Raw genomic sequence first — 576,716 nt, 5'->3', positions numbered from 1 at the left:
TAAATTATTCTGGGCATCAGTAAAGTCAGTGGTTCAGATAATGCTTCCGAAACATGGCTACCTTTGTTTGAATGAGAATGATGACATAATAAGCACCTTTTTACATGTGAAATATCATATCCTTACTGCTTCTTCTTTTGTAACCTAATTGAAATACTGCTTTGCTAAAGGATGGGGCTGAGAAGACATAACAGTGACAATCAAATCACCTACAACAAAAACATCCTGAGCTATCTGATTGGATGATTTATCTTGGTTCAGGAGAGCAGTGCTGGCTTTTTTCACCTGAAATAAGATCTGATTTTATCAAGCCTGTTGATATATCATCTAAGTAGCAGAACTTTTTTATTAGAGAGTAAGCTATCAGGTACAAACCTGAAGTTGAGCCTCTGGTATAAAACCCCCAAACAGCACCTAAATAAAAATACATTCTAAATGGTCCTGTCTTTCTGTGGTCCTTAACAATTCCAAGGTGTTTCTCGAAAAGAGTAGGGGTGTTACCCCGTCATCCTGGCCGAACTTCCCATTGGCCTTTCAATTGTAATTAAGGAAACAATAAATGTTATTTATAAGTTTTTGACAGCTTGGACTGTAGAATTGCTATCTAGTGTGATAAATTATAGAGCAATAACTCTAACATTTATTATACAGTATGCAAAGCCATAGAAAATATAAGAACTAAACTAAAGGATCATGTAAAAGGAAACAAGATGCTGGGAGATGGTCAAGATGTACACTATCTACAGCAAAAACTTAGGTTTTGATTACCTTGTTAGAGTTATTTGAACAAACAACAGCAATGGACACACCCAGAGCATAAAATATGTGTACTGTATTTACATTTTCAGAGGGCTTTCCCTTATAGAAGATTAATTCACAAATACAAGCAATAGATAGTAGGGTAAATGTGTGTGAATTGAATAAAGATAAGGATGCTTTTATGAAGCGTCATTCAGGACCCTATGCAGACAACACAATCGGGAAGGGAGCGAGAAAACACGGGGGAAAAACACTAGGATAGGGGCTGGAAGAATAACAGGGGACGTGTCCAAGGTGCGCTGGTGCTTGGGGGGGTGTATCTAGGGCAAACAAGTCCAAGGGAGTCCGTTAGAATATCCTGGGAAAGCCAATGTCCAAAACCGGGTGATCCATCCTGACACAGACGAACGAAGTTAAAAGCCGGAGTGGGATCCTGCGAAGGGTCGGGGGAAATAAAAGGGGGTTACGGGGACAGGCACTCCCAGTCCCAGACCCAGATGGTCAGGACGCCGTTGTGAAGCCTATGCCGTTGAGTCGCTCCTGGACTCATGGGTAGGCAGGCTTCCAGGCGTCCATCTTCCAAAGTTGAGCCCAGTTGGCAGGAACGTCTGGCTTTTATAGGACGGGGGCAGGAACCAGAGGCAGGTGCAGGAGATAAAGAATAAACAAGGAAAGGCTGGAGCGTCCTTAAGAGGAAGGTTTTACGATCGTGACAGATGCCTTCAAGTTGGGGTGATGTTAATAGTGGGATACAACATGGATCTGTACTAGGAAAATCACTCTGCTTTAATTCACTGTTCTGTATTCTGGTGTAGTTAATAAGCTAATAAGCTAATCAAGTTTGCAGAGAATATTAAAATAACAGGATAAAGCAAATACTGCAGAGAAGCTGAAGGCATGAACCCTTAGGACAGACCACAGAAAGACATCAGACACAGCAGACTGGAGTTGATTGGCTTTATTTCATTGCTGGGAGACCACCCTCTCAATGTTTGTGGTGTGAAGAATTTTATCAGCCAAACAAAGTATTACAGATCTTTATAAGGGAACCCTTGCAAGGCTATGTGTGAAGTTATTTAGTTAAGATTGGCAGAGCTTTTATACTTATACATTATTCAGCATAGTAACATACAAACAGCTGGAGAGTTGTCATGGGTAATGAAAAAAATTAAGCGAGGTTCATGTGACTTGAGATGGGACTTGTCAGTGAAACTTAGAATAAACTGTCCATACACAACAGGTTCTCCATTAAAGTCATTTAAAGTACTGTTGTTGATGTACTCCATTCCAAGTACTGTTGCTTAGCAACCATGGTAGAGGTCTGCTTTTTCAACTCTTGTTCTCCCCTCACAGACCTTCAAAGCAAATTGACTTCATAAAGACATCAAGAATGGTCTAAATGAAACATCTGCCATGTGTTTGTCCAAGTGCAGAGTATAACATACTAGTAGTAACATCATATACTCTAAATACACATTAAGATACACTGATCTTGATGAGGCTATTAATGAAAAAGAATTAGGTGCTTATGTTTACATTTACATCTTCGAGATGATGTTAGATTATATAGTTGAAAATATAGCATTTAAATCAAGGAATGTTATTTTAAAATTGTACAATGCAGTAATGGTGTAAAACATTATAAAAAAGATATTACTTCTCTGTAATTTTAAAAAAAAAGAACCTTTTTAGTCTGATAAGCAAAGGGGACCAGATCTGACCTGTGGACCTTTTCAGAATCATCAGTAAAAAAAATAAAGAACACACATGGAAACTACAGTAAATCCTTGTTATAACTGTCTAATAAAGGGATGTGCGTGCAATAAGTAGATGTCTCTTTATTCAAGTATACGGGAGATGTGTAGTCTATGGCTTGAAAATCGTATGTTTAAGTGTTGATATAAATTGTAGCACATTTGTACTGCACAGTTAGCTTAAAATGCTTATTTATTTTTAATACATATGTATTTATATAAATACATCTCCTCCCTGGGCTACTTGCCTCCTCTCACCAAACCAGTATTCCATCTCTTCACAGTGATCTGTTTCACGACCAGGCTTTTTAACCATCTCCTATTCCTTTACAGCTTTTGTCATTATAATATCATTCGTATGAAATCTACAACATTTTTTTGACACCTGAAGAAGGCTCCACAGCCGAAATGTTGTGTTTCTTTTCTTCTCTTTTCAGCATGAAATAAACCTTTACTTGTTCCTTTGCAGCCTATGCATGCTGATGCAGCTACCTACTTGAACTACTTCAGCAGATTAATAAATATGTGTCCCGTAGAAAAATGAAGCCAATTAAAATCTCAACTGGCACAAAGACCAGAAGACAGTGTTCTCTCCCAGGATCAGGGTTGGGAATTACTTATTTATGGAATTGTTTGATACATTTTTTTGGAACTTTTTGGATCATTACATTACCAGCAAACAAGTCAGCAAGATGAGCTTAATGCCATCCTTTCACTCTGTGCTATAACAGAATGTTAAACGGATCCAGGACTTCAGTCACATACAGACAGCCATAAGATTAAGAACAACAGTGCAATGTATCTGTAGTGCAAGGAAAAAAAACAGACAGCACAAGCCAAAACAATAGTCTAGCTCTTCTTTGAGCTTCTAACTGACTTCTTCATTCCCTAAATGACATACAGTACGTGGCAGCTATGCTCCTTGCAGATTTCAAAAGTAATCCTTTAAAACCTTATTGTCTCTCTGAGCCTCTCCAAAAGCAGTCTTAATTGTCTTTATTACAATATGTTTCACAAACACTCATGTCACAGAGTGGAAAGGATGGGTGTGAAAGGCGAGAAGTGTCAGGGGCTGTAGGGATGTTAATTACGTGACTGGACCACTAACATCTTAGTGTTGATGTAGTTTCATGACCTATCCTCTGCATTTCCTGCCCTGATCAAAGGTCCACTTAACACAGACAATAGGCAATTACCTATTACCAAGTAGGGGTAATGCTTGAGCTTACAAACAGGTTTGACTAAACATGTGTCAGCTATTGTTCTGATAAGATTTTGTTTCTTGAACAAGCTTTGGGCAGTTGGCTCAGCACATATAAAGCATCTCAAGGGTTACTAGTTGGCAAAGATGTGTACAAAGCAGGAATAAGTCTGGTTTTTAGGTGTTACCTTATCATGACACTCACAAGTTCCCCATTTACACAAAACTCACAAGCTCTGCCTATATTTTGAGCAGAGCTGACAGGGGGTCTGACTTCTGATCCAGACAGCAGATCCTGTATCACTCCAATTGTATGACACAGAAAGCCTCCACTTTCTGTTTTTTATATTTGTCAATTGTCAAATTGTCTTCCAGCACCTGGACGGGTGACTGAGAGCAGCAGCTCATTCCCCCAGTGGTTTCTGGGGAATGTGGTCCAGACAACCATCTTTTCTGAATCGTACCTGTGCTTTTACAACATGTAGACTTCTTTACATTCTTATGTTCCACAGTTTTAGTTATTAAAAGAAATTAATATAGACAATTTTGCACCTATCTCTTTCCATTTCTTCTAATGCAAATTACCAATAGGTAGACAGATGCATAGGAACACAGACAAATGTGCCGTTTATGACACCCCAGTGCAGAGACTATTCACCCACAAGATGACATACCCACAAGATTATTTCGCGGTAAATAATATAAGAACATATGAGCCTGTCCTCCATGTCAGCTACCTTGAAATGGCAAATAAATACCATATTTTATATAATGCCCTTCATCAAAGTGAACAAACAATATGACTGAAATGAGAAGGGCTCTTTTGGGGGTTAAACTAGCAATACATTGTGATAAACAGCCTGAAGATTGAGGCAGGATATTGATTTTACCTGAGAAGCATTAAATTAGATTTGAATTTGAACAATAGCATTAAAGCAAAATTCAATAAATTAGGCAAAATGGACAAAAAGTCAACAAAATCAAATGTGTATATTTTGTTTAAAAATAGAGGTTTCATTTTTTGGTTTTGTACTATTTCTAATATTTTCCCCAGTTTCATCTGAATGATTATGTTAGATTTGCTCATAATTATTTGGTGAAGTTCTAATTCTAAATACTAAGATTTCTTTGGAAATTAGACTTCGCAAATTATGACTGAAATATATGAATACAGAATTATTTTGCTTGTAAAGGTGAATTTTTCAGTGTGTATGTTAAAACTCAAGTGTCATAAAAACAATTTTTGTTTAGAGAAGCAGAGTACTTTCCTTCATATTTTTAATTATTATGCTTGTAAAATCTCCTGAGACTATCCAGACAACTGCTTTTATTTATGAAGTACCCTTCAAAAGATTAAAAATTCAATTAGAGGGATCTGCAAATAAAATTACATCTTTACAAATATATTCCACATAGATAAATGGTCATGGAAAAAGTAGCAAATGGTATCTGAGACATAATTCTTTCTTATTTGCAAAACAGAAAACAGCAATAATAATGCACAGTACAGGGTATTCTAAGTGTTGTGCAATGCTTATTAATAGACATTTGTTGCCCTTTCCCTACCCTAGTTTCAGGAGGTTCGTCTGAGAGTCTCTCATCTGTTTGCAAAGGAGGGTTAAGATGTAATTAGCCTCAGAAACAATCACCCCTGTTAAATGTCTAACTTGGCATACTCTTTTTTGGCAATACAATGAGTTCCCCCCACTACTTTTTATCTAATAAAAATCATATTGTCATATTACCACAAAATCATCTTTCTTTTCTGTCATGGAAAGTTACAGATATTTTCATGAATTCTAAGTACTGTACAAACGTAACTTGTTTAGAATGTTTACAATGATAATTAGAACTGAAACTAAAAACATCATATAGGAGCTGGTCATTTTCATAATGTTCAGTCGGTTGTATATATTCACAAACGTTTAAAATACGTAGTTGCTTCAAAGTCTGAAGCTTCTTTTTTACTTAGTTCTGTGCTATAAAAAGCCAGAGCTAACTGCTACAATAACTGTGTAGATATACTGTAACAAACTTTGAAACACATAGCATCTCGAGATAGAATGTCTTCCAGCCGTTTGGTGTTCATCTTTATGATGATGGGCTTTTAGCTGAAGTCATTAATGACTTGGCGTCTCATACCAAGTTCTATCACATTGTCGAACAGGACATACACAACCATGTTAACTGCATTATTTCAGCTCTCAGATTACCCGTTTTAATAAGTGAATAATGCCCAGTGCACTCCTCGTTGGGGCTGAGGTTGAAATCTTTTTCTCTTGACACCCCTTCTGATGTAAGCAAGGCCCAAACCTTCCTGCTGTGATGGTTGTGGCTATGTCCATTGGCGCCTATCTGTCTAGGGAGTGCCAGATGGACATCTGGACTACATTCCTAGGTGTCAGGAGTAAGTGACTCATATCTCACCTTGATCAACCAATCAGGGACTGGTAGGGCCGAGTAACCCACGTGGGTCTCTGATGCCCATGAAACTTTCAGCCAATGAACGAGCTGAAGTTCCTCAAGGTAAAAACAGGCAACACAGATCTCCCATAGAGACTAATTCAAGGAGAATTCTAAGGAGAATTCCAGGGGTGTGAGACAATTCCAGGGCAGGACGGCCCAGGAGCAGAAAGGCTCCCAAGGGCAGGACATTCTCGCAGCGCGCCTCCTGACCATTCTGAGACTCAGCCCGGACAACCACGGAACAGCCAGTGTGTCCGAGTGCCAGAAGTTTGCTTTGTTCTAAGAGTCAAGAGCGGAGGTCGCCATGAGTAACCAAAGGATCCACCCGAGGTTAGCATCAGCAGCAAGCCTCGTGAACAGGTCGGAACTGTGGACAGCTGAATCACTATTCAGAACTAGCGCTTCATCAGGAACGAACCGGTCCTCTTCCTGACCTGCTGGGACCCACAGTCATCTTTTCTCCTGTGCACAAACTCTTGCTAGTTTCAGCCAAAACTAACTAGCCGGTCTTCAGAGAGCATCAGCAGCGCACCGTCGCAAGCCGCACAGCACAGCCTGGCACTGAGCCAGAGAGCGCAGATTGGACAGCAACAAGCCTGCAACTGCTTCTTTGTGCCCGCAGGAGATCTGAATCCCCAGAGATTGGATGAGTATTCAACTTCACTGCATTACAGCTCGAGAATTCAATTGTTATCCCAACCAGTTGATATCAATTTAATTCCTAAGAGTTATGTACTTGTTTTGAGTATCTAATGTAGAAGTTGTAACCAAGTTCAATTACAAAACGGTCTAAATGAATGATATACCGAACGTATGTCCTCTTGATATATGTAACTCTTCGTAACTGACTGAATATATACCTTTTGTATTCTGATAACCCTCATGATAAGATCTGTTAGGTTTACATGCATATTCTATGTATTAATAAATGTATCCTCGTGTATTAGTACCTGTGTGTGTGCGTTGTTTGAATTATATCGCATGGTTGGATTCTAAGGCCATTAAAAGAATCAATTTTGTGATTTACTGCTACAATTAATAATTGTCCCAGTAAATGCCCAACCCCCCACAGAACTGGTGCCTCGTGAGAGCACACTACACATTTTTGAGGATAAATTACTGTGTAACATTACCAGTGTAACATAAAAAACGTTGGGATTCATTTTTTCAACAGCTTTATATACAGTATCTTTCTTCTTGGAGGCCTTCACCCAACTATTGAATTTATCATTCCACCCACGCCACTTTACCAAAAGCTGTTTGTTTTTACCATGCCCTCTGGATGCTAAAATATTTTGTATGTGGTAGACGCGCTCAGTATTGGGGTTTATCTTCTCTAGCTCTTCTGCGTAAAAGGAACCCTTAATGTCATCACCTGCATAGTCTTGCAATTTGTAATAGGGTCTCTGAGCCATGATCCGCTCTTTGACAATGAAAATTTCATCTGTGAAGGTCTTCTCGTACCCCTTCTCAAACATTCCCTTTATTTTGGACATCCTTACATGGTCACCCACATTAAATGAAAACCTTGACGGTTTTCTCGCGAAGTGATCACCATAGACTGTTCTCCACACCTTAAGAGAGCTGCCTGATGTAGCAGAAGCCTGAGATCACTTAATAGTCATGTGGTAACTACGGTTATAAGAGTAAATAAGGACATCAATATATCGGGATGTGTTTTTGTGGATAATTTTTTTAATAGTTCTGTTAAACCTCTCTATGACACTAGTCTTCACATCACCGGCCATAAAAATTTTTTCAATATTCTCGTGTTTGAGGAAATTTTGGAAGGTCCTGTTAAGAAATTATTTTCCCTTGTCCAATTGTAGCTTTTTAGGAGTACGAACCTCTTTGAGTATATTTCAGAAAGCCCTGGTCACTGCTTCTCCAGACTTGGTTTTCAGCGGTACAACCCAGGTGTATTTAGACAACATGTCTATACTGTACATGTTAAGATGTAACTGAAACCGCCGTTGAACTCAGAGTACTCTCTCATGTCTACTGAATCAGCCTGCCATTGCCTGTCCATATCCAACACCAACGTCCTGTTTTTCTTAAATCTCACGCGAGTCGCCTTGTGCACTGTGTAAGTGAACTGTTCAGACAGCCAGTCTGATACAGCACAACGCCTTGCACGGCGACCCCGGGAGTGCACAGGCCTAAACAGGCTCTCCAGGCAGCCGTAACTCCCTGGCTCCTTAGGAGTATAATATAGCACGCTCAAATCCTCTGCGGACATGATCGCTTACTCCTGATATTAATATACACTTTCAAATATATATTTATAAGCACGGTGCAATGGTGGGGGGAAATTTGCACCCTGCGACATCATGCCACTGGGTTGGACAGGGGGCGTGACATCCCAAAAAATAACAATCTCCCGTTGGATAAAAAGGGGGTGTGGTACCTGTCAAAAAGCTTGTTGAAACATGTATACTTACACTATTACCCAGATTACAATGTATAGCTTGTCAATGAATGGTCTTGCTACTGAAAACAACATTAAATAGCATAACATGACAAGTTATATTTGGGTTATAATTATTAAATGATCCAGACTCTTAAGTTCTGATTTTAACAAAAGGAGGTTCAAAGACAGAGACGACATTGACAGATATTAATGGTTCTTTGATGATGTGTGTAACAAAAGCCAAAGAGCATTTCAATATTAAAACAAAGCAAGACAGTGGGAATAACATCAAAGGAATATATGTTGTGTTTTATTTGAATGATTATTTCAGATATGCGCTGAGGAGAGACTTCCTAAAACTCTGCACAGTGAGATGTATTGCAGAAACTTGAAACTATAGCTGTGCTAAGACATGGAATAACAAGATACAATTTGACTTCTGATGTTATCAATTTTACATTAAAAAATGAGTTCTTATGGATTTAAGATATGATGACTTTAATTAATTACTTTAAATTAATGTAATAATTTCTAAAATAATTTTAGGATATTTTTTCTCTTCTTCTATTAGATTCATAAAACACACTGAGCTAGCACATTACTATAGTGATTGTGGTATGGTTTGAAGGCTATGAAATAGACAGATAGTGATGTTGATGTAGCGGACGGCTTCCTCTGCGTTGTGTCAAATGAACACCCAGGGACACCAGGTAGAGGTCTGCGATTTTATTTCCTTATAGAACATAAAACACATGGGCGTTACACACGCTAAATGTCTCTCTCTCTCTCTCTCCCAATTGGCATCCACAATGCGACTGAGACTCTCCTTATAATCATATTACATAAAATAACAGAATAATAATATAATATCTAGAATGATATATAATATATAACAATATAAAGAATGATATATAATATATAAAAATAATAGATTACATTGACAATAAATTATATGGTAAAGCTGGCTGTTATGCCAAGGACAATATGGGATAAAGGATTTTTTTTTATTTTCTAAAACAGCACAATGGTGGAATTCTAAAGTATAGTGGCATCCTCAGTACTAGCTGACTAGTGGCATTGGACAAGAGGGCATACAATTATTTGAGAAAACGAATCTGAAATAATAGATGTAGATGTCACATACCTTAATAATACACTTGCATGTGAAATAAGATAATAGAACCTACTGATAACAACACATGTCTAAATAGTCTGAAATGCCCAGATTAAGGAAATGCAGGTAGGAACACTGCAGGTGGTAACCAGGTCCACCTGATGGTAATCAGAAAATGACTTCAGTCTTGCGTAGCCTTGAATATTAAATTCTAAAAAATACAATAGAATTCTACTACCCTTTAGCCTAAAATGAAATTCAGTGCCATGTATTCAAATTATTTGAAATTTATACAGGCAATATCAGAGCAGTGTTAAGACAATGTATCCAACAGTTGAAGTAAACTTTAATCATAGCTAAAAATCTTCAGCAATACCTGGATTTCTTTTGTTCACATTGCTTATTTCACAAGCAATAATGACATCCAAGAATCGGATGCTTTGCAAATATTTATTGTTTATTAACAGGTAGCCTTCTGGCCAGAATATGAGTAGGCTTGATCCCCATTCAGAGAAAGGAGTTAACCAAAGGTTAGCTGCTAAGGTGGATAGGGTGGAGGAGGAATGAATACAAAAATTGCCAGAAAAGGTACAGGTATGTGCAAAGAGTTAGATATATACTGAAAGTCAGCAATGATTGTGATTTAAAACAGCTGGCTGAGACTAGCTTGTCTGTCATTATCCTTCCCAAACTTCAGTAAAGAACCATTACTTTACCAATTCTTAATTAGCTCAGTCCATCACTATTTCCCCTACTACTTACCCTAAAATAATTTCTAGGGGGAGATTAAAAGGTATTCTACTTCTGAAAGTGAATTAATGTTATAGGAAACACCTTCCTTCTGAATTTCAATTTTAAAAGACTGCACATAAGTATTTTCTCTGTGTAATAAATAATAACCTTTGTAGAGTCACTGCTCAAGAAATTATCAAAAGGTTAGAGTCTGGGACCATAGGCAAGCACATATCCTGCACTGAACCCATAGACAGGGTGACAGAAATTAGTTTAGTGTGCTCGTTAAATCAACGAATCACACATTTTAGTGGCTGGTGAGAAACAACCTGAAGTACATCCCTTTAGGGAAAGTAAAGCTAATATGTTCAGTCAGGGATTATTACGGTCCATCTTGGGGACTTATATTAAAGGATATTAACCTTGGAATTCTAGGTCATTCTTAGCCTTGTATGCTGGTTGATCGTAGTTGCTGTTAATATTTGCAAAGCCTGAACCGTCAACATAATAGAGGTTTATAGTGGTGAATATATTTGAAAGTAGACATGAAATATCTATATGTGTATCATTCATAAAACATTTACGGTATACAGTATAATGGGTTATATCTATAATAAATTAACCATCATCCAAATTTTGTAACAGTTCATTTTCTAATGAGAAACCAACATAATGAAGTTTAAAGACACAAAAGAATTTGTCAAAGAAACTGTAGCCTCTGTAAATTAATTCATTTTGTAACATGAGTTATTTTCTTCCTTTATGAAACATTTAATTACAGTAAATTTAACACAACTGAAGTCCTTCAGAAATGTAGTCCACTGTGTTTCAGTGTGCAGGGGAAACCAGGTGAAGTGCACTGTTTGCATTTAAGTTAAATTGTTTGCTAAATGATATGACACAGCCAAAATTATTTAATTAAAATCTTGTGTGCTGATTTGTCTGTGACCTATTAGGCAGAGCCTAATAGGTAGGCCTCTAAGGTAAATGTTTGCAACGTATTTTTCCCAAAGCTGTATTCATTCTGTATTTGAAACCTTTTACCTTCTTGTAGTAAGAAAGCACATATTCAAAGCCACATCCATAACAAGGCTTACTTAAAAATATCTACTGTGAATACATTTGTATTGGAAACACCTCTTTTATGTTATGGAACATGTTCTAGAACCTGTAAGACTTTGCAAAGGGATTTGTCGTCATATTTGTTTTCCATGTATGTATAATATTTTGCTTTTTCTTTAAAGTCTAATTTATTGATTTGACTTTGTTTGAAAATCAAGGTGTCAAAAATCCTGACAGTGAAATAGCTGTGTCCTAAGAAGTGTTAGAACAGCTATAGAACAAATTAAAAATAGTTTTTTCTTAATATTCTCTTCAAACAGTATATTTCATTTTTTCCAATCCGAATGATGAGATCTGACCAATGATGGCAGCTGGGTACTAGCACAGATGAAATAATCAAGAAATAAAGCTGGCTGCAAAGGCAGAGATATAAGGGATGAAGAGACACGTTTCTTGCATATACCATCTTGTTTTATTAAAATTAGATTCAAGATATGCTTGCATTCACTTTACGTGTCTTCTGGTTTGGCAGTAGGCACAGTATGATGCATCAGTGCCTGTCTATCTCCACAGCCTCTAGGATGTTATCATATTATCATGAACCACAGCGCAGTAATGGCCAAACAATCATATGACTGAGTTCAGCCACTTGTCCCTTAATACAAACTTGTGTACCACAGCCTGTTCTGTTCTGCACCAGTTATTCCACACTTATTTTGAGTCAAACAACACAGTCCTCTGCTAAGTCTCTGCAAGATTGCTCTGAGGTTTGGTCAATTGTGTAATTTTAGACTAATTCGATATTCTTAATTGGTCATGTTTCTCTTTCCCATTAAAGTGATCTTCCTTCTTGATGATATTGCTTGATAATCGTACATGGGAATGGTATGGTACCTTTATTATATCACCTGTCTGTGTGCAGCAATAGAACCCCCAGTCTTGTTAATGTTTTATTGTAGGTATTACATATTTGATTATCTGTCTTCAGTCTGGAGATGGAAATCCCCTGTAGGCTGTATGTTTTCATCGACTTCTCAGCTATTCGTCTGCATGTTCCCTTGAGACAACATTCTCTTCCGTTTACCAACCAGTGTCCAAAAGAAGGGAATGTCACATGGCTCATCCAGCATCAAGCCTTTCTCTCAGAACACTCTCTGAAGAACAAAGGACCAGTTACATTCTACTTCCATTCCACACTTAGTTGCGTGAGCATGAAAAAAATGAAATACTTTTAGGGTTATAGATAAAATAGAGTTGAACTGTTCAGATTTCAGTAGCAAGTGGAATTTCAATAATAAGCAAGATTTCAAAAGAACGGATAGATTGCTGAAAGTGACAGCATTGCCTTGGTAAACTTTATTTTATCAGCTATTGAAATACTGAATTTGTCACTGTGTGAATGTTAATCTATACCTGTCTTATACAGTACATCCACCTTATATTGTAAAACATGGAGATGAGTAGAACATTACAGGCAGCGCAGCTGACAACATACAAATTTAAGCAGAAACATTTCAGGTTTTAGAATTATAATACATTAGATGTTTTCGTTTAATTCAAATTATCTTTATCTTTTGGTATGTAACAAAGGGACTGTTTTATGATTATACAAAGAGAAAACAGAAAAGACTTCTATAAATGAATTGATAGCTTATTTTATGATAATTTGCTATGTTACAGTATTTCATTTGTTTTGCGGTTTCACATAGGCAGTCCACACACAAAGTTGTAGCAAAAATAGTTTTGCTTTACTAATGATATATCAATGAAAAATGTGTTGCCACATTCACAATATGTGAATAATAAATACTAAAAATTAGTTTTCCAGATCAAGCATCTTGTAATTACATCTTGAGATCACCAACAGACATTTTAGATTAAATCAAAAGCAGGCATTTATGTCAGGTTTTTGTTATTTTTATAGCAATGGATACAGTCTTTTTCACACATTTTTCCATGTCCATAAGAAAAGCTGAACAAAATAAGTTACAATATTTTCAGTTTTATTGTGTAATTTTATACATTTTTTTCATTATTTTGCTAACATTCTGAAGGTATTTGTACAGCTGAAGAATTACAGGAGTACAAACAGCTTTAATGGAGGCCAATGTCAGTGTAATCCAGACAGATGTAATATCAAGGTATTTAAACATTAAACATTGGACATTAAAAGCTAAAATATATATGTGGCGAATCACTGTGAAACAACAAAATGCAACACATTTCCAAAAAGGTTACAGCAAAAATGTAGAGCGATATTATTCAAATATAGTACACCTGCATGCTTTCTTAGTGTGACATACTTTTTTTCTCAATTTACATCACAAAGTGCAAAACATAACTGTAAATCACTGGCAGAAATGAAATAATTTCATTTTAAAACATGTCTAACAATGTCATATTTCAATATAATGCCATTAACATCTGCAATAAAATGGTGATACAACAAATTCACAAGGTTTATAATACATATATATAGTACTGTATGGAACAGCGAAAAATGTATTTAGTGTAAAAGAAACATACTGTACAGTGAAACAGCATGCTTCACTAATAACAAACAGCTTAATAACAAAGACCCATCACCTAGCTTTTTTGTAAATAAGTATGGAGTAATGTTACAAACTACTGTAGGTACTTTTAGTTATCTTCTATTTTTGCAAATTTTAGTAGACTACTTTAATATACTAGATCTGCAAAACACTGTACTTTAGAAAAACATTTAGAATGATTTTATCTGAAATTTGAAAAATACAACCTAAAGAAGTTTTCTGAAACTGAATTGTAGTACTGTAGTGTGTATATTTCATACCTCTAACAGATTCTGTTTCTAATTTGTAATTATTTTTCCAATGAAAACAATTAACTAATTATATTGTCAGTAATTTCATACCCACTCTTAAAAATGAATTAAAAACAGCAATATTACAGCCATGTTTGAAACCAATAGGACTAGCCAGTTACTTATTTTTTATACCTATTGTCTGGAATTGCCAGATGCTAAGTGAATTGGGTTTAATGCTATAATGTTCAAACTTACAAAAAACGTGCACTTGTCAGAGGCATCTGCGATTTTTCACACAGTGAGCCCCACAGAGCCTGCAGCATAGGCTGTGGGCCTCACTGGGTGAAAGATTTCCTGATGACACAGTAAGGCACACCGCACCAGAAATGTCTACAGCTGTGTGGAATTGTCTGTAGGGCCTTTGTCTCCGATGTTGATGCTGGCAGTTATCACAGAATCTTCCCGGATTGAGCTGCTGCCTTGGTGCTTTTTGCAACATGGTATGTGGCCACAGAAATACATGTAAATCCAAGGATTCGCACAGCTGTTAAGATTTCCCAGGAGCATGATGATTGTAAACACAGAACCTGGAATAATAAAAATGTGTTTCCTAAATTCACATTCAATTTCCATGAAAAAGCAAATACACACTTACAAGTTATATAGAAATTCTTTATCATGGTGAGCAATGAATAATTATTTCTTCAAAATCGATGACAACATGGTAAAAACATGAATTTATATCCAATCTCTGTATACTCTGTTTTCTAAAAACATACATGTATAAAAAGAATTTGTTTTTTATTTTCAGTATATACAGTATGTGTAGCCTAGTTCAATCATTTGGAACTGGTAGTACAGGACATACTGTACAGGTAATTACATGAGAACAAGCATAAATGTGTCTTTGCTTTACTGAAACTGACAGAGGTGGGAGTCAGCGCACAATATGTGGTTTGTCATCAACTTAAAGAAAAGCCCTGTACCATGTACCTTTTGCATCCTCTTTCAGAAATGCATACTTTTCTCATTGTGTTAACAATATAAATTCATGGAGATGATGTAATGTTAGGAATTTATTTTTTCTAAACTATTTAATAATGTTAAAATGAGGCTTATTGTGAATAGGTGAACAGGTTCAGAATTTCTAGAACATAGATTTGGACAAAGAGTTTCTACCAAATATTACAGCATAAAACGCATTATTTCAAACTTTTTTCTTAATACAGTCTATCAACTTAAGAAATACATTGACACAGACTAAATTTTAAAAAAAGTGAAATAGTTTTTGAGGATAGATATCTCTTAAAATTCCAATACAGGATTTTAACTTTTAAAAAGCTGTGTTGCTTCCTTTCTGGTTTTCTGAGTCATTAAAGAAAGTTCAGAAGAAGATTTCACCCTATCCTTACTGACTTCCGTTCACCTACAGTACGTATAAGTACCAAAAGTATTTCTGAAAGAAATCAAATTCACATGCTTCTCCTGGGTGCTGGTACCCCTCAGTCAGACCTCACACCACACATGGTTTACTAAATTACTAGCCCTTTGTTTTCCCAGCTCCACAAGCATCCCTGTAAGTACCTGTAAGTGTTAGTCTGCACCATCATTCTGCTTTCTGTCCACTGCTCTGGCAGCTGACCCCCACAATCTGACCTTTGTCTCTCTTGATACATTAAAAATACCAGTTTGTCCATGGTTCCACCAGCCATCAATCTGTGGATACCCTTCCAGACAGCAGCTCCACTATGCCTTTTGTCTTCCAGTTGACCAGCTATGACACCCAGCTCAAGGCAGTTCCTCCAGCCTGTCCCATCATTTCATCCATGGACCCTTCATCAGGTACTTCTATCACTTTCAATGAGCCCTCTGCCTTCTTTACCTGGTTCACTCTTATTCTCTCTTATTCCTTCACCCATCCACTCCTTCTGGCCCCTCATTAATGCCTGGAATCCTACCCACAATGATTCTAGTTCCAAAACTGTTTTCCTGTTGCACTTTCACCTCTTCTCTTTCTTCTATCCTGTTCACCTGTCCTCCACCATGGTCAACAATCCACCTGCTCACTGCCTTGGCAGCAAACATCTTCCCTTCAACAGCTCTTTTACCTGGCTTTGTCTCTACACACCCAGTCCAGCCTCACATTCACCATTCTTACTCTAAGGGCATCGAGCCATTCCCCATTAACCCCACACAATGCTTTCAATCTTCTTGTACACTTCCCCTGAGCCGACAACACATCAGCTGTGTCACGTTAGGTCTATAGGCTACAGTATTTATATGTACGGTAGGCTGGTAGTATAAGTGAGTGAGATTGGGGTTTGACCTTCTCCCAGACTTTCATTTAAAGCTTAATTAAATGGAAATTCCTTACCTGTCCTCATATAATTCGTTTTCTCCTCATAAGACTTCAAAAGGCAGAGACACCTCTGTCATCCAAACACCTTCCCCTTACCATCACATATTATCAAATTGCATATTTACACTTTGAAAGAGATGCCACACTCCTTTAGTGACCTAACCCTGCAAGGACTATTTCTTTCTGAGGTTCCAGTACCACAATCTGAGATGCACTAACAAATACGTCTTCAGTGCCAAACACTTTTCTGGCTAATCACTTTGGATTGGAGTAGTATTCTCCTATTGGATCCACACCATTGGATCCAACCACTAGCCAAGATAAGTTCAGTTTAAATTCAGCAAGTTAAGAATTTTACACTCGCATAATGTGATCCCATTTGCTTCATAAGGGGGTTCTGATAGACTTATGGAGATGTTGTCATTCCTTTAGAAACTTGGGGTCAGCCTAATTCAAATTACATGTTTACTTAATCTTAATTCAGATTTTGCCAAACTACTGAAAGGGAGTTTTAAATTAAAGTTCAGAAGGAGATCAAACTGCAATCTAGCCCACCGAAATATAAATATCTTGATTCCAGTACTCATGCCTGTCATCATTATTATTTTGTATTTTTGAGATAGCTACCAAAAAGCACTTGTGTAAAATGCAAAAATGTGAATTTTTGCTCTTTTCAAACTTATGATATCTAGCAAATAAATAATATTCTGCATTTTATTTTTTGTCAGGTGACATCCCTTTAACCTTTTACATGGGGAAGTGGCCGTGGGAATGAAAGACATCATTATACTAGGTACCCAAACATCGGCTGCAGAACAGCCGGTTATGTTCCTTGGTTATCTCCTCGGAGCTACCAATTCTATGCCCCAGTTATAAACATTAAATCCTCTGCTGAACACAGAATAAATAAAGTAAGCTGTTTCTCACTTATCACTACAGAGGAGTCCCTATTATGTCATGGAATGACAAAAATGGAAGAAGGGCAATGACTTGGGGGGCTATATTTACTTGAATTCGGCACAAAATTGCCACTGTTTTGTTGGGTATGGTGTTTTTTTTCTTTTGTGTCTGATTCACTCTATTTTAAAGGTCTTCCTGTTGCCCTTTCATAAACAATACAGCGGACAGCAATCTTCATCTAAGTGATTGACCTGCTCTTTGACTAGACATCAGTCAATTGCCATGCAGTCAGATGTGGCATGTAGGGTGTGTGAAGGTGCTGAAGCAGTGGGGACTGGACCTGAAACAGAGAGGCAGAAACAAAATAAAGAACAGAAGAAGGAAAGACTATAACACCTGGCAATCTGCATACAACATGTGGTCCACAAATAGCCATTGTGGTGTCTGCTTCTCCCCTGTGATCACCTGGACATTCATAATCCTCATACCGGCCATGGTGTTCTGGCCAATATAAGATTCCTGAACAGTAGAGGTACAGGGGCTTGAGCGCTCTCTCTTTCTCTGCCCTGTTTTGTTGCGTTAAGCCAGGGCAGTGGAAGTAAAATGGATATATTTTATATTATATAGGTTTTATTGGGACTGAAGAGAAAGCTACTGGTTTAAGTATGACCAGGAGTTCAGGAAAGTAGTGCTCTTCGGAAGTTATTTTTTGTATTACTGTACATACAGTATGACAGAGAGAGCTGGGACACTGCAGCAAACAAAGAGCACTCCTTTAGATATTTGTTCTTTTTCCTCTGGTTACTTGGGACATGTTGTAAATATTTTTTCCATGTATCCGATGATACTTGCCTTATTGCAACTACGCGTATTTAAGTAAAGCTAATATGCAAACTACTTTCCTGTGTTTTCTGTGGTTGCACTGGTGGCTCTGGGGGATCTGCCAGAAGAAGAGTCCTAGTACCTTTGTAGTCAGCTGCTATAGGTGTGCTTTGTCACTGTTGTAACTGCAATACACATTTCAATTCTGCAGTTTATCAATTGATAGACATACAGTATACACCCATCCTTAGGTTTAAAAGGTAATTCACTCCTCTAAAATTGTTAAAAAATGCAAAACTTTGCATTGGGAACATTAATTTCCTGTAACTTGACATTTTTACATGTAAACATTTTACATGTAAAAGCTTATGACCTGTTCAGGAAACCAGGTTGGTAAATGAAAAAGCAAGTATTAAATGCTTCATTGTAGCTATAAATGACACGACACACAGACTCAAACATGCACACACTCACAGCTGGGCCAGTTTTCCCAGAAGTCAATTAATCTACCTTTCTATCATAGTCTTTGTACTATGGGAGGAAACCAATGCACCAGGAGAAAACCAATGTGAACACACGGAGACCATACAAACTCCATGCAGACAGCATCACATCTTTGGGCCCCAGAGCAAGGAGGTAGCAATGCTTGATTTCAGTGCTCTCTAACATACATTAAATTATTTTGCTATTTGTAAGACTCAGGTTTTGAGGTAAATAATATTCAAATTTACTATTATCATATTTGATCATTTTCATACAGTATGTTTAATTATAATTAACATAATTGCATTTGTAATTTTTGAGGAAAAAGTCTGATGAGTGCGCTACGGCAGAGTGTACCTCCTTATTTCCAGGAACTTGAACTATGAATTTTCCGAAGTAAACCTGCACAAGCATATCAAATCTTCCACGCTATGGCAAATGAGTGTAACACCCATGATAAAATTTAAAACATGTATTGCCACTAGATTAAAATAGGTTGTACTGACATTACGTAAAAATAAGTGTCTGTACATTTTTTCTCATTTTAAAGCGGGTAATTCGCGATTTAAGCGTTATTTTTGTTTCCAAAACGTATTAATTTATTAAATTAAATACCTGAAAATAAGGAGAGTAAGACACGTAATTATAAATCCAACAATAAAGAAATCGTGAAACCCAGCTCGAGTGCAAAATTATACTACAAACTGTGTGGCACTGGCTGATTCTCCAAGATACAGAAGCGCACAGTTCATCTCTCCAAAGAAATGACTCACACCACTGACTCATTTAGTGCAGAGAAGTGTAAATTACATAGCTAAATTCTAGCTCGATTAAATTAAAAAGCCAGGAAATTGTTTGTGTGCTTTATTTGTATATTTAGTGCAGCCTTGTTAATGCGATAGTTGAATGTTTTAAGGGCTATGCTAACATTTAGCTGTGCAGGAAAGAAAACCATTTGTTCTACACTAAACGCGTTTGGAAATCAGGAACACGATTTAAACACCATGCCCCGAGGAGAGATGGGTTTTTATTAACGATTAATGTCTCAGCACGAAAACGATAAATCATGTAGCTCTTGCAGACAAAACATCGATTTTCACAGCTGTCAGAAATTCTTACCCTACCTGTGTTCGTCAGCGGTGCGCAAAGTGTAAAGAGCTCAAGGCATCTGTTCAGACTGTACCTACATCTGAAAAACCTTTATCTGAAAATACGAGATTTGTCGTTTTTATTTGGTGCAGAAGTATCAAGTTGACGTAACAAAAAACGTTATTTATCATTTTTAACTGTTTTTCCCTGTATTCATAATAAATGCTTTCCAGCAGACGATCTGTGTAAACTACCTGTCATATTACTGTATACTGCTGAAGGTAAGACTGAGGAGTTTCGCCAGCTCGCGGACTGAAAAAAGTAGAAGTTAATTCTTGAAAGACAATGAGAGAATAACAAGCATTTCGTCCTACTTTCATGAATGTAATTAACTACTACTTGTTCATTTAAAAAATAAGATTCCCGAGTGTGCTAAAAATATGTAACTCACCTTCTGTTATTGCGCTTGGAAACCAAACAGACCACAGTTGCACAATGAAGAAAGGAGCCCAACAGAGAATATAAACCACTACAGTTATAACCGTCATCTTTACTGTTTTGATCATTGCTTTGGAGAAACAGTTGAAATTGCTAGCTCTGGAAGGAATCACCTGCATCTGGTTATGTCTGAGTATATCCCCGTGCGTTTTGGCGTGTATGTTCATTTGAAGTATTCGGCATATCTGAACTTGACAAATAATGAGTATAATCGTGGGAATAAAGAATATAACAGTGAATACCCATGTAACGTAAGCCTCTAAACCCCAGGGAGTTATGAATTGAGCCCAGCATTCATTGACTCCAGGAGAGATTTCCGTTTTAGAGAATATGAACACTTGTGGCAGGCTAAAAATAAAAGCTATACACCAGCTAGAACAAATAGCGGCATTCCAGAAAGCCCTTTTCTTCTGGAAAGTCACCATTGGGTAACAGACTGCTTGAAACCTGTCAACAGTCATTGCAACAGTCATGTATGTCGAAGCAAACATCCCGACGAGTTGCAAGTATTTGATGACTCTGCACAGAAAATCGGGTCCCAGAAAGATGTCCGTTATGTCCCAGATAAGCTGAGGAAGAACCTGAAAGCCTGCCACTACCAAATCAGCAATACTGAGGTGCATCATGAAAACGTACATCCTAGACATCCTTTTTCTTCTCCTCCAGAGCACCATAACAAGAACCGAATTGCCGATTGAGGCGGTAAAGAAAATAATTCCAAGAACCGCAATTTCAATCCAGGCTAATTGTTGATCTCGCTCTGGTCTGCTAGATATTCCAGAGTTATTAGCTGTCGTTGTAAATCCATGCTGGAAAATGTTATCGCTTAAAATGTCGCTGTTATGAAGAGAATTAGAAGATGACACATTTTTCATTTTTCCGTTTTTTAATACCACTTTGATTAAAATAATCAAGCGTGAATTGAATACAAATTAAACACCTGTAGCGACAAGGTGCTATGTTTAGAGTTTAAGATATGAGTAATTCGGTGTTGGAATTTCAAAAGTATTCTTCGTAGTATTTTGGATACTACTTATGCTGTATAAAGGCTAAGAATTGCTATGTCACGCATATTTTGAACTTGTCTGACACTCCGTGTTTGGAAGCGCCTTATTGTAGTCTCCGTCTTGGCGATCATCTGGACTCCGAGCCACTGCTTCAGCCTCAGCCAGTGGAATGAGTCACTTAATTAGATTGGGTAGTTCAAGTGCTACAGAGCTAAGGCAACTAGACAAGAGTACATTTTATTATGCGTTTTGATAGTAAAGGTAGACTTTTCAACATTGAACGCTTTTTGTATTGGTATTTCATCCTGCATCAAATCATTTAACAAGTGCATTACCTGCACTTAGTTTTTAACCTTGAAACAGTTGCGTTCGCGTGCATAGTACAGTTACTGTAGAAGTGTCAAACTGAATCATATTAACTCCATTGAACCATGAATTGTAATCAGAGGACTTTAAAACGTGTGCGTACTGTATCTAACTTGTGAAGTTAAACCGCATCCGAGAAAGACAAAAGGATTACTCATATACTGTATGTAGACTTTGTACGAGGGTTAAATAAATACACAATCTTATGTATAAAAGTGTACAGTGTTAGCAGACATCGTACTTCATGTCATTTTCTATAAAATGATCAAAGTCGAAGCACACACAGACACTGTGTACCTTTTTAAGAAAAATGCCCCCACAAAGTAGCAACCCCTGACAAACATTTCCCAAAACGGAAATAACTTTTTTTAACAAAAACAATTGGCATATTTCAGAAGTCCAAAACTATTTGTCTTGGGTCTCAGTTTCACCCCACATGGAGTTTCATTTCCCTAGACTATAGAACTGAAAAATAACACTAAAATGGACACAATCACTAAATCACAAACACTAAAATCGACACAAAGATAGGGAAGGACTATATTTATTATTTATTAGCAGTCCATTCACAAGTGCATTGAAGAATCGCAAGTGAAAAAAGTCATGTGAAAATTTGGAACAAAGCAGCAGGTTAGTGACTGTTTTAAATGGGGAGCCTTTAAGTAAAGAAATGTTGTAGGGAAGATTTGTTTACACGGCTTCAGGGAAAGACACAATATTGTAACAAAATATTACAATAATTTATTTCTAATTTTCTGGAAGGAAATCTGCAAGAAATAAAGAATAGATTTTGAATAATAAAATACAGACAACCAAATCAAATTTTTAAAATGGGCTCAAATTGTGTTCTAACCTTATTTAAATAATTCTGGAAATCTTAGGTGATGCTCACTAAGACATTCAGTATATAGAATTCAGACATTTACAAACACAACATTTTTTTACAGCTGTACAAATACATTACATGAATTTCGGTTTGTTAAATGTAAAGTCAATTTCAATATTGGATAACAGATCATGATGCTCCAATACATAGCTTTACTACAATGTATTTTAATTTACTAATTGTAATGGATATTTATGTGCAATATTAAGAACAAAAGGATTTGTCTTTTTAAAGCAATTTTAGATAGTAATGATGTGGAATCCTCAATTTGGTTACAAATAAGTTGCTAGTCGAAAGCACACTGACTATCATTGTTGCCTGAGAGTGCTGGAGCCCTGGGGTCAAATTCAGATGTGGGGTGCTACTGTATCTGTATGGAATTTATATGTTCTCCCCATGTTCCTATGGGTTTTTTGCCAGGTGCTCTGGTTTCCTCCTCAAGTCCACTGGTAAGTATATTGGCTTCTGGGAAAATTGGACTCGGTACGTTTGTGTCTATGCGTCTCGTCCAGGGTGTATCCTGTCTTGTGCCTGTTGCTTGCCAGGAAAGGTCCAGCTCTCCCATAACCTTAAATTGGATGAAGCAGTTAGAAAATGAATGGATAAGTTGCTAGTTTCTGAAATGATGATATTAATAACTTTTGTCTTTGTAAAGTGCTTTTGGACACAAATGAAGAAAATATTGTAATTGAATGTTACAGTTTATAGTCATCCTATGACAGCCTTTCTACCCAGTCTGTTATTTTTCTGTACTACGTTAGTGCTGTACTATAGCACTATCTGAAAGAGGTCTTCAAAAACAAGTAAACAAGTATATGTAAGCATCCTTCAAAATCCTCAGGGGCAAAAAAAGGCAACCCAACGGACTACTTCAGAATAAACATTGAAACATAAACTTTAAGACACAAGTGGAAAGTGAAAGCATTCCTTTACCCAAGATGTAGTACTCAGCCATATTGTTCAAGCCAATACCTAAATGGGCTAGATAAGCCAAACACTCTCCTGATTTTTAACAGCTCTTATAATCTATTTTTTCCTTCTTCAGCTCTACTAGACTCACATCAGCTGATCTGGTGAGAGTTGGATCACTGCTTTCCTGGGTTGTAGGAAAAAAAAATGTAAATAAGCTACATCTCTTTTGCTTTGCCTTATTTGTTTAACTTTCACAGTCTTATTTTAGTTGTATTAGGTTTTCTCTTCAGTTTCTCTGATGTCTGGCACTCCGCGAAATTAAGGGTCTCAAATTGAGGTCCTGAATTTGAGATATCTTGAGACTCTGGGACCCAGTGAACCCCCTCTGAGAACCTTCATTTGACAACTCAATAGACTCTGAGGACATCAACTCAAGAGGGGTCACACTTGCAAGGACTATAGGAGCAAAAGCCATTAATCTCCCTAGGATTCACCAACTTTTTGAACTTGTTGAGGAAACCCAAGAAGTTCTAGAGAACGCTTACCTTCTCCCTGAGTGCACAGCTCCTCTGCCAAACTCTGGTAGCCAAAACCTCACCTGGTCCTCGCTCCTATGCCCGTTCTTTAGCACCTCCTGCACACTATCCCATCTCACAGCCTGTTCCCAAGGTAAAGGCATGGCTAATTTATTTGCACACTAGCCACCAAATGCTACTGGCCAAGCATCCCTTCTCCTCCCATCATACTATATGTTGCGCTGGAGTGATTTCTGGGCCATGTACATTGTCACAGGGGACAGTAAAGGGGCAGTATATTTCTGTCTCTGTGCTAACAAAGGGATTCAAAGACTCCTACTTCTTAAAGCCATCGAAAGACGTTTTCATCCTTACACCAGGTTCACACTTTACCCCAGCTCTCAATGACCGATTAATTTATTTTCTAAAATCTTTCCCAACTACACATTACTGCCTTCCACACTGTGTACTGTGTCTCCCATGTCTTTCTTACCCTCCTATGTCCATTCTGACATTGTCTTTCTTTTCTTATCCTTACCCTTATGTTCCTGCTGTGCTATTTTCCCCACACACGTTCGCATTCCACAGCAAAAACGTTGTGTTCATGTTTTTTTTTTAATTTTTCACTATGGAGTTAACCTCAATGCCCCTAAATGTACTTTGGTTTGAAAAGTGCTGTATAAATGCAAGAATACATTATTAGAAATTCCATACAAATCCCCATACTGATGGAATCATTTTTGTTGAGTGGGGGGTTTATTATGTCAAAGGGTTTATTTATTAGAATAAAGAAAAATGTTGAGGTTTTTGAAATTGGACTCCAGCACCCTTTAATAAATGACTAAAAACTGATTGGTTTGGTGATTATCAGCATACTATGGCCACCTGAAGCTCACTCAACCTCTGTAGTATTCATTCAATTGTATACTGCTACTTGGGAAATTTCATTTAAAGATGGCTAATGACACTGCCCTACGACCCAGTTAGTGATATATGTAATATAGGGCTCAAATTAAGGAATTTGATGAAAAGTTCTAATTTTGTAATCCTCCTAACATGGCTATGTAATTTAAATGCATTTTTAAATTAAATGCATAAATGCATTAAGCTTCTGATAGTGTCCCATGGAGCTTTTCACTAACTAAGAGGATTGAGGTTATTTAAAATCTGTCTCTCAGAAATATGAAGTGTTCAGTCAAGATTTCTTTTTCTATCTGTTACAGGATGGGAAAGGAGGGTGCCTTTATTTCATTTTTGTATTCTGTCTCCCTGGGATCTACTTGTGAGACTGACTGAATTGCTTAGATCTGGTTTGGAACTAAAAAATGGATAAGTTAAAAATAAAACCCTTAAAATCTTTGTTGGAAAAGTATTCACCACTTTAGCACAACACTCCCTAATAAGACCTGCTTAATTTCAAACAGAATTTGCACGATATGTTGATTGAAATTCACATGTGTGCAATTAAAGTGGTTAACCATTCAGATTGAACACACCTGTCTTTGTAAGGTTAAAATCTCCTGTCTGTGTGAGTCCCCACAGTAAGGTATTTTATACAAAGAAATATAAAGACAAAGGGTGTTCTTCAACAACTAAGGAACAGATTTATGGACAGACAGAAGTCAAGTAAAGGATATAAAAAGATTTCAACGGCACTGAGTGTCACATGGAGCATAGTTAAATTAATAAGTAATAGGTTTATTCCATGCTGAAAAAAAGAAGAAAGAGAACACAACGTTTCGGCCGTGGAGCCTTCTTCAGGTGTCAAAGAAGGCTCACCTGAAGAAGGCTCCACGGCCGAAACGTTGTGTTCTCTTTCTTCTTTTTTTCAGCATGGAATAAACCTATTACTTGTTCCTTTGCAGCCTACGCATGCTGACGCAGCTACCCACCTGAACTACTACCACAATAGTTAAATTAATTATTACTAAGTGGAGGACACATAAAACTACTTAGTCTTCATTGACCAAGTCGTCCTCCACATCTCAGCAGCCAGGCAAGAAGGACATTGGTCGGAGAGGCAGTTAAGAGGCCAAAATCAACCCTCAAAGACCTACTATGTCTTGTAATTCAGATGGGAGAAACTGAGTTAGTCAACAATAAGTCAGATACTCAACAAATCTGGGCTGCATGATAGACTGGCAAGGAGGAAGCCATGTTTGAAAAAACCTCAAATTAACTCCTGTCTTGAATGTGCAAAAAGGCATGGAGGAACATCTAAAATGATGTGGGAAAAAATTGTGGCCTGATGAGACAAACAATACGTTATTTGGCCTTAATCACAAGCATCATGTCTGTCAAAATAAGAGCGTGATTCATCACTCCTAAAACACCATTCCCACATTGAAGCATGGCATTTGTTGCATAATTTTGGGGTTGCTTTTCATTGGCAGGAACTGGCAGGCTTCTCAAAAGAGAAGGCAGAATGAGTGGGACACAATATAGGGAGATCCTGAAGCAAAACCTGGAACAGTCTGCAAAAAACCTGAAACTGGGACAGAGACTGACATTTCAACAGGTCAATGAACACAAAGAATAATCAAACCTTTAGTGGCTGAAAAAGAATGTGGAATTACTTGAGTGTCCCAGTCAAAATCCAAACTAAAATCCCAAAGAACCTGCAACCTGCAACAGTTGGAGCAATTTTGCAAGGAAGAGGTGATGAAAATTAAACCTGCAAGATGTGAAAAGCTGGTTGCAACATACCATAAAAGACATGAGGCTGTAATTTTTGCAAAATGGGGAACAACTAAATATTAAATACTTAAGGTCTTAGGGGAGTGAATGCTTCTCTAAGCTGTATTTTTTAGTGTTTTTCTTTTTTATAAAAAATGTTTTACCATTAAAAAGTTATTATGTGGTAAATGTCCAAGTAAGGTTAATATTTTCTACACCCACTGTACAGTATGTAGTTAGGAGCCTCAGTAATTCCTTTGAAAAATCCTATTTCACAACACAAGACGCCTTTGTTGTTAAAAAAAAAGCTATGGGGCATGTTTAGAGAGGCAAAAAATATGTAATCTGACTGTAATTAAAACAAGTGTAAAATGTTTTTTTGCTTCGTTTGACACTAGGGATTTTTTGAAAAAGTATAAGTAAAAAAAATCTTATCTTCATATCTCAATAAGATGAACAGTTACAATACATTTCATGTCACATTCTTCTTATTATTCTTTTGTATAATGACACAATAGTTTAACAGTAGAACTAATAATAGATTATAAAATACTTTCTAAATTTTAGAAATTCATAATAATATAAAATTTAAAAAGTACAAGTTCTTGCTTTCTGTGTTACTACTGTGATCAACACACATTAGTCAGTGCCAGCATATACAGTACTATTCAATTCAATTTATTTTTATATAGCGCCTTTCACAACAAGGTTGCCCCAAGGAGCTTAACAATGCAAGCGACCATACAGTTTGTCAATATAGAACAGAAGACCAGAAGACAACAGAGGAGAGGAACCAAAAACACCTTAGTAAGGAGAAACAATCCCAATAGGGGTCCAAGGTCAACTGGCTGCCCAACCCCTTTGGGCATGCTAACACTATATAATTTAAAAAAAGGAAATAAATGAGGGTATTAATCCATTCATCCATCCATCATGTCTTCTGTATCTGCAGATCTCTGTAGACCAGCAAAATCCTCCTAAACGATAACTATATCCATGATGTCCCTCTTGGATGCAGTGATGCGCCATCCAGACATGTGGGGAGGAGAATAGGATAGTTTGGTCAGAACAGATGTATCTACCTGGTGGGCCAACATAGAGACACACAATGGCATGTACAGCAGCACCAACAGCCATGGTTGCAGCAGGCTATAATGTAAGGTGTGAGTAGGCTAGGCTGAAGTAATAGGTCTTCAGTCTGGATTGAATACTGAGATTGACTCGGAATATGGGATGGGATACTGTTCCATAAGCTACGGGCCCTGTAAGTAAAGGCTTTTCCGCCAATTGTTTTTTTATTAATACTATGTAAGTTTTTCAAATGTTAATGCTTGTCCATAATCTGTACATATGAACTTGTCCATAAAGGTTGCGAAGATGCTATGAATCTTGGCTAGCTAATATTTTAATTAAGCTGGAGGTTACTCAGTAACAGACACTTCTGTAGGTTATCACAAATGCCTCCACGCTGTCACTCTTGGTCACATCAATCATCCCAGGAAAAGCTGTCAGCCCAGGCCAGCCATAGCATCTGTTGGGTAAGACCACTGTCAATCACTTTCTGGCCAATCACTTTCCAACTGATGGTGCTGCACTGAGCAATAAGGGGCAGAAAAGAAAATTACATCACCCCCTAAACCAAAGAAAAATGAGTTACTTTTTATATATACCATACTTCAAATAAAAATTAAATATTGTCATTACATTGTTATAGAATTTTGTGACTAGAAGGAAGGTTTGGTTAGCCTTTAAGTTGTGTAGTTTCTCCAGATGCTGCAAGAAATAAGAAATCTTTCTTATACAGGCACACAAAATGTCTCATCTGTCTTTTACAGTTGTAAACACAGAACAGTAAAATCGCACCCCACTGTACTAGTCTAAACATTGCTTTTTATTATATTGCTACATTATATTGTAGCTTTCAAATGTGTTGTTTGTATGCAAATCTCAAAAATACCTGTTCATTACAAAACCATTCTCTTAATTTGAGATGTGAGCCTAACCATAGACTCAGAATCTGAGCCACCGGACTGCTATTTGTTATAGCATTAACTGCAAACATTGAACAACATTGAGAGAACCAGGCAGCAGACACAACCAACAGCAACTCTATATCTACAACAGCATTGAACACCATACATATCCTGTACACAGAGAAAAAGAACAGGCATCAGGGATGCTATCTAACCCTACAAACTCCACAGACCAACATGAATTGAGCACATTAGGGATGATATACAATACTTGTTTATGCCCTTCAGAACACTGGACAAACATCTGGGCAGACTTTGATATGCTGTTATTCATAAAAAGTCAGCTGTACTTTTGCTTTGGCTTAATATATTTTACCAGAACTCTGTTCCCAATAAAAAAATAAAATGCAGATATTTGTATGTACCTGTTTTTTAGACATTAAAAATGTACCACTTGGAGATATCTCTGGAAAACTTCTCAGACTATTAGGCACATTTTCAGAATTTTTAATGATAAAAATGGGCACATTATCATAATATTTTTTCATTGTACTACAAGGGTGATTATTTCCAATAATAATCTCTGTAGCAGTATGCCTGGCAGGTAAGTACATTTGGTTTGCCTTAGCTGACTCCCATGAAAAAACAAAGCCTTTCAGCCTGTCTTGTTATTGTGGTTTATCTGTTCTTTACTTCCTCAGGGACCACTCATTACTGAGATTTGAAGCTGCAGAGAAACTGTAATCATTTAGTGAGTTTAATGTTTGACATTGGCATTCATCCTGCGTATCAGTGGATTTACACAGAAAGGTTAGACTTTAATTTCTAAACATATTCTGTGGCTTGTTGCAATCACCCCTGGAAATATATCTTTTTTTTTACAAAAATATATTTTTAAGGAATTCTCATTAAAAAAAAACAATACACAAAACCATATCCATTTTGCATTGTAAAATCTTGTTAGGAAAATGTAACATATTCAGACTCTTTCCCTAAGAACAATTTCTGAGAATGAATTAAACTAGGTGTGATTGAAAGGTATTGCATTCTTCAATCAGTCTCTCATGATAGAGGATCCTTGGGTAAAATCACATGCAGGATGCTGCTTTTACTGCATATCCTTTAATAAGGTACTTTGTTCATATTCTTTCAGTAAATGCTCTGCTAAATACAGTAAATGAACCTCTCTAGATTGTCATTGTGTATGAGAATTTGTTCTCAATTGACTTATAAGGTAAAATCATGGATTAAAAAGCATGGTTTTTAGACACCCATAAACCTTGAAAGTTATTATTGAGAAAGAGTTGGAGCTCAGCAGTGCTGCCACACCAGTCACAAAGCAAGGATAGCTCCTACAACAGATGCTGTTGCAATTTTGATGCTATGGTTCCTGGAATACGTGCAACCCCATACATACCACTATATTTTAAATGAACAAATGCTCTGGAAAAATATACATGTATCATAGTATTGATTTATTTTTTTGTACTGTGAAAAAAAAATTACATGTAAATTCCTTGTAAAATTACAATTTACATTTTCAAGTTTTATTTTGCTCCTGATTTTACTTTGGTTTAGAATTTCAGAATTCTGTTTTTACTATGATCAAAGTCGATATGTATACTTGTATATGTTTGCTTTTTTAATTATTGTATTCATTTTATTCAAGTAGGTAGCTGCGTTAGCATGTGTAGGCTGCAAAGGAACAAGTAAACACAACATTTTGGCTGTGGGGCCTTCTTCAGGTGTCACAACTGAAACATAAAATAAAACATTTGGAGTAAACTTGTATCCTGATTAAGTAAATCATTTTCTAAAACAGACTGCTTGCTGTGGTGTTAAGTGGGGCCACCCTTAGTGGATGAACATCTCTAGTGATTTGAAAAGGAGGTTAGTTTTTTCTCGATATCATAAATATAAATATTTTGTAGGTGAAAATGTGACTCTGGCTTCAGTGGGTCACAGGATGTCTGAAACGAGTAATTCAGATACACTTATTTAATCCACATAGATAAAAGATTAAAGCTTGTCTTTTGCTTTAAAAGCACACGTTTGCTTCTTTCATCACTACTTTTTTATTGAAAGTTTCACATGAACCATGTGGATACTAGCCTTTCCATGGTCTTTATTTGTGAAGACTGCCAACCTTTAAACAGTACAGAAGCATATTGTATATATTACTATATACTCAACCAATAAAGGGCTTAAGTATTCAAAGTAGTGGATTTCATTGTTATATAAAATTGGCTTTAACAAGGCTGACAGTCTGGGACATAAAAAAGTGTCATTAAATTAAAAAAAAATGCAAGTACATGTTAAGTACATCTGACATTTATAACAGATTAGTATGCATTTACAAGCTTACTAATGCAAGACATGCTGTGGAATGTGCATATAATAACAGGTTGGTAGCTTGGTAGCTATATTGACATTTTTATTCCTTGTCAAGTTGTATAGTTTGTGTAAAAATGAAAAGAGTAAAAAATAAATAACAAGAATGGCTGTTGCTATAGAGAAAGGCACTTTTAAATAATTTTAATATAATTCCAACTTATATCATACAATTAATATTTAATAATACACCCTACACTCCTTTTTCTTTGAAAACAGAAAACTTAAAAGGTGAAGAACATTTCATAACCTTTCATTTTGATTAATATTCTTTATAGCTTGAATAGTTTTTGGGTCCTCTTGAAATACAATACCTATTACTAACAGCACATTGAAAGAGACCAGATGTTTTCAGCAGTGGATCCTAGATTTATCTGAGGTCCCAGATCATTTTGCCATAATAAGAATAAGAATAGTGTACATTAATTCATGACACTTTTCAACACACTGTTGTATAATACAATACATATACAGTAATACACAGCAGAAGTAGAGAAAGTAGGGAAAAGCTCAGGTAAGATTTAATTGAAAATTATTTCTAAATATGTGTATGTGTGATGCCTGATAGGGATGTGCATATGACGATATGATCAAGCATCTAATCAAGAGTTTATTCTTGAATTTGCCAATGCCATTGGGATAATCTCTTTTTTACCGCAACCTTTTCCAGGAATTCGTGTTTTTTCTGATTGCAGTTAGGATTTAACAGACAAAATCTGCTAAAATAGCCCAGAAATACTGGGCACCCCCCGCCGAAAGGGAAATACACTAATAATAAAACAGGGTACCGTAAATAACTACAGAAGTTTAAAATTCTGCAATATGAATTGTGCCCTGTAGGGGTAGGTCAATTATTTGCGATGAGTGTTTGTGTTTCGTATTCTTTAGGTAATTGTACACAGTATATTTTGGATTCATGAAATAAAGAGCAAATGAACAATCTTCATTAGCTTTGTTTATTTAAATTGTTCTAAAATAAGTCAATAGATACATAAAGCATATATATAGTATATACTGTATTCTGTATGTGTTCTGCGGAGACCTGCGGAGTTGAACCCCGACCCTCACCGGCCGCTGACCAGCGCCCTATCTACTCATATAATAGTGTAACGCAACGGGGGCTCCGGCGGGCGCCCTTGCCGCATCAGGTCGGCCCCACACTGTCCGGGGCTCGAACCCGGGACTTCCGCGTCTCTCTGCAGCGACCCAGCCCCGTGAGCTAAAGAGAGATCTCCTCTACAGCCCAGTAGCTGTAGTCCTGCTATCACAGGGAAGGGCGGTGACGTCACCTGCTCTGGTACGCCGGCTCTTACACAGTGTCTGTCGGCCGTAAGCGTTACAATAGTATGATTTGGGGCTGAAAACCCGTTTTCATTTGTGATTCATACAGGACACCCCTTCCCCCCTATTAGACCGTTAAACCGGGGATTACTAAATGGGGTTATCAACGAAAGATTTAAATCTGTGATTTTTATAAAATACTCTTTATTTCTTTCTATCACATTCTGCCATCTAGTGTTCATAAGATCACTCATCACTTGTTACTCCAGCAGTAAGTAGTGTGTGACTCAATGTATTTGAGGACATTTACAATATAGTAAATACATGTACAGTATATAGCACATTTAGTCATATAAGAAAAAATATCAAATGCCAAGCAAACACACAACTAATACAATTTAGATTTTAATGCATGGACAGATAGCTGGGCAGATCTATACAAATAGTAAAATAGCACGAAAGGATCCAATACACAAATAGCACTTTTTGTGCAACATCTTTCATTTATAATGACTTTAGATAATCAAGCATAACAAAAACTAAATAAAATGGTAGTTAAGGAATACATTTTTATTCAACAAAGAATACATTTGGTCACAAACTGAAGTTTCTGAGTCCTTTAATTTTTAATTTTGCGTGAAGATGCAGAAGGTCAACTCCAGCTTACCACGTCATAAAAATCTTGAAAATCACGTATACAAAGGAAAAATGACAACAGTGTCATCAGCTTCGACTCATGTGAGTTTAATTGTGTAATTGTAATCATAGTGTGATTATAACAGTACATATTCTTAGCCTATATTTAATGCTTGTTTGAAATATTTAAAGTGTATATAGGCCATATATACTGTTTACAGTGCGTATAGTGTATATACTGAATAAAGCCCATATATTTGAAACCATTGTTATTCTCATAATAGTTTTAACTGCCTTTATGGTCAGGAAAAACGATAAGTGCTAACGTTCCCCCAAGCTCTCTCTATCATGCTTTTATTGCTGAATTTGACATGGTTTTCGATGCCCCTTAGTAACCCTTCCAAGCACTGGTAATGACGTAAGAGATATTATGGGTGTGATTCTAGAAATGCTCTCAGTATTGGCAACCTCGGTGGTGGTCTGTCAATTTCAACCAATCATGTCGTCAGTTATTTCGAAGCCCAAGAGCAGCAGCCTATCATAGATCGGTTTAGATCTCTCGTGATTACCTATTCGATGTTATTTTTTCACGGCTGGGAAAGGAAAGTGTTGCTGTTGTTTTTTTCAGATCTTGAGATGTAAACGGAAATTAATTGAATGCTGAAACGACGAGAAAAGAGAAACATGGGGTTTTGTGTTACAATTTAAGGCATGATACGAGCGACCGGACTCTCTTATACCGGTACGTATTTTTATAGCATTACTAGCTAGCTGTAGGGCTGAACTTTCGTATTAATAACAGAAACCTCTTTATCTATTTTTTTTCGGTAATGCGAAACACTTAATGTACTAGAAAATATTGTACGTATGTTATGTATGTTGTATGTTAGGCTACTGAGAGAGGGTTAAAATGAGTTTGGCATTTGCTATTTAATAAAGAAGCTGAACTGTTCTGTCCTGCTATGATTTACTTTTTCAGATACGGATTTCAGTTTGGAAATTTCTAGAAAACTTCCAGAAGTGTTAAAAGAATTAGTTATGTTAAGTCTGAACTGTCATCATTTTAAATCGTTTGTCATTATTTGCCGTCTTTAATATTGTTCTAAAGAAACAGAAATAGCGTTTTGAATGTAAAAAGCTGAATATTTAGGGTACTATGGTTATCTTCTGTTTAGTTGTAAAAGGGTTTCTGTTTGTTCACGAGAAGAGAAGTGAACGAGTATATTTCTTTTTAACTTATTTACCTGCGAAATTGGAATAAATGTGTCAAACAACTTTGAGGCACTTGTCAAGTGTAGGCCTAACTGGAGACCAAAGTTCAGATTGCTCAAGATGTAGAGTGTACCACGACGTTCCCTATTTCCAGAATGATGACCAGGGATCCTGCTGTAGCAAATGCAGCCCATTAGATGGGACATTAAAAGGAGGTCCGGATTGCTTGGTTTTTAACTTCCCATGGCACCGTTCATATGATCAAAGGTGTTAAACCTGGTGTCCTGGCTAAATTTCCCTTTAATTTTGTCTAATGTTCCCTAAATTCCCCCCTTAATTCAACAGGTAAAGCAGTTCCTGCTTCTTTATTTGATCTCCGCTGGGTCTGCCATTAAAAAAAATGCGTACATGATAATTGCATAATGGCTGCAGGAAATTAAGAAGTTGGGTGCTGCCCTTAAGTGGATGATGTGAGACTTCAAAGCACTGTTTAAAGACATTTATTATTGTTATTTTTCTCTTTTTTTTTTGCAGGTGATGCTTTAAAGTAATGTCTTCAGCACAATGATGATGGTTTCTGTGATGCACTGGAAGTGACATTTAAAATACAGTTTCAGGAAAATAAAGGAATGACTGTTAGTCTGCTGTTGGATACCTATGTATTTGTCCTTTGTAGGACAGGCAACCTGTGGTTGAACCAAGGTCAAAGGCAGGTTTCTTCCCAGTCACCCAGTGTCCATTTTAGGATACAGAGTGCTCAACCAGCCACAAAGCTCCAGTTTAAAAGACCCCTCAGCTGTAAAGCTTGGTATTTAAACTTGAAGCAAAGCCACTGCACTAATTATAGGGGGCTGAAGGTATGGGTTAGTGGAGTTAGTTATCTGCGAAAGAAACTTGGTCTTCACACCAACATTTCCTTTTTAAGTACGTCAGTATCACGTGGAACAACAAGCTTCAATCATCGCATGTCGCGAATCAAGAGCACTTTGGACTCTGTTTCAAAAGCTGTCAGTGGAACACATAGTGAGCTTCTTTCCAGAATAGCACGATTCAAACCAAATGCCGTCCAGGCTGGTAAAGAAGTTAAGTCCAATGTGCAAGCTAATAATGAAGGTTCAGGAAGAGAATCATCAAGCACTGAAATTGATAAACTGACTGTACTTGAAGAAAAAAAGCAACCCTTAGAGCAATCCTTCCAAAACAGTGGAAAATCCACATCTTCCTTGACCAAGGCAGCCCAGAACACATCTGGAAATAACTCTAAACAGAGCGTTATAGAACTTTTCCATCCTAGCTACCTCACCACTAATTTTGGTGAGACGTATAATTTTCTGGCAAGTCATATTAATGAGTATTTTGGGGAAGAAACAGGAATGGATAAAAAAGAGTCAGATAGTAATGGCAACTCTAAATGTTCTGGCAAAGGCAGTCCTCCTCACAGTTCTGCAGATCAGAGTTCTGCATTAGGTGCTCCTGCAGACAGCCAATCTTCTGACTCTTTACCTTCTAGTTCTGATCCTGCCTCCCCTAAAAAGCGCATTGCCCACTACTTGTCAAACCCTGGCCACAGTGTGCAGGCATTTGTTGGCAGCTACCTTGTCCCTTTGGTTCCCAAGTTTCGATATGAATCCAAGGGAATTCCAGAAGAAAAAGAAAAGACTCCTACTGTGGTAGAAGCAGGTGTTATGAAAGGAGAAGCTGCTAATGGTAAAGATCAGAAGAATGTTGATGACAAAGCCAAACGACTTTTGCTCCAGAGAGAGAAGGTACAAATACTGTTTTTTTAAGTTTGTATTTGCAAAATGTAAAATTACTTGTGTGTCAGTGTGCATATGGACCACAATGTCAAAAAATCCTGTTTTAATATTTACACAAAAAATACATTTCTAGTCCTCAGTGTGTTTGTTAAAATAATAAAACACACACCTATCAATCAGGCAGTAATGTGTTTTTTATTTGAATACCACTGCCATTTGACACTAGTATACTTTTTCTCAATGTGTTGTTATAAGTATCTGTTAGAGTCTTAAGGTCTTCAACGTGATAATGTGGGTAAAGTAGCAGAGGAAGTTCCTTTCTGCTCCAAAGAAAGCACATGGTTTGAGAGAAACGTATTAGTAGCATGTTAACTGGCAAGCTTGTTAACTGGCTACTGTTTTATTTGAGGTCTGTTCTTGAAAAAGAAATATGGGTAAGGTCAGATAAATATTTGTTTCCTCTTCAATCATTTACAAGCCAAGCTCTTTGAATAGATTTTTTCTAGATGTTAAATAAGAATATATTTAAGTTAGTAATATATTTAGCTTAGTAAAGCTCAGTCACATTTCCTTAATGCTGTTTCTCAAGTTCTGATTTTATTAATGAATGAATGTAAGGTATTTTTCACTACATTAGTGACAGGTTTGAAATCTTTATTAGATATCTTTCTAATGGATTACTCAACATTTCCGGTAAGTTTTGTTAGAGTAGTAGGGCAAGTTAACGATTCTTGTGAATCTGATATTTCCATTAAGTGACATAACTTCAGAGGGTTAAAACGTGCCTTAATGGCCTATGCTGGAAACCCATGACTATGCCGCAGTGGTTAGTATTGCTGTCTTGCTGTGCTGGGGCCCTGGGTTCAATTTCAGATCAGGGTTGCTATCTGTGGTGATTTTGCAAGTTCTCCCTGTGATCATGTGGGTTTCTTCCAGGTCCTCCAGTTTCCTCCCACAGTCCAAAGACATACTGATTTAATTGTCTTCTGGGAAAATTAAAATTGGCCCTGGTGAGCATGCCCTGGGATGGACTGGCGTCCTGTACAGGGTATATCATGCCTTGCACCTATTGCTTGCCGGAATAGGCTCTGGCTCCGGCTCCCCGCCATGCTGTATTGGATAAAGCGATTAGAAAACAGATGGATAACATTCTGTTTTGACTGCATCAGTGACATATCAGCAAACACTCTATTGCTTTCAACATCTTTTAAATAAAAAAATATTGAGGTCTCCACATTTAGGAAATGTTTATAATGGAAGACTCATCATTGATACTGTCTGATGTACTATCCACACATCACTGATTTATTCCTACCTTAAAAGTTACACTAGAGTACTTAATAAACAGTCCTGCATAGTGATTTTCTGAGACAAAAATAAAAATGATTTCAATTAACCAACGCCTTATGATTAAATCTGACACAATTTTTGATATCTTGACACATGATAATATGGTATTCATACCTGTGGTAATGGATAGAATAATTACACATGGGGGATGAAATGAGTAACCATTGCTATTCATTTACTGTTTCTTTCTTAAATTTCTTAATTCAAAGCTATATGTGCAGTAATTGTGGTCTGCAGACATTTCAGTTCTTGTATATTCTTCATCCCTAACTGTTTGTGGAGAGGTCTTGAAATAAGGTCACTTCTTGATAAAATTAACATTTTCATCTGCAAGAAATGTGGTACTGAAGATGTATTTAAACATTTAATAGTTTTTTTTTATTATTTGAGTATTGACACTGAGTTGTTGTGGATTTGGAAACATTTGTGTTGGTTTACTAATTTTAGTGTGGTGTAGAGAAATAAATAAAGCTGAACTTTTATTGATGACAGTGTTTTTTGGATCTTGTTTCATATACTGTAACTTACGTGTAATGGATTCAGTTAACTAGATGTTTCCATTTATATCATGTTGCATTATATTAAAGGAATATAATGTGTAGAAACAGAAATGTGTTTAAGTACAAAAATGGTGTTAAGGGGTATTTCTACTGTGTATTTCTACCTTTTCGGGCGATAAGTATTTCGTTTTATTTTTTAGAAAATGTCAGTTTATTGTTAGATATTTATAGATTTAATTATATAATAATCATTATAAAATCATTAATGTTCCCAATTGTTACATTAAAAAAAAGATTTATGCTCAATAAGACACAAACAAGTGTTGTACTAACATAGTGTATATTTTTTTTTTGTTTCACAGGCCTGTAATCCTATGCTTTATAGTTTTTTTTGAACTACTATACAGGTAAAAGTGGTTCTAAAGCATTAAAAAGCCATATACAAGTCTGCATATACAGGTACATTTAGGTTTAATGCAGTTTGAATTTAATATGTGGACTTTACATAAACTACAGTAGAAAGCCTTTGTCAGTAGTAATACAATTGTATTTTTAAAGTTTTCTTATGGAAGTATGTATGTTAAGTATGAAAACTTTTTGCATTCCTTTTCTTATGGTTCAATTTTTGCATATTTCTAGATAATTGCAAGAGTCAGCGTAGATAATAGAACAAGAGCTCTTGTCCAAGCCCTGCAGAGAGCTTCTGATATCAAGATCTACATCCACAGGGTTGAGGAGCTGAGCTACCACCTCCTTGAGTTCCCCGAAACAAGAGGAGTAGCAGTGAAGGTGAGTACGAGTAAAGTCTGTGACAGTATGCATTTTAAGTTACATTCTATATCATCTATGTTTTCTTTTTATAATGTTTAATTTCTTACCTTTAATTTATCTCCTTAAATGTCACCTTGCACAGTTCCTTGATTTTCCCTTTCTGCTTCAACAAGAGTAAAATCTAAATCTGTTCAGACCACCTATATACAGTATGTCATACTCCTGTAGAAATAAAAGTAACACTAGGATTATCATTATCATTAGGATGAACGTAACTGGATTGTCATGTACCTGTTGGCCATGATGTTACTGAACATCACTTATGCAGAATCTGGTATTTCAGCTTTGACCCTACTTTACCCATTCCATGAAAATTTATCCTTTGTCCAGCTCTCTCTGTATTATCTATCAGGCTAAAATCTGTTCCTGCAATCTTGGCAATCTTGATTTTTGTTAAAATGTATGTTAAATTACCTCTCCAAGAATTATAGTATTCACCACAACATACTGATATCAGCACATATACATTTATAGTTCTATGGATGAGGTGTTCTCTGATTGCTTGCATGTCAATCACAGTGTGCTCTACATATCTGTACTATTTTGCACTATTGATCGTATTACATTATTTCTAGTACTATACATTGCTATGCTTTTTTCCTGTACTTCTACAGAACATTGAGGTATTTACAAATTCTTAAAACAATTGAGTTACTGTATATTTCAGGATTGTATTATAGCACAGCATAACCACACTAATCAGGACCCACATGGTTAAAAAAGGTATTTTAGGGCTGCAAATATGTCAAAGCCCTGTGGGACGCATGCCCACCTCCTGCAAACCACTATACCTCCTGCGTGTTGGTATATTGTAACAATAAGTACAAGACGTAAAATAGAAACACTAAAAATAAAAAATAATGAAAGTCATATGAAAATTTATCAGAAAGACACTGCAAAAAAAGATGGTACAGTACCAGGGCATGGAAGGAATATGGCATTGTAAATATTGATTACCTAATTAAATGGAAGATCCATTTCTATTACTGTCTTTGAAGAATAAATGTAAACTCTTCTGATCATCCATAATTTACATCCATAGTGTAGAGCATGTGTTCTATACAAAACCTTGATGAATCAGAAGAGAGTGATTGGCTTCACTGCTGCTGAGTCCATATTAGGTGTTGGTCCAGTATACAAAGGAACAAATACATAATTTGTCTGAAAAGTGGGATATATTGGTTCTTGTTTCTGTTTTTCTTTCTTGATTTCCACCAGTCTTGACATTCAACAGGATAAATTAGCTCATCACTTCATTAACTGCCCAATGAGCTGTTTCACTTATAAGGTGATTTATGAAATAATCACGGTTATGGCAAAAACATTTAATTAGTATCTGAAATTGTTAGTATCCAATAATTTTATTTTAAAAAACATGTATGTATGGAGTAAAAGATAATATATTAGAGTAGGTTTCTTCAAATATAAGATTTGTATCATTGTTCTACAAAAAGAAAATCACCACCACCAGGGAATTACCTGGCCCCCCAACTCCAGATGAGTGAAAAATATTTTGAGGACCCTGGTAAATTGTAACAGTTAAATTAATTAAATCTTATTACTTGTCCTGAATTCTATGCAGCTTTACAGGACTAGTTTTCCATTATGTATACCCTTCTCATTAGAACAGTTTTATAACACAGTGAAGTTTAAACTGTGGGGATATTGCGTTGTTCCCAAGTAGGTTTACCTTTTAATTTAAAATGTGCTTACCTGGAAAATGCTTGTTCACACGTAACTGTTGAATTTCATCATGTTTTAACCACAGGGTACAGTAGACAGTTTTGTTTTTAATTGAAAAGAGGAGGATTCAATTTCTTTCAATTTCTTCAATTTCTGCTTGTTCTGCAGGAGAAGGTCATCCCTTGCTTGTTGCGCCTCAGACAGGCAAGTGATGAGACCCTGCAGGCTGCAGTGAGGGAGGCACTGGCTCTAGTGGGGTACACAGACCCTGTCAAAGGCAGAGGAATCCGAGTCCTTTCCATTGATGGTGGAGGAACAAGGTAAAACTGCTGCACATGCCAAAAGATTTCTGGAAAAGAATTCAGCCATGTAGAGATTTCATACAGTACATTACATATAACAATTTAAAAAAATCAAATGTATTGTTAAAAAGTGTTGGGATATTTTGTCTTTGTACAAATCTTTGATATCTGTTTCTCAATCTCCTTCTCCTTCTTCATTCATAAAATACTTGTAATCATAATAATATACTAGTAAGATACATAAAGGAAACCAATAAAAATATTTTATTATGGTCGGTTTTCTTGTCACAGTTGTACCTGTTAAAGTTTCACTAGCAAATCAGATTATTTGTTGTATCACTGATAGAAAATACAAAATGAAATCTTGAATAATGTTATGCCAGTAATGTAATTGACTTATGGTCTTTGTGGAAAGGGTTATGCACGTAAAACCATGCATCAGTGTAAGGTCAATTTCAGAATAAGTGAAATTGGAAGTTCCATTAGGTGACAAGGTATTATTTTTCTAATTGCAAAACAATTAGTGGAAGAAAATAATGGAGATCAAACCTTCAAGTGTAATGGCTTAAGTAAATATCAGAAAATAGGAAAAGTGGTGATCAGGGCATTAAAGTACTCTGAAGGCACTTGTTTTGGATATACAAATTATGGAATTTATGCCCAGCTGGACTAAATAAACTATATTTTACATGTTTTTAATGAAATTATTTAAAAGAATGATTCTCTCCATATAGTATGTACAGTAATTTCGTTTTAAACCTCCCCTTGAAGGATCAGTTTTTCAGCTCCAATGATGTTCATTTCAAGAGGAAATATGGTGGTTAAAGCTGGATATTTATCAACTAAAAGATGTTTAGGGTATTCAAATCAAGGTTATAATTTGATTTATTCTAACTGACTGTACTTGTTTCAGTTTATTAGAAAGGTGTGTTTTAAAACATTTTAATTTCACTTTCTAAATTTGTATTGTAAATAAAATAGTTTTAAAAAATTAAATTTATAATTAGCAAATCTGATAGAAAAAGAGATTGAGTATGGATGAAAAATAAGTTACCAAGATCACCTTCATGTGGTGGTGTCCTTTATCTTTAAAAACAGTGAAGGCAAATTATAAGTAGCCTAATACTGATGAAGACTGTAAAGTGTTTTTTTTTTTCTTATTGCAGGGGACTAGTGGCTCTTCAGACACTGCACAAACTTGAAGACCTCACTGGAAAACCAGTATATCAACTGTTTGATTATATCTGTGGTGTCAGTACAGGTAATGTACTTCAGAGCCAAGACTAGTGTTGTACTTGCAAGTTAAATTGTTTTTTTTAATTGAGGCAGGAAATATATATAGCTTTTAATTAATTATGAAAAGGTGGTTGCTGCTGTTTTTTTTCTTTACAGCCTTTCAGCGGAAGAAATATGTAACAGGGGTTTGGATATTGACTGAAGTGTTAACATAATCTGTAAAAGAACATGTGCTTTTTTGTTCTGCAAAAGAAAATGTTTTTAATCTGCTGTTTATATGGCTTTGTATCACAAAACTGAGAGATTTTAATGGGCATGTGTTTATTTGTGTTCATATTCTATATTTTCTTTTGCTCATTATTCATTTACAAAGCAGCTTTTTCAAGCTTTTTTTCAGCTTTTTTAAATTCAGCTGTGTGGATTTGGCAGCCTCTCTGCCAAACAAGGAAAGACTTATTTTAATCTCATTTACATATCACTCTGAGCTAGAAAACATTATTTGCATGAAAAAACACAAAATCTGAAGTGCAAACAGAGCAAAGAGTACAGAACAAGGAGGCACCTGCACCTGAATTCCTTTCTTAAAGGTCTGTAAATTTGTCACCTAAGGTCAAACTAAGTTTCTTACCTTCTTATGGGAATTTGCAAGCCTTTTTTTACAACTTTATTACAGTATTGCCTGAGCTCAGTTTGTTCTTCCTCTGTCATAAAAACCCACATTTTAAACTGAATAAAAGGATGCTAAATGTCCCCTGCAGTTAGACTTCTCAAATTAGCATTTAAACTAATTTTCAATGTTATTCTATTTTGAGTTTGACTTTTTAGGCCATAGCAGTTAATCAGGATGTGTTCAGTTTTTATCTAGATGATTATTTTCAATTCTGCTAGCAAAAAACAGCTCCTGTTTGTGCTGTAAAACAGCCTTTATTGAGTTTCCATAGTATTTGTGTGGTTATATGTTTTTGTATATTTAAATATAAGGGTGTGTGAGGACAGTCACATCTGCATTAAAGCAGTGTGCCCACAGAGAGGCGCTGGTGAACATCATATATTCTTACAGTTCCAGAGCACACTATCATTGATACAGCACCAACAGCTTTACAGATTTTGAAAGCAGAAGCTGGCCCTAATAAAAGAAAACATGGCAGATTATGTTATGCTTTGCTAAGCATGTTTTATCTTGTTCTTTTTTTACTCCATATTGTCTATATTCCTCTGCAATTTTATATTCATACTTGTTCAGTTTTTCCTCACCAGCTTTGTTCTAAGCTAAAGGAAGCCAGTGGACAGGAAAGGCCTAATCCATTTAGTAGGTAAAAATCATAGTGGAAACATTGAGAGCACATCTGGAGCTTTGTTACATGTTAAGACAATATATATATAACATAGTTGCCACATGCCTGATTTCAATCTATTGAATCTCTTCTCCTTGGCTCAGGAGTCCAGATGACATTATGTGATGTCACAAGCATGTTCCCAAGAAATTTAATCCAAAGAGCACAAGGCACATCAAAAGGATCCTTCTGTCTTTCTCACTCTATATCGGGATCTGGTGATCTGTCAAGAAGTCTTTTATCTTTGGTCATTTAATCTTGTATGACTAGGGCATGTCTGTTACACAGTAGAGTTGTTTTCACATCGATTAACTTTACCAGGATCAGAATCTGAATTGGTGAAGACAGTAACTCAAAGTTATTAATAATGTCGCAGAGGAGGACATATAGTAAGAAGTCATTCTCAAGACAGACTATCGGAAATGGAAAATAGTCAAAATGGCTGTAAAGACTAAAGTCTCAGAATTTAATTCTCTGAGTTGTCTGTGTTAAGTAGCCCATACTGTAGCTTCCTTTTCATAGCTCTGACCTTTCGAACTCTGCACAGAAAACAATAATAACCACCATTTATGCTGTCCCTGATTATAGAAAATTATTTTTTCTATTATTTTCCCTTTTGCAGATGGGTCGTAAGACAGTTAGGTAACAATAAAAACGTTCAAAATCCAGAACCATTTTATGAACAGCTCGTGCTCTTGAGAGGAACAGGTACCACTTAGAAAGATGAAAAAAATAAATATCCGCGATAAGTAACAGTTATCACTCTTATCTTCTTATTACTTACTAGGGGCCATTTTAGCCTTCATGCTGGGAGTTTTCCAGATCCCCCTGGATGAGTGTGAGGAGCTTTACAGGAGGCTGGGCTCTGATGTTTTCAAGCAGAATGTCATACTGGGAACAGTAAAGATGGGATGGAGCCATGCCTTTTATGACAGTGAAATGTGGGAAGCAATACTTAAGTAAGTTTTTACTTTCATATTTTGTTTTCCTTTGTTTTTTTCAGAATTTGTGTATTTTAAAAAATAACCATGACATGGAAGTCTGTGTTACACACAATAAATATGTACATTTGTAAATATTAAAATCCTCTCATTCTACGTTAAGCTTTCTTTGCCAGTAGTTCATTGTTATTGTTTGTTCCTTGTCATGTATAATTTAATGACTTACAAGAATCCTATGAATTTGTTTTGTAAAGTACTTGCAGGTATTTAGTAATAGTTTACAAAAAAAATTCCAAATAAAGACATTGTGAAGATCATTAAAACATATATTTTAACTTTAAATGTTCTACATCTTGGAGCTTTTTGACAATCCTTTCATTTTTTATTATTGAACAAACCTATTATATCTTATGGATGGATGGTAATAAAACCAAAGTGTGTTTTATATGGGTAGTCCATAATTTAGCAAAATAAATTTAGAATTTAGTTTTAAAGACTTCCAGATATGGTCGGGAATGTCACCAATATCAAATTCTTTTTAATTTAGCTTTTCCTCTATGGTGACCCTGTGTTTTTATTGTGTATTACCTCTTTCATTTTTCCACATGGATAAACATGTTTTTTTTCTACTGCTGTACTTCTTTTTCACCACTAATAGTTAAATAACATAACTCTTTTTTGATTACAACAGAGAAAAAATGGGATCTGATCTAATGATAGAAACATCAAGGAATTCTAAATGTCCAAAGGTGAGTTTTTTAATATATTTTTTATAAATTCCAATATACAGACGACTCGCAATTTACATGGGGGTTAGGGATTTGGAGTAATGCGTAAAGCCAAATTCACGTATAGTCAAATTTACCCTATAAACCTTATAAAAACCCAACTGATCTCTTATGGTAATACAACATATTAAATGTAAGTATAAAAACAGTAAATAAAAGTAAATATGACAACTGTATAGGCTCACAAACTACCTCTCCTAGGCGTGCTTGACAAATTTTTCAGCATTATTTCAAGATTCTTTATTTTATGGAGCTGACAGTGTAAAGTTGCTACCACCTTATTTGTGAGAGTGTAAGTTGCAAGTCTACTGTATATAAATTTTATCTAATTAAATTACATGGCATGCAAATTGAGTGTTGGCTTGGGGGTATTTTAAAATTAGAATTTTGAACCCTTTACAATTTTAAAATAATAGTTTTCAACAAGTATCATGTTTCTCAGCTATTCTTAAAGGATATGATTCCCCAGGAACTCCTTACAGATTTTGTTCTGAAAGGAAAAGAGATAAGTTATTTGACTGTGAATTAAAACTCATTAAGTCCAAGTTATTGTGAACCTGTTAAACATTTTATTGTAATGTCTGTGGATATAAACGTTATAATGTGAATGCCACTTCATCAGTACCTGGCTGGTTTTGTTAAGCACACCAACAATACTAAATTTTCTGGACTGGTTTCAGCATTAAACCACTCTGGTCTGTAAAGATATGTATTACATTTTACAGTTTTTGGAAGTTATTTTAGCTTATAGTTGATTTAGCTAATGTCCACTATTTTAGTTAAAATATTTTCAGGCAGAAGTTAATTACAGGTGGGGTATTGTTAGAAAGGTTTTAGGTGGTGTTAATTATGTAATAATTGTTAGGTCGTATTACATATATAACCAATGAAATGTTACTAAACTATCAAAAGTGACACTATAGCTGCTGCTACATACAGTAGTTCTCCAAGTAGGCCTTTTACTTTTTAAAGAAGCGTTCTGTTACATTCAGGAAACTGGCTTTCGTAATTTAAATTGTGTATTTTTATTAAAATATTTTAAAGACTACAAGAAAAAAAGACCCTTGATGTTTTGCAGTATGCTACAATGTATGTGAATTCAGGTCTTTATCATTTGGCAAAACTTATTAACAACTGCTGTAGGAAATGCATTACTTATTTACCTGACAATACAATAACATAGAGAGAAACTTTTCTAATGAAACTGACATCATTACTAAATTTATTTTTAGTTGCTTGACATTGTTTGCCATTTCTGTCCCCATAATTCTCTGAAAATATGTCCAGACTGTTTTTACCTGTTGATTTGACTGGTGAACCCCTATGACTTGCATATTTGACAAAAGGCTGTTTGTAAGATATGCCAAGAAAATAATAAAATAGTGATGAAGGGATGGAGAACTTGAGTAGAATGCAATTTTATCACTTAATAATGGCATAAATCTATTGTTTTTATACTTTATTCCCAGAATAATTGTCTCTTTGTAAGTCGGCGTTTTGGATGTTAATGGGATTGTTTTAACATCATTTTCTCAACACATTTTGTCAATACTTCAGTGTGTATTTTTGCCCTAATCATTTGTAACATTTGTCTTATTTCCCCATCTGCAGCACTCAAGTGTGTGCTGATACAAATAAAATGTTTTGGCTTGTGAATAGCAGAGAGATAAGCTTTCTTAGAGGAATATATTGCTCTGACGGTCTTTTGCACTGACACTTGTTTATAGCAAGATGTCATTGCTAGGGCTTAAAATTGCTCATTAGAACTATCATGAAAAACTTCAGAAATGCAAACATATTTTCATTTCATTTTGAAATGTATAAATTTAGGTATTAAACCTGCTATAATTTCAGGAGTGAGGTGAGAAGGTTGCCTGCATAAAACTAACTTCAGGGAGACCCTTAGACACAAACAACAGTATAGCTAACAAGCTAATTACTGTGAATTGAAGTACAGAGCCTGCTGTACTTTGCTAAAAATTATGTAGCAGGTGACTGTAAATATACTGTACCATTGTTAAACTCCATACTAAGAAAGAGTATTTAGGTTATGCTTTTTTGAAGTATTGTAGCTTGCATTAATATAAGAAAAATCAAGACTTAGATATATAATACATTTTTATTTTACTTTATGGTTTTATTAAGAATGTTGTTCTCATTGTGATTAGTCTATGTAATCAAACATACTTGGGAGAAAAAAAAATGGCCAACTTCACTGTCCACAATTTTAAACAACTTTAACATCAATAAAATCAGAACCATCAATTAATTGGGAAATTATGGAGTGGAAAAAAATCTGGCAGATGCTATTTAATGTAGATAAGTGCAGATTGTTGTGTTCAAAAACATAAAAGGAGTTTTAACAACAACATACAGTGCAGTCTGTAAGTATTTGGACAGTGACACAATTTTTGTTGTTTTAGCTCTGTACTCCAGCACATTGGATTTGAAATAAAACAATGACTATGAGGTTAAAGTGCAGAATGCCAGCTTTAATTCAAGTGTATTTACATCTATATTGGGTGAACCATGTAGGAATCATAGCCTTTTTTATACTTAGTCCCCCTGTTTCTTGGAACCAAAAGTAATTGGACAAGTGGCTGCTCAGTTGTTTCTTGGCCAACTGTGTGTCATTGCATCGTTAGTTCATGCACAAGAGCGCTAACAAAAACACAAAATTGTGTAACTGTCCAAATACTTATGGACTGCTCTGTAAGTATAAATTGACATTGGGAAATTGAACTTTAAGAGGCTGCTTATACAGTATAAGTGACTTGAGTATTCCTGTAAATGCATTGTTTTCATCTTCCCGACAATGTGGGGAAACGATAAATAAGATAACAAAATGTTATAATCTCAAATGAAAAGCATCAAATGTTAGTCATAGGATGTACAATACACTAACAAGACCTCAGTTATAATATTGTGTACAGTTTTGTTTATCCAGACACAAGAAAGACATTGCTGTTCTTGAATTTTTCAAAGAAGATCCTCAGAATACATTTCTGTGCCCAATGGGATGTCCTGCATTGGCAGCCTAAAAATTTTAAATTTGTTAGAATTGAGTCAATCCTTTGGACATCTTCAGTATTCAGTGAACATGAGCCAAAAGCTACAAGTGAAAATTACGGGGAAGTGCCTTTAAATTGTGTAGGATAAGGCTCTGTGTAAGGAAGGGTGTTCCATTTAGAGCTCATCTAACAATGGACGGGAGAGTAGTCCCGTTCCATCTGGTTGAATGGAATGTCCCATGTTGTTTGGGATAATGAATAAGTTCCAGGTCAATTCTTGGTGCCTAGTCCACAAGTACCTCACTATCACTGTCTGATGCTAAGTATCCCCAGTCTGGATGATGACTGTAAAGTTTCCCATATAGATGGCTGGGTGGTAAAAGGAATGCAGCACTTGCCGCTCCCAGCTAATACTGAGAGGTTTATAAATGTTGACTATGTGGAAACTACCAGTCATCATGATGTCAGAATATATGGTTTTTCCCAAATAGTGTGCTTGAACAATGTCTGTTCTATATTGATGGCCATGTTTTGCATGTGGGTGATAGCATAAGAGGTCATAGCCTTTTAATGGAGTATCGGCCTACCTCTTCTGTTGCAGTGTGGGTTTCCTGCAGACAGATGATACCGTTGGTGTGTTGGGCAGCTTTGACTTCAGTGAGGCTATGCTTGGATGCTGACAAACACTCTACATTTAGTTGCAATATTTGGAGATCTCGTCCAACAGTGACGTTCTTTTTGTTTATTGTCTTGGCTTTCGAACTTGCTCCAGATTCCTTTTCTTTTAGCTTCTCTTGGAATTTAGTCTGCTAAGTGGATTATTAGCTTCCCTGGACATGCCTGGATACTGAGGTGGGGAACAACACAAACACTGATCTAGTGCTCCCCTCCAGGAAGTACTGGACCCTCATATGCCCACTCAGAGCTGCTAAAAACCCATGCATTCAAAACCACCCTTCTGTCATTCCAAAGCAAATCTTCAGCCATCTGCTTGCTTTTGCCAAGGCACCCCTGGAAAGAAACACCAGAATAATAGTCAGGGGTGAATCTTTTGGGTCATAGAACTACAGAAGATTCTGCTGGACCTGAAGGCAACAGGATATGACGCCATCAAGCCAAAGATTATAAAACAACTTGGGCCATGTGCCCTTGCCTGGATGACTCTGTTCTACTCACTGATTATGAACTCACAACACCATCCCAAAGATTAGGTGGAGAGCAAAGGTCATCGCTATAACTAAACCTGGAAAATACCCCAAATTTCCATCCAATTACCACCCAATTTCCCTCCTGTCAGTCTTCTACAAAATCCTTAAGTGTCTCATTCTCCAAAACATTACACCAATGTGGACCAAGCTTGTTTCTGCAAGGAGCAAAGCACAACAGAACAGAACTGGCCATCACCACCTTTCAGAAAAACCTGAACACAGGTGCTGCGTTCCTCAATCTCATGGCAGCCTATGACACAGTCTGGCACTCTGGGCCTCTTTTGAAGCTGTCACAGGCCCTAACCCCCCAGCAACAAGACTAATCCAAACAATTCTAAGCAACAGATAATTCAGAATTCACATTGGACCAGAAACAAGTACATGGAAACAAATTAAACAACTCCCCCAGGGATCAGTAATGTTCCCACTCTGTTTAAACTGTACATACATGACCTCCATAAAACTGCATCTCAAAAGTTTATATATACTTTTGACATCTGTCTGGCAACAATCTCAATTTTGACAAATTGGAACAGGGCCTAAGTGAGTATATATCAAATTTCAAACAATACTGCAACACATGGTGACTCAAACCAAGCTCCGCAAAAACAGTATCCTGTCTATTCTACCTGCACAATGCAAAAGCTACAAAAAAGCTCAACATTCATATGAACAATCAGAAATATCACCATCCTACTCCAGCATACCTTGACGTGACTCTAGACAGGACAGTTATGTTCTGGTAGTATTTAAAGACAACAGCAGCCAAAGTCAAAACAAGCAACAATCTGATCTCCAAGCTTGCTGGTACAACAAGGGGAGCTGCCAATATCAACCTCCGGACCTCAAACCTTTGTACCATCTATCTCGGCAGCACAATATTATCCCTCTGTCTTGTCAAGATACAGAGTAGTCACCCAGCTGTCCATCATCACTGACCCCCCTCACCTCCCTGCCGATACTATCAATCCTTCATGCATCCAGTGACTCACAGTAACCCACAAAATGCTCAAAAAGATATCATCATAATAATAATTGCTTACATTTATATAGCACTTTTCTGGACACTCCACTCAAAGCGCTTTACAGGTAATGGGGACTCCCCTCTACCACCACCAATGTGCAGCATCCACCTGGATGATGCGACGGCAGCCATAGTGCGCCATTATGCTCACCACACACCAGCTATTAGTGGAGAGGAGAGCAGAGTAATGAAGCCAATTCATAGATGGGGGTTATTAGGAGGCCATGCTTGGTAAGGGCCAATGGGAAATTTGGCCAGGATGCTGGGGTTACACCCCTTCTCTTTTCGAGAAACACCCTGGGATTTTTAATGACCACAGAGAGTCAGGACCTCGGTTTTACATCTCTTCCAAAGGATGGCGCCTGTTTACAGTATAGTGTCCCTGTCACTATACTGGGGCATTAGGACCCGCATGGACTGCAGGGTGAGCCCCCCTTGCAGGCCCTACTAACACCTCTTCCAGCAGCAACCTTAGTTTTTCCCAGGAGGTCTCCCATTCAGGTACTGACCAGGATAACACATGATTAATAGGTCATGATTTCTAAATTTTAACCAGCTTTAAAATCGTCTACGTAACTTTGTTATGCCCTACAATAAAAAATGGAAGATTGTTGTTAATGCCATTTGTGTACTAATGTGTTGCAAGATCTTATTTTGATCTGTTTCTCTGCTCCCAAATTTTATTATACTGTACATTTTGGTGACTAAATTAATTACCATACTGCATTTATATATATCTACCCATTGGGTAGTTAATCGGCATTTAATAATCAAGAAAAATATAAGACTCAAGATATATGATATATATGATGACACAACATTCATGCCTAGGCGATTGAATGACACTATGTGTTTTTGTGTTGTTAACAGGTCAAGTATTTATTCATAAATTATTTATTATTATTTTCCTGAAAACATTTTCGTGTCCATTGATACTGCAATTTCAGTTGTGAGGAGTTTAAAAAATATATAAGTATGAGTGCATCACTGTCTATTCTGACTGAGAAGACTGTTTTGTGAGATTTGGAGGATTTCGGAGATGTTTTGCAACACACAGTTATAATACAAAAGCCTCATACCTTATGACCTGCAATTTGGTGTAATTTGTTTTTTGTTTGAGAGTAGACTTTCCCTGTGAGAACAAGAATAACAAGGTAGATGATATCTGACAAAACAATTCTCACCTGCTGTTGTATAGACATTTTTCTGTACAACCCTTGGATTGTTTTATTGATTTGTGCTTGTCCTACGGATACGTGCAACGGATTTTACAAATGTTTCTCCACATTTGATCAATTACAGTACTGTATGTAACATGACTGCTAATAAAATTGTAAATATTAAAGTTTGTTTTTTTAGATTATGAACATTAATTGTAAAAATGTTTAATCATAATGATATATACAGTATCATTCTAAAAGCACTTCACATATACATTGTCCCACTTCATTCATCACTGAAGGCAGTATCCAGCTGGATGACATGTGGCAGACTTTATGCATCAGCAGCCTCACTATGCAGCAGCTCTAGTGGAGAATTGAGAAATAACTTTGAATTGCGGAAGAACTTTTTCTAGGTCAGATTGCACAAGCCCAGAGTGGAATTTTGCCAGCACACAACCATGCTTCACAGTTTGCCCAGGCATACAAAGATGAGCGGACCAAAGTAAATGTTTACCAAAATGAAGGAAAGGTTAAAGTGTCAGAAAAAGAAAACAACTGCAGATGCTCCAAAGAACACCTTATCTACGAAGCATAGTAAAGATAATCTCATCACTTAGACATGCATTGCTGCCTCTGGGATGCTCTCTTTTTGTCTAAATTGATGCTGTGACTAATGATAAGCAGCAGAATGAATTCTGAGGTTTAGAGAAAAATTGTTTCTGCTTGTGTAGAAAACAAATGCTTCTGTACTTATTGAGAGCACTTCAGCATGCAGCATGGCAGTAACCGAACTCATACAGTATAGCCATTGTGACTAAGGAGTTCATCAGGAGAAAAAAGCAAGATGTCGTAGATCAAACAAGACATTCTCCAGACTGAAATACAGTTGAGCATGCATTTTACATGCTGAGGTACACTGAATACCCCAAGAATAGACAAGGACTCAAAGTGGCTGGCACAAAGGCTTGGCAAAGCATCTGAAACAACTGCCCGAGAAGGTTGGTTAGCTAAGTGGGTTGCAGACTTCGTGCAGTTATTGCCTTAAAGGGATATGCATCCAAATACAAACTTTTACACTCTGAAATGTACAACAGTCACTTGAAATCACTGGGTTCAACACACTTTGTTGTTGTTCTAATATGATCAAAGTTGTGCATGGAAATATCCCCAAATAAAATGTGTTCTGCTGTGCATATTGTAATGAATACAAATAACACCACTGTAAAGCACAAATAAAAGTTTAAATTTGCTGTCATAATGCTTTTGGATGGCTTTGTACAAGGATCTTCCCCCACCCCTGATCATACTTAATTTCTGTTTCTTCCACAAGGTGGCGGCAGTGAGCACAATAGTAAACAGAGGCACTCCTTTGAAGGCCTATGTTTTCAGGAACTACAACTTGCTCCCTGGGGTGAAATCTCACTATCTTGGAGGTTGTCAGCACAAGCTCTGGCAGGCAATCAGAGCATCTTCTGCAGCACCTGGCTATTTTCAGGAGTTTGTACTGGGAAATGACCTCCATCAGGTAAAATCCGTTAATGTATATGACTAGAGCTTTTAGGAGTTTAGCCATTTTAGATTATTGAGCACTTTTTTTAATCTAGCACAGTCTACTTCTAAAATGGTTTTGCTAATCGATACCAGTTATCCAAACTATTGATTATACTTAAAACAGGAGTGGGCAGTCTTGGTACTCGTGGATTGGTGTGTTTGTATGTTTTTAGGTTTCTTTAAACACCAGCAGTTGGAGAGCTAGGAGAAGGTGTTAGATTGGTTCAATTTTCCCACAAATGATCTGATTTTTCAAGACCTAAATTAGAATAAAAATCATTCAACAAATCCCAATCATACTATAGGGTGTTGCTTCCAGTTTTACATCAGGTGTAAGGTTTCATTTTCTTCTGTCCTAGAAGAGTGTAAACTTCTTTTACAGTTCTTTCATTTGTGATCTGGAGCTCATTTTATTTGTCTCCATCTTTTCTACCAGGTAACCAGGCTTCTTCTACTGCTTCTATGGGTGGTTATTCTAAATTTGCCTGTCTTTTGTTAAGTACTCAGCATATTGTTTAAAGGATCTTAGTAATGTGTTCTTATGAATGATTTATTGCAATCATTATCCACAAATTAGCCATAAACTATATTACATTGCAAAAACAGACATGCAATTTGTTGTTTTTTCAATGGTGTGTCATAACAAGGAAAATAACAATTTTAATATAGTTCTCCTGCTTCATTTCTTCTTTTTACGTATTGAAAAAGCCCTGGAATGCTTGCAGCAAACATGTACATTGTAGCTTTTCAACAGGAAGGCCTTTTTGGTCTCAGGTTATATCTCTTTGAATATGAATAATGATTGTTACAAATTCTTATTCTCTGTAGCAGTCATCACTTTGGAAAAACAGCTCAGTCTTTAGTATTTGGTTAGATGTCTTGCAAAGTGAAATGTTTTAAGGATTTGTGTTGTTCTAACCCTTGAATGCAGAGTAAGGTCACGACTGTGAAGATAATTTGAAATTGCAGTTTAATTAAAAAGTTAGTGAAGCCTTTCGATGAGCAGAAGATGTAGCCTGACTTAGAAGTATAGGTGTTACCAGGATGTATGTCATTGACAGGAGGATAAATGAGCTGAACAGAATGAGAAACACTTGAGTAAATCCATTTTGTGATTCATGAACTGATGTATGTTCATCAGTCTGGCTGTGAAATCAATATAATTCATTTGGACATTTCCACAAAGGGGTCCTTAAGGTCAGGTATAAAAACTCTTTGGCACAACAGTGATACTTAAGACATTTTCCTGAAATAAGAATCATTATTACATGTAGCAAAAACCTTTATTTTTTTGTTCTCTGTACCATTTGAATTTTTTTGTTTGTATTTCTCAATATTGGAGATGAAAAGAAATCTGATCATTGTTAGGGTCAAAAGAATGACTGCAAAAGGAGCCAATAATATGATAATGCTCTAATTTAAAATCTGTGTACTGTAGTTAGCAGGGTTAGGAAGGAGACTAGCTGAATTGAAAGAGAATATAAGATGGTAACCTGCAGAGCAGGGAATTCACGAGATTGCTTATTGAAGTTCACCTTTCATCAAGTGAATCATTAATCAATCCTGACTGCGTTTCATCAGTTCAGTTTTCACTTTATAAATTACATTGTATTGCTTGCTAATACTTAAAAATTTAAGAATTTGTATCTAGATCCATACATTTACCAAACATTTTCTTAAATAAGGTTTGAGAAACAAAAAATACTTATTTTTTAAAATATAACATATTTATCATAAATATTAAGTCTTCTTCTTCGCACTTTCCCACTTATGTGGGTCTGCTTGTTTACACCGATTTTTCCCGTATGTCGTTGAGTTGTCGTGTGCATTTTGACGCAACAAGGAATTTTTCTTCAGCCGGCTTGTTGCACAGCCTGTCGCTGAAGTCCCTCCTCCTTTCGCAAACGGGCTTGGGACCATCTATGGCGGAGTTATCATAAATATTAAGTAACCCATGCAAACCCAGCTTTGTGCTATTGAACTTTATAAATAAAGAATGAATGCTTTAATTTGTGTATTTGATATATTCAGGCATCAAACGTGATGCTGAGTAGTAAAATGAATGTTTAAGTCATGTGTAGAAGTTTGTTGATGCTAAATTTCAATCCATTAAATTGTCTTTTTTACTAAAACAACATGGACAGTGATATTCTGGCTCTTAGTGGATTATGAGCTAATTCACTGCAGCTCTGCTCTGTGTTCAGAAGCTGTTCACTGACTTCAGTTCTTTTCAGTTAGATGTGTACAGTAAGGACAGAGAGAACACAGCCTCAACCTTTTTTTAATACCAAGCTTGTATTCCCGGAACTCCTTTTCTTCTGCCCACACATTACTGCTGCCAGAACTGAACTTGTTTCAGATTCAATGTGCTCATGCTGGCATGTCAAATAGCACCAAGAACTTTATTCATTGCAGTTTTTTTTCCAGTTTAAGCATTATTTTGTTCAAAAGGTTTTGTATGCTTGGTGCCCACTAGTGCCCTTTGCCTTTTTTAAATTCAACTTTTGAAGAGTGTTATCTTCCTGAGTTATACATGCAAGTACATTATGCTAAAGATCGTCTAGAAAAGATGTATTAACACAGCTTGTGATTGTCAAACTTATCTAAGTAATTTCTCTCTGTGTTTTTAATATACAAAATGACCAAATGAATAGGAAATCTCACCCTTTTCCTTTGACTCCCTCTTCATGATAGGGTTATCATTCACGTTACAAAGCATGCATTGTTTGAATAGGGAAAGAAATAGAAAACACTGCTTTGAAATGTTGAAAATTAACAGAATTTTTAAAAATCAAATATAAGCCATTGGAATTGAATGAAAATCTGAACAGAAAAAACTACGCCCATTTATGAGCTGTTTACAATATGTACAGTACATGCAGTACAGGTTTAAATGACCATTTTATTCTTGTCTTGAATAAATAAGATACTGTGGGGTGAAGGTAATGCGTTGTGATGGTTAAAGTCTGTTTAAGCCTATAGTGATTGGGATTTATATTTTTCTGTATTATTTAGGGATACATATGAAAAGATTTAAGTGATGCCTGATTCGTAATCTCGCTTTGGCATTTGCTTCTCTTTCATTGAATTATTCAAATGTGTGTGTAAGTTTTTTGCTAAATTTTTTTTGCTTATGTCTGAAGTATTCCACATGCGTACCAGGAAGATATCCCAGAATATTTCTTTTTATTTGTCCAGTTAAGCAGTTGGCTTTAATTGATTTTGACAGAGAATAGGAGAGGTCAAGGATAAAGAGCAGTAATGAGCAATTTATGCGGTCTGCAATCTCCCTGTTGGATACCCAGCAACAAACTGCATTAAACATGTACCACCTTTAAAGTATTTGGGAATAATAAAACAACCTAAGCTCTTGTTTATGGTTAATTATAATTTTAATTTTTTAGAAGAGTAATTCTTTAAAAGGTAAATTACATGATTCATTCTTGAAATTTGTATGTAATGTACTTCTTACGGTCATTTCTAATTCTTTATTCATGTTTCAATCTAGAAGGAAGCCTAAGATTTCATATTAATTAAATAAAAATTTGAAGAGATCAAAGGTGGTATAACTGCTTATAAAGCTAAGAAAGCAGCATTCATATGTCATGAATCCCCCCACACTATGTACACACTGAAAAGATTAGAATTTACATACTAATTAGATATAAAAAAAGAATTAAGGTTCATGCTGTTTTGAAATTAATCATACATTATGATGGGTAACTAAAATAGCAGTCTTTTTCAGGATGCAATATCTAATTTATAATGCTGTGTTTGTTCAAGGACTGAACTCAGAAGGAACATAAGAAATATTATAATAGAGTCTGGCACATCCTTCTTGTTTGGTGGATAGATTAGTATTAGTAAGAACCTCATTTCTTTTGACTTTTGCAACTTACAATGTAGGTGTTGCCTATTCTATCTAGAAACTGATAGAAACAGGTGTCATTCTTGGCTTCATTTTATATTACCTGCTCTTGTCCTTTAATCGATGTTGAGTTTAATGTTCACAGTGGCATTTGGATGTCATTCCCTTGCAGGAATCTGGCAAATCTTGCATAATTATTCTTTTCTTCCATCTGTGAAGAGTTAGGACAATGGATCTAGTTTGGTTTGGGATACCAGTAAGCTCTAAAATTAATTACTTTTCCTTAACATCTTTGAGTCCAGAGCAGTGTTCTTTTACTAAACACACTATTTTGTTTTAAGCCTTACTTGTTTATGATGTTATTATAATATATAGAGGATAATAGTATAGAACTGTTTATGCACCTCAAAACAGATTTAAAAGTATCACAGCAAAGTACATCAGGTTTTATTGTGTTTTTTTTTTATTCTCTGCTTCTTGTTAAAAATGCTGGTTGCCATATAGACACTGTGAAGAGGTTGCTGGGAAAATAAGTGCATAAGGAAACTAAGCTCTGTGATAGGTGAGGTGGCTAAATACCCTCAACATGCTAAAAATCGTAAAATAATTACAAAGAACAACTGTCTACACATTGTAATAATACATAATCTCTATCTTGAACTTGATTAAGTTCTTAACTTATACGTGTACCTCCTTTCCTCTGGAAGTTTACAAGAAATACATATTCTTTGTTGAAGATTATCTTTGGATTGTTATTGTCAGATGTGAGAATATGGGAGGTTAGAAATGTGACTATAGTCTACCCTATTTACAGTGTACTTCATGGAAAAAATATAATATTATTATTATTTTTTAACAATAAAAGTGAAACTAATGCAGAGATTTTAATGTGCAAAAAGTGAATTGTTTTTTTGCTGGAATTTGGTTCTGGTATTCTGGTATTTGATGTTTATCATTTTACACATTCTTTACATAAACATGGCTACCACTTGAGGAATACTAATGCCCTGACCATCACATTGTCTCTCCTCTCTGTTTTTGAAATAGGGCACACATTTTAGATTAGTATGTTTTGTTGACTGAGGTCACTTGCAGTGCCCAGTAATGGAAAGGACTATAGAGACTCTTGTTACTGGCAGAAGTATGAAATTAAAGAGAACTGGTTATCAACATCAAGCTAAAGATTACAATTACAGGAATACTATGTTTTTCCTCATACAATAGTAGCCAGCTGTGTCTTTTTGACAAACCAGAGAATGAACTGAGGGGCTAAAATCTTGGTTTCAGAGCACAGATTGTGTGCACTATTTCTTCACTACTGTTTGTGAGCTATATAATAGAAGTGTGTTCAAGAACAAAAGTAATCCTTGTTTAAATAAATGTGCTAATTAAATCACAGTGTGCAGTAAACATGTTTGTTCTTCACCTGTGAGCTAAACTATAAGTCTTCTTGGGTAGATCTCTATCAAATCTCTATCAACATTGTACACTGGCTTGGTACATCATTTAGTTGCCATGTTGTAAAGCCCATGTGTATTTGAGATGTTATTTCAGTTTCGTGTAAGCTCCCTTTGTGACCTGGATATTGTTGACTCATGGACATTTTCTTCCATCTCAGCCACTGAACTCTGTTACTCTTTCAAAATAACTGTTAGCCTCATGGGGCATCCCTAACAAATTCCAGGTGCTCAGTTTGAAGGAACAGCATGATCTAGGCAAAGTGTGGGTCTATTGCCTAAACTTAATAATTGACCTCTCCATACTCTAAGACATATTAAAGGTTTTGGAAATGTTTTTATGTCCTGTCTGTGTCTCAATACAACTTTATCCCTTAGCTGTTGTGAAAGCTTCTTGGTCTTCACAGTTGAATGGTCTGCTTGGCGTTCAATGAGAAGCTTAATAGAGATAGGTTTATTCTATTTATTCTGAAATTGTGTGAAGCACTAATATGTGGTACTAAATATGTAGGAAGAGGAGAATAATGGGTTCTCTTCTCCTGTTAATGTCTCAGAAACCAGGAAAAGCTCTGGTCCAGGGAGACACTTGGATCTGATAGAAATAACCTATGGTCCACTTTAAGTACTCTTAAATCAGATCTGGTGCATCCTAACAAATCAGTTTGACACACCTGAATTGCACTCTGAATAATGCAAGAAAGGCAAAAGACATTACCATACCCCCTCTGTTTTAGTAGTAATTGAATTTAATAGTAGGTGAGAGACGTTGTTAGGAAAATTAGATGTTATTCAACAAACAACAGACTAGTCCAAACCATAAACCCGGTTCTTTGAGAGACTGCATATATTATGATTTCCAGATCACAGTGGCTACAGCACAAGGAATTTCAGGAATAAATAACTCAAAAGTCAACAGATAGATCTGATGGAAGATGGTGTGTATAGAGGCATCATTATGAGTGTTATGCTGTGTGTTGTGTTGTTAAAGCCAATAGGTACTGTACTGTAGGGCAGTGAAAATTATACAGTATAAGGAGTAATTTCCACGAACACAAGACACCTTTGGCACAAGTTGATGGCTACCTTACTCTTCAGCACTACATTGACATTCTTGGCCCAATAGTTTCTTTATCCTATCCCTGAAGTGTCAGGTTTCCAACAGGACAATGAAGGACCACACAATGTTTGGATTACAGTGGCAAAATAACAATGTTGAAGTCTTGCCATTGCAGTTTTCTCTTGTGACCCAAGTCCAATGCTAACATAACTGTTCCTGCACAGCAAGTGTGTCAGATCATCTCACAGTGATCAAGAGGCTGATCAGGTATACACATTAACATGAAAGTCATTACTGTATTAATGCTCAGGGAGGTCATATCCAATACTAACTTTGTAGTTTAATTTTGATGCCATGTTGTGTTACGTACTGGAAATTCTTAATTCTTTGGTCTGTATTTTAGTTCATGGTTTTGTATTTTATTGTTAAATTTTTCAGTCCAATAGTCCTTATTCCTGCAGTGTTTCTGTGCATCTTATATTTACAATACTGAATACTTTTTTGCAACAAAACATTGATGCATAAACTACATTTAGTGTGTTCCCTTTTTAATTAGGTAAAAACAAAACAAGTTGCTAATGCCTAAATGATAGAAGCTTTAAAGTGTTATAATAATTTGAATTAGAAGCTTTTATTAACTCTAATGGTTATGATACCATTAGCATAATAGAATCCTAGCTAAATATAAAGGAATGTGTAAATGATGACTGGATCTAAATTGTTTAGGAATGACAGGGATCACAAAAGAAATGTAGTATTTTTACATTACAGGAGCTCTATACTGTATGTTAAACACGTGAATCACCTAGGCACTAATGAGAAGAATACATAATATGGATGTATGCTGTAGGCTGCTAGGATTGAACAGTAACTTCAATTTACACTTCTGCAAATATATGGATTACCTGCCTTGAAGATGATAATGTAATGAGAAATTTTAACATGAAATGCATTTTTTTTATTTTCTTAGTATCTTTAAGATAGAAATGTGACCAATATTCATTAAGTACCGTAAGGAAAAACACAATTAGCAATTTTTGTAAATAGAAAGCCTCCACAAATAGAGATTTTTTAAAGATTTAACTTTCATTTTGTAGTTTATGAGGTTATTAGAGTGGTTTCAGTTGTTAAATTGTCAATTTCAAATGTAATGAACTGAAAAATTGTAATCTAATTTTATATTTTGTAATGCTGGGTCACTGACTAGTATGACATTTCTAGAAGTAAGTTATTTATTAGATTACCATGATAATCATCCACATTCCTTATAGTATAGTGCTTGATTACTTTCCTTGCCTTAGGGCAATGCAGGCACTTTCTTTAGCACATAATTTGTGAAAGAATTAGGATTTCCTTCCTGTGTTAGAAAACGAGATGAGAACTTAAACCTCATTATGACTCAAGAACCATAGGGCCATAGGTCAGGGAAGCACATTAGTCAACATAGTTATATAATGTTGCATAAAAACCTTTGGCTTGACTGACCCTATTTAGGACAATGCTAAAGACAGAGCTGGAGGGTGGGTTGTCAGCTTAGGCTAAGCAGGAATTCCTTTTCTTAACCTGGCTGTTTTGTTTTTATTGTTATTCTGTTTTGCGCCACAATAATTTCTTATTTACCTATTCTTATAAAGCAAAATTTCCAGTGAGAATTATTTTTAACTGATTCTGCTCTCATCTTTACTTTAAAAGTTATAGTTAAATTATCCTTCTTTTAAATATATATTGCTAATGTGAAGGCCTGGATAAAATAAAGTATTGCCTTTGTGTACTTACATTATGGTAGATTATAAAACTGCCCCCCTTATGGTATATCTTCTTTGCAGACGTTGAGTGTTTTGATTGAGATTAAAAGAATAGTTTAAACTGTTTCATGCATCCAGGATTCATAGCTCAGCTAACCTCTACAGATTGTCAGCTTTTCCAGAACTTGGTCTTCCATTTCATTGTTTATTGAAAGAAAGGCAAAATGATTTACTAATGGTAGTGGCTCTTAACAGAGGCTTGAAGATTGGCTGGAAACAGACTGACGCTTCTCCAAGCCTTAGAGTGCCTCTTTCTTTTGTATTGTAATTACTTGTCCTTTCAGCTTTTATTCTGCTTTTCAAAGGGTGCTCTGTCCAAGCACTGGGTAAGGAAAAGAAACTGTCTGATGAGTGCAGTTGTTGTTACTCTTAATAGGGGCAGATGTGCTCTCAGAGCAGGATTTTGCTTTTCGCATCTGTGTGTGCATAAATTCCTTTTAAAATGATTTTTTTCATTTTATGAGAAAAATTCATTTGAGTTTTTGTATTACAGTTTTATATGTGCAGTATATTTTCTAATTCTTATTTTTATATGAATGAAGCTTGGTAATTTAAGTAAATAAAGTGTTGCTTATTGTAGTTGACTCTGTTTTGGGTTGTAATAGCCTCCTGTGGCACGATAATACTCTGATGCTGAATGCTTTGGGAGTAATTCCTATTTACTTCGCTTTTGTAGAACTTTATAAGCTCCCTTCAATAGTCAGAATTCCCTTAATAATGTTTCAGAATCATTGTTGTTCTTAATAATCAAACTCCTGGAACATTCTGTTACATTAATTAACAGTAAAATGTGAACATTTGTTCAAATCTGGAAGAATCACAACGGCTAATTTGCAAACTAGTCTTAAAAGCATGAAGGAAAGACTAGATACTAGTCAATTAGGAACATTTATCCCAGAAGCAAAATGAGGGCTTATCAGTGTTTTAGTAGCCTTGATGCTTCAAATACTGAACATTACTTGCACCAAGACATTCAATTCTGACAAAGACATTAATATTAAAATAACAGCTTAACAGCTTGGCAAATTTGCGCCACAGTTTCTGTTCTTCCGTTACTTCACAGTATTCTTTTTTCTTACAGTTGCTCTTTCTGTTTCCCACATTCTAATTATCACTTATCCTGGGCCACATAGTGGAATTTAAGTCAGTGAATATATTAATAATATAATAATAATAAAAAAACTTTTTTATATAGCGCCCTTTAAGGTGGCTTCTAAAAGCACTTTACAGAATGACAACAACAATAAATAAAAAGATAAAAAACAAGATAAAACATAATAACAATACACAGAAGAGACCGTGGATGGTGGTACTAAGTATAGTAGGAGCAGAGTGGTAAAGAATGGAACCAGGTAAGTAAAGGCTCTTCTAAAGAAAAAGGTTTTGAGTCTGGATTTGAAGGAGTTTAGAGAAGGTGGCTCTGATATCCTTGGGAAGAGAGTTCCAGAGCTTGGGGGCATAACAGGAGAAGGCCCTGTCACCCATAGAATGTAGACGGGCTTGGGGGACAGTTAGGAAACCAGAATTAAAGGAGCGAAGGTTGAGAGGTGGGGAGTAGGGCGATAATAGTTCAGACAGGTACTGAGGTGCCAAGCCATGCAGAGCTTTATAGGTGAGCATGAGGATTTTAAGGTCCACACAGAATTTGACAGGAAGCCAGTGCAAGGTGTCCAGGATAGGAGTAATGTGAACACTTGCACTAGACCTAGTCAGGATTCTGGCTGCCGAATTTTGGACATACTGCAGTTTGTTCAATGTAGATTTAGATACCCCAGCGAGTAGAACATTACAGTAGTCAATTCGGGAAAACACAAATGAGGTTTCTGAGGTGAAAAAAAGATGTTTTGACAATATGCTGCACACGTGGGTTGAATGTTAAGCCAGAATCGAATATCACCCCAGGGTTTTTCAATTTAGACTGAAGCTCAAGTACAGAACCATCTGCAGATAGGGTTACAGGATTGGCTTTACGAAGCTAATGGGCGGAGGAAATTTTGAGTCATCCAAGTTTTTATGTCAGAGATGCAATTAGATAGAATAGAGACAGTCATATCAGTGTCAGGTTTGTATGGATGTATATTTGAGTATCATCAGCGTAGAAATGATGGCTGGGGGCATGTGATCTTAAAAGCTGACCAAGTGGAAACATGTAAATGCTGAAGAGCAAGGGGTCCAGTATTGAGCCCTGAGAAACACCAAACTTAACAAGACCAATTTCAGACCTGTACCCATTAAGAGAGACAAAGTGACAGCGATCAGTGAGGTAAGACTTGAACCATTTGAGAGCAGTGTCAGAAACTCCAAACACAGTCTCAAGACGAGAAAGTAAGATGTCATGGTCAACAGTGTCAAAAGCAGCACTGAAATCAGGAAGGATGAGTATAGAAAGAGAACCAGAATCAGAAGCTATTAGAAGATGGTTAGTGACTTTGACCAGGGCAGTTTATGTGCTGTGAAGTTGATGAAAGCCAGATTGGAGGGGTTCGAAAAGGTTATTTGCCATGTGGTGGAAATGTAACTGAAATGTGACAGCACGTTCCAGAGTTTTTGCAAGAAAGGGTAAGTTGGAGATGGGGCGAAAATTGTTTAGATTGTCGAGAGCCATATTAGGCTTTTTTGGCATGGGGGTAATGGCAGCAGTTTTGAGTACCATTGGTACAACACCAGTGCTCAAGGATTCATTTATAATACTGAGGACAATGGGACAGAGAGAAGAGAAACAGGACTGAAATAAAGTGGTGGGAATGGGATCTAAAATAGATGTGCTGGGTTTCATGTGTGTAATTAGTTTATTGAGGGATGCTGAGTCAAGAAGAGAGACGTTGGAGAGAAGGGAACCAGAAAAGTTGGATAAGGAGGGAGGAGGTATTGAAATTATATGCATAGTGGAGAGAATGTGATGCCGGATGTTGTCGATCTCTGAGGTAAAGAAATCTAAGAATGTTGCAAAGTTGCGATGAGGCAGGTAATGTGGTGGGGCAGTTTGGCTTTAGCAAACTGTTGATGATGGAGAAAAGATGTCCGGGGTTATTAATAATCATTATCTGACTATTTTTGCCTAGTTCACAATCATCTTAATCTGGAGATGTGGTTTAAGAAGGAGGGGATGGGCCCACTGGTTTATATAGTGTATATGCATATCTTCACATCTCGGAGAGTAAAAATAATCTTACACAAACACACAGTATGCACCATGATTAGGGGTTAATTGACATCTTAGTTTGTAAGTCTGTCACCCACACAATATGCTGAAAGTAGCGTTAAAACTGCAAATTCAAATATGTCACAGCTTGAGCCCCTGAAAATGATGGATCAGAAAGAGGAATGATCTCATTGGCAAAACGGAAGTAACCAGTGAGAGTGAATAGCCACAGTTTAGATTCCAAAAGTAGATGGCATCAGTCATCTAAGTGATGTGCCAGGACATCACTAATTAAAAATCCTACCCTGTATTTTCTGACTTGTTTTTTGCAGCTGTAGCTAGAACTGACCTTCTTATTTATGTAGATGAGTCCTGAATATTTTATACTGCCAAACACACACACAGAATACAGACACTCTTCAGTTACTTAGATTAGACATTAAATTTAATGAGGAAGGAAGTCTGTGTATTTCTTTATTAATTTTCTTTCAGTTTTTATTAGAACCTGCAGGTGCATCTCTTACAACAGTACTTCCATTGGGATTTGTTCTTTAAATTGGGTAAAACTTTGCTTTTTATGTGTACTATGGAGTACACTTACTAACTAATAATAAACTAATAATATAAAAGTACTTATGTTAGTCAAAAACATTGGAAGAATGTATTTTTATGCTGTTATGCTACATTGTGTGGTTATACTGTATGGTGGTGATTTGTTATGCCTAGTATCTTGTCAGCGACACACTGTGAGTTAGACCTTAAACTGAAAAAACATACCATCAAAAGTAACCACTTAAAACAGCAAAAATCCCCCCAAATTATCATCAGGATTTTTTTTGTTGTTTCAAGAGCATTGACATTTGAAACAGACATAGGTAATTATCTTAATTACAATTACATTCAATAGGGTTGATCAACAGTGACTCTACTTTGAAAGTCATAGGCTAGTAGTGTGTGAAGCCACTGTTGAGAGAAATACAAGCTATACATCTGCGATGCATACTTTACACCAAATTACAGATGCTGTCTTGTTGAATTCTTTTCCATTCTTCTGCCAAAACCCGGACAAATATGTAGTTGTTCCTATGACATAAAAATGTAAGAAGGGTAATAAGCAAATGGTCCATTTGGTTTTAAGTAGCTCCTTTCTTGAAGAAAGCTGTGATATAGGGTTCAAGCACATAGCTGGCTTCTCAATTTTGACTTCTCAAATAGGCTTCCGTAGTTCCTTCTTGTGTCCTCTGGTTTTTATTTCACTGTTCTTTGCGAAGAAATCCACTGCATTAACTATATCAATGCCTTTGAGAACAGAAATGGTCCTAATACAGATCCCTGTGGTACTCCTTACATAATATTGCTTTGATCATTCACCACTTACATGTACCCTATGTCTGTTTACTATTTACAGTTCTCTTTGTACAGAACTGTAGGGGGATGCACTCATCCCCCTAAGTGCTATCCAGCTGTAACTTGATATTCATAATTTATGGGGAATTCAGTCAAAGAGCTAATGAAAATCTAAATACACCATATAATGCGCTGTGTGTTAATTACTGTTATTGATTGTTCAAAGTTCAAAGCGCTATAACAAGTTGGTTTAGACAAACCCTACCTTTTCTATATCCATGGTGACGATTTCCTAAAATGCTATTTCCATAAAGATGATTCTCTAGTTCTAATAAGTTCTAGTAATCTAAAAAGTCAAACTTATTGGGTCAGTTTTGTCAGCTTTCCTATGGATTAATACTATATTAACAATTTTCCAGTCCATGGGTACTTACCCTGTCTTGAGTGACTGTTAGGAGAGTTGTGCCAGTGGCTTCCGAGTACAACTGGTGAAATACCATCAGGCCCAGAGATTTATTTTGAGTCCATCTAGAACCTGAAGCCTATTTATGCTAATATTGTTTAATAAAGAACTTCTTTCCACTGCTGGAGGCATGTTGTTGACTTCTTCCTGAGTGAAACTCTCGTTACATCTGCCATTTTTCTTTCAACATCTAGAAGTGTACTATAGTTGTCTAGGATACATTCTGTCATTCTCAATGGTTCTTCTACAGTTGAAGTATTGAAATAAAGTTTTATTATTTGTTTTAGCCTCCATTGCAATATTCCTTTCTTTCTCTCTCTTGGCCATTCAAATATTCTTTTTAACTTGATCTTGTAATTCATTGTACACCTTTATTTAAGTGTGTCCTGTTGGTTTTAAAATTAATAAAGTATTTTGTTTTCCACTACATTTTTCCTAGGCCTTTTTTGATTTAGAGGAGACACATTATCCCCACTCAACCCTTTAATGATCAGTGGGGTTTATTTTTGGTGAGGCATCCATGAAATAACTTATCTCAGCAAAATTTTCATCTTGCAAGAAAGCAGTTGTTATATGAGCAGATGAAAATGTGCATTGTCCTGCTGGAGTTGGGTTCAGGACAAGCCAGTAGATGGGACAACAAGAAAGGTCCCATTTTATCAAAGTTGTGTTATACAGTCAGGTTGCCATCACTCACTACAGGAGAAGTTATGAAGTGACTAATTCTTCTACCCAGACCATCATAGCTTGGACCTTTCCAAGTGTGAAACACTTTCAAACAGTAGTTTATTTTTCTATATGTCTGTGTCACACTTGCTGACTTTCATCAAGGTAGTGTACACAAAACCTTTATTCATCACTTACGAGTACCTGATAACTTCATTACCTGTGCCAATCAACACTCGCTAATGATGCAATTTAGTGGTAATGCATCAAACACCCAACTGTTTTTTCATCATGTTCACCACAGTCAATCATACATAATCAAAAATGCATTTTTTTAAACAAACACTTGCCTACAGATATTATTTAAGTGCTAGTGAATTCTTGGCATCACTGTCAGTCATTGTCTTGGGTGTCTTTCATTTTCATGTTTCATTTCTACAATTTATTATTTAAGCAGTGTCCTTTTCACCACCTATTTATTTGTGGAAAACCTCAGGGAAAGATGTTGAATAATTTATTTTTAAACTGAACACTGTCATGTTATAAGATTCTTAAGACCAGCCATATCTGCCAGTTTCACAATATAATCATGACTGCATGGCAGAGATTCCATATGGAATCACATGCCAATTTTAACAGCAAAATATTTTCAATGAAAAGGATGGTGTTTGTTGAAACCCATCACAGTCTTAAGACCTAGTGCCTAGACACTTGAATTAATAGCTTTTGCCTCAAGATTAGTTTCCTAATGTAGAGTCAAGGCATTCTGTTTGATCTCAGGATGAGCATCCTGACTAATATCTATTCAGTAGGCAAGCTGTCATATTTTTTCATTTGGAAAATAATGGACATTCACCATTTCTTTCATGATTCATATGGGTGATAATAAAAGTTCAAAAATGCTGATTATGCCCCATGTGAAAGCATTTCACTGGGTTATGAATTAATGCAGCAGTATTCAGAAATAGAGTTTTATTAATAGATCATGGTATTTGCTTCCATAATCATCATGATGTGAGCAGGACGCTTTCTGTAATTTATGTCATTCTGTCTTTGCTGTGAACGTACACAACCACATTTAGATACAGCTCTCTCTGCATTAGCAGAGTTTGGTGTCAAAAAGCTTAAAATTGTCAAAGCCAGTTTAGCAATGATTTTCTAAATAGAAATGAAACATTACAGGTTTTACAAAAGAGTATGTCGCCATTATCAGGTAGAATTTGACTTATGAATTCTTATACATAGTGTCTGTGCAGTAATTGACATACAGGGAGTGGACAAAAAATGGAAACACCTGGGTAAATGAGGGACACCAAGTACAGTATATTGATGCCATTCAGGTGTGACTCGTGTTTATTAAGGAAATAATATCAGTGCATGTTTAGGGTCCTGTATAAATATGCTAGACAGATCTAATTGACTATAATTGTGGCTAGCATGTCTGCGGGAGACCTTAGTGTCCTGTGAGCAGCCAGTTACATCATGGTCTTCTCAGTTAAGAATTGCTGGGACATTCTGGCATGACACCAGAGACAGTGTTATCCACCATCATGAACCAGAAGTGAGCAGATTGACTTTCTCATTAAAGAATGGTGCCTCCAACAGAAAAGCTGATAGACTGTGCTATAGCGTAATCAGGCCATACTGGCTGCAAGTGGTTGCTTAACGTTTAAGTGAATTTACATTGTTGTGACTTTTTTTGTTTACTGCCTGTACTTTAGAACATTTTAATTTATTTTGGACACAAATTTTCCACAGGATGCTGTCCTCCTGCTCAAAGGGTGGATTTTTTTAACTCTAACAAAAATTGAATGAAAAGCAGAAACCCTGTAATAAATTCATTGGATTTCTTTTTTGGGTATGGGATTTCTGCCATGAAACAGGCAGAACTACTTACTTACCACAGTCTGCCCGTCTTACATACTGTAGATACTAGTCTGGGTGTGTTTGTATTCTCACCAATTAGATAAAACCATTTAAATACATTGATATTTTTTAAAATCAACTTTATATGACATCATTTATAGATATAAATGTAGGTACAACATTGTTTATGCTACATATGCCTGTTATTTGATTTTGTTTTGTAGAAAGGTGAGCAATTCGGTGTGTACATAAGAAAGGTTACAAACCAGATTAAACCATTCAACCCATCTAGCACATTTGGTTGCTGGTAACTGTTTCGAGCCATTTCTTGAAAGAAGCCAGGATATCATCTTTGAAACCCCACAACCCCATTTGTTAAAATTGACTCCTTTTATGAATGAGGACATACCACTGATTTGATTCCTCATGAGTTGTCATTGAGGATTTTGGATAAGTGAATTAGGTCCCTTTATGGTCACCTCTGTTCAAGACTAAAATTATCCATCCCTATTAGCTTCTCAATATAAAATATTTATTGAAGTACTTGGTCACTCTTCTTTGGGCTGTTTCCAAAATAGTATTATTTTTTGTGATTCTGTGACCAGCATAGAATAACATAACATAAAAAGTGTGTTTAATAATAAAATAAATCAGCAAAATGGTAACTGTAAGCTAAGCTGAATCAGAAAACAGTCCCAGTGCCCTTTTAAAAATGTTTTAAAGTTTTCAAACTTTAAAATCACTCAGTATGGCTGAGTCTCTGATTTGTTTGGGGAAATGTTTTAGTAAACCAGTATAAGCTGAGCAAAGGTTACAAGGAAGGATGTAAATAAATAACATTACTTTGATACTGCAGTCTATAATTTAAACTATATATCTCTTAAGGTTAAAATTGTTTGCATCTGACAGTGTACTGTATATACAGTAGTTCTGTTTTACTGTATAATGTATATGTTGTGTTTTATGTGTGTGTATTTAACTTTTCACAGGATGGAGGTTTGCTGATAAACAATCCTACAGCCTTGGCCATTCATGAGTGCAAATGTCTGTGGCCAAACACACCTGTGCAGTGTGTTATATCCCTGGGAACTGGTCGTTTTGAGAGTGCAGGCAAGAACAATGCCACCTACACCAGCCTCAAAACCAAACTGACAAATGTCATCAGCAGTGCCACTGACACAGAAGGTGGGTGATGGCATATTTTCACAGTAGTGCAACAAACATGGCAGTATTATGAGCTTTTTTATTAAAACTTGTTTTACAATGTGATTACAATTGTAAATAATGTTTTACAGTCTTAAAAGTGTGAACTAATACCAATGTTAATGGAGTTTATTAGAGTGTTTTAGTTTTTTTAGTTATCCTGTGCACCCTTTAAGTATGAATGTATCGGTAACAAACTATAACATTCAGCTATAATGTTTAATGTTTATTAGAATATCTGACACATCATTTGGTTTTAGCATTTGGCATTTTTCAAACTTTATTAACTGTATGATATTTTTTATAATTGTGTTTTTGCACAGACCTTTTTCCACAAAGTAATTTTATGTTCATTCATGTACTTTTCAATTTTCTTTCATTATTGCAGTATTCAGTACTTAACATGTAAGAAAATATTTATCTTTGTCTTGCTAACCATAGTTAATTTACACATAATTTAAATAGCTTTCGTTAGAAACCCCAAATTTGCATTGGTAGCGATGATTGTTTCAGGTGTTGCACTGAGGTGGATTAACACGTAATTGAATGTGACAAAGACCAGTATGACTATCCTACTGAATTATTCGTGCTGAGAAAGGAAGAGGGTTTCCAAATGAAGTGCTGTTCATTTTGCTTTAACATCGTCCTAAAGGTTCAACAACCTTTAACAACAGAAGCAAATATACAGCAGTGTCCTACTTTTGTAAATTGAGAGCAAATGTTCAAACTGCTATTACTTTCAAAATTCTGTGTGGTACTTCATACAGCTTAGTTACCCTCAGGTGCACCATTATTACAGCAAAAAATGTAATTTTGGGACGGTTCCTAACCATCACTATGAATAGCATTAATTATGGTAACATACAAAGTATCTGTATATAAATGTGGTAGAAGACTGGTAAACACATTAGACTAGATTTTGTATTGTGTCTTGCGGAGCATTATATAGTGCCCTTGGATTTTGGCACACTAAACAGATATTTTAAAGTAGCTGTACAAAACATAACATAGTGAGTGGAAGACAATCGTGCTTTAACCTTGGCACTTCGTTTGATGTCATGAGAAGAGGTGATCTTGTTAACCTTTCTAAAGTACAGTTGATTTATACTTGTAGAAAGCTGTTTTTTGCTTTTGTGTCTTCTATACCGGTTTGTGCTTGATTTATTGACCTATGGACACATTTGCCAGAGAAAACAAGGGTTGAGCCACACTGTAGTGGCTCTAAATTGTGGTAATGAATGTAAAATTGAATCACAAGTGAACACTGTACTGTCTGTATAGAGAAACCCATTATAGCACAGACATTTTTTCATGTTTCAAATCATTATCATTTTTATCCAGAGGTCCACACAATGCTTGATGCCCTCCTACCCCAAGATACCTATTTCCGCTTCAATCCTTTTATGAATGAGGACATACCACTGGATGAAAGTAGGAAGGAAAAACTTAACCAGTTACAAATTGACGGAATTCACTACCTGGAGAGGAATGAACAAAAGCTGAAGAAAGCTGCCAATATATTAATTCAGGAAAAGACCACGCTTCAGAGACTGCATGATTGGGTGAAGTTAAAAGCAGACATGTATGATGGTCTGCCATTTTTCGCCAAATTGTAGGAGGAACAGAAAATAAATTTATTGTGTGTTGTTTTCAGTTCTTTACAGATCCATAACCTGAGTTATTTAATTCTAACACCAGTAGAGTACATTCTAGGCCTGACACTATTGCCAGTTTTCGGCTTAAGAGTGTTATCATGGACTGTAACAAAAACTAAAATTGTCTTTAGGCTAAGAGTTTTTCATAGTTATACAGAGTTCTGAGCTGCCACTTTATTAAGACTTTAAGGGAACATGTCCAGTGTTTAGTGTTGAAAGAGCCAAATGGGGGAGGGAGGGAGATGCTCAAGCCACACAGTACTGGAGGTCTGTCCTTTAGTATAACTTGAACAGAGGAATGCTGTGCTGCATAAACTTATTAATGTTTTCCTTCAGGAATAGCATTTGACTACATTTGTATTTTAATTCACTAGTGTCTTTGACATTCTGTCCTGTCATATTATTTATTTAAGATAATGTTTATGTATAATAAAGAGACGGAGCATATTTGTGAAAATTTATTTTAAATGAAGGTCATTATTCCCTCCCTTTTTACCTCCATGAATTGTATTTGTGTAATAACAGACTAATATGGTAAAAACAAAACAAACATGCACTAAATGTAAAGAAGACTAGAAAACTACCCTTTTCTCTTCCCACTTGACAGTTGTATTATTTCTTTGGAAATGACCTATATATGTACATCATCTTTTTTGTCTAATGAAATCTGTGTTTGATGCAAGGACTTAAAACAAAGTAAATGCATGTTTATTACTATGGATTGCATCTTGCACTTCATTTTCATGTTTATAGCCAATAGCAGTAACTGTTTTTTTTTTATCTTTCATTTATCTTCTATTAATTATGCACTTACCTACCTACAACAAAAGAACTTACATTATAATGAGATTAAGCAATGAAAAGTCTCCTCATGTCAGTCTGATTTTCTGTTTCAGAAAACAATGTTAGATCACATTTCTTCAAAACGAGTATGTGAGATATTTTGGACCAATATTCTTTATGCAAAGTGTTTTTTATTGTTATTAGAGAGATGACTGAATATAATATTGTGCTGAAACCTGCTCATTTGGTGTGAGGGAATGAATTTTCAGTGATGTTCTCACATAAATGCTTCTGAAGAATTTTCTAAACTTCTAAGCTTCTGCAGATGTGCTTATCCATTTTTGTGTATTTTTTGTTTACCAACACAACACTGAAAAATTATTTGTTCAGATGTTATAGAGAGTACTTGTTGCACATCCAGTAGATTGCAAATAAAATTGTATGTTAATGTATGAAATGTCTTGTTCTTGTACTGTAAATTGCTTATTTACTGAACTTCTGCATTTAGTACTGTAATATCATAATTAAAGGTAGCCTAATTTGGCTAGTTCAGGGGTGTTTTACAGTTTTGCAGGCATAATACTTTTTAATGACAACAATAGCCCTATTTACATTTTGCTGAATACAAATTAAATGTTAAAATTTAAATAATTTATTATATATAATTATATATTGCTAAATGGCACATCTTACCATTTAGTATGATCTTTGCCCTTGGTTTCCCTTGCTGAGTTCTCCAATTTCAGGCTCGTTGCTTGACACTTTGTCCATCTCCTGAAGCAGTTTGAACTACCTGTGCATCAAGGCGGATCAGACTACAAGAAAATTCACTATTTTCACCACTGTGAAAATGCACAAGATTTCCACAAAATGATTAATAAACATCTTAGCTACTACTGTATATATCTTCCCCTGTAGCTGTGCCATGCATGGGTTTTAAGCAGCACAGCTCTTTTTGAATTCAGTCACGGTATCTGGCAAGAATTGCTAATCGAGGTACATCATTTATATCCACACATCATTCTAGACATTCTAGACATAATTTCTTCCAGACTTATTATTATTTTATTGCATGTGCTGTTAAAAATACCTTTGCATGACAATGATGGCATGCATGCTGTAGGTTTCAGAGTCCCGTCTAGTTTATTAATTTTATTTTTTTAGAGTGTTGTTTAGTTTGGACGTTTTATTTCCCAAATTATTTTAGTTCATTTTAGATGAAAATCCAAGATATATTAAAATCATTTTTTTAAATAATAGTTCTACCATTCATCTCCTATATTCTCTTCTTAACATCTCTGTACTATAAGACTGTTTCCTTCTGTTTTTAAACATGCCTGCACATATTTCCTAAAATAATCCCACCTGATTCCTCCTCCCTTCTTTCCCTTGTCCTACCTCTTTTCTTCCTGTTCTTTCTAAAACTCGACTTCTGCCTTTCTCTTGCAGACATCTCTTACTGAAATCTTACTGTTTGATCCTCTCCAGTCTAAATTTTGTTTTGCTCACTTATCTGGAACTGCTGTTCGGATTCTCTTCACTCAGCTCTCCACTGTCTAAATCCGTCTTGATCACTCTGTTGTCTTTAAAAATTGTGAATCACTCTATTCTCCTATCAGCAACCACTGATGTGGAGATTTCTAGAGCTGTTCACATCTGTTCACTTATCTCACTGAGTACACATACTGTATCAAGTCTCCTCACTCCCTGTCCCTTCTGTTTACAGTAAACCGATGTTCCCCAAGGCTCTGTTGAGGTTCCCATACTACTACTGTCTCTTTACTCTTCAGGGATTCTCTTATCTCTTCCCATGGCTTTTCATATTGCCTTAATCCTGCTGATGCTTAAATCTTCTTTGTTTTACCCCAGCCTGTTTCTGCCTGTCTTTCCAAGTTTTACCCCAGCCTGTTTCTGCCTGTCTTTCCAACAATTTCTCCAGGAGAAGTCGGATAACCTTTTCCTTCCTTCCTTCTTCTTCTTTACCCAATGTGGACCTCTCCACTCTCTCTTTTACACTTCGCTAGTGACTTATGCCCTGCATAGACATGTTTCATATGGTTAAAATGAAACCAATACCCATACCAAAAGCTCTCAGAAAGAAACCAGAGTTTGACATTGCTGTAAAAATATAGCTGAAACCATGAAAACAGTGTCCAATTTTTTTTGGCTCATAAAATCAGTTTGCAATTTGTTACCAATGTGTCACTTGAGGTAGCATACATGTTATTTCCTTTAAACTTGTGTGCTCAACCTGGAGGTCAATTGAAAGTGATAATAATGAAAAGCCTTGCAAGAAGTTAAGTGTGTTGGCCTGGGCTTTAGCCAAAAACTGAAAACTCCAACTCCATCTCTGTATTTTGGAATGGTCTACTATTCCTTTCTCAGCAATCCACATTGATTAAGCTGGACTCTTCTTTGAGTGGATGTTCTTGGTAGCACTGGATGCATGTTCAGAATGGCCTGATGATTCCTGTGCCAACTCTGCAACATCTTTGCTTAACCATGTAAGGCAAATCATAACTATCTAAGATCGGGTTACAGATCACATCAGAGGAATTTCAGTTTTTTTGTGTCATTAAATGTATTACCTCCATTCATTACCATCAAGCTACCAGTGGCCTACCTGAATGTTTTATCTTGGCTTTTAAACGTGCAATGGGAAAAAGAGATATACTGTAGGCACAGCTGTCACTTCCTGTTAACCTATCAAAATTCAAATAATGCTACATCAAAATGGACTCAAGCTAATGGGCCCAAATTTAAGATCTGGGATATATCTAAAACTATTTTCCCAGAGATATGCAGAACACAGAGTCCCAACAGTGCAGAACAGCTATGCAATTTGGACAAAATATCTTAGCATAAAATAATCAGAACCAGACGGGTGCCTGGATAAACTGTCTTTCAATCCAGTCCAGTGACATACACCTGAAATAGGATATAAGCTCATCCAGTGTAGACCTGCAGGTCAGATCATGAATGCTGAACTTAATTAAATAACTGAACAGCCTTCTGTTGTTGCATACTGCATGTACTGCCGCCATGTTCAGAATTTGCTCTATTTGACAAGCAAATAGGATTAGACCTTGAACTGAGAAAACAATAACACACATGAGACTTCTGCGACCACAGGCCCTGTTTACTGCTCTAACACCTGAAACTGTGGTGTGTGATGATGGCATTAGCCTTATAGAATTCTATATTCACCACAAAGTCTTTATCAGAACAGATCAGAACATTCCTCACAACAGGGAAAATAATCTTTTAAAGATGTTTATTAAACAATGCCTAGTATGACTGATATTGTGCACAATAAAGCTGGTATAAAAAAACAAAACTAATTGAATGCTGAGATAATTAAACACATAATAAAATAGAATACAGCTAACAGTAATTGATTAAGTACTTGCATTCAGACTATACAACAGGGAGGTGCAATTCTCAAAAAAACCTTTGCTCAGTATATCCTGATATTCCATTCTGATCAAGGCCTTTGTAAAGATAACATCATGCTAGAAACAGGCTGTACTAGCTCTTCAAGGATAATAATAATAATAATAATAATAATAATAATTGCTTATACTTATATACGCTTTTCTGGACACTCCACTCAAAGCGCTTTACAGGTAATAGGGACTCCCCTCCACCACCACCAATGTGCAGCATCCACCTGGATGATCCGACGGCAGCCATAGTGCGCCAGAACGCTCACCACACATCAGATATCAGTGGGGATTAATCAGTGTTGTCACACTGACCAACTAAGCATACTCTACATTGTTTATATTCTCCACTTTTAAAGATGTACTGTACGTCAACACTTACACATCTAAGAGAGGAGAACCAAGGTGAAGCTTGGCACATTCATATGAGTATTTCATTACAAACATACCTTACTGAACCTTGAAGTCCAGAGTGGTACACACAGCAGAGAAGAAAAAGTATTGTGTAATTTGGTCTTAACCTTTTAGTTTTTAAAAGTCTTCTACACTGGCGGCGAGAAATTGTAATATACTGTATATGCACATGACAATAATTAGGATTTTTTCTCACAAGTAATTTCCATTAACTGAAATACTAGGAGGCAGTAATATGCTGCTCTTTGATACTGTATTCAGTGCCCATCTTGGTTTTGAAAACACTAAAAGTCTTTGAATACTTGGTAGCAGTCAGGGATGTTTCTGGTTAGTCAGGATGTAAGTCTTCGAGACGCCTTGTTTAGAAGTTCGTAAGTAGTGTAAAATTAGTGAGTGTATTGTTATTGTTAAATCCAGTGTGCTTGACTTATTACTCTTTTCACAAATGTTGTGCTAAAGAACAAAGAACTCAGGTGCTTCCAGTTATGCTTACCACTCAGGTATATTCTTGGCAAAACCTTTACAAATTGGGGTTATGATTTTTTATTTTAATTATTCACTGATTTGCTTGGTCATTTTCTGATATTCTCTGTTTTTATAACCCTTATTAGAAACAATATCAATTTCATGAGTAAGTTTTCATACAGTACAGTGTTAAATCAGAATTGGGTAAAATAATTTACATTTTATATAAGAGTCAGAACAACATTTATAGTGTAAACTGTTTGCTATTTCAATAAGACTCCAATACATAGTATAGACATAGCAAAAAATATGCCATTATTAGATATCAATACATGTCTTGAATTCTTACTGAGAGCATTACCCTACCTTAAGAGTCCTGATCCTGCTTTGATGGGACAGTACAATATGTGCTCTACCACCCTCTGAAGACAAGTCTGCTTACTTGTTCATATAGATTCCCCTATATTACAAGTTAAAGATTCTTTTGTATGCCCATTGAAAAGAAATCATTACTGTCAGTTATGTTTGTTCACAACCTACCTGGGCTACCTAAAACTCAAATTTTTACCTCTTTCTGTAGATGCCAACTTTGGTAGCCATCTGTTAGATACAGTATACACTGGAGTGAGTCCATATCTATCTGTTTCAATGCAATTTGAGTTACACTAAAAGGAGGCTGAAAGGATGCCTTTTATTTGGCACATTTGAAGTGTACATTCATACAGGTGTTCTGAAACAGACATTTAGCATTCAATTAACAGTCTAAATAGCAATGTGGGATACTGTATGCTTTAATCTAATTGTAGCCCCTATGTGGCTTTTAAGACCTTTTTAACATCCATTAACATTATTATTTATGTAGCTAAACCATTAACATATTAAACAATAAACCCAAGAAAACACCAAGACAAGATCAATATAATTATCATGCTATGTGTAGCTATACAATGAATGAGCCCCAGGTTGAACATATTTGGTTAAACTTGCCTCCTAGCACAGTCTGGTGTATGCAACCATTAACAAGCGCAATCAGCAAGCTTTCTGCAATACAATATATTTTCTTCTATGTTATTTTGGTTTTCATGTAGGAATAACTCACAGAGGAAGTTTGTGATTTGATCTGAGGATAAGTAGATATTTTGTAAACAATTTTGTTACAATTAAATGAGAAATTCTGTTTTTGTTCTGGTTAGGAATCAGTATTGGATATTTTCTGCTTAACGAGAAAAAAAGTATATTCAGTGCTGAAACTATTTTCAGACACATCTTTCTGAAGACTGAAGAAGTATTATATAATATATTTAAAGGTTAAAAAGACTGACCTGCAATATTCTCTCTAAGCTGTGCGTGTGTGTGCGCGCACACAGGTTATGAAATCAGCACACATAGGAAATTGAACTGTGCACAAAAAAATTAATTCCAAAAAGAATATGACAATAATAAAACAAACACGGTTGTCAATTGAAAAATGTTAATTTGACCACATGAGACTGGCTGCGAGAGGCCCAACTTGGCTGTGTGCATTATTATTGCTACTCGATAATCGATATCTATGCTCTTGAAGTCTCGTACCTCACTGCTCATGCTCGCTCGACACTCTATGACTGGGCTTATTGAATCGCTGTCCCAGTCTTTTGGATCTCTATGCTTATATTAACTTATATTATATTAAAAATAATTTCAGGTTTACAATTTTATATACACTCAATTTAATGCACACAAGTTTTTGCCACTGGGAAAAGATTTGCACGATTTGAAATTATTGAGCACACAGGCCATTAAAAATTAGAGGGAAAATTGCTGACCAGTAGATGTGATTAGACAAAAGTGAACTGGAATAGGTCCCAAATAATTGCATTTGTGAGTTTAATGAAATTACTGTCTCTGGAAAACAAGAGGCCAAGCTCTTGAGAAAAAAAAAACTGACTTTATTTAATGCATTATTACCATATTCCTTTGCTGTAAATTATAGGACAATTAACAGCCTACAACCTGTTCATTATGTGAATTGCATTTGTTTGATCGCCTCAAAGCAGATGAAGTAAAGTTCTGTTCTCAGATTTTTCATGATAATTTCTAGAAAGTTCATCCATCCATTTTCAATCACTGTTAAGTCCAATACAGGGTCACAGTGAATTACAACCAAACATGAGAGACCACAGGGATTATAGGGGAAAAAGCATATAGGTCACACATGGGTGATAATTCAGCATCACCAATTAACCTAGACAACATCTCACTGAAATGCAGAAAGAAACAAGTACAACTGGAGAAAACTAATGCAAACAGGAGGAAAACTACCACACAGAAGATGCCACAGGCCAGAACTAAGCCCGGGGCCCTTGTTGTGAAGCAGGAACACTGCTGTGCCACCCTCTGAAAATACATTTCTGAGTAAAATATTATAAGCATGGTATTATTTTTGCACTACTTTCAAAATAGTTGCATAGCAAGCAATTATTTTGAGATTTTCATTACTTGGGAAAATTAAAAAAGAAATGGTTCAACACCAGAAAATATCATTAACAATTGATCAGATAACTAGAAGCCCAATTTAATCATGGCGTCTCTTCTCAAATATAGAAGAAATATTCATAAAATCATCATTTCCATCTCAGCACTGCTGCTTGAGGCAATCAGTACTGCTCTAATCTACTGCAGAATAGAGGTGCTCCATCACCCTCCAGTCAACATCATTTAATACTTCTATGAGAGCTTAATATGAATAACGCTTTCGGTGCAACAGCATTCAGAAATGAAAAACCTATCAATGTCACATATTTGGCTTTAGATATTCTCATTCCACCCTTTCTTGTGTTCTTTAAAAGAATCCTCATTGTGGCAATTTTAAGATTTTTTCATCTGGCAACAATTTTTGTATTAGCAATTTTTAACCTTTTATAAGCTTAAAAATGACAGTTAAGGTACCTATACTGAATATGCGTACATGGCAGAGATAACAGGATCCTAAAAAAATGCCCTTTTCTGGTTTAAACAGATAATCTTTCATTCCATCACAACATCTGATTCACATATCCATCATTATTGGTTCTAATTACCTTTCAGGGAACGTGGCTAAAAACGTGCATGCAAGTTGCTACCCAGAAGTCATCCTAAAATGCAATATACTGTACGTTTATATGACAAAAGAAAAGTAATTGCCCACTTAATATAAACAGTTTTTTACCTTTCCGTGCCAGCTTCGTTAAAAATGAGAAATTTACATTTTCTTTCAGATGAATGCTCAGACTAGAGTGAGTACTGTAGGGATCTGTGCTAGGACCACTGCTCTTCTTAATTTATATAATGGATCTAAATTATGGTACTGTATAGTTACAGTAGTATTCAGTTAAATTTGCAGGAGATATCAAATTTGGAATACAGGCAAACACTGTAGAAGTAGCAAATAATTTTTTTTTGAACAAATAAAATGTAAAAAGTGCTTAGATAAAATTCAAGACCAGACAAACAGCTACAAAAGCTACAGGGCTTTTCATGTAGCAAAAACATCAAATAGAGTTACAACAGTAGGAAACCCATCATTCATTTAAGTATGGATCCTACATCAACTTTACATATGGGCCTACTATCCATCCATTCCATCCATCCATCCATTCATCTCCACTCTGCTTTTCCTGGTGAGGATCGGTTGCAGCAGGCCGAGTAGATCAGCCCAGACTTCCCTGTCCCCAGCAACAGATTCCAGCTCCTCCTGGGGGATCCACAGGTGGTCCCAAGCCAGCAGAGAGATATAATCCAGAGGGTCTCCGCCCAGTGGGACGTGCCCGGAACAGCTCCAGCGGAAGCTGACCAGGGGCATCCGAATGAGATGCCCATAATACCTCAACCGGATCCTCTTGATTTGGAGGAGCAGCGGCTCTCCCGGATTGCCGAGCTCCTCACCCTGTCACGGAATGGGCCTACTATTAGGTGTTAATTCACAGAACGACACATAATGAGTTAAACATTTTAAGTTTTTTTTCTTGACATAGAATCAGTTTAGGGCTATAGTAAATCTGGTTTTGAGTGAATAGATATTCAGTTTAATTATAATTGACTTATTTAGTTGATTAAACTTACAACTGTGCAAAGGTCTGTAAGAAATATATTGATTTTTGAATCTTCCAATATAAGACAGAACCACAATAGAGGTAACAGACAGAAAGATCAGAGAGATCACACGAAGTAACATCCATTTGTGAGAGCCTGATAACATGAATCTCTGGTAGAAGAGACTTCTACTCCTGATAGAAACATAAAAGCTGTCTTTTCATTGCAGATGTCATGACGGTGTCCTTAAGCTAGCGGTTGCCCTGGGAAACTGTCACATTCTCACAAAGGCTCATTGTTTTCCAGGATTTGCTGCTCTGACTGGATCAACTTTCTGTGATCTGTGTTGATTAGCAATTTCCTACTTAATATTCCCGTAATATTTTCTATTTAAAGCCGAGGTGCTGCTTTGACGGCTCTTCATCATTTTTTACTTCACCCTGGATTTTCACTGGCACTACTGCTCTCACTCTCCACATTTCTCTAAAAGCAAGCCAGCACTTCACTCTGCACAGACGTTGCAGCCTCAAACTTGCCCTGTAACCTGTTTGGTCCCCTTTTTCAGGAGACTCACTATTCATTTTCACCTGAGGCTCCCTTTCTTTTCCGACCCACAAGTTGTTGTTACAGTTCCAGCTTCCCACCACTAGAGGGCTCCTAAACCACTGGCTCATACCTCATCCTCTTAGGGGGGTGTAGACCAATCAGACATCCTTAGCCAATGCTAGTACTCTAACATCACCCTGCCTCCCTTCTCCAGCCTATTTAAACCCTGCTCTCTGTTCCTACAGTGCTCAGTATTGGTTTAGACTTTGAGATTAGACTTATCTGCATAGGGTCCATTCCTTTGCAAATAGCTGCTCTGCAGCCTAACAGTTGTGCAGCAGTTTTCTGCCTCAAGCCTACTCTTCAGCTCTATCTGGTTCCCTTCGAAGGAGGCTCGCTATTCGGTTTCACCCCTGAGTTAGGCTCCCTGTTTCCAACCGGCAGACAGTGTCTGGAAGTCTATGCGATTTCAAGCCAGCACTTCTCCTTGCTCAGCAGTCTCTGCATCCTCAAGCCAGTGCTTCAGATCTGCAGACACCCTTCTCTGGAAGCTTGCCGTCAGGTTTCTCCCGTACCTGATGCTCCCTGTTTCTGACCAGCGGACTGCTTTTGGCAGTAATTTCAGCTTCAAGACAGCGCTTCAAGCTGCAAAACAGCCTCAGCTCTCAGCGTTGCACGGTGTAGCAGTTTCAGCTCCAGCATTGCCTCGCAAAGCAGCCTCAGATCCTTGCCTGCTCTCCGCATCGCCTGATGCAACAGTCTCAGATGTAAGACCACATTCCTTTTCATACTTATTCTTCTCACTGGTCACTGTGTCGACCCTCATATTTGTCAACATGCACCCCCAGCACTCCTGAGGGCTGCCCTTCTAAGCCTGTTCAGTTCCCTTTTCAGGGGTCTTGCTATTCGGTTTCTTTCCATATCCAAGCCTCCCTTTTTCTGACCAACGGGCTGTGTTTAGCAGCCTTTTTTGCAAGGGATGCAGATAGCCAGGTTTTTACTGGGATCCTCCCCATTACTGACTTGCCTGGGCTGATTAAGTCCCACCAGCCAATTATCAATTATTTCATTATCACCTTTCAATTTTCACTCTCCAGTCTCTTGTGCTTGGGTTCTCACCACCCACATGGCTGTATCTGGACAGCGGAAAATTAGATGGGTTATGTTAAGGTTTAGATACCACACAGAGAGCATTCAGTAAGGATATGCTTGGCTCCAGGTTAGGAAAAGGAATACTGGGAGAGGTTAAATATATTTAACTTTTAATTCAAGATGAATATTTTTACTGGTTTAGCATAATTAATTGTCCTTCCTCAGGATTCACTCTAGGGATTATTTGCTGCAGGAATTACAGTATTTCTAAAGGTGCCAGGAAACACCACCAGCAGACACAACAACACTATAACGTATAGATGTGTAAACCTCTTATATTGTCCTCAGACATGCTGCACTGTTGTAACTAGAGTCACTGTGCAGGTGTCCATTAGACTGGACAATGTTTGAATCAGATGGGCCAGTGCTCCAATTTGACGTTAATCCCCATCTGGTGTTGCATGTGCAGTATAGGAAGAGGATACCAGATTAATAGCAGATTAATGAATGTTGTCTTCATTAATAACATGTGAATGTTTGAACTATTACCTTATGGCTATTCTTCATAATGTATGTTTATTTTTGTGTTTACTGTGAAAAGTTTTCTACCATTAAAATAAAAAAAAATCTGTAATCTCTGTACCATGTCCTTTAGCTTTCATAAGGTTTAAACCATATAATCGAAATAAATCAAGATAACCATACCGAAACTGGTTTTGTCACAGTATAATTTCATTTACCTTTCCCCTGCAGTCTTGATTAAAGTAGCAGCATGCCTTAAAATTAAGGAAAGGCCATGACCAATGTGCCATCATTGGGGAAATACTTTAGCTTCTCCACATTTACAAACTGCAAAGGCCCTCTTTCTAAACCATCACATATTAGAGTAATAAGAATGCTAAAACAAAAGAGATGTAACAGATTGTCACTAGATAATGAAGGAATTTACAGCACCGTCACTCACCTAATGGGTCAGTGGAGCTGCTTTGTTGATGGCCTCTGGATGGGCAGCACATGGATGACTCCAGATTTTGAAATGGGAAAATATTACTTTATGTCATGTGATATCCCTAAGCCATTATATAGTCCTGTCCTCCATGATCCTCAGCACAATGCATTTCTCAAAGCAAATAGCAAAATGCATCAGAGCATGAGATGAAACAAAACCATTAAAACGTGAAGTCATGCACATCCAGATGTACAGGAACTCAAGGCTATCCATCTGTCTTGCAGCTGTTGGTCAGGAACAATTTTATTGAATTAGCATTTCATTTAAAAGGGAACCATTTTATTAACATTTTTCATGAAAGAAAAAAAAATACACGAACAAACTCCATACAGGAGAAATCACAACTAAAAACTTATTTTTATAAGTAAAAAGGAATTGAGCATACTGTCATGGTTGTCACAATAGCAACATTTGATCTAATCATACTTCACTCTTTAAGAATAATTTCTGTGAATTCATTAAAGTACAATCTAAAGGTATTTGATTCTCCCTTTAACCTTGCGGCTACAGTTAGATCCACCAACAAAAGGTGTTCCTGAAAATAACAGTAGCCCGAGAGTGCAGCTTTAGTGACACAGTCACTGTATATCCAAAACCTTTTTAAATACATACAACAAGAAATACCTTTATTACAGGACATTACCAAAACATTACACCCTTCACCTTGCAATCGATACATACTGTACTGTACATTCCTTTGGTATATGTATGGATATGTATGTGCTCTGAATATAACTAGTTATAGTAGAATGATGTTGTTTTAGGTTTTTTGTTGGGAGTGAAATAGGGATCATGGAAAATATTAAATTAATGTGACAAAGTCCATTCATCTTTATAATTGAGCTTCTGCCATTTAGTATAACCTGTAAAGAAGATAATCTTGTCAAAACTGCTATAATTCTATTCTGGTCATTGATCTTATTATCTTTACAACTCTGTTGAAAATGGGGGGAAATCTTAATATCTTAATACCTGCAATACCTGTGGGTGATCAGGAATGTGGAGTTAGTAGAAGAGAGGTGGTCAAAGCAGTCAGATCCTTATGAATAAGGATATAGTTTTATATATCCAGAGAGTCTACCAAAGTTAGAAATGTGTTTAAAATGTAGATGACTAACAACAATTCACAAGGAATGACAACGCACCAAGATCGAAGCGTAACGAACTATTGTAGAGTGAATATTTGGCTTAACCCGCTTGGCTGAGGGCCGACCTCCTGGCCGTAGGACGAGGAGGCGAGGACCCCCCTGCAAGTTAACCAAGGGCTAGCTGCAGAGGTGGAGTTGGGATGGAGGTGAGATGCAAAAAGTCGCACGCGAGGGAGAGAGATATCACATTTGGTATTTCTAGTGTTCGGTGGAGGAAGGACGAAGGGAGTGATTGCTAATCACTGACAGCTGGGAATGATTGAGCGTGGTTGTTGTCATCCCTCCCGAACTTTAGTTAAATAAACTCCATACAATGATGGTGATATTTTAAGGCCTTCTTCAGGCATCAACTGTATGCCCAGTATACTTTGAGGGACATCACTGACCATATCTGCACATACAGGTAAGTGAATAGATTGATGAATAGGATACAGATCATATTGAATAATGAAACTTCAAGGCCAAAGGCTGTTAGAACAATCCACAGTTTGTAGTGTAGTGTAGTTTGATAAGGTAGTTTTATGAAAGTACATTAATTTAGGTTGACCACAGCAAAGAGTTTGAATGCTAATGCTATCACTTTTCTATTTTTTTTTTCATTCATATGAATGATCAATTTCCTTATTTATTTTTGTTTTGGATATATGGTGTTGGTTGTGTATAACATATTATTTGCTACTTTATAGTATGACTGCAAGCTTTAAAGCAACAACATGTGAAAACTGCGCAAGGGTATGAATATTTTCGCAAGGTATTGTATGCAGATTGGTTTGTATGCAGATTTATACTGGATGTAGTGGGCGCCCTTTTTGTTCAGTTAGAAACGTATTTTTTTAAGTAGCTATGTTTCGCCCAGGAAATTGATTATAAAATTGATTAATACTAATTGTTTGAGAATGTTAGGTTATTGAACATTTTTCATTATTCATTTTCTTTTTTTTTGTAATGGTGCAATACTTGTGGCCATACCAAAATGTGAGCATATTAGAAATCACGTGAAATGTGCCTTTCAAAGTTTCTGCAAGGATACGGTACGAATTACGATTGCAGCAAGGAATATTTGAATATTATAGTACAGTTTATAGGGAAGACTGGAGTTTACGCCATTTGAAACATTGTTGTTTAGGAATAGTAACACGGTACTATTTTGACACATCTGTTGAGACGACTCATTCTCAGCAACCGCCGGTGTCGCTGCAGTGACAGTTGTACCGAGTTTGCGCAAGAAAATGCTGCTAGTCAATTTGGACAGGGAGCTGGTGGGAGAGGACCAGAGGCAGAGTGAGTGAAACAGAGCGCTACTCTCCAAGGGTCTCTCTCCGGCAGAGGAAAACAAACGACAGCATCCACCGTCTGTGTACCAGGAAGATACGAATTGTCCATCGCTTTGCATTGTGAGTCTTTTTTTTTCGGGGAATTTATAAATGCATTATGGATTATATTTTATAGTTTGTAGGAATTGTCATTGCAACTGTGATAGCTCCTGTTCGGCAACATAAAATGCGCATTTGATGCAGTAGATGTCAAGATAAAGCGGAGGATGGTGGTTTCCAGTTGAACATTTTTCCATAGCAACCAATAATGTTGCGGAAATATGCCTATACATGCCGGTATAAAATGTATAGGCCTGAAAGGAATTATCGTTTTCTAGCTGATATGAATGTAAGTGAAAAAGTGATAGAAATGATCACCCAGTACTTATAAAAATGATCAGTAGCCATGAACGATAGAGGTATGATGTTTTTGCAGTTCTAACCCGAATTGATTATTTCAGTTAAAATGCATAAAATATGGCTGAAATTTAAATATAATATATAAACTACATATTGTCCGCGTGTTTTACTAAATCTCTTTTCCAGTAGGTTCATTATTACAAACCAGACATTTCATATTTTAATGATTGCAACAAATGCCGTGAAGAATGGTTTTGAAAAGACTATCATGTTTCCATGATAAAATAAATAATACATAATAAGGCTTTGCTGATTTTATGTGTTTATTTTGCCATAGTTTCTAAATAATTCAAATGTGCTTTAAACCGGCACACTGATTTTACCTTGAGGCTGGGCTACAATGCGGTTACCAGTAGTTTCTCATGTATTAACGCAACCTTTATATTGTAACCCGCCGAGACATTTTATCCAAAGAAATTGGGTGTTTAAAATTTAGTAGGATTATGGTGTGTGGTAACAGCTGACGTTTGGAGATTAAGTGACAGTTAATTTTTTACATTCTGGACTGTAATGTTCTGGCATTTGTGTGTTTTGTTGCTAGTTCCTGTCAATGGCTGTGCAAGGCACACCTTATGGATGTTGCAAAAGATGATTATAGACACGTTTTCAACGTTTGGATTACCTGATTGCATTTTGTAACAATTTATATATATATATTATCATTATAAAGAGCCTAGTCTAGATGGTTCATCATGGTTGTCCTCTATAGAGAGAATTTCAAGAGATTGTGTTAATTTTCACCACATTGCTCGTGCTTTGTTTTCAAGTATCATGCAGTTTAAGATTAAGAAAGATTGTTTTTTTAAACAAATTAACATTTTACAGAAACAAAACAAGCACTTTTGAATGACTGTTGACCTAATCTGGAACATTTATGAAAGATTTTAGCTTTCCAATAATAATAGCCTGGTGCACTTGTTCTAACAAAGAAGCACAGTTTGTGGCAAGCAGAAAATTTATTCAGACTAGATTCTTGACTAGTTATTGGTGAATACAAATAAATGTTCTGTGGTTTGTTTTTGATCAGTTTTGTTTGGATGGGAGTGAATTTCCCACTTCAGTCATAGTTTTATTCATGGCCCTGATTTTTCTCTGCATGAAAACATTCACAGTGACATACCAGCAGATATACAGTACACATTGTATGGAATGGAATCATTATGGGTCCCTCACTTGTCAACAAGTGTTGTTAATATAAATTCAGAACTTAGTCTGTCAATGCAAAAATAATCTTCTTGCATTCACAAGGTATTTGAGGTTAAGAGTGTTTTGTCTTGAACTAAAAAAAAAAATCATTTTGATATTTCATCTTAGCATTTAAGAATTTAATAATTAATATTACTAATTTTGTACTTCCTGTGTTGCTTTAGGTCTGTAAAGATTTTTTATTTGTAGAGAAGAGACACTTTATTGCATTGTCCTGCTAAGAATATCTCTGATATGTTTCTTCTCTGCTTGAAATTGAATGGGGATGCAGGTTGAATAGAAGTGTTGAGACAGAAATGTCTAAAATCTTTTTAAAATAACAGACGAGCTTTAGGTTGACATGATAAAATTCTCATTTGTGGCATTTATGACTTTTGTCCAGACTTTCATTTCTGCTTGCAATATATGACAGTTCATCATATCAATGAACCTTTTATATGTTTTCTATTGAGAGCCTGCAGAGCCCTCCAAAGCCTCAGACCTCCTCTGGCTGCAGTTTCTCTACTTAATGTAAATGGTACAATGAAAAATATTCTTGACAGTTGTGGGAATGCGGCAAAAAATATGGAATGACCCATTTGTCTAGTCATTATATCGTTTAACCTGAAGAAAAGAAAGCTGAACATAATTATATTTCTATAGCATAGACATAATGACAAAAGACCAGTGGCATTGTTCTGGGAAATGTGAATTGCTCATGGTACCAATGACCTGAAGGAAGTCTTATGTTATAGTAGGAGGCTGTGCACTGTGCTACTTTGAAATGAATTTCACTTATTTGGCCATGTAGGCTGTAAAGCATTCAAGCCATTTTGTCAATGTGTTTTTTTTTTCACTTTCTACTGAGTTGTACTTCAGTGCAAAAGTCTACGTGCCATTTACTGTAGATATGAATGTGTGAGATTGAGATTGTGTTTACGTCCATAAAAACATTCTGAACTTCATTGTGCTCTTGTCTCCACAGACCAATTGGTAATTGCAGGAAAAGTGACTAAATTGAGCAGTTCATTTTAGAATACTGCTGGAAACACTGAGTATTAAAGTTGAAATGGAAATAGAAAATAGCAGAGAGATTTAATTAAAGAGGATTGTTACTACTGTAGTTGCATAGTAAGATTATATTCTAAATAATATCTATGCCATTTTATTTTAAATTATTGTGCGCTGTTATTAGAAAATCAACTAACAAATGTTCACAATATCAGATACAGCGTCAATGCAAGTAAATGATGTAGAATAACCGATTTTTACAAAAGTACTTAACCAGAAGCATTTTATAACAACATGACAAGGTTACAGATGAACATAGTTAGTATCTTATTGACCCAGGGACAAATAATTTATTGAAAGAAACTAGGATATCGACTTTAACAACATGGCTGGGTAAATGGTTGCATACACCCACATTGCTTTGGATAAAGAAGCTGCTTCTGTTCTCAGTTTTAAATGCACTTCCACATAGTTTCCACTGTGAAAGACAGAAAAGATTAATTTTCTTCAGATTATCAGGACATGCAACCTGGTCGCTCTTTTCTGCTTGGATTCCAGTGCAGCAATATTTTTCTATAACGTGTTGACCAAATGACACACATTATTCTAAATGAAGCCTTACTTGTGCAATATACAATGATTTGATTTTGACTTGATTTAAACTATATGCGTTTAACTACAGTATATATAGAGCTGGGCGATAATTCGATAACGATAATTATCGCGATATAATTGTCCTCGATATAATTTTAACAAATGTTCGATATATATGTTTATGCTTTGCGCATGATATGCGCATGCGCACAAAATACTGCGCGAGTGCGCATGCGTGGTGCAGACCGGGCAGCTAACAGATTTGTTTAATGTTTCTGCTGTTTGGCAAGTGTTTGTTGTGTTCTTAAAATAAAAAGTTGTTTAATTTACCAGTTAACTGTCTGGTTTCTTCAACTTTCACTCAGGAGAAAAAATCTGCCTTTAAACTTGAAAGAAATAATGATTTGACATTTATCGTGATAATTATCGATATGGACTGATATGAAAATTTTTATCGTGCTAATGTTTTTGGCCATATCGCCCAGCCCTAAGTATATAAATATCATTTTGTTTGCCTGATTATTTGCTTCCCCACAATGTCTAGAAGATGTAAGTGATGTGTCATTATAAGCCCTTAAGTTTTTTTCATAAGTAATACATTCCAGAATTGTACTGACATTTGACTTGCACACATGGTTCTTTTCTGAAGATAAATATTTGTTTTTTAGAAAATGTAGCCAGTTCCCACAGAACATCTATGAAGGCAGTCATATGCAATAATTTATTGATGGAAAAACATAATATTTCGCAATTTAAGCCAAAGAAAAACAACAACAGTATATTGAAATATAATCTACTAATTGGTTAATTATTTCTGAATATTGTGTTTATGGCAGCATGATGGTTATGATAATTCAATCTGAAAAGTAAATACTCACAATACTCTCAATAAATATGATTTATTGTTCATCATGCATCGCTTTTTCATTGTGATGTTTTTTAACTACTTCTTTGCAAATCCATAAAAGTGCCTTGTTAATCTAACATATACTGTATGGCTTTCTATTTGCTACTTACTGTGATGCCACCCTGAGAAAACAGTTTGATTTTAAACATCAACATACTAACCCTGCTGTAGCAGGTTTAAGCCCTTTGTTATAACTTTTGATTTGTGTGATCAGACCCTGAAGGAAGCATGGTGAGCTCCTGGAAATGTCACTAGAACCTTTCTATGACTTAAAGACCTTTTTATACTTTCCATATGAGAAAGTCTTAACTCCAGTTCTGGTACAGATAAAGTTTCTGAAATTGAATTCCTACTATGATGATAATCTGATTTGTTGTGATTTAGGATATTTGTATTTAAATTTTTTATTTGTACTTTTTGTTCATCCACTTAATACTACTTTAGATGATCTTCGCTGAAGTTCACTTCAAGTTATTTTTCAGAGTCATATTTACATTCTGGATGGCATTGTGTCAGGGAGATTTTAGGGGATGACTGATCTAATCAGATGGCAGATTACATTGTCATTGACCGATACAATAATTGAACATTATTATTACAGTACATGCCAGCAGAGGTTAAAATAAATAGTTACCACATTTTGGTATTTACAGCACCATGCCTTTTTTAGATAATTTCTTTCTTTATTGTGTTTCTACCTTAATCACATTATCATATGTTCTCTGTGTCAGGGAATTGCCTTGCAATATATTCCTGTAATTAAATAAGCAAGGGCAAAAGTATTATTTTCTGTGTGTTGCATAAACTTCTTGTGGTGCCCAGTATCTTTTACTATGTTGTGCTATTTCCATATACTGTATTTTTAACTCATAATTTGCTACTAAGACTTAAATATACATATTAATTTCTTATACTGTTTAACAGGACTGTCTAAAATAGTTTTTGATTTAAAGATAAATTCCATTTATAATTAATTATAAATGATATATATGGATGGGAAACAGTAAAATTAAATTTATAATTAAATTGTATTATAAGTGTGTATTTTAAATACTTCTTTAATTGTCACACTTTTAAGGTAATATTACACTTTTTTTACAACAATAAAATGTCTTTTAAAAATGTCACAAAAAATTTGTTTTAATCCTCATTTTAATCCTTGGTTTTTAACATTAGGCTAGGATGGTTTGTGCAATACTGCTATTCTAAAGTATCAGGTAGAGCTGTTTGTTATATCATGTGTTTGTAGCGGATTTATTTAGATGGCAGTCACTGAGTTCTTGCAGCATTCTTTTGCAGAATTTCAGAACTTTTCCTGTGAATTGAATTGGCTTGATCACACTGTATGAAAACTGTGGTGTGGAAGTATTTGGTCAGGCTCTAGAAACCGGTGAAAAAATTTGTTTTTGTGAGGTCATCAAGCTCATTTGGTTCTATTTCTCTGTAAGCAGAGGTTGGAGATGATGTTTAATGCAGATATGTGCAAGATATTACAAGATGACAGATGTCACTAATGTCAAAGATCAGAAGTGTGGTATTGGACTGAAATATTCTCAGTAATTCAGAACGATCTAGTTTACATAGACTAATCACTACTAGAGAGTATGTGGGAGCAATAATACAATATGTACATGTATTGTTAACTTTGCAGAATTAAAATGAAGCAACATCATGTGAAAATGATACAATACATTGACTGGAACTCACTTGGACTATTGGGTTCAGTTTTGGCCACCATATTATAAGAGAGACATTGAAGAAGATAAAAAGTAAATAAAAAGAAAATAAAACAGACTTTTTCTTGGACTATGGGGCATTTCATACCCAGACAGACTAAAGGAACTAAATTATTTTAGCCTGGAATAGAAGCAATCACAATTCATGTATTCAAAATCCTGAAGGACATTGATCAACTCAACTCAGGGGACTTATTCAAGATGACCAACTACACAAGGAGCAGAAGTGAAAATTACATTTAGAGTCTTTCATGACACAACACAGGAGTCACATATTATGCAGGAGACACTTATTTAGACAGAAGGGGGTGGGAATCTAGAACTCACTCCTGAGTAATGTGCTTGAAGCTGTTTCAATTGGATTCTTTAAGAAATGTATAGATGGATTCTTAAACAGCTAGCACCCAAATAAGCAAGGTGTGCAAGAGGGGTTTTGTTTATTAGTAGCAATAATTATGTTGCAGCAGTCACAGAGTTTTTATATTGGCATATTACTTGTCTCCTTCAATGCGCTTATTTATTATTTGCTATGGGTTATTTGTTTTACTTTCAGTTAGACTCGTAACAATACATTTACCAAGTCTGGGACTTGATAGTTTAGTGTTGTTTATGTATTTTATTTCACCACATTATATACCCAAGGACTGGCTAAGGAACAATGTAGGGACGTACCACTGATGGTAGTAACCGTATACCTGACAGAAAGGAGGGTGAAATGATGGGATGTGTGAGGGGAACTGGGCAGTAGAATAATATTTAGAATACAGAAAAAGAAACAAACCTCAACCACAGTTTTAAATTCCAGGGTATTCAGTCATCCTCCTGGACAGACAAAAAAGTGATGGTGGCATGCGCTGTGCTATTCGATTGGCACATCCTTTCATGACCACCCTACTGTGCCCTTTCATGGATCCTTCACCAGGCACCATTCTGTTGGTGCAGCGTCTTTATCACACTTTCAGTCTGCTCGTTGTGAAATGACCAGATGACTCATTAGGGGATTGTGTCATGATCTGTCTTTCCACATAGTATCGTTTTGTGCCTACAGACCTTGTTGTTCTCTTAATTCCAGAATTTTATTCACTCTTGGTAGACAGTGTATATACAGTTGCCCATTACGAGTACTCCGAAGCAGTCATTAGTGCACTCGTGTTGATGAAGCCTGACTAGTGATATTCTTGGCTAGCAGGCAAGTGCAATTACTTTTTTACAGCTGAGTGGAACTTCAGCCAGATGGGAAGTGACACTATTCTGTTTTCAAACATTAGCCATTCTTACAAATTCTTTAAAATACCCTGTTTTGTTGAAGATGGAATTATTTTTATATGCCAGGATTCAGAAACTATTTTCTGCTTTTGGGACATTAACATTTTTAAGTAAGATTTTGAAACTAAATTTGTGCTATAAACCTTTGTGCTAGGAACATGATTTCAGTAGTAGTATTCATGTCTCCAGAACCCTTCAATTTCATTCAAAGTTCATTGTATTAAAGTAGTCTAAATTGAGCTATGTTTAAAATAATTTAACTTTTTTAGTTTGCTCTTGAAAGCATACTGGTATGCCATGTTTGGTGGTGGAATTTAAATATAATGTGTTTTGGAAGAGGTTTGGCAGGACTGACAGTTGGCCAAATAAGATTGGTCAACATTGATCACTTTCATTTGCTCAAGGGACAATAGTTTCCAAGTGTTAACTGTGTCAGTTTTATTACACCAGTTGGATGGACAAAGGCAGTCGACTGCTCCTCCATTTGAAAATTCAGCTTGCTGCAAGAATTAAGTGCCAGTGCCTCCTTTGAAATGCTTAGTAAAGATAATGAAAAGTGACATTGTTTTATGTTCTCCACTTAGCTACTGATAGGTTAATCTGCCAAAATATGAATTAATAGAGACCTCATATGAAGTGTGGTTATAGGGGGCCTGATTTCTTCTGTACTTTTGTTTTGCGCACAAACACAAAAATTAAAAACAAAATTAAAAAACAAACATCTAGTGCTACTTGCTAGTCAAAATCCATGCTTGCTGTAAACAAGTTACTTTGGTATATTGTCACTTCTTGAGAACTGGCTAAGCTTTAGAATCATGTACCTCAGTAGAATGTTGAAAGGGAAAGTGTGAACAAAGGAGGCCTGTTTTCCCTGTCCCACTTGCTGGGCTGTTGTTCTATCCCTTTCTAGTGAAGTGGGGGGTACTGCTGGGTCAGAGTTGAAGAACATTGCAAAAGAACCCAGGCATTATATCACAATTTGAATTACAAGTTAGTTCTGGTGCTTTCCAAGTATGTTCTCATGCACTGCAACCCTAAAGTCTATAGAACCTCTGGGCAACAGATGTTAAAAGTACAGCACTGCGGTGGAGAGTGCTGCTGAATCACACAAGAGCTGTTGTGAACTGAGGTCCTGAAAAATCCACACTAAGCTGTCTGTTGTGTGTTGAGTTTTCTTGGAAGCATACACTATAATGATCAGACACTTTTGAACACTCAAAGCATTTGCATAGGCTTAAGGAGAGGCTCTTCCTGGCGGCGTACAAGATTTGCCACTTGTGTTGCCTAATTGCTCAGCAAAGATTCCACTGTAGCACTCGTCCAAGTTTATTTATCCAATTATGGATCAGTGTATTCTAATTAGGGGCAAAACAATACAGCAGATGGTATTTACTGTAGATTCCATTGTGAAAATAGAGAAGTGAAGTGAAAATGTCTCTTTGATGTAATGTGAAATAATAATTTCTCTTATTGCTCAGTTTATAGTCTAGGTCAGCTTTGTTTTCACTTGTACTGTGATCAAGATGAACGAGCTGAATTCTCTTAAATGGAGAGAGAGTTGTATGGTGAACTTTTTGAGAGTAAAACACAATACAAATACACTATACTGTACATTTCAAATCATGAGATAAATGTGCTTCTTTCATATGGGACACTATGTAGTAGCAACTTCACAATGTTGGATGGCATTGCTGCACAAATGTTAGGTTGATTTCCAGATTCAACAAATATTAGTCATTTCAAACTGAGCAGTAAACACCCAGTAATCTCTTGTAAGCATGAGAAAGCAGACCCAATATGGTCACGGCTAAAGATGAAAGCAATAAGTCGTAGACAGATTAAATCATATAGCTGTAGCTCAGGAAGCTCCCTGTGAAAATCAATGGTATTTTTGTCTTAATCTTGAGTGTTACTCATTTGCATTGTTTGCCTACATTTCACTGGTAAATACTTTACTCAAGGACTGAAAGCATGATTCTGATGGCAGTGAGTCCCAATAGGCTCAATATTGTATTTTGCCAGAATCAAACTTTAAAAAATATCCCTTTAGCTAAACAACACTTATTGTTGTAATCTTTGTTATTTTATTTTCAACTAGCTGTGCTTACCCCTTCAGGATTGCTTTTTAGCATCAAGGTCAAAAGTGCCTTAAAAAGTGAACAAATAACCGATAGACTGGAACCACCTTCCTCATTTTGATTACAGCTACTTCTATTCTGCATTTCTTCTATAGTCCTAAGAATTCATCAAAATTTCTGTCACAAAGAAGTGACAGAAATTCACTGTTTGTCATGTAGCCACTTATCCTATAAATGTCAGAAAAAGAGGAGCTTTTTATTATTCATTAAGAACAAAAGGAATTAATACTTTTATTCATATGTATAAGCCGAGTTACATAACAGTATTGTTGGAAAGCACAATGTTTTCATAATCCTAGTTCCCAGACAAGAAGTGCAACATCTCTGCTTTTTGATGAGCTTTTATGCCAAAACAGTTGAGAACCTCACAACATCACCCTGGTCTTTCATTCTTTATCTAGAAACCAGGCTGATGTGATTTATCGTGTACCAGTTTGTAGCTAGAACCAGGAGCCAGCTGATGAGACAGTGACTGAGGAAGAGTAATGGTTGCATTTCTTTTCTGAGAACAAGAGGTGTGAAAACAACCCAGAGTTCCCTTTGAAGGGCAAAGAGCAGTCGTCAGCAAAGGGGATATATGTACTCAAGTCACTGTGAACAGGTCTCCAATAGCTACAGTAGGTCAAGCAGAGGGCACAGTGCTGGAGAGATCCAGAGAGCCCCTAGCATTCAAGAGCCGATTGCTGGTCAAAAAGACTATATTATATTGAGGTCACAGAACCTGGAAAATGTAGAGGAGGAAGCCCGTATAGCTGCAGATATTATCTAGGGAATCTCCATCAAAAAGGGACCAAGAACTGGTCAGAATCCTCGTGGAACCGATGTTATGTGTTTACTGCACATAACCTAGCTAAAGTGCATTACTTCCAAGAACTTAAGCATACAACCTCATGCAGTCTCAACTTGCCAGTTATTAAGGTGCTTCCCAAGGTTAACATCTTTGGAATGACAACATACTGTACCATGTCATAAAGCAAGTGAGTGTTTTTCCTTCCATTTACTCTAATTAATTGGTCACATTTCAGCTAAAACATGAATGAATGAGACGGGTAATGAAATATAATTAGCACAGCACTGATTCCAGTTACACATTCCATTCAACTTTTAAGAGCTAAAAGCAAATTTAAAAATTGAGAAAAAACTGACAACCTTAAAAACAAAATTGAAATCTATTGGCCTATGATTAAGAACCCAGCTTGAGCAAAACCCATACGAGACTGCTTTTATTTTATATGTTAGTAAAGATTGGTGACATGACATTTTCCCATTGGAGGTGACTGAATTTCATCCTTGAAGGATGTTGCTTCCTGTGATACAATAATCTTTTAATCTTATATCGTGTAATCAGACTTAAAAATTTGATATTACAACTTTTGCATAAAAATAATAAATTGTATGGCTCTTAAAGAATAAAAAAATCAAAGATTTGTTAATCCTATGATACATACAGTATAACCCTTTGATTAATTTAACATGTCAGAAGAAAAAATGAGCATTTCTTTGGATCATATTCCTGCAAAATGCCAGTTGCAGCTTGAAGTAATTTGAAATATACATCATTACTGACAGAGTACGAAATAGCTGACTGAAATGATAAAATGTCCATCACTAATACTTTAATCAATTTTAAAATGTGCTAGGCTATGATTTACTTCATAAGACTTTTAAAGCTGCACTACATGCATCCATTTCATACTGCTTCATCCAGTTCAGGGTCGCAGGGGAATCAGAGCTTGTCTCAGCAAACAGTGGGCACAAGGCCTCACAGTGCACACATAGACACAAACACAGACTTGCACACACTCAAACCAAGGCCATTTTTCCCAGAAGCCTAACACGATCACAAACCCCTCCTCTTAAGGGCGCTCCAGCCCTTCCTTGTTTGTTATTCATCTCCCGCACCTGCTCCCTGTTCCAGCCCCTTTTCAGTTCCCCCTTAAAAGCCAGACGCTGACGCTATTCCAGGCTCTGCATTGGTTCCCGCACCAAGCAAGCCTGGGACCTGGGTGCACCTGGCCCCGTTAAGGTTTTAGTTTCTGTTCCTGTTCCCGTTCCCCCTGCCGGTCCCGACCCATTTCTGGTTTTAATCGTCTGTCTTGGATGGATCGCCTGGCTTTGGACTTTTGCACCGTTTTGGATTTCCCTTTTGACTCATCTCTGGATTGTTTGCCTTGGCCACACCTCCCCTGACCACCAGCACTCCATGGACACGCCCCCCTGTTTTCATTCCCGTCTCCTGCATGCCTTTTTTCCCCGTGTTTCTTCACTCTACCCCGGATTGTGTCATCTGCATAGGGTCCGGAAAGAACGCCTCCCTGACAAAACCACTTAACCTACCAGGTTAATTCATCATGATATCTGCTCTTTATTTCTTGCTCTTTTGATGTCCTCAGGAACAACTGTGGAAACTCCTTCCCCTCTCTCTATCTCTTCTGCTTTCCATTTTTTATTCAATGCCCACTCACCCTGTAGATCAGCTGTCGTACACTCTATACCTTAAGCCCCTGCCTTCTTTTTGTCTCTCCACCTTCCCGATGATTCTCATTTTGTCATCAGTTATAAAATTATAGTATAGTTCTGCATTTTATATTATTTTATGAGCGCTGTAGATATGAAACCCTCAGCCGATTAGTCTTAGAACCTTTAATTTTTACTGCCATCATTCTAGTCTCACCTTCATTTTAATTTCAGTGTCCCCTTATCAAAATAAAGGATAAGAAATTAAGCGAGTATACTGCATACATTTTTTCATTTGCACGTAGCTGGTTTAAAACTAGAAGTGAAAACATACAGTATACTCCAGCAGGCCTAATCCACCCCCACAAAAACATCTAGCCATTGAGTCTCTTAACAATAGCTTAACAATAGCTGTTCTGGCAGCTCTTTTGTGTCATTGCATTGGAGAGGTTTATATAATTTCTTTATTATTTAATTACACTCACAATTGCTAGGAGTTTGCCACTTTTTTGGTTTCTTTTTATCACAAACACTCATGTTCTAGTTATTACAAAAAAATGCATTTTTTGTTTGTACCGCAGAAGAGGTATATTTCATTTGCTTGCTGTGAGTCTAAAACAATATCGCTGACTGCTGTGTGATTATGTTGCATGCTGTGTAAAAAGAATAATCTATACCAGTGTAATCTATGTCTGTGCTTCAAAATGATTAGAGAAGATTGAGGTCAAAAACCCATTAGCATCATAAAATTAGTGCACTATCCCATTCTTCTCTATCACAACAACCAATCATGGGACAACTCTGCAGTCATGTGGAAAGAATCATTCAAATTAACCAATCATGTTTAAATGTCAAAACAATGACAGTTTTCTGAGAACATAATGCATTCTGTCAGCTATGGCAAATTCTTAAATCCCAGAAGCATGTGATCTTTCAAAAATGATTTCTGACCAGCATTTTGATAAATGTACCAAATACTGTCCTATTTTCTCTGTCTCTAATATGTATTTTGTGCCTTTTACAAATGTATATATTTTTGTTTAGAATCTGACACACATTAAAAGCATCAGATTAATTTTTTAAAACAGCATTCTGACTGAAAGCGATCTGATTGCATGCTTGTTAACCTTCTGAATTAAACAATATACTGTAAGCAACTCCTTATACAGTATATACAGGCATCACCATTTTCAACTTGAAGTGAAGTGTGGCAGCTTTTCTGGCATGATCTAAAAGTCTGACCTAACAATAAGGCCTTTCTGCTATTTAAATGAATCTTTTAGTAGCTGAATGAACTTTATTGTCTTAAAGATAAACTATTCTGCAGCTGGGCTTTGGAAATCATCTAGCCTAAACATGAAGAGGATGAACTACTGAGTCCCCTTATACAACTTAATTTATCAGTGAGGAGGCCAGCCACTGATAACCTAATTAAAACTCTTTTCTGTTTGTTGGATGTCTCAACACAGAGGAATGCATAAGACTGGCATCTTTAGCTCTACAATCTGAGAAAATGTCCTTGTCTTCTAGTCTATATATTTTTAGAATGGTGAGAGGAGGGTGTTTTAGAGCAGCTCTCAAACAACTGTTGCCCTTGACATTTTGAAATGTCAGTAGTCGTAGATTACTACTTTGTCAAAAAAAATCAAATAAAGTCAGTTATTTATTCAGTAGATAAGCAAGCAAGAAGTGCAAAGGAAATACAGAAAAACCGAGAACACAAGGATTTAAGAAACTAGATTTAAAGTTTCATTGGCAATGTACAAATGATCCTGTACATTAAGACATGTAAGACAACATAGGGTTTTACTGTAAATATTGATGCCAATTGATGCATATATTTTGCAATGTTCCATATGTCCTGTAGAACAGATTTAATACATTATTTAATGTATTTTATAATCATGGTCTCCAGCTTCGTCCTGAAGAGTTCCAGTCTTTCTAAGCTTTATGTCTTTAATCAGTGGGAAAACATCATGGGGGTTTTGACTAATTAAGTAACTAAAACACATCTGGAATAAAAACCCGAAAGCTCTGTGCATTCCAGGACCAGGGCTGAAGTGGAATGTGTCTGCTAAAATGAGAACATAATGCAGGACTGTGTGTTAAACTTTATGACTTTCCAGGTCATAAAAGTATATGCTAGAATATAGAATGTAGTAAAAGCTAATTATCATAGAATTACTTAAATGGAGTTAAATTAGTGGAAGCACAGCTTACATGGTTGAGTCATAAAAATGAGAATGCTGGATATGAAATTAGAAATAAATGCATGCTGAAATTTGAGATCAGATGAATATAGGCTTCTTTTTTCTTATTCTCAAATTATACTGAGTTATAACATTGAATTACTGTATGTGCTCTCATATGAGTTTTAAGAGCTGTTCATATTTCTACAGCGAACATTCCATTCTAGGTTACAATAGATGATTAAGTGGCATTTAGTAAGCTGTAACACAGGCCTCATTCAATCTGTGTCTGCCATTTAGATGGAATAAATTCAGCAGATGTGTAATTTTCATCATTAGGAAGTCAGAGTACCGGAGGCCTACATGATACATACTGTATATACTTATATAAATATACCATAAATGCCTTTGTATCTAATTCTTGCATGTGTGTGATTTTAAATTTCAGGTCTGTTTATTTTCCAATAAGTAAAATAAAGGATTATTACCTTTGCAGTTACTGGATTTTTTTAAAAAAATACTGTAGTTAAAAAAGTTATTGCTAACAGTCATTGTTGTTCTTAAAATATATGTTGGTCATAGTTTGTTTCCATAAATTGGCATCCCTCTGTGTGGTCACCATGGTGTTTTTCTTTTGTTAGTTGAAGTTGAAAGGGATCTTATGTGAACCCATACTAATGGATGTCTTTATAAGGCTGGCTGATCGCAGGCTTCAGTGACCTTGTATACAATGAATTATGATGAAGGCCTCCTTTTAAAAGTGGTATTTCAGATGAGTTTCTTGAAAAGGTTCTTGCATGACAAAATGCAGTTCACAAATCTGAATGGAAGTGTAGGAGCCTATATTAGAGCCTACAAAGCTGCTTTAGAAGGCAAGTTTCTTTGTTGTTCTTTTTACCTCAGTATGTTATTGTAAGTCATGCAAGCAAGGATGCATAAGTCTTGGATGTCCAGATTGTAAGCAAAATAGAGCATTGGAACAATTTTTAATGTTAGTTACCCAGGCTTAGACCTGTACTGTAGCATTATTTAAGATCACCCAAATGTTCTGTGACATTTATTTTATTTTTGTGAAGATAATGTACTGTATTTTCACGAGGAATGACAGCAGCCGAAAGCTTGGGAGAAATTAGAATCGTTTATTGTGATGTGGAGATTTGGCGTAACCCGCTTGGCTGAGGGCCAACCTCCCGGCCGTCGGACGGGGAGGATAGGACCCCCCAAAAGAACCAAGCGGGACCCCCAGTCACCAGTGCAGAAAAACAAAAACAAAAGATTATTGGGCCCAATTCAACTGAGGAGAGAAAGTGCCTGCTTGAGGATACCGGGGTTAGTTTTAATGTATGCATGGTAAGCCTCAGAGGATCGACGGCCGAGTTGCTTGATGAGATACTCGGGTATGCCTTAGCGAGCGGCGGAGGATGCGGCCCCTGATCCGGAGAATTGTTTAGGAGGGTATCATGATACGGCCCGTCTCGTTTGCGAACAGAGGGACAGTAGGCGACGCTCCGGCGGAGGTGCGAAGATGTGCGTAATGGGATAGAGGCTCGAAAGGGCTTATGTAGGAACAGAGTTTGAAATAATAGATGAGAGTGGCGGATCCGAGTTGGTTGGTTTTGCTTTTCTTGAGATAGAAGGTCAGCGTCTCGGAAGATAAGATGGAGATGTTGGATAAGCAGGATTGAGAAGAAGGATCGAAGGATGTGGAATTAGCGGTAATTTCGGAGCACCTTAGGAAGATAAAGAAGGCTAACGAGAATAAAGATTCAAGAGGGCGGTCGATCCAGGGCGAGTGGTAACCTGACCTGACAACGTAGATGCAGGATTCAAGGATGTCTGAGGTAAGTGGTGCGCGTAGGTTCGGAAGTGGTTTTTTCAAGCCACTGAAAGCCTTTAAGGAGAGTAATTTGAGGGTGGATAAGGGATGGACAGATCGTGCCGAAAAGGAGTGGATGCCGCACAGGTATACTTTGGCGGTGGATGCTCGTACCTTGAGTGAGTTTCTACGATAGCAAACGAAGGATGATACGGTGAGAATGTCGAAAGAACGGAATCTTGTTCGCGGAGAGGTGGAAGGATTGGAAGCCCTTCCAGGCAGTGCAGTAAGAATTGAGAGTTCGAGGGGCGATCCCTAAGAGGATAGTTTGCTGGGCCAGCTGGAGATAGCGATGGAAAGGATGATTCAGAGGAACGCGAGTTCCGAATAGGGAGGTACTGTGCACGGGTTCAGTCTTGCATCTGGTGCCAAGTTCCTGAATTGAAAGCGAGAGAGAGAGTCAGCTATCTCGTTAAGGTGGCCTGGAATGTGAGCAGCTACGCGGATGAATTGATGTGTGACAGAAATCCATTTAAGGCGGCAGAGGAATTTCATGATGGATTGGGATGAAGACCTTCCTTTGTTGATTATATGAACTACTGCATGGATGGCCGAATGGATGAGGACGGTTTTTGTTTCCAATTGTGGCCCCAAAGAGAAGCAGCAACGACAATTGGAAATATTTCTAACAAGGCCGATGACTGGTTGGCGAGAGGGATTGGAGAGAAATCAGGAGGCCAAGGGGCCGCAAACCATTGGCCTTTGTAATAGCCTCCGAAACCGACTGAGGGGGCTGCGTCTGTGAAAAGCTGGATATCCTCAGTGTCAGAGAGGAGGTCATCGTAGGAAAGAGATGCCATTCAAGTTGGCCAAGAGAAGCTGCCAAAGCCTGAGCTCGGATTTGCAGTTGGCTGAAGGGCTTACGTGGTGGTAAAGAGAGGGCACGGAAGAGGCGAGGTCGAGAAGGTAGACCATCCTTGAGGAATGATACGCATGGCGTAATTGAGGTGGCCGAGCGGAGAGAGAAGTTCCCTCTTTGTGCGAAATTTGGCGGAAGAATAGATAGAGATATACATCTGGATCTTGTCAATTTTGTCGCGAGGCAGGGAAGCGGAGAAATTGATGGAATTGAGGGTGATCCCGAGGAATTGGATTATGAGAGGGGCCAGTTGTTTTGTCCATGGCAAGGGGTACCCCTAGTTTCCTAAAAACGGAAAGAAGTGTGGTGGAGGCTCTTGCAGGTGGGGTGTGAGGAAAGTCTATGGTAAGGAAGTTGTTGAGAAGGTGGACGAGAAAAGGAAGCTCATAGTTATTCGAGGGGATCCAGCCGAGAGCTTCGGCTAAGGTACCGAAAATGTTTTGGGCTACTCCTACGTCCAAAGGTAAGGTGGACTGAGAAGAATGAACCGCCAATGAACTCCGAAGAGGTGCCAGAGGTCTGGGTCAGGAGGCATAACTTTAACGGCACTGGAGATGTTGGCCTTGGCGAGCCAGGCGCCCAGACGGACCGCTATACCAATGGGATTGATGTGGTATGCAGGGAATGGGGAAGAGTCAAGTGGGCCAATCGTGAAACCATTCTCGACTTTGGATGCTAGCAAGGAATCAACGGAGTGGGGATCGGCGGTGGCAGATTGCAAATTTTTGCAAAGACGAAGGAAGAAGGAAGTGTGCACGGGCCTGGTGAGAATCCGAAGGAAAGGCCATCGAGTAAGATGTGGGTGGAAGAGGGGTCGGGGTGACGGAGCAGGCCGAAAGCAAGAGCGGGGATGTCGATTGGGGCAGACGGAAAAGCCAGTAGTCATTTGGGAACGCTGAAGGTGGAGCGAGCATGGAAGGGCCGGCGGGGGCAGGCAGAGCGAGCATTAGCTTCGCCGCAGAAGCTGGAAATGTGAAGGAAGCGACGAAGGGGGGAGGTACGTGTAGAGGAATTGAAGATGTTGGAAATTTGTTGGCCTCTAATCATCACGATGGGGCGACCGCGAACATCTTTGGACCGGGAAGGTTTGAAGAACCTGGCGGGAGAATAGATGCTGTGGGGGAGAAGGGGCGGAGTCAGGGTTGGGCTTGCGGACGGTATCTGGGCAAAGATTTGATGAATGTGTCCAAGAGGAACAGAAGTCGCAGGAAAGAGCTTGGACAGCGGTGAAAGTGCGGCAGTAAAGCTCAATGTCGAGGGCTCCCCGGTAGGTGTGCTGGTTCCATTGGAGTAGGCGGGCAGCGGCCTCGGCCAAGAACTGCTTATGGTAATCGTAGAACAGGGAGCCCTCGAAGAGGACAGATAGATCGGGGATGCTGTGCATGTAATCGTCGAGTTCCTGACGACGTTGGGGAAAGGCAGAGCACGTGATGTCGTGGAAAATGCTGAAAGCCAAGCAGAAGTCGAAAATTCGAAGGACTGAAGCAGAGTGAGGGTCAGAAGATTTGAGAGTAACGGAAATCGAGCCGCGGTCGACTGTTCTAGAATCGGAGTTGCAAGTGGAGGAAGAGAGAAGGTGAGCTAGATTGACATCCGCCTCAGAATTTGCTGCCGGAGTGAAAAGGGGATGGGAGGAGGACTAAACTTTAGTGCATTAGGAGGAGCTGGGAGAGGAACGGCTGTTCGGAGAGGAAAGTCCTTAGTAAAGGGGAGATTGGAATCCAGGGCCGAAGGCATGGGATGACGGATGCCGTGTTGGACACCGGGGAAGGGAGAAGATGAGGAGGGAAGAAGAGCGGAAAGCAGATTGTGGTAGGAGGGGTTTGACGGATCTGGGGCCTGAAGCTCGGTGGCTTGGGATATGGAAGCCGAAGACTGTTGAGGAAATGAAGCAGGGGCGAAGGCTGCGTTAAGGACTGAGGAGGCTGCCGAGTCGTCTTGGACGCCAGGGGGTGGGGGAGGGTAGGGGCCGCCTGCTGGCTGAGCTGGGGGTCGTTTACTAGCTGGCCTTCGGGCCGTGGAGACAGCAGCGGGGGCCGAAAGAAAAGAAACCGGGGCCGAAGGCACCAAGCTGGCGGAGCTTGAGCCGTGTTGGACGCCGGAGGTAGACACAGAGGAGAGTGCAGAAATTAGATTAAGCGGAGAAGGGGGGGGGGGGGGGCGTGAGCCTGGGGCCTTAGACTCGGCAGCAAGGAGATTAGGGCAGGAGGCTGGGTGCAGTTGTTCAGCAGAGGGATGGATTGCTTGGGGGAAGAGACAGACACGGACATATCAGGACAAGACAAGACAAGACAGAAGATGCGACAGGCAGAGGCGCGGGCAGAGGGCGCCGGGGGAAGCTGGGGAGTTGATGTTTCCTTGTGTAGACTGCGGTTAAGTACAGGGAAAACAAGCTTTTTTTTTTTTTGGAAGCGTTTCTTTTAAAATGGACGCCGTGTTTTTGAAGTATCCTCTGGAGGCTTGCTACGGTCCGGTTGGAAGTCGCGAGGGATGATCCAGGAGAAGGGGGAACCGATGTGCGTGAAGCGCGGCGGCAGGGACATCCTCGAGAGAAGCGGGGGTTATTTGGAGATTTTGCCGTGGAGGAACGGGGAGGCTGGGTTTGTAATGAGAGAGGGACTACGACGGCAGAACGCAGTCTTCGGCGAGGAGTTGGATCTTGTGAGGACTGGCTGGGAGATGAGCGGCGCTGATGTGGCACGGCGGCTGAAGGAGGCGATGAGACGGAGGTGAGGGGAGCTGTGGGGGGTGGACTGGACGAGAAGGGTAGGAGAGTCTCCTGCGCTGCAAAAAGGTCTTCATCGGAGCGGCGGATTTGTAGATCCATGAGAAGGGAGCACGGATTCGAGCTAGGCGAAGACAAACCATGCAGAAAACGAACGAGGAAGAGGAGAGAGTGACATTTGATATTTATGGAGACCGGTTGCTTACGTCAGGATTAGTGAGAATTGCGGCAGCTGTGTCGAATGAGCGCGGCTGCCTTCATTCCTCCTGAACTTTCATTAAAAACTCCATTTAATATACAGCTGTGTTAATAAAGCAAATACAACTCATAAACAACATACTGTATAAAAGGTGGACAAATAAAACCCTGTATTAAACATTCAGACATTTCCTGAATAAATATGAATGGACATTTAGATGCAAGTACAAACATTGGATTTTAAGTTATTGAAATTCACAGTTATTCAATTTATATTTATATAAAACAGTTTTCTTTAAAGTCCCTTGAGATTTTACACAGCCATGGGGAAATTTTACAATACATCTACATGCTGATCAAAGCAGATCAAATGTGCATCACCCCTAATTTTTACTGATAGATACAAAGTGTGTTCTTTATAAAAATGTGTTGTTTAGAATATCATTCGTAGAAATTGTGATGTTTATCATTACTAGGTTTCTGAAGGATGCTTTAAATAAAAAAAAAACGAATTAGGATCTATAACCAAAACTATAAATAAACACCTTTTATACCACACCTTCTAAAGGTGTTTACCATTTTTTCCTTTAAATTTCAGTTTCTTCCAGCTACTCAATGTGGAAAGGTCACATTTAGGAAATCCAAACTGAAGACAGTGTTTTTTATTATTTATTATGAGTATAGTATTACAAGCTATTGAACCCCGATATTGCCACATTGCACAATTAGAGCATTATAATTGGTTGAAATCTTAAAGGAACTTTCATTCAAAAGGAGTAGTGTGTTCATCATACTGGAAGGAAGTGTGCCACTCCCTTTTGAGTCATCCAGACAGGTCCAAATCTTTGTCTTGGGTTCATGTTTTTTCTATGTTTGTACTTTCACAAATACATGGGATTTATATATCAAGCTGTGAGATTGAAACCAAATATTGGACTTGATATTTTAAGTAGCATTTTCCCTATTTATCATTGCCAGAAAACTCAAAACAAATACATATGTCCAGAACATGATAAATTGTGTATTATAGAGTTTTGTGGGAAAGCAAAGCTCATGCTCCAAACTATAAATATTGATAGCAGCATGTGTGTGATAGTATTTAAATGTGAATATAAAGCAGAAGAACAAATAGATGACCAAGACTGTGTTAAATGATTCTTCATGGTCTATGTGCATAAAAAAGGCAGTTAAAGATTTGGTGCCCTGGGTAATATTTGTTAATATTGTCATCTTCATATACCCATGTGCAGTCCTGAATATGTAAGATATTCTTACAATTCGTACCTTGGAAATAACCATGGTTACATGATTATCATTAAATAACCCCAACCCCCTTCTCTATTTTCTATTTACAGTGGATGCATTTTATACCATTCATTTTGTCAATGCCATCGAACAGTTATGAGCATTTTGAATACTTGTCATATTTCACTGTGCATTATAAAGGTAAACCCAGTGTTAGCAAAAATTGTGATACCGTAGCGTGCATTTAAAAGGTTAATTTCTTTAATATAAAGTATTATAAACTGTAATTTGAATGATAAGTAAATGTAACTTTGTAAGAAAATAAGTAGAACACATGAAAGGCTATGAATGAGAGGGGGGCCATCTGGCCTGGCTAACTTGTTTGGTTTCTGGTAGCCGTTTCTTAAATCTTGTTCCAGACTCCTACAACTCTTTGTTTAAAGGCATGCCTCCTGAGATATGAGTCTTTATTATACAGTACCTCTCCTTTTCTACTTTTGTCCATTTCTTAATTTGTTTCTTTAAAGCTTCAGTTCTGTAATACATACATATGACAGGCCCTTAAGAACCCACACCTGTAGGGAGCAGGTGATGAGCTACAGCTGTGGGTGTTGCTACTTAAATAGACTATCTTACTCCCATGACACAGTCTGCAGATATCTCTTTGCATCTTGGTGGACATAGAAATGTTGACTAGGTGAACTCTTGTAATATCAGTAAATTGTCATGATGCTATAATCTCTGATATTTTTTAAGATATATTAACTTGAATTTTACTAATTTAAATAACCCTAGAAAAAAAGACTAAAGTATTTAAATTAAGCAAAAACATTGACATGGATAATAAGAATCATAAGAGCATAAGAAAGTTCATAAATAAGAAGAAGCTCTTTGACCTACACTATGTAGCCCATTTGGTAGTAGTTAATTGATCCAAGGATCTCATCCAACGTTTTCTTGAAAGAAGCCAGGGTATTGGCTTCAACCACATGGCTAGTTAACTTGTTTTATACTCCAACAGTCCTTTGGGTAAAAAAGGCCTTCCTATTCTCCCTTTTAAATGCACTTCCACATAGTTTCCACTTGTGTCCTCTGGTTTGTGTTTCACTGTTCATTTTGAAGAACCCAAGTCCGTTGGGTTGCCTTTGTCAATGCCTTTGAGTCTTTTAAATCTTTCTATCAGGATCCCTTTCCTTTGGTCAGTTTTGTCAACTTCCTTATGTATGTGCAATCAGACCTTAACATGCTAAGCACTTAACCTGTGCTTGGAGTTCAGACTACTGACAGGTCCCTTTTTGTGACAGATGTTCTCAATTGCTCAACAAGCTTTCAAAATTTGACCCCTCATTTAGTTTCACCCCAGCAGGTAGAACATTTTGATTTTTAACATTTATTTACTGGGATTGTTATCAATACTATTGACTTCCTACCTTTTTAATTTCTGTCATACCCGAATGCATTTGAAATGGAAAGAAATGTTTTCTGCTGTTAATTCTTTCACTGCAACAATTTTTTGCCTTAAAGTGTCAAACAGCATGGCATGTTTTAATGTGTTTGGTCTTAAATAAAAAACTATGTTTTTGCAATAATTAGATTAAACAAAATCAATGATTCAATATAAAGTAAAAGATAAATAGCACTAAGAAATATACTTCAGTTTGTGGTTGTTTTCTCAAAATCTGGCTCCTATGTTTGATGCATTATATAATATACATGTGGGAGACCAAGCCCTTTTTAAGTGTCCTAGTTGCAGCTTGGTAATTATTCTTAATTTTAGCAAATTATAAGTTGGATGCTAAATCAGATAAAGATCATGCAGGTTTATAAAGTACATATACACCATACAGTACAGTATATACCATATCAATAAAGACAGCATAGAACAGGTGTTATACAAATTTTATTATCACCAAGAGGAAATTCAAGCTTTCATACATTAACGATTACATTATCATGCCTGCAGTCTCTGTGATATACAGAGTTTTATCACACAACACTTTTCAGTTTGTTTTCTGACTGAAATAACTGCTATCTTGGTTCAATTATGGTATCAGCTCAGGTACACTTTGACAGTAATTCAAAGGTTGATAATATAATAATAATATATAGTTATTATCTGATATATTTCCCTTGCATACAGTATATTAACAGCTTCTGAAACTAATATTAGACTATTTCTAGAAATACACCCCCATAGCCATGTTTTGAAGAATGATACAATCAAATTACCTTATGTGACAAATAATTTCCAGTGTGTAACAGTTAAAATCTCAAAAAACAAATGAATCAACCAAGAAATATGTGGTATTTTGTTTACTTATAAATAGTTACATTCAATATATTTTGATGTGTGGTTGTATTTTTCAGACTTCATTCTTTTCTTCTCAATGGTGACTAGAGTGCTTATTGAAATATGCAGGGTCTTGTCTTTGATATCCAGCGGTGAAATTTCATAGAGGTTTCTTGCCAGTTTTAATAATATATACTGTGTAGTGCCTGACAAAAGTATTCATCCCCTTCCAATAATGTTCAATTTTGTTAAATCATAAATGAAACAGATTTTTCACTGAATATTATTAATCATACTTGAACACTCAAACTGAACACTTTTATAAATGAAGGATGTTAAATGTCAGCAATCATCCAGATTTATTGGATGGAGGGGAATACTTTTGCAAGCTACAGTAGTGAATATATTTTGTTCATACTTTAAATAAAACATCAATGTAAATGAATCTCACTGATTTGCCTTTTCTGTTTGATTAATAGCACTTCTTGAGGCTAAATACATATAACATTTTTGTTAAATAATTTATTGACTTCCTCGCAGATACGTGAACATGAATGTTTCATTTTTCTCATGCAGACTGTCTAAGCCCTAGGGGACAAGTCAGAATGCTCAGTGAAAGCCCATACATTTTAAAAAAAAAATATTTGATCATTCTTTACAAAAAAAAGCTTTGTGTGAACATTTCTTAATTAGGTAAATCCCAATGCTTTTGCTTTGAGTAAGCTTTAAAGTAATGTTTTGAAAAAAAAACATTAAATGAAGAAAACAGGAATATATTTTAGCATTGTGTAAACTTTAAGCTGTGACATTTTTTACATTGAATCTAATTGTGGTTGTTGTCCTTAGAGATATTTGCCATTAATGTGTATAGTTGTTGGAATAATTGCTTAGAATATATATATTTTGATTGGAGTACACAGAGATATTACTTATGATTAATATTATTCTTGCATCAGAAATACTGTTTTCTTTGCCATGGGTCCACTCAGCCATGCCTCCTGTCCATGTCACTATCCACCAGAGGTAGAGGAGTGGAAAGCTTGGGAGAAGTGAGAGGTATCCTATCCCCACCTGCTGACTAAGTACAGCACGCTGATTGGATACAGATGCTGACTGTTGTATGCATCTGTCATTTCTGCCGTGTGCTATCTCTTACAAACACAAACATCATTTCACTATTGTATTTGGATACATGCAAATAGTTGTTCATTTGTTTTTCTTTGAATCTTTTTGAAGAAGCAGACCACTGTAAGTCTGAATTTTACTATCTTTTAAAATGACTTTCCTGATTTCTGCTCCCACATTAAGGAGATTTATCACAAGTGGCTCATGGTGTCAGTTGCACTATTGACCCTTGTGAACAGCAAGTTTAACCAACTTATTTTATAGAATAGTTACTGTACATGGTGTATGATCTATCCACTGAAATGCACTTCTTCCTGGCAAGGACTATAGCACAGTGGTGGAAAAAATAATGTTTCTGTTGTTATAAGAAATTTAGAGTCATGTTTGAAAAAAATCTTTAGATTGTATAGTATGTACTGTATACTAATAAAATACAGTCATGAGCCAGTTTACAGACAATTTACAGACAAGATCACTTCATGATTTAATATATACTGTACACACATTTTCAGTGTGTGTTTATCATGATGTCTTTATATTTTGTGTTCTATACTTGAATTTTTTCTTATTATCTAAGTGTTTTTACTGTGTGTCAACTCAATGTAATGCATAGAACCCATTTGCAGTGGATACAATGTACTGATTTAAACTTAAGTCTGACAAGTTTAGCTTCAGGAAACTGAAGCATTCATTATAATTTTATGAAAATTGTGATTTGAAGAAAACAAATGGATCTTATGTTGTTTTTTGGCATTCCTAACCAGTTTCCTGACAAGGAGCTTCCTGTGGAAAGTGGGTTTGCCAGTAATGACCGGCACACTTCCAGTAAGGCCTTGGTGAATTGAAGCATTTCAAACTGATGAAAACACCCAGTGAATGAAAGACTCACATTGATTGACTGGGCCACTGTGATCGAAATCAATTGTACTCCTAATATTCAATAACATACCCCATTTATCTACATTTGATTTGTATTGTTAGTTAACACGATGGAGTGTTTTGAAAGATAATGCAGTCGTTTTTGCAGACATCAGGGCTTTCCAGTTTTCAAAGATAGAAACTGATTGACAAGTCAGTTCTATTTTTCCTTTAAAGCATGGTACTAGGTTTAATTCTCACTCAATTGTGTCTGCTGCAGGCTTTTCAGTCTTTTTCGTTGCTTCAATTCATTTAACTCTTTGATTTCCTGGGAATTGTCATGCTAAAATGTGGAAACCCCCCAAAAAAGACAAGTAGTAGAAAAGCTTTTTGCATGAGATCTATGCAAATTCTTCAGTTTATATCAGTTCTGTACAAATGTATCTTGCACTTCATTCTTCAGTTTGTTAGCCAGTCTTTTTTTCTATGTATCTCTGCAATGTTTCTACATTCATATCACAGCATTGAGAGCTCTAAATACTGTTTACCACATCTGCTCAGAGTTTTCACCTAATCCTCCAAAATATTCAGTTATAATTTAAATAAAATAATTAAATATATTAAAATATAATTTATTGATTCCATTTAATACTTTACATGTAATTTACTGTACAATCAATGGGAATTAACTTATCTTTGCTTCATGTAAGTTATTTAAGAATGCAGCTCTACACAAAGAATATTCTAGTACACAGTTCAGGAACTAATTATTCTGCGCTGGCAGAGACTGTGGTCTTCTGCTTCTCTTTTTTCGAAGGGGTTATAGCTATCAATCTCACAATTACGGTCCTTTGACCTGTGGATGCCCAGAGACTGTACAGGAGGTCCCCAGAACAGCTTAAAAATGGTTCAACCCAACTAATGCATCAGAGCAATGCTCATTTAAAAAACACTTTTTCTGTTATTGACCAAATTGCCATGAATTGATTTTCTGTATTTTTAATTACAGAATTGAATTGTATTGTCTGAAAGAGAGTGTATGAAAGGACTAACATCAATAAAATAATTTGCCACAAAGCAACAAAAGTTACTGATATAGTGAAATATAAAGCACAACCATGTGTGTATTACACAGTATGAGTACTTTTAATCTCACTTTGTAAGAGTATCTTTTAATATAAGTTTTCCCTTCCTTCAGACAAATGTTTTTGCACAAATGTTGGCTTTCAATACCGGCTTATCAATATCAATGTCTGAATATAGGTATTCATGATTGCTAGGAAAGTACATTGATTTATTGATCCTTTAAACAGGTTAACAAGGAAGGTATGTACTGTAACACTCCAAGGTGTGATCATACTTTCTTTGCAACATTTTGTATCGTTAAATACATAAATAACCTACTGTAATATCATCCAATCAGACATTTGAAACTGTGATTGAAATTTTTTTGTAAAATATAGACTATTGTCTGTAGCTAGTTTACACTGAACGATAAAAGAGTATCCAACATTATAATATTCCAAGTCTCTCCTGAAGAACTGATGGTGATTGTTTTTCCACTTTGCTATTAGAAACTTGAACAAAAGCTTCACTGTACACAGAGGACAACTTCCTATTAGCCTTAAGTAAGATGCTCTGAAATCATTTAATTTATGCAAAGATTTGGTAACGCAGCTTTTCTATAGCTGAAGTTCTAAACAATTACGCTGAATTATGCTGGGTCTTTTGCATTTGTTCAGGAAAGTAACAAACTTCTAAGTAATTTTAAAACTAGTTTATCATCGTTTCTAATTATCTGTCCTTGCCTAAAGCTAAAATGTTTTTAGTGCATTAGATGAGCTACTCTGATAGGATTTTTAAATGTATCTTATTTGCCACTTTTAGTTCTAATAAACAAGGATTAGATATTTTGCTAAGGAGAAAAATAAGTTCATTTAATTTTTGGTTGTATTGTTTGATTTTCTTTTTCAGGTATTAGAAAACTTGAACGTACACATACTTCTGGGATTAATTTATATATTGTATTTGTATTCATGAAAAGTCTGAGAAAGGTACAATCTTCTTGTTTTATTTTCTTTGTTTTCTTTTTCAAAGATGAGTATTACCTATAGAAAATACTAATAAGTAGAAAATAAATTTTGCCAAAACATGAAATCAAAACTTCTTCTGCACAGACTTTAATTCGTGATCACACACCTCATATAGAGTACATCTGGCATACATTTTGATTCAATCTTAAAAAAAGCTTGGATGTATAATAAAAGACATTCTGAATGATTAATGGAAATATGTGGGCAGTGTTCTGTAAAGATAAGTATGTCATTCTACCCCTGCAGAGCTCAGTGTATGATTCCACTGTAACTGCTTTGGCTGTGCTCCAGGTAATTTTACTGTAGCACCAATGTGTGCTACTGTGTATGTTTTGTATATTTCTATACACTTTATTCACCAGAGGGAATGTGAGAACTTTCTGTTTTAGATATTTGTAAAGATCTGAAAGATAGCCCGTGGGTTTCAAACAGAAGTTCCCCATTGCTCATTTAGTTTCACTTGAGAACACCAGCCCAGCTTGAAGCAGTCCATAAAGAAATAGTTGCCACCCGTCCATGTCATGGCCAAAGCTCTGCTACACTAGTGAAACTGTAGTCTCCTGCTCTAAGCCATTCAGACCACTCAAACAATGCATTTTTTTTCCGTGCCATAAAGCAGATGCTGTATTATTCAAGTACAATAGCAAGCACATCTGAAACTGTTTATCATTTGAAAGGGCCCCTTCGGTATCTGAATTCCAGACTGTGTGCAAGGCTGTTAAAAGTTTTTAATGAGTCTGCTGCTGTAGTGATTGGATGACACATGCAGTTATTGTACTTTCTTAATGTGTTTGAGAGGAAATGCATTAGAAAGTGCTGAGGTGTCCTTTTTAATCAGCAAAAGTTTTTTGACCACAGAGAGATTACCATGTTGAAGAGTGAGAGCATCAGCAGTTTTATAGTTTGTAGGCCCATCGTAGTGATAACAATAGATGTGTACAGAGATAACTATGTCCATTTGTTTACCTCCTGTTATCAACTGTAGTCAGGCTTTCGATTACATTACAATGCACTGAGTAGGTTAAATGGAAATACTTCATCCTCTAGCTGCATTAATACCAGGAGTCTTGAAAGCTTGTGTTGGGGACCTGATTATACATATACTATATATACATATATAAATATTTATTAGGTGCTCTTAACAATGAATTTTAAAATAATACCTAATTTCAAAGTGTATGTAATTGTCATCTTTGTATTGTCATGGTTGTCATCAGATATTTAGAGGAGTATTTTTCTGATATCAAAAATCCCATTAAATAATTAACGTTCTTATTTTTTGTAACTGCCTGATGTTAAGTCTTTTCACGAGGTACTAACAGAAAAACAAGTCTGAGATGAGTCTTCCATATATTGATCTGAGGAGAGATGTAGACTGTCAATAGTTCCATGCTCCTGGTACCTTAGACAACTTGTATGGTTGTTAAGTAATGGTTTAACATCTATTCACAAATATTGGTTTAGAATGCAGTGAACTTTGAAAAATGTATTACTGCTTTGTTTATAATTGTCTTAAATATGAATAAATATCATTATTCATTTTTAATGTATAATGCTTGTAGCAAGATGAGATTACATTTAGCATTATACAGTACAAAGGCAGAAATGTAAACTGTTGCAGGACATAACAAAGAAGAAATCCAATATGGGACAATAATGGATGATGGAAAAATATAGTGGTAAAACTTTCTTTTTAAAAAGAAAATCTCTTTAAGGTCTTTAAGACTTTTAGACTTTATTTTTAATGGATACATTTAATATTTGATATGAGCTTTATAAGCATTGCACTAGATATTCTACCATGTTTAATAGCTACAATAGTCACATATATCTAATAAATTGAACAATTGTGTATGTTTTTATGTGTTTTTTATACATTTAATAACTAATATTTTCACAATCAATCACAAAACCAGTACTACTGGAACTTAGAGTATGTTGCTATATCACTGTTATTAGATAGATAAGACTTTATTAATCCCGTAGGGAAATTGATGTAATTTCCCTTCGGGATTAATAAAGTCTTATCTATCTATTGTCCAATATCAAATTGCAGACCATTCAAAATTCAATTATTTTTACAAAAGTATTTCTTGGTTGAAAAAAAAAATATTTAGCCGTAAAAATAGCTAGCAGTCACAACCAAGGAAACAGACTTTAGAATTGCAAGGAGGAGCTGTCGATTAAATCCCAGGGGTGTTTCATGCCAAAGGTGGTTCATCACGGAATGACATATGTCCGGCACCTTGCTATTTTTGAGGCTTATCCCTGCTGAGTTGTTGATCTTGGCTTTGGCTGGAGCTCAGCAGTCACAGAAATTGGCATCCATGCCTCCAGTATTTCAGCAGGGAAAAGAAACTCAGATCAACGTGCAGCCCTTAGCTTGGTTCAGTATTACCTGGGTGGAACTCAGTTTTCAATTAATTAATGGATTGACAACATGCACTCATAAGTTCATCATATGAAGAGATATGTCTTTGGCAGTCTGAATTGTTTCAGCAATGTATTTGTGAAAGTGTTACAGTCTTTTTCCAAAAGTGGGTATTAGATACCTTCATTACTTTATCGTCTTGATAGTAATTCTTTACATTATTCTGAACAAAATGTTTTAACAATTGTATTATATTAAAACAAGTTGTACACATCATTTTAATTAAAACAAAACAATTATGTTTGCCTAACAATTTATTATTTGCCTTTTATCAGTATTTTCAATTTCCCATTTTTAGGATTGTTTTACACTATCTTAAGTAAATATTACATAATGTTATATAAATATTGGAGTCAGTGATAGTGCCTGAGAAAATATCAGAACTCAGTAGGATACTCCTACTGTATATTGTGTTGAATCTATGGAAATCACTTCTGCAGATCTTTTTTGTGTGTTTTATCTAACAGCTAATGGGCATTTGATCAATAACATTATCTCTTTCAAAACCTTTTGAAATGGTTTATATAAAAGCCAGTAATGCTTACTGACTGATTTAAGGTAAAGACTAGGTTCCATTAGAACTGTAAACTTAATGGGACCAATTTCCACTGGGAGTCTGCTTTTACTGCTACAACTGGATTTTGGGAACTGAAAATGAACAAGATGGTGATGTATAACACTACAGTTGTGTGTAGAATGTTGTTATATTGTGAGATTATAATATTATTATATTGTTGTTACATTGTTATATCAAGGTAGAGTGACACATGTAGTGTGATTTTCTGATGGAGACTAGAACAAGGAAAGACAATGGAAAGTGCATTTGTTACTCGAGTAAAACTTAGTAGGAAAAAAATCCAAAACAACTTCAGAGCTTTTTAAAATCTGTGTAAACCACACACAAAAAACCTTTAAAAGACACATCTAAGTTTAAAGTTATACAGTATTTAACCTCACAATAAGACATGTTTTGGTCTTTTTTTCATTTTTTAATAATCTCTTTATAACTAATTTTATTTTTTTATAATTCTCTTCATAACATTAAAGCAGTTGAAAAATGGATGGACGGAATTATTAAAAGAATCATTTCAACCTAAAAAAGAAGACAAGGTCATTTAACCTCAGAGCAAAATGCAGTTGCTGAATTTCTTTGAATTATAAGCTGAAAGAAAGTCTTCAGCTTTTGGTAGAGCCAGAAAGGTGATTAATGACACTCACAAGTATGTTTTTATAATCTAAGGTGCATACGCACAATACAAATGTTCTTAAATGCAAATAGACAGAATAATAGTAAAATATTTTTTTTGTTGTTTTGTGTCAAGGACAGTCGATAGCTGATTGACTTGTATTGTTCTAGCTGAATCAATTGTGGCACAAATGTGTCTACAGCTGAAATTGAAATGTCTAATTCTACTCAGTGGGGAATGGAAATGTTCTTCTTCATTCTGGAAATTCTATTGAACTATTAAATGTGCTGCACACCTTATTTACATTGGATGCATAGGAAGCAATAGTGTATTTAATTTGAATTATTATATTAGTTTTAACATGTATATAAAAGAAGGATATGATTAACTGTCGAAGGGAGCCTCAAAATAAATCAATAAAAGAATAAGAGATAAAAGAATCCACAGCTGTACATCCTCAACACCATGGTACATTTTACAGAGGATTACATTTCTACCATGTATAATCGTTCACTGAGGTGACTCTTTTGTGATTTTTGTGTGGAAATAATGTAACCTTCTATATTAAAGCAAATCATGCATTTCCATATTATTTTTGTTTCCTAAATTTGAAAAGCAGTCATAATCTTTAATAAATTACTCAATATTGTTGAGTAATATCTTTAGATAGTGATTTGGTTTCACTGACCTTTCACTGACAGGTACAGTAGCATTCAGGATATTTGGTTATGTATTTTGTAATCCTTACATTTTGACTAAAAATGTAAAATCCACATATACAGTTAGTTTTTCCTATGCAGGTTTTATTTTAAATAAAGACATTTTCCCTATCTGATTCAGCTTTACAGGTTTACCGCCAGAGGATTCCAGTGTCAGTGCAATGCTCCTGTGGTGTGTTATTTTTTTTTGCATACGTTAAACACTCTGTGCTAGTGGCTGATATCATCACATTATCCATGTGCTATCACCTGAAGCCTCAGGGAACCCTGGGATTTCTTTTGTGATTGCTAGAGAGTGTTTTATCCAGCTCATTGACTCCCATTCCTCAAGCTACTCTTCACTGCATCTTGGCTGATAGCACACCCTCAGTTAATATTAAAAAAAGAGTGGTGCTATGCAGCATCAGGCTTTAATCTCAGCTGGTTTATGGCATCCAGGGGCCATCTCTTTCTGTAATTTTCATGAACTGAAGTGACTGTGTAAGTATTGCATGCTGGAAGGAGTTGACTGCAATGCTGAGGTCACACTTTCTGATCTGGGTGCTGGGGGCAATGTTGGGTGAAAGTGTGGCTAACCACACTCCACAATGCCTTAGATAAATATAACTCGGCACTTCTAATGACTGCTTCTGATTTTGGTCTATATTTCATGTAATTTCAAGCTTGAGTAAATTAATAAAAAGACTTTAATAGCATTTTTGCTTCAGTGCATTTCTGAAAATGTATCGGGTTCAGAAGTACAGCACAGTGTCTGTCATTTTGATGGGACAGGAACTTCCACAATATGTTTTTTAAGCTAATCATATTTAATTGTAAGGAAGGCTTCACTGGTGATTCAATTACTAAATAACTTGTTGTTCAATTTTATTTGAGGCTACATTAAAACACCTGTTGTATTCTTATTTCATAATAGTAATTGAACAGATTTGAAAATGTTATTTTTTTAAATGTTCAGCTGTGTCAGTCCTTGTAATATTGATATTTTTGGTCCTTGGAGCAAGGACTGTTTTTGCTTCAAACCATTTCTTGTTGTGTCTAATTAGTGTATTGTCTGCAATTGGATTAGTTTTTATTTATCTTTGTGTGTTTTCCATGAACCTTTAAGAATTTATTTTCGGACATTTTAATTGTATTTTTAAAACTGATCAATTCATTTACAATTAAAATTAATTTTGTAATATTCCTAAATGCTTAACCAGATATTTCACATATTACCATATATTTCAAATTTCATGAAGTCTCTTGCTAGATACAGTATTTGTGGATTTTACTTTCTTACTATGACATATACTGTATTGCATATCCAACAAGGCACCTCACACTTGGGGGAGTGAGTCATAGTATTATATACAGTACAGTAATAGATTGTTATGCACTGGGACCTGTGAATATCAAGGTGGGTTGGACACTAAGAAAATAACCCTAGACTTTTCATTTTCCATATATGTGATGATCTATATATCATAACTGCCACCAATATTAAGAGAATCTAGATAATGCTGAGTCTATAAAAGAATTAAACTGACTTCATGTTCATTCAACATAAGGCGTGTTTAATACTAATCTACAGTAGATTCAAAACATAATAAAATTAAATTGATTTTTTTAATTCACAGAAATATTATTGTTTTCTGTGCCTATTTTATTATACTACAACATTTGATACTGAAAGTCAAAATACAGTATCATATTTTTGTTGTTGAGGTCACTTCTTCTTGATAGGTTAGTCTCTTGACCCAGACATTTTAACCCACCAAAGTAAAATAGTGTAATTTTTCATTTTAATTGATTAAATACAATACAATGAAAGCAAATAACATACACCTTATTATGTTCTAACTCTCTTACATATTTTGTTTTAAAATATCCTTGTTATTAATATGGAATCAAGCAGTACCACACCTTTAACATTAACAGCTCAGTAAAGTAAATGTGCATTGAAAGAGGATTATCGTACTGGTTATTTTAGAATGGAAGAATACCACAGTTCATTTTTAATTATGGACAGGTGGTGTCTGTGGTGTGCAAACAGCATGATTAGAGTGTGAGGAAAATGAACTCATATCCTGCTGTTTTTACAGATTGTGGCTCTGCTGTTTGTTTCTAAATTAACCCTGCCTATCAAAAAACGTTTGTTGTTATTTACCAGTCTTCACAAAAAAAGTCAAGTGGCAAACTGTAAATGCTTTTTAGAAGACTGTTTACTAATCTCAGCATCCTTTTTGAGCATTTATTCTAGACATTTGATTATAACAGTATGCTAATTTTCTTTTTTGTTCTCTAGAGAATTTATAATGCTAATCTCCTTATATGAACTGAGTAGGTCTACTATTCACACACAGGTACAAGACACACTTGGAGATTGTGTATTGTCATTAATCCATCAATTTTCCAACTGCTTTATCCAGCACAGGGAGCCAGAGCAGATCCCGGTAAGCAATGGGCACAAGGCAGAATACACCCTGGATATAATTAATCACAATGTATTGTCAACTGCTTAATAAAAAAGTTGATAAGACAAACAGTACTTTGATACTTTGAGTTTTATGACACTGTCCTGAAAGAAATTACATTAAATGTGCATTGCGTCAGTTCACTATGATGCAGCTGCCAAAGTCTAAGCTTGATACTAGGTCAAAACTCCTCTTGTACCAAATCTAGCTATAGTTTATCTGGAGGAATAACCTTAATTTAGTTACAGTTTTTATTGAACACATTTTTTTTTCTAAACACTTGTTTAATCTCTGTTTTATTTATGTTTTATAGTACTTCACATCAGTAATTGCATAGCTGATTTATAGCAGAAGAGCTTTTCAGCAAACTGTCTGAGTATAAAGAATTTATACCCTAACGGAATGGAATTCGTGCAGTTAATCATATGTCTACATATTTTGTATTTTTAAAATTTGGAATGCTATTTTCAATTGATTACACAATCCACCCTGCAACTTCACTTCTGACCTGAACAAAACACCACATATACTTTCTCAGAGAAGTTCTCCCAATCTGATGACTTTCTTGTGACTGTTACATTTACAGAAGGAGCTGAGCTTTGATTTCAGGTTCAATATTCAGTCACATTCCATCAATTTGTATGGCAGAAGTCATCTCTACAGACATAATAGATCGTATCTAAATAAGGTGCACACCAGCCATCTTGGCACACGACGATCCACAGGGAAATTCTCAAAAGCTATTAAACTAGAATGTAAAGAGGGAGAATACAGGGAAAATATGAAAGGGAGATGCACAGGATTTAGAGCCGAAAAGACAACCCAAGAGAAAAACCAAACATCAGAGATTTAGGTAATCATGTACTAAAACAAATGCATGAGATAGGCATGTCTAACGTACTGTACCTGTATTTGGAATCACAAGAACACATTTAACAGAGATTGATACAACATACAAGGATACAACATTATTGGATACACAGTGTTCCTTTCTTCCATCTTTCCACTGACAGGAGAGATGGAAGAAGGGGATGTGTAGCCCTATATGTCAAAAAGACATCCTGGCACATACAGTAAAAGGATTTATCAAAAAGGTAGACAGCTGTTGTCCGAATGGTTTATTATATCAATCAAGAAAACGATATAGGCTGAAATAGTTATGTTTTTATAAGTATTTGTTTTAGATTTTGAAACACTTAGTACATTACTTTAAGTGATTAACTAAAATGAGCATAATTCAGGTAAAGGTAAAGTATATAATACATTTTTAATACAGGTAAAATATATTAGCAAACCTATGAAACATGAACCAGAGGATACGAATTTACACTATGGGGCGTGCATTTAGAATGAAGAACAGGATGTTTGACTTTTTTACAAAAAATTGTAAGAGTCTTAAACAATTGATATCACTTCTTCTTTCAAGATGAACCAGTTGAAATTGTTTAATCATTTAGCTACTAGCAACCAAAATAATCAAGATAAGCTAAATGTGGTACTCTAATCTATAACCTTTCTTAATGTTCTTTTACTGAAGAAGGCACTTGGAAGTTCCCAGAAGCAAACCAATTGGGACCAGATGCCCACAAAGCTGAAATGTGTATTTTAGGTTATGCTGCTCTATTGTAATACGCGTCATGAAATTGTCTACATTTGAGGTACTCAAATAGCTGAACTGTATGTGGTGACCTTTGACAGAAATAAGACACATTTTGAAGGATGGGTGGATGTTTTTTTTTAAATATCCAATTAAGTTTTTAGATCATTGTGTAGTATTTAGATACATTGTATTGGCAAAATTGTCAACTTGTTTTTCCATTTGTATTGCAATTTCTTAAGCACAAGTCTGTCTTTTTGTGCCTTGTGCAGAAGTGGTGGCTGCCTACAGCTGGAAGGACAATTTGATTGGCTTTGTACTGTAGTGTTTGTGAAAGAGAAGAGAGGAGGCCCAGATCTCAAAGTGAGATAACCTAGATACTGAATGTCTTCAAACATGAGAGCGTGTAGTATGACAGTGATGTGCTTCTGAGGAAGCTATGTAGGCTCAACACCTGATTGATTTGGGCACAATAAACAGTACCTAACAGCAGGAATACAGCTTTTGCTGTTTTCATCAGAAAATCACTGAGCCTTTATTTTGTATTCTCAAGGTAAAAAGATGTACTTGTTAGGAGCTGTTCAGGTTGTAAAAAACTATGAATACTGAAAAAACAGCATCGGATATGCAAAATATCTTTAATCTTCATTTACTTGCCTACTATTTTGAAAAACTTATTTAGATACTAGTAATCAATCATTGGGCTTTATTGTAGAGCCTACTTGCCTTAGGCTTTATAAACTTTACATAAAATCACAACTATATGTCTTTCAAAGATGCCCCTAGGTACAGTATATATGTGCATTAAAAAGCTTTTTGTCCAACAGTGTTTGAAGAAGAAATACCCTGCATACATCTAGTATTCTTATATTGTATGTTGTATATTGTATGGAATTTAGGGGTATCAATGAATATGTTAAATGTTAATAAAGAAACACCAAAGTGAAAATAGAAATATATTTGTAAATCATTATCAATGTGATTCATCATTAATCATATCTTCTTATAAATGACTCTTAACATTGAAATACCATATCCATTAAAGTACCATGAAACATTAGGGTAAAACAAACCACTGAATGTCATTAGTAATAAAGGTTAAGATTTTAAACAATAGAATTCAGCTCGCTATGTGTCTTAAGCTACTCACATCCTTATAGATTCATTAAAAGTGTACTAACTTCAGTTATATATCTATGTGTGACAAACGGTAGGATGCATTTTCAAATATATGAGAAAAGCTGTATGTTTGCTTATAAGGCATTAGAAGATACATAATATACAGAATATAAAAACAATTTACAGACAACCATCTGATATCCAAAATATATAGTCAAATATTTTCTTACAGTGCATACAGTATGACTCGAAGCAAGTTCAAGATCATGCAGGTGCTATATGTCTGTGTAAGGCTAATTTGTCCCTTCTCTTTATGCCACCAGAAACCACAGTTCATCAAAACAATAGTAAAAGACCATTCAATTTTTATTACAATAGCTGTCTTTGGCCATAATAATCTGAATTTAACTTTCATTTTTTCCCCTCTCAACACTTTGTCATCTCTTTTGAACATGTACAGTAGTAAGAACACTTGATTTCAGCAGCATGATATAATCCAGAATGAATACTTTTGTAAAGACTCCAAATACTGTAGTCAGTAGTCTAGATATTAGTGTTATGTTAATGGTTGTAATCAATATATTGTTAAAGACATACTCTGTTTTTTAATACACTGGTAAAGGTATTACTGTTTTCTATTTCCGAAAATGACATCAGCATAAAATATATTTAATGTAACAGCACTCCAGAAGGCAATTATTATTTTCCCAGGAAGCCTTTTACTTTAGCTGCATGCCAGAACATCAGAACCATCTGCTACTTCTTCTTGTAGTACTCCCCTAGACTTCCTTGAAATAATAAAAAATGTTTTTGATTTCCTCACTGGTGCTAAACCGATTCTTTGATAACTTTGTTCTTTTAACTAAAGTGAGGATATGAGAAAAAATACTTGCTGGGCAATAATGCCCTAACCTCTAGAAAACCGTCTACCATGTGGGTGGTAATCTTTGATTAAATGGCTTTACATTTCCTTTGTACTTTCTTATGCTTCTCAATGTCTCTTTCTCCAGAAGCCTGTCTGGTGGTATGTTAACACTCAGACTGTGTAAATGAACTGCCCCTAGTAGAAACTTACAGAGCCATGGAAACCAGTAAGACTGATTTTATATGTGGTGCTAGACAGGGGGAGGGGTGTAAAATTATAGCTGTTGGACCATTTTTAAGATTTCAGAGTAAAAAAAAAAGTATCATTACAAGTTTCAGATTGTCATCTCTTCAATTTTATAGTTTTATTAATTGTTTAAAATAAACATTTCTTTAAGAAAGCAGGTTGCATCTTCCATACATTTTAGTTGATCTCTAGTAATTATGGTAATTGATTGGATGTGACCAAAAAAAAATTGAAAAGCAAAATATGTTGTCTTATTCTGTGATCTTTCAATGAACTATTAAAATCTGTGTACTGTATATTATAGGTCATATATGCGTCAATAACATGTTTCTACTTCCTTTGATAAATTAAGTTTTTTCTTCAGTTTCTGGTGTTTTGATCTTTCTTGGTTTGGGCCTGAGTAAGATCTTACAATAGGGTTAAGAAATGCAAAAGAAACAGTGTAACAAGACTTTATATTGCTGATTTATAAAGATCCATTTACAGATACAGTAGATATTAAATTAACTGTCCAAAAACAGATTATGCAAAAACCTGAATGTAAACAGCAAGACTGTATTTAAAACAGGCCTGCTTCTAAAAATTATGATGAGTACAGGAACGGTGGGCACAGATGGGAATAATAATAATATTGACATTGTTGAAAAAAAGAAAGGATAAAATAACTACTTTCAGTCATTTGTGTACAGAAATCTCTCCTTGGATGTGATGATTCTTCTCATTGATATTTTGGATGGCTCATGATTACCATAGTTATGATTTCATGGTACTTCCAAAAAGCAAGTCCTGTGTTCCACAAATACATTTCATAGAACAGAATTTGAATCAGCAGGTTGTTAATACTGTGCCACGCCTTACATCATAGGATGTGAAAAAGTACACAAAGCCAAATGATCTCGTTTCTGGGAAATAATCATGTAGAGTATGAAAATGCTTCCAACCCTCTTCTCAGGGTTTTGAAAAATGTGTCCCTCCTATTCTTTTTCAGCCAATCAGTTCTCATTTGGTTGGTTTGGTTGGGACCCCACATAGAAGCTTTTCCTTCCTCACTTTATAAAGCCCCCTACCACTTTCTAAGAAGAAAGAAATGCAAGCGCACAGTGAGCAGGATAACTGATTTCAGTATGAACTTCATGTTTTAAAAAATTCTCATTGAAATATTGGGTCTTCATTATGTGTGTTGTGATACCCACTGAGTGCTACTCTTTATAGCAACAGAGCACAGTGTGAGACTGAAGAAAGAATGGACATCAAGAATCATTTAGTGTTTAAGGGGTCTCTGCTGATGAAGAGATTCAGTGTGCAGAAGTAATTCTGATTAGACTTGGTCAATCATGCTTTATAATCCGCATATTGAAAAAGTATACTTTTATTTGGAATCTTACATGAGAAATATGTGTACATTTACCAAATCAGAGGTCACTTGCTTAAGGCTTCCTTGAATAAAATTGCTTAATATAATGAAAGGTGAATGTTTTAGTCAAGAAATGACCATAACACATAATGGTGCTTGTAATATGTTTTTAGCTCAAAATGTAAAAGTGAACAATTGAGATAAAGAGTATGTAAGGTTTGAAGACTAACAGTCAAGAGGAAGAAACATGACATAATAGAGGAGTGAGCAAAAATTGGCACAAAAAATATTGATGAAGCATGATACTTTTGAAAGTTAGTTTTGTTCCAAACAAGTAATGCATATATGTTTACTACGATTTTTTTTCCCAAAAAAACATGAAACCTTTTTATTTACAGCTCAATAAACCGAGACTAGTAAAAGCCAAATTCTTTTTAATGCTCTGGAAACTTTTAACCTTTTTCTGGAAATAGATATGCCTATAATTACATGCAACAATGACTTTCAAAAAACACCTTTCATAATTAAACCATTAGCTATTTATTTTGAATTTTGAATTTGTTTCAGATATTGTATGCTGTCTTTTTCACTTCATCTACATTAGAAAATATTAATACACAATTTTGAAATCAAAGACAAGAAAACTAGAAATAGTTGCGAAAACAAAGTTATAGGAGGTGGTCTTCAAAAGATTTAATCGTTATCTTCCTTTGATGGACAGTGTGCTTTGAAGGAGATTATGTTACATTAGCTGTGCTTTAGTGAAGAGGAGCATTATACTGGCCAGGGAAGGAGAATAGACAAAACTTTCAAAGGGATAGCGCTTGCTATTGTTGCAGGCAACAACCATAGCTAACAGATGTCAACGGCGATTTTCAGGTTTTCCCTTTAAAGGGTGGCAATTCCCAATAAACAAACCTATACATGTGATGAGTGTGGATAGAATTGCACATAACATCTGTTTAGGGGATTTTAATATCTTTTTAACCTGGAAAATTATAAACAATGGAAAAAACTACCTTGCATGTTTCTTTAAAAAATATAGAGTATTTAGCAGGGAGAGTCTACCATAATTCTTTGGTTTACTGTGGGTAACCTCTGCAGCATTATAAATAGTATAATGTGCGGCTTAGTGTGATTCTTCTTTCTTGTTCCTCTTTTAAAGCAGAATTGAAATTGTAATCCTTCAATAACAAAACCCAGCATACAAGCAGTGCAAAAACCTGTGGTAACAAGGAGTTGCTGGCAAGATTTGTAATGTGACCAATATCTGTGTACAGTATTTTACAAAAAAAGTTTTAAGTTTCATATATAGAACTAGAATTTAGAGGAACAAAACAAACTTTTAGAAATATGTGTTGAATTTCTTTCCATATATATATAGACAAATTATAAGGTAATATACGCTTACAAGCTTACAGGATCCTGAAATTGGACAGGATAAGGCATGAATATTTTACATAGTTAACATTTATCATGTATTTCAGGAACGTTAATTTCGATTTCAAGATTTCTGGAACTTTAAAATAGACATTCGGATACAATAATTGTTTTCTGAATTTCGGTGTACCTCAGTGGATTTTCCTTGCTTGCATATGATACCAGGAAATGTTTAACCCCTATTGTGTTGTGACAAAGGGCTGTTTTAATCCCACTGTGAAGGGAGGTTCACACAAAGTTTGGTTGGCTGTTTGAAAGAGCTACCTTTTGGTACTGCAGCCTTTCAGCCTGCAGCTGAGGAGCTACAGTATCATCAGAAACCTCTCTGCTTGCCTTGAGGATTACAGGAAGAAGGAATATGTGTCACCAACCAGATTTGTATGTTGTCAAAAACAGATGTCAATGACAGCTCCATGAAGCAAGGAAATACTTTGAACGACAGTAAGTTTGTAATAGGAAGGAGAATCTGTGCTTTACATCTGAGTCTCAGCAAATTTAATAATAGTATGTGTTTGTTGTGGCTAAATCTATTGTTAGTAAAACATACATCTTCATGTCTCAGTATTAATTTAAGTATTATTTCATTAGTTTGTCTCTCTGTTGATTAGCATTGCTTTGTTGTTACTAAGGGTTGCAAGTATTATAACTATGAAAGTGTTTTGAAATCCATTTGCCTAATAACCAGAGGTTTTACTGATTGAACATTTTTTTCTGTTACTGTTCTTCGTATGTTTCTTTTTTTGAAGCTATATTGAAAATGAACGTTTATATTAAGGAAGTCAGCAAATACAGGCATTACTATGTTTCCTTCTGCTTCTGTAGCTTGTCTAGACTTGGTCATCTCTTGAAAAAAAAGATTATACAAATTTTACCTTATATGTTTATTTTTTACATATCTTTTACATAAAAATACATGTTTTAGGATAGTTCTGTGTTGCTGTTGTGTGGGGTTGTGCTCTGTATTGTATATATCAAAAATTCAACTTTAATAGTTTTTATATATATAAATGCATTTCTTGTTGAAATGCATTTAGAATTACATTAGGTGTGCTTACTTTATGTGTGTTATGTTTAAATTATATCTATCTGGAGTTCTTGTTAATGCTTTTACTTGCAGAGAACTTTGAACAGTTTGTTTCTGAAACTGTTTGACACGCAGTACCTAAATACATTATTAATACTGCACTGTGCATCCCGTTGAAGAATTTTTAGATTTAACTTTCAATAATGCATGCTCTTAGATTCCATGACTTCCTTGCTTTTTTTAAAGCAACTCCTTTCCCTTCATCTCCATAGCAACAGTACAGGGCTTAGGTCACCTCTATAAGTTGGTGCATATCAGCAGTTTGTGCACTCTGAAAGAATAGTTGTACATGTTTGATATGAAATCTAAGGATGTATGGAGTGAGAGGGGGCTGTCTTTTTACAGTATGTAAAATGTACTTTTTTTAAGGATTATAAAGTTCAGTGAAATATTCAAGTTGTATGTACAATACATAACCTTCACTTTTTGGTACAAATAATATCATACTGTAGTATTCAACAATAAAAGATTTTCATATGCATATGGGGCTGTATTAAGAAATAATTAAGTAATTGTTAATCAAATTCTGGGTACAGTCTTGGAGGGCACCTGCCTTCACAAATGCATGATGTCTCAGATGTACTCTCCAAATACAGTTAAACATCAGGACTTTAATTTGGATCATTTTGACTTGTCTTATGTCATTGCTAATACACAAATTGATGAGAGGGGCCTTTCAAGAGGTGGTTAGCAATTCTGCCTCACATCTCTAGAGTCCTGGTTTTGATTCTGACCAGGTGGAGTTTGCATGTTTTTCATGCATTAATGTGGAAATTTGTCAAGTGATCTGTTATTGTCCACCTCCCAGAGACATTCACGCTGGCTTGTTCGACTGCTCTAAACTATTCACATAGGCATCTCCCTCATGAAGAAGAGGCAGGTCTTCCCTGCTCCTTATCTCCTTGTCTTGTCTATCTCATGCATGGAGTATGGGAATAGCCAGAGCCTCCTGCCTTTTTGGGAAAAAGGGAAACAAAATTGGAAATGTCAGCTAGTATTGCTAAGACATGATTCTGAATTATTTTTCTTTTTAATTCTCACACAAGCAGAGGCTTGAAAGTCAGATAGGCTCTTGAATGTTATACAGATACTGTACACCCTTAGACAAAAACACTTTTCGCTGGAGAGGAGTATGAACCATTGTAGGTTTCTCACTTGAGATGTGCAGACCTTAACCCTGCTTGATTAGAAATATATTTAAATATATTAAATAGAAATATAAATTAATAGAAATAGAAATTAAGTATATATAATAGAAATATAAAATATACCGCTCCTGACATCTATCCAGCTTTGTTGTATCCATCACAAAACTGTCCCAGCTTTTCTCTAGTACCACCAATTACATTTTCTATGGATGTTCCACTGGGCCTCAAACTGTACTACTACCAAATAAGTCTCCTCACGAAGTTGCAAACAATTATTAAATAACCTCATTAACCTCTCTCAGCTATACAGTATGTTAAAACCTCTTTACCATATCGAGGCAAATCCCTGACTCATCAAACACACATCTCAGTTTGCTAGAAAAATTGCCATTATAAATAAGGCTGACATAAAAATAAATGTTTTAAAAATGTGGTATTGGATTTAACTAATCACCTAGTTTATTTAAGTGATTTCCTATTTTCTGATTTAGATTTCTTTATTCACAATTAAAATTCATACGCTAATTAATTCTTTTTTGTCTGTACTAGTTATATCCATTATCATTTTCATTTTGAGACAGATTTTCCTCAATGATTCATTACTTTTATTTCTTCTTTCACTATTTTTAGTTTGTGTCAAAGAGCAAAGAAATCCAGGTTGGACTGAGAATTTTAAAATGACATTTACCTTCTTTGCAGGTTTTAGAGCACATCCACGAAGCCTGCCAGAAAGGAAGACTGTAAGAGGCAAAGGGATTAACATTGCAAGGACTCTACAGGTTGGACAAGTTTGAAGTCATGATGCTTTTGAGTTCACTTGTGAATGTACAGTACCTTGTCCCTTTAGACAAACATCATACTATATATCACAGTTTTTGTTCATGTCTTGTGGAATTTGCTAAATTAAAAGCAGCAATCAGTGTGTAGTTCTCATGATCTGGATAAGCAATATGTTGTGTAAATTTTGAGATTTACCTTTTTCGTAGTGTGAGAGGAGTCAGATTAAGGTAGAAATGCAGAATTTTTGTAAAGCTTTTTCCTCAAGAAATCCATACAGTAGTATTTATTTTAAAAATCAGCATTTTCAAGTAGATGCAATTGTTGTACAGTATGTGTTGAATTGGTAAACTTTTGCTTTGCAAACAGGAATTTGTGTTAAACACCTATTGATTTGTAGGTCAATAAGCCCTAGAATCAGCAATAAATGTGCTCTTTGACATGCAGTAACTGGTAATCTTGTTCTGTGTAGAAATGTATCCATACTTTCTCTGTTCATTAAATTGTTCTTCTATGAAAGTTATATATATGGAAAAATCAATACAGAATAAGGGGTCCTTCACAAGTACTAGAGAGAATTGTAACCTTTCTAAAAATGGGCTGCAAGTGAAGTGAACAAATGTAAACTAGCTAACTAATATTTTTTAATGAACATTTCTTAAATTTGAAAACTGATCATATTTAATTATTTTCAATGGTGTTTTGTTTCTAGACAGCTGATTTAGGATTAAAATGAAAGATATGAGTGAGCATTGTGAGTATTAGCAATGATTTAGATGCTTTCTATTTCTTTCCATTCTCTACAAAACCCCCTAAAGGTCAACTCTGCCATTGGCCATTACATCAGCCAACTACGTCAGTCTGTCTGCACAAATCTGATAAAACAGAAAGACAAAGATTTCTTTCAACATGAAACATCACAGCACATCATCATTTATTCCCCCTCATGTTCTTTTGGGAAATCTGTGCAGTTGGATATTCTCTGAGTAATTTTGACATTTTAGATGTTTTTTTTTTAATATAGTAACATATTTGGTAGCTTTGTTAAATTAAATAGTACAGTCAGCATGACTTTTCCAGTGTTACGGCTGCTACTCACCGCAAGCACCTAATCAACCCTAAGCACCGCAGAACGAGGTAACTAATTATCCCCAGCTTTCTACCATCAACTTACTTCCATTTAAACCCTCACTTCACATCACACTGTGCCCGGTATTAGTCTCTCTCTCTATGGAGTTCATACCTCGCCTTTGCTAAAACTTTTCTGAATAGAAACCAGGGCTTTGAACCTGAACTCGTCCTTAGACCACGACTTCAGTCTCATGGATCAGATTGTTATCACCCAAGGAAATCACTCATCTTCCTAGTTCTTCCTCTACTCCACACAGGATCCAATTTATATTAAGGCTGGCCAGGCCTAACACATTTTTCCCGTTGTACAAGCAAGCTGCATTGAAAATCTCATTGACACAAAGAAAGAATAATCTAATGCAATGTGTGAAGTAGATGGTAAACACAGGCTGGAGGAAACAGTGGGGTTAATTTCCCTGGTATTTAAATTAAAGTGTATAGAAAAAAAAATACCGTAATACCTGTCTTAAGATATTCACGTTTCTTAACTATTATTCTGAAAGCTCTCGTTGGGGAAGCATGTGATGCAGACTGTCCTCAGTGATGAGTTAAAAGCAAGAGGCTGAGTCTTCATTTTTGAGTTGTCTCATAAAGGAGTAAGCATTGGAATATAAATGGAGAAGAACGATTGACTGATTTGGCAATTTGAAACACAGTCAGGCATGAATGTTTTGTTTGCAGAAGCTTTTGAAACTGGTTTTGAATTGTGAGATGCCAGATTTTCTGTTTGCTGTGTCTGCCTGTGTTTATGGGATTCTTAAGGCTTTTGAAACTGTTCAGTATTATCTGTTTTTTTTTTTTGTGGTGATGTGCAATAAGACTGAGAGTACTAGTCATATTCTGATATTGACTTCACTGTAGTAAAATGCTACATTAAATGCTATTGGCTGTCATTGGTTACAATACATTTAAAAGCATGCTTGTTTCACAGAGTACTGAATCGAAAGCTGAAAACATCTTTGAACTAATCTGATAAGATATTCCTAGAGATATTTTCTTGTACTTTTAGTTCTTTTAGCAGTTGGATGTGTATTATTCATCAGAATTAATTTTGCCATTTGAAATGTTTTAATAGCTTTTTCCACAATACAAAGAAAGAAAGTACATTAGCTTCTTTTGATAAAGTTCAGTAATTTTGTGTTTTGTGAATGAAACGTGGGATAAAACTTTTCTTCCTATTTAGCTTTACATCTCGTTTCATCTAATACTTTTCAAGTACATGTTAGTAAGGCTTTGTTTGACCTTGGCTTTACATTAAAAAATTGAATTGTTTTTACCAATACAATTATATTATGTTTGTCTTTAGTGCAAACAAAAAATATAGTTAGAATAAAATAAAAATTGTATTCTAACTATAGAATAGCAATTGTGAGTCATAGCAATTTGAGTTGTATGTCTTAACATACATTATCTTACACTTTTATTTTTTGTTTTTCTTTGATATCTTGAGCACTGTTTTGAAAAGACAGGTGCATAGAAAAGAATGGGAATTTAAGCACCTCTCAAGGTAATGAACCCTAACTTCTAAATATACAGTATATGTTTCTTATATGGCATTAAGAGTATTAAACCAGTCAATACTTGACTAGATACCACATTAGTGAGGTCTAATATAAGCAAAATATTTCCTTGCCTTGACAAAAGACATGTATACATGTGATTAAACAATCTCTTTAGACATGTAGAATGACTTTGCATTGCCTGTAGACATGACTTGGTCTGCATGGCAGATACAGTATCTTCCCAGACAAAACCTGTTCAGCCTAGCAGAGAGGTTGTGTTTCAGCTACTGGACTTATCACTCACCTTTAGATATAGGGAGGATGATCATTTTTGACTGCGAGGGATAGCCAGTAGATGTTATAATATGTATATTTACCATGTAGCTCAAATAAATACAAATGCTCATGTTTCCACTATTCATTTATTTTTAATGTATGTCAGTATTTATGTGAAATACTAATAGTAAATTGTATGTTATTTTCTAATGGTAGTGTATTAAAAATATATTTTCAAATCAGAATGTACAGCTTCAGTTTGGTAAAGCTACAGACAATGTTCAAGCCAAAATATCTTTTTTGCTTGCCAAAGGTGAGAAAAGGATTTGTTGCCATATCTGGATTCATGAGATTATAAAGATCAGTGAAGCCCTGAGGGACGGATCAATATTTCACGTATAATGTTGCCTATCTGCTCATTTCAGTCTACTGCCACTGGGGAAGATAATTCTCTGTGAGAAAGACAACAGTGCATTAAGTTGTTGTGATTAGTGAAAATGTTACACCTCCGCATTTTGTCCTGAATGTGTACGTTATGTGAATTTTCTTTTCATGTGGTTTAAAAATTAAACCTGATGTCAGATAAAGTACATTATGCCTAGAAATGCTGTTCTTCTTTTCCTAGTTCAACTCAATATTGAATCACTGCACAATAGTAACAAGTAATTGCTATACAACTTTAATGACTACTAAATGATAGAAACATGTGACTGTTGCATTGATGTCATACCCAAGGTCTTCTGGTGTAATGACTTCCCCACAGCTGGAGAGACACTGTTGAGTGAGGCGTCATGAACAGGATTTTTTATAGATAGGTATAGGTAAAACAACCACACAAAACAGACACAAGGTTTTTAGAGTTAATGCCTTTTTATTACAGTGTGAGGAAAATAACCAAAACGCTCATCTTTCAGCTTCTAACTAGAATTTTTCAAGAGTCCTATCTAAAAGCTCAGCTGGCAGCGACTGTAAGCTGCTTACCGAGTCCAATCACTTAAGTCTCCCTCTGAGACTCTTCCAAAACTAACATATTCAAAACTCGTTCAGTTTTGTTTTCCATTAATTGCCAAGTCAGATTCTTCATTCTCTTTTTTCCTCTAGTGTAGTTTGCATAACAGTGGATCTACTCTCTGTCTCTGACTGCAGATGTTGACTGACTCTGTATTACACCAATTTCTCAGGTGACTAAGGGTGGTAGGTGGTAGCTGTCTGGGGAATGAAGTTCTAACAAGTGCTGTCATCTCTCTTGACTGGGGGAGTGTTGCGATATTTTGCAAAATGATACTTTTAAGGGTTGTGGAACCACAGTATAAGGGGCATTGCAGTCTCAAGGCTCTTATATAGGCAGGAACTCAAAACAAACCAAGTAGTACCAAGTAGTGGACCAATACAAAAGCCTGACTTCTTCAGAGCTTAAGCTCACAAAAACCAAGCCAAAACAAAAATGCAACAACCAATCGCAAATTCAACTAATTTTGGTACACTTTGTTCTTCATCCTCTCAGGCTTCATGGCATCTGTACCTTCCAGGTTGCACTAAATTACTCAGGAATGAGGATGGAGCAGAGTTCACTTTATCCTCTAAGGCTCATAAGCTTCAACTCTGCTGTTCTGCTCCTTCATGTCACACACCAGAAAATAATGCTTTGCCTATTTTATGTGGTCAGCTGACCAATTTCCTTTTCCAGACTGGTCAGTTGACATTATGTAGGAAGTAAGCCACACAGAAGTTTGGAAAATGTAGGAACAACATCCACCATCTGACTCTCTTCCCACCGCAGAGCACACATATCCAACACCTTGTGATTAAAGCCAATGACAGACTGTTAACAGTGTGGATTTCATTGTTTCTGGCTCTGAGGACATTAACAGTGGCTCAAAAAGGATCTGGGCACTGAGCACTTGCATTAGCAACCTCTTTCCTTGAGCAGTCAGGTGACTGCAGCATCACTTCATTCTCAATTTCCTTCTCTTCAGGCTCAGGCTTGGCCAACAACAATGTTTCATTATCATGCTCATTTTTTATGTTTGCTCCCCCTTTTCATTTTTTTTTAATTTTTTGTGCTGTGATGGCTCCTCCCCACCTTTTCCTGACACACAAACCTCCATTATCTCCTCCTCTATATATAGGAACAATAGGAATTCCTCTCCTATACCTGACAGACAGTCTTCAGGGTCATCCTGTTCCTAATATTGCAGCATTCACCTGAGATCTCTTGCTAAGATCACGGTGGCTCTAGCAACTCTTTATCTTCAGTTACAAAGCTCCTCCCTCCAATCCAGTAAGGGATAACCTTTCCACCCCCCTCCATACTAATTTCTTTGCTGGAAGACTCCCTAGGCTTTCTTGGATCTCTTGACTGGAGAAAATGCTAGTATCCACATCTGGACGACTTTGGAGACTTCAGCCATCTGCCCCCTTAGATCCTTTTAGGCCCTCAAATGTAGCCTTTTTACATTCTGACTTGGAAAGCTTTTGTAAAGCACGTATAGTATATTGCCTTTTTATGGCCTCAATCCTGGATGACCCCCAGGATGTTCTGAAACATTTTCTGCCTTTATCACCAGCCAGAATGGTCATTCATTCAGTGGTCCAAGGATCATTCATTCAATCGAGAATTAAAAATTCTTCCTTCTTTCTGGTGGCTTTGTTCTGTAATTGGTGTAATGTGATTGGTGACTATGGCTGGTGTTGAGTCCACTTCTTACCTTAAGGATTGTTTACAGTAGCTTCAGCTACAACCTGACCTGCACATCCTATCCTGCCCTTCTCTCCACACACCAGAATGTCTTTTTCTTTCTGTCTTTTTATGAGTACCTGACCAATTGCTTTTCCCAGACTGGTTAGGTGAAAGCAAATTCAAAAAAGCTACTGAAGAACATATTGCTAAAAAGATGTACTATTAAGCTCCCCACATACTGCAATGCCACAGTGTACTTGAGATTTATTTATTTCACATTGAAGCCTCTAGATTTGAATTGTTGTGTTTTCTTCTTTCTACATTTCAATATGTAAACAAATTTAGATTTCTTTTACTTGTTTGCATGCTGATGCAGCTCTTTAATCTGACATTCATTCATTGTTTGGAAGTAGTTTAGTTAACAAGAAGCTAAATTCATTCATGCTACTGTAAAGTTTTCTTTAATGAATTAAGAAAAATGATTAATTGTTTTTTTAAAACGTAGATTATGTCACTTATATTAACCTTAGTCTTGTATCTGTTGCAAACCTTTTTAAGTTTGGCTTTTTCATTTTCCAAATAGAATGTCAAGATCTTATAAATGCTCTAACAAAATAAAAGAATTTACAATAAATGGTGTACATAAAACTAAGTGTTTTATGTCTATACTATTTTCCAAAAGAATCTAACAGTGATATTTGTGTTAATTAAGAATGTACATTTTTAAAAGTTTAAAAATTAAAATGTTTAAAATGTTAATGTAAATCTTTTAGCTACAGTAAGTCAAACATTATTTTTATGTAGGCTACTGTACACACATTACACATAACCCTGAAAGCAGCTGTGAATGGAATTAAAAATAACAGCATAGATCTACAACAGATTAGAGAATGATTCAGAATTTAGAAGTTTCTCAACCAGTGTATATACTTTTAAGATAGTAATCTGAATTCTATTTACTTTATGATGTTACACTGCTAAAGCTAGGCAAATTGTCTTCAAATATCAAATTACTGTACAATCCATTAAAAAAATTACAATATTCAAGTGACAGCTGTCCGGCACTTACAATGCTGTAAATTGAATGCTGACAGATTATTATCTGCTACTCTGCAGACTGATAATAAAGATTAAATGTGATTGTTTTTCTTTTCAGATAAGAAAGATTCTTATCACATTTACTGTGAGAACAGACATTATTTTATATTTATTTCCATCCGTAAGTGATGATAAGAACAGGTAGAAATATTTTTCATTGGTCTTCAAATATATTTTTATCTTGGCAGTAGCAGATCTTACTATCAGTTAATGTGTAGGATAAAAATGGACTATTCAATTACTTTTTAAGGTATACAGCGTGCAGATGAGTTTTATTAGTAAACTGTCTCAGCTTATGTAGGTGGCCAGACATTCTCCTTACATTGGGGAAAGTTTTATTGTTGGAGTAATTATGGCTTAGAAAGAAAGGCTTCTTATCTAGATGTATCTTTGAAATAGTACCAATTTTCAAACAATACATAATGTTTTAAAACTAATAAGATATATATTAAAACCAGCAGAGTTCTGTGTGTATTTTGATAGAGATTTATTGATCCGTTTTACCAGAATGTTGTCTTTATTTCTCCTTCATCCTGTCTCAGTGACCGAAAAGAGCCAAAAGTTCTAAACTTTTTTGTACATTTCAGAATTTCTTACTTCTTTATATTGACCCTAATTAAATGTATTATTTGACAGTTTGTCCTTTTCTTTTATGGATGTCAAAAAAGTGCAGCATGTTTTTTTAAACCATAATTTAGTTAAAATGGGCAGTAAAGTTCACAAATTAAATGACATTAAATTAAATTAAATTAAATGACAAGTACCTCCCTGAACTCCCAGGAAAGAGAGTGCAAAGGGCAGCAGAAACTTCACTGGCCTCCTCCAAGCCCAGCACAGAGCTCAAACACATGGAAACGTCTTCTCATTTGACGGTTCTTCTATTGTAATTGAATTTCCTCTGTCTGTAAGGACCAGTGAAGGAGAAATGATTCATTTACTAAAGTTGAATGGCAGAGGTAAGGGGCTACTGAGAACATAAAATGTGAATGCAGAATAGAAAAACAAATATTTCTGGTTTATTTTCTGATCCTGGAGTTACCTTTCCTGTAAGTTAGTAATCAGGTTGTTTTTTAAAAAAAATAAAACCGAACATATTCAATTCTAATTGTGTAGTGTGTAATAAAATACAACACAGTTATTTAAAACTAGTAATTAGTATTGGAAATCAGCAATACCAGATGTGTTTATTTAGCAAGAAAATAGATATCCTGTGAAAAGATAGAATGAAGAGGGCAAGAAACATCTTGGGACTTGTAGGGTTTTGCTTAGATTTGGAACATTTCCCAAGATTATTTTGTTTGCAATGAAATAATTTTGTATTCTATTCCTTAATAGTCATGAAATAAGAAATATTGTATAAAAATAATTAAAAAATAAAGTATTATAGCATTTTGTTTACTGGATAATTGGACAAAGCATCTTATGTCAGCATTGTTGTTTTATGGAACAAGTAATAGGTTTATTCCATGCTGAAAAAAGAAGAAAGAGAACACAACGTTTCGGCCGTGGAGCCTTCTTCAGGTGTGTAAATCAAGATTGTTGTTTTATGTTAACTCTGTATTTAAGGTATTAAAATGTATATATGTATATACAATATGTGGTCAGCATGCGTAGTCTGCAAATTCCATGCTGAAAAGAGAACAGAGGCTCCACACCTGAAGGAGGCTCCACAGCCAAAATGTTGTGTTTTCTCTCTTCTTTTTTCAGCATGGAATAAACCTATTACTTGTTCCTATACAATAGTTGTCATGTATCTGTAGTGTCTAATGATATACAGTAGAAGTATGCTAATAGGGATAGATATAAAGTTTAAAATAATACTGATAGATTCTCTTGATCTGCATTGACCTGACACGAATGGTGATATGTAACTTTATTGGATTTGTCTTATTTTTTTTAGTTTCCTTAAAATCAATTGAAAAGTTAGAAATGCAATGATGTGTTTGCCCCATCTTTACTTATTCTTTTCCTTCTTTATATGGCTGTGCTGTGATGAGTATGATTTGTACAAGTTCCTATGAAGTAAATAGAAAATAAGTGGTTGCTGTCTTTGGCAATGTTTTCACAAATTGGACATTAAGAACAGTCTTGATTTATGAGAGTTTACAAGCTGTTGCTAATGTATCCTGCTTTGATGAACTTGTGACATGATGCATTTCTTTTCATTGTTATTTGTAATTATATTCTCTTTTGGTTTTGCCTGCCAGATTTGGCCTTCCAGGGCTTTCAATGTATCTGTCACAGGCACAAAGAAATAAAAGTGACCAGGACAAGAGTGGGTATTTAGAATTGCTTTTACAGTTTTGTGATATAGGTCTGGTTCTTGAGAGAGCCTCTGGAACAATGAGGCGTTTTCAAAGCTCTGTACCCCTTAGACCCCTTTGATTTCATTTCCTGGCTTACACATATACTGTTCACTTTATACTGGAAAGAAAGCTCAAAGCTGGTGGGAGACGTGGACCTCCTCTGCTCTGACCTTTCAGAGGCGCAGGTGGAGTTAAGTCTCGGAGACAAAAGTAAAGGAGGAGAGCTCTTTTGTTGGGCTAATGAATGCCAAGAAGGTTGAGCATTTTAACAACACAGTATCTGGTGTTAAGGAATATTTTCTCACAGGTCTCTCCTTGTTACTGACAAATTGCTGTGAGACTGGTTCTGCCCATCATGTGTATTTGATTTTTTTATCTTTATTGTTTTTTACAGAATTGTGCTTGAAACGTTTTTGTAACTGCTTTTCATAGATGCCTGAGAGCATATTTTGCTTCCATTTATACTAAAGGTTACTGAATACCACACATTAATATTGATGTTAATGTTTTTCACAATAGATGCCATTAATTGGAGAGAAAATAAGGTATTTGGGGTTGTAGCTACCATATTAATGTAACTAGAAATTAATTAATTTTTGGCCAATAATATGAGTGCTTATGATGTATTTATCTTAACAACTGGCTTTTCATTTGTGAAATGTATAATAATTTTGGGTGACCTTTTTGGAGATAAATTGGTGTTGAAGCATGAATATTCTTTTCTACCTTCTGTTCTATTGCTCTTATATTGTAGTTGTGGGATAGACATAAGTTTTGTTGTAAATGCAGAATTATGTCATTTTGAGACTGGAATTATGTCATTATTAGTCAAAAGAAAGTCAAACTTTCAGAAGTCAAAAGTATTATAAATCAAAACACAGTCTTACCTGATACTTCCCATCAGCTTCATTTAACAAAACTATGAGGTAAAAGAGATTTAATCTCAGAATAATAGTTACAGTATACCTATCTGTATACCCTCACCAACACAATCTATAAAGATTTGACTAAATACATTACTTGTAAAGAATTTTAGATGCATTAGAGAAAAAAAACACTGTTCATATTTCCACAATTCTTAAGAGAAGTACTGTAGTTGCAGGTAAAAGAAAGGAAGGTTCATAATTGTCGTAATACTTGCACAGCACTACTGTAAAGTTATATTAGATGGCACAATTCTATTGTACAGAAGATGCAAAAAGGCCTTAGCACGAAAAACTGTATCAAGCACTGTTTGTAATTTACGATGAATCTCTGATTTGAAGATTTGATTTAGTCTGGGCCAAAGGTAACTACCATTAATTGTAAAGCATGTCCAGCAGTAGCTTATTTCATGAAGTTTTATGACTGTTTTAACAAGAATTAAAGTGGCATTCTCTGTCATTAAATCATCAGTATAGAGGGATATCTATATAAAATAGGATGTCAGTTTTGGATAGTTTATTCTACATCAGATTTATATCTAATGATTATCAAAATGGTTTCAGCTATTTAAATTATGTTGTAGAGTGTTGTAACACTGAACCTTCCATAATTATAGCACAATATCCTGTTTTAGGCTAAAGGCAACTACAGTACATCCTTGAGAGGGAATGTGAGTATAATATCTGCTCATGTGTATGGTATATTTTAAAACCTATCAGTTGTTTCCTTATTCAATGGTAATTTCCTAAAACTAACATATATTAAATGTATATAAGTTGAAGTGATGTGTATGATGTACTGAGATAAAAGTGAAATTATTCTCGTATTCAGTTTGTGATACAATCAGAATTCTGTGCAAGCTATAGTAAAGTGATGATTGAATGTTCTGTTGAGCTGAAAATAACAATGCTCCTTTGGCTGAATAGCAAGCTGCTGACAATCAGCAGTTTATAAAGCCCAGGAAAGCTAATGAAAGAATGGTTATTGATTTGGGACAGTGCTGGAATGACAGAACTATGAATAGTTAAGCATGTACAAATGAAAGGGCTGATGTCATTTATTTTTACAGACAAGACATGCAAACTTTGCAAATGGAATTTTCACAATAAAGTCAGGAGTTTTGCTTTGTTAAGGATTGTCACCTCAGATTATTCTAGTGTGACAATTGAAAGTATGTTGGAAACAGTTTGTCTGACATGTTTTTAACAAATAACAATATATTTTAAAGCAATAAGTACTATGTGTGCTAGTTTGTGAACAATGCAGAAGGGAACCTGTGCACAATTATTCTTCCAGGGAGAAAATGGAAGTTTAAAGATTCAGAGACTAGGATTTGCTGATTAAATTTTTGTTTTATAACTACTGTACATGTTGGCACAGATAGAATAATTCTAATTTTTGATACACCATTTTCATGTTTCTTATTAAAAAGAGCATGTTTTATTTTGGGTAAGTTGTTTATTTCATGCTAAGGATTTAATCTGTTTAATAATGCACCTGCATCTGTTTACCTAATGCATTTGCTGTTTCACTTTCTATAAAACATAATGCAGGACAGCATCTGAGACATTCATTTTTTAACCTTTCACAGGCTGTGTTAGTAACAAGAATTATACCATAATAATATAAGATTTGTGTACATTGCACCCTTTGAACTACTAAGTGTCTCAAACTGTAAATGTAGTCAGAGTACAGGTGGTCCAAGCATCACCATTTTGAGTTGACTATATCATTATCCACCTGTGATTCAGAAAAATCACTTATCAGTTTCTCAGTTACCAAAGAGAATCATACTGTAGCTCAAAACAACACTGTCTGGGATGTGAGCTTTTCATTCCTTAGATGCTAGAACAAGGATTGTAATAGTAAATTAAAGGGATTGGCAAGCAGCAGTGGTAATGAAAAATAATCTGTGGTTCCAGATTTGAGTGTAAATGTTTATGTAAGTACGCAAAACAAGCTTTTTCTAAGATGGCTGTGAAGGTTTATAGGTTTCTAAGGAGCTGCATCAGCATACAAGCAGCAAAAGGAATAAGTAGAGGTTAATTCCACTGAAAAGTATAAAGAAAGAAAAAAAAGCACAACTTCGACTGCAGAGCCTTCTTCAGGTTTGTGGGAGAATGAGGGAGAAACCAGGGGTATTGAGACAAAAGGGTGGATAAAGAGGACAAAAGAAATAGAATGTGAGAATGTGTTTGGGATGTGAGAAAGGGGGTGAAAAGAGATGGAAATCTGGGAGAAAAATTCCAGGGACAGTGTGAATGGCTGAAATCAGTAAATGAATGAAGTGGTTTAAAGCATAATTAGTAAACCACTAAGAGCTGGATGAAGCTGTGAAACTAGTTTAAGGATAATGTTGGGTTCTGGTGTCTTTCTGGTGTCCCTGAATACCTATCAAAGGACGCACAGGGAACAATGTTTATCATGTCACTATATTATCATGGTCAAAAAAGGTAAAACAGGGACCCTTTGGCTTAGAGAGACTTTTGATTCTCCCTGCTCTGGACAAACATATAGGTTGGTAGCCATATAGTTTGTGACAGATTTCACTGGTGATATAGTGCAAGTGTGCCTCTGAGACACAGCTAGAGTTTCCGGTAGGAGCTCAAATTCTAGTCTTGCCCATTTCTGCTCTCCTACACATAAATATCTCAACTCCTGTGCCTCCACGTAGCACATCTTTTCTTACGCCCCTCATTATCAGCCTCGTCCTTACAGGCAGACTGACATTCCCTCAGCCTGACAAGTTACTACAGATACACTTTCAATACATTTCGTCTCTTCATCACATTCATTAGGATTTGAACTGCAGAAAACTGATTCAGAGAATTTTGCCTAACAAAATTTGACCAGATTTAGAATGAATCAAAGAAACAACGTTGAAGTCTGGCCTTTTGTCATGATGAGGTCATCACATTGGTCAAGTACAGTTGTTAAATTTTATGTACTGTTCATTAAAAAGAAAATATTACCACTGTTGCCACAGAATCCCATGAATACATCATAATTAATTCTGAATTTTACTACCATCAAAATCCCCTGGAAGAGCTGTGGTTAAATATAAATTATTTTTTGTGTTAACCTTAATGACATAGAAGGCAGATGAAAGAAAATTATGATTAAAGCCCAGAGAAGGAATTTAGAGATGGATTATTACTTTCAATGAAACACACAGATAGTAAAAACGGGTGTTTTAAATATTTGTCTCTAAGTTGCTGATGATCACTATTAGAGGAAACCATTTTTTATTCGTGATTAAACAAAAAATTATATACATAGTGTATGAATTATTCTCAGTGCAAATACAGATAAAGAAAATTAAAAAATTAAAGAGCACTTATCTGGCATGAAGATAATGTTAATTCCCAGTTGTTAATCAATTTACTAGTAATACTTATGTTAATTTCACAATCCTTGAATATACATGAATGTATGGTGCAATTTACTAAAGACCTAGTAAGTTTTAGATTAAATACATATAAAAAACATTGGGTTTTCTTATTTCACTGTTTTGTGTTTCATAACAGTATTCTGTCAAATAATTAAATGGTGAATGAAATGTGGTGTTTGTGAGTTACTTAATGGTATTTTATATTCAAAAGGACATAAAAAGAATAATAATTTTAATTAAAATGGTTATTATATATTTAGTAAATATATCCCTGTTACATAATTAAAATAATATAATGTAAATGTTTAACTGTGCATTAGGTATTTCTGTAAAAAGTGCTCTAGAATGATAAAGTCAAGAGTGGTATATAATAAATTTATATAATACTGAAAATCCACAGTGTAGTTTTGCTGTAGTCACAATCACAACATAAAGGTGTATATATACAGTACAGTATATGTATGCAATGTTCTGAATTAAAATGAATAGTTGTTTTTATGTTATTGCAATGGATAAGGCCAGACTGAAAACATTCTCGTGCTCCATCCAACATGTTTGTTTATGCTAATGAAGTGCTACATTCTACATAACAATAGCCCAGTGGATACATACTGTGCTTCAATTCTGTCAGTGCTGAGTGGCTCAAGAACCAGACCTTTGAGTTTGAAAAAAAGTGTCCTCTATTCAGCAATTCCAGAAAACACACGTTCTCACGGGGTGTTTTCTGATACATAGGTAGTTGCTATTGGTAAAAATCTCAGTTTTTGGAACTGAATATAATTCCCATCTCAGAAATTTTAACAAATTCAAGGATGGGTCTGCAGCCACTTACACTAATAATTATTATTATGTAAGGTGCCATTTCTGAAAATATAATGCACTTTTTTTCTCATCAATAGTCTTACTCATATCACCTTATTACTTCTACATATTTTATTCCCCTCTCCTTTGTTTAAATCTTAATATATTTTTTCAGGAAGGTTTCATTATATATTAAACATTTGTTATACCATAATTAAGTTAAATTAAACAGTCTTTAACAAAACAAAAATAACATGCAAGCGAAAGTATTTATCATTTTTTTGTTATGTGCAAATGTCCTTCCAAATCTTAAAGTTCTTAAAGCTTAAAGCAAATTTACTATTACATATTTGAAAATATATTTGGTAACATGTATTGCTTATTTTGCTCAATTAAACAGTTTTGAGGCTTATATTCCAGTGATATTAATGATTTAACAAGTGAAATAAACATTTTTTTTCTTATTGAGGTAAATGAAAATACTTTGTTATTCTACAAATAAATAATATGTATGATTATGAGTTTTAGAAAATAAGCAGTGTTGTGTCTTTTCAAGATGAAAGCCCATTTCCTATAGCAACTGAACCTACAAGCCTTGAGGCCATCACATTAAAATCATTGCAGTATGATCCTGGATTATATTCTGATTAAACTGGGGAACATTGCTTTTGTAACATTTTGTTAATATATGCAATCTGTCTTTCCTATGAATACTAAAAAGGTCCTATTTAAGATGGAGGCTTCATTAGCATTTGATAGATCAGAATCAAAGCAGAAGGTGTTTTGTTTGTGTGTGACAGTGGGGGAGGGAGATTAGGGAATGTATGTGTATTTGTGTTTCAGAATTGTGTGTGTGGGGGGAGGGTGCACAGCACGAAGTTGTAGTCCTAATCATAACCCTCCATAAAGGCACACTCCAGTCACAAAGCAATATCATATATTCCTAAACAAAGTCATGGTACTTAAAAATCTGCTTTTCAGTTTGAGTAAAGAATCTGATTTCTGTTGAACTGTTAAAGTTTCCACACCAAACCTCTGTGTAGTGTAGTTGCCATTGCAATGTGATGACTTGTCGCAAATTAAAACTTAATTATATCAATGCTGCTGCTTGTAAACTGGAAAACATTTGAGCATTGCGCAATACTGATGCAAGTATATAACAAAACAACTCATTCGGATCGTTTTTGTTTCTGAGGCTAATTAATAAAAGATGAGACTTTTGATAGTATGTGAGGGAATCTTACTTTGAATATTTATTTAGATAACACTAATAACCTAGATGAACACTGGGCATTTAATTATAAGCAACTCTATTGATATGATAACTACACCATTGATTTGCATATAATCCCAATTCCAAAACCTAATGAGTACATTACATGGAATGTCTGAATTCACTAACAGAGAAAGACCCATGTGAACAATTCAACAAATAATGATCCTCAGCCAACTGCAGAAAAGAAGGTCAGAGTTAATCACTAAAATATAATGACCACTTCCTTGTTTCTCCTCTTTTAATTAGGTTGAATTTGTGTTTATCATCCATTTGGTATTTAATATTTTTTAATCCATTGTTACTTCTCAAGAAATGGCCATTTTACTTAGCAGTTTTCACCTTGTGATCACATATTTTTGTGCAAAGAAAAGAAAGAAGGAATTATAGATATTTTATGAGTAAATAATGCTGTGGCTTTCAGGGAAACCCTATATCTACACCTATTAGAGCATATTTATTTTCTGAGTCTGTTTTAGTATCATGATAGAATAGATATAAAACACCTTCTTGTTGTAGTAGACTTGTACAGTTATCATATATTAAGTGTTGCATGTCTTCTAAATACATTTGAGGCCTAAATCTTTAGTTCTCTCATTAATATATTAATGAGATACCTGTCTGGTTTAATTTAATAGTAGGTGTTATTAAAATACAGCTTGATGGAGTTCTCTATATTAATCATGGATCTGGAGAAGACCCCTATATTCTTTGGGTTTCAGTTAAAGGTTTTAACAGAAATACTATTACACTGCTTCCCATCTCAATAAAATTAAAACACTGGAATCTAATTTGGGTCTTACTGAACACACTCTGAAAAGTGACTTCTCCAAGACAAAGGCTTGCAATCTGAAAATTACTAGGAAAAATCTCAACACATTTCTCAGGTGGTGTGCAGAATTTCTTATGCACAGAACAAGGCAGAACTAGTATTTTCATTTTCATACTGCTACTACTCTTCTGCTTACCTTCTGGGATCAGCTGTGACCCCTGTTACTTGAAATGATACAGTCAGTCATAGAAAGTGTTTTCTTTAACAGGAATGTTAACACACTGTAATTTCCTTGCTTCTGAAAAAAAAGATGGACCCCTCTCTCTTTGCCAGCTATCAACCTCTGTCTTTACTGAATTCTGACGTTAATATGCCAAGGTACTGGCACAGAGGCTAGATAACTTTATGAATATCACATCATGACCAGCTGGGATTTGTCGGGACTTTGCTAGCTACAGATAATTCTTGCCACCTTCTCCATACCATCCATGCCTACAACAATGACAATTCTGCTTATACTGTTCTGTTACTGGCTGTTGAGAAGGCTTTTGATCATCTTGAATGGGATTATCTCTGCACAGTTACCATATGGGGCTAGGCATAGACTTCATGAAAATGATTAAAATATTATTCTCAAACCCTTCAGCTATGGTTATGATGAATGCTATCTGCTCTCCTTTCAAGCCCATATCTATATAATTAAAATGAATAAACATCCCCTCCCCCCTCCCAATGGCGAATGCATTAAATTACAGTCACTGGTCACTGTGTTGTGTAGAGGGGAAGATGGCCACATCTTACGTCTTTGATGCTACACTATGAGAAATCTGCAGGAGGGTTATTCTTGCCAAATTTCAAGCTATATTCTAGTCATTCATGATGCGTCCAGTCACAGTGTGACTGTTTAGATAATAGAACTACCATGTCTTAGCGCCACTTGTAGGAAAACTCAGTTTTCACTGTTCCACTGTTTTTCCACACTGGCTACACGATCTGCTTTTGTCTGGCATATCTCTGAGGCAATCCAAAGTATGTTTTGACCCTGTTGTTTTGTAGCTAATTACAGTATGGATCCTAGTAGAAAGACATATAAAAATCAGAAAAAAATGGTTCTCACACTCTCTAGTTATTCATAATGCTGGTCTCTTATCTGGTGGGTGCCTATATGTCTTTCCACTATGATCGCATAAGGGAATTCATATTTTTTTAGACATTATTGTGGATAACATCATGTATACCTTCCAGGATATCCAATTATATTCTAATATATCAAATAACATATTTTTTATGTATGTCTGCATTCTGTAATGCATGAATATAGGGCTCTCTGGGACACAGAACTTCTAGCACTGGATGCAAGGGGTAAGACTTTAAAAATAGTGTCCTTGAATTATTCTTTGTTATTGAGATCCTTGTAAATCTCTGAGAATCAGAGATCATGGTAAATAGTCCTTTCTTTTGTAAAAAGCCTCATCCCATGGGACACTATTTGGAGTTATCACTATTATGAATTTTGCAACAGAAAATCCTGGTCACCAGCTGATCCATTTTAATTGTATTCATAGGTCTTACTGAAGTCCTCAGAGATTAATTGTAATGCATGTTACTAACTCTGTGTACACTGAAGTGTACTCTGTGTTTCCCGTGATCCACATGCACATTTTGTCTGGGAATGCAGAGATGTTTTAGAGTTTTGGGAAAGTGTACAGTATGTGCAACACTGCCCATATAGTTAAAGCAGAGTATTCCTTGCAACCCTTTGGTATTACTGCCAAATGACGACTCCTCTGTTGGCTTAACAGCAGAGCTGAAGAGGGTCTGTTGGCATTACTGCTGCCAAAATAATGATCGTGCATTTCTGGCAGTTGCGTCAGTCTTTTCCCTGGCGCCAATGGGCACTTTTATTGACGTTGCATGAATGGAACTGTCTACTACTTGGGTCCTTGATACCGGGAAGGAAATTCTCTGGGAGACAAGTGTAGGAAACATAAAAGCATTTTACATCTACCATCCCCTAGTTTCTGAGGAAGACCTGAGAGTTCCCCAAGACAGGGCATCTGGGGTTTAGATGAAGGAGTTTGTTCTGGGTTAGGGGGATTATTAGCAGCATTTTGTTGTTGTTTCCAAAATAAAGTTGGTTGACAAAAAAATGCTGCACATCACTTTCTAAATAATGGATTAATCCTGGAAAATGCTGTGTTGTGTGCTCAGTTACATAGAAATATGAGCGTAACATTTCCGATAATAATGGTACAGTTGACTACTTCAGTATTTAAAGTAATGAAAATCCACAACCATAAATGTGCATCATATTTTCCTACTTTCTCTGTCATGGTCTCCCATTGCTCATATTAGGCTTTCCTATACTTCTCTGTCCTTTGTCATGCCTTTCCCCAGTATTTCACTGTGCTTTATACCACTTGACTGTGCTTTTACCATGGTGTGTGACATTGCATTTTTAAAAGGTGAATTCTGAGAACATTTATAAAAATTACAGCTATTATTTGGTCTTTAAAGAAATTACATGAACATAATCGAAGAATCCTAATGTCAGGAAGGAAATAAAATTAAAAGCTTATTTAGCTTTGACAGTGAAGCAATCTGAAAATGTATCGATAATTCCCCATTAGTCTACCCTGTAATCTACTCAAAAGGAACTTCAACTTGACAGCAAAACCAACTAAGCAGAAGAGCCCCAGGAAGCACATTTGGCTTCATCTCAGTGATTTGTGCTACCCAGACTGGAGTCAATTACCAGTCCTCCGCACTATTTTTCTTGTACTGCCTACAGGGCAAACTGGCCTTGAGTACTCTCTCACTGCTTAATGGAAGAGAAAGAGCGCAAATATATCCTTAAATTCAGAAAAAAAACTGAATTTAAGAATTCATGCTAATTGAAATTAGTAATAGCTTGCAGTGTTAAAGAGATGTTGAACAGGTAAATAGTTCTATTTCCTTATTTTATAAACAGCCTTAAGCTTTTACTAAAGATATTTCATTTGACTGTATGTTTTAAATAACTTTCAGTATTTTTATGTTGAAAATTCCAAGTTTCACATTTTTGTTTCAGGAAAAAGTTTTAAAACACTGCTGTACGACTTTTTAGCTTTGGGAGCGGAGAGTACAGGAGCAGTCTCTCTTGTTATAGTGGAGTGTGTTAATACCCAGCTAATACTGAATTCTCCTACTATGTGAGGCCTTGTCATTTGGCAAAGCAGAATTCTCTGCTATCTGGGTAGTAAGTGGAGCTCTGAAACGGGGGGTGCCTGTGAGTGGTTTTTTTCAAATCATGGAGCGGGCAGAACTACACTTTTTCACATTTGCATCTTCATCCATAGATGAATACTTTAGACTACAAAATGGTTCTTGAAAGGGGAACATTTTAAAGTAAAGCAAATTAGAGATATGCGCTATTATGGTATCTATGTACAATTACGATAACTAAAAAAATGTTTGCTGATGCATAAGTTGTTCTTAGGGCTCTAATGAGTATAGATGATTAGTTGAGAAGACAAAGGCAATATTGAGAGAGAAGGGAGGACTAAAACTTTGACTTTAACTAGAAACTTGAACTTAACGAGAAACTAAAGGAAACACTGTCTCCTCCCCACTGATAGCTGGTGTGTGGTGAGCGTTCTGGGGCACTATGGCTGCCGTCGCATCATCCAGGTGGATGCTGCACATTGGTGGTGGTGAAGGGGAGTCCCCATTACCTGTAAAGCGCTTTGAGTGGAGTGTCCAGAAAAACACTATATAAGTGTAAGCAATTATTATCAATTATTATTATTATATTTTCTCATTAAGTAAAAGTTACATAATGTTTACTAATGATTACAAATGCTTTTGTACAGTATGTTATATATCTGTATTAATGGTTCAGTTGGGTAGCTGCGTCAGCATGCGTAGTCTGCAAAGGAACAAGTAAAAGGATTATTCCATGCTGAAAAGAGAAGAGTGGAGCCTTCTTCAGGTGTGAGAAAGACACGGCAGACAGCAAAGATTAAATAGCACAGAAGAACAAAAGTCAAAACCTGCATGAGAATAGAGAAGATTACACAAAAATAAGTTGGTCATTGAGAGAAGGGGGAAGGTGTGAACCTAGTTTCAGGATGAGTTTAGTTTCTGTTGCCTTTCTGCTATGGGAGTTGAGAAACCCTTCTTTGAGAACAGAGACAGAGAGATCAGTGTGATCATGGCCGTCTGAGGTGAAATGAGAATCTATGGGCTTGGAGAAATCTTTAATCTTCACAGTCCTAACATGTTCTCTGAAGCGGTCTCCTAGTCTCCTTCCGGTTTCCCCAATGTAGATCACTGCGATTTTTTGCAGGAGATACAGTAAATGAGGTTGCTGGAGGTACAGGATGTCGCCTGGGTGACTGAATGAGTGTGTTATTAGATATGTATTTGCAGGTGATGCAGTGAGTTCTGTTGCAGGGGAAGGTGCCTGGTGGGGATGAATGGTGATTGATTGGTGAGTATTTGTATTAATGTATGGTTTACAGGGTTCTTCAAAACTGTCTTGCTATTTATTGTTGCTTTCAACTATCCAATTAAAACTTATCTGGTATAACAGAATGAATGAAACAGTATAACTTGTCAAAGAGATATACCTAAAAATGTGACAGTAATATTTATTAACATGAAGGGAGTACAGCTCTGCACATCCATTCAGCCAGTCATTCTTTTACACAATTCATTTGTTCCAAGTGACCTTGGAGTTCAATGGGATGTGCAATGCAGTGTGCTCATTACAAGTGTGCAGAAGCAATTAGTTTGCCAATGGTTAAGTAGATTGCATTGTGAAAATTGCAAAGGGATAATTGATCATGCAGTGTTAAAGCTAGGCTGCACAGCAGAAAAAAGCTAATGTTTGTTTTTCATGCAAATACAGTACATTTAAACAACACGAACTAACATAGTGAAGAAACATGCTTCACTCAGAGCAGCTACAGTACATTCTACAAATGACATTACCGTATGTCTACAGAGGATTACTTTTGTATAATCCTTGTGAACCTTTGCTACTTCCAAGAATGCATCTAATTTCCCAATAAGAGAAATGTTCCCTGACATGATTTTCGGTATATTAATTAAATGTACTTTAAAATAGACACATATTGTATAATATTACTCTTGAAAACAAAAGTTTCATAGTTTGAGTTATGCTTTATTGAAAACTAATTATAGGCATATAAAATTTCAGTAAATAAAAGAATCTCTTAACCACTTTACCATAATAAAACAAATACACTTTCTATTAGTTCTTCATTATTGTTACTTTATCAACACAAGAAAGTATCACAGGCGTAATAGACTTGGTACAATACTTACTCTAAGAAATTTGAATTCTTGAAACTAAAGTACAGAAAATTATAGCAATTCACTAAATAAGCAGCATTTCATGTTTGTGGATTATACTTATAAAATATTTTTAAAATAGTACAATAAGTTCTTCATTTTGCTAGATGGACTTTTAATTCAATTAATAACATTTAAAGTGAATAGTAAAAGTGTACTGAACAGCAAAAGACAGCCCACAATTACTTATATTATTGTTGTCATTGTTGTAGAGCTATATGTTGAAAAAGTCTAAAGTAACCTACATTTTAAGAGTAAAAGCCTTCTTTCTGGTTTTTAATGAGAACACAAATAAGAAGGAATGGGCATTAAGGGGAACAATACCAGTTCCATCTAGTATTCCATCAAAAGATATACAGAAAGTAATACTTGAAATCATGGTTGTTTAAATTGAATATGTATATTCTAGGTATATTCTAGGTGAGCGGGTTTCATTCATTTCAAGAAAAAAAAAACTTAACTAGCCTTTATGTGCTTAGAAATACTAGCCTTTAAGTATAGCCTGCTATTTTCTTGTCTCTCAAATCTTCAAAGCTGCAATTTAATTGATTTCTTTAAAAGCCTCTTACTGCTGTTACAACAGTCTTATACTGTACAATAAATTTGGACAACTCAAGTGTCCTTCAACAGAGCATCCGTTTCATCCTTTTATGCCTTTTAAGTCAAAGGAATGATTTTCCCCCACTGAAAACCAAGGGACCTCCTTTTCACAAATTTACTTCAATAAACCTTTCCTTTCTCAGAAATAAAAGAAATTCTTCCTGATGTAGTTTCAATTTATTATCCTACCAACTGGAATCTATAGGGATTCTCCAGACAATGGAAAGGAAAAGGAAGAGGTATTTAAATTAATATCTCACTCAGATGTGTACCAAGGAAATAGTTAACAATATGCCAAAGGCTGCAGAAGGACAAAAAATGTTATATATTAAATAGAATTAACACAGAAGAAGCAGAAGTGTTACAGGTACTGGATGCATTTAACATAAACAAATCTTTAGAGTCTGGTATTCTAACAGTTGTATTTAAAGAAACACAATATTTTATTCACAGTGCATTAACACATCTCTACTGACAGTTACTCAAGACAGAGGCAATACCCAGGAATATGAAAATTGCTAATTTAGTGCCTGTTCATAAATGACTGACAAGCCTGAACCAAGCAATTATAGACCAATAAGTCTTATTTCTATTACATCTAAGGTTATGGTAATAACCTCAATTACATAATAACTGAACTCAATTACAGTTTTGTCATTTTAGAAATAAGATCCTAGTGATTGCTTTTTTTCTGTGTTGATTCCAGAGGAACAATTTCTGGTTTTAAAAGTTGTGGCCAAAATTGTACACTGTCTAAATGAGGTCTTATATCTGCTGTAGACATATTTGCAAATTTCTAAAGTTCTTAAAGAATAGACAATTATTCAGACCTAAAACCAGAGAAAAAAATCATCCTTCAGCACAGTATTGACCCAAAGAGCAAGGCAAAAGTTATACTGGAGGGGCTTAAGAGCAGGAAAGTGAATGTCCTTGAAAAGGGCTCATCTAGGTTCTGACTTAATTAAACTGTGGACTGTAGACTTATAATGCTGTCCATAAGCAATCCCCAAGCAAACAGAAAGCTTGAGGAAGTCTATCAGGAACAATGGTACAAATTGCACCAGGCCAATGAGGCAAAGTTGGTAGAGTCTTACCCTGAAAGATTTGTGGCTGTAATTGCTGCCAATGATGCTTCTGCCAATTTCTAAGTTAACAGATCTGAATATTTATGCATTCAACGTATTTCATTTTCTTTCTCTTTAGTTTTTGCTGACATTTACTGTGATGTATCTTACTGTGATGTTTTTATTTTGAGCATTTTCAATAAAATACAAAGTTTAAAAAGTGTAGTTTTACAAAAATGAGATGCAATAGGAAAATACTTTTAGTTTTTTAAAAGTACTTACTGTACCGAATACTTCTGCAAATTAAGTGGTGAACTGTGTGGCTCCTGAAAAGGAAATTGTGTGTGACAAGAGCTTAGAAATCAAACCTAAAGTTAAATACATCTGATAGATTACAGACCAATTGCAAGTTAAACCCAGTTCAATAAGTAAGACTGTTCCGATGCATCTTTCAGGACCCTATGCAGAGAGTAGAATCAGGAATGGAGTGAAACAGACACGGGGTGGAGATGACGAGGAACTGAGCAGGTTGACGAACAGGGGGGCGTGACAACGGTGCACTGGTGCTCAGGGGGGCGTGGTCCAGGCGATCAAGTCCGGGGGAAGTCCAAATGTCCAAAAACCAGGAAATCCAGAAGAGACTACAACACGACAAAAGTTAAAAACCAGAGCATGATCCGGTGAAGGCTTGGGGAGATAATAAAGGGGTAACGGGACCAGGCGCTCCAAGTCCCAGACTCGACTGGGTCAGGACGCCGATAGGAGGCCTATGCCCTCAAGCCGCAGGCGACTTGGTGGTAGGCGGGCCTCCGAGCATCCGTCTTCCATTGCAGAGCCCGGAACAGAGTGAGTGTCTGGCTTTTAAGGTGGGCTGATAGGAGGCAGGTGAACAAAATCAACTTAAATGTGAAAGAGCCGGAGCGCCCTTAAGGAGGAGGGATTACAATCATGACAAAGACTACTACAGAGCATATTGTAATTCAAAATCCTGGAAAACAATTATTCATGCTCCTGTATCTGTAAACAGGAAATTAGTATATATATATATTTGTTCAGGTGGGTAGCTGCGTCAGCATGCGTAGGCTGCAAAGGAACAAGTAATAGGTTTATTCCATGCTGAAAAAAAAAGGAAGAAAGAAAACAACGTTTCGGCCGGAATAAACCTATTACTTGTTCCTATATATATATATTTGTGCAGCATCAGCATTATTCAGACCTCCAAACAAAGTAAAAAAATCTATTTTTCTGTTATCTTTACAGTATGAAGTGTTCATCATTTAACATTATTTGTTAAATATTGCACAGCCACCTCTCAGAAATTATTTTTGAAAAAATGACACCTTAGTGTGTGATACATTTCTACCTTTTCAATGAATTTAAATTTAATAACACAATCTCATTCAATACTAAGATTCCATGGACATTAGTGGTGGCATTTCAGTTTTTAAAGATTGAGACTGAACTGTTGGTTATATTTCCTGTGCTATTTTTATGATGTGTGCTTTATATATTTTTTACAATACCCAAATGAAAAGTGTCTCGATGTCACTGAAAGTGCCAGTCTGGACACCAACATACTGTATACTGTAAATCCTTCTTTGGTATCACTGTAGCTCATGTATGTAGTCACAATGCTTTTCCACAGTGCTTTCTTTTAAGTCAGTCTAGAGCAATGAGTTACATTCATTTGGTAAGGTGAGTCATATACCATGAATTATAGAAATACTGGGCGCAACCACAGTATTATTTCACAGTATCTATTTGTAGTGTTTTGTGTTTTACAACTAAATGCCTCTCTAATTGGCAGCACGGTGATGCAGTGTGGTTAGCATTGCTACCTCACAGTGTTGGGGCCCTGGGTTTAATTTGTTACCTGGGGCGCTAATCTAAAACAAAAAAAGGGAAAAATGGTCATTGTATCTATAAGTGATTTAAAAAGGCGGTCAGTGGAAATTTAAATTGGCTTGAATTTATCTGTGCTGTCAAAATGTTCAATGGTTCACAATTTGTACAATTTTTTCTGGCTAATTACTGTACTAGGTTAATGGACTAAGTAATAGAAACATAACTGTGTTTTGACCTTTACTCTTAAGGGAGAAATATTGGGCAATTTTATAAACTTCAGAAACAAGTCATAAGCTTGAACATGTAATAGGAATTTGATTTCAGTAAAGTTTCGTGTTCCGATTAGGTTTGGAGAATGGGTGTATGTGTGTATCAGTTGTTAAACTGCAGGATTGAAATTTGTGTTGTACAGCTCTAGTATAGTGATGAGGCCTGTAAACTCTACTTGAAGATCTGGGAAACCATTACTAAACAAATGTGATAATTGAAAAAAAAGCTTACCTTATATTTTTATTAAGTAGTTTTATTATTTTACAATAAAACAATCGACAAAATGTCAAAGGGATGCTTCATATCCAATGACGAGTCCCATTTGCATGAAATCAGTGATTTAAAAATAGCAAAAATAACTCCTTCAACTCTTTGTAACAGCTACTTGTACAGATTAAGCATGTCAATTTTTCAGCTACAGTATACAAAGAAATATAAATTTCCCTGTTTTGAAATGCTTATTTTTCTTTTCTTTGATAGCATCATTACAAGTTACTTAATATAATTTTCAGAACTTTCCTTTTGAGATAATACAAACAACTAGGCGTAGTTTCAGTGATAGTACCGTTCGTTGATCCAGCTGCAGAGACTCAGGTGGTCATTTTGCTACCACAGTTTTTGTGCAAAGATATGTCCCCATCAAACTAGATTTGTGACCTCTTCAAACAGGTGCACTACATTTGGATAGAGCTAGAGAACCACAGGGAGTGCTGTGTATGCGACACTGACACTGTGACATCTGCAAGGACACCTGCTGTGTGTGTGAGCTATTGAGGCTCAAGCAAGACAAGAGTAGAATCCCTGGCCGGCTGACTGACCATAGTTGCCACAGTGGCGCGTGATCTGGATGTAAGAGCTTGTTTTCGGCATGTTTCAACCCCTCCCCCCTCCTTTGAGAGCAATTAAAAGAGAATAATACAATGCATAGCATGGTAAATTAAAACAAAAACAATGCATTAAAAACAGGCTATTTTGAAAAGATAAGGCTTAATAGAAAAAGCAATTAGAGAAGCAAAATATATGTGCTGACATTTCAAAAGTCCATGTTTTGCAGTCTTTGGAAATTAAATGCCTCAATAACATTGGAAAAAAACAATATACTAACGTAAACAACTAAACAAAAATCACTTCTCTGTCCTTTTTCATTATAAAGGAAAACTAAAATCTAGTTTTAGGATGATACTCATATAAAGCTCCTAGATGTTAGTGCTGTATTAAAAAACAGTTTAAATATGTTGAGTTCTTAAAATACATTGCTTATATAACAATTATCAAATCAAACATAATTAGATAGCCTTTTCTGTTTCACTGTAATGATAATGAAAATAAAGGAAGCAATCGCTTTGTGGTTTTAATGTGAATGTTCTAGTATTTATTTACAGAGTGACAAGAAATTGCATTTTGTATCTCCCTGAATAATGACTCTGTCAGCCCCCAAGCTGTAAATTAATGACTTGTGAAGGCAGATTCAGTCATTCAAATCAGTGTAATTGGCATTGTCCTATCGATGTTAGGTAACATTCGCCTCTATTTTGCTGTTATCTTTACAGTATGAAGTGTTCTTCATTTAAAATTATTGTTAATTTTTGCACAGCCACCTCTTAGAAATTATTTTTGAAAAAATGACACCTTAGTGTGTGATACATTTGTACCTTTTCAATGAATTTAAATTTAATAACACAATCTCATTCAATACTAAGATTCCATGGACATTAGTGGTGGCATTTCAGTTTTTAAAGATTGAAACTGAACTGTTGGTTATATTTCTTGTGCTTTTTTTATGATGTGTGCTTAATATTTTTTTTACAATACCCAAACAAAAAGAGTCTCGATGTCACTGAAAGTGCCAGTCTGGACACCAACATACTGTATACTGTAAATCCTGCTTTGGTATCACTGTAGCTCATGTATGCAGTCACAATGCTTTTCCGCAGTGCTTTCTGTTAAGTCAGTCTAGAGCAATGAGTTACATTCATTTGGTAAGGTGAGTCATATACCATGAATTATAGAAATACCGGGCGCAACCACAGTATTATTTCACAGTATCTATTTGTAGTGTTTTGTGTTTTACAACGACATGCCTCTCTAATTGGCAGCACGGTGATGCAGTGTGGTTAGCATTGCTACCTCACAGTGTTGGGGCCCTGGGTTTAATTTGTTACCTGGGTCGCTAATCTAAAACAAAAAAAGGGAAAAATGATCATTTTATCTATAAGTGATTTAAAAAGGCAGTCAGTGGAGATTTAAATTGGCTTGAATTTATTTGTGCTGTCAAAATGTTCAATGGTTCACAGTTTGTACCAATTTTTTTCTGGCTAATTACTGTACTAGGTTAATGGACTAAGTAATAGAAACATAACTGTGTTTTGACCCTTACACTTAAGGGAGAAATATTGGGCAATTTTATGAACTTCAGAAACAAGTCATAAGCTTGAACATGTACAGATGCAGCCATTCAAACCCGTACCCCACGCATCTACCAGAAAAACCACCGCGGCATACCGCGGTACGTGATTGACTGACCAAAATGACCGACAGGGGCACTCATGGTGCATTGGTCGGTAGTGAAAAGATTTAATCATTTAATCTCTTTACCGTGCACATTTTAAACCAGTTTAAAAGAAATTTAAAGTAAATTTTAGCAGCTGAGCATAAAAATAATAGGAGCATAATGCGTCTGAAGGTCATAAACGATATTAATTTAGGAACATAAACATATTATATAAACTGTATATTGCTGGTATTGGTATTTTAAAGAAAAAATACACACCGGTATTCCATTTCTCCCTAAACATTTTAAGCATCAAAGTCTTACATGTGGTTATTTCTAAACGTTTTTACGTGCTCCTTCTGACCATATTACTGTACTTTTATATACTTTGTGAAAATTGATAGTTTTAACCTTTTCTGCGAATACGCTCGTTATCTGATTAAACAAAAGCATACTTTTAGAATTTGATTAATAGGGAATATAATATGGATTTGTGTATCTAAATAAATTAATAACGGTATAACTATATTCACATACTGTTGCACAAACAGTAGTATAAGACTTTCCATTGATACAGATGCAGCCATTCAAAGTGCGCGGTACACACACGTACCGGAGGTAATTGGCTACGGCGTCGCGCATTGTGACGCACGATGACGCGCGGTACCGCGGTACGTGATTGGTTGACCAACAGGGGCACTCGTGGTCCGTTGGTCTGTCGTAGAAAGATTTACAGTAAACGTCTTTACTGTGCCCGTTGTAGTATTGAATATTTATATGGAATTTTACCACTGAAGGGAAATCTTAGTACCTGAGCATAAAAAAAATAGGAGCATACTGCAACGCGTGTGAAGGCCATAAACGATATTAATTTTGGAACTTAAACATACAGTATATGGCTGGTCTTGGTACTTTAAAGAAAACATACACACCAGTATTCCATTTCTCCCTAAACATTTTAAGCATCGAAGTCTTTAACTAACGTGATACCGGAGTCAACAAGCATACTTTTAGAATTTGATTAAAAGGGAATATAATATGGAATCGCGTATCTAAAGAAATTAATAACGATATAATTATATTCATGTTGCAAAAAAAAATACTTTGCATGATTGGAAACAAATGCGTGATTGCGAAATGCTGTGGTGTTACTTTTACAAAAGACGGTCAATGAAAAAAAGAATGTGGACCAGGGCAATACTTTGAGTTTACACTTACAGCTTGTCCAAGGTCATTCATTATTAATACTATTAGTAACATCTTCGTTAAAGACTTTGATGGCGACAGCTCAAACATGAGAGGTTGAGCTTAATTAGCTTCACCTTGCGGAAATTCCGGATACTATTATTTTGCTTGCGGTATTATAGGAGAATTTACGGTAACTAGCGGTATTTACCGGTAACTCGCGGTAGACTGCGTACAGCGCACCGGAAAATAATGCGGTATCGCCCGCGCATTTTGAATGGCTGCATCTGTATGTGTATGGCTGTTTCAGTGGTTGTCACGACTTGCCTTGGTGCCGTGATAGCTTAAGTGACTGATTTATAACTCTGAGGTCGGGCGTTTTGAACCCAGCTGTTGCCATGAGTTTTCTTTTAACAAATAAACATTTCTTTGAAAAACTAAAATAGCAAATATTATTGGCATTATATTGACCTTTTTTATATTTCTACATATCACAACATGTTCGTACTGTATGTACACAACGGTACCACAGGGTGTAGGGCGCAAATCCATATGAGCCCGAAAGCCCTACATAAATGTTGTGCATTCGCCTGGTGCTGCGCGGTTTTCATCTCTCTCTCTCTCTCTGCGGGACGGCTGGCTTTGCAAAATTAAACCAGTTTCAAGGGTATTTACAAAGTAGAATAGGGCAAGTCTTCCAATGAAAGACACTCCACCTTCCCCCACGGACACATGTTTTCTTAGAAAAACAGATTCACAACGCGAAGCTGTGTCAATCTTCTGTGTAAAAAAAAACGGTTTGAACACCATGGGTGCTGTTTTTAAGACGCTGCTGAGTTAACTATAGGAACTTTCCTGCTGTCAGCAGTATTGTGTATATAGTTGACCCTTACCTGAATGAAAACAGGACATAAAGAAAGGGTTTCGGAATTCAAACAAAGCTTTATTCCCCTGCTTGCAGTCTGCATAATTGGAGGCTACGCTGTTATGCTTCCTATGGTGATATACGGGTTTTTCGCATGAAGCCGTATTGAGCAGTATTTCTCGCGTTGTGAACGTGTGTACACAGTGGTCCCCCCGGGTTCCAATTAGTGCGTAATTACACATCGATGAAAAACTGGAGGTTTAAAAAAAGCAAATTAGCTCACTGATAGTTTTATGTGGAGGCTGTGAACATTTTCACAAGTCATGGTCTTTAAAATGCATTTGGTTTGAAGGCTTTCTGTGTTTCCCTTGCGAAGATATGAACAAAAGAATATTCGAGCGTGGTCAAAAAAATGGCTTAAAAACGACATAGTGAAGGCTGTGAAAACAGTCACAATGTACTTTATACACACAGCAAGTGTTTTCGTAACTCTAGGAGGTTTCGTGAAAAAGCTACAGGCGTGCCGAAATCATTTTCAAACTTCAAGTTAACTTTACCCCAGTGTGGGCACCACATTGTTATCTCAATCACCTGCTAATTCATTTTACACCACGGGAAGACAGGAGAATGTGATTGTACTGTATCTGTATGGAATGTGTGTTGCGTTTTCAAAATTAAAGTGTTTAAAATGTATAATTAAAATTTTTTTAAAAAACTTGCAGCTTACTCAAAGATTCTAAGATGATCAGAAGGAAGTGTATTGCATGTCTAATGGTCTAACAAAAACTACAGTATGCTTAAGAGTTGTTAAACTGTTTTTTATTTTTCAGCACAACCAGCCGGCCCGAACCACACAGACACCAGCTAGCCTGCTAGAGGGCCACAATTCACACTCAACCACATCACAGATCACAGATCAGTCCCAGTGTATGAGATATTGCTGTTTGATCTTTGATCTGAGCTTTAATAGAGAGCTTATCTCTATTAACATAACTACCGATTAAATGCAACTTTTTTTTATAAATGACACTTTTCTAAAATTTATTTTAAAAATAAAAACAATTACACTCTAATCTTTCCACGTTTGATCCCATGAGGAAGTAGTATATGCTCCTGCTTTGTTTAACGATGGTATGAAAAATAAATCAAATACTGAGAAAGCTAGCTTAAAGTGAATTAAGGGACTTAGAATGCAAAGATAACAATTTACATTGCATTGTCAGATTGTGAATCAATAAAGGCATTTAATTAAACATGCATTTGCGGTTTTAATCAAAATGGGGAAAATGGAGTTAGACCATTAGACATGCAATACACTTCCTCGTGATCATCTTAGAATCGTTGAGTAAGCTGCAAGTTTTTTTTATACATAGCATTCAGAAATACAATCGAGAATAGTTTTGTGGTGTATGCATAGATGAAACTTTTCTAAAATGTATAACAAAATTAAAACGATTAAAATCTCTAATCTTTCCACGTGTAAAGTCATTAGGAAGTACAATAAGTTCCTGCTTTGTCTAACGAGGGTATCAAAAAAGAAACCTGTGCTTAATGATAATTAAGGGACTTAGAAGTCAAAGAAAATGATTTATGTTCTTTAATTTTAAACACTAAGTTATGAACACCTGTTTTTCGTGCATAAGAAGTGGTTGTTAACTATCGAAACCTTTTTTTATAGCTTTTAAAGTCGTGCAATGTCTAAGCAGGAACACATCATTATATCTCGTTTTGGATTTATTTTTTAAGAATTAAAAAAATCGTTTGCCCAGCCTAATTTTAAAGACCTCTACTTGTGAAACGTTTCGCAGCATTTACATAAAACTATATACACAATACTGCCGACAGCAGGAAAATTCCTATTCTTTACTCAGCAGCTTATTAAAAACAGCACCCATGGTGTTCAAACCGATTTTTTTTACACAGAAGACTGACACAGCTTTGCTCTGTGAATCTGTTTATCTAAGAAAACATGTGTCCGTGGGGGAAGGTGGAGTGTCTTTCATTGGAAGACTCACCCTATTCTACTTTGAAAATACCTGTGAAACCGGTTTGTTTACAAACAATGTAGACACAGAGACTAAGACTTTGTGGAGTGAAATTGGGCACAGCCAGCACTCCTGCAGAGAGAGAGATGAAAACCGCGCAGCGCCAGGCGAATGCACAACATTAATGTAGGGCTTTCAGGCTCACGTGGATTTGCGCCCTACAGCTTGCGGTACCGCTGTGTACATACAGTACGAACATGTTGTGATATGTAGAAATATAAAAAAAGGTCAATATAATGGCAATAATATGTGCTATTTTAGTTTTTCAAAGAAATATTTATTTGTGAAAGGAAAACTCATGGAGACAGCTGGGTTTGAACACCCGACCTCAGGGTTATAAATCAGTCACTTAAGCTATCACGGCACCAAGGCAAGTAATGTGACAACCACTGAAACAGCCCTACATATATCAATGGAAAGTCTTATACTACTGTTTGTGCAACAGTGCATGGATATAGTTATACCGTTATTAATTTATTTAGATACGCAAATCCATATTATATTTCGTATTAATCAAATTCTAAAAGTATGCTTTTGTTTACTCCGATAACGAGCATATTCGCAGAAAAGGTTAAATCGATCACTTTTCACAAAGTAAATAAACGTACAATAATATGGTCAGAAGGAGCACGTAAAAATGTTTCCGAAATAACCACATGTAAGACTGATGCTTAAAATGTTAAGGGAGAAATAGAATACTGGTGTGTATTTTTATTTAAACTACCAAGACCAGCCATATACAGTACAGTTTACATACAGTAATATGTTTATGTTCCTAAATTAATATCTTTTATGAACATGTGAAAGGCATGGTGAATCAGAGACTTTGTATGGTTGGAAACGAATGCGTGATCGGATCAACGAAATGCTGTGGTGTTACATTTTGTCAATGAAAAAATAAAGTCTTTTCGTTTACAAAGACAAAGGTAATACTTTGAGTTTACAGCTTGTCCAAGGTAATTCATTATTAATACTATTAGTAATATCTTCGGTAAAGACTTTGATGCATAAAATATTTCTGCATAATTAAAATATTTATGATTAAAGTAGTAGGTTGTGTACTTTTGTCCAACTGAGCAATCTTGCTTTCATAAAATATACCAACTTTTTAATGCTGTACTACACAGTTTAAATTTAAAAGTCTAAAGAGTATACAACTTAAATTCTTAATTGAATAAAGATAGTCCCTCAGCAGTGATCGGGATTCGAAACCGAGTGTTTTTTGGTGACAGCTCAAATGCTGTACACGAGAGGTTAAACTTTATTAGCTCCACCTGGCGGTTTTACAAGGTGATTCTGGATACAATTAACATAATCTAATTTGCATACGGTACAGTACGTGTGTATGTGAGCTATTGAGGCTCAAGCAAGACGAGAGTAGAATCCCTGGCCAGCTGACTGACCATAGCTGCCACAGTGGTGCGTGATCTGGATGTAAGAGCTTGTTTTCGGCATGTTTCAACCCCTCCCCCCTCCTTTGAGAGCAATTAAATGAAGAAAAATACGATGCATAGCATGGTAAATTAAAACAAAAACAATGCATTAAAAACAGGCTATTTTGAAAAGATTAGGCTTAATAGAAAAAGCAATTAGAGAAGCAAAATATATGTGCTGACATTTCAAAAGTCCATGTTTTGCAGTCTGTGGAAATTAAATGCCTCAGGTAACATTGGAAAAAAACAATATACTAACGTAAACAACTAAACAAAAATCACTTCTCTTTGTTCTTTTTCATTATAAAGGAAAACTAAAATCTAGTTTTAGGATGATACTCATATAAAGCTCCTAGATGTTAGTGCTGTGTTAAAAAAACAAAATATGTTGAGTTCTTAAAATTCATGAGGAATGACAGCGCCCCAAAAGCATAAACTATTGTGGAGTGAATATTTGGCTTAACTCACTTGGCTGAAGGCCGACCACCTGGCCGTAGGACAAGGAGGCCAGGACCCCCAAAAGAACAAAGCGGGACCCCAAATCACCAATGCAGAATTTGGAAGAGCTTGGAGAAGGAAAGAAGGCGTGATCTGTGGCACGTGGGTTGTGTAGCGACAGGGCAGTCGGAGTGCCTGTCTGCGTTCTGTATAGGTTTACTGTAGGGAAGGTTGCTTCTGTTGGCCTGGCGAGTCGCTTATTATGGATACATGTCGAGGTGCTGACAGAAGGGAATTTGAACGGACGTGGGGTCTAAGTGATGAGGAACCGTGTAGGCTATTCGTGGATTGTAAAGAAAAATTGCTGCTAATATTGGAATAGGTTAGTAGTGCCGGCGTTATCTGGATGGGTATGGGCCAGTGTTTGTGAAAAAGCAGCAGTGGAAATTGGAGACTCCTGCACTTGATTCGCACGGTGATCGGGAGGAGAAATGAAGGTAGACAGTAGCGACTTGGCCTTTTATAGCTGTTAACTTTGACGAAGGTTTCCTGGACAGATGGAGTGGCCGGCTTGAAGGAAGTGTGGAGGCTTGTAAACCTTATGGCAAGTGACACCTTGCTATCGGACAATAAATTGAGTATAAGGAGCTGGCTGCTGGGACTGGATGGCGAGCACTGATGGCCTTATTACAGATCCATGTGGGCGCTGTGGAGAGGAAAAAAAGAGGAAAAAATTCCCATTGGGAGAAAATAAACCTCTGGGGGTCCCGGCCCAATGGATGCCCCCCTCCGGGGAGCTAGGCATTTTTTGGATAGCTCCAGACTCCAGCTCTGGTACTGTTGCTCATGGAATTTACGTGAAGTGAGAGTGGTACTGGATCGGAGAAGTAGTGGTGCGGAGTGGTCCCGGTGTTGGATTGGACGTCATGGGGCAATTGATGAGTAGGCAGAGGTAGGAGGCTGGGCGGACCCAGGACCAAGAGGTGGTGGCAACAGCCGGGAAGGATGAGAGGAAGAGAAATGGGCCTGGGGTCGGATCGGATGTCTGGGATAAAACGAGCGTGAGATGGGGGAATGAGGTGAGGGACTTACCTTTGCGGACGTCGAGGGCTGGATTCGTGGTGAGGCGGGGGCGATAATTGGAGAATGTGAACTTGAGTGAGGTGTTGAGTCTTGAGAGAGCTGGTCGGAGATGAGCGCTGCTGGTAGGAAGGCAGGCTGGTCGAGGAGTATAGGGGAATCCTCTGTGCTGCCAAAGGTTCTTCATGTGAGCAGAAAATTTTCGGGTCCGAAGGCGATCGAAACGCAAGAGAAAACGCACGGCTTGTGCAATGCGAAAGACACACCCGAATATGCAAAAGTCGCAAGCAAGGGAGAGAGATATCACATTTGGTATTTATAGTGTTCGGTAGAGGAAGGACCAAAGGAGTGATTCCTAATCACTGACGGCTGGGAATGATTGAGTGTGGTTGTTGTCATCCCTCCTGAACTTTAGTTAAATAAACTCCATTACATTGCTTATATAACAATTATCAAATCAAACATAATTAGATAGCCTTTTCTGTTTCACTGTAATGATAATGAAAATAAAGGAAGCAATCGCTTTGTGGTTTTAATGTGAATGTTCTAGTATTTATTTACAGAGTGACAAGAAATTGCATTTTGCATCTCCCTGAATAATGACTCTGTCAGCCCCCAAGCTGTAAATTAATGACTTGTGAAGGCAGATTCAGTCATTCAAATCAGTGTAATTGGCATTGTCCTATTGATGTGTTAGGTAACACTTCGCCTCATTGCACTTGTGGTTCAAAAAATGTAGCTTGTCAATGCATTGTTTCTCAAAATTAGAGTATGAGATAATAATGTTTTACATTTTAAATAAATTGTGAGTACTGAAATGGTGACAAGTTAATAAAGGTCACTGGGGAGTTTTATATCTAGGACTCTATAGGGAGGGAAAAATACTTCTCTATCAGTTCCTTTGTGTATATTTGTAAAACCTGATATCTCATTAATGTTCTATTGACATAATAATACAGGGTCTCTTATAGATCCAGCTACTAGCATTTGGCATTCAATTCTGTCTTCTATACCTCCCTTCACAAGTCTCTTAACAAAAGCTCTCAACAAAATTAACATGTTTGGTAATTGTACATTTTTAAAGCAGGTTAATTGATTTGTCCTCATTGCATCTTCTAAACAAAAGGCAAACAATATGTCTCTGAAATTGTACCAGTGATCAACAATGCAAGTAACATAGGAATGAGAGAGGCTTGTCTAGATCTTATCCCCCCCAACACACACAGATGAAACACTGATCATCTGAAGATATATACCCTAATATCCCTAAAATGACCCTAAAATCAAACCAGAGCCTATCCTGAAAGTTTAGGTTGCAAAGTCAGGACTGCACCTGGATGTGATGCCAGTCCACTCTAGGTCACACACACGTTAACACTCACACATGCACAGGGATGATGTACAAACACCAATGATCCTTGTCAGGATGTCTTTGGAAGGTGAGTGAAGAAACCGGGGAATCCACAAGCCTGGCAATCCACAAGCCTAGTGACTTGAATCAGTAGTGTAGTCAGAAAATAAACTCCTTGTGAAATGGTGTGCACTTCAGTCTTCAGCAGAAGACCTTTCTAGTGGACAGTGATTGTAATACACTTTCAATCATTTAGTTTTCTAAATATAGAATAAAAAAAGGAAATTTAGTTAAATTGTTATTAAGCATTTACTCCTGAGTTAGGAAATACCAATAGTGTAAATTTCCCTGCATCTAAATTCAATAGTTTAGGTCAGGAGCTTAAAGAAATGCAGTGTGAGGAAGCAGGTCCTTATGTACATTTACATTAACATTTACAGCAGCACCATAGAGAGTGTCCTCATTAGTGGTATCACTGTGAGGTACAGCAATACTACAATGTATGACAGAGATGCACTCTGTCAGGCACAGAGGATTATAGGATGCGATTTACCATCATGAGATTCACACCATCCGCTGTCGCAATGAAGCCCAATCCATCATTCAGAATCCCAACCATCCCGGCCAGAAACTGTTCTCCCCTCTGCGCTCTGGCAAGCGGTACCACATTATTAAAGCAAGGGCCACTAGACTTAAGAACAGCTTCTATCCTCCTGCAGTACACATCCTCAACATATAGCTGCAATACCTCTGACTCAGTACACATCTGCACTATGCGCTTTTTTCATGGTCAGCCGTGATTTTTTTTCTCTCACTACTACAGATTTATTGTACCCACAACATATTTGTTGTTCCTGTTGTTATTATTTATTACGTTTATAATGAAATGTCTACATTGTGTGGTCTGTATTACTGTGCTTGTCCCGATAGATCAGCACGAATAAGAATTCCAGTGTACAATGTAAACTCCTCTACTCTACTGTCTACAGACAATAGATGACTGGAGCTTCAGCTTACTGGTTTCTTAAATCATCACTTGACCAATTGTGGTCTCCCATCTGTTCAGGTGACTGAGGCTGGTAGGTCATTCCCCACAACATTCTGGGGAATGTGGTTCAGCCAGCAATTTCCATCATAACTGAACTTACTGCCCTCTTACGCCTCTTACATCTGCATATTTAAATACTATTTGAATCATTAGTATTAGTATATCCTGTTTGCATGTTGTTCAACATTCTCCCAGACCCATACATACACAGACTAATATCCATGTGACCCAAGAAAAACATTTTTCTTCAAATTGCTGCAAATACATTTTTTTAAAATAATGGACATGTGTGAACTGCTGTGGTTTCTGATATCAAGTATTGCAGTTAGTGAAGAAATTGCATTAAATGATAGGGAGTTTTGAATAGAAAATCATCACTTTGTCGTTCATTTTGGATGTATTCCTCCTGTCCCAGGAAAACTACATTCAAATAGGATCAAATGCATTTATTTCTGTAGATAGATAGATACTTTATTGATCCCGTGAGGGAAATTGCAGTGCAACAGCAGCTTAACACACACAACACAGCCACAGTGTAACGAACTATATAATAATAGTACAATACAATACAATACAAGAGTTACTCACAGTCCGGACACACAAGAACAAACTAGAACAGAACAGTACACAGAAAATCGTATCACACATATGAATATAAATATAGATGTAACTATAGATATAAATATAAATGTATTGCACAGGTCCATGGCATATATTGCACAAAAAGTGGTTGTAAGCGGGAAAAAGAAAAAGAAAGAGAACAGATGTACCAGTAGATGTGTAGATGTGTTTAGTCCAGAAACAGGTCACTGTCGATGTTGCCTCTGCCAAGACGCAAGGTGGATGCGTTGTACAGTCTTATGGCAGACGGCAAGAATGACCTCCTGTAGCGCTCCCTGTCGCACCGTGGATGAATCAGTCTATTGCTGAACGTGCTCTTCATTCCTGCAAGCCTGTCATAGAGGGGATGGGAGAAGTTGTCCATGATGGCCTCTAGTTTGGACATCATTCTCCTCTCAGCCACTACCTCCAAGGAGTCCAGGTCAGACCCAATGACAGAGCTTGCTCTCCTGATGAGCTTGTTCAGCCTTTTGGAATCTACTGCTCTAATCCCAGAGCCCCAGCACACCACTGCGTAGAAAATGGCACTCGCTACCACCGACTGATAGAACATGTGTAGCATCTTACTACACACATTGAAGGACCTGAGCCTCCTCAAGAAGTAAAGTCGGCTCTGTCCCTTCTTATAGATGGCCTCGATGTTCTTAGACCATTCCAGTCTATCGTCGGTGTGCACTCCCAGGTACTTGTACGAGTCCACCATCTCCACGCCACTCCCATGGATGTAGACAGGAGTAGGTTTGACCTTTTTCCTCCTGAAATCTACCACCAGTTCCTTTGTCTTTGTAACATTCAGTTCCAAGTGGTTCACCCCACACCACTCCACAAAGCTGCTAACCAGTCCTCTGTACTCCTCCTCCTGCTCACCCTTGATACATCCCACAATTGCAGAGTCATCTGAGAACTTCTGCAGGTGGCATGACTTTGAGTTGTACTTAAAGTCCGAAGTATAGAGGGTGAAGAGGAATGGAGAAAGAACTGTCCCTTGAGGTGCCCCTGTGTTACTCACTACCTGTTCAGACACACAGTTCTGAAGTCTCACAGACTGTGGTCTGCCTGTCAGGTAGTCAGTGATCCACGAGGTCGTGGAGGCATTGACTTGCATCTCCTCCAGCTTCCTCCTTAGAAGTAAGGGCTGGATGGTATTGAAGGCACTGGAGAAGTCGAAAAACATGATCCTTACAGTGTTGCCAGCCCTGTCCAGGTGTGAGTAGGCCCTTTGCAGCATGTAGATGATCGCATCCTCCACACCAACACTGGGCTGGTAGGCAAATTGTAGGGTGTCCAGTGATGAGCTGACCAGGGGTCTCAGGTGGGATAAGACCAGCCTCTCCAGTGTCTTCATGATGTGAGAAGTCAGTGCAACTGGTCTGTAGTCGTTGAGGACAGAGGGGCGCCCTTTCTTTGGTACCGGGACCAGGCATGATGTCTTCCAGAGCACCAGGACTCTCTCCAAGTGCAGGCTCAGGTTGAACAGTCGCTGGAGCACTCCGCTCAGCTAATCAGCACAGGCCCTCAGAACTCTGGGACAGATGTTATCTGGTCCTGTGGCCTGTAGCTTAAACCAGTGGTGTAAAGAGACATTATCAAATACATATCTCCTTTATGTATACAATTGCTTTTCATATTCATATTCTTTAAAATATCCATTATGGAGAAATGGGAATCTGTTAGAATCTTATTGCCTAAAAAAATGTATTGTGTATCATTTATTTCATGTTTTTAGTGCTCCCGAAAATATGAAATAATTTTGTTTGGCATTTTTTACTGTTTATGGCAGACTATTTGTAAAAAATAATGTCAGGCGAAGTAGATGTGATTGTAATGCAGTCCTTTTCTTCTTTTTTCATATAATGTTTTTAAAACAAATACAAAACTATTGTGGTGTCTCCGGGGGAAAGTTTATGTAAATGAAAGTAGTACTCACACCACACTTTTCTTTCCTGAGTTTCGTGGCGTTTCTTCCTCCAACTATCTTCCAAATACAGTCCGTAATCCGTTCCCTTAATCCTGATCCGATCCGAGTTCCAAAAGTCCGTAATAAAGCCAATCCGCGATGTATCCTTATCCAGTGTCCGTAATCCAAAAACCATAAACCTTTTCTCCTTTCAGTAGTCCGTTATTCTTTAGCCCGATCTTTAACATACACCTCTTTCCTCTCTTTTCCTCCAAACTGCATTCACCTTATCGGCTTCCGCCCTGTTCACTGCCTCCGGGGCACTTATATTTCGGTTCCTGATGCGGCTCAGCTGTGTCTCATTGTTTCTCAGGGTAGACCCTTTACCGGTCAGCTGATTCTTTTTGGCAGCCATTTTGCTAAGGTCCATATCTAGTATTTTAAGTAGGTCGTTCCGAAAATACCTGTTATGAATGACCCTTCCTCTGGTCATGTTACATACCCTCCCCCTGAGATCAGCCCCGTCCTTGGGCTGTCTAAAAAAAAAAAAAAACAATACATTCGGGAGAGGGCGTCTACATTACCTTGTTTTTTCCCAGGTCTATAAACTGTCCGGAACTGAAACCTTTGAAGACTAAGGCCCCATCGGGTGATTCGATCGTTTTTGTCCATATTTTTCAACATCCATGTTAATGGTGCATGATCAGTATACAGAACAAACTGTCTTCCCAGCAAATAATATCTTAAATAGTCAAGAGCCCATTTTATTGCAAGACATTCTTTTTCTATCGTTGAATAATGTTTTTCCGCGTGGTGTAACTTACGACTAATATATAAAATAGGGTGCTCTAGTCCATCAATTTCTTGTGGCAGTATGGCTCCAACTCCAGTATCGGAAGCATCCGTTTGAACCATGAATGTCTTGTTAAAGTCCGGCGCCTGTAAGACCGGTTGAGAAGATAATGTTGCTTTTAAGTCCTGGAAGGCCCTCTCTTCCATTTCTGTCCATTTTACTTTTTCAGGACAGCTTGTTTTTGTCAAGTCATGCAGAGGGGCGGCAATGGAGGCAAATCCTGGAATGAAGCAGCGATAATAACTCGCCAGTCCCAAAAATGTTCGTATCTGCTTTTTCGTAGATGGCTGAGGCCAGTTTTTGATTAACTGTACCTTTCGATCTTGAGGCATAATCATTCCCCTCCAAATTGTATAGCCGAGATAATTGGCTTCCCGGGCCCCCAGGCAACATTTATTGGGATTGGCCGTTAATCCTGCTTCTCGTAAGGCTCCCGTTACTGCTTCCAGGTGTTGTAGGTGTTGTTCCCAGGTCGTACTATGGATCACAACATCATCTAAGTAGGCGGCCGCAAAATCACGATATGGTCTAAGTATTCGGTCCATTAATCGTTGAAAAGTAGCTGGGGCTCCGTGTAAACCAAACGGTAGGACCCGATATTGGTACAGCCCCTCAGGGGTGGCAAAAGCGGTCTTGGCTTTAGCTTCTTCAGCCAGTGGCACCTGCCAATACCCCTTCGTAAGATCCAGCGTACTGATATATCGGGCATTACCTAATCGCTCAATTAACTCATCGATACGAGGCATAGGGTATGCATCAAACAGCGAGATCTCGTTTAACCTTTTGAAATTATTACAGAATCTAATAGTCCCATCCGGCTTGGGTATCAAAACTATAGGACTAGCCCACTCGCTATGGGATTCCTCTATTATTCCCATACTTAACATTTTTTCTACCTCTTCTTTAATTAATTTCCTTTTGGCTTTCGGTATTCGATAGGGAGGCAATCTTACCCTTTTCCCTGGTTCTGTAATAATCTTATGCTGGATGAGGTGAGTTCGACCCGGTGTCCTGGAAAAAACATCTTTGTTCTGCAATAGGAATTCTTGTAATTCCTGCTTCTGTGGCGGAGCCAGGTCCCCCACGGTTACAGCACCTGTTTCTTCTTCCAAAGGGTCAGGGGAGAAGTGGGTGAGCAGTACTTCTGTTCCATGCCATTTTTTTAATAAATTGATATGGTAGATCTGGTGCGGACGCCGTTTGTCATGTCGCTTGACTTTGTAGTTGACCGGACCCACCTTTTCAACCACCTCATAAGGTCCCTGCCAGGAGGCCAGGAATTTACATTCCGGGGTCGGAACCAATACTAAAACTTTGTCCCCAGGCTGAAATTCTCGTACAATAGCTCCCCTATTGTAAATCTGCTTTTGCTGGGCCTGGGCTTTTTCCAGGTTTTCTTTCACAATGGGCACAACAATGTTGATTCTTTCTCTCATTTGTTCGACATGTTCGATGACAGTCTGGAAAGGTGAAGGCTGATGCTCCCAAGATTCTTTAACCAGATCTAATAGGCCTCGTGGTCTCCGAGCGTATAGTAACTCAAATGGAGAAAACCCGGTCGAGGCCTGCGGTACTTCTCGAATCGCGAACATTAGATAAGGGAGCAGTTGATCCCAATTTTTACCATCTTTCTGCATGGCGTTCCTCAGCATGCCTTTGAGGGTCTTATTAAAACGTTCCACCAGTCCACCCATTTGTGGGTGAAATACCGAGGTTCTGATCTGATGAATTCCCAATAGTTTACTTAAGTCTCGCATGACTTTGGACATAAAAGGAGTTCCCTGATCTGTTAAGATCTCCTTGGGGATTCCCACCCTAGAAAAAACCTGTACTAGCTCCCTAGCTATATTTTTGGCGGTGGCGGCTCTCAAGGGAATGGCTTCGGGGTACCTCGTGGCTTAGTCCACTATTACCAGTGTATACTGATGTCCTTTGGCGGTTCTGATCAGGGGTCCCACCAAATCCATCCCAATCTGTTCAAATGGAGTTTCAATAATTGGGAGAGGAATCAAAGGATTCCTATAATAAGGTTGCGGGGCAGTTTTCTGACATTCCCGGCTTTCCCGACAATATTTCTCGATGGCTTTATATATACCTGGCCAAAAGAAGCGAGCGAGCAGTCTCTCGGTTGTCTTTTTCACCCCCAGGTGTCCTCCCAGGAGGTGGCTATGGGCCAAGTTGAGGAGTTTCGACTGGTAGGCCCGTGGAATCAGAAGTTGTTCTACTTCTTCTTGATCTCTCCTCTGCACCTGATATAGGAGGTTGTTCTTCACCATGAAATATGTGTAACTCAGGGCACCCTTGGTATTACACAGCCTCCCCTCAATTTTCCTCACATGTCCCCATGCATGTCTCAAATTTCCATCTTCCAACTGGGCCGTCCCAAACCTACCTCGATGTTCTGGTGTCTCCCAGTCCAGTATATCCATACCCAGGAATTAATCTCCTAGTTCGGGGCCTTCTTCCTGCGGGTCCGCTTCTCCTGGGGTGTCTACAGCATTGTTGACAGGGTCTCCAGTACCCGGGAGGGGACTTGGCCTAGCTGACTGAACATTACTCCAAATTTGGAGGAAGTAGGGACAGTCTCTTCCCAACACCACCGGGTAAGGTAATTGGTCCACCACCCCAACCGTTGATTTATATGTTCCCCTTTCCGTAGTGATGTTAATTTCTGCAGAGGGATACCTCTTTGTGTCCCCGTGAATGCAAGTAATAGGGATCCCCTCCATGCCCCTGATTTCCGTCTCTTCCGGTAGCACTGTAGGGATCACCAGGGTCACCATACTTCCCGAGTCTAGCAAGGCCTCGACAGGTCCTTCCCCTATCTTAATTTTAGTAACGTGGGGTTCCTCACAGGTCGGAATGTTCGCCGTGAGGTAGTCACACCTTGCTTCCTCTCTGGTGTCCTCTTGCCTGGGTTCACATCGGCTAGGACAGTGGCTGGCTACATTCCCCTCTTCATGACAATTATAACATCGACAGGTTGCTCTCCCTTGCGGTGGCCTCGGTTTTGACCTTTCTTGAAGGGATTTCTTAGATTGGGGCGGGCCCCGATAATTACTGTACTTTAGTAACCGATACTTTATTTCAGTTTCTGAACTCTTGGGGCTTCTTCTCTCCTCTTTTTGAACCCCCTTTTCTTCCCCCATCACGGCCGCAGTGGCATGCTGTCTGTCCACTAAGTCAATTGCCTGGTCCAGTGTCTGGGGATCCCCATCACTCACTTTCCTTTTCAGATGAACAGGCAGACTTCTCACAAAGTGATCCAACACCACCCTTTCTACCACCTGTCCTGGGTTTAATTCTTCTGGCTGGAGCCATTTCTTTGCCAGATGAACCAGGTCAAACATCTGAGACCTCGTGGGCTTGTCCATTTTGTATCTCCAATTGTGAAACTGGACCGCTCGTATTGCCAATGTTACCCCCAGTCTTGCCAAAATCTCCCTTTTCAGAGTCTCATAATTCTCTGCATCTTCTTCTTTTAAGTCATAATAGGCCTTTTGAGCTTCTCCAATTAAATAAGGGGCTACTCTCCCGGCCCATCGCTCCTTGGGCCATGCATTCCGAGAGGCAGTTCTTTCAAAGATGGTTAAATATGCTTCCACATCATCAAGCTCTGTCATCTTTTGTAGCGCAATTTGTTCAGCCTGAACGGTGTCTCTCCCCGCTACTGGGGCCTGCCGGATTTCTTCCCTCAATCGGTGCAATTCTTCCCGTACTAATTTTTGCTCCTTTATAATTCGTTCGTTAGTTTCGCTTTGAATTTGATTCACCTCCTGCTGCGCTTGGATAGCTTCTTGCTGTCCTTTTAAAGTCTGAAATTGGGCGAGGGTGGCCTGGGACAATTGCTGTATTAATTGTTCCATTGTTTTTTTCCACACATGCAAAGTGAAACCCCCTTCCACACACACAAAAAAAAACTTACTTTCTTCGATTCTCAAACCCGAGCGGGAGCTGCCCGCATCCTCCACCAATTGTGGTGTCTCCGGGGGAAAGTTTATGTAAATGAAAGTAGTACTCACACCACACTTTTCTTTCCTGAGTTTCGTGGCATTTCTTCCTCCAACTATCTTCCAAATACAGTCTGTAATCCGTTCCCTTAATCCTGATCCGATCCGAGTTCCAAAAATCCGTAATAAAGCCAATCCACGATGTATCCTTATCCAGTGTCCGTAATCCAAAAACCATAAACCTTTTCTCCTTTCAGTAGTCCGTTATTCTTTAGCCCGATCTTTAACATACACCTCTTTCCTCTCTTTTCCTCCAAACCGCATTCACCTTATCGGCTTCCGCCCTGTTCACTGCCTCCGGGGCACTTATATTTCGGTTCCTGATGCGGCTCAGCTGTGTCTCATTGTTTCTCAGGGTAGACCCTTTACCGGTCAGCTGATTCTTTTTGGCAGCCATTTTGCTAAGGTCCATATCTAGTATTTTAAGTAGGTCATTCCGAAAATACCTGTTATGAATGACCCTTCCCCTGGTCATGTTACACTATATATTTAGAATGACAGTCACGTGTTGTTGAGATCAATCCCCCAGCCTACTGGTTGTGCTATCCAGGGAATAGTTATTATGGCTAAATGCACACTAGCACTCAGCCACATTTGCTTAGCTTCAGAACATCATATATTAGCACTCAGAAGCCAGTTTTGTCAATAACAGCTTTTTAGCTGCACTCATCAGAACTCATGTTAATGTAATCATGAGCTAGTACATTTGTGAAGGAATAGTGCTCCTGGAAGCCTACAGAATCAGTGGTGAGTTTTCTTTTATTATTTGTGAACTTGACCTTAATCATTAATACATTTTCTTATTTCTGAATGAATTGTTTATTTAAGATATCCTATTCTGCAGTATATGTTGTTAATCAGACATTCTCAAGATTATCAGGATGTGTTTTGTTGTCTCTGCAGGTTGTGTATAATGCAATATAATAGAAATATGCATGCAGTTTCTACACTAAAACCAGTAATAATATGATGTCTTGCCCTAGTAGCACGAGTTCACTCTGGAAATTTTATTAAATTCTCATCCGTTTGCCTGCAACAGAACAATTGAACAAGGGGAGTATATTGCATACCTTTGCTATCATCTTTTAAAACTAAAGCCTTTTGTTTTCTTTTGTATCACCAATTGTGTTTCGTGATGTAGGGAACTTCTTCTATGCTGACCCTTTTAAAGGAAATTGAAAATAAATTAACAGGGCATCAGGTTTCCAGTACTTTTTCGTTCATTGTAGACCAAAGAGTGATCACTCCTCTACTGTTTTTTATGCCAGCTCCTGTCTTGATCTTTCACTGCAGCAGAAAAGTACTTAACAGACTGGTCCTATATTTCCTAAAAATATCATTTATTATTATGACTCCTATGTATGTCCTTCCTGTGAATTAGTGGATTCTCTCCTTCCTCAACATGAATCATTTGGAGATCTTCACTGCATAAATCTGTGGCTCTAGCAAAGTACCTGTTCATGCCTGGAATGCTGTAGCTGAATGTGTAAAATCCATATTTCAAGTCAGAGTGCTTATGTGACTTCTGAATTACAAAAACGTTTGAGACTTTTGAATTGCAATTTAGTGCTGTCTCCTCTAAGGTTTTTTTTTATCTTGGCATATGAAGGGTGTGGGAGTTGTGAAGGTTTGGAGAGCAACTGGACATGGTGGAAATTTCTTTTCATATTTCCTGTATTATCAAAAAATATTTGATTAAACACTCACAAATACTTAATATTTTAGCTAAAATAACATATTATTGACACCTGATAGAACTATCGGATATCACTGACATACAGAGATGAATTTGAAAACATTTTACAAAGAACAAAGTAAATGTAAATTGTAAATGTACACTATAACAATTACAGGTTTAATATAATGTTAATCTATTATATACTGTATATGTAGTGGCCACGGGGTTCACACAGGGAAAAATAGGACCAGCACCAGCTTTGGAGTAACACGTGCCCTTTTTACTCCTGGAATTTTGTCCAATTCAGTTTTTAAGAACTTTATTTTCTTTTCACAAATAAATACAGATAATCACAAAATAGAAAGCTTTACATTAATATATATATATACTTATAACAGTATATATGATCACATCTCATTAAGTTTAGACAAGGTAACAGTTACATACCAACAATTTATCTTGTTCAGGTGCATTTTCTAAAGTCATTTTACATCACTTCCAAAACAGGACAAATCCCATTGTTTACCTTTACATGATAATCTATATCACAGAGTCTTGATGTCACAATAAGGCAGCAGCAACCATATTACCTCAAACCAACAAAGTTTTGATTACATGCCGGCAGCAATAGGAACCGGTACACATGTTTAGGGTGGACATAACTCTCGGGAAAAACAGGCCCAACAGCAACAATACGCTATTTACATATTTTCCTACACAACTATTTACTGTACATGCCCATGGTCAGCTAGCGGTCAGCCAGCTGACTCTCAGTCCATCCCCCGGTGGTGATTCCCACCACACTGTGATGCATTCATTATCCACGTGCGCTTCTGCTAAGGCACCCAGCGAGGGAGCTACAATATGTATCAAAACTAGATGACATGTAGCTTAGTTTAACAGTTTAATGGAAACCTTTAAATTAACAGTAAGCTCAAAATGTTTTGGAGTAACATATTCATGCTACTTTTTTACCAATAAAAATCGCTGCTGCTGCTGCTGCATTTTGTGCTTTCTGTAGACTATAGAGTCCAGTGGGAGTCCAGTGGGAGTCCAGCAAGAAATTATTTTCATCCAAAATTGCTTTACATGTATTAGGGGAACCTGCTTTGTCCACCATTAAAGAGCAACATGTACTGTATGCGCCAGCCTCCCCACTACACAGCAGATCAGGTAGTTCGTTGTAGTAGGGGGAAGATTTTGGTAGGCCAGATTGCACGAACCCAAAGTGGACATTAGCCAGAGCACTAGAAATTAGCCAGAACACTAATGTCCTGTAACAATAGCGTAATAACCAATTAATCAATATGCCTGTTTAATGTCAAACTCAAAGAACAACATTTCCTACACTGCAGTGTCATCAGTCACTGTACTGGGACATTGGAAATTCTTGTCTAGAGGAAAGAATTTTCACTTTAAAATACTGAATGGAAGTGTTTATTTTCTTCTTGATAGCTGTAAGATTTCCTGTTTGTCCCCACCTGACCCCACACTACTCACAGTGTTAACATTAGACTATTTTTTGCTTCCTTTCTCAGCTGTCTGATTTTTCTGGATGTGCCGAATCCTGAAGGTGTAGTCCTGATTCAGGAGAGAACAGGGACGTGGCTTGACCGTGGAGGTCTTGAAACAGTAGTTGAAGATGCAGAGAAAGAAGAGATGTTTAATACCTGCTGGAGCTCTGTTCATGCTGTTCTTGAGTCACATAACTGCAGCATTGGATGTACCTCTTGATCGTAAGTAAAAATATATATTTACAGTATGTATAAATGAGCTTATTTTTAGTAAGAGTCTGATATAATATAATATATATTTGGATAGTTTTTTTCAATAGGCACCTGTAATGGTCCACTTGTATAAAAATCAATACAAATACAACACAAAGTATTTCTATTGAGGCTTTGTGAATTTCACAGTCATGTCTATCAGAATTATAAGTATTTTGAAGGAAGAGCTGGATTACTGATGTTTTGTGTTACTAAATTATTTATATGAAACACCTAGAACAGGATCTGAGATGTGAAATACATGTATATGTACAGTAGTGGGATACAGCATGATATACAGTAAAGCGCAACAGGACTGTCAGATATTAAACCTCCTCAGAAGACTATACCCTCTACAAGCTGGCAAAACTTTATTAAAACACCCAGTGGGTGAAAGGTTCCTAGCAAAATGCAATTGAACATTACAATTAAACAGAATTAGCTTTCTGCTGAATAAGAGTGTTAGTTTTTTCTGTGAGTACAAAATAAAAACAATGTAATTTTTAAATTGAGATGTTTTTTTTACATAAAGAACCTGAAGCTTTTGTGTTTTTTGTTGATGTTTGTTTTTTCTTTTCTTTAATTGTAGACCCATCATAAATAATTAACTGTGATTCAGGTTTGTGATACAAAGAGAGCAGATTGCACAGATTGTAAAAAATAATGTGATACTCTGTGAAACTGTCTCTGAAAGCAATGTAGATAAAATGCAGAGACTACATAGTTTTTTTCTTAATTCTGACCTGTTTCTGAAATCCTCTCAAGATCGTTCTGCCTCTGTTACTAATTAACAAAAACAAAACTAGATACTGTTTCCCAGGTCATGCACAGCAGCTTACTCACAGTACAACAGTCTTCAAAAAATACCCATTTTAACACTTCAGTTAATGGGAAGTGTTTCAGTTTACTTGGTTAAATAAATTATGACTTTATAATGTTCCAATCTGACACACTCACTACTTGCACTTTGAAGAACTGTGAGGTTTTCTGTTTTACCTTTTCTGTGTTATCCACTGAAAGACAATACATATTGTACCTTTCATTGATGACACTGCGAGCTCACTGGTGGCTGTTGAGTCTCAGGGGTCACTGGTCAGGGGCAGGCCCGTTGGTCATCTCAAGGTAAACTAAAGTTGGCACTTAGCCAGTTGTGTGCAACACAGCCATTTGGGGAATCCTAGTCACAGGTCTCTAATGAGCTCCCTTAGACTTGAGCTAGAGATTCTCAGTTTACTCAAAAAAGTGAAGATTACATAGTGTAAGCATTCATTGGTAAGGGTCTATATATTTAAGGTGCTGACCATATTTAAGGTGCAAACTAGTAACATAATTAGTTATTATTAATTAATTAGTTAATGGATATACATTTAAATTAAATGAAATACATATGGTTCTAAATTATGGAATTGAAAAGTTGTATATACAATATGTACTTAAATTAGATACACTTAATATGAATAGTCGTTATATACATACTTTTCAAAAGCTGTTCTTTGGAAATTAAATAACTATATGTCCTTATGTATGCCTTAGATCTTTACTATATATAAATATAGTACCAGTAAGATTTCTTAATATTAATAGACGGATGTCAGAGACTGTGTCAGGTTTAACATGACATTATTTTGGGTAATTTTGTGTTTTTCTGTTTACTTTGAATTACATTATCTGAAATAGCAGTCATGCATGTGGCAGTAGCATTTAAAGATGCATTGTTCTGCTTAAGTCTGATATACAAATCATATATTAAAAACCTCTTTAATTATTAGTTGGTTCTTGTCAGAATGACCTATTCCAGTGACAAATGCAGCCTTCAGACATTGTATTATTGCACATCTGACTACCATGTTTGTTAATTCTGGCTTTCAAGGTACAGTAGTTTTGATACTATAATATTATAGGATAACATGCCAGGGCACAGCATTGTGCATATTAAAGGAAATATCAAAGTAAAGTGTGAGAATGTTATTTATTCATTGTTCTAAAAAGTGATTGTATAATAAAATGGTGATAATTACTATGTGTGCACACCACACAGATTTGGAATATATTGCATTCTGTAGAAATTGGAGAATATGTTTTAAATTCTTTGTTTGCATTTATATGGAATACGTTTCTTCCAATTACAGTGGAATTTAAACTTTACATTACATGCATTTACACTGTATTGCAAATGGAATAGTCATATTGCACTATTAGCCTCACATTTCTTACTGGCATAATTGCATGATGACTACTGTAAAGCTTGTAATGAAATTTCGGGAGGAATGACAGCAACCAAGATCTCACTCACCTCTGCTACATAGTCACCCACAAGATTACTTTGTGAATAACCTATAAATACCATAGTCATTGTCTCTCTCTCTGGCTCAAATTCATCTTTCTGCATACCTCCCCTACCCCCTCTCCACCTTGGCTACCTTTTTGCTTTGTATGGGAGTCCAAACTGTACAGTACATTAATCCTATTTCCAAAATAAGAAATATTCCCCATTCTACCTTCTTTCACTTACATGTTCATTCACAATATATATACAGTGGTGTGAAAAAGTGTTTGCCCCCTTCCTGATTTCTTATTTTTTTGCATGTTTGTCACACTGAAATGTTTCAGATCATCAAACAAATTGAAATATTAGACAAAGATAACACAAGTAAACACAAAATGCAGTTTTTAAATGAAGGTTTTTATTATTAAGGGAAAAAAAAATCCAAACCTACATGGCCCTGTGTGAAAAAGTGATTGCCCCCCCTGTTAAAACATAAATCAACTGTGGTTTATCACATCTTTGGAAAGCTGAGTTCAATTTCTCTAGCCACACCCAGGCCTGATTACTGCCACACCTGTTCTCAATCAAGAAATCACTTAAATAGGACCTGCCTGACAAAGTGAAGTAGACCAAAAAATCCTCAAAAGCTAGACATCATGCTGCGATCCAAACAAATTCAGGAACAAATGAGAAACGGAGTAATTGAGATTTATCAGTCTGGAAAAGGTTAGAAAGCCATTTCTAAAGCTTTGGGACTCCAGCGAACCACAGTGAGAGCCATTATCCACAAATGGCGAAAACATGGAACAGTGGTGAACCTTCCCAGGAGTGGCCGGCCGACCAAAATTACCCCAAGAGCGCAGCGACGACTCATCCAAGAGGTCAGAAAAAACACCACAACAACATCCAAAGAACTGCAGGCTTCACTTGCCTCAGTTAAGGTCAGTGTTCATGACTCCACCATAAGAAAGAGACTGGGCAAAAATGGCCTGCATGGCAGAGTTCCAAGACGAAAACCACTGGTGAGCAAAAAGAACATAAAGGCTCGTCTCAGTTTTGCCAGAAAACATCTTGATGATCCCCAAGACTTTTGGGAAAATACTCTGTGGACTGACGAGACAAAAGCTGAACTTTTTGGAAGGTGTGTGCCCCATTACATCTGGCGTAAAAGTAACCCAGCATTTCAGAAAAGGAACATCATACCAACAGTAAAATATGGTGGTGGTAGTGTGATGGTCTGGGGCTGTTTTGCTGCTTCAGAACCTGGAAGACTTGCTGTGGTAAATGGAACCATGAATTCTGCTGTCTACCAAAAAATCCTGAAGGAGAATGTCCGGCCATCTGTTCGTGACCTCAAGCTGAAGCGCACTTGGGTTCTGCAGCAGGACAACGATCCAAAACACACCAGCAAGTCCACCTCTGAATGGCTTAAGAAAAACAAAATGAAGACTTTGGAGTGGCCTAGTCAAAGTCCTGACCTGAATCGGATTGAGATGTTGTGGCATGACCTTAAAAAAGCGGTTAAGGCTCGAAAACCCTCCAATGTGGCTGAATTACAACAATTCTGCAAAGATGAGTGGGCCAAAATTCCTCCACAGCGCTGTAAAAAACTAATTGCCAGTTATCGCAAACGCTTGATTTCAGTTGTTGCTGCTAAGGGTGGCCCAACCAGTTATTAGGTTTAGGGGGCAATCACTTTTTCACACAGGGCCATGTAGGTTTGGATTTTTTTTTCCCTTAATAATAAAAACCTTCATTTAAAAACTGCATTTTGTGTTTACTTGTGTTATCTTTGTCTAATATTTCAATTTGTTTGATGATCTGAAACATTTCAGTGTGACAAACATGCAAAAAAATAAGAAATCAGGAAGGGGGCAAAAACTTTTTCACACCACTGTATATAAATCCTAGGGCAAAACTAATGCTAGTTAAAAACTAAAGTTTTTGTTCACAAAAATTTAGTTAAAGCTTACAAAAGAAGAGTATAAGCAGTACCTTGTTAGTTGCATGTACTCTGCTAACCATAAGTAAAATGGCTACAAAATGTGGAATAGAAATCATGTCATTAGTAAAGCTATATGTATTTAATTAACACATGATTTTAACTTAAGCGTGGGTCACATGAGTAGGTGTTCCTTTACAGAAGGTGCATTTAATGATGCTACGCTCCCTGTAAAGGATGGATATAAGGAATTCAAAGAGATTGTATATGTGACTAAGAATATAGGAACATTTATTGACTTTTGGTTTACATAGAATGTAAATGATTTATTAGTATGTCTTAAAAATATCCTGAGTGGCACTTTTCTTTAGCATCCTTCTTTCTCTTTCCTTTGCTAATGGCATCTTTCTCTGTGTTGAAGGAGAGCCTCCATGTCCAGATTCAGCATTCTTTCTGCACGGCAACTTTTATGAGAGCAATCTCAGTTCATTACACTTGCTTTTCACTTTAGCCACATTATAATTAAGGTCTTTTTGAATACCAGGTACATATCGCTACCCATATTACTGCTGCATAATTTGCATACATTATCATCAATAATATTCAGAGTGTTTAAAGTATTCAGTATGTGTAAATGTATACACCTTCAAATGTGTTTTTTGGGGGGGTTTGTGAATGTGATTGTGAATATGTGCCTCTTGTCATTTGCTTAAACAGTTTTAATCACTTTGGAACCCTATGTAAATGACATATGAGGTTTAACAATAAAATGATTTGACAAGAGGAAAAAACCTGCTTCCAGTTTCAAGAATTTAGGAGCCCATCTGATTTCTCTAGCTATATATAGCTGTATGTTTTTTGGAATAAATGTCATATTGTATTGTAATTTACAAGGCCTAACATTTTTCTATTTTACATGCTTGATATAAAATGTTTAAGTATCCCATTCTGGTAGTACCTTATGAATCTGTGAAGCTCATAAGAATCTGAAATTAAACTACATACTGCAGTAGATACTAATGAAATATCTCGATACTAATATTGTCAATAATTTGAGGATGGATATTCTATTGTATATTTTAATATTTATTTGGCTTCAATATATATTTTAACTTTAGCTATGTAAACCCCCCAAAAGTAGAATGGTTATAATAATATATAATGATTATAACAGTAGCATAAAAAACATGATGTGTGATTTGTTTAGTGTATATGTCTCAAAGATGGATCTTGTCCATGACTGCATCACAGGATCACAACATACGTTTTAATGAGAACCCTACTTTTCAGAGAGTTGTGTACAATATGCCTATACCTTATTTTTATCTATACTAATGTTTCGTTTTATTTACTCTGTGTCTGCTTATTTATATGCTGATTCTTGGGGGGAAAAGCAAAAGTTCTGGAAGGATGTAAGTCCATGATGTTAACATATTGTGGCTGTTAAAGCTTGTGCAGATTTCGTCAGTGCTTTTTGTTTTTTTTCAGTTTTATTTATTTGCTTGTGTGCAGTGCTGTTAGTTTGCATGCATCACATGTTGTTTTGTTATCATGGGAATGCTTAAATATCCAATTTTCATTCAGCATTTTTAGAGCATTTTTTCAAATCTTTTTGCTCAAGTTCTAAATTTGTTCCTCTTGTATTTCTGTCACCAAAAAAGTCCAACTGAAATTCCAAGATTAGATCAAGTTTTAATGATTTCTTTTTTCCAGGGTCATTCTAACTACCTTTATTTTCCCAAATTTTAACAGGAGCAAAAAGTCTTGAAAATTGCCTCAAAATTACACTGAATTGTACTGTATGTTTATCCAGTTTTTTAAGGAAAAAAATAATGAGAATGTGTGAATAATTGTACATGTGAATTTGCATGATGTTATTCTGCTGTGTTTTTAGTTTTACAGTTAGTATAATTATTGATTTCCTGACGTTTATAAGCTATGATAAAGATATAATTAGATAAAGATTCATGATGCTAATGAAAAACATTCTGTATACATGTTTATGCTGTGCTATCTACTCTGTATTGTCACTATACAGTAAATGCATTTGTACAATCAGCAAATATTTATGGTGACATGTTAAAAAGTATTTCACATAATCTCATTTTTCTTTCTTTGATCCAGTGCCACAGCCTCCCACCATCACTGCCCAGTCTCCAAAGGACTACATCATAGACCCTCGAGAGAACATTGTCATCCAGTGTGAAGCCAAAGGGAAACCACATCCCAGGTACTTATCATGCAACATCCAGAGCAGAGATTCTTCTAATTCCTTGTCTGGATTTTTTGGAACTTTCTACAAAAATCTTATTTCAATTTAAATATTATGTCTCTGGTAAACTAATAGCCTCTTCTCTTCTTTAACTCTTTGAGGAAGTTGTTGTTAGGATTAAGGATGAGTATTTATATGTTCATGCCTGATTTGTGGACCTGTTAATATTTTGGTATTTGCTTGAGCAGCTTCTCTTGGACAAGAAATGGAATGCATTTTGACATAGACAAGGATCCGAGAGTGACAATGATGCCCAATTCTGGAACCATTGTTGTTGACATTGTCAATGGTGGGAAAGCGGAACTCTATGAAGGAGTTTACCAGTGCACTGCAAGGAATGAACATGGAACAGCACTATCTAACAATATCATCATTCAACAGTCCAGTACGTTTTTCATTGGTCTACAAAAACCTGCAAGCCTTAACTATTTATTTTAATAATAGCCTAATACGTTTGACACAATGATTTGAATTTCATTTGGCTTGTGTATGTAATCTGCTTAACCATTTTTCTTTTTCTCTCCTTTTTTAAAAAGATTTTTTTTCAATCATCAAATTCTTCTATCTAGAAGGTAAAAATAGCACCTGGAAGGGCAGCATGGAATTTATCCTATACATTTTTCCTATATACTTACATTCCTGGTATTATCCTGAACATATGACCTAATCTTTCTCCCATGCCGTCACCTTGTTTTGTACCTTTCACAATGAATTTTCCACAGAACAGTCCCAGGATTGTGCACTTTTCCAATGTGCATGCCATGCTGAAATCCTGTAGACTCTGCAAATGGCCATGAGAGGCTTTATTTAAAATGAGGTTTATTCATTGTGACCACTTAAGTAATAATCCGTAATCACTGATTTCTTTGATTGTTTACTCTGCTAATGCAGAGAACAGTATACAGTACTTCGGCATAAAATATTTTGTGTGCCTTGTGCAATCTTTTGACAAGTATACAGAGCAGTAGTAGAGACTGACTGGATTTCATGTGCTTCTCCCAGGGTCCCCCTTGTGGGCCAAAGAAAAAATTGACCCTATTTTTGTGCAAGAGGGTGTGCCACTTGTACTGCCATGCAGACCTCCTGCTGGACTTCCACCTCCTGTTATATTCTGGATGGATAACAGTAAGTTATTAGTTATTAAAAAAGTAGATCCTTCCCCTGAGAATTAATATACAGATGCTTTCTGTATAATAATATATGATTTTGTATTGCACACAATGACATGAACATTTCTGGTAGCTTTGATTATTTATTATTTGCTATTGTATATAAAACTCATTTTATACAGTTGGGAGGCACTTTAGGTATGCTTGCTATGTTTATAATCAAAATGGGAATTTCTTAGCATTTGCATTATAATCCATTTCATGTTTGTTTTTGTATATTAATGGAAATCCATATGCATCTATAGCCTTATAGATTAAAATAATGACCATGACAGTATGAAAGTGCTGAAATGAAACTCAAGATGGATATTTCTTTCTTTTTAGATTTTCAGAGGTTACCACAAAGCAAGAGAGTCTCTCAAGCCTTAAATGGGGATCTTTATTTTTCTAATGTGCAAATGGAAGACACACGAAATGACTATATTTGTTATGCGAGATTCACTCATACTCAAACCATACAGCAGAAGCAACCCATTTCAGTGAAGGTTTTGAACAGTAAGTACATTTGCTTGAACTGCATTCTTGACCATAGACCTGTGTTCTGTAGAAAAGCTTGCTGCAAAATGTTCTGAAAAAAAAACAAACTTCCTGCCAAAATAGCACATGCTGAAATGCTGTGGCTCAAATTTCTTACAGGTTTCTTCATCTTTAGACTCTTTCAATAATCCAGAATTGACATGTATTCTGGAATTTACAGGGAAGCTTCCTGTGAGATTAATGAAGGAATCCTGAATCCTTCAGGGGTGTTTGTGTGTGGAGCATTTCTGAATTTTTTTTAATGTTTTGTGACATTAACACTTCTATCATATTCACTAGAAACTGGTTAGATTTATTTGTAACAAAGAAATTCATATTCATATTTGTTTTTTTAAGAATTTGCCTTACTTCATTATGGTGACATTCTTGTAAAAGTGTTTAAAAACACTGTTTCTTGTCAGAATTGATTTCCTTGAGTGCACTTGTGATACGCTATATTTACAGACACTTGCAATACACTGCATGTTTATGATTTTTTGTTGTATTACAGTGGATGCAATCAATGAGACAATCGCTGCTTTTTTGAATGACACTGATTTTTTTGGTGGTGAGTCTTGGCAACCCTTAGTGATATACTATACTTTACCTACAGTCTAATACTAGAGCTAGAACACTAACATACCATGAACCCTATTTCACCTTCTTCCATTATTAAGTATAAAGGAAGTGTTCATATAACCAAGTGTTAACGTAACATTTTTTTCCGTATGTTGAACCTTTAAACAAAAACTAATATTAAAGCCTTTTCTTCTTTTTTCGCATTTCATATCTCTTTTCCTTCCTTTTGTAGTTTATACAGGAATCTAGGCATTCTATATTAGCTGCAAAAGAAGAAGCAGGGGTTAATTCCACACTGTAAAATAAAAAGAAAAACAATCACAATGTACCAGCTGTGCAGCCTTCATTAAGTGTTTTTTTTTACTTTTCAGCATTTGGGATTTTTTCGTGGAGCTCCTCAAGCTTATCCTGTGTTGGTTAAGCTAATGACTTAACTAGGTTAAGCTAGTTAAAGCTAATGACCATTTAAAATATTGAATTAAAAATACAATAACCCATTATTCAAATTGATGGAAAAATATAGAAATTAATTCCTTTTTATAAAGCAACCAATACATTTTTTTTCATAAGTTATATTAATCATTTTGCTCTACTAATGCATATCTGTGTAGTGAACAACTGGCAAGATATTTCAAGATATTTACCTGCTCTGATTAATGATTAAATAAGAACATTATTATAGAAGGAGCACTGGAATGGTGGTTAGTGAAGGAAACTGTTTTTAGCTTTTCTATTTTAAGGAACTGAAAAAATCATGGAAACATGGAAAGGAAAAAGCCCAAGACTTCCTCTAAGACTTTTGATACCACTCTAGATAAGGAGTTGCAAATGTCATTTAAAATAGCAGAGCAGTAATAGTGTTAATAAGGAGGTAGAAACTGATCCATACTAATGATTAACAACAAAATAATGAACTCAAGTATGATTGTTTTACTATATAAATGAATTATAACAGTTAATTAAGTTGCCTGTTTGCTGTGCAAATTATTTATTTAGCAACCTCTAACTATAGTGTTATCAGCATTTTTTTCTCTACTCTTCATCCAGTCATTATATCACACATATCATATACTGATGCTACCCTTCATTTGTATCAGTACCCTTTCCTCTTCTTGTATTCTTGTGTTTCTGAATAAGAACAATTCTAAGAAAAAAAATCATTTACAATCTCTGCAGAACCCTCACAATAACTTTTAATGTGCTAAAGAAAATGTGGTTCCTAAATCATCAGTTTAACAGTCCGATAGAGGGGAAAAGGGTGTCCATTATTGTCAAATGTCTGTTAAATCAAAAAGGACGCTTTTTAAAACCCAAAAACACACTATTATATGAAATATATATATTATATTTTCTGGATTTTTATTTAACAATTGCAATAAACACAGTCAATGGAAAATCTTCCTGTGCTTATTTTTATACAAGCTCTTTATTTCATGTATATTAAATACACTGTATAAAATTTGCTAAAGCATATGAAACACAAACAACACCCATCACTATCCATTCTGTCAATTAATTCTGAAGCATGTTAAACCGAGGGTTTATAGATTTTAAAACTCTGATTTTTGTATCTAATATTTTGAGAAATGCATACAGTAATACCTCATTATACAAGTGTGATGGATTCCTTGAAAACTGCTCCTAAGGTGAAAATTCACATTACTTCTGTCTGTTACCCATGTCTGATTGGTTCCAGAACTAAATAAAATGCATAAACATTAGGTACTATCCTGTAATATTAAGACACTTAACACACACAAGCTTTTATTATAATAAAGTTAAAATTTAATAAAAAATAAAAAGTAAATTCCTCATCTGAGGAGATGCGATGAAAGAAGAATCTTGGCAAAGCATTATGAACACCCCACTCATAAGAGGGAAAATCTGCTTGTTAAATGAAGAAAACAGGTAGCAATGACTACATCTCATATAGACGAAAACACATATAGCAGTTGCTCATATAGTGAGGGATTACTATATTCAGTCTCCAAGAGTTGAGCCATGATGATCTGACGTCATTATAACAAACAGCTCCTTACACTTGGTAAGGTCAGCTAGACATTAAAGGCTGGGTCTTTTATTCATGAGGGGGATGTTTTTAGGTATATTCTTCCATTTTCTATTTATTGAAAGGAAAAGGGTGTTTAAAAAGTAAAGATATATCACATATATTGCTGATATTGACTTCAGAAGGTAATGTAAAGATTAGATTTACATTTCAGAGATTTTCTTGACTGGTGCTACAACAAAGCCTTTTGGCAGGCTTTTCCTGAGATTTGCCAGAAGTGATGATTGGGATTTTAGTGTACCAATTCAAATGACAGCTAAAACTTAACACATCACTCTCTTCTTTTTATAACTGTGTCTGATGCAACCTCCAATGGGTAAATGATTCTTTTTCCAATTCTTTTCATTCAACTTCAGAACTTTGGGAGTGGTTTTAGAGTCACAGCTCAAGAACTGACACTTTGAATGTTGTCATTACTCATTTCAGACAGCCCTGTAGGAGAAAGACGTCCAACATTTTTGGTTCCAACAGGATCCGTAAGCACTAAAATGGTATTGAGAGGACAGGATCTCAATCTGGAATGCATTGCTGAAGGGCTGTAAGTCGTCACACAACATAAAGAATATGTTTATATTTATGTGAAATCCTATTTACAAAGTTTCATCTTTTTTGATTTGTTAAGACTTATCAGACATTATCATTGCTGATTTTTATAGTTGTGTGGAAATATGTCATTACAGTGTGATTATCAGAAATATTTTTATGAGAATACAAGTTTTGGAAAATTGTAAATGTTGATACTGTAGGTACAGTAACTGTTAAGTGTGTTAAGTAACAGTCTCTTAACATTCTGATAGCTCCTTAGTTTCTGATGTTTTTCAAACTGTTTATAATCATGCAATAAAGCCAGTTTAAATTAGAATACATAAAAAAACATATGTATTGACGTCTCTTTGTGTCTCTTTATGGAAAAAGTTTAGTCATTTAAGTAGAGGATTCAGTCCCACAGAAGAAGTCACTGTATTGTAGGTCACATAGATCATTTTAACTGACCATTGAGTAGAGACCCTTGATATACTGTATGTTAACTTGTAGTAGCTAAGGAAATAATTGGTTACATTAAGTTAATCAGAGCTCAGCTGGAAAGAAAAGAAGGAAAAACAATGGCTTTCTGAGCAGAAAAGATACAGATTGAGTTGCAATATTTCTATGTACTTAGTCAAAATTATGTTGTTAACTTGTACACCAGAGGATGTACAGTATTAAATACCAGTTGTTTTTTTGTGCTTTAATGCAATGGTGTATCGGGTAGCGTCTGACTTTTTTAACTATCTGTTAAAGATATATTCTATAAAGACATAAAGATGTGATAAAGATTTAAAAATCCACACTGTATCAGTCTTTCTCAAAAAAGTAAAGTTTTTGGAAGATTACTGCATAAAACATGTACAACTTTCTGTAAGTCCTGATATTTGTTCTTTAAAGGCCAACCCCAGAAATGACCTGGATGAAGGAAAGTGGAGAGCTACCCAGCAAAAGGACGTCCTATGAAAATTTCCAAAAAACACTGAAAATTACTGACATCACTGAGGCTGATGCCGGTGACTATCGGTGTACTGCAAAAAATGTTTTGGGATCCGTACACCATACTATAAAGGTTACAGTTAAAGGTATGAGATAAGTTTCTAAAGAAAGGAAAACCTTCAGAATACATTTTCATAGTTGCTTTTTAAAGTATTAGAACATAAAGTAGTAGCAAGCAGGGCTGAAGGTCGACTAATAAAGTTAAAAGGTTTTCACAGTTTTGCTCAGGGAATGAAATATTTATATTACTATTGCTGATTCAAGATGAGAAGAACTGAAATGATGCTCTCGACAACATTTTCCTGTATTTTCATGTCATTAGATAGCAGAGTGATAAGATTTAACTTTTTAAAAATGAAACTTATATGTATGGCAACATTGTTTCACTTATTGTTACTTTTTATTCCACACAGCTGCTCCATATTGGATAGGTGCACCCAAGAATCTCATACTAGCTCCCAACGAAACTGGATTGCTCACCTGTCGTGCCCAGGGAAACCCAAAACCCTCCATCACATGGTTAATGAATGGCATACCTATTGAAAGTATGATTTTTTAACTTCATTTGTTTCCTGGATATACAGTATGTACTGTTCAAGCAATTGTTAAATTCACAGTTTTCTATAGAAATTGTATCTATAGTATATATGAATATGAATGTTTGTAGCCACATAAAAGTGTAGTCATACCAGTGCAAAAGGAATGTAAGGAGTACTTCTGTAATGGTATTCAAAAAGCTCTATTGTGCCTTTTTCTTTTGGATAGATTCTCCTGCAGACACTAGCAGGAAGGTAGAGGATGACACCATTATATTCTCCGATGTTCGGACTGGTTCAAGTGCAGTTTATCAATGCAATGCTTCCAATGAATATGGGTATTTGCTGGCCAATGCCTTTGTTAATGTGCTTGGTGAGTTGAATTCAACATAACATCAACATTTTTTACACAATAGTGTAAATTTCTAAGCATTTTGTTAGAGAGCATCAGAATTGAAATAACATATCAATGTTATTAGTGTCCTAGAATTAGAGCAACTTTCTTTGGAGCCAAGTCATGCGTACAGCACATTATAACCTAGCCTTTTGCCACATTAATATTGTAACATTGAGGCCTGTAGCTTTCTTGCACAATATAAATGGATCCATATTAAATCTTTCAAGCAGATAGCTGTGTCAGCATGTGCAGGCAGCAAAGGAACAAGTAAAGATTTTTTCCATGCTGAAACGCTGTGTTTCTTTTCTTCTCTTTTTAGCATGGAATACACCTTTACTTGTTCATTTGCATACTAAATCTTGTTTGTTCAAGGATAGTTTGGATTATTGTAAATTACTATCATTGGGCCTTACATACATAAATCTCCTTTTACTTTTAAGTTCATAGGCAGTTATACAGGAGAAAGAAAATAAGTTGAGGTAGTGTAAGGTAGTAGTAGTGTAAGGTAGTCAAGTAGTTTTTACTGATATTGAATTAAATTATATTGAATTAAAAATCTCATACACTTGACACTTATTATATAGTAAAGCAAATCACACATGATAGAGTTATGATCTCATTATAAGTCAGATCGTTTTATGTCTCTTTACTTCAGCTGAACCACCAAGGGTACTGACTGAACCAAACAAAGTTTACCAGGTCATCAGGAACAAACCAGCCTTACTTGAGTGTGCCTCTTTTGGGTCACCCAAACCTAAAATCAAATGGTAAGTGTTGCATTCACTTTAAGCTTCAGTATTTTATCTAGATGTAATATTGTGAAGTATAGAGACAGATTAAATATGCTTGAAATCAAAACAATTAGCTTCTGGTAGAAAGGTTGCTAAAGACTACTGAGGTAATAGTTTTTGTGTGTGTGAATAGATACAGTATACACATACTGTATATAGACAGTCAGACTTTCCAAAGCATAACATTTTTATAATGTTATTTAAATATCTTATCTTAAATATGTGCATTAGATGCATTAACACCTCTATCCATCATTTGTTCTCACTATGAAGCTTATTAATTGATATTGAACTGCAAAGTGAATCATTAGGAAATGTGTTAAATGCTCCTTTTACACCACTCTTATCCATGCAGCAAAAGCTACCTTCCTGTTATGTAGTGACAGATTGCTATTTTTCCATTTCACAGCTGGTGATAATATTAGTCTCGCACTTACAAGTCAAATGGACCATTTTACAAATACATCTACTAATTAACATGAATGTGCATCCGATTTAACAATGTTAAATTCATACAATTTGTCTAACATTTTTTCTTTAATTCTTACTTAAATACTTTATCAGTTGAATTGCAGTTCAACTTTAACATACAGTATTTATAAGTGCCACTGTATCTTTTTTCTTGCTCTATGGTTATGTTACTTAAACAATACATTTTGTTGAGATATGCATTTCTATGACTTTATATATGCAGTATATAACTTTGGTTATTTTAGCTCTTTTTATTCTAATTGCATGTCTTTTTTTAACAAGGTTCAAGGATACCCAGACAAGTGTTTTGGATGGGGATCCCTATGTTGTGCATGAAAATGGAACCTTGGAAATTCATGTTGCTCAGACTGACCATAGTGGAAAATACACTTGTTTTGCAATGAATTATCTTGCCAAAGCAGAGAATGTTGTTTATTTGGAAGTGAAGGGTGAGTATGCAAAATAGGGTCTAAAAGAGTTTTTAATATGAAAAACACATAAAGGAATCGTGAAGTACCATTCAGTGCCTTGTTGAAAATTAGTTAACTGAAGTGTAAACAAATAAGGCAGTTTGTTTTTCTACTGAATTAGCATAAGAATTGCCATAGTACCTCACATAAGTCAGGTAATATTTCAGAGCTAATAAAGGTTTGATAAAGGCTTAGACAGAGCAGCTCAAGGAAGACACAAGCAAAGCATATCCATCAGTAAGCAAACAGAAGTTACAGAAGGCTATTGTTGACTAGTCTGAAACACTGGTTGCTCCAGCATTAGTAATAAACTAGTGAAAAGTGAGTTAGTGAATTAATGATTAGTAAAAAAAACCCAGTAAACAGCAAACTAAAGATAGATAGCATATGCTAAATTAGTTAGACGTTAGATATAGATCAAGGTGTTTAAGGTTAATTAGAAACATATACATCAACCTGCACACAATTAATTGTCTTGTTGTGTATGCTATTTACTGCTGTTCTCTACAAGGAACAGTGTTACATAAGACATGTTTAACCTTGATGTCACGATTATAGTCCCCCCCTCCTTAAGGGTGCTCCAGCCCTTTCACTAAGACTTTATTCTCTGCATCTGATTTCCATATCGTGCGAGTCCGGGACCTGGAAGCGCCTGGTCCCGTTAAGGTTTTAACCTCTGTTCCCGTTCCTGTTCCCCGTCCGCCGGTTCCGACCCGGCCTTCGTGGTTTTTAATTCCTTCCTCTGATGGATCTCCTGGTTTTGGACTTACCTTTCTGTTTTGGATACTCTCTAAGGACTTCTCTTTTGGATTGTTCGCCTCGGCCACACCTCCCCCGTGCACCAGCGCACCTTGGACACGCCCCCCTGTCTTCAGTCCCGTATTCCTGCATGACGTTTCCCTAGTGTTCCCCCCACTCCGTCGGACTGTGTCGTCCGCATAGGGTCCGGAAAGAACTGTTCGTTACAGAATGCAGAGCCAACACCTGGACCCCGCGGACGGCACCCTGGCAGCCTGGATTCCATCAGTTTTTTTTTTTCTCCCCTTTTTTTTCTTAGGGCTTCGGAGCCGCCCTGAAAAGGAGGGGCGTACTGTCACGATTATAGTCCCCCCCTCCTTAAGGGTGCTCCAGCCCTTTCACTAAGACTTTATTCTCTGCATCTGATTTCCATATCGTGCGAGTCCGGGACCTGGAAGCGCCTGGTCCCGTTAAGGTTTTAACCTCTGTTCCCGTTCCTGTTCCCCGTCCGCCGGTTCCGACCCGGCCTTCGTGGTTTTTAATTCCTTCCTCTGATGGATCTCCTGGTTTTGGACTTACCTTTCTGTTTTGGATACTCTCTAAGGACTTCTCTTTTGGATTGTTCGCCTCGGCCACACCTCCCCCGTGCACCAGCGCACCTTGGACACGCCCCCCTGTCTTCAGTCCCGTATTCCTGCATGACGTTTCCCTAGTGTTCCCCCCACTCCGTCGGACTGTGTCGTCCGCATAGGGTCCGGAAAGAACTGTTCGTTACACTTGACAAATCATCCTCAGAAGAACAGTACATTATTAAATAAAAATAAACACAATGACAGCACTAAAGTCAGGAAAATGTCTTTTAATGTTGTGTAAAACTTGGCAAATTATTCAAAACTGTTTCTTACTTTCTCATGTTTTAGAACCAACAAGGATTATTAAACAACCAATATACAAAGTTGTGCAAAAAAACAGAAAAGTGATTTTTGAGTGTAAGGTTAAACATGACCCAAGCCTAACCCCTACAATGACCTGGCTAAAGGACAATGAGAACCTGCCAGATGATGAAAGGTAAGTGCGCACATCCTATGTGTGGGCACACAGTACACAGTATGTAAGCATAAAGTATACCAGCGTAAACACACAGTATATATATACTGATGGAAAAAAGAAATGCAACATTTTCTGGAATGAGAATACTATAGTTTTAGCTTATGTACTTTCACAAAAAGTTGTCAATTTGTTTTAAGCCCTCTGACCAGCTTGTGCAGTGAGACATTGCAGCTTGCCAATCACATGAAAGCTCGTTAGGTGCACTTTTACCCAACGAGGTCCAGGTGGAACTGTGCCTGATCTGGTCACCTTTAAAATGTTATGGACACAGACTGGGATCTGTGTCAGGTCTTGTAGTGGACCCTATACGATGCGGTAAGAGCTGGAGAAAACAGGAGGAGTGGTAAAAGGAAACACACAGGGGTCTAATAGTGCACAAAATAATAGTGACAGTCTGTGAGACAGTGAGCGGGGAAGACAAGGAATAGCATCCAAATCCAAACAGGTCCAAAGGCAGGTCAGGGCACGGTCCGGGAGTCCATCAGCGAGTAATCCATCCTGGGACAGGACAAGGTTAAAATCCCCGGGAGGGGGGAGCACACGGACAGACAAAATATGGAGGTCCAAGGGTGACGGGGCGAGATCCTCCAGACCCCGGGCTCAGGAAGCGGGAGGTGTCGGGGATGAGGCCTATGCCCTCAGGAGACAGACATAGGGTTTCCTGGTGCCAGGCGGGCCTCGCAACATTCTTACCCTAATGATGAGCCCCGAGGACTGGAGGAGCTAGTCTTTAAATAATAAGCCTAAGATGGTACATCTGGGGAGCTTAACAATCACAAGGACAATAACGGGAGCAGTGGAGCGCCCTCTAGGGAGGGATGTCGGGCGTGTCATAAAAGCCTTAATTCAAAGCTTAGGTCACTGCAAGAAAAAGGCCACACTTTGGTCAGTTTGCTGTGCATTCCATAATGCCTTGAATGTCACCAGAAGCAAGCAGGCATGTCATGTTCCAGCATTGCCAGACACTATGGAGTAAGCCGCTCCACTGTGTCCTGACTGCAGAGAAGGTTTCAGCAGAATTCAGGACAGATGACCATCCAAAATCCGGTTGCCCTCGAGTGACCACACCAGAGCAGGACTGACACATCAGACAGGTCCATCTGAGAAATTGTTTTAAATCTTCCACCAATACTGCTGCTTAAACTGCCTGCAGACACAATGCCTGCATCTGTGACAGAACAGTGAGGCCCCATGGTGCTGGCCTTAGAGCAAGGTGACCTGTCAGAGGCCATCTGCTCACACCTCCTAGATGTCACACCTGACTGGCTTGGGCCAGACAGAGGCTGCGATGGACTCGTCAGCAGTGGCATCAGGTCCTCTTCACGGATGAGTCACTCTTCAGCCTGTTCCACACAGACGGGCCAACAAAATAATGTTTTGGTTTTATTCATGAAAGATGTTTATTTAAAAACATTTGCAAAATCAGTTATTGTGTATCTTAAATTGTATTTTGGAATTCTGATTTTCAGACTTACCAGTTATTTAAATGAAATCAGTGGTTTTAATGAACTTCTGCACCCAATTCATCTGATTTTAGAGATAAAGCACAAGCCATGGAATCATCTCAGACTCAGGCCACTTGAACAGAAGTAAATCATAATTAAAAAAAATAAATTCAGGCATTACTTATCACATTAATTACTAATATACTCCTTTTTCTTAATATTTTAAGATTTGTAGTGGGTTCAGAGAGTCTAACCATTAATGATGTTACCGAACTAGATGAAGGTACATACACGTGTATCATGAATACCTCTCTGGATCAAGACTCTGCAAGTGCCATGCTAACAGTTGTTGGTAAGAACACTTTATTTTTCTTATTTAGCCTTCTCTCTTTACAGGTTTCTTCATACATTCTAGTACACCTAGATGATGTCGTAGAAAGAAAACAAGGTTTATATCTAAAAAAAATTATGTCCTTTTAAATACTGACACTACCTTTTATGTATTGTATATATACTATATACACTTTGTGTGGTGAATGAATGTTTTAAATTTAATTTAAGACACACTGCTATTACCTTTTTTATTTTGCATTTTCAAAAACCTGCTCAGTTTAATATTCCTAACACATTATAATGCAATACACTGTAGAAATGTATTGCTGTGTTGTGTTTTAATATTAATACATTATTATTATTAGTAGTAGTAGTAGTAGTAGCAGTAGTAGCAGTGTGGTGGCAGAGCTGATTGTGGTGGTAAAATGACATACTCTAGTGCTGATGTATATGCTAAACATTTAACCAGTAATAAATAGTACAGGGGTTAATTTGTGTGAATGTAGAATCAATCTGGGAAAAAAATGTATTGCATGATCTTGCAATATGAATTCACTTAGTATGAAGGTCATGTCTTTCTGATACCTAATTTGTGACCAATGCAACATTTTTATTTTCATTTGCCAACACAAAAGCAAACATAAGGTTACATTAGCTGTGTGACTTCAATGTGGCTAGTACAAAAACTGTTGGTTACTAACCACTAACTACAACATTAATCCTACATTACTTTCCTTCTAGCTGCTACCCCAACTCCAGCCATTGTATACGGTAAATGATCAGCAAGTGTCTGTCTTAACTTTCAGCATTTTCTGTTACCGTTTTTTTATTTATTCAAGCATGCTGCTGTTGGGCAATGTTTGTTTCATTTGCTATGCACATTAGTATCATAAGCACAATGAAATGTTGTGGAAAACGATAATTCCATTCATTACATCCCATGTACTGTAGGTCTTTGGAATATTCAGTACTTTTTTATTTTCAGTTTCATTAATTAATTGTTAATTGTCATTAATTCTTTATGAAAGGTATAGATTTGGTGTCTTTTACAATATTTTTGTTATGTCTCAAAATGTTTTGCAGATGTTACAAGCTCTTTTAAAACTAAACAGAGTATTTTGACCTGCCTTCTGTCTTAAACCATGACAAAACAAAGCAAGTCTTCTTTCCAGAGTGTAATGAAACTTTCTTAAAAGGGGAATGTCTTACTACTTTTTGAGAAATATGAATTAGTCCTCAAGGCAGTTTTGTACTTTTGCATTTTACTCTTATTTTCTATAAACATAATCCCCATAATCTTTAAAACAGTACTGATCAAGGTCTCTGTTTCTTGAAACGTTTACTATAAATTCTAAAGATCTGTGCTTTTTATAGGAGTTTTTAAGATTAAGTTTTGTATTTTAAATTGGCTTTCACTTTATCACCACACATTGACTAAACATCAACAGTCAAACAACAGTTTTTTAGAGAAAACAAAAATGTGGTGGTTACAAGAAAATCATTTGCAAAACATGCATGTTGCTGTTTCATAAAGGTTCTGGATAAATGCAAAAAGCTGACTTTTATTTCTACATAGAATTCAAACATACAGTATAGAGAAGCTTTTGGAAAATGCAAAATGTGTTGAAATTTGTTTTTTATGTAATAAATGTATTATCTAATACAGAGACTAGTAAAAATATTGTTGGAAATAATTGTTTGGAGACTGCATATAGACTCTAAACTTTCTTTTTAAGAAAACAAAATATGCAAATATTTTAAGATATATACTATATATACATTCACAGACATAAGAAATTGGCACCCCTAACCTGAATAGCTTGTTTCAGAGAATCATCCCAAATATAATACAGATTGTATAATAATCCTTCTCAGATGTAAGATAACACAAATACACTACAAAATAATTCTGTGAAAATTAATTGTAACACAATGAGAAAAGCAAAAATGTATCAAACAAGTAATGAAATCAATAACATTTGTTGTGTGTATAATGTCTAATGCCTCTCAGTGTATTTAACATAGCAGAAGTGTTGAATTGTTCTTTGACAATAAGTATTGATACCACTTTTTGGTACTTTGTGTGTATTTAGTAGTTTGACCTCAATTACATATGAGAAGTGATTGTACTGGTTATTGCTTGATCCAATACATTTATCAGTGGATATACAGTATTTAGCTTTCTTGCTTTACAAACTCTTGCTGGGCAAAGGTAGATATGTGAAGTTTGGCTGCTACAGTTACAGATCCCTCGATAGCATTTGGATAAGATGCAAGTCAAGTGACAGGGATGACTATTTCAAAGTGATTGTGTGGCTCCTCTTCAAAAGTTGTGAACTGGATTTTAACTTCCTGTAAGTTAAGTTGTAGGTTGTTTTCAGGTTGGAAGATTCATCCAATGCATCTTGACCTTGTAGTAATGATGATTGGAATTTACAATCAGAAATTGGAACATAAAAGTCTGAGAGTATATGGCTACTAGAAACAACCAGTCATATGAAATACAGACACAAATACAAATTTAACTGAACAACAAAATATCATTTTATTCATACATACAGTATATAATTATACAATAATAAAATGACTTTGATGGAGTGGCATCCTGACCAAGGTGTGCCTTGCACCCACTGCTTGCTCTGATAGGAACTGTCTCCCCCGTGACTGTGTATTGCAGAAAGCAGTAATAAAATGGATGGGTGAAGGATGGTATAATAAAGTGAGAAAAACTTCTACATAAGTCAGTATATATGTTATATATGTTATTGAATATGCCATTATTCATACAAATGGCAGATAAATAGAAGGGATAATAGAGCAACAGGGTTAAATGTGCATAGACTGTAATTTGTAATATACAGTCTCATATAACAAGTTGGCATTCATAAACTCGAAAGACAAGTAAATATTTTTTTTTTACTGTCATGAATTCATCTTTATCAGACATATTGGTTTGGAATAATAGATTCATTTCCAAATGTTACAAATTGAACATTGAATATAACTAATCGGAATAAGACAAAAGTATCTGACAATTCATATTGTCTTTATTCATGCAAATAAATTAGTTTTAGACTGTGACATTTTCTGTCAAAATAATGTTGCCTTTACTGTTCTCAGTCAATATTTTAACATATGTTAATTCAGGACTTCCCATTCCAGATCCTCATACCTCCAGTGTCTGCAGGGTTTTTTTTTCTTAATTTTTTTATTGTATTTACCCAAGAATTACCTAATAATTTAGTGAATAAAAATTTGAAGTTGTTTTTAGCTCTATAACTGTAAATAATTTAAATTAAAATTCCTTACAGCATGGTGGCATAGTTGTTAGCATTGCTGCCTTGTAGCTGTGGGACTCTGGGTTCAGTTCCTGTGGCACTGTCTGTGTGTAGTTTGTACAGTATGTTCTTCTTGTGTCCTTGTGGGTCTCCTCCAGATGCTCCAGTTTCCTCCCACAGTCCAGGGACATATTGATTGGTTAATTGGGTTCTGTAAAATTGGCTTAGATGTGAGTGTGTGTGTGTTTTTGTCTTTGTGTGCTCTGCAGTGGGGGTGTCCTGCCATGCACCCCTTGCTTTTTGGTACTTTAGGTACTTCATAGGCTCTGGCTCCTCAGTGACCCTGTATTAGATAAAGCAAATGGATGGATAATGATCATTAACTTGAAGACTGCATTGTTTTAGGACAAGGAAAAAATATCTAATCACATTATTAGTTTAATAAGGGTTCAACTAAGCAACTGAGAGTCCTTCTAGTAGGAAACATACCAGACACTAGTCACTAGGACTATAACCCTGTCCTAATCTGAGGTTTTGATTAATAAGTAAATATTGTTATGCCTATTTGTAAATCTATACCATCTCCTGATCCTGAATGTATTTTCTCTATACTCCTTTTTAAATTTAGAGTGATTTAAAAAAAAAAGATTTTACATACTAGGGCTGCCAATACGTATATCTGTGACTGTGTGTATAAGTGTTTTTAACCTGTTCTCTTTGTCTTCTTCTTAAAATAATTTATTTTGGAATTGTTCTGCATTTCTAAACATCAATTTCATTATATATTATGAAATTATGAAATTTTTCATAATATAAATTGTATATATAATGAAAATGAAATTTTAGCAGTTTGCTTGTTTAGTGATTTGAAACAAGAACGTGTCAATCCCTTTATGTTTTATACGTACTTAATAAAGTACCTTTTCAGATCGACCGGATCCTCCTACTGATCTGGAATTAACAGATAAGCATAAGCGAAGTGTGCAGCTCACTTGGATACCTGGAGATGACCACAACAGTCCCATAACGAGTAGGTCTTTATTAGTAGTCATAACATTCAGTATGAACTACTACAGTATACTGTATATCCTAGGCTCCTTTTATTTTCGCTGTGTATCTGACTTTCTTATCCAGTTAAATTAGTGAGACAGTATTAGAATAGAATCATTATCTCAAAAGAAACACAAACAACTCAAAAGTAAATGTTTGTATGTAAGTATTTTTGTTTTTGTTTATAATGGGTTTATGAGCTTCTAATTCAAACCTTTATAATGTAAATATAAAGGTTTTCTATTCAGAATATACTGTATACTGTATACAGTATGAAAATAATAACAATCCTGGGTCATTATTCAATACATTTTAATGCTTAAAGTCATTATTCGATGCAGAAACAATAGGCAGGAATACCATAATAGTCCTGCTCATAAACATTAGATACTATCCTGTCCTGTTTGCATTTTACACACAAAAGCCCTTATTGTAATAAAAGTTAAAATGTAATGAAAAATAAAAAGTAAATTCCTCATCTGAGAAGATGCAACAAGAGAAAAAATGCAGCAATACTTTACAAGAACCCAGCTCATAATAGTAAAGGGGAATTACAGCTGTATTCAGAATGCTCCTGTGTTCCCACCATTGTGCCATAAATAATATTTTCTCATAATTTTTTTTTAATTGCTTACCTAGAAAAAAACATGAAGGTATAAAAGAGAGACTAAGAACAAATGTACATGGGAGCCAGTGATAGCATACAGGAATATCAGCTTATGAATTACGTACACTTTTGTACCCTTTAGCAAGGTGTTACACTCAATTAAATGCCCTGCTAAATAACTGGGTGTCCAGGTTGCCATTGTACATAAAGGTAGTTCTTAATTGATATACATGATTAACTAATTACTGAAAGGATAAATAACTCCTGTAATTGTAAGTGCATGATGTTTCCAGAAAAAAGCAACATCTGTTTTTACTTTAATTCTGTATCAGTGAGTACATTTCCTTCTCAGAGCCATTTTCTTTTCTCTTTTTCAGAATTTGTAATTGAGTATGAAGATAACCTTCACGAGCCCAACGTGTGGAACTATCTGACAGAGGTCCCAGGCACGAAGGCCACAGCGCATCTCAAGCTTTCCCCCTATGTCCATTACTCATTCAGAGTGGTGGCAGTCAATGTGGTGGGCCATAGCAAGCACAGCATCCAATCTCAGCAGTATATAACTGACCCTGCTGGTTAGTGATCTCTATAAAGTGCTTCTTTTCTCAGACTGAACCAGAGTAAGTATAGTGAATTTCTGCTCTTCCATCTTTTTTTTAGCACCTGATGAAAACCCGTCAAATGTAGAAGCTACTGGTACTGAACCCAAGAATTTAATTATAACTTGGAAGGTAAGACATTTGGTTTTTATGCTTGATATCTCTATAATTTCTTTATGTTCTTATCTTTATGTGCTCATTTGTATTCTTTTTTTTTAGAATATTGTTCTTATTTAGCTTTGTTTTGTGCTTTGCTGGCAGTGTGTCATAAAGCTTCTGCATGTCATTAATTTACAGAGTTCTCCCTTTCTATTTAGTTGCCATTTCACACACAATATGCATTCTCTTTCTTTTTATTTTTCTGTGTGGAATTAACCTTATTTGTTCTTTTGCAGCTTACATATTTAGGCTGCTCTCCAATATAAGTTTTTAATATGAACGCTGACCAATTTTTTCTTTAGTTTTAGAATCCTTTGCTGTTACCTTGCCTTATCATACAATTTAAATTATATAATTTATTTTAAAGAAAAATAATAATGTTTAAAAATGCCTGAAGCTTAAACAGGGCACAGTCAATTTGTTCTCAATCAGATCAACTGTTTTCTGAAGTGACGTAACTTTCAGGATGTAGAACACAACATTTTAAGCTTCCCAAATCAAACCTCTCACTCTCACGATCTGCTTCTAGAGTCTAAACATGTTCCATTATATACAATAAAAGTTTTTTGGGGGTGTTGTGGTAAACATCCTGATCCCTTTGGGAAATAGCATGCCTTGATATAATTACTGAAATGATAAATCCTCTCTTGGATTCAAACATTATTTACCTTGATCGTTAAAAACTGAGCATCGTGTTGCAATAACACACAAGGAATTTATAGTGATAAGGAAATTGAATGGTTACTGGTTGTATTTTAGTATTTTTTTATCATATAGTGCTTAATATTCTTTCAGGTCTTACATTCAAAGAATCAGTTATAGAATGACCATGTCCATCCCTTCTTATGATGCCATATTTGCGAATTAGCCAGTAGTCAATTTTTTTATTATGAAATTGAGAGAATATGTTAATCCTACGAGAAAAATATGTGGGAAAGTCAGATAAATATCAGGCAATATCAATGCTGGAGTTGAATTAAGTGGGTAAAGTGGTCCATTAATATCAAGGCTCCATAATAGCTCCATAACGTTATCTGTAGAGATATATTGGGAATTATTGTTGTCCTCCCATGTTGTTTATTGCATACACAGATATAAAAAATGTGCACATGAAAAAATCACAAGAACCCTACTGTACATTACAGTAGAATAGGAGTACACCTTGGTCATAATGGTTTCATAAAAGACAATACACAAGAAACTTACGTTACACTACTGTTTCGTTTTCCTAAAGAAAGGGAATTGTTGTATTGAAGAAAAATTAACTCAGATGTTTGATTTCTGAGTTAAAAAAATACTTTACACATATGATTGTCCAGTCCCAAGAAGTCTTTCAACGCTGTAGTAGAGCTACATCTGGAGGTGAACAGGGTTTATTGGGTTTATTAGGTACAAATTACCTACAGTATACTGTACATCTTGGGATTACCTCTGCTGCTGAAATGAAAACCATGGTGTAAACTAGGCATCAAACTGCATTATAGGTATCAAAAGTAAACAATGAGGTTTTGACAAATGCAGCAGTTATATTTAATAAATGTGAAACATGACAGTTTTGTGATTATTTTAGTATGTCTCAGGATCTGAATGAAAATATTCCTAGTGCACCATTTATAATCTCATTTGCTTCCTTATTGCAGCCTTTGACAGGGTTACAGTCAAATGGACCTGGACTTCAGTATAAAGTTATGTGGAGACAGAAGGATGTGGATAAAGACTGGGACTCTGTCACTGTTGCAAATGTTTCTAGGTTTGTAGTTTCGGAGACACCAACCTTTGTCCCATATGAGGTGAAGGTACAAGCTGTAAATGACTATGGAAGTGCTCCTGAGCCATCAACTGTCATTGGATACTCAGGAGAAGATTGTGAGTACTCTTTTCTTATACCGATAAAACATAAAGTAAAAGACATTGGAACACATCAATATGTGACTCTGGCTTATCTAGCCTCAGAGTTGAAGAGCCTTGAATCTTTGTAGTATTACAAAATCAAGCAGAGTAAACATATCACACAAAATGCTGCTGCAGTTGTGTTAGCATCGCAAATGCCTAGGAATGCTTCAATCAATCAATCAGAGTTTATTTATCAAATGCACAACGATACAGCGTGCAGCAGAAATTGCTGGCAATTAAATGTCTTTTCTGTGAGCTCACCGGGGGAACATAAAATAAAAATCACAAAATTAAAAGTTACAGAATAAGGTTACATAATAATAGTGCAATATAAATTGAATTAAAAAAACTCAATATAAATAGAACTGCTACATATACAGGGTGTATGCAATACATTATGTCCAAATAGTGCAATATGCAGTGTGCCAAATGCAATGGAAAACTGTACTGTATGACCATGTAACCTGACCATTTAACAAAGACCATTAGGGGTGGTTGCTGAAGGTGACTGCAGCTTGTCTGTTTAGCAGTCTTAATGTGTGGTGGTAGAAGCTGTTCCGTAATCTGTTGGTCTTGGACTGAATGCTTCGATACCGTTTAACGGATGGTAGGAGAGAAAACAGTTTATGACTTGGATGGCTGAGGTCATTGAGAATAGAGCTGGCCTTCTTAAGACATCTAGCTGAGTAGATATCCTGGATGTTTGATAGCCCATTGCCGCTAATGAGCTGCACTGACTTCACCACTCTCTGCAGTATTTTGCGATCCAGGGCATTTCATGAAAAGAGTAGGGCTGTAACGCCTGTGTCCTGGCAAAATTTCCCATTGGCCTTTATCAATCATGGCCTCCTAATAATCCCCATCTATGAATTGGCTTCATCACTCTGTTTTCCTCCCCATTGATAGCCGATGTGTGGTGAGCATACTGGCACACTATGGCTGCCGGGTACATGCTGCACATTGGTGGTGGTGGAGGGCAGTCCCCATTACCTGTCAAGTGCTTTGAGTGGAGTGTCCATAAAAGCACTATATAAGTGTAAGGACTTAATATTATTTTTTTCTATATTTAAATTTTTTTAAATTGAATTTCCTTGAGTAGTAAGACTAAGATATTTGTATCAGATATTCAATCCATGGTAATTTCCAGAGAATTAAATCAATTTTCCTGCCTCACAAAAGAGGTGATCTGGACAAAGCAAGTAAATTTAAGAATAACAACCTGCTAAGACCATGTTACTATAACAATAAAGCAATAAGCCCCATTGTCATTTGATAGTGATTAAATAATTCGACAAAACAAATAATTTTGAAGGATCTACAGTATATGTGAGATGTTAAAGATATGTATTTTGTATTTTAGTCATTGGATTTTTCATTATAGCAATAAAATTGGCTATTTTGCAGTGCCAATGGTCTCCCCTGAGAATGTGGATGTACGAGCACTGAACAGCACACTTGCAGAAGTTCATTGGGATCCAATTCCTCCAGAAAGTGTTCGAGGTCGACTGAAAGGATATAAGGTATGCAAGTAAATAAAAAAATGTTATTCCATTCCTGAGATTGAATTTAATTTTAAGATGTAGTAAGAATGATGTAAGATGAGGAATGTTCACCATTTGTTTTTGTTCCATTCTGCTTTTTGGAATTTAAACAAATTTATTTTGTATTTCAAACTGAAATAAGTTATTCCTCACTAATCAAACAGGTAATCACATTGACATACTCTTTGTCAAGTCTGATCTTTAAGAAGTCAGAATTGTTCAGTAAGATATTAATAATTGGATTATCCAATCGATGGATTAAAAATCCAAATAAATTATTCAAAAACAATAAATTAATTGCTTATAGTTGCTTTTAGTTGACTTTTAATTATTCTAAAACATACACAGCAAAGCCTATGGGATCTTTAAATCTTTTGAATGTCTGTGATCACCTGAAACCAATTTTCATGAGTAAATTCTAATTTTTTATTATGTTGTCCTTTTCACATTTACATATTTTTTATAGATTTATTACTGGAAGGAGAGAAGTTTATCCAAACAGAATCCCCAACATGAAGAGCAACAGATTTTGACATTCACTGGAAACAAGACTCATGGGAAGTTACCTGGGCTACACCCTTTCAGCCTCTATACATTGAATGTCAGAGCCTTCAATGGAAAAGGGGAGGGACCATCTAGTCCCAATCAGCAGTTTGAAACTCCAGAAGGAGGTATGGTTATGGCTGAGAGCTTGGTAGTAAGAAAATGATTTCATTAAGTTATTCAGACCAAAATACATCAACAGTGTTCTTTGGTGTAGTGACATATACTGTAAAATTTAATGATATCTAATGCATATTTAATGCATTGTCAGGTTCTTTTAAGATTTTTTTCTTAAAAGAAACAGAGGGAATAAATAAGTGTTGGGGGAATATTACCTGAACAAGTAATCCCTTACAGTAACTTGTGCAAGATAATGCTATTTTAAAATTAAGAATCAGTTCTTTTAAAATGTAATGCATTATTTTACATAGTAACCATACACATACTACATAGATCACTGTAAGTGATGAATTATTAAAATTATTTCTTCCCCATCTTCTTGTTAATTTTAAAAAGTAATATTTAACATAAGTAAAGTGTAACTGCAAAGAATTACTTTTTTAAAAGTAACTTGCCTCAAAACCGGAAGAAATTCTTGGATCAAGTCGTTACTAGCAACCAAATAAGCTAGACAGGGCTCTGGCCTCCGGTTATTTGCATACTTTATAACTGTATGTTTTCATGTAATTTTAGAATGCAATTAAAACTAATTAAATTTAATTTAATTTTCTAATTTGCCTTTCATTATGCCTATTTCAGTACGCCATCACCTCTCATTTCTCATTCAATTGTAAACAGCTCAACATAGTAGTAACCAAAGAAACTTGAAACAGACACACCTAACTATACACCAATATGGCTATTCTGTTTCTGAATAATACTGATTGACAAGTAATTGTATAGTGAAAAATAAAGTTTACTTTATTGGACTGAAATTTGGACTGAAAATAGAAAATTAATATTTTTCTTTGGTTTTTCTGAATGAACAATTATGGGTTATGGGTTTAGCATGCAATGATTTTGAAACAATTTGTTTCAATTTAAAGCTTTACACTCATATTCCAGTACCTGAACCTAATTAGTTAAAAAAAACTGTTCGGAAGGCGGTAGATCGGAAATCAAAATGAAAAATTCCATTATTTCTTATGGGGAAAATTCCACCCCCTTCCAAAGCAAATAGAAGTTCACTCAAAAACCACTCTAAACATATAATACCATACAGACCATTATAGCAAGCTTAGTGAACAATGCAGTTCTACTCAAATAAGCCAACTATAGCTGTAAAATAATTAATGATAACATATTTACATTTTTCATTCTTTTGTAATAGATCGCTATCCAAGCGATCGGCTAGAACGATGTGCATACTGTTGTTGACTATTACGCTAAAGAATATTTTTCTCTTCCTTAAATGAGAGCACGGGCTTTCACTGTGAACATAAACAAAGCACTGCTGCCTTACTGCGTCCTTAACCACAATGTCTTGCACCCGTGCAGAAACAGCTGTTCGGTGGCGCTGAATCCAGATGTTCGCAATAGGTTCTTGGCCAAAACTGGACACTTTCGAACTTCATAGTTCGGATTAGCAAAATTTCGTTCCTATAATGAATTACAAGGTTCAGATTAGCGAAAAGTCATATACCGACCATTCTTATACTAGGGTATGAGTGTATTCGAATTAATGAAGAGTGGTTTGTCTTGTTTTAATCCTTTACATACTATTTGTTATCAATTTATCTTTTTTTCAAGTTCCTGGTACTCCTACATATTTGAAGGTTATAAATGCAGTGCTTGACTCTTTGACCTTGGAGTGGGGCCCACCTTTTGATCGCAATGGAATTTTGACAGGTTACACACTGAAGTACCAGCCAAGTGAGTTTGGTCATTGACAACATTGTTCTTGGAGCGAATTTTTCTTTTTTGCAGATGTAATGTTACACATAAACTGTGTTCTCTCTATACCAGTACTGCAGTGAAAAAATGACCCTGTTGACCAAATATCTTGCCTATGAAAATGCAGATGCATTTGAAAATGTCTAAATCAGTGAAGGGTAAATTGGCACTGAAACACAATTTAATGGCTATGTCGATTTGGAGGATGAAGCAGACAAAAGTCGTGAAAGAAACATCTGTTATACTGAGACACATGCCTTTTATCTAAGAATCCTATACAACGACTGTTATGAAATCAGAGAGGATTCACATTCCCTATGAACATATGAATAATTTTATATACCATAAAAATCTGTCCATTTTTTAGCAAACAGTATAATGACACTTGAAATATTGAAGTGGCAGAAAAATAAAATAAAATACGTTTTATTGCTCAGTTGTAGGTTCAGCTTACATTTTGCCTTAAGTAATAATGAATGAGGGTTAATTTACAGAAAGGCATTCAAACAACAAAAATATGTATTACAGCTTTGCAGTGCTGAGTTGCAGAAACTGTGTTTTGAGAATCAAATATCACCTTAACCATGTTCAAGGACATGTATGTCTTAAGGACTGGACATTTGGGGACTGTGAAGTCCAGAAGGTCATTTAAGGCATCCCATGACCACATGAGTTTCCAGTTTTCACACTTTTTAATAATCAAGTGACATTTCTTTATATCTTGTGAGGTGTAATGTTGTTCACTTACTCTATTCATTTTTGACCGTTCTTTGTATAAGCTTTTATCATTTAATATATACTGTAAGTACAGCAAATTACAATCTAAGCAGAAATAGAGAATTGCAGGAAAGAAATGTTAAATGTTGATGTGTTTATGGTGTAGCTACAAGATATCCCCTTGGTTATCTGAAATGTATGGGTTGTAATAAAATGTTGCTGATCCCATTAAACCTTTTCTTTAAAGTTAACAGCACCAATGAACTTGGGCCTCTGGAAACAATTTTCATACCTGCAAATGAAACCAACTGGACACTGAGTAACCTGAAGTATAACACTTACTACAAATTCTACTTAAATGCCCATACAGTAATAGGAGCAGGACCGACAAAAACAGAAGAGGCAGTAACAATTATGGATGAAGGTAAGTTATGTGACAAGCTTTTTTTGGAAAATAATACCTTTAAAAATATTTTTTGGTGGTTGGTATCTATGTAACACTAGCATTTTAATTCTGGTTTCATACGGTATATATCTTAGAATTTTGCTACAGTAGTTACATGTTAACATTTTCTTAAACAATGAGTGTATTCACCCAGAGTAAATGTGATTTCAAGATGCTTATTGCTATATTTCTAAATCTGTTATCTTAAAGAATGTCTTCTTATTTGAAGTGATCTTTTTGGATGTTTACAATGAAGTTAATGCAGGCATGCTTAAGTCTTACTCTCATGTAGTGTTATTACGGTTCAGAAATGTTTTTGATTTGAAAAAGTAAATTGTTCAAAGAAAACTTAACTATCTCAAGAAAATGAATGACTTAGAAAAAACATGTGAAGGATCTTTCTGTATATACAGATCTAGCCATTCAGGATACATGATCCATAATGCGCCATACTGCAAATTGCTTACTTCATTACAACGTGTGTTAACACAATAAACCTTTTTATTTTTTTCTAAAAATCTAATGTAGGACTGCACAACTTTGAAAAACCACCTGTCACACGAAATGCCTGGCTACGAATTCCAGCCAATGCCCAGCCCTGTGGGGAAAATCTTTGTCCCATAATAAAATGTAAATTATATACGATATTTGACATCTTTATTAATTTTATATATCACAGTATGTTAAATATTAAATTTATATTAAAAATGCAAAGCTGTTTCAAAAGCAGAATTACTCAGCAGGATATATAAGAATAGTTTGTTGTTTTAGGCCGTTGTGAGGGTGATATTTTTGGGGGTTAACATGAGCATTAAAATAATCTATATCTGTCTTAATGCTAATTTAAATAAAAAATCATTTGGAATCTTAATTTTATTTAAGATAATAAATTATAAAAAAATATATATTATACATATACTGTAATGACTTTAAAACCATATGGTATCATACTATATTTAAGGATGAATAAACACAAATAGTACAGTAAAAAGCAAAAGAGTTCTCCTGTGCCACTGTAGTGGTGCTGAAAAAAAGTGCTTCATCTCAGGAACCAAAGCAGCACAAAAAGCACAACTTTAACAGTGCTACTTTATACACCACTAAAGAGCACATCATACTAATTAAAAATCTGTACATTTCCTATAGCTGTTCATCATTTCTTGCATCAGTTTTGACTTGTTTTAGCCCGTTCCTCTTTACAAAACTGTTTTAACTTGGTGATGTTTGAGGACAGTGAATTGGAGTGCTGTGCAGAACTGTTCCCATGTTTGTGGCATCACCTATGTGTCACGATTGTAGTCCCTCCTCCTTAAGGGCGCTCCGGCTCTTTTCACTTTGGATATAATTCTGTGCACCTGCCCCTTGTTCCAGCCTCCTTCCCGTCCCCCTTAAAAGCCAGACACTCAGTCAGTTCCGTGCTCTGCATCTGGTTTCCATATCGTGCGAACCCGGGACCTGGTTGTGCCTGGCTCCGTTATGTTTTTATGTTTCCCCTTGCTGGTTCCGACCTGGTTCCTGTTTTTAAATCCTTTGTCTTGGATGGATCACCTGGCCATGGACTTTTGCCCGTATTTTGGATTCACCTATGGACTTATTCTTTGGATTGTTTGCCTCGGCCACACCTTCCCCGTACACCAGCGCACCTAGGACACGCCCCCATCTTCATTCCCGTCTCCTGCATGACTCTTTCCCCAGTGTATCCTCACTACTTCGGATTGTGTCCTCTGCATAGGGTCCGGAAAGAACTGTTTCGTGACACTCTGATAGATTCACTCATTTTAGTAAGGGTCTTCGAGAGGCAACGATCAGCATAGAAAATAAGAAAAACCTGTTGATAAATTTGTGCAATTATCTGTCAGTCTAGTAACAACAACTAACCTAATCCACAAAAAACGTCTAAATCAATGTATCGTTCACTTTTTCCATTGCTTTCTCTATTGGCTTGGTCAAAGCTTGAGTATGTTAGCAACGGTAACTAATCTGGGGCCCAAGGTAGGTTATTTTTGTGATTTCCTGTATATTGCACTCAAAACCGAGATCGCAAAATCATTCAGGTTCAGTTTCTCCTCAAGTGTAGCAAACATGTTAAAACTACCATAAAAAAATTAAAGAAAACTAATTAAACTGGTCATTTGAGCACCAGAGAGTAAGCCAGCAGCTGTATCACCTTTTTCAGTCACAACTTACAGCCCACTGAAGCTAAGCAAGTGTGAGCCTGTCCAGTACCTGGATGGAGGATCACAGCCCTCAGTGAATCTCACTGCAGAACAGGACTCAGAGAAAGTGTGTCATGTGATCCATCCATGTTCATTCATGTATTTTTAATCATTTGAAACTAATTCCGTATAACTATTGTGGTATATATAATTAATAATGTAGTATATACCATGTATTATTAATAATTAGAAAATAATTACATATAAATATTGTGGTATATATTATTAATATCCATCTTGTGATATTTATATAACATATCCAAAATACTATATACATATCATTTGATTTAAATATTACAGAAAGTCTTTATTTCTTAAAATTAGAACTAGCACATTGGCCAGGAAGCAATCCCAAGACCTTCTAGCTCATATGTGAAAATGCTACCACTGAACCAAAGTGTCACTCAGGTTGAATAATTATTTTAGCAATCTTTATGTTTTTCATTGCAACAATCATGATAGGAAATTTAATTAAAATAAGAACATCATAAACACATCAAAATGTTTCCAAAATAACCACAGGTGACAAGTTAAATTAGATGAAGTTGTTTATGAAGAAAGTGGAGTACCTTCCCACAACCACCTAAATACATTTGTATTCATAAATTCATATTGTTAACTACTGCCGTTCAGAAACTCATTTTAATAAGTACAGATGCAGCCATTCAAAGTGAGCGGTACAGACACGTACCGCAGGTAAGATGACACGGGGTATCGCGGTGCATGATTGGTTGACCGACAGGGGCACTCGTGGTCCGTTGGTCTGTCGTAGAAAGACTTACTGTAAACGTCTTTACTGTGCCCGTTGTAGATATTGAATTTTACCACTGAAGGGAAATCTTAGTAGCTGAGCATAAAAAGAATAGGAGCATACTGTAACGCGTGTGAAGGCCATAAACGATATTAATTTTGGAACATAAACATACAGTATATAGCTGGTCTTGGTACTTTAAAGAAAAAAATACACACCAGTATTCCATTTCTCCCTAAACATTGTAAGCTTCGAAGTCCTTAACTAACGTGATACCGGAGTCAACAAGCATACTTTTAGAATTTGATTAAAAGGGAATATAATATGGAATCGCGTATCTAAAGAATTTAATAACGGTATGATTATATCCGTGTACTGCGACAGGGCTGTGTAGGGCTGTTTCGCCTGCTTGTTCATGCGAGCTGTCTTGTAGCCTACTGGTCTAGGTGCGTGACTACCACCTGGCAGGTTGTGTGTTCGAATCCAGCTGGTGCTGGGCTTTTCTTTTAACAAACATTTCTTCGAAAAAATAGGTAAGCGATATTATGGACAATCAATTGACTTTTATATTTCAAAATATCGCAACATGATCGATATTTGCGATATTTTGAACATATCTTCCCTTCTGACAGCGGTTCCTGCTTCTACTGTGTGTGTGTGTGCAACAGAGTAAATTTTTATAGAGAAATGGAGGCTGGACAGTATGCGTTACAATATAAACATTTATATTGATTTAAATCATGTTCTGATTTAAATCCCAAACGCGTGCTTAATTATGTGTTTTTTAATCATAATCAGGCTAATGCATTTCTACATTTTCTGTATGAACCAGCTTAGAGGTTCATACAGAAAGACAGCTTGTGTTTAAATTGAGTGTAAGATAATTTATGCTTCTAAAGTCATGGTCAGCATTTATTATTGTACTGTGCTATAAACTTTTTCTGTGCCTAGTCACATTATTTTATAGCGTTTTTATTGCGTTATTAAATCCGGTGGCGCTGTGTGTTAGTTTCCTGACTCCCATTATTTAAACTGCGACACTGATCATTCATCTCTAAATAAACTTTATTTTATATAGCGTTTTAAGCGAATAGGTAATTAGATTGCTCATAAACCTAATCACTTTTTCTACATAAACACAGCGTGATTGCTCTCTGAAAATGCTTTTCCTTTATTTTTAAAGTAGGCTCAGATTTCAACTATAGATCGTATTATTATAAACTTTCTTGGAAAAATGTATTTTATGTAAACCATGTTTGCTATTAATTCATTTAGGGCTAAAATACGTTCATTGTCTTCCAATCGAGTCGAGTTGACATTGGAAGCCTGCCACACCCGGACTGTTAAACCAACGCATTAGCACGTCAAAGCCCATTGAGCCAGTATTGGCTTTAGTATTCCCCCCCTCTCCCCTCAATTCAATTCAATTCAAGGTGTTTTATTTGCATGACAGATGGGTACAAGCAGTGTTGGGTATGCATATTGTAACGCTTACGGCAGACAGGCACTGTGTAAGAGCCGGCGCACCAGAGCAGCGCACCGAGGGAGCGTCTGCATTTATAACTTAGTTTTTAAAATTAGTCAAGCAATATGAAGCATCTCCTTTTACTTAGTGCCTGAGCATAAAAAGAATAGGAGCATACTGCGTGTGAAGTCCATAAACGATATTAATTTTGGAACTTAAACATACAGTATATGGCTGGTCTCGGTACTTTAAAGAAAACATACACACCAGTATTCCATTTCTCCCTAAACATTTTAAGCATCGAAGTCTTTAACTAACGCGATACCGGAGTCAACAAGCATACTTTTAGAATTTCCCTTACTGCCGACAGGCACTGTGTAAGACCCGGCGTACCAGAGCAGCGCACCGAGGGAGCGTTTGCATTTATAACTTAGTTTTTAAAATTAGTCAAGCAATATGAACTCCCGGAGTGCTGGCTGTGACGAATTAAACCGGTCTCACAGGTATTCAAAGTAGGAAGTACAGTGTTAAGTGGTAGCTGGGCTACTCCCTCAATAGAATCGCTTTAAGGAAAAGCATTTTCAGAGAGCAATCACGCTGTGTTTATGTAGAAAAAGCGATTAGGTTTATGAGCAATCTAATTACCTATTCGCTTAAAACGCTATATAAAATAAAGTTTATTTAGAGATGAATGATAGGTGACTATTCATTGTTATTAAAAAGACTTAAATTCGATCATGTCGTGATATTTAGAAATATAAATTTGTTTGGTACGAGTGAGGTTTTATTTAATCTCTGACCAAGGGAAACGTTTCATTTTTTCAAAGAAATGTTTGTTAAAAAATAAAGTCATAGTTCCATGGGTTTCAATCACAGACCATGTGACATGGGAGTCAGGAAACTAACACACAGCGCCACCAGATTTAATAACGCAATAAAAACGCTATAAAATAATGTATCTGTCCCACTCAGAATATCCTCAGATCAGTTTGCTACCAGCAATCAAACAAAAAAAATGGAAAGAATTGTCTCCTCCTGATTGGAACCTTTCTTACTGTCTTATAATTTATCAGGCTACCTTTTAATTTCCACTGAGAGAAGGAAGTCACTTGTCATGCAGCTATTTTATTCTTCATTGCACAATATGCTCTAAGTTAGCAAATGAAACATGAACACTTATTGAAATAAATCAAGAATACGATTAACATGAATGTATAAACATCCAAACTATACTTTATCACATTTAATTATTGTTTACATCTTCCGCCTGAGAACAGTCACCCGTTGCTACCCAACGCAGAAACACAGCCACTAACTAGCAAAGAGAGGACATTAGCTAGCCAGTATGATAAAGAAATAAATGATTATTTTGTTTATTTCTTTTGCACATTTATTTGAACATTTCCATCGATTGTACAAGCACTTGGAAACTGTCCAATCCTTAGTTCATCAAGCATTTACCGGTCTGGCGCCGGTCTGTGTCTTCTAGGATATAATGCCAGCGAACTCTTGTTTTTATGTCCACTATAACTACGCTGGGCAAACGTTCTGAGGTCAAATTCTTCCAGCACGGGGGTACCTTTAAAGCGGAGACGACGGCACCAACATTTTTTGGCGCGCCTTCTCTTTAAAGCCCTGGCCAAATATGAAGACAATAAATAATTTCCTAAGATACGCGATTAAAAAATAAATAAATAAAAATTTGAATCTCCTGCGGAACACATTCCATAAGAATCAGCGGTTTTACAGTATATATCGCCTTTAAAGGTGACTTCTCAAACGCTTTACGGGATAAAAACAACCAGAACAGCAGCAACAACAATATTGTATTTCGTTGCACTTTGAAAACCAAGTAATAACTTAACTATACAGTACGTGCAAACGTTTCGTATGTTGCTGTCGTGAATGCCTGCGTACCCATAAGTATCTTATTTGCCTTGAGTCTGTCTACAGTATATCTGTCCCACTACCCCCCTCTCTCCCTCAATTCAATTCAAGGTGTTTTATTTGCATGACAGATGGGTACAAGCAGTGTTGGGTATGTATATTGTAACGCTTACTGCCGACAGGCACTGTGTAAGACCCGGCGTACCAGAGCAGCGCACCGAGGAAGCGTTTGCATTTATAACTTAGATTTTAAAATTAGTCAAGCAATATGAACTCCCGGAGTGCTGGCTGTGACGAATTAAACCGGTCTCACAGGTATTCAAAGTAGGAAGTACAGTGTTAAGTGGTAGCTGGGCTACTCCCTCAATAGAACCGCTTTAAGGAAAAGCATTTTCAGAGAGCAATCACGCTGTGTTTATGTAGAAAAAGCGATTAGGTTTATGAGCAATCTAATTACCTATTCGCTTAAAACGCTATATAAAATAAAGTTTATTTAGAGATGAATGATCAGTGTCGCAGTTTAAATAATGGGAGTCAGGAAACTAACACACAGCGCCACCGGATTTAATAACGCAATAAAAACGCTATAAAATAATGTGACTAGGCACAGAAAAAGTTTACAGCACAGTACAATAATAAATGCTGACCATGACTTTAGAAGCATAAATTACCTTACATTCAATTTAAACACAAGCTGTCTTTCTGTATGAACCTCTAAGCTGGTTCATACAGAAAATGTAGAAATGCATTAGCCTGATTATGATTAAAAAACACATAATTAAACACACGTTTGCGATTTAAATCAGAACACGATTTAAATCAATATAAATGTTTATATTGTAACGCATACTGTCCAGCCTCCATTTCTCTATAAAAATTTACTCTGTTGCACACACACACACAATAGAAGCAGGAACCGCTGTCAGAAGGGAAGATATGTTCAAAATATCGCAAATATCGATCATATTGCGATATTTTGAAATATAAAAGTCAATTGATTGTCCATAATATCGCTTACCTATTTTTTCGAAGAAATGTTTGTTAAAAGAAAAGCCCAGCACCAGCTGGATTCGAACACACAACCTGCCAGTTGGTAGTCACGCACCTAGACCAGTCGGCTACAAGACAGCTCGCATGAACAGGCAGGCGAAACAGCCCTACACAGCCCTGTCGCAGCACACGAATACCGTTATTAAATTCTTTAGATACGCAATTCCATATTATATTAGCAGAAAAGCTTAAAACTACCACTTTTTCACACGCTATTTCACATGCTAGTTAAATACTTCAATGCTTAAAATCGTTAGGGAGAAATGGAATACCGGTGTGCATTTTTCCTTTAAAGTGCCGATTCCTGGAATCTAACTGGCTGACACCCCTCTGAAGTGGTTCCATAAAATCTGGTATACGGAAAAGAAAGCGTTGATAAATACAAGTGTCTTTTAATACACTCTTTGCTGTGCTCTTGAGGATCCTTGTGATATTTTAAGCTCTAGTTGAATGATAGGTGTCGCATTTTAAATCATTTTCGTAGTTAGAAATTATGAAACGCCCTGTTAAAAGCAAGGAAGTTTTTATGCCCGTTGAAGTAAAACAAAATGCCTGACAAAGTATGGCTTGGACAGATTCCAAGTGCTTGTACAAATGTGCTAAAGACATTATACTTTGAGTATACAGCTTGTCCAAAGTCATCCATTATTAATACTATTAGTAATATCTTCAGTAAAGGCTTTGATGCATAAATATTTCTGATAAAGGTAGGTTGTGTACTTTTGTCCAACTGAGCAATCTTGCTTTCATAAAATATACCAACATTTTAATGACTGATGATTAACATGCTGTAATACACAGTTCAAAATTAAAGGCTCAAATGCTGTACATGAGAGGTTAAGCTCCCCCTGGCGGTTTTACAAGGCGACGCCGGATAGTTAACCACGTGACACCACGTTAACTGCGTCATACCGCGTGATACTGCGACACGCCCACCGGGGTATGCCGCGAAATACCTCACTCATTTTGAATGGCTGCATCTGTATATAAAAAGTATTATTGTTGGAGGAAGCTCATGTTTTCACTATCTAATGTACCGCAAGTCCCACTTATCAATCATCATTGGCCAGTGAATCACAAAAATGAATGGAGTTTTTATAACAAAAGTTCGGGAGGGATGACAACAACCACGCTCAATCGTACCCAGCTGTCAGTAATTAGCAATCACTCCCATCATCCTTCCTCCACCAAACGCTATAAATACCAACGTGATTTCCTACTCTCCCTCGCATGCAACTTTTGTATCCCACCTGCACCCCAACTCCACCTCTGCAGCAACCCCCCTTGGTTATCCTGCGTGGGGGTCCTGGCCTCCTTGTCCTATGGCCAGGAGGTTGGCCCTCGGCCAAGCGGGTTAAGCCAAAATCCACTCCATAATAATTCAGCACTCTTTGATCTTGGGCGTTGTCATTCCTAGTGAAAGTAAGTAATGAGTTATGAGGTTTTAATGCGCATTCTGAATGGCTACATCTGTATGCAGTACCATACCTTAAATACAGTATACATTTGCATGATATTTTGTTGAGGTTTACACTGAAAGCTATCAGATTTTTTATAATGAAAATACACTTGATCAGTATCCCCCATAATAACTACTGTAATTTTACATAAATCATCAATTTAAGGCAATCAAATCTCAAGTGGCTATTATTGAACTGCTTTTAACACTTTACCTTCAAGAAGAAAATCCTACATTCTGTCACCATTTTATGCTGAGCTGATTGTCATCAGATGCTATAAAATTACTAAAGTGAGGTCACACAGGTGAAGTGTTACATTTAGGTCAACAGCATAATTTTCTCGGCATTTAAGATGCCAATAGCAGTTGTGTGATTTAAGAAGTTTCCAAAACATGTTCTCTCTGCTTCAAAACTACTAGATACATGATTTTCAGTGCTTTCTGTACTTATTCTGTGTACACTATCTGTAATTGTTATGTAGTTTTTGGTGTTTTGTTTTTTGTTATATAGTTAGTTTGTGTCTTCCCTTTATAGAAAATTGTTTTATTTTGAATGCTTTAAGACGGAGGGGTTTCATCTGATTGCTGTTTCATCGTAAGGATCTTGTGTGGTGTATGTTGCCTATATTTCTCTCTCTTTCCCATTTTCTCATGACGTTAGAGCTTATGGTCCATATTCTTTTTTAATCACATTTTTGAATCACAGCACTAATTAATAGTGTGAGGAAACCAATATCATTATCTGATGTATCTGACTGATACAGTAAGAGTCAAACTACTCCTGTCAAGCTGTGAACCAAACATAAAGTACATTACTTATAGTACAGCAACAATAACAGCAAGGGAACAGGTCTGATACACACACCAAACACCCACAAATCCCCAGAGCCCCCAAGTGTGGGACGCTCATTCCTCTCTGTATCCCCTGACAAGGGATATGAGGGGACCTTTCTGCATGCGGATAGAACTCTGTTTGTACTAGCCCACTAGGTGTCTCTCTACTCACACTCTCCTTGATGCAGAGCCCCCTCACAGGGAACTATTTACACCCATAAATCTGTTTATTATTACAATCTGTTACAATCAATGCAAATGTAAGCATCTATTAATATGGGGCTCCATATCCATTACAGTATAATACAGTATATGCCAATATAACATATGGGAAAAATTAAAATCTCATCTTCTAATTTCAAATTTTTATCAACTAAATATTTTTGTGTAGAGACCTGGACTGAAAGACAAGAGGTTAGAATTCTGACAGTTAAATTCAGTTTTATGATCTGCACTCATTTATGTACATGAAATAATGTGTATTTCCTTTTTTAAACTGTTGAAAGCTAATGAAAATGCAATAATAAGTGATTATATAAGTGCAATAATTTAGTGAGCTAGATGTATTCTGGATGCAACGTTACTGTTGTTTTGCAAAGAAGATCTATCATCTTGTTGCAGAAGCACAGCCTGTAGATCAGGCTGATTTACTAGAAGAGACATTGGAAGAATCATTGCACATGGAAGAGGGAAATTTCTCATTTAAATTTTAGTCTTTTCATTTGGTTTTCAGTCTTCTTACTTACGTACAATTGACCAGACTAACACACACATATCTATACAGTATATTAAAATATAAGACGTTTTCTGGGAAAATATGTTGTGTAGTTGAACTGAATTTAGTTTTTAATTTTATGATATTGGCAGAGACCATATGCTGTTCTGCTTAATATACTGTACTGTATGTATAATGAGTTGTGTACATTCAGTGTTAAAGTGATCATTTTTTTGGTGTGTTCAGAGAATAATATGTATTTTACACTTGTAAAGAGATCTAAGGCTGCTTATTTAACCTTGTATTTTACATAAAGGCTGAACCCCCTCCATTGTTTGAGTGAAGCATCTTCTAGACTCTGGGTCCTTGATTAGTTTACATAATCAATCCGTTGTACAATAGTTCAAAAACTAATGTTTCAGTGTTTTCTAGTTTGAGTGATTTGTAGATCCTGTTTTCCTAACTGGATTCCATTTGTTTATTTTCCTTCTTTAATTGTAAAGTATTCCAAAAAGATAAGAAATTATTACACAGTTTGCCTTATCTTACATGATTGATTGCTGACACTTGCATTGTAAATATTGTCCTTCAAATTGATTGACTCCTTTAGGAAAACAGGTACCATTTTGCAGATTACTCTGAGTTGTCTTCCTGAATTTACATTGGTTCCCTCTGTTTCTATGTTTTTTTCAAAGCTCATTTTCTTCAGTCCGCAGTAGATGCGGGCAAAGGTAAAATCATAATGAAATCAAGTGATTGCATGTCATTGAATAAAATGATTTTTATTTTAAGAGAGAGCTTTGCTAATTTACCCTTAGAGAGGAAATCTGAATTTGCATGTACCTCTCTTTTAAAATTCTGTCCAATGGCTTTTGCAGTGCATTGAAGTCACAGCTATGTATACATATTAGAAAACTACGATGTATTCTGTTCAAAACATTTCACATGCATTGACACAACACAAGTGGTAGAACCAACAAGTGACATATGCTTCACATTAAGATGCTTTTGTAAAAGGTTTCTTGCTAAATCTTTCTTTCAGTGATCTATATGTTTTAACTTTGTATTCTACTTTAAGTATGCACCAGATAACGTCATTCATATCTAAAAATATGAATTTTTCTTTCAACATTTTAGATTTTCTTGCTTGCTCATTAAGTAACTTGCATGACATTGTACGTATTGCATGCCTGCTACTTTTAAGTGTCTTTTACTGTCTTTTTAACTTTGTTCAATTGCCTGACATTCTAGTGTCTTTTATGTCGTTTACCTTATACCTTTCCATATTCTTCCAGGATACACAGAATCCCCTCTTCTAACTTCCCCTCTTATACAAACTCTGCGCCCCCCATTCCACAAGGGTACATCGATTTCTTTAGTCAAGAAACTGTTAATGAGTATTACCTTCTAGAGATCTGAAATATTTCAGAAGACTTTTTCTTTCTACTGTATATCACATTTGTCACTTTTTTTAACTTAAATGTAATAGTGATACTTCTTTTATATATAATTAATTTTTAAACATGAGTATGCAATTATCTGTGTAATTGAATAAATGTGCATTACAATTTGCTGTAAGTTACTATTATTTTTGTGACCTGGATATACTGTACTAGTTCCAGTGTCTCAGTTTCATGACTGGTAATACATTTCATCAGAGTACAGATCCTGCAGTCCAGATATTTCTGGCTTGGGATAGTGCCCCAGTTTACATTGGATACATTGTATAAACATTACTCAAGTAGCATTGAATAACTGGCAAAACACTTTGAGAGCTGGGTGGGCTTGAATCAATAAGGTTTTTCCTCAGAGTGGCACAGAACAGCAGCTCCTGACTTGCCCGGTATCTTCAGGTATCTTACTGGCCAAGTACCTATGAGCTGGCATTGTTAATGAGAGTTGTATAACTCCCCAGATCAATTGTAATTCTGGTTATAAGACACTCGGGAATATGCAGTGTTGTACAACAAACACTGCTAGTTTAACTAAAACAAAAGTTTAGACTCTTACAGCTGAATATCCTTGGAGAAAATGTGTTCTTTTTGATTCCCCCTGTGCTGGTACAAGGCTTATAATATGGCTTTAGGAGATTAAGAACTGTCTTCCAGATTTACTTCAAATGAAAAGAGTGGGTGGTTCTAATTAAAACATTTGTTTCAGTAAAGATTTTGCCTGATTTTATGCTGTTCATATGCTATGATTTACATAGAAGTAATTTGCAAGTTTAATTTGTTAAGGTAAACATATTAGCAAAAATAACGGTAGATTTACCTTAAAGTTTAAATATGTAATATTTAATGTCACATTTGCTGTCTCTTTGTCAAAATGAATATTGTACTAAACAAGCATTGTCAAACATTTGACATTAAAAAATTAAATGAGTAATATACAGCTGACTTGTATTCTCAAACACTTTAAAAATTAAATCAGCTTCAATTAAATGGATAATTGCATATTAGTTTAATGTAACTAGTATCCAGAAAAACTGTTACAAGTGTTAAACAGAAGTAATGCCGAGAGATAAACTAATTTTAACCTTTGACCAAGGGAATTTGCAACTATGTGAAATCTAAAAAAAAACTAAATAGAGATAATGCCAAGAGATAAACTAATTTTAACCTTTGACCAAGGGAATTTGCATCGATGTGAAATTTTGTCTATTTTTTTTTAGATTTACATGTTGACAATAAATCATTCTTCCATCTGATTAACCTCTTTCTGACCTGTTAGTTTTACAGTGTATGTTCTCTCTTGTTACATACTCAGTGCGTCCCGTTGTTCCCGCGTTTGGAAACGTTAGCACCTCCGTGTCAGAGGATGGGGCTTTTATCAGTTGGGAGTACTGGGGACCAGATAAGAATGTTTATGTTGAATATATAGTAGAAAACAGTAAGCCATCATTTCACTAGTTGCTCTTAAGATTTGTTGTTAAACCTTACCGGTACTGGCACTAAAGAGTTAGGTGGTGGGTGACTCAGTGACCTTGCAGCTTTGTCAGCAGTTTATAGGTATACTGAATAAAAAATATATGCAGAACATTTTCTGGCATCTGAGTGGGCTACAACACTTGTCCATTTGTACACTTGTAGCCAAGGCTATCAATCACAACTGGACTGTACATATGGACATGAGGAGGGCATGATAAAGATAGCTGAGGAATCCTTGGTCTGTTGCAAAACAGCACTTTTAAAGGAATATCTGCAGTGATGCACAGAGCAGGTAGAAACAATGTCTGTCCTCCAATTTGCATTTAATCCCTTGCTGTTTTATCTCTTGATCTGAAAAGGAGCAGTATGTCTCCAAACATGTACTGTACACGTTTCTCCACCTCTGTGTGGTTAATGAGTTTTTTGGTAGGCTAACTCTGGTTTTCAAGGGACATCCATAGCCCTGTAGAATTCATGGGAGCTTTCCCATAAGCTTCTGATCAACTGGTGATTTCACTTCTCAATTAATTTCAGTTAATTTAGATCAGCTTTAGAATGAAAATCAATATCACTCAACCCTTTTGTAAGGTGATATATTATGAGTTCAGTTGTGTTGTCCATCCTAAATCTTGTTAAATAATCAATTCATTTTTGTTAGACAAATCAATTCAGTCAAATTACTGTTGTTAATCATTCATCAATTCATCAATAATCAATCTACCTTCAAAAGTAGAGCTGCAAAGTGTCCTTGAAACAGTTTTTGACTGTTTTCTAGCAAAGTTGACAAAAAGTTACTTTTGTCTCTGTTATATGACTGTTCTGCATGTTTTTATTCATTTGGATAAAAAGACAAAGCTAAGGTTCTTTCTCACCTACTGCCAAACTTATTTTGTACGTATCTTGTGTACTCTTAGTATTTTTCCTGTAGCATTTAGCAGGGGTCTCAGACTCTGTTCTTGGAGGTCCTTGTATCTCCTGTTTTTTGTTCCAGCCCCCAGTAAGCAATTAAACAATTAGTCTTATTATTTTCTTTGATATACTGTAAGCAGCCATATCACCCTGCAGCTCTCAACTAGCTACGCACTGAAGCTAAGCAGAGTTAAGCCTGGTCAGTATCTGGATGAGAGGCCTTCTGGGAAACCTTGTTTGCTGCTTGAAGCGGTGTTAGTGGGACGAGTGGGGGGCACCCACCCTGCGGTCTGTGTGGGTCCTAATGCCCCAGTATAGTGGCGGGGACACTATACTGTAGTGGGCGCCGTCTTTCGGATGAGTCGTTAATCCGAGGTCCTAACTCTCAATGGTCATTAAAGATCCCCGGGCACTTCTCGTTAAGAGTAGGGAGTTATCCCAGTGTCCAGACCAAATTTCCCCCCTTGGTCTTTACCTTGGCCGCCAAATTGTCCCCATGTACGATTGGCTTGCCCTTGCCCTGCAATGGACTGGCACCATGTCCAGAGTGTACAGTACCTTGCCTTGCGCTTGTTGCTTACCAGGTAGGCTCTGGCTTCCTGCAACACTGTATGGTATAAAGCGGTTTGGCAAATGACATGACATTTTCTTTGATATACACAGAAGTTTTTCTTAAGATCTTTCACAGAGAAGTACTCAAGTACTCATGTCCCTTTTTTGAAAATTACAATTAACTTTTAAAACACCCTGAGCCTAGTTCGAAGTTTTACAATCATGAAGTTAATTAAATAATTAGACCAAATACATAACTTAGAACTCAGGTAGAACAAAACACAAAAGACAGCAGGACCTCCAGGAACTAGGTTCGAGACCCCTCATGTATAGTATTGTAATGTATTGTATTTTTCAGTATATCCAGGACCTATTATATATTTTTGCAAACTCATGCAGTGTTTCGGTTTTTGTAGGGGAATGGTAGAGATCCTTAAAATTAATTGCACCAAATTGTGCCCCTTGGAGTTTGTTTTTATAACTATCCACATGTTCAATAATGCAAAATGCCTGTGTTTATTGGTGTGTTTTGTATGGACTATTGGATATGCCATTTTGCCATAAAAATTATTTCTCTTTTTTATTTAACTAAAATATGTTGACTAAAATGTTTGCAAGTACAAAATATTTGTACAGTAGTTGCACTACAAAACTTCAAACAAAATACAAATAATTATGGAAATAAAAACCACATGTACATCCAAATATAGCCTAAGATTACTGTTCATTAAATTAAACCAGCGATAGTTGAAAAAAAATGAAATCCAGCAAATTCAAGTAGGATATGAATTTAAGAATTTCACTTGCCAACCCTTTCCAAATCCGAAGCACTGTATATATACAGTATATATTATTTAAATTATTTAAATTTAAATTAAAATGTTAAAGACACCCTATAACATTCAATTGTTTTATATATTATACAGTATATATTATACTTTCAGTTTTAATTTTGGGTTTTTTACATATATCTGATACTCCAAAACATTGAAAAAGTAAAGCAGTGGTTAATATCTCTTTCTAGTAAATTTTTTGGTACTGTATAAACATGATTTTATATGTCTAAACATTGCACCTGCATTCCAAGTATTAATGTATTAATGTATTTTTTTATAGATTTATAGAGAAAATAAAAATTAAACCTTTAATGATATAATTAATAGTCACAATACAAATGCAGAAGTAACATAGACATTATTCCTGCTTTATTTTGTTATGAATAATTTGCTGTTTGGCCACTGCTTTTAACACAATGTGTTAACTTGTCAGATACAGCAGTATTACTACTGTCAACCCCAGATATCATTTTAATCAGTCTCTAAGAGTAAATCTTAGTAAGACTGTCATAGTATTTAGTTAATAAGAACTAGACAATGAACATGTGTCAATGTAACATCAGTGATGATGCATTAAACTTCTTGATAATTCAGAGAACTCCAAATGTAGGTTTATTTCCTTTTTTCAAATTCATTCTCTTCCTAAAATCTTTTAGGTAAAGAAGATTGGAAAAAAGAGTTTGTAAATGGCTCTCAGTCCTTTTTGATAAAAGGGTTAAAGCCAGGAATGTCATATAAAGTACGAGTTGTTGCTAAAGATCAATCCGATGAAACAATTCAGAGTACGGAAGAGCTTATTATAACTGTTCCAGGTGAGGCAGCACTTGTCGGCAAAAAACAAAATTCTGCCTCATGTTTTCTGATAAATTGAATCTCCATGAAAATCTTCCATTCAAAATGTTGAAACGTTGATGTATTTGTGTTTGCTTGAATTTTCACTATTTACTAAAACAAATACAGTGCTCATGTGCATGGGAAGCCCTGTAGAATAAAACAAATTTATATTGACTACTTAATTTGTTAAGAAATCTCAAAAACAACTTTTTGTATTGCAAATTTCAGAGTTTTAATATTAACCATACGCTGTGATCTTATCAGGGTTTAGATTTCCTGCACTCTTAAATAGTGAAATTAGTTTTCTGCTTGTTTCTCATGCTCAGTTCATTTGCTTTGTCAGTAATATTTCTGTTTCCTTTCTTGAACTGTTTTTGTCTCTGAATAATTTTCATAAAAGTTATTTATTCATGTTGGTTACAGTAGCTTTCCAATATTGAAAGTAAAATATGAAGTTCAGAAGAAAAAATGTTCATATAAAATGTCTTTGAATAAAGGGAGTCAATATACATCTACAGAAGGCTCACAGTTTGTGTAGCTTCAGTTGGATTTTTAGATTATGTTGTATTATGTATTAAATGGATTCCTTTTCTGTATTAAACAGAGGATTACTATATTTAGTACTGTCTGTACTGTATTCTTAATGACCAGCTTCAGAATGTACTGTATAAGTACCTTTTTTTGCATGGAGATGTTGATTTAATATGGGGATCAGACATACAGTATTAGTGCTGACTTGATATTTTAAATCAAACAGTGTAACAAGCTGCTTATGCAGAGATGTTTCTGATAACATCATCTTTTCAATATTTTATGTTGCCTGGCATGGACCCTTTCATGCATGTTTTTGATATTTCTTTTGTAATTATTAACCCATTGACTTTTCCATTGTGCACACAAAGCATATACTGCCAAGTATATTTTTAAGGGACTTTAAAGGGACAAGAAGGATTATTTTTACATGTCAAATCTATGTACCGTATTGCTTTCTGTATGTTTAAGGTACTGTCTGACGATTGTAATTCTGTTTATTAACACTGCCACTGTGTGTGGAAATGAGGATTTTAAATACAAAGTAATTTAGTGAATAAAGCTAATCTGGGAGAATTTTTTTTTCATTTCCCAAATGTTTCAGAAAAACTAATTTCTGAATTGAATTTTCTTTAACACATCTTCTTTGTCTCCTTTGTTTTTAATGTGTCTAGCAATGGCAAGTCGACAGGTAGATATTGCCACCCAGGGATGGTTCATTGGCTTGATGTGTGCCATTGCCCTCCTTATATTGGTCTTGCTGATAATATGCTTCATAAAGAGAAATAAAGGCGGCAAGTACCCAGGTTAGTTAAATTTCTGTATGCTTTGTCTGGAGTCTTCAACATGAAAGAGCTGTTTTTCTAGAACACACATGTCCGTTACTCTACTTTTACAGTGAAAGAAAAGGAAGATGCTCATGCAGACCCAGAAATCCAACCAATGAAAGAGGATGATGGGACATTCGGTGAATACAGGTGAGAAGTGCCTCTGTGCCCTTACAATACTCATGGAGCAATTTTGTACCAGCAGGTCTGGAGCAATGTGCATCAGATTATTTATTGTTGGAAAGTATACTGTACATCTTTAAACTACAGCTGCACATGAAAAAGCAAGCAATTGGTGGACTTTAAATTGATGACAGATTAAAGAAATAACAGAAAACATGCAGATCTTAATATAATGAACATTAAGCCTTATTTCAGCCAAAGCACAAATGTGTCATGGAATGATGTACTGCATCTAACTATATTGTATGAGTGGTGGACAACTCTTGTTTCTTCTGCACATGGCTTGTATTTGCTACATTGTGTTGTAAAGCCATCCAGTGATTTTCATTTTTTGATATTGTGAATTTTTGGAGCAAAACCATAACAAAAAAGTTATCTTGACAAAATGTATACACACTCCAATGAGAGGCCTACATATTTTGTTGTTCACTTCTAAATCATGTGTGAATCTTCATTCATCAAAACTGTTAACTTTGTATGAAATACAGTATGTACAGTATATGAGTGATTAAAATTACTTCTTTATACAGATTAATTAAAAAACACATATACACCACTGTGCAAAGTTCTAGACATTTTGCACTGTCCTATTGTTTTTTAATTATTTTTCTGTTTTATTCAAAAAACAAAGTTTTTGATTTTCTGCCGATATTAGCCTCTTTGTTTTCAGATAACTGAAAACAAAAATTCTCATTTCTATTTTGTAATATACAAAGTATCCTTTTTGGTTCATGAATGCTGGATAAAAATAAATGATTTTAATGACAAGGAACACCTGTCTGATTCAATTAGATTTTATTAGAAATTGTGATAGATTAGCTCCTTCTTATTAGCTGCATATGTATGCTTAGCTACTTTGAATTCTTTTGATCCGGTTTTTGTAGATCCTGATTAACAAATTCAATATTGATAAATAATAAACTTAGTTTCTGTTGACCCAAACTCAGCTATATTAATAGCTATCAAAGTTATTTAATTAGGTAAAAATACTTGTGAGGGCTGTTAAATTATTGATGTTCACATCACAGATATATTTTAGCTTCAGATTGTGTCTAATGTGTTTTGCACAGTTGTGTGTATAACATGGCAGTCTTAACAAAGTTACATTTTTTAAATGTTATAATTTAAGGCTTTCAGAACCAGCTCTTTTGTTTTGTAAGGCTACTTCTTCAATTGCAATCTTAAACAGTTCTTTTATGCACTTTACTTCTGTTTTGCTCTTAAGATTTTTCTCTTAAGCAATGTTCAGATTTACTTACTCTGTGGTATGTGATAGTCAAACCACTGCTTTTAATTATTTATCTTTTATATAATGTATTACATTTTAAATGTATATGTTTATATATAGTCAAGTGCTTTAAACCTTATGCTATAAAAAGAATGTTGTATATTGTGCATGGCTACTAAATTTATAATTTGCTTGATGTAAAAATGTCTTCATTGGAGTGGATTAAAATGTAATAAATATGGAAGAAGAAAGATACATTTGAAATATACAGTATATCTATGTACACAATACTAAAGTTTCTGTTTAAAGGTTTGCCTTTGCCATTCAATACATCACTTTAAAAAATAAGTAACAAATATTTTCTGTCATTTTCAAGTATGAAAAAGTCATTGTTGTGAATCAAAAGGCAAAATGTGTAATATAAAGTCTTTCTGAGTGTTAAGCGTATACAACAATTTCTAGAAATACCATCCCTTTAGCCAAACTGACACAAACTATTAGTCAATAAAGATACAAATAAAATACACTTTCTTTTGTGTTTTGACTTTACTGGAAACCTTTTATTTGACATGATTAAGCCTGTTTTAAGGTAATGGTTATTGAAGAAGTAATCAATCTTAAATGCGCACTTACCACTTAGCCACTTTTCTATAGATTAATAAAATAAAATACTGTATTAGATAAATCCAAAGAAGTGTACTGTAGGTCAAAATGATTGCAAAATGAAGAAAATGTTTAGAAAAGCTGAAAAACATAGAGTTTAGTAGAAAGTAGCATTATTCTTGATCACTTGTACTTACTGTAGGACCTTTTTATTATAGTTTTAGTTTATTCCAGTGTTTTGTTATGTTAGACTTTTCCTGTTTTGTAAGAGATGTTCAAGCACTCTGTACTATTATAATCAGAAGGGATTCAGTAGTGGCACCTACATTAATTGCCCTATTGTGAATTTTCATTGTATTTATTGTTAATAATCATACATTAGTAAAAGACAAAGACTTAAGACGTCAATGTAGAAATTACAGAGAAACAGGGGTTAACAGATGCCATTCTTTGAAGCTGCAATACAGTTTTATTGCAAAAAAACGTTATTACTTGTGATGCAATAATTGTGTTTTCATTAAGTATTTCATGGCAGATTGTGGGGTCAGGACTGACAGGAATAAGAATTCACTTTTCCTCTTAGACAACTTTCATTTGTTCCTTCTGCATTCTTTATAATGGGAAATATAGGTCACTTGAAAGGTAAGGAGGTAACTGCAAGTCTGGCATGCGCAACATGATACACATGACTATGCAGTCAGTGGTGTCTGCCTAATATTAATGGCACTTGGAAAAGCTTTTTTAAAATCGCTTAAGTGATACTTATGCATCATTCACTGCCATGAACCATCTCTGGCTATCATTATTATAGTTAACATGGACTAACTGTCAGCCAAAAACAGCTTTTTTGTTTTGGCAGTTACTTGGTCCTCTGGTTGTTTGTTATTATTTTTGGGCTGAAGTCATGCTTTGTAATTTATTTGCATCACTGCGTTGGATTTTCATTTTTCATTGTCAATAAAGGTTTTGGTGAAAAAGTGTTTGATGACAATACACAGCTAGCATCTTTCATAAAATCATTGACTTGTTAGCATTTACTGGCTTACAGGGGAAATCAAAATAAAGTGAACAAAAATGAAAATAGTTCCCTGTTTCATGATGAAATCCAACCACTCTCACTGTTGGATTAATCACTTTTGTTTTCTGTCCATTAAGTGTTGGGTTTTATTAATCAAGGTTTAACCAAATATCATCATAAAATAGGGAAATGGATTAAATTTGCATTGTTTTCTAAAAGCATGTCTGAGCCACACTCTAATTCAAGTCATTGCAGAATATATTTTAACGTATTTATGTATAATAAAGGACATGCATACTGTATCTAATGTATATTGGTGGCATGTTTTTTTTGCCTTTTTTGCTCCATTGAAAACAGAAAGAAATTGACACCTAAAATGGCTGAATATTATTTGTTTCGTAGTGACACAGAAGACCATAAACCATTAAAAGGAAGCCGGACTCCTTCCAATGGGACAGTTAAGAAAGAGGACAGTGACGACAGTTTAGTTGACTACGGAGAAGGCGGAGAAGGACAGTTCAACGAAGATGGATCTTTTATTGGACAGTATAGCGGAAAGAAGGAAAAGGATACCGCAGAAGGAAATGAGAGTTCTGAAGCTCCTTCTCCAGTTAATGCAATGAACTCCTTTGTGTAATCTGGAAGTTGGAACTTCTCAAGTGACTGTACACGTTCATTTCACAGGCTGTTCCATTACACTGTGACCTGCCACTACATGCACATAATGTATGAAACCATGACAAGAGAAATAGGCTAGGTGCTCTAAGAGAACATAAAAGCAATATGGAGAATGTACGGCAAGAATAGGCAGACTGCCTAACATGTTTGGTGATAAAGAGAACTGGGATGTGTTTTTGTTCTGTTATTCTTTGCATAAATATATTTTTTTCTAATCATAATGAATTGGCAAGTAAACTGCATAAAACCCAACATCTTTCATCTGCTTCTAATATAGTGCATGAGAATAATAACTAAAAATAATCTTCTATCACACATTATAGCACACAAAGAAAAACGTAGTGTATGCAGTTAAAGCAGTGGATTCATTTTTGACTATACAGTGCACATCTGAATTACTGGGTATGAATTTTGTTTTATTGTCAAAGTGTTATATTGGTATTATATTAAAAAAGGCATCAATGTCTTTGTGGACATTGCTTTGGAAATTGTGACTAAATGTATAGCTATTATTATATGTCTTTTTGCAAGACAGGAGCTGTTTGTATATAATTGCAGAAAAAAAATATATATAGATTGGAAATTGAGGATGTATGTTTATGCATAGGGCTCTGATCTTATAGTACTTGTAGTCACCTTAATATTTTAAAGATTCAGCATATTCTCACAAATATACCAAGACTTGGGTCAGTGTAGTAATTTTTTTCAACAGAGATTTTTCATATTGCAATTGCACTAATTAAAAAGGATGCTCAAACAACCTAAAAATATCAAAAACCATTAACATAACACACTGATTTTTGCTACTGTATTTGCAATTCCAACCAACAAGGCAGCCAGTGATGTAAAGGTGTTTTTTTTTAAATGTGTGTGTTAATGTTTCAGAGTCCTGCCTTTAGCATTGAACAAAAAGTCTGCTTACTGTATGTCCGCTCAAATGTTTAAAACAAAACAATTGTCTCTCTTCTTGCAGTCTCACAAAATGGGTGGTGAGCGTCCTTCAGTGAATAGTGCCTTTGTAGACAGTATTATTTCTAGATTCATTCACAAAAAAGCTTCATTTTGGTTAAAGGAAAATAGAAGAAAACATCTTAGCATGTGCTTCTTAACTATTATGGCTGCACATGATACTTTTTTTTACTATCAGTAACTAAAATAATTAACCATAAAAGGTACTTAGTATATCCATTCCATTATTCGATTATAGGGAAACTATTAATGTAGTTTCCCTTGCTTTGTCAATTACATACTGTAGCAGCTTTAATGTCTGAGAAGTACAGTAGCTGCTCATTATTTTCTGTTTATTCTCATTTTCAAAAACACCTCTGCAATGGAGCAATATTGGAAACACACAAAATGTTGGCATCTTACCAAATGCTTCCTCAACTTCCATTTGCACACAGGAGAACTGGGAAGTTCGGTCACAAAGATTAAAAATTCAATTAGGCCTAAAACTTGTAATCCTTGTAGAAATGCCAAGAGCCTTGTGAGTGAAAATACTGGAATTTCATAATTTGGGTGTTCATAACTTGCATCAAGTTTACATTTAATTTTATGCTTTTGTGTGTAGATATTTTGTTGAATTTGTAAATATACCCTAATTTGCTGTAGACTCATTAGGCCTAATATGTACTGTGTATGAAATACTTTGGCCAGTGAAGTGCATTGTATTGAATATTATCTACTATACAGTTTCCTTTGCTGTGAATTTGTAAATTTGTAACTCACAAAATGCAAGTCTTTCAAAGGTTTCTCACTAGCTCTAAAGCAGGTTAGAGAACACAGTATGACTTCCAAATTGTATTTTTTGTTAGTTGTAAAATGTTTCTTTCTGACCTTGATGCACCTTTTCATCATTATAGAAACCAACTCCACAAAGGCCTCCAGAAACAAAAGCACGCCAAAGTGCTAATTCCTCTTGAAATTGCAGTTCTGTTACTGTAGGTATGAAATGCCATTCTGGTTAATGTGGATGCTGAATGAGACTGTGCATGAAAGGCTGCCAAATTGGTTATTCAGTAATATCGCAAGATTATTTTGTATTTGAATCAAAATAAATGTGGTTTCAGGATTTCACTAACAATTTATTTATCTTTTATTTGTTTCTTAAATGGCTATTATTCAACATTCATTGGGAAATCTTTTATTCTGTGTAAACCAAAACAATATTTAAAAAGAACTACAACCTTACATCCTTTCTTGAGCTTAATATTTAAGGTATTTAAGCTTTTTTAATTCATTATAGAGAAATATACTGTACTCTAGAATGAGTAAATATAATTTATAGATTCTGATAAGACAAACTATAATAGAACATTCTATTAAATAAAAAAGTTAAATAATGGTAGGGGTGCAGTGTGTCTCGGTAATAATAAACACTTCAGCTTAATTAGTATGGTAAAAAGGAGCAGAAAACAATATACAGTATCACCCTGTTTAACAAATACTATACTTTCTGTTTACTAATTACTGTACATGACTAAAAATGAGGATAGAATGAATCTTGGTAGGTGTTTTCTACTAGAAACAGATTTTGGTGAATTGTAAAGTGGTTGGTGGTTTTATTAGTTTGCATTCAAGGTTGATCAGTGTTGTAATACTGATTTGGAATTATGGAGTCTGCCAGACATCATGTTGTTTCCTTGGGCCTTGCCAGGCATGTGAGACACATAGTTCAGGTGGGTAGCTCACACCTGAAGAAGGCTCCACGGCCGAAATGTTGTTTTTTCAGCATGGAATAAACCAATTACTTGTTCCCATGTGAGACACGTCTAACCGTGCATAATCCCACTGTATGCACTGTAAGGTCTTCTCAACGAGGCAGCTGGCTGCAGTTTACCATGGTAACCGGGGTAACAGACTACTCCAACAGAATGCTCTACCATTCAACATACATCACATATTTTAATGTATAATTATGAACTAAATGCTAAGTAGGATTCTAAATGGTGAAACAGAATTCACTTGGAACTTGATGTAAATTAACATCTATTTTCCTCTCAATCTTCGTAGTTTTTATTATAATATAATAGTGTAGCAGAAAACTACACTCTGTCAATAACCTAAAACATTTTGAATATCCTTATATGCAGTGTAAAGAAATCTTCTGAGGAGCCACAGCTGATAGAAGGCAAGGGAAATTACTACTTTTTCATGTAAATTACTGTGATATCAGGAATGCATTGCATTTTTAGTTTCAGAAGTGTTTTTTAAATGAATAAATTGGAGCAATATATGCATTTCTATAAGTCACTTACATTACTTTTCAGCAAAAACAATTTTTAATCAGTATCTTTTGTAACTGTATTAATTAAAACGAGACAGGCCATCTGAAAGGTAATTACAGAATGTTAGTGTCAGGAAGAGGAGAACAATGTTAATTCAATCAGATGTGTTTCAGTTAGAGCATAAGTAGAAGGAAAGTAATCATTATCTTGAGTTTTAAACATTCAGGCAGACTTCCGAATCTACATTGTTTGTGCTGTAATGAAAAAATAAATAACTTTTTGCATAATATACAGATTCAGTGAATAAGCATCTATGCACATTGTAATAGTAAACTGATATACTGCAAAATATTGGAAGACATTTTGAAATGTGTCACTGCCATTTTTGTACTAGTGTTTAACTTTTTACTTATATTTAACTCATTTTTTACAATATGCTGTGGTTTATGTGCTTCATACGGTAGTCTAACTTTTAAATATGGGGATTTTAGAAGCAGTTTTGTTGCTCCTGAAAACTGAACACTGCAAGGGCTTTATATGATACACACTGAAAACTATTCATTTTTTACCATGTAGGAAATATATACAGAAGTTATACAAGGCAATAAAACATATTTATAACCAACTGCTTAGAGCTCATACTGTATATAGATTTTTCTGTATGAAGAATCATTTTATCACTCTTCTGGTAAAATAAACGTCTAGACATATAATACAGTGATGATCTTATTATAGTGTGTTTTATTCTTTACTACCACCTAGTGAGTCTAAAAGCAGAAAATCCAATGGAAAACTATTAAATACATTGCATTATTTCCACAGTGTAATTGAGGAAATAATATCTGAAAAAAATATATAAAATGTTTTTTCTAAGACCTAATATCTATCGTAGCATTCACTTTGACTCTGAATGTTAGTGTAGACTAGCATAGAGCATAAAAGGAATAAAAGAATGAAAAGATGTACAAGTACCACTGTGCTCAAATGTGGAAGTATGAAATTTAAAAAATGTTTTCTATACATTTACAGGGTGCTGCATTAGGCTGCATGGTGTTTAACCATATATTTTTATTTACTAAAATAAAGCATTTGCATGTACCATTAATCCTAAGAGCCATTAGAACAATTTGGAGTTTTGGTAGAGTCATAGATGATATAGTAGTTAGGTTGAAGGTGACAGAAATAAGTTCAACACAATACAGAGACATCAACAATAAAGCAGCTGAAAGAAGAAGGCATACTTTGCAAAGGATGCAAAGACAGATGAAGTTTCTACTCCTTCCAGATTCCATGGGGTTTCAATGGCCTAACACCCATGATGTGTATAAAATCCATTCATAACGACTGGCAAGAGAAACGGGACCGGAGATGTGATCATCAGGAGTCCCTAGTCATGGATCCACATGCAAGAGCTGGTCAAATGATGGTAGAGTGTGTTTACTGTGACCAAGCAGTCCATTTTAGCCTCTTCTCTGCTCACCTTGCATGGAAACAGAAGGAAGAGATGCCCCAACTTTATCTGAAAAAACAAAAGGCCATCCCACTTTACCTGAGTGGATAACCGCTTCACTGAAATTGGCATCACTCAAATTGTGGACCATTATTGTCACCTGAGAATCCTTACAGTATAATATCTACATTGCTAGTCTCAGCGAGACCTGTCATGAAATCATGCAGAGGTTATCAGAGGGAAGAAGGAAGAAGCTACACATTTTTCTGGAAAGCTCAACGTTAAAGTGGCAACTGAGTACATTGTGTCAGTTTTGCTATCAATTTTACTCTTACACTGCAGTTCTGACCACCATCCTAAAAAACATAAAATTTTCCTACTCAGCGGTTTCAATGTGAGAATATGACAGGTTTCTAATGTATGGACAGGCACCACTGTTAAGGAAGGTACTGTATGGGGAAGGCCGGTTCCAGTGTTATCCTCCTATCCTACAAATCTCACTGACATCATCTTTAGAGAAAACTAGAGGTACAAAACAGCATGATAAAATCATTTTCAAAACAATAGGACATCAGTGACTATGACAATGTAAGAACAAGTGATCAAAAAGATGTCAATATCACACTGTCATGAGAGGAATAGAAGGCTGCTGGAGCAGTCATCATAGTAAGATCAATCATCTTACTAAATCTAAATCATCGTACAGGACAAATTTAAAAATTGCAAACAATCCAAATTGGTCTGATTAGAGTATAGCCCTAAAGCTCAAATCCTGCGTCCTCTTGCAGAGGAAACCCCCCTGAATCCCAAATGCAGTTTCACGACATCGAGTGACACTACAGACATTATTTTTGCCTCTTGGTAGATCCATGAAAAAAATGTCAAGAACAGTGCAGGATTTGTAAATGACCATAGCAGAACATTCACCCATTAGGCCATATACAAGATCTTATCAAAGTTTAACAGCCCTGGGAAATTCCTAGCTTGCTGCCTTCTTCATGACCAAAAGACTGACTCCATCCAAGGCGGCAGTTCTCTTACTTAACCTTTTGCCCTTCAAACTTGCATCAAGTAGTGATTGCATCAAAGGTGACCACTGGCTGAGTCCCATCGTGTGTGGACTTCTAAAAGTAAGTTATGAAAGAAAACTTATGTGGGTCCGTGGCTGGCAGACAAAAAAGGAGAGGAGAAGATCTGCCCCATATATAGTAACTCCACTGTGGCAAAGACAAGCGCATCACTAGATACTGTAGATGAATAGTGAATTCAGAGGTTATCAAAATATAGGCATTGCCAATTATAAAAATATTATCATTCTATTAATCAGTATGTTCTTCAGTTCTACATGCAAAACACATGCAGGAGTTAATGTGCTTGGCAATTCGGTATTTTGGCTGTAAGTGTCGCCAAAGCTGCTGCTCTGTGAGGAGAGTTAGATTGGCATGGCAGCCAGCCTCTGCTCCCCTAGCTGTCTTTCAGTGCCGGTTGCCATGGACACCAACTATCAGGAGACCTAGATCACCTGGAGGCAATTACCATTTCGCCTGTCCGGGTGATTGGGGGTTGGGGGTATTTAAGGACTTCTCAGACTCTGCTTTGGGCTCCATTATACAGTAGATCTTGAATTCTGAGTCTCCATTGTGTTCCCTAACTTTGTCTCCTGTGCCTTGCTTTGGATTCCTGACCTCGCTTTGTTCTCTTGACCATGATAGCTGGATCTCCCTTTTGGCTTTGTTTACATCTCCCCGTCTTAGACCCGGATTGCCCGACTCCAGCGCTATGACTTCATGCCTGCCTGACCATCTCATCTGGTTTGGCCCCTGTGCTTTTGCTTGTCTCCACCTCTGCAGCGTGCCTGCAGCTCTGCAACTGTTGTGTGGCTGCCTGGCAGTGCAGCTTGGAAACCCTGCCTGCTACACCATCATCCATGTGCGACTTTTGAACCTCTGTCCTCATGCAGCACTGCACTGCAGCCTCAGCACACCACTCACAGTTTCCCCAAGTTTCATCCTCCTCTCGTCCAGCAAGTACCTGTAGGTTATCCCATTCAATTCCTGAACTGCTGCTAGTCCCATAAGCAACAGGATCATTAATAAGATTATAGGAAAAATGTAATTGTGCTTGTGACAATGTGTTTTATAAGACAACCATCTAATTCCAAGCTTGAGACGAAATCATTAAAACACAATCTAACACTGTAGTTCATTTTTAAGATTTGTAATTCGATGTTAAGTGTAACATTTATTTCCACATTAGTGCTCTATTTTGAACTTTTATAATTGTTAGAACATTTTTACATGAGTCACTATAATCATTATAGATTTAAACATATGTTCATTTCAAACACTCCTTTTCTATGGTTTACCTTGTTGCTTCATTTAACCTACTTAATAAATTATGTGCACAGCAAATTTCCTTCTTTTTAGAATTACATTTACCCAATATTCAGTTACTTATCTGTTTAATATGACCTTATATATTTTTCTATATATTAGCATGCAAATTAATTAAAACAGCACCTGCTTCTGTATTCCGATTCAGTGTGATGTCATGAGCTCAAACCAGTGCAACATTCTGGAAAATGTGCCAATAAACTCTTTGACTACATAATATAATTATTATAATAATTAACTAATACTTCAGGGAAAATGCCACGAGTACCTGCTGTGCAGTGCCACAGGTGGAATAGCAAGAAGAGATCCAAGCACAGGGCTTCAGGTATCTCCAAAGTTATTCAGGGAGAGTCTAGGCTGGGGTGCTTCTGGCAGATTTGCTGTCAGATTAACAGCTGTCCAGGGTTTCAAGCAGATGGGGTATACAGCACCAGATTTACCTGAGTCTTCCAATCAGCCAGGCTGCTCAGGGTTATAAGACAGGTAAGTGAGGCTGCCTGGTCTCCTGGAAGAGGGAGACTAAACACAGCTGTCCGAGGTTTCAGGCTGGTGAGTTAGGCTGCCTGGGTTCCAACCAGAAGAGACTGATATTTTAAGTGGTGTTTGACAGAGGTCTGCTCTTCGTTTGGACAGACATGAAGCTGATCACCATTGGCTGTCAGGTGGTCAATGTCAGAGCTCCAAAAAAACCATGAATCAAGTCTTTCTGTGGTTGTTAATTAGAGGCTTGATTAGTACATTGTCTGCTTGATTGAAAGGCAGATGGAGAAACAGACAAGCAGCCTTCTGAAGAGTGAGCACTAGTGTCAATGCTGGACAACTGCAGGTAGCAAGCCACTCTCAGCCCAAGCATGACACAGGCTGCAGATGACTTTTAAAAATATACTGTATGCAGTTACTTGGATAAGAATTAATTGATTTGAAGGAGTGCATCTGTACTTTCTAGAAATTGTCACAGCTATAGGTGTCACGCAGAAAATTTAAATTCAGGTTCTTGTATTTTTTAATCTTTTATCTGTAATCCAGCTGATTGGTTAAAGAATTATTGCTGGACTGATGAGTGTCTACTCGTAAGAATGAAAACGCAGTATAGAAAAATACCTCAAAGCCACTGGAAGTCACCATGGAGCATCTTAACACAGAGACACCACCAGCTACAGTATAATGATATTCTCGTGAGATAACATGGGAAGCTAAATTCAGCATTTAAGGTAGAATATTAAAAAAAAATCTGGAGCTGAAAGAAACAAGTCAGGAAACTCAAATAACCCAATAGGACAAAAAATGGGGGAGCAATATAGACAAACAACTTTCCAACCCCACGTGATCCAGAAAACACAGGCCTTTGAGCAATGATGCTTTCAGCTGATGGAAGGACAAGTAGAAAGATGTCTCCAGCCTAACTTCAGTGAAGGGAAAAACAAAAAGTTTGATGACTAGAGAGTCGTGCAGCTCAGAAAGTGAAAAAGAGAAAACAGCTGGAAATATGCCATCAGAGAAACCAAGTGTCAGGTCCGCCAGTAGATAGTATATTGGACCCTGTGAGAGGTTAGAGTATAGGGTTGAAGGAAGAGCGAGAATCCAGAAACCAAAATCCAAATCATAGAGCAAGTCTGTAGTCAGATGGAGGGCTAAGATCCGTTATCCAAAAGGTCAATAAGCGCTGGAGAGAATAAGCAAAGGGGGGAGTGGGGCTCTATGAGTATTCCTCAATAGTGAGCAAGGAGTAGTGCGGTTGAAGGGCTTAAGAAGGGATGAAAGTGGTTGGATACTAGATTAATTGCGGTGAACAATGCATGTTGGAATGTGGCAGCGAGTGCGTGGTTGCATGGTGACTCTTACAGTACCCCACCTCTCCTCAAGGGCGGCTCCTGATGCCCAAATTGGATGATCTGGAGATGTGCGATGAAAGTCCTTAATGAGATTACGGTCCAAAATGTCCTTTTCGGGAACCCAAGACCTCTCTTCCCGGCCGTATTCCTGCCAGTCCACAAGGAATTGCCGCTAGCCTCTGTGCCAGTGAGCATCCAGGATCTTGTTAACTGTGAAACGAGCCATCGTCGTTGAGTTGAGGGAGAGGAGTAGGTGGCTGCCGTCTGGAGAGAGATGATCTATGGTAAGGTTTGAGGAGGGAAATGTAAAAGGTGGGGTGGATTCTGAGGGCTGGGGGAAGAGAGAGGGGATAAGTGACGGGTTATTTAGGAGATGATCCAGAATGAGCCAATAAAACGAGGTCCCAATTTGTGTGAGGGTTGTCATAGTGGGAGGTTTTAAGTGGAGAGCCAGACAAATTGTCCTCTCCTTAGCCTAGGGAAGGGTCTTCGGTGGCAGTCAGCTATGGTCTTTTGCTGTTGAGCAGTCTTCAGGACGGCAATCCTAGCGTGTTTCCACAGTTTCTGTAGCATGGAGATGTATTGCTGTACAAAAGGAACATCAGAGTTGAGATGGGTGACTGGGATCAGTGATGGTTGGTAGCCTAGGGCACAATAAAAAGGGGGACATACCCGTGGAGGAGGCTTAGAGGGAGTTGTGTGCGTACTTGGCCCAGTGAAGTAGTGAAACCCAGTCGTCTTGGGAAACGGAGATGTAAGCCCTCAGGAACGTTAAGAGACCTTGATTTTTTCTCTCCACCTAGCCATTGGTTTCTGGGTGATTCCCTGAGGTAAGTGATTCAGAAGGTCCTAGAGCCTTGCAAAGGGCTCTCCAAAACCTGGAAATACTGTAAACTGAGGGCCTCTGTTGGAAACCACATCCTTCGGAATGCCATGCAGCCTGAAGACATGAAGGACGAATAGATAAGCAATTTCCCGGGCAGAAGGTAGGGCGGAGAATGGGATGAAATGGGCAGATTTGGAAAATCGATCGATTATGACAATTATGATAGTGTTGCCTTGACTTCTGGGAAGGTCGGTGAGGAAGTCTACAGAGAGGTGGGACCAGGGATGTTCAGGGACAGGGAGAGGTTGGAGGAGGCCTGCCTTCTTCAGACGTGGAGACTTGATCCTGGCGCATACAGGACATGCCTTCACATATTGCGTGATGTTGTCCTTTAGGGATGGCCACCATAAGTCCCTGGAGATTAATTCTAGGGTACAATTAATACCAGGGTATCCGGCAACAGAGCTCGCTGTATCACCTGCAAGTATATATCTAACACCAAACTCATTCAAGGCCCCTCAGGACAATTCTGGATCACTCAGATGGCATCTTTTACCTCTAGCAACCGTATTTATTGTATCTCTTGCAGTAAATGCCCAGCCATCTACATTGGGGAAACAGGAAGGAGACTGCTTCAGAGAACATGTTAGGGCTGTGAAGATTAAAGACTTCTCCAAGCCTATTGTTTCTCATTTCACCTCTGACGGCCATGATCACACTAATCTCTCTGTGTTCTCAAAGCTGGTTGTCCTAACTCCCACATCAGAAAGACTACAGAAACTAAAATTATCCTGCAGCTAGGATCACACCCTTCCCCATCTCTCAACAACTAATTTTCTTCCAAATTCTCTCTATTCATTGTAAGTTTCATTTCACACCTCTCTTCACCTATCCTGACTTCACACTACCTGATTGGCCACTCTGTCTGTCCCCTACTCCTGCCTCCTGCTCCTCCTCTCTCCCAGCTTTTGTTGTCCTATGTAACATTACCTTTGCTTACTGCCCTGTCTTTCTCACACCTGAAGAAGGCTCCACGGCCAAAACATTGTGTTTTCTTTCCTCTCTTTTTAGCATAGAATAAACCTATTACCTGTTCCTTTGCAGCCTACACATGCTGATGCAGCTACCCACCTGAACTACTTTAATTATTACAGTTCCTCTTTTAGCATGATCATCTCTCTTAAGTGTTTTGATAAGCTAGCAGAGATGGGTATAGATCAGACTCTGATAGAAAGCAGATGGTGAAGCTGAAGGATGCCATCTCTTAACCTCTCACCTTGAGCCCAGGCATTCCTTGGGGTTGGGTTTTATCATGTCTCCTCTACTCACTGTACATAAATGATTGTATTTCACATTAAGATTCAGTCAAAATGTTCACGTTTGCTGATGGTAATATTCTTATAGGGCTTATCACAAACAACAGTAAGTCAGTATACAGGAATGAAGTAGCTGAACTAGTTGAATGGTGTAGCCTAAATAACCTGGAAATAAATATCAATAAAACAAACCTGTGGTAGACTTAAGGTGCGGCAAAGGAGCACTCTCACCACTATACAATACATCAACGGTCAGGCTGTAGAGGTGGCAGAGAATTTTAAGTTCTGCATTTTAAGTGATTGGCACTTCTATCTCCACTACTCTAAAATGGGAGGTTAACATACCCATCATGGTCAAGAAAGCTCACCAGGGGTTGGTCTTTCTAAGACATGTTGAGAGGGTCTTTGTGAACTATGTGAACTTTGTGCATGCTGTTTTTTGCTGACGCTGCAGTATTTTATAAAGTGGACATACAGAACTGGTTTGAAGTGAAATGGAAGAATGCTGGACACAAAGGCTACTATGTAATTCTGTATTGTGTTATATAGGAACACGTGCTAACACATTCTTGTGTTAAAAGAAGTTATCTTCAGAAGAGGACAATGATCATGATTTTGCAATACTGCCAATCTGATTAGCACAGGGAAGCGTAATAGATAACAGAAAAATATTTAAGAACTGTTCTTATTTAATTACTTTGAGAAAAATACACCGAGCATCTCTCGGTGTGTTTAACTCCCATGCACATGAAAAAAAACTTATTTTAACTTCTGAGACTCCTGACTGTTTTTTAAGGGGAAGCAGATAAATTCCTCCAACAGACAGTTAAATAAGTTTGGTGTGTCACGGTAAGCAATGATCCTCTTTAACAGATCTGTCATTGAGAGTGTTTTGACCTTTTCCGTCTGTCACGATCGTTACTCCTCCTCTTAAGGGCGCTCCAGCCCTTCCTCGTTCTGTCCCATTCCCCACACCTGTTTCTTATTCCAGCCCCTCTTTAGTTCCACCTTTAAAGCCAGACGCAGGCGTTTGCCCGGCGCTTCTCATTAAATCCCGTTGCAAGAGAGCCCGGGGTCCTGCCGTGTCTGGCTCCGTTATGGTTTTAGTTTCCTGTTCCTGATTCCTTGTCCCGCTGGTCCCGACCCGGTTCTGGTTTTTAACTACTTTGGATGGATCCCCTGGTCTTGGACTTTGCCTTCCGTTTTGGATTTCCCTTTTGGATTTATGCTTGGATTGTTTGCCTCGGACTCACTTCCCCCAGACACCAGCTCACCTTGGACACGCCCCCCTGTCTCCTGACCGACTCCTGCATGATATTTTTCCCTATTGTTTCTTCACCTTTCGGATCGTGTCGTCCGCATAGGGCCCGGAAAGAACTGTTCCTGACAGAATGAGAAGCCAACACTCGGGCCCCGCGGACTGCACATTGGCAACATGGACTCCATCCTATTTATTTATTTTTTGTTTTGTTTAGGGCTTCGGAGCCGCCCTGGAAAGGAGGGGGGTACTGTCACGATCGTTACTCCTCCTCTTAAGGGCGCTCCAGCCCTTCCTCGTTCTGTCCCATTCCCCACACCTGTTTCTTATTCCAGCCCCTCTTTAGTTCCACCTTTAAAGCCAGATGCAGGCATTTGCCCGGCGCTTCTCATTAAATCCCGTTGCAAGAGAGCCCGGGGTCCTGCCGCGTCTGGCTCCATTATGGTTTTAGTTTCCTGTTCCTGATTCCTTGTCCCGCCGGTCCCGACCCGGTTCTGGTTTTTAACTACTTTGGATGGATCCCCTGGTCTTGGACTTTGCCTTCCATTTTGGATTTCCCTTTTGGATTTATGCTTGGATTATTTGCCTCGGACTCACTTCCCCCGGACACCAGCTCACCTTGGACACGCCCCCCTGTCTCCTGACCGACTCCTGCATGATATTTTTCCCTATTGTTTCTTCACCTTTTCGGATCGTGTCGTCCACATTGGGCCCGGAAAGAACTCTTCCTGACACCGTCATTATGTGGTGTTGCAACACTTCTGCTCAGGACAAATAACAGCAAGAGAGGGAAGTGTATTTCACCTTTAAAACAGTAGGATGTTAGCTTGCCTCTGTGGACTTGCTTACTTCCTTAGATTAAAATGCAAAGCTTTTAAGATCCTCACCATCCCTTTCCACCCTGCCTGTTACGGGTGGAGCACATGCAGTTGCTCCAGTATTTCTAGTGGGCTGCATAGTGGAGAGGTGTGCTGAGATCTGCTGGACGGAAGCCTGTAACTGGATTAAAGCTTGCCAGTGTTGATCCAAAATGAATTTCCTCTTGCTCTGCTGGGTCCATGTTATTAGGCTCAGTATTCTGTTACAAGTCCGGCTAATAAAACCAAAACTAAGATATAAACCCTAATGTGGGAGCTGGAAAATAATCCTGCAAAAGATCTTTTCCGCAATTCAAAAAAACTAAGTCAAAAGGGGAAGCCAGTAATCCTAAATTCGAGAGAGCATGATTGCAGAGTCAAAGCCGTGACCCGAGAGCCATAGTTGTGAGGAGAAAGCCAGAAATCTAAAACCGAGAAGGGTACGTGCCAAAGCCAAGTTGTAATCCGGAAGCCATACTGTAGTTCAAAGGAGAAAGCCAGGAGTGAAACCAAGGAGTGTACTTTCCAAAGCCAAGCTGTAATCCAAAAGCCGTAGGTCCAACATAGAAAAGCAGTTCCAAGCCGAAAAGGTGTAAACAAGAAAAAGCGTAAAGCAGTAATGAAGCTCACACGGAAAAGATGGAGAGGAGATGGAGGTTTGGTGGTGAATAAGTGATCTGATAGATGGCCTAATTCAGCGTGGTCTACGCCTTCTTCTGCTAATTGAACTCCATTTCCGGGAAGCGGGGATCATATCACTGCCCATCTTCCATATACTTTCCTCCCCTCTGATAAGTAGTTGTGAGATGTGTGAGCTAAGTACTTTGATTTTGAAATCTTTGCATGGCTCATTGTTATTTTATCTGGTCTCACTTTGTATTATTTGCATATATATCTAATTACTGGTGTGCATTATGTTGGTATGCACAGATGTGTTCAGGGATGGTTTTATTGGCTCTATGTTGGATATTTGTATAGATTTGTATGGATATTTTAATTAAACTAAATTTCATGCAACTGGTTGTTATGGCAATAATATATTGAACCTGAAGATTTTTTTTTAACCAATCCTTGCAGATCATTCCTTTTAACCCAAGAAAATACTTGGTCACTTCTCTGGACCAATTCAACAGCCACAATCGTATTCAAAAAGGTACACTATTATAAATGGGGTCTTTGTGTACCTTGGACAATCTTAACAATATCCTTTAATTTAAATTCTCTGGATCTAGCTATATATCCTGAGACTATTTGCCTCTCACTGTTTTCCTGACATTCTCGGGTGGATGTGAATGTACTTACACACTGTCAAGGGAGCCGGTTCTGACTTCCGTGGAGTGCGTTAATAAAGACCCTATGTGGATGGTAGAATCCGTAAAAGACAACGGAGGAAGGTGCAACGGGGTTAGGATGGGTTGACAAGACAGGGGGCAGTGACTGTAGTGAGCAGGTGCACGGGGGAAATGCGGAAGCAACCAAGTCCAAGGAAGTCCAAAAAGGAAAGTTGGGGCGCAGTCTATAATCCAAGAGCCGGGAGATCCATCCAAGACAAACAGTTAAAAATGGGAACCGGGTTGGAACTGGCACAGGAACAGGACCTAAAAACATAATGGGACCAGGCGCTCTGAATCCCGGACCCAGGCGGTCAGGACGCCTGGAAAAGGCCTGCCTTCGGACAACCCGGAAAACAGGCAAGCCTTGTGGCATCCATCTTCCAATAATGAGACAGGAACTGCAGAGACACTAGGCTTTTAACCAAAAACCAAACGAGACCAGGAAATAATAGAAACTAATCATAACAGAAAGGGGTAGGAGCGCCCTCTAGAGGAGGGATGTGGAACGTTAACACACACACCTACATCTTTTTCATAGAAAGCATCTTCAGTCTCAGTTCATCATTTTATTTGAATCTGCCAGGTGTTTGCTCATTCCAGAACTCTATGAATTGAATTTCATTTGCACATTCTATGCTGTGTTCTATCAGTCCTACTTAAATTTTTCAAAATAAAGTTCAGGTAATATTTAAAAGACAACTGAAGAACTAAAACTGTGATGCCTCATAGCAAAAACAACTTACTTTTGCAAACAACATCCTGATTTTCATGAAAGAATTTCTGGTTTCATCAGGGTTTTCAGTGTTGCTCCAGTGTTGCTCCAGGTTGGCTATTGAATTTTGACTAGACGGTATTCATACGGTAGTTGCCATTTTCTCTATATTCAGTAAATTAACAGATCTGCAGGTTCTCAGGTCTCACGGTCTGCAGATAAATACTTTCTACAAAGAAAAACCTCAATATGAATTATTAGCAGCAGTGAGGTGATCAAGTAAGTGTTAAAACTAAAGATCCCAGATTGTTTTATGGACAAAAACTGTTAAAGCCATGGTTGTATCAGGTATTCTAGTTCCAAAAGAGGGCAAATTAATGTAAGGCAGCCCCCGGAAATGGATCTCAAAAAATGATTATTGGCTCATCACATTTCTGGTCAAAGGTGTAACACTGATAGAATTTAATCAATTAATATTTTTTAAAACAGTCCTCCAAATGTTCAGCACAAACAAAGAGATCAGCAGATTTCAGGATGTACTTGGCTCCATTGGAGATGATATTGTGATTATATATAATAAAAACTACTAATGATTCAGAACATCATGCCAACTATACAGAAATAATTACATAGAAAAGAAAATTGATATCCCAATACTTGATTCCATCATATACTGTACAGCATTCTTTAAGTCTTATAATGAAGTAGGCAAACCACTTACTAACTACAATTAGAGACCAGTTTTGACTTGAAGGGGCCACATCTTTTCCATCAATTCAACTGGCACCTGCAGTCATTGCAAAAGAGAAAGCTATTCAAAAGAAATCAGATCAAGCAAGATCATATTTGATGGCTATACTGATGGTCACACTGACTTAACATTCCCCAGATGTTAGCGCTAAATCTATGTTATATATTATAGATGTATATACAGTGAGAGGCACTTGAAATTAAACAAATGTTACTTCCATTCTTAGTGTCAGACTGTGAAAATAATCTTCAGGTTTGCTCACTTAATCAGGCTGCATTCAAGGTGTTCTTTGAGATTATGACATTTATAAGCAAACAGTAAGTATATGTCTGCATGTCTGTTAGCAAGGCCATGTAACAACAATCTACTCCAGCACCACCACCACCACCACTAATAATAATAATAATAATAATAATAATAATAATTCAGGTATATTATGTCAGGGACACTGTTAATTGTTTTTAATTGTTTTAAACTGTCCCTACAGTCTTCGTTCATGCTTTCAACACAGAGCTGCAAAAGACTGCCACGATTTTTGACTCAGCTCTTCAAACGTTTGACTGCGGACCTACTGCAGCTATCACTGGCATCTCTGCTCAGATGTGTTCATACTAATCGGTTTCAGTGGCGTCGCATTCGTCCAATAGCAGCCACATGAGCGCCGCTCCACCACCACCACCACCGCGTCTGTCATCATCTAGTATCCAATAGAAGAATCTGTCTGTCGGGCTTGTTTGTCTAGCGGTGCGGTGCTGACCCAGGTGTGTTTTGCAGAGATTTCACGGACAGACGGTCCACAAGATCAGGTAAGAAAACGGAAACATGAAAATAAAATTGAACTCAGGTTGTTATTGTCACGGCGGCAGTCAATCTCCTTATTAATATGTAATGCATAAACCTGTCAGTTGGGTTACCGCAATGCAGACCGTGCATTACAACAGCTGTCCGTACCTCCTTTCACTTGGCATTCATAGACTCGTTTGCACTGGGAAAAAATAAAATGTTTAATATGTTTAAGGTAAAATTGTACTGACGTAACATTTCTCTCAAGACACATATGCGCGCATATGTTGAGATTTTTTACATACATACACCTTGCATGCACTAACACTAGTTCTGCTTTTTTGCTTTTACCGCTGTAGAAATCTGCATTTCAGCTGGATAGGCTTCTCTTCTTTTATTTGAAAAAAGAAGCAAGTTTCCACAATTACACCTATCCAAGATTCATTGTAATCGTGTAGAAGGGGAAAACGGCGAAAACAAACAGGCTGTGTGAGTCTAGAACCTATTCCATTTCCCCTGCAAAATACTAACGAAATGCAATGAATACCTTTTTTTCGCAAAATTTGTAGCTGCATGTTAGAATAAAACCTTAAATATCTCATGGTCATGTGATTTTAAATGAGATTACTGTGATTTGTTAAGTGTCATGGTGAATGCCAGTTTCAGAGAAAAAGGTCGAGTACGAGGATGCATGCAAGTGGACTGTAAACGCTTTAAATTGCCGTCTTCTCCGTTTCTGGTGCTAAAGGATGCAGAGGACAGACTTACTGTTAAGTAGTAAAGGCTGTAGATTGTCAAAGGCGTGGCTGTCTAGGAAGCGGTGGAGGCTTTTGGTTCTCCTAGCCTCTCAACCGTGAGATATCAACGGATTCATCTGCATTTAGATTACAGCCCTGGTATAATGAAGAAAATTATACCAGTTGCTGTTAAAATAATTGCGACCTGCACACTTTTAAATGTACGAATTCATCTCGTGTTTCATATTTCTTGAGTCCTCAGATAGCATCATTTGCACTGTCACACTGCGCTTTGACTAGGATGCTAAGCAAACTCTCCTTGACATTACTGTCCCCTGCTATATTTCAAAACAATATAGCAGAAGATTTGCATCTGCTGACCACATAATAATCCTAAATAAAATACTATGATAAAGGGTCGGATGCCTGTATTGTTAAGCAAAACTATTTTATGTAATGGTCTGGTTTTTTCAATAACTAAAAGTATTGTGATATACAAATTATATGGCCTATATACAGTATTAAGCATATTTTATTTACTATTGAGCAGAGCTGCACCTCATAACATTTATTAAGTCATTCTAAGCTTTTCATTTTTGTACTGTAGCTTCAGTTTGTGAACTGAGGCTTCAGTATGGTTTAGTGTGGTTCTGTCCAATCATCATAGGTTTAGGCCAGGCTTTCCTACAAATCTTGGTTTCATAAATTATATTTCCTAGCTTTACAAATGAAATAGATGTCGGTGAATATTTGGGTTGTACAATAAACCCATGTTTTCCATCTCATTGGACTCCATCTAATTAGGGTGTGCTGTTGTGAAAGAGAGACCACATCTGAATTAAGACCTTTGTAATGCTTCTGGAGATGGAGCAGTGTTGTGGAATCTAGCACTGCTGGTAAGTGCTGTGAGACCTGTTTGAGTCTCGGGTGCCTGTGCAGAGTTTGCATGTTCTTCCTTTGTTCACTTGGATTTCCACTGGTTCTTCCTTTTGAGAATGTGCATGTTCGATTTAATGGTCTAATCCAAATGAAGTAGTATCCCCAGGACAGTATCTGCCATCAGAAGGCGTTTGATCTCCACCATCTCGTTACCCAACCATATGCTCCTCTCCCTTTCACCCTGTTTGTGTTGTGTGGAATGAGACAGAGTATACTGAAAGGGTTTTCTTGTCCTTTCTTCTGTCATCTTGTAGGAATGTTTTTGGTCTTGCAAAACTACCAAATGTGCTTTAGGAAACCAGTTGTATGGTTTGTTATTTTCCCTATGTCAGAGAGTACTAGTATTAGATTTTCTTTTAAAAAATAATAGATTATTCTATTTGCACTCTTGGGGAATCTATGGATAAGACAGCTCACGTGCACTGATCTCTGTGAGGAATCAACATAACTACAAACCATCCTGCTGGACAGGAATATTTTAGTGCAGAAATCAAACTGCAGTGGGTCACAAGTGTTTTAACAAGCTTGCACTTTCCTTTATAAGATGAATAACAGCAAGCACTCAGTTTAGGAAAAACAGTGCTAAGGTTTAAGGATGGACATGAAACAGCCAAATTGTGAGTGCAACACTGATATAAGATCATGTGTCATTTGATTTTTCCTCAGATCAATGTTTAATCTTTTAAAAAAAAAACTTTCTAAGATGGTAAATTGCAATTTTAGAAGAAACAACATGGATTTACTAGGATTATTCACTGCAAAATAACTATAATCAAGAAATTAGAACTTCACCATTAAGATTCTGAAAATTAGATACCTTAGTGGAAGGAGGAAGGCTCACATTCTCTTGTGTCCAATCTTGTAACTGACTTAAGAGCTTCTGTGGGAGGGAATCATCTAGTGCTATATTTGTGATTATTCGATAATCTAGTGATTTATGAATATAGAAGAAAATGTGACATTTGAGTGGAAAAGAACATTTTTATCATGAAGGACCTTTTTGTAAAATAATTTTGGTGCAATGCAAAGCTAAGTTGAGAATTAGATGTTTTTAGTTTTATTACTTGCCTAAAGGATAGCTAAGAGTGTTGCCAGGACCTTTATTTACTAATCTGAAGAACTGAATTATATTTACAGTACAATATTTTCTCTGTGATATTTTTGAGAAAATTTCTAGTGTCATTATTTTGAAGTATGAGGCCTATTGCAAAAGCTTGGTAATACATTAGCTTAAAGCCAAGTGTCTGTGTAATAGTTCATTATACACAGTTCATTGTCCATAGTACCCTATAGACTTGGACCTTTGATGAACTGTTAATGCCAATTATCTTTCTTGCATGGGTTTCCATACTGGAACATGGGACATCAATCTTTATTAAGAGACTTTACATAAATAATGAGAAAATCTATAATGTTATCCTTTTTGTTTTAGAAGTAGTTACTCTAAGTGGTTTCGAATTCTGGGTGTAACAAGGATGACTTTTAAAAGGACAAATCATTTTGGGAAATGTAGGCTTCAGTTTATTGACTTTTTTAAAATGGTATACTGGCTAAGTGTGTCTATAGTGTCAGATTTACCATAAAAGAGTCTGTTTTAAAATATGACATTATGCAGCTTTTTGAAGTACAAATTATACAAATACAGATTTTCCAAATATGTATTTCAATATAATGGCAATGTGGCTTTGGGGGCATTTTTGCTATTTGTAATTTTATGGTATTTAATTCCTTATGTTTATGTATTTATAATTTCCTATTACTTCCCATTCCTACCTAGTCATTACATAAAAAGTTCCTGAACCCAGTCCCCTTCTGTCTGTGAGGAGAGGATGGGGAATTAGATCAATATTACATAAGTCTCCTTGGTCAAGGCTTTAACAGTGGCCTTTCCAACAGTGTGTACTGATCACCATCTTACTATATACTTCGTAATGTTCAGCATTACAGAGGCACTGGAAAAACCTTGGTGTTTACTGTATGATCAGTATGTTAGAAGAAAACCCAAGAGAATGTCCGTAAGAAAACTACAAAAGTCACATAATTCATTGTATAAGAAGTCCTAACAAAAACAAGCAGATGCCCCAAAAATGCACTGAAAAGATCATTAAAACTTTGTTGTGTGTTATGTGTCTCTACAAGATGACTGATAGCTGAATTAATATACGTTATGTGCATGCATCATAGGATCTTGTCATGAAATCATTTGTGTACTACAGTATGTATGTGAAATTCTTCCATCTGAAATTATTTGTGCAGACCTCTTAAGAACTATTCTAGTTGAAATGTCTGAGAGCTGTTTGAGTGGAATTTGATGGAGAGGTATGCCAGAGGATCTATAATACACGTTTCAGCGTGGGCTAGGATGATTCAGTTCCTCTGCCCACTGCCTGGCAATCAGCTTCAGCATGTATTTTTTGTAGTTGTGCCAGAATTATTAATGTGGCAAATACAATTTTAAGTGAAAAAAGCAACAGAAAGCTCTCATAATACAGGTTACTGTAAATGAAAAAAAAGTTTATAACGAGTTTGTAAAAATATTTTTATTCAAATGTATCAAAATGTTTTATTTAATTTATTAAAAATAGTTTATTAATGACAGCAAATTTAATGTACAGTATATATCATGAGGGAGTGTATTATTTGCTTTTTATTCCAGTGCTAATAGGGGTTTTCTATTGTTTAGTTCTGTATTAAATCGGAGATTTTGCACCCATCAAGACTGAGGTGTATTCTAAGAATAAAATACAGCCTGCTATAAAAAATGAACAGCAGCTTAAATCCAGAATTGTTTTTACAGTAAAAGCAGGAAATTACTATAAATACAATATATTATTATTTTGCCCACTAGATCTAATGTTATCAGAAGTAAACTTTAAATTAAGTTAAAAAAAGATACATTGCAGTTAATTACTGGAAGTAGTGTCAGTGGTCCAGTAGATTGCACTCTTATCTTGCACCAGACAATGCAAGCCCAGTTGTAGATGGTGAGAGGGGGCAGTGTTCTGTGATATACTGCCTGTCAGATGAGATGATAAATAAAGGTCCTGATTACCTGTAGTCACTGGATCCCATGATGTTATTTCAAAGAATAGGGGAGCCAACTCCAAGGTCCTGGCTAACTTCTCTTTCAGGCTAGCCAACCAAAAATCCACTGCAGTTTAAATGGTGAAGTAATTTCTCATTTTCCACCAAACAATATAATGTGGAGAATTGTAAGCTCAGGAGGGCTAACAATTCTCTGGAAGCTCTCACACTTTGGTGTCTCACACATACACTCTGTGGCCTGATCTCATCAGATTTCATAAGTTAAGCAAGATTGGGCATGGTCAGTAGTATGATAGGAGGCGTTTAAGGAAAATCAGATCGCTGCTGTAATTAGTTTTGACAGACCACTAGGTGACACTACATCTGTACCAGAATTTCCAAAGCAATGTCCCAGTATGGTGAAAAGGGACACTGCTGTAGAAAGTGTCACCATTTGGATGAGTTGTTTATACAAAATGCTTCTTGTATTAGGAATTTGTCTTTTCGCATACCCCAACTTGTTTTCCATGAGACACACAGACTGAGAGAGAAGCTTGGGGTCAGAGCACAGGGTCAGCCATTTATACAGCACCTCTGGAGCAGTTGGGGTTAAAGGCCTTGATCAGGGGCCCAACAGAGTAGGATTCCTCTACCAGCCACGGGATATGAACCACAGGCCACAGGCACAGATCCTTAGCCACAGTGCCACCGCACCACAGTACAATAGGTTAAAGATCTATGGTACTGTCTGTAAGAGGCTTTAACTCCAATGTCCTGTGTAAATTCTACTTTGGACTTGAGCAGCCTGGCCTTCCTAAATTTCCCCTTTAGTTAAATTCCGTTAAGTTTAGGAAGTGATTTTTCAGTTTACTAAATAATCTGCTGTGTAATGAGTCTGTTGGTGCCTAATGGCTGCTGCAGTGGAACACTTTGCAGTTCTTTGGAATTTAAGGCACAATTCCATTGCATGAATTGTTAAATTTATCATTAATTTAGTGGTCGATGGGGTGAGTTTCTTCTTATTTGGGGATTTTGAGATATTTTTAGTTCGCTTGTCTACGTTCACTAAATTCTCATTGTTGAATTAAGCAGGATTTGCAATTACCCAAATATTTCCTGATTAAATTATTGAGATAGTAAAGTCTAAACTGTTTTTTTCACTGTGAACTCTAATAATCAGTACTCATACAAAACATGACTGATACATACAATTCTTAAATATTTTATTTTTAATAACATTAATTCAGTTCTACCCTCTTTGTTCAATTAAACATACTGTATAAGTAGTGTTGAACCACTTTATTTTGAAGTGGTAAAAGTTCGGACCATTTTGCTGATAGGTGCCTCTTGTTGCTCAGGTGTTGTTTTTAGGGTAAATGGCCACTGAAATATCTAAATCATCAAATATGACAGCCAGTTTTTTCATCACTCATGCTTTTGTGCATTTCATTAAGGTTAGGAAATGAATGGAGATTCATTCAATAGTGCTGACTCAGTTCACTACTGTTAGACTAACTTACAAAACTAATTATTGTATACAGCCGATAATGTGTATTTCCACTTTTAGAAGGTACAGATTATGTTGTTGTGCCCTTCTCAGTCATTAGGGACGAAATTGTATTCTTGTGGTCTTATTGTATTATTAACACTTGGAAAGATTCATTGTGAACTATAGATGTCACTTTATATTATTCTGTCTGCTGTTTGTTTTGGGATTAGGACTAATAATAAAATATAGAATGCATTTGCCATTGTTTTCTGACTTTATTTCATTAGTTTTGTAGTAGAAAGTGATGGACTGTATTGCATATTCTAATGCTTTTAGGGCATGCATGGCAGAAGATTTTGTGTACCATCTGCTTGAAAAAAAACTACTAAAATTATGAGCATCATCTCAGAAAGTCTTGCTTTGACAAAAGAGGGTTATGTTTTGGTTCATAAGCATTTCAGTCTCTTATTTGACATATTGTTGTGTGTATCGGCAACGTGAGTTCTCAATCTGGCCAAAATGTCAGTTTTATTTATTTTGCCAGGTGCTTGTCCTACTTCCCTTCAGCCCTATTCATTGTCACGGCAATGTCCACATATTTCACTTTTTTTGATACTAGTGGCAGTTGTTAATGACACTGCATGTTGCTTCTTGCTGTGTCAATGCGGTGAATATAACAAAAGGTAAAATCTGAAAATCTTTTATACAGATGAGAATCAATTTTTGTTATTACAGAGGAGATAGAATTTCAAATTAATTTATTAATAAGATGACTACAGTTTTAAGACGTAAGAGAACATTATGGTATATAAATATTTCAGCACTCATATTAACAGTAATCGTTAATTAAGATTCTGAAGAGAAAAAAATCTATAGGATTTTAAATTTATGTTTGTATAATGTGTGTTATTTTAAATTTGTAACATTGGATTTAGATTTAAAATATGAGTTTATAGTACGGAATAAAGGGAGTTTCAGAACTGGGCAGAAATATGGGGCTTTTATTATTCATTTCTTAATTGCTTTTAATGCACTGGTATGTTAATTCGGCGCAAAAAGGTAATGTAAAGGCAGCACAAGAAGTCAATGCAGATTGTACTGTGTAAGAAAGAATACTCAGTAGAATTACTGATGGTTAAATGTACAAAGACAGTTACATGCATTCAACCGTTGTAAAGAAAGTGATAATTCTCTCGTGGTACCTCAATACAGTTCTGTGTTCAGATAGAAGTTTAATGTAAATGCACTTTTAAAATATACTTTGTTTCATACATTAGTAGAAAGCAGCAGTCAGTGATTTCACTGAACCAACTAATCCATCTAGAGAGATTATTGTCAAGAACGGCTGCCATTTTGATACCCTTATTATGAAGTGAATGATATCAGAATGCTGCAGATACGGATTCAGAAGTAGAAATTAATTCTTAACTCTGCTGATTTATTTTTTAGATGATTGAATTTGCCAGTCTCTGTGATTTGGAGGGGGGGGTCACAAAGTCATTCTACTTATGTATAAACCTTAGGAAGATTTTTGAATTTGCACTTGCAAAATCCACCTTGTTTACTGTGATGATTCGATACGACCAACTATACAAATTCAATAACAATAACAATTCAATAACAACATAAAGTATATGTTAAAGAGTTGGACATTTTGGTAAAGAAATCAGAATATGTGATTGATTTAAATGTTCTAAATTAGTGATACTTCAGCAATTATTTAAAAGCTGTGCTTTTAATTCTGCTGTTTTCTAAAAACAATACTAAGAAGATACCCTGAAAAGATGATATTACATTAAAAATGTATATTAATGTCATATGTTATTTTTTTATGTATAGGGCTTAAATTAGCCTGGGTTGAAATTGTTACAAGATGCCATACTGAGAGTATTTTTAAGCAAATTAAAAATAATTTTCAATTTTTTTTCAGCTTAATGTGCTTGAAAACATTTGGAAATGCCAATTAGATGGGAAGCTTCTTTTTGTATCCATATTTTCTACCCTACATAAAAATTAATTAAGTTCTGAGATTTAAGGCATGTCGTGAAAGACATTTAATTCTGTACCTTCCTCACAGAGATCTGCTATACAGTACCTCTCTTGGGGGCATGTACAAGGTGCCCCAATCTAGAATTGAATACAGGAACCAAGTGCTAACTACAATATCACTCTTCTGCCTCTGTTGATGTCATTTAACCTCTCTTACATAATAAGCACTTTCAAAGATAAATCCACATTTTCATCATAATGATTTTGTGTTTGTTGATCACCAGTGTTGCACTAAAAAGGTTTCCTATTCATTTTTATTGTTTATAAGGTGCTGAAAAATATTGCTTGGCAAGTGTCTGTGTGTAGACAGAGGTATGGTGGGGTCAAAGGCCTGAATTGGCGCCTGTAAAGTCTGAACAAGGGTTAAAGCCATTCAGAGTCTTTCTTCTGCTTATCATGATCCAAATTATGAGAAAGTTATCAGTGATTTTAGATCAAACCACATAATGAGTTCAGATGAAAACAGTAAAAATGTGTGTATGTGTTTAAGGATATAATAATGTTTTTTTTAATGTAAAACAATTTGGCAATCACAATAAATTAAACAAATTGGTTGAGGGGGGTGAATATGGATTATGAAGAGTGTGTTCCAAATGAACTGGTTCAGGACAGTAGGTTTTTTTTTGCCAATAGTCTAGATCTTTAGAAGCTTTTTTGTTCCATCTATGCACTCTGACTTCGATTTTCTCAGTGTTATACAGGATTCCCAAATGCACACACCCACCTGCTGGAACTACAGCAATATGTGAAATTATACAGTATGTGTGTATGTGAATTAGGCATCTTTCGAGAAATAAATGTAAAATACAGTAACAGCCTTCTAGTAAATTGATAAATATAGCGATGTGCAATGTTTAGCTATAGTTTATATTTTAAAATGCTGAGACATAAAGCACAAAGTGTTGGATTGTATATCTATATTTTTAATGCTGCATAGAAAGCAACAAAATGAAACTAAGATGTAAAAACATTGAAACAGACAGGGGTTTTGGATTCACAAGTTGAAATTACATGAATAAAATGAACAGAGATTATGACATGTAAATGCAGACCTTCATATTTATTGTTATTATTGTCTTGCTTTAATTTATAATAGGTGGAATTTTAGTATTATCTTTTTAATGCATACATAATATTTGTCTCAATACTTGTTAGAAATAGAGCTTTTGGCAGTAGACAAAGGATCAGCTGGTTTGGAAAAAGTAAACTTATTTGCATTTGATAATGAAGACTGTTAATTATGACTGGCGTTTCAAACTAGCGATTATAAGATTTTCCTTCCCTGTGTAATGCTTGCTTACCCATGGTCACATAATTTGGCATTATATTATACTTCTCAAGTAATTGGAATTGAGGGCCTTGTAGCAGCACCTTTTTCTTTAATTAAGGCCATTTTTCTGAGGACATGAGGTGAAAAAGATATAAATCTGGACAAGCTGTGATAGTGAAACATTTATAGACGTTTCAGTCCTCAAGCCAACTGAAAATGAAATAACAAATTCACTCGTGCACACCACATCTTTGAAGCTTTCATTGTATTTTCCCAGATCGAGTTTGATTCCTTTTAAAGCTAGTGAGATGAGGGTATTTGGAAATTCTAGTCACTTTATGACCATTATGAAGAATATGAATTGTGCTTTGGAAAGAGAGTTGTATCAAACTCTGTGGCTCATTTTATTGAAGGTGCAATAAATAAAAACAATTTTTTAATTGCTTGTTGGCTTGTTTTTAATTCCATCTTGTTTACTAGTTTTATTTTTATTCAATTATATTTTTAATTATAAAGGCACTTATTCTTTATAACATGTTAGCCAGTCTCCTTTATCTCCTTATACCTGATAGAGCTCTTTATTATTAGTCTTGTTTCTTTTTCATGTGCAAAAAGAACAAGAATAAAAAGTGCAGATGTGAAATCTTTATGTGATTACTGTATGTGTTTAACAAATGTATCTGTTGTATTTTGTATAGACATAATCATGTTTTTTTTTTCCATAATGTCAGGATTACTCCAGATTGGTATCTTTGATAATATTGGTACTGTATATGTTCATTATATTTTGAAATATTATCTGTAAAACAAGTTTGTTATTTTAGAACCTGTAAATTGCAAACAGGAATCATGAGTTGTGATAGTTTCTACCTATTGTTCTTCTGTGTTTGCTGGAGTAAAACATCTCCTGCTGAATATCTTGTTTTCCTCAAGCTTTGTATCATCCTCTCAGTAGCTTCAGAGGGTTATTCAGATGGAGTGGAGGTTGAGCCCCAGGGAATTCTCTTATCAGTCCTGTACAGTAAGCATTAGAATGTTTTTCCACTCTTCATTTCAATTCCTCATGCTGCTGCTGATTACCTGCATATAATAACGTAACCCTGTCCATGCTTGGATAGATGCCCATCCAAACCCCCGGCCTCCACCACCCCTTTTTTCTTTTTTTAAAGAAAATAAATACAAAACATCTTTGGGAAGGTAGATGCGTGGCGGGTTATTTTGAAAAAAAAATACAAATCTGGTGGTGTCTTCTGCACATTTAGTTTCTATATAATCTTATTTTCCCCTAGATCGTATAGGAAGATCAGTCAAGAGGATATAATTCAGATAAATGTGCAGTTTTCTGTTACTGCTTGAGTTTGGTTGCAATTTCTAAATGCCAATGGCAATCAGATTATGGATGGTGCCAATGCACTTGTTAGTCACACAGCATTTAGTTTCAAATACAGCTGTAAATTTGTCATGAGAAAAAAACACTGCTGGCCCCCACCAGCTTGGTTCCCTTTTTTTCAATCAAACATTTTAACTCTGAAGTCAATAACAATGTCTGTCTTTCACTATCTTGTTTACATGCTAGGAGAATGTGTGAAAAATTAATAAACATTGTATAACTAAGATGACCAGGGGAAGGGTCATCCAGGACAGGTATTTCAGGAACGACCTGCTCAATATACTCATCTAGACCTGAGCAAGATGGCTGCCAAGAGAAACCAGCTGACCCGCAGATGGAAAGGGCTTATTCCGAAAAACAATGAGACACAGGTGAGTCTCGTCAGGAAACAAAATACATATGCCCCAGAAACAGTGAACCAGCGCGGAAGCTAGTAGGTGAATGCAGTTTGGAGGCGATAGTGGAATCAGGTTAGTGTTTGTGCGGGTTGAAGAATAACGGATTAACGGAAAAAATAAAGGATTACGGTTTACGGTTGGTGATTTGGATACGACACGGATTTGTGGTACTTTACGGATTTTGGAACTCAGATTGAATAAGGATTGAGAGAATTGATTGCGGACGGGCTTGGAAGATGAACGGACTGGAGAAACGGAGAAAAACTCCACGGAAATTAAAGAAGAGAAGTGTGGTGTGAGTACTTTGGTCTCCGTTACATAAACCTTTCCCCCGGAGACAACAAAATTGGTGGAGGATGCAGGCAACCACTGATCGGGATTGAGAATTGTGGAAATAAAACTAAAAGGTTGATTTTTTTTTCTCTCGGTTTGTGTGTGAGCTCTCGCTAAGAAAAATGGAGCACTTGATACAACAATTATCACAAGCCACCCTAACCCAGTTCCAGGCTTTAAAAGGACAACAAGAAGCTATACAGGCACAGCAGGAGGCTAATAACATTCAAACTGAGACTAATCAATGAATTATAGAGGAACATAATTTGGTGAGAGAGGAATTGCAAAGATTAGGAGAGGAAATTATACGGTCCTCAGTAACAGGGAGAGATCCTGGTAAGATAGAAGAAGTTGGGCTTCAAAAGATGACAGAGCTAGATGATGTGGAAGCATATTTAATAACGTTTGAAAGAACAGCTGACAGGAATGCATGGCCCAGAGAGCAATGGGCACCTTATTTAATTGGGGAAGCCCAAAAAGCCTATTATGATTTAAAAGAAGAGGATGCTGAGAACTATGAAACTCTAAAAAAGGAGATCTTGGCAAGATTAGGGGTAACAACGGCGATAAAAGCGGTCCGGTTCCATAACTGCAGGTATCAAATGGACAAGCCCACTAGATCTCAAATGTTTGACCTTGTACATCTGGCGAAGAAATGGTAGTGGTAGAGAGAGTGGTGTTGGATCACTTTGTGGAGTCTGCCTGTTCTCTTGAAAAGAAAAGTAAATGATAGGGATGATTTAGTATACAGACAACATGCCACTTGTGAAATCCTCCAGCATTTGAGACTATATACTTTAAGGATCTCGGATGTAACTGAGTTTAGTTGCAAGCTCTGCTTGTTGGTGCTATAAGCTGTTGATGAACTGGCTCCACAGTACTACAGTAGGGGTTGGATATACACTGACAAGAGTTAAAATCTTTTAGGGTCTTTATAAATCAGGCTTGCAGAAAAAAAAACAGATATATCAATACTAGGAACTCTGTTATTAAAGATAGAGAGGTCTGTTTCTGTATATATTTACTGTTTAATAAAAAAAATTACTTTAAAACTTCAGATGCCTAAATATAGTAAACAGCTCGAAACATTTGAGCTGAGAAACATTCACATTACTGCAGGTAATTTTGCCTCATTAGCATGAAGAGGTGTACTTCATTATGTTAATGTGGCTATTTAACATATTATGTTATCAAATAAAACATACTTGCAATGTGTCTGAGTTATTTTGAAGAAAAAACAGAATGAGTCAGTAGCATGGAAGCACAAGAAAGAGAAATGACATAACTCTGTGTAAGTTGCAAAGCAATATATCATCAAGTACCCTCTCTTCCATATGGTGGTTAGCAGTCATCATTCTGACACCTGTTTACCATTGGACATCTAAGGCTGCTTTGAAGAAACAAAGTGGTGTGCTACTGATTCAAGGTTTATATTGAACATTTAATAATCTCCAAGTTTATATGACCCTCAGTATTTATTGTAATGAAAATACAAGACAAAGTAAGTGTCAGGGAATATTAATGAGGACCCTATGCAGAAAAACCAGGACAAACTCCAGAGGCGCAGTCGATGTAACAGTCCAAGGTCCGAAAGCTGAAGGTAAACAAACCGGTGCAAAAGTACAAAATCAGAAGCGGAGCCGTAAGCCGTGAGGAAGCCGAGAGTCGAAGCCACAACGATAACCAAAGTACCAAAACAAAACCAGGAGACGTAGTCAGAGAACAAACCAGGGTCAGGAAGCCAAAAACCAAGAAGTAATAAATTGCGAGAAATCCAGGTAGCTATAACCAAGAAAAACCTAATACTGAGCACAGGAGAGAGTGTGAAGCAACATTAAATAGGCTGGGGAAAAGGGCTAATTGGGAACCGTGCTGGAATGCGAGGTGGAATGACGAGTCCTCCGGGGGCGTGGCATAACAGTAAGATTCTAAGTCATCTGACAGTTACTGGATTACAAACCAAAACATTAAAAAATCTGACTGAATTAACATTTTTAATAAGGATTATTTCCAAGAATTTTGTTAGAAATATTTGTTAGTTCTTTACTATTGTTATACCACATTATACCACCCTGAATATAATCTAAATGTACAGTCAATGCAATAATAAATAAAGCTAAATATTGTAATGAATGGGTTAAGTTTGTATGGGAAGCATTTATATTTTAGAGTGGGCAATCCTGAAAAAGAAACATGGTGTTGAATTACTAGTGTTGTTGGAAGTTCTGCGCCCACGGTTATTGAGGTCCCATTTCTTTTGTTAAATGCCATTTTGCATCTTTGATCTCCAGTAGGCGTTTTCCCAAGATAAGATATGGTGATGTCAGTTGTCTATGTGACCTCTTTCATAAAAGCATGTTTACTTATTAGAATGTTGTACACAAAGATTAAACTTTTTCTTTTGTTGCTTCAGCAGTAATGTAGCATAACCCTTACTTTAAAAAAAAACAAGTTGAACAATTCTCTCATTCGGAGCAAGTTTTCTTATTTGTTTTTTAACCTTTAATTTGGCCCAGGCTGCTATATTATCGCTATGTTATTTGAACTGTATTCTTTGTGTGAATAGAGGTATATACTGTAAGTATAAAACTGCAATACATACATTTCAAGGCCAATGGTTGTTTTAATAATAATTGGTCTGGGTTTATGTGTCTGCCTTTGGTGTTCTTTAATCTTAAGCGTAATTTGAGTAATCTCCTTAACATAAAGTTTATACATTTATTTGTGTTCTAACAACCGTGAGTCCTGTAGCAAACATGGACTGAACTAGCACCTGGAGGAGAAAGATGCCGAAGCAGAGAAGAGGGGTGAGGAGCTGAATTAGTATGGCAGCAGGAGGATGCAGGACCACATACACACAGCTGATCTTAAACTGTAGCAGCAATGAGTAAAATCAGGTCCACCACCTGGGTTGGGAATGCAGGGAATGCAGGAAGAGGAGAGACAGTGTGTAAAGCCCTCTCGAGGTGAACTGGTATGGAAGCCATTGAAAAACAGCAGGTTTGCCAGTGTACCAGCCCACGTTGGAGCATGAGTTTGGTGGATGTCTAGTTCACTGGCCATCCCGAAAGCATGTGTCAGCCATAGAGAAGCATGGTTCCCAGCACCATGGTCCAAGGAAGGATATGAGCTACAAAACGGCAAAACCCATTGGTCAACAGGGGAGATCACATGGATAAGCCAGCAAACCCAGTGCCCTGGATCAAAGGCGTCTGGCTTTAGGCCATAAAAGAGTCAGAAATGCTGTCTAACAGGTTGAACAGGGAGAGTGAACCCCATGGCCAGAATAAGACACCATGCTTCCCGGAGTGCTGGCTGGAGGAGGAGAGTGATCCTAAGGCCACAGAACCAGTAGGCTCCCTATTCCTGCTGTGCTGGTAGGTTCGTTAGTATCTCAGCAGGAGTCAGAAAGCAAATCCTGAATCAGGATCATTTGAAAATCTGATGCAGGATCACACCTCTAGTGAGGACATGGGCTTCTCTTTTGAAAGGAAGAAATTCACCAAGAAGCAGATAAAAACCTTAGTGAAGGAAGTGGAAAGAAGACTAATGGGCAAGGATCTACACCTGCAACCTGGCAATGTCATCAGATATGCGGTCCCAGCATTTCCCCCCACTATTTGACTGTAACTTTGTGCAGCATACAGTATACAGGGTCCTGAAGATACCATTCAGGCCAGGGGGAAGCCTGCTAGTATTTATATAACTCACTATTTACAGCTGTTTACAGAAAATCAAAAGGATATTTTCTCAGTGCATAAAATATAATGCATCTGAAATATTGAAGAGATTACAACAATAGATACTGTACATGCAATGCAACCCTGGAGTAAAACAAAACTTAGACACACCACCTGTTAATCACAAGATTTAAAACCGTTGCAGATGCAGTAGATGTGTTTCTGTGGATTCTTTCAAGAAACAGCTGTGTGAGTTCCTTGGGTCAGCTAACTACTAACAAGCTGGACGGGCTGAATGGCCTCCTCTTGTTTGCAACATTTCTTCTTCTTTGTTTCTGATTGTATACTTGACAGGAGAAGTTAAATAGCTCAGTAATGTAATTAAATTACAAAAATCCACCTCACCATCATTTTAAGTGTGTTACAAAAAAACAATAAAGGATATTTAATGAAATGTAAATAAACCTTTCCTTACTTCTTAATTTCTTGTCAACTCAATTTTTAGAGTACACTATCTGGTATAGCACCTTTAATAATCTGAAAATATAAAGTGAAAATGATACACTATTTCCATGTACACACAAAAGTTTAGATTTAAATCTACAATGTACAGTAAATCTATACCTATATAAATATACCTAAAATATTAATGGAATGAAATAATGATGTTTCAATTAAATGAAAACTTGAAAAATGATAACTTTTCATTAAAATGTGTTTTAATTAAATCACTCATAAACCAGTCCTAAATTCAGCTCCAGATAAATCATTTCCACTCCAGACCAATAAGAGGCAGAAACATTTTGTTTAAAATGTAAAAATAACTCAAAAACAGTACAGTATGTCTGCTTATTGTTAACTTCTAACTGAAGCATTTTTAAAGCTGAAACATAAATCTAAGATGATCATTGATAGCAACTATATCCAAAACATGAAACATGCCAAATACAGCTGAATGTTTGCCCATTGACACCTTAATACCACAGATAAGTAATATAATTCTTATAGCCATATAACAAGGTTTATGTTCTGCCAGATTTCACTGCTAGAGCAGGTAGCAATGACAAAGCACTTTTTATTTATATCTTTGAATGATATTTCAGATATTTCTGATAGCACACAAATTAATATAGAATATATCAATTTCTTAATTTATCCAAACTAGCATCTTAGAATACATTGCTTTGTGATTAGATTATTGAGAATGAGTAAGACATGACTGTGACATTGCATTGATGACCCTGTGTCCTTTTTAAAAGCATACTGCCAGTCACCCTTTGAGGGTTTAAAAATGCATAGACAGGATGAGTGTAATGGCCGTGCAGGTCACATCCTAAGGCTTTTTGAAACATGGAGGAAATCCAAATTAAAAGAATAGCTGAGCTTTCAGGAAGCTTTATGCATTTAGAGCATCCTGTTCCTCCTGTCTTGCACCCGACAGCTAAATTGTTTGTGGATCAATAGCTTCCATTCCAATCGCTCCACAGATGAGTGAAGTGCATTTAAACTGAGAAATCACATTACATCAGACAGAGCCTCGTAAACATTTCTAAAACACAAACAGCTTTCATTTTAAAGATGTAAAAGAAATATCCAGAGGCACCAGGCTTTTCCCACAGGGAAACATGTAATTTAATATCCATTCATGTTTTTCTTAATATTATTCAATTTGCAGATTTAACCAGTTGAGGTTATGAATGGCAGTTCAGCTGTCATTTGGTCACCAGTAAATTATTTTTTTTCTGTTACTGTGTTCATGTTTACTTAAAGATATTGAAATGAAGTTTCAGTTATTATATGCCTATTAATACTGCACCAAAAAGGTACTGTAACAAAACAATACTATTTTAAGTTTATATAGTTTAATTAGTTGGATTCTCTGTTTGATTTGATCAATACACAGTTGTCAAGATGTACTTGCTAGTACTCAGTCAATACTTGTTGTGAGGAAACCTAAAAATGAGATCTGTTGTTTTTCTGTATACTTTTGGACCACCTTAACTGGTACAGTATAAGGAATGAATGGTGGTATTACAATAGTAAGTATGATTTCTCTATGACCTTCAGGCACTTTGTAACATAAAGAAACATTTTTAATGTGTAGTTTTATTTTTTGATACAGGAAAGATTTGCTGAATAGTCTCCTTTATTAAACATTATTTTGTAATAATTGGTGTGCAGTTATTACACAATAACTTGTTTTTTATTTTTATATTTATATGTATTTACTATATATTGTAATCTATATTTATATACTGTATATAAATACTGTATAAAATATTTTTTATGTTTTATATTGGTTTTACTTTGCATACATCAGCAAAAACTGCAAAGAAAATTCCAAAGATAAATTATACTGAAGTATACAACCTTCAATCTTCAATTCATGACACACCTAAATTAATTCAACTGCACTAAATTATTTAACAGATCATACAGTTAGTGAACACCAGTCATCATTCACATGTTTAGGAGTCCTCAGTCATGTTTTTTTTCCATAAGAACTGGTTATTGTTAGAGATCTTATTGAAAATCCCAGTACAGATATCACTCCCCAAATACTTTTGGAGAGTACTTTTTAATTTCTGTTTTCTCACACCCAAAGAAGGCTCCAAAGCCATTGTGTTCCTTTTCTTCTGTTTTCAGCATGGAAACCTTACTTGTTCCTTTGCAGCCTATACATGCTGACACAGATACCTACTTGAACTACTTTTAATTTCTTTCTTTATGATTTCTTGGGATTCTTTAGTTTGGAGTGGTCAAAGATTGGCATACTGTATGTATTAAAACTGCATAAATTCAAGAGAGGCCATGATATAGTTGTGGTATAAATGGCAGTTTGGGCCAGTTGATGGTATCAATTGGTTATTTGTTTAGTAGCCTGAAAAGTCAAGAATCATCAAGAGGGATTCTAGCCTGTCTCTGCTACTGGTTATTTCTTAGATGGGCATGTATCCATGGACCATGCTGCCCCAGCTTATACTGCCTGTGTAACACAAATGACAAATGAAATTACAGCGGTCAAAGCAATTCATGTTTGATATTATGATACTGTAGGTCATTTTCCAAACCTTAACCATCAATATAGGATTTTAACAGAGTTCTTTATCTTCTTGATCAGAGTTCTATAGCTTCTACAGTACTCCACAGAATCGTATTATCTTGGAAATACATAATTTCATTTATCATTACATTTAATGCCATACAATAAAGAATTATTATTACGATGCTTTCACTCCTTACTGCTAATGTTTTGTTGCTTTTGCTTATTCAGTTTTAATGTTAGTCTGTTTGTTAAGTATTCTGTTGCTTGAGACTAGGCTTGATTCAGAACCACAATTGGATACCTCTAAATGAAACATAGAGTTGTGCATATACATTATATCAAAAGTTATACCAATAAAATAGGAATTTACAGATGTAGTTGACACAGTATATTAATTTTATTTGTGATTACAGCCTCATATGTATTAATTTTAAGGTTTATTTAATATAAAAATCTGCTCAGGTCTTCATACACTAAATGAGCAATATTGATAGCAAAAGTTGATTCTTATTCCTATAATATATTCATTGGTTCAGACTGGATAGGGAAAGGCAATGGCACACTGTGCTGCAGAGTGGACAGATGGAGGGACTGAGCTTAGGTTGAAACAAGGGTGTGAAGACCTACTGTGATGGAGAAAGACAAGGGGAATGTATGATGTAATGCAGTTTATGCCAGTATGAATAATGGACTCAAGCAAAAACAATTGAGCTACACAAAGGCAGACTCATATACTTAGGTGGTAAATATAGGAAGCTATAGTAGATGTTGTTTTTGAACAAATGACAAATTAAATATAAGAACCTACCTTACCATTTACTTTAATTAAAGAAAGGTACACTGATTTTAATGGCTATCCATGAAGAGAGGGCTGAGGGCCACTACAAACCAATAAAAAGACAGGACAGCTCTTCCTGCTGACATTTTTAATCACTGGAGCTGCAAACAGTATGGATTTAGTAATCAGTTTAAAACTGTCTTTCAATTCAAGTTATATTTTTCAGGCTTTGCAGTGATTTACAGTGTTAGTCATTAAATAACCTTTTTGCAGTTTATTCTAATGGGATTATTTAATTTGTAGTATGAAGTTTGTGATAGTTTATCTCTTAGCCTTAACCATATTGTGGAGGAAATAGAAAGTGCTTTGTTTTTTCACATAAATAGAGAATAAATAATGGCAAACCCAAAGCATTTCTTAGTGAGATCGTGATGTTCTGCTTCATTCTTTGCAGGCTGTTGTTTGTGTTCCTGCCTAACCCAGGCTTGACAGAAAATCTCTTTTGAACGAAGCATTGATGTAGGGCATTAGCATTCAGCCTGTAGTGCACAGCATACAGGTTGGTTTCTAGTTTCGTGTTACAGCATTTTCAGTAGGTCAGCTGAAAGGCCAAGACACTCTCTTTCAGCATACAAAATGAGTGGGGACAAAAGAGAAAAACAAATCTCAGAAATTAGTGTTGTTTATTATGCCTGTTAGCTGCAGAGCCATGTAAATCTATTTCTTAAGATACAATCAATCATATTTTTTCAGACTTCTTGTATTCTACTACAGTATATAGTTTTTATTTCAAAATAAAAGCCACAGGAATGGCTTTGCTTAGAGGAACATTCATACAGTACCTGTAAATTGAGTCTCAGAATTTATTATTATTTTCAAGTTTTTTAAATGGCTTGAAGGAAAAAATCTGTTAAAAGCTGTACAAGTAAAAATGTCAAAATGTTACTTTTTCATGGGATAGTAATAGCTTTTACAATTGCATTTACAACTTCTGCATGTTCGCTGGAGCTACTCACGAAGTGTTAATAAAACATTAATAAAAGTTAAAAAAATAATTTATTACTTGATGATATACTCTAGTAATTATATGTCTGTCAACAAACACGAAAGTTCATTTTTCATACTTCAAATGAAATACCCCTCAATATTTATGGAATTCATTTTTTGTTATTCCAATTAAACGTGATCTTTTCAACGTCAGAAAATACAAGGCATAGAAATTTAAAACACATGAAATATTTGATGTGTTAGTAATAATTAAGATTTTAAATGAAAACGATAAAATACATTTAAGTCATTTAAAATATTGATGCTGTGTGACATGCCATGTTATGTTAGAGAGAACAAATAATTTCCGATATGTTTTTTAAGACAAATTGTGTGTCTTTAGAAAACCTTTAGTTCGGAATTAATGTAAATACTGTATGTTAGAATAATAGAAAAGTGAGGAAGATGGATGAAGCAAATCCTTAGTACATTCCTAAATAGTTTTTTTCAATCTGATTTGAAAAATCAATAGATGTAGGAATACCTTACAGCAAATAAGATACTCCATCATAATTTTAAAACTTGTGATATTCATTAATTATTTGGTAATAGTAAATTGCATAGGAACATACATATGTACATATATAACATTACAGAAATTTCAAAATTCTTGTATTTAAAATTTTTGAAAGAAATGGGATCCTGTTTCCTACTTGCTATTTTCAAATTTTCAAGGACATTAGTAAACAATTTTGATCCAAAGGTCCTCCAAATTGACAGCATTAAAAAAATAGATGTGACATAAGCTCAGCATTATCTCTGTGGCATCTGTGATATTCCAGGACTTTGGCTGATGAGTATTTTTTCACATCTATTGCCTTTAAATCATATGGGACTAATGAATTATGCAGACAGATTTCTGAGGACTGAATAACTGGATCACTTTTATTTTGTTCTGTATACTATCAGTGGCAGTATAGCTTATAGCATTACCAAAGGGAATAATTATTTTCCCTTAATAAAATACAAAGTAATGTACAGTAAGTAATGTGACTAATATTCAATGGAGAAATCTCCAAATGTTTAAAATGCTAATTAATACATATCTAATTGCTGCCTTATACATTAGCCATATGCCAGAATTTAATGCATTTGCATTAAATGTTATCTTAGACCTGCCTGTAGCTTTCTCTGGACCCTGCTGAATATATTTGCACAATCAATTTATATTTGACTTACAATTAAGTAGTCTGTCTACCAATATCATATTACAATAAAATGGATTTATTAACTTTATAAGAATCTTAACAATCACAGATCAATGCTTATGGTCAATATTTAAATTCATTATATCTCTTACATGAGCCTCTTTTCAGTTTATCAGATCCAAAACAAAATTCGATATTTTTATTTATTAAATCCTGCAACACAATATATATTTAAAAACTCACTTCAAAATAAACATTCAATCAACAGAGACTACATATAATATATGTCATTGCTAGACCTGAGTAGAGAGTAGCGGAAGGAATGAGTTTCTTTCTGAAAGAACGGTACCAGCTTTGATGCAGGTCCTGCTGCACAGTGTGATGTCAGGGGAGAGTGCCTGGCTATACAGTACAGAATCAGAAACACCCACTGAGACAGACGTATGCACACATCTATCAAATGAGCATTAATATTATCAGTGGAAAACAAACAACAGTGACCACTTGAACACTATGTTCCCAGAATGACCTAAATCCCTGAATCCTTTTTTTCTTACGAGTAAAGTGTTCTGTCTTTTCATTATTGAGAATAATGTTCAGAATCGGGCTTCTAGACAATTGGATCTTTTCATTCAAATATACAGTATTACCCAAGTGCAATTGTTGTGGGTTTAGGGTTTTTAAATCAAATCATGCTTTGGTATGTTGTGGTGTAGCTGTGGTTGTTTCTGAAAACCTACAGCTTGTGAAATATTTAAATCCCTAATTAAGTGCAGATGGAAGTACAGGCGGTTAGTTTTATTAGTATGATAACCAAAGTGGGTTCTAACATGAAAATTCAATGTACTTGAAAAGAATAAGAAACTATTGTGTGAATCAATAATCTTTTGAGTAGTCCACTCATAATTAGTAATAGAGCCATACTGAAAGCATGTCACATCTGGTTGCTTGTAGTCTCATGGGAAGTTATCAAATGGGATTTTAGCATCTTTAGTGCTTTGTTAGCTACATCAAGACAATAGGAGCGTGCCCACTGATTCTTTTTCAGCACCCAAGCACAGCTCACTGTTTATGCAAAGCTCCCCCTGTATTGGTAGAAAAAAACATATCATAACAGAGAGTAAAATGAATGTGATATGGGGATTATTAAGAAGGCTAGTGTCCATCTAACTAGTTTAAGGCACAATAAATGTCAAGATTGTCCTACAACAACAGTGATGGTTAGTATGTTTGTACAATTACAATTTTAAGACAGGACTCTGTTATTATGTTTTGGTTCATAAGTTTATTTACGGTTTTCAAGGGTTTTGCAACTTTCGTTTTATTATAATTCTTTAGAATTTGTTTATGAAACAAGGGCAGTATTTTTACATGAGATGATAGAACATAAATTTGAAAGCTATAGTTTTGTTTGGTTATTAATAACTTTAATCTTTTTTTTTCATGAGTGGAAGATTACAGCTTCGCTCCATACAGTACCTTTGACATTTTGTCATTGTATCAGTGGTTGCAGATTATAATTATTCAACATACATCTGTGTAACACTGAACTGAATTGCAAGACAATACTAGAAACCTTTTCATTTCTGAAATTGATAGAAATTTGTATTTTTCATTTAACAGATGGGACCCGCAACAGTTCTTTTTTTTAACACTCAAGGCAGGGGGTTATTATCACTGTAAACTGATGCGTTACTGGTACACAGATGGTTTTTCACATTTACAATCACATTAGATCATAACCTTTTTTCTTTTGTGCTACCAATTTCAATGAAATATCAGGCTACAGAAGCTTGGTACATCTTTGTGGAATACTAGTTTCCACCTTTTAGGTGGAAAAAGGGTTAAGCTTTTAGGTTTAACCCTACACTGGGTTTAGAAATCATATTAAAATTAAAAATTAATAAAAGTCAGCCAAAAATAAGCGTATGTTTTAAACAGAAAGTATTTTCAAAGTAATTCACCACTAATTTTGTGTAAGGTATTTTAAAAGTCTGATACAAATGTGGATGTTCAGGTGTTTTTTTTTATTGCTCGAGACATGGTTCTCAAGCCAAATGTAAAATGGCAGCAATCATGTTACTGTTACTGTTTACATGTTTGCTTTGGGGTGGTTGATTTTACTGGAGTATACCTCTTTCCATCCAACATCATATAAATGAGGGAAAGGCTTCTGAAAATGAAAGGGGCAAGGGTCTGATATACTGTACAAATTATAACATTTTTCAGGAAAATACCAGTAAAGGTGTTTTAAAAGCAGAAGGGACATTAACATGAGAGAATGACATTGGGAAATCCATGTGACATCTGGTTTGAGATTATTGAAAGTGTTAAGCTGCTTTAATAAAACTGTATAAAACTGTGGCTTGTAACCACCTTATGTATGCTTGTTTAATACATTGTTTTACCGATCACATGCAATTTACTTTCTATGTCATTAATGACATACTGTATTTTGTCATTAACTGGGGACAATGTCAAGTAGTACTGTTTCAGCATTTACATATGAAATTTGATACTTAACCTGGAGGAATAAAATGAAACTGCCCAACCCAGTTACTTACAGATCACAATGGCTGAAATGCAGCAGAGATTTAAACAGAGGACTGTCAAGATCTGGGTCAGTTCCCTCCTACACATGTTTCCAGGGCTGTCATAATGAGCCATATGAAATACATTTCATATGGAAAGGAAAAAACCTTTGGGAGGTGTTCTTTAAATGTTTAGCCCACTGTATTACAGTATATATTTGCTTATAAATTGCTTTTCCAACTGCTAAAGCTAATTTAAGAAAAGAACATCACAAGTGTAAATTCAATGGGGAAGCACAATCAAAGATACTGTTCTCTGCTTCTTGACTTGTAACTAAAAAAATATTCACTTGCCAAGATGTTTTTATTCTGTCGAGAAACCAATGCATAATCGTGGATAAGGGGAAATCCTGGGACATTTTATGATACTAGAGAAGTGATTATGATTTTATATTTTTCAGTGAAGTAGTTTTGACAGTAACAGTTCCATGACAATAGTTGCAGAGGGTACTGTATGTAATTGCTAACATGATCAATGTCATTCTATTTGATGGCAAAATCCTTTTAATGGAGCAGGGCTATGGAATTTATACTACACAAACATACAGTATTTTATGTTGAATTAACATTTAACCTTCACGTTCATAAAACTGTACAGTAATTCTAGAACAATATCAGTGTTTAGTGTAATATTAAAAATGTTAACACTTCACAAAAGGCAATTTTGAAATAAAGATATGAAAATAGTGTTTTAAACTTCATAATCTTAGTGGATTATTCATTTCCCAATTACGACAGAAATGATTTATTCATGGAAACAGTTGGTAAAACCTTTGTATTTTCATCTCTGAGATGCAAAGTAATGTTTGCGTAACCCAAAGTACTTTGAAAACTTGTACAGACATTTTTTTCTCTTTCATCTAAAACCTTAACTTGCATGTAAATCAAGTGAATTATCCCAGTGATCTGAAGCTTACACAGAACCATCTGTGTAGCTGTTTTTATGATGATGTGAGAAATCTGTCTTAGGTCAAACTATTAAAGATAGTAAATACATCCTATACTGTATAATGCAAAAATGAGTTAAAACATTTATAATCATTTTGATAGCAATATTTTAATTGTAATTGTCAGTTTTACTTTGTTTTAAATCAATACAGGAGTTTAACATGACCATGTTGCTTAGTCACACATTTGATTCTTACTGCATACTGTACAAAGTTACAAGAAACAAGAGTTTCAAGATTGAATTGTGTCACTGAAAGACTGTGGCTGAGATTCTCTATGTGACAATGCCCAATTGGCTGTTATATGTATTGCCAAAGGCAGGATTGGAATTATCCAGAGAGAGAAACAGAAGCCCCTGTGATTTCCTGGGCACCTGCAGGCTTGTGGCTCTGTCAGTTAAAGATGTGCCTCTCCCCCAATAGGCACTAAATATCCTATAGGAGGCTCAATAACCTGTTAAATGATGGAGTCTCTCCCCCACTTCCTCATTCTCCCCATATGTGTTTGAATCAAAGATAATTGAAAATAATTATTCAAAATGAAATTGATCATTTAATGGTAACCCATATGACATTCTGGATAGCAACTTTTCATTACTTTAAAGTCTGAAGAGAGGATTGTTTAGGGTTAAAAGCATTTAGAGTTCAGCTATACAGCTGAGTTAGGCCAAACATGTGAAACGATCCAAAGACAAGTTTTCAACTTTTTGTCAACAACTAAACTAATCACTTAAACATCACAGCAACAATGAAAAATAAAGGAGATAACAAAAACACATTGGCTATGGAGCCTTTGTCATGCTTGTTGACTTGATTTTTTTATTTCTTTTTGCTTACCAGCTAGGTATTACTGCAATCTCCCTTGTACCTTTGCATCTCACATGCTAATGCAGTTCCCCACTCTGACCTCTAACAAAAAACTGTGGCTGCTAATGTAACAGGCTATCTCTTAAGACCCATTATTTCCAGCACAGTCATCAGACTGCTTTCAGCTGCCAATATCTGATAAAGGCTCCTCTTCAATTCTAACATTATGACTCATGGTCACTAGGAATCATGACTGCACTTTCTATATCAACATGGGGATAACCCTTTGGATAATGCTTTGTACTGTATGTGAAGGGGGTACTTTCTGACTAATGTAGTTTCTGTGTTACATTTAGCAAAAGAAGATCATGTGAATTAAGGGTAAAACAAAGGTCTATTGTGGTTGTATATTAATATAACTGTCATGCTGTCTTGATTATTAGAACTGAATACTGTTCTAGGAGTTTTGTGAATTTAATAGGACAATTTATTTATTGTAACAGTAAATTACGAGGTAGTTCTTTATGGCTATTAGGAATCAATCGTCAGAACAATCAGCAATACATAAATGGGTTCAAATACACAAAATACTTTTATTACTACACAAAATTGTGCATATAAAAACATATACCAGTCTGCCTGGATACAGATGGCAGATCTTATTGTATACTGTATATACATGCATAGTATATAATCATGAAGAGATACAAAACAAGGAATAAGCATTAAGTATACCATTATCTTTTTATTCAGTCTCATTAATACAAAATCTACATTAGATACTCATAAATAAATGCATTACTTACAGTATATGAATTAAATTGATATCAACCTGTGTTGAGATACAATTGAATTCTCCATCGGCAATATAGAATATTGGGATTACTTATTCAGATATGGATTTATATCTCCCGTGCGGACAGCAAAAGATCAGCCAACAGACTCTGTCAAAGCGGTATCCAATCCATCCTTCCTTGTCCTTCCTTGGCTCCCAGCCAACCAGTCCTTGTGTAGGCCGGAGTTGTGTGGAGAAAGAGCATCCATCTGTCAGCTGCGCTGGACCAGGGTTTACTCTCCAGTGACTGTGCTAGTTAGCGTTGAGCATAACTAGGAAACTCTCTGTGCACAGGGGGTGACTACATCGGTCAAAGCAAACTTGGTTTGCGTCCGGTGTAGCGGCTACTTCGGGATAAACGTATTCAGTTGTCGACAAAGTCCCAACCGTATGCTCCATTGATCAGGCAGGTGTCCACAGTGGTCTTGCTAACAGCTCATGAGGTCCTTGCTGCAGGCTTGACCTCGGGCAGAATTCTGTCTGTTTGTTTTTACATACAGGCTTCCTCTTGCTCGGCGCATAGAACAAAGTTGGAAATCCCACACTCAGACAACAGTGCTGGCAGTCATGTGATTAAGTCATAGAAAGTGGACGGAAGAGCAGCCTTTGACCTCTGTGTGCCTTTTTAACTGGAGAACAATACAGTTGGTGATTGGTCAATAGTTTGCCGAACAGGTGAGTTTACACGCCCTGCGGGTTCCTGATTGGTTGTTCATCTTTAGGGATGACTGACCATGACCTCTGACTCTAGGACCACAATCCAGATGTGCTTAGAGTCTTACTTGACACCCAGGCACCAAGAGTGGGCATCCATCATGATGGCGCTGGTTACATCCCTATCCTGGGAGCTATTCCTTATCAAGAGGACAAACATTCTTAAAACAGTACACAGCATTAATGGCTTCTCTGTGGCTTACAGATGAGAGACAGATGTGGCCTCACTGGGAAAAGCACAGCAACACTTAATTCTGTCTTATTAATAAGCATTGCCGCTACACTGTAAAGAATTAATTTGACCATTTCGATGCCTGTTATAAGAGTAACTCTAGTCTGCAGGTACTGTATCAATCTGGTATCAACATCATGCAGTAGTCTGTTGCACTGCTACTACTGCAACTGTGTGAGAGATTGGATGCACATGAACATCCACATAAAAAAAACAATATACTGTAATAAGAACTTTTACGTGGTAGTTTCATTGCGCACTGAATAGAGTAACATCCTTCAAGTTGTATGTACATATGGTCATCACTAACAGTCTATGCCATAGTCTGTGCCATGCCATTTTTATTGCTTACAGATTATACATTCCCTAGTTTTATACTTTCTAATGATGGCTTTCTGTTCTGTAGTGTTTAATTATCTATTGGGTATAGCTAAAGGATTAAAAAAAGAAAAATGTTATACATTATATGGACATTTCTTTAGTTGTAAAATCCCTGCCCACTCTGTAATTGCTCACTTTTTTAAAGGATGGTATTAGGTCTCCACATGTATTTGTACTTTCTCAATTACAGTAATTGGATTCTCCTGCTTTTAATTCACTAAACAGACATCCTTATAGTGATTACTTATGACATAACGAAAAGTAGGACACTCAAAATTGTAACACCGAAACCAAAATCTCCAAGGCATAAAGAACTTTTTTATTTTATTAATTTAATTTTTTTTCCTTGTTATCACTGGTAATGATTTATCTTTCCAGTCTGAAAAAGAAATTTGAGGATGCTATAAATTTAAGGCTCTGCTTCCAATTTTCTTGTTATGCTGTCTTATGTTCCATCCTCCTCAGCTAAGGAGTAAATAAGTTAAGTTCTCTGTAATAATGAAAGGACAGTATAAACAGAAAAATTGCTTAAATTTGATTCTCTGTTATTGTTTTGTTCTGCATTATACAGCTCTGTTGTATAATTGTAGTGACAGTATATGAAAAACAAAAAAATTCAAATTGCAAGAAAAATTAATTGGTTTGGAAAAATGGTCGACTTTTTTGAAAGTTCAACAAATTTTAGGCATCTGTAGGAAACACCTGTTCAAAAATAAATGTTTAATGTTTAAATTCTTATACTTCTTATTAGTTAATGGAAACATGTAAGTAAGATACTATAAAGAATCTGTAAAATTACTGTCAAATCTTTCATATATAATTCATGAAACAGACATGTAGTAGAAATGGAAGAAACTCTATTAATTTTTCTTTAAATTGTATTTAAATTTCTTTAAACATCATTTTGTGTATAATTTTCTGACAAATTTAATTTTGGTGCATTTAAAACATTAAATGAGCATAAACAGTTCATGTAATTCACATGAAAGCAAAGTAATAAATGTATACTACATTTGTAAAGAACTGGTTACTATAAATTAAATAATTCAAGTAATCAGATTTGCAAAACTTGATTTCATAAAATGAAAAGGACATTCTGTCAGGATGTTCCCTTTGTAATTTTATCAATGTGAAGAACATTTAGTTCTTAGCCTAGTAAAATGAGTAACAGTTGTACTGTAGTACTGTAGTTGTATCCTCAGAATTGCAGTTGTTTGTTTCAGGTTTATCAGAACACTCATACCAAGAGTAGCCCCTGAACAGCATACAGCTATAGTATACAGTTGCAGAGGCAAGTCCCTGTACAATTCTTGTTGAGTAACAGTATTAATGTAGTGTTATTTTTTAACTTACAAGTCTCTTTTAGACTTCAAATATATTTCCACCAGTAGCAGAATTTGTGATAATGAAAAAAAAACTGAGAACATTAGTAGATTAGTAGTATTCATTGAAACATTTTTTCTATTGATACAATTCTTTGTATGAACGTGACCAAAACAGCCAACACTGTAACAGAAAAAAAAACACAAATTGAATCAGATGTAGCAGTTCAGTAGGCATATACATTTGCTGTTTTTCATTAGTCATATTTCTTTTCTGGGCCCTGGCCAATCTGTCACATTCCCATTTAACAGCTTGTTGTGATCAGCAGCACTGCCCCCTGTTTCTTCTGGTAAAAGCAGTCTGGCAAGAGGAACAGTACCTAGAAAAAGAAGGCAGTGTCTGGCCATCTGCACAAAGCATAGTGTTTACTGGTGATCCTCTGGGGAGGGCCAGTAGAAAGCGAATCCATTTTCATGGTCCTACAGTAGACCTAGATCTTCCATCCAGCTTTTATGTAACAGGGGATCTTCCATCTTACAGGTTTGATACAATTGAAATATTTCTGAATCTCATCGGGTATACTAACAGTCTATATCCTTATGTACATACAGTATAAGATGATGTTTGATGATAAAAAGTGCAGTGTGAAGTATGAGTCTTACATTTGTTATTGTATTTAAATGGCAGCTGTTTAACAATCTATAAGCATGGAAGTAAGAATTGTTGTACACATGCACAGTTGTCTCTGTATTTTAAGTTCTTATGAAATGCCTGTGACTGTACATTTTTGATGCAACAAAATTAATATAGCTGAAGTTGCTCCATTAGGATTTTGCCTTGCATCTGTCCCATATGCATATGCAGTATACTGTATGTTACCTTAAATGAAATTATACCTGTAGCCTCTATACAGTACAATATGTACTCTACAGAATTCAGCTGGTTGAGTTCTGAATCCTGAATCAAAATCATTTTTGTGTGTTGGCTCCCTTTGTGATATAGGGCTTATTTGAAAAAATGTACTGTTGAATTAGAACAACAGAAGCATGTGGTACTCTGACTTCATCCTGTCTCAGAGACTTACGTGCTTTTGTTCCATGTGTTTTTTAATTGCATACTTGCTGTTTTTTAGTCCTCAGTTTGAAATCATCAGCTATGATGAATGACGTTAGCACCATTTTACGCATGTTTTTGGGAATGTCCAAATTTGGTTATGTTTTTGGAGAGAGGTTTCTTCTTCTGCTTTATCCACTGTTCTAAAGAAGAATATAGCTCGCTATCTCTGAGTAATTCTACAAATTGCTCATTTTGATCCTGACCCATAACAGTGATAGAAAAACTTTTTTCAGTGCAGCTAAGAAATTGTTGGCTCTGTCTTGGGAACCTTTCCAATTGTGATACTATTTTTAAGGAGCTTTTTTACCATTCATGACGATGGGGGGCAGGGAAATGGTAAAGACTTCAAATGCTGCAGCTGAAACATTCGCATCCTTGCAACACAGCACCTCTGTTGTACTGTAGCTATTAATGCTGCGTAGGGCTCCTTTGGGTAGAAACATAGAGTGGGAACCACCAATGATGGAGGATTGCCTGTGTTCTTATGTGTGTCAGCATAGCCAATGGTTGTCTAAATAGCCTGTTAGGTTATGTGCATAGAAAAGATTAAATATTTCTATAAAGTATGACAATGCTGTTTGCTATACTGTACTGTATGTGCTTCTTGTAAGTGATGATTTCCAAAATTGTACAAAAGTTTTGATAGGTTATTTTATATATACAGTATATAAATTCTGCTTATTTTATATATACAACTACATATATATATAAGTATTACATATATATCAAACCTTTGAGATAATCCTTGCACCTGTGAATTTAACTGATTGGTATAGTAATTTTATTTTTTTCTCTATATAAAAAAATTAAATTACATTTGTATCTGAAGCTCTGTAACATTTAATTTAATATAAAAATAGTGTGCTATTACCATTCTAAAATAGTGTTCTTAAAAAAACTCCCAATGAATGCCAATCTATATGAAAATCTAAAGTTTAAATGTTGTTTATATTCTCTGCATTTATTGTTCGTCGAAATCATTTTTTTATATCAATGTGGCATTTGGTTTTAATGGCTGAACACTTGAAAAAACAACATTTGCAGAACTTTTATGTTGTTATACTATGTTAGCACCATCCCTATGGATGTTACACATTAGTAGTACAGTATGATTTCAAAGTAAAATAAATATTTCATGTTTTTTTTTCCTTTTGCTCTTGCCTTGTTGACCTTTCAAAGAATTACTGTTTGACATGCAGTAACTTTATCGAAGAGCTGCATCATGTACTAACCTTTAGGAGACATTAATTGTCTTTTAATGGTCCATGAAACAGATTTTTTGATAGGCTGAACAAACACTGCACTAGGATTGTAAGGAGACTGATAGCAGTCCTGAAAACCTGCAAAATATTCTTAAAGACATACAGTAATCAACATTACTGCAGCTGAAAGAAATAATGACTTTCTTGCATTGAAATTATTATTACATGTTTCTGACTGAATATATTTTGAAGCAATTCACTGCTGTCAGTACTAAGTAGAGCTTTGATTAACATAAGTCAGAGCCCTGATAGGCAGGAAGCAATTTTGGTTCTTTAATGTGCTTCTTGTTGATTGTGTCACACATTAGTGAACATTGCCTTTGATTCTCACAGTTCAATTTGACACGGTTACAGTTTCCTATTGAGATGTTCTCAGGAAAGTATTTAGAGATGGAAATTTCATTTCAGAACCTTATGGTGGGCAAGTCTGCTCATCAGCCTCCTACTGTCTTTTTTGTGGCAATATGGAATAATAGGAAGTAAAACTTAAAACATAAAAACCAAAAATATTTCATTTAAAAACAACTGCACAAATATTTTATTTTTAATGTTTTCTTTTGCACAGAATGATTTCCATTTTGTTACATAGTATTTTTAAAACTAAAATAGTCTAAGCATATTCCATGTTATAGTTACAATTCACCTCCAAAACCTGCAGTTTACAAAGTAATAATAATAATAATAATAATAATAATAATAATAATAATAATAATTGCTTACACTTATATAGCGCTTTTCTGGACACTCCACTCAAAGCGCTTTACAGGTAATGGGGACTCCCCTCCACCACCACCAATGTGCAGCATCCACCTGGATGATGCAACGGCAGCCATAGTGCACCAGAACGCTCACCACACATCAGCTATCAGTGGGGAGGAGAGCAGAGTAATGAAGCCAATTCATAGATGGGGATTATTAGGAGGCCATGATTGGTAAGGGCCAATGGGAAATTTGGCCAGGACGCCGGGGCTACACCCCTACTCTTTTCGAGAAACGCCCTGGGATTTTTAATGACCACAGAGAGTCAGGACCTCGGTTTTACATCTCATCCGAAGGACGGCACCTGTTTACAGTATAGTGTCCCCATCACTATACTGGGGCATTAGGACCCACATGGCGTGAAGGGTGAGCACCCCTCTGCTGGCCCCACTAACACTTCTTCCAGCAGCAACCTTAGTTTTTCCCAGAAGGTCTCCCATCCAGGTACTGACCAGGCTCACACCTGTAGTATGTAGAAGTATGTAGAATACGTAGGTCTACTGCAATAAAATTATATATTTCAGTTCTAGATTTAAATGTATGTTAGATAGGTTTGCTATAGAAGGCTATTCTTTAGAAACTCTTACAATACAGTATATTATTTTACCTTTTGTTTAAATTACATGAAGTACAGTATTTAATGTAAAATACAGTGTACAATAGTAGCACAAATTGATTAATAGCAGAAAAGGTAATGATTAAAAGTGTTTGTTTTTGTGTGAACAGGGATTTATAGCGCAGTCAAAATAACTAATTGAACTGTGCGTTCTTTAAGTGTTATCGTTTTCCCATTTTGGCAAAACATGTGTGAGCTTTAGTGCCACCTAGAGGAAACACGACTCCACCTGCTGTATAAAGAGAACAACCAGTTCAGTTCTTCCAGTCCACCTTTGGGTCCACTTAATGAATGGCAGGACACAGCTAATTTACAGACTCTAGAACCTCATTTGAGGAGAGGCTTTTACTTTATGAATCAGATGTCTTTTTTAAGTTATAGTCATGGAATATTTCCTTGAAATACTGAAGTGGTTGAAGCAGCCTTTGTATAGTGCCTTTCAAAAGTATTCAGACCCTTGTTATGATATCCTATTTTGTGAAATTACTAAAAAATGCATACACATTTCTTAAATATAATATTTTGTTAAAAATCGTAATGCTCAGCCTGGAGACTTACAGTAAATATCAGCAAAAACATATATAAATAAGTTCTTAAGATCATAAGAAATATGTTAATTCATTAAGTATTCTGACTCACGATATACCACTACTTCAGTATTTGGTAGAGGCACTTTTGGCAGCAATTATAGTTTCAGGTCTTTTTGGTTTAGTCTCAGACAGCTTTGCACATAATCTTGGTGCAATTTGTGCTCATTCTTCTTGCCAGATTTGCTCAAGCTCTCTCAACTTGCTTGAAAATCGCTTATGGACTGCTGTTTTCAAGTCTTTCCACAGATTCTCTATTGATTCAAGTCAGGTCTTTGACTAGGCCACACAAGTACATTCACTTTCTCATCCTTAAGCCACCCTAGTAGAACTTTGACCCTGTGCTTTGAATCATTATCCTGCCAAAAGGTATTTCTGTACCCAATTTTAGGCCTGAAGGTGATTGTCCTCTATGATTTGCCAATACTTTGCTCCATCTATGTTTCCATCAGTCTTGACAACCTCCCCAGTCTCTGCTGATAAGAAGAAACTATAACATAATGCTGCCACCATCATGCTTGACAGGAGGGATGGTGTTGACTAAAGGAGTGCACTGTAGATGACAGAGCCTGAGAGTCTCAAACCTTTAGCATGTGGTGTGTGGATTTGTGGTTATTACAGGCAATACCACCATGGTGTGAAATTGCTTCTTTTACACTAGAGAGTGAGTAGAAAAGAGATCAGATGCTTTGGCTAACACTCAAAGGTGGAGGCATATAAACCCTACTAGGATTGTGTTGATTTACAATGGGATAACATTAATAAACCATAACTGGGCAGCTAAGCTGACTACCAACACACACCACAAGCAATCCACATACAGCATGCAAACACCAATAGCCACTCTACCTCTCATGCTGCACTCTGATGGGGTCTGCTCTTTTTGCTAGAAAACTGATATGGTGCCCCAGGAAGCTTTTCCTTCTGGATTCATATGGTCATCTGACTAATTGAGTTTGCCCCACTGGTCAGGTGATGGCATACCGTTGGTATTTCTCACAGCGGTCCTTAGGGAATGTAGTGGGACGAACATTTGCCATCTTGTTCTCCTCATTTTGCAATGCCACATCTTTTTAACAGTCTTAAGTAATTTAACACTTAAAATTGAGATATTTCAATTACCATAAGCAGCTTTGTGTTTCAGGACCTCACAGCTTAAACATTTTACTGGGAAAGCTTTAATATGTGACAGTGCTGCAGGCACCTATGCCATTTTTAGTCCAGTTTTCAAGATATTCATTGAGGATAACAATTTACAAAGACTGGTCTGTCTTCAAAACTGAACAGTCTTGTTATAAAAGTGCAGTTCCAGCCAGAGCTGAGGGTGCCATTGTGTGGTACTCTCTCAAGTGATGAGCATTATATGGCTGCATTTATCTTGGTTTGTTCTTTTTTCATGATCTTTCAATGATATTGTAAAGAGGCCTACTTTAGACTGGATAAAGGTGTTTTAAAGATAGTTCATATGCTAGATGGCTAAATGAAAATTTACTAAAGAAATGGCAAACGAGGAACAAGATGAACTGCTCACCTCAGGCACCCTGAGAGGAATATGCATGTACTGTAGGTGGCAAGTGGAAATCAGTTTGTGTGATTTAGTATGTTTTCAATCAAAACAAGAAATTCCTTGTGTCTTAGTTTACTTTATTTTTGTCTAATGAATTGGTGATTAATCAGAAACATAAGATCATGTCTAAAAAGGATCAATGGGTAGCCTTTAGATTTAAGTTGTGGACTAAGGCATAATTTACAATAGTGTTTCAAACTGCAATAACTAAATAGTAACTAAACTCTTGAAATAGCAAGGCATCTTTTAATATTTACAACTATATCAGTAACCTCTTGAAGTACAGCAATTGTGTAAAATTGTAAAACTGTAACATAAACAATGTGATTTGATTAAATTTGATATTAGTATACCAAATTTAAATTATTTAGTATCTTTTAAACAATTTGGTATCAATATGGTAATTTGGTATCATAACGACCACATGATACTGTATGATATATTATTTCACTAATGTCTATCAAGAGTAATGTATAAATATTAAAATAATATGAAAATCTTTCTCTGAACACAAAAGGCATTTTATCACTTAATACTAATCATAAAAGCTGATCATATTTTGGTATCACAGTCATTCTGTTGGATCACGATAGAGGAAATATTATCTTGCTTCGGCCTTTGCCAGGACTAAGTCAGTTAATGATAATAGATAGATGGAAATGTACACTTTCTCCAAAAAGTAAACAGATGGTTTGGGTAGAATTTGGTGCTGTGTATACACATGGCACCTAATACAGATGGCTGGTATTACAGAAATGCCAAAAACTGAAACACAGAAAGCACATTTGGGGTATTTCTTGACCTGAGTAGTCTATACATGTATTTTATAGGCCATAAAGATAACACTGTGCCACCACTGTGCACTTTACTACTGCGTAAAGACAGTACACCTAATATTAGGACTAGACCCTTGTGAGACTATTATATTTAAATTCTGAATGATTTACATTTTACACAATTTACATGATCATCTAACAGTTTACATTTTAATAATTTACATAATCATCTAGAGCCAATTAACAGGGAAACACATTTAAAAAAATCTAAAGTTTAAAACATTATCCAAATCTACATACAGCAATCTTGGTGCAATTTGTGCTCATTCTTCTTGCCAGATTTGCTCACACTCTCTCAACTTGCTTGAAAATTGCTTATGGACTGCTGTTTTCAAGTCTTTCCACAGATTCTCTATTGATTCAAGTCAGGTCTTTGACTAGGCCACACAAGTACATTCACTTTCTCATCCTTAAGCCACCCCAGTAGAACTTTGACCCTGTGCTTTGAATCATTATCCTGCCAAAAGGTATTTCTGTACCCAATTTTAGGCCTGAAGGTGATTGTCCTCTATGATTTGCCAATACTTTGCTCCATCTATGTTTCTATCAGTCTTGACAACCTCCCCAGTCTCTGCTGATAAGAAGAAACTATAACATAATGCTGCCACCATCATGCTTGACAGGAGGGATGGTGTTGACTAAAGGAGTGCACTGTAGATGACAGAGCCTGAGAGTCTCAAACCTTTAGCATGTGGTGTGTGGATTTGTGGTTATTACAGGCAATACCACCATGGTGTGAAATTGCTTCTTTTACACTAGAGAGTGAGTAGAAAAGAGATCAGATGCTTTGGCTAACACTCAAAGGTGGAGGCATATAAACCCTACTAGGATTGTGTTGATTTACAATGGGATAACATTAATAAACCATAACTGGGCAGCTAAGCTGACTACCAACACACACCACAAGCAATCCACATACAGCATGCAAACACCAATAGCCACTCTACTTCTCATGCTGCACTCTGATGGGATCTGCTCTTTTTGCTAGAAAACTGATATGGTGCCCCAGGAAGCTTTTCCTTCTGGATTCATGTGGTCATCTGACTAATTGAGTTTGCCCCACTGGTCAGGTGATGGCATACCGTTGGTATTTCTCACAGCGGTCCTTAGGGAATGTAGTGGGACGAACATTTGCCATCTTGTTCTCCTCATTTTGCAATGCCACATCTTTTTAACAGTCTTAAGTAATTTAACACTTAAAATTGAGATATTTCAATTACCATAAGCAGCTTTGTGTTTCAGGACCTCACAGCTTAAACATTTTACTGGAAAGCTTTAATATGTGACAGTGCTGCAGGCATCTATGCCGTTTTTAGTCCAGTTCTTTTGTAAAGAGTTTTGGAGATATTCATTGAGGATAACAATTTACAAAGACTGGTCTGTCCTCAAAACTGAACAGTCTTGTTATAAAAGTCCAGTGCCAGCCAGAGCTGAGGGTGCCATTGTGTGGTACTCTCTCAAGTGATGAGCATTATATGGCTGCATTTATCTTGTTTTGTTCCTTTTTCATGATCTTTCAATGATATTATAAAGAGGCCTACTTTAGACTGGATAAGGGTGTTTTAAAGATAGTTCATATGCTAGATTGTCATGCCCGACATCCCTCCCTAGAGGGCGCTCCATTGCTCCCGTTATTGTCCTTGTGATTGTTAAGCTCCCCAGGTGTACCCTCTTAGGTGTATTATTTAAAGACTAGCTCCTCCAGTCCTCGGGGCTCATCATTAGGGTAAAGATGTCGCGAGGACCGCCTAGCACCAGGAAACTCTACGACCGTCTCCTAAAGGGCATAGGCCTCATCCCCAACACCTCCCGCTTCCTGAGCCCGGGGTCTGGAGGATCTCGCCCCGTCATCCTTGGATCTCCATGTTTTGCCTGTCCATGTGTTCCCCTCTCCCAGGGATTTTAACCTTGTCCCATCCCAGGATGGATTACTCGCTGATGGACTCTCGGACTGTGCCCTGACCTGCCTTTGGACCCGTTTGGATTTGGATGCTATTCTTTGTGTTCCCCGCTCACTGTCTCACAGACTGTCACTATTATTTTGTGCACTATTAAACCCCTGTGTGTTTCCTTTTACCACGCCTCCTGTTTTCTCCAGCTCTTACCGCATCGCATAGGGTCCACTACAAGACCTGACACGGATCTTGGTCCGTGTCCATAACAAGATGGCTAAATGAAAATTTACTAAAGAAATGGCAAACGAGGAACAAGATGAACTGCTCACCTCAGGCACCCTGAGAGGAATATGCATGTAGGTGGCAAGTGGAAATCAGTTTGTGCGATTTAGTATGTTTTCAGTCAAAACAAGAAATTCCTTGTGTCTTAGTTAGCTTACTTTATTTTTTGTCTAATGAATTGGTGGTTAATCAGAAACATAAGATCATGTCTAAAAAGGATCAATGGGTAGCCTTTAGATTTAAGTTGTGGACTAAGGCATAATTTACAATAGTGTTTCAAACTGCAATAACTAAATAGTAACTAAACTCTTGAAATAGCAAGGCATCTTCTAATATTTACAACTATATCAGTAACCTCTTGAAGTACAGCAGTTGTGTAAAATTGTAGAACTGTAACATAAACAATGTGATTTGACTAAATTTTATATTAGTATACCATATTTAAATTATTTAGTACTGTATCATTTAAACAATTTGGTATCAATATGGTAATTTGGTATAATAACGACCACATGATATGATATATGATTTCACTAATGTTTATCAAGAGTAATATATAAATATTAAAATAATATGAAAATCTTTCTCTGAACACAAAAGGTATTTTAGCACTTAATACTATTCATAAAAGCTGATCATATTTCGGTATCACAGTCATTCTGTTGGATCACGATAGAGGAAATATTATCTTGCTTCAGCCTTTGCCAGGACTAAGTCAGTTTCTGATAATAGATAGATGGAAATGTACACTTTCTCCAAAAACTAAACATGGCACATGGCACCTAATACAGATGGCTGGTATTACAGAAATGCCAAAAACTGAAACACAAAAAGCACATTTGGGGTATTTCTTGACCTGAGTAGTCTATACATGTATTTTATAGGCCATAAAGATAACACTGTGCTACCACTGTGCACTTTATTACTGCGTAAGGACAGTACACCTAATATTAGGATTAGACCCTTGCGAGACTATTATACAGTATTTAAATTCTGAATGATTTAAATTTTACACAATTTACATGACCATCTAATAGTTTACATTTTAATAATTCACATAATCATCTAGAGCCAATTAACAGGGAAACACATTTAAAAAGATCTAAAGTTTCAAACATTATCCAAATCTACATACAGTAACACTGTAAAAATGACATATAAGTATCTTACATAGAAGCATTAAATATATATTTTTCATTGACATACAGTGTTCCACTTTATTTTATTCATTGAAACATATGGAGGTTAGGAAAAGCACAAGACAAACTGTAAGGAGTCCAGGCAAAGCACATGGAATCCATGACAATATGTATGCTTTTTAAACAAAATTTACTCTACAATTTTTTTGTAAATCAAAACTCAGGGAAAACAACCAAGCTCCAGAACACAGGGAGAGTGTGCAAGTCTTGTGAGTACCTTATTGTACATTAAATTTGTTATTTTTCCCTTCCCATCATTCCTCCATATACTGTATACTTGCTATAGATTACACCAGAATATGAGTTTTAATTTTCTAGAGCTACAGTGTACTCTGTGTCTCATATTCTCTCATTGGATTGAGCACACGGCTTGTAAATCGACATCTCTTCCCATCACAAATAACAGACTGGTCCTTCCATGACTGACTAGGTTTTCAGGACTTGCTCTTGTTAGGAATTAGTAGTGAGGACCCTATGCAGAAAACCAGGGCAAACTCCAAAAGGCGTAGTCAAAAGAACAATCCAAGGTCCAAAAGCCGTAGGTAAACTAGCCGGTGCTAAACTACAAATAACCAAAGGCGGAGTCGTGACCCGTAAGGGAGTCGAGTGTCAAAACCAGAACGAGAGAAAAAGTACCAAAACCGAAACCAGGAGACGTAGACGGAGAACAAACTAGGGTCAGGAAGCCAAAAACCAAAACCCTAATACTGGGAAAAGGGCTAATTGGGAACTGTGCTGGAATGTGAGGTGGAATGCCGATTCCTCCGGGGGCGTGGCGTAACAGCCCTATCTTCTGTACAGTAAACAGACATGTAAACTTGAACCAGGGATCGGATAATAAGGTAGAATATTTTCTCATAGAGGTACTGTAATTACTGGGGGAAGGGACAATGGTAATGCGAAAATATAATGTTGCTTAAGCAATACATTATGAATTTGCTTTTCGATATGTAGTGGTAACATGTAGGTATAACATACTAATACATTGTATTTATGTGTAACAAAATTTTACAGTGGCTTTCTTGATATACAGTACTTAGTGTTTGTTCATGTAGTGTGGGACTTTGGGGTCTCAAAAGACTATTCGCATTATTGTGTGTATTTCTGCACCCAGGCACATCAGTCAGCTTAATAAAAATGTTGACCTATATATCAGCACCAGTCAAAGAAAAGGCTTCATGGTAAGCTGTAAAAAAGATTATGGCATTGCTGAAAGACACTAGCGTGAACTGATGATAAAAAATATAGGACATGTCGGGCAAGATGACAGATGTCCTCATTGCAGATGATGTAATTTTCCGTCTTTCGCTACGGTCTGGATAATTCAGCTCTCACAACGGTAATTGTGTTAATATGGAATGCACCCTTGCTGCTCATAGCTGAATATGTGAGGAACATAGAAAATCAGCTAATGACGAGACACGATGGTGCAGCAGAGGCAGAAATAATAGAAGTGCAGCAGGACCAAAAGCACCCTGCAGTGCTGTTTTCTGTACACACATGCGCGCACATGGAGACACACACACACGCGCATGATTTATCCTGTGATACCAGTGTGAAAAACCAACATACCACTCCAGAATATGAACTGGATATTTTCTGTTGCGCTTAACCAATGATCTCCCATTTGATTCGTTTAATAGTAGAATGATCGATAACATATTACAAGAGTTGCCAGTGAATGCAGAAAACTGACGACTTTGCTGTATGAATTATGCATGTGCTGCCTGTTCCTTATTCTGTGAGCAGCATAGGAGACTTGTGGAAGAACCTGGAATTGCCTTTTGCATTTAGTGACTGCAGAGAGGGATTTCATGTTTTTTTTTATGCAGGCAAGTGGCTGTGATTGATTTTTTGTTTTGTTAGTTTTGTCTTAAAGTGGCTTAATATTTTTGAGGGCTTTGTGCTTTGTCAGTAAGCAGCAGTCGTGGTGTGCTTAGCTCCTTTTCCTGCTGTCTGTCCGGGTTTTCGCATTTGTCAGGAAACTGGTGTAGCTGAGGCTTTCTCTGAGGTCACAGCTTGAAGTCCTTTTAATTTGATGGCTGCTGCAGGATAGAACATACCAGGAAATCTCGGCACTGCAAACAGCAAGTGGAATATTTACAGGGCATCTGGACCATTTCTCTTGTTCTTTTGTGCTCTGGGTAAGAAGCTACAGACTGTCCTGTCTCGGGTAGGTTGATTTTTATTCTGTCAGTTGTGTGATTGTAGGGGTTTCAGAATACAAAGGCAAAAAAAAACAGTGAAGTGTTTTTTTTCAGACAACTGGCCCTACGTGAACACAGGTGCTGAAATTTAGGTGGCATCTTCTGCTGCAATTGGGCTCTTGGAGAATCAAGGTCTTTTGCATGTGTACTGCAAAGCAGAACTACTGTTTGCTCTGCAGTACCTCTCAAAAATAAGCCAAGGTGTTGGGTGTTTGATATAATCTGTCAACTAAAATAAAATCCCTGAAACAGGTATTTATGTACTGATTTCTTAATACTGATCACCAAAATCTAGATACTTGTCAGACTGCTATAGTAGGGATTTAACATTGTTATTATATACAGTACAATATACATTGCATTAACAGTACACACTGTAGTTTAGTGAGAATGTTTTGTTGCTATTCATAAACTAACCCTGTGTAAATCAATGTACTGTATATTTTTTGGTAATTTAAAATGTATATACTATAAAGAAGACATAAAAACGTAAAGAAGACATATTTTTTACAACAAAATTGTCAGTCTTGTCCATTTTATATATTTGATATTAACCCTGCTGTCTGTGAATGATAATTACATGATTATGCTTCAAACACAATCTAAAAACAGTTTTACTGCATCATTTCTATATTTAAATTTGTTTATTGAATTAAAATGTAAAAATAAATGTCTCAGCATAATTTCAGAAATAACCTTTAAGAGCATATTTTTAAAACTTTATTAACCTCATACTAAAAGCACAGGCATGAAAAACCTTTGTGACCTTTATTATTTTTCTGTCTTTATTTGCTGAGTTTCTTTACTGCAAAGTCGTGTTATTAATTAAAAATGTTTTTTTATGGGCAAATACCTTTTTCATTCTTGGATAAAAATTATTTGAACATTATTGTTCTTTAAACAGTGGCATGATTTTAGTGTGTAATTTAGACAAAACAAAAAGAGATTATTCTGTCACTGCCTAAAGGCCTTAAATCCAATTAAACAATATCCATTATTTAGGCTTTGACTGAAAATTTTAATAAGAGGTTCAAGGGATGTTGGTGTCAGAGCAATTACTCTCATTGCATTAGAGCACCTCTCCCAGGCACAGATCTTTCCAGACGCTTCACATTCTTATGTGTAGATTTGTCTTTCTTCACCAATGTTGTGTTTTCACATCGCCTAGAATCACAGTCACAGATATTTTTGTAAAAATAGTAATGTTGGCATATTTAATAAAATAAACCACTCTCCATTTAGTAGAAGAAAGTACAGCTTGAAGAGAGAGAACATTTACATGTACTGTATGTATTTTCAATTTCATTCATGTGAAAACAAAATTATATTGCATTTGGTGTTTTAAGTGTTTGGTGTGCCAAGTTCAGTAACTAACTCAATAACTAAGAGCAAAGTTCTTTCAAATCTAAAGAAGAACTCACTATGTGTTACAAAAATTGTGTTTTTTGCCAATAAAGCTAATATTAATAATGTATTTTTGGAAGTTTGATTTCACCAATAGTTAAATAAAGAATCAGTGACACATATTATAACAATTATTTTATTAAAGGGAGCTGCAGTGTTATGAACAATATTTATATTACTATATCCACAACTAAAATGCCTGTTATTATCACCTGTTATTGTACCTTATTTCCCTCTGTGTGCATCTGAAATTCCTTAGATTGTAACTTTAAAAACAAAATGCCTTTCCAGTCAGGTCCAGTTTTCATGTTGAGGTTCAGAATGTTTTGCATTAATGAAATATACTGCAGACTCTTGGGAAAATATTGATATATTGATTTATATTTACTAAAACACAGAACATTAGTAAAATTAAATCTGTACTTTTGAAATGACCAAAACAGAAAGTGTATCATGTTTCCGATAGTATGTGTCAATTTCTGGTGCAATACACAATGAATTTCTGTATTAGTGACTGATGCTTTGCACAGTGTCCTACAATGTCTGGAAATCATTGCTGAGTCAGTAAAGTTGAGGATCAGTATCTACAAGTAAATCATTAATATAGGAGTCCCTGGAGTGAAAAAGATACAACAATTGAAAACACATTGGAGCCACTATGAAAAATTAATGCTGGTTTTGCAAGTCAATAATTGGAATTGGAAATGAAGGACTTTAAAACTTATGGCCTGCTACCCTGGGTGTATAATTAAAAAAAAACTGTAAAACATAAGTTAAACAGTACATTATTACCCAAATCAATACTTTAGTACTTTTTAGTAATCCTGTATGACATTAGTTAGTCATTAGATATTAGTAAACCTGGATTATCTTTAAATGAGTCTTAAATTGAAGCAACTGGAGACCCTAGGCATTTTTTAAGCAGCAGTATTTAAGTTCAGTCCATAGAATATACTGTATCACAGTTACAGTCAGGATATAGAAACATGGTTTTAGATGATACTGATACTGTATGTGGTCTATTTATATATAATATGATATATATAATTTAATATATATAATAAAAGTTCCTCTTATCCAGGTGAATATTTATTCCAATTAGTGTCTTTTTAATATCATAGTTACTATGAAAATATCAAAGTTCTAACAAACAACACTGTTTAAAGTTACTCATTATCTGTTTTATGAGCAATATTCAACCCTTTTCCATTTCATTGTAATGATATGCAAAATCTGAAAAGAAAGGAAGAATAGATCTCTTTTAGGTTCAAAGTTACATCCTATCCCTGTTGCTTTAGACCTACATGAAATTGGTTTTTGATAGACTGAAATCAATTTCCTAATTCACAAAAAAGACTAGATCAGCAATAATGTGCTGCTTAGTTTTTTCTTTGTTCAAAAGAAATTTAAAGGATGAGTGTGGGACTAAGGTGCTGCTCCTTGAGAACATATTTTTATCACTTATTTGAAAACTTAGTCTCTGGAAAGTGTCTTGCTGTGTTCAAATAACATACAGTGTCACTCAGTTGTTTTAACAATATTCAAATATATTTCAGTGTGTTTAGAATAAATGTAGAGTCCCCATTTTTCCACTGAAAGAAGGGAACGGAGGCACTCAAAAGTCTTGAATACTGCCATGCTTTCCCCCATCAAGAACTTGGTGGAGTTTAAAGAAGCTTATTCCCTACTACCCTGGGTCCATATACTGTAAATGAAACATATTTATGGCTATTAACTATTCTGTAGTCTCACGTGATAGCACATATCTGATATCAGGTAAATTAACAAATTAGAAACTCATGATTGCAGAGTAAACAGTGTGTTACTTGTGTCCACTAATAATGTGAAGGAGATAGCCATTGCTTGAGAAAGAAAATTTGTTCATCTAATAAAGATAAATTCCATTCTCTTTCACACTAGTTAATTTGGAGAGCATAATCCAAATTAATCCAAATTTTAGTTCATTTGACACCCAAATCCAGCTCATTTTGGCAGTTCAGAAATCAGGGTTTGGATCAGAGTGCCTACCAAATGAAGGAACTATGATTCCCCTGAAAAGGTTCTTGGCTTGATTGAGGAGAACTTTCTCCCCCTTCAAATTCAAGCAGTATGAAAGCAATCAAGACAGATTTCACAAGTAAACCAAATGGCTGATGCCCAAAGTTACCCATAAATGAGACTTCCTCCAATGGCAATTCTAATATTTTAACCTCTTTTGTTAGCTGAACAAATACACAGAGACAAAAAACACAGTGAAAAATCCAGTTTGGTAAAATATTTAGTCTTCTCACTGTATTCATAATCACCATGGGTTTTAAGATGCTTCAGGAACATTTCTTAAAAGATTTACAACACTATTATAACATTCTAAAAAGTGACCTTCAATTCTGAGCTCCATCCAAAAAGAGAGGGGACACTTGAAACTACCGGATACATTAAGAAATGTGGGAATGCTGACTGGCTTGGCTGAAGTGCTTAATGGAAACTGGCTACAGCCCAGTTAATGTTATTTAATAATTAAGTACTGTCTGGTATAATATCTATGTATATATAGTAATTGTAAATTTGGTGGTTTCATCAAGCTGGTTTCAAGACAGCCCAATAATTCACAATTGACCACTTTAACCACAAAGTGTAATTAAAGCTAAATGCAAATAGTGAGATTATATATTCATTGGAATGTTAGCTAAAGATTGATCAGAACTTCTTTTAAGTTGTTAAATTTTAATAATTGAAATGAAATTCGTATGTGTAAATATAAATGCATGTTTATTATAATATACTGTTTTTGTATGATAAATAAATATTTCCTGTTATGTAAATTGTTATATGTAACATAAAAGTTGCTATTATCCTATTAACACCTGAAGAAGGCTTCACGGCAGAAACGTTGTTTTCTTTCCTCTCTTTTCCTATTATCCTATTAAGCCCATGTTTATTATCATCAAGAAGCCATCAATATGTATATGTGCTTTGAATGAGGATTACTACCGGAATGGAAAAATCCATTTAGGAACCCAATTAGTCATTTATATTTAGTTGAAGAGTCAGTTATTGTAACATGGGCTGCATAAAAAGCAGCATTTATTTTGTTGTTTTTAATCCATGTCATATTCAATGAAACATATAATTAAGTGTTTTATGTCTATTTTTTGTAAGAATCAGTAGTTGCACACTAGAATTATCTAGAAGAGAAACTAGTTAAACAGGAAAAGAAAGTGTTGTACTTTAGGCTCTAGAGTACTGTATATTACTTCAGCACTGAAATCCAGAATATTCTGGAGCAGTACTGTATTTTATATATATATAGATTTTAACTCCTCGCCCCCATATGACAGAATCTATTTTTTTTGCACAGATAAAAATAGTATTTCTGAAAGTTGTTTTCACAACATACAGTAGGTGCTGCAGAAAAAAGTTGAAGTCTTAGAAGAAACATTTTGATTGCAACTCAAACTGTAGTGGCATATAATTGATATATGTCCACTTCTTAGTTGGAAAGGTGTTCATACTCTTCAGAGGCTGCTTTCAAGGGCTGGACCACTGCCAAGAGTGTGACTCTGTAGTTTTGAAAGCTTAGATCTTTCCCTTATCATTTAAAAGGATCCAGTCAATCACTGGAGCTCTCAGTAGTCTTTTGGAACATTTGCATTGCAGTTCTCTACTCTTAAGATACAATGATTTCTCTTCAGCTGGATTACATTAACATAAAATGAATTTGTTTGAGATTTTAATTATAATAATAACTTAGCAGGATTTAGGACTGGTATAAGAAAATGTCCTTCTTAAAAAATGGAAATGGGGAAGACTAGTAAGCTGAATTCCTACCTAGAACATACCATTGTTAAAATCTTGCATCTCTAAAATCTTCAGGTAAGAAAAATTACTTGCTTCTTTTTTGCATATTCATCAGTTGTTTCTTGGAATATTTCCTTAAGTGTTACTGTATCTCTGCACTTAACCATTTCTGAACGTAGTTCTACAGTGGTTTACCTGCATAGTTATGTCATATTTTTCAGCCTAATGAGAGGCTAGTCTTGCCATTTTTTGGTATGCAAATATTGCTTAAGTAAATATTTTAGTAATGTTTAAACATTTATCAACAACAGTTATCATCAGCAGGCATTTTATACTATTCCTTAATTCCTTAACTCACGCTGTTACGTATATGTATGTAAAAACAAGCAAACAACAGAAAAAAAAGGTTTGGTAGTATTTTAAGTATTTCAAGTTTTTCTAACAGTTAGTGCTTTTATAGATAAATTGTAACTCCAGTATTATACTGTAGGTTTAATGAAGTGTTAAGGCAGTCTGAAATTTCAGTTTAGTATTGTCACAATATGGACAGTATACTGACCTAAAACTGGAGGGCATTAATACAAAAACATTTTAGTTCCAATATGGTTATACTGTAGATGTATGAAAAATAATACCCTGAAACAAAAGATTAAACTTTTGCCTCATTTTTTTATCTGAAATACAAATTACTGTACATTAGTACACGGCAAAAATGTGAAATGGCATTTCACTGTCCCATTTTCACTGTGTTAAACTAAAACAGAATAATTCATCTTGACTTCTACATCGTAAATCTTTTGGATAATTGTGTATAAAAGTATTTTTGATGCTTGCTTGGTTGGTTAATTTCACATTCTCGATGCTTTACTTCATCATCTCACCTAGTATTAAATGGATTTTCATTTGTTGCAGCATATGTATAATACATATATGAAATGCACATTATGCAGGCAGTAGGCATGTATGTACAATATGACAAGTTCATAAAGTAAAAAATGAGGCTTGCACAAGCTACAATAGAAGTGCAATGCAAGGTTAAATGAAATAGATTTAAAAGACAGATACCAAGCATTATTGAAGGAAGCCTGATGGTACAGTATGTTATATCCCTCATCCTGTTAAACAGCTTAGCTTTCACCAATATAAAATCCATTGGAGACAAATAAAGATTATGATCCGCTGTAGAATACCTCTCTGTTTACCTTCTATTGACTTCCACATCTAGGCCTAGCTGTAATGGCTGAAGTGTAATGCTGGCTCCAGACATCAGCAAGTTTGCACTCAGCCAATCATATCAGTATCACACCTAACCTCACTGACCGGGGATGGCAGTTCACTTGGGTGGGGATACCTGCTGTCTTTCAGTAGCCTATAATGCCTCAGGATGGTCTAGCATAGCACTGATCCTTGCATTTCAGGATCGATGCCCGCTGTCCCTCACACAGCTGTACCAGTACAGTACAAAGTACCTTTGTACAACGCATCCACCTTGCGTCTGGGCAGAGGCAACATTGACAGTGACCTGTTTCTGGACTGAACAGTAAACTGATACATCTGTTCTTTTTCTTTTCCTGTTTACAACTGTTTTTGTGCAATATATGCCAGGGACCTGTGCAATACATTTATATTTATAGTCATATTGTGCAATATGACTTTTTTGTGTACTGTTCTGTTCTGGTTTGTTCTTTGTGTGTTCTGGACTGTAAGTAACTCTTCTTAGTGCACTTCTCACTGTACTGATTGTATTGTATGTATTGTATTATTATTATTGTATCATTCGTTACACTGTGGCTGTGTTGTCTGTGTTAAGCTGCTGTTGCACTGCAATTTCCCTCACGGGATCAATAAAGTATCTATCTATCTGAGGCATCCCATCCTGCCATCGATGTTGCTTTTCTTCTATTCCCTCTACCACCATTGAGATTCCATCCGCCTTGTCCTGAGCCAGCTGATATTTCTTTCTGAAGAACCAGATAAGCTTTTCATTACATGGTGGAATACAGATACAGCATTTTTCAAAAGTACTGGAGTCCATGAGTCATTGTATTGTTGCACTCTTGGGTTCATGTGGGTATGCGCCCTCGCCGCTGCCGCCTCAGGTCGGCCCCCCACCGCTGGGGACTTGAACCTGGGCCTCCGGCCTCACTCAACAGGGACCCAGCCAGTTGAGCTAAAGGGAAATCTCCCGTCAGCCCAGCAGCTGCGGTCCTTGCTATTCACAGGGAAGGGCGGTGACGTCACCACTTGGTAAGCCGGTTCGAACAACCTGCAATGTTAGCCGTATGCGTTACAGTATCATAGGGAACACTCAGACATACAGTACTCACACTACGGACTATTTTACAGTAGCCAATTAAATTAACATACTGTCTTTGAACTGTGGGTGGAAACTGGAGCATCCAGAGGAAACCCATTCAAGCTCAGGCAGATACAAACTCCACACAGATTTGAACCCAGGGCCCCAGTAGAAGTAGTGCTAACTACTATGCCACTGTGCTATCCCCAATAAAACTATCATTTTTTCCAGTACTTATGCAGTGTATATTTTATATGAACAAAACAGAGCTTGATAGATTTAAATGTCATTACTCTAAAATAATTGTTTTTTTTAATTGATGCATTAATAAAAGGGGATTTGTCATAGCATGTCAACCAATATAATTCTTTCATTTTCAGAAATTCATTATAGAGTTTTAGCTACAATGCATGTATTATCATTTTTTCTACAATCAGCATTCAATTCCTTAAACCTAGACATGCTGAAAGCCTTCCTGTGTTTTAGTAAGAAGGATATGCTCATAAATTTATGGGCAATGGTAAACTGCTCCTAAAGGCATTATGTTGTTTTGAAATTTGTTATTGGAGAGACTGTTCTTGATATTACAGTAAACCAGATGGTCCACTGACAGAGATAACGTTTTTACAGACGTTGTTATACTGCACTGGTTGAATCACTGTTTGAAATTCACTACCTGACTGAAGGTCCTTACAGAGAGAATATTTATATATAGCAAATATTAATTGGTTCTTCAAAGTGTCAAGACTGCAGACTTTAAAGTAACAAAATGTGAAAAATATGCAAGGATCTGAATACTTTTGGAAGGCACTGTATATATATTCCCAGCTATTTCATAACATGTATATACTGTACCATATTTGTTTTTTCCTGGTCCTCTTTTATCATTTTGGTTGATGCATGTTCTAATCATTCCAAGAAAAGGCAGTTTTCTTAGCTAACAAGAGTTTAGATAAGCAACAGCTGCACAATGTTCTGAATTTTGATGGTGAATTGTGTACAGAAGTGATGTGATTCTGGTTCTGTATGCTTCCCTTCATGTTTTATTTTCATTTAGATGGATCTTTATTTAGAAACATTTTTTTGGAATTGGTAAACTATATCAATCAATGATCATGACTAAAAATACAACAGGGTATCACATAACTAAGAAATCATATCTTCGCTTTAGCAACTGATTACAGATCCTTTACTCATGGAAAAAAGGGTATGGAATAGGATATACGAACTGTATCTAAACACAGTTGATTTTTAGCTTCTTAGACTACTGCTTTTCCTGAGAAGTGCTTTCAGACTCCAGATTATTTTCACAATGGACTGATTTAGCAGTTCCGTTGGTGAAAAAACACATCCCAGGACAGATGGCAATTGCAGTTCTTTACTTTTTTGTACAGAAAATTATGTAGAGTAAAAATTCTGTATATTATTTCCACATACATACAGTGTACAAAAATGCTAAATGTCTTTATGTAAATTAAAACAAGCAATAAACAGCTTATGAGGATATGTGGGGGAAGCAGGAAAGCTAATATTGAACAATTGAATGATTAAATTAGAATTTGTTTCTAACAAATAAAGAAATGTCACCACACTGTTAATTAATATACCTGCAGTCTTTTTAAGGCAAACTGATATATCAACATGAAAGAACTATTAGTAGAGTTCCAAAATTTGCCTACACTGTATTGGGAACTAAATGAGAGATGGGTGTCATTGGAAGCAGAAATGTATTCTTTGCATTAATGTTTCTGCAGTTTCATGTATTGTTTGATGTCATATTACATCTTTCTTTTTCAAAGCTAATTTAGCTTTCATTGAGAACTTTTATGCAAGAGATCATTTTCACTTTAAAACAAATTACTAAAGTTACTAGGGTAAATTCATGATAGTGTAACACATACGCATATTGCAGGTTGTTCGAGCCCGCTTACCAGCGCGGTGACGTCACCGCCCTTCCCTGTGACTAGCAGGGACCGCAGCCATCGGGTTGACGGGAGATTTCCCTTTAGCTCAAGTGGCTGGGTCCCTGTTGAGTGATGCTGGAGGCCTGGGTTCAAGTCCCCATTGGTGGGGGGCTGACCTGAGGTGGCAGTGGTGAGGGCGCATACCCATGTGAACCTGAGAGTGCTACAATAGTATATTTCAGTGCTAAGTAAACTGAGTACTAAGATTCCATCCGCCTTGTCCTGAGCCAGCTGATATTTCTAAATACTAACTGAGTATTTCAGTACTAAGTAAACCCTTAGATTAATGAACTATGAAGGGGCATGGGGTGTGTATTAAGGCAGATTGTCCATTAAATTATGAATGACTTTTTTCATCCCCAACAATACTAAAAAATCTTTTTTTTTTTTTTGGAAGGGTATTTGGAACAATGAAAATTGTTCCAAATGTGTATTTCTTGTGTCTTAAATATACTGTTTAAAATTCACTAAAGCATACGAAACACAAGCAAAAACCTTTGCAAGCAATTCCCCTGTAGGGCACCATTGATATTTGTGTCTTTTAGACCTGCTTTAACGTATGTTGTACACAACTTCTCATTAATTGTTTTATTATATTTGTATTTTCCTGAAATCTATTAGATATCTATCTAATTTTACTGTATATTACTTTTTTGTAAATATGTATTGTGTCATGGTATGTGCACTCTTTTATTTAAACATTGTCAAGCAATGAAGAAGTGGTCAGTACTTTAACAATATTTTACATTACATGTATTTTACATTTATACTTTTATTTCTTCTGTTGTGCCTATTTTCAAGAATAAACCAAGCCTGTTGTCCAGATTAGCTACCATTTTACCAGACAGTCCTTCAAACAATAGCACAGTCGAAGAGTGTTAGATTATTAAATCAAGCTAAAGATGTTTTTGCAAATTCAGAAATGTGGCAGACGTTAAGCATGGGCTCTATATACAGTATATCTCCCTGTTTAAGCAAAACTTCCAAATCATCCCAGTCAAATTTCTGCCTTTTCATATCTTATACAGTAAATGTAAATTCCTATACTGAATTCTGTATACCTACCTGTATGTCTGAACCTTATTTACTTTTCTGTCCTTTGCTCTACTGACGTTGTATGACATTTTTCAAATACCCTGTCTTATTTCTTATCTTTACCCACCAGTATAAGCCAGAAATCTTTTTTCCCCTTATCTTTTTTCAGTGATGCCTTGGGGCAGCATGGTGTCATGAATGAGGTTATTTTGTAGTTATACCAGAAATAGTGATAAAGGTCTGTGCATGATCGTAAAAGTACATCCTTTTCCTTATGTATAGTAGTTTAGTGTGGTTGAAGCTAAGAGACAGACCTTTAGTTTTTCATAAACATGCATTAATTGTGGCAGAATTAAGTACTAGATTATACTTAAACTTAAAATTTAAATAAGAAATAGACACCCATGCTAATAAAGAATCTAAAACAATACAAAGCAAGATGTCTTATTTTAACACATTCTCATGCCGCTGACACTACATTGTGAAAGGCAAAATTTTTTTACAAGTTGTGAGAATTTGATCAATAGCCTTATTTTAGGAGATGGCAGCTTTTCCCAAACATGGAATTGGTATTGGTGAGAACTGAGAAGTGGACACACTGGTGAATTTTCACAAGGATTGAAAGAAAATAACACACAATTCCTATGAAGGTTTCCTGTGGTGTTTTTAAGCACCATGAAATCATCTCAACTACATGGTAATGCACAATACAAATTGAGACGACCCATGGCAAAACAAAGTAAGTGTATGATGTGGGCAATGTTAAAAACCTGATTAAACTTCAAAACTACATATCTACATATTCACGGTAGTGGTATGCTTAGTGATGTTCAACTCTAGTTATTATTGAAGTTGTTTTGCTCTTTATTTTTGACAATTTCTAATTGTACAGGCATCATGAGGTTTGGCTCTCCTGCAATCTTCAGTAAAAATAGTGCCCTACAGTATGTGGGTATACTGTATCTCTACCACAGGTAGAAACAAGAAGTTTTTTTGAGGATTGTTATTATTTTGTATGCAAGCAGGGCAGAATATATTGTTTTTTTGCAAACCATCAACTGAGACCAGTGCTGTTTCAGACCCTAGAAAATATACCCCAGAGATTACTTTTGTGTTGTTTTCTGTACCTGTAATGAGAAAAATGCCTTCCATCATGTTTCCAGCTCTAATCTTATGTTATTAACTCAATCTAGAATACCGAGATTGAAGTCATTAAAACTTCCTGGTGAGGAAGCAGCAGGTTTCAGTTGTGAAAACTTAAATATTTATATCCATTAAATTATTTGGTGAAAGTGAGACATTTATTGCTGAGTCATTTTGTTGGCCAGAGTTTGCTTGATTACAAATTTTGGAATTGTCCATCATTGATCTGTTGTGGACATTAGAGTAGAAGTATACTAAGTATTTTGTTTCATATTTTTTATATTATGTTGCATTGTTTTACTATTATATTAGGAAATGGAGTCTAGAGAAATTGAATGTTGTCTTCCTTGGTGACTGTTTTACATTTTAAAAAAGAAACAAAAACAGAAATGTTGAGTGCTTTTCAAGAATAATCTATTCTAATTTTTATTGTTTATTCATGTTTTTGTAAGGCCATGGTGAAACACAGCAGCTCTTTTTCAAAAGGTGTTGCTAGGATACCAGCAGTGTGAAGATGAAATCCCCACTGTGTTCCTCTCCAGCTGCAAAGCTCAAACAGTATATTTAGCTAGTATATGTGTGACTGAGAAGATGCATTTTCTTTAATACACACACTCCCCCAAATGGAATCCAAATTCAATGTCCTCTTGGAATGGAGGTACCCTTTAATATCTTGAATTGTTTCGAAAGTATATGCCATACAGACCTGATAAGGATCTTCAATTCAAGGAAACCTCTTAGACATCCTGAACCTTAATATTTTTATATTTCTTACTAGGTACACACATTAGAAATATGAAGGACAAAAACAGGAAAAAAACAACAACCTAATGTTATTGCCTTTCTTCAGACATTAATTTCTCAAGTTGTGGGACACCTACTGTAGGATGTACATTTCTCTTTCTAGGTCTTCTCTAAAGAATAAAAAGTTGAGTGGATAAAAATTTGATAGTGATTGAACAAATACTGTATAGATTTTCTCTGCCTTCCCAAAAATTGTAAAACAATAAAAATAAAGAAAATAATAAATTATGTACTATTTTTACTATTTCACTACTGCTGGTCCTAGAGAGGCTTCTTATAATGCTTGCAGTTAAATAGTGTGTTTTTAAGCTTTTTAATTTTTTTTGCACTTTTATGGTGTGTACAGGACTTTTGAGATGCACTCTGTAGAGAGGAGGGTTTAAGTCCCTGAATGTTTAGAATTTGCTTAACGGCAGCTATTTCTACCAATTAGATAAAGCCAGCAGCTATATCACCCTGCAGCGTACAACTGGCAACCCATTGAAGCTAAACAGGTGTGAGCCTGGCCAGTACTGGATGGGACACCTCCTGGGAAAGCTAATGATGCTGCTGGAACCAGTAAAGAGATCTCACCCTGTGGTCTGTGTGGGTCCTAATGCCCCAATATAGTGACTGGGACGCTCTACTGTAAAAAGGTGCCATCCTTTGGGTGAGATGTAAAACAAAGGTCATTAAACATCCAAGGACGTTTCTTGAAATTATAGGGGTGTTACCCCAGCCTCTTGGCCACATTTCCCATTGGTCTTCATCAATCATGGCCTCCTAATAATCCCCATCTATGAATTGGCTTCATTTCTTCATTGTTCTCCTCCCCACTGATAGATGATGTACTATATGGTGAGCGTACAGGTGTACTTTGGCTGCTGTAATATCATCCAGGTGGACACTACACATTGATGTTAATGAGGGGAGTCCCCAGAAGCACTGTATAATTATAAGGATGATGATGATGATTATCACTGTATATTGTCACAGATGTCCAAAGGGACTAACCGTGGAGAGCAGGAGAGTGGAAAAAGACCCATATGCGTAGCGGCAGAACGGGAAAAAGACCTGGGCTTGTTAGTGCTAAGAGTTCAGGAGTGCCGTATAGAAACCTATGCCCTCAGGTAGCGGACGTGGGGCGACCTGGTGCTAGGCGGGTCTCAGGACATCCGAACGTCAATGCTGAGCGAGGGCGGAGTGCAAGATCCGGAAATATATAGCCCAGGAAAAAGAGAGGGACCGGAAGGCCAGCCAAGCAGGAAACTAGGGACAGGACAGAGTAGGAGCGCCCTCTGCAGCCAGACATATACGAGCTGTTTCCATAGCTGGTTCATTTGAAAATAAACAAGAAAATAATTTTGTTGTCAGCCACTTTCCTTCCCCAGAATTGGCCTTTCTATGTCTTTTTCTGAATTTTCATGTTGTGAACATGAATTTTTTGCTGCTGCAAGGTAAGCGTGTCTGGTTTTATGAGTTTTTGCTTTTGCAATTGCATTTTGCTGGAGAATTGATAAATTATTGACGTGCTTTGAAGTGTCTAAGGATTGATTCACCAGACATGCGTCACAAAAATTCCATTCTGAAGCTGAGAGAACATTTTTCTCATGTTCAAGGTGCTGTGTTTTTTTGGTAAAAATATATGGAATTCACACATTGTTCTGTATGTTTATGAAGTCTTGCAGGTAAGCACTATATAATTAATTTGTTGATTTATCAGAAAATATCTTCAATGTTTTGAAAACAAACTTAATGGTTGTGTTGAGAGGATTTTGGAAATCACTTGCATTTGTGATATTTTGAGAAATGATTTAAAAAATGTTGCTTTTGGTAATGAAAAGTGTAGCGGTAAAGGCAGATATACACATATACACACGCTATTGGATAAGTCCCAATGGAGTATATTTAGAAAAATATACAGTACATAAATATGTAGAAATTTACAATCAGTATTTGTTACTAAAATTAAATCAGCTTGCCTCAAAGACTTTTTAAAAAATAAATTTGGTAAATTTAAAAATAATCTTTGTCTCATTTAAACATGCAGACAGTATTTACAAGCTTTGAATTACTTTGATGATAGAAAATGGTAACATGAAAGACTTCCATTGTTGCTAATATTAGAGATGCTTGTCTTTGTAATAAAATTTTCAGTTTCATGTAAAATATACTGTGCTGTGTACAGCTACTGTCTGAAGAAATTTCATGATTGAAATAATCTTCTGGTTTAGAGATTAAATATTATTCATATTCCAATGTCTGAAGACTGATTATTTCTAAAAATATTTTTAACGCTTCAGAACATTCCTCAGAAATTTGTAAAGTGCCCGTGAAATTTCATTAGGTTCACTTACAGTATTAAGAACTGTATTTTTGTCATGGTATATGATTTTTTTCACCTTTGTTGAATTTATTAGACCCACTCATGTGTAAGAATATTTAAATGACAAAACATTTCACATTGAAGTGTGTATGGATGTGTACTGCCACTCTCCAGCCTTGGACTTTGTTATAATTATACCAGTAATCTGGTAATCTCAGAATTGGTAACAACTTGAATCTGAATTAACTGTAACATTGAATAATTGATAATTGTAGATTAAGTCCACCATTATCACTTTCTGGATAAATATGTTTGTGACATCATTGTGATCATTCTTGGGCTGAAGTTTTAAAAGTCCCAGGAATGAAAACTGCCACTGATTGGTCTGATTAAAGATGTCCTGTTCAATTGATGTTTTAGGAGCTAGTATGGTAAGAACTAACTGCAGTAGCTTTGTTGCCTCAGTAATCATCTGCATCAAAACATAATGGGACAAAATCTAAGGAGCTGTCCAGGTGATCTGTCCCTTAAAATATTTATATATTCACATGGGCTCTTCAGTTAGTTGACGTTAAACTGATTTTAACTTTTCCACAAAGCTTGTGCAATCCAGCAAGGCTGGGAAATTCAACTTTCCAGTGGTTAAATTGAGCTCTCATTTGTAAATTTGATGTTGTCAATTAAATTAGTAATAGCCTAGTCTGTACCAGTCGGGAATTTAACATCTATTTTATGGGCACTACCCTCGGAATTAATCTTTCTTCATCAAGAAGTCTAGATGACTAATTCTAGTCCATCCACTGTTTTGAAATATATTTTGCAGATATCAAATACAGGAGGATTCCGTCCTGGCTCTAGAACAGTAGACCAACTCTTTGTCCTCGCACAGATATTTGAGTGGGCATGGGAGTTTGCCACCCCTGTCTACACATGTTTTGTTTACATTGAAAAGGCTTCAACCTTGTACCCAGGGGTATCTTGTGGAAGGTGTTTCAGAAGCATGGGTTGCCAGGGCTGATGATGCATGCCATCCCATCCCTGTATTAGTGGAGAGGGTTGCATCGACATTCTCAGTGTTAAACTGTGTCCACTCAAGGTGGCGGTCAGACTCCACCAAGGGTGTGTCTTGTCTCGTTTCCTGTTTGTGATTTTCATGTCAAGGCACATCTGAAGTCTGTAGTGTATGCAGTTTGGGGACCTGAGAGTTGCATCTCCACTCTTTGTGGATAATTTACTGGAGAGGTTTGCAGCCGAGTATGACACAGTTGGCACCTCCAAATCTGAAGTCATGGTTCTTTCCTGGAAAAGAGTGGCTTTCTCTCTCCAGCTGAGTGGGGAACAGATGCCCCAAGTGGAGGAGTTTAAGTGCCTTCGGGTTTTGTTCACATGTGAGTTTACAGAGGATTGTGAGATTGACCAGTGGATTGGTGCTGTGGCTGCAGTTAAGCTGACACTGTAATAAACCATTGTAGTGAATTGGGAGCTGAGACAAAGCAGTTTTCCAGTCAATCTACATCTTCATCCTCAACTATGGCCACAACCAATGTGCAGTGACAGAAATAGTGAGATCACGGGTACGAGAGGCGGAAATTAGGTTTCTCCATAGTTCTGCTGGGCATACTCTCAGTTACAGAGTGAGAAGCACTGCAATCTTGGAAGAATATTGGAGTATAGCTCCTGTGGAAGAATAAGAGCCAGGTGAGGTGGTTTGGGCATTTGGTGAGGATGCCCACTGGGTGCATCCTGCTGAAGGGGTGCCGGGTATAGCCCAAAGAGAAGACCCAGGACATGCTGGAGAGATTATCTCTCCTGGAATCCCTTGCAATATCATGGAAATCCAAGGATAGGTTGCTGGGGAAAGGGAAGTCTGATCTGCCCTGCTCAGCCTATTACCACCATGACCCTCACCAGGAGTAAGTGGTTAGAAAATGGATGGATAGATGGATTTTGCACTCAGGAATAAATTCCCATGACTGAGAGAGTATTACTTTCAGTCTGCAGGTGTAAAAATAGGTACATTTAGCCTCAAGGACCTTCTTTAACTTACAGTAAGTCTGCACCCGATTACCCTCTGATGCCATTTTAATGGCCCCATCAACGGTTTGAGCGACAAGCTTTTTAACACTTTTATGTTTCCCTAACACCCCCAAAACGTACTCTGACAAAACAGTGTTTCTCTGTGACCTCTAATCCAAAAAAACCTCCTACACTGTTCAGTGCATTATGCAAAACTGTAGAGACCTGAACGTTGTTGCTGACATTGTCAGTTGTTTCAACTGCAAAAATGATGCTGCATTAATGTGTTCTTTTTGTCTTTTCTGTTTACCCCACTGACAGATGCTATTGAATTATTTTTTATAATTTATAACTTAGTGATTAATCATGTTTTTCATTTTTTTCTTTTGCAGAAAACCAGGCCTTTCCAGCAATTTTTTTAGTAACTCTTCAGAAAATCAGTGCTGCCCTTGCCATTTTCTAACGGAAAAATGCAACAACTGCCTTTGTTCCTGTTCTTTCTCTTATACGATTTCTCTTATGCTGGTAAGTAAAATATCTGTACTGTTGCAAGCTATTTTATCTTTGACAGTGATTGCTAATTTGAATTCCTTTCAGGTTAGTAATTACTTGTTTCTTACATACTGTACTGTAACTGTATAGGCATGTAGAATGGCCTACCTCATATTATTCACTGTTCTCAAACTGAAAAATAAAGTTAAATATACAGTACATGATATTGGGAGCAGTGGTAGCTCAGTGATGTAGCTTGCTCTAATTCCTTCCAGACAGCTTCCAGGTCCACTCAGCCTGCTTTCCAAATGAGTATGTGGGGCTAAACCTTCCAGGGATAATAGGCTGGCCGGAGTATGATGCTGACCACATCACCTCCACTTCCAGTGTCGGATGGTTGAGAAAAATGGTGGCCCTTGCCCCCCCCCCCCCCCATTCTCCCATGAGCCTTAATGGCCTGAAAAGGGGACCTTAGCTACTGTACCTACCTGATATTTACCTGTGAATGATGAAAAGTCCAGGGCCATCAGTGCTGTCTGTAAAGGAAAAGACTGCTTTCTTTGTTAATTAAATCCTGTGGGATGGCTCCACTTATAGATAAGAATGTACACTGGGAGTTTTTTAGGCTAGTAGGGGAAAAATGGTGGAGTTTAGGATTTGAAAGGGGTGGAATAGAACAATGAAGCCTGAAGTCTTTGACTTTCTGTTACCTGCATGGTATGCCATAAAGAAAAAATAGAAAAAATACCAATATATTACAACACACTCTGAACCATGAAGACTGCTTTGAGCTTTGTGAAGCTGAAAGCACAGAATTTAAGTTTATTTTCCACCCTCAATCAAATAGTCTATGCATTTCATGAAAACAATGGACAGAGAAAAATAGAGAGTACCAGGAATTATCAAAAGTCTGTCTTAAATTGCATGTTAAATTTATAATGCTTCAAGGGGACCATAAAGCTTTATTATATTTTTTTCTGAAAAATATATTTGGGGATTTTTTAATTTACATTTAATTTCCCTGATAAAGTAAGATGTCATGATATTTCACACAATAATTTGGTTTGATATAAAGGAGTTATGAATTGTCTTGTATATAAGAAAAAAAACTCAACTGAGAACATTTGATAGTGATAGTAAAGTGAAACAAAAACGTATCATAGCCACTGTACTTCTGCATACTGTACTGGAATAAACACCTACTGTATAATGTCATAGTGTCAACAAAAAACAGCTAAATCTTCCTCATAAGTAGTTTCTTCTATCTCAGTGTTTCCCATTTTCCCAAAATAAAGGTCATTTTACAGAGGAAAGCTCAAATACAATAATTTCTTTGTCTCTAGTCTCTCATTCTCTGTGACTATCTTATCATCCCTAAGAACCTGGATATATGGCGGGAGGTGAGCCGAAGAGTAGTCCAAAACTGTTTGACTGAGAACAAAACAGTACATCTGCCTTTTCATGTCAGTCAATTAATCAGTCAATCCATCAGTCAATCAATCAAGAAGTCTTCTTGTGAGCTTCATACAGTATGTCAGTCCAGCTACACTTAATTTAAGTCACAATTAGGATTTCATAGTGTGTCACTTTCTGATTAAGGTAAACTACATCACAATTCCATTGTAACAAACGTTGTTGTAATGTCTCATTCAACAACTAGTGAAATGCATATGCAACAACATATACATATACTGTAATAAGAATCAAATTAACTTATAATTTATGGATATATTTTTTAAGAATAAAGTGTGCATATATTGAATTATTGAGTAAATTTGGAGTCATTTCGATTAATTGATCTTTTATGACTGACCATGGTTCTCCTGAGTGACATTGACTGTAACTGTTACACTGACAGCAGTGAGTGTTAAAAGATGGACCCTATGTGGGTGACGAGGAAACAAGAAAGCCGTAAAAGGGTGTTCAAAGTCCAAAAAATACAGAGAGGCAATCAGTTCGTGAATACCATCGTCAAGTTCCAAAAGACAGGGTAAAGAAGGCAATCCAAACGTCAGGAAAAACCAGGCAGCAGACTAAATCAGGAGTGTTTCCCAAGAGTTATAACCCAATACTGAGCAAAGGTAGATGCAGACAGCTAGGTTTAAAGAGAGTGAAGGAGAGGCATGATCATGAGTTAACGCCTGCCCAGAGTAGGTGAAATAAGCCATTAGTACCTGTTACTGTTACTGTAATTAAGTAACAAGTAACAAGGTTTATTTGCAAATAAGCTGTATGAACTCTTTCTGTCTGGATTCATACTGATGCTTAGCACTGAAACAGCTCCCTGATAGTAATGATTTATTGATGTCTGTTGACTCTGTTTTTATGCATTCTTGTCTTGCTGAACTTTAGCATGCCATAAAATGAATCATATCATCTTGCTGAAAATAATGAAGTGGGTTTCCTCTGAAGATGTCTCATATTACTCTTTGGAAGTTGTGTATATCCGACCATATTTCTCCTAGTCTGATGAGGCAAAGCTCAGGCATGCATCTTTTACAATCTTCAAAATTAAAATACTTTTAAAATCAGACACAAGGAAATTAAAAACAGATACAGGAAATAGTACCAGGTCAGTTTTAAGTCAGTGTACCAGTCTACCCCTTTTACCAGGCAAGTAAAACAAAGATACTGTAGGGTATTCCAATTTAAAAAAAAAACCTTGTAAGATTATATAACTGTTTGCTATGATTACAAACCTAAGCATAATGTTAATTATTATCATGCTTTCCAACATCATCTATTAATTCAGATATATTTTCCAATCCATTTTAAGTCCAACTTGTCAGTGGCCCCCAGCCAGTTAACAATGAGGACACTATTATGTTTAAGAATTTCACCCTCTTGGAATTTTTAGATTGTTTAACTCTGGAAGCAAATTAGAGAAGTCTCATGTATGCATTATTGCCCTAGGAATAACTCATTTATAACATACTTTCACTCAATGAAGTCTAATGAAATGAATGAAATAGAGGGATACAGGCCTATCTGTTCTTTTACATGCCTTCAAGCAGCACTGACAATCCAATAGTAATAAATGTCACTTGGTCGGTACTTATCAGGAGGCTAATTGAAGAAGGGGAAAGTAATCCACAACTCATTACCGATTAAAGTTCAGTTCAGAACACCACTTATGAAATGCTTTTTTCCTTTAAAGTTGATCAAAAGTCAGCTTTTATTTTGGGATTCCACTTCTGAGCACAGCTTAAGTACTGTTGCGAAATGGTCCATAGCTGGTTTACTCAGAGAGGACGGTGACAGAGAATAGGCAGGAGGCAGGTTTGCAGTTTCACAAAGGCGGGGGTTTTACTGTCTTTCTAGTTACAGAAGAAGGTGCTATTCACATTTCTATTCGCAATTTACCTTGTGCTTCTGTGAAAATATATTTAGTGTAATCTGACAGAAATTACATTATTATTTAACCTTAAATCTTTAAATAAGATGAATGAGTAGTGATTTCTAAATTAATAAGTAGTGAATGTCCAAATGCTCTAAACAGTTTGCATTCTCCCTGTTTCAGATAGATATAGACTGTACAACAGGCACAATATTGCCGACTTTATAAAGGCAACAGTATGTACTGTAGTTCTGGTTTTGCTGGTTTATGCTGAATTGTCAATGTATGTTATGGTGCAAGGCATAACTGCCATATGTTCCTGGCAGAGTTACTAAAACAATGATGAACTTGCTTGACTGCTCTTCACATGCACAGCCAATGTCAAATCCTTCATGGGTAGGTTTTACAGACATTACTGTATAAAAATACCACTCTTTGTAATACTTCTTTGAGTCTGGCCTGTAAGACCTAGGCTCCCATATGCATATGTAATAAAGAAGACTTCTGCTTAATGGACACCTGGATTGCTGTCATTTGTTTGACACAACACGTTACAACACACAGTTGTGAATATTTTGAATATTTACTGTCCAAGTATTTGTGACTGGGGAAATACTGTTAGGGAAAAAGAGTGTAATCTTAAATACAATCCCAAACAGAGATCTTATTATGCTAATTGAGATACTATATAAAAATGTCCGGAATTTTAGTTTATTTACTTTGAAAGCATAGTTATGGAAGATCACTACAGCTTAGTCAATATAATGTTTTAGCATTTAAAGGATTTTAACTTATTGTTTTTTATATTCTAACTTAATTTGAAAATGTAATGCCACTGGTTTGGTAAATTAATGCAATTATTAACATGACCATTATTTTCTGCACTTTTTTTTCATTTACCTGCTCTTGAGTCACAGTTTTTCATACTCATATCACAATTTAGACAGAACACTAATTACTAATGTTTTATTAACATAGCCGTGGAAGAAGAGTGTGTCAGTAGTTAAGACAAAGTTGTCACAAAATGGATGTCTTTGCCTTAATTAAATTTAAATTTATAAAATATGTATAAGAAAGATGTATAATATAGTTTATATTACTTATGCAGCTCATATGGTATATTAGGGAATACAGGAAAAATACATCCAGGGTGAAACTTTTTAAAAAAAAAATTTAATAAGGAAAAGTCTCAGATTTTGCAGTCTTCTTGCTTAGTAGGAGGGCCTTTCTTTTAATTTGTACCCATAAGGTTTAGTGTTATCTTTTATAGGATAATCTCCCTTATGAACCTTTTATGCAATTATAATTTTAGCAACAAGGAAAGTGTGATGATTTTAGTTGCTTCTGCAGTGAAGAAGCAGAAGTGGTACAGAAAAATATAAATCTAAATAGGAACACTTTAAGAGGGAGAGACTTGTAGAATCATCGCTAACTATTGTCAGAAAAAATCAGATAGCCCATCTTAAACAAATTGGATTTCTAACTTAATATACAAGTAGCCAAAATTCACAACAGTTCTTAATTCTTCAGGTCATATTACTGAAGATTCTGCTGTAATTTCCTGTTCCAATACATACTGTAGGTATTTACAGTAAATATTGTAGAATTAAATCCCAAATTTAGAACCTGAAAGCATGCAAATAAAGTGGAAAGTCTGTTCCGTATAAACAAATATAAGTTGATTCAAACTTTTTTTTGATTGCTCAATCTGGTAATAAACATGTTGTCTTGTAGTTTACTATTTTATACCCCTAAGAGCTCTGTCAAATGTGCTCCAACTCAAATGCTGGAATATTAATATCATAACTGTAATCCCATACTATTGTTCCTGAATTTTAAAGTCATAATCTTAGTTCTAAGTGGTCTTGAGTCATTCTATTGGAATCTCAATGAGTCGGCCTGTAAGAATGGAAAAACTGATGACTCAAGGTCTTTGTGAGTGTATTGCTGAGCAGTAAGGCACAAGATGTTCTTGTGTTCAATTAAATTCTTTACCACATTAATATACTTCCACCTCCCCATAGGTTGGCTTCAACAATGTAACAGTGAGTATAATGCCCACCAAAACATCTCACATATATTGTCTTCTGTCTTGTCTGCCAAGGGCATAAATTTAATCAAGCAGTAAAGCATTCAACCACTCTACCATCATCTCAATTTAGTCTCTCAGCTATTACTCATAATGATATTGATGCAGGTAGTGAGCTGGAGACATCTGCTGATACATGGTTAATTTCTTCTTGGAATTTTTAATGCTTTTGCCTCCGCAGTCTGAAAATGATTGCACTGGCAATGTGATAGATGTAGGTACTGCTGTTTAAGGTGGCATAAAACAATGGTCTAAGGGTAGAAAATGATCAAGAGTGTTGATAGACAAAACAGCAGGCAGCAGGGTGTGCCAGTCTGGATCCGTGGTCATAACAGGCATGGCCTATGCCTGGTGGCACAGTGTGAAAGCACAAAAAGGAAATACACAAGCTGAGATTGGGATGAAGAAGAAAGGATTGTAACATAAATATATCACAGTTCAAAGCACCAGGGGAAAGTCTGAGAGACAAGATCAGGATCAGAGACAGCAGGGTCAGTTATCCAAACAGAGTGCAAGATGGTGTAATACAAAATAAGCACTTCAGAGGCTCAGCAATAACTTTTATAATTGTAACTAGAGCACTAGTCGATCAGACCTCACACCTCTTGATTCACCAGGAGACATGGGAGGTGATTACCCACAGGTGAAGCAAGCTTCCTGTCCGATTGTGTTTCCTCTAATTCTGAATATTTTTTCCAGCGTTATTCTATTTAAAAAAATTGTGAACTTCAATGTGGTGCAAGGCTTGTACTTTTTTTCCACAGAAATGCATCAATGCTACCAAACTGAATACAGTTTATACATATAAGTTTCTCTATTCAATTTTTCCCTTTAGGATTAAACCTAATTATAGTGTACCGTAAATGTAACTTCCAAAACAACTCTATTATTATCAAAAGCCTTTATAGTAACTTTTTAGTAACTACACTACAGTTTCTTCTTTGTAAGAAATATCTATAAATGATTAAATGACAGTGTTTCCTTTTCCACAGAGGAAAGGACAGGGTATGGACCAGTGTTTGAGGAACAGCCAATTGATACAGTCTACGCAGAGGAATCCCCCGAAGCTAAAATTTCTATGAACTGCAGAGCACGTGCCAATCCACCAGCCACTTACAAGTAATACGTTTTGTACATTTTTAGCAAGATCTTGTTTTTTACTTGCATAACAAAAAAGTGCTCAATATCCACCAGCATTGATGGGTTAAATGTCATGGGGAAAAAAGGCAACATTAGAGTAGAACTTGAAATAAAAAATAAATTATAAGAATAAAAATATTGCACTACAAAGTAACAGCTGAATTCTGAACATATCTGTATTTGACAGTTTTTAATTCGTTTTTTTTTTATTTTGCACAATATGAATATAAGTGTTCTGTCAAAATTAGTGTGTCACTTGTTTTCAAAAATAAGGCTTTTTCTAGAGTTAGAGTTTGGGGAGTTTCATTCAATTCTAATGTTGCCTCATGACAGTCTCCTGGGACTTAAGGTCTTTGACAAGTTTAAGTAGGGATGAGCATAGTTCCTTAAGCCTATTTTAATAATAAGAATGCCTTGGATTTGTATAGCTCTTTCCTCCCCAGGGATCCCAGAGTGCTTTATATATACAGTAAGGAAGGATCTATTGAAGTAGAGCACCCTTCAGATCAGGTGGAGAAGAGATAAATTGCTTCAGCAGTTGAATTAAGGGGGGAATATAGATAGGGCAGATGGTGCAAGCCTGCCAGGACACTGTTTGGCAGACAGAGCAGGTGCTGTCTCAGAAGATATCAGTTTGCATATAGAAATAAGTAGACACTATGTCAAGATCTTTGAAGATGATGATGTTACCATCCATAAGACCAGTACTGCATGATTGCTTTTTCTTGGCCCTTTTTCCCTGCCATGCACTGCTGTGCCGTCTTTTTGAATGTTATCAATATCAATAAAGGGCAAAAACGTCTATCTTTAGATGTGCAGAAGGGTGCCTTGCCATGATTTGTACAGTATGTCATTCTTTGTAGGTCAAGAGCAACATCCTGCCTTTAAGTTCTGTACCTTTGAACAAACCTAACACCATGATTCCCAGCATTTAACTGCTATATTTTGGTTGTCGAATTGTGTAGTCTACATGAAGTGAGCAGCTGTTTCAAATTTTTTTTTGTGACATTCAGACTTTGGGTTTAAAAAATGCAAAAGAATACAGATTATGCAGAATATACTGTACTGCCATTCAGACGTTATGTGTATCATAAGTCTATGTGAAGTTTGTAATGCTAAGGTCTAATTAAAGTGTAATCATTGCCAGTGTGTTGTGTTGCAATTGGATGATTTTATGTATTAAGGTATCAAAAAGCTAAAATGGATGGCAGGTGGTTGAGTTGATTTTTAATGTAATTCATCTTTATTCAGTTAGGATGGGTGTTATAAGCTGACCATGATTTTATCATTTAGAGACATGTAGATGATTTTCTTCACCTAGGTGGAAACATAATGGCTGGGAAATCAAAATACTGGAGCCTGATGAACATTACAGCATGTTAGGAGGGAATCTCGTGATTCATAAACCAGACAGAAACAAGGATGCTGGAAAATACAGCTGCATCGCAAAAAATGAATTTGGCACAGTTGTCAGCAAAGAAGCCACCCTCACATTTGGATGTAAGTCACATGTGAATGCACATAACCTGGGTTCTGGTTTGGTGGACAGAAATACATTAAATATGAAATCTATTATTTTCATGGTTCCCTAATGTCTATTAAACTGCATGATGGACTTGTTCAGTGGCACTCAAAATTATTTCACAAATTTATTTCATTTTGTGTTGAATGCTGAACTATGGTAGCCATTAACAGTACATTCAGCAATTCCCTAAGTTGCAGGTAAGGTGTAAGTTCTAATGAGATGAATTTTCTTCTTGATTGCTACAGAGTTGAAAGTGATAATAACCAAAAGGGAAATCTTATCCAGCCACCTCAGGTTGAGCAACAGGAGAAAGAAAGAATGTGTCATGTCCAGTACAAAGAATGTACTGGTGTTATACTAAATACTGTGACTTCCATTAACAGATAACTCTATAGATTTAACAAATAGGCTTATGGATTTTATTAAAATAATTAAATCAAATGCACAAATAATTGTGATCCTCTTCTAGAAAAAAGGAGGATATGGATCTCAATTACAGTTAAAACACCTCAGTGTCTAAAGACTTCAGTGTCTTAAAGGATTTTTTTATGTAACTGTAATGACATTACAGGACTATTTGACTTTAACTGACTATGCTTTGTCTTTAATAATAATATGAAGTAGAAGCCTGCAGATTTTAAATAATATTGCATGTAAATTGCCCCAGTATTTAATTGATATTACACAAACAATTGAAATGTGGGATTATCATAATGCATGATTCCTTGCTAATATTACCATTGGTACAGTGTACAGTAGTTTTTCTGGATTCCGTTCATAAAATGTTTTTATGTATGATTTTAGTTGCACTGTCATTCAGTCACATTAATCATTCAAAGTGTAGAAATACATTTTGAGGCTAAAAAAGCCATTTTCATTTTTGTTTTAATCGTTATTCTATGATTTGTAATTTACATGTACTATTTCTCAAGTAAACGTTTCTCACTTTACAAAGTACTGTAAGTATATTGGAGTTTCTCGGTTTCTGTCTAGATCTGGACCCATTCTCTACAGAAGAGCGTGAAGCAGTATATGTGAAGGAGGGACAAGGTGCTGTCCTGCTGTGTGCTCCACCGCCACGCTTTCCAGGTTGTCACTGTCAAGATAACTTTTACAATATACAGTATGTACATGCGTCAGAATTGTGGGGAGGTCAGAACTCCTTATTGCTGGCATTTTACTGCAAGATTGCCTCATCAAAAGACTCCTCTTGTGAGCAATCACAGAGACCTGTTGGGAATTTAAATTTGTGTACGCACTTACACACTAGAAAGTTAAAATATATCATTTGTCATAAACTTTGCTGTGTAAAAGTCTATGGGAAACAATATACAGTATGCATGAAACAGGCATAAACATTGTACTCAAAGTCTCTAGTTGTTTTTATTATTATAACAGTTTTGATTACTAATGTCGCTTTGATTCAGTGAGAATAGAATCAAGATTTCAGCAATTGGAAATGTTCCATTTACATCAAAATGTAAAAAGATCACAATTTTTTTAAAATTTGTTCACAAACACACCGATTATTTTAATAGGTAATCCATCACATTTAGAATAAAAACTAATCGATTAATTATTGGGTGTTCCTCATCATTAATATCACTGTGAATTATTTGTGGTCAATGTTTATGCCATCAAAATGGACACATTTATAGTAGGCAACTAACTTTAGAAACACATTAAATAATATTGTTTGACTCTTTCAGATGAGTTGTCATATCGTTGGATTCTGAATGAGTTTCCTGTTTTTATCCCTTTGGATAAGCGAAGATTTGTCTCCCAGAGAACTGGAAATCTTTACATCTCAAAAGTAGAGGCATCTGACAAAGGCAATTACTCCTGTTTTGTGCACAATCCATCAATTACAAAAAGTGTCTTCAGCAATTTCATTCCTTTGGTTCCCCAAACAGAACGTGAGTACTTACCTTGATCTGTCATTTGTGTGTGTGTATTGTTTCAGAAGGTTGGCGTCTGCAGACAATATTTTCAAAAGACAGCTTTGTAATCATTCTAATCATCAAACTGAGCATTTCTACCTGTTGTAAATCACTTTGAAATTTTTTAATTTGAAAAAAATATATCAAAACTATGTAAAGTATTATTTGTATTACAGCATATGTTTAAAGAACTTTTCTAGTGAAATTTAGTTCTTCTAAATTATTTTTTTTGCTTAGTAGTTAACTTAGGTTTAAAAAGACATTGGGCAATGTAACATGTAATGTTACTTACTTTTTCAATTTTTTTGTTTTACTTTCTATTGGAAGGCCCTGTACGAAAGTATCCAGCAGATATAAGAGTAAAGTTTCCAGACACCTATGCATTGGTTGGCCAAAATGTATCACTTGAATGCTTTGCACTAGGAAAGTAAGTAAAGAATTTTCAGAAAACTCTGAATTCAAAGAACTGTACAGTTTGTCATGTAATTTGCCAAACCGCTTTATACCATACGGTGTCATGGGAAGCCGGAGCCTACCCGGCAAGCAACGAGCACAAGGCAGGGTACACCTTGGACAGGGCGCCAGTACATTGCAGGGCAAGGGCAAGCCAATCATACATGGGGACAATTGGTAAATGCCAAGGGGGGAGATTTGCCCTGGACACTGGGATAACTTCTTATTTTTATCAAGAAGTACCCAGGGATTTTTAATTACCACTCAGAGTTAGGACCTTGGTTTAGCATCTCATATGCAAGGCGGCACCCACTACAGTATAGTGTCCCAGCCACTATACCAGGGCTTTATGACTCACACAGACCACAAGGTGGGCGCCCCCGCTGGTCCACTAACACCACTTCCAGCAGCAACCATAGCTTCCCACGAGGTCTCCCGTCCAGGTACTGACCAGGCTCAACCCTGCTTAGCTTCAGTGGGTAGCCAGTTGAGAGCTGCAGGGTGATATAGCTGCTGGCCTGTACAGTTTGGAGCTGTTTCAAATACCAAAACTTACTTTCCCACCAAAAAACCTTTTGATTGGTGCACTTTATACAGTGTATGAATGTGTTAATTCATTTATGTAACCAAAATATTCAAATATTATATATTTTCTGGTCACTGAAATGTGGCCTATTTCTGTCTTTGACGTTTGTAGGAGAAAAAAAAAGTCTCTTTATTCCGGGCAGGAAAGATTTTAATCAAAAGATTCACAGAATCTCAGCAGACCATTTAATTCCATTGTAGGTCTTATGGCTAGGTCCTCAATATTGGAAATTACTTTTGACTTTAAAAATAAGTGAAAGAGCCTGTGTTAACTCTGCATGGAATGTATGAAAAAGGAAAAGATGGAGATGTTAATTTATTGTCTGTTTTGCTTAGCCCTATTCCTGAAATCAGGTGGAGAAAGGTAGATGCTGAGTTACCAAGCAATCATGAAATCAGTATGTCTGGGGCAGTTCTTCAGATCAACAATGTTCAAGTGGAAGATGAAGGAGCTTATGAATGTGAGGCCTTAAATTCCAAAGGAAAAGATATTTACAGAGTGAGAGTCTATGTCCAGGGTAGGATCACTTTTCATTATGCTAATTTCTGTTTTTAGCTTGTACTGATTGTTTTATTTTAAAAATGTTTCTTTAATACTCCGTATCACATCTACAGTACACTAAATACACGTGAAATGTATACTGATATATCATGTCATTATGGTAGGTGCACATTTCTAAATAAAAAAACTATGGGTATGCTGTACTTGAAGAAAAAGATGTGCAACTAAATAATTATTTCTGATGATTCATACTGTGTGTCAGTTGTACCGTATAACATACTGTATAAATTGTTATACAACTAAATATTTATAAAAATTAAATACAACTAAATTTCTACCATAACCAGATAATGAAATTGAGGATCTTGCCAGTACAGTAGGTGTCCTGGGTTTTGATGTCTCTTAGTTTCCGACACCATTTAGGATAAGGCTGTTTTCCTGTTTTCACATACTACAGTATATGCCTCAAAGCTGTAACTCTATTGACTGAAAGGTATATGATTGTACTAGATGCATATTAAGCTCAAGCACTTCATTTTTGTTCTCTGAAAATGCTCCATTAATCATAATAATTTATTTTTAAAATCTGCATGTTGGAGTGCCAGAGTGTCTCATTTTATAAAGACGAGGATCTATATAGTCCAGATGCCACTGATGTGTGTAAATAATTGCAGCACAGAATTCCAAGTACCACTGGAATCCATTGTGCTTTAGTTAGCATTTGCCTTGGACCTGCTAGGCACCTCCAAGCTCACAGTGTTCTGGAGAAGATCTTGGAACATCTTGGTGAAGGAGAATAAGCTTGAATGACAAGCTTCTGAGTACTTTCTGAGATGCTGTCATAGGTTGCAAAGTTACAGTTTACAATTGGAAGGAGATGGAAATTGGGTATTTCATTTTATTGATAGGAAAAGCACTGCTGGATTTTGAAACACTAGACTGTCATGAGTCTGTCCACTGGACTGAAGTGTGTCATCACAAATCCAGCAACACTACTTCTAGATGCTAATTTATCTTTAGTAGATTTTTATTGTTAGTTGTCGTTTTGCAGCTTCTAATGATATCTTATTCTAAGGTGGGACCTTATGGACCTTTTACATAATATTTCTAGCTTTTCATCTCAAAACAATGACAAGGTGATTCACCACACATGGGATACAGTGTATCAATAGCATCAACATAAGTGTTTGTACATGCAATTCATTCTAGTATAGAGACTGTTCTAATGTGTTAAAATATTTCACATTCATGACCTACAATGCATTTCCTTCTTAGCTGTTTTATATTATATTCTAGTTATGTTCTAAACTAGCTTCTCTTTCTAGCTTACCCTGAATGGGCAGAACATATCAATGATACGGAAAAGGATATTGGAAGTGAGCTGACTTGGTCTTGCATGGCTAAAGGAAAACCAAAACCAAGCATTAGGTGGCAGAAAAATGGATATGCGGTAAATGTATTTCAAATTTACTTGAAATGTTAGTGTTTTATCAACATTACCAACAAAGGAATGGTTGGTAATCATTTTAATTTGTTTAACACATCTCTGCAGACAGTGGCCATCTCTTTCATGCACCTCTGCTGACAGAGGGTGGGGGTGGTTATTGCAAGGGGCCTTTGTACATGTCTGCTACCCTGGAAGATTATTGCTTTTCTAAGTGCTGGTTCACTTACTTGTCTAGAGGTTTCTTGTGTAATTTTATAACGAGAGATTGTTATTCATAATAGTGAGACTACAGGATGATGTGGGCGACTTGGGATGCCTGCATTAAACAACTTTGAAGTATTATAAAGCACAAACATTCTAGTTAATTATTTCAATACCTGATTTTCAGTACATCTTAAAATTAGTCCAATAGAATTGACATATATAATGTTCTTCACTTTTAATGTATTTATGTTTTGTTGTCTCTCAATATACTGTATAATGAAAACAAGAAGACCATGTGGTCATCATGGGACAGATTTGGAGACCTCTGACATTAATTTAATTTGAATTCAACTGTTCTAACAGTTTTTGGTCTATATATCAGAATGGAAAGTAAAACTGTTTGCATAGGGTCAATCCGAGTTCATTAATAGTTTGTGGTTGAGCAGCTTTAGAGATTCATTAAAATTAAAAGAAATCCACAGTCACACTCACGGTAAGCACTTTAGGCGTAAAAAAAAACTGTATTTACAATGTGTTTGCTTACCAAAGATTTTCTTTCTTTTCAGTATTCGAGCGGCATTAATCTGAAGTTCTCTAGGCTTACTTTGGAAGATGCAGGAATGTATCAATGTATAGCTGAAAATGAACATGGACAAATCTATGCAAATGCTGAATTAAAAGTGACAGGTGAGTCTTTGTGAACTGATCAACAGATACTATAAAATGCGGATATAAAAATACATGGAAAGCAGAACTATAATATTATGTACTGTACTTCATATTAAAATTGAATTGAGGATGCCTTTGCAAAGATGACAAATTTACTGTGTGCCGTAACAACGCTGACACCCCGTCTCAGGGGGCAGAGGCCTCATCGGTGTGAGGTTAGCGAGAACCGAAAAGAAAAGAAAACAAAAGGAAAAATAGAAAGTGCACCGTTGTCCAGTCAGTCAGTCCAGCCTGGAGATAAAAGACCCCGCTTGGCAGCGGAGACCAGACTGGACTTTCCCTGTCTAACAGGGTCCAGTCTAGGAGAGCAGGCAGGGAGTGCAAGGCCAAAAATAAAATCTCAACATGTTAAAAGATAAGCTTGCCCCGGTAGAGATACAGGATGGGACAGGCAAAATGAAAAAGAAGAAAAACGACGGCCTCACGCTCGGGTACAATCCCCTCCGGTACTGCTGATGTAATGATCCTCCCCTTCCGGGGGTGACCCTGCTCGACTCTTCAGCGGGTGTTCAGGGTGCCTTTAAAGAGCCCTCAGAGCTGGAGCTCATCTTTGATTAGTGCGTGCAGCTGTGTTTACAAAGACGAGGCGTCGCCCTTCCTCCAGGGATCCCCCTCCACACTGAACACACCCCTCGCGTGTAGTGCCACAGTACCTAATGCTCATGATTTACTTAATAACAGATGTTGGTACAGCAAAGTGACTTTTTTCATGTTTTTTTAAATAATTGCATAATGGTTAGCACTGTTGCCTTACTAATCTGGGTTCAATTACAACTTCAGAATCCTGTTTATATTTTAGTTCACTCACACTTCCCGAAGACATGCAGGCCATTCACCCTTTTCAGGGCCTATTTTCAAGGGGGTTCAAGGTTTCATACTTGGAGGGGGCACTACAACTAACTTTAGCTATGGAATCGCAGAGAAATGGCCACTTCTCAATTGTGTTTATGCTGAGGTCTCTTTTAAAAAACACATGAAGTGAAATGATCATTTTGCCATATGCCATTGCAGTAGTTGTAGAAAGTTAGGCCCCCAAATTGAAATTATTTTTATATGCACGCTTTCCAGTGCCTGAATGGTACAGCTAAAATTCAAGCCCACTGTACTAAAAGACCAGATTTCTGACCCAGACCAAATAAAAAATTTGACCAGCCAGTCAAATGCAAATTATAGTGATCTCTTGGAAATGCAAATGCAAAATATACTGTGATCTCTTGGAAATGAAAGGACATTGTGAAGCACTGGGTTTAAAATTTTCAGTTTGTAAGTGGAAGCACTGATTTTAATTCCACAGCAACCTCTGAACATTATAATACACAATAGCTGATGGTTGCTATGTGCAGTTGAATCTAAAGTCTAATACTCTACTAAAATGTATAAAAGTGAAAGAATTTTAGTAGTTAGATTAAAAGGGCTGTCAGTTCACAACAGATAAAGGTACAGTACCTACAGTATATAGTGGTGATAGCAGGGATTAAGACAAAGATATTTTTAAAATATTTTACAAAGCTGTACAAAAAAATCCATTTGTGAATCTTCACAAAAATAATGCCAGTTATTAGAGCTGTCAATTCTACTTTGCACAATAATCCCATTCGCCTTCATCCATTTTACCTGGCACTCAAGTCTATTTGAAAGCAGAATTAATTTTGCATTCTGCTAAAATAATGCCAGCCTCTGTTTGTGAGGCTCTTGTGAGTAATTTATGAACATAGTGTCAATATCACACTGTTTACAGTGCATCCTATTTGGGTATTTACACATCAGTGTATGTGAAGGGTAAGTGGTATTCATGCATTTATTAATTTAGAGTGGTTAAACAATCATTTTACTCAGGATGAATGGAATAGTAAATACAGTAGAATAGCACAGACTAACAAGGAGTGTGTATCTTTTACAAACACTGATTCCACTACTGCCATGTAAAAATTCAGGCCCAATAAATCTTTTTAATCCAGCTTTTGACACTACAGAAAGAAAATATGTCACTATAGTGTCTTTAAAACATGTATACACCTAGAGAAGGTGGCTGAGTTGTGCAATCAAATACATACTGTATTAGTTATGAATGTCTTACATCTTTTCATTGTCAGACAACATTAAGAAGTGGTCTACTTTTTAGCCTGGTCAAGGAAGATTCTACTTTCCACTGAACGGTTATGCTAGAGTATTGAAAATGATCTGCAATAAAATACAGTATGTGCATGTCTGAAAACCTCCTGGTCAATACAGCTTTTTTGTTCTTTGATGGAAACACAACATTAGCTGAATTCTCCTTCAGGCTGTCAATTGTAGATAACATTTAGCAGCAAAAACTAAAAACATTTTTCTGTGTGCCTCTCTTAACTTGCAATATATAGTTGGCTATGAAGTGTAATTCTGTTTGAAAAATAATATTGTGTATACTGTGTGTATTGTATAAAGAATACAATTTGAGTTGTAATACATTCTCAAACAAATACTCAGATATTAAAGAAGTAGACTAATATATGCCAGTAAAATACAGTATGTAAAGTAATACAATATTTTTAACAAAAAGTTAAATACAGAAATGGATATGATAGGCAAGGCAAATACTAGGCAAAAATAGGCTCAGGCAAAAGTTTTTGCAAATTTATGTTTACATTTCCAGAAAATGGTTTCATTTAAATTCCATCACAGGGCACAAACAGGCACGCACACACTCACACCAGGGTCCATTTTTCTAAAAGTAAATTAACCTACCAGTATGTCTTTGGACTGTGGGAGAAAACTGGATATATACTGTATTGAATATATGGCTTATATATAGTTAAAGCATACGACATAAGCATATGTTGTTTTTTTTTCTTCCTCATTTAGCTTGTGCCCCTACTTTTGAATTTAATCCAGTGAAAAAAAAGTTGCTGGGTGCCAAAAATGGGAGAGTGGTTATTGAATGTAAACCAAAGGCTGCCCCAAAGCCCACATTTTCATGGAGTAAAGGGACAGAACTGCTCTTGAACACATCGAGGTTAGTATCAAGGGGTGGTGTGGTAGCTCTGTGGCTAAGGATCTGTACCTGTTGCTGGAAGGTTGCTGGTTCAAATCCCACGCTGGCTGGCAGAGGAATCCTACTCTGTTGGGTCCCTGAGAAAGGCCCTTAACTGCTCCAGGGGTGCTGTATAAATGCTTGACCCTGTGCTCTGACCCCAAGCTTCTCTCCCTGTCTGTGTGTCTCATGGAGAGCAAGTTGGGGTAAGTGAAAAGACAAATTCCTAATACAAGAAATTGTATATGGGCAATAAAGTGATCTGATCTCATCTCATCTCCATTCCTGTTATTCTGTAATATGAAAAGAGGCTGTTTAACCCTGTCAGCTCCCTGGGCTGAGCAAAATTGATATGATATGTCAGCAGCCATATCACCCTGCAACTCACAACTGGCAACCAACTGAAGGTAAGCAGGTGTGAGCCTGGTCAGTACCTGGATGGGAGACCTCCTGGGAAAAACTAAGGTTGCTGCTGAGGTGTTAGTGGGGCCAGCAGGGGGCGCTCACCCTGTGGCCCATGTGGGTCATAATGCCCCAGTATAGTGACGGGGACACTATATTGTAAACAGGCACCGTCCTTCAGATGAGACGTAAAACCGAGGTCCTGACTCTATGTGATCATTAAAAATCCCAGGATGTTTCTCAAAAAGAGTAGGGATGTAACCCCGGCATCTTGGCCAAATTTCCCATTGGCCCTTACCAATCACGACCTCCTAATAATCCCCCTCTATGAATTGGCTACTTTACTCTGCTCTCCTCCCCACTGATAGCTGATGTGTGGTGAGCGTTCTGGCGCACTATGGCTGCCATCACATCATCCAGGTGGATGCTGCACATTGGTGGTGGTGGAGGGGAGTCCCCATTACCTGTAAAGCGCTTTGAGTGGCATGTCATAATAAGCAATTATTATTAATTAAAATTGGAAAAGTTGGCCTATTCTGGTAGCAGGGTTTTTACTTTCATTCTTGTCTTCCATGTATTTTCTTACAGTTTACAGTAATATTCAACATACTGTAGCAACGGACTTTGTAAAGGGTATGAAATAGTATCTTAGGTTCAGATGTGCTGAATGAGATTAGCTTTGCTGAATGTACTGTAACTGCAAAGGTCCTGTGAGCCTTTAGGCAGAGTATGTACAGTAGTATGGAATGTGTTTCCTTGAACAAATGGTTCACAGCTTTACAAAAGATACACTTTTCCTTCCTTCTACTAAGTTACTGTACCACGCCAACAGCTCTTAAAGGAGCTATTATATGTTTAAACATTTTTTTTTAAATAATGAGATATAAACAAAGCACAATTTAAAAGGGTTATATAGTGAATATTCAGGTTTATTTTTGTGTTTTAGTTCAGTATGTCAGACTGTGCCGCTGTGTTTTTCATAGAATACGCATTTGGGAAGATGGGAGTCTTGAAGTCATTAATGTGACAAAGATGGACGAAGGAAAGTATACTTGCTTTGCAGAGAATGACAGAGGAAAGGCTAACAGCACAGGCACTCTCTCTGTTACAGGTGATTTTGGTTTTTATTTTGTCTTGTGGTCTTTTTTGTCATATTTCTATATAAGTTACAGTTTATAATGACTATGTGGACTTTTTAAAATAATTTAACAAAAACATTTAATTTGATAGTGTGACTTTTATTTAGTTAAGTTCTGTGAATAATGTTTAATATAGATACTAAGAGCATTAAGGGAGGTCAAGACTACTAGCCACCTTTTTGTCTTTTTAACAAAATATTTATTGTTAATGAGTACACTTTTAAGTAATCATATCTTGGGATTATTAGATCACAACAGATATTAGGTATTTGTCAGCACTAGACTTGCTATACTTGAACTTAAAATTAAGGCAATTTTAGTAATGTTGACCATTCAAAAGTTGTGAAAGTATTTACAATATATTTAACATATTATGGGTATATTATGAAAGCCTGACATTAATTTAATCATATTTAATTTAAAGTATTCATTCCCATACCACCACTCAAGCTAGCCCTAGTGTTTTATTAAATTAAGCACTGTAAATTCTGGCTTCTTATAAAAATTAATCATCAAAATCTAGTTAATGGTCTGAGAATAAGGAGATTTTATACTAAATAAAGCTAATTTTCTGTTTTGTTTAACAAAATAAATGTAGTCTAAGGAAAATAATATTCCCAAGTAATTTTGTAAAGATCTTTACATGATGTCTTCTTTTTGATTACATTCGATGAATATAATCATGATAATCTTGTGAAAGGATATCTGCTTTACAGAAAATGTTAGAGGAAAGGCTTCTTTTCAGAAAAATGACTTCAGTTTTATTCTCCTTGTCTTGTGGTCTTTTCTCATCATTTTTCTAATTGCATAATGCAATTTTTCATTTGTAAAGAGGCCACAAAGATTACTCTGGCTCCGTCAAATGCTGATGTGACTGTGGGAGAAAATGCCATGATGCAGTGCCTTGCTTCACGTGACCCCAGCCTTGATCTCACTTTCATCTGGTCTGTTGATGCCCATGTGATAGACTTTGACAAGGAAGCTGAACACTATGAGCGGAATGTTATGGTAAGAGGCTAGCTTCTGAGAAAGTTAACTTTGTTTTTTTTTTTTTAAAGGAGGACTTTAGAACTTTATCCTCTCAAGTAATTTGAATGTGATCACTAATGTAGAAATGTTTTTTAATTGTTTCAGCCAGGACAACACCTTGTAAAACTTAATTTGTGTAACTTTTGGCGACATCTGGAAATATTTAAAACCTTTATATGCAAGATTTGGTATGCTCCCATCATCATTTAAAAAAAAATACCCACATACTGTACAGTATGTATATTGATTACAGAAAAGAAGGTACAGTAACTAATAGATATGCCTTTTACTTACTGTATTGTGTTAAGTGTATCTGTAGTGTAGAACTGTCACATTTGAGCCAACACCAGAATTTTTGACTTAGTGTATGGCTGAAACAGCCCCTCAGCAATGTTCTCGTTAATACTGGGTTGTGCAAAATCTCAAAACTACAGTCTACTGTAGTTCTAGGTCAGTGTAGTGAAGCTGGCAGAAGTAAAAGTGAAAAATATGTCTATTTCAAATTTAGTTAATATTTTAGTTTAGTTATTTTTTTGATTAGAAGAATTATGTTTCACTCCAGTTAATATTTATAATTCCTCTGGTAAAGCTGATAGTGTGAAGTTATAGCTGTTGGCTGTTTTTTTGTGAACTTGTCTTGCATTCTTCTTTTTGTCCAGCAAGTGGCGTCTTATGATCATTTTTCTTAAGGGACTCTCCCCATACAGCACAGTATTTAAGACAGAACTCCCTCAATTCTCTGTCATATTGAGTAGTCAGATATGTTACCTATGTATTTTTAAAATTACTACAGTTAAACATGTCACTTTTTTAAACAATTGCATAATACTTTCTTTAAAAAAATATTCTTTAAATATTTTTTTCTTTTTTTTTGTTACCATTCTGAATTTTGGTTAAAAGTTGTATCTGTTGCCTTTGAGTAGCATACGTATTTTATTTGTTCTGGAAGTGATATTTCTGTCCTCTGATAATCTATAAATGATGAAATATGTAACTGAGCTGATAAGTACACTCTTTGTACCTTTTTAAATAAGATGACATATTTCTCCATAAATAAAGATCATGTTTCCCATTTTGCTCTTGTCTTCATCTAAGCAAGACAGCATTGTTTATATTTTAAAACGGTGGTTCTTTTCAAGTATCATTTCTGCTCCTGGGTGTGTGAACTGGTTTCTTTTAGTGAATGTTATTAATCTCATAAAGTTTAATGTTACATTATCTCCCCCCGTGACCTTTTTGTAAACAGATTCCTTATGTATATATGGAATTATGAAAGTCTCCTTGAAAATGGTTTTGGATGTAGAATGTTACATTTCCATACAATCAATCAGCAGGCCTTTATGATTTAATAGTTTTAATAATATTTAGCTATTTTATTCTTGAAGTTAAAATAATTTGATTACTTAATTTGATTGTACTTTTATCTTATTTATAGCATGTGCTGTTTGTCTAGTAGCTGGGTTTGTCTGTCATTGCTATTTAGTGTTTTCCCATAGGGGATATTAGCCTGTGAAAGATTTTAGAACTCAGAATAATGGGACTGAGGCCTCAATGAGATTAGATCCTGTTTTCTCACCACTACAGGATATGGAAATGAACTGGCAAACATCTAGAACTTGTGAGTCTTAAATTTACAGGAGTTTGGTTACCAATGATACTGGCATTTAAAAATGATATTGGATAAATCATGTTCAATGGTAATGCATATAATAATATTCAGCTATTCCAACACAGCAGACCTTTCATTAATGATAAATGAACAGCACAGAAAATATTATGTATCTACTAAACTGTATAACACAGAGAGTTTATGCATTCACATCTACTTTGTGGATAAAAAAGTCTAAAGGCAAATAGTTGTAAGTTATGTTATCAGATTAAAACTGATATTTATTTCAAATTAGAAGAGAAAGGTATTTTATATAATACTTAAGTATACTGCAGTGTTTTATTTGCTTTATACAGCTTTAGATTATTCCAATCCATGATGGTTATGCAAACGTTAATGATTAGGCTTGAAGAATCACATATGTAACTCTTTATTGGCATACAGTATATGCACCAGAGGTGTCCATGTGTATTTTGCACCTCAGAGTGATTTTTTTACTTAAAACTTTAGACTTAATTCAAACATTTCAGATGTAATTCAAAACTTCAACTGAGCTGTCATTCACAAATTACAAACACACTGCCCGATTGAAGCTTTTTTGTTTGTCTTGTATATGAAATATGAAATGGAAACCCACCATCAAGTAATAGGTGTGGAATTTGCAATGGGTGGTGGCTTGAAGTTTTGATATATTGACTTTATTATGCTTAATTTTAGTTCAGTTAGACGTGTTGGTAATTTGAGAGGTTGGAGCACAATAACACTTTGAAAATCGTCCTGTTATGTTGTGTATAACTGGAGCTGTATGAATGAAAAGCAAAATAATTTACTAAGTTTCACATCTATGATACAATTTGAGGTTACACAATCACCTGCACCTACAAATCACCTACAAAATCTGCATATACCGAATAATGATATCAAATGTAATCATGAAATATCACATTTGTTGACATTTTTCCCCTGTGCATCCAATTTAAAGATCAAATACTCAGAAAACCACAGTGAAATTCTACCTCAAAATACATTTAAAATTTGAGAAGGTTCAAGATGTATCCATGTTTCCATGTAAAGATTCACTGCATGTGATATTAGACCTGATTAGATATTTTCTTAACAGCACGATGTAACCTACCAAGTTAAGGGTCAGTAACAGTTTATCTTCACGTTAGGTTTGATTTGTTTGCAGATTTTGCTTATGTTAACTTTCTTTCTTTGGTTTTAAATGGCTAAGCCCAAAACAAGATTATTATGGTTTAAACAAAAATGTTAGTTAGAAATTGTTAAATTGTTAAATTGTTAAAAGTCTAATTGAAAGAAAGATACAGTACATATACAGTACTGTACAATGTATGTACTCTATTCCAAAATATTTAGATGTGCTCATTTTCAATCTCAAAATCAGCTTCCACTGATTAGTTTAATATTGTATGACATGGTATTATACATTTATAAATTCAAAAGCATTTACTAAAACATATAATTAAATTAAAAACAAGTTAAGAAAACTGTGTGACAAGGCATACAGTATCTTCTCAAAGTTTGTTTCATCTTCCAAAATCTTTCAAAAACAAACTATGAGTAGAATGTTATGAGTACACAATATACTGTATTATTGCCATAAAAATATTTTATTTTGACATCCATACAATAACAAATTAAATTACACTAAATACACTTCATGATTGCTCATAAAAATGTGCATTTCAAACTTATTTAATTATAGCCCTAAGAAAAATACATTAACTCTCTAGAAATTGTACACAGGGACAGTAATCCTGTCTGAAATCAGTGGTTAATTTATGAAGTCTTGGGAACGGGGAAAGGTCATAACTCAAAACCTGGGTAAAAATTGTTAGGTATGTGATAATGTTTAAATATTCTTCACACAGAGGGCCAAGTGAGATAATCCGCATTCTTTTGATGGATAGCAGAAGGCTTCCATGAACCAGTGCAACTGTACCTGTCTGTCCTTTCTGATTAGTCTTCCCTTCCAATGAGTTACTCATAAGTATGAGAATATGAAATACCTTAAAACGTGATTAATTTGTACTTTTCATACAGACTTTCTTTGTGGTTGCAATGAAAGATACTGTACTTAAATTTGCTTTGCTTAAATTAGTACTCATGTAGTTTACAGTATTAATACTGTACAATATATGTGTAGAATACAAGACAATTATTTATCTAATTTCCTGTATCTGTTAAAAGGAACACTGTACCATATTAAAGTGTGTGTAAGGAGCATTGACTCGCAGTGAGTTATGGGTCTGAATGTTAGTTCTTGTCCAATCATGACACTACGGCAGAAGTAAATGTATTAGTCTTCTCATTCCACCCTTTTGTGCATGTATAGTCAAATTTAGTGGTGTCTCCTGTGGTATTGTGATTAGTTTAGAGCAATCTATCTTACTGCCGTTTTATGATTTACTTCTGTGTTCTGTCTCTAACAGAAAGAATCAAGTGGGGATCTATTGATAAAGAATGTACAGTTGAAGCATGCTGGAAGGTACACCTGCACAGCTCAGACCACAGTTGACAATGCCACAGCATCTGCAGACCTTGTCGTAAGAGGTGAGTTGCAATGACAATTATTTTTGACGACCATTAAATGAGCAGCTGTTACATAAGGAAAATACCTTTTACAAAGTTTTTGCATTGTCTCTCAGTCCAGATTTCAAATAAAAGATTTACAATACATTATGAAATGCTACATATTTGGAGTTTTATTGTCAATATGTCTGTGATAATTAATAATTGTCAATGATTATTGATGAAATAATTATTTTAAAAGAGTTTACATAAATCTGTTTAGAAAATTGGCCAAAAGGAATGTTTTTTTTTTCCAGTTTATTCATTTATTCATTTCAGTCTATGATCATCTTCAACTGAGATTAATGCACAGTATTTGTTTCTCATAATATCAGTAATTTGAAGTATTTTGAATTTCCCTTAAAGTAATGCTTCTGGGGGCACATACAGCAAAAACATGCCTTCTTGTTTATTTGTATTTAAAATGGTGTAATTGTCACCTTATTAGTTTTAAGTTTTCTAACAGGTTTTTAAATTTGCTTTGCTTGATATGAGCCAGTGTTACCAGGTAATAATCACTCTTCCAACTGAAACACTACTGAAAGAATATTCTTTGCAATATCAATGTGTTTATATTAATCTTGTTACACCATTAGACCCAGATTGTCCACAGATTAACAGAATATGATGTGAACATTACTGTATGTTACAGACTCCACCCTGAAATAAGGTGGTTCAAAGGATCTGTTGCAAAGATCCAATGCAGGCTGCTACTGTATCTTATTACCCCAACTACTAACTAATACTGTATTGTACATTATATACAGTAGTATACCCAAACATTCCATCCATTACACCCAATGCATGATATGCCCTCTAAACCCTTAACCAATTATCTAATTAATTAACTAATTATCATTCAGTGTGCTTATATACAGTAATAGAGGTTTTTAACAGCTACTAGTGACAGGTCGACTGATGAACAGTTTTATCACAACATTTATTACTACACCTTAATGGCAAAAATAACTTACTTCTCACTTTTTGTTGTGTTCTTTTTGTACATTACAATGTGGAAATCTTTTTTTGGAATTCTTATGCACAGGGCCTCTAAAACATGCATGAGCAGATAATCACATTCTAAGGCCATCCACTTATTATTTTGTGCACTACAAGTTCGCAGTGGTGACAGTAGAACAAAGGTATCAGAACGAGGGCAAATCTCAATGTGTGTCACACCTCATTGATGTCTCCTCGTTATGCCTAACCAGGTAGTTCCAAGATTAGAAGCCATGATTATCTTCATACTTGGATCACACTTGTTCCATCTCTTAAAGATAGATTAATTTATTTTTAGAATCCTTTCCATTCAATTACAAAATTCATTTTTTCACACCTCTGATCCAGATCTCCATTGATCTGGACACTTTTTCTTACCTGATCTGTCCTTTGTTCTCTTGCAGTTTATATCTTTGGACCATACCTTTCTCCCACCTACATAAAAAATGCTTTACAGCCAAAAAATTATGCTCCTTCTTTCTTTCTATTTTCAGTGTGGAATTAGTCTTTACTTGATTTTCAAATTAATGAAAATACTTTCCCATATTAAAGGGGATAATGTCACTAGCCAGTGGTTGGACCAGGATTCCCTAAGTGGTGGTAAATAATTGGCTTAACACCACCAGGGATGGGTGGTCCTTAGTCAGCCAAGGTTACCTCTGCTTTCAGCTACTCACCTGAAATTTGCATGATGTCGGGGAAGGGCCAGTCCTATGTTTAAATTTCTTTAGGGGACTGTGTAGCTTGAAGCTTATCTAAATGTGATTGGCTCAGACAGTTAGCCAGTGTCTTTTACTAAATATCGGCTTTATGGTGACAGGGCCAGGCGATAAAGCACAGGAAATCAAAATTATCTGAAACCTAAAATTACCTAGGGCAATGGAGTTGGCACTCCCAACACTTTTGGCCATATGTACTGTAGGCAGGGCCTAAATTTAATATCTTGGGCAAAAGATTCTGCAGAAAGGTAGCCCCTGTCAACATGCTTCATTATTTGTTTTGAACTTATGGGCCAATATGAAGGATACTACCTTTATGTCCACCAGCAGTACATCTAGCAGTGACCTAATTCTTCTAAGATGTCTCCGATTAAATTTATCTCCAATCCAAGCCAAGACTTTGTTAGATTTGAAATCTAAGCATTGAGTAGATCAGATTTCAGGCTCAGATGAAATGCAATTAGGGCATCTAGGCATTTAAGGCAAAGAAAAATATAGGGAAGACAGCAGTATTCTGTTAGTTTGAAACATATTTTATTTTTCACTGTCTAGAATATCCATGAAATAATTGTTTCAGCACTGTAGAGATCATTTTCTGAGATAACCCCATTACGTATTCCATGCAACATAAGCAGTAGTGCATTTACAGTATGATCAAGCAAAACACATTATGATTGTTCTAGAATACACTGTTAAATTTTGAAATGTGCCCTCTGTGTCACTAGTAAGTAAAAATGCTGAATTTGTAGTACAGATTTTTCTGAATTGTTTCATGCTACTGCAATTGCTGTCTCTAGGGAAATTATGCGGAGTAAAGTATAATTGAAATTGTACAGTAGCTCATAGAAAGATGGATAATACAATTGTAAATACAAAATATTCCCAGAAAAGGAGTACATATGATAATGTGATTATAAACTAAAAAAGAACTGATATGGGAATTGAGCAGCTGATCAGACATATCACAACAGAGTGGAACATTAATGAAATAGAATGTTAGAAAATCATTTGAAATGCAATATTAGTTCTCTCCTACATTAGACTGCTTTAATTACTAAGTCTTTGTGCAGTTTCTGTACATGTCCGTTATACTGAGGTTAGAGAATGTTATTACACCAAGAATCAATCCTGAAAAATCACACTAACCCATATTAATCTCTAAAACATTTAGCCCGAATGCCCTAAGGAAAAGCAACAGTTTAGTGTGTACTAAACTGGTATTTCGAGATGCCAATCATTTTGGGAAAGGTTTAGGAAATAGGAATTTAGGAATAATGTGTTTATGTGCAAATGTAATTTTTTCACAGTTATTTGGGGATTACATGCAGACATAGACAGAATACTGACCCTGTTAAGCATGTGCAACAGAAATAAGGTGCTTTTGCAGAAAACAGTGTAAAATAGTGCACAGATATAGATAAAGAATGTCATTGGGATAATATGTTTGTTTGACCTAATAATCCATTAGTTATACATTTGTTTAATAGTTCACAGTTAATTTGAGTATTTAAAATACTTCTGATTTAATTGTTAATGAGGTATTTGTATGACTCCAATACATAATGGAAATACTGAATATTGTGATAATAAAATAAAGTAACCCTTTATACTGAATTTCAGTGTTTACCAGAACTACTTCCCAGAATAGCAGTGTAAATAAGTGTTTTTTTTCCTATGTAAATTTTTAATGTTAACTATACATACAATGTAGCACAAATAATATAATGGACATTTGGCATCTCATGTAGTCAGATCAATAATGATTGGTTTTAAAACTCAAATAAGGTTTGTACATCACTTCCAAAAAGAAAAGAGAAATATGAGTGTATTCACAGATTTTGGAGGGAGAAAAAACATTGTGAAGAAAACAAGCTATCATAAATTTTTGGATTCAGCGCAGGCCCCAGTAGTGGGCTATAAATTTTGCCAAAATCGTCAAACCACATGCATTGAGCAGGAGAAATTTGTCAACTGTGTGATTTTCCCTTAATGGACAGAAATATTTTGTGGAAAGAAATACCTTCTTAAAATGGATATACTGTATGCCAAAAACAAAAAAAGTGAGAAGATCATGTAATATTTACATGGTTAATAAAACTATTTTTAAGAGCTATCCTGACCTAAGATGCATTTTTATTCGATCTCACAACTCACAATGCATGTTGGAGAAAATATGATTTATGCCTATAATATGCCATTCAAAGATTTGTCCTGTAGCTTAATTTAAAAAAAAGCAAGGGATGTCTTAAGCTTTTCCTAGCCAAATGTATAAATACAATCATTGGAGTTGTGTTATCCTGGCATTTGTGTTGAATTATATATAATTATATTGGGGTAATAAACCTGTAAAACTGATTGCAGTAACTAATAATAATAGTTATTGGAGGTTAAATGTAACAGAACTGCTGTTTGATCCTATTCATACTTAATTACATTATACACAGGACAGGATTATTTGGAAAACAAAGCAAAACACTTAATTGGTCTCAACTTTAATCACTAAATCTGGAAAGCTTTATTTTCAATACTGGAATCTGAATGTCCTACTATAATTGCTTTACTCAGCCCAGTGGTTTCTGAGAATATAATTTTGAAAGCTTTGGAACTTGTAATGTGTTCATTTTGTATTGTGGCTGCATTAATACTTCAAAGTAAGATGCAATCTGTGTATTAATGATGGTGAAACCCACTTTATAAATTGAATTAAATATTACAGATAATTGGTTGTTAAAAAACATTAAGGAAATAATTCCATTAATATTTTATGATAACTTTGCAACCAAAAATATAAAAGCAACTCTAAACCTTACTATAATATCCTGCAATACACAAAGAGAAACATTAAACCTGAAACTGATATGCCTCTCTACTCCGATAAAAAAAATTGGAATCACTTACAAACTCAGAGTAAAAAGCTTTCAGATATACACAATCTTTTCCTCTTATCTGAAAAAAACATTTAATCTCACATTTCTATATACCATGGTTAACTTTGATAAAATGAGCCATTACTTGTAATGTGTTGTCATTTTGAAGAAGTTGTAGAAATCAGTGATGCTGCAGGCTTTTTGCACTTGTAGATAATGCAGATGTTATAATAATAATAATAATTGCAGATTTTCATTTAAAGAAAAAAATGGTTTCACTGCTTTAACCCTGTTAAATTTTTCAGTTTCATTGTTTTGAGAGTCATTTCATTATTTTCAGGGTTGTTTGTTAAAAATCAAAAGCCCTAATTATGGTCTGTGTATTATGATGTTGTAGCTGGTATAAGAACAAATTTGAGTTATAAATGAATAGGCATTAAAAAAAAAACATACCTCGTTAAATTTTTGAGAAATTCAAAAATCTGTGTTCTCCACCCACACTATACATTTTAAGAATATGGCCCTTCTTCACTTACTAAAATAAAGCCTTAATGATATATGAAATGAAAAGAATTACCACCAATCTCATGTAAATTTTGACAAGGGTAGAAGCCTAAAGAATAGCCTTCTCAACAGAAATTAATAATGCTGTAGTTTTTAGTGAGTGCTGAAATTATTTATTGAACAGCAAAACATTTATGCTAATTACACTACAGTAATGTTATTTCATGTCATAAAGAGGAGACTATTGTGATTAGACAGCTTTCAAGCGTTGAAAGATAGGTGAAAGCAGAGAGGTTTGGATTTGCTGGGGAGTAAAACAGGAAAACTTGAGGCTGTAGTAATGGGGTGATAAAATTATTCTCAGTTGCAAAAGGGCCTAGTGACCTAGAGTCTTTCTTTCCCAGCTCAGTTAAGAGATGTAATCCACATTAGTTCAACACAGAGACTCTTGAAATATTGTCTTAGGTGCTATTGTAATGTAATTATTATCAGTTGACATCTGTCAATTAATTTTTAAGATTTGTTAATTATATGTTCATTTTCCATAATTTTCTAAAATGCATTATTTAATTGTATTTAACAAATATGTTTTTTGCCATGAAAACTACTGATCTTAAATTTAACTTTTTCTTAAAAAATGAGTGCTGATAGTGGAGTCCCTATATTAAGGTGCTAACTTGGAAGGGATCCACAGAACAGTTAATATTCTGAAAAAACTACTGATTTTAGTCAGTAACATTTTTTGTATTACCACAGATTCCTGTCATGCATTCTGTATCATGTTTCACAGTGAGACATTAAAGAGCACTATTTCCCACATCTCATTGACTGAAGGTCACAAAGTACAATTAGTAACAAAACCTAATTTTGAGATACTGCAAACACAGTGACACAAGAATTATTGCTCTTTGACATCTACACAATAGAGGAAAGTATCAAGTATGTTCTTCATTGCAACCTGTTGTTCAGGCGACAGGTATTTTTGCTCTAGTGTTTTATCAGCAGTACTTGAAAACACTGAAGATGTGATCAGCACCAAGTCACCAGGAGGTAACAAAAGCTATGCTTAAAAACAGTTTATTCTCCATGCTGTACTCTTTAACTTTTTAGAGAGGTAAAGGTTAAAGACAAAGTACAGTAAAATCTAGTAATCTAGTAGTGAATAATAACCCATAGTTGAGGTGCCAAACTTTGAATTTTTAAAAGCATGAAATAACATTTCAGATTGAAACAAGAGTGGTGAAATATAATATGGAAAACATATGCTGTATTCTACTGTGAAAAAATGAGATTGTGGATACTTTTTTTAATAAGTATTACACAAGAAGCTGGAAACTCTCAAAATCTTGGAACATTGTAGTGGAAATAAAATCCCAAGGGCATGATATTTATTTTTTATCTGGGCAGATTCACCCAGGGAGATTCATTTTTATTTTAGAGCCGTCTCAGTAGTTTAGGTTTGTAAACCTAACAATCTGTGTTTCCAATTACTTATACTTTTATTTTTTACGAATAAAAATGCATTGTCTAAAACAGCATTTCGACCTTATGTAGCAAGAACAATGCTTCAGTCTGCCATGCAGTAATGAAACCACGTTTTTAAAACCACCCATTTGTTTATAAATGTGGTTTGAAAATGAAGCAGGTGAAAGCTTTTCTTGTGATGGGCTTACTAATGGCTTATTTTGTAACCATGGCTGTGCTGCCTGTGCAAAAATAGCAAAATGAAAACTTATTTAATTGAAGATGCTGACAATGTCATAGTTTAATCAACTTTTTCTTGTGGCAGTTGCAGAAAACTATAGAAAAAAAATAAAATGTTTCTACATTGTTTGTATGTGTCACGACATTAATCTTTTCTTTCTACAGGACCACCAGGGCCTCCAGGGGGTGTGAGAGTGGAGGATATCAAAGAAACTTCTGTCAAACTAATTTGGAGCCGAGGAGCTGACAACCACAGTCCCATTTCCAAATACGTTATCCAAGCCAGAAGTGCTATGTCAGACGAGTGGAAAGATGCTAAAACATGTGAGTTTGTGATTTGCAATACTGTAAATCACTCTGTGAGAGTAAGAAAAATTAGCAAGTACTTTTCTACCAAAAGTGTTTATCAGACATACATACATACTAACCTCAAGGCTGATTTGGGTATCTTGGCTGAAGAACAACAAGCTTTATACAGTTGAGCAGTAATTTTGTCATGCAAGATGTTTATTACATGCTTTGTGGTTTCCAAAAAAAGACTAACAAGTGTGAGGTTGGAAAAGTGAATGGTAGAGTTTTGTCCCCAGCCCCTATTAAATATAAGTGGAAATATTCAGAGATGAGATGTGCATTGCAGAAGAATGCTTGGCTTTGGCAAGGCAGCATTCCAAAACCAGATTGGTTTTACATGTGTGAAATTCTTATCTTGAAATCCTATTTTAAAAGTTCAGAAAACTGACGTCATATGCAAAATAAAATTGTCCTCATAATTCTATAAAGAAAATGAATAAATGTCAAATTTAATAATATCAATTGCTGGTATACTGTAAATTGAAGTATTTTTTGTAAATGTTAAAGAACTCAATACATCATAAAAGAAAGATCAATTGGTTTCACAGCTGTCCTTTGACAATCTGAGCTTCTAAAATACAAGACAGATTCCCAGACCAGTTTTATAGGTTCTCTTGCAGAGTCCTGAGGAGAGAGATGACTTATTTGTGCATTGAAAGTTTCTGTTAAGCTTAGACTATTGTTAAGTTTGGAGGAATCTTTCTGTTCTTTCTCTGATCTCCATTTTCTCCATTTCTCCATTCTCCATTTTAAGAGATGTTGAGACTACTATCTGGCTCAGTAATAAAACTGCTCCTGATTTTACAGCAGAAGAGCTCTGATCAATCATGTTTACCACAATTAATTGTTCAGAGGCCACCTTATTATTTTACAAGAAATCAGGACCGACTCTATAAAATTAAATCCCAAACAAATTGACCTCTTTGGTGAAAGAAATTCTGAGTGTTTGAAAGCTACAGCTCAGGTGAGGCTTTTTTTAGTGATGAATTAGAAAATACTGATTGGAATATATGTGAAAAGCTAAACTAGTATAGCTTTTCCTTCCTCTGCTTCTTTCACCAAGAAAAGTGTTCAGTCTGAGCATTACATTTTTGATGTAAAGGTGTATGCATAATTTGTAAGTCAATAAAATGGAACATCATTGGAAGTAGGTTAATTCTTTAAGGTACCTTAATTAGAGTTTTTAAAACTATAGTCCATCTAAAGAATTGGATTTTATTCATTAGTTTATTTCATTTTTTCTAATCATTTTGCATTATACAAATTATGTTATTTTATTTTTTTTATTTTTTTATGTAAATGAGAATGATATAATTAAGAATGTGTACATCTCAAATTGTTCTGCATTATTTTTCCTTTTTGTTTTAGTTGTGGTGTATTTTTTTTCTAATATACATACTGTAGATATACTTTCCTATCACTAATGTATTACATAATCATCTAACAAAAGAATATTTTCTGCATTCTAATTATTTCTATTTTTCATCTTTCTTCAGCACCTTGGAACATTGAAGGCAATTCAGAGACAGCATCTGTTATTGAATTAATTCCTTGGATGCAGTATGAATTCAGAGTGATAGCAACAAATACATTAGGGACAGGAGAACCAAGCCTTCCCTCCCCAAAAATTATAACCATGGAGGCAGGTTGGTACACAGCTTTGTGCAGATGTTTACTTTTTGGAATATTATTTATCAGAGTAGGTGCAGTAGTAGGTTAAAAAGTTCAGGTTTCAAATTACACCTTTACACCCTCGCCATGGAAGCTGACTAATGAGTAATGTAATGTCAGTGTAGACCAGGTGAAATACAGAAAGACTCCTTCCATCCCCAGCACTTTTATTTCAAGTCTCTGATGGTGTTAGAAGCAGGGTAGTAATGCTCCTAGTCATGATCAGACTTGGAGAGACCTCCCAGAAAGCTGCACTGCATAAGTGGTCCAGGAACTCCAGAAATTTACATTGACATCACTAACATAAGTAAAACCTCACAAGCTGGAAAAAGTCTACTCAAGGAATATAGAGGGAGCTATACAGTACTTTTTTCCTGGAAGGGAAAATCAGAGGATGAATGTTGTATTCATGGAGATTAGTTTTTCTTCAGGAAATAAATCATCATCCACCTTCATGGGTTACCCTGTTGGAATCAATAAGTGCCTCATGTGTGACAAAACCAAGGAAGATTTCTATGCGAAGCACGACTTAATTCTTTGTGAAAACCTGAAAAATGACAGTCATATTCTACTTTAGAGTTTAGTGCCAGAGTTACAAGAAATACCAGTCTCTGGAATTGAATCTTTGAAGGAGTTAAAAGTGTGAACTCCTTATCCTCAGAGCAAGGACTCAACAGAATTTATTTAAACAGAAAAAATATCCTGGTAAAATCTACATTCTAAACACTTGTAGAATTGAATTGTTGCAAAGGAACAAGTAAAGGTTTATTCCATGCTGAAAAGAGAAGGAAAGAAACACAACGTTTCGGCTGTGGAGCATTCTTCAGGTGTCAATTGAATTGTTATTGTCCTTGCCAGGAATCCTGAAGATGTCTACATCACCAAAGCAATGACAGGACATATTCATTTAATTATATGTATCAAAATAAAGCAATGCCACCAACAAGCAAAGACACATCTTTAAAGGAGAAATTGTGCCATGAAGAACAGGTGAAGAACAGAAAAGTGAAAGGAAATTCAGTATCTTGAAGACACAAATGATATCCTTGTTTTCTTTACTGCTAAAATGATTATTTATGGCTCGAATAGGAACCATCCCTTTAAAACCTAAGGTAGGGGGAGACCTTCTTTAGGAAAGGGAGGTGGTTAACACTCATTAGAAAAAGTATTTTCCATCAGAAATCCAATGTCAGTAATGGATTATTCTATTCAGTCCCAGAATACCACGTTCGAGTTAAATGTGGAACTCTACCAGTCTAACTCTACCACATAAGGAGCTGATGAAAGCCATACTTTGTTATTCATCACAAATGAAGAACAACAAAGACGTAGATGATGAAATTCCCGCTGACTTTTTTTTATTTTTAAGGATAGAAGCTAACACTACATCTCCAGGCTCTGTATCAAAGCAATAACTCCCAAAGATTTCAAGGATGTCAAAACTCTGTCTGTCTGTCTTGTGAATGTCTCTCCTGTCCATTGTGGACAAAATCACTACAAACAGTACATTCTAGTGAATTGTCTCATTCGTCTTACTAAAGAACTTCTCCAGGAATTCGAATGTGAATTTTGACCTTCAGGTAGCTCAGATGACATGCTTTTTACATCCAATCACAAATCAAATGTGGAGACAACACATTTCCTGTGATCCCAGAACTAACAGCTGCCTGACTTCAGTCTTCAAACTCCAGTATGCTGATGCTGCTGTAGTATGTGACTTGGCAAAAATATATTTGCAGGCAAATGTATTGATGCAAATGTAAAGAAGGGACTCTAAACATTCAAAAGACCAACATTTTCTAAATAAGTTCCAAGTGCACATGTTCTTATTGATATTCATCAATACGTCAAAGTTGACGTAAGAATGTTTTATATGTTCTCTTATTAGTTCCAAACGTGGCTCCTTCAGATATTGGAGGAGGAGGAGGAACAAGCAGGGAACTGACAATCACATGGACGGTGGGTTGTGGTATCCTACTGAAAGAAAGATGTACTGTTTTCTTTCTCTTTTGTAATGGTGCATTATGAATTAGATACTACAAGAATGTAGCAAATGTGGTATTAGCAGAAAGGAAGGAGCAAGGCCAGCTTTGTAAGGAACAAAATTTTACTTATTTTAGAAGACCTACTGTTGCTTGTTTCACTTTTAACCATAATGAGCATGCAGCTATGACAAAAAATAATATAATCATAAAGCAATGTGGTGAGAATAAAATAATAACGCTGATGTAACAGACATGTTTATCATGCATTTTAGTCTAATTTAGGGCCACCAAAAAAAAAGAAGTTAAACATCTGCACATGCAAAGAACATGTTGCTTATTTTGGAATTTAAATACCAAATTGTATTCCTACAGGTTTTGCAATGCCTGATACATTCCCGTCACTTTTGGCTTGATAAGCTTTGTATTAAGATGAGTAGTGATAGATGCATATTTTTCATATTGTATCCCTTAGTCCAGGGGTTCTTAACCTTTTTGAGACTGCGACCCCTTTTTGGGTCCACACCCAATAGGAATTAATGTAGTGCCCTCGCAAGGCGCAGTGCAGAACAGGCTGGGGTTTGTAGCCAGGGGATGGTCTGTGGGCTTGCAGAGTGACCACTAAGTCACCCTGCTAATGTAAATAGTCTTAACCATGCAGGTGTACTATACAATATATAATAGTTAATTGTTTACCTCTGTTATTGTCCTTTGATGTGTAACCACCCTGAATCAGCGTACTTGTCCCATTTACTGCCCTAGAGTGTGTGTTAGCCTTTGTTTGATTCTGTTTCTGCTACCTATTGTGTGACCACCCTAGGACCACATCGCGACCCTTATAGGGGTTGCACCCCCCAGGTTAAGAACCTCAGCCTTAGTCTAAAGCCAAACCAAAATTATTTTTTTTTATTCTTAACTTTCTTAAGATGCTTTAAGATGCTACTATTTTCTTCTAGCCTGTGCCTAAAGAGTATCACTTTGGAAGGAATTATGGCTACATTGTTGCCTTCAAGCCACATGGGGATAAAGAGTGGAGAAAGGTGACAGTAGCTGACCCAGAGGCAAGACGTTACGTACACAAAGATTCTACAATTACCCCTTCCACAGAGTTCCAAGTAAAAGTGAAAGCTTTCAACAGCAAGGGAGAAGGACCATTTAGTCTAACAGCTGTGGTGTACTCTGCCCAAGATGGTAAGTGACCCATAAGTGACTATAGTCACCCATTAAGTGACTATTGGCCCAGACTGTCATAGTCAGTAAAGGCCGTTATTCTATTTTCTAACTGTTGTGTTGAGAATGAGCCATGCAAAATGTCTTGAATATTTTGTTTAATTTAAAGCATGCATGAAAAATGAATATAAAAAATACTTGGTGATATCCTTTAGACATTTCTGTTAATGACAACATGTATGATGTTAAGGCTAAATTAAACAATCATGAAGACTTTCATCTTAAATATCAATATTTATTGGTATAAATTGTATGTGAATGTGTAGGTCAATATCTAAAATAATCATACATATACTGTAGTATGTTTTAGGAAACAAATTTGGAACATTTGATATTATTAAAAGTAAGTATAATTTTTTATTACTTTTACTTCTCTGAAGGAGAGACAGTTTTATGGAAGGGCAGAATGGTTTTGTATACTGTAGGTGTCCATTCTCTCTTCAGTGCAGAACATAACAGAAGTCTTGCTCTATTCCTAGACAGAAGAAATTAATGAAAACAGAAGCCTTATCTTTCTGGTCTTTGAATTGTCTCCTGACAGTTGTTATCCTTAAAACTTTTAAAGAGTCGTTAGGTGAATTTGGATTGCAGGTCATTCCCTTCAGCTTTCTTATGAACGTAGTTCAGACATAATGAGATGTTGCAGATGGCCAGACATGTTTAGAAACATCTAGAAATGATCTAGAAGTCAGTAAACCAACCTTTTTTGGGAACAGTAGAGTAAAATTATGGATTCTCAATAATGTATAAATAAGTCCCCATATGCTCTAACCCTCTCTGATCCATGACTGACAAAGAAACAGCACTGTGCATGCATTTTCACCGTTTGGAGATCAGACTATCACCACCTTGAGCTTTCCCCTGTTTATACAGAAATAATCCCCCTTAGTTTAAACTTAAGTTGAAAAAACAGATCTTACAATTTGTCTAGTCTATTTAATTGTGAGTGTAAAGGTATCCCTTATATACAAATATATACAATATATATCATGTTAGTTCAAGAGAGAATGGGCTGTGGTTTAAGGTTAAGGTTAGAACACCCCTATAATCAGTTAAACTTGGGCAGCCAACAAAGGCTGGGTTTTGGTTCCGGAGTTAAGCCTCACTCTGGATTTCGGTGTGGAGACATTGGGTTAACATCTTCCAGAACACTGAAGCCACAGGACACTACAAGAACATCCTGCCACAGATCAGCTAAAATACCACAATTCAAATTGGATTGGCTGGTTAATCCTGCTAGTTGCAGACTGGGAGAAAGGTTGCCTTGGGACTCCGCCACAACTTTTCATATTTTTTCTCAGTTATACAGTACATTCTTTGATTTGGCAAAAATGCCAGTATTCATTGGGGATGGCAAGGTTTAGTAGGTAAAACTTTGGACTCATGACTGGCAGGTTGTGGCTTTGAGTTCCCACTGCAGCCTCTTTACCTATGACAGAGGTCCTTGGGGATAATCCCAGCAATAGACTGAAGTTCCATCTGAGGGTTAGTCACGTGTTCTCTGTTGCTCTTAGCAGTGTGGAAACAAGGTTGAGCTCTGGACTAAGTGTTCACAATATGTGCCGAGAGTCATAACTAGTAATACGTAGTAAAGAAAAATTTACTTTGATTTAAATGATAAAAATAATCTGTCAACTGTAGCTCATATTTAATAAAACCAGGAACTGCTAAACTAGTACTGCCAAGACTACAAAAACGACTAAAAGAAGAAAAATACTATTGTTACTTCTATGATAAATTTAGACCTTTAACAACTATTTAATTAAGACAATTCTGCAGTGTTTCTATTTGTCAGTATTGTACAGTATAACAAACATTATATATGAACATGTTACAGAACTTGTCTGACCCTGCTTTGGTGATATAATTCCCCAGTAACCTGGACAGTGCTGAATATTCCCACAGTAGGGTACCCACTCAACTAGCATAGTGGAATTGCCCACTGTCTGGGGGTGCAGTGTTGCTGGGAAGCTAGTGTCATTTTGACAATAAATTTTAAAATACAGTAAGAGAAATTAGCAGCTGCACTGTCACTTTATAAATATTGTATATGAGTGTATAAACATTCTTTTATATATATACTGTTTATACTAATCTACAGTATATTAACCTAAAACAAGTGAAAATGTAAAGATGTGATCAAGATTTACATATATACAATATCAGCAAGAGCTGACATCAGAATCAAAATCAACCTGTAATTTTTAAATGGCTGCACATCATCAACAATATCTGTGGTGAAAAACGTTTTGCAACCTGAACCTGTTTGTTTAAAAATCAGGGATTCATACATACTTTAATGTACTGTTCAGAAGCTTACTGTATGTTTTTATCTTTTTTTTATTAATTAGCATAAAAAACAAGCTTTTTATCTTGTTTATTTCCTTTGAGGTTTCTTTATCAGGCCAGATGTCGCTATAAAGCTGTGAACTGTAATCATAAAATTTGTGTTTTCAGCCCCTATGGAAGCCCCATTGGGAGTTACAGCAAGAAGCTTGTCTGCCACTGAGGCCATTGTGTCTTGGTTGCCTGTACACCAGCAATCCATAGAAGGTTATCAGGTAGAATTTCTTTGTCTGTTGTGAGCAGAATTGTCATTAGCTGTATACTGGATGTATTCTCTTTCAGCAAAGAGGTACCATTCACCACTGAAGTGCAACATCCACTTGGGTGGCACAATAGTCAGTCTGTCAACAGCCCCTTTCAGACAATGCTATGGTTTTCTTCATGAATAACTCACATCATATGAGGATATTGGTTTGGAAATTCTGGTCCTGGTATTATTATTTGTTCAGATAGTCAAAAATAGTTCTTCTTAGGACACTTGAATGAGCTTTTGCAATTTCATTTGTTTTGTGTGGCTTGTCATTGTTATTGTTCTTCTTTAGCCAGCAATAAAGTAAATATAATCAGGGACATACTGTACATAGACAACACAGATGTGGGAGGAGAGATTTTAATCTTAAAGAATGTTTATCTCTTGCTTTTCTATGTCATTGCCATTCTCAAAATTGTATGATCTTCGTAGAGATAGTTCTATTTTATTTGTTCTGAAATATTAATAAACACAAATGCAATGCTTTATCTTTTTTCTTCTTCAGATAAGGTATTGGAGGAAGCTATATGATATTGAAGCTGCTGCACATCGAGTTCAAGTACCTAGCACTGAAAATCACACTAGAGTTGAAAACCTTCTGCCAGACTCACACTACAACATTGAAGTTCGAGCCTATAATTCTGCTGGACAAGGCCCTCCCAGTGAAATCTATGAGATCTTCACGAAGAAAGCACGTAAGGAAAGCTTGCAATGTCTGAATTGTATTGAATATTACTGATGCCACTAAACGGAAAATAAATAAAAACATAATTTAAATAAACAGGTTCACTATTTGCCTGTAAACACTTGTTTGAAATATAAGTACTGTGATTTTTCCATGTTGAAGACGAGAGTTAAAACACTACTAGAAATAATATCATATACTGTATAGAATATACTGTACTGATACCATGGTTTTCATCATTTTCATGTGCAAAAGGGCCAATTGACAAAATAAAATCTGTTTCACTCTATGGGGATCAAGTGGCTTAAAACATATACTATTATGAAATAGGCAGATACTGAACTGAAAGACAAGAAAGGATAAATGATCTTAAAAGGCACATTTTGCTCCAAAGCATCATTCAGTACTTCTTTAAATTACATCTTGTTACAAGAATGCTTTATTTATTGCAGTTGGGTAATTTATTTTTTCCACAATACTCTCTATATGATTAATACTTTCAGTAAAGATCTCACAGTGGTCATAAAGTATGTATTTAATGCATTTATCATCTCCTGAAATTCTAATGCAATATCTTTTTCAGCTCCAAACCGTCCTCCAAGAATCATCAGTAAATATGTGGATCGTTCAAGAGTGAATATTGCTTGGGAGCACGTTGAACCTTTAGCTAATGAGTCAAGAGTGGATGGCTACAAGGTTTGTCAGCCTCAACAGTTAGCTTTACTATAGGATGCCCCACTTTTTCTTTTTCCATTGTTTAGAAGCCAAGTGTAGATTTATGACTTTAATAGAATGTTTCAAAGGCTCATCAAGTAATATTAATAATTGAATGAGAAAAAAACATTTAATTATGCCTATCACCAGTTATGATCTTGTAGTATAAAAATATTGTCAAGAAAGCAGCTTGGCTTCATATTGAGCTCTCAATAATCTCTCAATCATTCTGTCTTTCTCCTTCTTTCAATAGGTGTTGTTCAGGCAGGAAGGACAAGCTGAAGGAAAACTGTATACAACAGGCAAACATTATATAGACCTTCCTGCTCCAAAAGAAGGGGATTATGTTGTGGAGGTTCGTGCACATACTGAAGGGGGTGATGGAGCAGTGGCCCAAGTTAAAGTTTCAGGTAAATGGATTATTTTGGTATTATTCAACATGATTCTTTTCAGATGTTCAAATGACAGGTACAGACCTTTTAATACAGAACTGCACAGTATTTCTGAAATGATTCTGTGTTGTTTCAATATGCCAATTTATCAATTACTTTTCCTTGTACTTTACTGTGCATTTTCCATTTTTATGATAACACCTTTTGCATTTATAAAAACGTTTTCAAATGTATTTATAATATATTAATGGAAGGGTAGCAGTTCCAACACAGTGGTTAGCATTGCTCCCTTGCAGTGCTGGGGCCTTGGGATCAATTCTGGACCCAGCGTGCTATGTGGAGTTTCTGTGTTCTTCCCGGGTTTATGTGGGTTTCCTCTGGGTGCTTGGGTTTCCTTCCACAGGCCAAAGACATTCTGGTAGGTTAATTGGGTTCTGGAAAAAAATGGCCCTGGTGTGAGTGTGTGGACTGTGTTTGTGTGCACCCTGCTATGGACTGGCATTGCTTGCAAACATAGGCTGTGGCTCCCCATGACCCTGAAACAGATGAAGCAGTTAGAAAATGGATGGATATTATTAACACAAATGTGATAATAACCTCTACTTTTTTTTAACAAGATTTAACAAATATAAAATGAACATTTAATTTCGATTTGTTCATTTTAGTAACAAAAACCTAATGCTTACCATACTCCTAACCATTTTCCTAACAACAGGATTAGGGTTACGTACTGTGGTAATTTTTCTGAGTATTTGTACTGTAACATTATTATTAGCATGTTAACAGGTTGTTTCCACTTACTGTATGAGGCCTAAACTAAAGTGTGATTGAATTGTGCTTCTCTATACTTCACAATGCTGAGCTAATGGTGTGTAATCAGTAACAGAGTAGTCTAGTCTTCATAATTGTAGTATTTATGTTGTGATGGCTAATGCGGCACTTTGCTCATATCATGAAGCAAATTACCATTTGTTTAAGAGACTAAGGGACACTCACACTCACTAGAAAAGTCAACGTACGGGCTTTCATGTGTTGTACTGGAAAACTAAAATTACTTATATGAATCCATCAGTGAAGAGACATGCACTATATAATAAATACAAAATGGATATCGTATTTATAAAAAAAACAGTTTTTTAGAAGCAGAAGTTGACTCGTTTTAAATTGGATTTTAAAAATAAAAGGTTTATTTTGTTATCAGCATATGTATATAGAACATATATTTTTGGAATAGATACATTTGCTTGATACATGCATCTTAAATAAGTATTTATAATATTTACAACCAGGTGGATGTATTTATTCCATGAATGTTCTTTTAAAACAAAGCTCTCCTCTTACATGGAAAGACAACAAGTAATGAATATTAACTCTTATAAGATCATTGGTTAGACAAATGTGTATGTCATGAGGAAAGCTTCTGTATGCCATTATACTGTCAAGTGTTAATAAATTATTTTGGAATTTTGTTCTCCCAGTGAAATTTGCTATATTCAACACACCACAACAGTATTTGTTTGCATAATCAGGTTTAAAATAACAGTTACTTTTAAATAATGTTCACACTCATTGAATACATCAATAGCTATTCTTGATTTTGTTCTTTAAGATATACAATCAGAATGAAAAGAACAATTAATCTGTATCTGGTACAGTATGCCATTGTACAACAACAACGACAATAATAATAACAATAGTAATGATGATGATGATGATTTATAAAGAGCCTTTTCAAACCTTAGAATGCTGTACATAGTGATAAAGAATAAAAAGACAAAAAATGCCATAAAAATATTAAAAAATGAAAGAAGAACATACAGGATAAACAGTAAGGTGATCAGACATGGGCCTTACTAACAAGATGGGTTTTAAGTTTAGTTTTGAAAAGATTCAAAGATTATGTCCCTTCAAGAGTCAGAGGAAAGTCCAATGTAGAGATTTAAGTACAGTAGTGATATGCTGCCAGGATCTAGTATGAGTTAGAAGTCCAGCTGCATAGTTTTAGACCATTAGATTGTGCTTCACTGACATCACTTTCACTTTACCCAAATGCTGTCATTTATTAATATTTCTTAATGTGGAACTACATTCATTGTTTTAAATTGAAGTGGTTGGGTTTTGCTAACTACTGATTTTATACTGTACAAATTGAATTTTCCTTTGTAATCAAATGTTAATGTACAATCATTTCTGATCATCCATTTGAAAAGAGAGTTTTAAAGATCTTCATCTGGGCAAACCTTGTGTAAATCACCCATCAAGCAATTTAACATATATTGAGTAAATAAAGACAAATTCTTGTAAACAAAGACTTAATTCTTATTTAATGTTTCTTTTTTTCCTTACAGATGTATGCCAATGCAAAGTTTTATAATTCAATACAATGGCAATCTCAAGTTTGTTGGATACATTTTAAATCATTGTATTTAAAATAATTAATTACAGTGTAAATACTGTAATTGTCATTGAAGGAATAGATGGCTGTCAATTCAGTTCTGTCCTTAAGGATGTACAGTATTATAGTCTTGCTGACAGTAGACTCTGTAATAAACCACAGTGTGAGGTAATATATATTATTTAATAAATGGGCATTTTGCAGAATGTTCTATATTTTTGTAAACAAGAGACAAATGTGAAATTAGCAGTAAAATTAATTACTGTTGATTTTAAAGGAGAAAATGTAATCCTGTAGTATGTCATTCAAAAACACCAGAAAAAAACTATGTCCATTAAACTAACACTGACATTTTTATAGTTTATGTTTGAGAAATAACACCAAGTGTCTATGAACCATAACTAAACTACCTCTATGTACTCATTTCTTTGTCCTTCTTTTTGAAAGATACATTACCTTCTTCTTGGGAAGACAGCTATACCATTCTGTAATTGATCTCAATTGGTGAAGGAAATGCCATCGTATCCATTATCATTCATCCTGAACATATCTGACAGCTTGATTTCACGGTGCCTGAAAATGAAAGCCGTCAAGGGTTTAAAATGCAGGATGTGAAATATTGTATGCTTAACACGGTACTTAATGATGTGCTGTGAACAAGATCTCCACATTTTCTTCCCTCTATTTCTACATTACAGCCTAGTTGCTCTCTAAAATATAGTGCAAGGCAGTCATAACAACATATTTGTGTGCTTTTTAGACTATACATACAAATGTTTGTAATTTAAACATTTTATGGTTTTATAAATGCCTTATACACTTTCCAGATGCTCTTCTGTGGAAAGCTTAAATTTATATAAATGTCCATATGATCTGAATAGCATTTTGCAAATGAGGTTTCCTCCATAATATTTACACTCTCTGTACTCTTAATATTTCAAGTAATATTTCTTTCTAGTTTTGTTTCCCAATTTAATATATGTGTTTCTTATTTTGGAAATCTGTACATTTTGTGTATATATAATAGTGACAAAATCTAGTCCAGCTGTATTTTCTGTATAGTACAGCATACAGAAAAAAGATGAATACAGAAATCTCCATTATATGTATACTGTATGTGCAGCATATTTCCATTTCATATAATATGCACTGTGTTTAATAAATTATATCAATATTTTTTTCTGAAAAAGATGATTGCAAATGTTTATTATCATGGTTCATAAATGTTTGAAGAGTAGTCCTTTATATTTGTCAGTATAACTACATCCTGCATATATACTGTACTATAGGTCTATGAGTGTACTGTATATATTCAAAATAATTTCCTGTCATCTTAATATTCTTTATTTGATTTTGGTGGAGGACTTTTTCCATTCAAAGTGTTCCATTCATTTTTTTATTAACACTTTTTATTTTTTTACGGATTAAATGTAGAATGTGTATTTGGATGTTTTACTGTATTTTATCAGTAAATAGTATAATAATATCAGTTTAATAGTATTTTTATATCAGTAAGGGGGATTATTTAAACCCATATTTCTTTGGAAATATATCTGTATGTTATGCTTGTACTGTATAACCATAATAAGATGTTTTATTCTATTACAATTCTGGGTATGTCAGAATTTTGAAAAATATTTGGTGGTGTTTCTGAAGCCTTTTTTGTTATCCTTTTATATTTTTCTTTAATTAACAATGTATATGATAATGTATATGTTGTAGTATTGGTCATAATATGCATTTAATATTACCATAGTTTTAGTTTTTTAATTTTGCTTTAATTTTGCTTATATGATACATAATTGGATATTTAGGACAAATAACTTTATTTGAATACCTACTGTAAAATGTTGTGCTTAGATTGAGGTACCATAATGGTTTTGCTTTTAAATTCTTTACTTTTTTAATAACTATATACTGACTATCAAAAGAAAATAACTCTATGTCTGTACCATTTTATCATTTTAGAACAAAAACGTACAGTATATGGTTATTAATCAATTGTTTTTAGCTTCATGCCACAGGATTAATTGATCATTTGTGACACAGATTTACCTTTGTAGTGAGAGTGTTGATTGGGTACAGTTGATGTGAATTAACAAGGTGAAGATCAAGAAACAAAAAAGCAGAAAATAATCAATATCCCTTAGTTCACGGTCTTGGCACACAGTGCCCACACACAGTGGAGAGTGAAGAAGTGCAGGCAGACTCCTCTGGCCTGCCCATCTTTGAGCCACTCAATATCACAAGCACTGCAGACGCAGTGCCATCTGAAAAAGAGCCACTGTAAGTCCCTCACCAACAGCAGCGCATGAATACAAGTGTCACAGTTGTCGGAAGGGCAAGCCGTGGAATGACAAGGAGAGCAATAAAGACCCTATGTGTAGCGGTAAAGGGCGCAACATGGAGGTTAGCCCAGGCTCAGGTGGTCAGACGATGTCGGTATAGAAACCTATGCCCTCAGGCCACGGACAGGAACAACCTGGTGCTAGGCAGGTCTCAGGACATCCGAACCTCAATGCTGAGCATGGAGCAGAGCAAACACAGGAAGTAATTAGGCTACACAACATGACACACCAGAAAGACATGAATAATCACAGGGAACTAGGAACAGAACAGAAGTAGAGCGCCCTCTAGGTGTACTGGGCGTGACAACAAGTGGACAGGAAACCACAGGGGTCACTATGAGTGTAGAGAGCCTTGGCCGACTAATGCCTCCCCTCCCACAGGGGTGATCAGCCAATTGCATGCCACGTCTTGGAGAATCTCATTCTTATCTGGCTAGTGACATTCCCCAGCTCAAACCCCAATAGTAGAGTCAACCTGTGCTCAGATGATTTACTGTTTGAGTGAGCTTGTAGGCCCCTGATGAATGAAAACACAGGTTTTATATAGAGTACCCTGATGGACATTAGTGAATGTGACACAGTCGCAGAGAATGGTGCTCTTGTTTTGTACAGAAGATCAGTGGATCAGGAGTTTGAAGTGTGATGGTCTGGACAGGAGTGTCTAGTTGCTGTTTACAAGTTGCTGCTTGTGACTGAAGCCACCCAGACAGCAAAACTACTCCAGGAAACGCTTCTGCCCTTTCTGTGGCCTTATTCTGACATGAAAGTATGCCAGTAGGACACAGGATGTCGGCATGCTGCTTGTGTATCTGCAGTTTTCTTCTCAGTTGAGAATGTAGTAGCAATTGTATGATGGATGTCCTGCTTGCCAGACTTCAACGATTTGTTTGATATGTTGGGAGGACGTGTGGCATCTACAGCTCAGAGACCAAAGAATAGGAACATACTTGTCCAGGCTCTGCAAAAGAAATGGGACAGAATGTCACAGGACAGTATCTGCTTCCTGGTACAGAGCAGAGCTCAAATGTACAGGTTGCACTGCTTCCAAAAGTGGCCGGACACACTACACTACTGTATATCACTTTCACTGTAATACCCCAGATAATCATCCCTGTTGCTCATGTTAAGCACCATAATGAATTTACTCATGTCTGCAATGTACCTGTACCTCCTACAAAATAGATTAGCATATTTTCCAGATACCTTCAGGATTTTATTTGCAGTTACTGTATATATAGTATAATAGTTTTCTGTGATGTTCAGAAAAAACTTCAGACACCACATACAGTATTATTATATTAGAAGTTTTAATCCACTATACATTACATTATATAATGAATATATAATGAACTCCATACTCTGTGAGATATTGACCATGTGTTGTCTCTTGTTATTTGCCTTTCAGGTCGAGCAGCAGTTAGTGTGCAGTCTACCAGTTTGTTGGTCCTGATTGTGGTTGCCCTTTGTTGCCTGGAACTCTGAATGTAGCTCCTTCATTATTTTTCTTCACTTTAGTGAAGAGGACTCTGTAAGGTTCACACCTATGAGGACTTTGGCTCTTTCAAGAATCCCTGGTATCATCTTGAAGGCAATTCTAATATTCCTTGGAATATATAAATGGAAAAGACACTGAGAATTTAGAAAAAGACAAAGACATCCAAGAAATCCCTTATTCAGAACCTATAAATATCTTTGGAAGAGTATCAAAGGAATTCTTTTAACTTGTTCAATATGCCTTATATAAACACTTACACCAATCTTTTACAGTTGCATGACTTGTTCTAAAGGGGCAAGGTACCAATAATAGGATTACCACAGTTTAGGCTGTACTGGAAAATGATAAAAAGCTAAAAAAAAACTAGAGAATAAAAAATATATATGTTCATGTTGGGGTTATAGATCAGGCAAAAAATGGCCAATTTAGAAAAAAAAATTAGTGTAACTGGTAAGTGTAAGAGTAACTGAATTTGTCTTATGCGTCTGTAGTTTGCAAATATGATTGACAGCCTTTTGTCTATATTAAAAATTAAAGCACCCCTTTCCTGATATAGATACAGTCAAAACAAATATAAGGTTTTTCAGGCATATCCCTTTTTTTTAGTTAGCTACAATCGTGAAAATGTCAATTGATACAGCACAGTATACTATTGCATATAATAATACTGAACGTTTGCACATCTAGTTACCATAAAATGGTAACTTATTGTGCAGTCCATTACAAATTCAGTTTAGGGTATTTTTGAAAGCACATTAGCATTGAGGTGAAAATGTCTTTTTTTATTCAAAATTTATTTCCTAGAAATTAAAACATTAGAAAATGTAAAGAAGAGAAAGAAATAATTGTTATTGTGAATATGAAATACTCTGACAGAATGTCTGTTTTCATAATTATGATACCAAATCTAAAATATAATCTCAGACTATTTGAATGTTCAATACTATTTTTCAGTAACTGTAAAGATACACCAGTAAAGTGATAGTGTCTCTGTAGTTAGCATGTGAAAAGTTGGAAGCAACAAAACAAATGTCTGGCACTTGTATTTATTGATTTTTCATAACACTGAGTGAATGCTTTACTGAGTGGGGATTGAGAGCTGACATTATAAAACATGGTCAAGAGTACCTGATATTCAAACATTTCAAATCTATAACCATAAAAAACAAGCATACAAATAACAATGTATTTTAATTTACTTACCCAAATATAATATTTATAAATGTATTGTGATGACAATGTATTTAGGAATTATAATGCCCTGTGTAACATATTTACTGGAGTGAAAGTTAACAGAAAAGTATTAAACTTAAAGATGTTCTGAACATAAAAGGCTTTTGTTTTGACTGTATCATTGGGAATTCAGTGTTACATGCTGGTGCTCTGTAAAGAATGTTTTATTTTTTTTCTTAATATTCCAGTTTGAGTGTGATTATTGACAATATGCAGTGGTTCTGAATCAGTTGGATCAAGTATTAGTGTTATGTCTCATGCTTCATGAAATACTAGCTTTGAATGATGTTTTAGTACTACAACCTGGCTAGCTCAGTAGAGGTAGTTTTAAACTTGTAGAATTACCGCAAGAAAAAGAAACAAGCATAATGCAATTGACTGTGAGAAATCATTCTGCTTTGAAGAATTTGCTTGTTAGAGTAATACAGTATATGACTTTTATTATGAAGGATACAAGTGGTTTGAGATTTATGTTGGGGACCTTTCTTTGATATACAGTAAATCATTTTTAGGAATTGCCACTTGTTTAAGGAAATATATAATTTTTTTCCCCTGAAAGATTAATACTTAATTTGGATTAAGCTGTAAACATATCAATGCTATACACAATTACCTTGCGCTTCTGCATTGTGAGTTTCTGATATCAAATCACCAAAAAGTGCTTCTTTTTGTTTCCTACATAATCAAAATATCACCAGGACAACTTGCCAAATGCATGAATGCCTTTAACTGTAAAATCTATGATGTTCAGAGAAAATGGTACATTGTATTGTGCATGAAATGAAAATGGAAGGTAAAGTTTCATTTAAACTTGCATTAATATAGCAACACAATTCACATACTGATCAGGTAATTCCAATCTGCCTCTCTGGTATAATCATACACACATTTGAATGACACTCTCTATGTCAGAAATAATGTTGATAAGCCTAATCTGTGTATTATCTGCTTACATAAAGCCAGTCTTCTCAATTAAAGTTTAGACAAAATAAAATGATGCTTGGTGTATTTTCACACATCTACACATTACATATTTTTATAACAAAAGTCTGACATAATCATCTTTTAAAAAGAAAGGCATCTTATATCAAAGGCTAGCTTGATTGGATGTACTGTATAGCAGTTATTAAAATCACAGTTTAAAAGATAAACAGGAAGCACAGAATGTGATTGTCAGTCTGAGGAACTGGTGCCCGAGGTTAATTCCACACTGAAAAGAGAAAGGAAAACAAGAAAAGAGCAATGTTTCAGCTGTGGAACCTCCTATAGATGTGGGCAGACTTCATAGCCCAAATGTTGTTTTTTCTATCTTTTTTTAGTTTAAATTAACGTCTACTTGTTAATTTGTAACTTGCTCACTGTCTTAGTTCCCCACCCATAGCTCTTCAATATACAATAATGTTAGCAAGTCTCATGTTATGGTGTGACTTAGTAAAACAAAAGACTGAGATAAAGAGGGTTTTACCTGAAGGCATTGCATTGCCCTTGAAAACTACTTTTAGAAAAAGTGTTATAATAGAGTTGTTCCACCACATCCTTCAGTATTAACCTGCACTATTTGATTAAATAATGTTCGGCAGATCCCACCTAAGGTACTAAAGGATTGCAAAATATGCATCAAAAAGACATAACTGTACTCAGTAATTGGGAGAAGAAGAGGCATTACCCAAGCTGCTTTGAACTTTATTAGAAACTTTGAAACTTGCTCGATACAAATGCACTTCAGCAACCATGATTCCACAGTGCCAAAAAATTGCTAGGGTCCTCATCAAAAATATCTTAAAAAATAAAAACTTTGCCTTTTTAGAGAAAGGAAGACATAGCTGCTATTTTGCAGGGATTACACTTACAGTAAAACACGTTTAGCATCATTATTGCAAAGGCTGCCTGTTTCAAATAATAAGTTATGAATCATGCATTTTACATCTCTTCAAAGAGTTATCGATGAGCTAAAATATGAAAACATGAAATGGAATTAATCTGAAGTAAAATGAACATCTATTGCTAAAATCCATCAAATAACAACATACAGTATTTGTTTCCAGATAAAAAAAATATTGATGGCATGGATGAAATTGCCATAAATTTCTAAGAAAATCAACGTCTTCTCATATACAATAGGAGTTCAAACACATACACTTTAGCTTTGTCAGTAGGCTGCAAAGAAACAGGTAAAGGTTTATTCCATGCTGAAAGGAAAAGAAAAGAGACACAATGTTTTTGGCAGTGGAGTCTTCTTCGGGTGTGGTTTTTCTCATATTACAAGGTGGTAAGTTTAAATTCAGCTATGTTTCTAATTGAATCTTGTGGTTTCTAATTGAAACTATTTTTGTGAATTTTATAAATTACATAGCATTCATTACAATTACTGGGAATTTCACTAGGAAAAGGTTCAATTCACAAAGCAAACCAGACCTACTTTTCTCAGTAGAATTCTGGTTCTACAAGTCAGCCAGATGGTTATGTGATAAACATCTATATCCCACTCCTAGCGCACACATATTCCTATAGCCACCAGTACAAGACACAAGATTTCAATAACAAATATGGCAACAAAGCATGAAAAAAACTGAAGAAACTTAAACAACAATAACAGCAATATTTAACTTAGGTTAGGCAGTGTCTTATGGGTCTGAAATGGAAACCCATACTATAATACAGTCAGTTAAACAAACTGCTTGTTAATTGATTTTTGCAGTTTCAGTATATTTTAGATTGAAAATATACTGTATATATATTTTAAAAGTAGATCATGAAGAAATAAACAAGATAAGCAAATGGCCAAGAGGCAGAACCGGACATTTTTGGTGACAATGAAATAAGCAGAGAAAAGACTGACAACTTAGAACTGACAATCTGGAGAGCGGGGTACTGGCTTCAATGGCCCCTGCTATCTAGCACTAGCTGGGCACACGGCATCTGTTGATCTCATCTTATTCTTATTGTACTGTATATGGTTTCTGAGCTTCAAGTATAGATAGTATAAGAAATATTATTTTCAGAATAATGTACGCAAGTAATGTGCAATTTTGTGCCTGTAGTTGAGAATGCAGGTTATATAATGATTAATTCAATGGCATCTTGGGTACAAAACCCTAAATTAAGTGACCAGAAGCAATTATACCTTTTAAGATTAGAAAACCATCACAGCAGAGTTTTCGTTCAAGCACTTATAATTTCCTTCCCCCATGACCATGACACTACTATTCCTCCAACATTATTTTCCTTTCCTTATTGAATGGTTCTGTTGGTGATCCCTAACTGTCTTTTGCAAGTGAAAGATTTTTGTTCACAAAAATAATTTCTTACAGTTTCAAAAACAATTTCAAACTTAATCAATTGAGATCAGTCTCATCTCCAATCTGACCTTGTGATGATGTCATGTCGTGTTAAGGTGATTACATTGTCAGGGGACATAATCACTGTAGGTTATGTGAATTATTATCACTGGATTATGGGACTTATTGTTAACATTTATTTTGTGCATGTTATCGTGTATGGAGCTTTCCACCTTATAGAGCCTAAAATAAATACTGGGATAAATCCTTTGTTCAGAAGTATTTACTATAAGATGTAATATCTATTAAAATATAAACATCTTATTTTCATTGATGTACATTGATATTTAGATTGGAGTTTTCAAACCTAACAACCAATAATTAAAGTAGAATTTTCAGTGTTGAGAAAAGAAAACTTTTCTGAAAAGCTCTTAGAAGCAGAAATTCTAACCTCTGCAACACAGTCGGGTCCTTAAGAAATAATGGGTTCCAAGCTATTTTTATTATAGACCATTACCTAAACTTCTAAAATGAATAATAAAAGATTTAATCACATAACATTGAATTACAGCAATTTCAGGCAGTTTTTAAAATCATGACATTTTTTGCTAAGTTACATTTGTGCTTTGTTCAGGAGACTATACAGTATGTATTTGCACATACTGTATACTGGCCTACCAGAATATTAAGGGATCCCCCTATTGTCAGTCCTCTTCCAATTTAATTACAGGTGCATCTTTACAGATATCTGTGAGGATATGAGATCACTCAGCCAACAGTTGGTGCCGGTCTGCAAGAGAATTCTAGCAGAATTCTGTATGCACTGTCAAGAACACATATTGTGAAGTCACTTACAGTACATCGGCTTTGATAGTAATAGTATAGAGCACTGAGCAAACAGTTTGGTTTGCTATAGTCTTCATTAAACACACGAAGTGCTAGACCACTCCCATTTCAGTGCACAGTATAGGTAACTCATATAGGCTGTACCATTTCTAATATTTTGACACGGCAGTGTATGTACAGTATATCTATCCATTCTGGGTAACTGTGCATGGGACAATGGGCACACACAGACATGCAGGGCACACACAGACATGCATTCAGTCACGTACATTGGTGACAATTTACAGTACAAATGCCAATTAACTTTGACAGCATGGTTTTGGACTGTGGGAGAAAACTACAGCATCAGAGATAACCCATGTGGATACCTGAGAAACATTCAAACTCCACAGTGAAGGCACCCCATGCTGGTATAATAACCAGGACATGAGGTGAGGGGTAGAGAGCTACAGTAACTGTCACATCACTGTGTTGTATGTGAATATTTTAGATAATTTTTGCCAATGTTACCACCTGCCAGAGCGAGTGTTTCATCTGACGAATTATAAAATAATATTAATCAGATTCATTTTCCATTGTCAAGCCTTGATAGAAATATTTTACTTTCATTGTTCATTATATGAAAGCAAAACAGCAGGAAATTTATCTAAAATCTATGTATTGCTAAGATGAATACAGTACTGTATGTATTGCTAAGTAGAGATGTGATTGCACTTCTGCATGGATTAATAGAAGAATAAGTAAATATATTTCCAGTTACCTTATTATACACACAGATCCCATCATATTTCTGTATCATATTCCTTTGTTTACATGACTTCCTTAAAGTTACTCGTTAGTTGAAGGTAGACTTTTGTCTTGACAGTCAAGATCAGTAAAGTCTTGCTCCTGTAAAATCATGTGAATGTAAAGCAACAACTGCCAGACAACTTGATTCCTTCCAGACACTGCAGCATGTCACCAACATGAAAGCCTTCACAGGACTGTATCAACCATAGCAGTCAAAAGAGAAATGAAAACTGATCCTTACTGTATGAATCCTTTAAATCTGTCATGCTACATTAGAAACTGAGACACTGGGGAATCCTGCCATATCAAATGAATGGCAGCTTTTAAGAATTTCATTTTTTAAGTTCATCCTCAAGTATCAAATTACCTCTCTTTGTTGCTTTACTGAATTTCCCAGTAGACCACTTGTGCTGATCTCTTACTGCAAAAAAGCAATACAGTGCAACTGCAGTGGTCTTATTTCAAATTCCTTTATAAATAGCTGCAATCATTATGGAAAATAGTAAAAGTGGATTATCAAACATGTGCCTTCAGAATATTGAAAATGCCAACAATTTGAAATTGTAATGGATAAACAAATGAATCCAAATGATCATTTATTTTCCTGATGTCAGCATCTATTTCAAAAAGTTGTTATGAAATAACATTATAAATGTGACCATTTTTAATTAATGTAGTAGCTAGCTTGCTGAATGTGACTAATTTGTGCTTTTGAGAGGTAAAATAACAGGTTTTATAGATAACAGATGAGACTGGAAGCCATACTTTGTATTTATTTTCCTTTCTTCAAGCTTTCAAATATATTTAGTGAGGTAGTTCATGGCCAATACAGCATTACACAAAGACAGACATATAAATTATCTTGATCAAAATACTATTGATCAGAAATTACAATGATGAAAAGTTGATTTAGAAAACAGTTAATTTAATTGTTCTGAAAGGTGTCTAAAACTGCACACTTTTCCTTTCTTTTTCTCCCTTATTTCTCTAAAATCAATATAGCATATTTTCATGCAATGTTAGGAACATAGTTTTGTGTTTGTGATTCACCTAATGGGACAAAGATAGTGATGTACAGTATGTAAGCTTCCAGCCCTTGCATTAAGGCAGAAGGGCAATTCAGTAGCTGTAACTGTAACTGCAACTGAGCAGCCCTTTTAGAGACCTGCTCTGGTGACCCGTTTTGGGTCTTTACAAATTGTGACCTAGAACATCAAGACCCTAGACTGTCCACACCACATTTGGTCTACATGTGGCCCAAGAACTCCGCAGGTACAGTATAATACCAACATAAACAACCTGAGTATAATGTGGGGAACTTGAGGTTCAGTACATGAGAGTGACTATAATTTCTTCTGGAAGAAAACATAGAGGCATTATGTTGGATTCATAGAATAAAATTTGCAGTTGAGAAAGATATCATCAATTAACCTATCTCCCTATACTATACAAACTATAACAGCACCAAACTGTATTTAATTCCAGTGGAGATTGTGGAATAATTTGTAATCAAGGTGAAAAAATAAAATGTATATGAGAATATGATTGTTTGCTTTCTTTATAACGGAATATTTACAAAAAAACTGGACCCTACAAAAGAAATACACTAAGTTAGCAGCTATCACTATACTGAAAGGCTATAAAACAAATTCTTCTGTGAGGGAAATTTTATGACTCCATCGAGTTTCATGTGAAAAATAGATTGCATGGTTCTAATATTCAACTCAATAAGCAGAGAAAATAACTACAGTCTACACTTTTATAAATTGGCTGTGAAGTTAAAGATCTTGGGGAAACATGGTTGGGTTAAGATGTCTAGTAATGGTTGCCAAAAATCTGCCATGTTACATGTCTGAAGTCTGCAAGATATTGATTGATACAAGCATTTCACTAGTGTGATACTGTCCAAGAATGTTGAAGAAAACCCTGTGGTTGAAGATCTCAGACATGGTAACCCACCATGTCCTTCATGTGTTCCACGGAGTTCAATGAAACAGTACAGGGTGTGCACAATGGATTGCCTTCTTAACCCTGGCTAAGCAGGTCTGAAAACTGTTGTGTTGGAAAATCTGGTGTTATTACTATTGTACTATATCTCACCAGATTGTACAAATAGTGAGAGTCCGACTGCTTGCAAGAAGTCATCCACATAGCTGTGATCAGTAGTAAGTATACTTTTACTCACACCAATCACTCCTCTTTTGTCAAACCAGTCTCAACAGCACAGTTCTTTGCAAATCTTTCTCTCTGGAACTATTAAATCTGAATTCATCAGAGAAAATTACTTCCTTCTAACCTGATAGGCTAAGGATGCTCAGTTTCCTTTTATGTCTAAGGACATGTTCTCAACTTTAATTTATATAGTTATATACATATATATATATGGTACAGTAAGTTAAGTATAATTATGTATTCACACTGAAAGGGAGTGTGTTGCAACTCTGTCATCCTATTCACTGAATATTAGTTTTATTTTGTACATATCCCAGCACTATAAATAAATGTTACAGAGTGAGATTTCTGGCTGCCTTTTTCACCAGCGGAGGATCGATACCTCTGGTCGAGGTAGAGAGCAGACATGTAGTCACTGAATTGCTTTCTTTTAGTCAATAAGAAAAAATGAAAATTGTGAGAATCTACGTGAGAGTAGAGGGTTCTGCAAGAGAATGAAACAGACGTCCACAGCCTTTCAGCTGGTGGTTCTGAAGCGAACACAGGGAGATCACGTGAGAATGTAATATAGGGTTTCTAATGAAGACCCAGGTGGTACTGACGTTCTCACATTCTCACACGAAACTGGTTACAGACCGGGTAGCTAGAATGCCCTCTTGTGGTGTATAGTGAGAAATCCCTTCCCACTGTCACATAAAGCAGACTAAAACAAAACTTAATCTTTTCAGAGAATTATAACCAAGTTTTGTTTCACAAAACAAATGTTTCGGAAGTCAGTTTTTCAACAGCATTTTTCTCAGCGCTGCTCAATAACAGTTTCCTCTAGCTCAGATCTGTCCCAGCCTCTCCCTTCTGACTCATTGCCTGCAAAGAGAATTTAACCTTTGAGAATTTGTTTGTATTTGTTAGCTGCTATTTTACTGGTGTAGTCAAACGTTAATACTACTAAACTGAAATGCTCTCTTGGCCTATTTTGAATTTACAATTTTACAATTTATAATATTTTTGTTAGAAACGGCTTGACCCACTGAAGCCATTTATATCACAAACAACTAAACTTCTGAGCTGAGGTCTACCTCCGATTTCATAGGAAAAGTGATAGAGAAGATCCAAAGGGAAACATTTACGATTCCGTTATTCAATTCAATACATGTTCACATTTTAAATTTACAGAGTTTATTGACAGGAAACACCAGTTTGAGTTCTCTTAACACTACATGGAGTTTATAACGAATGTTCAGGAGGGATGACAACAACCAAGATCAATCAGACTCAGTTGTCAGTAATTTGCAATCGCTCCCGACGTCCTTTCCTCTCCCAAGACGCTATAAATACCTACTGCACGTGATCCCCGTCTCTCCCTCGCATACGTTTTTTGCATCCCACTTCCACCCCATCTCCACTTCTGCTGTTGCCCCTTGGTCACCCTGTATGGGCGTCCTGGCTTCCTTGTCCTATGGCCAGGAGGTCAGCCCTCAGCCAAGCAGGTTAAGCCAAATTTTCACTCCATAATCCTTTCATGATGCTTTAATCTTGGGTGTTGTCATTCATAGTGAAATACAATTTGCAGTGTCACCTGTTATAAGTAGATAAGGCATACTGGATAGGAAGATAATGGAGAAAATGACATGAAATGAGAATACTAACTGAAGACATACAGTTAGAGTAAGTAAGAAGTAAGAGGATTACCTGAAGTGAGAGTACTAGCTGAAGACATACAGTACATGACATACAGAAAACGCATTGGTATAGATGAACCAGGAAACAGAGGTCTTACCACAAGGTAATTTGGTTTTGGTTCTGATTATAAAATGAATGATACACTATCCTAACCTTTAAAAAATACATAAAATAAGAGTTTTCAATCATCACATTCAGTGATTCAAAAGTTTACTTTGTTTCTATCTCTTTGTTATCTTTTGCTGTAGAGATATGGAACTACATGATGGCCAACATTTGTCCAATCAACCACACAAAGAAGCACAGAAATAATGAAGATGGACCAAGTCACAGTGCTGGATCAATATCATACAGTATGTGCCAAGACTGTAATCAACATGCCAGGTACAGTACATACTGTAAATGCATATTTTTTGTAACTAAGTAAGATAAATACTTATATTACTTATATATTACTATATTACTGTAATATCAATACTTTGAATATACAGACCATATACTGTGGTTTAAAACATTGCATAAAATAAATGGATAAATGACATGTTAGATCTTCTGACAGACATATGGCAATAAATGAAACACCTCAATGAAAAACTAAAAAAATAAAGTGTCAAAAAGCAATTGGTGACATTGGTAGAAATTAAGAGTATCTGAATTATTATTGTAATTCATCATATAAGCTCTTATTATTTAAATTTTACAGTAGTGAAAGTTGCTTTTTGGTGTTATTGAAGTTTGATTACAACTTGTGCTGAAGGAAACATACAGTATATGCTTTGGACACTGTTTAACTTTACAAATGTTCAACAAATACAAATATTAACCTCAGATAAGTACTTTGCATAATTCTAAGCCTCAAAACATACTCATAATTAATTTTCAAACTATGTTTTAATCCAATCTTTACCCTGTTACACCAGCCTTGTACAGTTTTAATTCCCCTTAAGAATAAAGGTTCATATCTTTTAGTAATGCATCTGTTAAGCCAATTAGTGGTTGATTATTGATTATCCTCTTAGAACGTTAGGGAATTTATGTGTGTTATTAAAATATAATTTTTGTATTTAAATTTTAGAAACAAAAAAGAGAACCTCTTACTGTACTGTATATCACTTTGTGAATAACTAATGAACAAAGAAAATTATCTTTTTTGAGTATTTCGATTTACCAGATTTTCACTGAGATGTATAATATGACCTCTGTTGGTGAGAAACACAAACTGCACACACAAGTTTTCTTGGTACACTTTGGTGCATTAAAGTTATTTCTGCTTAAAATTGAAAAGTAATGTGCAGACAGAGTAATGGTAAGGGATGCAAAACACTGTACACTTGTGTACTGTACAAACTTCAGTCTTTGTCCAACTGCCAAATGCCCAGGTAATGTATCTGTCACGATACATTTTTTTAAAGTAGAGAAGCCCTTTTGTGCAATGGAGTTGATTTTAATTGACAAGTATTTGTTTTACCATGGGAACAACAGAGTGTCTTGGACAAATGTGAGGGTTCTGCTGCTGGTAATTTCGTAGAAAAATTCAGAACATAGCATATTAGCTAGATGAGCCACAGCTTGTGTGGGTATCCCACAAGCAATTTTGTTCCAGCTTTTATTGTTGTGGTACACACTGCTTCCTGTTTGTACCCTGGAATATACAAGTATTCTAATTTTTTATGAACATTAAGATGAATGAATTACGATGTTTATGCTTCTAGCCATAATTTGATTAAGGGGGAGACTTAATTTACCAAATGTTCCCCTGCTGTTAGCAAATGTTTTTTATTATATTCAAGAATGGGTATTCTTGAATATACAGTATATTTTGCTGGTCTGAGAAAAGAGCTGATCTATTTTTCTTTGTATAGTATGCATTAAAATGAGCCTATACTGAATATGTTACCAAAAATGTAGTAGCTGGATTTAAGTAGCTGAAACAGAATTTTGCTCTGGTTTATTTATACAAGTTAGTTAAACCCTTTACTCATTGGTGTTGATTGATTTTGTTGTAATGCATAAATATGAACAATGTCAAATCTTTGACTGTATTCTTAATTCTTGCTCAATACCTTTACACATGCACTCACACGTGTACAATGACTGGCAATATTATAGCAATTTATGCAAATCTTACTGGAATTCTGATAATACAGGACAGCTACACAGGAACTATTATCATTCCCTATATACTGTATAATGTATCAATTTTAAAAGAAGATGTAAGTCAGTGTTTTGTCTACATCTTACTTCTGTTACAAAAGGATTACCTTTTTAAATCTACTATAGATTTCCTGCTCCCTTCACACAGGTTTCAGAACTGAAACTAGTTGAGACAAGAGAACCATGTACAGTATTTGATCCTGTGAGTGTTTAAATATGAAACATCAATATTAGATATTTTAAACAGCTTCATACAGTATGTAGGACTTTAAACCTATCATCCAGTTACTGAATAAATATTTTTATATTTGAGCAATCTTCAATAAATGACAAATTATAAAGTGTTCAAAATGAATATGCAGACTACTACAGCATGTATGACTCTAGTTAAGGCATATCTTGAAAGCTGTATGGTGTTGAGTATGTACAGTATGCTGTATGAGTTCTGGTCACCATATCGTAAAAAAATAATAGTGATTTTAGAATGGGTCCAGAGTAGTGTCCTCATGCTTACAGTATTTTAGAACTGATGAATAAGAGGTCAATAACAATATGACAGACCTTAATTTATTTACCGTCAAAACAGGACCAGGACCTTTAATGTAATAACATGAGATTTAATAGAATTATAAACATTTCTAAACTTTTTGGAACTAAAATAATTCATACTTAGACAAATTTACCCAAAGATTTTTTTTCAAACCAGGCCCCTGTGATGTAATAGCCAGACTCATGTTGCAAGTGCTCTGTATGTGAAAAATCATCAATTTGTGCTTAATATTATTGTGTCAAGAAGCATTATTAACCAGTTCAATATTGATTTCTTCATCTTAACCTGCTGTTTAAAATGATTTTGTAGTTTCAGCACATCAGATGATCATACAGTTGTGATTTATTTTTCTGTTGCCAGTCTTAACCCCGGGTTATAAACTGCAATATTATTTTTTTCTGCATTTTGGATAACCTGTGTATAACAGTGATCTACTGTAGCCCCTATTACATATAACATTACAACTCATACATTTTTATTTTATTTTATGCAATAAAACCTTTATGAATATTGTTTTTATTATAATTATTATTATTATGAAGAAAATGGAAGGAGATAACTAAAGGGAACTTTACATGTTTTATTTTTATTACCATGCCATGAGGTGTGGCATCCTACTACCTACCACTGTAAAATTAATGTATGATGTCCTTTTCTCCCTGGGCGTCATATTTTATTAAATAAGCATTTTTCTGAGTAGCTTGTATTTTACATCAAATTTATTGCTATTCAGGTCTCTTGACCAAATTATTGATATTACGTCTGTGAGACAAGCATTCTTAGGTAGTCTTTGAATTTGATTAAAGGCATATGAGCAGGTCAATTGGGAATGGTATGGTGGCACAGTTTGTGTTGCTGCCCCACAGTGCTGGGGTCCTGGGTTCAATTCCAGACTGGGGTGCTATCTATGGGGAGTTTGTATGTTCTCCCGTGTTTGTATGTTTTTTTTTCTGGGTGCTCTGGTCTCCTTCCACAATCAAAAGACATACTGGTAGGTTAATTGGCTTATGAGAAAACTGACCCTGGTGTGAGTGTGTCTGTGTCTAAGAGTACCATGCGATTGACTGTCCAGTCCAGAGTGTACCGGTAACTTGCACCTGCTGCTTGCCAGGATAGGCCCAGGCTCTCCCGAAACCCTGTGTTGGATAAAGCAGTTAGAAAATTGGTGGGCTAGGCCTACTGTCTTTTGTTTCTGTTTATAAATGTTGGCATCCACTTTTAATTAATCAATTAGCATCAATGCAAGATTGATTTGTTTGCATTTTAAAAGACCGCTTTAACTCCCGTTTTAATTTAACAGTATGAATGAGTCCAAACGTAGCTCTTCATTTCAATGCATGTTAAGAGTTATTTCATTGTAAATATGTTGTTCAGTTTAGTTTGGGGTTTAGCAAGGTTTAATATATATAAGAATATTATAGTACAAGAACCGAAAGAGGTTTTCATTAACAATAAAAAGTGTAATGTAATTTTAGTATTGCATGTTTCGGTAATTAATGCGTGCCCTATTAAAAAAGTAATATTGACATATCCCTGGCAAAGTAAAGCATTATATTTTGGTATTCATAACTTACTTTTTAAGACTAATTGACAATGTTTCGATTTGCTTTAATAATACCGTATCCTTAAGGGTACGTGACAATTTTGAAGCGCCCGATTTAGTTGAAATACGGTAGGACGGCTTCATTACAAGCAAACCGCCAGGTCAGTAACAGCTACAGTAGTTGGTGACTGAAAAGTATCCATCGTAAACGCATAAAGTGGGACAACTTACTAACTTAACGATCATTGTTCGGTGCTACTTACAATAATGGGACTTGACGTGGAACTTTTCGTGGATTCCGTGGACCCCGACTTCAGGTGCAGGTTATGCACCAAAGTTCTGGAGGACCCTATGTCCACTCCGTGCGGACACGTTTTCTGTGCAGGCTGTATACTACCTTGGTCTGTACAACAGCGGCAGTGCCCGTTGTACTGCAAGCCCATCTCTGCAAAGGAGCTTCACCAGGTCCTGCCATTGAAAAATCTCATTCAAAAACTCATCATCAGATGCTTGTATCACTCCCGAGGCTGTATAAAAAAAGTTAAAGTTCAGGACTTGGGGTATCATACAGAAATGTGTGACTATAGTCCATCTCGGTGCAGAAATAAAGGGTGCAATGAAGTGCTCAGCTTGAAGGACATGGACACGCACATGAGGGAGAGCTGTGACTATAGACCGGTTGAGATATGTCAGAATGGGTGCGGGCTACTTTTGCTCCACAAAGACATTGTGCACGGAAATCACTGTTGTTTGAGTGCACTGCGAGCCCAGAGTGGGGCCCTGCAGGTGAAGAGCGCTAACATGGAGCAAGAAGCCAAGAGACAGGGCATCAGGTTGGCCAGAAGAGAAAACTCGCTGCTGGCTCGGGTGTCAGCCCTTCAAAATGAAGTTCATCTCACTGCGCTAAATTACCAAATGAGGTTTAACCGATATAAAATCTACATCAACAATTTAAGTAAACACGTAACTGGGCGTTGCAAGGTGAGAAAGCAATACAGTAAATAGAATCCTTTAAAAAAAAGTAGATGTGGGCTGTTAATTGCACATGGACTGTCGAAGGTGTAACAGCTGTTTTTGTAATAGCTAACAATAATTTAATACAAATTGTCATTTATTTTTAATACGCGAACAGCGAACTTTTTTAAATGTGTATAAATGTGTTTCTTCTTTAAGCTGAAATTCCAGGGTGATGCAGTACTTCCCCTACTTCACAAATTTAAATTGTCGCCGAGATAAAAATGTTCGTCCGGTAATAGACGGCCATCACATGAGTTACACGGTTTGTAATTCCTAAGAGAATGTAAATTCAGTATGTGAGCAAATAAAGTAATCGGTAATTTGGAATGTGTGTTGTCAGTAAAGTTCTATAACTACTAGAAACAAAAATCTGTGTTTTCTTTAATTGCAGTTATCCCACAAAAAGATAGTTAATTCCTGGTGAATGGTCAAGTGTCTGTATACTCTTATTTTTAAACATTGCTGTACTTCACAGTGGCATTCTATTGAGGTTTAAGATACTTTTGGCAAACAGAAAACAGCCATCTAGTGACAAGTTCAGAGTTTTCAGTTCTTTAGTGGTTTAAAGTTCAAGTGAGTTTTAGTAATCTTATCCAGACTCTGTTGACCTTTTTCATTTGATCTTTTATCTAGGGAGGAGAATTACAGCGACTGAGTATAGCCCTCCATAGGGAGAAGGACAGTCTAGGATTCAATATCATTGGAGGAATATTGCTTCAGGTAATGGCAAATGGGATTTCCTGAGAAATAATACATTTTATGTATTATATACAGATATCAATTTGTACTTGAAAGTAATATTGTAAGCTGTTTATTTTTTCATTTAATGTAAGAAGTTTTGACTTCCTACCTTTTTGACAGCCTCCTTAATTGTAAACTAAATAGCCCTTGAACCTCCAGGTCTAGTATCAAGGAGTAGTTTCTGATTTTGACAGAAATGCATTTTTTAAAGGTTTGTGCTTTCTAAAACCCAGATCTCTACTGTTATATGACAGAAATGTAAAACAGCTGCAAATTTTCTGATAAAGAAGCAAGATGTGTTTATTTTGAAAATAAGTACCCCATTCTAAAAAATATTGATCAAGTTTAATTAGTGAATCTATTATTGTTCTTGCTGTTTTGCTCTGCATGGGTTTATGATTCTAGTTTAACTAGCTACTGTATATTGGCGCATCTGAACACCACTGGTGACTTTAAATTTACTTGCATTACATGCAATGTTATGATTTAACCTCATGGTGAAGTGTAAACAGACCTGCACAACACTCAGGAATATAGTGTTGCCAATATAATGCCAATATAATTTTTGACATTTTGTTTCCTCTGCTTCTCATTCCATGCAAGCTTTTACAGAAATTTAAAAAGCCCTGGGCTGCGGGATGTGTCTGCACGATGTGTCTGACTAATGACACCACTGTTATCCCCACTTTTCACTGTTTCTTTTAAATAAATGTGTACAAGTATACTGTAGCAGTGTTTTTTGCAAAGAGAGGTGATTTCTATTTCACATTGCCTTTATTTATGATTTTTTAAATTACTTATTTTATCAGGAAGAGTCTACGCCTGAAGGGATTTATGTGTCGAAAATTTTGGAAAAGGGACCAGCTGACAAGGCAGGACTGCAACTGCATGACCAAATCATTGAGGTAGGACCCAGCCTTCCCTGTTGCAACTGTACGACTTCAAGTAGCTGTTTATTTACCGTAGATGTGAGCAAGTTTACTCTGGTTTTAGTCGTTTCTCTCGTTAAAGAAGCTTGTGCTGATCTTTGCATTTATTTTTTGTATGAATTTTATTTTGCAAAATAGTGTGAGGAATGAAAGTCCTCTTTACTCACCAAATTTCATTTTAATTATCTCAGCTTGTTCTGGAAGGGCTTTAACATGTTACCTTGAATGGGTTGTTTTTAGCTAATGGAGTGAGACAGTCTCCGACTGAAGTGATCCAATGCAGGTAACAGGTCATGTTGAATGGAATTACTACAAGGTAATACCTGTATGCACAATTCAAGTTATGGTACAATGCAATTCTGTGTGCCTTTTCAATTGTAAGTGGCACAAGACTAAAGTTTTAACAATAAATGGCTTGTTAGGAACATATAAACGCATTAGTACTGTACATCCTGCAAATATAAATTGAGGAATAACAATGTGCCCATGGATCAATGTGCAATTCAAATGTGACAAGTTAAAAACACGATCTGAATGTGAATTGGAGAACTTGCCATGAGAAAAAAAGTGAGTTTCTCAGAATACATATTCTAATATAAAATGTGTTTTGCAGAGCAGGAAAAGCACAGTATGAGTAATGGAACACAGAGTTCAAAGACTCTATGTTTTGTGTAGCAAAAGGTAATTGCATCCAGCACTTCATTTACAAGGAGTACTGAATACATTAAAATAATTTTAATGTAATTTTGCACATTCATCAATTAAAGGGGAACTGCAGTCCCGATTTCTCAGACAGGTTATTAAATCTTGGTAACATAATATATATTAATTTAAGATTTTACAAATACCAAATTAACCACAAAATCGTGAACTTTGTGAAAGTACTGTATAGTCTTCATATTGTAGCAAACTACTGGTCTTGCCACAGGTGAAAGCAAGCATTTGTGCAAATTGCGATGTGAAGCGGCCCTTTCTGCTCACTAGTCACTATAATGATTGATGTACAAACAAATAAATACAGGGTGTGAAGCAGACTTTTCACTGCAGAAATTATACGACATGGCAAGTAAGTTAACAAGTAACTTGTATTTGTTGGCAAAACCATCTTGAAGATGAGAGCAATATTTCTATGGGATTAAAACAGATGTATTCACAAAGCCTATTTGTTTACAATGCAATAGGGCTGCTTCACCTCATCAGACGTTGGGTTGCCTCCTTCTGAATCGCAGAATATGGTGCACTGCATACCTCGAAATGTAATCTATTTTGTGGTGTAAGTTGGATATTTTACACATTACTGTGTACATTTAAATTTAACTGTGGTTTGAAATGCACTCATCAATGCCGACTCTTTCTAACCCTGAAATATAATAATAATATTGCAGTTCCCCTTTAAATATTGAGGCAGAAGATATGAAGCATCTTTTCAAAATGCTGCTTCTCTCAAGAGCACCAGAGACTTATTTATGATTTGGTCAGAGAGAATGTTAAATAGTAGTCAAGAGCTTGATTTCTAAGTTATGTTGTACAACTTCAAAAACCAAAATCAGGTCATGGAAGCACTAAAAACTAAAATATTTTCCCTAACTATTTTATATAGTACGTGACTTAAACTTCTTTAAATTCTATCATATAGTGGACACATTATTGATGTGCAAAGAGCTTGGTAAAGGCTGGCTTATTTAACTGAAAACACAACAGTCAATATAAACAGATTACAAAAATGTTAACATTTTACTGTACTTACTGTACAAAAAGCATAATTAGCCATTTAAGAAAATGTTGCACAACTACCATATACCTTGTTGTACCATGATGATAAATTTAATTAGGGAAAATAACTGCAGCTTATCACAAAATATATAAATCCACTTTTCCAAGCAGTTGTTCAAAGAAATCTTAGCATTATATGGCTATGGTATGTTTGTTTTTCAATCAATTTGTTTTTTTTAATGATGAGTAGCACTATAGCATTTCTCGTTGTATTTCTGTGTTCTTTGTAGTGCTAATGGAAATCTGTCTCTTTTTAATTTTTGCAAAAAGACATTCACTACACCACATTTCCATAAATATGATGAATTAATTTAATATATTTTCAGTTTGTAGTTCATTTCAGCATTTGTACTGTAGCTCATTTTAGCAATCTTGCATACATGAACAGAAATGGCTGTATTGGGTTTCTGTTGTTGGGATTTGCTGAGCATGTCAAATGGATTTCAAGGTTTGACATTAGAGGCAAAGAGGGTAATACTAGTTAGCCAATTAAAGTGCAAGCTGCTATTTTTCTTTACAGCCTGTGATGTGGCTGCTTGATTTGAAAAGATTCTGAAGTACTTGGAATATATTTCAAGCAGTTGATGTGTGAATTTAGTTCATGTTTTATTCTTCTGTATTTACAGTACAACACGCCTTGCTTGCCTTGCTCTTTCATGAAAGCAAGTTGTTCCTTGATTTCATTTTTTCCTTAATTTGAATATCCAAAGAATAATTTAAAAAAACACTGAAAATGATTTATTAGTAGTTGTTGTGATCAGAAATATGTACAACGAATAGGAAGACCACTTATTTTACTAATAAGGAGGGTGATGCTTTTGGAATGCACTATAGTGAAATAGGTAATAGAACAATACTGTTCAGTAGAGCCCTATTTCTAATACGAATTTTAACATAAAATGGAGTAAATATTGTGGAGAAGGAGCAGAATCTGTAGCTCCTGATCTTGCCAAATAAAAGCATCTGGTATAAAACGCCGATCTGTGTGCATACACTCAGGCCCCATGCAAAGTGAGATGTGGGCATCGACCCAAAATGAAATGTAGCAAAAATGTCGTCTGGATGCCAAGTGCTTTTCCCTCACACTCTGTGGGATCTGTGGTAGTCATCAGCTTCAAGGAGTAGGCCTGGCTCAAAAACATACACCCAGCTGTTGCATATTAGATAATGTCCAGTCTGCGCCATGAACCACTTAAAATGTTAAACAACAAAAATGTTTGTGTAGCTTTAGTAGTTTTCCTTTTTATGATAGGTTGCAATTCCTATTTCTTTTACCAATCCTAAATTTGCATGGAATTGTAATACAGTATGTTTATTGGACAAACACATTTCCACATTTGCTACAGGTTTAACGCACCAAGTCTGGCCAGAAAATACATACTGTAGGTATTGAAAACACAAGTTGATGAGTTTCCTTTCTTAAAATAATACTTTTGAAAACATTTGCTTGCAAAATGGTAGCTGCTTTACCTTTTACCTTTTTAATAATTGTTTTAGTGGGAATCATGTAAAAATGTATTTTAAATTTCTCTGATAAGTTTGAACTATTGAACTTCAAAGCAGTGATTTGTCTTTCGGTTTACTGTGGCCTGTTTCATGCAGCACTACATCTTTCTGCTTCTCCTGGATAAGGAAACGGAATATAATTTCATCTATCTTATAACTGATGTTTGTTTCCTTAGTTTTGTAGGCTACTTCTTTGGCTGAATTTTTTGGTGAGTTCAGCTTCAACATTATTTAAAACTGTATTAACTTAAGAAGCTACCAAGGTAAACTGTAAAAGGAGTCCGTTCACCCCAAAATGCTGATTTGCTCATTGACATCTTTTGAATCCAGTGATTCCTTGAGAGCTTTCTATTGCAGGGACCGAGGTTGAGCAACATTGCTGTGTTTTTGTCTTTTTCAATCGCAAACATAATGGCTTTTGATTTGTCCTTGTGTATTTGGGTCAGCATTGACTTTACTGATACTTTTTTGGATTCTGAATATTTGAGCTATTTTTGCAAGCTCCAATGCACTATATTGTGCATGTAAACTTAAAAAGTTAAAGTAAAAGTAAACGAATTAGTTGAATGATAGCATTCATATAACTTTTGATTCCCGAGAGCTTTACATACATACAAAACAATCTCCATCTAAAAAGAAAATCCACTTTGTCCACGACTGAAGTACAACACCCACTTGGGTGATACTTCACAGCCATAATGCTTGAGCAGCACCACTAAAAAAGTGGTAGAGATCAGTGAAGCTGCTTTACTAGCTAAATAAAGGGGAAACATAAGACTAGATTGTGCAACCCCAGAGAGAAATTTATGCAGGATAATCATTTTAATTCAATAGTTGGAAATGGGTACAGTACACAGTGTAAGCCCCAACATTTACAAAAAAAATAATTCACACAGAAAAATTAAACCATCAGTGTTGTAAGATTTATATTGTAAAAAAGTAATGTGCATGAAACCAAGAAAGCTGGTAATTTTATGAAAAGGTCTCACCTTTCACTTCAGAATGTTTTGACAGAGGGGAAAAAATGTGTGCTCTGGCCCACATCTTATAATAAGTGGGTCTAGATAAACAAAAACACAACCATAAGGTACAAACCCGCTTTTGTTTATTTAGTGTGTTAGGAAAACAAAAAAAAAAAAACAGTCTCCATCTAAACTCCCCTTTCAGCTTTTAAGTAGACTTCTGCTCCTGGACACCTCAGCTCCTTACTGGCTTCAAACACAAGTTTTGAAACTGAAGTCTCTTGCTCTTTGAATAAAATTTCTTGCTAACATCTTTCAAAGTCTTTCTCCGAGACTCTTGACCAAAACTAAAATCTGAACAAAAATCAGTATCTATCTGGAACTCTTGTAGAAACTCATGTCACTATTGTTTACTGGAATCCTTCTGATCGTCAGACAGCAGATGCGGACTAACAGCTGTAAGCATCTGTTTTAGTATTTTTTAAAGCATCACTTGACTTTTCCTAAGTTGCCAGGTGACAGTGGTAGCAGGACAATCCCCTTAACTTCCATGGAAATGTAGTTCAGAACAAAGCTTCCATCCTGTCAGAATATGCCATCCCCTCACAAACCTTTGAATAATTTTTTTTAAGATGCACAGTACTTTAATAATAAAACTGTAACTGAAGCAAAGAGAAAGAATTAGGTAACAGAACTTGGCATACCATAATTCCTAGTGTTGACTTGTTCAGGTGAGGGGTGAAGGTGGTGGATGCTGTGCTAGAGATGGTGAGACAAAGGTACAGTACTAGTTCGTTTTCACTAATTACGCAGACCCTGCTATACACGGGTATACTGTACACACCCTACCTAAAGTGCTAATAAAAGCTGGAGTTGACATCAGTCTTGACTGTAGCTATGAAATAAGAGTGGCTTATTTTAATTTCAAGTTCACGTTTATTTGTCATTCCAGCCATATACAAGTATACAGTGGAACGAAATATCATTCCTCCTCGTCCACAGTGCAAATACAGGCAGGACAGACAGGATGTTGTAGACAGGATAAACATAGTGCAAAGTGCAGATAGTGCAAATATAGGTAAATACTAATACAATACTAATAAATACTAAGGTAAATATTAATACAATATACACAACACACTGGGGGGATTTAAACCCTGTTTCTGCAATTGGAGTGGGTGAAAGTAGATTCCAGGGTGTTGAGGAGCCTGACAGCCTGCGGGAAGAAGCTGTTACAGAGTCTGGTGGAGCTAGCACGTACTCTGTGGTATCTTTTCCCAGATGGTAGGAGGGCAAAGAGTTTATGGGAGGGGTCATCTACTATACTGTCTGTAGTACCAGAGTGAGTTGAATGATTTATTGGAGTTTATAATGAACACTCCAGAGGAAAGACTAACCCTATGCCATGAGCAGCTAACTATAAATATGGGTATCAAACAACCTCTTCCCAGCATTCATCACTTTGCGTCTCTCCCTTCACCCCATCCTTACCTTTGCAGCTGTTCTTTGGTCCATTGTACCACGTTTGTTCTGATGGCAATGTAGATAGGCTGCTGCTCCCTTAGCCTATAATTCTTAATAACTGCCTGTTACATTTGAACTAGCGTAAATATAAGTAAATAAAGCTGTCAATAACAGTGAACTTTTAAGCTATAATTTCTATTTCTGAAATATTTAAATAATTATATAGTAAGTAATTTTTTATAGTTAAAGTGAATGTTTTTTAACATTTACTCAATAATGCTTCATAATGGCAACCATAAATGAAAGGACTCAAATTTAAGGTTGGAGATATGCTCAGGAAGAGGCAGCTGAGCCCAGAAATCTTGTGAGGAGGTAGGAGGGATGACACAACTCAAGGAATAGGGAATATCTCAGGTGGGTGAGAGAAACAACTTGAGGATAATTTATGCTCAAGGATGCTCTAAAATGTACACCAAATGACATACCCGATGCATGCTTCATTGCTGACAACTAAATCCCATCGTGACAGTGACATTCCTCTGTAAAGGACCAATGGCAATACAATAGTGCTAAGTCATTTTTTGCACAGCAGGCACTATTCTGTTATTGTTCTGTATGTTGCTGTGAGCATGCCATAACGGTTATTGTCCACAAAATGCTTGTTAAGTCAGATGCAATATATCCACTCTCAATGGCACGGGATAGCAGAGCTTAAATACAATATTTCCCTTTCCTCTCCTTTCAATGCCTGTACATTTTCTATGGGAATGAGCAAAGAAATACTTTAAATCTTCTTTCTGTAATATCTATAAATATAAAAACCAGTAGGTCTTTGTCACTTGGCCTCTTCTGAGAAGTAGTGGTCTTGAGCAAGGTACTGTACATACTGTAGATAACAGTAAAGTACATAGGTACATCAGGAGCAATTTTATTATTGGAGCCAGATGGTAGTTTTAAAAAAAAAGTTCAGAAAGTTTTAGAACAGCAGGAGCAATGAAGTTCATACAAACTTGCAAAACCAAGTTAATGCAAAATTCTAAATTCCCAGGACCAGTGCAACGCAGGAGTCACAGACCGTCCACCCCCTCAGAACTCTGCAAAAGAATTCCCTACCAAGAGCTTCCCTCTCCAAAAAATGAATTCACTCTATTAGATTAGATTAAAAAGATTAACAGGAAAACCCTTAAAATAAGTAACTGAACTCTTAATAGTCTTTTTAATTTCTGGTCTTTAATGTGCAATTGTATTATTTGCCACTTGGTAGTGCTGCAGTTCAGTCTTGACCTTTCCCAAGCCTGCTTTGCTAATCATGTAAAAGTTGTAGCTATCATAAATGTCTTAATCTTAATCTTGAAATGACATGTCTTAAAAATGTGTACATCTAATAAATGTGTACTTCTAATATGTAAGAATGTGGTATTTGAATGTTTGTAATGTTACATCACACTATATCATCACAATGTTGTGCAATATTAGTTGACACAGCCCACTATCATGTTTTTACCTCTCTGTTCTCCCAAAATCATGGAATTAAAAAGCTTTGATGAGGTTTCTTAGTTGTGCCTTGAATATGTACTTAAGTGTTACATAATGTATACTGAAGTTATTAGAATACCACACATGACATTGGTTACTATGATTTTTTTTATATTTTAATGCATCTGCATTATGGAGTATATTATTAATTTAGTTAATAGTTATTGTACATACCTGTAATATACTGTAGTGTCTCATGGAAAGCAAGCTGGGGTATGCGAAGAAAGACGAATTCCTAATGCAAGAAATTGTATATGGCTAATAAAGTTATCGTATCTTACCATTATATTGAAGGCCACCACTTAAAGATGTAATGGAGATGATTAGCCTATTATCGTTTATCGATGAGTGTATTCTAAATTCCATCCATCCATTTTCTAACTGCTATGTCCAATTCAGGGTTACAGAGGAGCTGAAGCTCATCTCAGCAAGCAACAGACAAGGGGCAGGGTACTTCCTGGATGGTATGCCTGGCTATCGCAGGGCAGACACAGACACACACACACTTACACCAGGGCCAGTTTTCCCATAACCTAATTAACTTACCAGTATGTCTTTGGACTCTGGGAGGAAATCGGAACACCTGAAGGAAACCCACAGAAACACGGGGGGAACATACAAACACAAATAGCACCCCAGTCTGGAATAGAGCCCAGGGCCCCAGTGCTGTGAGGCAGCAATGTTAACCTCTAATTAGCTATTATTTTTTTTCACTCCTCCTCCTTTAGATTTTTGTTGTGATGCTCTACTGCTTGTGGCACTGCTACAGATGTTGATAGAGTTGGATGTCTTTGTAGGTGTATGTTTGAGGATGTAAAAAATGCACCATGGTTTCAGTAGGTATGAATGTGACACATCCCCCAGAAAGGTTAACATGCTGGGAATTGTTGCAGGCTACTGATTGTACCTGTTTTAAGTTTCTTTTGTGTCTTTTTTAAATAGTTACCTGTGATAACACCTCCTGTTAACATCTGTTTGAGTGGGAGGAGCAACAATGTGAAAGGCAAATGATGTTATGTAAATGTTGAATCTGTTGAAACCACCATAACCTCAAAGTACATACTGTAATGTTAAGTGGCAGCAACCTAGATGTGTCTGTAGAATCCAGTCGACCGAGTGTTGTCATTACCATTATTTCTTTCCATGTAAGACTGCCTTAGATTATTTTACTCTGAAGAGACAAAGTTGCTACATTTTTCACTTTGAAACGTCTTAGATAAACATTGTAGGACTACAGTGAAATAGTAAAGGAGAAGTGATGCCATTTTGAAGAGACCTGTAGATATTTTGTTACACACAGCTGTGCTTTCAGATAGTTAAAATAAAAAAAGAGCGTGCCTCAAAGGACACATTTGCATCCAACAGCTAGTAGCAGAGACAACCAATGCAGTGTAATTAATCAGATTTATCGGCAAAAACGCTTAATTCCTTGCATTTTAATTATTTCTGAAAGTCATTAAACACAACGATTGCAGATGATATGCTTTGTTTCTCATTGCCTTTGCATGGCCAAGATATTTTCACCTACATTTGAGTCTTTCAATACCTCATTCAAATGATCAGCATTTCACATTGCTATGTTTTGTTCACCTAGAAAAAAACTAGTTTATTTTTTAAATTGATACAGAAGAGTCCATAATAAAATGAATTGTTTTACATTTTTTTTCCTGGATGCATTATTTAATATGAAATGCCCGCCACCTAATATGGCTTTTTGGGAAGCAGAGACAAAGCATGATAAATGCTCCTTGTCTAGAACATTAAACACAGCAAAATCCTACTTTCAGGGCTTCTTAGCTTTGTAAATTGTACAGAGAGTATGCATATTAAGAGGCTTTGCATGATACTGTTATTCTCTTCACAGAAAATGCAGTCTCTTAACTTTATACCTCATTGTCTTTTTTGAAAGCCCAACAGTGAAGGTTGCTCAGGAGAAAAAAGGCATACATTTGATTTGCATCTTCAAACTGATATGGAGATAATTAATAATAGGTCAAATGTAATCTTTTGAAAATGAAACAGATCATTTGTAACTATTAAGAAAGGGAAAACACTATATGTGCTGTTTGGATAACTTGCAATGTACCTAAATGGTGGAAACAGTGCCTAAAATTAAGTGTTTTCCTTTAATCATGTAATTGTGAAGGGCTTGGCTCATTTTTATATTATAGTATATAGTACATAGTATATAGTATTTCAAATACTAATAATATTTCAAGCCTACACAAAATAGGATGAAACTTTTATTTGGATAATGTTATTTTTTCATGAAAGACTTACCTTTATTTTGCATCTGTTAGAATCTAAATGTTATTTAACTAGTAATTACAAAAAAAGCTAAAATACTGTCCATAACCTAACCACTTAGAATACCATACCATACCATAGAATGTGTCTCATGATGTCTTGCATGATTGTTTACAACAAATGAAAATTATACAAATAGTTTATATTATGTGCATTCGATCATTATAATACTCATTTTGTGATCCAGATCTTCCTTATGACTCTGAAGTGTTTAAGTTTAGATTTCTATGCTATCCAGAGACAAAACAATTGGTAATTCAGGGCTAGATTTATTTAAGTAATTTTCTTTGTTTTCATATTAGAAACAAAAATAATATTTCCGTTCTAGGATCAATAACGCCACAGTAGTTGCTGCTGTCTCTTAGTGCTTGGGCCCTAGGTACTGTATGATTCCTGACAAGATGCCTTTTTTTGGGGGGGAGGGTTTACTTATCTCCTAGCACAGTTCTGGTTTCCTCCAACAGTCTAAAGACATGATGTTACCTGGAGTCTTTATATTGTCTCTTGAATGCATGTGACTGTACTCTGTGATGGACTGGCAGCAAGTCCAAGATCTGATCCTGCCTTGAATCCTGGGCCTGTCAGGTTAGGCTCCAGCCCACCACGGCCCTCTAAGGATAAAGCAAGGATCACTTAATAGCACCGTATCGGCAAAGCATTACAGATTAGATCTGATATCTAATTTTTGTACATGAGATGTACCCCTTTACTGTAAAATATTGTTACAGCTGCAGGTGACTATAGTCTCAAAGAATCTAGAAACAATGGGTAATGCCTAGCTAGTCTCAGCAATTCCAGCTTCAATACAAAGGGATGCTGAGATGTAGAGGGTCCAGAGTCAGTGATCAAAGCAGTCACAAAGTTTACCTTGGTTTACCTTAAGTTCTCGGTAAAAGATTAAGCTTGAATCAGCAGTCCAGAAAGACACCATATAAGATCAAATCAACACAGAACAGAGGAAAGAGAAGAGAACAGGAAGAGACCCCAGTGGAAGTATTTGAACCTTGCAAGGAGACAGGAGGGGAGAAAACATAAAGTGTGTGTCGGATGAGTGGTCCTTGTACAAGATCATCCGAAAAGACCCCAATGGAGGTATGTATTTGAACCTTGCAAGGAGAGTTTGCTATTCTGTAGTTTTTAGAGAACGTGGGTTTCCTGAGTGAACAATCACTCTGATAAAAATGGCCTTTCTTGCATAATTGGGGTCATTTAGAATAGGGAGATAGATTCCCATTTATTTTGTGCCATCCAGATTTGCAGAGACATAAATTTAACTCATAGGTTGTGTTCTATTTTGTTAAGAAGGTACTGTAATTTATTTCTTATTCTGGCATTTGTAGGTGCCAAGAGTTGAATACTTGGTAAAAGACTGGAATGTTTTGGGGGTGGTTTGGACGTTAAGCTTCTGGGATGCATTGTTTGTAAACTTCTTTTTTACCCAGGGAGACGTGTGTTGTATATTTATGTTGTGGGTAGTTTAGTTTGTGTCACTGTCATTGTTAATAAATATTTGTTTAACCAAGTGTGACTGAATTATTAGACTTTTAATCAAAACTGCCAGAGAACAAAGAATTCACATGCCTCTAAAAACGCCAACCCACATTCTGTGCAGAAATCTTTATGAGTTGAGGGTTATGATAATTTATTTTACGTTTGACTCATCTTCTACTGTAGAAGGATCCCCGAAATAACCGAAAGAGAGATGAAAGTATGACTTTACAGAACTGTTTTACATGCATCTAAGGCAGTACTACATTTTGTAACCAATGTTAGAAGAAAGAAACAAGACTCAATTATGTGATAAACTTTCCAAGTGTACTTGGATAATAGATCCTTTATGGGCTAAGACTCCTCTAATGGACCATTAATAGTTAAAATAGTTTGTTATCCTTGATCAAGTTTTCATTTTGCCACATTTTACAACACCTGGTTAGGCCATACATGGATGGAGACTTCAGTGGCTTTAATTTGAATATTGTGATAAAAAGAACAGCTCTTAGATTACCACCTCTAAATTAACATAGCATGGTCCGTGATTAGTGTTGATTGGAGCTGTTAGACCATATGTAACACAGACAATAAAACAAATGAAAAGGAAATTAGATGAGTCAGAGATGAACTTTTTTGGACTGAGAATGACCCAAAGTGAAATGTAATTATAGACATTTAAAAGGTGCTTTTGAAAACAAAGTGAAACAGAATCTTAATTGTGTTACACAAAAGATGCACTAAGGTTTGAAGAGGGAGTATTTTATGTTTCCTATTAAGACCATCATAGCCTAAGGTAAGAATCTGGCTGACTGAGCCCACAATCATACGACAGTAATGAAATTAAGATTGAGTGTGCGGTAAAGGATTGACTGTTATTGTTTTTTCAAAATGACATAAGTGGATTGAGAAAACAAAGATCAGTGGTGCATATGGCTGTCTGATTTGATTTGGTAAGAAGCAAGACTTCAGATTCCTGGTTTTCTTTTCTCACACCTACTATAAATAACTGTAAAATCAGTTAACTTTTTGATAAGTTTCCTTCATCAAATAGAATGTAATAAAGTGTTAAACATTTATTTTATTTTGAAAGGATAAAAATTATAAAAACATACAAGGCAATGTGAATTAGAAATAAAGTATATGGTGCAAGCTGGAAAATGTATGTTTTTGTTAATGTGTATACAGAGGCAAAGTCTATTTGGAATTTTGTATTGTAATGATTAAAACTGCATAATTCCTCTTTCAATTCTATGATTATTAAAATTTGTATTTGTATAGGATTTAAAAGAAACTACATTTTTTGAAGTAATAATATTTTTACATAAAAGAAGACCAGTACTAATGTTTCAGTAGCTATGTATCATTTTGTTGGAAGAATAAATGCAAAATCTTCCAACATTGCTATGTATTGCATCATCTTCTAATCTCAGATATTTCAGCAGCATGTAATGAGCCCCTGTTTCACTATTGCCTCATTTTTTGGAACAAAGAAGTGTTTGAAGATAAATTTGCTTTGAGAAAAATATCTGAAATATCTGGCTTCTGTTATTTTCATTATCAACATATATTAAATATTTTACAAGGGTCTCTGATGTAGAAAAACTTTGAATTAGTGAATAGCATTGTGCTGCTGCATTCAGCTGGATTATTGGTGAGATTTATTAAAAATGTCAGAAATGTCAATAAGATAAGGACACTATATACAGTATACTGTATGTATTGTACATTCAAAAATATAAGCAACTTTGTTCTGTGGGTTAGGTTTGTTTGTACCTTTTGGCTATGGCAAAGGGGATTTAGTGTGATTTAATTCTATAACACTTGACCATTATGGTTAGAATAAAGCCATTATTACTTGGCTGTTATGATTAACATACTGTATAACATGCTTCCTCTGGGACCAGTCAGTATCCTTAGGTTTTCCCAGAAGCTTTAGCTGAGACTGTTACATGTTTGGTCCATGATAGTTTTTCTTGGTTGTTTGTGGGTTACATATATAATGGTTCATCAGGATGGATTAACAAAAAATATTCTATCTCATCGGCAATATGATAAAATGGCTTTCTGCTTGTTTTCATTACACGGCTTTAGATTCATATCCATTCCATTGGATGAATTAAGTTACAGATGCAGCCATTCAAAGTACGCGGCACAGACACGTACCGCGGGTAATTGGCTACGGCCTCGCGCATCGTGACGCAAAATACTGCGGTACGTGATTGGTTGACCGACAGGGGCACTCGTGGTGCGTTGGTCGGTCGTATAAAGATTTAAATGTCTTTACTGTGCCCGTTTTAGTATTGAATATTTATATGGAATTTTACCACTGAAGGGAAATCTTAGTAGCTGAGCATAAAAAGAATAGGAGCATACTATAACGCGTGTGAAGGCCATAAACAATATTAATTTTGGAACAGAAACATACAGTATATGGCTGGTCTCGGTACTTTAAAGAAAAAATACACACCAGTATTCCATTTCTCCCTAAACATTTTAAGCATCGAAGTCTTTAACTAACGTGATACCAGAGTCAACAAGCATACTTTTAGAATTTGATTAAAAGGGAATATAATATGGAATCGTGTATCTAAAGAAATTAATAACGATATAATTATATTCATGTACTGCAACACAAAAATAGTACACGCTGTACATTGTCTGTTGATAATGTTTCTGTAGGGCTTTTTCAACATTCCTCATGTGAACTTGCCAGTGCCGCTGTGGGTTAGGTTCCCGACTCACACATCACACGTTGGGTGTTCGAATCCAGCCGGAGCCATTCTTTTTTTTTTTAACAAACATTTCTTTGAAAAAATAAAACTTTTCCCTGGGTCAGAGATTAAATAAAACTTCACTCGCACCAAACAAATTTATATTTCTAAATATCACAACATGATCGAATTTAAGTCATTTTAATAACAATGAATAGTCACCTATGTGTTACAATATAAACATTTATATTGATTTAAATCGCAAACGCCTGTTTAAATATATGTGTTTTTTGATTCACAATCAGACAAATACAACATAAATTGATATCTTTGTCTTCTAAGTATCTTAATAAACTTTCAGCTTAGCTTTCTCCCCGTTTAGATTTATTTTTCTTGGGATCTTGGGATCAAACATGGAAAGATTAGATTGTTTTCGTTTTTATTTTTTAAATACATTTTAGAAAAGTGTAATCTATACTTAAAAAGCTGTACACCACCTGCTATAAAGATACATATTGTAATACTTTCAGGTTCGGATAGGACGGACACAAGAACTCAGACTTGCGGAGTTAAAGCAAGTTAAAGCCTTGATTTTATATATCACCTTTAAATATATGTGTTTTTTGATTCACAATCAGACAAATGCAACATAAATTGATATCTTTGTCTTCTAAGTATCTTAATAAACTTTTAGCATAGCTTTCTCCCCGTTTAGATTTATTTTTCTTGGGATCTTGGGATCAAACGTGGAAAGATTAGATTGTAATCGTTTTTATTTTTTAAATACATTTTAGAAAAGTGTAATCTATACTAAAAAGCTGTACACCACCTGCTATGAAGATACATATTGTAATACTTTCGGGTTCGGATAGGACGGACACAAGAACTCAGACTTTTGTGCTTTTGTGCAATCGAGTGTGGACTTTCCACGTTACAAGTGAGAATTCTACCACTGAACCACTAAATCATCACTCTAGATTAAAAACTACAAGTGTTGCTTTTCCCATTTTTACAAGAGTTTCAGTGAAGCTACAAGTGTTTCATTACATCAACAACAGCAATGTTCTTGGAAAATGAAGTTAAAATGATCATGCCACAAGTCTTCCAGAAAACTACAGCAAGTTACCAAGTTAAAGAATTCAGTGCAGAAGAAGTTAATGATGAAGGTGGAATACTGTTCTGTACTTTTTTTATTTTCATCTACCACAACCAGCTATAGAAATTAAATTAATATTTTTATTGATATTGAGAACCGTTATTATATTTCAGTAGTAGTACAACTGATTAAATCAAGCTATCATTTAACTAGCATCTAATGCACCACCAGTGCCACCTACTTCTTTGGCCACTGAAGATTCTTTGGGCAGTATGATTTGGCATGCTGAATCATAATATGGTATACCACACCTAGCTTACTGCAGCAACGCGTTTTGACACACATTTTTAATGACTGCATCTGTGTTTTTTTTAGTTGACTGTTCAACCAGAGAGACATAAAATAACATGGAACTAATATAAACAAGAAATGGAACATCTCAAGTGGAGATCAACTGATAGGAATGAACTTTGAGATACTTGAACATTTTAACAATCCAATTATAAATAGTGGTAATTTGTTGGCAAATTGTTGAATGGTATTTATGGTTTTCTTCTTGCAAATCAAAATAAATGTGTTTAAATGCATCACTTTTTTTTTCTCAGACAAATATAGAGAAAAAAGTCTCTATACTGTATTGTATATTTTCTGAAAAGATCTTGGGCTGCAGTTCAGAAGTGTTGTCAACTACAGCTGCATTGCCCTTCATTTCTAGTGCCATTTGAAGCCCATTGGAGTTGTGCAGGTGTTGAAAAGAAAATACAAGTACTAAACATTTAAATACAGACCATAATACACAGTTATGGAACATTTCTGGGTATCATATTTATTTATGCTGAATAATTCAATGATTGACCGCAAAAGTCAAAGGTAATACCAAAGTATACCTGGGTTATACAGGGCGGAGCGGTGGCTCTGTGCCTAAGGATCTGTGCCAGTGCCTGTGGCTAGAAGGTTGCCGGTTCAAATCCCACAGCTGGCAGAGGAATCCTACTCCAGTGGGCTCCTGAGCAAGGCCCTTAACCCCAACTGCTCCAGGGGCACCGTACAATGGCAGACCCTGTGCTCTGACCCCGGGCTCTCTCCCTATCTGTGTGTCTCATAGAGAGCAAGCTGGGGTATGCAAAAAGACAATTCCTAATGCACGAAATTGTAAAGGGTTAATAAAGTGATATTATTAAAAGCATTCTCTGTATACAGTACTGAAGAAACATTTTATATAACTATTTATGATATTATTCTACTAATTACCAACAGAGTTATCGCAACAAAGCATAGGTGCAATAATGTAGACAATGGTTTTAATAAATCAAGTTTAATGTGGAATTAACTTTGACTTTCACCTCCATGTAATCACTGAATCACTGAGCTGGGAGTGTTTATAATAAGGGACTAAAGAGCAGAAAAGCAGTGGAGAAGACCTTCAGGAATCATTAAGGTCATAGATTGTTTAATATATAGATATTTATGAAGTTAAATCTAGTACACATGATGAGTATAATAAGGAATAGCTGAATTGTTAATACTATTTTAATATTTAAATAAGTTAATGATAATGGGTAGAAAAAAATCTTAAAAGTAGGAACAGAACCTTACATTTGTGAGCATTATTTAGTAATAACATTACAGCATGTCTAATAATGCAAAGAATGTATTCAAAATGTCATATTGTATATGTAATGCTCATTTTTTATTTTTAAATGTTTACTGATAATTATCTGTATTAAATGACTAGTAAACCATGAAAAAGTGGTACAGAGATATGCAAATTCAGACATCTTAATATTGTATTTCTGCTTATAGTGCCTTGCAAAAGTATTCACTCTTTTCCAATAATGTCCAATTTTGTTGAATTGCAAATGAAATATAGACATTTTTAAAATGAGTATTATTAATTAAAACCAGAATGTTCAAACTGAATGAATGAAATAAGTTAAATATCAGGAAGATATTTCTGCAAAGAAACATATCAGACTTAAAATATCAAAGTTTTATTACTCTTCCAGTTTTTTGCAAACCCTGTATTATTTTTTAATTCATTTTTTCCTTACCTTATCTGTGAAATTATTCCTTGCATACAACATATACATTTACACTTAATGTAAATGTCTATGTTATATGTTATCCTGAGTAAGAGTTTCTGCTAAGCAAATAAACAATAATTCTAAGTAGCAAACCAAGAATGGTGAATCACGATTACTTCAGTGTTTTTATCTTACTGCATATTAACAAAACAGCCTCCATAGCATACAGCTGTGGAAAATAACTTACCATCGTGAATTTAGTGTACATAACAAATTCACATCTTTGATTATAATTAGTAGTTATTGTGTTAATAGAGGTAGTAGCAATTGTATCATATAACGTATTTAATTTGCAAATTTGTAAGGGAATTCTGTAATACTGAGTGGGCAGATAAGGAGTAAATTATGCAGTTTAAGGATTAAAGTGAATACACTGTAGAATCCTGGTTCATAATTAGTTGTTGACACTAGACTTAAGTGCATTTAATTAAAAAAAACCTGTCAAAAACAGGTGGTTGGCAAAGTTGTATACTTATTCTTCTATTCGGAGAGATAAATAAATGGAAGTCTTTTTTAGCACTTAAATGTTCTATATTTTCTAAGGTTTTGCAGTGGTAGGTTGAAGAAGAATGCCCCTCAGATCAGAAAAACTTAATGGCGGCTTTTGGACTGTCATGCACCATTTGGTAGTTAAATGATCCTTATAAAGAACTGAGCCTATTCACAGAAGAAACTACAAATCACTGGCCCCCTAAATTAATTTTCTTTGCTTTTATTCTATTATTTTAAATGTAAAAAGCATACTCATTCCCTTGTTACACTAGTGCTCTCATGTGCAGCCATATTATTTTTTAACAGTGAAACTATTCATTTTAGCTAATAACACTAGCTGTAAAACCAATCGATTAATGAAACTTAAGTAACTATACTTTTTTGAATAAATATGTGAATACTTGAATTGGCTCCATTACTCTGCTCTCCTCCCCACTGATATCTGATGTGTGGTGAGCGTTCTGGTGCACTATGGCTGCTGTCGCATCATCCAGGTGGATGCTGCACATTGGTGGTGGTGGAGGGGAGTCCCTATTACCTGTAAAGCGCTTTGAGTGGAGTGTCCAGAAAAGCGCTATATAAGTGTAAGCAATTATTAATTATTTTTATTATTACTTTGATTCAGTAACCTCCTTGAGCAGCAAATACTTCAACTAGGACTAGATGTTGCCTGTACATTTTAGATGGTCTTCTTTTATTAATTATTTTGCTAATTCTTCCTTACAGAAACAATTCAAGTTAGTAACATTTGAGAGTTTTCTTGCATGATCAGGTTGCTTCAGCTCCAGTGTTATCATTTGAATGGGGTTGAGGCCTGGACTTTGACTTGACCAATTTAAAAATGCAAAGTGAAGCAAAGCAGCCCAAACCATGATATTCTCACAACCATGCTTGATGGTCGGGATGAAGTTTTTCACTTTAAAGGCCGTTTTTTGTTTTGACACACAAACTGTTTTTCATTATGGCCAGAAATTAAACGTTTGACTTGTCTGTGCAGATAACTTTGTTCAAGTAGTCTTGTGGATTTGGATCATCTCACTCTTCTGGTGTTGTGGATGGTAGTACTGTATATGTTTTTTAGAAAGTAATAGTTTCTTGCTGGCTGTCCTACCATGAAAACAAACTCCATTCAAATTCTATGCAGTCTTTTCCTGTAGCTCAACCATCAGTATGAACACTGACACTGGCTACAAGAAGAGATACCTGCAGGTACTTTGTGGTTACTATAGGGCTCTTTGTGACTTCCTGGGTGTTTTTCTGAGTTGGGCAGGCCATGAGTCACCCCGATCTTGAATGTTTTCCATTTGTAGATTATCTGTCTAACAGTGGATGAATGTATTTCCAAATGTTTAGAAATGGTTTTATAAACGTCCCCAGACTGATGAACGGCTCAATTACTCTTTTATTGAGGTTCTCTGAAATATCTTTTGATCTTGCCATAATGTTTTTCCACTAACTTCCACTATGATGAAGACCCAACTCACAAAGTTTCTGACAATTACAGTACATAAGACAGGGCTCCCCAAACACATTCCTTGTTTACTTGTTGCCCAATTAGTTAATTACCGGGTTGCAGTTATGCCCTTAATTGTGCTAAGTAAAGTAGGGGTTCATGTATTATTTCAGACTGATTCATAATTATTCATTTTTTAATTCATACTCAGTTGTGTTAAATTAAATCATTAAGTATAGACAATTTTGGATATTTAGGAAAAGAGTAGTTTTGATTAAACAAGGGTATCGTGGTAAGCAATTGTCATGCCGATAATTATATTGGGACTTCACAGACTTTTCTCAGCACTGTAGAGTGCTTTTCAGAATTATGCATGGCCCTGCAGTTCCACATTGTGATGTCTGAGCCTGCAAGCACAATTAAAATAGAACTTTATGTTTTTTAATCTTTAAAATCTAAAGCTCTTAAGCTAAAGAATTTTGAAGTAAATTAGGTTTTCAGTGAAAAAAGTCAGCGGATTGCATAAATATTCAACCTCTTTGTTACAGCAATCCTAAATTGGTTCAGGTACAACAAAATTTTGAAAGGTAACAACATCACTTTGACTCAAGTAGTATACCCTTTTGCTATAACATACAGTATATTAAATTTCAAGCCAGAACTTGCATTGCAGTATAAAAAATCAACCATGCAAACAAAACAACTTTTGAAAAAAAGCCAGGGAAAAAGTGTTAGAAAGGCACAGTTCAGGAGAAGCTTTCTAAGCCCTTTAAATATTAATGTCAATCATTAAGAAGTGGAATGTGTGTCATACCACCGAGACACTACCTACAGCAGGCAAACATTCCAAATTAAAAAGAGTGGCAAGGGGGAAATTGATTTGGGATACCACTGTGAAACCAACAGTGACTTTGAAGTATTTGCAAAGTTCTGTTTGAGAGATAGGAGTCATTATCCATATATTGACAACCCCAGTTCCCAGACAAGCCTGGCCTGAACAGGACATTATCAGAAAAGACTCATCTTAAATGCTGTATTGAATATAATGTAGACACGTGACAGAATAGTTTGTTGAACATTTGCTCTACATTTTAAGTCTTACATCTGGTGGAAGCTTAATACAGTACATCAGTCAGCATCATTCCAATTGTCAAGCATGTTGGGGACAGAATTAAATTACACAGAGGCTTCTGATTAGCAGGGAGTGAGTGATTAGAAGCATCAGAAAATGAGTGATGACTCAGCATAACAGATGAATCCTAGAGGAAACATGCTTGAGTCACCAAGTGTCTAAAACTGTTTAAAATTTGTAGTTTAATGAGAAAATGATTTGAAACATAAGGCAAAAACCACACTGAACTGGTTTGAAAAGAGTTATTTAGTGGCCCAATCAAAGTCCTGGCTTGAATCCAATAGAAAAAAGTATGGTGACAGTTGAAGATCACAGTTCATCATCGATCTCCAGGAAACTCGTCAGAACTGTAGGAAGTTTGCCAGGAAGAAAGGACAAAATAATATAATTCTACTTTGCAAAACTGTTATATGTCCAAAAATATTGACAGCTTCCACCAAGCAGTAATAAAAGGGATTAAGTACTGTATACAGTACCTATTCCCATATATATTCCGACATTGAATATCAATGGTCTTTGCAAGATAGGGCACTGTCTCATTTATTTCCCTGTTTTGCAATAAAGTTTCTTAAGTCATATAGGAAGATCAACACAATAAATGACACTCTGATCCCACTTAGAGCATTTTATGCTCTTCACAACATGAATTTGCTTATAACTGCAAAAGTGAATTAATGTGACGATATATATGTTTGAGTTTTATTTACTGTATATATATAACAATCCATCAATATACAGTGCCTTGCACAGTTTTCACATTTTGTTGCTGTAAAGCTTGTATTCATGACACAATGTACTCTACATATTCAAAGCAGAAACAAAAATAACATGTACAGTAAATAGATAATGTAAAATACACCTATTACTGTAAGGTCCTTTTAACAGGTAGTGAATTTCAAGCAAAAATGAAGCCAAGAAGACAAATGGGCTTTCAGAACAACTCAGAGATAAAGTTGTAGAAAGTCGCAGATCAGGAGAAGGGTATAGAATATTTCCAAGGTTCTTAATGTCTCTTAGAGCATGGGAGAGATTAACACTTGAACGTGAAAGGCTCCTACATATTGCATAGATCACACTCCAAACGGAGTAGCCAGATATGGAGGAAAGTGGTGAGGGATGACACTATGGTCAACAGTAAGAACAGCAACTTTCAAAGAGTTATATGGTTTAGTAGCTGACATGGAAGAGAATGTCCACGCAACTCCCCGTCACTCCACAAATAAGGCTTGTATGGAACTGATAAAAAATCAAAAATCATGCAGTCATACTGAAAACATGTGGCAAATGTTTTGTGGTGAGACTGGACAAAATTGGAATTGACACAAACCCAAGATACTCACAGTAACACTCAGTCAACATCATCTTTACTGTCAATTATGGCGGTGACAGTGTTATGTTATATTTCTGCTTTTGATCAGCAGGGACTGTGGAAAATTGTCAAGACTGATGGGAACATACAGATCAAGCAAAGTACTAACAAATCTTAAAGTACAAATGTGCTTCACACATTTGGAATGACATTTGAATAAGAAAGTACACATCCTTTAGTGGCCCAATCAATGTCTTGACATCAATCCTATTGAGAATTTGTGAAAAAAGTTGAAATCTCGTCTCCAGAAGTGACCCTCACACACCTTGACAGAGTCTGAGCAAATCTTCACACCAGAATGAGCATGAAGTACATCAAGCCACTATGCAAAGTAGGTAGAGTCTTAGCCAAAAAGACTTCCGGCTGGAATTGCTGCCAAAGGTGCTTCCTTAAAATACTGTATTCGCGAGTCTGAATATTATGTAATCAGTATATTTCTTTTTTTCTTTATTGTTGTTCTAGCATTTATTTTAACTTATGTTTCCTTAGACATTTTCAGTTCGTGCATGTAGTTTTTGAATAAGTTTAAACATGTGTGCATCTTTTTGCATTTTCACCAAATGGAACACAATAGATAGTGGCTGAATACTTTTGCAAGGCCCTGCATATGCAAGCACTTTGTATTTTTTTTTGCATGTTTTGCTGACATTCAACCTTATCTAAACATATCTGTATCATTACAGTTTTGGATCAGAACAGGTCATTACTTATTATAATCATTAGGGGATGAATGCTTTTACATGACAATTTCAAGTTGACTATGAAATTGACTCACTTAATAATATACAGACACATAAAGATGTATACAAAAATATAAAGAGAGTACCTTTTGTTGTATCCCATCTTCACCCTAAAGCCCTGGTTGATTTAAGAACCTGCACTGAAAATGTAGCCTGATATTGATTATTTGATATTGTGCTCACTGTACTGTAACACAGAATATCTTGAGATTCGAACAGTTTCTAAATGCTTTAGGACATACAGTGGACACTAATTCTAATTATTGTGTTAATTATATCAAATGTTGAAATATTCACTTACTGTATATATGAGTAATTATTTCTGCAGCACCCTCTCTAAACAAACCAAGAATACTACATTGAACACTGCAGTTTCATTTTATCCTCATTAGACATATAACATTATCCCCAGAGAAGTCCAGCCAACAGAATAATTGGTGTGTGAAATAGCTGCTTTTGTGAATTCCAAAGGAATGACTGCTGAAGGGTGTCAGAGGAGATGAAGATTTTCTTAACCATGACAGACATACTCTTGTATTACATTTTACAGTCAGATATTAAATAACAGAAAAATGCGTGCCTTATGTTATTGTGAAACGTCTTAAGGCAGAAGATTGTTTCTCTGGTAATCTGTAGGAGTGTGATTTTGATGTAATTAATTACATTTTTTCTTCTGACACAGAAATGAATCTTGCCATGCAGTGGGTTTCATAAACTGTTCTTAACTTCAGATAATCCAATTACAAGATATATTTCACATGAAACATGTACAGAGCACAGGGAGGAAAAAAATGGTTATAAAATACATTCCATGTTTGACAATATATGATCTGCTCTACTAAAACCAAACTGTTCAAGAGTAATTGTCAAGCTACCATTTTGGTTTGTGGCTATTTTTTACAAGTGTCCTGATTTTATAAGAGTAAATCTTCAAAATTAATAAGAATAAGTCATGAGTGTGTTTCTTAAAGCCCCCTTTTAGAGCTTGTCAAAAATTTTGACAGCAATCTTGAGGTGAATTTGAAAATGCAAGTTATAGTACTTAACTGATGTTTGTCAACAAAACTGTTTTATTTAGGCTCTATTGATGCAAAAATACCTAGTCTAAAATATTTGTATATACCATTATATAACATAGCATAGCTTTGGCAGCATTATATACCATTTTATAAACCTCATCTCATCAGTGAACAGAACAAAGCTAAATGATCCAAAGTGCATATTTGACTAAAACTGGCTGTAAAGTAACAGATAAGTATCTAAACAGTCAGCTTTTTCATCAATAGTTTTTTACTGTTATTTTAAATGGAATGTCCTTATAAATTTACTTATGTCATTTTTAAAATATTTACTGTAGATAATATTCTGTTTATGGACAAATACAAAAGTGAATATATTCCCTACTGAGGCCTTCCTTATTCTTCTTATAGAAACAGTTTATTTTATTATAGAACTGTATTTTACTGGTACTGTAATTTTAAACATACAGACGTTTAAGAAGGTGTGTATGCAGTATGTAAAACCAAACCTGTAATCTGCAGAACATATAAAACTGTGAAGGACAAAATACATCAACAGTGGAGAGTTATTGAGGTTTATTTTAAGGAAGCAAAGGCAATGCTATTGTTTGCATTCCAATTTTATGACACTTGGTATTAAGTTTACAACTAATAGTTTAGCATGCAGTTTGGCCACAGTTTTTGCCAGAAGGCTGGTTTACAGCTTGTATTGATTAGTGAACAATAATCTGCTCCAGGAAATACCTTTGTGATCTGTAGGGAACTCAGGGTTATCTTGTTAGAGATAAGAGTTATGGGAATCAGCACTGGAATTTACTTAGGCTTGTAGTGAACTCTGTAGCTGCTGGAGTTACTGAACTTGCCTTGCATGCTGAGATCAGTCACCAGCATAACAGTAGCAAGACGTTAACTATGGTGGCAGCCTTGACACAGCTCCTCTGCAAGATGTTAAGAGTGTGCACTATTACTGATCAAGATATTGAAAATAGCCATTTGAATGTATGATTATCATAAGCACCCTTTTCTTTCTTTTAAAATATATAGGAAAAAATAAACTTAAAAATTTGGTGCTTGAACAAGTTTTGGAAACTTTAGATATCTGTCAAAATGACTCCTTAAAGTCATTAAAACTTAACTATCATAAAATACTTGACCATGCATTCTTAAATAAACTGTTTGCAACTGTATCTTAGTAATGTAATTTAGTGCTCTTACTACAAAACTCTGCAAAATAGAGAATTATGAACTCAAACAACAAAAGGGGCAGTTCGGATTCTCAATTTGAACAGGATAAATCACCTTCTTAGTGCATGGTAAATCCCATTTTTATTGAAATCTATTAGGGTTTACAATATTTCTTATTCTTTATTAACATTACAACTATATTTCATTATTTAACTTTTTTTCTAAAGAATTCAGTCTTTTTTCCAAATGTTATGGTTTTTGTCTAATTATTCCTCTTGATGTATGTCACAGTTCACAAGTAGCTGTCAAAACCTGCACATTGCAGTCATTAATTTAAATGAACCATTGTCTTTTCCTGTGATTTTGCTCTAGTGATTTATTGCTCTGGTTGTGTTTCTTAAACCACCTGAAAAGCTGATGTGATTTCTTCACCCAGGAGAAGAGAGAAGATGTGGAATTTGCCTTACCATGTTTCTTTACTTTACATAGAATTGAGGTAAGAATTGTCTAGGAAATTTCTGATGATATTTTAATGATCTGACACATTCAAAGGAGGAATGATCACAATGCATTGGCTTGTAAAGTAAAGCCTCTTTTTTACAAGCCTCTTTGGCTTGTAAAGTAAAACTGTTTTAAAGAGGTAACACAATCAATCAATCAAGGTTTATTTATCAATGCACAAACAGTACAGCATACAGCGGTGTTGTCTGCAATGAAATGCTTTGTCCGCGAGCTCATTCAGAGGGATAGAAGAGTAGAAGGATGCAAATTGGATGCAATAAATTACACATTTGCAATTTACAATACAATTTACAGATTGTGCGAAAGTAACACAAGGATAGAAAGTATTTAGCGCTCTTCATATGTGCCCTGAGAGTGCAAGTGACAGGAAGGCACCAGTGCACCTGTCAGTTCAAGGAGGTAATTGCAGGCGTCTGCTGTGGTTGGCTGTTTAGCAGTCTAATTGCCTGTGGGAAGAAGCTGTTACAAAACCTGTTGGTCTTGGTCTGTATACTTCAGTACTGTTTTCCGAAAGATAGTAGAGAGAACAAGTTGTGGTTAGAATGACTGGGGTCCCTGAGGATAGACCTGGCCTTCTTGAGGCTTCTAACAGAGTAGATATCCTTGATGTTCGGTAGCACACAGCTGGTAGTGTTTTGAGCCAGTTTCACCACCCTCTGGAGTACCTTGAGCTCTCGGGCGGAGCAGTTACCACACCAGGCAGTGATGCAGCTGGTTAGGATGCTTTCAGTGGTGCACCTGTTAAAATTTGTTAGGATGTGTGATGGCATGCCAAACTTCTTTAGTTGGCGGAGAAAGAATAGGCGCTGCCATGCTATCTTGGCTATGAGGTTGGTGTGGTGGGTCCAGGTTAGATCGTCTGTGATGTTGACACATAGGAATTTGAAACTGTTGACTTTCTCCACTGCGGACCCACTGAGTCTGCAGCATATACAAGCATATACATATACACATGCAGCCATTCAGAATGCATGTCAAAACTCTTGTACGTGGCAAGCTTGCAGTACCGTATTAAAGTATGAATCGGCTTGCCAGAGAAGATCACTAGGTGCCACTTGTGGTACATTAGATGTTAATGAAACTGTTGTTTAATTTAATCTGTTGTACTGTTCTTTTAAATCCATGTAATATGGAACATTGTTATGAAATCATGTAACTAAAATGAATTTTTAATAGCAGAAAATAAAAACAATTGAAACATAATAACATTTCTCAATATCATTAATGATAATTTATTATATGATACAATATATATAGCTGGTAGTGCTAACCAAAACTAAAAAAAAAGGTACACAACATCTTCATAAACAGTTTTGGTCACTTCCTCTAGTTATTTTGGAAAAGTCTTGACATTCTCATTTTAAATTCATTTTCCATCAATACAAGCTATTGTTATGGAAAATGAAAACCTTGGTATTTCATTTAATCTCTTGTAGAAAATAGAAAAAAGCAAGGCTTGGAGTTTTTTATTTATCTTGTCCAAGCAGTGTGACACATTGGTGGTTTAGTGATAGAATGCTTGCCTGCCATGCGGGAGGTCTGGGTTCAAATCATGGCCTATGTGCAAGTTGTGTATTTAACAAATGACCTTTTGGGCACAATAAAGACTCTTTCTAATAATAAAATATAATAATTAATATAATATTTTTTATTATGCTGCTTGGGCTTATCACTCTGATTTGCTGAGCTAAATTTTCCATTATACTGCAAAGAAGCATTATAAAAGTAAATAAACAACAAATGATGAAAATGGCTTATGTTATAATTGCTTGCAGAGGAAGTGAAACCAAATCTAAGTCAGGTGATGATAATTCCAGAGCTTAATAAATTCTTTGACTCTTTGGACCTCTCAGGGTGGGTTGTTTACACTCAATAACCATGGGCTACTCTCTAAGCAGCTGACTGAGGATCAGAAAATAAAGATAATTGACTCTTACAAAGCAGGGGAAGGCTATAAAAAGATATCTAAATGCTTCCTGCTGGCAATTTCCATTGTCTGAATTGTCATTAAGAAATGGAAGTTAAGGGGAACTGTTGAATACAAGACAAAATGTGGAGGACCAAGACAAATCTCCGACAGAACTGCTAGTAGACTGGTCAGGAATACAAAACAAAATGCCCACATCACTGGGAAGGACCTGCAGGAAGGTTTTGCTGGAACAGGAGTAGTGGTGCACCGGTCCACTGTACAGCATTGCTTGCACAAACATGATCTGCATGGAAGAGTCATCAGAAGGAAACCTTACCTGCGATCTCATCACAAAAGTCAACGTCTGAAGTATGCAACACAACACTTAGATAAGCCAGAGGCGTTTTGGAACCAAGTGCTGTGGTCTGATGAAGTAAAAATTGAACTCTTTGGGTACAACCACTTAGGACCTGAGAATGTCTTATAATAGGAGCTGAGTTTAACATTTTTATCTAACTGACGAAGAACAACATACTCTAAGAACATTAGAATGGTTCAGTAAGAGGAGTAGATCGGTCCATCTGGCCTGTTTGACAGTTAGATTCTAATAGATCTGAAGATCTCATCCAACCGCTTGAACTGAAAGAAACCAGGATACCAGTTGCAACAGCATGACAGAGTAGTTTGTTCATACTCCCACAACACTTTGCACTTAGGGTAAAGAAATGCCTCCTGTACTTAGTTTTCACTGCACATCCATATAGTTTCTAGTTCTGTCCACTGATTCATGATCCTCTTAGGTTCAGAGTAGCAATAACTTTTTTGTAACGTGGTGGCCACAAAAATAACTGAGATTGTACTAGTTCATTGTATTTTTTTCTATTTTCAATTCTATATCCTATTTATATATATAGTATAAACAACCTTTGTATTTCTTGCCTGTTTGATTTTGCTCCAGATTGTTCAGAAGATGCAGAAGATGTTTTCACTTTTTATAATATAATTTCACTTTGGTGTTGTCTGCAAAGTTGACTAGTTTTCTAACTAGATTCTAGATTATTCTAGATTCTAGTACCAGAATCTAGATTATTGTTTAAATTAAGACATACAGTGGTCTTAGTACAGATTCCTCCTGCAGTACTATACTAATTACGTCATAACAATCTGAATATTCATACTGAATACTCTTTTCTGTACTCTCTATTTTCTATTGACCAAACACAAAACAAACACAATTCTATTTTGTAAACCTATCATCTGTTTCAAAATAACTTTCAGTTGTTTTTTGTACTCATATATGTTATTATTGTACTGTTATGTAACATTTGCTCATCTTTTTACATAACTAAAGCATTTTATGTGTTCCTAATGGTATTTAGTAAGTACTCATGAGCTCTGTTTTTTTTAATAGTTTAAGAATTAAATTACTTTTGGACATCGGTATGAACATTTAAAGTAATAAAGCAGGTGCAATGGTAATCATTTGCAGTAAAATGTATCTCATCTTCCATGAATAATAAACAGAAGGTATTAGCCTCACATTATCTTTACCCAGAGGAAATTAAAATTGGTGCATTCTCTGGTTTCATTCAAATACATGAAACCTTTCTGAAGTCTGGATATGGGTTATTATTCTTGGCAAATATACAGCATAATACATGAAGAATAAAATTGCATGTTTGATAAAGAGTTTTTTTTTAAGAGAACATTTACTTGGGGTTTACTCAGAGCAGTAAAGATATGAAACATAAAGCCACAGTCTGCTGATTTATTCACAATCTTTGTGATGAATAACCCAAAAAGTGCCCAGAAGTGTTTTTCTTTTAGATTTAGGTTGGAGAGACTTAAAAGGTTAATATAATGTAGTAATCCAGGAGAAGAATGGTACTGTAGTTTTAAAAGGTTGTATATCCAAAATAAATGACGTACTGTAGCTTCCTCAAATATCCATTATTGCAAGTATGGATTTTCCGTGTATTGACACAGAACAATTCAAAGAAAACCCTGGATACGAGAAAGATCATGAAAACAAATTTGCCAAAAATGTAAGTTTTGTTAACGAATACTGTATGCGGTCAATTTGCAACTTCCATACTCTCAATTTACACATTTGCAGCTTTATGCGGTCAGTTCCAGAACATAAAAAATGTTGAAAAAATGCTTTATTCTCTGAAAATTTCTCAAGCACGCCAATGAGAGCTAGCTAGTGAACCTAGAGGTTCACATACTTTTTCCAACAAAGACATTTAATGTTAGATCATTCTGATCAATAAATGAATGAAAAAGTATATCCTTTTGTGTGTTTTTTGTTTTAAGTTCTCTGTATCTACAGTAGTTTAATGACTTAGATGAAGATTTAGGTCAAATTTATGCAGAAATTCAGAAAATTCTACTCTCTAGTATAAAGCATTGGTTTTGCAAATGCACTATTCAAATTCCCTAACTTGCATGTAAGTTACAAGTTGACTGCTCTGCATAAGAACAGGTTGTGATTTCATAGTAGGTAGAAAGAGGTTCCTTTCTTCCTCCTCAAATGCTTTCTTTTCCTCTCTGTCGCTCTTCCTTTCTCTGTCCTTTTGCTATTCCCCTCTGTTTGTTGTTTGTCCTGTTTAATCTGACTTTCAGGCCTACTTTGTCCTATGTCCCTTTCCTATGAAAGCTAGATTAATTACTTCACTCAGAATGGTAGTCACTGTTGAGTATTTGTGTTCTAAGAGCGGTAACAATGATTTCACAAAGAATAAGTTTAGTCTCAATTAACAGTGAGTATGCTTATTTGGATCTTTGGCCATATTTACTTACTCAAGGATATAGGACAGCTACAGTACGTAAACACTTAAAACAATGTGCATTGGACTAAACTTCAGATTCAGTTACCACCAAATGCATACAGTAACTACCTTACAGGAAATCCCCCAGGGTTTTGGAACCTTTTCAACAAAATGATGTGTTGATTCCAGCAGCTTTCCTATTGGAATTAAAGTATTTTGTGGTACTTTCATAGAATAATTCAAAAATGATCAAAGTAAGGGTGGTTCACACTGGCATACTTTAGTTACCTGTTAGTTAACAGTATATCGGCAAAGTAGTATAAGTGTTTTGGTGTTAACACTACTATAAGTGTTAAGTATTCATATGAATCTTAATTATATGTAATGGAATCACTACAAAGCTGATGGAATCAATTTAAGGATATTCTGCTTGAAGCATAGAAAAGATTAATCTTAAGACTAAGTGAATTATGGGGTTAGAATACCAGTAGTCCAGATGCAGATGCTTTTATAAAATATGGTGCCTTGTGTTACGACCTCAAGTGTCTAGGGGTAAAGGGGTCAAACATTTAGGATAGTTTTTGGATGCAGGTGGGTTCTGGTGAGGGACTTAGGAAGCGTGATAACAAGTGTTGGTGCAAAACTGATTAGTTTAAGGTGAATAAGTGACTGGTGTGTAATAGGACACAATAACACACAGGGAGAGGGAACTAGAGTGGTGCCAAAGAAAAGAAAACAATAAACAAAATGGAGCTGGCTAAGAAAGTGAGGGAAAGCTGACCTAACTACAAAAGAAAACCCGAAACACTCATGTCTTCGGCGTCTTCTAACGCCCTAGCTAACCTTCACTGACTACCCAAAACCAGACAAGACAAAAGGCGCTCACCCATCCTAAACTAGTATTACTAATACAGAGACCAACTACATGTGCAGAATGTACCTGACAACCTAAACTAACCCTATACACAAAAGTTCACACAAGTGAACTAGGACTACAAATAAGGGAAAACGAGAGTAGACAACAGGAACAGGGTACAAAAGAACACAGAGGTTGATATAACATGTTAGGTCAAGGTAATGGCAAAATAAACGATAAACACAAACAAATGAAAGTACAAGGAGACGAACACAAACCAACAAACCAACAAAGCCGAAGCTATACAAAAACACACACACACACGAAGCGAAACGAAGCCGAAGCAAAACCAAAGCTGAGCCGAGCGGGACCAAAGTCAAACGAAAGGCCCCTTCCTTCTGAAAACCTCCTAGTTATATAGTGAATAAACTGAGCTCTGATTGGTTGAGAGTTAATTGATGATGATGTAATATGGAAACAATGCTATAATGATGGACCAATGGGGGAGGGAGAACAATCAAAGTCAGAAAGTGTGGAACATAGCAACAAAAACACACATGGACCACGCTCTGGGACGTAACACTTACAAAAGTATTCAGACCTGCCCTATAGTCTCATTTTGTGAAATTACAAATTGATGCATACACATTTTTTAACTTAATATTTTATTCCACACCTGAATGCACAAACCAAATGCTTTCTACTATTAAGAGATTTTACAGTAAATGTCAGAAAACCTAAAGAGGAAAAATGAAATATCTTGGTTTCTTAAGTATTCATAAGTATCTGGCTGCAGTTATAGCCGCACATTGTTTGGGTCTCTACCAATTTTGCACAACACCTTGGAGCAAATTTTGCCTATTATTTTTTTCAAGCTCTGTGAAGTTGCTTGAGGATTGCTTATGGACAATTTTAATTTTTTCACAGATTTCTCTACAGGATTTAAACTGGGACTTTGACTGGGTTTCTGAAGGACACTTTCTTTGTATTCTTAAGCTACTCCAGGGTAGTACAATGCTTTGGATATTTTTTTCTGCCTGAAAGGTGAATTTTCACTCCAGTTTTAGGTTTGAAGAGTGTTGTCCTCTAAGACTTGTCTGTACTTTGCACCATCTATGTTCCCATTAGCCTTAACAAGCTTCCCTGTCTGTCACAGTCTCCTCCTTAAAGTTTTTTTTGGGGGGGGAGATGGAATGCAGCAATAACAATGACACATCCACAATTGCAAAGAAGTGCAATGGTGTTTATTAAGAGGAACTGTGTTCTCAAAATCCACACCCAAAAAAAGAAAGTGAAAAATACATACTAACCAAGGGAAAAAAACACCAAACTATAGTACAATAATATATACATTGATTGATGTAAAAAAATAGATTGTTGTAGGCAGCTCCTATTCTACACTATGACCAACTCTGCTATCTCCCCTCCTATCTTTTCCTTTTCTAGGTTAAACTCCTCCCCCCAAGAATATTCCACTATAAAGCAAAAATGATTTTACAAAATAATAATCAGAATTCTAATATACACATTTCTCCAGTAAGTACACAATTAAAAAATGAACAAATTATTAACAAAAATAAAATGTCTTACTCTTTTTATGTACATAAATATTTTAAAGAAAATACTACCCCCTCTTAGTGGTATCTTCTTATAAATCAATCCACGTGTGCGCAACCCTGACACAAGCACTACTAAGCCAGCCCCTGTTGCCATGCAAAGGTTTGGGTCCTATAGGTTGCGGGAGAAACCATTTTGCCGGTGAGAAATCAAAACAACGTATTTATTTGAAATATGTGAGTAAACACCAATTTAGTCCATTTCACTTCTAAAACAAAGAAAAACAGATGTTTGGTTTGAGTTCATGTTTAATTTTGATCATACGTGAACAACCTTACTTTACTCTGTGTGTGCACCCACAGAGACAGCATAGCTATCCCCAGACTTCCTGACTAGGTCAAGTTTGTTTATGTTTGAAATCAGAGTTATCGCCTTTGTTTGGATGTGTACATGTGAATAACTCATGAGTGCCAGGTGATCTGGAAATGGAGTCTCCAGTCACACTGTTCTTGCTGTTGAGAAAGAGAACTACAACATAAAGCTGCCTCCATCATGCATGACAGTAAGATGGTGGTGACAAAGTGATGCAATATCTCGGGTTTGTGTTAATGTAACACTTTTCATTCAGACAAAAACAAATACTAATTTTGTATTGTCTGACCACAAACCCGTTTGCCACGTTTTCAGTCTCACTTAAGCTCTGAACTAAATAATGTTGTCCTACTGTGTATCTAATTTATCTTTTTTTGAGAAACAAGTTTCTCATAAACTTGATTTTTTTACATGCCTTGGAGTGTCAAGCTAGCAATATCACTTTGAGGTGGATAGCCATAGAACATTTCTGCTTAACAACACAGCGGCTGGAGAGCTACTGTATAGGCTGTAGACAGTGCATATCATCTTAACCACTAAGTTGTGCAGAACTAAATTCTTTATTTGGAAAAAAAAGTTGCAGTGCTTACACAAATCTAACGCCATGAACTTTGTGCTGCACACTTCTAAATGTGGCTGCAGGTAATTCAGGTAAGAAATGGTCTCAGATAACATGCCTTTGTATTCAAGAAGACAGTTTTTTAAACATTCACAACGATTTTAATAGGGTAAAGGCTGACATTTCTGTAATAAATCAATAAAATGACTATTTTTTATAGTATACTATTTTTATATTTTAACAGATCCTTAGAGACACATGACATCTTAAGTAGGTGTTCCTAAAACATAAAAATGAAGAGTGTAATAGCATGCTTGAATAGGCACTTATAGGCACCTGTTTATTTAAGGGATCAACTTTCATGACAATTAATTATATTTCTGTGAAACTAACTTCATGGGTGGATGCTTCCAATTTGATCAAGGTTTACTAATACTGAAATATTGTTGTAAATTGACCTGACAATCAGTATATCATTTTAGACATATTATACAAGTATTCATTCAATAATTTATTTAGTGTGCATGATTTAAATTAAATGTAATCTTGCATCATAGGTGTAAATATTAAGATGTGCCTGACAATTTATTTGATAAGCTTTTTTAAAATTGCTAGTGCTGCTTACCAATATTTTTTTCTGTACCCTTCTGTATTCCTCCTACCTAAAATATATGTTAAATGTGGAGGCATGTTTCTAAATTGTTTGTGTTCTATGTTGTTTCTTCCCTTTCTTACATTTTGTCAATGATGATTGTTTTGTCTTTAATGTTAACATATGCATATACAAAAGTAATAGATGTATTTTTGCTGTTGTAATGTTTTGGTGAGGAAAATTCACTGTATTTCTTAATTGAATTGACACTAATTATAGCACCATTACCATAAGGAAAAAAAATATTACCTTTACTCTGTCTTGGGAGGATCTTATGTGGCCTTCTGTAGTTTGCATGCATCATTTGTATCCTTATTTGTAACCCAGTTCTGAGGCAAAGTTGCATTTTCTGGGACATTCTCAAATTAGGTATGGCTAAATCACTTTTGATGTTTTTTGGATTTTCAATTTCATATCTTGCTGTGGATGTCATGTATTAGGTGTTCTAGCTGAAATAATGCAAAATAGAAGCCATCTCCTATGTGCTATATAGATTCCCAAGTGCATTTTGATTAACATTTTTTCCCTTTTCCTTTTGCACTTGTTAAGTGTGAGCCCCTTGGCTCTGGTTTTCATCCGTTTATGAAACGAGCATCTGTTTTCCCCCAATCTTGTAGAGTTTGACTGAAGCTGCCAATCAACGATGATTGATCACATGGGCAAAGGATTGCCTGCACCCCAAAGCTCCAGTCACATTCTCCTTGTGATTAATGAGCATATGCACCAAGGTGACAACACACATGTGTAGCTGGAAGGCAGAAAGCTGGGTCTGAGGCTTTTCTTTGATTCTTTCTCAGATGCCAAAAGAAACTTCTTAACATGTTCAAATCTAGAATATTGAAGAATCCCTTTTATTATTTTTAAATCTGTGTTGCCAACTCCCTCACAGTCTTTTACTGTATAAATTAAATACTATTAAATAACAAAGACAATTATGAAGTAGATTTATAGATATCCTGTTGTAGAATTCCCTTTGGGAATGCTTTTTATTAATTACCTTACTTCTATGAAAAAAAAATCTTTAGATTTTTCCTAGATAGAATAAAAATGCAGATTCGCACTTTTTCCCTCCTAACATGCATCATTTTACTAAGACATAAAACCATCTTTTATACATATTCCTTTTATTATGGTGCAAGCTGTCCGATTTTTTTGTATTGGAATGCAATCATGCATTATTAATTTCACTCTAAGGGGTTAACTAAAGTAAAACCACATAAAGTGCTAGAATAGGTATATAATTCTGGAGTAATTTATTGTAGCAAAAAAAACAGTGGGGTAAAAAAGGAATTAAAATGTTGTCTTCCACTTTCACCTCACAACCATCACACAAATCACAGAATTTGCTAGAAGAATTATTTAGCACACCAGCCTTGAATCTAGAGACAGTACTTAAAGGTGTACTTGCGATCATTTTTAACAAAAGATTTTGGCAAAATGATACAGAATCAGTTCTGCCTAGAAAGGATCTCACTAAAGATAGATATACTGTAAAACTTTGATAAGTACACATGAACAAACACAAAAAGTAAAACATGCATATGACACACAAATACTAGAACATATACAGAGGGAGGGATGATCACCCATGATTAACAACTGGAAATAATTATTATCCTGACATCAAGAGCCCAAATACCCTTTGCATCACCTATAAACATACCGTAATTTAGGTTCACATGTCCTTTTTTAACAATGTTGATGAATACTATGGTTCATTATTTTTCCTATTAAGGTACAGTATATGGCTCAGCCAAAATGAATTTAAAAACTAAAGAAATTATTGAAGGTAAAAGAGCTGTCTACAAGCTCAGTATTAAAACACATTATGCTCTAGGCTGTTTTAAATTAGACAAATTACCATGTAAGTAAATATAACAGTGTTCATAAATGTTCCTGATAATCCACTGTTGATGACAGACAAACATCTTCTGAGATCTGAAACATAATTATAGTATTCCTTACTGGAGGAGTATTTCAATTTCAATTTCAACATTATGTGAAAATGTTAACAATCTTTACTGAATTATTGTTAAATGGTAATTGAATAATTCAATTATTATACATTTCTACTGTGGATATATAAATACCAGCATATTTAAAGATTGTCAAAAGTGAAAAGGTCTAGTTCATTTTACTGGGCGATAAACCAAGTTCTTTGTACTGTCTCCACCAATGTGCTTTGTTTGAAAGATGCATTGCTTTTTACCACCCAGCAGATGGCAGAATGCACACAATTTGTGAATGTGTCCTGTTGTATATTATTTCACAACAACAAAACACAATAAAAATCAATGAAAAGATTAGCTGTGATAAAGCTAAGGCATATTCTGGACCACTCGACATGTTCTGCAGAGATCTTACACTTACACTGTCTCAAGTCTCTTTTTTTTTTCTGTAGCACATGTAGCGTTGTCTAAGATTATTCCTTCATATTTATAATACAAAATTATGATTCTAATTAGTTAATATGTATATAATACAGAATTAGATTCTGATTAGTTAACAGTAAAACGCCTTATGAATACCGATGTGAAGATTTGTAAAACACTGATTAAGGGTTACATTTTGTGAAAAGCAAAGATAAGGAGTTGTGATTGGGAACGCCTATTTATGCTTTTGTTATTGTCTGTCTGAAGATGGGATTCTGTGGAGTACAAAACAATGTGTTTATTTGTGATTTATGTAAACTACAAGCCTACTGGTGTGATTGTCTTTTTATTATATGCTTTTTGGTTTGTCCCACTTTTATTTCCACATATGGTATTTTTTCCATCTTGTTTGTATTCAGCACATTAGTGAGTTGACAACTGCTACTATTATAAGAGGTAGAAATCTTTTGGATTGTTGGTTTGCTGCTTCATGAATGTAACCCTTCACTATTGTTTAAAAATGGCATAGAAAGTTGTGAATTGCAGATATAGAAGTGAACTCATTATTATTAATTTTAAAAGGAAGATTCTTGATATTGAGGGTGGCATTGTGGCACAGTGGTTAAAACTGCTGCTTCACAGAGCTGGGGCCCTGAATTCAATTATGGTTCTGGAGATTCTGTGGGGGTTCTGTGTGGATTTTCTATGTTCTCCCTGTGTTTGTTTAGATTTCCTCTGGGTGCTCCAGTTTCCTCCCACAGTCTAAAGATATATTGAAAGGTTAGTTGGCTTCTGGGAAAATTGGACTTGGTGGGAGTGTGTGTCTGTGGTTGCGCCTGTGTGCGTCCTTCAATAGACTGGCATCCCACCCAGGTGTATCCTGCCCTGCGCCCGTTGCTTGCATGGATAGGCCCCAATTTCCCTGCGATCCATTATTGGTTAGAGTGGGTAGAAAATGGATGGATTACTGATATTGGTGTGTGACTTGAGCACTGATTTGTTCACAGTTATAAAACCCTATAAATTACTTGTTTTCCCTACAAGTTAAATTACAAGTGTTGCGATGTATACAATAATGCTTTAAAAAGTCATGATGAAATCAATATCTTATCACAAACAAGCTTGCCTTGTCAGAATTTAATTGTTTTTCCTTTGTTTCTCGTTCAGGCTCACACCTGAAGAAGGCTCCAAAGCCAAAACGTTATGTTTTCTCTCTTCTCTCTTCTCTTTTCAGCATGGAATAAACCTATTACTTGTTCCTTTGCAGACTATGCATGCTGACGCAGCTACCCACCTGAACCACTCCTTTGTTATACGCTTATATGCCTTTATTTGGTAATTCCCTGCTGTTTTCATATTATTATTTGACAGGTGACTAAATGCACACAGGAGTCTGAGAAGTTCTACATGTGATTGATTGGTTAGGGTATTTCCAGTGCGTGTCATAGGACTTTGTAATGTGGCTTTTCTTGCATTGCACATTTACTGTGTCAGCTTGGTTGTTTTTCCATCTGGAACAATGACAGTAAATAGCACAGTGAATTACACTGTAAGCATAAACAGCAATGGAGAGCCATGCTGAATATTCATAATATGATGCATAGGTGAGAAATTAAATAACATTCATTTTTCTCCATGCAGATAGCCCTAAGTCCAGAAAAGAATTCAGGTCCCCTGGATAGGGGCTCATGCTATCCACTTCTCCATTATTATAAAGGAACAAGTAATAGGTTTATTCCATGCTGAAAAAAAGAAGAAAGAGAACACAACGTTTCGGCCGTGGGGCCTTCTTCAGGTGTGAGAGAGACAGGGCAGTAGGCAAAGGTAAAGTAGCGGGAGAACAAAGGTTGGGAGGGAGGAGGAGTGAGAGAAAGAGAAAAAGTAGGGGACAGAAAGAGAGGCCAATCAAGAGGTGTGAAGTCAGAATGGGTGCAAAGAGGTGTGAAATGAAACTTCCAATGAATGGAGAAAATTTAAAAGAACAGTAGTCTGTCGTTAAGGGAAGGGAGAATGTGTGATCCTAGCTGCAGAATAATTTTAGTTTCGGTGGTCTTTCTGATGTATGAGTTCGGAAAACCGTCTTTGAGAACACAGACGGAGAGATTAGAGTGGTCGTGGCCGTCAGAGGTGAAATGAGAAACAATGGGCTTGGAGAGATCTTTAATCTTCACAGCCCTGACGTGTTCTCTGAAGCGGTCTCCGAGTCTCCTTCCTGTTTCTCCAATGTAGATGGCTGAGCATTTACTGCAAGAGATACAGTAAATAAGGTTGCTGGAGGTACAAGATGCTGTCTGGGTGATCCGGAATTGTCCTGAGGGGCCTTGAATGAGTGTGGTGGTGGCTGTGTACTTGCAGGTGATACAGCGAGTTCTGTTGCAAGGAAAAGTGCCAGGTGTGGATGGTTGTTGAGGGCGGTCAAGGGAGCTGTGAACAAGGAGGTTACGCAGTTTTCCACATGCTCAACATCACTTTTCACTTGCTGTATTCCAAAATAAATTCCATAAGAAGTGTATAGTCTGCTTTGTAATCATCTACACTTTATACCTTAACATTATTGCCCTGGAAAGGCTACCTGTACAATTTTTAAATTTCCTTGACAGGTAATCCATTGTCATTCATAGTTGGTCATTCATTTTTGTTTCACTTCATACTTTTACTTTACACACAGTACTTAATGTTTTTAAATAATAAGTACATTTTTTCTTTTTAAGTTCTACATCTTTCTTGGGCCAGATTCAAATAAAGTTTTGCCAGATTTTTTCATACCCACCATAAAATAGGAACAAAATATTTCATTAACAGGAAGATTTACAGATTGGCTTAATGAAAGTCTTGCTTAAAATTCTACAAATGTCATACAGTACTTAACAGCACTGCTCAGATCAAAGTCATACTTGTCATGAACAATTTAAGTCCAGAAATACAATGATCACATTAATACACATCCTTGTAGTTTTTGTAAATCATTCACAGGCATGGGTTACCCTGACAAGACCCTTGAACACATAATGTGCTATGAAGTTCAGATACCTCTGAGAGGGTATTGTTAATTGTTCATCCCGGCACACTTGCTCTAGGTCCATCAGACCATTTGGTTTGTATTTTCAAATTGCCTTTCCTTCTTAAGTTTGAACCATAATGTTCTTTTGGATTTAAGTCTTGAGCTATTTTACAGTATGTGTAGTTAACCATTCCTTTGTCAATTTGAATGTACAGTATGCTTTAGATCTTTTTTATAGCAGAATGCACATTTTCAGACAAGCTTGGACTTTTTGGCAGATGGAACCAAAGTGTCTGGGTATGTGTTGGAGTTCCTAATTTCCACTTTCTTAACAAGGGTTTCAGGATCCGTAGATGCAAAACAAGCACAAATCATAGTAGGCCCCCCACTATATTTCTCAGTGAGCATGAGTGTTTTCTCAATGTGAACTTAAACTTTTTAATCCAAGCTCAACCTCTGATGAGCATGTCCAAAAAGCTCAATTTTCATTTAATCTGACTATATGGTTCCAGTTGTTTTTCAGATGTAGTCTTGCTATTGCAAGTCACCTCTTTTTGTGGTTTTCCCTCAGAAGAGACTTCTACCTTGCAACCCTGCAGTGAATGCCATGGTCTTTTTAACACAATGATATTTTTTGGCAGTTTGTATTCCGAAGATGCCAATGTGTAATAGAGATCTCCAAGAGTTGCCTCTGAAACCACTTGTCTCATAGCCCTTGGTAACAAGAAACACTTTGCATCTTCTTCATTAAAGCATTGCCAGTATACCAGTAGGTTCTTATCAGTGGACACTAGCATGGGAAATGATAGATTAATGTGAATTCCTTTATTACACCCCAGCTTGTGGAGGTCACTGACCATTTAACTTCAGTCATTGGAGTGCTCTTTGACCTTAACCATGACGATGGGTAATACTGAATGCCTTCTGTGTGTTAACTTATTTTGTACCTCAGGGGAACAGGAAAGCTTTGGAAGTTTCTTTATAGCTATGGAGGTTACTCCTGGACTTCCAAATACTGCTGTAGTACAATGTTATTGTAGATCTGTTTTTCAAAGCAATACTTAGAGGCAGGGCCGCCGCTAGTTCATATGTATATTATTTCTCAATAATAACAATTACTGTATAACAAACAAAGTCATTATGTACAAATTATACAAATCAAATTATTGAACATAGAAAATTCGAATTTTTAATCAGAATAATTAGGAACTCAAAGTCACTAGGATATAATAATTAGTTATCAAATAGTTACACATCTTGCTTTCATGGATACGAAATTCTTTATGACAGTTTCAATGCTTACTTGCTCCAATATCTCGTTTTCTTTAGAAATGGTCATTAGATTTGACAATCTTTCTTGTGAAATTGTAGACCTTAAATAGTTTTTAATAAATTTTAATTTTGAGAAGGTACGTTCTCCACTCGCGACCAATATTGGAAAAGTTAAATATTTCCTGAGAGCTACAAAAGTATTCAGAAATGTGTCCAGTAAATTACTGCTGCAAATATATTGCAATACTTCAATGGGAGTCATACTAGATTTTAGAAAACAACTTAAGGTTTTTAGGTCCTCATACATCGATGTCCCATCAATATCACATTCCTTACTATTTTCATCAGTCAGTTTCAATTGTAAAGTTTTACATTGCTGCAGTAGTTCACGTTCATCGTAATTCTCCAAATTACATATGTCTTCCAGAACACTGAAAAGGCCATGATATTATTTCAGTATCATAAACCATAAACCTAAAATTGGATACAAAAGATATTTTTGTATCCAATATAGAAAAAAATTAATTGATTTTGAAATTTAGTTTTAGATCATAGATGGGCAGATCATCGTACCCTAGAGGTTTATCACCAAGCTCCAAGACCTAGGACTAAGCTCCCCTCTCTGCAATTGGATCCTGGACTTTCTGACAGGCTGACCACAGGTAGTGAGAGTAGGCACAAATACACCCTCCACCCTGACTCTGAACATTGGCGCCCCCCAGGGCTGCACACTCAGCCCTCTCCTCACCCACAACTGCATCACCAGGAACAAAAACAAACTCAATAATCAAGTTTGTGGACGACACAACGATCATCGGCTTGATCGTGAACGGTAATGAGTCTGCGTACAGGGAGGAGGTAGAAACACTGACAGCGTGGTGTCAAGACAACAAGTTCTCTCTGAACGCCAGCAAAACTAAGGAGCTGATCGTGGACTACAGGAAGCATCGGGAAACTGACCGAACACCCATTCTCATCAGCGGGTCCGCAGTGGAGAGAGTCAACAGTTTCAAATTCCTAGGTGTCAACATCACAGACAATCTAACCTGGACACAACCTCGTAGCCAAGACACCACAGCAGCACCTATTCTTTCTCCACAGACTAAAGAAGTTTGGCATGCTGTCACACATCCTAACAAATTTTTACAGGTGCACCACTGAAAGCATCCTAACCAGCTGCATCACTGCCTGGTATGGTAACTGCTCCGCCCGAGAACGCAAGGTACCCTGGAGGGTGGTGAATCTGGCTCAAAACACTACCAGCTGTGCACTACCGAACATCAAGGATATCTACTCTGTTAGATGCTTCAAGAAGGCCAGGTCAATCCTAAGGGACCCCAGTCACCCTAGCCACAACTTGTTCTCTCTACTACCTTCTGGAAAACAGCACCGAAGTATACAGACCAAAACCACCAGTTCGTAACAGCTTCTTCCCCCCAGGCAGTAAGACTGCTAAACAGCCAACCACAGCAGACGCCTGCAGTTACCCAAATGGCCACTGGCTAATAGGCAACCTCCTTAAACTGATAGGGTGCACTGGCGCCCTCCTCTCACTTGTACTCTCAGGACACATACGAAGAGCGCTAAATACTTCCTATCCTAGCGTTACTTTCGCAATCTGTAAAATGTATTGTAAATTGCAATTGTGTAATTTATTGTATCCTAATGTTAATCTAATCCCTATATATTCCTGTCCTTCTACTCTTCTATCCCTCTTAACGAGCTCGCGGACAAAGCATTTCATTGCAGACAACACCGCTGGATGCTGTACTGTTCGTGCATTGATAAATAAACCTTAATTGATTGATTGAATAAATCATGAGGGCACTGTATTAAACAAATGCACATTATATTTTACTGTGGGGGAAAACCATTAAATGTAAAAAGACAGACTTGTTAAAATAAGAATAAAAAATGTAGAATGATTATAAGATTAATATTCTTAAATATTAGAATTATAAGGATAATATAATTATAAGAATAAATTAAACTATTATACATGATAGTATAATAGGATAGGATAATTTATGCCAGATTGTTTTCACTACTCTCAATCTGTATTATAAGCATCTAAAATTTTTTAGAGACACTTATTGCTGTAAAGTACTACCGTGGTGAGATGGTTTTCAGATAATAATCTTTTGTTTGGTTTAGGATCCAAGACATACATCAAGTCAAGGATCTGGTAATTAAGCTCAAGGTATTCAAGCTTAAGTATTGCTTGTGTGCACTTACTGTACTATTCATATTGATGAATAAGTTGCATATGATAGTTACCTGGTGCTAGAACAGTGACATAAAAAATTTGATTGTTCCAAATATCACACAGTGAACTAAAGTAACTGGCAAAACAAAGTAAACACTGTAAATGAGAAATATTGAAAGTACTGTACAGTATATTGAAACCAAGTGCTTCAACACAGGTGTGGCTAAGTTAATCTTAAATTCCCATCATGTTTAGGGTCAAGTATAAAAATGCTAGGCAGGCCCACTTGCCCATTATTTTGGATATACAATGTAGAAGAGAATTTCAGAGACTTTGAGAGAAGGATAAATGTTGGGGCAAGTTTGGCAGGAGCTTTAGTAATGAAGACTGTTCAACTTGCTGATGTTTCAAGAGGAACAGTGTCTAAGGTAATGTTGGCATGGAAGTCTAGGGGCAACTGGACGAAAGCACTCACTCCTTGAGTGTGATGTCCGTGCAGTACAGCCCATCAAAAACTTAGTAGAGAGGGATATTAAGGTCGGATTACTATGGTCTATGGTTAGATCCCTTATTACATCAAAAAATGCACTTTTGCAAGTAAAGTGGTGCAAAAATACTATATTTTACAATTTTACTTTTTTTGTTATTTTTATATACCACAGTACAATAAATATTAAATGTATATTTAAAATAAATGTAGGGCTGTTTCAAAAGCAGATTTATATAAAAAGCAGGATATATACAGTAAACAGTTTGTTATAGGCAATTTTGAAGGTGATGGGTTTTTTAGGTTAACATATGCATTAAAATAATCTATATTTGCCTTAATGCTAATTTAAGTAAAAAGTAATTAGGACACAGATAATGTTTTAATTGATTATAAAAAATATATTATACATGTATTGTAGTGGCTTTAAAACCGTACAGTATCATACTATATTTAAGGACAAATAAACATAAACAGTACAGTAAAAAACAAAAGAGTTTGGTTCTCTTGCATTCTCCTGTTCTCCTGTAGTGAAGCTGAAAAAAAGTGCTTTACCTTGGAAACCAAAGCAGCACAAATGCTACTATATACAGCACAAACAGAGCACATAATACTAAGTGAAAAACTAAACATTTCCTATAGCTGTTTCAATTCCTTTTATTTTATTTTAACCAGTTTTGACTAGTTTTAGCCCATTCCTCTTTACAAAACTGCTTTAACTTGTTGACGTTTAAGGACAGTGAATTGGGGTCCTGTGCTGATAAATTAACCTCTGATAAATTAACTCGTTTTAGTAAGGGTCTCTGAAAAGTAATGTTCAGCATAGAGTAAGCCAGCAGCTGTATCACCCTTTCAGCTCACAACTGGCAGCACACTGAAGTGTGAACCTGTCCAATACCTGGATGGGCGATCACTGCCCTCGCTGAATCTCATACTGCAGGAGAGAAGGTGTGTCATGTGATCAATCTATTTTCTAATGATCCAAATACAGAATCGCATTGACATTGTGATCCACACACCCACACATGCTCATAACAACTCACTCTGTACAGGATCCAGCAGTAGAGGAGTTGATGTGCTGTTCACACATTTGCCAAAAGTGATCAAAGTATTTCAGGGTTTTCACCTGCATCAAGTTTTTTTTGTAGAAAAAGCAAGACAACTGAACTACATACTGCAGATTGTTTAAGTGGATTTAGGAAATGCACACAGTAACACATATCAGGCAAAGAGAAAACACCTCACTAATCTAAAATAAGATGCTGTATTGAAATTTGAAACTCCAGCCCGATTGTTCCAACTTTGAATGTTGAGTGTTGTAAAATCTGTCTAGAAAATTAGATAAGTAAGTCTTCTTAATGCGTTTTGTTAAAAACATCCTTCTACTTCTGAAGTAGCATCTTCAGGTTTGGAGATATTTTCACTTTGATTAAAATCAGTGATGGTTTCATGATTAAGGAACTTGAAAACAAAACTACTTTTATTAACACTTTATTCTTAACCTGATCTTGTGTAAAATGTTTCCTTTATGTCAGTGGTCGCTGTGCTAAAAGCAGTTAGAAAATGGATGGATCGGTGGATGCATACAGTAATTCTAAAACTTCCCAATTCACGTAAGACATTCTCTTCAAATGTTACTTGAAAGGTGTTTGATTCTTCAATATTGGATCTCATTTTGGAGTAGAATTCACCAAGTGTAGGACTGCTCACCCACTAAAGGGGCATGTGAGGCATCATGAGACAGGTAAGTTTTACCCTATTGATGAGAAACCACAGCTTCAGACATTTGGTGTCTGTGCTTGGCTAAGGAGCCAGTCGTGTGAAGCAACCATCTGTGGGATTATGACTGAACACCTCTAAGTCAGAATCCACCCTAACAGGAACCTTATTAAACTTTCTGCTGCATAATGCAACCAGAACAGAAGGACACTTTGTCCTTGGAGAACTTAGAGTCTGCTGTTATTTAAACAAAGTAAAATAATAACACTTAATGTGTTCATTGGTAACTTTAAAGCATTAGTGTGCCATAAGAACAGATGAGATTTTTCCTGAAAAAATCTCAACCTTCGGACTAGTTATTGCCTACATACTGTACAAAAATACTTTAGATGAACAGTTTGATTTCCTGTCCATTGAGAAACAACTGAAGAATAACAACTATAATATATTTCGTATGTTTCCAGGTCACAGCATCTGAGATTATTTTAATTAAGTATTTCTATTTTAAGAATGTTTTTAAAGAGATTACTGAAAAATATTTTCCTCCTATATAATTTTACTATTGTACTGTATAGGTATTTCAAATAAACCTGCTTCCATTTCCATGATTATTAATGTTATTTTTCTGCACATTAAACATGACTGTTCCTGCTAATATTTCTAATGTCTAGGAACTCACCTGTCTCAACGCTGCCATATGAAGAACACTTTCTTTTTGGTTTTCTTTTCTGACATAACATACATAACTCATTTCAGGCACTTATGCATGATTACATTGTAAGAGAAGCCTTTTGATTTCAACGAATAACACACCGCACAAAGCCTCTTTGATTTTCTTTGTTTTATTTTTCTTCTTATTTTGCATTGATTGTACGGACTGATGCATTATTTACTTCCAGTGACTTCCGCAAATATTCACATGTCATTGATTAATATGTTTATACATAGATTCATGCTATAAATTTAAATGGAATATGCATTTTCCATAATTTAGCAGTGTTATAATGGCAAAAACGTTGTCTTATGAATAATACAGAGCTCCCAACATAGGGCAGCATGAAGGCAATAAATGCAGTTACTCTCCTGGACTACCAGGAGACATGTAAAGCAGAACGCATTAGTTCTGGTTTGTGATAATAAATCATTTTAGTTTGTCAGGGTCTCCTGCTACTTTTCCTCCTGAGGTCTGGTAGAGACTGGTGCCATAAGGCTCTGGATGGCTTCTCGAGTGTTTAGACTGATACCACATCTCCAGGGCCATTTTTAAGTGCGAGAGATATGCTTAGATAACAAGTGGCAATATTTCTTGGGCATCCTGAATACAAGGCCTCCTATTGTTTTATGAGCAGAGATGTCAGATTTAGATATAATTGCCAGTACTGTGGGGATTTTATGACCCTGTTTACGCTGCAAAAAACAGTTGTTTAAAAGGTCTTCATATCCAAGTGACAGCTGAGGTGTTTTATATATTTGTTGTCTCATGTTTGGATGTGCCTGGGTTATTTTTCACTTGAAATATGCCAGTTTTCAGCAAGCTGTAATGAAGGGATGAATTTATCATCCATTGATTAAGGTAGTGAAAGTTATTCTATAGTGTGGATCTACACATGCAATCATTGTTTAATCTTTGAACATCTATTTCTTAGTCTGTTATAGAAACTTCCATCTGAAGATGTGGAAACACTAGCCTTTTGATTATGTGTTTTATGGAGTGACGTGAGCACCTGCAGCTTGCAGACCGTAGATACAGGATACAAATATGAAGGGTTGATATTTGCTTTACCTGTCAGCATTTTGTAGAATGTATGACATATAAAGCACCTAACATTTTTAACCTTGATATCGCCTTGCACTCTTTGTGGTTCTCCAAGCTACCATTGCCAGCTGTGCTGTATTTATTGTTTAAAGCTGAATGCTCTTCACTTCATGCAGAGTTGAATGGAAGTTACAGCTACAAGACACTGACCTAAATAACAGGTTAATTTATCAGATGTAGCAACTGTCTGCAGATACTCATCTCAAATTTGTTGGACTTCATCACAAGCAGTTAAATCAGGAGGGCTTGTGTAATAAATTATACTTCAAGCTTTTGGTGATTCTAATAAGTACCTTTTAGTTGTATAAACCTGTTTTCTGAATGTTTTCCTGGATGAAAATATAGAAAAAAATGTGTCAATAATATGCATGGAGCAGTTATTCAAAATTGTAAATGTTTTGTAGTACAGTAGTAGGTATTTTAAAATAGTTTTACAGTGGACTGCAAAGGTTTTCCTCCCCTTCCAATGATGTCTTATTTTGTTGTATTGCTCACGTCACTCCATAAAACACATCATCAAAAGGCTAGTGTATCCACAACTTCAGATCGAAGTTTCTATAACAGACTTCTTAATTGACATGATTGAAGAGTTACTAAAAGATGCTACATAAATCTGAAATGTGTAAATAAAGAACTAAGTTACCATAAGAATGCATGTATATAGGGTGTATAAGTATAATAGTTCCAGGGTCCATTCCCAACCAGATGGTTGAACTTAAAACTTGCACATTAAAATGATACTACATATTTATTCAGGCTCTTTATAGTTGTACTAAAGGTCATTTTTAAATTAAATGTTTATTAATGTTTCTACTAATAGTTAATGGTGTAGAAAATGCACACATGTGAACTATGCAGTTATTTTTGGTGCTTTTACTCTCATTGAGCCTTTTAAAAGCCATTTACTTTAAGACTAGCAAGTAACAAATTACAAATCATGTTTTGTTTTTAGATTTTTAGCTGATTATAATTTGTAACTGCTTGTTTAATAATTTTATTTATCTGACATTTTGGTGGATGATTGTGTGAATTAACTATTAGTTAATTAGTTATTAGTTAAGAACTATTAGTTATGTTTTATTTACAAATCACTTTCATTAAATTTTGTTTCACAAAGTAGTGTACTATGTTTTATGCCTTTAAACAATATAAACATTATCTACACTTTAAGGCATTTCATAGACGTAGAAAGTGTGAGGTGATGGGAAATGAACTGGAAGAACACTGAAACAGAGGTTGCTCAGCTGTTTGCACCTAACTGAATTTGTTCATTAATCAATTCACTCTTGACTTATACTACTCACAGCTGACATCACATGACCATTTGGCATTTTAAGTGGCCCGTCTTCACTGTACTTTACTTTCTCAGATGGCTTATGGGATCCTAGCAATCTCGGGCTGTTCTTCTTCCAGTGAAGACTGAGTGGATAACTTCAACCTTTGGGTCTTTTAAGACAGCACTCTAGTTTCTGCTGTATTTCGTTTTGTTTCTCACCCGGCTGATCCTGTTTTGCCTGGTGCACTTCTCTATAACAAACCCCAGATTTCCTGACACAGCAGCGGCCTCTTCTTTTTTTCCCTGGATCCCTGTCCCAGTCTCTCAGAGACCACCTTTCTGGTTGCAGCTCTCAGTGCTCAGGGTGGATTTGGGACTCAACCTGTATCAACTGGATTTCTGTCTTGTCTGGGAATACAAGATTCAGTACCCCACGTCTTCACACTACTGGGCCTGGGTTGAGACCCACCACTCAATTCTTCACACAGGTGTAATTCTTCTGAAATCATGTGAATCAGTATTACTGCACACAAACAGAAGCCATTCAACTGTGTGATTCATAAAAGTCATTTCGTTCACCTGAAGAAAATAGATCCACCCAGATGAAAAGACTCACCCAGAAAATGGGTGAATACCAGTTCAAGGTAATTTAGTTTTTGATTTAGTTTTTCTGTGTAGTTTTTGCTGAAATTAATATCTTCTACCCATAAAAGTGTTCATTTTTAAACATTTAACCTCCAATTAAAAATACTTTATTAAAATGTCTACACTGTGCATCATTAGTAATTCAATACAATGAGACATCATTAGAAGAGAGTGAATACTGTTGTATAGCACTGTATGTACAGTTCTTAATTGGAATTTTTGCTACTTGTTGTCATTGTCTGTTTTTAGGATTATTTTTCATTTGTTTTACAAAATAATAAAATTGGTTGTATAAAGTATAATTTTTCTATGCAGGCCTACTGCATGTGATTGATCTCTTGTTGGGAAAGATAATCGAAAGACAGCTTTTTTTTTCTTTTTAACTGAATGACAGCTGGTGAGTGGGTGGTGAGGTGTAATATCAGCTTTGTTTGTTGTCAGTTTTCTCTATCACAATGCAACACATTGCTACTCTGCAGTGTTCTGTATTCATGCTAGCTCTACTGCTGGCCTCACTGTTTTCTGAACATTAAACTTTAGTGTGGTTTTCAGTACTTCATAGAGTTGTAAATCTTAGGCAAAAGAGAGTACTCTGAAAACAAAGCTCTTGCTTTTGTACCAGTTGGTGTTTGTATGCTCACAGTTGGTAGGCTTTAAAGGCAAACAATATAAATATAGGCCGGTAGTCATTAGCTGTAAACTCTTTACTGTAACTCAAGGTGGTTAGAATTCAGTCTTGTGTCAGACACACAGTACTCTGCTGGATTCTGCCAAGCTTATGGGCTGAAATGTGTAAGTGCACAGCGTTAAATGATTGGTGAATTGGGAAATTTTGATAATTGGTTTAATATAATGTATCAAATCCCTTTTCCTTTTTATCCTTGTGTTACTTTTTACACCCTTTTCAAAACATTAGGGCCTCATTTTCTTTATCCACTTCATCCTATAATTGGTTATGGTGAACCTCAAGTTTTCAATGCAATTTGTTTTTTTCTCTGTAATTCAGAAAATAATTTTGGGCTTTACTGATTTTTAAATCGTTTAAACTGCTTTTCAAATACTGTAATTGCTGTTATTCTTTCCAAGTAATTGCTTTGACTTATTTAAATCATTACAGACCACAGCTGTATACTCCCAAAACATGAAAAAGGTGAGCACAACAACGCATATTCAAGGGACTAACTTTCATATGGCAGCATCTACAAGGGGTTGGCAATTTTGCAGCTTCACAGCGCTAGGGCCTTGGGTTCAGTTCCCGGGGTGCCATCAGTGTTGAGTTTGTGTGTTCTCCCCATGTTGGTGTAAGTTTTTGCGGGTGCTCCAGTTTGTTCCCACAGTCCAAGGACATACTGATAGGTTAATTGGCTTATTGGAAAACTGGCTTGTTTTCTGGGTTAGGCTCTGGCGTCACCTGTGACCCAGTACTGGATAAAGCACTCAGAGAATGGGTGGATGGATATGTAGAATTATTTGGAAACCCAAGAAATGTATTCATCTGTGACAATTTGTGTTCCAGTTTGGTTCAGCTGCCAAATGCTAACATGAAGCCTTTATAAGAAGAAACATAGAGGAAAGCAATCTCTTTGTTTTGCCTATGAAATCCAACAGACAATGCAGTAGGAGTGTAAACAATCTCACCCTCCAGGGGGCACCATAGATGCTCATTGCCAAACAGATCAGTAGCTGGCATCTGGTCTCTATTTGGCTAGCTCTCCCATCTGGACTAGAATTTCCAAACCAATGTGCAGTATAGTGATTGCTGTGCTATAAGAGGTGCTATCATTTAGTTTAAGATGCTAAGCAGGGATCCAGACTACTTGGATATTAAAGAGTCCATGGCACTGGTTGTGCAAATAGGGTTGTTAATCCCGGAGTCCTGATTAAGTTTCATTCTGGGTTTGCATAATAAATTCCCCTTTAATTCAATTGGTCAAATAATTTCTCACTTCTCTACCTGATCGGATGTGAAGTGGAGTTGCTGTGGCATTATTGTTTCCACGTATCACCCAATTTGATGGTGTACTGAAGTGGCAGATGAAGTGGGACCCCTTGGAATGAATAGCACTTTATAAATACAAAGACCAACACTATCATATTTCATGAATATTTCTACTAAACACAAAGTTGTAATTTAATACAGAATTATAGGTTCAATGTGAAATCCAGGGTGTCTAAGATCAATTTAATTTGCAATTTAAGTATTAAAGTCTGTATTGAGAGAGCAGACATTCTGGATGTGAATGCCAGTATACCTGAATGTCATAATTTAACCAAATAGACAATGTTCATAAAACAAAGGATCATAAACTATGCCTGTTGTTCTTGCTGTTCCAATAGAGCAGACATCTTAGCCAGTTCAGGAAAATCAAACTTTTTCAGTTTTTGCTTAGCTAGGAAAGAGAGAGAAGAATCTGAGTTTTTCCACATTTATGCAATGTGGGATGGACCAAGAACACAAGTAGAATAAAATATGCAGCAGTAGGATGATAAAAATGAGAAAAAAATGTGTTAAGATGTATGTACTTATAATGCTACATGTATGTTTTGTGTTCATCTTTCAGATTTACCAACATGAGAAGAAAAACTGCATTTTAATGCTTTTTATGCACATAAACCTCCATTCACCTAACTAAATGACACCCCTCATGTTTATAATTTACTGTTGACATTTAGCAGTATGTACTGTATATCCCAATGTCTTAGTCCAGCAATTTTCATGTTAAACACCTGGAGGGACAAAAAGATGACATTTTGCTGATCATTCGTTAATGAGCACCAGTAATAAAGCTCATCACTAGTGACTATCATTAAGCAAAATATATGCTTTTTTTTTCTTGGTAGTGTTTTTGATTCACCGGAGGAAACAAAAACACACCTGCATTGTTGTTACTAGGGCACAATCCCTTTTTAAGTGTCCTTGATGCCGTCACAGAGGAAATGCAATGTTGACAGTTATTAGTATTCACAGAGTTTTTCATCTCTTCACCAATTTCAAATCTATTTCTTATTTTGAGAATGGTATCAAAATTAATAAGTAGGCCTGCCACTTACAGTATAAGCCTTGGGATTTTTCCAAAAAGGTACAATCCAAAGGATGGGCTGTCACTCTACAACACATGAAGTTTTTTTTACAGAGGGGCTGAACATTGTCCTGCAATGTACAGCTCTAGTGTACTGCAATCCTGAGGGACGGAGCAAGATGACTCTTTCCATGTTTTAATGATCCTACTGCAGCGATGTCTTGAGTGGCATTTGAAACAAAAGGGCCATATGATTGGTCATTTTCCATGTTTCACTGCTGTGTATGACATAGTCCCCTTGGTAGACTCTGTGTCCCTTTTATATAATTTTATATACTTTGATCAAATCTCCTTTCAGTCTTCAAGACTGAAGCAATGTGGTTCTTTTAATGTGTCTGTACATGACATTCCTTTAAGACCAATAATCATTCTTTTAGCTGTATTTTTAAATCTTTCTATAGTTGCTTCTTTTGGTATGCCAACCAAAACTAAAAATAATATTCTGAATGAGGTCTTATGTCTATGTTATAAAACATAAGCATAACTTTCTCTTTTAAACATTTTATATAACCAATATATACCCAACCATTCTATTTACTTTTTTCCCTTCCCCACTGTGTCTTGATGAGGATATAGAAAAATCTAAACACACACAGATTCCTTTCATGTGTAGCTTCCTGCAGCTCAGAATAATTTTAATACTGTAATTCACTTTAATATGTTTGGTGTATTTTCATATGACCTATGTTGATCACTTTACACTTATAAATGTTAAGTTTCTTTTGCCAAGTGTTTGCCCAATCCAGTATTTTGTTTAAGAATTGTTGTAATTGTTTCTGCATTTAGCACTCCCACTATGTTTGTATCACTCACAAATTTAAATAAAACAGTGGGCCTAAATTGGATCACTAAATTTGTCTCGTCAGTCCACAGAGTATTTTCCCAAAAGTCTTGGGGATCATCAAGATGTTTTCTGGCAAAACTGAGACGAGCCTTTATGTTCTTTTTGCTCAGCAGTGGTTTTCGTCTTGGAACTCTGCCATGCAGGCCATTTTTGCCCAGTCTCTTTCTTATGGTGGAGTCATGAACACTGACCTTAACTGAGGCAAGTCAAGCCTGCAGTTCTTTGGATGTTGTTGTGGGGTTTTTTGTGACCTCTTGGATGAGTTGTCGCTGCGCTCTTGGGGTAATTTTGGTCGGCCGGCCACTCCTGGGAAGGTGCTTACAACTATTAAGTTAAACGTTTTGTCCTTAGTCTGATGCACTGTTTTCTTTGTTAACATGCATACATTACACATTGATTCATGTGCATACATTACCTTGGAATCCTTTAGTTTGTACTTTGAGATTTTTTGAGAAAGCTGGAAGTCTATCATAAAGCTAGTCTTTTATTACTTATGTTTGCATAGAATTATTTTTTTTGCTTGGCAGAAGAAGTAAGTATTTCCTACACAGTGTTTTACTAGACTTCATAAATGAATGCATAGTCAGCACACTTCAGTCATTAACATCCATTTAAATGTAATTATTTATTGATAGATCATATAATTTATGTTCATGGTTGCACTTATCTGAACATTTTTAATGCCTAGAGTATATGAAGGGAACTTAAACAAATACTTAAGGACTGCATTTTTCACAAACCTGTACGAATTTCATGAGGGCAGCATGTACAGTATATGTATAATACTTATTTTTAATTGTTTCACTGAATAATCTGACCTTTATTTAAAAGGCACTCTGTGGCTTGCCTTAGTTAATGACATAATGTATTACATTCTGATGATCCCCATACACATTAAATCAAGTAGATCTATTGGTAATATTTTGAGCCAGTGTGAATTATATCTAGAAATGCTGTTTGCATTGTAATGGGATTTCTTCAGGTTTTCCAGGTATTGTCAAAACACTAGCACCTAAAAGCATCTAGGCAAAGCTGTTAAACTGGTCCAGTTAAGTCAGTAATAACCTGATTCAGGTAATTAAAATACCAGCTGAGCTGAAAACTTGTAGCCTGACTAGCCTGGTTACCAACCATTTCATGGTTTAGATTAGCAAAAGAGTTAAACAGTCATTGGAATAATGATATTGTGAAAAAACGACATTAAAGTATTTTAGATTTTAAGTGTACGTCTTATGTCTTTGTTTTAAATAACTGAAAGTGCATAGGATTTTACAACTAGTACCCCCTAACATAACGAAGATTAAACCAAAGACTGATATAAGAGACACAAGATGCAGAAAATTACTTTATTTTCATTAGTGTGCTTTTTATAAAGATCAATAAGAAATGAAAGTCCTTTTTATTCTGGCACAGTATTTGAGATTCATGTAATGGATAAAAGGTCCCTATCATCAGAGTAGATATTCTTAAGAGTAGGAGTTCTTCCTTTTTTAAGGTTCCTTCCCTTCCAGGTGGATATTACCTGAGAACTATGTAGTGGAGTGGTCTGTTATTCTGTAATACCTCTCACTCTTAAATGATTATAAAATGGAAGGGAGGGAATCAAAATGGTGTTCAGCGGTCTTGTTATTGAAATTATTAGTATTAGTCCTGCAGCTCTTGAAAACCCCCAGGAACAATTTTTATAAAGTAGCATTATTCTAAAGAAAAATCACAACTTAGTTACATGGCATGTTTTTTCTATTTTAGATATTGTTCTGAAAAACACTGTTCTATAATTTGACAATTGCAAATCACTTTATGAGTTTTTTTTATTATTCTTGAATTTTTAGAGACAGGTCGCTTTGTCTTCATCAACTTCTCATCTTGCTTGAAAGCAGCCTTCCTAAATTGTTACATATGCTAATGCTGAGGTTTGTCATAATTGTTTGTAAGGAGGTCTGTAGGTTTTGCATATAGTAGAATTGAATTGTATGCATAGAGGTACAACAGGAAAGTGTGGTATCATTAGTAGAGTCTTCTTTCTATGCTTTATGACACCTAGTGCAACTAAGCTTCTGTTTTCTTTTTAAATACCAAAATATTCTATATGGGTTTGTATAGGTACAAAATACCAAAATATTCTATAGTGGTTTGTATAGGTACAGGATTGATAGAGTTACATTAGTTTACATAATGAAAAGGCCCAATATAAAAGTTTGATGTCTGTAAGCTACCAACTGGACATCGGTTGTAGCTATCTGTACCCCATAGCTTTAGACTGTTCACATCACCTCCCCCCTTTTAATTCAGGCTTACCTCTTTCATGCCCTTTCCTTATAAAAGTAGGGAGGAACCCCTTTCTTTCTCTTTTCCTCCTCTGCGTCCAGTGGATGTGTGCTCTTTCTCTCTCTGCTTCCCCACTTATCCCCCTGCTCTGTAATTAACATGTTCCACTGTTGAAGTCATCACTTGCCTCTTATTTCCTAGTCACAAAATGGGGGGCCTTCATTACACTATTCTAAGTTGTACACACGGTTTAAATAATTAAAGAATGATTAGTTTCATGCTGTTTTGAGCAAAAGTCCTTCTTTAGCTAGATAGAAAGCCAAATTGTTGAGCAGCAACCGTGTTTAAAATGTCTGTGGATAATGCCATCATGATTTCAGAAGAGACAGTTCATTCTAAGAGATATAGATAGATAATACTTTATTAATCCCGTAGGGAAATTGATGAAATTGATGAAGATATCAAACAATATGTTTGTTAATGTACAGTACATACAGTGCCTTCCAAAAGTATTTTGACTTTTCCTTTCATGTCACATTTTAGGAAATTAAAAAATTATGCATACACTTTTTAAACTTAATCAAAACCTGAATGCTCAAACTACAGATGTCTAATAAGTAAATGTCAGCAAAATTACAACAACAAATATGTTACAAAACACAATATTTGCAATATTCAGTAGTCACACCTTTGGCAGCAATTCCAGTCACAAGTCTTTTTGTTGGGTAAGTCTCTGCCAACGTTTTGACCCAGCTTAGTGCAATTTTTGCCCATTCTTCAAGGCAGTCATGGTCAAGCTCCCTCAAGCTGCTTGGGGATCGCTTATGGACAGATTTAAGCTTTTTCACTGTCCCTTTGATGGGCCTCAAATGGACATATACTTTCTTGTTCTTAAGCCTCTCCAGCACAGTTTTGGCCTTCCTTGTGCTTTGGCTCATTTGTCCAGCTGAATGGTGAATTTTTATCTCAGTTTTAGGCCTTTAGCAGACTGCAGTTTTTCTCTAAAAATAGCCTTTGCTTTGCTCCATCCATTTTCCCCTCAATCCTGATAAACCTTGAAGTACCTGCTGAAGGATGCAGCCCCATAACATAATGCAGCCACCATTATACTTCACAGTAGAGATGGTGTTCACTAGCTTTCCATTTATAACAAAAAGTTCCAATTTTGTCTCTTCTAACCACAAAACATTTTCCCATATGTTTTTAGTATCACTTCAATGCTTTGTCACAAACTCGGTGAATCTGAGATTTTTTTGTTCAGTTCTGTACTTATACTGTATATTGTTTACCCCATCTCAGCCTCATCTGATGCTCAAAGAGATATCAAGGGTTTTGAACCCTTCTCCATGCCTTTATATACTGTATATGCTTTATATACTTATATACTTGGTCTTCATGGTTAAAATCTTTTCTTGAAATTCACTGCCTCACTGAGCAAACTTACAGAGATGGGAGTATTTATTCTGACATCATGAGAAGCTATTATTGCACAACATATAGAGGCTAATCAACTAATTATATGGTTCATTAAGATAATTGCGAGTACTTATTAATTTAGATTAGCCACAGCAAAGGGTTTGACTACTTATGCTATCAGGTTTTTACAAGTTTTTCTCATATTAATTATCTGCTTACTTTGTTTTGTTTTTTGCCTTTAATTTCTGTTGTAGGTGGTTTGTGTAACAGATATTATTTTTACTTTGAAGTGCCATGCCAGAAAGCTTTAAAGCAACAAAATGTGAAAGGGTGAATACATTTGTAAGTCTTAATATTGAATATAAAGCAAAAACATTTGTTAAAGCCAGATAAACTAAGCCAGTTGATCTGTTAAGCATGGGTAAGTCAGTTTCAAAGATTTATCAAATTTTAATGATAATTAAGAATAATATTTCAATATTTTTAAGTTAATGCTGTCTTATTTTTTGGAGATATAACAAGGACCCTCCTATAATAATAATGATAAAGTTGTTTAATCATCTTAATTTTTGTCCACTTATGTTTTATTGGATTACACAAAACTGCAGAACAATACTTTTGTCCAGTGAAGTACATCGATGAATTTGAAGGAAAACCATGCATTAGAATATTAATTTTTACCAAGGGTGATACATTAGGAGAAGGTTGGGGAAAACTGGAGGTTCACACTCAATTTTTGCTTCCTTTCAAATGACTGATGGTTTATGTCTACTAACTATGGTGGCAAGTCTTTATATGAGAGAGAAGGAAAAATGGATATAAATGACATGTATAACAAAAAGAGAAGTGATGTTACCCTCCCATGAAAATACTTACTGATGTATTTGCTCAAAATGATGATACACTATAAACCACAGCTCCCCGGTGCGCTGGATTTATTCCCATAGCTGCCAACATCTTCAAAATTAAATGTCTTAGAAATATAGTAGTGCATTTTTACCAAGATTACTTTGTCTGGGGGCTAAAGACAATTAGGTGTGTATGCCTCAGAAAGGGTTCAGAGAGAAGAAGCAGGGTATTGTGTAGACATACAGTATGAACGTTTTTATCTGAAGGGAGGTGGGAGATAGACATTTTAATTATGCATTATATCTTACCTCCTCTATCACTTGGCAGAGGTACAAAAATTCACCTTTTGTATGTTGCTATAAAATTGCATACAGAAATCCTTTATTTATATATAGTCAATCTCAAGATGGTGAATAGAAAATGCATGAAAATAAATGTCCTGTACAGTTTGCGCCATTTTAATAAAGAGACCTACAAATATTAATTTTGTTTTTCAAAAATAAATAAAATTGTAATCTTTTGTGGGAAGAATAAGATTTAAATCTGTTAAAAATTAGGTTTATAAACAAATGTACAACCTCTCTTAATTCCAATGCTGCTATGTAACAACATAAGAAGCAAGAACAATACAGCAAGTGTGGTCACATCCAAGGAAATCGCAATATATTTTTTTATCTAGCAGAAAACAAAAGAGTAGGCACATAAAACAGTGAGGTCTGAAGTGATTAAAACAAACATAATTGTATTCCCCTTGCTCAGGTGGATAAAAGATTGGCGCATTAAAATATGCATCAATCAATCCCTTCTATAGAATATATTTTTTTCACTCTGAACTGACAGGTATCTCTCAGCTTGATGTGAAAATGCTTTAAATACTGTCACCGTATACATCAGAAGCCCATCTCAGGTACACTAACAAATCTAAATCAATGTGATGCTTTAATGTATTGAGCTACCACTTGAGAGCTGGATCGCGATTTTCTAAGTTGGTTCTGTATATTGCCATTGTTGTATGTTAGGAAAAATATTCTAATTATTAATAATAAAGTCATCTTACATAATGTATAAAATCTGTACAGTTGGTCTTGATTCAGTGACCAAACCAGAAGCTGTAGTATCAGTCATTTGAATTTGCTGAAGAATATGTAACAATAGCACGCTTTCATTCATACTGTATGCTCTTCACTGCTCCCTATCAAAAATTGATATTCTTATTGTATCTTTATTTTTCACTATCCACCATATTCTATTGCAAAAGACTAGTTCTGAAAATCAAAGCAATCTAATTATATTTTAAATCAACTGCTTGAGTTACTCAACAAGGACAATAGCTACAAGAGCTTAGTGCTTTATAAATGCCACTTGTAAAACAAGAACTGTATAATATTATAAAGATGGAAATGTCCAGAAGCAGATGTTTACTTGCTTTTTTGGATTCTAATATGAAAGAGTATATTTAAAATTTAACTCAGACAAAAACAGAATTTTCAAATTAGTTGTCACTTCATTACCATTGTGATTTTAAATTCTTTTGTTAGGTAGTCTACCCCTTCAATACTTGCTTATTTTAGTCAATAGCAAAATCTGTATTTGTTTTGAATTTGTGACAGATATTTGCTACCTTAGGCAGTTCCTAAAATATACAGTACAGTGTGGAAACAGTTATTTCCACTAACAGCTTTTGTTTACCAGAATGATGATTTGGAAGGTTTTTTAACAGTATATTTGGTCATTATTTTAGTATTTCCAGATGGTTTCCTTGTTACGATTGGTTATAATTTACTTTCCTGTATGGTATAAGTTCATATTGTAAACCAGAGACAAATTTATGTCAATATGTGTTGACCTTTGAATGGTAGTTTACATTATATAGGCTTGTACAACACATTGTATAAGGTTTATCTGTATAATCAGATCTGCCCAAAGAAGTAGATTGAGTAATTTGAAATAGTAATACAGGATACTTTGGTTGTGGTAATTTTACTTTGTATTTACGAATTTATCCCATGGGATAAATGCTGAACTATTGCTTTCCAGATAGTAGTTTTCTCTCTGAATTGCATATATGAGAATGTTTTGCCAGAGTTCCTAATGTTTTGAATAATGCCATGCAATGGAAAATCAGTGGTGATATGTAATGAAAATCAGTAATATAAGCATGGTTACATAATGTGGGGCTTTCCCTTTAGCTAGGTGAATAAGAAGTTGGAAGAAAATGGTTTTAAAAAGTCATCAACTACAGTGATCTCTGTAATGTGTAAATTAATATACTACCGCTTAAAAGCAATTTCCCCTTCTTATTCAATTAAAAAAATCTCTAATACTCTTGAAAGTACAGATGCAACCATTTAAAATTGCACAAGGTGTCAGGCAGTGTACCACAATGGCATACATTTTTATTTTTCAACTACTCTGTAAGCTTCCAGGTAGCACAGTGAATACTTAATGTACTGCTACCTATAGCTGTCACACAAATCTTATTAATCCATTAGTGCTTTCCTGTGCTAATCATACTGTACAGTAGAGACGAATGATTCCGTTACATACACTGATTACACACAACTGCAAATAAGATTCTGTATAGTATGTCACAATAATGTAACACTGACGGAATATTTTTTTTACATGCAGTATACAGAATTATTAGCAATTGTGTATAACCTGTATATTTAAACAATTTAAACAGTTTTAGATTATGCAGATAGATTTTGATAATAAAAATGCATTATACATATACTGTAGTGGCTTTAAAACTTCTAATTATTTTTGCATTATTATTACAGTGCTGTTGTGGCAAAAGTGTAGTTTCCTTAAAGAAAAATCTTATAGTGCAGACTTGTATGAACTCATTCTTTGAAAATCTTTCTAGTGACTACTAGTTTTTTTATGTGCTTATTTGCTTTTAAATACAATATGTTTTTAAAGCCACTGTGTATAATATAGGAACAAGTAAAAGTTTATTACATGCTGTAAATGTAATGAACAGTTTTTTCCGGACCCTATGCGGACGACACAATCCGGGGTTGAGTGAGAAACACAGGGGAAAAAGCCATGCAGGAATCGGGAATGAATACGGGGGGGTGTATCCAAAGTAATCCAAAAAACATGACGGAGCCAGGCGAATACAGGTCTCGGGCTCACACGATATGGGAATCAATGCAGAGCCCCTAACTGAGTGAGTGTCTGGTTTTTAAGGGGGAAGGAAAGGAGGCTGGAACAAGGGGCAGGTGCACAATATTAGGTCCGAAGTGAAAGAGCCGGAGCGCCCTTAAGGAGGAGGGACTACAATCGTGACAGTAAAGAGAAGAAGAGAAACACAACATTTCAGCTGTGGAGTCTTCTTCGGGTGTGTCTTCTCTTTTCATCATGGAATAAACCTTTACGTGTTCCTCTGCAGCCTATGCATGCTGATGCAGCTACCTACTTGAACTATGTATAATATATTTCAATAATCAAATCTTTATTTTAATTTTAATTAAACATTTCTGTGGTGTACTGTACAGTACTGTTTAGCTACTGTATGTTACATGGACATACGTTGCACTTACGAACAAGTCTTCTCAGTTGTCCCTTTTCTTATTCTTAAACTTGATAGTACATTTAGAGTAACCATGCCAATATTCAGGCGAGCATAAAAATAGAACTCAAGAATCTGTAAAAAGTAAAAACAAACTGAACTGTACTCTAACTGGACAGGCCAGTTAAGCAATTGCTATTTAAACTGAACCTATTGAAGTTTGCAAGATCTCTGTTGATTACACTGTATGGGTTCCAGACATAAGTTATCATCTGTGTCTGAAAACAATAAAAAAAAAAAGCTGTACACTTAAGAGACATCTAACTAGCATAATGTTTATGTTTTTACAGTGACAGAAATGCCACAAATGCCACAAAGGATAACTACAGTAATAGTCAAACTTCAGTTTTGCCATGTGAGCTGATAATTTAGTTTCTTGAGTACACAAATTAGCCATATAACTTGTGTGAAAATGCTGAAAAAGTATGATTACCTAACAAGAAAAAATGCCATAATTATTTTTATTGGACAAAATTATCTGGCTAATTTCAGGTTTTTCATTTCACATAATAAACTGGGAAAATATATGTAGCCAATTGTTTAAAATATGAGTGAAGTAGGAAAATTGTAATAGAAAGTTGAAGATGATACAAAGTAGTAATATCAACAATTGAATTGCTGATGATACCCTGAACTGGCTGTGTAGTAAGTACTGTACCACCTTCACTGTTCCAATCAAGACAATCAACATTGAGCCCAGATTGCTGATTGATCAACCTGCATTAATACACTTGCATTAATTTGCAAATTTTGCTCATCTCTGTGCTATTAACTGGGCAATTGTCTTAATGTGCTATATTGTAATGTCCATTTAATGTTACATTTAAATTATAAACCACCCTTCAGACATTCACTCTTCTGCTTAAATTAATCTGTACTGTTTGTCAGAACAGACCACAATTTTTAAACAGTAAAGCTTTGCTTAGGAGACACACTATGGCCAAAATTAACAAATAAAAATACACACTTATATCAGATAATGAAGGAAAGGATGATGGAAAATGGAAAGTCAACATAGACAATTTGGCTTCTGTGTCACTTGCTCAGTGAGATGGCATTATAAAGAGAGTAGGCACAGAGAAACAAAACCACTGAAGTTTCAAATAACATTATGTTAAATATTTTCATACATTAAAATATGGAAGTGCATTGCTGCCATCAAGGAAAAAAATATTTCACGTAGTATCTCATAATTAGAAGATAATGATTTCATAATTGTGAGATAGTACATTGCATTATAATTGATAGTACTTTATGACTAAAATTTCACCTGACTGCAAAACATAATATTATAAATATGGTCTTTATAATTCATTATACACTTTCAACACAAGATTCCTTAATTTAAATTTTAAACATTTCTGATTCACTCACCTTCAAGCCAGTCATATTTTAACACATCATAGACTACGCATCCATGCAGGAGGTTCAAAGCTGCCTAGGAGAGGGCATGTCCTTAAATTACAGTGCTACAAGCCTGTCCAGGACATCTCAGGGGGTCATTCAGTGGTGCACAGACAGTTGTGTTCCATGACTTGGGGAATCTCAGTCACAGCTGGTTGTCATCATAGCCCTGGGTTTAACTTGCAACTATGGAACTTATTGTGCTCTTGGGTAAGTGCCTTTATTGGTTGAGCAACTTCAGAATTCCAACTTATAAACATTTAACTATTTATCCTAACATTCCATTTTTTTTTTTGCTTCTCTATGTTGTACAGAAGATGAAAAAGATGTGTCAATTTAGACAGCTAAAACTTTTTCATAGGTAACTTCTACGAGCTCAGTCTTTCCTAATATATATTTAGTCTACATTAAATATTATCTGCCATGTGTTTCTCCAATTTTTAATTTTGGGTAAATGTTTTTCATTTTCGTTTGGAACTTCTAGAGGTTTTTACAAATTCTCATATTTTGTTGTTACCTGAGAAATTAAATGCCAGAAATTAAATCATTTATATACATTTAAAAATAAATGTTTTTATTGTAGATCCCTGTGATACTTCATGAATCTGGGTATCGAAACCTTCAGTATTATATCCAAGTAGTTCTCAATCCAAAGTATTTCTAACTGTGCTAAATTAATATAAAGGCTCATGTGTTCTTTATTTAGTGAGAATGTACTACAATAAAAATGCCTTTGAGGAATGAAGCATAAAACGTTCACTTAGCATAGATGCCTTTTGGATTAACAATAGCGAATTTCAACACTATTTAGAAAACAGAATGCAGTGCACTGGATACAGTTTGTGCTGTGATTTGTATCATACTTATTCAACATAATTCAATAATGATGATATAAAGCTACTGTATAGAGCTGCCATCCTTTTATTCCTCCTCTAAGTACGAGTCAAAAGACATTACACTGAATTTTCTATTATGCTAAAATGTGTTGAGATCATTACAGTTTGCAGTGACTTGAAAAAGCTTTTCATAACTTTATTATGAATGTGTAAGCCTGTCTCTGTCTGACTGTCTCTCAGTCTGTTGATTAAATATGGAAGTCTACAGCAGCAGAGTTAGTAGAACACATTTATACTAATTGTAATTTGTAATATTGAGAGCAATAAGAAAATTCAAACAGTTTTCCTTTGATAAAGTGTGGGTGCAACAGTATATGGTACTAGTGAGAAACCTATATAACCTAATATAGTTATCTATTATCTCAATCTAATGTGATTATATATATAACACAAGAAAATTCCTCTCAGAAAAAATATTTTGAAGATCACAGAGACCTCAACTAAATGAAAATTTTAATTGGTTTAAATTCAATAGTACTTTTGATTGCCTCTTTGTTCCTGACTATTTTGTGACTGCAAGATGCTTATGTGCTCATTAGATTGATTAAGGCCTTTTTGGAAGTGGTTATCAAGCAGGGTAGCACTATTTAAAAAAGGCCTTTGCTACATCTTTAAATACAGACAAAAACCTAGTGAAAACTATAGTTTTGTCTGTTGTAATGAATGCATTTTTAAGCAATCATTCTAACTATTGAGAGATGAAGAAAGTAAGAAAGTACTGAGATGGAAATACTGTATGTACAGTATGTTCTACATAGAGTGCCAAAAATATATGAACCCCAAAATAAGTATTGAAATTACACATTTTCATCCTTCTCTTTATTTAATCAAAATGTGTCCTTAAATAGCTAAAAAATGTAATTTACCAGTTCAGTTTTGTGAGAAGCAATAGTGGATGAAGTAGAAAAAAATGAAATAACAAAAATGTTGTGAAATAATAAGTGAACTCCTAGTTTAAATAGCAAAATTTAAATGATTTAGAATCAGGCATCCAAATAATAGAATGACCAATAAAAATGGACTGTGTTTGAGCAGCCATGTTCTATGTAATGGACTGAAGCTTTGTAAGTTTTGTCTTCATCCTATATTGAGGACCTAAGAAAGAAGGTAGTTGATGCTCATCGGTTTGGATGAGTCAGTGTCACACATAATCTACAAATGGTTAATACTGAAGACCACGATGACTCTCTCCAGGACCAGCTGTCCTGCCAAGATTTCCCCAAGAGCAACCTGGAAAATCATCCTTCAAGAACTGAAAAGTAACATCTAATCATCTGCCACACTGTTCATGCCTCAACCATCAGGAAAAAATGGAAATTCCTTCGACCTGTCTCAAGATCTCAAAAGAGCACTTGTATGGTCCACAAAATGACTGTTGAGTAGTCCTGTATATAGTATACCCAAGTCAAAAGTTAAACTTTCTGGCCACAGTAAGAAATGTTTTGTTAGGTGAAAACAAAAAACAACCTTTTAGCGGAATAACCTTGTCAAGCATGGTGGTAGGACAATCACAGTTTAGAGTTTCGTGGCATTTGTCATTTGATTTTGTGGGAGCACATTCTGTAGAAGAATGTCAAGCCATCCTCCGTCAGCTGCAGATGATCCAAAGGTGTTTTATGCGGCAAGACAATGGTCCTTAACATACTGTACATAAGGATCTACAACAGAACGACTAAAGATGAAAGAGATTTCACATTTAGATTGGCCCATTGAAATGTTACAGCAAGATCTGAAGCAGGCTTTTGAGCCATGGAAAATGTTACTGACCTGAAGCACTTCTGTAAGGAAGGATGGACCATGATAAAAGCCACAGAGTGAGAATGACAAAGTTACTGTAAAGGAAAAGTCTAGTTATAGCCATTGCTGCTCAAGAGGGTGCCACTAATTACTGAATCTAAGTCTTCACATGCTTATTCACATAAGGATATTTGTTGCGTTAATTCAAATATACAGTATTTTACATATTTCTCTTAATCAGATTATCTACTGTATTATCTTTCATTAAGACTTTCAAGAAGATCTATGTGGGTGTAAACTATAAGAAAGGGGTTTATGAACTTTTTCTTGACACTAAAGATTGTTTAGAAGTTCATGAATTTGTATCAATAAGTAGCTGGCAAGGCAAGTTAGTTACAAATTTTGACAGTTATTGTCATCTTGAATTGTCAGTTTTGTTCTGCATTTTGTTCTGGAAATAAAATGTTCTGAGTTGTTACAATAATGATTTTGAAAACCCAATTACTTAGCACATATAAACAAAGCAGACATGTCTAAATACACACTGGGTGTGAATACAGTATGTTAATATAGTGAATTTAACTGCTGATGCATTTAACTCTCATGTATTGTAAAGGTTTCACTGAGACATTTGCTGTAAATTCTTTCCTGTACTCTGTACTCTAAAATATACCTTGGATCCTTAGATATACAGTATTGTTATCAGCTATTTTTCATTAGCTTTTTTTTCTTGAAAATAAATTGTTTCTAAATAAAAAATATATATATAATCTAAATAAGTATTATTTTGCACTTTGTCATTCCTTGCACAGATATTTTTTTAAATATAAGAACTAATACACATTTATGGAATTATTATTCGTAATACTTTGGAATATTTTTACAATTTCAGAGTTTTGTCTCTACGTATGTGCAAATATTGTAAAAATACATTTCTACTTCAGATACATTTCTTTCTGACTATTCCAGACTGTAGAAATTACTATACTATCCCAAATTTTGTTTTTCTCTTTTTGACCTGTCAGTCTAATACTGCAGGACCAAATCTATTTTTTTAGTATTTTCTTCAGATTTAAAGGTGGTTGCTGCATTTGATCATCTTTGACTGTATAGCAGAGGTATTAGTAAGTAACAAGGTTCAAAGACTTTTGATTGAGCTGGGTCTTCATGGGAGAACAAAGATATTTGAAATCTGTAGGGAATAAACACAGATCATTTCTGTTAATTTATTAAAATAAGGAACAGTGAATGCACAGTTTTATTAGAATAAAATTTCTCACGCTGCTTTGCAAGTGGAGAATACATTTGAATACTCTCTTGAGAATTTGTAGAATACACTTGATTTCCATATTCTAGTGGATAATTAGTTCTCATAAAATGTCAATTGTATGAATTTCTTGTATGCATCGAATCAAAGTTAAAGACCTGTTTTAATACTTTGATAAACTACTATGCACAGAACATATATAATAATATTAAAATCAAATAGTATTTAATTTGGAATTTTATGTTGGTACAATAAAAATACATACAGTAGTTAATTCTTAATAGAATCAAAGCTTTGTTTATTTCTTGGTGACCTAAAATAACCCATTTAATTTCTAAATACTAAGTTATTGTGGTATTGAAGACGGGCTGAACACAAATTGGTTCATATCTTTGTTAATGAAAATATATTAAATTATACCATAATCCGAAAGAATCTGGCAGCTCTAGGGTCGGTACCGCAAGATGCCATGTTGAAGAATGTTAGCATTCATCAAGTATAGTCAATGTACATTATTCATTGTTTGTTGCTTGATATGTAAAGAAGCTAAATGTTAAGGTCTTGAACAGCGTTACTGAAATCAATGGTATCTTTATGTGTTCTTCATTACCATTCCTCTAGTTTTATTGTATTTTATTAAAGGTAATGGGTTCCAACATGTATGAGTACATAAACTGTACCCTTGGGTAAGAGTATTACTCATTGGGGATTCACTACAAATAAATCTGCATGCTCATCAACAATTACATGAATTCTGTTGGTCAGTGATATGGACCTGAGGCACTTTGCATTTTTTTGTTCCCTGGGAAGTTTGTAATAACTTACCTGTCTCACTCCACACTTTCAACAACAAGCTACTGCAGTTTTGCAATCTGTTTTATTTTTTATTAATATAACAGTGCTACAGTACATATTAAGTTAAAACACACACATTTGGTAAATGAAGTAGTTTTTAGTTTTCTGAAATAAAATAAATAATATAACCTCCTATATGCTGATGCTTCTTTGTAGTGACAGTAAAAGGAACTATGAAAAAAGAACTGAGTGACTTGAAATATGTTATCTTATACAGTTCATGTTACCCATGTTCCGACAATCAATAATGTTTAATTGTAGACTTTTACTGGGAAGTTCATTAAATATTAATGTGACTGGGTAGCTTTCAATAGTTAGGAAAGATCAGCTAAAACAGAGATTTATGTCCATTGAGTTGATGGGAAATTGTCCTGCTGCCAAGCTGAACAAAAACTGAATCCAGAGAATGAAATTTCCCTATTAAAGGATGATCCTTTTAATTGATCTCAGCTGTGTGTGAGCACAGCATGATTCCATACTGGCATTCTGCAGCCCTAGTTGATAGTGTTTGTGTGATAAAAACGTCATGCACATTTTTGTAAAATGTGAAAATGACAGTTTGTATCCACATTTTTCTGGTTACTTACATTGAGAAAAGGTTGATTATTTAAAACTGAGAAGTCATCGCTAAATTTATAAGCTAACTATTGAACTTATATGTGTCTTCTCACAAAAAACTCACTACATCTTTCAGAATACAAGTTTGAATCCATGGTATTTACATAACTCTTGCTGAACAGAACAATTAAGTGAGATATACAGTAGACAATTGGCACATTATCGATTTGGATACATAGCTCAGTTTTCAGAAGTTGGTGTACAGTAGGAGAGCAGTTGAATAGTAATAAGAACTGCAATTTCATGTTGGGTTAGAAATGAAGAATAGTATTTGGAAATTATAAAATGGAATAAGAAATAAACAAGTCATTGAGATTGTTCACAATTCATGAGTTTAATTTCCACTTTTACTTTTTTGAATGCAAAAGAAAGTGTAGTACTGTATAGGCACAGACAACAAAACAATAAGGGTTAGAAGTGCTGCCCTAGATTTTTCCTATGAGTCTCTGAACACAGTAAGACTCTAATTGGGATTTTATTGATCAAGTTTACCGTATGCATACAGTACTACTTTCATCATTAATCCATGACCTACAAACTAATGAAAGACATCAAAACAGCTCCACAGCCCAGAACACATTATGCACTTATAAGTCTGGGAGATAATGAATGAATATTTTCTTCATCATCTTCTGGTAAGCCATACATAATTTTGTGAACTGGGCTTTTAAATGCAGCTTTGGATAACATTAACTCCACAGAGTACAGGAGCAAGGAAGGATTTATGCATGATTGCATTGATTTAAATCATACTTTTGCCAGAACAAAATTGTTTGAAAATGCTTTCTGGTTCTCTGTGCGTTCCTGTTATTATTCTTTTACATACAGACCTTTGTGCAGACTTTTATCCATTTTTTATGTAAATTTAATCTAGAAAATATTTTTGTAAAGAGAGAATCTGTTTTTTGTCTTAAATTATAACAGCATTAATTAGTGTACAAAATCAAGTTTAATGTATTTCCTGATGTTATATAAAAAATAACATTATCAAATTCGTAGAAAGCAAATAAAATACAAGTACAATATATATATAACAATATACATTAACAATATATGATTGTTAATGTAACTGGAAAAGAGCATCAAGCAGAAGTGCATAAAGATGTTAATTAGATTGATAGGATTTCAATTTAATATACAATGTAATCCCTAAGCAATATAAATTATAGAATAAATAGGCATATTATTAAGAGTTTTTTTAAGTATTTTCAGTTATACACTTTTTTCTTCAAAAATACCAAAAAATAGGCATAATACTAAAATAAAATATAAATAATATAAAAATAAAAATTAAATGTATGTTTCTTTAGTTTTGTGATTTTTTTTACCATTCTGTCAGACCAAAAAGGTTACGCATTATGATAAGGTGGCATAAAAAACACAAAAGGTAGCCGAGATGTGCAACAGACCGTCCCCCTCCACATACAGTACAAACACTTTACCTATGGCATTTTCAGGAGACAAACAGGGAACTGAGATCCTGCATGTAGAAATTCCAACTTATTCCAGGTTGTCTTTACTTAAGCCAGAAGACTAAAGTGAGAAAACAATAGGTAGACAGGTCTTCAACCAGTAGACTCTGAAGTTGAGAAGCAAGGTGAAGAGAAAGGACAGATTTGTAATTTTTGAGGCTGCAAAAGGACATCCTACAGCTATAAGAAGCAGAATTTGTCCATATGGCAAACATAGGTCCAAACTAACCTTTCAGAGAAAGAACAACTTAGGCATTCAGAAAGTGTGCTGTGGTTAAGTAGCCAAGATGGATAGCAGGGGCTGCTAGGGTTTGAAGTTTGGAGAAAATTAATGTCTGTCGGACAAAGCCTCTCTAGGGCAAAAAAACCATGGTGAAGATAAACCAGCTACTGCTCACTGGCTAACTATAGTATCTAATCATTGATATCTCAGGAATAGAGAAATATTTCAAAATTAAATTTTACCCACAGTTAGGTTACTGTTATGACTCTCTTGGATGTATGTAAATTTCAGCTTGATACTATCTGTGCAGTATCTTTATTAGCCATCTGATACTATATTTTACTATAAAATGTTCATCTGCATTTAAGATGCTATTACTAAAATATTATGTGGTTGTAAATTTTGGTGGGTTTATTTGTTTTAAATGTTATTAGCTTTAGAAAGTACTGTGTGTGCTTTTTTTCAGAAATTATGGTATTACCCTCCAACCCCAACTATAACTAGTCAATTATTCAAGAAATATAGGAGTTGGCTACTTGGATTTAGATTTGTACATTAAGTTTACTAATGTTGTGGTGAGCTTATTCCAGATACTGACATTTTCACAAATATTTGATTTCTTCGGCTCAAGTATATCAGTATAGTACCAATCAGTTACTACTACGTTATGCCCTTAAGATGATGTAAAGATAAAATAAATATATCTGCAGTCTGTGTTTTTCTTCTTATCTGCTATTACAGAAAGAGTTTGCAGCTTAATTGTTTTTTAATGCAAGATGATGTTCATCAGTTTATTACACACATTTACTAAAGAAGACAGTGGGGAAATAAATTATTCCTTAACCAGTCTGGGGATGGCATTTCATTCATGTGGAAAGCCAGGCACTGGGTCAGATGATGTGTATAAAAACATCTGTACCATAGCAGGGGCGTGAAAGAAACCTGGTAATAAGTATTGTAATTTTTTTGCTTGGAATTTGAAAATATACTGCCTGCTATTCCCAGCCAAACGTTATTGCCAGAAAAAGGAGAAGCTTGAGGTGCCACCTCAACAATGTATTCCTGTGTGTATCAGAGCTAATGATGTTTAAAAGGGGTTATCTGTGAAATCTTCTCAATAAATGCAAAGTATTTGCTTCTGTGACCACATCCATTTTAAATCAATCACATGAGAATCACATATGATGTGATTAATTTTCAAAGACCATGGCACACACTCCAAGGAAGGGTGAAGGCCTGGATTGTATTCATTAAAGTTCTTATTTTAATTCCACTAAGCAAATTTATTCACTTAATTTGGAATTCCTAGACATTTGTAAGTGCTTAACTGAATAGAAAATTCAGAACCTGCTTAGTATGTTGCTGTGCCTCATGACAGTGTTTGCACCCTAATTTGATATTTTGATATATCAAATCAATGAATAAGAAACTCTTAAGAACATAAGAACGGTTAAATATCAGAGGAAGCCATTTGGGCCATCTAGCCCATTGCCATATGGTAGCCAGTAGCTAATTAATCCATGGATGTTCCTCTAATGAGTATTGAGTATTGAAAGAAGGCAAACTTGATGTAAATGTTGAAGAGCAGTGGTTCTACTACAGATCTTTGTGGTACTTTATTAATATTGTCACCCCAATTTGAATATTCATCTCCTATATTTCTCCATCCATGAATTAGTTATCCATCCAAACAAATGAATTACCTTGAATGCCTACAGCTTGCAATGTAATAACTAATATGAGTGCCCATAACAAAAACCTTCTGAAAATATACCTCTATCTGTTTTGTTTGTTTCTTGTACAAAGAACTGTAACAACTTAGCTAAGATCTAAATTTTCTAAATCAATGCTGACTATCCTCTAGGATCTTATTAAACAGATAATACTCACATTTAGTTCCATTAGTTGCTATTTCTGTAAACTTACATGAAATACAAGTCAGTCTTTCTGGTCTTGTATTACTCAGTTGTGTCAATATTTTGGAGGATTTTTTTTTCAATTTCTGAAAAATTCATATAGAGAAGTTAAATTGAAACAGTATTAAGTAAAGAAGTTCTGCTACATCTCAGGTCCGTAGTTCTGGATTTGAATCCCATCTGAACTGTCTACCTGTGTGGAGCTTGCAGGTTACTCTCATGCTTAAATGTCCTTTTTTTCTGGGTGCTCTAGTTTCCTGTCATGGTTCAGAAAAATTCTGACTAGGTTGAATGGACTCTCTAACATATACTAACACAAGTTGCCTTGTGATGCTAAAACCCTCCAGGGTGTAGCCTGGAAGTCGGATTAGGCTTCAGCTAACCATGACTCTAGAAACAATTACTGATAATGGATGGATGGAAATAATATGACAGAACAGCTCTCTCTCACTTAGGCTGGGATTAAAGAGCCATTTACAAACTGCAAATTTGTAAACTCAGTGTCAGTTTGGATTATAACCATTCACCCTCTTAATAACAAAAAAAATGCCCCTCAGTACACAATTAGCCATTTTTAGTTGGATCAGTTTTTTCAGAGCTCCTTGTACTTTCCAAAAAGTACCTCTAATGTAATAATGTTACCTTTATTATTGTAGACTAAAATAGACTAATGTAATATAGACTAATAAAACTGTTTTATCTTAAATGTTGTAAAATTGCCATTTTCTGAAAAGAGGCAAATAACTGTATTATTATGATGTATTATTAATAATTAGATTAAACAAAGTTTTCTATTTACACTTAATGATCAGCACTCTGCATATTGCTGATTCCCCATTCACCTTTTTTTCCTTCATGATAATGCCTGACCACAGGTTGTAAGCTCAGGTTTTTCTGTGCATCTGACAGGCACAGTCAGTGTTGTTGTCCTCTACTGAAGCACAGGCTCACTCTTCCTCTGCACAGTCACCAGGGCTCAGTTCTTAACAGGTGCCAAATTAAACCAATCCACAATCACAAAGATACAAAAAAGTCCTGATTTATTTATAAGGCAGCACACATAGTTACAAGAAAAGATTAAATTGCATTCCTCCAGAACCCATTACAAAAAGATCAGAGCAACTTCCTCCCTGAATCCCACAAGAAAACTCTCTCAGCAGAGCTTAGTCTTTTCCTTTTATTGTGCAGGCTCCACCTCCTGTAACCTCCCACAATAAACTTAAAGATACCATAGCCCTTTTTACACTTACACCTAAAAAATATCCCATTATAACCAAGGACAATACACAAAACATACCTCAATTACCACAACAATATTTCTTTAATATGTTTTCCATAAAAATATTGTAACATTGTAATAATTACTTTTAAAACACCAGTGTTACCAAAGGGATAGGGAGACCAGCTCCCCTCCAGTCCAGAAGAGGGCACTGTGAAAACAGACTGGCTGCCATCTGATTGTTGGTTCCCAGAGTTTAAATTTGCCCCTGACTCAGAATGTGGTTTTGACCACATACCCTATATAGACCATATATATGATTTGACAAAGAATGACTGCAACCACCAAACATTTCACATTTTCAATCTTTACCCATTGTTTTTCTCCTTTTTCCCCCTTATTTATTTCTTTTCACCTCCTACTATAATACATCCTGCAAACCAAAAGGTAAGTACTAGATTAGTTTATTTCCTTTGTTTTAGAGGCCTGTAACAGCCTCTAGGCCCTGGAATGGGCCCCATCACATATAGTGTTTTTAAAGTTGAAAAGGTGTGATGTTTTTAAGGTTGCCAGGTCACAGCCAGTCAGGATCTTAATGCTGTAATCACAGTGTAAAGACAGCAAAACAAAAAACTCAAGTTTTCATGAAGCTAAAAAAAACATAGCACCCTCTATGGAGCGCAAACCACATATGCAGCCATGTAGAATATGCATCATGTCAGTCATTATACCTCAGCAGGTATTGCAGTATCATGGACAGCAACGTGTCATGGCTTTTTAAATTTTTTTGAATAATGTGATGCAGGATTATTGACTACTTCATTGTCTTCACTACTCTGTAAAACTGCCAGGTGGCACAGTGAATCCTTAAAAGTACCACATCTGCGTGTGATTGTTAGATCACTCAGTACAGTGATAAATATTTATTAATATAATTTTAATGATTGTCTGCAAAACAGTGTTGTTAATAATAACACGTAGATGCTGAATTGGATACGACATCTCTTACTCATGTTAGGACTTGTAAGGATTTATTACAGAACCTTACATTTAAACATTATAATTACTGTACAAAACCTGAGGAGCACCGATAATGTCCAGTCCACACACAAAGAACCTCTAATTTTAACTGTTTTTTTCCCAAAACTGACAATAGATATGATCTCATGAGACTGTTTTCTTGATGTTCTAATTTGGTGACACAGAGCACAAGTACAGGTGCAACAGCCTGTAGCGGTTACATCGGTGTAGCTTACCTGAACAATATAAAGGCAAGTTGCAAAATTTCTATTCGGTCTATGAAATTGATTTTTTTCTGAGAACTTCCATGAAATCAGGACTGGTAAAAAACCAAGGTCCAATGCAGGCTCCATTCATGGCATGTAATCCCCTTTTCAGAAAAACAAATGGCCAGCCATGTGACATTTTGAAACATTAGGAAGGCTATGTATTTATGTTTATGTTTATACAACATATATAATGTTATCTTTTCAAGAATAATGATTATTAGAGGAAAATAAACATTTCAGTAACATCTAACGCAACACAAGTACCCCCTATTGGATCCAGGCTGCCAGAGAATCAAGTAAAGGTTTATTCCATGCTGAAAAGAGAAGAAAAGAAACCCAATCTTTCAGCTGTGGAGCCTTCTTCAGTGTAAGAAAGCAACAGCAGGAGGAGGAGGGAAGCAGAGTGGGCACTCAGTTGGTGCGAAGTTGAAAGAGGTGAAGAGAGGTGTGTAGTCAAAAACTGCAAATGAATAGAGAGGATTAGAAGGAAACAAGTCTCTCATTGAGAGAAGGTGTGATCCTAGTTTCAGGATAATTTTGGTTTCGGATGTCTTTATGAAATAGGAATTGTGAAACCCTTCTTTGAGAATGCAGACGGGGAATTCAGTGTGATCATGGCTGTTAGAGGTGAAATGAGAAACTATGGACTTGGAAAAATCTTTGATCCTCACAGCCCTGACATGTTTTCTGAAGTGGTCTCCCAGTCTGCTTCCTGTTTCTCCAATGTAGATCGCTGGGCATTTTGTGCAAGAGATGCAGTAAATAAGGTTGCTGGAGGTACTGTACAAGATGTCGTCTGACTGATCCGGTATGGTCCAGAGGGGCCTTGAATGAGTCTGGTATTAGATATATATTTGCAGGTGATGCAGCAAATTCCTTTGGAGAGGAAAGTGCCTGGTGTGGATCATTGCTGAGGGCGGTGTTAGGGGGGTAGGGAAGCACCAAAGGAATACGGTTGTGAGGCTGGACGTTCCTGATTGATGATCCGATGGCTGTTTCTGGCTCAGGTGAGGGCCCTGTCAGTAACATGGGTGGGGTATCCTCTGTTGATGAAAAAAGAGTGCATTTTGAGGGCTTGGTTTTGGAAATCCATGTCGTCACTGCAAAGTTGTCGGAGCCTGAGGAACTATAAAAAAGGTGAAAGTGGTGAAATGAGGTGTACAGGAGATAGCTGTGTGAATCTGTGTTTGTAATAGACAGACGTAGAGAGTCGTGGATGGTTAATTGACAGGTTTATGTCAAGAAACAGGAGAGTAGTGAAAGATACAGTATATTAACTGTATATTTGAGGGATGGGTGGAAGTTGGTGAAGTGATGTGATGCCTGAGAATCAGGCTGCTGAGTTATAATTGTGAGAGCCACCAGAGAATCAGACAGCCAGACCTCACCACTGGATCTCTTTGCTGAGATTGTGAAAGTGGGATGTTTTCAGGCCTAACCATTCCCCTTACTCGTTGCTTGTGGTTCTTGAATGAGAAAACTGCACCTAAAAAGCCTTCTAAAATGTTGAAATATATGGCAATACATTACATCAATCACTAACAAAGTATAGTAACAGCTGATGTGCATATTTATTATGTAGTTGAGGAATGTGAGGCCTTATGAGACTGCACGGGGTCATGGCAAACATTATAAAGTGGTCTCTGTGTGACACGTGTTCTAGGTATGCCATTCAAAGCAGGCTTGCATGTTTACAGCAGAAGGTGTCTATTGTAAATACTGTATTACAATACTGTATTTTAAGATGCATAACTTTTTTTCACTGTTTACTTGATTTCTGACAGTATACAGTTGAGACAGTATCAATTTAGACAATTCATGATTTATGTTTCTATTAAGAAATAGAATCTTCTTGAAAGTAAAGCAAAATTAACAGTTTGTACATTGCAGACCTAATTCCTTTTGAAGACTGTTAAATGTAGAACATTGTCTTTCATCAGCCTGAGGCGCATTTTTAATTACTTCCTTGGTGAACACCTAAGGGAAATACATCAACCATTTTCTTTCATTGTCTAAAATGTCCCGTTTTATATACAAGACACTATCTTTCTTTGTTGACTGTACTTTTGTTCTTATAATATTTAGAATTTTATGGTCAACTTTTATTTAAATGTTTTATTTTGGCCTCCATTCCCATGCACTTTCCTATGTCTTAACTTCTCTGATATCCTTTTACCTGCGCTTAAAATTGATTGAATTAATTTTCATTTTACTCATTTCAAAATTCATTTTTTCTTAATTTATATGTTAAACAATTTTTACATTTCTGGCTTTGATTTTCTTGCTTTTGAGATGACCACATTCTATACTTCAAACAGAATAGCTTTAATTCTGTGGATGTATTTCGCAGTCACTTTTATTCAAAGTGTACTTTCTCCCACGGTTTTGACTAGCTGTGGCATAGGTGCCCATGCACCATCGATTCTCTGCTGGTATATGACTTCATGTCTATTCTATCCCATTCTATCTCTCTTACACTCTGTCTCATTCCATTGTAGTCTGCTTTTCTGAAATTGCAAACCTTTGTTAGGGCTCAGGGTTGCATGGTTTCAAAATGTCATTAAAAGCATCATAGCTGTTCACAACTTCTTAATTGTTCTCTCACGTGTTTTTCTTACTCTGTCTTCACTGTGTGAAAAGGCTGAATCAATTCAGGCATCCCCCCCATATAGTTGCTCTGACAAATTGAGTAAGGAATCAGTATCCATGTCTGCCATTTCTGTTTCATTTTTAGATCTCCGTAATGTCTTATCCTAATCTATGTGAGGAAAATAAAAATCTCCTATGAGGACCACTTTACACATACTTCCTAATTTCATCATGCATTATAAAAATGTTAGAATTGACACCTGTCTTTGATTGTCCATTGCAAATTCCAAGCACTGTGCCATTTGAATATATTTTATGTCTGGTCCTTGTTTCATCTAGTTAAGATTCTGTTCCTGCAACCACTACTTGATGTTACCCTCCTACCACTTCAGTTTTTCCTATCTTTGAAATGTTGCATAGACACTAATGTTATATTCATCACCTTCACTCAGTTAGCCATGTTTCAATGATTCCAATTACATCGCAATCACCTGCTAATGCAGTAGTTTCTATTTCTTGTATTTTGTTCCTAACACTCCCAGTATTTAGATTATAACCATTAAATTACCTTATCCTTTGACATTTGGTTTTTGGATTCTCTGCATGTTTGTTTTGTACGTTTTCAGTTAAAATGCTTGAGTCAAGCTAGCTGGTAACCATTTCATTCACCTGTACTCCTCCTTGACTCTATGACGCTTTGCCATTGAATGGTTTCCAGTGGCTGAGAAAGATGAAGCCTTCTTCACAAAACTACTGTATGTTACTCAGCTGCTGGATGTCTTTACAGATTAGCACTTCCAGGTGGTCAACTTTGCATGGTGCAGGTAGAACTATTCAGAAAAACATTGAATTAGCCCTGCTTTGCAGTTTGTTTCTAAGGTTTTTGAAGTCATTATGTATAGAGAAAGTGCTTTGTATGTCAGCGCTGTTTATCCTGACATGAGGAACAGCAGTTGAGTCTCTGACTATGTATCCTAGTAGACAACCTATTGTAGGATTTGCCACCTTCAGCTCAAGAGAGACAACATAATGCAATATTCCTGAGAGTGCAGCCTACAAAAAGCATCACTTTCCTTTTTTTAATCAGTTTGTTTGTACCCCTACACATAACAAAGGACACATCTTAGATTTATTTATTGCAAATGACTCTTTTGTCTCCCACTGCTCTCCCCTTGATCTAGACCTCTCTGACCACTTAGCTATTCTTTTCAATCTGGAATTACCTGTTTCTAACACTTCCCCCCCACACTCTGTAAATTTCCGCAACTGGCGATCAATCGATCACCCAAGGTTAGCAAATTCTGTTCTGTCCTCCTTATCTTGTTTCTCTTCCTCTGATCCTCTAGAGGACAAAATACAGTTAAATGACAGTGCTCTTTTATTTACCCTTGACACGTTTGCTCCTTTAAAAACTTGAACCATCTCCTTCTCTCGCCCTGCCCCCTGGTACAACGACCATCTGCGATCCATGAAGGCAGCCTCTCGCAAACTTGAGCGTAGGTGGTGTCTTTCTGGCCTAAATGTACATTATCAGGCTTTGAGAGATTACTTGTCTGAATATAAGGTTACTATAGAGTCTGCTAGATCCACCTACTTCACTCACATCATTGAAAATCACCAAAACAACCCCAGATGTCTTTTCTCCACCATCAACAGACTGCTCAAGCCAAACTGCCCCACCACATTACCTGCCTCATCGCAACTTTGCATCACATTCTTAGATTTCTTTAGTTCTAATATTGACAACATCCGGCATCACATTCTCTCCACTATGCATATCATTTCCATACTCCCTCCTTCCTTATCCAACTTCGCTGGTTTCCTCCTCTCCAGCTTCTCTCTTCTTGACTCAGCATCCCTCAATAAACTAGTTACATCCATGAAACCCACCACATCTATTTTAGATCCCATTCCCACCACTTTATTTCAGTCCTGTTTCTCTTCTCTCTGTCCCATTGTCCTCAATATTATAAATGAATCCATGAGCACTGGCATTGTACCAACTGTCCTCAAAACTGACGATACTCAATTACACATCCATACCAAACCTGACACTGATGTGGCTGTCTCTATTCTATCTAATTGCATCTCTGACATAAAAATTAGAATGACTCAAAACTTCCTTCATCTTAACTGCAACAAGACTAAAGTCATGCTTATTGACACCCCCCTTCAACTTCGTAAAGCCACTCCTGTAACCCTATCTGTAGATAGTTTTGTACTTGAGCTTGGGGTTATATTTGATTCTGGCTTAACATTCGACCCACATGTGCAGCATACTGTCAAAACATATTTTTTTCACCTCAGAAATATCGCTAGACTACTCCCTATGCTACGTCCTATGTCCTTGCCCTGGTTTCCGGTCAAATTCCGTGTAGACTTTAAAATCCTCATGCTCACCTATAAGGCTCTGCATGGCTTGGCACCTCAGTACCTGTCTGAACTATTATCGCCCTACTCCCCACCTCGCAACCTTTGCTCTTCTAATTCTGGTCTCCTTACTGTCCCCCAACCCGTCTACATTGTATGGGTGACAGGGCCTTCTCCTGTTATGCCCCCAAGCTCTGGAACTCTCTGCCCAAGGATACCAGAGAGTCACCTTCTCTAAACTCCTTCAAATCCAGACTCAAAACCCTCTTCTTTAGAAAAGCCTTCACTTAACTGGTTCCATTCTTCACCCCTCTGCTTTTCTTAGTACCACCATCCATGGTCTCCTCTTTATATTGTAATTGCATTTTATCTTGTGTATTCTTTTTATTTATTGTTGTTGTCATTCTGTAAAGCGCTTTGAGAAGCCACCTTTAAAGGTGCTATATAAAATAAAGTTTATTATTATTATTAAAGACATTTTTAAACCGAATGTTTCATAGAACTGTTTTATGTATAAAATATATAGTTTGGTCCTACAAAGAGCCAGAAAGGTCTACTTTAAATCTTTTTGGTGTTATGGACATATAGAGATTCTAATTATCAAGCCATATTTAGATTTTTTACTGAGATAATTAAAAAATAGCTTGTTAATGTTCCTGGATCAGTAAGGCATAAATAGTTAAACATGAACAGCTATTTGTTTGAAACTTGTCATTTACTCTAATGGAAACCATGATTTGTTTTTTTCTTTTTGATAAAATTGAAACAAGGGTGTTGAACCTTTCATAATTTCTAATGCTGAAAAGTAAAGGAATGGTATTACACTTTATAAGCAAATAGGTTCAGAGCCATCTGCCCTCTCTGCTTTGGTATTCTGTAGCTGGATACCCATTGGTTGGTTTTGTCTTTAATGTGTAGACTGTGTATGTGCTCATATAATTAAGTAACCTTTGCAACAAAAATATTGCTCATGACATCAAACAGGAAAGTTTAATTTCCTCTTCTATAGAAGGTAAAAAGTAATGACCATTTTATTTTTTATAATCTCCTTTGAATAATACATAATCCTATCATGTTAAAAGATAATACAGTTTATTGCTGAGCAGCAGGATGTTATTTGCATTAAAAAGCATCTTTTATTCTGCAGACTTAATTGAAGTTAATCAGCAACAGTGTTATAACAGACAGCCTTGTTATGGAAGTGGAGTGGGCTTTGTTAATTTAGAACACCTTTAAGATTCTTAATTAGCTGTGCTGACATGGTAAAACATTGATGCTCTTGTGTGTATTGTGTATGACAGATAATTATAGACACAGCCCATGGTTTCTGAGGTTTTGATATACCATATAACCTTGCAGATAGGTGCAAGCTCTATTTATGCACGTACTACAGTATGTCTCCAGCGGAAAAAAGTTAATTCTTTGGTATTGAATTTTTGGCCTTTGTCCAAATACTTACAGAATGAATGCCATGTTTCTAAACATACATTTATTTATTCTTTATAGATACAAGGAGATACACCATTCCTTGTAATTAAGGCCTTCGAAATGAGAAGCTTTTACTGGAATTTCATGTTTGATATTACAGAGCTTTCTCTCGCTCTTCTTCTCTCCTTTATAAACTCGTGTGCGGATATCGGTGCCGACCTTACCTCTACCCGAGGCTCCAGGTGGAAGTAATAGATATTCATTCCCAGCAATGGAAAAAGCTTTTAAAAAGAAAAGCCATATTGATTTATTAACCAATAAATACAGACGCAAGTGATTCTTTTTTGCTTTTCCCTTGGTGGGGTTCTTTACTGTTTAAAACCCAGAGCGTAGTCAATTTACTTATCTGGAGATCAATCCACTGCCAACACTGATGACTAGAACAATACAGGTCAGTGCCGAGCTGCTTCGTCTCTCAGAACCTCGGGCCTTATCGCCACATTAACCGGCACCCAGTGCCAATCATCCCTTCACTCTTGCTGCCTGTTTAATGAATGGCTTTAGCCTTGTTTCTCGGAGATAACTGAACATGCAGCGTCTCCTCCTCAAGGCAAAAAAATTAAACAGATAAACTATTGATCATAATGATTTTGAGCTAAACACTTTTTCTGTATTTGAAATGCACTGTTGAACTATAGTACCTCACTTGGGGATAGTATAAAACCTTTGAATTTTGTCATATAACCAAGTGAGGTGGTTCAACAGTGTGATTCTGCATAATCCAAAACATTTGGTAGGATTATATAGAATTACATAGTTTTCCACAATGTGGATGTTTTTTTCTTATGTTTTGCAGTCTTTGATTTTTGGCAATGTTCCTCTGTGTGCTTTGTCATGAAGATTTAGAACCAAATGAGAAGCCTTTCAATTGCCAAATACTATTGCACATAATCAGTGCTTTCTCAGCTCCATGCAGTTATCTGTGACCCATCTGTGGTTTACAGACCAATATGTTACACAAACTAAGGTGATATTTACAATTTTTCTTCCCTGAGACTAGACAGGACTGGGGCCATATATATCTGTACCCTTATAGAATATAATCTGTTAAAAACTTGCCATAATTAAACAATGACTGCTGAAATGTAAAAACTTAAAATTGTAAAAATGTATTATCAACTTAATTTTAGAACTTCTCAAGAACTTCTATTGTGTTTTTTACTCTTATTACTTAATTTTAGTAGACTATCAGGTGATTTCAATGGAAATAATAAGCCAGTTCTCTTTGGAATCATATTAATTTCTCTTGCTGTAAATAATTGTGAGGCAACTTTGAGCTGAGAATGTAAATTCTGAAGTATTTTTGTAAGTTTTTCAGATGTGTTTCAGTTTTTTACATAATGCTAAATGTTTAATTGATATACTGTACTTACAAATACCAGCACTCTGTCACTGAAGTGTTGTGTAGTGGCTCTGTCAACTGGAGGCATTTAGGACCTCTGTGGAAGTGGCTGTTCTAAGACCCGATACAAAATGATGCACTTGGTTCAAGTCCAGGTTATAGGGAGGCAATTCATCTTTGGTAATGAAAAAGCTTGGAAAGGAGAGAAGGAGTTCTGAGGTGTCACTGGCCATCTGGAAGAGTTGTATGGGCATCTGGTAACATTGATTGACCTCGGATATTATGCTTGATCTTTGCACTCTTTTCTATAAGTACTGTATAAGCGAACTCGAAAGCATACACTTTAAAGGCATGCAAAGGCAAGGCATGTTACTATAAAGATTACAGGAGTTATAGAATCCTTAGGTTTATAGGAGCATATTTTAAAAATATTTTTGGAAATTCTTTATATAAAGAAAATAAATATATATTAACATTTTTTCTAATATGTTTTTGGATCATTAATCAATACCCATGCTCTTTTTGACTTGCTTCCAGTGGGGTCAGAAGTTATATCCAATCTATAGACCTTGCAGTATACAGCCTACACATTTTGTTTTTTCTTATAGTAGTAACAACTCTGATTGCTGATTTTTCTGCCCTTGGTATTTGAAACAGTAGATACATTTATATAATTACTCTTCGGTTTACAAAAGATTTGAGTGTCTGTAAAAAATGTTGTTTTTTTCTTATACTGTTGAGTAAATTTTATGAAAAGAGTCTGAATATATTGCACATTTCTATCAAAAACATAGACATATGTCCACTAATAGGGGCGCTAATATTTTTGTATCTATGTATCTTTTAAATTGTGGAACTACTATATTTGTTTGCATGATATTTCATTGCATATTCTGTCTGCAGGCCATGTTTTGCATGTCCTAAAATACAGTATTTGTTCCAACAATGTGTTGTATTTGCCTTTGGTTGTTAAGTAATATCCTAATGCAGCTAACCACAAGCAACAGGATGTGGAACAAATCTCATTTGTGTGTAAAAAATGAAATGCATGCACTTTTCAATTAGATTTCAGCATTAAGGGATTGCTAATCCCCTTTCTGCAAATCTGTTTGGTGCCTTTAGCCTTAAAAATTTGAACACAAAGCTGCTAACGTGATCTGTTTTTTAAATAAATCATAATTTTCTTGATTCTTCTTTGGTTTAAGTTATAATTGATGCACAGTTTTTATTAGTTGATCAAGTGGGATACTTCTTTTCCTTTTAATTTCCAAAATTGTTTATTCAAACATTTGGTAAAGAAATGAAGGCTCATTTAGGTTATTGTGCCCAGCTGTCTATACAGAAACAGGGCTGGACAGCAAAATGTACCATTAGATCCTCTAGGAGAGTTAGTCTTTGATTGATGGTATATTGATGTAGAGTGTAGAGCCCCTTTCCTTTGTTCCTGTGCATTAGACAAATTAGTCCTTACAAATTTTCAACCCACCCCCATGCCATCAGCCTTCATAGTCATTCTGGTTGGTTAGTACTGCTAATAACCGTCATTTGAATGGCACTGAAGCGTTAAGGAGGAGGGGTTTTGTTACAGAAAGAGGTGGAATGGAGTCTGGAGTTAAAGAGGCTTAACAATACATCACCAGCACTGGCTAGTTCTTCAGCACACTTCAGCCCTGCAATAATGAATGATCTTTTCATTGCCCTGCCTCCAAATTAATTTTTCCGCCTCCCTCTTTTTTTTATTATAACTCCACATTCATCTTGACCTTTCTCGATATGCAGTGGATAAAGGTCCGCTATCATTTCACAATCAAATTGGTCTAGAAAAATATAATGTATCTTTGCAGTCATGAGACAGGCTTTTGTTACTTGTGTCTATGACTTGATAGCACATTGAAATGACACGGTCACTGTCATTAAAACTTTACAGGCTTCTGATTATGCCCGAAATGTGAAACAATTATTCGGTTTCTGCATTGCATTCTAGGATTTACTTTTTAGTATACTATGCCTGAACTCTTTAGTATCTGGAGTAAAGTGTTTCAGCTACTTAGTGGTAGAACAAAGTACTATAAATGTTAAATTTTTAATCCGCAGAAAACTCTTTTTTTGTTGTGGAACTGTTTACATGTGACATTTAAAATGTGCAAACGTCTTTTTACATTGTTTTACTCTTTTCATTAAATGTATTCAGAAACATAATACATTCTGCACCAGAATAGATATTATAATTATTTTGTTTCAAGCCAATGGCAAACCATTCTAGATCTCTATTTTATGATACAAGAAAACACCAGTGGAGGCTTTAAGTACAATTTGCATACTCTTAATGTATAGAGCAATGTCGTGTAGCTCTGGATTGCATTGCATTTTGCAAAGAAGTGTGCAAAATCTTTTGTTTATATTATATTAACGCTTTATCTATCATATAAGTAAACATATCTTTAGTTGTACAGTATCACCTACTGTATATATTGGTGTCACAAGGGTCACATCTTTCTTGATGGTGCTTAGTTCAGATTGGGCTAATTTCTCTGTCTTTTCTGTCTGTGCTGTCATCAGTAAATCAGACTTAAATCTTTAATTACGTTTGTGGAGAAAATCACCTTCCTAACATCCTTCATTTATTTAAACAGATGGTAAGGTATAATTAGAATTTGCATGCCTCATTGCTGTTGTTGTTTTGTTTACATTCATTGCTGTGACTCAACATTTGTATCTATATGCACTGTGGACTGTTGAATTTAAGGGAATGTCATACGAAGGTGACATGGTCCATGTAAAAGCAATGAGATTTGGACACTTATGTGGATGTGGAAAAGATACTTAAATCATTAAGAACCATGACAGACTGCAAATTACCATTTCCAGCAGCATCAAGAAAATTGTGACACTTGTTTTCATTCATACTTCACATAATAATACAGTACCTGAAATACACAGTGTAGTTTTATAGCTTCTTAAGCAAGATTTTAAATACTTGCAAAGGTATTTAGACACCTGCACAGTTTCCACATTTTGATGCTTTAAAGCTTGAAGTCATAATACTTTGAAGTAGCAGTTAATATTGGTTACAGTCACCTTAAAAATTATTGGCACTCTTGATAAAGATAAGCTAAAAAAGCTGTATAAAATTAACAACACAGGTAATGAGCTATATGGTAATTTTCCAGCATGTGAAATAGATTTTACTTTTATTTTATACATTAATGTTTCAACAGAATCAAGTTAAAAATGTTTTTCCAAAAAATTGTGCCACCGTAATTGACACCCCTGTTTTCAATTCTTTGTGCACCCTCTCCACGTGCAAGGATAACAGCACTGAGCCTTTTTCTATAATGTTTTGAGAGTTGAGAACACATTAAAAGGGATATTATACTGATTCTTTCCAGATCCTTAATATCCTTTGGTATGTGCTTGAGGACTGCCCTCTTCAATTCAATCCACACGTTTTCATTGGTTTCATGTCTGGAGACTTACATGGCCAGTGGAACATGTTGATTTTGTGGATTTTGATGTGTGCTTGGGATCATTGTCCTGCTGGTGAATCCACTTGTGATCAAGTTTGAGCCTTCTGGCAGAGGTAACCAGGTTTAAAATATAAACCAGATAAAATGCTTCGGTACTATATGGAGCTCATGATGCCATTGACCTTATTAAGGGCCCCTAGTGGAAGCAAAACAACATTTTACATAAGGGATGATGTTTTTTTCTGCATACACATCGTTCTTATGACACCAAACCCACTAGTGGTGTGTGTAGCCAAAGAGCTATATTTTCATCTCATCTGACCATACCACCCAATTCCAATCCAAGTGCCAATGCTGTTTAACAAACTCCAGGTACTTATGTTTTTTCAGTTGCTGTCAATAAAGGTTTTTTTTCTCCATCTCTCCCATATAGCCTCTTGTCATGGAGGTGGTGTCTAATTTTAGATTTAGAGACTTGGTGACTCCAAGATCAGATCAAGTTCTATATTTCTCCAGTTTGTGGCTCTTGGATTTTGGTTTGGGTTCTTTCTACCAATCATGCTTATTACTGTGCCATTGGTTTTTAACTTATTATAATTATTGTTCCAATATTTGTAAATTGTATATATATATTTTATTATTATTTTTGCACATTTTCTGATTCATAAAGGTCAACAACCATTTGTTTTTTTTCATGTGTGAATTTTGTCTTTGCCTATTGATGATAGTTATTTTACATGTGTGTTATGTCATTTTTATACCCAGTGAAACGGAAAGCCATGGAAGGCCATGATATTAATTAAAATTGAGATGAATATAAAGAAGTAGAATGTTAATGCAAATGTATATGTCTTTAAGGGCACCATTTTTTTGTTTTTGAGAAATAAAATTACTACTTTTTTTGTTAAAGCAATTGCATTAGAATACAATTACAGTTATGTGAAAAAGAAAGTAAACTCCCTTACGATTCTATGGTTTTACATATTAAGACATACCTGACTTTCATCTAGCCCTCACCAAGTCCTAACAGTAGATAAATCTTACCTCATGTGACAGAAACCACACACATTTTGCTTTGTGTCATTTGAAAAAAAAGTCAGCCAGCATTCAGTAGACGTGTGTGAAAATATAAGTGCACCCCATGATTCAGTAATGTCTAGAACCCCCTTTAGAGGGTGCGAATAGGAGGTGACTTTATATACACAACCTTCTCCACAGTAAAACACAAAAAGAATGAAGTAAATAATATGAAATAAAAATGGAAAAGTATTGAAACCTTTTGCTGTGGCAAACCTCAATTGATTTAGTGTACCTTAATGAGCCACACCATTAGTTGAGTGGACTTTGTATGCAATATTAGTTGTTTACCAGATTGTAGAATAAATAAACCGATTTATATGGTTTATATGGTTGCACATGAGACATGGGCATTCATGCCATCTAGTCTGTTTGGTAGTTAGTATTTAACTGTTGGATGAGATCCTTGGAACAATTTCTTAAAAGAAATCAGGATACTGGCTTCAACCCACTGGGAAAAGAAATTCCTCCTGTTCTAGTTTTTGTTGACATTTACTAATTTATCTTCCTTTTGTGCATTCAGATTTAAAAAAGTACAGTATATGCATCATTTTGCAATTTTACAAAATGGAACACCATAAGAAGGCTCTGAATATTTTTCGCACACTAAACAACACATACAGAAAACCCCTGTTAACATTTATTTCAAAACACCTACATACTGTAGGTCAACCAGAGAGATAAACCTGCCTTCTAGCTAAACAGAATCCAAGCTACATTTAAATCTCTCTATATAAATCTGGATGCTGCTAAATGAACGGGAAAACGATCTCCATTTTATAGAACTACATCCACTACCCAGGAATGGTCATTTTTAACCTAGGGATTCTCTATACAGGAAATCAGTGTTTCCTAAAAACAAGAGAATAGCAAGCTCTCTTAACAAGGTTCAAATACATAACTTGAATCTGGTGTTTATGGATGACCATTCTCTCTTGTTTCTTTTCTCTGCCTACCCGCCTTTTTTATTTTCTGTTCCTCAACTTTTAATGACCGTTATTCATTAACTCAGAACTTAAATAACCAAGGTAAACCAGAGGATTCCTTTGATCAAAGGTGTCACAGAGATCACCTACAACTCTACAAACACCTCATCTTACAAAGCATTTACTTACTTTAAAACCCTTAGAACTGCACATGTTTACACAAGTCAGGTGTTCAGTAGTCATTTCCAATAACCATAACATTATTATAACATTATTATTATTATTATTATTATTATTATTATTATTTGTGTACCTGTGGACAATATTTAATACTTTTGTTCATAAAGCCTTAGCCCGCTTGTATGTTGTTTGGCATACCTGCAGAAACATGATGTTCATTTCTGTACAGGTATTTTTTGCTGTGTGTTTTGTTGTAGCATCCTCCTTCAGTACCTCTACATGTTTAAATATTATGTGCAACATCGTGAAAGATGTCCTGCCTCTCTTCATTTCTAGTGGTACTTGTATTTTAGATACAGCTATAAATGTATTTCCTTTTCTAATCAACATGAATGTGTACTCATATTATTAAAATGGAAGTATAATACATTCCTTTAGTATCTGATACTGTTTATAAAGGAAAGCATGATCCTTCTGTTTATTTTAAATAAGAACTCAGAAGGATATATTGTAAACTATAAACTGAAGGTCAGCTCCTTAATTGTCTCTTTAGAGAATAAGACTATTCTTAATTATCCTTATAAATAATTTATAACATATTAAACATATAAAATACAGAGCTTACCTACTGTTTTAAAACTGTGGCTGTACAGTTTTTTTTCTGAAAAGGGATTACATGCCATGAATTGACCCTGGATCCGTTAGATTGAAAGCTCTCATATTAGACCACTATGTATGGCACTTCAAAGTACTGTACTATAACATTCATGTACTGGAAGTCTACTTCTTTAAATCCACTTAATATGGAATAATTTAACTAAAAGGAAATTTTAACTTAAAATGAAAATAACTAAAATATATTAACATTTCTGAACATTATTAATTATATTAATTTATTTGCATAAATATAATATGTTTTATATAGTTAGTCATGGTAGCTGAAAATACTAAGGTACAAAAAAGTATTTCTTCGTCTTCATAAAACATCAAATTCTTCAACTCAATCACTTGTTGTGGTTATTTTAGTAAAGTTTTGATCAGCTCCCTTAAATTACATTTCCCATCAACACTGTAAGGTTCAAATTAAAAACAATAAACAACATATTATTGAGCAAACATAAGTTAACAAGTTCTTAAAAACCACCAAGGCTGGGCAGGATCTGCAGGAACCAAAGTAGCACCATGGATTTCTAGGAGGTGTTTCTGATTGTCTTTCCCAATCAGCCTTTCTCCAGAGTCACATGCATTGAATCTACCTGTTTCTTCTTTGATTAACTTATTTTTTTATTAAATTTGTTTTTCCTGAAAAGTTTTTGGAACATTTTTTAACTCAACGATATAAATTAATTTTAATTGATTTGAAATTATTGTTGTCACATATGTTATTTTCATATCAACTGTGTTACCCTCATCTCAACTATTTTACTTATATATTTTTCTAAATAGTATTTTGATTGCATCTATTTTTTGGTTTGTATTACCAAAAATATCATCTCTTTTGTTCGAATTGATGAATATTTTAATTTTAAATGTGACTTTTTTAGAAAACGGTAGTACCAAATTGTTTTTTTTATTTTTATATTGTGTACTATTTTTAAACTTTTCATGTTGCAAAATGTACTGCAATTGGAGAATCGCCCAGCAGTTCGAGAAGAGAACATTTGCATTGATTTCCCTGCTCCCACTGAAATGTTGGCAGCAGTTGGCAAAAAGCTGTTTGGCATTAAATAGCACGAGAGGTGTCTTTATCATGTAAATCGATCCAGAAACTAGTTATTCTAATGACCTATTGTTGTTTTTTGTCAATGGAGAACAGGGACAAACAAATGTTGTGACACCATTTATAAAATTGGCTGACTGACTAGTTTTCTCCAGAAGCTCGGCTTCTTTAAGATAGACAAAACTATTTTAACACCTTCCAAAGGTGTTTTAAAATACTTTCTTACTTATTGGTTTGGCAACATCAGTACTATTAATTTTAATAGGCTGGGAAAATTAATGAAGATAAGCAGCAAATCAAATAAACCCAAATGCCCCCTACAAACAGAGGGCTTTAAAGAAGGCCAAGAGCATTATGTGTCCCAGGGTTTAAACTTTTCAAACCTTCACTGAACTGCTCTGTAACATCTTGCATCCCTAAACATTGTGATTCTGACTCAGGCAATCAATTTGTAAACAATGTTCTCCTCTCTGAAATTCAACAGTTAATAAATACTAGTAAACTATGCTTGTTCGAAGATCATACGAATTTAATAGGAGTAGCAAGCACTATGGAAAGAGGTATTTCTGGTTTTATATCAGTATTCATCAGTATTTCTGTCATCTTTGATTGCCTCTTTGATAATTGATTATTAATTTCTTGTAGATGCAAATAGTCTGCAGCAATTGTTTCTTGGTGTACGTATTCTGTTTATATTAGTCCTCTTCCTACATTTTGTCTTGTAATGAACTGTATGTATAGATCTGCTTTGGGATGGTGTATATGGTGCATTGTTAATTTTTTTCTTTGCTCTGATTTTCATATTTTTTTGTTGTTTAGTTTGATGTTACAACTCTGTCACTGTGTTCTTATTTCCAGCATTGAGTTCACTAGAAAGTGCAAGCTTTATCCAATTTGTCTTTCATGGATCCATGCTGAATTCCCTCACTTCCAAGTATTTAAACAGTACAATTATCAATGCTCCAGATATTTTAATATATAATAACTGTGTTTGTTATTAGTCTCCTTCAGTCTCCTTCCATTTCTAATCCTAATGTAATCTTACTGAAAATCCTATTTGTATAATTCAAGGAGTTTACCAGATTTCCATAGATTTTTACCATTTTTTTTCACTATTGTGGACAGTTTGTAGATTTGGAGACTGTCAAAAGCCTTTGTGCAATCAACCCATACTACTGTATATTGAGAATTTTCCTTTTGGATTTAATGTGTTCTAATGTTTTACTGTTTATTAGAGGATGATCTGTATATCCAAAAGATCCTCTTTGCTCCTGTGGGAGAAGATTATTTTGTTAAAAATAAACATCTGTTCTGTTGGTGATTTCTGTTTATGACACTTTGAATAGTTTTGGTAAGCTGTTGATTGAACAATAGTTTTTGCTTGGCCTGCATTTTCATAATTTGGAAGAAGATAAGAAATTATTGTGGTGGGCCATTCTGAACTTCAGAATACCATACACTGTGTATTAAGATATTGATTTCTTTACAATGATTATCTTGGACTGAGATCAATTTCTTCAGCCAAATGTTTGTGATTTTGTCGTTTCCAGGTGACTTTTGGTAGCTAGTAGAGGTTACTTTAATTATTTCCTGAGCTGTGATTTCTGACCATTCCTATTGTTCCAAGTTGTCATTTGTATTTCTTTATTCCACAATGAATTCAGCCATTTCACTATGTGGCTTTTGATTATCCCTTGTTGCTCTCAGTATGAACTGAGATGGACACTTGTTTTATCTGTTGAAGATTCTGTTGAAACTGTTTGTTTTGACTTATTTATTTGGTGTATTTATCATATCTTTTTTATATAGGAGATTGGACTGAACCCTTTTGTTTTGAATTAATCGTCCTTAACTGTAATGTCTGATTTTATCTTAATTTTGTATTTCTGTTTTGTCTTTTTCAGTTAACATTGATAATTTTCATTTTTCTTTTCCTTTTCTTATGCTCAGAGTTGCTTCTTTCCTTTTTTCTTATGTTAATTTGAATTTTGAATATTGTAGATATCATGAATAGATATATATATATTCATGATATATTATTTCATATTGTATTCTTATTTCATCTATAATCTGATCAACACTTTATGAAGTGTTTATTTCCTTTGCTTTATTTTTTAATCAGTCTTGTAATTTAACCTTGTAATCTCAGATATTTCCTCTCAATATGATAATAAAGCATATAAACAGAACGGCAAATTAGAAATGTTTCACCATATGAATGTATAAGGACAGTAAATTTATTCTGTATTCTATCAAAAGCAGCACTATCTTTTTTGAACAGCTTGTGAGGAGGGTGAAAGGGTTAAGAATGAAGTAAACCTGGCTATGCTCTGGCAGGCCCCTCTTCACCTTCCTCACAGACGATGAAAATTTTAATTGTATCTGGAGATTATTCTTCCCGCTCCAGCTATTACCTGACACTCAGATAGATGAAGCCATTTGTGGATATTATTAGAACCAGCTGTGAAGGCTACAGTACGAATTATATCTGTATCCTAATCCTCTCATTGAGGGAAAATCCCAGGCATATCAACCATATGGCAAATAATTTTATTATGGAAAATAAAAAAGAAGAGTCCTTGGAAGTTTAATCAATAGATGTTTCAGTCCCAGGTCACACTGTGTACAGTATATTGGCTCATGAAGTGGTTAGCACTGATTTCTGGCATTTATCCTCATGCTAGACATTTTTGCTAGCTGTCAAAAAGATTTTTTTTCTTTGGGGCTCAACTAAATATTGCATCTTGAGGAAACAGCTTAGTACTGTATGAGTGCCATTGCATCACCTTTGATAATGAGGTTGGATAACTTGTTCCAGGCTGCCACAAATCTTTGTTTACAAACATTTCTGCTTCATCATAGTTGTAAATGCCCTTCCCTATAGTTTCCTTTTGTGTCCCCTACTTCTTATTTCACTTTTGATTCTAAAAAAAAAAGGGTTTGATGTTATTAATGTCTTTGGGGATTGTGAGTACTTGAAGTAGGTCACTTAAATGTAATCTTCTATTTTCAAGACTAAAAAGACTAAAAGTTTTTTTTTTCCAATTGGTAGAGTGGGACATTCCTTCAAACTTGTCAATATAACACCCCTACTCTTTTCAAGAAACGCCCTGAGATCTTAAATGACTTAAGTGTCCCTGTCACTATACTTAGGACCCACACAGACCTTAGGGTGAGCAGCCCCTACTGACCACTCCAATAACTCTTCCAGCAGCAACCTTGACTTTCCCAAGAGGTCTCCCATCCAGTTACTGACCAGGATCACCTGCTTAGCTTCAGTGGGTTGCCAGTTGTATCTTAATACTGTGTTGTGAATTTTTAACACAATTATGCCTAAATTTATACACTTTGTGTTAATTTAAAGCTAATATAAAAATGTGTCTCTATTATTGCTATTAATTGCTATTAATTAATGAAAGTTCCTTGTGCTATTCCACTGATTCCATCACTACATTTTAAGCATTCACCTCTTTCCTGTACTCTTTGTTTTCTACCCATTTATCAGTTCTCAGTCCAAAAACATGCTTTACTTTAGATATGTACCACATGCAATTTAATAATTATGCCTTGTAAGGAACTTTATCAGACAAGTTAAACAAGGCCTTCCCTTCCTGAAGTTATCCAGCAGCTGTTGGGAACCAGCACAGTATTTGTATTGCCTGAATGCATTAAAGCAGCTTTAGGGAAACAGATGAGCTGTTTTTTGCCTACAAAACAAACAAAAAGAACTGCAACAGGTATATAATATATTAAATAAAGTGCAATAGCATGCTTCATTATACTGTTTCAGTTATACTGGGGGCTTTATCTTTTCACCCCAAATGGATATATTTTATTTCATTATGATATAAAAAGAAAAGTAATTTTGAGTAAGTCTGTAGTCTTGTATGATTGGGTAAAGTATGTTGTTGGGTTCTCTAGCTTCTTTGAAATCTTTTGTTAAATGTTGACAATGTCCTCAGAAGCAGTTTCCAACTTTCAATAGAGTCCTTTTTAGTAGACACAGCAGGAATGTGCAGAAATTAGGTCTATTAAATGAGCTAATCCATTTATGTTTCGCATTCAATTGCTTGGAAAACCTGTGAAGGATCCGACAAATGCTGAAATTAAAGGACAAAATACCTACCAGATTCTTCTTGTACTCAGAACTGATCATTTAATAGTATGTTCAGTGATCGTTGGTAAGCTACCAGAAATGCAATAACCACCACCAGAATAAAAACAAATACTGTTTAATTAAAATTTGGAGGAGTATCAAAAGAGTTAAAAGTTGTGAAACAAAACTCTTTATTTATAGAGTGTGGAATTAGTTTATTTTTCAGAATGGAATTACTTTACAGGAATGTGTAGCTGTAGAATCATGAAATGTAAAGGGAATATTCAACTTTAATAATTTGGATTTTTAAGTCAATGTACACATATAAAGAGACAGAGAGGTAGGTAAATTATTAATAAAGTAAATTTTAATTTCAATTAGAATGCAGGTCACTTATAATGGGGGTGTTAAAATTGTCTCTCAAAATGTGTTATACTGAGGTTGTACTGTACTTTAAAAATCTGGTCTTCAAGTCAGTAATACTCTATGTGCACAGTTTACAAATGTATTCCCATGTAAAGTAACATGACATAGAAGTACTATGAGAGAAAACTTTAAAAATGATAAAAATATAGTATTAGCACTGTACTGTTGTATACGTGCAGATTAACAATAGCATTTAATTTTAGTACTGTATATATTTAATTATCTACTGTGTATATGGACAAAGTAAATAAAAATGAGGTAAATTTCATGTATAAATCATATTATTTGTAAACACAGAAGTAAGCTCGTGTGACCCATCAACCACCAGAGACATAGCCACTAAAGTGGTTCTTCAGACTGTGAGCTGGCATAACAATGGATCCTATGACCAGTCTTTAAAGACCTCAGTTGATTTATGCTACTCATCTACTTTGATATCCATTTTCACATGCTGTAGCTTAATAGAAATGCGTTTTGTCATTTTGGTGTAATTATACATTTACTAAGCTTTTGTGTGTTTAAAGATACGTAGTGCTAACCCAATACAATGTTGGCCTGCATTGGAAAATATTCCCCTGGCACTACAGGTCAATGACAGAATTAACCTCTTTTATGTCAGCAGATTTCTGCTTTAACACTATCTGAAAATGCATTCTATACAGTACAGTATATGCAGTAGGCGGTCTGTGCTTTCTGGAAGTTAAATAAAGCCAATCTTTAGAGTAACCTTACACTTGTAGCGCATTCTCTTTCAGAGTCAGTAAACTAAAATAAACATTTTTAAATTAATTGTTTTCTTTTATTCTGTAATAAATGTGATTCTGTACTGAATTCTTGCAAGTGAGAACTGAGAAAATACAAATATTTTACAAAAAAATCAGGATGATACTTGTACTACATTCTAAATTGTATTTTACATTGCTGTCATAGTATAGTATAAAAGAAATGCCTTTTCAATCGTTTTGTGTAAACTTGCCCGTATAATTGAAAAACAAAAACCTGCTTAAAAAAATACCATACCATCTCCCTGAACATATAGAAAATTATAAGATAATTTTCATGTTTATATGTTTTCTCATTGTGGCTGATGTCCAGATTCATCTAATCTCCTTTGTTTTATTTTTGTATGTATTTTTTATCTCTGTATACCTGCGTTGCAGCCTAGTAAAATTCAGCCAACATCCAAGATTTCTTTAACGGTGCTGTGCTACCCAACTGATAAGTTACAGCTTTGTCTTTTTTATAACTCAATAAGGCTGCTTTTGTTCTTCAGCTTCAGTGGTTTGTGGCTGTAGAGCAAATGGAGCGGGTACCGCATGGAGCAGAAACAAGAGGTTTGAGGCACCCTAATAGAAAAAAGATGACTATTATTGCATTTTCTGAACTAAGACTTCTAGAATTATGAATACATGCCAGTCATACCACTGCCCTTCTCACTTTTTTCCATCCTAGGAATAAACAAAGAACTGCTCCATTAGTTTTCTTCTTTATCATGGCAATAGACATGCTTGGAACTGAGGGGCATGAAGAATGTGCACTTATTATGAGATGTAGCACAATTAAAACAAAATGGGCAACTTTTGTGCACCCTGGAAGGTCTTAAAGACCAGATGTACAAATATTAGCATATAGATAATATATAGATAGGGTCATACACATTTATTTGAATTGTAAGAGTTGGAAAATAAACAGTTGAAAATCCGTTCATTGCAGTCAAACGTATTTTAATTGCTGGAGTAATGTTATTAGATTTTTAATGGAATATCGTTACTAAGCCTAACCATTAGCTTTCATATCATGTTTTTAAGAGCAATAGTCATGATTTTTAGCTCACTATCCTATTTGTACCAAAACAAAAGTAAAGTTTCTAATTCGGCTTCATAGTGGCACACTTCCCATACTAGCACTAGACTACATGATACAGGCTTGATGTTAAACTGGAAGATCTTTTTCCCCCTCTAAATTAATTGCACTCAGTTGGTGGTGCCAATGTGTAAATATTCGATGGAAAAGGCTGACAGGGCACTTGAAGCTTGACAGATTGGCCTATAATGTATTGTTATTAGATAAACTTCAGTGTCATTTTACTTATTCAACTAGTGAGTAAGATTTACCCCTCAGTGTATTGCAAGAAAGAATTTTGTATATGAAATCAGTCCTTCATTTGCACTGTGAATTGTTTTTGCAGACTTCCCATGCAGTTTAACAACATCATACAGCATCTTGTAAGAATTTGCAGTTTGACATCTGGTACAATGTTTCATCTGGTGTGCCCGCAGGCCTCTTTCTTGTTTGATAAATGGCTGCTTTGCTCAACATGTCAACCAGGCTGAATTGGTCAGCATGAAGAAATAGCCATGGCTTATTTTGTTCCACAGATTGGGGGGGGGGGGTGTAAAACTAAACAAATATATACTGTATGCCCTTGTTATAGTAGAAAAAATAATTTTGTTAAAGAGGTTTTAAATAAACATAAAATCATGCTGTTTTCTTTCATAATTGTATTTGTTCATTTATTTTTCTCCCAATCTATTCAAATTAATTGGATTACTTTTGAAGAAGAATCTAGTCAGTGTAGCTCTGTCAGATAAATAGATGTCACTTTATGCTTTCCTTCATCAGTAAAACATAAAATGTAACTGTCCAGAAATTCTTTAGAGCTTGGTTTTTGCAGCCTCTACAATCATTCTGTGGATTTGTTCTGAGGTTAGCATATGGTTCATGCACCAGTCTTACGAGATGTTAATTATATTCCATTCTGGTTTTGTTTCCTGATCCAGAAGCCAAAATAAAACACAAAGAGTGTGCATTTGAAGAATAGCCCAAATTAATAGCTTTTTTCTACTGCTTGATCTGTTCTTTTATTTTTCCCCAAAACAAAGCCTTATTTAACCAGACAGTGTTTGGAGACTGGCAACCAATATGGCACATTTATATCTCCTTCACAAAACAAAATCAGACAACAAAGAACAAAATGGCTATTTTAATTTTAATCCATGTATTGTATGTATTTTTTAGGAAAAAAATGTGAAGGACAGCTGGTGTCCACAGAAATTTAACAAAAGTCAAGTCTCCTCCTTGGAGAATACGCTAACCTGTTTTGTGTTCGGTCTTCCAGTGGCAGAAAACAAGCATGTTGCAGAACCCCAGAGCTCCATTTGTGCTGCTTGAATAAAAAAATCTTCTATATTTTAATAGATTATCCAGAAATAGGACTGGGGGTTGACAAACTGCCTGTACTGAGATGTAGTGGCTTTCAGCGAGGCTGATAATAATTGATGGATGACCGCGTTGCAAGACGCTGACAGGCTGGTTGCCTGGCCTTTACCCTCTGCCAGTTCAACCCTTACAAGTGTGAAATAGCCAATTACTGCAACGCGTATTGAAAGTAATAGGCCAATGAGCAAATTGCTACTGTGGGACATTGTGGTAGTATAGATGGAAGAGGGCCAAGATAAAGTTCTGTTCAAAGCAGCTGCTCCCACTATGGCCTGATAATGCTATTGGATGAGTATAAAATGAGAGCAAGGTATTTCTTCTTTTAACTGCAGTGTCCTGCCTTGTATTGACTTAAAGTTTATGATCCATGATACTATCGTGTTATACAGGGTCTAATTTCCAGAAATAAATCCTCCTTTTAAAGGTTGTTAAATGGATAATGGGAACAGCCATGGTCATAGATTCTGTAAAAAGCATTAAATACAATTTTTGCTTGGAATGAAAAGTCATATACTGTGCAGAGTGTTAATACTTCCCAGCCATTTGCTATTGACAGAACAATTTATCTTCATAAAGGACAGTGAAAAATTCCAATCTACTCACCGACATCACATTATCAGAAATAATATATGACTGCATCTAAATATAAAGTTCACATCTGATGCAGCAAAGTGACTGCTGATAATTTGTTTTCAAACATACTGTATATTGTGTGCTGAATAAATGATGCTTTTAAAGTGTAATAGGACAGACTTTTTATACAGGTTTAGTTTTACCCCGTTTAATGTAATGTGCAATAACATTCCTGTGTTATATAACTTAATCTACCCTTGCTAACTTTAAAAAGCAAAATTGACTTTACTTGGTTGAAGGGGCATATAACACAAATTTGTCTTACAATTTAAGTCGGAAACATTGGTTTGGTAAATTGAGTATTAAACAAGAAAGTACTGTAGGAATACTGAAATTGTGTCCTGAAAGTCTTAAAGATTCTTGTGTACAATCAAAAAATAATAATGAATACCTTTCATTTTTTCCAATAAGATGTTTTTGTGTTAGAAAATAAGTATTTAGGTTTTTTAAAAAATAAGATATATAAATGTCTAGATAATGTATGCATTCTTAAAAATAAAGAAAGAGAAAAAGAATTAAAAAAACAAAATTGTTAGGAAGAAATATAATTCATTGGCATTGTTTTTTTTGTGCAAAATTACTCTATTTTAACAGTTGATATGAAACAGGTTATTTTAAAGGGTCTAAATTGTGTTTTAAGTAATCAAAGGTACAAAAAAAGGTATTGGAATTAAAAGCAGAGAAATGTTCTTTCTTTTCCAACCATGTTCTACATAGTAATGCACCATTAAGAGACCATTTTCCCTTGACCTAATTATCAGAACATGTAAATCAACCAGAATTATACAACCAATTATATGTGGTAAACTATTATACATCTGATCTTTTATTCAGTCTCAATCATAATCTCATGTTGTTTAAATAGAACACGCTAGACTTACTTATTTTAGTGGAGACACATACAGTGTGTTGTCCTTGTTGACACTAATATTTTTAGTGACCTAGAGCTCCAGTGTCCAATATACACAGTATTCCATGCAAATAGAAAGAAACAGGGCTTTTCTGCTAATAACATATGTGGGATTGTGAGAGCCCATCATCCACTAAGAGTTCTCTCAGCACAGTGCTGGATGATGTTCAGTATTCTCTGGTCTGTATTTTCACAGAGGTGAGTAGTGTAAATCAGTCTTTAAAGAAGACAACATCTGCATAGCAAAGTGAATTTGGATCAGAAAGATGGTTATATGTAATAGGCATATAACTAGTCATCTTTGCCATTTTTTTCATGGATGCTGTTATCCCATGACTGTATTTCTATATTCACCCTTTTTCTGTTTTCAGAATTTTTTTGGTTAATTATATTTGAATACATCTAACATCAAATTTGGGTGTTTATGTTTTACAAGAACAGTTTCCATATTAAAACTATTTTTCAAATAAAACAGAAAGCAAAACAAAAAATGTAAAAGGGTTAGTAGCTGTTCATGAAATCTGACATTATAATCACATTGGTTGACAGCAATCCAGAATATCTTTAACCTTTCAAATGACCCTTATAGAAATAAAAATTCATTGCAAAGACAAACACTTAAAAAAAAGAGTGCAACCAGTCTAGGGAAGCTTCATTTACAGTGTTTTCTGTTAAGAGGCTTGCCATGATAGCCAAGTAGTTTATTACAAGTACTATCAAAGGTTGTTTTAAAAGCATACAAAAGTCAATATCAAAGTGTAAAAAATGTAAAACGATACCTACCTTTTTATTGCAATGTGTATTCACTAGTCACTTTCTTGTTGCTGTCATCACTTCTCAGTTTCAAATAGGGAGGAAATATTTCTACAAAAATGTCAACAATGGTTGAAGAAGTGCCCTTTCCCACTACAGTGAAGCACCACTTTTCACAAGTATGTTAAACTGACCTAATTATTTTTACAAAAATACTGTATATCATTTCCTTGTCTGTATGTGTGAAGAGTAGAGGTAGATTCAATTGTACTCAGGAGAGGAACGCTTTGATTTTAAAAAACTTGTGTTCAAGAAGTGTTTTAAAGAGTATTGATAGGAAATTAAAACCCTACCCCCTAAATAGCTTCCTTCATTAAAAAGGAAGACACACTGATTAATGAAAACTGTTTCCAGTACAGAGTATTTTCAAGACCCTTCGAGACACAGTACACTTATAACCTTACAAAAATGGACGGATTTATGTATTTTGCATGTTTTCATATTGGTCAAATCCTAATGCCCTGTACCTTCCTTCTCCAAGTGATTGCATGATGATTTTGAGAAGAATAGACCTGAAATGCTTAACATTTTATCTTATAAAGCAGGTGGAGCACTAAGGTATTCACCTGTTTTCTCACAACTGTAACTGGGGTTTGTTATGTCAGGGTTTGTTCTGCAGTATTTGCTTCATCTTAAGGATTCGCCAGCCAGTTGCAGTGTGTATTATTACTGCCTTACAGGATTGTGTAAGGTTGCTCGTGTAAAACCCAATTCTATTGGTTTGCCACGCCAGTGCTTCCAGGTGGACGTCGCCAATGTTGATGGGGCTTCCACTAGCGCTGCAGAATCCATACACAGAATGTGCACTCAAGGCAATTGTGCAAACATGAAGAATATTGAAAGGAGTTAGCTTTATGCTGTATGCAAATAATACAAATTAAAAATGTTTTGTGCAATATATTGTGGTGCCCTCGCCTGGTGTTGCGGTCGAAGAGCACCCGGCTGAAGTGTACGGTGAAGGGCAGGACTTGAGTAGTAGTGGCCAGGGTGGGGACTAGGGGAGGCACATGACCAATTGTGGAACGGGTGTTCACCATCGTTCAAACGCCCAGATTTATGTAAATAGTTTCCCCGGTTTTGCACCCCCTTTTATAGCTATACCCACTTACCACCCTTTACTCACGTACCTGTGCCCCAAATGACCCTAGTGTGTTGTACCCTGCTTTCTTTGGTTTTCCCTTTCTGCTGCTGCTGTGTTGTTAGAGGGTTGTCCGACAATAAGCCGCTTGCGCTGTTAAATAAAAGAGCTACATTCCTGTCTTTCATCCTCGCCGAACCCGCCGTGCTACAATATAGTAAACAAGTATCGCATAAGTAATCCATCCACACCCAGGAAGATGATTGTGTAATCATATTTGCATAGCATATAAGAACCCTCCTCCCCAGTCCAACTCCTGTCATCCAAACATATTTATATGTAAAGCAGTAGTTTCTTTTCCTTGCAATAAAAAAAGAATTTTTCACAGGTTGAACTTTCTACTGAGTTTAAAATAGTTATTTTATAACACTGATTTATGAAAACTGTCTTTCCATTGCAGAGTATTTGTATCAATGGAATGAATATTCTCACTGTGGGGAAAAAAAGCTTAACAAATTTACTCTGTGTTGCTTTTCTCCTTCTTACTTCTATGCCTGGTGCAAGCGTTCTGCAGAGAAGTTCAATAATATTTCAATTGTACTGAAAAGAGGGAATATCCCAAAAAACCTACAGGAGAAATGCATAGAGAATACAGTCAAGAAAACCTAAAATGTAATTAAGTTCTTATAACTGAAAGCCATGGGTATTAGGATCAAAGAAATAAAAGCTACTGCATTAACGTCATTATGGTGTATTTCACAGAAACAAGGTTACAAGAGATTGATGAAGATGATCATTCAGTACCATTAAGTAACAATTAGCATTGACTTTGCCTTCTTAGGGAATGGAACCACATCATACAAGGAAAATGTGCCCACAGCATTACTGAACCACCTGAACCCTCCACTGTTGGAACCAAGCACTAAGGGTTGTAGAGCTCTTTAGGTTGGTGCCATATGTGCACTTGTGCTGACAACAAGGTGAAAAATGACCCATCTGACCATATCGCATTTCTCCATTGTTCACACTCTTAGCACCACATGACTCCCAATTCTGCATTCCCAGGTGTGATGAATGGTTTGTGCACTGCAACCCGACTATGGTATCCGAGTTTGTGGAGTTCTCTACAGACAATTTTCGATGAAACTATGCCCCAGGTTGAATTTTGTAGTAAATTGATCTGCACTATTATTGCAGTTTGCTAATGAAGTCTTTCCCTCAGATTTCTATCCTCACCATAGATACTGCTACCTCTTAAAACATAAACAAAGTGACATTGTTTGGTTACTGAAGCTCCTTCCAAATGTGCCGTTAGAATCACCCCTCTTTCAAAGACACTGAGTTCTCCTGGCAGCCTTGCTAGCCATATTTATAAGCAACCAGACCTGTCTAGCATTTTTATACATGACCCCTGTTATGCTGAGATAGTATTTACTTAACACATGTGCCACACCTTGCTTTTAATGTACCCTGTGCTCTTTATTTAACTAGGTTTTTACATTTTTAATCCACTACCTGTATAATTTTATTTTTATGTGGGTGGCAAAATTACTATACAATTTTTATTCTAAATGAGATATTAGTAGTACATTGTACAATTTTATCATAACATTTCATAAATGCCATGCTTTTAGCTACGTATCCTAATATATTTTTTATTGCTTCCTCACATTGCATAGAAAAAGGGTCTCTACCTCCGGTCCTAAGGAGCCCCTGTATAGTTTGAAGTTCACCTGTTTTTTTCAAGACTGGTAAAACCTATAAGCTATTTAGGAATCAAGTAAGTAATCAGCCCAGTTAAGAGAGGTCTGGCCTTTGAGGGAGTCCTTATGTATTAGTCCTAAATAATCTCCGATTTAACAAATCACTTATCTAATTGAGCAAACATGAATGAAATTAAATTGATGATTTAATGGTGATGTACAAAACCTGATGGATCCCTGGCCAAGAAGACATAAATGATATGTCAATGTAAAGACCAAAATCTTTTTTAATTAATAGCCCCCTCAAGTTCAGCTTTTTGCCATTTTATAGTTTGCTACTTATATTAATATACTGCACTTGTTGCACATTAAACATTATCGGTCAGGTGTTCCTGCACATCTGCCATGTGCAGAAAGCAAGATGGTTACATTTATTTACATTTACAGTAAGTATCTGTTTAAATATAACCCAATGAAAACAAATCTTCACTAACATTCTGCTGAAGTGGAAAAGGCAAAGGAAAATTTAGCATGAATGTTTTGGTTGCAAAGAACAAACCTCTTCAAAGGGCAAACCACACATTGAGGTGACACAGTTTAATGACAATTGGAACCATGTCCTTTGGTCAGAAAAAATACAAATTGAGCTAATTAAGTATTATGTTTGGTAGCTCATGTTGAGAAAACACTCAAGTATACTGTGAAAAACGACAGCAGATGTAATCTATTTTGGAGTTGTTTTGTACAAGTTCGGGAGCCTTGTTAAAATTTTATGAAGTCCAGCACGTACTAGGTAGGACATTTTGGCCAAACAACTACCTTCCTCTGCCAGGAAACTCAAATCTGACTGAAAATGAATATTCCATCATGACAGTGTTCCTAAATATACATCCAAACTTAGAAAGAAAAGGTTAACTGTACATTAAATAAAGATTCTCACCATCTCAAACTCCAGACCTCAGTCCAATCAAATCTGTGAATTTGTGATTCAAACTCAAGAAGGGAGTTCACAAATGGAAAACGTATTTCTCAGAAGTACCAGAATGCAAGAATGTCAGTGTAGTCTGTGACAGAGGAGAATTTACCAAATAAAAACTAAAGTGGTATGAATAAACCACTTTTGTGTTTTCTAGACTTAATTAATTAATTTAATTATGAAAAATATTGCTGACTTTACTTAAGGCTAGTAAATGACTAATCTGTGCAATTCTGTTAAGATGGCACGACAGCATTTTTAGATTTTTTTAGCAAGACACCTTTCATTGAGGATAAATCTGTAGGATACTGTATCTCTTCACTGGAAATTGTCTCTTTGCAGTGTATTACACAAAATGTTCCCCAGTATTAACTGGTTAAAAGTGAACTAGACTTGATTAGGTCATTTATCTTAATTTAATTATGTATATGCCTTTTTAAGAGCAAAATATGTATGAAAAAGTAGATTCACACATAGATAATTATGAGAAAGAAAGAGTAGCTTAGTGTGGATTGATTTCATTGTATAACATGTGGTTTACTGCCCCTTAATTGGTACTTAATGTCTTTAGACAATAATGTGCTGTAAGGCTTTTAAAGTGAATTAAAAATAAAACTGCTGAAACTATGTGTGGCCCTCTAAAGAAGAGCTGCTTCAGGAATACTCTATCAGTCAATGGAGCAAGAAATGTGTAAAATGTATGAAAGGTATAATAAGATATCAATAAAACATGCTCAATGTGAAATGAACAGCTGTCATGAGTAATTTTTCTAAAAGCTGCATAACATAAACCTCACCATGCCTGAAGAGAGAGGAACCCTGTAATTCTGTGAATGGTTCTTGACAAGACAACCAGCCTTTTTTGTTATCCTGTTACAGTTGTAAAAGGACAAGGCAGAATGTCTTCTTTGTTTTCTGTGATGAATATGGTGTAATAATTAGTAGGAATAGGCATGAAGAATGCTCAAACTCCCAATGTGTTTGTACTTTTAAAGTGAGTTTGGGAAATATCTCAGTTTAAATCTGTTTAAGCCTTCTTTCCTGTCTTTGTCTATTAAATTCCATTAAGCAGAACTGGTGATTTCTTACTTGAGATCAATTTTTCTACAGGCTCTGTGAAAAGGATGACAAAAATTTAATGTGTACTAGTACAGTAACTTAATTAGCTAGATCAGAAAGGGAACCTACTTCTTCAAGTGTTGATATTTACATGTGTTCACATTTACAGTTTATCCTATTATTTATTATATATAGTATCAATTGAAAAAAAAATGAACTCAGTTTTTTTAGCTCAGTTTCTTGTACCACTACATATGGGATGACATAACTCCCAGTCAAGCACATTATGTGTCTTAGTTTCTGTGTGGACAATTTATGAGAAGCTGTTAATGAGTCATTGTCCTTGTTCAATTGTATGGAGCATATGGTTGTGGAGAGAGATGTGTGTGATTAGTAAATTGTCCCTAATTAAATAGATTCAAGGGTCAAAACCGATTATATAGCTAAAAAAGGCACTTAATGATGGCTTTGCTGGTACATTTTAAAACATACTTTAAAGCCAAGAGTGGAGTGTTTAGTGTGTTCCACAGAAAACAATAAGGAACATTAAATAAGAGGCTCTTCTTGGTGTTTAGGTACATTATAAAACCCAGGAAGCTCTGGATTGTTTTATTCAATGGGAACAGGGATGTTTATTTCTAAAGGTGCAATTAATGAACCCAGACTTCAGAACCAACACCATGTGCCACACAACTATGTATTTCAGAAACTATAAACAATTTAGTTCATTAATGTAAAACCAAAAGGATGGCATAGAATCTAATCAAAATGCCTTAAATTTGCCCTCATTCCATGCCTCAACTCTTTCTCTAAGATACTTTCTGTGATATATGTTGTGTTCTGTTGAATTAAAATGTTGAATTCTCATCAAGCTGATTTTCAAAGAAATGAAAAGAAGTTTGAATAAGTGTAAATCTATACGGGTGAACAGCTGTTGCTGCCCAGTGTTCATGCTGTTTGGTATATTTATTTGGTATAAACTGATAATAATATCTGTTTTACTATTACACAAAAATATCATGCTTAAGACCTTATTGTTGTTTATGGATTTTGTTAAAATGCATAGCTGTAAATATAAAGTAAAATGCATAGATGCATGATGAGATTAACAACTCTGATCCAAATAGATTTATCATAGATTATTAATAAAATATATTACATATTAATATTCAACTGTAATGAGTACATATTATATATAGCACATATGTTTAGATTGAGAGAATAAGATTTCTGCTGCATGTTGCTTGCATTCCACCCACTCATTTTAAATGTTTCACTGCAGACCTCTTCACCCTGCCACACATTTTCTTAAAGGACAAAAACCACATATGGACTATTTTTCACAATATGTGAAAACAAAGTATGTTTGGATTTGGTTTATAGTACTGAACCCCTACCATGATAGCTCAGCTGTCTGACTTTTTTTCCTCCCTAAAGACTAACTTTTTTTCTTTGGTTCCCTTCCCAATCCCATCTTCTTAAGTCTAACTTTAGATTTATTTCCACCATTTTGCTGCATAAATCTGTCACCCAGCTTTGCTTTAGTTCAAAGATTGTTTCAAGATTGCCATGATTGCTCCTCTGCTTAAAAAATATGATTTAGATACCTCTGAATTTGCGACTCATCCTACTCCTTACTCATCTTCCCTTCCTTTCTAAGACTTTAGTGAAATAAGTCGCCTTTCAATTACAGTCTCATCTGACCTCAAATGACCTCTATGAGCAGTTTCAATTTAAGATCAGCTCATAGTACAGAGATAGCCTTGGTCGCAGTTTTAAATGACCTTATTAAATTTGGATTCTGGGTGTAGTTCTTTGATGGTCCTATTAGATCTCACATCTGCTTTCAAAATTGTGGGCTATCACATATTTCTAGATCACCTTGAATGTTGTGCATACAGTATGTGACTGGAACAGAACAACTATTTGAAGTAGTTCAAGTTTTGTTTGTCAAACAGGGGGGATCTGTTGCCATTCACAAGTCTCACTCTTTTCAGGTGTCCTCCAAGGCTCTATCCTAGGACCTATTCTGTTTTTTAAAAAGTTCAAGTGGGTGGCTGTGTCAGCATGCGTAGGCTGCAAAGGAACTAGTAAAGGATTAATCCATGTTGAAAAGAAAAGTAACACAAGGTTTCTGCTATGCAGCCTTCTTCAGGTGTCCTATTCTGTATTTTAGCTATTTACTCACATTAGGCAGTCTTATTGGCAAAAGGGTGTCTCATCCAATCCTTCTTGTGACATTTCAGTTCTGTCAAACTTGTGAAATTCAAGCCTGGTTGAGCTCATTTTGTTTTCATTTAAATATGACAAAAACTGTGGTGATGTGCATAAATCTTGGGGAAGATACAGTACATTAAATTCCCTACAAACTGGAAACAGTAGCCTCAAATTACACCCTACTATAAGAAATATGGGGGTCTTGTTTTAATCCTGAGTTCTGTTTTGATGCACAAATGAAAGCCATGTGAAACACCAATTCATACAGTACATTCATCACATGGCTACTGTATTGTATTACTGTAACAGCCTTTACAATGCTCTCCCAACCTGCTACCTAAACAAACATCAAATGGTCTGAACCTCAGCTGCTCGACATCTAATGCGTTCAAGCCTCCATGACTAAATCACCCCGATTCTATCGTCTCTTCACTGACTCCCCATTACCCGGAGCATTGAGTTTAGTTTTTTTTCTCCAAACTTTTAAAGCCCTACAAACACATAATAAACAATAAATAAATCCCCACAATACTTAACATCTCTCATTACTCTCGATGTACTCTATGTATACATATAAGACTACTTTATGTGCCTCTAAGAATCTAAAATCATTGTCATTACACTGGAATAGTCCTACTACAGACCCCTGTGGTTTCCCACTAATTTCATCACCCAGATTTCAGCAGTTTCAGCATTTGCTCCTTATCTGTAATCTGTTTTCTTTTAAACAGATCGCAATCCAACCACTCATTTCCCACCTGTAATCTGAAAATTAATCTTTTTATGAGGAACAAATTAATTAAACAAAGCTTAACTTTCAATTGAAAATATACACTTAACAGCAAATACATTGCCTCATGCATTTCGGACTAGTTTCACCTTGTACACATTATTAAAATGGACATTACAAGAGGTAAATAATCTTCTTTCCAGACCACAATCTAAAAACTTACCTGTAATTCTTAGGTTGTGGGTTGTGCTGTTGTGAAAACTCTAATGAGCGGGTTTTGTGAGCCCAGCTACAGTCCATGAATGTTATTTCGCTTTTCTAGGCATGAGTGTAGCTGGATATAGTGCTAACAGTACAATAAATGCATTGAATTAATTTAAGTAAGTCTGGACTATGACAGAAATGAAGCAAAGCTGTAGTATTTTCCCTCTGGGAAAATAACTGTTATATCATGCATATCATTAGAATGAGGAAATGAGCAAAAAGTCTGACCCTCATCTGAAAGCTGGGGGTGGGTGATTTGTCAAAAGTGAATGCTGATATGGCAGAATGTGGTAAATAAGAGGCATGAAAATCAATTTGTGTCCCTTCAAAAAGATAAGATATCGCAATTATTAATGCAGTGTGCTTTGTCTCCTTACCAACATGTATTCCTTCACGGTATATTTATCTGGCAGTGTTCTGGAATAAGATTTTTAGTTCTTTTTGGCACTCCTGTCAAATGCACTCTGTTGTAGGACGATCTTTACAAGACAACTGAAAAAGAAGATTGCAAGTAACATGCAGTGAACATGTTGCTGGAGATTCTAAATAGTGAATGGGCAGAACCATGTGGCTATATTCTAATTATATTGTGTAACAGAATTCTTAAGAGTATATACAAATGTGATTGCAAATTAAGATATTTTGTTTTGGAAGGGGAAGCAAAAGAAAATAGAATTGAATATACTGTAAATCAACAACTTAATACCCATTAATTCTCATGTCAGTAGAATACCTAAGTGTTTTTCACAGCTAGTAAGTTCATATAAAACATAGATTCACTGTTTTTTGAGCAGCTTCAGATACGGGTCAACTTGATCTACTTCACATGCATATTAACAATATTCTTCTTACTGTATGAAGTGTGATCTGTATAAATTTGCTAAAACACTCTATTCAGCATTGTCCTGTCTTTCACTGACCCTGATACACTGATGCTTCATATGTCTTGTTTTCTGCTCTGACTAGTGATTGTCCAGCATGAATAGAGCTGATATGACCACAAGGCAAGGGTACGTATGAGAACTAAAACCATAATATTATACTGCTGTCAAATTGTATTAGAGCCCATTTCATCATGATTCCACAATTCACATTAAACGGTTGACTTCACAGTTTTTATCTTGTGATGATGTTTGAAAATTAAAGGTATTTTGGACAGCAGTCAGTAAGATTGTGAGGAAAATTAATTATTCTCATATGGTTGTGTAACATTTTTCTTAAATGAGACAGACTAGAGTCTTTAAGATTATCTCATTGAATCTGTTGAGGAATAGTCCACTAAATAGCAATGATTCCTTATTGAAAAGCCCATTAACAGATTAAATCCATAATTTAAGATTATTTTACAAAGACTACAAATACATGGAAAAAGTTTAACGTTACACTTATCTATGCATGGTGGGTGCCACTTTGCAAAGAAGCAGTGCTGACACACAATCTGTAACCTGTGTGTATTTTGCTTTACAGAGCCTCGTCGAGGATGGCTCACATGTCCTCAGTGCAGTTTGTGTCTGGCGTTTGGTATTTGTAGAGTTTTGAAACCCAGAATCTCTTTAATGTGGCCAATGGTTTGGGCCACTCACAACTAATGTTCACTAGGGAAACCGGAGATTCACATGGGGCAGTATTTACAGTAGAAAGAAGGTGATATCCCAGCTCAAACTTCTCACATTTTTTCAGGGCAATCATCACAGTCAAGCGATATTCATAGCATTTATAATAGATGTTTGGTAGGAGAGTTAGATTCTTCTTTTGCACACTTTCACTTGTCCATGTATATAAGTCTCACACCCAGGACTTCCTTTCATGCATCACCTTCGCTTTTCCACAGCCTCCCCATCTACACCCTTGGAACAAATTTCATCCTTGTAGCTCACTCCTTACAACAGTGAAGGGGAACGGGATGGGATTTTGTCTCTTTCAAATTCATAAGGATGTAACTGAACTACTGAAAATATAGTTATACTGTGTTTTGCCTGTAGTATAGAGAAATCAAGTCACTTGTAATTTTTATTTCAACAATTAAACCAAGAACAGTGTGATAACAAAAAACACTTCTGCTGTTAATATCTAAGTTATCATGTTATAAAGTTCACTTACATCTTCAGTGATTTTTAAAATACGTATACTCTGGGCACATAGAAACTTTTAAAGTTGTACTCTGTATTCTTTTATTTCTGAAAAAAACATAATATTTTATTATTTCAGGTGGGTAGCTGCGTCAGCATGCATAGGCTGCAAAGGAACAAGTAATAGGTTTATTCCATGCTGAAAAAAAGAAGAAAGAAAACACGTTTCGGCCGTGGAGCCTTCTTCAGGTGTCACCTGACACCTGTCACCTGTCACCTGGCACCTGAAGAAGGCTCCATGGCCGAAACGTTGTGTTTTCTTTCTTCTTTTTTTCAGCATGGAATAAACATATTTTATTATTATTTACTCCTAATTAATAATCCAATGTGCTTGCTGTTTTTTCGTCAGCAAAAGTTACTTGAATAAGAACAATGTTCAGTAGCTACTATTGGAAAGGTGTGTAGAATTTCCAAAGACAAACCTTATAGCTGAAGTTTATACAGCACTTTCTGGGGTTCTGATTGGCTTGCTTTCTAAATAAAAATTGACTTTGCCCTCATCCTTTGTTCTTCAGTTCTGAACATCTTAGATCACAACGTCTTAGATCCGTAATGTTTATCATTGTGGGTGTGCGGTACCACATTTGGTGTCCCCTCTTGTAGTTCTTTACATTATAGTTTTTAAATATGGTGGAAGCAAGGATGTAGAGATTGACGAAGTTGAAACAAACATTTTTCCTTTTATCTTTTAATATTTTCTTTGCATGCTCAATTATCATGAATAGTGTCAGCAAGTTTATCTATCCTAAAATACACCGTTCATGTAATGCTTTTGGTGTAAAAAATTCTCAACTGATGTTTGCACACCAGTATTCTTTCTATGTAAAACCAATGTTAGTGTTTAAATGGCTGGATTGAGATATTAATGTCATATTAATGACATATTAATAAATGCTACATGGCTTCTTAACCATGTTGGCTCAGCACACTTTGCTCACAGTGGGTATTGTGGGTATTGTGAAGTATTGTGAAGTAAGAGTGTTTTATATTAGAGTATCATCAGCGTGAATAATTGAGATTTTCTGGACCTGCACTCATGATATAGCAACATTAAGGGTTTCTACTTTATGTAAACCGTATATTCTATATCATTGTGGTTTTTCACCTGGATGTTATGCAGAATCAAATAGGGTGTTATCTGCACCATAATACATTTCACCAAGTTATCATGGTATCTTTATGGATTTACAGTGTTTTTTTCTAGTCTAAATCCTGGTTATAATTCTTATACTACAGCTCTGTAAGCACACCTTGGCTGCACAGACAAATTGTCACAGATGAATTTGCCATCAACAGTGAGACTCATTAAGAAATATTCTAAATTAGTTAAATAACTTCACAGACAAAATGAATGTGGTTCAACTGATGGTTAGAGTTTTTAGATAACACAGCTACCGATTATTCCACAAAGTTTCCCAAGAAATGTCTTCACCAACCAGAGACATGTTGGTTCCAGATACAGAAGCTCTGATCACCAGTTGTTTTATAGATAGATGTACAATGAGACCAGTCCTGCTTTTCTGCCCCTTTCGATTAACACTGTGTGTAAGGGTTGAAATTGTAACTCTTTGCCCTAGGGGACTTCATAAGTCACACAGCAGAATGAAAACATAGATTATAAAAAGAAAATGTTCCCACTAAATTCTAACATGATTGGATACCATAAAAAGTACAAAGAGTCCTGGATAAATGCAAATAGGTGATCTCCACATAAAAACAACAAATGTGAATAATGCTTTGTTGTAGTTTCAGTTTGTTTTTTCACCAATTTCAGTGCTTTTTCTTCTAGTTGTTGTTCCATAATACAGTATGAGCATCAAAATCAAAGTCAAACCAAACTGTGACAAAATGTAATAAGACTGACCAATAAATAGCTCGAAGATTGGTAGAGATAATCCAACCAATTTCTCTTGGTGCACGATATGCTTTCTATTGAGACATAATTTAATGTAACTGAAATGGCACTCAACAGACTCAGACTTTATTTTTCTTGCCTCAAGGCAGTCCTTTGAGTTTTGTTCTCATTACAATTTAAACAAATTAAATGCAAACTTCACAAGAGACAGACATTTGGTATAACCTAAAATTAGCTCATGAATTGGTTGGTGGAGGCCAAAAATGAATGTGTGAATGTATGGCACATGGATAGTTGCCTACTGTACGTGCTTGTAATCACTGGCTGGTTTGTGAATATTGTTCCCCTTTGGCTTAATCTGGTGTGTGCTGTGATGCAGAAACTGTATTCCCTATAGACTATACTAAGGACTATTAATTTATCTTCCATGGATTAACTTTATCTTGGCTAAAGGTACAGTGTGGCCTTCCATGACAGGGAAAGGCTTATTGGAAAATATACTGACCTGCTGTAACCTAATACCTTCGAATGGAACTGCATTAAAGCTGGTCTGAGTGCATTTCTCATTTAGGATATTTGATTTTTATTGTTTATCCCTGACCAAAGGACATCTATTGGAACACTGAGTGACCTTTAGTTGTCTGGTATGTTATGAACGTTTTTTCTGAGGGCAACTTCTGTAGACGTCTTATTGGAACATTTGATTAACAATGTATTGGTTGATCTGGCAGTTTATTTGACTGACAAAAGACATATAGTAGTAAACACATAGACCTTTGTCGACTTAGTTCAGGGTCACAACAAATTACATTCCACGTGAATGGTGAGAGACCTTTTATATATTCCATGCCATCTTCAAGAAGGCATTTTCAACATGGGGAATAACACATTAAATTCAGGGCCTTCACAATCAACACAGTCACATGAAAATCTAACATCATTTGTTCTTTGTCAGGTATTTTTAAATGTATGTCGACAAAAATATTAAGGTTAAAATGAAAAATTTAACAATCTTAATAATCAATTGTATTTTTCATATTTATAACTTTAACACTTTTCTGATTGGAATGAGTTAACATGTATAGGATCTGTTGATTTGATAATATGCTAGTGAATACTTAAATACTGTATGTGATATAGTGCAATCATGCAATGCAATTAAATATCATGCTTCTCTTTCTTGGAATTTTCTGTTCAACTGCATACATGTTACAGTTGTTTATGTTTATACTTTATTTTTCGAATAGTCTACAGTACCTGCCTTGAATTGTAACGGCTGCAAAATAGCATTCTGTTTTTCAAGCCTTTTTTCATACATATTTATAGGGCACAGGCTGCGAAACATTGTCATTAAGATCCTTTTCTTTGTCATGCTTGCATCAGTACTGGTTTAAGTTGACTTCAAATTGAATAAACACATTTTCCTTTCTGTCTAGGCAGCAGAATCTTGAGTTATACTATTTACATGGGTGCACTGCAAGAAGCAGAGGGCTATTTTGCAGATGAATCTCTGCAAAGAGTTCTTTGTCATAAGCTCTGTCAAACAGCACAGTTGCTATGACAACATAGGCTAGAAAACCCATTTGGGAAAATACTTGTAGAACCTAACACTCTATCATCTGACATTCAATAATTTCGTGTTCATAATAACTAGAAAATCAATGGCTGTCCTCTGAGACAGTTTGTTGGAGAGGCAGATAATGTTGGCAACTGGCAGTGTACATTTGCTTATATTTGTTTGTGCCAAATAACTGAAATCAAAAGAAGGCTCCTTTGAGGTTGATGACTTGCTAACTGGCATGCAGTTGTGTCAAAAGCAGTATTGTGACTTCTGTTGACACACATAAATAAACAGCACATACAGAAGGACACTTTTACAGCTCTTTTATTCTCAAGTCATAAAACTGAGTATTGTTCCTAAAATTTATTTTTCAGTTAAGAAAAATTAACACAATTAAGAAAAATCCTAAAATTTCATCTTGAAGTGAAACAACATTTTTTACTTGACTCTACATATCATAGACTTTAGTTAAAAGCGAGGATGTTTATGTGTAATCAGTTTACAAATCTATTTTAAACAACACTGATAAGAAAGCTTATGTTCTGTAAGGGTGTGTAACGTTCTGTGGAAGATACTTAAACTTTATAAAAAGCAAATATTATTTAAATCGTCAAATTAAACGATAGTGAGAAAGTACTTTAAAAATCACAGAGGGTAGTTAAACTGCTCAATGTATATCATTCACATTTAAAAAGTTTAACTTTTGCCAAATTCATGATTTAATTCAGTTGATTTCTGAGTGTTTCTGTTAAAAAAGCTACTTAACAAAAGAAGTAGTTGGGAGTATGTTGGGGTCTGTAAGGTAATACACTGTGCATTAACATATGAAACAGGAAGGTAATTTGACTCATCCTGCCCTCTAACCTCAGGTCAAACTAGATACAGTGTCATGACCTTGTATTCATTTTCAAGCAAGCAACACTGATTGTTTAACACTTTGATCCAATTCATTCACTTAAGTGATTTTAATTGTATTATTCTAATAATAATATTTTTCTCCTTTAATCACTGATTATCTTTTATTTTGTTGTTTTTTCATGGAGTTATGTTACAGAGTACACATACCACGCTGCACTGCTCTTTTAAACTAAATAGACGCCCTTGGTCACTATGAAATGTTATCTGCCATCTTTATCTGATTTCACAAATCTTACTATTGAATATATAGTATTATTATTATTATTATTATTATTATTATTATTATTATTATTGTTGTTGTTATACTTAGATAGGTATGAAATTCCAACATATCAGTTCTTCTTGATCAGCAGTACATATTCACTCCTGGGGGGCTGCAGTATCTGCAAATTATTGTTCTACCTTTGCTGTTAATTACATAATTGAGATAATTATTAGCTTAAGTGGTGCAATTTCACACTTTTCAAAGGTCTTCTGTTGTTGATGAGTTAAGTAGAACTAGAAAATCAGCTTCATTCTTGCCCTTGGGGACTGAAGTTGTACATCAATATTCTTGAGTTTGTTAATTGTTTGTTGGTTCCCAATCATGTTTTTTTATTGGAAAACATGTCTTTGATACATCTTCTCTCTGATAATTAAAGACATTGAAGCCTTTTCTGAATCAATGGGTTGAAATAGTGTTCTACACTTTCAGAAAAACTCCATTTAAAGAAAAACAACTATTTCTACTACTTACAGTAACTTAGTTATAAAACTGTAGGCCTGTTAAAGTCCTAATTATTTATCAACAATCTGCAGAAGAGACAGATCAGAGGGAATGACACTCTATCAGAAACTCCACAATGCTATTAAGCATTCTTGGTGCTGTGTTGGTCCATTGGGTAAATTAAACCAATTCAACCAAGTCATTTAAACAATAGACCAAAGTTAGAGGAAATCTGAAACCTAGTATATGATACAGGTTTCACACACCTGAAGAGGGCTTCACAGCCAAAACGTTGTCTTTCTTCTCTTTTCAGCATGGAATAAACCAATTACTTGTTCCATTGCAGACTACACATGCTGATGCAGCTACCCATCCATATGATACAGGTGTAGGCTGTATGGCAAAGTAACCTTTGCTTACTGCCCTGTCTTGAATAGACCTGAAGAAGGCTCCACGGCCGAAACATTGTGTTTTCTTTCTTCTCTTTTCAGCATGGAATAAACCTATTACTTGTTACTGATTTCTAGCCCTTTTTAAGAAAAGCTTGTCATTTCTGCTCTGTACTTAGACTGAGCAAAGCCTTTTAACAGAACACAACTGAAACTTCAATAGAAATAATAGGAAACATTGATATGTCTATTAGGCATCAATATGTGCCCAATAAGAACAGATTTTCTAGTCGGGACACTTTGTATTATTATTATTTGTGTAGGTTGCAAACTGTCTTTTTGCACAACCTTATATTTTTTTACTTATAGTAATTTAGAAACACCTGTTCCTATAAATGTTTGAATACAAAGAAAGGAAGTCAGTGTCAAAAAAGCAAAAAACAAAAGTGTTACAAGACGGACCTTCTGTAGTTTCTCATTATGTCCTTTTTTGATTAAAATCAAACTCAATGAGTTCACTACACCTAAATGTCATCTAGCACAGATGTTTGTTTTTACATTAAACTATTTGATAAATGTATTGTGTTATTTTGCTTGCTAACAGAAAAAATACTATATCTGATATACTGCTATAGTGCTTTGTTTTCAATTATATACAGTTATACATAATATTGTTTGTTTATAATATTGCTAACTATATTCTAGGTATTTGTTTTACATTTTGAAATGCTTTAAAACTGACAAGTATTTTGTATTTCTTATGATTTGTGTTATAAGACCCCACAGTAATAACATTTTTTCTGAACCATTGTTCCATGCAGATATCCCAGTTTAATAACAGAATGGTTGATTTTCCTGTATTATACTGTATCCACACACTGTAGGATCGAGCTAAGTCCCAAAGCAGTGGTGGAAAGCCAGTTGCACTTCATACTTAACAGGTTCTAGTTCTCTTATGTTTAGTGATCTATGTTATTTAATAGTAGGGTACACAACAGTCACAGATGTAGATAAACTGTTACCTCCATTGTTTTTATTAATTAATGGTGTCCCTTGAGGTTAAATCACATTGCAGTTTTTCCTAGGTATTATAACTGCATGTATCTTTTAAATGCAGACATCAGCATAAAATGAGTACAAGTACAACTGTCACAGTATATCTCTGACATTCTATGAGGACACATTGCGTTGTGTTTTGCCCTCTATGCAGACTGTCCTATAGATCTGTTTTCAGTGGTAAGAAGGATCAAAACTGTGTTTTACAATCTGGAGTGTATTGACTGTATTGACAGTCATTCTGCCAGCAGCAAAATCAATTAGATGTGTGTGGTGCACTGTCTTTATCTGATCCTAGCTGTCAACAGAACATACATTGTGCCCTCTCAGATCTCCCAATCACCCATCTTGTGATTGCAGGAGTTTCACAACTGTACCACATAGCACCTGCCCAAAGAGTTAGGACATTTCCATTTAATTTCTGAATATATTGGCTTGGCTTATTCACAGAAATCATTAACCATTCAGTACAATCCTGTATAACAGCTGCACATTTATCTTGTTTTTTATTCGTGCAGCTTGAGCTTCTTATCCGACCAATTTGTGTTCTCAGCTGGAATAGTAATAAAAACGATTTATTAGTTTACTTATTTTTGGATGGTAAAGGTGGCTTTTTTCTTATGTTAGTTTCTGTGTAGAACATGCCTTCATATGGATGTGACAGAATCATCCCGCCTATATCACAGTTTCATGTGTATGTAATTAGCTAATAGAACTTGTCAGCAGTGCAATCAGTGTAATTTTCTTTATGCCAAATGAACATGCTTTGTGCCAGAGGCACTGTCAGTATCAGAAAGTGACTCTAATGCAGAAGTAGCTTTCTGGACAAGCTGCCATTTCAGTGCATCAGTATGCTTCTCCATAGCAACCTTAACACTGAATTACAGTCTGCAGATAGGCTGTGGTGGATGAGAAGCAGAGGGGAGGGTGGGCTAATTTGTCATGTAAAGTGTATGCTGCATATGTCAGGTTCGCCCTGGCTTTCATTTGTTTTGATAATCAGAATACTGACAGATCTCGTCCCTCATGATCGGATTATTTTGTAAGGATTTCCTTATCGCTGTGATGCTTTGGTATCAGAAGACCTGGGGTCCTGCATTAAAAGAGAAAAGAACATGAAACCAATTCCAGAGACCTGACTGATGGAAGATGGGGATATTGAGTACAAAAGTTGTATATATCTAGCTTTCATGTCTGCATGGCTAACAAAATTAAAGGTTATCTACAGGATGGCATAAGGGCTTAATTATAGGTTAAAGTACAGTAAATCTGGATTACATGACAGAAACATTAATGTTAATAACAGGGCAGTTGAGATTTTTTGCATCTTTATTTTTATTTGGTTGGTGGAGTTATGGAGATATAACAGTGTTTTAGCAAATAACTTTAAATTACACCCGTAAAGGATGATTGAAAATTATGGTGAAAGAGAAGTACAGTATGTTATTTATAATTCCTTAACTTCATTCAGATGCTGACAAACAGAAATTGTGTAGCTTTTTTGCTCAAGGATTTGTGCTATGTGTATTTGTTTTCTAAATTGAAAAGACTTTTGGTCATCAGCCTTGATTCAGAATTTTCATCCAGCATATTACTTAGACTTAACATACAGACTGTAACAAGCCAAGTGAAACTACACAGGCATTAGAATAAACAATGAAGGTGGTGTTATCTAAAAGATGAGAAATTGCTGTCCAACAGCTGAAAAGGAAGTTATTCCAACTGCAATCAAGAACTAAGATGGCAAATATCTTAAAAAAGAGAAAATCCCTATGCTCTCTGGTGTGTGACAAATCTCCCCTTACAATTTGACGCATTCTTCTTTTAGTTGATTTTTTTTTCTGAGAGATGGTCTCAGATTAAATCTCAGATTAAGGATCTTTATTACTTACCAAGAATCCATTCAACTATCTGAAAGATAAAGCTAGGATTTGCTATTCAAATGTCTCAAAGGAAATTAAAACAAAAGCAGGGAACCAAAAAATAAGAGTTTTAGTTGCAACACTGCTTGGTTTGTCATGCTTTGTCAGATTGTGGTTTGTAACTTCAGTTGCTTGTTGTGAATGCAGAACCATAGTCTCAGGTTAGGTGGTCTTTTTTCTGTGCCAAACGTATGGTTCAGCATGCTCTAATCCTTTTAAGCACCTGTACAATGGAAGAACAGCTGGTGTAGGCTCTGGCCGCTAGGATCATGTAGTACAGTGGGGTAGGCACTTCATTATAAACAATGTTTAGGGTCAGCAGAAAATGAGTGCAGATCATTTTATAGACAGCTGGCATGGCAACCTGAAACCAGCAGGTCTTTCAAGGGTGACCTATCTAATGACATTAATTTAGTTCTGCCATGATATGTAAAGAAACTACAGACAGATCTTCTAAAAGAATATAACTTTATTTGCTGTTCCCTACCCACAGCTTTTCAGTTGTTATTTAATTATTGCATGTAACGACTGACAAATGGAGGAAAGCACTCTATCTATAAACTCTAAAAAAAACTCTATAAAACCTGATAAAAGTATACCGTAAGAGAAAAACTATATTCATGTTTTTGTTTTTGTTTGTTTTTTTATATTATCAGTTAGAAAATTAGGAAGAGGAAAAGGTTTTGGAACTTATCACATTTGTACCTAGATTGGGTACAAATACAGTATGCAGTCAGTTTATTTGCACAGTAAGAAGATATTGATGTAATGACAAGATTAATCAATAAATGCTTAACAAAAGCGAAAGAATACTCCTAAAATCAGAAGAAAGATTTCTTTAGATGAACTTTTGCTCTGAAACTAAAATTGTAGAAAGGATCTGTAACAAGACAACTGCTATACTTAGTTTAATGAGCAATGATCTACATTCTTGTATAGTTAGTAAATTTGTCATGTTTACAGCAGAACTTGATTTAGGAGGATTAGCAAATGCTGAAGCAGCAAATGTAATGAAAAAATAGATCAAATTCAAGACTGGGCAAACACCTGGCACATGATCTTCAGTGTAGACAACTGCAGGATATTGCATGCAAGTAATGAAAACATAAACTATAAATACAAAATGGGAAATGTTGATGTAGAAAAGGCTATTTTTGAAAATAGTGTGAATCTAAACACATCGTTTATATCTTCTAAACAATACAGGGGATCTATAAAAAAGCAAACAAATTGTTAGAATAAATCTTTAAAAGCATAGAATTTCAGTCAAGGAATTTTATATTAAAACTGTACAATGCATTAGCAAGGCCTCATTTAGAATATTTTGTAGTATTTTGGCCAACATATAATAGAACAGATATTGCTGCTCTGGAATCAGTCCATAGAAGAGCAAGCAAATACATTCTGGGGCTTAAGGGAATATCCTAGACTGACAAGCTGAAGGAACTTCTTTTCAGAGAAGATTATGAGGTGATCTGATACAAATCCTCAAAGGTATTGACAAAGTCAACCCAGTGGACTTCTTCAAAACGAAAAGTGAAATATAAACCACAGGACACAAGATGAAAATGCAAGGAAGTGCGTTTAAAACCAAGTACAGGAGGACATTTTTTATCCAAAGACGTGGGTACCCAAATGGGCTGGAAGGGCTGAATGGCCTCTCTTTTGTAACCTTTCTTACTCTATCTTCATTGGATAAAGTGTATTTTCCCCTTCTTCAATGATATCCTGCTCAACATAAGAAATGTGTCCTTGAAATTGACCAAGGAAAATGGAAATTGAATTTTTGCATTATCCAGAGGATATCCATTATGTAGCATTTTGAATGTCTGTATTAGTATAATAATATTTAATTAAGCAGATTAGTTGACTGTTATTTATATTGTGCTTCATACTTCTGTTTGTTGAACTTAGGTTATATTGATCTGTAGTTGAGAGAAACACAGAAGCCTAATTTTTATGTGTTTAATTTTGTTTTATACTAGTTTACTAATTCTGGTGTGTAGGTCTGAATCCACTGATTTTTTTTTCCGTAAAATGAATAAATTTGACTTGACAACTGCTCTAATACTTTTGTAACCACTTTATTTCTAATGTCTTTTTAAACCATTGTATGAGATAACAGGATTAATCAAAATCTTGCTATAAACTGCACTTTCATTTAAAAATGCTGAAAATGTTTAATTCAGATATTAGAGTACTGGATTATTTTTATTCAACTGCTCATTATAAGTATCCAAAACATTACCTAATTAACATAAATATTATTTTGACATTAAGAGCACAAATTACATTTCATGAAGGCAAAAAAAATATCTTCAAATTTTGCTATCTCAGAGCCAAAAGCTCAAGTTTTAAAATAAAATTGTCTCATAAACTGTAAATAAAAACATAATCTTTACAAAACAATATTAGTGGTGTGGCAAATATGCACAAATATTACAAGGTTTAAAGTATGTAAAGCATTTTAGTACATAAAGCATTGACATTCTGCACAAAACTTAACAATACATACAGCAACCACATGAGTCACCTGATCTGAATCTGTGTGCAAAGGGTGAGTATTCCTGAGGATTGAACAGCACTTTGAAAGAAGACTGGAAGTGCTCTGCAGCCTTTGACACTACTCTTACGAATATTGTAGAAAACAGTGTGAATTTCTGTGGTCAAAAGACATATTATATACTAATTTGTTGCATCTTAATTTATTAACATATTAACCCCATGTACTGTAGCTCAGAATTTTTTCTTTTTTCAGAATTGTTTAAATTAACCTTAAGGTTCATTGGCACTGCTTATTCACTTTTTCAAAGTAATTATTCGGTGGTGTTAGTCTGTACTACTCACTTTTTTACACTGATTAATCTGTAAATTCCACTTTTGTTTGTCTGAAGTTTCCTTTTCATTATTATCATCAGTACTGTATGGCTATCATTTGAAGTTCAGAAAAGTAAATGAAATAGAACCAAATTATTATTATTTTTAAATTATCTGCATTGTTTTGGTAAATAACATTTTTAAAATACACCTATTTTGCTAAACCTGTGGCTTGAACCCTGATAAGTATCACCTTGTCCCAGCTGAGTTGATTGGCTTTGTAGTTATTTTCAATTATAAACATGGCATAAAACAGTAAACCATATTGGATTTAATTGCCAGTCATTATTGTTATCATAAAATTATTTATAGTAGGGACATTTTTTTATTTACAAGTCTCAAAGTCACATTAAACTTTTTTTTTTATTTTAATGTCACTGTTAATCCTACATATTCATTCAGTAGTATAAAAAATATAGTAATTTGTGGAAATCTCCAGGCAACTGTACAGTAATCAGTGCAAAACTAATAAATGTTTTACAAGTTACAAGAAAATAGTTGGAAGAATTGCTTCATTTTACATACATTCACATTATTTCAGTGATTAACATGATGAAGATCACATTAGGATGATCGTATTATGAGTAAATACTCTTAATAAGCTTTTGATAATGGCCAAAAGAGTGTTGCATACATTGCCAAGTTTTTTTCATTTAAGGGCAAGGGCATTTAACAAGCATTAGACCCCCCTGGGTCTTAGCATTAACCTTATATGTATATGACCTTTATAAGGTTCTGTAAAGAGTTAGAATATCTTATTACTAATTTAATAAGGATATGCTAAATTGAGAGAAGTACTGTATATGAGGGGGATTCAAAATAATTGTTGTATTGGAAATTGTTTTCAATTTTAGAACAGGAAAAATTAGTACAATAAAAAATATTCCCTTTTTATGTGTTTTATTGGGCAATTTCTGGAACATTTTAATGGGTTGGTCAATGCAGCTGCATTGTAAGTACCCTAAGGCAATGGCTGGCAGACATTAGGAATCATGTATTTGTTGTATAAATGAAATATAGCGCACAATTGTTCATCAGATTGTTGATGCTTAAGTTAAATGTCTTATTTTATGTTTAAAAATTTCACTGCACAGTTACTGTACATTTAATGCTGTGGAAATGAACTTAATATAAGAGATCTTTGCACACAGCACAAACTATCTAAACCCAGTTTTATGAACCCTTCAGCTGGCCAATATGATTTTCTGCTGCTCAGGGTTGTGTTGGGGTCAGTCTGTTACACAGGTGGAGGTTGATGCAGTGAGGCATGGAGGTGCTATTGCCCTAAGCTATAAAACACTGGTGGTCATCACAGAGTTAGACAATTACCATGACAAGCAATCTGCATTTTTCAGGCAAGTGTTCCTCATGGCAAAATGCTATAGAACATTGTATTTATTGTAATCACAGACTAAAAAAGGAAATTTGATTCATCGATTTTTGAGCGTCCTTAGTAAAATTGTAGGACTATTTATTGAACATGTTTTTTCCCCTTATTTATGTTTTCCTGACACAATCAGCAAGATTTTCATAAGGGATAAAAAAATACCTAAATTGCAAAATGATTTTTAAAGCCTGATTTACATAACTGACTATCTTTAATTTATTTATGGTTCAGTAAGTTGATAGTGGCATGTTTTAAAATTGTGGAAATAGTAAGTGTTGAAAACCGTGCTGAATGTGCTAATGTTAAAGGAAGAGCATGTTAGTAAGCTCAAACAACAGTCACTGTACATTGCAATACTGGCAACATGCTCTTAGGGGAATCTATGGGATTGGTTGGGTTAAAAGAATAAAGTATGTCTCACCATGACTTCATAATCACCTGGAGTGTGGAGTGTAAGTCTGTACAGAATGGTACGGGGGTGTAATAGTTAGTGGTTCTTCCTAATAGTTCTATGGTTCCATTTCTGACTAGGGTGTCTTCTCTCAGTAGTTTGTTTGCTCCATATGGGTTGTCACATGGCGCTATGGTTCCACTTCCACAGTCCAAATACTTGTTGTCTAGGTTAAGTGGTGTCTATAAAATTGCCCCCCGTATGTGTGTGCAAGTGAATTCAAGTGGGTTTGTGCTCTTTGGTGGATTGGCATTAGGTCCAGGGTGTGGACCTATTTAAGCTCTGGGCCACTGCAACACTTGAAGGCTATAGGGCATACGTACATTTAATGAAAAATTTTGATGTACAGTATATATTAATGGTTGTTACAGTTTATTTAAATGTATTTGTTTTATTTTGCTTTAAAGCTGGCCCATATTCTTTTAGCTATGTAAATTAGACAATTGAATCATAACATATCCAAATCCTAGCACATACTTTATCGTTTCACCGTAGAAAAGAGACATTTTAACATGTTTTTTAATATATAGAATAAAGTTTGAGTAAATAGCTTTGATGGACAAGGTCCACTGTCTTTCATCACCTTATTCAATTGCTCACTTTAATCTTCTGTTCTCGTCACGCCACTCTTTTGCATGACTGTTCTGTTGTTCTTGTTATCTGTTATCTAAAGTTTTCAGATACACTTTTTCTGCCATTTGTAGTAAATAACCTTAGCAATATTTTCTCAAAAATGACAAATGACAATGAAAATTCTGGTTTGCCAATTGATCTTCAAAACATCCATCTTCATTTCTGACAAGAATGATGGCAGCTGTCGATAAATGCTAAAAGAATGAACATGAATTGCAGCTCGCTCAACACTGAACGTGGCTTTGTATCAAATGTCAATTTTTTTTTTACAGTTTCATACTGTCATTTCAAAACCGTGAATAGACTGAAGGAAAAGCAGATAATTTCTGAAATATCTAGGTAGTTTATTTGAAGGTTTTGTTAAATGTCTGAAAATGATAGTATCAGATATAAACAGTTATATTTAAAATACTGTAAATCTGTTATACACTTGCAGACATAAGTAGGCAGTTAGAAACAGAAAAAATAGATTTTCTGTAATGTACAGTTGTAATATTGAATAATAATATTTTACAAGATATTACATAATGTGCATATATTAATTTAAAATATTTTGACAAAAATGTTAAAAAGTACCTGGGCAATCAAAAATATGGTATGATATAAATTAGTTGCTTAATTATTGACAATTACTCTGAAAACAATGTGGTTATTATTGACAAATCCTCAAGTTCTAAAAAATAGATTTTGTTATTCAAAAAATAAAAATTGTTAAAACTAAAGCATGAAGAAATTATTTAAAAATGGCAGTGGTTAGAATCATAACCACAAACATAGAATAGTGAAAGTTTAGATTACTGAAAAGCACTCTTTGTGTTATTAATGTCAACCACAACAGACCTGGAGCTGCTGTAACTAGCTTTAGGTTTTGAAAGACTGAGCATGTTTTCTGAAAAATGTGCAAGATTTGAGCCACATGGTAGAAGTCCTCAAATTATTTCTAAAGATTTGACAAGAGTTGATAGGAGAGTAAGAAATTCACAAGTGACCATGAGCAAAACCTGCTAGAACAGATGCCTCTGGGCCAGATGCAAACAGTGGTTAGAAACAATTCACAAAAAATGATTGGAGATTACCGCTGAATACTTGGAGAGACCTGATGATTACTTCAGCCACGTTTTATGCTCAAATTAATTCAGTATATAAGTTCTTTCAAGAAAATCATCATTTATTCAGAGGAAGAGATGGGAATAAATATGTTCTTTCTGCTAATAAACACCGTGGAAGACGTGTGGTGGTATGGGCTTTTTCGTTTTATTCCTCAGGCATTGGTGACCTTTGTATTGTAGTAGGATCGTTGCATGCTGAAAAATATGAAGACTTTGCACTCTCATGTTACCCAGTTGTAGAAGGCTTATTGGACAAATGTTTATATTCCAGCAGGATATAGACCCTAAGCATTCTGCAAACTTTACAAAGAAATTTCTACAAATAACTTGAAACTCATCATGGTGTTGTGGATGGGCTGAAGGCTGTTGCAGAGAATACTCTTTAGCTGACTACAAAGCTTAACACTCTGTGCGTCAATGAATTGGGGAAAATTGGGGGAAAAAAGCCTCCCAAAAGATACCAGGTACCGTTTGCAAAATACAGAAAAATACTAAAACATGTAACAGAAAGAGAGCGTGGCATAGAACATAAACAAGGGCTGCACACATACTGTATTGGTACATACTATTTTTCTCCATGTGCATTGGTGTAATAGTTATTCTTTAATTTTAAAGCAATATTTCTAATGTATCTTTCATTAACACAGAAGTTTTAGAAGTCACTTTTCCTGTAGTCAGCCTAAATTAGTTTATTGCAGCTATACAGGCCTACAGTATACCTTTTGTCTGATACAAAAAACAAGAATTATAGCCAAGCAACTGTTTTCAGTCTGCTTTTGCTGGTGAGTGTCACGGCAGATTCTAATACAATTACGTAAAAATAAAGACAACTTCACTGCTATAATTATCAAAAAAGGAACATATTTCTTCAACTTTAGATCTGTAGCAAAATGTATTCCTTTTTCCCAAGGGAAATTAAGCCTACTTAATTGCTAATATTTCAATGCTTGGTCTTATTCGCATGCAGAGAACCATCAGTTGTTATTTCAGATTGTTTATATTGCATTATGGAACAAACAATAGGTTTTAATTCCCTTCAGAGAAAACTAATAAATATGGCACATAATGTCTTTATAAACTGAAATATAGAGTGGCTGTAAATAATTAGCGATAAAAAAGAAAAAGAATTCTAATATCTGAATGCATATTTAATGCATGAAGCATTCAGTTTGAGGCAGCGAACAATTGCACCCTTCACCAGTGCCATTGGTGGTCCAAACAGAAATTAAATACAGATTCTAATAAACCACTAGGCAGTACATGTTCAAAAATACCAATATATTTAATTATAAGTGTCCTGAGCTTTAAAATCAGGAACTATGTCCTTTTGTGCAGTCATTATGCATTCATAAAATTATAGGCAGTATTTTGGGGACCATTATACTTGTTAAACGGTATTAAATCAGTCTTCTATTCAGAGATACCTAAGCAATTAGCGATAAGTGGTAAAAAGAACAATAAGCAGACATTAAAAGACTGCCTCCAGACCTTCTTTGGAAAACAGTGAAAGTATTTCAGATTTGTATTGCCACTGTTCAAGTAGTTGAAAAGAAAAATTCCAACTGCTGTAAAAATGTTTAACTTTTGTTATTTTGGTTTCATAACTGAGTTTCAGCTCTCTGGTTAATTATAGATGATATGCATGAAAGTAAATCTGGTGGTAGGTGACAACACACTCTGATTGCTTTTAAAAGAGTTTATACAAACTTTTTTTGTGTCTTATACTTTACATTTGCCCTTCAATCCACACAGAGCAGTGTTTGCTGTGCTTTGAAGGCATCATCATTTACAGCTTAGTTGTGTTTTTAAATTTCACACCCCAGCGAACCAAGGCTAGCATTACAGGTGTAGGTGCATTCAGTTATCATTTTGGCAGAAATTGAATTCAGAAATCCTGAAATGGTACTTTCATTTTAAAATTAATCACTTTCCCATGGTCCCTTTCACTCGGCCTATTAGGTGAATGCAGAAGCACAAGGTAAGACCTTTTCATTTTCAACATGGCAAAGGGCATTCTGATGATAAATGACTTTGGGATACTTGTTCTCATTCATGAGAGAAACAAAAAGGGCAAGGTGGGACAGCAGGGATAAAGTATATGGCTATGAATTCAAATAGGTAGCATACAGTGCATGACTTAATTTACAATCATGCTATAGCAAAATGAGTTTAAGTGAAGATATGACACAAGGTGTAGCTTGTAACCAAGAAAATCAACTAAGAAACAATTTAGAAACCCCTTAACCCTCATTTAGTATTTCCTTCACAACTACTGTAGTTTCTGAAGACTATGTTCATGTATAGATTAAAATTCTATCCTGGTAGCTTTACCCTATTACTTTAGTTGTAGCTTCTGGCCTTGATAGATGTTGATATTGTTGGAGAAATTGCAGGGTCACAAAGTCTGCTGTTCCCAAGTGTTATGAGTGTCATTTCTTACATTTTTTTCCAAAATGCATTTCCTCATTCAACAAGATGGAAAATCTTTCTTTCAAAACTAGGATATCACATTATCTGTGTTAAGCCAGAAATGCACACTTTCACTCGAAATGTCACAGATGAGGTTGCTCACAGGAGAGAAAGGTCTCTAATAATCATTAAGATTATTTTTTTTATTATCCCAGTTACTTTTTTATTTATTGCATAGAACAATGTGACATGTGGTCACTTGAAAGACATGGCTTTTATTTTTATGGGAAATGCTAGCTAAATGAATAATACAATTGTTTAAAAAGCATTTTGTTAGCTTATGCCCTACATAATATGATTTTTTTATTAAACTTGAAGCATTGGAAAAACAATTTCCAAATTCCTAATTTGAAAAACAATGTTCATGTAAGGTCTTGAAGGATATCATTAGATGATATATATAGATGATGATATAGAGGAATATTGTCATAATGAAAAACTATGTGTAGTCTTTAATTTAATTTTTCCTTCCTAAAAAAGTGTTGTGCCTATTTCATTATACTGAGATATAATTATTTGTGATTTTGAACTTTGACCCAGATTATGTACATTGTATTTTGTGGGACATAGAAGCACAAGGTGTTGGTTTTACATTTTTATACTTACAACTGTAGCTTAAATTTATCTAGTGATTTCTGTCATCTCAAGAAATCCACCTTGAAGAATCTCATAGCAAATATCCTGCTCCCTTTTTCATCTTTGGCTGAACATGTCATACTTATCTATTTGAGATTTTCCCCGCAGCTGATTAAGTGTACCAAATCTGAGAAAAAAATATGAATTACATTTCTTTATTACTTTATGAGGTGATGCATATAATATTTAAACCCCATTTGAAGGTAAATAACATTGTACAATGTAGAAAGCCTAGGATTAGTACCTTAGAAATAATAACATTATTTTCTAATTATTGATACTCTTGATTGTTTAATTCACTCATTCACCTACAAATGTTTATTTGATCGGTCTGTCTTCTGGACTTGTTCCAGTTTTAGAAAAACCTGAGCACTCACTCAGCTGGGTAGCTGCAGTTTCAGATCTGAGGTGAATGTGCAGGAGGAGTTGTGTAAATACATCATTGGCTCTGTGAGTGTTCCACACATATTTACAATCCACTTTAATGTCAATTTACCAGTTGATGCCAAAGAAGAAACACTTGTTTTCTAAAGAAATCTTACTATAAACAGTGATATATTTGCAACATCTGAGCCAAATACACAGTCCAGATGAAAGCATGACCAATCGATAGCAATGGGTACTTCCCAAAAATTATATCTGAATGTGAAGCAAGTCTGTAATAAAACCTGCTTTAAAATATCTAATGACAGACATTACACCTTGCCTGAACAAGGTTGCAGCAGAGTTGCTTTCTATCTCAATCCAAATATTTTCATAAAGTTAATGGAGTGATATTGCAATGTTAATGTCTTTTTTTCAGATTTTATTTTACGTGTACTAAAGATGAAAATGAACAGTACAATCAAGCTTTAAAATGTTACATTATCTTATAAATGTTACATTTTAAAATGGTACATGTTAAATTTTACATTTTATAAAATTCATTGCAGAGCTTTTATCAAATATTGCCTTTCTTTGACTTAAAAGTGATACTTCATTAAATGTACAGTAGTTGGTATTGCCAGGCAACTTAAAAGACAGTATTAGGGATCTTTAATATCACTGAGTATTAATGTAATGATGCCGTTTATGAAGGTAGTGGTTTGGCTTCCCTCCAGACTGTTAAGTAAAATTAAGGCCCAGCAAATCGGATTATTGTGTCCCAGGAGGGAGGACCGATAGCCAGCTGATGATTGTTCATGTACTCTTAACTCTGTCTCTGTACCATGTGGGTGTTGTTAGTCAAAACCCCAATTTGTTAACATGAAGTGCTCGTTACACCACTTCCTGCATTATAAAGAAGTTTTCTTGTTTTCAGGTTTTTATGTCTTTCAATGGTTGTATTCTGAGGAGGAAAAAATGAATTATGAAATAATTTTATCCAACTGTATGATTTTTATTAATCTAATTTACCAATAATGTATTATTAATTCACATGTACAATATCACATTTAAAGGAGTTAAACAGTATACATTAACAGGTGTTAACATTTGCATGTTTTTTTTCTTCTTGTTTTACCTTTACAGCATTTTTTTGCCATACTGTATATCTTAGATTCAGTCACCATTGAGAATTGCCCTGTCTGAGGAAAATCCACACAAAATCTCTCTCATGCAGCACAGCAATCTGCCTTAAAGTCAAGGTAGTGCTAACACAAAGAAAAGTGTATTGTACAATGCTGGAAAGATCCTTAATGAGTGATTGCCAGGCAGTTATCAGAGGGTGCTCTGATACCCCTCCCTGCTAACGTCTCATGTCATGAATAATCAATGACACCCCATTATTATTCATGAGCTGGAATCTGTGTAGTCATGTGCATTCAAGCTGAGAGGAGGGGGAGTGTTGCCATGAACTGAGTCAAAACTCCAGTGTGTGTGATACTGAGAGGGGAAGAAAAGAGCGTGCCGCTGCACACTGGGACAGCTTCTGTTTCGAGTGAACACTGGTGTGACTGTGTATGTCCTGTGCCAGAGTGACTGATGAGAAACTGTAGACAAGTCTGGAGGGTGATTCCCTGTCAGTTCAATTGCCTATCAGTCGTGGGGAAATTAGAAGCCTTGCTATTTTGTGCTGACTATAATGGGCTGCAATCTGTGCACTTTACAGAAAAGAGAGGATCACTACAAGCTGCTCTATGAAATTGCGCAGGTAAGTGAAATTGCTTGTGTTCCCAGTCTGTTGTTTCTGTTACATAGTTTTTAATATTACTATTATATCTAAGTTGCTTATCAGAAAGAGAGTACCCTCTCTTAGGGCAGTGAATGTCAATGCAGTTTTAACCGACTTCAGATTATACTGTTCTCACTTCAGCACTTGTCTGAGGACTTGTGGCATCTTTAACATCAAGAATTGGACATATAAGAGATTGTCACAAGAATTGTTGAGCAGAAGTATATCTTACAGTTGTAATGATAAATATATTTTGCTTTACACTGGCTGTGTAAGCTGTTCCAGCACTAAAGTTTATACTATTTTATATTTTCTATAAAATATTAATGTTTCTTTTACATTTTAGTGTTTACACTTATTTGTTCTGTTTTGATCATACACATTAAAACTCATTATACTGTAAGTGTTCTGAATCAGAATAGCTTAAGTGGATTTTTTTTCTCAGTTTGGTAACACTGAATTGACACTTTGATCATGTACACATAAACTGTATTGCTCTGTCATTTCATTAAAACACTCAGGATGGTTTCATGATTTGTTGTTGAGATACTGTGTGTTTACTGAGATAATGGAGCACAGCTTTCCCTGCTCTTTTGATTTTCAAATTAAGAAGTGTGTGTTACAGTAGCAATAAACTTATATACAGTATGAATGCATACTCTGCCACTGCACCTAATAACTGATTTTGTGAACAGAATGTTCCTAACATTGCTGGTGGTCTGCAGGCTCAGCAGTAGCTAAGTGCCCACAGCTTACTCTCTCTTTTAGAGTTTCTCTTACGTGATTCATTTCACAGTGGGCTAATTATAGAGCAGATTCGCTACACATGAAACAGCCTCTTCCAAAGCAGTGTTAATGAACATTTTCATGGTAATGTGATCACAGCCTCATTAGCTATTTTATAAAATGATTCTGTGCATTAATTAAATGTAAAATGTCTCTTTTATTGTCACAGAGAGGAAAAAGAAGATTAACACTGTTAATTACTGCCAGGGGCGATGCTTTTTTGAGCAATTTTTATTGACTGAGAACTCAAAACGGTGGTTATGATCCCATAATATGAAATTAATAGATACCTGTATAATACCAAAAATTATATTGGTGAGGCACTTACCTACAAACTATCATCTAAATATCTCATTTTGATAGCATAAATTCTTTGCCTGACTGTCAAATTACTAACAGTAAACTAATTTACTTAATGAACTATCTTACTGCATTAAATTATAGGACACGTAAAACTGCATCTTTTGTGTGGTGTTAAATCACAAAGAATCAATCCAGCAGTTGTTGCAGTAACATAGAACTCCTCCATGTTCTATATGCTGATAGAATGGATTCTCTGGTTTTCCACAACAAAGGAGCACATCCTTATTTTTGTTTCTCTTGTTGGCAAAAGGTAACGTACTGCTAGAGATTAGGAGGTATGTCTGTAGTGTATGACTTTCCTGAAGGTAAAAGATGCTTGTGAAGTAGCTGGTGCTTTCAGTGTCTGCCCTGAAATATGTCAGATAATGTCCCCCTTAATCCCTGACAGAATCTCTCAAATTTTGCACTAAAGTAATATAACATCAGCACCCAGTTCTGTATCCTATTACTGCCTGGGTGAAGTCAGAGATAAGATATCAAGAGAAAACAGCATTGCGACTTCTAACGTAAGAGTAATCCAGGGAGCAGGCAGGTCTGTGCCAGAATTACCTCAAAGTGTCAGTGCGAATGTCTGATCAGGTACAACACCATAATGTCAGACCATGCAGCAAACAACAGCTGCCGTCAGGGCAGGAAGTGCTGTTTACATTTCTAAGTTGTGATCCTAAGCATGAGTGGATGGATCTGATATAATGAAAAAGAGAGAGCAAGCTCAAACATTAGCACTTGGTTTACCAAACTCATTTTTTTTATTTTATGGTCTTGTAATTCCTAGATTGGTGTTCTGTTCCAAATACATGTCTTTTGTTTCATGTAAATTGAAAAGACCACTTCAAGTCTCGCAGCATGACAGTCAGCATTGCAATAGGATCGAGGAACAAGACATGGTCATGGAGGATGGTTATCCACACACTACCTTGCTTTTCACACCCAGGAACAATTTGGACACAGTTCCTGACTGCCTGACCCCTTACCCTGAGAAGATTTACGACTTTAGTGATATTGTTTTCTCCAGTAATATGACTTGTTTAACATGTATGCTCTCCTTTGGTTGACTTTGAAGAAACTCATTCCAAAAGTTTGAAACTTCTATTTTGTTGTCTATTTCCCAAGGAAGAAGTGCAGTGATTTTGCATTTAACAAATCTCACACTTTCATTGTGCTTTCATTTCAACTGCATATCACAATTATTTAACTTCTCAATCATTTGTCTCATTTGTCTTTTTCAAAAGGAAGTAAGGAAATGTTTTTAAGGCCCTTGAGTAACATTATTGACCCTTTAAGCATATTAATGTTTTTTGGGACAATTTAGGAAATTGTAGACATTACAGAGGTATATAGAAGCTGCATGACTTTTTTTCATTGTTTTTCTTAATGTTTCTTGTTCATTAGTCTAAATATTTTAAGGTAGTCAACTGTAGAGACTATTATTATGTTCCTATCCAGGAACTGAGATAAAACATAAAAAACGGTCATTTGGACAAGCAAACAATATAACACATAACAGTGTCTAAGAAACAGCTCATTGCAGATTCTGTAACAAATGTAATTCATAGAACCATTTGTAGAGACAGTACAGTTCAGTGAAGGTTTGAGATGAGTGTTAGTTTGTGGCAAATGGGCCGTGCCCAGAAAATCCCAAAGAAGGCACATACAGGTACTATATATTAACAATACACTCAATTCAGGTCAGAGGAATGGTCCCAGCCCAGAGCCAGATTTCTACACTTTCAAGCCTTTATGCAGAGTTTTTGTTCTAGAGAGCAAGAACTATGCAGGAGGACACACAGGTTATCTCTTTACCTTCCCATTAATGGGTAATGCAAAAGTGGGTCTTTGCTGATGTAAGTTCTTACTTGATGTAAGAACATTAAGAATTGTGAAGGTTCTACTAAGTATTGTTTCAAACAACAATTAACATTTCATACTTTGATAGAGAAAAATCTAAAAGCTGAATAAATGATTCACGTAAATTAAAGGTATTTATATTTCCTATGTGGAAGGGAATGTAGACAGTTTCAGATTCAAAAGGGCTTTGATGATTTGAGTCATATTCTTCAGTAATGAGCTTATTCAGCACTGAGATAGCTTATACTGTATTTATGATTCCTGAAAATACCTTAAATCAATTCAGTATCAATTCTATAGAGCATATCACTTATATTGAACTAATGTCTGGAGTATAACTATTCTTGCTTCCCGAAAGCAATCTTTAATGTATTATATTCTTGACTGAGAGTGCAGGTGCTGGAGTGATCCAACAAAGTTCACTGAATTATAGTCAATGACTTGACAAACTGAGATTCATAATCTTCTGTTCACAGTGACACTTGACTCTTCAAGGTAGTTCTGTGCTTTTACCACTAGGCTACACTAATGCTCAGAGCTGGAAAGGGCTAATAGCAGCCTGAACTAGGTCTTCTTTTAGAAGCTAGCACTTTGTAAATACATTTCACAAAATGGTGTGCCATTTTTTATTTTTCTTGTCAGGTTTTTGAGCACGTCATTTTCATATCATAATATCCCAATTAGAAACATTCTGTCTCAACACTTTCCTGTCATGGCGTTCAAGAAAGCACGAGGTTTAGGTTTTTTAAAAATCCTATTTGGACTAGATTGTGTGCATTCACAGGCAGAAACAATATCACACTGATAAATGAGTGATGAGTTTGCAAAAATAAATAAGTTGCAAATAGGCCAATAGAGTACAGAAGTGACTGATAATAGACTGATGAAAATAAATGGGACAGATTTATATTCTGTAAAATCACCATTCTAAGTTTACAGTGCTCTCATAAACAGAAAATAGAGGACTGTGACTTCTGACAGTATTTATTGGCATGTTTCCACCATGTGGGACTGAACTGTAGGATGAGAGATTGGTCTTATACTGTTCACAATAACAATATTAACTGTTAACGTATAGAGTATATGATAGTGTAATGGTGGTACTGTACATGTGTTGAAGTAAAAACAATTTAGTTGTGTTGAGTTATAAAGCAATCAAATTGAAAGGAGTAATTGCTGTCAAACAGAAGTACAGTAATTACAAAAATATATATTTTTTCTATTTAATACTGTCATTCCTATTTCTGTGATATTTGTGGCAACACGTTTCCATCATAAATTTGATTTATGGAAAGAAATTAAATTAAACCACCTTGTGACCTTTATTGGTGCCGGTCTGACAGATGATGAAAACAATGACAGAAAAGATACTGTATATAATTGAAAATGAAATTTGATTTTTTTTCATTGCCACAAAGAGTGAGGCATTAGAAACAGCCTGATTTTAGCCTGAATTCTATGACCAGAATTCTGTTAATCTTCTATATTGTTGTGGTACCTTAGGCACATCATTCCGCACAAAAGTTTGAGGGAAGAACAAATGCATTGTAATTTTATATTACTGTGTTGATTAACCATCTACACAAATGTTCATATTCCTTTTGGAATCTGTCTTGCAGGAGTATTTTACTAGACCTGTGCAGTTGAACCTTCTTCCACCGATGTTATCTCATCAGAAGCGTTTCTGTCTTGTGACTGTTGGCTACAAATGTACTCATCCATCTTCTTGTCCCATTACATTTTTGTGAATGATGTTCTTCGCCCATTAAAATTGATAGGAAAGAACAAAGAAAAAAGAAAAACGTGTTCCTTGATTGATTTTGTGTCTACTAGGAAGATTACACTGCAATATAATCTAGAGTTTGGAACTATTTCTAAGATGGAATGACAGCAAATGTACTGTCAATATCTAGGGACATATCTTATAGTCTTTTTCATTATGATGATCCTGCTCAAAATCGCCTGTATTCTCTCTCTTTGTTAATAAGGGTGAAAATGTGTCAGTGTTCAACATTTTAATGCATTGGCAATAAATATGGGTGAATATTAAAGTTTAATCTTGCCATTTATGGTTCTAAAGCTAAGCCGTTTATATTTCAAGCATCTAAAATGAAGGGTTTTAACGAGCAGATAATGATTTTATATTTATTCAGGTTTTAAAGACAAAATGCAACTGATCATTTTGATCCAAAGCACTAAGTGTTCATAAGGTTTAATTTCCTTATTCTGTTGTACAATGTAGAATTTGGCTAAAATATAATACTCAAGTAGTGGAAAAATGCTATTTAGAAATGTGGCCTTTGGGATTTGATCAGTGCAGTGTGCTCAGGTTTTAACGACGTAACATAATGACTTGGTTGCATGGATAGGGTCAATTTAGGTGTTATGCCTTTCTTTCAGTTGGATTGCTATGATAATTCTCTGCATTATACTGCTACTTACAGCAGGGACTTGTTTCAGCCTAGTGAAAGGATTCCAAGCCTTTCTTTGACAGTCCTAGATTTACAATTTATACTATAATTCACATGGATAACCAGGTTAAATCTCCAGAAGAGGTATGTCCTGGAAATGGTCATAAATATGAATGGTGAAATCTGTACCCAATATGTCTTATCAGCTAGTCTATTAAATCTTCAGAAGAATGGAAGTTGAGGGAGTTGATGAATTGACCTTTTCATATTCTACAGTTTTCTATCCCAAAGTATGTATCATTGACCTTTATAGATCCAAACCCCTTTGCCCTGAACTTAGTCTGTAGGGCTTTTCAAAATGAATTTTATTATTCTCTGAAATTTGTCTATTCTTAAATAATATTGAATAATGCTTAGATCTAAAAACAGGAAAGATAGGAAACCTAACACCTTTTATACCCTATTTTTACATTCCTAATGTGTCCCATGTACTTAATTGTAGTACATTATTACAAAAATTGTATATTTAATCTACTATCTAGTACTTTTAGTCACTAATATTGACTCTATTACATTGGTTATTGCCGGTTGAGTAGCAATAGTTGTGCAATATCTTGGAATTCAGTGTTCAAGACTACAATTTCCAGTACCTGTCATACTAATATGTATTTATCTGACTCACTTTACTTCAGGTTATTATCAAAAACAACAGCATTAAAATGCTCATAGAATGCAGTAGTTTTAAATGTCTATTCTGTCCTTTCAAATATAAATAGATAAATAAAACATCTATGCATTAATATACAATTTACAAATGTAACCTGATATTTTGAGCTACCTGTAAGTAGTAATTGGTCTTAATATACTGTAGACACTCTTATCTAATTATATCCAAAATACAATGAAGGTTTAAAAATGTAAGTCGCAAATGATGGCCAAGGAGGCTGAATTTACTTTTATTTACAGAATAGACTGATAACCAATCTTATCTTGTCTTATCTTTAAAATATATTAAAGACATCAATCTAGAAGCTGTCTGACAAATGTAGTGGCAGCTTCACATGTTTCTTTCAGGGATGGTGTATGTGTAATGTTCTAATGTGTTACATACTGTATTTTCATTTCATTGAAGAGCTAAATGCCCCCTCCCTCTATACATATATTTATTCCAAATATATATACAGTATATATATCTGCTAGTGTCAAGAACTGTTGTTCTACTCAACTTTAACTGCACTGATACTTCAGGGGAGGAATTGACTGAACTTGATAGCTTAGTAGGGCTTGTTAAGCTTAAGTTAGTAGGTTTTGATCGTGCTTAAGTGGAATCTAAAAAAGTACGAAAAGTAGCGAGTTTTACCAGATGAGGATAGTAGTTTCATTGTCAGTTATCATCCATAAGCACTGTATTTAATGATAAATTAACAAAGATCATATTCTGAAATACTGTTACCAACTGCAAGTCACTTTCTTAAAGATTTAGATGATCTATTTACAGTATATAAAGATGAATTGGATTATATCTAATTTAACAATTAATTTGATCATAAACGAAAACCTTTTTAGCCACAATGAATGCAGTGCAACGTGTGTGAAGCTACTTGTAACAGCTTTTTGATGGGCTTTGAACATATACCTGCACCCATCTGAATAAACTGAAGTCGAAGTGTTAAATAAAAATGAAAATATGTACGAGCCAGTAGGTCTGGCTTTGTATACCTCAACTGATTAGCTTTATTCAGGAAAGCAGAAGGAAGCCTCATTAAATCATCATTATTTGGGGGGGGGGGGCTTATGGTCCAATTAAAATTGACTGGTTGTGTTGAAAAATCACCCCTTTCTTTTCAGACTGAAGCTGAGCTGTGCAAAGCACTTTATGTCCAATTGGTAAATTGCTAATATCTTATCTTATAGATGTGATTCTTTATGTGTTTGTGTGATCATAGTTCCACTTCATTAGCCACAATGAGGTGATTGTAAATTTTGCCTGTCTCAAGGTTATCTGGTGAAGAACTTTAGTATACAGTCTGAGTGATAATTAGTTACTTTTTATTTTTTCTTTATCCCTTGTTAATAAAAGTACTTTAAACGTCATATTAAAAGGTACCCTGGGTCCTCATTATAAAACATTGCTGTTTATAAAACAGCATTATCTAATGTGGTCTACTTTTCAATGAGAAAGAGTTTTAAAATGTAATAATAATAATAATAATACATTTTATTTAAAGGCACTTTTTAAAATAATCCAAAGAGCTGAATGTACACCAAGCTTTAATATTGTTCATCTATTAAACCTGCCAGAAATGCAGATTCTGTTATTTATCTTGCCATGTGTAAAATTGTCAAGACTGGATGAAGAGTGAGAACGTAATGATTTTTAAATAATTCTCAAGTGACATTTTTGGTAAGGAATTCAAAATCAGATATTTCAAAAGAGAGAGCAGCAAACCAGAAGCCTAAGACCCTAATTTAGTTAACTGTAAAATCAAGAAAAAGAAATAGAGAAACTGAAATTGTCTTTATATGCCTTATTAGGTGGAGTATGAGTGCAGGTGGCACCTACTAAAAATGGAAAATTTATGAATTCAGTTTTCATACTGTATGTGAGTCAATAGTAATATTGGTTGAGGAAAGCCAGTAAGATCAGATAACATCAGAAAAAAAATATTTTCTCTGTGCCATTCATTTACTAGACATAGTCTTCAAGGCTCACCTTGAATAAATCTGGCTTTAATATCAGTGGTGACATTTATAGAGAAGGCAGGTGTCAGAATAGGGCTTCCCATTTGATCCCTGCAGATTGGAAAGGGAAAAAGTCACAAAGGCCTTTATGAGGGCTGCTCTCTTCCCTGGTCCATGTCCTACAGAAGTGGAAGAAAGCCCTGTATGTAGGGCACTGGGGAGGAATGAGTGATGGAGCAAAGCGAACAAAGATCAAGGGGCACCAGAAGGACAATGGGTCCAGGAAGGCAGGACTGTGGTGTCACTCCACAGGTCACCCTTAGCTCTCTGTGCTTGGTCTGATAAGGCTGCATTTGACAGGCGCCGATGCAGTGTTTGACACACCTCTGCGCTTTCAGCTCGTGCAGCAAGGCTTTGGAAAGAAACGATAAGGAACATAATGAATAACCAACAAAGCTAGCAGGGGGGAAAATCATTTGCATTACAGTAGTGGTAAAGCATGGTTTCTATTATTAACAGAAAAGCAAAAAACATTATTTTTAGGCCTAGGTTCAATACAAGTTTCTTCTAAGTTACAAGTAACATAAACAGTACTTTGACATTAATCCTTGTCAAAACCAAATAATTTCAGAGATTCAGTTTACATTGCTGGGTGAAGGCAAATTATAGTTAGCTGATTTTATGCCTGTGCCAGTGTAATATCAGGTTTATTTCATTTAATGAAAAAGCAAATAACATTTATATTTGAGGCTTTATGAACCTGTAGGAAATATGATTAACTCTCCTAAAAAGTAATTTAGTTAAACTTAAAAAGATTAAATCTGTGTTCAAAACAGGCATAGAAATAAATATTGCTTTAGCTAAAAATCAGTTTTACTGTAGAAAATATTTAGTAGACCGTAGTAAACTAGGAAGGGCAGTGGTCATAATACAGTTCTTGTGAAACTCCACTAATTACATCACCCAATTTGAGCACATACTGTACACTCCTTGATTGCATTAACCAGTTATCAATACAGATGTATGTACTGTATTACATGTTAGGCCTGACCAGCCTTAATATAAATTGGACCCTGTGTGGAGTAGAGGGAGAACTAGGAAGATGAGAGATTTCTTTGGGTGATAACAATCCGATCCGTGAGACTGAAGTCGTCGTCTAAGGACTGGTTTCCGTTCAAAAAAGTTTTAGCGAAGGTGAGGTATGAACTCCAGAGAGAGACCAATACCGGGTACAGTGTGATGTGAAGTGAGGGTTTAAATGGAAGTAAGTTGATGGTAGAAAGCTTGGGAAAATTAGTAAACTCGTGCGGCAGCACTTAGGGTTGATTTGGTGCTTGCGGCAGGTAGCAGCCGTAACATTACACTGGATGTCCATATTGTTTACCTTAATAATTTCTGATGTGGAACTTTTCTAAAAAATGAAAATATTAATGCACTGTAACAATGCTTGTATTGATTGTAAGTTCTGATTTTTCAAAGCTATATAAAAATTTAGTTTAATAAGATCTGTTATTTCTAAATTAATTTTCGTCACCCCATGTGATCCTGTTACTGTACAGACAACTTTATGTTTTACACTGAATTACTGTCACTGTTTCTAATGGTTCATGAACATCTCTTTCTTTTAATGTAATGTAACAAGCTAGTAGAACACCACCAGACTGAGATTTATTTAGTGTTCCTAGGTCTTGTAACCTTCCACTTTCTTCCTTAGTAAAGATCTGCGTGAAATTTCCATTTGCCTTTTCATCTTCCTTTAACTTTGAAACATTATTTCATTATATTTCATCAAACATTGTTTCATTTATCCTCAATTGCAGTGTTTTTATCTGTGTGGCCTTCTCATTCTCTGCTGTGTGATGCAGATACTGTATATGTTTTACATCTAAAAAAATTGTGGATTTTTCTCATAACTGCATTGGAACCATCCCTTTTGAAAATTCTGTAGAATATATCATTTTCATAATTTGTATTAAAAGGGACAACATCAACCACATCACATCACACCCTCAATAAGATCATTTTAATTGTGGCCAATGTTTAGCCATTTTGAGGAGTTTTACTCATAGGGTTTTTCGATCATTTTTCCTTACATATAGTCTTTGGATGTGTGATGCAAGGCTTTGATATATTTGATGAATGATTTGACTCTCATACAGTAGTATGTTTCTGTGAGAATGGTATGAGAGTGAGAGTATGCTAGTCTTAGAATAATATATATATATACACATCCACAAACTTTACTGCAATCCTGTATCCTGTAATTATAGTAACTTTTCCTAACCTATTCAAAATATGGCTGTGTTGCCAAGGGTGTATGTACAGTATATATACCCTGCAGGTATTTGGTTTGTTACTTGACTTCTGTGGCAAAACAAATTTTAGTACAGTACCTTATTTACCCGAATATAAGCCAAACTTTTTTTCCCCCAAAGTTCAGGGCGCTACAATTGGCCTGTTGCTTACATTTGAATGCAAGTAAAAATAATTTGGAAGTTGATCTGGTCGTTGACATACAGTATTTATCACCAGAGTTTTTTACAATGGTGAACTGTTTGCGCGTAATGTAACGAACTGCCATTTTGCTTGCTTTGGGCAAGTGGTTGTGATGAAATTATAAAGTTTTGCTTTCATTTTTAGTTATCCAAAATGAACAAGTAGACTTTTTTTTTCAAGAAGGAGGTGATCGTGTGTGCTGAACAACATGGAAATCATGAGGCTAAAAGACAGTTTGGAGCGATTTCCCGATCACAACCGATATACTGTATAAAGTTTAAAGCTCCTAAGGCAACTACAGTACAATGCTAAACATTTAAATTAAAAGCGTCCTGTGCCTGGATAATGTTTCATGAGGAGGAAAGGATTTCATCATTGTGGTGTTGTCCTAATCATTTTGCTTTACGCTAGGTGACATTGTGTCATCAGTTTGCTTTAATCTCATCTTTCTGAAACATCCTTGTATCCGGAACTCTTCCCCCCACCCCATTTCTTCTGGATATGAGGGAGTCTACTGAATTATTTGCATTTTGTCTTCTCCATTTTCCTTATTTATAAGTCCACATTTTTGTGTGCGGCTTATATTCTGGGAAGGTTTATATTTCTTCTGTCAGACCACTTGTTCATCCAGTTGCATTGATCAGGGAATCTTCTTAAAACAGTTCTTGAAGGAATCTGGTAGCCCCGTATCCACAGCAAATTCCCATCTTTCCTGCTGTGTACTTGCCAGCCAATAAAGAGCCATATTTCCTTCTGAATGTTTAACCATCAGTCTACTCCCCCCTCTGTTTTAGGATACATTTTCTGGTTCTCTTCTTTCAAATACATATTTATATATTTTGGCTGACCTTTATCCAAAGTGACTTACATTTGCACCCTTTATTCATACTGCTTGTTATTTTACTGGAACAAATTGGTGAAGTACCTTCTAGCGTAGAATAGTATTTCGATTTTATACCAACAACCTTCCAGTTACAAGTCCAGAACCATTGCTTCACTATGCTGCCCTATTTGAAGTTATTTTTGTTGTGATGAATACCTGTAGCCAGTCTGTATATTGCACATCTATAATTCAAAAGAGTAGTCTTGTTAATCTTTCCTTCACAGGTTTCCCTTCAGGCTAAGCCTTATTTACGTTGTACATTTATATAAAAGATTCTTCTTAACAAATGTGGGCACTAAACTTATACTGATACACAACCCAGAAATTTTATGGGTTTTATGGAAAAAGTACTCTCAAAATGTTTGAGATGAAACAGTAATACATTGCACATTAAGGAGGGCCAATATATGTGAAATAAAATAACAGCAATACAAAAAAAATAAACTCCTTTAAGAAAAGACATGATTAACACACTGTTTAAACTGTTTACTGATTTAAACTGTTTAGTGTTTTTCTTTAGTACTTCTGTTTTATTGATGATTTTAGCTCATTAAAACAACTTGCTTTATAATAATACTAGTAAACTTTATTTTATATAGTGCCTTTAAAAGTAGCTTCTCAAGGTACTTTAAAGTAAGAAAAAAACAATGTAGGAGATAAAACAATCTAGTACAATAAAAAAGAAAAAGGGGGGTTTGAGTGTGGGGATAAATGCAAATCAATTAAGTTAAAGCACTTCTGAAGAAGAAGCATTTGAGTCTGGAGTTTTGAGTCTTTATGTTTTAATTTGATGTTTTCATAAATGTGTGGGGGGGATTTTACATCAAACAATTTAAGAGTGTGTATAATTAATCGTACATATCTTAAAGTCTGGAAATGTTGTGTTGAATTTGCAGAACATGCCGCTATCCTAACTCCACATGAGAATTTTATGTTGTTCTTTTTTAAAGTGGAGAGCCAATCTTGACACACTTGTCAATATGTTTTTTAGGAAGAGTAGCCTTAATAACTGATAACTATTTGGCTTGAGTAACATTTTTTAGCCTGAAGTCTGATGTTAATCACTTTTGGTGTTCTGTGGTCAACATAACAGGATGGTGTTTCATAAGGACTACAATCCTGATTCTATTAACAGATAGATCTCTCAAGAGATAGCACATGTTTTATAGGTAGGGGGAATGCAAAATCTCCATCTAAAGAGAAATATCTCTACTTGCAATTCTATTATAGTTTTCTCTTGCCAGCTCAACCAACCCACTTCCAGATAAAAATGGCTTAAGGGAAAGTTTTATGACTAGAAAATGGGGCAAATATCTGGTCTACTCAGGAAAATTCACTCATAATTTTTTTAAATGAATGTTAAGGGCCATAAACAGAGAACAGGTGTATTAATTTAAGATTTAATTATGGTTAGCAAGGTACTGTTTACCCCCTTAACAATTGGCAATCAGAACACCTAATTATTTCATGTTATAGTACCTTGCTCTATCATGTTAAAATTCAGAACATTGTAGTAAGTTTCATATTTATAAATACAGTATCTGCTTCCTTTTCAAAGAATTTGTGTATTTTAATATGATGTTTTCATATACATAAACTTAATTGTAGTCTGGGTAATATACATGCTGATAGATGAAGTATTTACATGTTGAATAATGCATGAATAAGATCAAATTAATTTAAATGTTGTACTGAAATAGTTATTAATTATAAGTTACAAAGTCTTACATTACCAGAATGCATAATTCTAAGTTAGTTTATCAGAATATGTATTCAACATAGATCAGGTAATGATAAGTATTTTTATAACATGTATACACCATCTTCAGCATTTGTTTTCCTACAAATATTCATGTATTGACAGTTATAATACAAACATTTCCATGTTGAGTGAAATAAACCATTATTATCCCCATTGATAATGGCTATCACATTTTCTTGCCAGATGCTTTAATGAGACAAACAGTGGGAACAGCCTATACAAAGGCATTATGATTGGCTCCATTTCAAAAAAACACAATCCACTAAACATCTTGGATTTTTCAGCAAAATAAGCAGAAAACGTAAATAGTAAGTGTTCATTATCTCTTTTTTTCTATAGATGTACTCATGTAATATTTCATACAGTACAGTGAAACTGTTGTGTCAACTGCTAGATATTTTATGTATAAGCAAATATAAGAAATGAATACTGTAGTTTAAGTAGCAGACAAGTACTGTAGTTTTCTTCAGTAAACATTCTTAGTTATTTTTAAGTACTACAGTACCCATAAATTAATGTATTAGAACATTCTAAAGAAAGGTGTTTATATTTACAATGGAGCTAAGATATTGATAAATGAAGAAGAATTAACAATATTATTTTTGCCTCATCCTTCTGTAAATCATCAGATTGATTTTTAGTCTTTGTAGTTTAACCCCGATAACATTTCAAATATTAATTTTGTAAATATCACTCACAACGCATAGTAATGTAAAACACACAGACCAAGGACAATGAAGCTTTGAGATGTTGCATTCGTCATGGTCACAGTACAGAAAGGGCCAAGTTGTGTTTTTACACTTTCATTGTTTTCAGGTGCCATATGGTTCATATTTTTTATTGGTTTCTCCAAGTGTCTTGATTTCTGGGCCCCTGCCTGTGTCATCATGGTGATCTGTTAGATAAAAATCACACAAGAACAGACGCTTCATTCCCAAGCAATTGCGCTTATCTAATTATAAAACACGGGGTGAATCCGAAACAGATGCCCACCTGCTTTCCAATTGTTGGGGCCATTTGGTCTGGTTCTAATGTTACACTCACCCCACATGGAGCATTTTTCCTTGCCAAATTTTGGCACCTTAAGTATTAATCTGATCTTTTCCTAAAAATGCCAGAATGAAAGTTCTTCATGCTATAGATGATGCTCTTTGCCCTTAGTTGATGCACTCAAAGGAATGAGGTAATATCTGTTCATGACAGGGCTTCCGAAAAGGCAATTGACAGGCATTGCCACCTTAATGGCCCCAAACTACCTGTTAATAATTGCAGTGCCAGCTCCTGCTTGGCAGCTTAGCTCTCCAATTATGCATCTGCTACAGGCATGAACTGAACTCATAATTGGGGAGAAAGACGATTCGCAGCAGGTTGCACTTTCTGTGAAAGCCTGCTTGATCAGATAAACTATACCTTCATGTCCTGATGTCTAAAACCGTAATCCATTACCCTCCATCAGGTGCGTAGAACTTAATACACGTACAGATGTCAATTGGCCCAATTTCGCATTTTGATTTCCCTAAGTAACCTTTCTCTGAACTGAGCCCAGTGATGAATTTGGCCCTAATTGCCAGCCCCCTTTTTCCTTATTAAGATATATTGTCTGCTACACATTCACAGAGGCTGTTTGCAGCTATCTTTTACATAGAACTGATTGTTTAATTGCAGATTAAAGATTAATGTAAGTATAATGATTCTGTGAAGACACTTCACACAATGGTACCCAGCACCAGGCAGGCTGTATCCATTATTTAATCTGGCCATAAATTTGGCTGGGAATTAAATAGTAAGTAGCCACGATTGCTGCAGCAGTCTCAGAAGGCTCTCACAGGAATGAAAATAAATGAACAGGCTCTCACATAAAGAATGTTTCATTATGGTCATTAGTGTGAAGATCCATAGCTGAATTAAGGGTGAAGTTTTGTACAGGCAATATTGACATGCTCCCTGTGGGCTTCTAAAAAATTGGTGATTTTAATGCATTTGAGGCCTGAACACTGCCTTCCTTTTCTATAAATTAGTGTCCATTTGTATTTTTGTCACTTGGTAAAACAAAGGCAATGAATTGTGTTAAAGCTGTATCCCTTACAAAAATAAAATTGTGGGTTTCTATAGAAAACAATAACACTGACCTACAGATTTTAGTTAAGCAGATGTGTCTAGGCTGTATGTCACATGATGCAAACTGCTTTTTTGTATTTTGTCATTAGTACCAAACCCTATGCTGTATACTGTACAGTTCATCTTTTTGCATGTAAAATGATTGATTCTTTATTAAAGAAGTTATAGTCGGTTGGATTGAATAAATGCATTCTGTTAAAATATATGTAATATGTAGATTAAAAGCCATGTGCATATTTTATGAATCATACAAAAATGTTAGTTTGCTTTTTTATCTCCTGCAAAAACACTTTTGGAGTATAAACATACATAGGTGTTCCAGTGTAGATATGGTGGTTTTGAAATGCACACATTGTAATGATGTCAGCAAAAGGTTGTTTTAAGCAGAAATTAACTACTTTATACAGTAATTCATTGTTTAATTTTAAAAACACTGAACCCAGATTAAACACATCTTCAGGACTGTTTTAACTCATAAATATGTACAAACAGTTTAAATATTACAAAACCTAACACACCTCTTTGCCATCAACAGAGACATAGTAGAGAAAGTCAAAGCAAACTTTCACAAACAAGAACACAGAAAAATGACATTATAGTTTATAACTCATTACAATTTCTTCCAAGTTGTATCTCTATCAGTAGACAGGTCAGGTTTGCAAGGTGTGAAAAATATGGAAAAATGTACAAATCCAAAGACATACCTGTTTTCAGTTTTCTGAAACACTGATAGAGTGATAAGATCACAGTTGTGCTGGATGTTGCAATTTGATGCCGAAGAAGATATGGAGGGCATTGTTTTCATTCTGTTAAAATAACCATTTGTCTGATAATACTGTGTATGGAATAATCTTGAAGTTCAAAAGGTTTTCCCCAAATGCAAATGTTTTTCCTAAGGGTAACTGTAGATCTGAAATATGTTACGATGGTAAAACAAAACCATATATAAAAACTAATTGTTGTTAAGTTGCTTGTTAGGCCCTTCTATTATTAAGTAGTTCATTAATAGACTTCACTGTAATATGCTATCCTTAGCTGGTCTACAGAGAGACACTCGTTAGCTGCAGGGACATTCACAGCACATTCTATCTTTGTAATATATGCCTAGTGTAACAAGGCAGGATTTTTTGCTTCTCTAAATGGGGAAATTGGTATGGTGTTTAGTTGAACTAATTAACACTGAGCTACAGCCATTTGATAATTACTAGTTTCTACATGGGTTATATTTATAATTAAAATATTGAGGCATGTTGCCCAGTTTTATCCTTTTAGCTGTCTTTATAACTGCAGGTTAATTATTTCTAAATTTCAGAAATTTTACATTTTAAAAGGGATATCATTTCATTCTAGTTACTAATATTGTCATACCGTATTGAGCTCAGCACATCATGGTGATAGAAGGGTGAGTGGCTGATCAGTAATCACAGACTCACAGAGTAGAAATTTGTGGCACAAGGAAATGTCATTTTTGTTATGTTTTTTTCACCCCTGAAACCTTAATTTGTGTGCTCCTTTTCATAATCACTTGTTTCCTGCCAAAATAACTAACATCCTTCCTGGAAAATGAATAGATTTGTATAATGTATTCTCACCCCTGAGAAATCAAGACACCACATTCATGATTAAATGCATAAATAGACATTACGTCTAATAAGATATGCCAGATTTCTAAAATTATGAGTTTTCATTGTTTATTTTTAATGATAAATACATTGCACTGTTTTTCTTTGTTTTTGTAGAAGCAAAGTCATTTAGGTCTACTGTACTAAGCCCTTTTATATCAAAACAGTTATTATTTTTAAAAACTGTGGCAATTGCCTGAAAGCATTCTGTTATTTTAGATAAACTGGAATTGCCCTTTCTAAACCCAAGTGGAGTGTCCTATATAGAACTGTTACTACAGGAACTCTTCCTGTTGTGCCTTTAATAAAGACTAAATAACTGTATGCAATCACTTTAAGATTGTAGACTTTACTTCACTCAGATTAATATTCCTTTTTAATTGGACTAGTACTGTAAATCGGTGTTGTAGATTTCAGTTTTGCTGAATACATGTTATTTTGTTAGTTTGAAAAAGAAAAAAAAACATAAATAAATAAATTGTGTCTTTGGTAATTGATTTCTTGTTGATGCTAACTTTATATACATTTCTGTATGTTTAAATAGTTTGCTTGCTCTGGTGCTTCAGAACTTTAAAATTCATTTAGAAGTATAGTAAGATTCCACCCATCCATTTTATACCTGCTTCATCCAATACAGGGTCACAGGGGAGCCGGAGCCTATCCTGGCAAGCAGAGAGTGCAAGGCTTGCTATGCCCTGGATGGGACACCAGTAAATCACAAGGCACACACAGACACAAACACTCACAAACTCACACCAGGGGCTAACACTCAAGCAGAAGCCAGTTAACCTACCAGTATGTTTTTGGCCTGTGGGAAGAAATTAGAGCACCTGGAGAAAACCCACAACACAGGGAGAACAAACAAACTCCACACAGACAGCACCCCAGGTCTGGAATTGAAACCACGGACATCAGCACTGTGAGCTATGCTGACCACTGTGCCACCGGGATGCCTGAAATTTAGTAAGAAGCAGCTGTTAATTCCACATTGAAAGATCGAAAAGTAAAGCACTAAGTTCAGCTGTGGTGCCTTCTTTGTGTTCTTACAAGAGAAAGTAAAGAGAAGTTAATGAGAAACATTTATGAGAAATATAGGTGCGGTTGGGCTGGGCAAGCAAACCCCAAAAATCAGTTGGTTGGCTGGTTTATTTGTTATACATTGAATGTAGTAATATTAAATACATAATATTAAAAATAATAAGCAAGTTAATCTAAAATAATCAGAAATGGCAGACTAAAAAGTAAAAAAGTGATTAAACCCATCTGTTAGAAAATGAAATAACAAACAAAACAGAACTCCAGTCATGTTATGCACAGTACTAGTATTTGGGCTGATTATAAATTTAAAGGGACGACAATTACATTTTGCATAGGTGGTTAAGCTGATAAAATTAGACACCAGTATTACTGTGCTTAAAATTGTTTTTTTTTATTTGACATACATTTAAACATTTCTCACACTTCAGTTAGCAAATGTGGCATCAATTGAGCCATGCACCAAATGAATGAAAAGCTCTCCAGTAGAAGCTTATATACTGTAAGTTACACAAAGTTAAACACAGCTTGCAAAACAGACGTACAGTATGATTGGAATAAGTATTAAGGGGAGTTATTATCCCAGTAATTATCAAATGATCATGCAGTACACTGAGTGCTAATTCTAGGGCAATAATAGTGCATTGGATAACTGCTAGACCTAGATCCATAGACATGCATATGGAAGCCTGTTTTCGCCAGGGAGTAAAAAAAAACGCACTATGGTATCTCGCAATTGCGACTTAGTATCTTAGAATTGCGACTTAAAAACTCAGAATTACGACTTTATATCTCAGAATTGCAACTTAAAAACTCAGAATTGCGACTTTATATCTCAGAATTGTAACTTCATATCTCAGAATTGCGACTTTATATAATTGTCTTGAAAACAGTTCTCAGTCAGTCAGAGCACAACCATTAACTGTTGACAGTGGTAAAATGCTTCAGACCCATGTTTGCTATTCATTTCTTCAGAAGGTCCCATTGGAAAACTGTGAAATCAATTTGCACACATGAGCATTTATTTGATGCTGCACATATCAGCATTTTGATTTGAAATCTAACTTATAAACATATATACAGTATATATATACATATACAGTATGTATATAAGCATAACCCGTTACTGTATTACCCCCAATTCTTACTCTCTCAATCGTACACTGTGCTAACTACAATAAATGAATGCTGGAGCATGACACACTTTTTTCTACTAAAAAAAGGCAAATGAGATTGTTTCCAGTTGCTAAAACATATTTTCATGGCGATCGTGGCAATATTTTGATATTCAGCTCAAATTAAATTTATTTTGCATAAAGATAAAACATGAATTAACAATAAAAGAGAGATGTCGGGACAGAGGCAATGGGTCCAAAACAGTAAAATATGTTCAGGTAATTGTGGAAAAAAAAGAAAAATGTAGTAAAAAGAAATAAAAAAAGAAAGAACGTAATAGTAACATACAGTACTGTAGGATTACAGTATATTTTTTATATACAGTACAGTATATTTTGTCGTATTTCATAGTACTTATCTCATGTTTGTTTTACTTAAGCAGTAGTGGAGTTTACAATCTCTGATGGCCTGGCATCCTGCCCAGGATGTATCCTGCCTTGTGCCTGTTGCTTGCCGAGATTGGCTCTGACTCCCCAGCAGTCCTGTATTAGATAGAATGGATGGAGTTAACAATACACTATTCTTCAAACAGTGAAAATACTGGCCAGGTATGGTTTGTATTTGACAATTGTAAAATTGCTTAGTTATGAGTAGTATCACTTTCTAAGAATTTTTTACATGATAGAAGATCACATCTTTAACTGTTAACAAGATATGGCCAGTATTACTGTAAATATACAGTTAGTTTAAAACCTCATTCCAAAACGTGAAAAGCAAGGGAGAAGAAAAAGAACAACTGGTATGTTTATAAAATACACATATATGGTTTAAATAAGTAAATTTTACAATGAGTTGGATACATTTTATATTTAAAAATATTTGAATTTACTTTACTTTGTTCGGGATGCAAAATTTAAGACATTAACCAAGCTTTACTCCAATTTGTCTTAAGAAAACTCAGGACAGGAACATTTTTCTTATTAAACACATTTTATTAAGAATGTTATTATGCCTTCACACCCGATGAAAGTAAATATAATTATTAATCGTTAATAAGTATTTTTTCTTTAATTGGGTTAATTGGAATAGAGTGTTTTAAATAAACAAATGCAATATTAAGATCTAGGAAATCATGGACAAGGATAATGCTCTCATAAGAAAAATTGTTCCCTTGCTTATCAAATAAAGACGTCAAATATTAAATATTCCTTTTTAATGTCACTTTGAATACAATATGTACTGGTCTTTATTTGATATTAATGCTTTCTATGTAGAACAAAATTGGACAAACATAGCCACCGGGCTAAAAATGATTGTTGGCAAAACTAAGAATACTTTAGCAGGGAGTTCTTCTGTGAAAACATTATACTTAAGTACGATGCAGATTATGTACAGCAGTGTCATGATAACAATAAATGTATTTTATCTTTATTTGAGTCCTTGATTGAATGATAAGATTACACATAACCTTAGTTAAAACATGTCAATGTTAATGTCTATATCCTGAAACATGTATAACCCAGGACAGCGTTCTATAGGTCTAGCACCCTTTAGCACACCTCTGTTTTCTCAGAATTCCCAGAATTCACACTTAGTTTTTATTGGTGGTTAGTTTAGTATATGTAACATGTGCCAGGACTCGATCCCAGTGGCTCATGGACTCGAAGCATACACAGTGTCACTCCCTAGATTACATACTGTATACAGTACCTCTACCATGCTGAAAAACTGAATTCTCTGCTGCAGCAGTGTTTTACACTGTCTAGATTTCAGAGGGAGATGATGTCACTTCTGTAACTGGCTCAGAGCATGGGTCCTGTTACTCATGGACATTTGCATTCATAATACAGTATCTTTGTCTTTAAATACACCTGAGGTCTAGTAGTGATTTGGATTTAAGGAATTAAATTCAATGGGTCTTTTGACCATTACTCTGGAAGCTCAGCAAATGGTCTGGAGAGTTCTCAGGTATTGTTTTACTGTTCTTAGTGTTCTAATTGGTTGTTAGAATAAACATTTAGTTCAGTGTCTTTATTTTTTGTAAGAAATGTAGTAAACTTGCTATATTAAATATAGATGATACAATCTAGGCAGAAACATTCACATTGAATCTTGAGAAAGATATAAACATTATATTATGTATAAACAAACATTAACAGGTGGTTTATATTGCTATCTTTTGCAGTTCCTGTCTAGCTTGGTGTTTGGCACGCTTACTGCCTGTTTCTGCCAAATCCTTCTAACAAATCTGAATGGAGCAAAATAAATTGTATACTTATACATTTAAAATTAATACTGTTAGTACCTAATTTCCTGAAAGGATCCCTGAGAAATATTTTCAAAAGAAAATGGGACCACCATCTCAATAAATTACAGAAAGCTGATTATGAATCAGAAAACCATGAAGGTCATTCCTCCATGCATTACATGAATAGGTTTAATTGAAAATGAAAAAACACAGACATATCTTGTTTTCTAAAAAAGTATTAAACTCATTAAATGAAACTTTTTTTACCTTTTTAAAACTTATTTATAGACAAAAGTGGAAGGTGTTATGTTATATAAATGTTTTTTGTGTAATTGAATTTGCTGTTCGAAATGAAATATTTTGACTTTTATCTTTGTTTTTTTCATACACAAAACTCAAAGTGATTAACAGAAAATACCACAGAAAATGCAAATGCTGAAAGAAAGGATATTAAAACTGTATTATTAAAAGTAAAAAAGTTGAAAAGAATCAAAATAGAATTAAAAGAACACAATAATGAATAGGTTGAAATCAAAAGTGGATTTATCGAAATTAGTCTCATATAGAAATAGAAAACCAAAAATTCAGTAGTCTGTAGTCTTAGCAGTGTTATATTTTAACTGTGTCTTTTCAGTTTCAGGCATGCTTCATTCATGTATGATACTGTAATTTCACATTTTTTGCGAATGAATGACTGAATTTTTTTTTCACCACTTGACCTGAAGGCTACTGTACTTCATTAATCTTGCCTTATTTCTCTCAATGGCATTGGTGAAATTGGCTAGAACTGTTTGTTGTGACTGCCATCAAGAAAAACACTAGACAGCTGGCCTTTCGAGGTTTTGTATTCCATACCATACCTTTTCATGTTCATTCACTTGTTTGATGGAGCAAGCTACTGATTCTAGCTAAAGATCACTGTTATTACAGATTTATGTTTTTACTTTATTTGCAGATTAAGTCTAGACAAAAGTGTGATCATTACACTTGGTGTGTGCTCTCACATCAGCACCAGATATTGGAGTTACAGTAGATGCCACAAAAACATTGAAATGGGGCCACCGCACCATTGAAATGAAATTAAGGTTCAGCAATCTCATTGTTTTGTAATGAACATGTTGACTAGACTATAGTACAATCACTTTGTCTGCCTTCACAAAAGCTCCCAATTGCAGCTTAAGAAGAAGATCAATGTTCAGCATCATTGTGATCAGATTGACTCTCTGAACTTATTATATCTGGCTAACAAAGCACTGATTTATATTGTCCCCCTGTGATGTGTTGTAGCTAGCATATTACCATTTGATTTTCAAAGAATATTTTTTTAATGTAGTTTACATTGGTGTCAATAAAGCTACTTTCAACAGAATAGAAAAGTGTAAAATGTCCTTTTAAATTAACATTATTATCCATCAGATGGTGTCTTTTTAGTTTTTGAAAAGCAGGATAAAAACTCATACTATAGCTTGCAATCTTGGTACACAGTATAAAATTTAACTGTAGTGATAAAGATGTGATAAATGAGGCTTTAGTTATCTGTTAAAATATAAAATGTCTCATTAAATTTTATTGGACATTTGTGTAATCTGAGGCATCATATGTGCTATTTAAGATTAAAGATCACTAAGAATTCCAGCAAAATATTCTGGACTAGTTACTGAATACCTTACTGAATATTTTTATTTTGAAAAACTCTGCATTGCAGTTTTTAGACACAAATATTAAGCCCTTGATTTCACATTATGTAAAAGAAGTATTGACAATGCTAATAGACAGCTATTCATAAGTCAAACATTGTTTTAAGTTGGCCAAGTAGAGTATTTCTGAAGAAATTTTAACTAATATATACTGCCGAGCAGAGAAATACATTATGCAAAACAATGATGTTTTCTGATGTTTTATGTTCATAGTACTATTTTTCAATATTAAAAATAATATGGTGAAGGTAGTACACCACCCTCATTTAACAATTTCATTTGCATTTTCGTTTAAACTGAATATTGTTCTTGCCATATAACAAAGGCCAGGAATTAAGTTTCAATATTACATAATTACTCCCCTTGTACCAATAACAACATTGTGTCTGACCCAAGAGAATGATGTTCTGACAACATAAGATTATAAGAAAGGCTACAAAAAAGTGGAGGCAATTTGGCCCATCTGGCACATTTGCTAATTAGTAGCTTATTGACCAAAGGATCTCATCCACATATTTCTTGAAGGAAGCTAAGATATTGGCATCAACCACATGCCTGGGTAGCTTGTTCTACTCCCACAAACCTTTGGACAAAGAAGTGCCTCCTGTTCTCAATTTTATTTGCACTTTCACATATTTTCAACTTGCTGTCCTCTAGTTAGCTTTTCGCTCTTGATTCTGAAGAAGTCCAATGTTTGGACTATGGCAGTGTCTTCAAGGATTTTGAGTACCTCTATCACGTCCTTTCATAGTCTTCTCTGTTCAAGACTAAAAAGATTAAGTTCTTTAAGCCTGTCTGAGTAGACCATTTCCATAAGCCCTTGACTGCCTCTAGTTCTTCTCTGGACTGAATCCAGAGTAGCAGTATCTTTTGACCAAAATTGTAAAAATATTCTGAATGAGGCCTAAGAAGTGCATCATACTATTTGAACATAGCATACCTTGATTGTAACTCTACAGGTTTTAATATATAGCCTTTTGACTATATAACATTGTCTGCAAGATTTAAATCATATGTCAATATAAACACCCAGGTCATTTTTAAATGTAATCTTGTAATGTTTCCCATTTAGAATTGATGGTTGTATTTTACTACCTGCTTGTAAAATCCTCTAAAGTCCCCATTAAACATAAATTCCCTTTTTTGATTTTTTTTCAAAAACATTTGAATTTCATTTGCTACTTGTATTGCGTTTACTTACCATCTGTAGACTTGACTAATTTACAAGAATCTAGATCTTTGATATAAATTAAGAGCAACAGTGTTCCTAGTACAAGTCCCTGTGTTTCTTCAGTAATTACTTACAATAATTGCTACATTAGCAATTTTCCAGTGTCTGGGTACTACCTCCATCTTTAATGAATGTTGTAAGAATTACAGACAAGAGCTCAAGCTCCTAGTTAAGTTGTACATTGCCTTCAGGCAGTGTAAATCTGACAGTCAACATTGGCCTTTTGTACCAAAAAATGACTGATTGGATATACTGTAAAACTTCAGAGCTATTAGAGAGAAAAACATATTACCTCTTTGGATGTAATTTCACCCAGTGTGATGCTTACCCATTGAAATAGAGCTCAGTTGTGTCTGGATTTATTTCTCCTCATTCACCGTCACAGTATTTGCGGATTTATAAAGATAAAAGGTAAATTCCATGCTAAAATATAAAGAAAAGAAACAAAATGTGGTCAGCTTCACAGCCCAAATACTGTGTTTCATTTCTTTTTATTTTAGTATGGAATGAACTTTGACCTGTTCCTTTGCAGCCTACACATGCTGACACAGCTCCCTACTCAAAAGATTTAGAAAGGTCACAGGTGAGGAAATGGAGAACATGGGACTTATTCTACTCTTGGTGTTTCCAAAGAAAAATGGCAACATTTTCAAAGGGTGTAATGTACTTAGTTTCATGTGTAAAAAAGACAATAGAATTATAAACTATGAATTTATAGAAATGAATTAAATTATTTTATGAATAGAAATTGTAATTAGTAAAATAACTTAGACATTTTCATGGATTTTATGTAGTTAAATGGTAGATTAAGATAACTAGTTAAGATAACTAGTACATTGGCAAAAACCTAAAATCCTGTCTAAAACCATTTGAGCTATGCTGAAATGATGTGCAGAACAATAACTTTCATTAAAAGCAAAATACTTGAACAAATAATGAACTGAATATTGTTGGTATGGTAGTTAACTGTTTCAGCACAATACCTGAGTCCAAGGCATTTGCAGATTACAGAAAACAGACATGGGAGGGGCATTGAAGACATTAGCAAAAAGGATGTCTTATGGTTGCTGTGATACTATAATATGTTTGTTGCGTAAGGCACGTACAACAAATGTCTGTGGGTATGTTTAAGAGGTATGTTATTGGGCCGTTTTATGTTTGATTATTTATTTATGGTCATAGGAGTTGATGTTGCAGGCAAGGCTTGAAAAATCAATACAGCAGTTTTATTCTTTGAGTACAGAGAGCTGTGTGATAAAAACTGTAGTCTCCATCATGATTGGTCTATTAATGTCATTCAGTTGGAGCTTTGTATTTATTTTCAAATATAGCTGTTCCATGAGCAACAAGATATAGTTTTCTGAAACTCGGTAAAAAAATCAGAGTTGTGTGTGTAAGGGAAGAATTGGTTATTGTGGCAGATTTTACATTTCCTCAGATGAAAAATATGTATCAAGGATGTGAGAATCTGAAATTAAAATGGCAAATGTTTATCAATTGTTTCCATACTTAGTATTGTCAGAGCACCTATCAGGGAAATGCCTGTAGGAATATAGTGTTTTCAAACAATCAACACGGAGTGAGAAGGTCTATTACAGGACGCTATTATCATAATATATGTTTAGGGAACTGTATAGAGTCCAAAACAAGTCCAAAAAGGTTTACTGTTTCAGGAATGCAGACTCTGAAGGAGAAAGAGCCAAGAAGGAAAGTAGAGTGGGAGGGGACAGATATGAAATCAATTTAATCCATCCCTCCATTTTTAGTAACTGTGAGGTGAGCCAGAGCATAATTTAGAGATACCAGTTCACCCAAACAGTATGTCTTTGGACTGTGGAGAAAACTGCTTGCTGAACCCCTAAGTAAAATCCTGAACAGTAATGGACAGCTTAACATGCAAAATCCACACAGAAGGTGTCCCAGGCTGGCATGAATCCCAGTACCCAAAAGCTATGAGGCTAACCTCCAAGCCACCCTCCCTGGATAGCAATAGTTTACAGATATTTTGCTTCAAGCACAGAACAGATTTGTCCAAAGGTTAAAAAAATTAAAGGCCTGAAAGCACATTCCAAATGGTTTAATGAATCAATCAAGAAACAAAAATTGAAAAAGCAAGTTATAAAATTAAAAATAACAGGATTTCAAAATAACAGGACTCAGTTACAGAAAATGAGTATAATTAACTTTGATCAATAAAGGGGGAAATAGCTAATTTCACCGAGGTGTTTACCAAAGAAGAAATCAAAAACATGCTTCAGGTTGAGGAAACGCAAACTTCTATATTAAAAAGCATTAACACAGAAGAGGCAGAAGTCATAGAGGTACAAGAACCTAAAAAAAAATTCCAGGGTCATCATGGTATTCTAACAAATGTGCTAAAGGAAATTCCAGGTGCTATTTGTAGGACATTAGCAATGCTCTGTCAGCAGTCATTCAAGACGGTAGCAATGCCCATGGATGGGAAAATTGCTAGTGTAACTTCCATTAATTAAAAGGATGAAAAATTGAACCAAACAATTCTAGATAAAGAACAAGTAAAGGTTTATTCCATGCTGAAAAGAGAAGAAAGGAAACACGTTTCGGCCGGGGAGCACACCTGAAGAAGGCTCCATGGCCGAAACGTTGTGTTTTCTTTCTTCTCTTTTCAGCATGGAATAAACCTATTACTTGTTCCTTTGCAGCTTCGCATGCTGAAGCAGCTACCCACCTGAACTAATTCTAGATAAGTATTTTACTACAAATATATCTCTGGAAATTACTGTGCCCAACAAACTGTTGAGACAGTAAAGTCAAAACTGTTATTTTTCCATTGCAGTCGAAGAATTCACAGTTATGATTATGAGATTTAGAGGATAACGAGTAAAAGGATGATAAGTACAATATACTGTAATGTCCATTTCTTCATATCTTCATATCTTTGGGTAATGTCCTGCATGCATTTGATAATATTTGGGCAAAAGCATTCTTTGTTTACAACCCAGTGAATTCAAGTGATCATAAATATTTGGACACATTCACAAGTTTAGAGGTTAAATGGTAGTATATGAGGTCCTTGGATCAATTAGCCACTAATAAGCATACAAGACACCCTTTTCCTATTAATGCACAATATAGGATTTTAATTGTTTCTAGAAAATACACATATCCATATATATATATAGATGCAAGGCTTTCACTTGAAAAGTAAAAATGGCCCGAAGAGCAGTTTGAAATCTTTTGCCATCTGGCCAGACTAGTTAAAATAAAAGATAATGAAGGAAGAACATCATTTAACAGTTGTTATTGCTTGTCATTGAAACATCTCATAGAGGCAAAATTCAATTTAACATTTTTGATTTACAATGCAGGTTCAATAGAAGCAATAACGCACAGGAAAAGCGGCTAATTTTTTGTTCTTGCAATGTAGGGCTATTTGTCACTGTGGCAGACAGGTGATAAAATGTAACACCATAGTAGCTGAACATCCATACAAATTGTCTTGGTGACATCCATTATATTGGATATAAAGTTAGGCCAAAAGACTGGTGATGCCTGAGGTAGAAAGAAATTAAACTCAAGCTCTGAATATTGCATGTTCCGTACCTTTGCTTGGTCAAATTATTTGTGTTGTTGTACACAGTATGAATGTGAAATGTTTACAGCGGGCTTTTCCCTATTTTAATATATCCCATTAAAATTATTATTCAAAGCAGAGGCGGGTCAATATATAGGTACAATTAGAGAGATTTTATTTTTTCCTGTATTATTTCAAGCATTGCTTCAAAGTGCTGGCACCAAGTTTTCTGTGGCACTGGGTTCAATTTCAGACCTGGGTGCTATCAGCATAGAGATTGCATGTTCTCCCTGTGTTAGTGTGGGTTTTCTCCAGGTATTCAGGTTTGCTCCCACAGTCCAAAAACATACCGGTAGGTTAATTGGCTTCTGGGAAAATGGCTCTAAATGTGAGTGTGTGTTTTTCTGTGACACTGGCATCCCATCTAGAGTATACCCTGCCTTGCTCCCATTACTTGCCAAAATCTCTTAATTGGAAGAAATGATTAAAAATGGATGGATAGAATAAATGGATGTAATATTTAATTCTTGGAGTCTTTTGTTGTTGTTATGTAACTGTGCTGGAACAAAAGTTAAAAAGATAACCATTTCCTATTAAGCTAGTAATCATTAGAACTTTTTTTCAATGGTTACCACAGTTTACAAGTAGATCTATTGTGTTGTCTGTATTATACCTTGTAAGCCTGTTAACATAGATTACCCACTACAAGCCGGAATAATTACAATCATGAAGAGTTTAAAGGGGATTCATTATATTTTTGTAAAGCACTGAAAATTATAATATTGGGAATATTGGTTGGTTAAAGAACCATTAGGACAAATAAACAAATTAAAATAATATCAAATGGAAAGTATGTAAAGTAATTAGTTCCTTCCTTATTTAGATGGGTTAATGGTTATCACTATCCTGGAAATACTCTGGGAATCAGCATGTATGTTTCTTGATATCAATGGTCCAGAAAGTCTCCTATCCCTATCATTAGTAGCTTTATTATGCCCCATAATTAGGATTGTATCCACTCTGTGGTGACACTCAAGTACAGTATGTCCATCAGATGGAACCAGCTAAGGAAATCCCAGTAAACCAGGGGGAACACCCACTGTCTGTCTCCAGAGCTGATGTGTACAAAGTCTTTAAAAAGACTAATACACGCAAGGCTCCTGGCACCGACGCTATCCCTGGTTGTGTCCTGAAGGCCTGCGCAGATCAACTAGCGGACATCTTCACGGACATATATTTAATCTCTCCCTCACTCAACTGCCTAAATGACTACCGCCCCATTGCACTCACATCCATCATCGTGAAGTACTTCGAGCGGCTGATCAAAGCACACATCACCTCCTTTTTACCTGACACCTTGGACCCACTGCAATTTGCATACCGACAAAAGAGTTCAACTGAGGACACCATTGCCACTGCTCTACACACTACCATCTCACACCTAGACAAGAAAGAAACATATGTGAGAATGCTGTTTATTGATTACAGCTCAGAATGCAACATCATCGTACCCTCAAGGTTTATCACCAAGCTCCAAGACCTAGGACTAAGATCCCCCTTTCTGCATGTGGATCCTGGACTTTCTGACGGGCCAACTGCAGGTAGTGAGAGTAGGCACAAATACATCCTCCACCCTGACATTGGCGTCCCCCAGGGCTAGGTACTCAGCCTTCTCCTCTACTCCCTATTCACCCACGACTGCGTCTCCAGGAACAAAAACAAACTTGATCATCAAGTTTGCGGATGATACAACGATCATTGGCTTGATCAGGAACAGTGATGAGTCCGCGTACAGGGAGGAGGTAGAAACACTGACAGCATGGACTACAGGAATCATCGAGGAACAGACCCATTCACATCAGCGGGTCCGCAGTGGAGAGAGTCAACAGTTTCAAATTCCTAGGTGTCAACATCACAGACGATCTAACCTGGACCCACCACACCAACCTCATTGCTAAGATAGCATGGCAGCGCCTATTCTTTCTCCGCTGACTAAAGAAATTCGGCATGCCGTCACACATCCTAACAAATTTTTACAGGTGCACCACTGAAAGCATCCTTACCAGCTGCATCACTGCCTGGTGTGGTAACTGCTCCGCCCGAGACCGCAAGGTACTCCAGAGGGTGGTGAAACTGGCTCAAAACACTACCAGCTGTGCACTACAGAACATCAAGGATATCTACTCTGTTAGATGCCTCAAGAAGGCCAGGTCTGTCCTCAGGGACCCCAGTCACCCTAACCACAACTTGTTCTCTCTACTACCATCCGGAAAACAGTACTGAAGTATACACACCAAGACAACCAGTTTCGTAAGAGCTTCTTCCCCCAGGCAGTAAGACTGCTAAACAGCCAACCACAGCAGACGCCTGCAGTTACCCAAATGGCCACTGGTGAATAGGCAACCTCCTTAAACTGACAAGGTGCACTGGTGCCCTGCTGCCACTTGCACTCTCAGGACACATATGAAGAGCGCTAAATACCTCCTATCCTTTTGTGACTTTTACACAATATGTAAATTGTATTGTAAATTGCAATTGTTTAATTTATTGTATCCTAATGTTAATCTAATCCCTATAAATTCCTGTCCTTCTACTCTTCTATCCCTCTTAACGAGCTCGCGGATGAAGCATTTCATTGCCAACAACACTGCTGTATGCTGTACTGTTCGTGCATTGATAAATAAACCTTGATTGTTTGATTGATTGATTGATAGATTACTGTTTCTGTTTACGTCTCCATCACCTGGGGTCATACAGGTACGTTATGGTTTGTCATTTATCATCTTTATTATCACACTTAATAGTATTTTCCATACAAAATTAAACAAAGTGAGCTGTGTGGAAAAAATCAGTTGCCCAAGCTTGCTATTGTTGTTAATGTGGGATAATGTGAGATATAGTTTTTAGGCTTAATAAAGTCTTTCTAATTTAGATCTGTAAGAGTACATTTTCCTTTAAAAGAAACACTTGTTAGTAGTTGTAAGAAAACTTCAGTGTTTGCCAATTAATTCTACGGTAAACAACGAGTTATTTATAAAATACCTTAATTAAATGCACTACATAATTTGTGATTTAAAGCTTGTATTTAAACATTTAACACCTGCTCAAAATTATTTTTCAGTGACCACCTAACTTTCCTGATAAGTCTGCCAACAATTTGCCAGCATTTGATGCTTGTAACATTGAGCGATTAAATGTGCATTTAATATGCTGTTCATTTGTAAGCAACCAGAGAATAAAACCACCTAAAGAATAAAATATAAAAAGAAAAGTTGAAGATTAACAAAAGAGATAAAGTGACAAATCTAAAGCCTGTTTATTCTGAGAGTCCAGAATCAATTCTATTTCAGAAAGGACAAAAGAAATGTAATGTATAAGAGCAGAATCAAGACAAGGTAAGAGGAATATGAAACTTTTAAAGTTTGCGTCTTTAAGTTTAGTCATAGTGTGCTCATAAAAAAGTTCCAACTTTTGGTAGATTTTAGTTATTTAATAATGCAATGTTCCATGACACCCATGTTATATTGAGTTTGCACTGTACAAACATTTTCAGGTCTGAAAAACATTCTAAAGATTTTCTTTTTAATTTCAAGGGTTTTGTACTGCTAAACTCTGCTACTTAGCAGAAATCCAGAATGAAAATCCACCACCCCTTTTCTCCCCACCCCATAAACCTAAGTGCTACAGTCTACATGGAAAAAGATCCATCCTCTGTGAAACGTTTCTCTTCTATCAAACAAGTGGATGTGGCTAAGCAAATCAGCCCTGTAGGGTTAAGTTTAACCTCAGTGTCATCCATAGTTTCTCCAGACACCTTCTCAGCAGTGGTCACTGTAATACTGTGAGGCTAGTTAACATCAATGGGTTTCCTTTAGTGTAAGTACAGTACATCAGAGACAGTTCTGTTAAATTATAACTATATGCCGTGTATTTTTGTATATGAAATACAATAATATGGGTACTCTGTGCTGTAGGGGTTCAGATTCATGTTACACCTTAATTAAATGTACTGTTTTAAGTGCATTTTGTTTTTTCAAGTAAGGAATTAAAAAAGGTGTGGAAACTCATATACATATATGTTAAAAATTAGATAATAATGTTAATTTTAAAGGATGTCTAACATGTTCATTTAACAATTGTGGCAAGGAGTTAACGTAACACAAAGTTATAAGTTATACGTTATGAAGAAAATTATAGAACAAGATGATGTAGAATTAAATACAGAACACTACTATGAACAAGTACATTCACAAGTCAGGCATATAAAATATTTATATGCATTATGCTGGTGTGTTAAGGTTTCTCAAAATCTTTATTTCTTTGTCCCTTTGTCTCTGTGAGATTTCTTTATGGATTTCTGGAAAGGAAATGCCAACAACCTCTATCTTGACCTTCACAGATTTTGTTATCACCTACATCCCTGAAGTGGAAGAAACTAGCGAGAAATCAGTCTTGCAAAATAATAACTTTAACTCCTCATGATACCTTGTAAACCACCACCAAAAATTCTGTTATATTTCTTTTTTTAATCAGAGAGAAGAATATTTCCTTTACAATACTTTGCATAAAACTTGGAAATATTGAATAGCTCTGTAATGCGAAAGATAGCTGTAGGCAGTATATTCATTGTCATTTATACTGCTCTAGGTTAAAGGTTAAAACTGGTTCATGTTGAGAGTTGAGACTGTCAAATTTCCCTGGTGGCCAGGCGTTTTTACTGCAGTTTCATATCATTGGATAACACCAGTCAGCTCTAGGTCTAGTTCCGATAGTGGCTTTGATTGTCATGAGTGATTTATATACTCATAACATCTTTACTGTACAGGAACTGTAGTCATATTTTAGTGTGACACTTATTATTGAAATGAGACATTTAGATCCATGAATAGAAGCTGCCTTCTAGTAATCCGGTAAAGTATTAAGAACTGCTCACACAGAACAAGAAACATTACCAGTTAGGATTTACTGACCCTTCAGTATTTACATTTTCTTCTTTCGTTTTGATATAGGAATTTTACTTCTGTATCTGTTAAGAACTTCAAAATAAAATATTCTCCTGGTGAAAAAAGAAATGTTCACAGATTATGGTTATTATTCACACATTACATTTTATCAATGCAAAAAATAGCTGTTTACCTTTACTATGTAAACTAAGGCTCAGATTAAAATTAAAGCTCTTATCCATGTGTTAATCAGCAGTCACATACCTCCTGCCAATCTTTAAGGGCTAATTCCCAGGCCTATGAAGAAGAAACATCTAGTAAGCAAGAGGCCACTGTGAGGTAACAAGTTCCTAATTAGCAGTGGACAGAAAAGCTTTGATTTAATTGGGGTTTAAGCAAAGGTGAAAGAAAAATCTATGTTGCAATTTATTCTTGTTTAGTTATTCTGCACAACAAAATGGTGTTTAAAGACAAAGTTCGATCAGAAATTTTGGTAATTCTATTCCTCAGATATTTTATGTTCAGCAGGAAGACAGTCTTTTAAAGAGGTGTAAATGTCTTCTAATGAAAATTTACAATACTGAACACATGGAGAATGTGCATAATGTGCAATGAGAAATCCTTGACCACATCCTACTGTACAGTTTGATACATTACAGACCTTAAACCAGCAGTCATACAGTGTTCTAAAGTGTTTGCACTGAATAATTGGGATAAATATCAGAGGACAAATACTGTCAGATCAACAAAAAAAAAACACTGTAAAAGAAATGATATTGTAGGAACACATACAGTATCAAGATATAACTAGATTTTCTCTTTTTTATAAAATGTTATGAAATTTTATTAGATAACTTGTGAATCATGTTGCTCATGTTGCTTTAAATGTTTAAATAAGAACATTTACTATTTAATTAATATTCATTGATATTTAAGAAGCTGAACTGTCTATTTGCATAACCGATAGAGAAAAGCAAATACGTTTGCCTTTGATTACATAACTTGATGTAGACTGATAATTATCTTTTTATTTAAGTAAGCATTGTACTGTATATGAAGTAAATGTACTACATTTTGTTCTTTTACTTTATGCAGACTGGGCGAAGAAAGATTTCACTAATTCTAGGGCATTATTAAGCTACCATTTTTCATGCAATTCTTAGAAATACAGTAGTTTAAACCTCCTGACATGCGAATTAACATGACAACATTGTTTTTAAGACATTTGGGGATAAATATAAACCTTTTAAAACCACAGAGAATTCATAAAACCAAAGCATGCTATTTATAAACTTTAAAAACCTTTGCTTGTTTCACAACAATTTCACGCTGTACAAATACTCCTCTGCACAGAGATGTTTAAACATCAGCAGTTCTCTTTCATACAAGTTCATGAATTACTGTTTGTGTGCAGTAAATGAACTCTGCATACTATATAGTATGCATAGTTCATTTACTGAACTGGTATACTGTAATGATCATTTTTTGTGTTTGGTACAGAGCTACCAAGTAACTTCTATGTTTGTGGTATAGTAAACTGTTACACTTTAACCTTATTCCCTGATGTTTTATTATGACCTAAGTAAATTCTATTAGTTTTTAGTTAATCTATTATTGTACTACAGTATTATTGCACAAGAAGTAAAAGATACATGCATAAATGGTGGCCTTTTTATCCTGGGAAATTCTAATGTAGGAAGAGATACAAGATTGTTTGTCTGAATTTTATTACCACTACATAATGTTCATACAGTATCTCTTCAGCTGCTCTGCACAAAACAGAAATAGCTCGATATTCTTTTGTCAATACCTGTAGTGTGAAAGATTGTTAGGCGTTCTGCAGTCAAAAAGCAAACCTGAGTTAAAATGTATAGTATAAGCCAGATCTTAAGAAAATGATCTTAAGCATTGAAATACTAATTGGATTACTAGATTACAATATTCATTATCAAACTGATTAATAATTCTGCTGCAGCTGTGAAAGTTTGGAATTTCCTTTTTTTGTCATGGCTCATAGCAACCACTCCTGTACTGCATGGGGAGAATAAGGAAGGATAGACTAGTTCTTCCAACCTGCCTTCCCCTCATGTCATTCATCTTTTGAACTGATGCAAGCTCCACAGTGTCTTACAGATGCAGCCATTCAAAATGCGCGGGCGATACCGCATTATTTTCCGGTACGCTGTACGCAGTCTACCGCAAGCTACCGGTAAATACCGCGAGTTACCGGTAAATACCGCTAGCAAAATAATAGTATCCGGAATTTCCGCAAGGTGGAGCTAATAAAGCTCAACCTCTCATGTTTGAGCTGTAGCCATCAAAGTCTTTAACGAAGATATTAATAATAGTATTAATAATAAATGACCTTGGACAAGCTGTAAACTCAAAGTATTGCCCTGGTCCACATTCTTTTTTTCATTGACCGTCTTTGTAAAAGTAACGCCACAGCATTTCGCAATCACGCATTTTTTTCCAATCATGCAAAGTACAGTGATTCACCATGCCTTTCACATGCTCATAAAAGAGATTGATTTAGGGACATAAACATATTACCGTATGCAAACTGTACTGTATACAGTATGTATATGTATATTTAATGTCTTAACTGTGCCCGTTTAAGTATTGAATATTCATATCTAATTTTACCACTGAAGGGAAATCTTAGTAGCTGAGCATAAAAACAATAGGAGCATACTGCAACGCGTGTGAAGGCCATAAACGATATTAATTTTGGAACATAAACATACAGTATATGGCTGGTCTCGGTACTTTAAAGAAAACATACACGAAACATGGTTTCATTATGACCAGAATCTTGAGATATTTTTAACTTGATTTACAGTATTTGAGAGGTATGTCTTAACACCGATACTACAGTGCTTAAGTACTACTCACGTATATGTTTCTAGGTTTATATTATGCATTTCATACGGTCAAATTACTTTTGAGCAACTAATAAGAAGCGCGAAACGGTATGCGTTTTACTTTCGTTTCGTGCTGGGACCCGTGGATTGATTAGAGATATCAAGTACATACAAGTCATTTTTTAAATGTTGTAGTTCGTCTTGAAAAAATGTTACGAGTACATCATCTATCAACAATTACACAGGTTCTGTTTCCATATTGCGGATTTTGGTTACGTAATATTATTTTCTAGATTTCACGTTGTGAATATATGATTTGGGCAAACAGAGCCGCAAAGAAGTACATTATGGGTTGTTGTTTTTTTTTGCAGTTTTATCTAGAACAAGCGATGCTTAAACCTTTGTCTGATTCTTGTGAAACTATCCACACGACAGTTACAGTACCTAGGAGTTGACTTCAGTGATGTCACTGATGGGATGTTTCTAAAAATCCATCCTCTGTAAAACGTCTTCTCTAGTTGTCCTGCATATGTATTCGCTAATGAAGCTGTGTGTTCTGAGCCTGGATCTCTACATTTCTGTATGAACCACCTTAGAGGGCTAAAGACAGCTTGTGTTTAAATTGAGTGTAAGGCAATTTATGCTTCTAAAGTCATGGTCAGCATTTTTGTACTGTGCTGTAAACTTGTTCTGTGCCTAGTCACATTATTTTATAGCGTTTTCATAGCGTTATCAAATCTGGTGGCGCTGTGTTAGTTTCCTGACTCCCATGTCACATGGTCTGTGATTGTAACCTGTAATACCGGTTTAATTCGTCACAGCCAGCACTCCGGTTGTAAAGTAGAAGCAGGCGAGATTTCCAGCGAAAAACACCTCCCCCTTCTTCAGGTGTGAGGGTCTTCTGCTCAGAATGAAACGCTAAAATGTAATGTAGGCTCTGAATGGGTTCTGACTTGCTTTAACAAAATATGTTTACAAATCCTTTCACCTGGCATTTTCGTAGTTAGAAATTATGGAACGCTCTGTTAAAAGCAAGGGAGTTTTTATGTCCGTTGCAGTTCTTTTGCAACATGAATATAATTATATCGTTATTAATTTCTTGAGATACGCGATTCCATATTATATTCCCTTTTAATCAAATTCTAAAAGTATGCTTGTTGACTCCGGTATCGCGTTAGTTAAAGACTTCGATGCTTAAAATGTTTAGGAGAAATGGAATACTGGTGTGTATGTTTTCTTTAAAGTACCGAGACCAGCCATATACTGTATGTTTAAGTTCCAAAATTAATATCGTTTATGGACTTCACACGCGTTGCAGTATGCTCCTATTCTTTTTATGCTCAGGCACTAAGTAAAAGGAGATGCTTCATATTGCTTGACTAATTTTAAAAACTAAGTTAGAAATGCAGACGCTCCCTCGGTGCGCTGCTCTGGTGCGCCGGCTCTTACACAGTGCCTGTCTGCCGTAAGCGTTACAATATACATACCCAACACTGCTTGTACCCATCTGTCATGCAAATAAAACACCTTGAATTGAATTGAATTGAGGGGAGAGGGGGGAATACTAAAGGCAATACTGGCTCAATACCCTCGATGGGCTTTGACGTGCTAATGCGTTGGTTTAACAGTCCGGGTGTGGCAGGCTTCCAATGTCAACTCGACTCGATTGGAAGACAATGAACGTATTTTGTGATATTTAGAAATATAAATTTGTTTGGTGCGAGTGAGGTTTTATTTAATCTCTGACCAAGGGAAACGTTTCATTTTTTCAAAGAAATGTTTGTTAAAAAATAAAGTCATAGTTCTATGGGATTCAATCACAGACCATGTGACAAGGGAGTCAGGAAACTACTCTAACACACAGCGCCACCGGATTTAATAACGCAATAAAAACGCTATAAAATAATGTGACTAGGCACAGAAAAAGTTTACAGCACAGTACAATAATAAATGCTGACCATGACTTTAGAAGCATAAATTACCTTACACTCAATTTAAACACAAGCTGTCTTTCTGTATGAACCTCTAAGCTGGTTCATACAGAAAATGTAGAAATGCATTAGCCTGATTATGATTAAAAAACACATAATTAAACACGCGTTTGCGATTTAAATCAGAACACGATTTAAATCAATATAAATGTTTATATTGTAACGCATACTGTCCAGCCTCCATTTCTCTATAAAAATTTACTCTGTTGCACACACACACACAATAGAAGGAGGAACCGCTGTCAGAAGGGAAGATATGTTCAAAATATCGCAAATATCGTTCATGTTGCGATATTTTGAAATATAAAAGTCAATTTATTGTCCATAATATCGCTATTCTATTTTTTCGAAGAAATGTTTGTTAAAAGAAAAGTCCGGCACCAGCTGGATTCGATCACACAACCTCCCAGTTGCTAGTCACGCACCTAGACCAGTCGGCTAGAAGACAGCTCGCATGAACAGGCAGGCGAAAAAGCCCTACACAGCCCTGTCGCAGCACACGAATACCGTTATTAAATTCTTTAGATACGCGATTCCATATTATATTCCCTTTTAATCAAATTCTAAAAGTATGCTTGTTGACTCCGGTATCATGTTAGTTAAAGACTTCAAAGCTTAAAATGTTTAGGGAGAAATGGAATACTGGTGTGTATTTTTTTCTTTAAAGTACCAAGACCAGCTACAGTATATACTGTATGTTTATGTTCCAAAATTAATATCGTTTATGGCCTTCACACGCGTTACAGTATGCTCCTATTCTTTTTATGCTCAGCTACTAAGATTTCCCTTCAGTGGTAAAATTCAATATCTACAACGGGCACAGCAAAGACGTTTTTACTGTAAGTCTTTCTACGACAGACCAACGGACCACGAGTGCCCCTGTCGGTCAACCAATCACGTACTGCGGTGCCACGCGTCATCTTGCGTCATACTGAGCGACGTCACCTGCGGTACGTGTCTGTGACGCGCACTTTGAATGGCTGCATCTGTATACAGGACTGGCCCTTGGCTAAGGTGTGACTGCATAGGGCCCTGAGGCCACCAGGGGTCCCCCAAAAATTTGCAACACAACGTATTTTGTTTTAATCTGCATATTCAAATGTGAGTTAAAATTCTCTCCAGTGGCTCTGTTGTTGCTGTGCTAATCTAGGCTGTTAAAGTTTGTTAGTCATAAATTATAATATTATAAGTTCTGAATGCAAGTGTAATTTTTTGTTTCACTGTCGATGTAGTAAATGACTCATCTTTGCCGTAAAATGACAATATCAGTGCAGTTTCAGCTGCTGCTACACCAAATACTGTTAATTTAATTTCAGATGTAATAAATGTGATCAGTTTTATTATGTATATCATGTAATGAAATATTACAAGTGACCTTTTACTTGCATTGCAAAATGTTGTAATGGATTAAAATTAAAACCATGTAGTTGCAACTGGTAAATGTACATCATCCTCCAAAATGACTTACCCATCTGGTATTGAGAAAAGGAAGTGCAGAAAAGAAGAGCAGGATAAATGATCTCAAAACAGAGGGACGCCAAATCAAGTCACTGCAATAATGCATTTGTATTTCATTTGGTTTTGAGTCAGATCCATATCTAGCGAACAGTAGTCAAGCCACATTTTCTAGCCAGTCATGTGGACTACTTGAGGTGTGTCCCTAGAAGTTACCATTTCACAATACTTTCAGTGTTAAAATACTTGTTATATTTGTAAAGTGTATGCTTCTTGTTTGTAAGTTATTTATTATGTGTTCTTCAGAACTTTTTAATCAAAGGTTTCTTGTTATATAATTCATTAATTTAATTGTTCTAAATAGTAATATAAGTTTGGGATGGGAGCTGATAATAATGTATGCACAAATCATGATCTGGAGGGGCTCCTTTCCATGATCTTGCGTAGGGCCCCCAAAAAGCTTGGGCTAGCCCTGGTGTTATAGGAGAGATAGGCACAGCTGGAAGAGCTGCAGGTCCCTCTGAAGTCACTGTACGTTTGGAAGCACCTGTCTATTTAATCCTAGCCCTGTCCCTGGTAGTGCTCTGCCTATTGTGTGCCCCCTCTTGGGAAATCATGGCCACAGTCAACTAGGGACACAAACCAGGCTTGAACTACTGATGGTGAAGCCATAGTGCCCAACCTTGGCTTCCTGTGAAGGATTGTAAAAGTAAGAATTGTTCCAGGCTAGATGATCTTCGAATCTAAATAACAAATCTTTGAAATACCAAGACATTTTCAATAAAACCTTATGACAACATATAGAAAAACTCAACAGAATGGTAGCATAGTGTACAAGCTGTCTAGTTCTGCCAGCTCTGGGATTTCTTAAAATAAGTAAGTAGAATCTCAACTTTAACATTTGTGAATTCACTTATCTGCGATTCTGTCTGGCTCACTGGGTTTTGGATGCAAGAAGAGCAAAGAGGGATGAAACACAGCTGAAGTTTGTTAAGCAGAACTCAGATTAGCAGTGCAATATCCTAGGATCGTGAGACAAATCTAGCTATTGAGTGAGCCTCTCCCTGCTTCCTGCCCAAGCACCTACAGTACTACCCCCCACCAAGCATCTGCATCTCAGTGTGCTCTTGGTTTGGTGCATTGTAATGAACCTTCCTGCTTCTGTGTCCACAGTGTGGGGAATGACAGGTTAGCGACGGCTTTATAGGTTCACTGACATTTTTATTGCCAGTTTCATTACAGTGGGGCGTGCTAATCATGGAGGCAGAGTGAAAAAGTAGAGGCTGGAGTGGACGCAGAGAATTAATGTTGTTTATTTTAACTGATTACCATATGTTTGTGTGTACTGTATGTGGAGGATGTTTACTGTTTTTTTACTAGTTGTTCAATATTAATTAAATTTAAATTTAAATCCAATGCATCATTTCTTAAATATTTTTATATATTATATAATATAACATTATAAGGGATGGTCACTGATGTCTTTTAATCATACATCCTATATACTGTAGTACATTAGGCAATGCTATAAGGGTAGACTTGGTTATGCAGTATGCAAATTTGGCTATTTTCAACAGTTCTCTGTACCGAACCCTCACAAATCGATATACCCAATCTTACCTTACTAAAAACTAATAACACAATCCAAACTAGACCTCATAGAGGGAACTTGTTCCTAGAGTACTCTATGCCTTTTGTTTGAATTTAGCATGCCACAGTAGGAAGAAGCAATCCTGCTCTGATTTTGAAGCAATTTAGGAAAGTTTGTTTAATTAAGTTGTGGAGGATGTTTAATTTCCAGAATACTTAAAACCCACAGGGTGTTCTGGAGCCTTTTATTTTAATACCTAAATAAGGTTATACATAAATGGTAATATGAAATGTGCCCTTTTCTTCCTCTGTTGAGCATGTAGGACTTTTCCTTTGCATACAGTCCAGGTTTGAAGACAAAGTTAAAGGTGAAAGCAAGTGAGGCAACTTCTTAATCCTCAAAAAAGAAGGTGGACAAGATTGAAGCAAAGAAGAAAGCTCAAAATAAAGATAGTAACACCCTGAAGAAAACATAACAAAACTTCACTTGCAACTTGCTTAGTAAAACAAATAAGAACTGTTACAAATAAGTGCAGTATAAATCAGAAATATGTAAGCAAGTAATCATTCTCACAGCAGAGGGCAAGGAATCCTTTCTGTTCTGTAATAAAATGTAAAAATAAATAACATTGAGGACTATTAGGGAATCTGAGTTAGCCATATTGAATTATCCAGAACATTAAAATAAAACTCAGAAGACACAACTGGAACCTAAGTACTTAGTAAGTACTTAGTAAGAGACAGTTGTTTACACAAGGGGTTGTGGGATTCTGGAACAAGCTATTTAGACATGTTTTTAACTCTGAAACCATTGCTTCTTGCAAGACTGGATTAGATCCCCAACGTATTAAATTACTAAAAACAAAGTGAGTTAAAGGGAGGACTGGTCTCTTCTCATTTGCTATCGTAGCTTTCTTTTTTTCTTAGCTCTTAAAACCTGGAAATTGTAGCTATAATATAATGTTTGGCAAAGACTGTGCCTTTAAACCATTAAGTTTTACCTGTCGTTGTAAACGGTAAGGATTTGGTTTACTGTGTACTTTTGACTGTTCATTGTCCTGACTGAAATAGATTTCTGATCCACTGATACTACAAATACTGGCTTTGTATGCAGTGATAATGTATGTGGTAATTCATGCTTTTTATTTTTTCATTACAATTACATTAATTCATTGCTTGTTAGTGTAACTAAACATGTTCTTAAAGTGCAGTATGTTCAGAACTCAATTGCTCAGATTTTAACCAAATGTCTGACAACGCATTATCTGTTTTAAACTCCTTGCACTAGCTTCATCTGCATATTTTCCTTCATGATATCCAATATGTGAATATCTTTCAGATTAAGATTAAAAGTACTGTTGCTTGACTGACCTTGGATAGTGTGTGTGCAATCTACATCAGTAAACGTCCTTATATCCAGTACCTGCATATGATTACTGATCTTCAGACTCTGGCCTTCTTTCAGTTTCTACTTTGAGTGTCCGAACATTTGGAGTGAACGTGTTTTCAGTTCTGATGAGCCAAGAGTTTGGAGTAATCCTCCAGTATAAAGTATATCAGATCTTGCAAGTCAGTCAGCACTTTCAAATCCTATCTTTAAAACTCATTTTTTTCCTTTAGGTGGTAGGTTTGTTTAATCTGTGTATAGCTGTCACTTTTGAGATTTGTGCATTTACAATCTAGATATTTCTTTATACCCACTAAACAAAGATGTTACCAGTGAACTACTAGTCCACAGTTTGAAAACAACATGAAAATATTGAATATGAGAGACAATATGAATATGAGACAATACTTTTAATCAGTTAGGTAACAATAAAAGATTTAATCAATTTAATCAATCAAATATAGACATTAGACACTGATATGCAGATATTTTGATATTTTTTTAATGTGACTAGTAAAATTACTTATGACAACATTAATTGCAAAATTAGTTATTATTAATGTTTAATCCAAGACTGTTCCTTCTTTAACATTCACTCACAGCTGGCCCATGAACAGTAGGCACACTGAAAAATCTTGGCTGTCATGAAATGTTGTCTACTTAAAATCTTTTTGTAAAAAGAGCTCCAGAAATGGGCCTTATTACTGTGCTTGCCTTCTGCTGTTAAATATCCATGTGTAAACACAAACAGATGGACTACAATTGAATAATTTATTCAATCAATCCCTGGATACTCTCAGGTTCCAAGTTTAAAAATATTTGATTGCCATTTACCACACAGTACAAAAATTTAGGATAAGAAAAATGAAAAAAAAATGAGCTGTAATTAATTTTCATTGATTAAACATTTGTATCTTCTCCCGCCAGTCAGCTGTAGTTTTATTTCTATTATTCCTGTCCTAATTTATATTACTGGAGTCTATATTTTCCAAGGTGCTTAACAACAGAAAACCTTTTACAAACTGTAAAAACAAACAATGCACACATTGTTAAAACCAGATTCTGTTAATGCATAAAAGTTAAAGGTGTCTGTATGATATATCATACACCAACAAAGGCAGTGACAAAAGTTATTATAGTTTTCTTTGCATGAAAAATATATTTTTCTTCATTATATCCAATATGTAAAGTGTCTTTCATTTCTAATATGTGACTGTTGATCATCAACATTAAACCACTCTGCAGCTTTATCAAAACGTTAGGGAGCAAACAGTATTTGTTTAATTTGGATGGTGCTATGGAATAAGTCCAAGCAATATCCACAACTCCATGTTTTTGGACAGTCTCTGCTGTACACATCTGGTGCACATTAGTCTGCAAATCAAATGGAGTAGTCATTTAACAGAAGCTGCATCAGGTACAGAGATGATAAAGCTCGCCTATGAAATGCTATATGCTATACTTAATATTCTAATGTTGATTCTGGATTAATTAGTCCAGCTGGTGCTCATTATATTGAAAAATCAACTCCTTTCCTTTTACTTAATGCAGACTCTTTGATTCAATAATACTCGGTATCAACAATAAGAAGCACAGTGCTGACACAGGTCAGATAGCACCGGAGGGACTGGAAGAAATTTGATCATTTTTTTTCCAACACTGTCACAAGCTGTATTCAGGCTCATTTATCTGTGAGACCTCCTTTGTCTTCCAACCCTCGGCTTTAGGAATTGGCTCTGCAGCCAAAAAGATTGAAACAAGCTGAGACCAAAAGGCAATATGTGCTAATTAAACACACTGAGGTTTTAGCATGCAACGTGTGCTTCTGTATTCAGCACATACTGACGCTAAGCATGGTATTTCAGTATTTCCACAATATCCGTACAAAAGGGCAATGTAATGCATGAACACTGACCCAGCTAATTATCAACTTATAATATATTGTAGCCTTATGTCAGAGAAAATGGAACAAAAACAAGAATAAATCATCTTGAAATGAAATGAATATTACACTTTATAGCAATATTTTCCTTAATACTATTTGCTTTTTAACTTACATTTTAGTTAATGACAGTATAATTTAATTTGGGTTTAGGGAGTGCAGTTACTTTCATTAAAGTCTCATTTTTTAAAAAGGCGAGTTAATTCTAATCCACCTAACCCCAGTGGCACTTAGCCAGTTGTATGCTACCATTAGGGTACCATACCATCACAGACTTGAACTGACAATTTGTGGATTCAACCTACAAATTGCACCTATATTTTAGCCATACTTGCACAGCATATTGCTGAGAAGTAGCAAAAAAGAAATCAGAGATCCCGATTTAACAAAGAGATGTGCATAGGAGATCTGTTGAAGGACAGTATGCAAATTGATCAAGATACCACATGAGGTTTGATCTTGAAGTAAGCCAGGGTATTGACTTCAACAGCTGGCTGGGCAGTTTGTTCCACAACCTTTTGTGTGAAGAAGAGTCATCTGCTCTCTGATTTAATCTATAGTTTCCACATCTGTTGCTCATGTTTATTGTGGATCCTGATTAAATCTTATTTTATTGCTTCTTCATATTGCCTAGAGGAGCTCTAGTTCTCCCATCTTATATTTACCGTTTAAATATTTGCTTCCTACAGTACATTTGTTAAATGTTTGCATAGAATATAAGTTCACTAACTATATCATTATTTACATCATTGATCATCGAGCTACTCTATAGCCTGATTTTGTTTGTTATGCTTGGTGTAGAATACACAGGCCTTATCCATCCAAGGAAATAGTATGGGAAATTTGAAATTTCTCTTTAATTAAACTTATAGTTGCTCTGGATGACTTGCATTTGTTGTAACTCACATTGTATAGCTTGATTACGAACAGGTGGGACTTCTTGTCAATTCAGCTGGATTGTGCAGATAACTATATACTGTACATCTGTTGTGTGTCAAACCACTTTGCATGTGCCCCCAGGCTTGATGTATAATGGTTCACTTGAGACCAAGTTTACCTTCACAGTGACTGTCTTCTACAAAATCCAAAAACTCTTTATTTGATGGATCAGTGTCAACAGTGTGCCATAGGATTAACTCAGTGTGGTTGCAAACAAATTTTCCCTTTGTCAGTGTGTAGATTTTCCTCTTCTTCCATACATCCAGTTATCTATTTTATTAATATTTGTTGTTGGGTGTTTTGTTTAGTTAGTTCACTGGTCTTGGGCTTTGGGTTTGAATCCAGCCTGGAACACCTTTTATGTGTGGATTGCATTCCCACTGTGTTTGCAAAAAATACCTTATGAGCATGGCTAGTTTAATTTGTGTCTATAATTTGTTCCTGTGTGTTTGTTCCAAGTTGGACTAGTGTTCCATACAGAATGTAGTCCCATTTTGCAAATTTTTCTGCTGGATTAGCCTACAGCTCGCTATGCCTAGTATGATGTGCTGTGTACAAGGGATGGATGATTTGCTTTTGTTTTGGTCTTACATACTTACTGTATGTTTTTTTGCCAACATGGTTTTCACTTTTTTGTTATCCCGAAGTTCATCCATCTAAACACCTTCATTATTTTAAATACTTGAGATTCACTTCCAGTCTGGATCACAGCCCATTACTACAGTTTTTCCCCTTCTTTGATGGATATTTATTTCTAGTACAATGATGCATACAAATAAACACACACTGGCAAAAACATCATGCAAGTTATGAATTGGTCTTTTCTAGGAAGGCAAACTCAAAATTAATGATACTGACCTGAATGCCTGCAACCATCATGAATCATAATGATTGGTGATGCTTAAAACCCTATATTTAGGCATATTCAGAGATGATGCCTGTCTTTTGTTTTGGTATTACAGCACAGTCAGGGCAGTATTTCATTTTCATTTTTCTGTTCTTTTATATTACAGAACTTAATGGAGTGATGATTTCTTTATTTCTTTGCTGCAGCAAAAGTTCCATTCTGTTAAGTAATAACAGGTTCTTTCCTATTGATCACTGAAGATGTCTAAAACTCTTTAGGGTATTTTTATAAAGATGCTGTGTGAATGTGACATTCTCTAACATTCAATATACACAAAAATGCTGTTTATCTCTTTGATGTGTTCTTGAGACATCTCTCTGTTGCAAAGAGTGTTTTTATTTAGCTTTTTTAAAATCAAAGTTAAGGCATTCTATGCTGAATAATTTCCCTTCATTTCATGTTGTGACTACTCTGCAGAAGCAAGTACAGAATGCTTACATATACCTGAAGAAACAGTTTCAGTTTAAAGATGTCAGTTTGAAATGAAGGTTACAGTGGATGGATTCTGATTGAGAATGTATTTTTGAAATTTTCAGTGTGCTTTCTATGTGCTAATTCGCCAATCAAGCAAGGTGCTGATTTTGCTCATTTTTTTACATTTGTACTATAGATGTGTGAGTCTAAAGTTTCTTTAATTTTCTTTCATCTTTAGAAAGTTATTGTCAGGAGTTTACATCATACACATAGTGGAGATTTCTTTGATGCTCTTTGTTTCATGAGTCTTTTTTCATTTAGGACAGGTTTACAATGGAGAATAGGTAAGTTGTGAGGTTATCTGCATGTCTCCATGTTGGGAAATGAAGTGGGAAGTTCAAGCAGCTTCTTTAATCCATATCTGAACTCTTTCACAGTGGATGGATTGTTGTTGTTTACTAATTTGTCATTGACAATTGATTAACAGGTTAATGGAAAAGATCTTTCAAAGGCCACACATGAGGAGGCAGTGGAAGCTTTTCGCAGTGCCAAGGAACCCATTGTAGTTCAAGTTTTACGACGAAGTCCTATCAGCAAGAGCCATGGGAATTCTCAGGAAGTTCAGCTTGTGGATGTATGCACACAGACAGATATCACTTTTGAACACATTATGGCTCTCTCCAAGTTAAGACCTTCAAGCCCACCAGTACCTGACATCTGTCCCTTCTTGCTTTCTGACAGGTACAGGGTTTTTTACTTTTTTTTTTACAATAAAAAACTGCTGGTATTATCATAGAATTGTCTTGATGTTATAATTCTGTTTTTCTTCAGATCATAGATCCATCTTTTAATAAGTGGTTTGTATATGTTTTAAGTAAACTGCCCACCAAAAGTATTGGAATGACAAACTCAAAACACTTTTATTTTGTGCTTTACAGTATAGCAGTTTGTATTTGTTATCATTCTATTAATATGAATAATAAGCATAATATACTATGTTTTATATTTCTGTAATTCTTTTGATAATACCTTTGATTACCTTTGGGTAATACCTTTGATAATATGAGAATAATAATTATTTGAACTTTGCTGTCCCAATATTATTTGGAGGATATTGTAATTTCCTAATAATACTGTGTATGAGCTTATCTGAAAAAAAAAATCAGTATGAAAAATGCTTCAGTTTACATTAAATTTCTACTTAATGATCATTATACAACAAGTTAATATAGGTTCCCTTTAAAATTAAGCTTCAAGGATAATGAAGGATAATCCAAGGACAAGACGGGTTTATCAAGTGAATAATTATTAGCATAATTATTAGACACTCTATGGATGATTAATCAAATATACAAATCCATTGACTGTCTCAGTCTTAATGTTGTTATGTTATTAATTGGATAGTACTGTAGGACTGTGATGTAACTGTAATTGGTAGAGTATCACACCTGAATAAGGCTCCACAGCTGAAAACGTTGTGTTTCTTTTCTTCTTTTTTCGGTATAGAATAAACCTTTACTTGTTCCTTTGCAAAATATCACAATGTAGCCTCAAATGAAATTTAGTTTACTGAGCACAATTTTAAAAGCACTTTCTTAGGAGTAGTACATACTTACTGTACATAATTTGTCACATACAAAGGTACTCTCCTGTCAATAGAAGAAGTAAAATCTTGACGGCACTCTTGCCAGTGCTGTATCTATAGATTATGCTTTTGATAATCAAGATGTAAAATTAAAAGTGAGCATTCTGTTTGTCTGTTAATTTCCTGCAACTCAATAAAACAGCCATTACAACCTGAATATAAGTATTAAAGAATGGGACATTAGTTTGATTTAATGGAGGGTTTACAAGGTGATTAAGAGAAAATAGGCTAATAAAAACAGGGACAGCCAGCCTCAGCATTTACTTTCAACCCATTTATCACTGCTGTCTTTGGTGTAACCAATTTGTCACATAAAATACAAAGAATTTATTCTTTCATCTGCTGTGACATGCAAAAACCCTCATTAAAGTGGATTTTAGGGTTGCAACTTGTGTTTTTTACTTATCGTCATAGACGCTAATATTCTATAACACTCTGTTTGTAGTTGTATGCATATGTATAAAAATGGTTAAGCAAACTTTAATATTATAAAATCAATGCTCGAGACTTGTATGTCATAATATGGTATAAAATAGACAGGTGAAAAATAGATGTTTGAAATTATAAATAAGTAAAAAATGAAATGTTAGAAAATCAGTTTTAAAAAGTAATTTGGCGGTTTCCCGCTTAAGTTAACAATATCACATCCATATTCTTTTTTTCAGGGTGAAACCTGTAACATTTACAGTAACAGAAAGATTGATTATCACACCTTACACTATGCAATTAATTGAAAATGCACACTACAGTTGAAAAGAGGTGGATAAACAGAACTTTGGTATTTTTGATTCCAAAAACTTTTAAAACTCTGAAAAATGAAATGACATGTCACTTGTTAATCAGATGAATTATATTAAAAAATAATTTTAATGTGGGCACACATAAACCCCATAACATTTATCAAATATTTTAATGTAGTAATTACAGTGTATGTAATGTAGTAATTACAATGCCAGCTTGTATTAATAGAATTGTTTTTTTTTAATTTATGCTACAATCTTCTACTGAAGAATAAATCAAAGAGTACTGCCTGACTGCCTGACAGTGCTGACAGTACTGCCTGACACTGTAGGATAAAAAGTTCTCAGAGTACAAAACTTCACACCATCATCATCTCACTATTTAATTTTACACCTGAAACAATGAGCTTGTGTAGTACTTAAATGATAAATGATTTAAAATGAATCAAGCAAGAAGCCAAATGTGGTATTTTAAAAGTTTGCCTTCTTTACTGCTTCCACACACTATTTAGAAGATTAAAATAAAGCATCAACAGAAATTCAGTGTTTCCAATTATATGTTAATAGTTTATTATTTTGTTAAATTATTTGTTTACAATAAATGGCATCAAATGTTTCCCATGTTTTTGAAACCAATAATCTGGTTTCTTGTGAGAAATAGCTGGAATACATCAATTAACTACTACCAAATCGGCTAAATGGCCTCCTTTTGTTTGTAACCTTTCAGATGCTTTGAGTTCTTAATGTTCTGAATTTTCTTTTCCAGTTTCTACAGCATTTCCTAAACCTATTTATAATTTGTAAGCATGACTACAATAGTGTACTAACTACAATATAATCTAGACAAGAGATAGCAATCAGGAAGAGCAGTAGTCCTTTTGTCCTCATACCAATTCTTTAATTAAAAGAACGTTCTTATTTGATTTTTTTCTTATTTGTGTGCATTCTTGGGTAAATGAATAATACTTTAAGATTAAGTTTGGAGATGATGATTTTAATTTAACTACATTGATCACATACATACAACTAGATTGCTGAATGCTTAATTTGACTAATTTCATGATTACAATTCACTTGTGTCACACAAATATTTTGGTAGTCAAATTAAGATATTATCCAAGGGGACTTTAATGCAACATAATCTTTAAAGTCAAGTATTTTCTTGTTGAAGTACTGTGAGCAATCTTTGAAAATAAGGATTTTTTTTAAATTTGATCCATTAATATCCCTTCGTTAATACCAATCCTGGTCCACATGATCACCAGTTGTATCAGTTCTGAGAAGTTTAAGAGTATATACATTATTTTCAGGTTTAATAATGGTTACTTCAAAAGTATTCTACTTCAAAACCTGCTGGATCTTAAAATGTCCTATGATGACAACGTTAGGTGAAAGTTTATCATAACAAATTCTACTCAATGTTTTATCTTTTGAGTACTAAAACAAGAAAATACTATATTGTAAAGCAAGAAATGTTTTTGTTAACTACTGCTCTAGCCTGTCCTTGCTTCACGTCTGACATCAAACTGTAAGAGGGAAGCACAAGCAAAAGTGGGAATTTTGTCATTTTGATCCTTTCCCAAGAATGAGAATACAACCCCTATGTTTCTCTTCTCTTGGGGAGTTGACACTGAATTAGAAAGAGCCCAAACAGAACAGAATTTTCCCAAACAGAAACAACTCACTGCAGGTTCCTTTACTCACTGGGTCATATTCATGCAAACATGTCTTATATCATGCCCACACAAATTCACTTGCTCCAATGAAATTGAAAAATGAATTGTATGTTTTTCAGACCTTGTTTAATTCATTACTTTCGAACATTACATTCTTTATAGAATTATAGATCATTTTCTTTGTTTGCTTAAAATGGAATGGAGGTATCATAATGAGTACTTACATCATCAGAGGGACTCTGATGCTTTCTAACATGCATTCCAACATGCAATCTAAGAACTAATCCTTTCCCTTTGTAATCTAAAGCACTATTTACAGAATGCACATCCTAAAGAATACTCCTGCTGCCTTTGAAACATTCCAAGAAAAGGAAGGATAAAAACAATTTGGTATTTTGCCACACAGTAATGTGTCAATGCATAATTGGAAAATAATTCATTACAAGCAATTCTATCAGTTGGCATGTGCAATCTAAATGGTGTAGCTTCAGTGAAGAGCACCCTTGATGGCTTTTACATTTCTCACTGTTTATATTTTTGAGCAAATAGATGGAAACTATTGTTTCCAACCCAAATCAAGGCTTAATTTGGAACGTGTTCTCTCTTTCCTCCATTTATAGCTGCCATTCACTGCATCCAATGGAGCATGAATACTATGAAGGCACAGAATTTCTCTCCAATATGCCAGCGGATGGAGACAGGGCAGATGAGTTTGAGTACGAGGTAAGAGATTGTTCCCTGTCCTCCTTATTACTAATGTTTGACATGCTGTTGGAGAACCCCATTACAGACCTTTATAAATCACATGCACCACCCAGTTCTAATTGGTAGTTCAGTTGAATTATTTTTCATTTGACTTCCCTGCTGATACCAAGTTGGTTTTCATTTGCTTATGCACCTACTGTATACATCTGAGTGCTCCCTAGTGAGTCAGAACCTAATAAAGACCAGGTGAAACTCTCCTTCAGTCTTTTGATGCTCAGTTGTAATTCAGCATCTGTTGATTGGAGCACTGACTAGGTGACAAGATTGCAAGGTCATAAGACTATAGTCGGTTTAGAATTTGTAATTACATAGTTAATCAATGAGTAAATTTGAGTATTCCTAAAATGAATGAGACTAATAGGATATTAAATGTATTGCCAAAATGAAAAAAAAGAATGGCTAACAATACTGTAAGTCTAAAATTAATGCACAATGATTATTTTAACCACATAGTGCTTACTACTCTTTTAATTTAATAATCTCAAAAGCAAAGAGGGCTATTCTACAGAGACTAACTTCCCTGCTGTAGATGTGGGCACAACGTAACTGGATTTAAATTCCAAATAATCAAAGGGACAATTATTATGACAGTATTGAGTGCACACTGGTGGTAGGCAGTAATCTCTAATCACAAAATCATAGTCATTAATTTACTGCCAAACGTGATCCAATTGCCCAAGGCAGGTCTCCTGTCTGAAATAAAGAGAGTTTGACTTGGAAATTAAATATCAGTTGAAGCCAGCCTTTTCTGAAGTGAACGGAACAGCCGTATAAACTCAACTTGTTTAATCAATTTTACAATTCTTGGACATCTTTAATGTTGTTCAGTCTTATTTCATGGATTGTTTATAAGATACCTTTTGGTTTACATTTTTCTATTTGTCATTTTTTAAAATTCCTAATGATTTTTGAATGTCTATCATTATAAATAGTAAAGTTTAAAAAATAAATTTCCAATCTGTTGTACACAATTATCCATGCACAGTATCCGAATATCAGCATATCCTGCCATATTCAGCCCTACTCTGCAGGAAAGGGTCATAACATTGTACCCAAATATAAGCAGTGACTTCAATACATGATAATAAACAATATTTAGTTATATTAAAATACCTGAAATACAAAAATCATTAAAAATCTCAGAGATAGCTACATTATCTCTGTGACATAATTAAGGGCCTTGGTACAAAGTATTTGTTTAAAATGACAGCATTTATCAGTTCATTAGAATCGTCTGCCATCAAAACAGAAAAATATTGTATCTTCTCTGTTTTAGACATATGATATTATTTCTGTAAAGGCAGTCAGGTAAAAGCTAGCTAGATATAAATGCTAAAAGACCTTTTCATATTTTTGCATCCCTGTTTTGCTTACCTCCTGAAAAAAACGTGAGAATGGTTCTAATTAATAAATTAACATTCCAGCTAAATGATGAAAGCCTGTTGTCTGCAAATTTAAGAATTCTTATTTTAGAAACAGCTCTTCTATACTTTGTAGTCTGTATACTAATCGTTACAATCTGTTGTGTTTATTAATTAATTCACCCACAGGTGTTATCTCCTACTAGTAGCTATTAATTAAACTGTAACTAGAGGGTTCTTTGTACAAGAAGGTAATTTATTTCTGAACAGAAAAGAAAAGAGTGCAATATTTTGCCTGTGGTGTTTGGTATTCATGAATTTTAGAAGTTTCTAATTCATTTATCATGTGTGTTTTTATTTTTTACTTAAAAATATTTTTTTAAACATCATTGCAAATTATAATTGTGATATTATTACTGATTTTGCATTGTTGAGTGTGGCGAGCCAACTTGGAAAGATATAGAAAAAGGTTTCTTTACTGCCTGAGCTTGGAAGATTCAAAATGAGAAATAACATTGCTCACAATTTGAAATATATTTGGCATCAGTAAAATAAATAGTTAAAAAAACAAACAGAAATCATACTATCGGCTGTGTAGCCTGCTTCAGGTGTGAAATGTTATGTGAGATTTTATTTATTTTTTCCTGCCTCATCATTATTCCTGTTAAAAATACCTGCAGTTCTTTGTCTCAGAACTAAAATGAAATATTCATAATTAAATCAGCAGGATAGTTACAACCCCTATGAAAATGTAATGTGAATATTATTCAACACTGCAATTGAAAGCTGTAGAATGTTGGATTTTCAATTATTTGTCATAATTATCATAAGGTGGCCACGGAAAACATTGATGCTAAAGACTGTGTGTGCCTGGGGAAAGGACATCAGGTGTCTCATGTCAGTTTCTTTATTTGCTCTGGATTTTCATTTTATTTATAATCATACTTTCAGTAATGCTTTCATGCCAGGCACTTCTGAAACCAAATCTCAAGCTGTCACAAGTAATGAATTTTGCAATTTGCCCAACAATTTTGCACACGTGGTAAGATTTACCCTTAACCTGAAACACAATTTTATAAATCAAGGTCTTTTTAATTTCTTTTACTTTTCATAATACCTTGCTTCTGTCTTTTTTATTAATAAAGTATATCCAATCTGTTTGAAGCAACAATAAGATTTTATATTTTTTGTACATATTACATTACTTTTAATAATGATGTATTACTGGAATTAGAATTTTACTAAGAAAAAGCAAATACCAGCAGGCAGTGATCATCAAAAACATATGCAGTGTGAAGCCAGCCTTGTTTCTTTGTGAGATTAATTTTGTCACTAATAAAATATTGGTTACCTGCTGGGAAGAAAAGAATCATGATAAATGTGTTTATTCAGGTCACGCTCACAACATGAATGAAGGAAGGCTACAGGAGGTAAATCACAAATGTTTATTAGGCTTAAATCTAGTATTTAATGAATCTGTTAGACCCAGTGCCATTACAAATTAAACAAAATGGGACTATATAAATGTTAGAAATATAGTTCATTTGTTGTTAAATACTTTTAGGCTACTCAAAACCCATTTTAACAAATAAGACATTATTTATAGACATTATTATAACCTAAGACATTATTAATATTGTTATACATACTGTAGGACAACACCTTCTCCTGTCAAACCTCATATGTCAGCAATATTGCTGAAGTAAAAATAGATTTTCAGACTGAAAAAACATCTTCTGTTATTTGACTTTATATAAGGTGCTTATGACATGTTGAGTACATATGCCTTTATTGCACTGTGGGTAACAACAGTGTACAAACTTTTGAGTTCAGTGAAAAAACAGAGGGGTGTAAGGTGGGGTAGGAGGATTTAAGAGGTGGAGTATAAGAGTTTTATGGCTGTGGGAAAGAAGCTTTCTTTGAGCCTAGAGGTGCTGGCTTTTAGACTTCTAAGTCTTCTGCCTTAAGGAAGAAGAGAGAAAAGTGCATTCCCAGGGTGGTTTTGATCCTTGATTATATTAATCACCATTTTGGGGAATGAGTGAATGTGGTATGGATGGAACAGGAGTTCTGAACCATTGATGGCTTCAGCTATCTCCACCACCTTCTGTAGTTTTTTACAGTTGTGAGCTGAGAAATTGCCATACCAAACTGTAATGTACCCAGTGAGAATACTTTCTATAGTGGATCTGTAGACAGTTGTGAGACTTTGTGAAGACATACCAGATCTCCTGAGGAAGTAGAGGCACTGCTGATCTTTTGTGATTACTTCATCTATGTGATGGGACCAGGACAAATTGTTGATGATGTGAATACCCAAAAACCTGAAGCTGCTGACCATCTCCACAGCAGCTCCTTTAATGTAGACAGGGGTGTGGCCTCCACCCTGCTTCCTGAAGTCGACAACTAGCTGCTTAGTTTTGCTTATGTTGAGGGAGATGTCCTGGCACCATACCGCCAGGTCCTCAACCTCTCTCCTCTGCTCTGTTTCATCATTATTTGTGATTAGACCACAATGCTACTACATTACCATAGACCTACAAAAAATGTAAAGATGTAGTTGGAGCTACAAGTATGTCTAGCCACACAATCATGGGTGAATAGGGAGTAGATCAGGAGACTGAGCACACAGCCCTGGGGGGCTCCTGTGTTTTGAGGATCTGCGTGGAGGAGATGTTGTTGCCTATTCTTACAGATTGAGGTCTGCCCATAAGGATCAAGGATCCAGTTACAGAGAGAAGTATTAAGGCCCAAGTCCAAGAGGTGACCAGCTTGGATGGGATTATAGTATTAAAAGATTAACTATAACCTATGAATAGTAAACTGGCATTGGTGTTTATATTGTTTAGATGAGCCAAAACAGTGTGTAGTGCAAGGGAGGTGGCATCAGCTATGGACCTATTATGTCTGTAGCAAACTGAAGTGGGTCACGATTGTCTGTGAAGCCAGAGTTATTGTTTGCCATTACCAGTCTCTCAAAGTACTTTATTAGGAAGGATGTGAGTGCTACAGAGAGATAATTATTAAGACATGTTACCTTATTTTTCTTGGGTACTGGAATAGCGGTGGTTCTCTTAAAGCAGGTAGGAACAGCAGAATGTAATAGTAAGAGGTAAACTATGTCTGTAAAGACTCCTGCCAGCTGGTCCGTGCAGGTCTTGAGAACACAGCCAGGTGTTCTGGCAAGGCTGGCTGCTTTGAGAGTGTTAACCCGATTAAAGGTTGATCTCCCATCGGATACAGTGATGGAGGGCATAGAGCCATCAGGGGTTGTAGGGGCCTGCATGGGTGATTCCATGTTTGCATGTTCAAAACAGGTGTAAAAGGCATTAAGCTGATCTGGGGGAAAGATGTTAATAACTGTGATTCCACTTGGTTTCTCTTTAAAGTCCATGACAGCCTATAATCCTTACCACATATGCCAAGTATCTGGGATGTTAGACTGCAGTTCTAGCTTGCTCCTGTATTGTTATTTTAGTTCTTCTAATGGTTTTCCAGAGGTCAAACCTGGTTTTCTTGTATAATTCTAAATCAGCGGATTTAAAAGCCCAGGACCAGGTCCTTAGCATGGAACAAATTTCATGGTTTCTGGTTGGGAAAAACCTAGGTTGTATTTGTAAGTAGACAGTTGTCCACATATTTCTTGATAAAGTCTGTAATGAGTTTGTATACTAATTTATGTTGGATGATCAATGCCAGGGTTCTCATGCTTCAGTTTCTGCTTGTAAACAGGATGAAGGAGCAAAGACAGGTGATGTAATTGACCCAAACGCGGACGAAGAAAAGAATGATAGGCATCCTTGATGGTAGTGTAACAGTGATCGAGAGTGTTAGTGCCTCTTGGGGGACAAGAGACATGCTGGTAGTATGTTGGATGTATTTTCTTAAAGTTGGCCTGATTGAAATCCCAGGCTAAGAAGAATTTAATGTCAGGGTTTGCAGTTTTGTGTTAATTACAATGTATAGTTTGTTGAGAGTAAGTTGAGTGCCTGGTTGAGGTGGTGTGTAAACTGCTGTCATGATGACTGAAGAAAACTCGATAGGTAGAAGGAGAGTATTCCAGATTGGGGGAACAGAAGTGAGATAGGATCACTGCATCTGAACACCATGAAGATTTTATCAGACAGCATACACCACCTCCTTTGCCTTGCTGGAGGACTCTGTGCAATCCATACAATATATGGAGAAACAGTCAGGCAGGATGGGAGGAGTAGTTGAGTTTGGGCTGAGCCACGTCTCTGGAAAACAAAATACGAAGCAAACCCTCCCGCCTGTTGATCAGCCTCACTCTTAGTACATACGCAGCAGTCAGACATTCGCCAAAAGAAGAGAGTTCACTAAAGCTCAACTAACAAAATGATTAATTCTAATGATGCACAACACCTTTGCTTAGGAGGAAGAAAACTGAATAAATTAGTAGAAATTTGCATATACAAGAGGTTGTAGGAAGGTAAATATTAATATTCAAGTGCTGTTCCATACAAAATCATTCAGGGGAGCTTCACCAAAGAAACTTTAAAGTATTTCAAATGAACCACATTAAATTACCAAGAAGCCTAGTTATTTTCTTAAATGTCTACCTGGTTCATTTATCTTGGCTTCCTTTCTCTTTTTCTCCCCTTGTAGGAAGTTGAGTTGTGTCGCATGAACAGCCAGGAGAAACTGGGCCTGACCCTCTGCTATAGAACAGATGATGAGGAGGACATTGGGATCTATGTCAGTGAGGTGAGAACAATATTTTAATGGTAATATATAAGGGTGCAATAGCCTGGATGACAGATACTGACTCGGCAGTTCTAATTATCATTCTTATTTCTTCATTTTCTGTAATTATGCCAGCCTAGTGAATTTAAGCATTAATTTGAGATCACCTAACACTAAGAAAGTCAAAACAAAAAAAGTAAAAATGATTTTAAAAGATTTTAATTGAAATAAAGTTAAGTAAACATTAGAAACATTTCGAAAAACATTTGACTTTGGTCGCTTACAGGTGTTACAGAAGGTTAATTCTCCTAAAAGATGCTTACCTAGACTTTAGTTTAGTCTGTAACAAATGCCTGTTAGAATTCTGTGTACAGTTTCAGTCTGGCTTCAGCCTGGACTAAACATGTTGTTCGATATTGCCCCTAAATCAAAACTAAAACTGATAATAGATGATAGCAAATATTCCACTTCTTTAATTGTTACAGCTTATAACTAAAATATGACAAAAACATTAAAATTCAAAAAATTGTTTTTGCTGAAAACTTTCATTATACATGCAAGAGATATATGCTGTTATTAACATACTCAGAATGAACAAAGACATTACTGAGAGATGTAACTACTCATTTGTATCAAAGAGGTGGTGTTAAAAGGGACAATAAAAGCCAAACCTGCAAGAAAAATTATCTACAGGTGCTTAGTAAGTGTAAACGTACAGGCATTTTGAAAGAACAGTACAGCGCATAAACTGTTGTAAGTACTGCTGTTCTAAAATAGCCGTGGCATTTAAAGAAAGATATTAGTTTCCCTTATTTATTACCACCACTCATTAATTACTGATTCAGAGGCAGCACTGGGAGATGGAATGAAATAAGCATTCAGAATTCCAGCCAGAGCAAACATTTAAAAAAAACAATACTCTAACATTTTGGACTACTACTTGGCATTTTGTATTTTTAAATTTTAGGTGGTAAGTTTACATAAAAAGGAAAACACATCATGCCAAATACCTTACTGTTACAATAAAAATAAAAAAACACATTAAAAAACAAATGTGATTATACAAATGTAACAACAATAGTATATTTTAACACTGCCAACTAGTTTTACAGGTACAGTTTGTGATTTATTTTAGAATGAATCATTCATCCACAGTGAGGCATGTGTGCTTTTCCTCTTTTTTTTATTGTAATTTTTAATTAATTCGGCACATACAGTAACTATTCTTGTGCTCTCTACGATGGAAAGGCAAAGGCAAACATTCAATATTTATGCTGCTGATTTCTATGCAAGGGCTTAACACTGGTCATGCAAATAGTAGAAATTTTGAATAATTCTCACATTAACAGTACAGAAAAGGCTAATTACGTTATTGATATGAAGCCTACATTTAGTACTATAGTAAAACAGTTAATAGTCCAAGAGTACAAGAAGAATTGTTAAGGTTGTTAAAAGAAAAAAAATAGTTGTTCAGTCTTTCCATTTTTTGTGTACATTGCTGGGAAAAAGTCTTGTACATTTTGCATTCTTCTACTCATCTTACTCTGTGTTTTTCTTTATGGACAAACATAAATATGTGGTGTTCTTCTACTTAATGTCTAGTCATTTTAATGTAAGTTAAGAGTTAATTGTCATAGAACTACAGTACATTTTGTCATTCAAAAAGTAGAACAAAGAATGTCAATGCTGAAAAACATGTGGATGAGTGTTAATTTGATTATTAAATGTGATGCAGAGCCTATTACATTTTAAATTGGCTGTTCATGTTTATCTTGTGTAACATATTAGTATTATAGGTTTTTTCTTCTTTTTCCTATTAACAAAATATATTGGAGCTCAGTTTATCTATTTTTATCCTAGTTTGTGAAGGATTATTTCCCTGGTCCAACTTTTTCCTTTGCTGATTGGCATTGAACATACAATATATTAAGAAATCTTCTGACAGTTTTGTGAAATGCCTGTTTACAAAAGAATCTTGTAAAAAATGTATTCTAAAAAGATTCACATTTGGTAAGCCAGATTATGAACTTCCTATTTGGCACCACATACAGGATATCGTCCTTAATGCCCACCATCTTTCTCACAAATTTCTTTAGCTTTTGACCTCAAGTTATGATGTTGTACAAAAGACAATAATGCAAGTCAAGGCTAAGCAGTAGCCAGTTGGTATTTATGACATAGACCCAAAAGAACGTTGTCTTCTAGATTGTCCCTTATATCTTGCTAATGGGAATTAGAAAGCTTTAATCTGTCTTCTTTTGTACTATTACTGCAGAGATCAGCAGTTTCTTAAAATACAAGAATTTGTGCTTTCTTACATCATAAAAACTGGCAAACACTTGTCTTGTACAGAGTATAACATTGTTGCTTAAAGCTGAACTAGGTCAAACTTCGCTCCCAGATCCTATCACAAAACTGAAGGTAGTCCATCACTTTTAATGAGAAGAAGTCTGGTAAGGGTCAACACTAAATGAAAAATGAGACACTTGGAAATGTTTAACTTGAAAAATAGAGCTGAATTTGACAGAGTAAAATGAATGGTTAAAGACAACAATCAAGTGCAGGGTGATAGATAGCATTGCCCCTTTGCTCGCTGCATCATTAGTCAAAGTGGAGCCTTTGAGACTTGGATAAAGTACAAGTTGTATCTGAAAAATGCATTTATGTTAAGCCTTACCAAACCACACCATATTTAGAAATACCACATGGGTAAAATGAAATAATGGGATCTTTCATGATTTTTAGCCTAAGAGTTAAGTCATAATATATGCAACAAATTATTTAAAATCCATAACTGTGAATTTTGAAGATGTTTATGACTTCTGTCATGAGTCGTTTCTGGAGATGAAATGCTACTGTATCGATTTATAATGAAAGGTGGCAGTTATTACAGCACACTGATATATATATATATTCACTGTAATCTTTTTCTCATACATTTGTTTTTATATTAACACACCAAATAAACATCACCGTTTATGTATTTTTAATATATGCAACACACCAATATTCTTCTTATTTTCTTGTTCCATTTGATCAGTCATTTGGTTTTTAATGAACTTTCAGATTTTTTATTCATCTCTGTCCCATAGACCTCCTTTTATTAAAAGACAGAAGGTATTTTAGGGAATCTAAATGCTGGAGTAAAGAACGTATCCAAGTATAGATTGATTACAGGGGCTCTACTTCTTTCTGGAATTCACATTCTATTAAATTAATAGATTGATTTGTCTGGGTGAATCACAGGACCTATTTCCTTCCCGGGTCATATAAATTGAATGATTTACTAACTAATTGATTGTTTTGCTGAAAATTGGATTGTATACTACTATCTTAGCATCATCGAAGGCACTTCTTATTAGTGGTTAAGTAATAACCTGCTTTACACTGCTTATTTTCTTTTTCAAATAGGTTGGTCCAAACAGCATAGCTGCCAGAGATGGTCGTATCAGAGAGGGGGATCGGATTTTACAGGTAGTATGGTTTTCTTGTTCTTGAAACCCATACAAAATATCAAGTAAGTTACAAGTTAATATCAACAGGCTCCGTACCACAAATAAGCACACTCTTATGTATCATATATTAAACTTTTAGAGAAAAAATGTAAAATCCTTCATGAGCAAAATATGGAAATAAATACCTGTTTTCTATACAAACATAATGTGATGTTGATTTTTTATGATCGTGGGTTTAGTATCAGCTTAATATCAGATCTTTCACTTGGCCTTTATGAAATCTTTTTTGGCATTACTACCTGTAAATACTTTTTGAGGGAGGAAGGTGGCAGCTTAGATTGCCACGTATGACTGTTTTTCTGTCCATTTCAACTGTAAACCATACAATAAGCACAAAGTGATTAAACGTAGGAGCTATCAGTGGTGCCCTGTAAGTACTGTTTGGTGAGAGATAATAGAGAAGCTTTCTAATTGTCTCATGGCAAGTGTGCAGTATGACTGATTTCAGCTGTGGGGTTCCCAGTCCAGCATGCACCAGCGCTATTATCTCAGAGTGACAGTTCCATTACTCTGAACGGAAAAAGATGAACGCCACCTGTCAGCAGCCAGTTAATTGTGTTGCTAGATGTATGTTGCTAGGATGCAGGTTGGACATTTATGAACATAACCGCTTTCGCTGATGTCCACCATCCCTCAGCAGTCAATGCAGCCCCTTACTGTAAGCACATAATTGAGTGAAGGCACTTACCTCCAAAGGGGCTGAATGAACACATTTGTGCGACTTTCATTGTGCACACATTTACTGCAAATGAGCTGAAATTTGCCCTATTGTGTTTTTGTGTGAGAGAAATGGAAATTAATGCTTCTGTTTCATTTGTGTGTAAGATAAATGGCTTTGATGTGCAGAATCGTGAGGAGGCAGTGGCATTGCTCTCAAGTGAGGACTGCAGAAACATTGTATTGCTGGTTGCCAGGCCAGACATACAGGTGAGAAAGATATTTTTTTACTCCTCTCATTATTTCATTTTAACAGTCTATATGTATAATACAACAATTCCTTTGAGTTCTCTTTTTTGCTACTTACTGATTATCAATAAATGAGTTGGTTATATTTTGTAACCTTTTTCATTGTTAACCACATCTGAAATTAAAATGATTCAATTACTAAGCCAAACTACACCACCCTGTGATTAATTTACACTGGAGTTCTGCTCCAGTACCTCTAATATTGAGACTGCTCGTGCTCTAGGATCTGTAAGCACCTCCTTGTGAAAAACTTATCATGCTCCTTTACAATTTAAAAACTAATTTAAAAAATAGTCACTGTTTTATCTCATACACTCCTCAATTACATTTCAACAAAATAATCCCTTCATAACCACTATGTGCAAATACCTTAAAATAGACTTGAATGTAAAATAAACAAACCTGGATGCAAAGCCTCACATTTCTACCAGTGTAGACTGTAGTATTGACTATAATGACTGTGTAAGAGTAGTGGCAAATGGGCATCAGACATACATAGTTAAGTTGTGTATTGTAGATTAGACTTAATTGTGAATTTGGAATGCTGTTTGTGTAAAAATAGTGAAAAGGCAGTCAAATATGTTGTTTTATTCAGTAAAATCCAGAATAGTTTCTGAGATATCAAAACCAGTTTCAAAACAAACCAGAAATGAAGAAAGGCCAAATTAGGACACAGGTGGAAGTTGTCAAAAACAAATAATTATGTGTTGTTAGACAAGTTGTAATATTTCTATTAATGCTATTACTAAAAATAGGAATTTCTGTAATATTATTATTAGTTTTACTATAAGTCCTAATATTGGTTTTTATCTATTGAATTGAATATGTGTACAAACTATCTATAATTACCTCCTGGAGGTACAGTAAGTGTATATACTGTAGTTCATCATAAAGTCTGAATGGATGTTTTCTCCATGACTCTCTCTGTGTTTTTTAGAAATGTTTGAATAATAGAGTTCCTTTGTGCTTTTAATTTAAATATTTCAAAACAAAACTAGAAGTTATAATATGAATTCCAAATGATATCCGAGTATTTATGAATCTTTTGGACGGAAATAAAAAAGTTGAAGTCATTGAATAGATTTGAAATGTTTCCTTTCTGCAGAAATTTGGTGGAGAGGGGTTAAAATTATATGATTATTTTAATTATTGCTATTTAATAGCTGCATTTTATAATTTTTAACAGTATGTAGGACATTTATAATGACCTCTGGGAGCAAACATTCTTTACATAAAGTTTTCTTAGAGGATAACATACAAGTAAGGAAACACTTAATAATCTTGTGATGGTCCGAGGTTAACATCTATGGAAGTAGTCTCCATTGCACTTTGTTCTAAAACACTTTATTACATTGCTTTGCTTCTAGTTGTAGTGTTAAAAAAGCAGCCAGATGTAATCTTAAGACTCAAATATGACAAAAGGAATTGATTTCAATTTGCAATATCAGGTTTATTGTTTTAAATCAAACAGGCCATATCTCCTTGATAAAATGCTCTGACTTCTGCATATAACTTGTTTTTAAGTGAAAATGAATGCCATTCTTAAAGTGTTAAGAGAATGAGAGTATTAGTATCGTTTGTGACTGGAATTAAGTACAAACATTTTGTTATGGTGCAAAACAGAATGCTTGGAATACGAAGTAGCCATTAAATCAAGTCAAATTATATTTAAAGTATAAAACTTGTAGTATGGTATTACTTTAGATTGCTTCTCTTGTAGAAATTTTAGATTTTTCTGAAAATTACATTTAGACATCTGTGCCAAATTAAATTGGTCACAAAAAAGAAAATTAATTCTAATACATTTAAAAAAATGTCCTGTCAATCAATCCTGCTGCAGAATGGGGAGTGTGAGGCTTTATACAGACACAGTTGGACATACCACATTATTATTGATGCATTTAACAATTTTGGGTATTTTTCAAGATGTCATGGTCACTTCAGAAAAGCGATATAATTACTAACAAAAATATAGATATCATTACTAATACAACATCTCTGTTTATTGTCATAATCCATGATGGAATTGAAAATGTGGTATTAAAACATATGGTTTGAAATAATTTAGAAATATCTATGTGTATTGTCCTCATGGGTAATGCACACATATCCCATTTAGAGTATCATATTAGTTCTCTGAACCACAAAATCTGAGACACATGCCAGTTTGTCTCAGGATATCTTAATTAGTGAATGTTTAAAAGACTCCATTATTCTATTTTTACTGAAGCGAAGCTGCTTTTGACTTAAAATGGCACCTGTCTGGGTCAAACCTACAAAACCTCGAAAAAGCATCTTCATCTTTGATGGGAAGTAAGTATACAGGACTGATTGTGAATAGATGTCCATTAATGTTGCCATATCCTTGTAGAGCACATAATGTACAGTATGTTAGACAGCTTTCAAGACAGATGGTCTTGATGTTGACAAGGGTATTGCTAGTTCAAGGATAGAAACATCACCGTTACTGAAACAAATGGAATTGCACTCTCTATGTTGCAGCTGGATGAAGGATGGATTGATGATGAGCATACAGAATTTTTAGAAGAGCTGAAAATGGAGATGTTAGAAGACCAACATAAAGATATAGTGCAGTATCCTTCCAATGAATTGCAGGAGGTAAGATTCATAGGACCAAGAAAAAAAAATCCTATAAGAATTTTTTTACCTTTTCTTCATCATGAAAACATTGCTACCTAATATATTAAAATGCTTCATCTACAGCATAGTGAGTACTCCTACTGTTAAGCATATTGTATAGCTATGTATGTTATGCCATTATGGGGCCTTGTATTTCCTTCATCAATTTTGAAAGAGTAGTGGTGATAACATGGAAATAAATGGGGCAATAAATTCTGGAGTGTAAAAGTTAACCCCTCTACTGATCCTTGCATTGCCAAAATCCTTGCCAGATTCTTTCATTTGGACACAAGAATTTCACTCATTCACAACAATGTCACTTCTTCCTTATGTCAGCTCAAGACAATTTATTTCTGGCACTTTTAATCACTTTTGTTTGTAATTTGGTTAATTGTTATACTAGTAACAAAGTATTGTTTAGTGTAGTGTTTCATAAGGTTTTAAATCATTTGAAACAGAGATTGATATAAAGATAGTAAAGATTTTTCAAGTCCGTTCATATTACAGTAGAAGATAAAGGACAGCTTTTCAGTCTCTCACAACACTGAATTTATATTCCTCAGCCGAAAAAGATAGAGGAGGATGATGGCACAACAGACACCGCCACCACCTCCTCCAACAATCAGGAGAAGGACAGCGGAGTGGGTCGCACCGATGACAGTGTACGCAATGATGAGAGCTCTGAGCATGAGAACTTAGCAGATGTCAAGCAACAAGCTTCTGTCAAGGACAAACGAGAAATGGAACAGAGCCAGGACATGCTGGGTAGCAATGACATCCAGTGCATTGAGAGCTTTGCATCCGGTGAGCACATTGACTCAGATTGTATCAGAGCACAAGAAGAAGACTGTGACAGATTCCGCCAGCTCCTGGAACTGAAGTGTAAAATCAGAAATAGTGGTGAGTATGACCTCTACTACAGTCGCAGCAGTACCATCGAATGCAGCCTGAAGGAGCAAGATGGTGTTGAAAGGGAGCTGCGCTTGCTCAATGAAGAACTTAGGAGCATTGAGCTTGAGTGCCAGAATATCATGCAAGCTCACAAACTCCAAAAAGCCAGAGATCAGTATTCTGGAATGTGGTCTGTTAAAGACGAAAGTTTTCACAACTTCAACACCAGCATGGACTTGCAGGGAAGTAAGTTGGCTGACATTAATGAGCATCCTGAGAAATCAGACAAGGACAGCTCCAGCGCCTACAATACTGCTGAAAGCTGCCGTAGCACACCTTTGGCCATGGACCGCTCTCCTGATCATTCCCTGCAAAGAATGGTTAGCATTACCAACAGAAAAAATCTGAGGAGCTCTATGACAACGTGCCAAATGACCCCTAGCCAGGGAAACAAAGGAGCATTTCTGGGCAAAGCCAAAACCTCTGGACAGAACAGCCCCACTGAGTCATATGAAATAGTACCTGATGACAAAAAGCGATCTGAGCAAGAGAGGATTTGCCTTCAGCAAATTCCATACTTGTCACCATGCCACAGCTCACAGTACAGACACGCTAACATACCTGCACATGCCAGGCATTATCAGAGTTATATGCATCTCATTCAGCAGAGATCAGCAGTGGAGTATGCCCAGAGCCAGCTTAGCCTCGTGAGTATGTGCAAAGACTTGCAGAAATCTTCAGAGCCTAAAATGGAGTGGAAGGTGAAAATCCGTAGCGATGGAACAAGGTACATAACTAAGAGGCCAGTGAGAGACAAAATCCTGAAGGAACGTGCCTTAAAAATCAAAGAGGAGCGCAGCGGCATGACTACAGACGATGACATGATGAGCGAGATGAAGATGGGGAAGTACTGGAGCAAGGAGGAGAGGAAGCAGCATCTAGTGAGGGCAAAAGAGCAGCGACGGCGGCGGGAGTTCATGATGCGCAGCAGATTAGAGTGCCTCAAGGAGAGCCCCCAGAGTGGCAGCGAAGGGAAAAAAGAGATCAACATTATTGAACTCAGCCACAAAAAGATGATGAAAAAACGAAACAAGAAGATACTGGACAACTGGATGACAATCCAAGAACTGATGACACATGGGGCCAAGTCACCAGAGGGCACAAAAGTACACAATGCCTTCTTGTCTGTTACTACTGTATAATATGGACATTATCCGGTGTGGTAAAATTTAATTGCCTCGTTCAATTTTTATGAATGGCAAATGGCATTTTTACGAAAAAATATTTTTCACAGTTTATAACCTGAAGACATTTTATAAACAATTTTTCAACTGGTTTTCATTGTTATTTTTTAAAAGATTTTCATGGTTCTTCTTTAGCTTTTCTCCTGTTCTTTGTTTCATGTATAGTTTTATATAAAGTTGCAAAATATATTTTCTTTCTAATTTTTCAGGTTATCCTTTACAATAAAAATTCATTGTAACTGCATTCCCGCAGTTCTTTCTCAATACAGTTTATTTTGATATTTATATACTGTGTCATTAAATAGTTTCTCAGACAATAGGTAATGTTGATTGCAGCTTGGGTCTATTTGAGGTTTCTAAGTGAGAATGCGTAGGACTTTAATCTCTTTTTACATCTCCCCAAATCAATCTTAAGGCCACTGAGGAATTGTACAACTCAATGTATATAAACTTTGCCTATGCTCGTTCTTTTAACATTCTCATTTATCTGCAGTGATGCCTTTACACTTAATGTTATTATTTTTAATTATCAGTAAAGAATCCCCCAAAACCCAGGTGTGAGAGAACTATGTTCAAAGAAAACTTGCTGGAGACAGGAAAAACAATGTACCATTCAAAAGGTCTGGAAAGACATTTTTTTTCTTAAAACTAAATATACTGTATGCACATTACACTGTATTTCAGATACATAAACACAAAAAATTGACTGCATTAGAAGGATACCTTCAAAAATCAGAACAAAATAGCCACAATGCATGAACCTTAGGAGGCTGCTATAATAAGCAATTGCATTTTAAAAAGAGTGCAGACCCAGCCTAAAGCTTTAACATCTGTATTAATTAATTTTTTGTTATTATTTTTACTGAAATTACTGAAATGTATTGTAACCACCCATTTCCTTTAACTTTGTAACTAGCCTTAAAAGGTTTTCTTTGTAGTGTATGTTTTTTGACTTGTTAATATAATGCCAAATCGTACCCTGCATTATTGCCTATATTTTAAAACTAAAAGTACAGTAGAAATGGTAGTGAGTGTTATTACCTTTTCTGCTAAAGTTGTTTCATACACCTTTCCTAAAATGTTTTTTGGTAATGTATTGTAAATTAAAGCTGTACATTGAACCTGTATTTGTCCAAGTGAAGTGTAGGTGGTCTTATTTACAGTAATATGTAGTAAGCAATTATTGTAGCCAGATAAATGTGGTAATTGTTATAATACAAAATAAATTATTGTTTATCTTCAAGAAAACAGAACAGCCATTCCATAATTCTTCCACAACCTGAGGCAATCAGATTGTGCTCTGTGTTGGCCTTGTTGTCCAATAACTTAGTTTTTGACACTCACCGTGTTAAAAAAAAACAATGGAGCTATCTTCAGGAAAATTAACAAAATTAACAAAAAGTTATTCATTCATTGTTTGATATAATACAAAAAATATAAGTTACTAAAAAGCTGTGAAATTCTAACAGTTCTTTCTCTGCCTGAGCCAATGAAAAGGAAGATATGCTTTACACAAATGTGTTAACATGACAGGGGCATACCACTTTGTTCACACTGCATTTTGTTTTTTCTTTGTGTCCATCACCACTAGGGGCAGTACAATTAAAGTAGCCAAGGACTGTATACAATTAGTGCCAGATGTTCCCAACCTGTTTCAGTGGAGAACCTAATTTTGATATTGAATTTTAATGGGCTATTTTCAAGTATGTCAAGTTATGTTTTATTCTTTAAAATTAACAACAGTAAATTCAAAACTCTAGAAGGATACCAAATAATAAGGAAGTTCATGTTTTTAAGAGTAACCTTTTTGTTAAGCTTTTAAAAAAATGCAATGTAAATATGTTTGGTTTCAAAATACACCTGTCAATCTGCAATGTACCATACGCCTACACTGATTCTGTAGATTTGCTGTTGTCCTTTCAATTCTTCATATTTGTTTGTCAAAGTATTCTACCACTTTAGATTCCAGTTAAGTGTGTTTTTAAATTAGGTGCCAAATGATATTGAAAGATTTGATTTTTTAAATCATTATATTTAGATTCCAGTTAAGTGTGATATTAGGTGCCAAATGATATCGAAAGATTTGATTCAAACACATTATATCATTACTAAGTACTGTAAGTTGCCTCACACAGTGTATGGAAGCTTGGGTGCCTTCTTCTTGCCAAATGGCCTGAATTTTAAATTTAACATGTAAAAAATCATATTTACAGTTTATGTCTTTTGTTGCATCTGTTTCTCTTTTTCAAGTTCATAAACTCTTCCAGTGCACCTTTAATTTTTATTCTTGCTGTCCAATTGTCACGAAGCAGTTCCTTCCGGGCCCAATGCCGATGACGCGATCCAGAATAGTGAAGATACACGAGGGAGAAAGTCATGCAGGAAAGGGTCAGGATACAGGGGGGCGTGTCCAAGGTGAGCTGGTGTCCTGGGGAAGTGAGTCCGGGCGAACAAACAAAGCCAAAATCCAAACGGGGAATCCAAACGAGAGAGAAGAGTCCAAAGCCAGGAGATCCATCCAGGGGTTAAAACCATGAGCCGGGTTGGGACGGGCGGGGCAGGGGATCAGGAACAGTAAGTTAAAACCATAACGGAGCCAGACGCAGCAGGACCCCGGGCTCTCACGATGCGGAAATCAATGAGGAACCAGGAGTAAGGTCCGCTTCTGGCTTTTAAGGGGGAGCGGGAATAGGGAACAAGTGCAGACAATGGGAAGGAACAAGGAAGGGCTGGAGCGCCCTTAAGAGGAGGGGTTAGCGATCGTGACACCAATCCCTTATGTCAAAAAGATATCCAAAGAAACTGGGTTAAACCTGTTTACACTAAAATGAACTGAACTGAGAAAATGTGTCTTTAGCATTGTTTACATTACATTAGCACATTGTAGCGTGATGAGACCTAAGAAAACCGGATTGTTGCTGCTGGTGGGGTTGGTGGAAGAGTAAGTGTCACTCTTTCCTCTGGATCTGAATTTTCAGTCCAATACCCTAGTATAGTTTCAAACGACTATGCTGTAAGAAATACTGGTCATTAAAGATTCCCTGCCAGTGTTGAAAGAGTAAGTGTCACGCCCAGTACACCTAGAGGGCGCTCTACTTCTCTCCTGATCCTAGTAGCAAGGTCCTGTGATTATTCATGTCTTTCTGATGTGTCTTGTTGTGTAGCCTATTTACTTCCTGCTTCTGCTCTGCTCCTCACTCAGCATTGAGGTTTGGATGTCCTGAAACCTGCCTAGCACCAGGACGCCCCACGTCCGCTACTGGAGGGCATAGGTTTCTATACGGCATTTCCTGAACAGCTGAGCCCGGGCTATCCCCCCTCTCACCGCTACGCATAGGGTCTTTTTCCGCTCTCCTGCCATTCCAAGGTTCGTCCCTTCCGACATCTGTGACAGTATGGGTGTTAGCCCTGCTGTCCTGGCTAAGTTCCAGTCTCAGATTAAGTTCACTTACCTAATTTTCTCTTAATTCAACTGGTGAAGCAATTTCTAACTTCCTTATGTTTTGTGCTGATCTGTTGTGCTCCAGGCACATACAATAATAGTTGGAGCATGTCACCCATGTGTAGAAGTGCATCCCCTTCAATATGTAAAGTGTTTCTTTACAAAGATCCTTTGGAGCAAAAAAAACTTTTATACAAAGTAACAAATAAGTAATAAAAATATTTAAGCAATAAAAGTAGTAAAAATGCAAACATAAAAAATGATATTTTGTCACACTTTACATAGTTGTATAAATGCTGGATTAATATATGGTATATCATCAATTTGCTGTAGAATAAAGTTCTACAGAATGTTGATTAAGAATCCATATTGTAGGTCTTTAGTAGTGATAATGTCAGAGTAAGGTAAAGTTAGTTTTAAAATAGGATTGTAAAAGCACTACTACAGTATGTGGTTATAGTACAGATGTTTTTATTAACATTATAAAGAACTTTAATTACAGCAAATTGCTGAAAAATAGTATATCTGTTAAACTGTTATTTATACAACTTAGTTTGAAGTTCTGGACTTCTGGTCAAGAGGTTGTGTCAAATCCCAGATGCTGGTGTTTTTCCTCTTGAACAAGGTACATCACTCAGATTGCTACAGTAAGTGGCCTCCTCTATAAATGGATCTTCAGGTTGTTGAACAAAAGGAAAATTTGTTCTCAATTGACTTACCCAGTACAGTAATTTAAGTAAGGTAAATAGTAATATTGCAATAAAATATTTCATAATTTTTAAGTCAGCTTTGCAGCTCTATACCAACAAATGGTATACTAAATACTAACACAACTCCTGTCTTTGATTTATAACATGAACACATACTGTACATAATTGCAGACAACACATTCTGAAAAATGAATTGGGTACCTGGCATTGCTGTATTGATGTACTGTAAGGCTCTTTACCTTGCTGAGAGGGTCAGGCCAATACAGTGCTCTGCTAAGTGCTATTTAAACATTTTAACAAGAGTAAATGATATACTGTAGTACATTGCATTACAGTCATGTTTGATGTAGAATGTGCTACTCCACTCTTTCACATAAGAATATTTTAACAAACAAATTTTAATTTTAAAAACATGTCTAGGTAAATCAGTATGGTTGATGTACAGTGATGGAGTAGTACCTCACGGCCTGCAAATGCTTCCTACATTCAGGCCAAGGCAAGCTGAATTGCTTTAAAATACTGGAAGGTTGTGGACTTACCTGTTGCAAAACATTTACACTATCACAGCAGCAGGCCAGAGAAAAACAAAAAGCAAAATTGTACTTCTAAATATCATTGGTTCTATGCTATAGAACAAAATCATACACAAGGTCAGGGCTAAAAATATAGGAAAGACCAGTCAAATAGCTGCTGACTTTCTTCTACAGTGTCTTTGACCATTTACACATACATTTCAATATTTTTCTACACAATTATGTTTAGATAAAATATATTTGTGAAAATATGAAAGGGAAGAAGTGCTATTTCTTCGATAATGTTATTTTACTAATATCTATGTAAAGGAGCAGCACACAACTTGTATTCTGTGTTGCTAATGTATTGGAAATCAGCCTTGTTGATTTAGATTTTAATTAACTCTTTTGACATCATGCTGAATTTCTTATACATTGTTCTCAGTATGATTACTTTAATAGCGTCTGACTCAGTCATTTCTTAGTTTTGAGACTGCACAGCAATGAAGGCTTCACAGATATTCTGTTAGATCAGCACAGGAGGTATTATTGTAAGATCTCCAGCATATAAACATCATATTTACTCTCCTCACTCCAAAATGTGCAGTTTGGAGATCCAATAGACGGTAGAGAGTTATTACTGCGAACATGGGTAGCTCGTGGTCTAGAGGCCTGGATTTATAACATGGAGCTGGTTGTTTGTGGGAACGAGGACTTGTCTTCCTACTGTACTTTCTATACTGTATGAACTCCAGATGACGAAATTACTCAGGACCTGTACCTTTCTGAAGTTATCTGATTTAGTAATCAAAACTATGGGCATATGTAACATTCCAAGGGATGTTAATCCATTTTTGTAAGAAAAAGATACCATAACTTGCAATGACCAATTTCATTACATTTGTTTGAGGCATACAGAATTAAAGTGAACTAGCAAACCGTTCCATGGTTTAATTTATATCTCTGTAATTCTTAATGGTAAATTTATCTGTTCTCTCTGTTCCACATTAACTTGTTAAATGAGTCTTAATCATACATAAGCAGAAGGAGATTTCAATTAAATTTACCTTACACTTGAGTGGCTTTAGTTCATTAAAATATATCTCCCTCTAAATCATTTCAATGGACTCATGTGTGGAAGAACTATTTAAATATTCCAATTTCCATTTTTCTTTAGATACACATGCATTGAAATCTGAAATACACATAAATTAGAACGTTGTGCACTACAGCTCTGAGAATTCATTCATTCAGGTGTAGGATTCTCAGCTAATTGAAATAGTTCCCTATGTAGTGTGTGTAAAGTTTCAACCTATTTTACTCTTTTGGAAATTTAAGAATTAAACTTATCATCTACTGAACTCTTCCAAAAATGCAAATATTGTTTTCTTAGATCTATACATCAATGTATACCCTGGTCCTTCAACAGTTTGTAGATTTTTTAAAGCTCAGATTTAACTTACAATGCTCATGCCGAAACTTCCAAAAGCTTCCTGACCAAAACTGTCAGTTTTTTATATCTCATTTTCTTATGACCATGTGGACATTCCCATGTAATGACAGTACACAGTCATGTACTGTATTACCTTTAGAAATTAACTCATCATATTAAATGAAATAGCATTTTGTGTTTCTGTATCTTACCCCATCATAACAGTATGGTAAACATTTTGGAAAAGTTTGGTAAAATAAACATTCATCCCTCTTACAATAGTGGTTCTACTCCAACAAAAGGAAAACATGCTAGATATACACAAAATATTTTATATGGAATACTAAAACAGTGTCCCAAAATATTTTGGTCTTGAAATAAATAACCCTTAATTCTATACCAGTAAAATCCCTAAAATAATACTATGCCTCCCCTGTAAGAATAAAGAATTCACCAAAAGGTTGCACAATTTTAAAAAGATGCTGATGCTACAGATGAATAAAGGCTTTTTCAATGTGTTAAAACATTAAATGTTGTTAGCAGAATTTTTAAGCTCTGTGACATTGATATAAACTGTGCAATTTCACTGAAAATCTTTAACACAATATTGAACAAAATCAATGTGATATGACAACAGCCAATGTCACACAGTCATAATTTAATTTCTTCTGATATACTGTATACCTGCAGATAAAGACAGTGTGCCTTGTTTTTACACAGATGTTCTGCATAATGTACATATCCATACACAAACCAGGTATGCATTCTTGCTGACCCACAATCACATCCTGCTCAGCTCATTTGTTAATTTTTATTGTCTATATGGAGACCATTAAAATGCCAGCTAAATGCTATTGGAACTCCTTAGGTTATTCCAACTGGCAAGGTCTACAAGCAGCAGCCTTTGCACTAACTAATTAAGTTCTGTTTGCAGCCTGTGAAAGCCTCAGTCAGGTATAATTAAAACTGTGCAGATGACAGCAGTGGCATTTGTCAAATTCATCCAGTGGTTCAAATACCAGTCCTGACAGAAATGTCAAACTGATAGCACACCCATCTTTTCTGTTCATGGTAGCAAAGCAGGCGGAAGTTCTATTATAAATGCTTCCTGATAACCTTTATGATTCCCTGAACACCACAAACTACACATTTCATTTCATTATTCTGGAAAGGAGTTCAATTTATGGATGCTTGGTTTCCATAAAACTAAGAAGGTGCTACATATCTCAAAGCTACTCAATGTTTCTTTCAGGGTGTTTGAATATTTCCTGAGGATGCTTTGTCTCTCAGTGCAGTTTAGAACTTTAATCCTTGATATCAGAGATCAAATTTCCTGTAATCATCCTTAATAGTTAGAATTAAGGACACATATTAAATTGCATCACAATGTTTGGGCTCTGAAGGTACATTTCAGACAATTACTCCTTATTCTTCTGTCTTAGAATAGGTTAGCCCACCAGTGGCTTTTTCAATACTACACTATTACAAAATGGAAAGATTAGAACCATTCATATGCAAAAACAAAGAACTCTGCATTCAAAGTTTGCACTTAAATAAATTGCTTTCCATGGTGATTTAAGCCCATTACAGTAGTTATTTTTAAAATACAACCAATTTATTGAAATTGGATGTTTCTACACAATATTGAGTGTTATGACATTTCAGCTAATGTTTTTTTATTGTACCCATGTATTTAACTGAATGATTCTAGCTTGCCATAAAATATATTTTATAAAATTTAACATGGGTTGTTAAAATCAATTTATTTTATTTATTTTTTCTGTTTCAGGCAAATTACATGCACACATAGAAGAGGATCAGTCACGCAGAGCAATACTTCTACAATACAATGGCAAAAAACAATATACGGACATGAAGACATTACCCTGCAATGACTAATTTTCTGATGCACCTCCACTATCCTGAGGGGCCTTTGGCAACAAAAGGGCTTGAGGACATGTCCCAACAAATCCTGTCTGGAGGATTTGTAATCCTTGTCTCCTGCATGATTTATAGACACCTTTGAAGAGCCAATGTTTAAAAACCTGTTAGCATGGCTTAACTTAGCAATTGTTTAATTAAGTCATTCTGAGCTAAGTTAGAATAAACTTTAAAGACACCGTGCTCTCCAGCAGGGTTGCAGGGTTCTTAATTTAAAAGTACTTTTAAGAATTAGGAGTTGCATGATAACCATTTTTCAGTTATTACAGGAAAGAAATAATAGCTCTCATCAATTCAGTTTACTTTTATTTTCTGTATTTAAATAACTAGTACTGTTATCATTGCATCTGCTTTTTTTTGTTATTTTCATTCATTTCTTTCTAGTTGCATGTTTTTCATTTTATGTAAAAAAACACAAATTTCCAATTAACCTCAGCTCCGTGCTGATTAAGTAAAACCTGTTAATATTTCATGCTACTCAAAGAAATAATTGCACTTCATGTTTCATAAAACAACAAGACTCCCAATTTTCCCATTTAAAGGATGTTTAGGGGGGTTGCTATTGGCTTAGCAAAAACAGATTGAATTATTTTTTTTACATTGATTTTACAATCAAGAGAATTCCCATCTATAGGTGTTATATATTTATGCTTTTTATTTGCTATCCATTTTTTACATTTTTGAGCTAGTCATCTGTAGTTTTTGTTCTATGGTATACAGTATACAGTGCCTTGCAAAGTATTCAGATACTTCCTATGATTTACTGTATTACAAAATTATGCATACACCTTTTTTAAAATAACTTAACATTTCATTCAAAACCTGAACCTGAAGACTTCTAAGAGTAAAATAAATACATTAGGAGGTATTTACAAGAAATGTAAAGTATGCTGTACTGTGTTGTACTGCTGTACTGACACCTGCCCAACATATTTAAAAATATACAGTATAGATGCACATTTTAAGTCTCCTATAGTATTTCCATGTGTTCTGTTTAATTTCTTTGTAATGCCATATAATTTTGTGTAGATTTATGTAGTTACTTGATTTTTTATGTTTTATTATTTGCTTAATAATTATCTAAGGTTTCATGTTTTGCTTCATTTACATTTACAGGTCATTCCAGCATATGGATGCATTTTTATTCATGTTGTGTCACTCTGTAGGTACTAAAGAAAAGAAATAGAGTTGTTTTAACATCCATCACCTGTAAGCTGAATATTCAACACCTAGGTCAACTTCTTCTGCACACTGCTGGGGTCAAGTTGACTGAGTATTGGAACATTGGAGTGAATTTTAATAACATTTTCATGTTTTTAAAGCAGGTTCTCAATTTAGGTGTTTCTAAATGTCATAAGCTGCATAGACTGCATACAGGTAAATTTAAGTGCCTTCAGAAACAGGAAATCCTATCACTACTTTAATGTGCAGATGGTATGTGACTACTTGTACAGAGTTATCAGCTTTCTAGTAATGTTTTAAAGTACATACTGTTAAAGATTTAAATATTCAAAACTCCTGTTCTGAGTCCACTGAAACATGCCAAGCCAGTATATAATGAAGTTCACTCTACCACCAAAAACATGATGGAAGAGGCTTTTGGGATTTTGAAAGTTTATTTTCAGTGTACTAGTTTTGACAGTGGTTCTAAAATATAGTCTGATTACTGTACTTTGGGCAAAAACAACTGTTTTGTTTTTTTTACCATGCTGCACCAATCCATTAATAAATTGAGATATAAGAACAATGGGCAATGGGTAAGTCTTGATTGGACCAATTCAGATATTCCATATCTGAGTGGTGAGTCTGCATATATAAATTTTACTTCTCAGATATTTGTTTTGCACTGCACAGAGTGAATTGGAGAATAAAAACAGCAAACAAATTCTTATTAGATATGGATTTAATTTCAACTTTGTTGCACATCATAGCCCGTAAACATTGTTAAAGAAATTTCCAAGAAACAAAATACAATTTTGAATAAAACTGTTGTTCAACTTAATAAAAATCCTTACTTGTTGTTTAGTATTAATAAGATAATGATATAATTTAGAAAATATTTAGCATTTTACTTTTTAATGGTTCTCTTTCTCAACATTGTCAACAGTATGACTGAAGAGATATTATTTTTTTGCCTCTCCTTGACACATTAAATGTTGCAATACATTCTGCTGTCAATCAAAAGTCATTAACATTTACGAAACATGAGTTTGATATTTTTGGTTTGCATGGCTGTGTATTAGTACCTAATTAATTTCTCCAATAGATTATGATCAGACATCTATAACTTGTATACAGTAACTATGCTGTAATCACTTTTTTTGTTAGATGTTTTATTATATTGTTTTTCTTTTTCCTATCCTTGTCCTCATCACTTTTCCAGCATTGCAGGGGAAGCATAATGAAAAATGAATGTAAACAACTGAAAAAGTGGGCATGGGTTTATCCTTATACACACCTGTGCACCCCAGATAATGGCCTTGCATTTTTGCCAGTGAGTGCTGATTTGAAATTACTGTAGCAGGTGAACGCAGTGCTGCCACTTTATTTTGACTCAAGTAGTGGTACTTTGCAATCAAGTAAAAATCAACCCCTTAGACTGCTTCCTTCAATTTAATACTAAGTTTTCAAAATTATGAAGCAGAAGTTGGTTTAATGAAATTCTGTACAGAAATTATATTTTGACTGTTTCATTCTAGCTGACAGAGGGCAAAAACACCTTCCCCCATGCTATGCAAAAATAATCCTGGATTTACTGGGTTTTCAGAGGAAAGCCTTACAGTGAAGGTCTCTCTACTTCATGAGAGCCCTCAATATGTAACCCATAAGATATATGCAAGGGGCTGGGAGGAGGAACGAAAGTAGCTTGTGCACAACAGGCCCTATAATGTTCATTCTGTGTGCGGTATGGCCACAAAGTGCCACCCTACCCTTAAGGAGAGTGAAATGGGGTCAGGAGAATAGAACAGGAGTTCACTCCAAAGCCTGACTGTATATCCTCTTGCCAAGAGCTTCAGGGAGAGATGTAGGAATACAGAGTCTGAAACAGAACAGCTGCAACAAATAAACATAGATATTATAGCACTTCCTGAAGTCTTAGTGTTCCCTAAAAAGGGAGGAAAAGGATAAAGCAAAGATAGACCATATCTAGGTCTACTGAGAGAACAAAATTTCCATTCAATTTAGAGCATGGGCAAAGGGAGGAAACAGAGAACTCATTTTCTTAAGAAAGTGTGAAACAGAAAAGATCAAACATCCCCAGAGCTACTGAATTGGGAGGGGCTGCTGGATGGGAATGGTACTGCAAGAGAGGAAGGCTGAAGAAATCGCCCAGACCATTAGGAAACCACCAGATAGAATGAGATCAAGCAAAGTGCTAAGCTGGACAAACTTTGTCAAGAACCACCTAACTCAACAAAGGCAAATGCCCTGAACAAGCATAAGAGGAAGAGTTTGTAGAAGGCTGCCTTTAATAGACAGATCATCCAGTTGCATTTCAATCAGGATAAGAGCAAATGCACACTGCAGAGGTATCTCAATGGTGTGTGCATAAAGCTGAAGAAGTCCAAAAGGAGCAGCTGCCTCTAGGCCATCGTAGAAAAGGAACAGGTAAAGGTTCATTCCTTGCTGAAAGGTAAAGAAAACAAATACTCCATTTTGGCTGTGGAGCCTTCTTCAGGTGTGAAAAAGAGAGGGAAAGCGGAAGATACAGTATACTGTATATGGCATAGAAGAACAAAAGACAGAATAGTTAAGAAGTGGCAGGGAGCAGGAAGAAAATTGGCATCCATCGGTATGTAAGAATGAGAAAAAAGTAGAAAAGGTCTAGCACAGATACGAAAGTGAAAAACAGGTGGACACATTATCCTCTCAATAAAGGTCATGTTAGAGGAACACTGGAGGTATTCCTTCTGATCCCCATTGATACAGAGCAGAATAAAAAGTTGCAGGAAACTTAAGCAAAGAGTCCAGGACATTCTTAGCCATACCACCACAGAAACACTGTATCTAATAGTGAAGATAAAAGTGATATAGAGATCTCCAAGTAAATTACAGGAACTAGTACGGAAAGTCAAAATAGTTTAGTCTAAAGTAGATGCACAGCTAAAAGGAATTGTTCTAAGAGTGTAGAATCCAGCATTAAATGCATAAGGTAGACACACAGAAGCAAAGTGAGGAACTGGCTTTGGGGTTGCAGCATGTGAGTATGAAGAAGATGAGTCTGCACACTGTAGAGGCTGCGGGGACTCAAAGAGAAATGTACTGTATTCCAGCCATTTACATTCTCGGCTGAATCAAACTTTAGAAAACTAGGAGCAGCTGGCACAGAAAAAAGAAATGACCAGAACATTACAGGAGCAAATTAAAAAATGAGAAGAAGGGCAGATCTCCTGAGAAGCGACATCAGTCCAAGAAGGA

At 35.6% G+C, this 576,716-nt stretch overlaps 5 protein-coding genes across 11 annotated transcripts; 4 read left to right on the top strand and 1 right to left on the bottom strand.

Annotated features, from left to right (window-relative positions):
• Positions 1-14,673: 14,673 nt before the first annotated feature.
• LOC148829514 (arg8-vasotocin receptor-like) lies at positions 14,674-21,309 on the bottom strand. The gene is made up of 2 exons (XM_088923433.1): positions 20,388-21,309; positions 14,674-14,870 (listed from the first exon to the last, which is right to left on the bottom strand). Exons 1-2 carry the CDS (start codon positions 21,307-21,309, stop codon positions 14,674-14,676), a joined length of 1,119 nt encoding a protein of 372 aa, XP_088779559.1.
• A 12,337-nt stretch (positions 21,310-33,646) lies between these two features.
• Positions 33,647-72,730, top strand: pnpla8 (patatin-like phospholipase domain containing 8). Its single transcript, XM_088923916.1, has 10 exons — positions 33,647-33,819; positions 34,824-36,055; positions 38,536-38,685; positions 40,579-40,730; positions 41,879-41,973; positions 44,070-44,241; positions 44,915-44,972; positions 52,748-52,942; positions 69,629-69,824; positions 71,184-72,730. Exons 2-10 carry the CDS (start codon positions 34,919-34,921, stop codon positions 71,456-71,458), a joined length of 2,430 nt encoding a protein of 809 aa, XP_088780042.1. The 5' UTR covers positions 33,647-33,819; positions 34,824-34,918; the 3' UTR covers positions 71,459-72,730.
• A 12,954-nt stretch (positions 72,731-85,684) lies between these two features.
• Positions 85,685-232,335, top strand: nrcama (neuronal cell adhesion molecule a). Of its 5 annotated transcripts, XM_088922571.1 has the most exons (33): positions 85,685-85,841; positions 129,275-129,354; positions 177,177-177,374; positions 183,007-183,024; positions 183,737-183,842; positions 184,073-184,269; positions 184,887-185,009; positions 185,378-185,548; positions 186,081-186,137; positions 188,643-188,754; positions 189,642-189,826; positions 190,154-190,285; positions 190,506-190,649; positions 191,329-191,440; positions 192,218-192,384; positions 194,064-194,211; positions 195,926-196,050; positions 196,773-196,802; positions 200,238-200,339; positions 201,344-201,541; positions 201,627-201,697; positions 203,365-203,590; positions 205,022-205,137; positions 205,625-205,829; positions 207,451-207,573; positions 208,559-208,735; positions 219,829-219,864; positions 220,429-220,494; positions 221,900-222,022; positions 225,014-225,169; positions 226,397-226,528; positions 226,621-226,699; positions 229,984-232,335. In XM_088922571.1, exons 3-33 carry the CDS (start codon positions 177,281-177,283, stop codon positions 230,216-230,218), a joined length of 3,966 nt encoding a protein of 1,321 aa, XP_088778697.1. In that variant the 5' UTR covers positions 85,685-85,841; positions 129,275-129,354; positions 177,177-177,280; the 3' UTR covers positions 230,219-232,335. The 5 variants fall into 5 exon arrangements, with proteins under 5 accessions (XP_088778697.1, XP_088778698.1, XP_088778699.1 ...); XM_088922572.1 differs by lacking the exon at positions 186,081-186,137; XM_088922573.1 differs by lacking the exons at positions 183,007-183,024; positions 186,081-186,137.
• Positions 232,336-246,838: 14,503 nt separating this feature from the next.
• Positions 246,839-354,350, top strand: cntn1b (contactin 1b). Of its 2 annotated transcripts, none has more exons than XM_088922559.1 (23): positions 246,839-247,021; positions 305,640-305,772; positions 312,158-312,284; positions 313,627-313,805; positions 314,824-314,919; positions 315,540-315,746; positions 316,098-316,197; positions 317,145-317,326; positions 318,636-318,760; positions 319,528-319,648; positions 322,532-322,682; positions 324,086-324,213; positions 325,074-325,249; positions 329,333-329,453; positions 336,430-336,588; positions 338,112-338,261; positions 340,175-340,245; positions 341,225-341,459; positions 343,956-344,059; positions 344,600-344,789; positions 345,363-345,475; positions 345,747-345,903; positions 352,034-354,350. In XM_088922559.1, the coding sequence occupies exons 2-23, from the start codon at positions 305,718-305,720 to the stop codon at positions 352,108-352,110; spliced, it is 3,024 nt and encodes a 1,007-aa protein (XP_088778685.1). In that variant the 5' UTR covers positions 246,839-247,021; positions 305,640-305,717; the 3' UTR covers positions 352,111-354,350. The 2 variants fall into 2 exon arrangements, with proteins under 2 accessions (XP_088778685.1, XP_088778687.1); XM_088922561.1 differs by lacking the exon at positions 246,839-247,021 and adding an exon at positions 287,770-288,448.
• A 12,285-nt stretch (positions 354,351-366,635) lies between these two features.
• On the top strand, positions 366,636-565,508 carry LOC148829510 (PDZ domain-containing RING finger protein 4-like). Of its 2 annotated transcripts, XM_088923196.1 has the most exons (10): positions 366,636-367,349; positions 368,019-368,105; positions 368,936-369,031; positions 544,601-544,854; positions 548,795-548,897; positions 554,927-555,025; positions 558,416-558,478; positions 559,345-559,446; positions 561,988-562,104; positions 562,689-565,508. In XM_088923196.1, exons 1-10 carry the CDS (start codon positions 366,636-366,638, stop codon positions 564,216-564,218), a joined length of 3,165 nt encoding a protein of 1,054 aa, XP_088779322.1. In that variant the 3' UTR covers positions 564,219-565,508. The 2 variants fall into 2 exon arrangements, with proteins under 2 accessions (XP_088779322.1, XP_088779323.1); XM_088923197.1 differs by lacking the exons at positions 366,636-367,349; positions 368,019-368,105; positions 368,936-369,031 and adding an exon at positions 497,604-497,809.
• Positions 565,509-576,716: the final 11,208 nt, after the last annotated feature.

Source organism: Atractosteus spatula, chromosome 8 (genome assembly GCF_055471065.1).
Source record: "Atractosteus spatula isolate fAtrSpa1 chromosome 8, fAtrSpa1.hap1, whole genome shotgun sequence".
NCBI lineage: Eukaryota > Metazoa > Chordata > Actinopteri > Semionotiformes > Lepisosteidae > Atractosteus > Atractosteus spatula.
This window is presented reverse-complemented; position numbering and strand designations above follow the sequence as displayed.

Bases quoted from the DNA above. Each gene is read 5' to 3' on its own strand.
- LOC148829514 (XM_088923433.1), bottom strand. From the start codon at position 21,309: ATGAAAAATGTGTCATCTTCTAATTCTCTTCATAACAGCGACATTTTA. The intron at 14,871-20,387 runs GTGAGTTACATA...TTATTATTCCAG, and splicing joins TCCAAGCGCAATAACAGAAG to GTTCTGTGTTTACAATCATC.
- pnpla8 (XM_088923916.1), top strand. From the start codon at position 34,919: ATGACTGTTAGTCTGCTGTTGGATACCTATGTATTTGTCCTTTGTAGG. The intron at 41,974-44,069 runs GTAATGTACTTC...ATTACTTACTAG, and splicing joins TATCTGTGGTGTCAGTACAG to GGGCCATTTTAGCCTTCATG. The intron at 69,825-71,183 runs GTGGGTGATGGC...ATTTTTATCCAG, and splicing joins CAGTGCCACTGACACAGAAG to AGGTCCACACAATGCTTGAT.
- nrcama (XM_088922571.1), top strand. From the start codon at position 177,281: ATGCAGAGAAAGAAGAGATGTTTAATACCTGCTGGAGCTCTGTTCATG. The intron at 183,843-184,072 runs GTACTTATCATG...TTGCTTGAGCAG, and splicing joins AAAGGGAAACCACATCCCAG to CTTCTCTTGGACAAGAAATG. The intron at 185,010-185,377 runs GTAAGTTATTAG...CTTTCTTTTTAG, and splicing joins TATATTCTGGATGGATAACA to ATTTTCAGAGGTTACCACAA.
- cntn1b (XM_088922559.1), top strand. From the start codon at position 305,718: ATGCAACAACTGCCTTTGTTCCTGTTCTTTCTCTTATACGATTTCTCT. The intron at 312,285-313,626 runs GTAATACGTTTT...TTCTTCACCTAG, and splicing joins AATCCACCAGCCACTTACAA to GTGGAAACATAATGGCTGGG. The intron at 325,250-329,332 runs GTAAGAGGCTAG...TGTCTCTAACAG, and splicing joins ACTATGAGCGGAATGTTATG to AAAGAATCAAGTGGGGATCT.
- LOC148829510 (XM_088923196.1), top strand. From the start codon at position 366,636: ATGGGACTTGACGTGGAACTTTTCGTGGATTCCGTGGACCCCGACTTC. The intron at 544,855-548,794 runs GTACAGGGTTTT...CTCCATTTATAG, and splicing joins CCCTTCTTGCTTTCTGACAG to CTGCCATTCACTGCATCCAA. The intron at 558,479-559,344 runs GTAGTATGGTTT...TTTGTGTGTAAG, and splicing joins AGGGGGATCGGATTTTACAG to ATAAATGGCTTTGATGTGCA.